This window comes from Mya arenaria, chromosome 7, assembly GCF_026914265.1.
Source record: "Mya arenaria isolate MELC-2E11 chromosome 7, ASM2691426v1".
NCBI classification, from domain to species: Eukaryota; Metazoa; Mollusca; class Bivalvia; order Myida; family Myidae; genus Mya; species Mya arenaria.
The window spans coordinates 61,444,507-61,996,352 of record NC_069128.1 but is presented as its reverse complement, the minus strand read 5'-3'; the positions used below and the strand labels follow the sequence as shown (position 1 = coordinate 61,996,352).

The 551,846-nt window shown below is 33.2% G+C and overlaps 10 protein-coding genes and 1 long non-coding RNA gene across 26 annotated transcripts; 6 read left to right on the top strand and 5 right to left on the bottom strand.

Moving 5' to 3' along the window:
* The first annotated feature begins 5,643 nt into the window (after positions 1-5,643).
* LOC128240011 (putative leucine-rich repeat-containing protein DDB_G0290503) lies at positions 5,644-34,099 on the top strand. Of its 3 annotated transcripts, XM_052956483.1 has the most exons (13): positions 5,644-6,856; positions 7,855-7,917; positions 8,836-8,898; positions 9,069-9,131; positions 11,913-11,975; positions 14,268-14,330; positions 15,260-15,322; positions 16,946-17,008; positions 17,223-17,285; positions 21,357-21,408; positions 21,760-21,854; positions 26,436-26,623; positions 27,332-34,099. In XM_052956483.1, exons 1-13 carry the CDS (start codon positions 5,963-5,965, stop codon positions 27,459-27,461), a joined length of 1,863 nt encoding a protein of 620 aa, XP_052812443.1. In that variant the 5' UTR covers positions 5,644-5,962; the 3' UTR covers positions 27,462-34,099. The 3 variants fall into 3 exon arrangements, with proteins under 3 accessions (XP_052812443.1, XP_052812444.1, XP_052812445.1); XM_052956484.1 differs by lacking the exon at positions 17,223-17,285; XM_052956485.1 differs by lacking the exons at positions 16,946-17,008; positions 17,223-17,285.
* Positions 34,100-43,708: 9,609 nt separating this feature from the next.
* On the bottom strand, positions 43,709-81,370 carry LOC128241317 (coiled-coil domain-containing protein 73-like). The gene is made up of 23 exons (XM_052958249.1): positions 81,356-81,370; positions 80,583-80,651; positions 80,250-80,312; positions 78,484-78,546; positions 77,873-77,935; positions 77,613-77,675; positions 77,450-77,512; positions 76,828-76,890; positions 74,589-74,651; positions 71,596-71,658; positions 68,831-68,893; positions 67,764-67,826; positions 67,336-67,398; positions 66,953-67,015; positions 64,247-64,324; positions 62,180-62,242; positions 61,748-61,810; positions 61,384-61,446; positions 53,873-54,065; positions 50,907-50,996; positions 47,949-48,031; positions 45,618-45,814; positions 43,709-43,844 (listed from the first exon to the last, which is right to left on the bottom strand). The coding sequence occupies exons 1-23, from the start codon at positions 81,368-81,370 to the stop codon at positions 43,709-43,711; spliced, it is 1,806 nt and encodes a 601-aa protein (XP_052814209.1).
* Positions 81,371-81,471: 101 nt separating this feature from the next.
* On the bottom strand, positions 81,472-87,866 carry LOC128240121 (uncharacterized). Of its 4 annotated transcripts, none has more exons than XR_008262049.1 (3): positions 87,453-87,866; positions 86,317-86,381; positions 81,472-82,794 (listed from the first exon to the last, which is right to left on the bottom strand). XR_008262049.1 is itself a non-coding variant. In XM_052956629.1 (2 exons), the coding sequence occupies exon 2, from the start codon at positions 86,273-86,275 to the stop codon at positions 83,486-83,488; it is 2,790 nt and encodes a 929-aa protein (XP_052812589.1). In that variant the 5' UTR covers position 86,276; positions 87,453-87,866; the 3' UTR covers positions 82,804-83,485. The 4 variants fall into 4 exon arrangements, 1 of the variants encoding a protein (XP_052812589.1); XR_008262048.1 differs by lacking the exon at positions 87,453-87,866 and adding an exon at positions 87,154-87,442 and having other exon boundaries at positions 81,473-82,794; XR_008262050.1 differs by lacking the exons at positions 86,317-86,381; positions 87,453-87,866 and adding an exon at positions 87,154-87,442.
* A 55,827-nt stretch (positions 87,867-143,693) lies between these two features.
* Positions 143,694-161,625, top strand: LOC128241724 (uncharacterized). Of its 2 annotated transcripts, none has more exons than XM_052958777.1 (8): positions 143,694-144,847; positions 148,955-149,017; positions 149,871-149,933; positions 150,887-150,949; positions 152,922-152,973; positions 153,901-153,995; positions 157,900-158,084; positions 160,834-161,625. In XM_052958777.1, exons 1-8 carry the CDS (start codon positions 143,939-143,941, stop codon positions 160,970-160,972), a joined length of 1,569 nt encoding a protein of 522 aa, XP_052814737.1. In that variant the 5' UTR covers positions 143,694-143,938; the 3' UTR covers positions 160,973-161,625. The 2 variants fall into 2 exon arrangements, with proteins under 2 accessions (XP_052814737.1, XP_052814738.1); XM_052958778.1 differs by lacking the exon at positions 143,694-144,847 and adding an exon at positions 146,166-146,250.
* Positions 161,626-189,397: 27,772 nt separating this feature from the next.
* On the top strand, positions 189,398-207,838 carry LOC128241721 (dynein regulatory complex subunit 4-like). 3 transcript variants are annotated; one of them, XM_052958774.1, is made up of 15 exons: positions 189,398-190,476; positions 191,394-191,456; positions 191,631-191,693; positions 192,500-192,562; positions 194,700-194,762; positions 195,869-195,931; positions 196,844-196,906; positions 197,267-197,329; positions 198,553-198,627; positions 199,416-199,478; positions 202,773-202,835; positions 203,010-203,058; positions 203,393-203,490; positions 206,020-206,204; positions 207,420-207,838. In XM_052958774.1, the coding sequence occupies exons 1-15, from the start codon at positions 189,583-189,585 to the stop codon at positions 207,568-207,570; spliced, it is 2,019 nt and encodes a 672-aa protein (XP_052814734.1). In that variant the 5' UTR covers positions 189,398-189,582; the 3' UTR covers positions 207,571-207,838. The 3 variants fall into 3 exon arrangements, with proteins under 3 accessions (XP_052814734.1, XP_052814735.1, XP_052814733.1); XM_052958775.1 differs by having other exon boundaries at positions 206,017-206,204; positions 207,432-207,838; XM_052958773.1 differs by having other exon boundaries at positions 206,017-206,204.
* Positions 207,839-217,107: 9,269 nt separating this feature from the next.
* LOC128241720 (myosin-13-like) lies at positions 217,108-474,863 on the top strand. 5 transcript variants are annotated; one of them, XM_052958769.1, is made up of 37 exons: positions 217,108-217,273; positions 217,458-218,478; positions 219,543-219,605; positions 221,487-221,549; positions 222,187-222,249; positions 224,151-224,213; positions 224,395-224,457; positions 226,090-226,152; positions 231,660-231,722; positions 231,943-232,005; positions 235,589-235,651; positions 236,529-236,591; positions 238,536-238,598; positions 238,818-238,880; positions 240,110-240,172; positions 240,944-241,006; positions 243,875-243,937; positions 244,813-244,875; positions 264,415-264,477; positions 266,432-266,494; positions 442,682-442,744; positions 445,138-445,200; positions 448,337-448,399; positions 450,793-450,855; positions 455,341-455,403; positions 455,643-455,705; positions 456,123-456,185; positions 458,421-458,483; positions 459,336-459,398; positions 460,950-461,012; positions 463,185-463,247; positions 465,292-465,354; positions 465,562-465,604; positions 467,098-467,195; positions 469,565-469,770; positions 472,156-472,280; positions 472,690-474,863. In XM_052958769.1, exons 2-37 carry the CDS (start codon positions 217,585-217,587, stop codon positions 472,758-472,760), a joined length of 3,327 nt encoding a protein of 1,108 aa, XP_052814729.1. In that variant the 5' UTR covers positions 217,108-217,273; positions 217,458-217,584; the 3' UTR covers positions 472,761-474,863. The 5 variants fall into 5 exon arrangements, with proteins under 5 accessions (XP_052814729.1, XP_052814728.1, XP_052814730.1 ...); XM_052958768.1 differs by having other exon boundaries at positions 217,108-218,478; XM_052958770.1 differs by lacking the exon at positions 231,660-231,722 and having other exon boundaries at positions 217,108-218,478.
* Positions 349,636-379,101, bottom strand: LOC128241722 (myosin-7-like). Its single transcript, XM_052958776.1, has 11 exons — positions 377,908-379,101; positions 370,922-370,984; positions 369,944-370,006; positions 369,713-369,775; positions 366,227-366,289; positions 363,824-363,886; positions 362,838-362,900; positions 360,012-360,063; positions 359,566-359,660; positions 353,234-353,421; positions 349,636-352,471 (listed from the first exon to the last, which is right to left on the bottom strand). The coding sequence occupies exons 1-11, from the start codon at positions 378,799-378,801 to the stop codon at positions 352,342-352,344; spliced, it is 1,737 nt and encodes a 578-aa protein (XP_052814736.1). The 5' UTR covers positions 378,802-379,101; the 3' UTR covers positions 349,636-352,341.
* An 8,833-nt stretch (positions 474,864-483,696) lies between the features above and the next one.
* Positions 483,697-485,502, bottom strand: LOC128241719 (uncharacterized). The gene is made up of 3 exons (XM_052958766.1): positions 485,452-485,502; positions 485,022-485,218; positions 483,697-484,804 (listed from the first exon to the last, which is right to left on the bottom strand). Exons 1-3 carry the CDS (start codon positions 485,494-485,496, stop codon positions 483,751-483,753), a joined length of 1,296 nt encoding a protein of 431 aa, XP_052814726.1. The 5' UTR covers positions 485,497-485,502; the 3' UTR covers positions 483,697-483,750.
* Positions 485,503-487,515: 2,013 nt separating this feature from the next.
* Positions 487,516-488,317, bottom strand: LOC128241718 (uncharacterized). The gene is made up of 3 exons (XR_008262456.1): positions 488,295-488,317; positions 488,004-488,061; positions 487,516-487,627 (listed from the first exon to the last, which is right to left on the bottom strand). It is a non-coding gene; the product is annotated as an uncharacterized LOC128241718 (long non-coding RNA).
* Positions 488,318-493,871: 5,554 nt separating this feature from the next.
* LOC128241316 (E3 ubiquitin-protein ligase DTX3L-like) lies at positions 493,872-499,649 on the top strand. The gene is made up of 3 exons (XM_052958248.1): positions 493,872-493,979; positions 498,609-498,799; positions 499,517-499,649. The coding sequence occupies exons 1-3, from the start codon at positions 493,872-493,874 to the stop codon at positions 499,647-499,649; spliced, it is 432 nt and encodes a 143-aa protein (XP_052814208.1).
* A 16,271-nt stretch (positions 499,650-515,920) lies between these two features.
* LOC128241717 (reticulocyte-binding protein homolog 2a-like) lies at positions 515,921-549,911 on the top strand. Of its 4 annotated transcripts, XM_052958762.1 has the most exons (22): positions 515,921-516,862; positions 519,958-520,020; positions 520,638-520,691; positions 522,922-522,984; positions 524,809-524,871; positions 525,102-525,164; positions 525,721-525,783; positions 526,192-526,254; positions 527,291-527,353; positions 529,511-529,573; positions 532,156-532,218; positions 532,443-532,505; positions 534,708-534,770; positions 534,919-534,981; positions 535,908-535,970; positions 537,410-537,472; positions 539,079-539,141; positions 539,356-539,418; positions 541,032-541,083; positions 541,435-541,529; positions 546,388-546,575; positions 547,285-549,911. In XM_052958762.1, exons 1-22 carry the CDS (start codon positions 515,969-515,971, stop codon positions 547,418-547,420), a joined length of 2,427 nt encoding a protein of 808 aa, XP_052814722.1. In that variant the 5' UTR covers positions 515,921-515,968; the 3' UTR covers positions 547,421-549,911. The 4 variants fall into 4 exon arrangements, with proteins under 4 accessions (XP_052814722.1, XP_052814723.1, XP_052814724.1 ...); XM_052958763.1 differs by lacking the exon at positions 534,708-534,770; XM_052958764.1 differs by lacking the exon at positions 537,410-537,472.
* Positions 549,912-551,846: the final 1,935 nt, after the last annotated feature.

The window sequence follows — 551,846 nt, the reverse complement described above, 5'->3', positions numbered from 1 at the left end:
AAAACAATGGCATATATGATGACAATAACATCTCTATTGTTAAAAAATAAAGTCGAAACTAAAACATGTTATGGGTCTCTCTTGTTTTGTAAGGTCAGCAATTAAGAAATACAATGCGAGCAAAATGTGTGTGACAAAGGTGGCTTGAATAGAAAATGAATTATTTTGCTATACAAAAAGGCAGAAATTGCTTCATATTTTACGAAAGTCGCTTCATATGCAATTGAATAATTTTACTTTTGAATTTACGAAATGATGTTTAGACGATTATGTGTCAAATGTTGGTGATCTCTTTATAAATAAACTGTTAAACTCAATTTGAATATTTGTATGTGTTGTTTGTTTAGTTTTTTAAAGTCCCTTACATAATTATTAATTATACATTAATATCATATAAATAATTAATTAAGATATACCGTGAATAAGAAGGAGGCTATTTTTAATTATGTTTCTATTTGCCTCCCATTCATTGATAAACAGGACATTTGTATAATTGAAATAAAGGTAAAAAGTGCATAAATGTATGTAGGTGGTAAAACTGTACAAAATTTACAAATGCTTATTAAAAACTCGTTCAATATGAATTTATTATTATGTAGAACTGAATTTTATTATATATTTATAAACTAAATTTTAAACTGAAATACCAAAAAAAACCCAAATGAATCCAGTTTTTAATTTAGTTACTTTTTTTGCAAATTAAAACAAAAAAGCGGATTTTCAGTTATAAGGGTAAATTCTTAAAGATGAATGCATAATTAAGATGAAATCGAGATACTCAAGCTTAACAGATTGAATAAAAGTAATTTTTAATCAAAAATACTTCGAACAGTGTCGTCAACAGGACAACAAGTCGGACATTTTAAATAAACCCCGTTAAAAGGCAAAAGGCATGGGCCCAAACTAAAATGAAGTAGGGACGAAAACGTTAACACACCACATACACACCACTGAACATATTCAAACATTGCTAACAGATAACACGTGCATCAAACTAGTTTAGAATTCTGGTGGCAAAAATAAAATTGTTTGAACTATTTATAATGCTCATTGTACAAACTCGTTTTCGATGAAAAACGTCACTGATTTTGTTTTATCAAATGCCATACAGAGAAATTCAAAATAAATTTAGTGATGTTCACTCAGAAGGCAATACATAAAAGTGGTGTCTAAAGGTTCATCGATTTACTTTTATAAGTCTTGTTTTAATAAATATAATCACTTATTATTAACGTTAAACCAGCATTGGTCGTAATGAAATAAAACAAATGTAAAAATGACCCATTTGCGTTCATACACAAATGCGTTCTAAAAAAGTAAGTTTAATACTTAAAAAGTCCATGTCAAAAGTTCACTTGATATTGAACCGTATTTAGAAAATAATATTTCAAGACACCTAAGAGTTGCCCTTACCAAACTACGCGTGTCTGCTCATAGTCTGAGAGTCCATACAGGAAGGTATGGCCAAAATAGAATTGAAAGACATTTACGTGTATGCCAGATTTGTAACGTAAATGTTATCGAAGATGAATTCCATTTTATCCCAATTTGTCCGTTTTACCAATTAACTAGAGAGAAATATATAAAGCGTTATTATAGACTACGACCTATATGTTTAAACTTATACAGTTACTGTAAAAATAAAATAAATCTGAACTATTTATGTTATATATATATATATATATATATATATATATATATATATATATATATATATATATATATATATATATATATATAAACAAGGTTTCAAAGGTACGTTCAGTACATTTAATGCAATGAGATATGTATCTAAGATTTATACCACTATTCTCATTATGTTACTATTTACTAGTATGTTCTGAACTTAACACTATTTGTCAATTATATTTGTATAGTGAACATGCTTTATATCCTGTATATGGTGAAACTTATATTCCTTATAAGATCCATTTTATTTGCTATTACCTTATGTCTTATAGTTTGATTTGTTTTAATGTACTTAAATGTCACAAGAAACTATGCAGTTTACGTGAATAAAAATCTGATCTGTTCTGTTCTGTTCTCTTCTTAAACACAAAGCCGCTGAACAACAATTTTAAGTAATGTCTTCTTTTAAATTTGCAAAAACAATTTTCCGCTGTGTGTTTTTGTGTATTTACGTCTGCCGTAATTTCGACGTAATTTCCTGTTACTTTAACTTCGTAACAGTTTCCTGTACAGAGCTATCGTCAACGCAACAACCCAGTTACAATATTTATAACGTCAAGTGGCGACGTGAAGCTGTGGGCAGTAATACACTTTTGGAAAGCGCTCATGAAAATGCCTTCGCAAACAATTAATATGATGAAAGAGTCCGGCTAGAATTACAGCAGATCACTGGTGTTTTAACATCATCGTGACAAGGGCCTATTTCCGTATACTACGTTGAGTGCCAAGGGCATATTTACGGTGGTTTACTTTCAGTTATTTCATCAAATTAACGGCAACAATTATCAAGAAACCCGTGACTTCATACAAATCTTCATCATCTGCTTGGTCATATCCGCCGACGCCGACCCACGCCAAGAAGCCAATGACGTTATCTTATTTCGCGCGTTATTCGTCATTTCTATTTCTTTCTTTCATCGTCTAAAACATGTTATAAATAATAAACGTTATAAATATAGAAGAAGAAGAAGAAGAAGAAGAAGAAGAAGAAGAAGAAGAAGAAGAAGAAGAAGAAGAAGAAGAAGAAGAAGAAGAAGAAGAAGAAGAACGAGAAGAAGAAGAAGAAGAAGAAAAAGACTGCTGCTGCTGCTGCTGCTTCTACTTCTACTTCGACTGCTACTACTACTACTACTACAACTATTACTACTACTACTACTACTACTACTAACAACAACAATAGTAATAATAATGAATAATCAATTATGTTTACAAGCTTTTTTTTATTTTCGGGCTTTCGTGGCATGTGCTTATATGTCAGCGCGCTTCCTACGTCAATGCAAAGAACAACGTTGAAAAATACCTTTTAATGAAAAACAGGACCTGGTCATTCAACTGGCAAAAAGGGGACCTCTCTTGATATTTTTCAGTATTGTTATTACGGTTTCTACTAACTACTTTTACTATTACTTATTTGCTTCGGGTAAATCAGATAAATTAGTAAGTGATCTCATATAAACATATCATTTGATCAGTTAAATCAGTAATATGCAAAATGTTGGAAACAGGACAGTTTCCTGTTTGAACCTGCTAGAATTGAGCTTCGCGAAAAAGGAGATTTACAATCTATTTGACTTGGAACTTGACCATGTGATCAATTTAAAACATAATCATTTCGCGCTTTCGCACAAGTGAACTCAAAATGGATCACCCCCCCCCCTCCACTTCTGTGACCGGCATATTCAATTATACTACGCCCATCCTAACCAACGTCAATCAACCCTAACACTCACCGGTCATTAATAAGTTTTACCACTAACCATCGAAGATTATTTGTTTTAATTGACTTAATTAATACTTGTATACAAGTTTGTCATTGTACGCCAAATTTCTGCAAACAAATCGGAATTGTGTGAGAAATTTGTCAAAGCCTTAGTATTTAAGATCTTAAATATCTATCGCGTGCTTAAGTGGAAACGGCCTATTCATTCAACCATTCAGATCATATTTCCCAAATCAATAAGCTATTCAAATTCAATCCGTACTTGTATTCAGTGCAAACGAATCTTCAGGTATTGATTGACAATAAGATATATCATATTATACACTGAAGTCTATTATATTGATTTAGCTGCTTTGCTTTAACGCTTTTAACATTTAATATTGATTCAAACATGTGGTTCAAAGTTTACAAAAAGGGTTGTTTAATGAATTATATTAAGGAAATTAGTATAATCGAAATTCCGAATGATGACACTAACCAAAGCATAATACTTTCGACAAATTTGTGAAATTATGCCAAAGTTTTACTTGATACTATTGGAAATAGTGGTTCTGGTAAAACAAATACATTTATTATGAATCAATTTATTGGTATGCAAATAATTTGAATATCAGCACTTAATCTATAAAATGGACGCTATTGCCAGAAGCAATGAACTATTACTAAATTCAGTTACAGATATTTCTTCCTGGTGTAACCTAGGTAAATGAATATTGCTATAGACACGTATTGGATGAGGGTTGTTTTGTTCTGTTATTACCAGTCATGTGCAAAAGGATTGAAAACCTTTGATTACTTCCAATTAATCTGCTGGTTGTCCATACTCTTCGTTATATTCACGGGGATCCAGGGACAGTGTCCTCTTTCTCATCATCCATCTCTCCCGTTGCATCCGAATTCGTTGGTACTCACTTGAAAATAGTCCATTACAATGTTCAGAGTTTTCTTAGATTTTTTTTATATTTTGTATGCAGACCTTCGTAATTTTGATATTCTAGCCTTTACCAAATCACAATGAGGTCGATTCAGCAGCCTTAACTTCTACTAATTCCATATCCCGTATAGAAGAAAAAGGTCTGTTGATCTGCATGGGGCGTATTTGTTTATGCTAATTCAAACCTGTTTGTCTCGGAACGAGGCGACCTTGAACCTCATGATGCTGAACGTCTTCAGTTAAAACTAAGTATAAAAAGAAGGCAAATCGCAATCAGAAATCATGACTTTCATGTCCTTGATTGCATAAACAATTCATTTTCACTTGCATTCAAAACAGGCAATGAGGACATCGCGATTATTGGTGACATCAATATGGACATTAACAAACCGCTAGCGTATCACATGATCGAATCAATATTACAATTTATTCGTTACTGATAACTGATTCAACTCGTTTTACTGAATCTTTTCAGTCTCTCATTAACATATGTTTTGTCTCATCTCCTGAGTCCGTTATTGAAGTGGTGTTGGTTGACCGTTCAAGACCAGCAAATTCGTTTCCATTGTTAGATCTACTGTGTTGTAAAATTCAACAATTCCACTAGTTGTTCTTTCAAACGTAAAATCTGAAAATTCTCCCAAGGTAACTTCTATAAACCAAAACGGCTCGTTGCAGATTTTAATTGAAACACATGCTGTAATAATGATATACATATTTTTACAGAGATCAGTTAACGAATCCATTCAGGTCATTTTTGTCAAATATCTATTCCTACCACATTTGTAAAGATTCGAATACAAGATTCCCCATGGTTTTATACCAAAATAAGAAAGGCACTACGATATAGAATACGGGTAAACATGCAGGCGAAAAAGGTTAAACGTGATGTTCACTGGTGCATGTACAATAAGCAACGAACGTACATGAACTTATCATGATATAAATGAATAAACGCATAAATCGATAAGTAACTACTAAAATATATAAAACATTTTATAGCATATACAAAAATACACCATGTTTTTGTCAATTTTGCGCTGTAAAAAATCAAATTAATATGAATCACACAAATCGAATATCACATTCGTCGTTCGAGGAACAGTTCACAGTTGCAATGTTTTATGTTATTCTGTTAACTGTAAACACGCGTTTAGAGGTAGTAAGAAACATGAATTATACGTGGCCATTGTTTAGACACAGTTAAATATCTGATATGAACCGCTTCGCATGCGAAGTGTACACTTTATTTCGTCTCTTATCAAAACTGTTGACTGCTCCCTTAGCAACGTCCGTCAGTTGTTTACATTGAAAACATTTCGTGTGCTTTAAAAAAGCAATTACTGTCGAGTTTTGATTCTGTGAATTGAAATAAGGATTCTTTTTGATTGTGCTTATTATATTGGTAAATGTGATTTTGATGATGTATAATTCTACTTATAAAAAGATCTTATTTAAACAAGGAAGTTAATTGCTTATCAATACATTCTCGTTGATTGTCCCCGGTGTTCAATGAGTACATTTTAGTACAGATTTCTTTTGAATTTCGTACTTTTTTATTTCATGATAGTGAATCGAAATATTCACTTTGGATTCGGATTATAAACATAACATTTAAAATGGCAAACATCCATGTTCAGTGTGAAATGTGTTGTGAGGAAAAGGCAGTTGGATGCTGCAATATATGTGGAAACATTTGTGAATCGTGTTGCGTAATTCACAAGAAAGGAAGGGCATTCCAAAACCACATTCTGAAGATGTACGGAAAAGATGGATACAATTCAAGGAGTATTATATATGATATCACAGAGGAGAAATGTAAACACCATCCGAATGAAAGGGCGTTATTATTTTGTCAAATTCATGAATTAATGATCTGTGGTCGATGTTTTCGTTCGGATCATATATCATGTGGTCATGAAGTTGTTGATTTGTGTGAAGAGGCAGGGCATGTTGATTACGACCAATTTAATGCTATGTCCGTAGCTTTAAATGCAATTAAGGATGACAGTAAGCGCATAAAAGAAGAAATTGATAGACAAAAAGAAAGAAGTAATACCCATGCGGTTAAATGCAAAAAAGAATTGGATGATTTGGAAAATAGACTAAAACGGAAAGTGGAACATTCGATCAGTAGTTTCAAAGAGGAAGCCCAAAAATATCACGACGAAAACATAGCCGCCTTTTCATGCATTTCATCCGTTTGTGAAGATAAAGTGTCTTGGGCTATCAAAGAGGAAAGTCAACTCAATGAGTTTGTGAACAACTCGTTGACGGGTCGCCTTTACCTTATGAGCCGGAATTTCGACAAGGGAATTTCAGAGGTCAAAAGGCAGATGAAAGAGGCTGAATATAAGAATACCTTTAAAAATGTTTGTTTAAAGGAAAATACGGCTGCCTTAAAGTGCTTGATTGAAGACTTGACTGATGTTTGCGAACTTCAGGAGGAAGTTGATGGAAGCGACGAAGTAACCACGTTATCAATCGGGAATGCGACTGTCGAAAATGAAAAAGTATGTTTTTATCTGTTTTATGTATCCAAATGCATCCGACAATGACGACAGGTTTTAGGTTAAACATTCAATGCTGGTAAGCAAATGCATCATTGTACTGGTCCGTTCTCAATAATATCGCATGTAGGAATATCTATTAAGTAGAATTATATAATTAATGTATCAATAAAAGAATAAAGGCTATAACCGTATATACAACTATATACAACAAACAGATGTACATGTACCATTAACCCGAATAAAACTACACTTTTATTTGTAAGAATCAAATTCCAGTATCCGATTAACAATTAAGCTTGTCATTTAATGCAGCCATTTGCTATTATGTTTATGTGTATACGTTTTACCCAATACAATTTCTGTATCGATTAAAGGTAAAACGTGTGCAAAAATGAACGGAAAACAATATAGCTGCAGTATTATCATGTTTGATTTTTGCTATTTTTTCCAATACAAACTGGTCGTTTAATGGCCTAATTTGTAATCTTCCAGACCAAAGAGAAGTATGTTTTTAATATTTTGCTTTGGAATTATTCTTAATTTTCTGACATTTTCAAAGGATATGGGAATAGGAAGCATAACGAAATCACATAATTGAACAAAAGTGTGCAAGATATGAAACTTTGAATGGAGTTGATGGCCTTTCGGCAATTGTTCCTTGAGGCAAAACACAATATATGTTTGTGTCTGATTTCATAGGATAGGAAACCCTGGATTTTGTTATATTGTGTTGTGTTTCATAATTTGCAGCGAAACATCATTGTCACACTACTAAACAGCGACATTTGGTCTTGATTAATCGCAAGCAATACCTTCTATAAAACAATACATTTAGGCGTCTACCGAATCAAAAAAGTAGTTTGAAAAAGAGGACAAACTACTGGCCAGAAAAAGGACCTGATGGCATGTTAATGCTTTTGATTTTTAGTAAATCTATCATGTACATTTCATCATATTTGAACTTTTGCATTGGTTATCACAAAATGATTTATTTTCAGACTCGAAAGGAGCTTTTTGAAGAATTAATCCAAGCGAAACTGGACACAGATAAAGCAGAAACGGTAATTATATTGGTAGATAAATAACAAACTAAGGAGTTATTTCAAGTCCACGCGTGTTATTGTTGAAAGGTAAAAACTAGTTCGATCATTAAAATAAAATGGACATTTACCTTCTTGCACATACCATAATGTTGAAACTTCCTTCATATACGTAATACGAGATAAGAAAATATTCGCAACGTACGAATTAAAAAATATTGCATGAATTGTATGTTTTACGCCGAAAAAAGGGTGCATCAACATTGCAATAACACTGAACAACGCGAATATGTGTTTAAAGAAAGCCATTATAGTGCCGTTTCAGACCGCATTGCTGCTTAACAATGCATTCCTTAAGTGAACTGTTCCTCGGTCAACAGTATGTTCCCTCTTGCGCAATGCCGTCATCGGAATCTCCAAATTTTCCTTTTGAACTGCATATTATTAACGTTTTTTTCATGTTTTTAACACTTTGTTTTAATAAACAATTGATCAGGTAATTAAACCGTTATTTGTTTTTCGATAAGATAATTTTCTAATCAAGTTATGAAACAGTTTTATCTTGGTAAGTATGGTAACAATCGCAACTGTTGGCCCTTGTTTCGGGAATGACATTCTGAACTGTTTCACGAGGTCGATAGTTGACTGGTACCCAAAAATGCATGCACTGTTTGATATCAGTTTTTTTCCCGTGCAGATAACATATGTTAAATAGTTGTATGACGAGACGAATAAAATCAAACAAGACCCAGATGTGGTGAAATATTTTACGTATTTGTTATCTTACCGTACATATCTTTTATAAAGTCCTGGTACAACCCAAAAGTATGTGGGTGTGTAAACATTGGTTTCATTATTTCAATTTGCAATAATGTTATTCAAGCGTCGTTGTTATTGACCTTTGTTTTCAAACTTCAAACAAATCCTCTTCTTTTTCAGGCAAGAAATGAGTTCAAAGAACAGTTTTTGCAAGCGAAACGGGACTTAGAAAACTCTGAAAAAGTAAGTAAAACACTTACAGTAGTTCTTACGATAAATGAAATGCGCAAGGGAATAGTATAAATTAATATGGCTTTGCGATATATACAATTGCATTTGCGTTTGGCATTTTACATGTGTTATGATGATATTATTGCAACTGCAAGCTTTATCTTCTGCATGTGTGCTTTTAGACACTGAAAGGGCTTGAACAAGAGTCACTGAATACGAAACAGAACATGGAGAAATCTGAAAAGGTAAGAGCAGAAATGCTTTTCAATCAAGAAATGAATTAAGGGAATGATGTCAGTATTGTTGTGTGGACGCTGTTTGGCTGGTTAAAGTATATGCGTTTATATTCCCGATAATGATATCATTCACGCAATTCATTATTTATATTTACACCAAAAGTTCAGTATTGCATTCTAGAATTGTTTAAAAATACATAATTCATTTCATTTAAGAAAACTTGTAAAAAAATATGTATACGTATGTTAGTTACATGCGAAGAAGGAAATTCTCAATGTAAAAATGCCATGTCCATCATTGATTATTTCTCAGTTTCAACCGCATATTGGTGGAGGCAGGATCTGTATTTCCAAACACAATCCCTGGTTTTACTTTCAACATGTGTGTTTTTTCTACTGGCACGTCCTATCATATGTATTATATATTTGTTTGTCTCCAAATTGTAGTAGTTTTCATTGAAATATTTTAATCATTTCGCAAATGATACAATTTTCCCGTGAGGTCTGGACAAATACAGTATACTGATATTTAAAAGGAATTATAGATAGTAAACAAAGTCAACTCCCGTTGTAATCATAATCCATTATGACATAAGTTAATAACACACACCTGTTTACCTATGCTTTAAGTACGTTTTCCTTATTTTCATATTAGTGTGGATAAATATGATAAGTTTAACATTTAAGAAAGAATAAAACAACACTTAATTGAAATCAAACAGGATTCATTTTAAGGAAGGTCGCTGGGTACAGAAATATATAACAGGCATGAAAGATATGTAAACTGCACGATGTTATAACACCATCCAATTGTGCCGTGCATGGAGTAATTCCTCCACTAGTGCCTGGTATCAATACGCGTACTATAATATCATTATAGTGAAACTGAAATAAGAAAATGAAAGTGTAAGCAGACACTAAACCGTTACTTTTAACATTGTCATTGTGGAGATGTGGTTTAATTATTAGTTCGTTATATTATGCTATCTAATGGAGTAGTATGGGTTGGGAATTAATACACAATCGAAGCTATTCGTATATCAAAATTAATAACAATAAAAACAACAACAACATGTGAGTTGATTAATATTATGATATTTAAGAAGCTATAGGAACTGAATGTTATAAACCTTGGAAGCTACATTTTTGTCAATTTTAAAAATATATAATATACGAGGATCATCAATCGTACTGATCACTTATTTTATGTCCTTGTGACAAATTTATGCAAGTACAAACAGGATTTGTTTATCTAGAAACAATGCGACCTTATTCAAACACGCTTATGTTTCTTATCGTTCATATCGACATTCAAAACCCTTGAAGTGAAACCTTTACAACCTTTACAACAGTCCTGGCAAAAATAAAGTGTATGCAGGTTTGTAAACTTAGATTTCAATGCATACATAGAAATAATGATATTTTTCGTTATCGGCATGTTTACCCAAGGATTTCACCATCAATCAGCTCATATCTAACGACCTTCGTTCTGCCTTCCTTTAGATAAAGGTTTAAATGTTAGAACAGTATTGCGACATCTCAAAAGCCTTTAATCACGTAGGCGTAAGCTATTCTGTCCAATCTTCAGGATAGTTGCATTTTCGTTTCCTTGTGATTATCATGACTTATTGATTCTTTCAGTGAAAGAAAACAGTGCAAAGTATTTACTTGTTCAATATCTGATACGAAATAAAAACACCCCTCAATCGCTTTGCTGAATACTCGATCCTATATATCATTATCAATGACCCTATGTTTGATGATCAACACGTATATCTTGACATGGATGATACCAATACCAAAAGGTGGTTTGTATCATTCTTCCCACCGAAAAATACTTAACTTATGTCAAAATATAAAAGGCAGGCACATCCGCCTAATTTTATGGATACTGTTCACATAGAGGAAGTTAAAACTAACAAACATTCGGGCGTCACAATATCAAGTACCTGCTCATGAACATATCCAATCCTTTGAAACAAATGCCTGCAACGTATTTACGTCATTCGATCATTCAATACGTCCTAGATCGTAAATAGCTTGAAGAATTATATGCATCATTCATTCGACCTTTTTGGAAACACGAGGCATATTGAATCATATCCGGAGTAACACGACTATTTTTTATTTCAAATCTGCATATTAAAACATGAAACAGATCTAAAAGGGGAAGAAGTCGGAAACAAACATACAGCATATTCTATAAGATGATTTAATCTCTTACAGTAGCCTTACACAAATTTTACAATATTCATATGAAAAACTACAGATACAAACTCAGTAGCAAAAAATTAAAACATAAAACCCGTGTAATGGCACAATGTAAGCGCCAAAGACGTAGAATCCAAAAACAAAAAATCGCAAACAAGAAACATGGAACAACAGCACAAAAAAACAGCACTAACAACTTAGTGCTTACTTCAGAATTCTGTTGATGCAATATTGCTTATCAAACCTAATTCCTTTCTGTCATCTTCAATATCCCCATGGAATGTCCTCCCGGAAATAGTTTGTTTTCCATCGTTGCCTTCAAGTATAGTCTTTACAAGAATACGAAAAAAACATTTTCTTATTTTGACTATGTGAAGGTAAGGTGAAGGTCAATAATGAAATGCTGTGAATGCACTAAATCTTAATGAACATTGTTGAGCATTACCTTTGTCAAACCTTCTTTATATAAATCAGAGCAAACTTGATTTTACCGTTACCTGACCTGCTGTCATCTAGATTTTATTGTCAGTCATTGTCATTCATACAGATAAGTATGCATCATAATGTTCACGTTTTCAGACAAGGGAGAAACTCTGTGATGAGCTGCAACAAGTAAAACAGAAACTTGATCATTCTGAAAAGGTAAGACATTTGAAAATTGTGTAAAAGAATGTTATATAACGTATCTTCAGGGATGACACGTGCAATGAAACGTTTAAAATTATCTTTGGTAGAAAAACAAATGCACAAGTTACAGATATAGTCATGATAAAGAATAATCTTGATTTAAAGTCGGGTAAATGATAACAAAAAGATTTGCTCAATGAGCTATTTTCCAAAATGTATTACTAAATTAAATGCTATCATATATCGCGTGACTATTCATATACTATATGTTCGTTCATGCATGTGTGTGTGGGGGGGGGGGGGGAGGGGTTGGGGTGTGTGTGCGTGTTCGTGTGTTACAGGATGAACTCTTAAAATTGAAACAGACTGAGTGGCAAGAAGTAAGCAAAAAAAATCCTTGCGAAAATAAGTTTTGTGCAGGTGTGTAACATTGATATCAATGTATGAATATCAATTAGCTGAATGGTCGATTGTATAATTTTTACCATACGCCTATATTTACACCTCAACTTCCATTTCTTAAATGAATGGCCATCCAATTGCAAGTATATTTTGCGATGAACGCAACATCTTCGGATATGTTGGGATCGCTAAACATTGCGTTTTAGTATCAATTGGAAATTGTCTATCTGTTTATGAATTTTGTCAGCAGGCCAAGGAAAACTTTAATGTTGATGCTGAAAAGTGTTCATTTATGATTTGTTACAAGTCTTTGTGATGTTTCCTGTGTTATTGTGACGTATAATGATAAACTGTTTCCGGTTACCGTCGGGTCGTTGTATTTACCTGACGTTTGATAAAGAATAAATGAACGATTTTAAAGATAAGGTATATCTAACATTTCTGGAAAAAGCATTGTGAGTTATAAACTATAGGTGTAAAGAAAAGTTATAAATTGCGTGATTGATGTCATTACCGGGCATCGATGTTGGGCTGGTTCAAGCACGCGTTAAGTTCTACGGACACCACACACTAAAACTAACTCAACAGCGTTAATATACCCTCATAATGACATCAAACACGCAACTCATTCCTTAAAATATTTTCTATTGTCATTAATAGAGTTCTATAACATCAAAACGTCGCTGTATGTTTTAGTGATAAACACTACGCATTATGACAGATGTATGGATGACGTTCGATGTAAGTGGTCAAAAGTAATATACGCTAATATTTAGTATATATGTGGATTATGCTATTACAAGGACAAACGAATTTGTATCGTGAACGACATAATTACCGGATCATAACGGAGGTATGGCTTGGGTGGAAGTTGACTTGATAAAGCTCTTAGGACAGGGTCACCAGCATTTGGAATAAGTATTTTGAGATCCATATGGGCTTCGGACAGCTGTCTTGTCTGTTCGGTATATAACTTTTCGAGGAATCTGTTATTACAAGAAGATTAAATTCAACATCATTATCGCAGAGAGATTTCCAATTATAATTGGCATTCATACGGCGATGTTTTATTAGGTCCCCCTTGTCAAAAAGGCAGATATGACGAAAACATGGGGAATTTTTTGGTTTTAGGAAACTGATAGCTCCATAGACGGGACAATGATAGCTTACATTTTGGTCACACAATGGATCTGCAACGCCACCAGAATGAATTAATGTTTCCTTAGAAATAAAGATAAGAGCAATAATGGACTCGGATGATTCAGCGGAATTAGAAGAAATATGATTTATTTGTGACAGGGAAAACTGCACACATATAGCTCATTGTTTTGCAGAACTGACTGCAAAACTCTTGCATTTGTACTAACACTTCGCGAAACATGATCTCATAATAAAAAAGATCATGATTGTCTTGACCTGTTTTCATAGATGCAAAAGTGGTACAAATGTAAGAACGATTGTAGTCCATTTTCACATAGTTACAGTACCTTTTTCAGCGGCAACTTCCATCACATTAGGGGTATCATTAACTCGTTTAATTACACAGGGAAAACTAGCAACATCATTGTATGCAGATTGTGTCTTATCTCTCTCAGCTTGGTTAGGCCATTTGGTGTATAGTTTGTATTTCATACGATATTACAGTTAATATATTAAACACAATATCCAGTCATTTTACGTTCTCAGACCAGGCAGGAACTATGTTATGAGCTGAAAGAAGTTAAACAAGACCGTGATAATTCAGAAAAAGTGACACCTTTCACATACATGTTTATGAATTGTATAGTACAGTTATACATCGATAACACTTAGTATTGTGTCAATTGATATGGCTTTTCAATTTACGCATTGCCATTTTATTATTTGTTCAAGTTCTGACTTGAGCTTTCACCTCTTTGCTTTCAGGCAAGGGAGCGATTCGAACAAGATTTACAGAAAGTGAAACAGGACATAGATAAATCTGAAAAGGTAAGGTATACAATGTTGTTCAATACCTGTATACAAGTTATTTGTAAAACGAATAACTGAAATAAAGAAAATAAAAGAAAAAAAGCTGTCAGCCATTTGAACTGATCAGAACAGATCATTAATAGTTTGTTAAGTTTTATAAATATGTTCAGATAGTGCATACTTCATTTTATGTATCGGGTGTAGAAATACTCATACAATTTTGGCATTGTTTGAACATGTGTTGCCTGCTGCTAACAAAGAAAATTACATAAAATACATTTACACAATAAATGGAGACAGACCCATTTTTAAAATCAACTCAAATCTATATGACATTGTTAGAGGAACAATGTAAGGGAGTAAACTAAACTGAATGTGATACATAAACATCACAAAGAGACCAGGTACAAATCAACATAGTTGTTTCAATGAGTGATGTGTTGACTGCATTGGAACGGTCCGAGTACACCGGTTTCACTGAAACACGATTGAACTGTATGTTTAAAGTAGTCTTTAAGCGAATAACCTAAATATATTCCAACATGTGTCAAAAATTATAATAAAACAACATCTTAAAAATGACACTCCAAAATCAATACATACTTGTGTATAAAAAAACATCAATTTTGAGTGATAAACCTTTAAATACTTTCTAAATAATGCAATGATGTAAACTATTAATTACTGATAACATGATTGTAACCGTGTATTTAATAGCAGAAAGCAAAAAAATATTCAATGCTTGGCGAATGCTTTAAAATTTACTGTGATATACTATAGTCTTATAATCTTGAAATATTGTCGTGTTTTATGATAATTTCTTTTAAATAAAACTCGGTCTCCTTCATAGGTACCGTTGTTTTCGACATTTATTCATCCTTTTTGGAATTTTAAAACAATATTATATATTGTGGTATATCTTATTTGGGATTTCTATACGCCTTCAGATTAGAAAGGGGATCGAACAAGAGCTTCTGCAAGTGAAACAGGGATTGGACAATTCTGAAAAGGTAAAATCAAGAGTTAAAAATACCAAGGGCTATGACAAAATATGGCATAAAATGAAATCTAGTATGTTCAGTATTCCACTTTTCGAGATTCCTGTTATTACCAAAAAGGTAAATGTCAACATCATTATCGCAGTAAGATGCCCACTTGTTCTTGGCAGCCTTATGGCGTTGTTGTTTGAGGTGACACTTGTCAAGAAGTCAGATATGACTACAAAGTGAATAATGTTTTGGTTTTTGGGAACATAGCTCGACAGTTTGGACAATGACATCTTTTTGTTGATCACGGAATGTAGCTTTACTAAAATAAACCGATGTTTCCTTAGAAATAAAGATAAGATAATGATAATAAGATAATAATGTACTCGAATGATGTAGTGAAATTAGTCAGAAATAAATTGATTGTGATCGGGAAAACTGTTCACATATAGCTCATTTGTTTGAAGAACTGGCTGCAAAACTCTTGCATTTGTACTAACAATTCGCGAAACATGATCTCATCATAAAAAAGGTCATGATTGATCTGACCTGTTGACTTTGAGGCAAAAGTGGTACAAAGGTAAAAAAACAATTGTGATCCATTTCCAAATAGTGACAGTACCTTTTTATTGGTAACTTCTATCACATTAAGGAAATTTCTCTTCGGTTGATATATCCCATGTTCTTGTCTGAAGCCGATTAATGACTTGAATTGAGTACCATTAACGCGTGCAATTACACGGAAAACTAGCAACATTCTTGAATGCAGTTTTTGTCTGATCCTGCTCAGCTCGGTTAAGCCATTTGATGAAATAAACGGTCTAACTCGTTTTCGTTGAGATCAGTCGAAAAAATTATGTATCGACACAAAGGTGTAATATATGCTCGCTATATTCTGTTTTCGTTATAACACTATAATTATAACGGTTTCCTTATCGCTTTATGTACATGTATTCCTCAGAATACAGCTAGGAATATAGCAATATTTCGAGATGATCGTAGACATAGCCATAACCTTCGTCGCTGTTTAGCAAAAATACCTAAACCTTTGAAGTGTCTTTTACCAAACACAATTAAAATAATGAAAAACAAAACAAACTACGTTATATATCCCTGTTGAATTTAAAATGAATATGGGGTACTCAGTCAGAAATAGTTTTCTGGTTATATGAAGTCTAAAAAAAGCATTAGAAATTCTTAAATCCTAAAAAACTGCAATTTCAGTATACACAGGCCAATATTTCGAGTTTTAATTTATAAATGTTGCTCCGTGTCCAAGCAGAAACAATTTATTCATAGATCATGTACTAATATCAACATATGTACTATTTTGCAGTATAAATCACTTTAATATTTATAGACGAGTATATTACCATGAGTTACAAATCAAAGTTTATCATGACAATACATATTGATTTGAAATATGTTAATATAAATGAATAGTAATGAATATGATAAAGACACCATATTAAAATAAGACACCATATTAAAATATTTCCGTATTATCTGTTATGCAGGACGCCAGTAGAATCGAAAAGAACTGGCTAAATAGCACATTATCTGATTTATTCTGGTGTATAGTTTTACTTGTATAGAACATTACAGTTAACATATGTTACACAAAAACCAATCCTTCTACGTTTTCAGTGCAGACAGGAACTGTGTGATGAGTTGAAAGAAGTTAAACAAGACCGTGATAATTCAGAAAAGGTGACACCTTTAACAAACATGTTTCTGAATTTAAGAGTACAGATAAACATGTAGTAAAATACTAAAAGCAGTCATTACTATACAACTAAAGTAAAGGGCAACATAGTATTGAGACAATAATTATGGCTTTTCAATATACGCATTTCCATTTGTTCATTTGAAATTGTAGTATAATTTCAAGTTCTGACTTGATCTTTCGCCTCTTTGCTTTTAGACAAAGAATGGACTCGAACAAGATTTACAGAAAGCGAAACAAGACATACAGAAATCTGAAAAAGTAAACAATGTGGTACAATACCTGTAAACATGTTCTTTTAATAAAGAATAACTTCAATAAAGAATACAGAAGTTGACAAACATTTGATTTGATAATTATAGTAATTAAGTTCTTTAAACATGTACTGTTAGTACATACTTCATTTTATGTATCGGATGTAAAAATACAATTGTCATTCCTTTCATATTTTGGCAATAATGTTACTTTTAAATGCCTTCTGATCCCATACAATCTTGGTATAGTTTGAAAGGGTGTTGCCTGCTAATTACTTACAAAATGACCTAAAATACATTTGCGCAACGGAACTCAAGAGACCGGCCCATTATAAAAACAAATCAAATATAAGACCTTGTTTACAAAACGAAGTAATGGTCCAAATGAATATTCTGAGTCCTGAACTGAACAAAGAATGATATCCGCCTACTTGTTACCGCGCTATAAGACACAGTGTAGGGATATACTAGGCTTGAACTAAACAGATTGTTAAAAATAAATATAGTTGGATCACACAGTGTCATCCTCGTTATGCCTGACGCCCTAGCATATGCATAAAAGAGACTTACTAGTTCTGTACTGATTGTATAGTGACTGCCGGCATGACCTTGGACCCTAGCTTATACTAAGCCTAATCTGAACATATGGTGACAGCCGCCTACTGTTTTCGCCCTAGTATACGCATATAAGGTAAATACTATATCTGAACTGCATTGTTGGCACATATAAGGGACAAATTAACCTTGGAATAGGCTGAAAATATAGTAACCTCCGCCAGCTGATAGTCCACCGAGTAGGCACATGTTATGAACGGCTTGGGCCTGAGCTGAACCTTTGAAAACCACCGCCTGCTAGTTGTCGACCTTGTTCTAAAAGCGCACAACAGGGACCATACTAGACGTGAGTTTAACACATATTAACCTCTACTATCTAAACGTTGATCTTTTAGGTACATACTAGGGACATGACCTCATTTGAACTAAGCTATGTGTTCTTTACATTTGGCTTCGAAATTATATACCAATTGAATGAATTACATGGAACTTCAAATTATTTTCTTAGCCGCGTGAGATACGTGCGAATAGCTTGGTTTGAACCGAGTCCTCTCAAGATTGCCCACCATTTGGCAGTTGTATTAATTCTTCCATTTGGAGAAACCTTCAGCGCAATAATTTTATCTGAAGACGCCTGATCAAAACACAATCAGATTTATACCTGTACTGACATTACCATTAAAACGCACATTAGATGAGTTTGGACATACATACATGTAACATAATGCAAATGTTACGAAAGTTGAATTGGAGTTGTTAATCCAACGTGTTTAAGATCAATGCGTACTTTGTTGGTTTCAAGATGTTAATAATAGTATAAAGCTAGAAACGTATGTACTTATGAAAATAAGTGTTGTAAACCCAATCTTAACTATATTCATATAATCAAACATAGAATAGCATTTTCACGATTCAGGTGTTCTTAACATCAACTTGATTAAGGTAGTAAGAGAGGCATCGATAGAGCAGAAAGACTGTGTACAACGTAAAATATATATGTACTGTCGAAACAGAATATCATGTTCTACTAGTGTGTCCATATAATAGATATCTGAGATCTTCATGTTTACCAAGATATTATTGTTCTTAGCCAACATTACAATTTTACATGAATTTAAATATTTAATGAATTATTATCAAGTATGTACGCTAAATTAACTTGCAAACTGTGTATATCTTGCATGTGACCAATGTAATGCTAGTTATTAAGATGTAAATATGTACACGTTATTGTTATCTACAAATGAACTAGAACAACAAGTTTTACACTTTAAAAAGATAATCCATCAATATATAAATAAAAACCAGAATTCAAACCAGCATTTAGACACTAAAAAGTCTCATTCTATTAAACTAATACAGTGGGCGATTTGTTAATCATCGTGCACGTTTTTATCAATGAGATATTTATGTCAAATTTGTTCTTATATATGTATTCAACACTATTTTTCGCTATAGAAGATATATAATTCTTAAGTTCTGATTCCGATTTTATCACGAAATTAAGAGGTTTTTTTTTAAAAAAAAAAGAAGCTTATCCAGAACGCATAGTAACATACTTTTTCGCGAGCGTTTTTAGAATCGTAAAAATATTTTATGCGCGAATTTTATTTGCTTATATCAAAATTCTAGCATTTTTGTATGAACACTATACCCATTCAATTCTAACATATCCAGTTCTTCGCATTTACACCTGATCTCCAATTTTCCAAAAGTTTTTCTTAGCGGTGGTCTGTGGTGGACATTTAAATAAAATAACATTGTTTTTAATGATACTGATGATGATCTTACAAGTATCATGATTATAAACTTAGTTTTCAAAAACTTAGAAATATCGAAGACTAAACCAATATATTTTTTGGTTAAACGAGAAATTTAAATCACATTAAAATGAAGTTGTTTTAAGACAACACTAACAATAAATTTAAAAGAAGATGGATTAAGTAAACAATAGTTGTAAATCTTATTACGTATTTTAATACTGAGATAAGGTTGTTGTGCACATATCTTGAATATCTGAAATACGATCAGTCTAAAATGAATTACATTTCAATCGACACATTAAACAAGAACAGCAGTACGAGTAAGTCAAGTATTGTGCTAATGAAATGTCTGTGAACCTTGGAACTGTTCATTCATAATCGATGGATATCAGAAAACTGCATTGTCAATTATCAAAACGTATTGATCCTGCAAACACTGATATTTTAAAAGAATTACAGTGACCTTTAATACTTTTCACTTTCAGAAATTCAACTTCTAGTTTTGTTTCCAAACACAATGGAATAAGATACATAAAAAACACAAACATACCAGACAAGCATCAACATGTTTCTTTAATGAATGATGTGAAACACGGGTTCACTGAAACACGAATGTACTGTGAGTTGAAACTAGTCTATATGCGAATAATCTCACACATATTCAAACATGTATCAGTAAAAACAATAGTACATCACTTTGAAGCCTCGCCATAGCCAGTATCGACCTATAAACAATAAACAAATAAAGTAGATCGAACTCATAAACTGATAAATAATTTCAAGTACCCAATGACTTTCACGGTATAACATTACTAACATTAAGTACTTATTCCGGTACAATATTTACGTATTTGTTTGCTTGTCTGTAAAACACTATACGTAAATATGAGTGTGTGTCGATGCATCCACAATGCACATAATGGTAAATTTCCGTTCCTTTATAGTTCCGTTATTTTCCGTCGTTTGTGATGCTTAACATACTTAGGTAAAATTGGTAATATTCACTGAATCCAAGTCATTCTGCAATCCTAGCTTCAATTGTATAGCATATTATAGTAACCTATCGTACATGTTTAAAAGATCCGAACAAGTCTCTGTCTTATACACTGAGCTTGGTTAAACATTAATGGAAAACATAAATTATTTTGTTTTTATTCATTTTTTATCATGCATTTAATTAATATTATTATAAGATATGATTTTTATAGAACAGGTCGTTATTATATTACACTACTATAGATATATTATCAAGATTTAAGTTTACAGATATGCATTGTTAAGTATGATTATTGGATGTAGGTACATCAAAGAGCAGTCGGCATTTTGGGCGGGAGGGCGTCTAAAATTCATGTAAAGTCTGTAGTGTTATTGTTGTGTTTTAATTATTTGGCAGAATGTTTTAGCGTATTGCTTGTTAAAGGTAAATATCACATTTAAAGGTCATTTTACAAAGGTCATTGCATATCGAAACTTCTCAGTATTTTAGTAGGCACGATACAACGTTAGGAGTTAAGAAGTACGAAAGTCGACTTTCGTCACTTTAAAATGGTAAAATGACTTGGTTGTCTTTTACTAAAACCCATTGTGTGAAAAATATCAGTTTTTGTTAAAGATTGGCTCATGCCTTAACAAAGACAAACCAGTGAAATGGAAAATGTATGTTCTGGTTGATATGTAGCGTGTGTTGTTTTTCGAAATAAGTTCTGTATACCAACCATCTCCTCTTTCTCATTTATATGTTATAACTATTATTTTTAAAGGAATGTACAACACTCCAGGCAAGGTGTACTCACTTGAAGGATTGCATTAAATGTAAGTTCCCCTTACACAATTACGTATCATACAAGTGAATAGATAAATACTTTGGCGACGAATTATATTATGTTTATTTTAATATATAGTTGTGCTTCAGTTGATAGTAAATACTTATTATTGTTTAAGTAAGTGTTGGTTAATAAAAGTTGTTTTTACTTGAGTTACAACCCCAAATCTTTAACAAAGGCGAAGTGATCCATAATATCGATCATTTTGGCTGTTTTAAATTGGTTGTGTAGCTAGCTTCTTTAACAAAATCTAGCAGAAAAACAAACAAAATGTGTGTTTCACCAAATCCATTATCAATAATCGAAATTACAATAATAATAATTAGTATGTTTGTTAAAGGGACGCAGCCCACTGGAGCAGTGGAGGTCAAGCTTAACCTGGAACGAGTCTATTCAATTAAGTGTGTATTTACATTCCCGGATGGCATTCAGACGGTAATCATTTCTGTTTGTCAATGACGAGATTCCAGCTGACGAATTCTCGCAAGTAATTTCTTGATATTCCTAACACCATACTGTTGATTGTAACAAAAAAAAAAGTCAAAGATAAATTGCACCACTTAATCGTTCTTCAAAACCACATTCACTTTTTGCAATATTTGTGATTTAGTTATCCAACTTATACAGACAGAATGCCCTAAACGTGATACTACATTTCTGCCAATATATTATGGTATTTTTTAAAAATTATTATGATTTGATCGAGTATCAGTACCGTTGACAATAAAAGGGAAAAACATGAACTTTTAAAACAGCATAATATATAACATAATATATACGCAACTCAACTTATCTAACTATGGATTCAGCATAAGTATGCTCATCATGGTTGGTCCCCTAACTAAATTCGTAGTATTTAAGGTGTGAGTTTTTTACGAGAAAGTCTGATAGTATGGCTATCACTATATTGAAATATGTATTTTAAGACTGCTTCCTGTACTTCGCAGAAAATGTGAATCCCTTAAATACAAAACATTTGAATGATTATATCACATCACTGATAAATTAAGTTATTAATACGATAGAGAGGTTGATTACGGTCAAACTAAATTTGATTTGCTATTTAGAAGGAGGGTCTCTGAGGTTAATGGTTTTGAGGCATCTTTATTTGATGTATTTTAAAACTGTTTCGCACAAGAGGGTCGACTCCTGCAAAATATTCAACAATCGACCTTACCCTTTAAAGTTAGACATTTTAGTTGATTTTATGCTTTAGTACCGCAAACCGAAATCAGGTATCGTGAAATCTATTTTTGAAATGACATTTAACATCATTAATGCGTCGGATTAAAAAATGAAATGTAATGTGTTTTGCGGATAAAATTGGTACGGATTGAAGACCACTTTATTTTAATGCTTTCATAGATTACAACGTTAATGTGAATATGAGAAAAAAAAACGAATCTTAAATAAATCTTTTGAAGAACCGAGGGGAATAGCTTATTATAGAAAATTACGCAGACAATGAGAATGTGATTTTACAAAAAGACCCTGAAAAATGGACATATGTTGACCCTGCCTTATATTACCTACTACAAACGTCCTCAGGCAATATCAGGTTCCATTTGATCAACTATACACTAGCAATTAACACGCGAGATGAAAACAATGTTCATACATCCTAGTACATTTAATATATCAGTTTTTGATATGAAAGTAGCTAATTAGATCACAAATTCATTACATGACATCATAGGAACTTATCGGTTACAGTTTGAGGCCACTGAAAAAAATGGATTGGATTGAAATTTTATTGCCTGTGAACAGAATTGTAAGAAAGGGAAAATCATGCTTGTAGAGACTACAGCCCTTCAACGATTTCAACGTTTTCATTTCTGTATCCATGAGTAACCGTATCAATCTCAAAATCCTACTGATGTTATTTCTTCTCTCGGGTGTAACATGAAGCCAAATGGACATTATCCACTCGGCATTAAATAATTATATATTATTAGATTCAAGTTTAACTGACGTTGTTGTTTATATTACCAAATATTGTTTGTATTGTACGTCAACTTTCTTCATTAAAGGACTCAAAACTTAAGTTGAAGCTGGAGTCCTCGCAAAAACGGCTTAACTATTAACCGAGCTTTGCCCATCTAAACAATTCTAGTTTCATTTATTATATGTGGAATGTTTATGTCCAATAATGTCATATGTTATGTGTATTTTGCTTTTGATTGCAAGTTACGTCCATCCAAATCCAGGCCCAAACTCAAGAACAGCGTGAACATCCTCTACCTCCTCAACATTTGTGATGCCTGACTTACATGTCATATCTCATTTGTTCACTGCAATGTGCCGGGCTAACTTTCGTAACTCTCTTCAGAACATAAAGATTTCGGTATTCTTGCATATTTCATTTTGAGTTTTCCTTAATTGTTACAAAAACAGTTAGAAAGGACAAAGACGATAGTAATGGCGGAGTTACTGTATATGTTAAGAACAAGAATTTTTTATCATAAACGGTTCGACATTGAGCTCATTGGTGTAGAGTATAACTAATACGTACTAATCAGTATATACTATGGACAACCAGATACAACAACGACTAAGCACACATATATTCTCGAATCCATTAATCTGGCAATTGATTTTGGTATCCCGGATTATATTATAGCCGATTTTAACTTCAATACATATAATCCATCATCTGATACAAAATTCCACCAATATGTGAGATGTTTTTTGTGTCATAAATAATTACTCCTAGCAGTTTCCCTGAATCATCTGAGGCCATTATTGCTTTTATCATTACACCTTAGGAAACACTGGTTCATTCTAGTGGAGTTGCAGATCCATTTTTTGATCAAAATGTAAGATGTTAATGACCCATCAATGGAGCTCTTAGTTTCCAAAACAAAAATATTTTTGCGATAACAATTTTGACATCATTTCTTATATCATATCAACTTTACCAGGTATCTCGAAACGCTGTATACCGAACAGACAAGTTCTGATTCGAGATCACGAACCTCTCTGGTATGACAACAACACACGCCGTCGTAAACGGGCTTACCGTAAAGCACGATGATCCATCTTACAACGACGGTTGCAAAAGTTCAGAACACTCCGAAATTAGATAACTAACCTAATTAAATCAGCAAAACACAAATAAAATCTAACCCTTACCGATAAATTAAAAACTCAAAATAATTCCTCACAAACTGGTGGTCCTGTCTTAAGAGCTTTATTGGGTGTACTTCCGTGCAGGTGATACACCGGCTAATATCCGGCACATATGTAATACATAATCGTCATGTTATTGTTTCTGATATCAACGTTTCTATTTAGCTCTTGGTCGATACTAGCCCTCTTATTAGTGTTGGTGGTCCGGGTGAGGCGGCAACCATCCTGGACGGAGATTTGAATAAGATGCGTTCTTGGTCATCCGATTTTGTTTGTTAAATTGAATCCTAAAAAATCATCTACAGAGACATCTCGAGAAGGATGCAACAAGTATAGCATTCACCTATATATTTGCAGGATGAACGGGTTCTCCAAGCTGATGACAATCATGATTATTGGGGAATATTTGTTACAAAAGATCTTCGATGGGGTGCTCAAATCAACAATATTAAAACAAAAAGATGGAAGAGAATAAATATAATGCTTAAATGGAAATTCGTTTGATCAAAAGTCACTTGAGACACCTTTTATTTCGTTCATACGGCCTTTTCTGGTAAACGGCATTTAACAATAAACAAAGTTATTGATAGGGTCCAACAAGAACCTTAAATGATCACGAAAATAAAACCGTTCAAGTGCTTCATATGCGACTTCGCGCAAACTGTAGCGTTCTAGCAGCTAACCCTTATGCATTGCTAGACATTGTTAAAAGTATGTACTGTATTATTTATGGCGAGGTAGAATACTGCCATCACTTCTGTTTTAAATGTACACGCTTCTCACCTTCCCTATTAGAGATACTTGAGAACATGAAATGTGCATCCCCACGCTGAAAACAATGATGTTTTGTGACCAGAAATTCAGTGCTTAATCATTTTCAAATACGTTTAAACCTACGGAGAACAAAGACGTTCTAGTTCGCCCACTCAATCCACTCTACTTTAAATTGTTTTCTTTTCCTTTAATCGCTCTTCATATTTTTGTTGATTACACTCATCATTTAATTATTTATTTTTATATTTATTTACATTCTCAATCATTTTTGATTTTTTTCATTCAAAAGTGAATATTAACCGAAATGCAATTCTACGCTTAACTACTGTGCACCCTAAACCTGTTGGAAAGGGCATTCATAAATTGTTTATCATTATCCAGCTCAATCCTATATTTTGATATCGTATATATGACCTTGTATACTGTGTATGATTCTTTGAATATTACAATATTCAAACGAAATACGGAGCATCACCAGTATTCCATGAATTTACATGTTTAATATCCAGATACAAATACAAACTTTTGATGATTATTTAAAAAAAAAACATCATCTGTATGCCATGAATTTACATGTTAAACATCCAATTCAAAATACGAACTTGTGATAATTACTTCATAGCAAACAGGATCATCTGTATTCAACGAATTAACATGTTTTCTAAATGTGCCCTCGATATCAATGGGATGTGGTGTCACAGTCTGTTTAATTAAATATGACTATATAAGTATTAGTGACCGTATGTGCTGTCCTCTTTTACATTTTCTTATTTTAATGTAACTTTGAGGCTTAAAATAGATGAGCCGCAAACACAAACTTTTGTTTTGGAGGTAATTAATCTGCTTTAATTTCATATAATCACAGTCAAATCAAGTTCATTATACATGTATGTTAGGAAAGCCTGCCTTGTGTTAAGAACAAATCAGGACCTTCGTCGGTAGTTGTTTTGGAAACGGTCGTAAAATCTACATTCACAAACTGTTGCAATAAGCCAAACGGTACTAAACATCAGAAAATATAAAATAAAAAAAAATATATAATGTATACTATTTTATTATATTCATAAATTGTCTTATAATACAAGCGTTTATATGCCCTTAATCTACTTGTAGGAATACAATCCGAGCCCGGGGAAACCGTATAAAGGCGGATTGTTTATAGCACATTTAAAGGACGACAATGAGGGTCAGCTGGTTTGTAGGATGTTGAAGGCGAGGTTTAGAAGAGGATTGATGTTCACTGTTAATGAGAACGGGTGTGTCGAGCTGGATGGCTTATCACTGTTTGGTGATTCTCTTAGGTAAGAATAGTTAAACATATTTAGATTGGAGTCAGCATAAGAATATGTTGCCTAATAAATGTGCTTCTAAGAAAAAGCCATAATGGGTAGCGTCATTTTCGTGTGCACGTCCAGTAGTGGTGGTGTTCAACATTTATAAGGTTATTTACAAGATGTATCAATATTTAAAGCAAGGAATGTATGTTTATGGTGTAGTTTGTACCATCTGTTGATAATGGACGCATTTTTACTGTTTGGGAGATGGGAGTGATGTTCTGGTTGGTGTCACATTATTTGATGACAGTACGTCCTGTTTAACTGTGATCAGTCGCGGTATGACAGATATGGCACATCGTAAAATAACCTTTCTGATTTTATGAAATATCTTCTATGTAAAACATAATGTTTTGAAGTCTTACTGTGCTGTTACTTATTACTTGAACATTTCCAGTTTAAATACCGTATTATCCTTTCGCTAACATAATATTATTTTTTTTTTATATTTATAATGACTCAGATAAAATCAAATTAAATGAATAGAAGATACACTCAATCGTGTTTATTGTAAATAACTATAATCACTCCATACTATGTACGAACTGTATATCTTATTTTAATTAAAATGTTTTTGAAATCAAACAGTTTTATTTTTAACTGTTTATATGACAATCAAGTTATATACCATAACATGTAAATTGCATTGTAACTATAGTTATACCATTGTTTTAGGGTTTTTTTTTTGACTGATGATCAGCACATACAGAAGGTGAAAGCGGAGCTTGCAGCCAAGGGCATCACAGAGACGAACATAGATTTTACGGAGAAGCTAAAACAGACGTTCACTGTCGATGGTCCGTGACTTTCATAGGACATCTGTTGTTGTTGTTGTTGTTGTTAGTCTTTCTACCAGGCGATATGAGTTTTAATAGCTTAAGACTTATTAAGACATGGGAAAGAATTGCAATATTACGCAAACGTTATTTGATGCTTAGATATGGCAAATGTTAATATATGGGGACAAGCTATGTTACAAATACCGTACTACGATGTAGTTATATAACATTTGGATCAATTGGCCAGAAGACTGATGAAATGATAACAAAAAAACATTTACATTTTTTATAAAATACTATATACTTTGTAATCTTGTCTTGTTAGTGTTTGTTTGGTAAGCGCTGCAAGTTCTCGGTCCATCACATACATAACATTATCGAGGTTTCGAAAGCCGATTTTACAGGTACCTGAAAGTATGTTTTTTTATGCAATACGTCGTCAAGGTTAATAAAATTGCACTTCAAACGACATGTATGATCATGCGAGGAATTAATTTATGCGAGTGTCAGTGTGTCTAAAATTACAAAATAAAAGTTAAATGTTCGTAGCTACTCGTACAAGTACAGATACACGTCATGTCATGCATCCACGTCATTATCATATTATAATATATTATTCAATGTTATTCAATTGTGTCACTTTAAAGATCATTAATGAAGCTATTTTCATGCATAGTTTGCAAAATTGATGTGAATTGTGCAAATTTTTGTGTACATGATATTTTGTTCGTATTGAAGTTTAGCATATTAATAGGTATATAATGACAAATGTGCTACCAATGTATGCGGATAATATCCGTGCAAAAAGTAACGTGCCTATAAATATAAACGCTTAGCCTATTCATTTTTATGCAGGCTTTTGTTATAAGTTGTCCTTGTCCTTGAAACATTTACCCCAGACACAACACTCGCGCTCGTGTAGACTTTCTTCAATAGCTCGGATAGCAGATGTTGTAATTATTGAAATTATTGAAAAACACTAAGTCAAGTAAAATAACTTAATATATGTCAGCTCAATGTGAACGCTTTATTGATTTGTTTCTTTGCCGTTGCAGTTTTAATCGAAACAAAACTTACGTTAAAACAGCAATTTAACATTTATTTTTGGGAAAAACGTCCATTAGAAATGTTAATTTGGTTTCTCTAATATTTTGTAGGGTTAGCCATTGAACATGGTAATAGGTTTCTCTCATGTTTTGTAGGGTCAGCCATTGTGTATGTTAATGAGTCTCTCTCATGAACAGTCAGCCGTTTAATATGTAAATGACTCTCAGTCATGTTTTGTAGGGTCAACCATTGGACATGTTAATAGATTTCTCTCATGTTTGTATAGTCAGCCATTGAACATATTTATGGTTTCTCTCATGTGTTGTAAGGTCATCCATTAAACATGTTAATAGGTTTCTCTCATTTTGTATAGTCAGCCATTGAACTTGTTTATAGGTTTCTCTCATGTTTTGTAGGGTCAGCCATTGAACATGTTAATAGGTTTCTCTCATTTTGTATAGTCAGCCATTGAACTTGTTAATAGGTTTCTCTCATGTTTTGTAGGGTCAGCCATTGAACATGTTTATGGGTTTCTCTCATGTTTTGTAGGGTCAGCCATTGAACATGTTAATAGGTTTCTCTCATTTTGTATAGTCAGCCATTGAACTTGTTAATAGGTTTCTCTCATGTTTTGTAGGGTCAGCCATTGAACATGTAAATAGGTTTCTCTCATGTTTTGTAGGGTCAGCCATTGAACATGTTAATAAGTTTCTCTCATGTTTTGTAGGGTCATCCATTGAACATGATAATAGGTTTCTCTCATGTTTTGTAGTGTCAGCCATTGAACATGTTAATAAGTTTCTCTCATGTGTTGTAAGGTCATCCATTAAACATGTTAATAGGTTTCTCTCATGTTTTGTAGGGTCATCCATTGAACATGATAATATATTTCTCTCATGTTTGTATTGTCAGCCATTGAACATGTTTATGGGTTTCTCTCACGTGTTGTAGGGTCAGCCATTGAACATGTTAATAAGTTTCTCTTATGTGTTGTAGGGTCGTCAAATGGACATGTAAATAGGTTTCTCTCATGATTTGTAGTGTCAGCCATTGAACATGTTAATGGGTTTCTCTCATGTTTTGTAGGGTCAGTCTTTGAACATGTTAATACATCTCTCTCATGTTTTGTTGTGTCAGCCATTGAACAAGTTAAAATGTTTCTCTTGTATTTCGTAGGGTCAGCCATTGAACATTTTTTAAAAGTTTATCTCATGATTAGTAGTGTCAGCCATTGAACATGTTTATTATTTTCTGTCATGTTTTGTAGGATCAAGCATTGAACATGTTAATATGTTTTTCGCATGTGTTGTAGGGTCAACCATTGAACATGTTGATAGATTTCCCTCATGTTTTGTAGGTTCAGCCATTGAACTTGTTAATAAGTTTTTCTTATGTTTTGTCTTGTCAGCCATTGAACGTGTAAATAAGTATCTCTCATGTTTTGTACGGTCAGCCATTGAAGTTGTTAATAAGTTTCTCTCATGTTTAGTAGGGTCAGCCATTGAACTTGTTAATAGGTTACTCTCATGTTTAGTAGGGTCAGCCATTGAACGTGTATATAAGTTTCTCTCATTTTTTGAAAGGTCAGCCATTGAACTTGTTAATAAGTTTCTCTCATGTTTGTATTGTCAGCCGTTGAACATGTTAATATGTTTTCCTCATATTTTTTTCATGCACGAATTTTGGGATCTATCCATCATGGATATAATTACATGGCGAATTACACACTATTTCAGTATAGTTTTACTAGCAGATTTAAGGATTCATCCTGTATAGATTTAATTCCAATATGGATAAGACATTTTTCAACTTATTTTTATTAAATTAGATTAAACCTGCAAAACTAAAAAAGGAAGCCGGTGAAACTGTCTCAATCATATCAATATTAAATGCAATAATAAATTATGGTGTTGTTGTTGTTGTTTACTGCAAATTAATACTTAAAAGCAACTTATCTGTTGAAGGGAATGCTCTTTAAAGTCATTGAATATTTATTTTTTAAACGAAACAATTACGCTTGACAATTTGTTATAAACACAAAGTTATATTTTAAACAAACCTTTTAGGAAAACTCTTCGTAACACATTAACACAATACCATCTTGATTATGCTTCCTCATCTGGGTACTTTGGTATCAACAAGAAATTAAAAAAAAACTCAAGATGGAACAAAACATGTGTTCTATGTATTCACGTTGTTCATTGATCAAGACAACTTAGAAATCTTGTCCATTAAACGTGACAATGACCAATGTGACAAATGTCCAAGTTATATGAAGGAAAAGACTACCAAATGTAGTGATGAACAGTCATATATTTATATGTGTTTATTTTTGTGTTTATGTTTTTGTATATGTATATGTATATAAAATATATAATCACCTATTTACCATTCATTGTATTGTTATAATTTTGATAATTGTAAGTAGTGGTATGTATATGTTGTCTGTAGTGCACGAAAGTGCATACATATGTACTCATATTTACAAATGCTTTGTGCTTGTCACCATTTTTGTATGATATTTGGTCATGGGTCTATGATCATCTGGTAAATAAATGTTCTGTTATGTTCTATTATTAGTGTACTTTTTAGAGAACATCTAAACATGGTTTGACTACTTGGATTGTCTCTGTAGTTTGCATTGGTTTATGTAAGTGACATTTGTATTTTTAAGTACATGCTTTGTAGTTCATAATTTTTTTTTTTATGTGTGCATGTTGTAAATATAAAATAATGTGTGATACTAAAATAAATTTCTTTGTGATTAATGTTATTTGATAATACCTAAATAGTGATAACAATGCCTTGACTGCATTGGAATTAGAATTGGAATGTGTTTAGAGGTTATCCTGTGCGAATTAACCTTTTTATCCTCTGTAACACATGTAATATTTACATTCAAACAGTATGCTTGATTACATTGGAAACTTATAGTAATATTATTATTGGTTAAAAGTATTATTCAACTGTAAACTCTGATATGTATTTTATTGAATATGTACCATGTACCATGTTTTCATAAGGTTTGACATTGAACGAATAATTTTTTACTACCGACAGAAATTTGGATCTTATGGTGTTGTTCAGTGGTTGAGCCTGGTATAGGCTAATAAAGCGAAAACAGAAACAAATAAATGTAAGAACATTTATACGCATATATTGAGCTGTGTGTTGTAATCATGTATCAATACCTATTTAGGTGATATAGCCGCCGTTCTTAATATAGCCACAGATGCATGTTGCTGTATTGTAGTCAAACACATGTAGTTTCTCGGCATATAACCAGATGAATAATTTGGCAGTTATGCCTATAAGGTTCCAGGTAACTTTTGCTGCGACGAAGTGCTGAGAGCACCTTCAAAATGATAAGAAGTTGCTATAAATAAGTAATTTAAATCATAAAAAATATTGTAAAATACATGTATTTGATTGTTAACTACGCAATAAAAACGGCCGTACTTGCTTGACATGATATTAAATTGCATACAATGATAACACAATTGATAACTTCACATAGTTATTAAAAATCCTCGCTTAGCTACAATTTTTCAGTACGTTGTTTTACTAGAGCTTTCGGAACTACTTACTTGACGTTGTGGCTAAGACTTCAAGCATCCGTGTAAAGTAATATACTCGTCAGGACCGACTAGGTTTCAAACAAGGGAGCAAAATACCATCTGCTAAACATCAGATACTGTACTATAGTCAGATACAGCAGATTAAGTTTTTCCATGACAGGACAAAACTTGTTCTGCTCTGTGCCAGGAACAATCAACAACAGTATAGGTAGTTTTATATTCGACTCTGGTGTGGCTATTGAAACTTCAATAAACCCAGGAATGCATCTTTTCGGGAGTAGTTTCTATTCGGAAGCAGTTTCGCTCCGGGGTTATTGCAAATTTACATGTGTTTTATACTACTAGTATTGTTAATAGCGCAGATTGTTCAAGCAAAAAATGTGTTAATAATATGTTGTTTTTTTACAAACACGATATGGAGTATAGCCGACCCATTGGTTTTCTAAATAACGGTTTTTATAAAGATGAAGTACAATTATACCATTTATACAAATATTAATAAGCACTGTATTGTATTGTAATGATCATGATTATATTGTTGCACGAAACCTGTATTTCGGAGCACTAAGAATTTTAAGTAATGATAAATCAAATGCTTACAGATAGATTTTATATGATCGAAAAAAGAATATTGCCCATTAAAAGAAGAATCTCGATTATAAAAAGAGAATGAGCGATATTGAAAACTTAAGAAATAGCAAACCTAGAGAGTTTTTTAAATACCTTAAACCTAAATAAAACGTGAATATTTTGAATCCCTCAGTAATAACACATTTGGTGATATCAGTCACTATGCAGAAGATTTTAATTATTAAAATAATTAGTTTAATGAACAAAACAATTATTTTCCAGAATTTGATGAACCTATAACTGTACAAGAAATCTTAAATGCTGTTAAGACATTGAAGCGATGCCTACGGCAGATTTAATATGTTGAGTGAATATTTTATCGACACTATGGACTGAAATATTATCTGAACAGTTGTGCGATTTGTTTAACAATATATTAAATTCGGGTTAGTTTTCCTAACAATAGACTGAAGGAATTATTACCCCCGTCATAAACAAAGTTCAGAATCTGATGTTAATAATTACAGGGGAATAACATGAGTAAGCTGTTTATCAAAATTATTTACCACTGATATAATTACGAGTGTCAAAACGTTTTGTGAAGAACATGATATTATTTTGGATGCCCAATGCGTATTTCTAATGGGGTGCTCTACAACTGACGCTATATATATACTGTTATCTCTGATACAAAATTATTTTTTTGAAAACAAAATACTATTTATATTTTTATCGATATGATGAAATGTTTTCATACTATTTATAGAAATGCATTTTGGTTGACGATGTATACATGTGAAATACAAGGGAAAATAGGAGTTGTTCGGGACATGTAAAATAGTTAAATAATATGTTAAATCATTGTCCTGTAATCTGATGATTTTAGTTATGCTGTATGCTTACATTAAGGGGAAATTATGTCCTCTTTATTGTATTATCTATTCGTACAAGATATTGAGTTATATTAAATGTACGCAAAGATGATTTTGTATTGATTTTATATTATTTGCTGATGACATGGTCATTGTAGGAAAGTCTTTGATGAAATTCAAACCCATTTGGAAAAATTAGCAAATTACTGCAACACTTGGGGATCAAAAGTTAATACTGATAAAATCAAAAGTATGGTGTTTCGTAAGAGAGGGGGAGTATTGCAAAGGAAAAATTGACTTGTTATGACCATGACATTCCCGTTTTTAACGACTTTAACTATTAAGATAGTGTGTTTTATTATACTGGCAATTTTAGCCTTAACCAAGAACATTTGATTGGTAAAGCCCGTAAGGCAATGCATTTTATATTTTGTAAATATCTTAAAACCGAAATAGTGTGTCAGTTATTTGACACATTTTTTGGTTCTATCTTATTTTTCTAATTATGAGGACCCGTTTTATATTCAAAGATAAGAGCATATATTGTCATATTGCTTTAAGGTTGCTACCACAAATAATATTAGAATCACAACTATATTTACGCAAGCTAATAATGGTTGTGATAAAGTAAACATAAGAAATATATTAAATGATTTGGGTTTTAGTTATGTTTATGATGATATTTACAATATTGATGTTAATAGATTCAACAGTGTTAAAATGTAAGATACATTGTTCGTTTAAACAAGATTGATATAGTACTTTAGAAAAAAGCAAAGTGTTAGATATGTATAGAAAATTTAAAACTAGTCTCGGATAGGAAAGGTATTTAGACATTTTACCTAAAAAGTTTACGTTTCTTTTTGTTTAGACAGCGACTCTCTGTGCACCAACTTCATATTCAGACCGGTAGATACGCTAGAAATAATATAGTTAGAAACCACGGAGATATTGTCTTTGTTGAAATTCCAATGATAAAAATATGAAATTTACTTTGCCTGTGTGTGTCAATATAAGAAATGCTATTATATCAGACCGTCTGTATTGAAATATTTACAACTGTTGCAAACAAATAATAGAACAGAGCTTACTTATTATTGTCGGTTGGTTAAAAATTCGCTTCAAGTAGGTATCACATTAATTAATGTTAGAACTAAATGATTTGATTAGAATTTTATTTGTGTTTATATACTTGTTTGTAGCACCTTGTTTGTTATTATGCATACACGTTGACAATGATCATTACACGCATGTATTGATGACGAAGTACACTGTACAAGTCGAAATAAATGGTTTGTCTGTATGTCTAATATATTTTTAAGAGTGAATGACGATGTACACTGTACAAGTCAAAATAAACTGTCTTTCAGTATGACTTATATCTTTTTTAAGAGTGAAGTGGGTCTCTCAAAACAGGAAGTGGATTTGACAGGGCTTCATAACACATCAATTCACATCAATTCATCAGTATAAACAGTGTCAAACAGTCCAAGCCACATATTCTATAACTATCATACAAAATGTCAACTACACGTTTTGTTTACATTCACTAAAACAATTCAGTATCCAAAACCCGATAGTCGATAAGATTAAAAGCTTAATCATATATCGGGTACCTTAATACGCTACCACCATGTTTAAACGTATTTGTCACATAAGTATATATAAGATAATAGTCAAACGGCCAGTGCTCAACGTAAAATTATGTTAAAAAAATAAATTATATCATCGTAAGGAACTTCTTGTAAATCATTCAATCAAACATATGTGCATCTAAGACTTAACAGGACGTTTTTAATTATACAAATATATTAACCTTCATTTAGGATATGATGAGTCCAGTGGCATGAAACACCCATGGGAAAAATTCATAGTTATTCAGAACAGTATTGGAAGGCGATCTCTAGCTTTATTTAAATACTCGTCTCTACATGTATATACTTTTGCCTTGTGATTGTGTGGAAGGACGAGGATAGTTTGCAAAAAATACCGAATTAAGAGTATTAAGTTTATATATTTACGATACATTTTCGAGTTTATCATTAGAGCATGCATGCTTGCAAATTCTTTCCCGGGTATTGCGTACATTTTGATTTGGATACATAACTGAAGTTTATCTAAGCAATGTAGATTTGATTTAATTACGATATAACATTTCAAAGACTAAATACATATTGTCATTGTCATAAAAACACAAATATAATGGTGTACTTTTTGATGATCTTGAGATGCATCCCCCATTGCGTAAGTGGTTCCTTCGTCGCTTCCATCAACTTCCTCCTGAAGTTCGCAAACATCAATCAAATATTCAATCAAGCACTTTAAGGCAACTTTACTTTCCTTTCAGCAAAAGAGTTTAACGGTATGCTTGTATTAAATTCTTTCATCTGTCAATTGACCTCCGAAGTTTCATGTTCTTGTTCATCAGGTAAAGGCGACATAAAATGATTTTTTTACATATTCTTTGAGCTGAATTTCCTATTGAATAACCCAAGATTGTTTTTCTTTTCACAAACGGAGGAAATGCATAAACAGGCGTGCATGTTCTCGTCGTGAAAATTACGCGCTTCTTGCCTGAAACTGTTTATAGAATATCCCAGATTCCGCTTCAGTTTATTTTCGAAATCATCAATTTCTTTATTGTATTTAACCTCATGGTTCTTACATGTTTCTGTTTTCTATCAACATATTCCTTCATGCGCTAAATTTCATCCTCTATCTTATTTAAAGCTGCATACATAGCCTTACATTGGTCGTTATTTATATGCCCTGCCTCATTGCACAAATCAACAACCTCCTCAGCACATGAAATATGATCCGAACGAAAACATCAACCACAGATCATTAACTTATGAAGTTTTCAAAATATTGAGGCTTTATCAGTCGGGTGGTGTTTACATATCTCCTCTGTAATATCATATATAAAACTCCTTGAATTGTATCCATCTTTTCCGTACATTTTCAGAATGTGGTTTGGAATGTCTTTCCTTGTGTTATATGTTATATATGTATATCAATAAAATAACATGAAATTATTGAATCGGGACTAATATGTAACCACTGAATACCAAGGGCAAATAAAATTGTAGTCATTAGCAAATTGTTTTATGTTCCTGCATGCAGAATGGTACAATAAAATTGCTTTTACCTTAGCACATTATTTATAATCATTTAAAAACACGGCTTTTCGCATCATGAGAACACTCAGAACTGTTCTTCATTAAAATCACAAAAACAAAACTTTATACAGTAATTATTATTAACACTAGACAGCTCTTTCAACATAATTGGTAATAGGCACTACTTTATGTCAGTTTCGCATTAAACAGACTAAGAAACGATATGAACAACTTTAAAGAACTCCTGCCATAAAAGGTCACAACTAAGGTGCGTATCTATGTTTCTGAAACATCAAGTATTTATTTTTCACATGACCAACCTCCAACCGAAAACAAACTTAAACATATGTCAGAAATATAAGTGTGCTTGCAAGATCATGTTGTCCTGAATAACGTATGTTTGACTTAAACAAATTCACGGTACTCCAAAATACTAACGACGGCATTTTCAAAGCACATCAATGAATAAAACTGTTTTATGATAAACAAATTTACATACGTAAGTTTTCCATATACTAAACAGAGGATAATGCATCAGTGTTCCTTCAATGCGGAAATTATGAAACGATCAAGAACTGACAGAAAATGTCAAGTGTATACACTGAATAAAGTTCGTGAATTTCACATTATTTACGTCACCTACATTTTGTTTTTGAGAGGTAAAACACACTACCTTTTGTAAACATTTATAATATATATTCTCGATTATCATTTATTAACCATTTCTAAATACTTAACAGCTTTATCCTCTTTTGTTGTACTGACAAATAGCATCATAACATTTCATGATCCTACGTGGCAGTGTAAAGTATTCCCATGATCAGTTTTCAGTAAAACTTTTACCAATGAGAAAAACAGACGAGTATAAAATAAAGCACCCCTTCTGCATGTAATTTGTTATTTTTTTAATTATTTGTTAGCAATGCATGGCACCCAAAGTGCATAAAACATTTGAAATGTCACTCGAAGATTGCCATGCACTTAACACATTTGAAGGATTGTTGTACAGAATGTATGTAATGGTCTGTTTTTGGTAACCTAACACTAATTGCATTCGTTAAATATGAAAGTTGTTAGATTTAAGGCCTATTAAATCTTATGCTATTTTATAAAATATTTGATCTTCTAAACCATGAAATCGACAGACCAAATTTAACGCGGCGATTTTACTGTTTAGAAAACCAATTACCCAAATGATCTTAGTGTTAGCGCAAACTGCCCCAAATCTAGCAAGCGCGCATAAGCGAATTAACATTATTTTGCAATATGACTTCATGAGGATTTAAGGCTTCTGGGAAGTTCGCCTGACTTGATTTAATTTCCAGTTATTTACGTAATCTACAATGAAGAAATTCCTGTTCGAAGAATCTCTTTTAGTTGTTTTTAAACTGAACAAACACATTTTGATGATCAACCTTTCAGACGTTAATTTAATTTCAAATTGTTAAAAAATGAAATGGCGTTCATATCACGACATTAACACTCATTTATTTTATGAATAAAAGTGCAATTTAGAATGCAAAGTCCAATTTTATTGTTGTGGTTGAATGTTCTTTAAAATTTCTCAAAATGCTCTCAGATATACATATATTTTCAATATTTGTATGGTCAAATATTGCCTTCCGAAGTGGTGTGGTACATTTCTCATATTGTACCAAACATTTGGCCAAACAGCGGCAGCTACATCCTTGGCTTGTTTTTGTAAAGAAACAGTCGGTGATGCACTCCAATTGGACAATCCACCGTTTCTTTTCACGGATCTATGTATAGTATCGAGTGTGCAATTTTAATTAGAAGCGCTAACTAGATATAAAAAAAAATGACGGTTGAAAGTTTTACTTCTGGGCAAGTTTCTATAGGCTGTTTTCTTTGTGTACTTAATAAGAGGGTTTCAATCAGACCCAAACTCATGAACTTTGCATGTACCATGAATTTGTAAAAAAGGTTGGATGACACGAAAAGTTCGTAAATAAAGTGAATGTTGTTTCAAAATACAAAACATCATTCTATAAAAACTTTCAGTTTCATAAACGCAGCAGACATGAACCATTAAAATAATTTCATTAACGCAGCAGACATGAACCATTAAAATATTATATTTATTCATACATTGATAATCAAAACTTTTATGACAACGTTTAAGATATGTATTAAGGTAGTTCGTAATTACTGGTTAAATGTCCAACTTTTGGTTTGAAACAACGATAAATGATTCCAATGGCATCTTAACGAGAATTGAAGATTGCGACTAAATATAGGCGTGTCCATTCGGATTACGTCACTGATTGACAGCGGAACGTTTCTTCTAAGGGCAAGATGTTAAATCATGCTGCGTGTGTGCGGTTAGTAATTCGAGATTTACAGCTTAAGTAGACAGACAAGACGTCGATTTCTATATGACATTTTCCAGGTTTAAAAAATTCAAGAAAACGACCTAGTCAGTATTTTTCGGTATTTTCGGCAATTTTAATTTGTTTTCAAAGCGCTCGTGTTTACATTGTGGGATTTATTTTTGATATTATCCGGACGTATATAACTCTTACTTCCACTTTTTGGAAACCCTCAAATCTGAAACTTGCTTTCTAAATATATTGGAATTTACGTCTTTCATGTCGTTTTTTGGTGGAATATAATGTACATTTCTTCATTTTACAAACTAACTAAGAATTACAACACTGTCTATTTTCAGATAAACGAAAAACCGTAATAATTGCGTATTCGCTAAGCGTATTTCATTTCTACATTTTTACGTAATGCCCATTTTTTATAACCGGGAGTCGGTAAAACAAAAGTTTCGCAGAGGTTTATCTAAGCGATATTTTATGGTTAGCACTTATCTTCTACAGCACATGTGTATGGATTAAGTTAGATTTGAATTGAAATAAGATATTATATAAGATAGGGTTCACTCAATTTTGAGCAAGAATGATATGAAACCTTAAATAGTTTCAAAGCCATAAATGTCAGGTTATACAACTGACTGTATGCTGAAAGTTGCACCCAGGAAGCTACCTGTATGAGGCTTCAACACAGCAACATGCAGTTGTAGCTAATTTGATAAATATAACTTACTCACAGAAATTGGTATTGATACGATATATGGTTGAAAAGCACAGTTTAATGTTCGAGTATAAATGTACACACCTTTTGTTATTTCGATGTATTCGCTTTATAAGTGCATACCAGTCAGAGCTACTGAAAAAAGACTAAAAGCATAAAATTCAAGCTTCTTTCAGTAATTAAAACATTTTATTTTGTTTCTTTCTAAGTCAAAGCTCATTTATTCATACAATACATGTTACATATTTAATAACACAAATATCACAATGACAATTGCATAATACTTAAATCTAATTAGTACATTACTGGAAGTTTGCTGTTTTAAAATGCATACTGTTTAAACATGTACGTATATTACTTCTGATGTATGTGATAGTTATTAAATAAAATAAAGCCCTTTCATCATTCGCAGAGGTTTGCTTGTAATGCTTTTGTAGACGAGAAGTGCAAAGGCCTATTTTCAACGGGGTGAATGCCTGGTCATTAGCTTGTAGGTGATATTGAATATGAATATTGACATTAAATACAAATAAAAAGAAAAATCAGAATCACATAATTATAAAACATTAAAACAAGCATTAATGATAGCATATATCTTTAAAATATATCATGGACTATTTAAGAATACATGAGTATAATTTGATTTACATGAAACAAAAAAAAATACAGTAATGTCCAGTAATCATACAATCAAACATAACATACTTAAGTAGATGGTTTCCATTAGTTCATATCAATTAAATGTCTTTAATTCTATTCGCAAGCATTGACCATTGTATTAGAATGAAGATGTTGTAAAGAAATCAATATGAGGAAAATAGAAGAAGTTAAACTATATCAAATTGTTCAACCCCCAATTACCGATCAGACTATTTGGATGTAAATGAGCTTAAGTAAGGGCTGCCTTATCGTTAAGGGTCAGTACATGTGCAGTATTTATAGCTAAAGAATAACAAACAAAACCAATATCCGAGAAAATAGCTAATTTGTTGAACTACTTTAAGGTGTTGTAATATAAATTATAACACATACGGACTCAATTATCAGCCAATAAAGTAAGGTGTTAACATATTAGTGTAGAAATGTGAAGTATTAAGTCCTGATCAACTGATCCATGCCAATAGGAACAGTTCATAAGTTCTATAAGTGGTATTTCTTTCTTAAGTTAGTGAAAAACAACAGATTTTAAATTAAATGATTTTAAATTTCTTTGAAACGTAACACACAAGCCTATAAACTATATTATTAAACATTTTGAGAGTATGGTCAATTTAAATAGACACATTTATTCATAATATTACTAACATGTGTGTAAGCGCCCTATCCTATTAAATCCCATTGAGAAAGTAGCTCGTTTCTACTGCTCTCATAACCATTCTTTGGGATAATATCATATTGAATTTCGATAAAAAAAGCAGTTTGTTCTGTCATTTTTTGTAAACGAGTTGCAAAATAAATCCATTCAACATTTGCTTCTGTTTACAAACCAATTTGTTAACATCTCCTTCAATATTCAAATTTGAAATTAAAGAAATGCATTTCTAAATATCAATAACAGTTGTTTTTAAGAAATGCTTCACTGATCTGAGATGCATAAAAACATGGGAAACGATCCACCCGCCATAATGTCCCATCTATCATTCGGAAGCAATCGATCATTTTCCATCAAAACCTGGGATGTATGCCGGTACATCAATAGAAGTAGTTCATTTTTGAATTTTAAATATTAGTATTAATTCATTTTAATGTTTTAACTTGTATTTTGTACTCCTAAGTTTAAATTGATATTTGCCAGTTTATTGTATTACTGCAAAAATAGTTAAGATCCCCAAGAATAAAGTTTGACTGCTAATTTGAAATTACTACGTGATCAACTTGCAATTCAATTGTAAACCGTCTATATACATCCGGTGGTTGTGTTCGATTGAAAATGATCGAGATGTTCCGAATGTATTTTTATATACTAGTTTAAAGCTGCACTCTCACAGATAGAACGTTTTGACAACTTGTTTTATTTTTTTGTCTTTGAACGAGCCAATCTTTGCAAAAATCCATGGAAAAAAGATATTTAAGACTGCTGACACAAAATAATTCCCAGATATTTATATTTAAGTTCAAAAATTGATGTTTCGTGCATTTTTCTTACACAATTTGTAACGGTTTAAGCCATAAAACATTATTTTTCGAACGGAAATATGAACATCTACGATCTGATAATTTGTCAGCAACATAAATCATTGGTTGGCAGATATTTACGCAGAAATTTGCTCTTTCCAAGACAAAAAAGTTGTTATAATGTTTAGTGGCATTTTTGATTAAAACATAATAACAGAGACATTCTAAGAACATACCCCGCAAACAGATAAGTACCAGTTTTATATCAATTGGCATAACAATATCAAAATTCAATAACGGATTCGTATGGTTTCGTTTAAAAGCTCAGTTAATAATCAAATATTAAAACAGTGTGTAATAATTAATGTAATTAAATACATGATGAATCTCTAAATAACCATTTGCAAACTTGATGACCGTTTAACTGCCTTCAATGCACTGTTCACCTTTATTTTAAAAATTACAATTGTCTTTTGTTTATAAATGAGTGCATTGGAAGGAAACACCAATGTAAACATAAATAAAAGACACATTCAAGTTCATTGCTAATTTGAAAAATGAATTTATATTATTTTTATTAAATAACTCTTAAACCAATCATTTAGCTAACACATGACACAAATTTGTTTTAATACATTCTTTTGTTGCTTTATGTGTTTATAATGTTGTATTTTTCAGCTTAAAGTAATTAAACGCATTACTAACGATTGTCGTAAAATATGATGCAATCTATGCAATATATTCAAATACATGTATCAATGAATATAGCGAATTCTTGTTTAACAACCTTTGTCACATGCATTTTTTACGCAAAAATCCAAAACGACAAAAATGTCTTCATATGTCAACCCAAAATGTAAGCTTCATCGATGTGTTTGCGTTGAAGTTAAACACTAGTAACTGCACCAGTTGAAATGATTAAACATGTGTGTTTGGCGCAAGAAATATAATATCCATTCACGCTGATTGTGGTTGAAGTTTCTGTTCCTTACCATGTTGTCAAGTTACCATGAACAACTTTCAACAGCTATGCGTATAAGTGTTAACATTGTAATTTACCCGCACATAACGATTGAACGGTTAAGCTCCCCCTCTATGGCTACACTGTTTGACTTTATATTCTGATTAATACGCGAAATTAAATTAAAAACTTGATATCAACTCAATGCAAATATTTTTCACAATTCACATTAAGTTGCAAACTATGGATGATGTTACATACATTCAAAGACTGTATATCTACACATCATATACACATCACAAACTACATTATGATATCAAAAACTAATAGATTAAGTAACGTGTGTACTAAGACGTGTAGTTGGACGTGAATGAATGTATGCATAGGCGAGCAAAGGTCGTTTGCCTTATCTAAATTTAAACTTAGTTTACTGATACTGGTAGAAATATTTTCCTTATAAGGTCAAACATAGCATTCCTAGTTTATATGATGTAAATATACCTGGATGAAAAGGTTCACACAAAAATGCCCACACAGGTACGAGGTACGAGAACAAAAGGGATTCAATCTCAAAGTACATGTATATAATATTCTTAAGCTCATGTAAATAGTATGCTTTTGTTATGTTTTAATCCCCCTATCTTTATTTAACTACACCGCCGTTCGGAGATTGTCTGTATGCATTAACATTTGCAATTATTTACAAGCACAATGCTTACAACATCATCGTTATAAGAGAACATAACAAATAAGATATATGATAATAAAAAGTATTATCGAATAAAAGAAATATTATCTACAGAAAAGGAACGATGAACGCTACGGATCAACTCCAGTGAAGTTCTTTTTGAGTTTTTTCTGTATGATCTATGTCCGCCTTCGTAACCGTTGAAAGTTGCGGAACCTCGACAGTATATTCTTTGTCTGATCTATGTCCGCCTCTGTTACCGTTTAAAGTTCCATACTATCGACAGTGAAGGTCTCTTCCGAGACCACACATGAGTGATACAAGTTCGCATCGATGTGTCTTGATTCAAGCTCTTGTTTCAAATTCTGAATAAATTTGTTGTAGCCCGCACGAAACACCCTAAAATAATATTATTACACGAGTTATACAGACAATATATTCTCAACTATTTATCCCTACATCAATTAACTTCTAGTAACTATACTTTCTCTACGGCAAACGACTCGTTATCATGTACAGGTAATTACTGTACTTTGACAGTTACAAATAACACTAAAGATGAACATGTACCTACCGTACCTCTTCAGCGAGTGACAAACAACTTGTATGTTTTACATATACAGGTATTAACTGGACCGCCTCAGTGAATCACACTCTTAAGTTTCACTTGTACAGGTACTTACTTCACTTCCTCAGTAACAAATAACTCTTGAGGTTTCAATGGGCATGTATTAACTGTACTTCCCCATTTAGTGAAAACCCACTCTACTGTATATGTACACTCTACTTTAAAGTTTCACATGTACAGTTATCTAATTTACCTCCTCGATAGCAAATATATCGAAAAGTTTAAATGGACATGCGATTTCTCATTTAGTAACAAACAACTATACTGTAATGTACTTGTACTTATAGTTCTTCCTCAAAACCAACTATTACGTGTACATGTAAAGGTATTAACTGTAATTCCTCAGTGATACGAATCTCTTAAGCATTAACATAATAAGTATTTACCGTACCTCCTCAGTGACAAACAACTCATATGTTAAAGTTTAAATGAAACAGTGTGCTAACGGTTAAATGGTTGGAATAATTATGTTAACTATGTTTTTCTAGTATAATTTCATTTAGCCTTATGCTATTTTATATAATTCCAATATTGTTTAAATTGATAATAATGTGCACTGTGCTGTTTGTACAGTTTTGTGCTGTTCTATGTCTCTTGTTTGTGATTTTGTGTTCTATGTCTTTGGCGTCTGCCAATTGCCACTAAACCGGGTTTATGTTTAAACATTTTGCTACTGAGCATGTTTCTGTAGCTTTTTGCATAAATATTTACATATTCATTATATGAACAATATTGCATTAGGACTTTAAAACGTTGTGTTTTACCAAGGAACTACGTAATACCACTGTACATACCATAGCCAAATACTTATTATAATGCAAGATCTTCGGATATACCTGTTTTGTTTAACACGCATACTTTCAAGAGCTTTTAACTATATATAACTATATATATATATTAATAAATGGAGTTCATCATAAGGTTGTTGTCTATGAAATATTAATGAAAATAAACATGTCTTTATTTACCGCCATCTCACCATTAACACATAACGTATATTCGAACCTGTGCTTTTTCTTCTAAGTATTGAGAACTACTAATACTTATAAACTATAATGTACAGTACATCGGATAATGATCCGAAAAATCGAATATGTCAATTACAAAGTCACAAAAAACTCTTATTTATATGAAGAAGCAGCAAGATCGTCTTCTATATCAATTTCAAAGTCACAAAAACCTGAAACATGTATGAAGAAACAGCAATACAATCAACACCACTTCTTATATTATTAGCATTTGTTGTACAACATACATATTTATTTTGCTTTTGAATATTGACATATCGAGTTAATAACCCTACCTTTGTGAAAAATCACCAATGACAAACTCACATTTTAAAAAAAAAAAATAAAGCTTCCCATTATGCTTTCTTCTGACTACCGTGTTTAAAAGGCTATATACAAGGATGCTGACTATCATTACTGTTCCCTACACAGCAATACTCACCACAGTACATAACATTAATAACCGAACCTATCCTGTCCTGTTAAACCGTAAATCCTACATATATGCTGACCCTTTAACTGCAAAACTGTTCTTACGGTTCATAACGATGTTCATATTTCGACAGAGGAATGCCATTTAGCCCTACTATCCCGTCCTGCCGAATGGTAAACATTAATCCTCTTCTGAACGCCTCGAGCATCATATTACATACCAGCCGACCTTCACTGTCGTTTTCAAAACACACTTCAAACGTGCGCCCTTCATACGATTTTCCTGTGGATGTCTCATTTTTCTGTAAGGTTGTTAATAGAGTTATAATGTATAAGTGAAGCAAAGGTTAAAGGAACAAAGAATAAATTCTATCAGACAAAATATGGGGTATTTTAATTTATTTCGAAATAATTTTACCTGACAGCAAATTTATACATATATTGAAATTGCACCGTATACATTCATTACGTTTTCTAGATGTTGGTATCTTAGTGCTTATTGAATCAGTTGATACATAAGGATTTAACCGTTCTTAAATATGTCTGAACAACTATTAAGCTATTGTTTTGTCTTTAAATCAGTATGTTTTGATATCTTACGTGCATAGTCAATCATGATTTATTGTTTAAACTTTGATTATAATATATTAAAACTGATCTTAAATCAACAAAAATACATGTATTAAAAAATATTACTGTTGTGATTTTCCTATTTCATTTCGAAACTATAACATTTTAAAAGCATACTCATCACAGAAAGCACTCTCGCAAATGAAAGAATAGCTAACACGCAATATATTGAACGCTAATTTTGCGTTAACTAGTGTATTCGTAAGCAGAGGAATCAGAGACGCATAAAGCACCACTCAGAGAGAAATCTAGCTTGTTTAATAATAATTGTAAAACAGCTAATGAAAATTTCAAAAAGTAATTTATACTTGATTTGAGACATTTCGCTTTTGACATAATAGATCTTGCAGAGACAACTCGTGAACACAGTGCTTAATTAAAAGAAAAACTGATGTTTCATCAAGACAACGATAGTGCACACCAGGCCGTGGACTCATTTCTTACAAAATACTAACTATTATGTATTTAGTATGAACTACTGCAACATCACCCTTATAGTACCATGCTTGCGCATATGGATTCATATGGCTTTGAATATATAAAGGAAATTAAATGTCCGTAATGTCGACTGTAAGCAGCTACGAGAAGGGTGGTATGATGACATTTAAGTAAGACGCCTGATCGATACAGAAAAGTATTGAATCGTGAGGGCAATATTTAAAAAAAACATCGACTAACAAACGCCTACGTTGGAATTTACAGAATTGTTTTATTATTGATTTAAACGTTATACGTGCACAGTCTTGTACAATCCAGATTCTGCTTTTATCGATTTAATTTTATTTTATAAAAATAAAAAGGTGTAAAAACAGAATATCCGTAAGTATGCAGCTTTTAATTGATGTGCCACAAAACAATTTGGAATATTTTTAATGTTATTGTACAGGCCTTCTGATTTCTTTTATTTCCGTCGTATATTATGCTTATTATTTCATGCACTGTAATGTAATCAAACAGAACTTGCAGTATAATACGAAAAACAAGTTACACAACTGGAATGTCATCCTGAAAGGGAAAACATGAGCAGTTTCAAAGACTAGAATATTCATTAATGAGCCCTCCTTGGCTAGGTGTCAGTCTCAAATCAAAGGTTTGTGTGTTCATGTCCAATCAGGATACTTTCTCATTGCCTCAGAAAAAGGACGTCCGTACTTGTTTCTACCAATAAACAGACTCGAGAGTGATTTAGTAAGCTTTATCCTAGTTGAAATGATACATATAATAAGACACTAGCTGACTTGCAAACAGTTTTTCTATTTTTGTTTATTGGTTTTTCAGTCTGTCGGAATGTTTATCAGTAGTCTGATGTTTTCCATCAATGCATTATCTAGTTAGAGGATAAAGATTCATCACTCAAATTATTTTTGTTTGATAGACACGTGTATTTATTGATTTTGTTCAAGTTATTAGTTATTCAACTGTTTGATCATACCAGTTTTTTAAAGGTTACATCAATATACATTTTAAATTATTACATCCCAATTAAAACGCAGACGCCAAACCTTGGTTTTTACGTTTCCGATCAATAAAAATGAAAAAGTTCTTTTGTAAGTTGAGTTTAATTTTAATATATGGATAATTTGGATAACCCCCTCTACCATAGAATCTAGAGTAATGTCAATCGAACATGAAATCAGATCTTTATACACTCGAGAGTAGAATATTTTACGATCGTTCGATTGCCTTAAAACGGAATCATTATGGTATAAGTAATATCAGTATGTAATTTGCAAAATCTCGTTTACCTTAAACTGAAATTGAATATCGTCATTTACAATGAAAAGCAATTGAAAATAAAAACAATACCATGTAAGTGCCATCCTCGAATGTAAATACCACATCGATAGCAGCTTTGACCTTGACCTCTACTTTTCCAGTAGGTTGTGGCCCTTCAAGCAAAAAAATGATATATTAGTATTTGTTAAAAAAACTAGTGCTTTCACTGAAAGCGTTTACTACCCGCTCTCATATAAAATGGCAGTGTACAGTTTAGAAATTCCTCATTTAATTGAAAAAGATAAGAGTATAGTATTGAATCTTGTACATTGCACTTCTTCTCTTTTCGCTTTATCATTATCTGCAAGATAAATATCATCCAAAATTTTCAAGTTGTGCTGTGGACAAACGTAAAGCAATAACTAGCTAATTAGCTAAAACAGTGTTCTTGTTCACATTACTTTCACTATTTCTTCTTTACCATTGTTTGAAAATGAATGAATAAATTGAGTCTTGATTCCAATAAACGTTCTATCATTATGTTCAGGAAGTTAAAATCAAACATAGTATGACTTCAATATATCCACTTCAAACATCATTTGCCGAGAAAAGTATGTTTTAAAGAGCATCACAAATAAATCAAAACAGTCTACAACAACGAGGGATTAAATCGCTTTTACTATATTTTCTATTTTAAGCATTTGTATCATAACTAAAGTGATTGCAAAAACGTATTTACTTACACAAGAGGACCATGAAGGCCCGGTATCGCTCACCTGTTCCAATTCAAGTGTGAAAGAAGTTTTTCAGGGCGAGGCCAATTGTGACAGGGGGGGGAATAAGTGTATTCCATGGCAATGGAAAGTGCAACGAGAGGGGACTTAATTAAAACAATGCTACATTTTAAAGATGAGGGAATAACAGTTTTAGAGAATTTGAAATGTCAGTCTGGTAGTCTGCTACCTTTGAAAGGATGCGTTCTAACCTTTCTTTGTACATTTGTTTTTCATTTTCTGTTCTTGTTATGGTTGGAGTATAAACATGAAAATTGTTTCATTTAATTCAGAATGTATTTTAGCAGTGAGTGTGATTAAAACCCTTGTTCTACATGTAAATGCACGAAACATTGTGAACTTATTACATATACTTTTGACTACATCATGGAAGGACTTTTTTGTTAAATTACAGAGTATATTTTTGAATAAATCTGGATAAAATCATGATGTATAGAATTATAACATTTAACCTGCTGGAATTAAAAAAAATATATTACTTAGATCCTTCCTAGTGACCAAGTTTTTTTAATATCATGAATAATTTTTTAATATCACGGATGACCCAGTTGCAAACCATACCTTGCTGTAAAAAGTACATTCTGACCAAGTTTCATATCGATAAAATAGAAAATATGGCCTTAACAGTGTTTTAACAATGTTTTTATGATTTGACTTCGTGACCTAGTTTTCAGGTTACCCGGTTTCAAACTTGACATAGACTTTATAAACACAAATATTCTGATATAGTTTCATGGTGATCAAAGAGAGAATGTACCCACTACAGTGTTTACACAGTTTTTGTATGATTTGAACTAGTGGCCTTGTTTTTGACTTCAGATTACCCAGTTTCAAACACTTCCTAATGATTATCAAGAATAACATTCTGTTCAAGTAGAATGAACATATGGTCATAAAAGTGCCCTCTAGAGTTATAACATGTTTTTCCTATTATTTGACCTTGTGACCTAGTTTTTGACCGCACATGTCCAAGATTCGAACTTGTCCTAGAGCTAATTAGTATTAACATTCGGACTAAGTTTCATGAACATACAGTCATAAATGTGACCTCTAAAGTACTATCAAACTATTTCTATGATTTGACCTAATGAACTATTTTTTGACCACACATGACCCGAATAAAAAATTGACTTAGAGATTATTAATATAAACAGTCTGACAAACTTTCATGGAGATACAGTTATAAATGTGACTTTTAGAGTGTTAGCAAGCTTTTCCTTATATTGACCTGGTGACCTAGTTTTTGACCGCACATGACCCAGATTCGAACTTGGGCTAGAGCTAATCAATATAAAAATTCTGACTAAGTTTTATGAACATACAGTCATAAAGTGACCTCTAGAGTGTTAACAAGCTTTTCCTATGATTTGACCTTATCTTCGACCGCACATGACCCAGATTTAAACTTGGGCTAGAGCTAATTAATATAAACATTCTGACCAACTTTCATTAAGAAACATTTATAAATCTGACCTTTAGATTGTTAACAAGCTTTTCCTTAAATTTGACTAGGTGACCTAGTTTTTGATCGCACATAACCAAGATTCAAACTTGGCCTAGAGTGAATAAATATTCTGACTAAGTTTCATGAACATACAGTCATAAAAGTGACCTCTAGAGTGCTAACAAGGTTTTCCTATTCTTTGACCTGGTGACCTAGTTTTCAACCGCACATGACCAAGAATTAAACTTGACTTAAAAATTATTAATATTAACATTCTGACTGACTTTCATGAAGATACAGTCATAAATGTAACTTCTAGTGTGTGTTAACAAGCTTTTCCTTCAATTAGACCTGGTGACCAAGTTTTTGACCGCACATGACCCAGATTCGAATTTGACTGGGGATCATTAATAATAACATTCTGACCAGGTTTTCTGAAGATACAGTCATAAATGTGACCTCTATAGTATTAACGAGCTTTTCCTTTAATTTGACTTGATGACCATGTTTTTAACCTCAGATAACCTCTAACCAAGTTTCATTAAGATTGTGCCAAAATTGTGACCTCTAGAGTGGAAACAGTCAAATTGTTCACGACGGACGACGGACGAAAACGATAAAGACGGACACAGGGCAGTCACAATAGCTCACCATGAGCATTTCATGCTCAGGTGAGCTAAAAACTAGTTTGTATCCATGACAACATAACCCGATGTAACCATGTCAAAGTATTGTCACGGCAACTTCAGAAAAGTATTGCCACCTAACAACGGCAACATATAATCATCTAAACACAACAAGGTAACGTACCGTGATGACTCTGTGTGTGACACAACTTTGTCTGGATGGAGCAGCACGGGCGGACCAGAGCGGAGGTATGACGGTGCGATGTCAGCAATCCTGAAACAGACAAATAATTCATTTAAGGGTATGCCTGAATAAAAAGATACAGAGATCTTGTTTGATGGCAAAAAGATAAAACATTGGTTTAAATAAAGAAAATAAAGAAAAAGCCTTAGAAATTACCTTTGACAATTGCGGTATTCTAAATGCAGCTACATCATGATAAAATTTAAAACAAGAGCTTCAGTCGTTGCGATGATTGCTAATGGCCAACGAAGATTCAAGTATAAGCACAGCGTGACAACACCTAAATGCTATGACATACATCAGAAATTTTCATTCCTAAGAAAAAAGAAAAGCTTAAATGTCATTCTACATGCAGACTAATTATTCCACCTGCTCAAACATATTGTTTTTCCGCTCCTTACAGCACAAAATAAAAATAGATTTAAGTAAAGTAAAAAATATCATTTCGCCGGAACATAAAGCCGCCATTTCAGAACATAATCTCGTGTTGCTGTTAATACCAAAGACAAAAGATTTTATTTTCAGTTTTACGGGAGCGCCGATCCTAATTATTGCAAAACCCATATATTACAAAATTCAATTTCGTAGTTATATTTTTATTATTTCCACGATATTCCTTAGACGTAAAGAAGAAATTGAAGTAACTGTTATATTACTCATGTCTCAGGACCAACTGGTGTACCATATGTCATTCATTATTGGTGTTTTACTACGATACAACGTATACCAATCAAAAATGCAGTTTGAATTGATTTGAAAGTCTACAATGATGACATTAACAACATTGTTTACGTCAACAACGATCTGAACAATCGGCCCATATGTTTTTGTTCATATTTATTTATCATGATCGAATACCTGCAAATTGATTCAAAACTTTTTAAGCTTAAGTATAATAATTAAAATTAAAATTTTAAGCAAGGCCAAAAAATGATTTGGTTAGGGTAACACTCTTTTTAAAAATATGTAGGCTTAAAATTAGGCTTTTTATTTATCTTTTTATTAGGCTTTATATAAGAACGTTTATTTCATCCATGGTGAACGTGTTTAAGTAATATTCTGTATCAAGCGTTCAAGGTTTTAAACTGCATATAAAACACACTTAAAAAATAACATAAAAAGGTAGGGTCGGCGCCTATTACCTCGGTAGGGTCGGGTAACCCGAACCAAATGTAATTTTTTGAGGCACAAGAAAGTGTAATAAGCAGTATGAACGACAGTGTGTATTTGTTCTTCCATTGTTGAATACAATTTCTAATGAGATGTGTTCTTTGTGCAACTGATATTATAATTAGTGTTTTTTGTTACAACTAATTTAATTAATCTAACCCTGGTTGACGCCTGTTGGTTATTTTCTTACAAGACTAAAACCATATATCAAATTACTAAATAAATTAATATTGTCCATTTACGCAATTTAAGGTCTGCAGAAGCATATCATTCTTTTAATTATCTTTGAGGCCTGGAGGTCCACATAATAAGGGCCATGGCATTCTAGACCTACAAACAAATTCAGACAATAACATTTTTGCAGGGACAAAAAAGTATCAACTACTGACGCATATATATTTCAGAAAAAAAGAATGTGCACAAAATCCAAAGGTTTAATGCACTTTTGATAACCAATATTGGGTATAAAAATGCAAATGAAAATGAATAAATTTGCAGAATAAAATCAAGATTTTTATGTAAATTCTGTTTTTATTATATTAAAAATGGAATGTTGCACGACAAGTGTGATGCTGGAATATTTATGCCGACACTTATATCCACTCAAGATGCAAGCCATTGACCGATTTTTCCACATTTTTTTTAACAACAATTCTATTTCCTGCATATTTTTCTTTCAACAAGATGTTACAAGTGGTCCAGCGGTTCTTATACTCTATTCGCAGATAATTGTCAATTAAAAAACGGTGCCTTGGTGGGGGGAGGGTGGTCTTGAGGTTGTTTGAGAATGAGGGGTTTATGCCCAAAGAAGGGTATACAGGGCTAAAGCTTAAAATGTAACAGTCACACTAAAGCCGGACCATCCCGGATCAAGATATATCGCAATGCGGATTGGTCGTAGGTTAAATTGAGTGGACAATCTCCTGATGATCTAAAAACAGCAGACACCACAAGAGATGACTAACAAGAATTAAATCCTGAAACATCCCTGATCAGCTACAGACTGTCCCGAACCACCACAGACCGCTGTCCAACATAATATGCCTGACTGCTCAGGATCAACGAGTTTAAATAATTTGTCTTTTTTATTTCTTCAAAAAACAAAGAACATTCAAAAAACGCCCTTGTTATGTTTTCAAAATATAATATAAACAGGTAAAAAATAGAAAAACAAAGAGAATGATGTTTCATGTTTTAAATTGTCAAAATCACTGTAAATTTGTCACTTTTATTACCACTTAGCCTAATGTGAAAACAGATACTGATATTATGTCTTAATTTGATACTGACAAATGTCAATGGCCAGAAAAAATACACATACTATTATGGTATAAGTACTCAGACCACTGCAATAATACCAAGAGGTCACTGACTTATTGTGGTCAAAACAGACTGACTATTTAACTAGAATATAATGTATCTTATTATGGTTCTTAGTGGGCACTGACCTAGTCATATAATACTAATTCTACATTATTTACACGTCTGACTCAAGCCAAAAATGGGCAATGCCCTTGTCGGGTAGTGGTCTCTCGCATAGGGCGAGAGGAAAAATGTGTTGACTTTTGGGCCTGTATTTAATATACATAATAAGTGAGACAAAATAAAATTAGGTGTAAAAGCAGGAAAAATGTTAACATACGATGCCACTTAAAAATGCATAAAAATTGCACCAAACCAGTTATTTTTTTGATACCGGGATGAGAATTTAGAACGAATTGTTCCCTTATACCTACCAGTATCAGATTTACGATGATTATACTCCACATTCCAAGCATATAGTTTTTGAGGGGTCGGTAACATTTTCCTGTCTTTTAACCAGGGTTTGTACGCAGACACCAAGGAATCTATCCTTTGCAATGCTGCATGCATGGAGGATCTATCTATCTTGCTTCGCCTCGCGCCATCTTGTAACAATACGTCTGAACCCTGAAACAATCAGCAAGGTTACAAGTTATTAAGATGATTCTAACAAGGTCAATCATTTACATGCGGTCATTTCTTTGCCTTGGTGTCTGGGGAATGATGGGTGTAAGCTGACCAAGCGGAGTTTCTTAGAAAATCTGATTTCACCCTCACAATGAGCAACGCAACAACGTTTGCATGCAAAATCTGTGAACTTATTAATATTAAAATTATATCGTGACTTTGGAGGTAAGAGGAACATTTTTACCACACTTTTAAACAGTGTTGATTATGATTAAATAAATTCTTACTTATGTTCAACAATAAGCTGCATTCTGATCATATGCCACAAGCAAAACCAGAGGGATGCCTAGAGTTCTGGAGTAAACTTCTTAAGGTAAATAAAGTACATATCAATTGTGTAGTGCTCCAGTCTTGCCAATAGTTATTTCCCCAAGGTCATTGGTCATTATGAACAGAGTTCAAATAAAGGCCAGACCCATCTTAAAGCTCCAAGAGACAAGAATGTTATGAACATCCATTGTCTGCAAGACAGATTACATTAATCCAGAATATTTTCTTTCAATACCACACCAAGAGCCAAAGTACTGTATATTCGAATCAGTTAAGCACCAGTTAGGTCAATACCCCGCCATGGAACACAGTGTCACTGTAATAATGGGGGACGATGTTTATTATTCCTGAGGGTCAAATACATGTCAGGTTCAAAAGTTCACAGTGAGCTCAGATATATGCTTCGAGCTCCAGGGTCATTTTTAAGGGGGTAACTCTTTAGTGTCTACATGCACTTAAAGCCTTGATCTTATAAGATTATATAAGAATTTATACTCATTCCGCCACAGTTTTGGCTATCATTTGTGATATGCTGGAAATTGTCTTTTAGCTAGAAACCTGCAAACATTAAGCAAGGCTTATGACTGCTCATTCATCAATACATATGTCAAGGTTAGCGTCACTTAACCCAGTGCTGGTATTCTTCAAAACATCCAAGGCTATTTCCGAACTAAGTCAAATAAGCTTCCAAATGGGCGCCGACCCGACAATTTTTATAGTCAGCTGGTATAAAAAAAAAATCAAAACAAAACAAAACAATATTTTATAAGTGTGTTTTGAAACTTTAAACACAATTTTCCAATGATCAAAATAACGCTCTTATGTAAAGCTTATTTAAAGTACCCTGAATGCCCTGTATCGCTAACCTGATCAAATTCAAGTGTGAAATAAGTGTTTTCAGGGCTAGCCAATGGTGACAGGAGGAGGGAATAAGGGCGATGGAAAGTGCAACGAGAGGGGACATAATTAAAACGAATAAGGGACTAGTTTTCAATGCTACATGTTAAATGTTAAAGTTGAGGGTATACCAGTTTCAGAGAATTTGAAATGTCAGTCTGGTAGTCTGCTACCTTAGAAAGGATGCGTTCTTGCCTTTGTTTTTACATTTTTACTCAAACTTGACTTAGAGATTATTAATATAAAATTATGACCAACTTTCATGAATATACAGTTATAAATGTGACATATAGAGTGTAAACAAGCTTTTCCTTTTCGAACTTGGCATAGAGCTCATCAATATAAACATTCTGACTAAGTTTCATTAACATACAAATATAAATGTGACCTCTAGGGTGCTAACAAGCTTTTCCAATGATTTGACCTATTGACCTAATTTTTGACACATGAATCAGATTAGAACCTGACTTAGAAACCATTAATATTAACATATTAACGTATCCTGAAGAGACAGTCATAAATGTGACCTCTATTATGTTAACAAGCTTTTATTTTGACCTGGTGACCTAGTTTTTAACCAAAGGTGACCCATCGAACCGGTCCAAGATTGTATTGAGGGTAACCTTCTGACCAAGTCTCATTAAGATTGTGCCAAAATTGTGACCTCTAGAGTGTTAACAGTCAAATTGTTGACGACGGATGACGGACGACGATGACGGACGACAGACACAGGGCGATCACAATAGCTGACCTTGAGCACTTCGTGCTCAGGTGAGCTAAACAATTTATATAAATATAAATATAAAAATATAACTCATATATACTACTAATTCAAGAATAAATATGTAGCATGTCACTGATAATTGTATTTATATGTTAATTCATTGACATGTATGTAAATGTATACTATATAATTGTGTAAACAGAACTATCATTTGAAGTCCTGTCCTTTAGCCTCAGGTATTGCCCGTTCCTTTTAAAATATAATATAGAAATTGACACACATACGTATCTCGTATGCATCGATATAAAAATCATTTAAAAAATAAAAAATAAATCAACGTAAATGTTTTGCTTTTTAACATTTTTGGGAAAAGTTACATGTCATTGATCAACTGTTTCTATTGCGGAAATACCTTTTCTGAACTACTGATGTAATGTTTTCTTGATAAATCTCGTCAAAAAGTGTTCTTTTTATATACTAACATTTTACTTCAGAAATATGTTCCCGCAGAAACGATTATAATTTCCGGTCGTAAACTTTTCACGGTACGTTATTGAAATTATTGCATAATTGGTCGAAGAAAAGGAGCACGTGCAGCATTGACGTCGTTTTCACGGCAAACATGGCCTGAATAGGACAAAATACATGTTAAGAGTAAAGACTATAGAGTATTGTATTTGGATAGCAAAAAGGAGAAAGACAGGCATTTGATGCTCAAGATGTCGGTTTTTCAGAGGACGAGGCTAGAAAGATTCTGGTGTTGCTGTTGAGTTTGTATAGAAGATTCATTGAAAGTAAAAGGAATGCGATCACACTGATAAGAACATTGAGATTTATAAAGAAAATAAGAAACTGGTTTGTTGAAGAAGGAGTATGTAAGGATGTGTGTGTGATATACAACCTAAAAAACTTGATGTGTCTATTTTTAGTACACATGTAAACGAAAAAAAAAACGGACCGTAAAGGGCAACCGAGTTCGAATCATAAACACTTTGTGGGATACTTTGAATTGCAAAGCTCTACATATGCGGTGATGAATACGACTTAGAAATGTTCAGTTTAGCAGAAATTAGGTTTCTGACAAGAGAGACACTGATTGCAAAATATGTTATTTTAAAAAAGGGCCATAGAAACCGCCGACACAGAGTCGTATTTTCACCATTGTCGAAATATCGACTCTCTAATTTACCATGTAGAGGAACATGAATTTGAATGTATCCGCCAAATAAATAAATCAGTGTAGGTAGATTGTCATTTATTTAAACATGAAGAAGTATGAGGATGTGAATGAATTTGGATATGAGTCAATGATGAGTTAGTCCGTGCCTTACAGGAAATTGAAGAAGTCGATAAAAAAATAACAAATACTTAATTGAAGTTCCATCTGTAATGACAGATAGTACGAATGTTATTAATATCCCTTCTTGCACGTAGCCCGGAAGAAGGCGGGTGCATGTGAAGGAATTCTCATATGAAAATCCACTGACACTCTTTAGTGGGTGTACGTTCCAAATCTCAAGTTGCAATTGTTGTGAAGAAATGACTGAGGCCTTCAATCTTGTTATTTTAAGAACAAATTTCGCCTTTAAAATGCATGTTTGGTTTATTTCATTAATATACTTCATATATATTTGTGATTGAGTATGTTATTTTCTTGTTCAGTTGAAGTGCAAAATTGTATGTTAATCTTATATTTGATTGTAATCCCTATTTAAAATGATATCTTTTACGTGTTGATGGTGATAAAATATTAACATAGTTAAATTATATTTTGACTTTACCCTTTGATCTTTCTGTTAAATAAATAAAAGCGGTAGCAGTTTATATTATTTGTCGCTCAAGGTCAAAATATTTTTCCTGAAACGGGACACGACTGATATATGTTGAATATACCTTTCGCGGGATTATTTAAGTATTTATACGCACTTGCTAGGACCATTCAAGTACAGATAAATACTTGTTAATAAGATCTAGTCTAGAGAGGCCCTAGCCGTACAAGGTGCTTATTGGAAGGTTGTGATATTTGGTGGGAAGTAAATGAAAACTATGAAAATAAGAGACAAAAATAAAGGTTTGTCGGTTTTAAATTATCGGCTATTGTTAACATATTGCAAGTCTATGTATGAGGCTGACTGATCTTAACTTTTAGCGATGGTTGACAGCTGGCATCATCAAGGTTATCATGGTTTCCCTAAACAAAAGCAACACTGGCCGCCATTTTCGTTTGCCACGACTAGTCATACTATCTGAATTATTACTATAAGCCACGATCATGCTCTTACTTAAATATTTGTAGGCATTAATGTACAGTTGTCAAGATTTATACATCTCCTCAGAATCTGAAGAAAAAAAGCAATACATAACATATAAACTAATGAGATGTTAAAACGAAATAAATAACCAATCGAACAGGCTTATTTATATGAAGCAAAACGAACACGTGTGTAACTCCATTTAAGATTTACTCATAATTAAAAAACAATGCATAAACATACCACATCTTGATAATGATAAAGCCCTTGGAGAGCGAAACATACCACACGTCCAACTCTAATTAACAATAATCTGTGCCTAACAGAACCCATGTAAAAAATTTAACTGCCAGACAGACCACATGTTCTCAGTGCCATATCAACCAATTTTAGCCATGTACTAGGTTATGCTAGTGCCAATGTGTTTCATTATAAATTGGGTTCTGGTCCCTGTGATTCTGTAGCTATTTTCTTATATTCGCATATATTTTAGATTTAAATAACATACTTCAAGCAACATTTTATGACTTCTAACTGTATCGCAATTGATTCCTCTTTATAAATCAGAACAATCTAATCAAAAATAGAATAATTGCGGGATACTTTGCAACAATGTTTTAACCAAACTGAACATGTGATATTGTTTAAGAGTTAATATTTTGATCAGCATTCTCGAAAATTGGGATATGTTTATCTCGATGACATTTGATCTTGACATCTGTTTCGAACGTTTTGTTTATTTATCTCTAACATTGAAAAACTGCTTTCATTTGGTGACCATTGCCCATATAAACATACAAGACCTGATACAAAAGCAAATTGTAGCCTCAACAATACTAAAAAATAAATTTGTACCAAGTTGTTTCAAATAAATCTGACACTTTCCTCTGAAAACTGAAGTAATATAATGAACACATGTTGATGTTTGCCTTTTTTTCTTTGTATATATGAAACGCGACGTTTATATCTTATAATAAGCAAGGAGTTATGACGTCATTGTTTGTTTAAAAATTGCACTCTGATATGATCAGTGCGACATCTTTTAACCAATGATATACGACTTTACACAAATAAGCTTTTATTTTATACAAACGTATATTGTTTAAATTTCTTTCAAAACAAATACTCAATTACAGAATAAACTGTTAAATTTCAATTGCATTATTGTATTTAAAATATTAATCTAAGTATTAATCGTATTTTTGCATCTATGAGCAATCGTGCGATCGCCTTAAGCACCTTTAATGTGACTATGGTGATGAAAAAAGAAATGAGAAAACACTTACATGTTAAATGACCTTTCTTTTAACATTGAAGTAGTAAACGCGTGATATGATAATTTAAAGTGCATAACGAGGAAATCAATATCGATGTCAGTATATAGCATATTTTTAATACAATGTGCCATATTCAAATATAGCATTAAAACCGAAGTTACAATTAATGATGGCAATCTTGGGCACCATCTATGATTATTTGGTCGGCTGAGGTGTTGGCAGTTGATACCGATTGTTGCACATACCACAGCAATTTCCGTTTAATTTGGTTAACGAAAATACTCTCCTTTATTGCCACTCTTCCAAATACCTACTTATTTTCATTCAAATTCTAGTCACAGTTAGAGGTTAAACATTCAGGTGGTATGTACGATACGGTATGTAAACGGTATTATTATTCTTCAGTTGAAATGAAGAGTTTATGCATGACCATAGCCAAATCTCTATAATATATTTAAATATCAGTGATATTGATTAAACGTGAACTCACTAGTCCCTCATTATAATCTATGAATTTAGCGTGTTTAATATTATTACAATTATATTATCAATACTCCGAATAAGATGTGGAACGTTATTGGCTGGTGTATCTCACCGGTACATATATCTTTTAAGCTTTTCTGTTGATTTAAAATGATGGAAAATGATATGTTATTTGACTATGCTTTTTAAATGACCTTGTGCATTTGTTTGTAAATCATTGAAACCAATTGTAGGTAAATTATCAATATATTAGATGCTTCACACACGTTGACCTTGAAATGATGTTGATCAAGACCTTCGTTGGCCTTTATGGCCAGTATATAAGAAAGCTTGATATATATATACGCAACTTACAACTAAAATCAACATTAAAGTTAATACATTTTTGTGATTAATAGGGATAAAACATATAGCCAGATAAAAAAACGACAGTCGTATGGGAATTTCATGGTTGCCGTGATAATTTGGATGACTCAAGCTGTCCACTTTTGCTTAAAATTAACTTCAGACATGCCCCGACAGGAACATTTCTAGGGACGCTCTTGTCACAAATGAATACAAATACGAGAACTAGTTTAATGAGTTATTGTTTGATATGATGACGTGTATCAGACTTGTTTTATCATTTTCTCCAGTTGATATTACAATTTATACATATTTGATTACATAGTATTCTATATTATTTTAAATAAAAAGAAACATTTTATGCATGTGACTTTGCCTGATTTGTTTTAATATCATCAGTCATTATCGAGGTAGGTCCATATTTGTCTATGGTCTTACAATATAACATATTTACATACGGTTCTCTTAATTAAATATGTAAGATTACAGGTGGAAATATGTACTTATACATAGCATATAAAAATGCTGAATATATTAAAAACGAGGCGGCGTTATTATATTGTTAATGATCTTCACGCTCCTATTGGCTTGTATTATGGCTTGAACCCTACGCATCCCACGTGTTTTTTAAAGACGAATCTTCTAGATTTAAGTGGTGGTGGATTTTACGTTCGTTGTTGAATGAGTGGATAAGCTACCTTTAATTCCCTTGCCCGAAAAAAGAGGTTTTGTAACGACAAGAAATTTAACTTAAACGATACATAACAAAGAGATCAAAAGCAATCAGGTAAGCCCAAGCAATATTGGGGCCTGGTCAATGACCATTTGCAATGAAATCACACAAAAGGGAAGCTCAGAGCCGCGACTACGAATAACATATTTTCCGATGGTAAACAGTGCCGATCGAATTGTAAAGTATCATGTTCAGCATATTTTAAATGGTTAAATACACATCATTTGCCTTTTAACCACTACGATATGATAAATAAACATATCTGTAAAGGTCTCACCTTTTCAGAATTATCAAGCTTCTGTTTCACTTGTTCCCGCTCATTATACCGTTTCTCTATTGTCTGGTAACATAAGAAATGATTAGCAATCTGTTTAAGTGATGATAACTATACGTGTCGATACAATTAGATATAGACTCAGAAAGGATAAGATGAATTTTTAATAAAATAGCAAAATTGCAAATCGATTCAGTGTCATATATTTAAACACTGAATCGATATGTATATAAACGTATATTAAACAAAACGATCAGCTACGATCACGATATTTAACAATTTGTATAGATGATTTAATTTAATTTCATTAATATTTCAATAAACAATCCATTTATATATGTTCCCGATTAAGTTTCAAAGGTCTCACATTTTCTGAATGTTCTGAGTCTGCTTTCAACTGTTGCATCTCGTCACATAGATCCCCCTTCGCCTAAAATGTAGTTTATGTTACATTTAATCTACATGTGTAACGTTTTTTATACTATTCTATTTATGTCAATCAAATTTAGACATCCAAATAGCCAGGTTTGGGTCAATTTCTTCTTAAGCGCAGTATGGTCACTCGATGAACAATTTTTAGATTTTACAACGAAGTGTAAAAACAATCATAATAATTTCATTATGAGTTTAATATATTTGATGGAGGAATGTGTTTGTAAACAAATACATTCAAACCATTTCAGATATTATTTAAGTTTATATGATTATTTGACCACTTATGAAATGAAGAACCTTTTGTTTAATTTGCGAGCATTGCTTTTATGCCGTATTGCATCTTACTGCACGGCAGTGCTCTTACCTTTTTAGAATATACAGAGGCCTCTTTCGACTGCAGTATGTCTTGTTTGAACACCTTGCTAGCCTAAAATTATAAAGTCAAACAGTAAATTTAGTACTTGCCATGGAATTATAAGTAATTATAGACTAATGACAATTGTGTTACTATCAACATTTACGTAGACATGTGATCAGTCACGAGTCGTCATAAAATACCCAATTGGAAACAACTAGTTTAGAAGCGAGAGTTTGGCGAGTAATTTGCATAATTCCAGGATGAGTTGGATTGTTTCAATTTCTTAACTATGTCATTGACCTTGACCCTGCGCTCTTGAATGGGGATTATGTTTAAACTTCCGACGTCTGGACTTGTTTCTATTATTTGTCATAAAAAATGTTCAATAAAATTGATGTCGAGTGTCAGATTTATTTTGTTATCACATATTTTTGGCCGGTCGACAGTAAATCTTCCCATATATTTTATCAGTCAATTTAGATAGTAATAATGTCACTATTCATTACATATACTTTTTATAAGATTTATATTCCAAAACGTTGAAAACAATCCGTTTTGTAAATTTAAGGTTATTATAGTTTAAATGAAAATTAATGAAATCGTTATACTTGCAATAAATGTTTACAAAAATGGTATTGACATTTTAGTAGATTTATTAATGTTTTACTATAAGTGTTCCCCAACAGGTTGGCAAAATACATGAATCCTCTTGTTTTAAAAGGTCTCGGCTTTTCTGAATAACCTAAGTGTTGATTCACCGGATTCATGTCGTGTAATAGATTCCCCGCCTCCTAAAATATAATTCTTATGATACACTCGATTTGCATTGGTATCATTTTACATTATTATCCTATATATGTCAAACAAATTTATACATTGGAATACTCAGGATTTAGTCAATTTCTTCTTTAGCATCATACTATTCGTGAAATAACGAAATTTGACACATATGTTATAAAATATAGTAACACGTTTGTGCATGGTTCTCGCACTTTTTGACTCGTCGATTATCAGTTTTGCGGCCCGGGCCAATTATCGATGATCATTTTGCGATCCGTAAAATGTTTGCTCATGTACATAACTTTAATCGTAAAATCATATTTGGCGATTGTGAAATTATGATCTCATTTAACAGATACACTGATTTATTATGAAAATCGTAAAGGGAGGCAAACGCGAACGCAGTTTCGGAAATTATTCAAGTTAATCATTTATCGATATTATTAAGTTATCAATAACCAGTGAATACTATTGAGGCGGCATTTTTATTCAGCGTTAACATTAGAGGAACAAAAGAAACGAATCGGCAAAATTGTTTTTAGTTGAAAAACAAGAAAAACTGTAAATTCATGTTGACATCAAGAGTGCGAGATATGTGTTTACTTTAGTACAGAAAGTTGTTCTTCTTGCTACGAGGTCATTTTAATCAAACCGAAGTACAATACAAAAAGGAAGATGTCAGTGATTTTACACAACAAATTCGGATAGACGTGTAGCTAAATATGAAAATGATGATAAAATAAATTTGGAAAAACTATTTTTACCTGTTTACAAACTTGGCTTACCCTAAAAGTAGATTGAATCTGAGGTTATTTGTGCAACTGGATTGCATGTAAACTTTAAGAAGCATATATATTAAGTAAATTTAAAAATTTCGATTCGTCTCGGGCCGTTATGAGACACTCTTTTTGTCAATCATCACGCAACGACCTGGCTCCGCCACGTATTAAACTCTTATTCTTGGTTTTAAACGAACACCAAAAAGCGTTTTGTAACCTGGCCATTCAAAGAAAAAGTATCTGCGAATATGACGGAATTTAATATTGGTTAACGATTTATTGCATATCGGTAAATTTGCCGTTAGCAATACACTCACATATAAAGTGAAAAAACATGGTACAAATTACATGACAAACAATGCACAACATTTTATAAACGATCAGTAACCGTTTGAATTAATCGGTTGACTCACATAATACATTTCTACCATATGTTACAAACATGCATTTTTAGTCATAAAATACAATTTTGTTCATATCTCAGCGTATAACACAATAAATAAAACTATATTACATGTACGGTTTGCCTGCGCCGTCCAGCTGCACTGTAGCTGGAACCCACCGCATCAACCGCGTTGTTTAAAGAATAATTCTGAAGTAATAAGAGAGACATTGACCATATCATTGAATGAGCTTTACAACCAAAGACAATACTTTAGACCAAAACATTTGTTGTGAAACTACTAAGTTAGAGATTTAAAATGTTTCACAATCGAGAGAAAAAGAAACAAACGTGTAAACCCAAGATAACTGGAGCTAACCCTGGTCTGTGTGCGTCAACCTGGTTAGGTTGCAATGAAATACCCAACGCCTCGACAAATAATCTTATACTTTAGAGATAATTAAATTTGGTAGAGTTGGAAAATATAAAGCATTTGATTTAAAGAAATGAATACTGTAAATGGTTTACTACACGTGGTAATGATGCTAATATTGCACAGGGCATACCCTAGTGTCTCGATAGTACAAACAATAACAAAAATACTCAAGTGTCCACTATTACAGCACGGCTAACACGTTTTGATTTACTCTAAAGTTACCGACTCTACTATGATTTGTCTGTACTAATTTCAACTCCGTATTGGGGAGAAACGCCTTCCGAACAGAGTACAATTGTTCATACATAAGTAATATACAGTGAATAATAATATGTAGTAAGGTTCACTAAAAACTACGTTCCGTAAATTCCGTTTCAAATTATGTAAACTTGTTTATGTTTTTCTATTAGCAATGAATCTTGCGATGCTATTTTATGCAGTATAACGCGATTTTAATATTGTTATTGTATTGCATTCTAATCGAAAAAACATACAAGTCACCCTTCTTGTCAAACATAGTTTTTTGCCCTTTCTAATTTCAATGCATGTTTTCTCTGTAAATGATAAACATTGATTATATCAAAACTGTACTTTTCTAAATGCGAATAAATGAATAATTCATAAAAGTTTGCGTAAGTTATATGCTTACTCAATATTATAATGACAAAACTTTCCTTAAAATTACTTGTAAACACTGAACAGACTAAAACAATGGTAAGGTAAGCTGATGGTCCTATCGACAACCAATTCAGTTTCAAGAAAAGAAAATCAACAATTGATGGTTTTTGTTGTATTTCACGCGTTAGTCACCTAAGCGTCTTGCAGATACGAATTAGCTACTCATTGTATTATTAGACTGGGAGGCAATGTTTGACCGGATAAAAAGGATTTTATTGTGGAGAAAGTTATGTCCTTGAATGTTCGCGAAGAAAAAAATAACTTTAAGCGATATATTTCGTTGTAATGTTATACATTAGATATAAAAAGAATTTGTCTGCGCCAATTAATTCACACATTGGGGAGAATGTGGACCCGCCCCGCCCAGTAACATTTTGTGTAGATACTTTGTAAACGACATACAACATAATATAAATAGTAACCTAAATGTTATTCTAAAAACGATGACTTAAAAAGTATTCTTTGAGGATGATCCTTCAACTCCACAATCGATGATAGCCGACATTGCGCACAGCAAAACGTCGTTGAACATGCATCGTTTTCACTTCATAACCCTTTACCTGTTTACAATATTCTAGTCATGCCGATCAGTACCATGAAAAACCGGATGTCTAAGTTATATACTCTAGATTTTGTCAGAAGAAAATAATGTGTGAGATGTTGTACCAATCTTGAAGCTTTTTACGGTGAATTAGGAAAAATACCTATGACAGTTCACGGCAAAGTATCAACTGGATCAAACCAATCACGTTAAATTAAAATTCTATAACATGACAAAACATATAACATGCTCGGAACTCACACTGAAAACGAACCTAACTGTAAGGGATATTACTGGGCATATAATGTCAAACAAATTCTTAAAGAATACTGGCAGGGCTATGTTTGGGTGAATCACTTTAATACGCTTATGAGTTTTAGTGTTATTAAACATCGTTAACTGCATAATTATCATCAATGTTGGTATGCATCGATTAGTTAATCCAAGGTCTTGAAACGTTTTGTCAATATAAACATATATTTCGCATAGAAAACTACCTGCGTGTTTAAAAAAGATAGCTCTGTCTAAATATATCCTTAATCGTGCCTTGCTCTTTTGTTAAAAACAAATTTATGTCTTTCCAAATGTTTTAATTGCTATGAAGATGTATATATGTTTAATGCAATAAACACGGTAAAGTTGAGTTGAGTAAAGTTTGTATGGTATTCTATTTTCTTTAATAAAAAGACACGTTTTACGTATATGACTTTGCAAGAGTATTGTTTTAAACCTTCAATTACCATCGAGGTACGTACATTTTCGCCAATGCCAAATGTACATACGGTACTCTAAATCAAATATGTAATTCGATTATAATAACAGATGGAAATAATTTCATATACGTATCAAATAATTATATTGAACATGCAACAAAATAAAAGGTGTTAGATTGTTCATGATCTACTCACGCCTAACGTCTCAATTATATCTTGAAACCACCTCATCCCCCGTGTATTTTAAAGACGAATCTAAATAAAATAAAATCGCACGAAAGGGATGCTCATAACCTAGACTTAGAATAGCATATTTCCCGATGATAATCAGAACCTATCAAATTGTCAAATATGGTGTATTCCTGTACATGTCTTATAACAAAGCCTAATGTAAATGGTTTACTACACGTAATTTGCTTATAAACATGTACGACATAAAAAATATACATATTTGGGTAAGTTGGCCTCACCTTTTCCGATTTATGAAGCTCCAGTTTCATTTGTCTCCGCTCATTACCCAGTTTCTCAATGGTCTGATAACATAAGGAACGAGGTTTGTTTGTTTAATTTCGAATCTGTTTACGTGATGATAACTATACTGGTCTATACAATTAAATCTAGACCCATCAAAGATGAGATGATTTGTAACTATAATAGCAAAAATATATATAATATACATATATTATATTATCTTATATTTATATATAAAAAGATAATCTAAGGAAATGACAGTTTATGAAATTACATAGATCATTTCATTTAAATCATAACATTTCAATATATAATCCATTTATTTACGTTCCCCATTAAGTTGGTGAAGAACATGAATAAACCTGTTTTTAAAATGTCTCACCTTTTCTGAATTATCTGAGTCTTGTTTCAGATGTTTCATCTCGTCACATTGATCCGTCTTCGCCTAAAAATGTTAATTATTTATTTAACATTCAATATGGATGGGTAAGGTGTTTTATACTATTATATACTTTGAAATTTAGACATCGGAACAGCCAGGATTGAGTCAATTTCTTCTTTAGCATACTGTAATCACTCGATAACTTAATTTCGATTTTACGCTAAAATGGTACAACAATTATTTTAATTCGTATTATATTTTCAATAAAAAAATTAGTAGGGTGAATTATTTGAGGGAAACAAATAGGTTTCAACCATTGCAGATGAGTTATTATAATCATTTAGCCACTAATGAATTAAAGAATCATTTTTGAACTCGCGAGCATTGTTTGTGCCATATTGCATCGTACTGCACGGCATTGCTCTTACCTTTTCAAAATGGGCACATGTCTGCTTCGACTGCTGTAGATTCTTTTCTAATACCTTGCTAGTCTGAAAGCATAGAGACAAACAAATAAATATCAAGTAGCCATAGAAAAACAAACAATTATAGACTAATGACATTTGTGTTTATATCAACATTTACGTAGATCAGTAACAAAACGTCATATAATACACAGCTAGAGTCAACTAGTTCAGAAGCAAGAGTATGGCGATTTACTATCATATTCAATCTAGGATTGTTTGTATTTCTGTTCTATGCTATTGACGTCGACCCTTTGCCTTTGAACGCGGATTATGTATAAACTTTCGACTACTGAGTTTGTTTCAGTATTATTTTATATCAATAGTCCATGAAATTGATGACGAGTGAACAGGTTTGCATATTTAAAAAAAGCATAACTAGGATCAATTCCAATAACTACCGCATCATACGCAATAAATGATAAGAATATTTTCAAGTCATTGAATAAAGAACTCCATTTTGATGACTATTGATATTATCTTGTATACCGCTAAGAAATAGTTTTCTCCTGAACATATTGCACAGATAAGGTGTTAGATTGTTTATGATCTATTCGCGACCATTGTTTTAAATATAGCTTGAAACTACCTCATCCCCCGTGAACTTTAAAGATGAATCTGGTAGAAATAAGGGAAGGTGAATTACGTTCATTGTTGAATGAGGTGTAACGCCAAATATATAAGTTTAGCCCAAAAACGACATATAACGATAGAAGAGAAGTAATAGAGTTCCGCCCAAGTTATAATAAGGCCTGGTCACTTTGATAAATTGCAATAAAATCGCACGAAAGTGACGCTCATATCCTCGACTAAGAATAGCATATATCTGATGATAATCAGAGCCGATCGCTTTGTAAAACCTATTGTATTCCATTACATTTCTTATACCTAGGACTTTTGTAAATGGTTTACTACGCGAAATTTACCTATACATTTCCTATACCAAGGCCGAATATAAATGGTTTACTACGCGATATATGCCTATAAATATGGACGAAATGATAAATAAACATATTTTTGAAAGAGCTCACCTTTTCCGATTGATCAAGCCCCTGTTTAATTTTTCCCCACTCACTATTCGCTTTCTCCCTCGTCTGAAAACAAAGGAAACAATGTTTGTTTATAACATTTGTTATCTGTTTACTTGATGATATTTATACATGTCTATTCAATTAAATCTAGACCCAGAAAAGATTAAATTAAATTTTACGAAAATAGCAAAAATACATATAATATACATATATCATATTATCTTATATTTATATACACATATAAACAATACAAGGAAATTAGATTTAGCAAATTATATAGATCACTTCATGTAATTTATTAACATAATAATATACAATCCATTTATATATGTTACGTTTGTAAAGAACATGAATACACATGTGTTTAAATGTCTCACCTTTTCTGAATTATTTGAGACTTGTTTCTCGTCACATAGATCTCCCTTCGCTTATAAATGTTAATAATATTAGTACGTTACATTCATTATGCATGGTTAACGTTTTCTATATTATATTATTCTTTCCATTCCAATGAAGACATCGGGGAAGCCAGGATTGAGTCATTTTTTCTTCAGAACACAGTGATCACCCAATCATCTAAATTTCGATCTTACACCAAAATGTAACAGCAATTCTTTTAATTGTTTCACATTATCACTAAATCATGATAAGGATGTATTATTTGAGGTTATCAAAATACCATTTCAGACAGGTTATTATGACAATTTATCCACTTATTAAACGAAGAACGAACTTTGTTGTTTTGCCTTATTGCATCAACCTGCACGGCATTACTTTTACCTTCTCAGAATAGACACATGCCATTTTCGACTGCAGTAGTTTATGTATGGTCTAAAAGCACAGAGACAAACAATTAGGCTAGAAGTTATGGACTAATTGCATTTATATCAACAGTTATCAATACATACGAACAGTCACTAGTCGTCATAGAATACACAACTTGAGTCAACTAGTTCAGAAGTAAGAGTTCGGCGAGTTTCTATCATAATCATTTTAAGGCCGGCTGGAGTGTTTGTATTTCTGTTTTATGCCATCGATGTTGACTCTGTGCCTTTGAACTCGGATTTTGTGTAGACTTTCGACTATTGATTTTGTGTCTGTATTATTTTATATTAATATTCAATGAAATTGATGACGGGTGTAAGATTAGTTTTGATCGCATTTCATTTTGCCAGTCGACGGTATATATTTTGACTCATTTTCTCCTTTTTGTTAACATAAGGCTGTAATGGTTAAGATTTAATAAATGTTATCGTTAAACTTGCAATAAATGTTTACCAAAAAAAGGCATTTGCTTAATTGTAGATTTATTAGTGTTTTGCTATATATGCTCCTGATCAGGTGTTTTTAAAAGTACATGAATGAACGTGTTTTTAAAGTGTTCACCTTTTCTGAATTTCTTGTTTTGTCTTTTTTTCACCTGTTTCATCGCGTCACATAGATCCCCCTTTGCCTGGATATCATATTATTTTGTTACATTCGATCTGCATTGGTAACGTTTTATATACTATGCCTTGCATGTCAATCAAATTTAGACATAAAGAGAACGAAGTACGGAAAGGAAGGAAGATGCCAGTGATTCGTACGCAAGATATTCCCATAAATTTATAGCGGAATATGAAACAGATGATAAGATAAATTGGGAAAAATACTTTTGCCTGGTTTCAATCTTGGCCTAAACTACAAATCTAGATTGAATCTGAGAGTATGTTTACTACCATCTTCAAGTCTTATGAAAGTAAGAAATGCAACTGTATTTCAGGTAAACTTTAAAAATAATATATAAGGTAATTTTACAATTTTCGACACGTCTCGTGTTGTTTTGAGACACTTGCCATAGAATTGATTAGGTCGACTCGCTTGTACTACTTACTTGAAATTATTGGTAACAAATATGGGGCTACCATGAAGAACCGGATGTCAGAATTAAACACTCTAAATGCTGTCTGAAAAATTATGTGTGAGACGATCGCCCAACTTTGAAGCTCTTTACGGTGGAGTTCAAAGAATAAATATGCGGTACACAAGAAGGTATCAGTGATTGAATACTGGATCCAACTAACCATGTTAGATGAGCATTTTATATAATAATATATAACATGCTCGAGACTGACACTGAAAACGAACTTAACTATAACTTGGCATACATGGTTGAACAAATTTAAATCAATATATGTTTGGTTGAAACTTGCCAATTTTCAATACTAATTGATTTTTGTGTTATAAAAAACGTAAACTGGATGTTTATCATCAATGTTGGTATGCATCGATTAAAAACTCAGAAACGTCTTGAAACGTGTTTTTTGTCAAAATAAACATCGCATAGAAAACTTCCACAACGTTTTAAAAGATATTTCTGTCTTAATTTATCAATATTGTTGTGTTTTTTGTTTAAACAAACTCATGTCTTTCCAAATGTTTTACTTATTATGAACATGTATTTATGTTTAACGCAATACACACTGTTAAGCTGAGTTTATGTCAGTTTGTATGGTATTCTCTAATTAACAGAAACGTTTTACGCATATGCTAAAGTAGTGACTTTTTACTAAAATAGCTGATGATACAGTATCGTATATTCAATCACTGAATCGTTTTGTATATATACATTTATTACCTTATTCTATATATATAGATAACAATATTTAGCAATGATATACATTATTTCATTTCATTTCAGTAACATTTCAACATACAATCCATTCATATGTGTTCCCCATTAAGTTGGTAAGGTGCATGAGTAAATTTGTTTTTAAATGTCTCACCTTTTCCAAATATTCTGAATCTTGTTTGACCTGTTTCATCTCGTCACTTATATCCACCTTCGCCTAAAAATGTAATTATTTGTTACACTTACTTTCACTGAAATTGTAGTCACAATTTGTCATATAACATGCAGGTGGTATTTTTCTTTAAACTGGTCATCATAGTTGATGAGTATATGCATGGCCATTGCCATTTATAAATTAGAATTTGAAAATAATCAGTGATATTGATTTAACGTGAATTTTAAAGTTCAACATAATAATCTATGTAAGATTTTACCTTGTTTAACAGTAAAACATTTAGATTATTTTACAGCAAAAATCAGAATAAGATGTACATAATTGGCTTGTGTTTCTTACCAGTACAACGATCGAGTCTTGATTCACATGTTTTATATTGTCACATAGATCCACCGTCGCCAAAAATTGTAATTATTTTGCTACATTCGATATGCATGTATAACGTTTTCTACACTATTGTATACTAGCCAATCGAATGAAGACATCGAAATATCCAGGATTGAGGCATTTTCGTCCCAAGCATACTATGATCAATTTATAAACTAAATTTCGATCTTAGGCATTGGAGGGTCTTCTGCAAAAACTTATATTACACTAACAAGACAGGCATCAAGCAAATTTTAAGTTAAACTTATATCTTATTAAATTGTGTCTATACCAAATAAATCAGATCTTTCTGATACATTAATTTTTAAGTTATGGGTCTGAAATTTGGGGTCTAAGTATTTTTTGGGTCTAGAAAGAGTTCATTTAGATTTCTGACAAAACCTGTAATGAGCATACATTCAATTTCATATATGGTAATCTTCATAGGACATCTTTGTTATTTAGAAGTGCAATTAATGCAGAAGATTTTGGTTCAAAACTATTAATCTACAGGATCATTAAATTGTCAAATACATTTGCAATCATATGTATAGTTATTTAGAAACAAGCCATATAAGTCAATCATTGGCAAAATCTGCAATTTCCATTTAAAAGTCACTTGGTGTTCATTATGTTTGGTTAAATTTGTGTACGTGATGAACAAAACTGGATGTCAGAGCTAAATGTTGTATTTATACAATGATTTGCAACTGGTAAAGCTGCAACCTTATTTGATCAATACTAAAATATATAAATTCAAGTGAGACCTATGTGAACTTAGAGTGTCATTTCATAGATAGGAAGATGAAGCAAGATGATGGCATAAACCTTAACCAATATTTTTTTCAGGGTAGAAAGTGTCTATCGTGCAATGTATTATAATATTTTATTATTTAATGTCCTCTTTATAATGACTTAAGAAACAAACAAATTGATAAATTTTATTTGAAAAGAGCAAATGCACAAACATTTGATAAATTATGCAGTCAAATAATTATAATTAAATAGATATCTAGCTATGTTTATCCATTATGCTTTTAAACTAAGAAATGTGTTCTATTATATTGATGAATAGACTGAGAAATGTACACAAAAAAACGAAATTTAAACACAATGTTCTCTCGCTATCGCATAGTTTATTATAATGGAAAAATATGTTTATGTATATTTAAAAACAGTTTGATTTTGTAATCTGTCCAATGATTTTCCTCCTATTTGTATATTGTGATTTCTGTTTGGATTTATTGTCCACTTGTAATTGCATATATATTTACGGATTTATGTATACCCCTTGGCGGTATGTCTTTATGTATTGTTAATGAACTGTCAACTATACATGTCAATCAAATTTAGACATTAGAACAGCCAGATTGAGTCAGTTACTTTTCTAGCATCATATTATAACGGTAACTAACAAAAGAAAGGTTTTTAATGTACAATGTCAAAAGCGTTTACCTAGCCATACAATATTATTTTGGTATCATCTGAAGAGCTTTATGTATGGAAATATCTGCAAATAAGACGGAATTTAATATTTGGCACCCTCTTATTTCATATCGGCGAAATTTCCATTAGCATTTACACACAACTCAAGTAAAATTGCATGTACATGAAAAGCAGTGCGTATTTTATTTTTAAAACGATCAGTTAATATTTATGCAAAAAGCTACAGGAACAAGCTCATTAGCAAAATGTTTAAACATAAACTTGATTTCTCGTTTACGTAAGTAAACATTTCTGTATACATTACAGATAACCGATTTTAGATATTAGTATTGCAAAAGTTTGGAAACAATCGGTTGTGTTCCTTTATATCTTTTAGCAATATTTTTGTTTGTTGTGTTTAACACTCATCTTACCTTTTCATAATGCATACAACACTCTTTTGCTTGATGTAACTCTTTTTCGATCTTTGTACGTATCTGAAAGCGTACTCGCATGTTATGATGTTTGAGAAAAAGAACAACAACTATGATGTTTTGAATAAAAAAACTATATTAGCCTTTTACTTTCAAAACATGTCATTTTCTTTAAGTAGGATGTAAATGTTTACCAGTTGGTCTGAAGGTTTCATCAATAAACCTTTGTCTCAAATTATCACCTTTTCTGAATAATCTAGGCCTTGTTTTATTTGTTTCATCTCGTCACAAAGTTTCATCTTTGTCTAAATAATGCAGTTATATTGCTACATAATATAAGCATTAGTAACGTTTTATATTCTAGTCTATAGACGTAAATAAGATTAATACATCGGAATAGCCTGGCACGCATATAAACGGTATGCTGTTACATGCATTTTTATTAACTTGTATCGTTATAAATGTCGTTTTATGCATACGGGTTTTTACATCAAATCGTATACGAGTACTACGATACTTAACAAATAGATCGAGACCCATAACAGATAAACTATACTTGAACCTACTCGTTCTACAAACAATATCGAAATAGCAAATCTGTCTATTTTGGTGTAATTTGTGGTTGGATTTGATTTATTTAAAATGAAAGGTCTATTCACTATCAATTGTCTATATTAGTGTTTTACTATAAGTCTTCCCCATTAGGTAAGTAAAGTACATAAATAAACCTGTTTTTAAATGTCTTACCTTTTCTGAATTATCTGAGTCTTGTTTCACTTGTTTCATCTGGTCACACAAGTTATCCTTCCTCTAAAAACGTAATCTTTTTTTTACAGTCGATTTACATTAGTAACGTTTTCTCAACTATTCTTTACATGCCAATCAAATTAAAGTGACACTCCAATCAATACATACACATGTATAACAAACATCAATTTTGAGTGATACTTTTTTAACTACTTACTTAATAGTACATTTATGGAAAATATTAAATACTGATAGCTAACCGTGTATTTAATAGCAGAAAGCGCAAAAAGTATTAAATGATTGGTGAATGCTAAAAGATTCACTGTGGTTTACAATAATATCATAAGTTAGAAATACCGTGTTTTATGCTTCTTTCTTTGAAAGTAAACGCGGTATCCTCTATAAGAACCATTGATTTCGACATCCATTTCGGAATATTAAAACAATATTATTAATTGTGTTAAGTCTTATTTGGGAGTAAGAGTGCATCTTTAAGATATCGGAATAGCCAGGATTGAGTCTATTACTTCTTTAGCATCATACCATAACGGGGAAAAGGGAACATAAAGTTTTAAAAAGTACAAACAAAATTATTTTGTAACGTGGCCATTCAATAGTAATTGGATATCACCTAAAAGGTGTAGAGAAATAATATCTGCAAAGTAGACGGAACTTTAAAGTTTGTAACCTTTTATTGCATATCCGCGAATTTTCCAAAATCAATTCACACACATTTTATTTGAAATAACATGGTCCAAAAGAGCAAGATTTTTTGACAAACAATAAACATATGATTTTATTAAAGATCAGTACCCGTTTAAATCAATCGTTTGACATAAAAATAAAATAAATTTCTTCCATATGTTTAAAATATATATTTTAGCCACCAAAGAGAACAATTTTCTTCATATATCATGGTGTATTTTAATTGATAAAACTTTTCTAATATAATGCTAATGAGAAAGTGTAAGAGCATTTTAGGTTTGGCCCTGCCTTCTAGCTCCTCTGTGGCTTGAAACCATCGCACCAACCGAATAATTTAAAGATTTATTAAGAAGTCAATAGAGAAGCGTCGACCAAATAAGTGTATGACGTATAAAGCCAAAAATGAAAATACTTAAGACCAACAAGTTGGTTGTGTAACAACGCTTAACGGAATCTGAAATGTTTCACAATCGAGAGAAATCGTGAACCCCGGATGAATTGGACCGACCCGGACTCTTTGTCTGTCAACTGGGTTCGTTTGCAATGAATAACTATCGTATACATGATAAATAATCTTAAACCGGTATGTTTATCCGATTTGATCGAGTTGGGAAATAAAAACAACTTGTTTTATTGCAATAATTACTGTAAATGGTTCACTACACGTGCTAGCCATGTACATATTTTAGGTGGCTTACCCTAATCTCGCGCCAGTAAAGTGTTTGTGATACATATATAAATGTGGACTGCTGATAGAACAAAAAGTATCAAGTTTTCACTTTGTGTGAGCTATGCTATCAAGTTCAGGTTGGCTCTCATGTGACTCACTCAACTATTACTTTAACTGACCAATTATTTAGACTGTACCAATCAAATTCCGTACTGAAAACAGCATGTAAGTTCTGGTAATAATAGTTTTATGTTTTGAAATATAAACATAAACAATTTCTGATCAATGACTCACCAAAAATATGACTAATCTTGTCATTAAAACAAAAGAATTCGAGCGGAATAACAAAATGGCTGACATTGCGCGAGTTCAGAAAACCTACGATTACTAAATGCAAAACAAAGGATATAACGTCGCGCCTGCGTTAAGGTAATACAACTGTATTTTACAGAAATTTATCGAAGTCGAAGAAAACTATAGTTCACCGTCTAAGAATGTAAAGCAAGTTAATAATTTATAATGGTACCTATATACTTGTAATTATCAATGTATATGTGGAACACGGTGGGGGTAGTTTACCCGAATTGCACTTTTGACAAATGCAAACCTAGAGTCATTTTACATTTTAGGATATGTCTAACCCTACGAATGTCAACATACTCTAAATGAAATGGGCGGGTTTAGAATGGCCTCACTTTCAACATAACGTGTCAATGTTTGTAATTTTCAGGTGAATACTATACTAACACATATTTATATTCAACCTTAAAGGCAATTCTGTTTGATTAAAATCTATAACACTGTCCGTCTATGTCGGGTCACATCAATATGTGCGTTAAGATTCATCAACAGTGTTGCTCTCACCTTTTCTGAAGTAGTTAGGCTTTGCTTTACTTGTTTAAGTTCATCAGCTAATTTCGTCCTTGTCTGAAAATATGTAAGGCTTGGTAAGTGTGTACCATATATAGTTTGAATGTATTACGAGTACTATGACACTATAAACATTAAATCTGAACCCTCAAAAGTTTAGATAATATTTGATCTTTCTCGTTTTTAATTTACCAAAAATAGCGAAATGCAAGGTTGTTTCAGTATCATATATGAATTGATTTTTTTTTGTATTATGATCTGTGCTGTACTGCTGAATCTTTGTGTGTTTCTATTTGTGTATATTATCACCATGACTATGTGTTTAATGGCCATAGGCCTTTGTATGCCGATCTTTGCCAATAAACTTTGAACTTTGAACTTTGATGACTTCGAAAACTTTTTTAAAAAAGTATTTTTTTGATACTCGATGTGAATTTATTATGGATGGTGAAATCAATATTATAACAATGAGCATGTTAATAAACATAAGTATTGTGGAGATTAGATATTTAGAAATGAATTGAGAATATTTCAAATGTTTGATAAAATCCACCTTTGTTTAAATGTATGTACGATTTATCTCATATTGCTTCTTAATGTATGCTATTTCTCCTACCTTTTCAGATTTTTCTTTGACATCTTTTGCTTGCAGGAACTCTTTTTCTAACCCCGTGTTTGTCTGAAACGAAGGGGAAATTTAAAAATTTAGAAACAATCCGTTTTGTTCCTTTATATCTTTGTGCCATATTTTTGTTTGTTGTGTTTAACACTCATCTTACCTTTTTAGAATGCATACAACACTCTTTTGCTTGATGTAATTCGTTTTCGATCCGCTTTCTTATCTGAAAGGGTAATGACAAGTTATTAAGTTGGAGAAAAAAAAAAAACCCAACAGCTATGATGTTTTGAATTAAAAATGCATATCAGCCTATTACATGGAATAAATGATTTTAAACATGAGATTTGCTTTAAGCAAGATATAAATATTTACCAGTTGGTTTGTAGATTTCAGGAATAAACATTTGTCTCAAATTCTCACCTTTTGTGAATTATGCAGGTCTTGTGTCATCGTTTTTATCTCGTCATATAGATTCATCTTTGTCTATATAATGTAATTATATTGGTACATAATATCTGCATGAGTAACGTTTTCTATACTAGTCTATAGATGTAAATAAGATTAATACATTGGAATAGCCTTGAATATGTTCACATTCACATGTGCAATTACAAGGCCAAACAAATAAAGATATAATTGCATAAAGATATATATTGTATACAGTAGCTCATTACGATCAGTCACAGTTCATATTAACGCCATGTTGTTAGAAGCATTTTTTGGCATATGTGACTACAATTTGGACATTTCACGTGAGATAACATTAAGAAAAATGAAATAACTTTTGTTCCGTAATAACTGTCGTTTTAAGCAAACTGGTTTTTACCCCTATATCAACTATACTTGAACTTACTCGTTCTATAAAAATATCGAAAGAACAAATCGGTTTATTTGGTGTGACTTGGTTGGATTTGATTTATTTAAAAATGAAAGATCTATTCACTATCAATTGTCTATGTTAGTGTTTTACTATAAGTCTTCCCCATTTGGTAAGTAAAGTACATAAATAAACTTGTTTTTAAATGTCTCACCTTTTCTGAATTATCTAAGTCTTGTTTCACTTGTTTCATCTGGTCACACAGGTCCTCCTTCGTCTAAAACATAATCATGTTTTACAGTCGATCTGCATTGGTAACGTTTTCTAAACTATTCTTTGTATGTCAATCAAATTAAGATATCGGAATAGCCAGTATTGAGTCTATTTCTTCTTTAGCATTATACAATAACAGGAAAAAGGGAAACATTTTTAAATGTACAATAAAAACATTTTGGAGCCTGACCATTCAATAGTATTTGCGAATTATTTAAAAGGTGTTATGTGTAGAGAAATACTATCTGCAAAGAAGACGGAATTTTAAAGTTTGATTGCATATCCGCGAATTTTCCATAATCAATTTCCACACGTTTATTTTAAATAGCATGGTCCAAAAGTACAAAGTTTATGAAAAAAAACAACAATAAAAATATAATGTTAAAATGATTTTACCAGCTTTTCTTATTTTCTACTGTTTTGTATGAATTTAGTTAAATCGCTCTCTATATTTAAGAGTATCAGAAAATGCTATTTTCCGAAATACGAAGATCAGTCAAAGATATTTGTTATCATTGTTTTGATTAGATTTGTCATTTGAAACATTTTTTCTCGTAATCTGATGTGTAATTTACACGGTAAAGTTGTCTTTGTTTCAATATCTGATTTTGAGATAATAATTGAAATAAAGTAAAAACAATGTGTTGTTATGGAGTTTAAGGGGTTGGCTGAATAAAACACAAATAACTTTTAATGCATGGTGAAAAAATAATAGTGAAAAAAAATGGATATAAGTTCCATAGTGTACACTGATTGTAACTATTTTGATGATTTTAGGTTTTAAAAATGTGTGTATTACATGACTTATACCTTAAAACAGAGGACACTGCGCGGAAAAGCAAAAATGGCTGGCATAGCGCAAGACCAGAAAATCTACGATGAATAATTGCAAAACAAAGGGTATAACGTCTCGCCTACGGTATGGAAATCGACTGGATTTTACACAAATATATCAAAGGGAGCTATAGTTAATCGTCTTAGATCTTAAAACAAGTTAATGATTCATTTGATAATGTAATGCAGAATGACTGACAAAGAAAGTGTGGCGCTTTCAAACTCGCACTTCAAATGTAGTTTGGCGGAAAGCTACTGCCAAAAAAGAAATGGAAATGCCACAATATAAATGGTAGTCTTGTGGCCGCCACAAAAAAGTGCGTTACTTATGCATAAATAGCTTCAATTTCTCAGGTTAGTAACATAAACAATTTCTAATGGCTGACGTTGTGCGAGTACAGAAAACCTACGATGAATAATGCAAAACAAAGGATATAACGTCGCGCTGTAAGGAAAACAACTGTATTCTACACAAATATATCAGAGGAAGCTATAGTTCATCGTCTAAGATCGCAAAGCAAGCTAAGTATTTATAATGGTACATTATATGCTTGTATTTATCGGTGTGCCGAACACGGTGGAGGAAGTGAATCTGAATTTCACTTTTGACAAACGCAAACCTGAAGTCATTTTAGGATATGTCTAACCCTACGAATGTCAACATACTCTAAATGGAATGGGGTGAGTATAGAACAGTCTCACTTCCAACTTAATGTGTCAATATTTATAATTTTAAGGTGAATATTGTTCTAACTAATGTTTATATTTTTTCACCTTAAAGATTAGTCAGTTTGATTAATATTTATAAAACTGTCAGTCTGGTCGGGTCACATAGATATGTGCGATAAAATTCATAAACAGTATTGCTCTTACCTTTTCTGACGTGACTAGGTTTTGCTTAACTTGTTTCAATTCATCACACAAATTCTTCCTTGTCTGGAAATTTGTAAGGCTTGGTAATTGTATACCGTGTATAGACTGCATGAATTGCGATTTGATACTACAAACATTAAATCTGAACTCTCAAAAAGTAAAGTTTTTTTGGTTGCTCTCGTTCTAATACATATAGCTTAATGGCAAATAGTTTCAGTATAATATATGAATATCTGATTTCGAAAACCTTTTAAAATTTATGCATGGATACGCGATGAAAATTTATCATGAAGTGACAAAACACTATAATTTTATGTGTACTATATCTCCTACCTTGTCAGCTTTTTCTATGACCGCTTTCGCTCGCAGTAAATAAAACTCTTTTTTTAAACCCGTGTTAGTCTGAAATGAAGGGAAAATAGTGTCATTACATAGGACCGACAAAGGATTTGAAACAGAACTGACATTACGCCATGTTAAATTGATTCTATAAATAATAAATAGCGTAAAAGGGTGGAAATGTTTTTAGTCAGCAACATGAGCAAACATCAACGAACTGTTAATCTTGCAAAGATATTTGATTTTGTCTAAACGTTTAACAATAATTATAATAACATTTAGTGTGATAGGTTGACGATACAAGAACCGTTAGCTATAAATTCTCCTTATTAGTGAATGCACTTATTTTTTACTAAAGAATCTAGGTATTGCTTTACATAATTAAATACATCATATAATGTCTTTCTCGTCTGAAATTTGTACGGACTGAATTTTTTATACGAAATGTAGTCTGTATGAATGATGAGTACTATGATACTAAAAGTAAATGAAACGAGATTCATAATAGTTAAAACTATACTTGATCTTACTCGTTTTACCAACAATATTGAAAGAACAACTCGGTTTATGTAGTGTTAATCGGTCGGACATGATATATTTGAATTGAAATGAAATATTTATTATGACTATATACTATATGACTTTCGTTACTTGTGCAGAATGCGTTATGTATTTCGTAAAAGCTTTCTAAACGCTTAAATCAATTTGTCGAGCAGCCAGCGCATCCTAGTGGCATTATAAATCGAGTGATTTATTGTTAGTGATACCAAATGTCGTTTCATTGTTTCATTAACCATATTATTTGAATTGACTATTTCTAACCGAGAAATATAATACTAATGTTAGCAATAACAACGTATTTTTTTTTTTCAAATATCCTTATCATGTTATATATCATTTTAAAGGTTATGTCAATACAAACTCAAATATAACAAACAAAACGAAAACCCACTAAAATTGACAGAGTTATGTCCCTTTGAAAATTTTGATTTTTTCATTTTTTCTGCCAAATTGCCTAATATCCAATTTTTATATATAATAATGCCAAACAACAAAAAAACACAACTTGAAACCATTTTTTTTCAATAATTTATATATACATGTATCAAATTATAACCAACAATTTGCTATTTTTCAAGACAACACTAATTTATGAACATTTTAAAAAATGTTATTTTTTTCATTTTTCGAAAATCTGCTTTATTTCAAAGCTATGAACAAATGTTACCACAGATATGACAGCAAGCAATATAATTGTCAAATCAAAACAGATAATAAGCAAATACCATTCAGTGTATTATTCATAGTATCTGAATATACTGATATGCAACAATAAAATAAAAATGGTTGCCATAACAACCATTTTGTATTAATGAAATTTCAATAACTTGACATGTTTTTCTGCCAAATATTTTTTGTCAGTATCACAAATTTGTATTTCATACATAAACAACACATTAAAATGTACACACATGTAGTAGTATATGATAATTATGCAATGTGTAGCTTAAACAATGAGGAATTAAAGGAATCTGCTTGTTCCATACTAATTTGACAGAGATAGTGTTTAAATTGAGAAAAACATTTATGTGACTATAACCTTAAGCAACACCCACAATCATCTTCAAATAATTTTACATATGAAATCTGAAAATGAGAGGATCTGTGGTAACCATGGCAACCATTGAACAATGTATGCAATGAAAAATTGTAAAGTTATTGAATGTTCCATGAAACAATGAGTTTATATTAGTATTATTTGTAATGGACTTTTTTCCTATCAACAACACAAACATTCATGTATCATATGCAAATGATATAATTGAGTAACAATTTATTGACAATATGATTGAGAAGTCAAAATATTACAAATTTAAAAAAATGTATGAACAACCGTTCTGCATGCTAATCAGTATGGAAATTAATAAAAAATAGTTTTCTAGTGGTCACAAATGAAGCACTGTATGAATTGATTTTATCTCTAGAATTCACTAGCAGCACTGGTTCCAATCTTCTGGTAATATTTTTTATTATGGTATGTAAGACACAAAAAAGTTTCAGAAAAAAGACTGGTAAATTGATGTCCATGGCAGAGCCGATGAATAAAAGTCATCATGGTTTTTGAAATAACATCTCCTGTCTAGAACTATGGCATGTATGGACCTCAGGCTGTCAGCAAGTAGTCACCAGAGCAGCTATGGCCATTCTGAAAATGGAAAAAGAAAATGAATGACTAATTATGATATATATACAGTTGAAAACTTCCAGTTTTGACTAGCAGTTTACTAGGAATCCTTACTTTGGACAAAGCTACATGTACCATAAAATGTGTATTTTAAAGCTGCACTTTCACATATTGACTGTCTTGACAACTTTTTTATTTTTTGCCTTCGATTGAGCCAATTTTGCGTAAATGTCTTGAAACAATAGATGTAAGTCTGTTGACAAAATACCATACAAAAGTTTTCCATATATTATGGCTAAAACCGTTACTAACACTTTAAGAAAAACAAGTTTATATGCAGTTTTCCAAACATTTGAGACCTTTTTTATTGTGAGTGATCTTATATAACTGAATTGAAGGCATTGATGCCAAAATCAGCTGATGTAATGACAAAAAATAAAGTTAGACTCTAAGCAGTCAATCTGTGAGAGTGCAGCTTTAAATGTATATGTAGCATTCAGTTTTACTCATCCAATGGCATTATGTCTGCCAATATCTTGACCGGGAAATTTTTAAGTTACAATCCTAGCATCTTATAAAATATACTTTTAAAAACAATTTACCTACATGTAAAAGTGATTTGGCAATTTCCTTTGAAGACATCATGATGTTGCAGTGTTTATGTGATATTACTACTTCATGGTACATATCATTGTTCTAGACAATTATAATTTTACAATTGTATTAACCTTATAAGATTTGCTTTCAAATCTTCAACGGTTAGTAGCACTCTCTTTGAATTCACAACTTTACTGACAGCAAACAGCTTATCTGAATTCTTTTGATTGAGAACTTCTTTTCTATATTTTAATTGTGTTTTCAGGCTATTTTCTTGTTCTTTCTTCAGTCTGATTTTTGATAATCCCTGATTTATTTCCTCTGTTGACATCCACAAGCCATATTTATGTAAACTGGTGGTCAAGATTTCTAACTTTTGTATTCTTTTTCTCTCCATCTCTTCCTTTTTTATCATATCATTCTGCAATTTCTTCAACCTACTTGCTTCTATAGCTAATTCCCTTCGTTTAAATTGTTTGCGCTCATCTTTAACACTTTTCCTGCTTTTTTCTATCAATGTGTTTATATCTGGTTGTTCTTTCAGCCAATCCAGTGTTTTGTTCAATGAAAAGGTTATGTGTGATTCCAGAGAAAGCGTGGTAATGTTCGGTTTGTATGATAATATATGATCAACATATGAAAATATTCGCTCTGGAAATTTATTATGTTTGTCAACACTAGCCGTTTCATTCGCATCAACATGTTCATGAACTCCAGATGGTAAATGGTCTTTGAATTGTTTCGATATAAGTTTTGAAAGAGCTGGAAGAAGAACTGACAACATAACAGTGACATGACCATCGACAGGATTTTCTTCAATGAGACATTGGTATACACTATCTTTCTTGACTGGGACATCATCAAATAGCGTATGCTTTCCTTTCATAAAGTCATTAATATTCAGAGCACTGTCTTCCAGGAAGGTTTTCAACTGAAAATACCTGATATTTATATCAGAAATCGATATGTCTTTGTTTTCAATAACATGCCACAGAGGGGTGGTTAAGAATTTTGACAACAGACCAAGTGCTTTACAACCGGCTATGAAGAATGGTTCCTGAATGTCTTTCAATATTGATGACAATAAAAAGTTCAAATTTGGATAACTTTTCAAAAACTCATGTATGTGTTTATGAAGGAAATATATATGTCCAGCATTTGCAAACAGTATATTGAAACGGTTTCCTTTAAGAGGTTGTAATGGAAAATTCATGGCATGTTCTTGTAGTAAACTTGATATAAATGTTTTAAAGTTTCCATAGCAACCATTTCTTTGATCTCCTCTTCTTGCAAAGGCTTTACAACTTGTTTGAATAAGACGGAGCGTACCAGACTGACCAACTTTGTTAAAACACGTATTTGAGTGAGGAATATTGCCGTCAAAATGATTGTCTTCAACATCATATAATACTTTCTGTGAAACTTCTGCCATATGCACAAGAGAGTGCAGTCCACAAAAAAAGTTATTTATTCTTCCAAGTGCCTGTTGTGACTCCCCATTCAGATCTTGGTAATTTTCAACAATTTCAGGTAAAACTTCATTTTTGTAATTTTGTAGTAAATCATTGAATTTAACCTCTGTTGCAGCCCTGTCACTCATAGTATTTTTGATATTACATAAAATAGTTTTTCCAGATGGGTGCTGGTCAGATGATAAGCAATCAATGTCACATAAAATTTCTTTAAAAGTTTCCAATGTGTCGTGTGAGGACTTTGTTGTCATGTCACGCATTCCCAATACCATGTAATTACCGTCAACATCTCTTGTCGCAAATGACCCGTATCGATGTCCATATTTTGATGCTTCATCTGTATGCAGAGTAATGTGCTTGCTATTTTTTTTGGAAGAAATATGTTCACGAGATATCAAATTTCTTTCAACAGACCAGTTATTTATAGTACTAACACTGGGTAATTTGTCAGCAGTTTTATTTATTAAATTCAAAACACTTTCAATAACTTTTACAACATGTTCAGTTCCAACATTACAGTTCAATAATGAATAGACACAAACATGGAGTTCTGGACTATATGAATTAGTGTGTTCATTATAAAAAATGCAATTTTCTCTGTCTTTCAATGTTTCAACTTCTATTTTCAATTCATCTATTTGTTTGTTTAAATCAGAATTTATGTTTTTCATAATTTTTATCTCAGCCTGCAATGAATCAAGCCTTTCATTTAAATCACACGAACATGGATCTTCTATAATGAGGCAACTAGTTTCATCTTCAAGCTTTTGACATTTATTTCGCCAATAATTTTCTCTACTATTGGTTCTTTTCAATTCCTTTTTATTAATATTTAATTGTTCATTCCGATTTTGAAGTGTTTCAAAAAGCGTTCTATTGAGTTCTTTTGTTTGTTCGATAACAGATTGTGTTTCTATTGTTTGTATTTTCAAATCTTCTAAATTGGAAGATAAATCTTCAAAAAAAGTTTTAGACGTTGATACATCTTTTTCTTCAAGAGAGATTGGAGGGATCACACCAACAACAGTAGGATGTTTAACAGAAGTTGTTGGACATTCATCAAAAATTGGACGGTGTTCATTGGGACAAACAGGACCTTCAATGAAATCTTCAACACTCTCTGCATTATTTACAGGACATTGTGAAATAAGGTGTTGTTTTTCCAAAAGAATACATGGTCGACAGTCATTTGATATTGTAGGAATATGATATGGCAAGTTTAAAAAGCGCTGCAGATTTTCTTTGCCTTTTACTCTATGTTCATTTTTCTGTAGCCTGTAGCACTTCTGTTGCAATCGTCTGAGAGTCAGGAATAAGTATTTTTGGCTGCTCTCATTATCATACATAGATTGAAGAAATTTAGTTGTATTCAATATCCCGGTTGAAACCAATTTTTCCATTACATCTTTTACTCGAAGACATGTTCCATCCATACTGCGAACCAAAAAAGGAAAGGATGTGTTAGTATACTTACATTGAAAGTATGTTGTATTTCCCCAATTGAGTCTTGTGCCCTGTTATCATCATGTGACAGTAAAGCTAGAAAAGAAAGGAAACAAGAAATTGAAAGTAAAGATGAGTAGAATAATAAAAACATTTGAAACTTAAATCTAGGATTGTTATGTAAAACTATATACGAGTTTGATGAACTATTCCTTGTTACACTGCAAACAGTTACACAACAGTCAATTGAACCCCCCCCCCAAATCCGGGGGTATACCAGGATAGTTGGGGTAATTGGCCGGTATTGTCTCTGCGCCAAAAATTGCGGGCCTTGCCTAGGGTCCCTGGGGTGCAGGGTCATTTGGTGGGGATTTTACCATCGGTTCATTTCTGCAATACGTGGATTTTACCCGGGCTTGGTTGTACCGAAAGTCAAAGTCCCTACTTTTCGCCAGACCTGGGGACAGGGGTGGGGGGGGGGCATGGTTACAATTGACCATTGATTGTGGATAACATGTAAGATATTTGTTTGTAATATAAAATTATTTCCTCTTTTTCTTAAGATTTTTTTTATGATTTTTCACATTATAAGCACAGACATATATATGTCCCTCCTATAAGTTATATACATATATGTATATCCTGTCATGTAGCAGATCTTATCATTTTATATTCATTGATTTCTCAATGCAAAAATAGAATAGGCAGAAGGCTCATTCAGATGAGGCTAATTTAGATCGTTGACAGTTTTTTATGAGAAAAAAGCATTCGAAAATACTGAAGCAATGAGAATTTGAGTCTGTCAGACAATAATACGAGCCAAGACTCACTTATACATTTTAAAATTGAATGAAATAACAATGTTTACCCCATAATTAACTCCAAAATCGAACAAAATACATGGTTCATGTTTGATAACATTACTTCCTGCAACGTTCGGATACCTTCGGATTTTATTGCATAACGTACTATGACACAACTAGCGTAACAGATTTTGACACATCGGAATACACCTCGTTTATTAATAGCCTTTGCGGAAAAATGCGACAGAACACCAATACATATCAATGAAATATTTGTGAAGATAAATAATTGAATTTTACGAAAATCGATGATGCATGATTGTTCCATTTCAATAAGCATATAAAAAATAGCATGTTTCATTACCTGTTCAAGTTTTTTGCAGAATAAACAATGAAAATCTGCAGTATTTTGCCAAAAAAATATACCCAGGAACGCAGAAGTCAACAATGCACTTGTGTTACGTCACAGCTGTCAAAACAAAGTCGGGAACCAAAGAAAATCGACGATTAAAACAGCCGGTCAAAACGGCAAAATGGCGGCAGAAAAACGGGTTTTTGCGAAATTTGCGCATGAAATATTTACCTCGTTTAACTTTATCCAGTAGAACTGTGCATAACCCGTACTATGGTGGATGGGAAAATTATTCAAGCTTAATTTGGTAGTATTTTGGATAAAATCTCTAGACGTACGCCGAATATATCTTGATCTGACTGCGGGGTGGTATTAGCATTGTGCAGAATAGGAGAGTCGAAAATACGACGTTACGTTGTTATTGCTACTAATGTAGTACAAAGACTACACAAACACTACAATGCACTAATGTTTCAATGAAAATGCAATTAAGCAGAGTTCAAATTGCAGAAAACCCTAATTATAGGAGTTTTACCTGTTTTTGATGCAGACATACACACCTTTTTTGATTGTTCCGATTGATCCACGTTTTGTTCGGTCCCATTCAACATTGCAATGAGCTCCTTCCGTGTCTGAAGTCAAATATGAAAGCTCAGAACATTGCATAATAGAAGATACTTGATTGTTCAACAATAGAACAAGCTTTTTGTCTGTGGAAAAATGCCTAATACGGATGTAAAAAGACAGTTATAATACAAACAAAGCGCTAAAGTGTAGGCTCATGATTCAATATTTCGGAAATTATTTCCTTGGAATTGTGTCACAACCCTGTATGCACTGACTTTCTATGATGAGAAGAGAGTGTGCTTAAAAGCTTAGAACAATTACAAATGAAGCATATTCACTGTTTGATACAGTGAAATCTTATTTTCATTTAAAAGATAAATGTTTATATTCTTCTGATACACATGCTATAAATACTAATTCTATTAAATAGGCAGGTTATAAATAAAAAAAACAACATTTTTCTATCTGTGCAATGTGCTCGAAAAGTATTGTGTTAAATAATAAAAAGGATATGTAGCTTTATGCTTGAAAAAACAACAACAACAAATGAGGACAGATCAGTTTTTGATTCTACAATAACAAAATAGTGTAGTAAATGTAGTGATGAAACGGAAACAAACCTTGCGATTTTCAGCATTGGGTGCAGCAGCATCGATGGCAATTCCGTCTTCGCTCTCAGTAATTTGTTCATGTAGCTCACATAATTCGTCAAAGTCCTCAAACACACATTGTATAATAACTTTATTTTGTTTAAAGTCAAAACCTTTAAACGTATATTTGTGTTTGCTTTCCCTTAGGAGGGATTTAACGCCCGATATCTCCTGCTCAAAATGTCTGCTCATTAGGTACAGGTACCCAACCAAATTATTGTCAACATACTCATCTATCTTCCTTTCTTCGTTGTCACACCACGTCGAAATCTCATTACATGTCTCGGTTAAATGTGAATACGTCCTTACGTTTACGTCATATGCCTTTTTTATTTCGTCTCTTATTTCACTTGTAAGTTCATCTACACGTTGTTTGATTTTCTTTCCTAATTCCATACATTCTTGCACACATTTATCAGCATTGATCTTGTTATCTTCCTTACTGTGTTCAGCTTCATTGTAAATAGTAATGATTTCATCTTTCACCTCTTTCAATATTTTAGCCATCGTGTTGACTTTGTCACAGTCAATAGTAACTGCTTCATTCAGTAAGTTAACGCATTCTGTTACACAAGGACGATGTTCCGAATGAAAACATCTGCAACAAACCATTGTATCATGATTTTTACAAAGATATATAGCTTTTTCCGTCGGATGCTGCTTACATCTATCTTCTGTAATGTCAAACCGTGTCGTCTTTGGAATGTTTCCGTCGTCTTTAAACACGGTTATAACGTGATTCTGAAAAATCTTTCCTGCTTTGTGAATACGTAAACAAGCTTCACCGACAGGTCCACATGTATCGCAATGTTTCACAGCAGTTTCTTCACAACAAAGTTCACACTTAACATGTCCTGACGCCATGTTAATATAACCAAACAAATATGTTAATTAAAATACAGCTACTAGCTAAAAGCCTACGTATCCCACCAAGTTAATCAAACATTCTTTTAGTGTCAAACATAAACGTGCACTGCATTGCGGGGAGTTCGATAAATAGTTACGTTGTTATAAAATTCAAGTGATTTGATTTATCCCTGATAAGATGAATGTTTATATAACAAAGATTGCAATGCAGATAAACCAATATCGTTGCATGCGTTTCTATATATGTAAGCAAAATGTGTTTTACTCAAAAATGTACTTATTTGAAGAAGTAGTACTGCTTCATACAAACAATATATAAAATAATTGTGAGACGAACGTAGAGGGGCATTTATTTCCTAAATTTCATCATGTAGTCTGCTGTCAAATATAAATTTAAATTAAATCTTTAATGAACGTTGATTATATCGACATTTTCAAACTCGAACGATTTCACTTAAAAGTAAATGATGAATAGGATCTTAAGAGTACCAAAATCCTTTACTCTTTATATATTTTGTTGTCTGTCGTTTTTATATTGCAAGGTATCTCCACAGCTGCAAGACCGGACCAGACCAAACAAACGGGCCTTAGGTAAGATAATTTCTTATTTATTTATTTTGATACGTTTACTTGTAAATAAAATATTTCCTTTTATAATCGATAAATGCTCATTTTATTCACAGAAATGTAACACATAATATATATGTATATATATATTCAAAATCTATAGTTTTACTTCTCAACAAATGCTCGACTGTAAACAAGCGACCAAAAGGCATCTAACCTTCATGAAAATGTCGGTTTTTCATATAAAAATTTGTGTTATTGTTCCGTGTTTCTTGTTGTTTCTGTTTATTTTGTTTGTTATGTGATTGGTCATCTTAATTTCTGGACGTGTTTTTGTAGTTTTGCATATATATAATGAAATAGAGATACTACAATTATTGTTATGTATTATTGACACTCACTATGCCTTTAATACATGTTTGTTATAATATTTCAATTGTTAAAAGTAACAAGTGTTTTATCTTTAAGAATTTTTAGATAAAGAGTAAATTTATGTTTAACCCTACTATAAGTGTGTGCTTCAACTTTTTGCTGTAGTGTGTTATATCTTACCTGATGGACCTCATCAATCATACACACGCGGTTGACTGAGAGGAAATCTCCATGCATTAAGGCGATAAACTATGTAAAACTTTGTTAACTGTATACCAAACCAGTACATTTTTGGCATCTTGGGCACAAAAACAAGGCGCTGAGAAAAAAAATCCTATTCCAGAAAGTTCAACTGTAAATGAAGTCGTCTGCAACAAATCGAAGCTTGGTTTTTTAGATTGATTCCAAAGATCATGATCGCGGTGTAGGCAAAACAAATCTCTATTATTCAAAACGATATGCAATGTTTGTATGAACTATTGCAAAATATTGCAACTGAAATGATTATCAATGTTCCTAAATGTATATTAGATCGCACATGCGCCGATGAAAATGACTTATCTTTTTTCCATTTTCGAACTTAAGTTTGTAATAAATTTGTAATAAAAACCGTTCACAGTCAAATGTTTGTAAATATGCTATACTGAGTGGGACAGAAGTAACGTATCTGTTTTCGAGGATCCATCAAATAATCAAAACTACAGTTAAAACCCTTTCCAGAATATGACTACTTTAGGTACGGCCACTTCGAATTAGTATAGTAGCTTAACTTTTGAAAAATGCGGATTGGACTTGTTTGCAAAGTTTGCATTTGTTTGTGTGCACTTATGTGAATCGAGATTTTTTGTAAATGTATTGTTTGTTTATATAACGTTGATCGATTTGGACGATTGCTACAAAATAGTTTGATAAAGTATATATCTCCCCCAATGCTTATCTATTTAACTAATGTCAGTAATACAACGTAGCATATGCTTCGTATTTGCATTTTTGTGAGGGCAATTGTTGATCAATGATTGTACGCAAATTTTGCATAATAATTTTAAGTTCACTGATTCTTGTCGATACGCCAATAAACACCGAGTATGTAAGAGTCCAATTTCGACGATCTATAGAAAATAGAGCGGGATTCCTCGGCCCAAGTACGCCTGCTCTTCTTTCTACAGATAGGAAAACATGACCTCTAACATATACTAAGCAACGCCATTCTAAGAACGTTGTTCTGTATGAACTGTTTTCAGGTAAACTTTTAAATTTGGTGTGCTTTTTTCTATCAATTGTTAAAACAAGTATTTGTTTTGCTTACGCAAATTTGATAAGAAATCGTTTTTTGCAAATCCTCTTTAATTTCATGAAATTGCAATTTAAAAAAAAATAATTATACATGAATAATAAATATTGTATACCTTTAGTTCTGGCATTAAAATCTCCAAAGATATAAATTGTATCAAACTTAAATGTAACTATTTAATGTCATTTTGTAATATCATAAAAGGGTCAGCGTTTGCATAATCCGAAAATTAAGTGGCAAGTATTCGACATCATACAAATTATCATAGCTGTTGCTCATTGATTTCAAATGGCGATAGATCGACAATTGAAGAGCTCGTATTCGATTTTATCCTCAAACACTAAAGCAATGACTTAAATAACTCACAGAACGAAAACGACGGATAACACATGAGCATTATTACGAATGTTTCTATATTAATGATGTTGACATAATCGTTTATAAGGAAATAAAGACTGGGTCTTAAGATACCGTAGAAATCCCCATTTATACTTTACTGACGACGATGAAAACGACTCCAGTCACTTTGGATGTTATTTTGGATTTTTTTTTACACGTTTTAGCAAATTCAACTTTTAAGGACAATATCTAGTTTTGAATACAATCTGGTTTGGATTTCATGGATCGTAGTCGGCTGTTCTTCTTTACAACCGATCCAATCAAAACTGAAGATTTTAGATAGATATAAGATCGTTATTCATATGTTGGTGGTAGCTCGGGCAATTGAACCCATTGGGCCCTGGAGTTGGAACGCTAAACGCAAAATGTATTGGGTTCCTTGGTTAAACGACGATCCTACACAAGTTCCTGATGGATAATTCATTAAATGCCTATTTGCATTTATGGCGATATTGGCGTTAGGCAGGTGTTCGGAGGGTCTATGTAATTGAGTACATGTGATGCGTCGAATAAACCACGACCGGTCGGTATATATGTTGGAGTCAATTTCCACCATGTGCTCAATGGTTTATCATAGGTTCGAAGGGTGTTTTTACATTGGGTGAAGTTTTGTGTGCCTGTTTGCCAACCCCTATCCAACCTCATGCCTATCCTGTTTTTTGTCTGCTTCTACGCGCCAGATTTAATTTGACTCGTTTTCCGACTTTGTTTTGTTTTCCATGTTTAGTAGCCTGGAAACTACCTGTGTTCAGCTACAACACAGCTACATGAACTTGTAGTCAGACTAAAACATACAAATAATAACATAATTAGTTTATTCATTTATATATACATCTGATTAGAATGCACATGTCAATGTATATGTATAACTGTACACTTTTCTGGATTGAAAAAGTGTATTTACTACAGTAGTTTACACCACTCTCAACTTCATATGGAAACATACACAAGTTTTCTGTTAGAATAAAGTGTTTATAGTAATCGTGCAATGTAATAGATCATCAATACATTCAGATTATGTTCCATATCAAATAATTAAATATCACAGTTAACATCTTCATACTACTTATGATCAATGATATTTCACGTACAGCTTGCCATATTAAAGATAAATAATACTGTTTGAAAATATATTACTTCTGATATTGATGATAATTATTAAACTATTAAAGGTCCTACCTACATTGGCCCTGATTAACCCATTAAGCTTTTACAAAATGCGTATGCTTATTTCAACAATGGCCCGAGATTTAAACGCAAATTGTTTCCGGTTTTACATCATTATATAATATCTACAACAGGTGATTTATTAAAGATAAAGTGATAAAACAAGTTTTAAAGCATTATGGACTTCTTTAAAATATACTTGTTACTTATATTGATGATTTTTATGTAACAATTATAAATAAGAATATACAAACACAGATCTCTCAGACTTCTCAGTGTCTCCTTTTGAGTGGTGAGTTTTCACTAGTGTACCATTTTTTATTAAGCGTATTTTATTCATTTTGGAAACATATACAATTGCAATAAAAGGAAAACGTTGGAAAATCATACATATGTGGAACATAAACATTTAAAATAGCTACTGCCATCAGAGCGAATTTCATTTGCATTGTACATTTTACATTGTGTTGATTGTTTTGTTGAATCTTGTATTAAACTTGGAAATTCGTATAAAAAATGTTATGGACATGATGCATGTCTACATCTCTGAATGATATTTTCAAAACCCAAGATCAGTAAATCATGTCACTGAGAAAGAGGTTCTGCAGCTGACATTGTTAATAAGTCGAACAATTTTATTTGTGCCAAATTTGAGAGTGTTTTTACTTAATGATGATGACAGAGTACCAAAACAAGGAAGCGTATTCAAGAGAGGTTGTGTTTATACGTTACTTACAAGTTTATAAATTTATTCCGGACTCCGTTATTTACAACGAAAAGCAACCGTACCATTGCCGGTTACGCTCGACTTTTTAAAGCGTTACTCATCTTCTGTTGAAACCAGACATAATTCCTAACAATATAATAAAAACATAAAAATATAACCCAAATTGTTTTAATCATTTTAAACAGTTATTAGGCTCGCTCCACAGAGCGAGCCTTTTTTAGTGATTGGTTTATGAAATCGTAGTGGAGACGGAATTAATGACTTTAGCCTTTCAATTGTAAGTGTATGCACAGAAAAGTGTTGTTGAAAATTTAGAATTAGAGAATGATACTATTTTGACTACTGTTACAGTGATTTGGATTTATCTTTTGTGAAAATGTTTTTCTTTTACCTAATGGGCAAAGAGTGTAACGGAATAATGTAATTTCTCGATTTCGAGGCGTATGAACAAAGGCCCGGAGGTCAATAACTCCTTTCAATTTTTGAGCATGCGCAAAGCAATTCTACGCATGCGGTGCGGGGTGATACAGGAATCCAGTGGATTTCACTCGAAATCCACTTAAAACGTTAAATCCACTCAAAACACATTCATTTTCATTAATAAATAAAACTTTTTATATACATATTGGGAAATTCCTCATAAAGGGTTCATATTTCAAATTTTATTGAAATTGGTTGAAAAAGTGTAGAAATTTTCAAAAACAATACGGAAATCGAAGTAAAAACCAGTTTTCGAGAAGTAAAATCCACTCATAACTCATACATTTTGTGTCCATTTACATTTCTGCTTGCCATACTTTTAAGATATTGAACAATTGTCTGTCATCACTTACATTGCCTTTGCATTCACAAGTTTTTTTTCAGTCGCTGCAAGTACACATTCTTAATATAAAAATATTGTGCACATATGTCTTTTCCTCATTCCTGTTATTGATTAAACAATGTAAAATATTTAAAAAAGCATATAACTTATTAACACAATTATTAACATTTCAGATCTTTTAGCTCATATTTGTTACTTTAAATAAAAAATCACTTGCTATTTATCATTCCTGACAGAACATTAATTATGTGAACTACATCAGTTAAAAAAAAATTCCATTATGAAACAACAGTAGTATTTGCACTTTTGATTTTTAAAAAAACAAAATCTTTAACAGTTGCAATTCTCTCCTTACGGCTATTGACATTGCACCTTTTGCAAACCTTAGTATTTGAACTTTCAATTTTTGCTCAAAAATACTTCCCACAGGTGCAAATCACTCCTTACAGCTATTGACATTGCAACTTTTGCACACCTAATTATTTGAACTTTTGCTTTTTGTGTACACATACTTTCCACAGGTGCAAATCACTTCTTACGGCTTTTTAAATTGTAACTTTTGCAAACATTAGTACTTGAACTTTTGCTGTTTGTTTACAAATACTTCCCGCAGGTTCAAATCACTTCTTACGGCTATTGACATTGCAACTTTTGCAAACCTATCGGCTATCGATGAATGTTGCTTTCAAGATTCCTTAAGGATCTTATTCGCCTCTCCGATGGACCTTTCTGCAATGTTCACAATACTTAGTGCAGCTTCGAGCAAAGTTAAACCTAAAATAATAATGTCATATGTACAATCATTAATCTACAATATTGAACTATATAATACCTGAACATTATCAATACACGATCCCTTAAATTAATTTCACATTGCAGAAACAAGTAATTTAAAAACTGTGCAGTACATTTTATTAAAATGTTACTTTTCAGCAGTTTATAAGCATTTTACATCGGTCGGATTTGAACGAAGATGTATTCGAACTTGATTGCTAGAACAGTTATTGAAACGAGTTTCAAATTACAAGTCTTTAAGTTTTACAAGTTTTTATCGTAGATTTATGAAACTAGTGGGGTTTTTTTGTTTTTTTTTTCCCTAGAAGATATGCCATACACAATTGAATAGAATAGATGCTCAGCGGTGAAAATAATTCCACGCCACGGGTTGTAATGATTTATTATATTATAAATTGTGTAAATCTTAAAAAGGTTATCAATAACAGTAGGTTGATTTCCAGCGAGAAATTCACGGACTTTCGACAATGAACGTGTCTTCCAGATTATCCGTCTGATCTATGTCAGCATCCGTTATACCTTTGGCTGCCAGCTCCTCTTTCAACCTCTTAGTGTATCCAACGTAGCCCGAATGAAAATCAACCCTATATTAAAAGTTTATTAGACATATTAATTCATGAATAATAAGATGCAATTCAATCATCTAAAGTGGCAATGTGTCCGCTTAATGACTCGTCGGATATGTTTGAACTTCCTTAAATGGTGATATCCCCTGAAATAACAGTGCATGCCATTATAAACAATAATATGCAATTCAATCAGCTCAAGCGTCAATGTGTCAGCTAAGTCGAGGATTTGGTGGCCAAGTGTGTTACTAAAACATACCACTATAAATAATAGGTTGCAGTTCAATCAGCTCCAGCGGCAAGGTGTCAGCTTAATCGAGAATCTATTACATAAGTGATATCGGCACGTTATCGACCCGCTGTCGAATAGATAGAGTAGTAACAACTCTTCATAAAAGTAAGTTGCCTTTAGGCATTTAGAGCTATTTCATAGCTGAGCATTTATTAAGAAGAAACCATATAGATTTTGCATGTGTATTCATTACATGTTACAATAAAATAAAGAAAATGAAATATTTTACCTGAAAGAAAAAGTAAAAAACGACTGAGAAAATTGGCTTACCTTAGGCCCGGTTGTTGGGTGTGGGCCGGTTGTGGAGATAACTAACAATATAGTGACGATCCCCAATGACAAACGACACAAAAAAAGTAACGGATTTTGGTAACAAGTTGTTGTTTTGTAGGTAATCATAGGGTCTTATTCGTCGTTAAATTTTAGGTAAAAATGATCGAATTTGAACAAGTCGATATAATAAACATACATTGAATATTTAAGCAAACCATACCCGTATACCTAACAGCAGTATACATGTTCACATTTAAGAAAATAAATATATGCCCTTCAACGTCCGTCAAATAATGCATTAGCAATGTTTCTTATTTTACAAATTGTTTGTTTACTGCAGTCCTCCTTTATCAAATAAGTACATGTTTGAGTATAGAATATTTGACGTACATATATATAACCATATGCAAAGATATTGGTCTGATTGTATTGTAATCGTTGTTTTACAATCATTCATGTTATCGATAATAAACCAAATCAGCTGATTTTGATAACAATGTAACTATTACGTATTTGTAAAAAAATCCCCGCAATGCAATGCATGTTTTTATGTTTAACACTTAAAGAGTGTTTAATTTATTTTGAATACTTGGATATTAAGCTATATGCTGTATTTTAATTTACATATTTGTTTGGTTATATTAACATGGCGTCAGGACATGTTAAGTGTGAACTTTGTTGTGAGGAAACTGCTGTGAAACATTGCGATACATGTGGACCTGTCGGTGAAACTTGTTTACGTATTCACAAAGCAGGAAAGATTTTTCAAACTCACGTTATAACCGTGTTTAAAGACGGCGGAAACATTCCAAAGACGACACGGTTTGACATAACAGAAGATAGATGTAAGCAGCATCCGACAGAAAAAGCTATATATCTTTGTAAAAGTCATGATACAATGGTTTGTTGCAGATGCTTTCATTCGGAACATCTTCCATGTGTAAAAGAAAGCGTTAACTTACTGACAGTTACTATTGACTGTGACAAAGTCAACACGATGACTTCAGCATTGATGGAAGTAAAAGATGAAATCCTTCTTATTAAAAATGAAGCTGAGCACAGTAAGGAACGTAACAAGACCAATACTGATATATATGTGCGAGAATGTATGGAATTAGGAAAGAACATCAAACAACATGTAGATGAACTTACGAGTGGAATAAGAGACGAAATCAAAAAGTCATACGACGAAAACGTAAAGACGTATTCACGTATTACTGAGACATATAATGAGATTACCACGTGGTGTGACAATGAAGAAAGAAAGATAGATGAGTATGTTAACAATAATTTGGCTGGGTACCTGTACCTAATGAGCAGACATTTTGAGAACGAGATTTCGGGTGTTAAATCCCTCCTAAGGGAAAACAAACACAAATATACGTTTAAATGGTTTGACTTGAAACAAAATAAAGTTATAATAAAATGTGTGTTTGATGACTTGGAAGAATTATGTGAGCTACACGAACAAGTTACTGAGAGCGAAGACGGAAGTGGCATCGATGCAGCTGCATCCTCTGCTGATATTCACAAGGTTTGTTACGGTTTCATTACTTCATTTACTTAACTTTTTGTTAGTGTTCAATGGAAAATTGATTCGTCCTCGTGCGTTTTTTTTCAAGCATAACATAAGATCTCCTCTTTATTATTTAGCACAATATCTTTGGAGCACATTGCACAGATAAAAAAGTTTTTATTTATTGATAACCTGCCTATCACATAAAATAATATTAATAGCATGTTTATCGAAAGATAAAAATATTTATCAGTTAAATGAAAATTAGATTTTACTGTATCAATCAGTGAATATGTTTCATTTTGTTAATGTTTCAAGCTTTTTCGCCCAACTTCATCCCCTCATAGAAAGTCAGTTCGTACATGGTTGGGACACTTTTCCAAGACACCATTTCCGAAATATTGGATCGCAGACATACACTTAAGCGCTCTGTTATTATTATAACTGTAGGTTAACATCACTTTTAGGCATTTGCATACAGACAAATTGATTATATTAGTGAGGAACAAGTCATATTCTCCTATGCAATGTTCTGAGATTTCATATTTGACTTCAGACTCGGAAGGAGCTCATTGCAATGTTGAATGGGACCGAACAAAACGTGGATCAATCGGGAAAATCAGAAAAGGTATGTACACCTTCATAAAATCCAGGTAAAGCACGCTAACTTAGCTTATGTTATTCTGCTACTTGAACTCTGCTTTATTTCAAATGTTATTGGAAGAAAAGTACATTGAAGTGTTTGAATGGTCTCTTGGCTCCATAAATATCATATTTCTCGCTTAGAAAATATCAAATCAAATAATATGGTTCAATAAACAATCAAAATATAAAAATACAAGAAGTACGAGAAATTTGATTACTTGGCTAGAAATAAAATTGCTTGCCTTTTGTTATATTGACCGGCATTACTAGCATCACATTCCAAAATCACAAACCTGGGTGTTTATTTTTCATATATCGATTTATACTGCCACTAGCATACGCTGGTTGAACGACAAATTGATGTATACCGCAAAACGTTCAGAAAGTTTATATCGAAATACAAAACGCATGCATAGCTTCTCTCGTCAATAAATTGGACTTAATTCAGTTGCACAGGTCCTATGTAAGTTCATAAATTGTCCCTTCGCTTTCAGACAAAAACAAGGTTAGAGAAAGAGTTAAAGCAAGCGAAAGAGGTCATAGAAAAAGCCGAAAAGGTAAGAGAAAAGGCATACACAACGAGGTAATATCAGAAAAGAAGTATAAGAATTTGAACAAAGGTAATGGATATCAAGTATTTAAATATTTTAAATTCAATGCTAAATATCTATTCTCAATGATACTTATGTGTAGTAAAATGTTGATTTATGTTAAGTTACAAATAATAACAAATCATTATAGCACATGTTATGATATCATTTATATAGATACATAATGAATAAGTAAAATCAAATCCGACAGAGGTACTACACTATATAAACCGAGTTGTTATTCGCTATTTTTGGAAGAATGAGTAAGATCAACTTTAGTCTTAATGTTATGGGTCTCGAATTAATTGTTTGAAGTACCATAGTACTCGTCATTTATATAGACTATATTTGATACAAAATTATCAATCCGTACATGTTTTCATCAAATAAGACCTAGATTCTTCAATAAAAGTCAGGGCAGGTCAACGAAAAAGTTGATGTGTAGTGAACAATTAATAGTCAATATTATGTATTATAACATAGTTTATGTATATCGTCCAATTCGATCAGATATGATTTTCACCAGTGTATAGGTGCCTCGATTATCATAATCGAGGCTTTTGGTGATCCATTGCAATTGAACCTTATTTATCCGGGCACATGTTTCTTCTTTAATCTATGTTGTGGAACATTTATGTCTTTATCATTGTAACACACAATTTGTTTGGGGTCTAAAGGAATCTCTTTGGCTCTATACCTCTTTCAACGATGAGGGAAATGTCTTAACTTCGTGCTCTAAATTCCTTATTAACTGTGCGGTCTAGCCACAACGCAGTTAGTAAGCGCCTGTAGACCTAAAAAAAGCACTTTCACCTTCTCCGTTGTATTATGTATAGTATACATGTAACTTTTGATGGACGCATTTCCATTTGCCATCATAATTGTAGAATATGATAGTTTTGTAATACCATGGAGCCAAATGGTAATGCATTGTGACCCCATACGATTTGATGTAAAACTAGTAGGCCAATAATTACAGAAATTACAGAACAGAAGTTAATAATTTTGTTTTGTTGTTCTTTTTTAAATGTTTTCGAAAGTAAATTGACCAAATTTTAAATTCTCAAGACCAAAAGTGAAGGTTGCGTGGAGATGTATTTTTGCAAGTTAAATATAAATTGTGACTGATCGTATTGTGCGTATATTGCTGGCCCCGATATGGCAATTTATCTAAACTGTATATCAGATTCTGAATATTTGATTTCACATCTTCTTTGTATACCCTATAAAGCATTTTAGATGATACAAAACTAATATTGTATCACCAGGTATCCAAAATGAAAGTATTAATATCCTCATACATTTAATACGTTAATAGTTCGTTATGTCTTGTTACTGCTAAACAAGCCCGGGTATTTAACTCAATCCAGGCTATTCCGATTTGTAAGTTTTATACACATGTATAGAATAGTACGAAAATGTTACTGATGCAGATATAATGTAACAATATAATTATATTATTTAGACAAAGATGGAACTACGTGACGAGATAAAACAGGTAAAACAAAACCTAGATAATTCAGAAAAGGTGAGACATTTAGATAAATTTGTATTGATAAAATCTACAAACCAACTGGGAAAATTAATCTTGCAAAAACAAATGTCATGCTTGTTAACATTTATAAGTATACGGACAATATGACATTTTTATAATCAAACCATCTTAGCTTTTGGTCTTTTTCCTCAAACTTCATTATTTACGATTACGCTTTCAGGTAAGAAAGCAGATCGAAAAAGAGTTACATCAGGCAAAAGAGTGCTGTATGTCTTATGAAAAGGTGAGTTCAATGAATTCCACGCATTCAAAATCCAAACGAAAATTTGACCTTTAATTCTAAAATTATACTGTCTATGTAAAAGCTATACATGTATTCACAGAGTTAACATGGTCGCGGTTCAACTTTAAAATACCTAAATCATTTTTTAATATATTGTTAACATATATTTTATTATATAATATTTAACCTTAATAATATTAAATTCGAGTCAATTATTAGTACTTGAATTCATTCTGTTTTGTTTGACATTGCCGGTTCATTGAATCAAGCTTTTTATTAAACGGCACAAAACGTGCTCGTTATTATCCTCGTTTCTGTGTTTGAGCCACTTGATTTTCTTTTTTTGATAAAATATGTAAACGTTTTTATTAATTTAACACCCTTACTATGTTTTCACAGTTTTAAAAACAATTGACAATGTCTTCACGATTTTATATCTTTAATGTGGGTGCATCTTTATTCATGACCTTTAAATGACCGATCGTGCGACAATGAACATTGGTTTCTGCTCTAATTGACATATTGTCCCATTGTAGTGTCTTGAACAGCGTGACGTAGATCATACGTAGAGCGTGATCGGCGAATGGTGATTTCGTGTACGATTTAGGATCGCAGTTTCGTTTATTTATTTTTTATCACACCAATGAATATCTACGATTTTAAGAACGCACGAAATTTTGGTTTTTCGAAAAACCACAAAATATCAATCCCACGAAAATAAATGATTTAACAGAATGTAAAATAACCAACACATTAATCGATCATTTTTTATGTGAAATTAATGATATATCATGATATGTATCTTAGAAATGTTTAAGGAATAATTCAGCAAAATCAAAACCATATTGATCAAAATATATGTATATTTTAACATCCACAGGTATGTGTATACATTTGTAGAATAATCAAATATAAATTCAGCTTTTAAAACACATACTGTCATTGCTGTCTGTTGTATCATAGTAGCAGACAAAAGGAAAATGACACTTTTACGGAGAACACAGTTCCAAATAACATTGACTGACAAATAGGATATTCTTAAAGTCAGAGAACATATCAGGAGCCAAAAGCTGGAGCCTTAATGTTTCGATATCAAAGTGCAAAAAGCCTATCTACATAATATAATGTGGTGGTTTGTACGATAGTTGTTGACATTCCGAACCAAACACAGTGACAATGAGAAAAACAAATATAAATGTATTTATCGCAAATTCCTTCGCAAGCAGAGTTTACCAGTGACGACCGTAAAAAAGGAGCATATATAGTTGACGGTACTTGTATTGTCAACGTATTACAGTATATGATTTGATAATTGCTAATTAAACGTTTAAGCTAAACCAAATCAAATGCATTTGCTAGATTAACAAGTCGTTGGTGTTCGCTCATGTTGCTGGCTGAAAACATTCGTACCCTTTTACGCTAAATTTTGATTCAATTTTGCATAGAGTAATGTCAGTCAAATGTTTCAGAGCCATTGTCTGTCCTATGCAATGGTCCTATTTTCCCTTTCGTTTCAGACCAACACGGGGTTAGAAAAAAAGTTACTGCAAGCAAAAGATGCCATAGAAAAAGCTGACAAGGTAGGAGAAATTGTATACGTTACGATGTAACATGAGAATAAACGTATATGTATTTGAATATAGGTGATTGTAATCTAACATTTGAAATATTTTCAATTCATTTTAAATATCTAATCTCAACGATACTTTTGTTTATGTACATGCTCATGTGTATTCAGTTACTAATTATAACTTATTTTGATAATAACATTAACAAGCGTAATCACTTCACAATTTATAATAATACTCCAATCGAGTAATAATAAATACATTCTTAAAGAGAGGAGGAAGAGGGATATGTAAAGAGTGTTCTGAGGCCAGGATATCAGATTCCCGGGAGGGGGGGAGGGGGTACAGTTTTCGAGAATTTTGGCATACATGTGTATTAATATATATGGTAGGAATTTTGTTTGCATTGATAACTGTAACTTAAATATGTGTGTCAGCCTGTGCATATCTCAAATATGTAATGACATTTGTTTGGTTTGTTTGATAAACATGATATATAACTATTAAATATAAATGACAACAATTTTAGATAAAAACATTGTCAATCAGATTAACTTTATAAAATATAAATAATTGTTAATATGCAATATATACTTAAGGATGCATATTTCTTTTATTCTTGAATCTATTTTTTTGTATTTTTTTCATATATCAAAACTATTTTTCATGCCTGTGGGTTTTTAATAGTTTGTCACTCTCAGAAGAATGAAACAACTTGTGTTCAAATTGATTTGCTAGACTGAGACTGGGCTGTTAATTTTGGTCCTAACAATTGAATCTGAGAACGATATGTACAGGTAATCGGATTACTGACCAAAAGAGTAAATTAAAGGGACTGTACTCCATATGCTGAAATAGAGAAAAAAATTGTCGAAAACTGAAATTATCTTGGTATCGATGTGTACAATGCATTGAAACTTACTAACTGAAGTTCCACATTCCACATTCCACAAATTCATTCCTTATGCGTGATTGGCTAGTCGATGTTATCACGTGATATTACCAAAAAGATGTTAAGCTTAATTATATCAACCGTTCAGAGTAAGCCTTCGTAGCTAAGTGGATACAACGCTGTACGGCAATTTTGGCGACATCGGTTCGAACCCGGTCTTCGATTTTTTTTTTTTTTAATTTTGGTATTATTTTTTACAATTATGATATCATCGAGTAAAACATTTTATTATATAATTGTCCTGAAATTCGTTACAGAAGAAAACCTTTTTTGGTGCCAATCTGGTAAACTGCGGTCCCTTTAAGTCAATGACGTATGACCCTAAGATTAAGATTGACTTAAAGCTGCACTCTCACAGATTGAACGTGTTTACAACTGTTTTATTTTTTGGCTTGAAACAAGCCATTTTATGCGAAAATGCATGAAAAATAGTGATATAAGACAGCTGAAAAAATATCAGACCACATACTTTCATATTTAAGTTCAAAAATTAATGCTGTATGCCAATAAACATTAATTTTCGAATGGAAATCTGATAATCTGCAATCTGATGTTTTGTCAGCAGACATCTATAACCAATTTGCAATAATGAAAGTAGAAATTTGCTCATTTAAGACAAAAATTAGAACAGTTGTGCCAACTGTTAATCTGTGAGTGTGCAGCTTATTTGCATATTTGAATACATGTACCACCACTTGACAATAATTTTTCTTCATTTGTTTCATCATTTTTAAAATAATCATCAATTTTGATCTTGGAATTCTGTTTATATATATATATATATATATATATATATATATATATATATATATATATATATATATATATATATATATATATATATATAACAGTGTTATACTTATATCAAAGTAAATTCGTACTGACAAATTTTAAATGGACAGTTAACAAAGGGTTAAATGTTTTGTTATGCATTCTGATTTTTATAAGTAGCGTATCGCCATGTATCGTGGAAATAAAATGTAAAAAAAATATATTGTTTATTTTCCAACCCTGTTTTGCATTTAAATTTGCTGACATAATGCTCTCCAAGAACTTCTGATATGTGGTTTTAAAATGTGTGCTCATTCTTAATTCCTTTATTCAGCTAGAGGATAGAATTCATTAAACTACTGTATTCAATACACTATGAAGCTCTTCAAATTGTTTGAAAGCAATTATTTCACAAAAACTTATATAAAAGGGACTAGACTCAAGATTCTACATTGCAAGAAAAAGTAAAAATTGACAAAATTTAACATCAAACTTTTATGGTTCAACAGTGTACAGTGCACTGAATCTTATTTACTCATGTTATCATATTATATACAAAGTCGAAATTAACTCTCTTTGTCTACCATGTAAATCCAAGTAAATTTAAAAATAGTGTTTATGTATTTATCTGTACAAACCATGTGACTTTTGCATGCCTAAAGGAGATATGGTAATACTATAAACTGGGAAACCATTAAGTGCTATTTTTTAAAGATAACTTGGCTGAGAAAGATAGTGATGAAATCTTTTAAACACGTTAAATGAAGTATTATCAGTTAATATTGATTCGGCGCGGCTTGTTTTGAGGTAATACTGAATATCTCATTTTTGGATAATCTGGTGTCTAAGTCCTTTTAATGTGTAGCTGGGTGGGAATCAGCCACCGGGGCTGAGTAGGGTACAATGCTAGTGCATTGTATATCATGGGTTGAATCCCCATATTAGGTGCACTTATCCATAATGTTTTACCAACCCTTTAACAGTCGGTATAAAACATTGTGTACAAAGGGTATAGATTACAAAAATATAACATTATTATTAAATTGGTTGTGTGTGTGGGGGGATAGTACTTCACCATTGAATTGGATTTCGGTAACATTTGGTTATGCCAAAAAATTGTACTCATTAATGGTAGTTTACCTAGACAATAGAATCATTCTAGATAATTATTAAAGCTGCACTCTCACAGATTGTACGTTTTGACAACTTTTTTTTGTCATGGAAAGTGAAAATGCATTCAAACCATTCATATAAAACTGCTGACAAAAATAGTCACAGATTTTTTGCTCTTTAAGTTCAAAAATGTATGTTTTATGCATTTTTGTTAAACCGTAAGTAACGCTTTAAAGAGATAAAAAAATAATGTCGAACTGAAATTTAAAAATCTGCGATCTTATATTTTGTCAGCAGTATTTGATCACTGGTTTTCAGATATTTACGCAAAAATTTGCTCATTCGAAGACAAAAAATCTGTTAAAACGCCAAAACTTTGAGAGTTGAGTATTGTGAGGCGATAGTTATCCATTATTTAAACGAAAATATGTATCACTTAGTAGTTCTAACATGAAATTTGAAAGCCTTTAATAATGGTGACAAGGTCATAATTGATTTTAAGACGTCTGTATATCGACGATGCCGACGGTTACATAAAACTCATCATTAAAATCTGAAGTTAAAACAAAATTAATATTAAAAACACATATTAACCTTATATCATTTACTCAATATAAATATGTTCAACAACTTTACATTTAAACAATATCCAACCGCTGGAAGTTGAATTTTAAAGTGCATTTATCGTGCTATTTTTCGTTAAATGGCATACTTTTTTCTCCCGTAAAATATGCATTAAATTTATGGAATTCTCGAATGAGAAAAATGACTCTTAATTACTTCATCAAAGAAGCTATCTACTTAAAAGTAATGTATATAATCTCAAAAATATAAGGCTTGAATTGATTTCGGTTTTGTTTTTGTTTTTGCTAAAATCTAGGAATTTTATCCCGCAGGAGAAAAACCCCGTACTGAAAAGCTGGGTTTTTTTTGTTTCGCGTTATATCACTTCCGGTGTCGAAGCATAATGCTTCATTTGGTATAAGATGTTTTTTGGGTTAAAATAACCTAAATCGTGTGTCATTGAAACCCCGCGGGATTTTTACACAGCTTTTGAAAAGCTGGAGAAAAATCCCGCGGTAGTGTAAAAAAACCTGCTTTTCTGCAAAACCCCCGCTAGGGCCTGAAGTTGGCGGTTCATTTAGACTAACTTATAAAGCATTTCGCATACAAAAAACACCAAAATCATACCTTAATGAACCCTTCTAACTTAATTTTGGGCCAGTATTCGATTACAGCGTTATTCAAGGGTACTCTAGGATTTGCAAACACAAATTGAAGGTCGTTTGTAGTATACATGTAACTTTCGATGGACGCATTTCCAATTGCCATCATAATTGTAGAACATGATAGTTTTGTAACATCATAGAGCCAAATGGTAGTTCCTTGTGACCCCAAACGATATGATGTAAAACCAGTATGTTAAAAATAACAGAAATTACGGAACAGAAGTTAATGCTTTTGTTTTGTTGTTTTTTTAACTATTTTGGAAGTAAATTGACCAAATTTTAAATTAGGAAGACCAAAAGTGAAGGTTTGCGTAGAGATGTACTTTTGTAATTTGAATATTCATTGTGACTGATCGTATTGTGCGTATATTGTTTGCCCCGATATGGCAATTTATCTAAACTGTATATATTCTGAATAATTGATTTCACATCTTCTTTGTATACTCATTAATTCATTTTAGATGATACAAAACTAATATTGTATCACCAGGTATCCAAAATGAAAATATTAAAACCCTTGTACATTTAATGCCCTAGTAGTTCGTTATGTCTTGTTACATGCTAAACAAGCCCAAGAATTTAACTCAATCCAGGCTATTCAGATTTGTCAGTTTTATACACATGTATAGAAAAGTACGAAAACGTTACTCATGCAGATATAATGTAACAATATCATTATATTATTTAGACAAAGATGGAACTACATGACGAGATGAAACAGGTGAAACAACACCTCGATAATTCAGAAAAGGTGAGACATTTAGATAAATTTGTATTGATAAAATCTACAAACCAACTGGAATAAACCAATCTTGCTAAACGCAAATGACATACTTGTTAACACTTATTAGTATACGGACAATATGACTTTTTATTCAAACCATCATAGTTGTTGGTCTTTTTCCTCAAACTTCATTATTTACGATTACGCTTTCAGGTAAGAAAGCAGATCGAAAAAGAGTTACATCAGGCAAAAGAGTGCTGTATGTCTTATGAAAAGGTAAGATCAATAAATTCCACGAATTCTATATACAAACGAACATTTGACTTTAAATTCTAAAATCATACTGTCTATGTAAAAGGCTATATATGTATTCACAGAGTGTACATGGTCGCGGTACAATATTTAAGTACCTAAATCATTGTTTAATTTTTTGTTAACATGGATTATATTAAATAATATTTTAACCTAATTATAATAAATTCAAGTCAATTATAAGTACTTGATTTTTTTTAATGTTTGACAATGCATGTTCATTAAAACAAGCTTATTACCAAACTGCTGTAAGGCACATGTAAAACGTGCTGGTAATTATCCTCGTTTGTGTGTTTGATCCACTTGACTTTCTTACTTTGATAAAATATTTAATGGAATTTTAATTAAGCGCCCTTTCTTTGTTTTCACAGTTTCAAAAGAAATTGACGTTCAATGGCTTCACTAATTTTTATCCTTTATTAGGGTGCATCTTTATTTATGGCCTTTAAATTACCGAGCGAGCGACATATTGTCTAATTGTAGTGTCATGAACTGCGTGACGTAGATGATACAAAGAGCGCGATGGTGATTTCGCATACGATTTAGGATCGAGTATCGTTTATTTATTTTTTCAATAAACCAATAAAAATCCACGATTTTAAGAACGCACGAAAATGTTGTTTTTCGAAAAACCTAAACATTTCTAGCCCACAAAAATAAATGATTTCACAGAATCTAAAATCGGTTTATTTACCTAAATGAGAAATTAAGTATATCTTTAGTTTGATTTAGACTGTATTAAAAGTCGCACAAGTTACGTCATGTTTGTTGCCAGACTGGGCAATTCGTTAAAAGACTCATTCGTTTTAGACAGATAAAAGACATATTTGCAGCATTTGATTAAAACGCACCAACACATTTATCAATCATTTTGTATGTGAAATGAAATAAATGAAATATCATATGTGTCTCAGAAATGTTTGTGGATTATTTCAGCAAAAATTAAAACATATCGATCGAATATCTGTATATTTTTATATCCACAGGTATTTTGTAAACATGTGTAAAATAAACAAATACAAATAAAGCTTCAAAACAAAGACTGTCATTGCAGTAATAAGTGTCATTATAGCAAACAAAAAGGAAAATTGCACTTTTACGGATATCAGAGTTTCAAATATCATTGACTGACAATTCTTATTAGATATGATATTCTTAAAGTCAAGGAACATAGCGGGAGCCAATAAACTATCTACATAATAGGACGTGGTGGTTTGAACAATAGGTGTTGCCATTTCGAACCAAACACAGTGTCAATGGGAAAAACAAATCTTAAATATATATTCCACAAATCCCTTCGCAAGCAGAGTTCACCAATGACGACCGTTAAAAAGGAGCTTATATATTTGACGGTACTTTTATTGCCAATGTATTACAGTATATGATATGATAATTGCTTATTTAACGTTTAAGCTAAACCAAATCAAATGCCTTTACCAGATTAACAAGTCGTTGATGTTCGCTCATGTTGCTGGCTGAAAACATTCGTACTCTTTTAGATTCATTTTTCATTTCGTGATGTCAGTCAAATGTTTCAGAGCCTTTGTCGGTCCTATGCAATGGCTCTTTTTGCCCCTTTGTTTTAGACCAACACGGGATTAGAGAAAAAGTTACAGCAAGCAAAAGATGTCATAGAAAAAGCTGACAAGGTAGGGGAAATTGTGTACATTACTATGAAACATGAGAATAAATGTTTATGAGATTGAATATAGGTGATTGTTATCTAACATTTGAAATATTTTCAATTCATATTTAAGTATCTTATCTCAATGATTATAATGTTTATTTACATGCTCATTTGTATGAAGTTACTAATTATAACTCATGCTGATAATAAAATTAACAAACGTTATCATTTCAATAAAATAAGTAATGATTTCACAATTGATGATAAAATTCCATCGAATAATAATTAAAACATTCTAAAAGGTTTTCGAAGTTAGAATTTCATATATGACACTAAAACAATTTGTAATTTCGCTATTTATGATAAAGCAAGAAAGACAAAAATATTATCGTACCTTTGAAGGTTCAGATTTAGTGTTTGTAGTATCACAGTACCCGTCATTCAAATATAATATAAATGGTACACAATTACCAAGTCTTACCCATTTTCAGACAAGGAAGAATTTATGTGATGAACTGAAACATGTAAAGCAAGAACTAAAAACGTCAGAAAAGGTGAGAGAAGTCGTAAACATGTTTAAAAATCTTATTTCACATATCGATATGCCCTGGCACTTACGGACAGTGTTATTAGTGTTAATCAAACAGACTTAACTTTAAAGTAAAAAACATTCTAGATATTAGTGAAGTATTTACTTGAAAAATATAAATGTTGACGCCTTATGTTGAAAGTAAGTCGGTTCTATATTTTTCCCATTTCATTTAGAGTATGTTCAGATCATGAGCGGTAAACAAATGACAGACTGACTCCAGGTTTGCTTTTGTCAAACATGCAATACAGATATATTTTCGTTTTCCATGGTTCTTGAATAGATAATGTATCAGGCTCGCAAACTTCAAGATGGTCCAAAGTGCTATGTGTCTCAGGCCTAACGCCAAACCGCAATACGCTGTAATTGGCAACTTATCACAGAAATATTACGTCTTTTGATTTGAAATTGTCTTCATAGGATGCAAATCGAAAGGTGATTATGTGTCGACGTAACATTTCAGTCATAAGTTGACATTTACATGTTTAGTTTTGTAATTGAAAACCAGTTAAGCGTATTGCGCTTCGGAGTTAGGCGTTAGACACAAATCGGTTTGTAACGTCTTGAAATTCACTAGCCACATGCAGACAATGTATATTAAAAAACACGAAACACGAAATGCTAATTACGATTTAAGACTTTATCTCAACGAATTAAACGATGCATGAATACAATTTCTTTCATGCTTTACGATGAAATATGGGGTTTTAAAAGTGAAATAACAACAGTGAAAATATAAATTTTCACTGCAAAATAAGGAGTGAAAATATCAACTTTCAGAACTACTTTTAAATTCCTTTGTTGTTACATGTACTTGCCTTGATCAAAACAGAACACTGGACTTCAGTAAATTATTTCAAAAAAGGTTAAAAATAAAATAAAGAAATGTTTTATAAATTTAAATAAATATATAATTGGAAATTAACAACTTACCGCATATTACCGGTTATCCCGTTTATCAAACATGTTACTGATCTTTGAAGCTGAATGTTCGAACATTTCCTTTCATACCAAACAAATTACAGACAAAAACAACTGTTCGAATATTAATAAAATTTCATATCATCGTTCAAATTGTATTTTGAACTGTTATCCGTTGTATTACGTAAAATGAGCTTCCTGGAGAATGCACACAACAATTTACAGATAGATCCGATATTTTTTACCCCACGCACACCTCAAAATGTGTCATCAAACTAGCGTGGCATTTACTCTATATCTGGAAAACAAACCTTTTAAAGCGAAACAGACTGGTCTCTGACAGTAAGATGACTGAATATTAACTTACTATAAAAACACGCGTACATGCAGTCTTAAACTAAGAAGAATGGTTAAAATCCAATGAGTATCCACATTTGTTTTGCTAACACATTTGACCTTCCAAATTTTCATTCTTTAAATAGCGGCGTAGTAATTTGGTTATGTATTCATGCCCATCTTAAAATAAAAAAAGTGTTTTCATTATTTTTTGGAACATATGTGCACTATTAATACTTCATTGTTTACTGTTCATAAAGCTTTGCAATAAAAAACGAGCGAATATTAAGCTATAAGAATGAATAGCAAAGAACTATTTCTCAGCAAACCGAAAGTAGAAATGTTGACAATTATGCATGAGCGGCGCCCCACAGGTAGCGGCGTAAAGCCCACCCTTTTCAAAAAGGGGGTTATTCAGAAATAAATAAAAAACAACAAATAAAACTCCGAAAATAAGCAAAAAAGAAACAGAAAATTTGTTTATATCAGTGTAAGATCATATTTAATTTCACTCTTGATCATAAAAAAACTACATTTTCACTCGTGGCTGCACCACTCGTGAAAATATGTTTTTCTATGACACTCGTGAAATAAAATACGATCTTACACTGAAATAAACAAATATCCTCTATATATTGTGCAAGAGCATAAATCAAGCAAACAACTGTAAACAAGTTGCCAATTTCATTTTTGAAGCGAATATCGCTCAACATTTCATTGGCAATCATTCTGAGTAAAGCTTTTGTGAAGAGAGGTACCACAGTACTTTTAAAAAAGTAATAACACTGGGTTTTAACTGAAATAATAACTGTAGTTGCATTATAGTACGCTTGATACGAAATTACTCAGTATGCAAGTAACTTTATTGAACTTGTATAAATTATACATGTATTCGTACTTTAACAAACGTTCAATTTTGATCAAATTCATATATAACATTTACAGAACTTGCATTGGAGATAACAATATTGAGCCAGTAGGTTGACTTGTGTCTCTTTTAGATTGCCATACCAATACACTATTAAAATCGCTTGATACTGCATGACAAAACATAGCAAAATTATAATACGATATTTACGGCACGTTCGCACCAGCGAAAAACTTACTTTTTTGTGACCCTCATTACATATTATTATTTAAATGCTTAGTATCACGGAATGGACAATTGTACTCAGTTTGAGTGTTTTTGCCAATTACAACTGTAGGACATACATGATGTTTTCAGTACGGAGATGGAATGTGTACTAAATACATAATTGGCAAGTTAACATCATAGTTGAGTCAGTCACCTAAGAACCAATCTAAACTTGTTAGCAAAGCTCGCACGAAGTGGAAACTTGAGTACATTTGTTATAGTAGGTGTCCACATTTATATTTGTGTCAAGAACATTGTACAAGTACGAAACTAGGGTAAGCCCATTACATACATGTATCTACATGGCTAGCACAGGTAGTAACTATAGCAATAACACAAGTGGTGTATATTTTCTTACTCGGTCAAATCTGATAATCATCGCAGTTTAAGATAATTTGTCGAATCTCGGGGTGATGCATTGTAACCGAACGAAGTTGACAGACATAGAGCCCAGTCAGGTCGTATTTGTCCGAGGTTTACACTTTCTTTCTCGGTTCTGAAACATTCAGTTCTCATTCAGCGTTGTAACACAATCAGTGTCATGGTATAAAGTATTATTTTTGGCTGAATACCTCATTCAATGATGAGGTCAAAATCTTTCTTTTTATTTCAAAATTACCCTATAAACTGCACGTTTGGTGCATAGGATTCCAGTTACAGTGCAGCTTGAAGGCGCGGGCAAACTCTAAAAGTCGCTTGCACCACCGCATTTGCATTATATGTTGTATAGTTGTATTAATTGAGATGTACACTGACAAATAAAAGAAATGGTTTTTTGATGGCAAAAAAATGTATATTTGTTTCAAATGGAAAAATGTATCTTATGAGTCAAATGATTAATTGAAAAAGGCTTCTGGTCGTTTATAGAATACTACTACGTGAATCGTTGGTCATGTAGTTTTTATTATTTGACAATGCTATTTTACTACAGATGGGTATACATTGCTAATGGCAAATTCGTCGATATGCAATAAATTTGCAGAAATTCTTTCTACACATAACACTATAATAATACCCATATAATAGTGTATGGCCAATTAACCAAATGCTCTTTACTGTATATTTCAAACCGTAATGAATCGTTATTTCTCGTTATAATATGAAGAAGAAATAAACCCAAGCCTGGCTATTCTCATGTCTGCATTTTACTAACAGTTAAGAATAGTAGAGAAAACGTTACTCATGCAGATCAAATGTAACAAACGATTGCATTTTTATGCAGATCAAATGTAACAAACGATTATATTTTTAGCCAAAGAATGATCTATGTGACCAGATGAAACAGATGAAACAAGATTTAGATAAATCAGAAAAGGTAAGACATTTAGAAAAAAAAATGTATTCATGTACTTAACCAACCTAATGGGGAATACTTATAGTAAACACTTATACATCTACAAAATAGCAAATGTCATGTTTGTAAACATGTATTGGAAGTGTTACAATTACATTAATTTTCATTATAATCATCATAGCATATGGTTAACAAAAATAATAGACAATTAATAGTGAATATTTCATTTTATTTCAAATAAATCATAACCGAAGTAACACTAAATAAACCGAATTGTTGTTTCGATATGTTTGGTAGAACGAGTAATATCAAGTTCAGTCTTAACTAGTATGGGTCTCTATGTGTTTGTTTGTAGTATCAGAGTACTCGTCATTCATACAGACTATATCTGGTTCAGAATAATCATTCCGTACACATTTTTAGACGAGAAAGACATTGTATAATGAACTTAAAAATGTAAAGCAAGACCTAGATTCTTCAGAAAAATGAGAGCAGTCACCCGAAAAATTGGGGTGTAGTGAACCATTAACAGTAATCATTGCTTTGACAAAATGTAAGATTATCTTCCAACTCGATCAGGAGTATAGATGTCTCGGTTGTTAAAATAGAGGTCTCGGGTGATTTATTGTTGCCGAACCAAGTTAACGCACCCAGAGCTTGGCCAACCTCTAATGATGCGGTCACACGTTTCTTCTTTAATCTCTGTTTACGGACATTTTTGACAGTGTTATAGGGTCTTAAGTAATCCATTTGGCTCTACACCTGTTTCAATGATGAGATAAATGTCTTACTTCCGATTTTTTTTAATTTTCTTTTAACTGCACGATCTTGCCACAACGGAATTGAGGCTGGCAAACCTTTAAAGCTTTAACACCTCCTGCGTTGAATTATACCTGTTTAACATTCGATGTACACAATCCCTTTCCGGCATCGTAATTGGAGTACAGTCTTTATTTAACGTGACCATTGTAAATTTGTAATATCATGATCGTTAATGTTAATGAGTTGTAACCCCATACGATTTGATATAAAAATCAGTTTGCTTAAAAAGACTGCAATTATAGCACAGAATCTATTTCATTTTTTTTTAATGTTATCGCACGTGAAGTGATTTAATTGTAATCTCTGATGGGAAAAATGAATGTAACAACATCGCGTTAATATTAACTATGACTGACTGTAAAGATTTACTGTATTCAACATGTATCTTTATGCAATTATATGTTCATTTTTTGGTCATGTAATTGAACATTTGAAGGTGAATGGGTGTAAACTTAATCCAGGCTATGTCGATGTGTATACATTTGTATAGAAAACTTTACTCATGCAGATATAATGTAGCAATTTAATTACATTGTATTGAGAAAGATGGAACTAAGTGACGAGATGAAACGAGATGAATTTGATACATTTGTTTATTAATGAAATCTAATAACCAACTGGTAAACACCTACAGCATACCAAAAGCAAATGTCGTGTTAGTAATAGTTTATTCCAAGTTAGTGGTTAATATGGGTTTTCTTTTTCAAAACATCATAGGTTTTTTTCTCAAAATTTATAAGTTGCGATTACGCTTTCAGATAAGAAAGCAGATCGAAAAAGAGTTACGTCAAGAGAAACAGTGTTGTATGTGTTATAAAAAGGTAAGATAACGTCAAAGTTAACTTTTGGAAAATTAATATCTAATATCGGTTATTTGTAATGTAAACAGTAATGTTTATTTACCTAAATGAGGAATCAAGTTTATCTTTAATATTTCGAAGACAATTTGGACTGTATTTAATAGATGCACAAGCTACAAAAGTCATGTAGGTTGCCAGGCTTGGCAATGTGTTGATAGATTCATTCGCATAAGACAGATAATCGAAAATACATATTTGCAGCCTTTAGTTAATTAGCAGCATCATATTTATCAATCATTTTTTACATAAAAATGTAATAAATAAAATATCATGGTATGTGTCTTAGAAATGTTTTGTGGATACATATTGATCGAGATATCTGTATATTTTAACATCCACAGGTATGTGTAGATATGTGTAAAATATAAGATAAGCTTTTAAAAGTATCATAATAGCAAACAAAAGGAAAATGACACTTTAACAGAGAGCATAGTTTCAAATACAAATATCATTGACTGACAATGCTCATTAAATAAGATATTCTTAATGTTGGGAACATATCAGGAGCCAAAAGCATTAAGGTTTCGATATCAAAGTGTAAATAGCATATCAACATATTAGGACGTGGTGGTTTAAACGAAAGTTGTTGCCATCTCAAAGGTTGCAAAGAGAGTGTCACTGCAAAAAACTAACCATAAAATCGTTCCCCTTGCAAGCAGAATTCACCGATGACACCATGAAAAGAGCGTAATATTATATAGTTGACGGAGCTTGTATCGTTATCACTCATCATTGTATATGATATGATATTTGCTATTTAACCGTTTAAACTAAACCAAAATTAAATCCCTTTGCCAGATTAAAAGATCGTTTATGATCGCACATGTTTCTGTCTGAAAACATTCCCACCCTTTTACGCTGTTTATCATATAATATAATCAAGTTTATATGGCGTAATGTCAGTTCTGTTTCGGAGCCGTTGTTGGTCCTATGCAATTATTTTGTGCACTATTTTCTCCTTCGATTCAGGTCAACACTGGATTAGAAAAAGAGTTACAGCAAGCGAAAGATGTCATAGAAAAAGCTGAGAAGGTAGAAGAAATCGTAAAATTTACTATGTAATATGAAAACAAATGACTATGAATTTGAATATATAGATGATGGTTATCTAACATTTGTAATATTTTCAACCCATTTCTATAAATTTATTCTCATCGAGTCTATGTTTAATTATATGTTCAGTTATGTTAAGTAACAAATTAATACTCATGATTATAATACATTTTACAAACGTAATCATTTTCATAAATTAAATAGTGATTTGTTAATTCATAATACACTTTCATCGTGTAACAATTAGTACCCGGTATATTTTAAAAGGTTTTCGAAATCAGAAACTCATATATAACACTGAAACAATTTGTCATTTAGCCATATTTCGTAAAACGAGAAAGATATAAAAATTATCTCAACCTTTTTAGTAATGTGTGTAAGATCATAGTACTCGCAATTCATGCAGACTATATATGGTACAAAAATAACAAAGCCTTACACATTTTTAGACAAGGAAGAAGCTAGGTGATGAACTGAAACAAGTAAAGCAAGACATAAATTCGTCAGAAAAGTTGAGAGCAAATTGTTGATGAATTTTATTGCATTTCTTGATGTGCTTCGTCACAAACGGACAGTGTTGTTAGTGTTAATCAATCATACTAACCTTTAAGGTTGAAAACATTATACAATTATTTGGTACAGTATTTACCTAAAAAATATAAATATGGACACCTTATGTTGAAAGTGAGTCGGTTCTATATTTACACTATTCAGTTTAGAGTATATAGAGATTCGGAGGGGGAAACATATAACAAATTGACTTAAGGTTTGCATTCGTCAAAAGTGCAATACAGAGACTTTCCGCCACCGTCTTCCAAACCCGATAATGACAAGCATACATCATTAATCGTTTACTTGCTTTAAGGTCTTAGACGATGACCTCAAAATTCCTTCGATATATTTACCGCTAGTGCGAAGCTTTATCCTTTGTTTTGCATTTATTCATCGTAAGTTTTCTGTACTGGCAAAATGTCAGCCATTTTGTTATTCCGAACTCTTTCCAATGTCTTAAGGTCAAGCACAATCACGTATCAGGTGACATATCCATTTGAAAAAGTGTATGAATATATTCTAAAACTCAAAACTATTTTTGCATCAGTAACGTACTCTTTCAAGATGGCTGTCATTAATTTCTTTAAACGTTCTTTTTGTGGCGGCCACATGACTCACATCAAATTGTTGAATTGCCATCCTTTTTTATGGCATTAGCTTTCCGCCAAACTATGGTTACTGGGCGAGAATGAAAGCGCCATGACTTTTGTTGGTCTTTGAGTAAAGCTTTTGTTTAGAGTGGAACCACGGTACGTTTGATAAAGTAATTAAATTATAGTATAATTACAGTACGGGTTGATATATACCGTTTGAATTTATCGTTTGACTCATAAAACAAATTTCTTTACATACATGTTATCAATTCTGATGCACACTGAGAAATGAAAAAAGTGTAATCTTTGATTGCTATAAATATATAATTGTAACATATGGAAGAAATTTGTTTTCTGAGTCAAACGAACAATTCAAATGCTTATTGATCTTTCATAAAACTATGAAATAAGTTTTTTTGGACCATGCAATTGCGAATAAAATGTGTATAAATTGATAATTGAAAATTCGCCGATATTCAATAAAAGGATACCAATTATTATATTCCGTCTAATCTGCAGATATTTATGCTCTACACATAACACCTTTTAGATGACATCCAAATAATATTGAATGGCCAGGTTACAAAACGCTTTTTATTCCACACTAAAACCTTTATGTTTCGTTATTTCCCGTATGATGCTGAAGATAAAATAGACTCCAGCCTGGCTATTCCGATGTCTGAATTCGATTGACATGAATTGTGGAAAAAACAACTTACTCACGCAGATGAAATGTGGCAAACAATTTCATTTTTAGGAAAAGAAGGCATTATGCGACCAGATGAAACAAGTGAAACAAGACTTAGATCATTCAGAAAAGGTGACACATTTAAAAATAAGTTTATTGATGCACTCAAGGGGAATAATAATTATAGTTAAAAGATTAATAAATCTACAAAAAAACAAATGTCATGTTAACATTTATTGGAAGTGTAACAATTACATTAATTTTAATTTTAACCATCATCTCATTTGGTTAACAAAAGTAATAGACACTTACTGGTGTAGTTAATTTAAGTTAAAATCATATCCGACCGAGTCACACTAAATACACCGATTTGTTCTTTCGATGTTTTGGGTAGAACGAGTAAAATCAAATATAGCCTTGATGTATGTGTTTGTAGTATCAAAGTACTCGTCATTCATAGAGACTATTTTTGGTACAACATTATCATTCCGTACACATTTGTAGACCAGAAAGACACTATATGAGGGACTAAAACATGTAAAGCAAGACTTTGATTTTTCAGATTAAATGAGAGCAGTCACACAAAAAATGACGTGTACTATTGTACGTGGCTTCTCCTATGTATAAGTCTTTTTTTACATCTATACATTAGTATAGAAAACGTTATGCAGATTTAATGTAGCAATAGAATTAAATTTTATAGACGGAGATTGAACTACGTGACGAGATGAAACAGGTGAAACAAGACCTAGAAAAAACAGACAAGGTGATACAATTTAGAAAAAAAATATATTTATAAAACCTTTAAACCAATTTGGAAAGTCGATACTACAGAAAGCAAATACCATTTTTGTTAACATTTATAAGTTAAAATATAATATGACTTTATTATTCAATCTATCATAAGTCAAAAAGGGAGGAATTAACTTAATCTAACCTATTTCGATTTGTAAGTTTTATTGACATGTATATTAGTAAGAAAACGTTTTTCTTGCCGATATAATTTAGAAACATATTGACATTACTTATGCAAAGTTGAAAGACAGTTACGAGATGAAACAAGTGACCTAGATAATTAAAAAAGGTGAGACATTTGAGACAAATGTTTATTCATGTAACCTACAAGACAACTGGTAAACAAATACATTCTATCAAAACAAATATCATGTTTGTAATCATTTATTCAAAACATCAAAGCTGTTGGTCTTTTTACTCAAATTTCATTACTTGCGATTACGCTTGCACATAAAAAGCGGATCGAAAAAGAGTTATAATAAGCGAATGAGTGCTGTATGTGTTATAAAAAGGTAAGATCAATGTTAAACACAAAGACAAAATATGGCACAAAGTTATAAAGGAATAAAACGGATTGTTTCCAAACTTTTGGAATACTAATATCTAAAATCGGTTATCTGTAATGTATACAGACATGTTTATTTACCTAAATTTGAAATCAAGTTTATCTTTATCTTTGACAATTTGGACTGTATTCAACAGTCGCACAAGTTACGATAGTCATGTTTGTTGACAAGCTGGACAATGCCTTAATAGACTCATTCGTATTAGACAGATAATCGTAAAGACATATGTGCAGCATTTGATAAATACACAGCATCACATTTATCGATCATATTTGTGTATCGAATGAAATAAATGCAAGATTATGATATATGTCTTTATAGTATTTGTGGGTTATTCCACCAAAATCAAAAATATATTGATCGAGATATCTGTAAATTGTTTTATTCTCTGTAAGTTGTAAATATGTGTAGAATAAACAAAAATAAGCAAAGCTTTTATAACACAAACTGTCATTGCAGTCATTCCTAACATACTAGCAAACATCATAATGTCAATGTCTCTTGATCTTATGCAATGACACTGTTTCCCCCCCCCCCTTGTTTCAGACCAACAAGGGGTTAGAAAAAGAGTTACTGCAAGCGAAAAAGGTCATAGAAAAAACTGAAAAGGTATGAGAAATGGTATACATTACGATTATTTTTAGAACAAAGGGATATAACTTTGAGTATAGTTGGTTGTTATCTTACATTTGAAGTATTTTCAATTCATTTTTAAACTCTCATCTCAACGAAACTCAAGTTTATTAACATGCTTATTTTTAATAAGTTACAAATTTTAACTCATGAAGATAATAGATTTCACAAAATGTATCAGGTATATAAAATATGAAGTGATTTGTCAATTCATAATACATTTTAATTGTTTTCAAAGTGAGAAATTCATATATGACACTGAAACAATTTGTCATTTCGCTATTTTTGGTAAAGCGAGAACGATTAGATATTGTCTTTTCTTTTGGAGGGTTTAGATTTTTATGTTTGTAGTATCATAGAACTTGTCATTCATACATTTTTTAAATGGTACACAATTACTAAGCATTGCACATTTTCAGACAAGGAACAAATTAGATGATGAACTGAAAAAAGAAAAGAGTCTAGATACGTCAGAAAAGGTGAGAGCAGAAGCAAATATATTCATAAACCTTTTTATTTTTGGAATTGCCAAGTTTGACAATCCGTTTATTCATTCAAAATAATCACATAGACAAAACAATATCCGCATACATTTCGAATGATAAAATCAAGCCGAAAAAATATAACTACTAACATGAAAATCCGGTTGACCAAAACCAGCATAGTATGCAGTCTTTTTCGCCTTCTTAAATTTAGCCGTGGCCAGGTCCTCCGCACAACCAATGTTCTTGTCATCGTCGCTGCCGCTGGCGACGTCAGACTGTTCGTACTCGCGTATTGTAGCCCAACCAGCAGATGAAGAATCCGCGAACCTAATAATCTTATTCATTTGTTTAATCTTTAGTTTAAACATATTTTATTTATCAATACATGTCAAACACAATGTAAATCAAATACAAGTACAAATGTTATGAAACTGATGAGAACGAAAGATAAATAAATCTTATAATGTTCGAGCGTAGGGTGTTTTGTGGAAACGAGGTTAACCGAGTTTCCACAAAACACCCTGCGCGAGGGTTACACGAGCAGCTATGGTAGATGCCTTTTCTCCCACCTCGGTTAAACAAAATTATGTTAAAATGTTTTTTTGCTGGAACTCTTTTGTGCGTAGTGAAAATAAATGCGTATAAATATGCGATAATTCGTGGTTGTCATGGATATGCTCGCAGTGGTTCAGAATATGATAAAAGTCAGATCCGTCTTTAAATAGTTTCTTCTTCAACAAATATTATGGCGTTTGAAACATTATGGAGGTCAATAGCTCTTTTGCTCGCATATTAACTATCACAAATATCAGAATTGAACTGAACTTAATATTGTCACACGACAAGGTTTCTATGTTTTTGCAGACTTCCGTCTTTAACAAAGGAGGTTATTACAATGCGATGACCATTAAAAAGGGGTTTTATACGGGTACTTGTTTTATCTTTGCCCGTAGGCAAGATAATAATTTATAGCATGGTTAAGTTATTGGATCTACTTATCTGTGGTTGGAGAAATCATTGTCCTGTTGTTTGTGTTTTAAAATTCGACTAACCTAAAACCGGTTAAAAAGGTGTGTTTGGTTATATGATAACGGTAATTATGATGATTACAGAGACAAAGTGGCGATGAAGGACTGGAGTTTTATACACAATGACTTTTTTATTTTACTATGTTGCCTATGAAATTGCTAAAACCATTTAATCGTGTGCTTCACAGACTGTCCCAAATAAAATAGCAACAATTAGGTCACACGATATTCCATGGATGAACAATGATATCAGAAAGCTTATTAGAACAGAAACCAGACTACACAAATATTCGAAACGCCTCAATACCAATGAAGCCTGGAGTAATTAAAAAATATATAAAATGATGTAACCAAAATTATTCGAAAATCAAGAGCAGACCACAATACAAAATTAGTAGAAAAATAAATTCAAGAAACTTTTCAACAAAGGTTTAATTACTACCATCTTGCTTAAGTGCTATTAGGTTCATTTGAAAAAGATACGGTAGCAAAGTTTATGATAATTCTGGAATAAATCTCTTTTGGTCCATAAATATTTTTTTTCATATTTAGAAAATGAATTTGAAAAAAAGACGATATGAGGTCTACGGCATAATACCTAATATAACATGGGCTACTGTCAATGTCTCAGACACTTTCTCGATCCTATGCAATGACACTATTTTCCACTTTGTTTCAGACCAACAAGGGGCTAGAAAAAGAGTTACTGCAAGCGAAAGAAGTCGAAGAAAAAGCTGAAAAGGTATGAGAATGGTATACATTAAAATATATTTGAGAACAAAGAGATATGACTTTGAGTATAGGTGGTTGTTATCTTACATTTGAACTATTCTCAATGCATATTTAAACTCTCATCTCTACGATACTCAAGTTTATTAACATGCTTATTTTTAACAAGTTACAAATTATAACTCATGATGATAATAGATTTAACAAAAGTTATCATGTATATAAAATAAATAGTGATTTGTCAATTCATAACACATTTTCTTCGAGTTACACAAAATATATTTTAAAAGGTTTTCGAAGTGAGAAATTCATACACTGAAACAATTTGCTATTTAGCTATTTTTGGTAAAGCGAAAACGATTACATATTGTCTTTTCTTTTGGAGCGTTCAGATTTAATGTTTGTATACTCATAGAACTCGTAATTCACACATACTTTAAATGGTATACAATTACGAAACCATACACATTTTCAGACAAGGAAGAAATTAGATGATGAACTGAAACAAGTAAAAAGTCTAGATACGTCAGAAAAGGTGAGAGCAGAAGCAAAAATATTCATAAACCTTTTTATTTTTGAAATTGCCAAGTTTGACAAACCGTTTATTCATGTAAAAAATCACATAGACAAAACAATATCCGCATACATTACGAACGTATAAAATCAAGCCGAAGAGCTATAGCTATTTACATGAAAATCCGCTTGATCAGAACCAGCATGGTATGCAGTCTTTTTAGCCGTCTCAAGTTAAGGTGTGTTTGGTTATATGATAATGGTACTTATGATGATTACAGAGACAAAGTGGCGATAAAGGACTTGAGGTTTAAACACAATGATTTGTTTTACTATGTTGCAGATGTAATTGCTAAAACAATTTTACCGTGTGCTTCAGAGGTTACCAACGAATCCTGGAGTAATTAATAAAACAAAACAAGAAATAATGTAACCAAAATGATTCAAAAATCAAGAGCAGAACACAATACAAAATTAGGAGATAAATTAAATTCAACAAACGTTTCAACAAAGGCATTATTACTACAATCCTGATTGTCTGCTACTTAGTTTCATTTGAAAAAAAAAGTAGCGAAGTTTATGAAAATAAGGGATTTATCTCTTTTGGTCTATCAATATTTTTTTCTATATTTAGTTAATGATTTTTAAACAAAACAATATGAGGTCTATGTGCTTAATACCTCAATTTTACATGGGCTAATGTCAATGTCTCAGACACTTTCTCGATCCTATGCAACGACACTATTTTCCGTTTTGTTTCAGACCAACAAGGGGGTAGATAAAGAGTTACTGCAAGCGAAAGAAGTCATAGAAAAAGCTGAAAAGGTATGAGAAATGATATACATAACAATGTATTTGAAAACAAAGCGATATGACTTTGAGTATAGGTGGTTGTTATCTTACATTTGAACTATTCTCAATTCATTTTTAAACTCTCATCTCTACGATACTCGAGTTTATTAACATGCTTGTTTTTAACAAGTTACAAATTGTAACTCATGATGATAATAGATTTCACAAAAGTTATCATGTATTAAAAATAAATAGTGATTTGTCAATTCATAACACATTTTCTTCGAGTTACACAAAATATATTTTAAAAGGTTTTCGAAGTGAGAAATTAATATATGACACTGAAACAATTTATCATTTCGCTATTTTGGTAAAGCGAAAACGATTCAATATTGTCTATTATTTTGGAGGGTTTAGATATAATGTTTGTAGTATCATAGAACTCGTCATTCACACATACTTTAAATGGTACACAATTACGAAGCCTTACACATTTTCAGACAAGGAACAAATTAGATAATGAACTGAAACAAGTTAAAAGTCTAGATACGTCAGAAAAGGTGAGAGCAGAAGCAAAAATATTCATAATCCTTTTTTTTATTTTTGGAATTGCCAAGTTTGACAATCCGTTTATTCATTCAAAATAATCACATAGACAAAACAATATCCTCATACATCACGAACGTATAGAATCAAGTCGAAACATTATAGCTATTAACATGAAAATTGGGTTGGCCAGAACCAGCATGGTTTGAGGTATTTTTCTCCTTCTCAAGTTTAGCCCTGGCCTAGTCCTCCGCACAGCCGATTTTCTTGTCATCATCGCTGTCGGTTGCGACTTAGACTTTCGTACTCGCGTATTGTAGCCCAATCAGCAGATGAAAAATCCGCGAACCTAATAATCTTATTCATGAGTTTAATCTTTGACTGATCTTCTTCGTTAATGTTATGGCGTTTGAAGCATTCCTAAGCTCAATAGCTCTTTTGCTCGCATCTTAATTATCATAAGTATCAGAATTGAACTGATATTGCTTTTTGTTAGCTGTACCCTTTAGAGATGAAAAATCTATCAGAGCGTACTTTTTTCCTTACACTTTCTGCTTTTCACTCCAAATTCTCTTTGAAAACCCCTTTAAGTGAATCAAATTTTGAATTAAAGAAATCGTTAATTCATTGGAATTTTTTTTTTAATTCCATAGTTGATTTAACATTTCTTGATGTAGCCATATACATTCGACAAGGAATATATGCTTTGATTCGACAAGACTTGAGCATAGATGGCCTGGAATCTCTATGGCTTCAACTCAAAGTAAAAACAAGAAAATTATTTGTTAGTGGATTTTACAGACCACCAGATGCTAACAATATATATTGGCTTTTGCTCGAGCAGAGCATAGACCAGAATTTTAACGAAAACTGTGCAAACATGGTATTAGCTAGTGATGTTAATATAAATGTACATTTGTCTGTCTCAAACAAAATATCTCGGCTTATAACATCATATAACGCTCACCAACTGATTGACTTACCAACCCACTTTATCGAAAGGTCATGCTCAATAATTGATCTTATATTTGTAAAATCACAAATAAATTTATAACAAGTTTTGTTGCTGACCCATTTATACCTTTTCTTACAAGATATCATTGTCCTGTTGTTTGTGTTTTAAAATTTGACAAACCTACAACCTGTTAAAAATGTGTGTTTAGTTATATGATAATGGTTATTATGATGTTTACAGAGACAAACTGGCTATGAAGGACTGTAGTTTTATACACAATGACTAAGTTGCCGATGAAATTGCTCAAACCATTTTTTCATGTGCTTCAGAGACTGTTCCAAATAAAATAGCATCCATTAGGCCACACGATATTTCATGGATGAAAAATGATATCAGAAAGCTTATTAGAACACGTACCAAACTACACAAACATGCGAAAAGCTCCAATACCAATGAAGCCTGGAGTAATATCCGTACATCAAGAGCAGACAACAATTCAAAATTAATAGATAAATTAAATTCAAAACAAACGTTTCAACAAAGGTATTACTACTACCATCCTGATTAACTGCTATTGAGTTTCATTTGAAAAAGATACTGCAGCGAAGTTTATGAGGATTTGTGAATTCATCTCATTTGGTCCAATAATATTTATTTTTATTTCTTAATCAATGATTTTGAAAGAAGACGACATGAAGTCTCTGTGCTTAATACCTCAATTTTACATGGCCTAATGTCAATGTCTCAGACACTTTCTCGATCCTATGCAACGACACTATTTTCCGCTTTGTTTCAGACCAACCAATTCAAAATTAATAGATAAATTAAATTCCAAACAAACGTTTCAACAAAGGTATAACTACTACCATCCTGATTAACTGCTATTGAGTTTCTTTTGAAAAAGATACTGCAGCGAAGTTTATAAGAATTTGTGAATTCATCTCATTTGGTCCAATAATATTTATTTTTCTTAATTAATGATTTTGAAAGAAGACGACATGAGGTTTCTGTGCTTAATACCTCAATTTTACATGGCCTAATGTCAATGTCTCAGACACTTTCTCGATCCTATGCAACGACACTATTTTTCGCTTTGTTTCAGACCAACCAGGGGGTAGATAAAGAGTTTCTGCACGCGAAAGAAGTCAAAGAAAAAACTGAAAAGGTATGAGAAATGGTACACATAACAATGTATTTGAAAACAAAGGGATATGACTTTGAGTATAGGTGGTTGTTATCTTACATTTGAACTATTCTCAATTCATTTTTAAACTCTCATCTCTACGATACTCGAGTTTATTAACATGCTTATTTTTAACAAGTTACAAATTATAACTCAGGATGATAATAGATTTCACAAAAGTTATCATGTATATAAAATAAATAGTGATTTGTCAATTCATAACACATTTTCTTCGAGTTACACAAAATATATTTTAAAAGATTTGTAGTATCATAGAACTCGTCATTCATACATACTTCAGATGGTACACAATTACGAAGCCTTACACATTTTCAGACAGGAAAGAAATCTGGTGATGAACTGAAAAAAGTAAAGAAAGTCCTAAATATGTCGGAAAAGGTGAGAGCAGTAACAAAATTGTTTATAAACCTTTTTCTTTTTAGAATTGCCATGTTTGACAATCCGTTTATTCATTCAAAATAATCGCATAGACAAAATCATATCCACATACATTACGAACGTATAAAATCAAGCCGAAACACTTTTAACTATTTACATGAAAATCCGGTTGACCTTAACCAGCATGGTATGCAGTCTTTTTAACCTTCTCAAATTTAGCCCTGGCCGGGTCAACCGCACAACCGATTTTCTTGTTATCGTCGCTGCCGCTGGCGACGTCAGACTGTTCATACTCGCGTATAGTAGCCAAACCAGCAGATGAAGAATCCGTGAACCTAATAATTTTATTCGTGTGTTTAATCTTCGACAGATCTTCTTCTACAAATCTTATGGCGTTTGAAGCATTCCTGAGCTCAATAGCTCTTTTGCCCGCATCTTAACTATCAGAAATATCAGAATTGAACTGATATTGCCTTTTGTTAGCTTTATCCTTTAGAGGAACAAAACTATCAGAGCGTACATTCCTCACAATTTCTGCTTTCCACTCCGAATTCTCTTTGAAATCCCCTTTAAGTTCATCAAACTTTGAATGAAAGAAATCGTTCAGTTCATTGTCAACTTTTGTTTTTTATTCCACAGTTGATTTAACATTCTTCGGTGAAGCCATATACATTCGACAAGGAATCCTTGTTTTGGTTCGACATGACTTGAACATTCAACAATAACTATTGGCTTCTGCTCGAGCAGAGTATAGACCAGGCTTTTAACGAAAATTGTGCAAACATCGCAGTAGCCGGTGACTTTAATATAGATGTACAATTGTCTTTCATAAACAACATATCTTGGCTGATAACGTCACATAACGCTCACCAACTGATTGACTCACCAACCAACTTTACCGAAAGGTCATGATCAATTACTGATTTTATATTTGTAAAAACACCAAATAATATTATTACAAGTTTTGTTGCTGACCCATTTAAACCTGGTCCTACAAGACAAAATTGTCCTGTTGTTTGTATTTTAAAATTCGACAAACTTAAAATGACCTGTTATTAAAGTCGTGTTTGGTTACAGTCCAGACTCGCTATGTCAAAGTCGGATATCTCGACTTTCCGGTTGTGTCGGCTTTTTTCTCCGGTCCCAATTTTATTCCTTCTTATTCTATATAAAATAAATCTGCATGTGTCGATTTTTCTATCTTGATTTTTTCGCTATGTCGACCTCCTATTTCAGTCCTTGTGGTCGAATTTCACACGTTTCTCTTGTTCCTAAGTCGAACTATAGATCGAGCTAGGTGCGAAAATATTCATGACTTGCGGCATGTCGCTAAACTACCGTGCGTGTAAAAATAAAAACTGTCATAATTGGATGTTATTTAATAAGTGTGAATAATTTAAGTTGTTTTTTTTATGTTTTTTATTAAATAGACATTTATTGTACAAGAGACATTTATTGAAACGCACGAGGACGCCTGTGATATCATGGAAAAAATCGACAACAATAAAAGTGACATGACAAAGAAATTTATCTACATTACATGTAGAAAGCAAACTTTTAAACAAATAAACTGAATTGAATTAAATACATTTGACATAAATAAAAATGTTTTTACTTTATTTTTCAATAATACGTTTGCTGTTATCACGACGGTAATATGCAATAAGATCGTTTAATTGCAGAAGTCGGACATCGGACTTAAATTGAACTCAGATGTTTTGGGTTTGGTGATATTTGTTTTTTGTAATTCGGATGTGTCGAATGTTCGTTATGTCGACTTTTTTCCCTAGGTCCCGACAAAGTCGACATAACGAGTTTCGACTGTATATGATTATGGTAATTATGATGATTACAGAGACAAAGTAGCGATGAAGGACTGGAGTTTTATACACAATGCTATTTTGTTGTGTTGCCGATGAAATTGCTAAAACCATTGTATCGCGTGCTTCAGAGACTGTCCCAAATAAAATAGCAACAATAAGGTCACACTATATTCCATGGATGAACTATGATATCAGAAAACTTATTAGAACACATACCAAACTTCACGAACATTCGAAACGCCCCAATACCAATGAACCCTTGGGTAATTTAAAAAAAAAAAAAAAAATGGTGTAGCCAAAATAATTCGAAAATCAAACGCAGAACACAATACAAAATAAGCTGATAATCTAAATTTAGCAAACGTTTTAACAAAGGTATACTAAATACCATTCTGATTAACTGCTATTAAGTTTCATTTGAAAAAGATACTGTAGCAAAGTTTATGAAAATTCTTGAATTAATCTCTTTTGGTTTATTAATATATATTTTTTTTTATTTAGTTAAGGAATTTGAAAGAAGACGATATGAGGTCTCTGTGCTCAATATCTATGACTTTTCAACGCTTTATACATCTATTCCACAACATTTAGTTACAAACAATTTGTCCCTCTAATCGAAAGAACTTTTACGAGGGAGAAAACTACTTATATGCCAGTTAATGTTAAAAAAAAACGTTTATTACCAAGGATCGCTCAGATAAATATATCTATTGGACATGAACAGATGTTATTGAAGTTTTAAATTTTTGCACTTAATCATTATTTTCTAAAATTCGGTAAATGTTTATATTAGCATTCCAACGGATGCCAATTTTGCTGGCCTCTTTTTATACTGCTATGAAAGTGAATATATGTTGAAACGATCTAAGTCTGGAGATCTCGCCCTTGATGATAAATACATTATCACTTTTAGATATATTGATGATATTCTAATTTGGATAATCCGGTATTTACATATAATATTAAATCGATAATATTAAATCAATATACCCTTTACAATTGCAACTTATTAAATCTAATACATCCAATCAAAAAGCATCCTGTTTAGATCTGCAACTCGAAGTAAGGGAAGATAAATTGATAAACAATCTTTATGATGAACGTGATGATTATAATTTTAAAATAATTAATTACCCTTCTTTAGATGGAGATGTTCCTAGTTCACCATCATATGGTGTTTTTATTGCACAGTTGATACGATTCGCTAGAATATGTACATATGTAAAAAAATTCAGCTCTCGTAGTAAACATATGACGGACTCACATCTAAAACAGGGTTTCATAAATTAAGGAACTTTCTCAAAATTTGTAAATGCGCATTATAATATTATATCAAAGCACAATATTAGTCTTGAATCGCTGATTGCTAATAGTACTGCTCATCCCGATTTTTCTGGTGATGTTTTAAAGAAAAATCGTAAAATTAAAATGTTTTCAGCAGGTAGATCGACTCAATGAATTGCTTGGATTTTAATAAAACAGTGGATATAAATGCAATACTTGAAGAGTACTTGCCTTCTAGATTTAGAAGATGTTTTCCTGAAACAGAATATAAGGTTGAATATAGTATCTTTGCATAACTAAACTTTCAGTCCTTTGATTTTACGAAAGTTTTGCAGATTCATTTGGAAGAAAGGTTCAGATTTTATATTTCGTTTTTATTTTCAATAATGTTTTCTTTATTTGTTCCGAGTTTTAGTGCAGTGATACTTTTTATTATGAAACTCTATGATCACACAGTCTTAAACCTTTTATTTTCTAAGGCAGACTGTGTGTGTGATGCTCATAGTTTCAAATAATAACTGCATCGTATCTTTGAAAAGTTTTGCATTAGGTACTCTGAATTGTTTTCCTCCAGTCAATGCATACTTTAATAAGATTTACCTTATACGTTTTTCTTTATTCAGGATTGTTGGGCTAAGAATGAGGTTTGTGCACGTAAACTGGTATAAACCCCCAATAAGTTTAAACTGTACTGACCGTTCCAAGGTGGTACCTAAAAATCCTTAATAAACGTACCTATTTTTTGTATGGTGCATATGCAATGTTTTATTTGTGTTGTTTTATGCTGTTGTTCCGTGTTTTTTGTGTTCTGTGTCTTCGGCGTTTGCCTTTTGCCATTAGGCGGGGTTTATGTTAAAACTTTTGGCTACTGTGCTTGTTTCTGTAGATTTTCACATAAGCATATGGATTGCCAAACACATTAAAAAAATGAAACACATCAAACCACATTCCCACCTTGTCTGATAACAACATTGAAGCTTTAACAAATGTCGAAAAAGCATCTTTGTTAAATTACTTCTTATTCATAATGCTATCTTGACGATTCACAGAATCAATTTCCTGATAGTATTACTGTGCCTGGAAGCTTTATTGCGGACCTTATTGTTTCTGAACAGGATGTGAAAGATGCTATAAGTAGTATGGATCCTTTAAAGGCTATTGGCCCAGATCGCATTAATCCTAGACTCATTTGTGATTGTTAAGCTTATGGAACGCTGTATTCACAAAAAGCTCTTCAATTACGTGGCCAGCAACAATATCATAACACCGCATCAGTCTGGCTTTATCAAAGGGGAATCTACAGTAAATCAACTTTCCTTTATAAAAGATTTGTCAATTTTTTGATGAGGAAAAGTAGGTGAAGGTGTTTTTTTGTGATATATCTAGGCTTTCGATCGAGTCTGGCATCACAAACTGTCTTCTTTTCGCATCAGAGGGAATCTACTCAACTGTTTTTTTTCTGTAGGAAACAAAGAGTCGTTGTCTCGAATTCTTCCTAATCTTGGTCTGATGTGCTTGTGGGAGTGCTTCAAGGCTCTATTCTCCGATTTTCCGGTGCCTGTAAACTGTGTAACATGCAGGGATGAAGTTGGCTTAAATATGATATTCACAGAACATCTCTCCGCTATGTATATGCACCGCAATTGAAGATGTTTCCAATTTCCTCGTGATATGCCCTTTATACTCCACCCAGAGAAAGCGATGTTTCATTGTCTTTCCTTGGGCATCAACAATTCATAATTTACTTTTCGGTGACGATCCTTTTGTTTTGAACAAAACAAGGACATATTTCTCTCAGGTTCAAGGAGATTCGATGTCGGGTCTGTTCGGATAGTGTTCGGTGTCGGGGACAGTATTTAATGCATGAAATAATAAACCCATTATATATATATATACATGTGTTAGAAATGAAAACAGTATACTCACAAATATATCACGCATCTTAGTTAAAGCATCTTGATTGGATTTGAATAATTTAAATTTATTGCACTATATAACTATATAAGGAAGGGAATTTACATATGTTTTGAGTCACTTGTTTTCCAATCTTTATTATTTTTATTGTTGTTAAAATGCCTTGTATATGTAATAAATACTGTTTAAAGCAACATTCTTATTAATTTCTCGCTCACTCTCTGACATGATTAAAATAACGTTTTTTATTATTTTTTCAACTCCTAACTTCACAAAAGATGTCACCAAAAAAGTATGTTTAACTCCAAGAAAAGATCGTTCCTCAAAACTAAAAAAAAATCATGAACTTTTGAAACGTTTTAATTTTTGACCTTCCCCGCCCAATTTTACAAATTGGAAACCCCTTAACAATTGACTTTATTCCGTAAAAACCGCCGATGTGTGGTACATATCAGCGCTTTTGTAAGACTGATCCATTCCTATGTAGAAAAAACAACATATATTAAATAAAAAATACATATATAAATAAATAAGCTGTGTATAAATAAATATATATATTACGTTTATCTTTTTTTTCTTTTTATGAAATGGCTTTTATATACCAATAATGCATATTTTTGTTAATTCGTGTATGTATCTTTAAAGGAACAGATAATACCCGAGGCGAAAGGTCAGGACTTTAAATGTAAGTTCTCTTTACACATGTATATAGTATACATTTACATACATGTCAATGAATTGACACATAATAATAATAATCAATAACATGTTACATATTTATTCTTGAATAAGTAGTCAATAATTATTATGTTTTAAGTCAATTGTACGTTTTTGCATTTACTTGAATAATGATACAAATTCTTACATGTAGTAAAAGTGATATATTTTATCGTTATGCTGGGCTGTTTTGACTTATTTGTGATGCTCATTTAAACAAAAATGGTCAACACCAAAAAATCGTTGTATTTTATCAGTAATAATATTATCGGCAATTGTTGTTTAAAGGGGATAAATTGGAATTATCCTGTGTTCGGTCGGTTGCTCGGTCGTTCCATTGTATTTTTCTTGTCCGGAGCAAAATTTAAAAATAAAACTACTAGGTAAAACTTATTTCAAATTCTTCCAATGATGGAACACAATTAAATGAAGTTTATTTCACAAGAACCAAAACTCAATTCATATTTATTAACCTCCGTTACCTTTTCTTGTCGGAGGCAATGCTTTAAAACTACCATATGTAATATGATAAAACTTCATACAGTGATAAAGAAAAATGGGAGAAAGTGCAAGTATTCATATATCAGTTATTTTGCTTGAAGGGCCACAACCGACTGGAAAAGTAGAGATCAAGATCAATGGTGATATCGATTTGCTTTTTACATTCAAGAATGGCACTTACATGGTAATTATTTTGTTTAAAATTGCTTTGCTTTGTCAATGGTGATAATGAAATGTCTAGCTTTAATCTCGGAAATACACATATTTAAGTCCGTATGCGCAAAGTCGGAACTATAAGTCTGACGTAGCAGTATTTCATACACTAAGAAGTCCTATGACTAGTACAATATTGCGTGTCAACTATTTTACCATTTGTGAAAGTGCTTTGTTTGATGAATATGAAATGAAAATGCTGTAGTGTCGAAATGTAAGAATACAACCACAACTGTAATCGTTTTTAAAATACGTGTTTTAATATTTAACATATAACAATCCCAATGATTTTAATTAGCACTCAGATACCAACAATTAGAAAATATAATTGATATGTACGGTGCAAGTTAAATATATGCTTAATTTACTGTCAGGTCAAGTTGGTTCAAAATACCCGACTTACTGTTAAATATAATTCATTATATTTTGTTAAAACCTTTGCTTCATTTATACTTTTACATTTTAACTCTCTTAACAACCTTGCAGAAAAATTATACGTCCTCGGGAAAATCGTATAGAGGGCGTACGTTTGAAGGATGTTTTGAGAACGACAGTGAAGGTCAGCTGGTTTGTGGTATGCTGCTGGAGGCGTTCAGAAAAAGACTGTTGTTTACAATTCGGCAGGACGGGATAGTTGGGCTCAATGGCATTCCTCTGTCGAAATATAAAAATCGTGATGAAACGTAAGTATAATGGTGCCGTTATAAGGGTCAGCATGTATGTAGGGTAATTAAGGGGGCGGTCGAAAGAGGGTTGTGTACGATGTTAACGATACGGCTGCCTACGACAGGTCGGTACAGATTATAAACATGATGTAGAGTTGTTCTTGGTAGAGAACAGGTATGATAGTCAGCCTCCTTGTAAATAGCTTTTTAAACGTGGTAGGTAGTCAGAAGAAGCCATTATGGAAAGCATCATTTTGGTTTGATGGCCCAGTGGTGGTGTTTTACATAGGTCAATTATTTACTCGATGTGTCAATATCCAAAGTAAAATATATATGTACATCGTACAAAGCTAATAATGGAAGAAGTAGTGTTGATTTTATTACTGCTTCTTCAGATTTATTCAAGAATTGTTGAGACTTTGTAATTGACCTAGTAAACCTTTCTGATCAGAATTCGTACATCTTAGTTTATAAGTTTGAGTATGCGTGTTAAAAATGGTATATCCGAAGACCTTGCATTATATTATATAGTATTCAGCTATGGTCTGTGAAGTATGTTTCATTTGCTAAAATGGACGCATATTGGGCTTTTTATGTAGTTCTTTAGTAAGACATAACGTCCAAAACTCTTAATGCAATGTTATTTAGATAATGAATATAAAAAAAAATCAGTCGATTTTTTTGTAATTTCAAATCATTGTTATCATTTAATACAGTATTGGAAATCTATGTAATAGCATACGGTTAAATGCAATAGAACAAGAAAAACAAAATTAACTGAAAATTCAAAACATATCACCGTAAAGACATATCGTTTTATTTAATCTTAAAACATAAGAGTTGTTTGTCACTGAGGAAGTACGGTAATTGCCTGTTATTTTAATACTTTAGAGTTGCGTATCACTTAGGAAGTAGTCTAAACATGTACACCATTATAATTGATTGTCAACAACTGAGGAAGTACAGTAAATACATGTCCATTGAAACCTTTCGAAGTTTTTGTCACTGAGAAGGTAAAGCGAGGTGAAACTTTGAAGTTGTAATTCACTAACGAAGACCAGTAAATACCTGTTTATGTTAAACATCTGAGTTGTTTTTCACTTGATTAAGAAGTACGGTAGGTACATGTACATCTCTAGAGTTATTTATCATTGTGAATGTACAGGTAAAACATGTACATGATAATCTTTAGAGTTGTTTGCCGTTGAGAAAGCACAGTCACAGTCTTCTCTCAAAAATTATGATATGAAACCAAGTTTAAATTATAAATAAATGCATTGTGATTATCATTGACTTGTTCTACTTTTATAACATGAACGAGAGTTGTGGCCGACATGTCCTCAACAAGATGGACCTTTTAGAATATTGTAGGGTATCAAACTGCTTGGGAAAATATTGTTTGTAAAACTCGTGTAATATCATTATTTTAGGGTGTTTCGTGTGGGCTACAACAATTATATTCAGAATTTGAAACTGGAGCTGGAATCAAGACACATCTATGCGAACTCGTACCAGTCATGTGTGTTTCTGGAAGAGACCTTCACTGTCGATAGTTTGGAACTTTAAACGGTTACAAAGGCGGATATAGATCGGACGGAGATTTTACTGTCGAGGGTCCGTAACTTTTAACGGTTACAGAGACGGACATAGATCGGACAGAGAAATCACTGCCGAGGGTCCTTAACTTTCAACGGTTACAGAAGCGGACATAGATCAGCCAGTAAATTCACTGTCGATGGTCCGTAACTTTCCACGGTTACAGAGGCGGACATAGATCGGACAGAGAATTCACTGTCGATGGTCTGTAACTTTCAGCGGTTACAGAGGCTGACATAGATCGGACAGAGACTGACAAGGGTCCGTAACTTTCAACTGTTATAGAGGCGGACATAGATCAGACAGAGAATTCACTGTCAATGATCTGCGACTTTAAACGGTTACAGAGGCGGACATAGATCGGACAGAGAATTCACTGTCGAGGGTCCGTAACTTTCAACGATTACAGAGGCGGACATAGATCGGACAGAGAATTCACTGTCGAGTATCCGTAACTTTCAACGGTTACAGAAGCGGATATAGATCAGACAGAGAATTCACTGTCCACGATCCGCGACTTTAAACGGTTACAGAGGCGGACATAGATTAGAAAGAGACACTCAAATCGAACTTCGCTGTTGATGATCCGTATTTTTCAACTGTTACAGAGGCGTACATAGATCAAAAAGAGAAACTGAAATATACCTTTACTGTCGACGGTCCGTATCTGTTCACATTCACATATTTAATTTCTGATGTGATTGTACTTAAATATACGATTATCCTGCAAATGCTATGTAGGTAAATGATGATAGAAGGCAAACGACTTTTGCACGCAAATGCATATTTTCGTCCAACTACACGTCCAAATACACACTTTCTGTTATTCTATTTTTTATATCATACGATAGTTTTTATTGTGTACATTGTGCGTAAATATACGGTCCTTTAATGTATTTAATGTCATCCATAGTTTGCAATGCAATTGGATGTGAATTGTGAAGAAATATTTACATTGAGTTGATATCAAGTTTCTAATGTAATTTCACGTATAAATCGGAATATAAAGTCAAACAGTGTGGCCATGGAGATGGAGATTAACCGTGAAATCGTTATATGCGGGTAAAACACAATGCCAACATGTATTCGCATAGTTGTTGAAAGTTGTTCTTGGTAACTTGACAACATGGTACATACGAGAAACTTCAACTATACTCCTCGTGAATGGATTTTATATTTCTTGCGCCAAACACTTATGTTTAATCATTTCAACTGGTGCAGTTACTAGTGTTTAACTTTAACGCAAAAATAAAGATTACGCTTACCTTTTTGGTTGAAATATGGATACAGAAAGTGTTTTTGTCGTTTTGGTTTTTGCGTGCAAAATGCATGTATCAAAGGCCGTTTAACAAGAATCCGCTTTATTCATTGATACATGTATTTGAAAATATGGCATAGATTCGTCATATTTAACGAAAGTTGTTGGTATTTTTTTTATTATTTTAAGCTTGGAAATAAGATATTATAAACACATTAACAATGTGTAAGATCAATTTTGTGTCACGTGTTGCCTACATGATTTGTTTTAGAGTCCTATACAAAATGATTTAATAAAAATAATATAAATTCATTATTTAAATTAGCAACGAACTTGAATTTAAAATCATTCAATGTAAAATATGTTGTTTTTTTACTAAGACAGAATTACCACTAATAGAATTTATGAACTGTTCATTTTGCCATGGATAAGTTAGTCAGGGCTTAATACTTCATATTTCTAGACCAATATGTTAACAGCTTACTTTATAAACTGTTAATTTAGCCCCTATGTATTATAAATTATATTACAACACCTAAAAGTATTTTAACAGATTAGCTACTTTCTCGGATATGGGTTTTGTTTGTTAAAAACTATCCATGTACTGGCCCGTAGCTCATTTACAGCCCAATAATCTGATCGTTAGTTTGGGGTTAAACAATTTGATATAGTTGAATTAGTTCAGCTTCTTTTTTCCACATATTGATACCTTTACAACATCTTCATTTCAATACAATGGTCTTTGCTTGCGAATAGTATTATGACGCTAAATTAAAATGAACTAATGGAAATACATCTTCATAAGGATGTTTTGTTTGATTGTATGATTACTGGGCATTACTTCAATTTCCTTGCCTCAGTAAATTAAAGATGTATTCTTAGGTAGTCCATGATATCTTTTATTTGCTATCATTAATGCCCGTTGCAATATTTTATAATTATGTGATTCTGATAGTTATTTATTTGCATTTAGTTTCATTCAATATCGCCTATATAGCAATATGCAAATGTCATTCGTGATAAAAAAAAAATTATTAAATGTGTTACATGTATTGTATATAGAATTGTGCTTTGACATAGAAGGAATAAAAATAAATGTTTTAATTACTGAAAGAAATTTGGATCTTATGCTTTTAGTCTTTATGCAGTAGTTGTGACTGGTATGCACTTATAAAGCGAATACATCAAATAAATCAAATATGTGTGCATTTATACACAACAATTAAACCGTGCTTTTCAACCACATATCGTATCAATACCTATTTCTGTAAGTAATTTGTAGTTATCAATTTAGCTACAATTGCATGTTGCTGTGTTGAAGCCTAACACAGGTAGCTTCCCGGTTGCAACTTTCAGCATACAGTCAGTTGGATAACCTGACAGTTATGGCTTTGTAACATAATTGGGAGAACCTTTTCTCCCACCTCAGATAAGTAGATCCAATAATTTAACCATGCTAGAATTTCTTATCTTGCCCACAGGCGAAGATAAAATGCCCGTATGGAACTCCTTTTGAATGGTTACCACATTGTAATAACCTCCCTTGTCGAAGACTGTCGTCTGTACATCATCATGGAAACCTTGTCTTGTGGCAATATTTAGAACGCTAATTAATTATTTCTCGCTTCAAATGTCACTATAAAACAGTTTTAACGCACCTTTCAACAAATAATGCTTCAATCTTCTTATAACCTATTAAAGACCAATTTGCTTATTAACATCATCTGAACCACTGCGCGACAACCACGAATAATCGCATATCATTACACAATTATTTTCACTAAGCAAAAATGAGTTCTAGCACAAAATACATTTTTACTTTATTTTTTTTTAACTGGGGTGGGAGAAAAAAGCATCTACCATAGTCGCTCGTGTAAGATAGGTTCATACCGACCCTCATGCAGTGTGTTTTGCGGAAACGAGGTAAATCTTGTTTCCGCAAAGCACCCTACGCTAGGGTCGGAATGAACCTATCTTACAGTCTCGACCATGGAAGATACTTATAATCTTATCAATATCTTATTTCTATTTAAATATAACTTAATCCATATAAATTTGCTGTAGAATATAAGCGTTTACAATTAAACATCGCTTATCTAAATCTCTGCGACATGTTTTTTACCGACTCCCGTTGATAAAAAATGGACATAACGTAGAAATGGAGAAATGAAATACGTTAAGCGAAAACGCAATTTTTAAGTTTTTTTCGTTTTTCTTAAAATAAACAGTGTAAAATTATGTCATGTGTCTCCGTTCCGGATATAAAATCCGACCGAGGGCACCTGTGTTGCCATGTAACGAGGCTTGTCAAAGTTACCGGCACCGAAGCGTGCCAGAGGGTCGGATTTTTCTATACGGGAACGGACTTGCGAGATAGGTATTTTTTCTAGCACATCTTAATCACATATTTAGAAAGTATAACGTCACAGCGAGTGACTCATCTGTCATGAGGGGTACCAGATGGAATTTTCAAGCACGGTTGACGTCACCGGATATTCCTATCCGGTGTGCTTGAATTGCAATTCTTAGTCAGTTTGTGAAAATAAAGATATGTACATTTCAGCTTGCTTTAAATCTTTAAAAGAGAAAAAAATGATAATTTCACCGACTGATATAAGAGTTTGTAAAAAACGACATAAAAGACGTAAATTCCGACATTTGTAGAAATCGAGTGTCAGATATGAGGAAGGTAACGTAATATAAGACCGGAGAATTTCCAAAATAACCCAGGATGTAATAACGGGAGCTTTGGGAAAAAAATCCGAATATGTCGATAAACACTGACTTGGTCGTTTACTTGAATTCTTTAAAACTGGAAAATCTCATTTCAAAACGACGTCAGGGTTGCCTCAAACGACTACGTGACATGATATTATACATACCGTATAACCGGTTAGAATTCCCCCTCCATTTTGACATTCTTCTTCAATTTCGGAGACTAAGGGCAATTTGCAATGACCTTTAGGCTTATAGTGCAACGCGGGCCCCGAATTGGGCGACAAATGTAACAGAATGCATTGATTGCTTTGTGCACCGGTCGGGATTTAAAACCACGACATTTCGCTCTGCAGGCGGACACTACCGCGTTGTTATGAGAGCTAGCTCTATAGCGAGACAGTATGAGAGTCGCACTATTTACATGTCGTATACCCGGTAACAAGTTACTTACAGGATGTATTTATCAGCAAAGTATGTATGGACATATTCGGGTTTGTACAATTTTAAAATTGACGCGTATTTATCTGACGACAAAGTACTGATAAACTACGATACGTTGCAGAAGTATAAATATTACAAAAAAAAAATAATAAGCTTTCACGAAATGCAATGTAAAATCAGTAAATAACAATATTGAGAATCTATAGTGTCATGATATGAACTTTTCAGATATTCACATTTAGTTGCACATTGATTAAAACTCTTCCATAGTTCATTTGTTGTATCAGTTATTTGTTCCGCTTGCATATAATGACTGGCCGATTGAATATAAATTGACAAATTCCAAATGAGGAGGACTCTTGATATTTTGATAGGAAGCTAACTGTTTGTGTATATAAATGTGATTTGTTCTTCTTTTAGGCAGTCGTCCTTTCTACCTTCATCGTCATATAAAAAATACATACAGTCATTGAAAGCGGAGCTGGCATCAAAAGGCATCAGAGAGGCGAACATAGATCAGGAACAAGTGCTGGAAGAGACAATAACTATCACTAGTTCGTAACTAACTTTCATCGGTCTTATGTTGGCGTTATGCGTTTTATTATTACTTAATCATATGATTTTACTGCAAGATATGATAACGTGGGACAATTCGAATTGACTTTAATATAGTTGCAACAATTTCTGACAAAATAACACACTGCGATGCAAGTTAATAAGCATATTTTTAGTTGGAAAGACTTAAACAAAAACATAACAATATACAAATATGTACAAGGGATTACACTTTAAATCTTATCCTAGTATATTGTTTTGTAAATGATTGCTTGGTTGCCAGTAAATGGACTTTTTGGGCACTTTTGCATCGAGTCAATTTATGTAACTTCTTTTCTATGTTTATATATTATTCAATGTACTTTAGCCGTGTCACACTACATTGTCTTAAATGAAGTAGTCATACATAGTTGGGATTGATATGAATTGTGAAAATATGTTTTAATTGCAATTGCATCGTGTTTGTATTTTAAATAAGCGTATTTATTGGAAACTATATACAAATAGGCTTACCATGTATGCGGAACTTAACATTATCATTTGTCAGATTAATGTATCTTTCTTTTGTTTTGGAGGACCATGCATTAAGATAAAAGCATGCCATATAGCAAAATAACAATAAATTTCACTGATATGCATGCAACGTGTCGAATGGTATCCTTGGCAACATGGTACAAAACAGTTTCTTCACCCACAACCCTAGAAAATGAAACAATACAACTTGCGAGTAGTATTAGTGAAAAAATGCTTCAGCAACTCCGAAATCGATAACTTAACTGAAGTGAAAACATGGAATTCATTTACTGAAGCTTTCTTTTATTCTTGAAATATGGCTACAAAAATGCGTTTTTTATCTTTGTTTGTAATTGTTTGCTTTTTAAAGTAATGCTTCGTCGAGGGAGAAACCAGAGGAAAAGGAGTTTCCATTTTGCATTCAAAATTCATATATTATATATATTGTAGCAGTAACTTAAGTATTGTTAAACTGTGCCAAGAAAACATGGATCTTTCTCATATTTCGGAGGACCAGGCAATAAAATCAAACTGTTGCTTCTGCTGAGATTTATCCAGAAATTGAAGAACTGATCAACACTTCTTTTGATGAATCGTCTGAAGTTACAAATAAAAATGAAAGTGAAAATCAAAGTTAAGATCTAGGTCAACAGCTTGATGAAGTTATGTCATGCCAACAATTCACATATATAAGCAACAGGGCAGTAGGTTTAATGGTAAAATATTGTCTTAGGCACGGAATAATGGAAGATACATTTCAACGTTTAATTAGGTCGCCTTTACGTAAATATCTTATCTAAAAAGTGCTGTTAATCCGCTTCGAAATGGGAAAAAAAGAGTCGGCAGCAATTACTGGTCTCATTGTAACTAAATTCAGCTCCACGTGTCTCCCAGGCGATGATGTATTCATATGTTTGGGAAGGCTACAAACTACTTTTAATTATCGAGTGATGAATTGCGGTACTTGGATAATAACTTCTAACTATATAATGCATTTGTTGAAAATATTAATTACTGATAACATGTTTGTAACCGTGTATTTAATAGATGAAACGCATTTTGTTAAAAATTGTTGAGTGATAAAGGTTTACTCTGATTTCATAACGCCACATAAGAAAGAAATACCGTGTTTTCTGCAGCATTCTTTTAAACTAAACTCGGTATCCTTCATAAAACTATTGCTTTCGACATAAGTTTATTCGTTTTGGTATATTAAAATAACTGTACTAATTAATTGTGTTAAATCTTTTTTGGAGAAAGAGTGCATCTTTAATAAATTGCTTTAAAGGTACTCATGTTTTAGGGTAAAACATATGTTTTCCTGGTAATAGGTTTAAAAACACGTATTTAATCATTTTTTTTCCATTATATCGAAATTGCAGAAAAATACAGTCATAGTATAAACAAGCATTTTGGTTTTATAGTGGAGTTTGAATCCACGCTGGTAAAGTTAAAAATAGAATACCGACACCTATACAACAAAGTCACCAGGACGTTGGTAAAAGTAGAAAATATTTAACCTCTTAACGAAACATTGATAACATCAGTGATGTCTATCAACCAATCATGCAATAACAAAGCTGTAATTAAGTGATTTATTCCGTTGTTAACGCTAATATGAAAATTTTGGTCTTTATAGACAGTATTTGAGCAAATGTTATAAGTTGTTCTTACTTGTCGTATTGCTCTATATCAGTAGAACCAGAGAAAAGAAAACATTTAAGTTTTAAACATAATTGATTATTGATAACCGATTTAATTTTATAACTATTTACAAAAGAAAGTGTGCATTTTCCTCGCATTGATAAAAATGTGGGCGATGTTAAATCATGTGAAACTCACGTACTTCATTCAGTATACATACTTGAGATTTTCTGTCATTTCCGTATCGTTTCATAATTTCCGTATTTAATGAATCATTAAATATCATCTGTTTCGTATATTCGATAATTTCGTATGTACATGCATTTTTTCATCAAAAGACAGTAATATTTATTTCTGTGTTTGGAACGCCGTCGTTAGTAATTTGAAGGTCCGTAAAATTTAAAACTTACGTTATTCAGGAGAGTACGTATGTAGTGCAAGCACACATAAAATAGCCGCCTAGAAACATAACGCGTTGCAATTTTCTTACATACATGAGGTATCTTCGGTTAGAGCATGGTCCGGCGAAAAATGTTTACTTGAGGCTTCAGATACATAAACACAATTTTGTTGTGACTTTTTATTATGACCTGAGTTTATGGAAAGCGGTTCATATCGTTTCTTAGCCATGTTTAATGTGAAACTGACACTTAACATCGCCTCTTACCAAACATCTTGACTGCTCCCTCATTACTTATATCAATTAGATGACAAGTGTTATCCAATAATTATTACTGTAGAAAGTTTTGCTTTTGTGGTTTAAGAACTTTCTTATGTGTGCTCATTATTTGGATAGTCGTGTCTTTAAATGGTTATAAATAATGAGCTTTGGTTAAAGCAATGTTAGTGTATTCTTCTATCTGCAGGACCATGAAATAATTTGCTAATGGCCACAATTTTAGGTTGTATTAGGTGTTCAGTGGTTACATTTTAGAACCGATGTAAAATTTTAGACATTGGATATAAATTAATATTAACATTTCGAATTCGGGAATAAAAATAAATTGTATGCTAACATTTGAAATGTCATCAAATAATGTTCAGTGTGAAATGTGCTGTAAGGAACAGGCAGTTGGATGCTGCAATATATGTGGAAACATTTGTGAATCGTGTTGCGTGATTCATAAGAAAGGAAGGGCATTCCAAACCCACATTCTGAAGATGTACGGAAAGGATGGATACAATTCAAGGAGTATTGTATATGATATCACAGAGGAGATATGTAAACACCATCTGACTGAAAAAGCGTCATTATTTTGTAAAATTCATAACTTAATGATCTGTGGTCGATGTTTTCGTTCGGATCATATTTCATGTGCTCAAGAGGTTGTTGATTTGTGCAATGAGGCAGGGCATTTTAATAACGACCAATGCAAGGCTATGTCTGCAGCTTTAAATGATATACAGGATGCAATTAAGCGCACGAAGGAAGAACTTGATCGAAAAACAGAAACATGTAAGAACCATGCGGTTAAATGCAATAAAGAATTGGATGATTTTGAAAATAAACTAAAACGGAAACTAGAATATTCTATAAACAGTCTCAGGCAAGAAGCACGTAAATTTCAGGACGAAAACATGCACGCTTTTTCATTTATTTCTGCCATTTGTGAAAAGAAAAAGTTTTGGGCTATTCAACAGGAAAGTCAACTCAAAGAGTTTGTGCAAAACTCATTTACTGGTCGCCTTTACCTGATGAACCAGAAATTTGAACAGGAAATATCGGAGGTCAAAAAAGAGATAAGAGAAGCAAAATGCAAGCATAACGTTAAACTGTTTTGCTTAAAGGATAGTAAGGTTGCCTTAAAGTGTTTGATTGAAGACTTGAGGGATGTTTGCGAACTTCAGGAGGAAGTTGATGGAAGCGACGAAGGAACCACATACGCAATTGGGGATGCATCAACAGATCAGCAAAAAGTACGCCATTAAATTTGTCTTGTTTTGCGTAAACACAATTCATCGTAAACTGACGATATGTACATGCAATGATAACGCACACATACATAGTTTCATCGGCCCGCTCACTATGTTATCCTAACTAGTGAAAATATACATTCCTTAGATTAACTTCGGTTATGTATAAAAAAATAGAATATACCCACTACTCGGAGAGGACTTTGGAAAGTGTGTATGCTTGCTACAGAGATAAACTAAAAATATATATCGAAGTAAAAAAATATATCGAACATATTTGAAAAATTCGATACTCATTCAATGGTGTTTCAAAAAACTATGCATTTGTTTGATTGGTGTTTCCTACCATTGGACTCGTATAATTCTCATACAATGTTTAAACAATTAATGTCCTGTTAAGTCTTAGATGCAAATACAGGTTTGATTGAATGATTTACAAGTAGTGCCTTACACACATATAATACATTCTTTACCGTTGCGTTTTTTTTTTATATTGGACCAATGATAAGACATGACCGAATGATGTATCGAATACAGAGTAATGTGACGGACATACATGTTAGTATCTTGTTAAGGTATCCGCTTCATAATAAAGTAATTTTATCGAACCATTGGACTGCAATCGGGCAGTTTAAATAAATGGCTGAGTTGGTTTAAAGAAACTTTTTAAGTGGGTGATTCATAACGACCATTATATAATGTGATTCAAACGCGTCACGCACTGACAAAATCATGTACGAATACCTCTAAAGAACGACAGCTATTTAAAAAAAACATCAAATGACGTCCAACATTCCACACGCAATTGAGAACGACTGTTATGTATCTCAACAACCGATGAATGAGATTCATCACATACCTTGTTAAATGTTTCTGTGTTTAGAAAGTAATAGGTAAATTTCTTTTAATGTTTTTCATCAGGCTAATTATTCTGTTAACAAGTCAGAGTTTATAGTATACGTTATTTATTACAATAACATTTCCCTCATTCTCATGAGTGATTGAAGTAGTCTCACATTTTGAATAAATATGCATTATAATAAAATCGTGTTGAATAATAATTCCTTTTACGCAGCAGTTATAAATTTCAATTATTTTTTAGATTGCTGGTGTAAATTATTGTGCGTAGCCTAGAATAGCTAATGTACATCACTTTATTCTTCCTTCAAACGGGGAACATCCAATTGTTACATAACCAGAACGGATATATTTCTAAGTATATTCTGAAGAGACTATTGTATTGACATGACGTATATTAGTGTTGTTAACATAAAGTCTTAAAAGTAGCTGATCTTTTAATAGTAAAAATGATTAATGTTTAACTTGATCGAAATGGACCTGCTTACAATAAATACTAATATGTGTTTTTTCTTGTTTCATTTAAACGATGATATATGTCTATCGGAGTGAGTGAAGCTAATGGGACTTTAGAAAAGGGAAAAGTGAAAACGAATTTTCTATTGTATAACAAAGTTCAGAACCATTTCGTTTACAAATATATTGACTTCAACCCGAAAAAAACTATTTTTATAAGGTTTATATTGTACTTAGTTTGGCACAGTTTTGATGCATACAGTACTTATTTTTCCCTCTTTCCGCGTATACATACATAGGAAATGTCTATTTCTCTCTTGATCATATTTTCATGGATCTTTCTTGCTCAAGAAAAAGTGTCTATAACTTATTTCATGCAAGAATTTATATCATACTTAAAGGTCTGGTTTAAGGAATGTCTGGCATGATATCCCCTGCTGTGCATCTTCTGTTAATTGCACTGGTGTCACAGAAGGGGCCACTTTCCTGTGTATTCGTTTATTGGCTCAGGGGTCCATTTTTATAATAAAGTATCGAAAATTGCACAACAGGATACTCAGATTGGAGATCTGATATGACAATAAAGCAATAAGATTAAGATCAATTAACAGAGGTAGTGTACAAATACACGTGTGTGTTTTTTGTGTGTGTTTTTTTTTTTTTTTTTTTTTTTTGGGGGGGGGGGGCTTATAGAAGGCTTAAACTAGGCCTTTTAGATGTTGATAAAATATCTGTTCATCCCGAAGTATGTTTTAATAAGAGTATGCAGTTATTAGAAGAATCCAAGAACACTCTATTGGACGCTTTGATGATTTCTGATTTCAAGTAACGATCTTAATATCCGGTCAATGTATCCATACAAACGAACAACAGGGGGCTTTTGTGGCGATCAGTTGCACCCCTGGAAAACGAAAGCTTTGTATAAAGGATTCACCCTACCCTCAACAGATGTCAAACTTGGACGAATCAAAATAACATAATCCAAGGACCAAGCAGGGCGGTCTATATTCCGCAACCTTTAAAAGTGTCTGGGTAGCTAGAGTGGTGCAAGGCTCAGGAGGGCAGTGGCAAAGTACATCCCGGACAATTTTGAAATATGGTTAGCTGTTTCTATATTTAAAGTTTAATCTATCCCAAGCATCTATTTCTTCTCGTCTAACTCAAAATCGCCCAAGCGGACGGACCCAGTATCGAAGCCGGGAATATTGTCAATCCAAGTGGTTGTGAGCCTGCAACAATATCCTACCTCGGTCGGTGTAAAATTAATCGATGTGTTTCAAGGACAGGTGCTCATGCAGCTCGTTGTGGAAATAGCAGAATCGGCGTCCACCATGCACGAGTCCTTCCTTAAAACACCTTTATTTTCAACATTTTAATTGTAATGATATCTGACCGTCCCCACCTTCTGAGCCATTGCAGATCAATTATAAAAGGGATTAGTTTGTAGATGCGTACCAGAGAGAGAGTGAAAGGGGTTCACGTTACATGATCATTTTCCAAAGGCGAGAAGTGACCATTCGCCTTCAGAACAAGCGACGTAGCAAAAGACAGACCGGAAATGGAAGCCATCCGACGCTTTATGTTAAAGTCATCAGAGTCTTTGTGGACGACTTTCGTGAACGCCATGTTTCCTGCCGTCATCAGGATCGATCTTTTCAGAAATCAGATCTGCGAATATCATTAGAAAGGATTCGATCGTTCAAAATCGGTTAGATTGCATGCTTACCTCCAACGGGTTACAAGAAGTGATGATATAGTAACCCGCAATCGAGGAAGTGAACACGGACTTGAACGGACAGCACGGAATTCAATGGGTAGCTTTAATTTAACCACACATAAATACGGATGCGGACATTGTTCAACGAAGCGTAACGTGAGTAATATATAAGGTCATCATATCTTATTCTTCTTGACGGTTAACTAGATTGTTCCGTCCATGTGACGACTGTTTGAAATTTTCTTCAAAACCTTGATTTCTATACAGTCCACCGGATACTTCCATCGCATCGGTTTCAAAAAGATACCCTTCATTGTTGACCTAACGTCCAACATGTTTTTCGTCTTTCAATTATCCGACTTTCGCGTTGATATCCAGGATGACGCCAGTTTTAAACATATGTATCATCAACGCTGTTCTAGTAGCCTAAATTATATTGGATCGGTTATAAAAGAGTCGCATTTTTTATATTATGTGTTTTGAAGCCAAAAGTTTACGATAAGTCAAAATGAATATAACGGTATGACGTAAATGACTGACCTATGAACGCGACTTGAATGACTCACAAAGTACGGAATTGCTAAGAATACCACTTATACTCAAGAAGTGACGTCATTAACCTTGTCTTTACCTGACCATGAAGTAAACCTCGATGACGGTTTCTTTGAAAAGTATATGACGTGGCCGATCTGATAGTATGTTTCAATTGACGTAGTCGTACATAATCGTACAGCGGTACCTCAATCAGTTGAACGTTGAAGGTTGGTTATAAATGTAAAGCATGCAACTTTGACTAGGATTTCCCGGCCTCAGACTAATTGTGTAGGAAGGCCTTGACTATTTTATAAGGTAAGTTTGTGTCTAAAATAATCACTTGCCATAATGCGAAAACAGGAGCACCCGGAAAACACCCACTATTCCAGCTTGGTGACTAAAAAACCAAACTAAAAAATATTTTTTCTATTTTTTTGAAATCCAGGGAGATCTTTTTGCTACTGTATGTGTAGTACAGGTTTTATATCTATATGTTAGCACGCCTTAAACTATGAATCGGTAATGCCATTATTTTACATTTGTAGACGCGAAAGGAATTCGTGGAAGCATTGATTCAGGCAAAGCAGGACGTAGATAAAGTAGAAATGGTAAGATTATTCGTTGAAAATGAGAGATACTAGACACCAGATGGTTCTAAAATCGGTTAATACAGCTTTCCTTAAAATATAACTATCAATACTGCCTAGTATGAGTCGATATTTAACGTTATTAGAAAAATATTTTATTATTGTCTCAACTGTTGTTTTTTTCCGTTTAAAATATCATATACAGGTTGTCCAGTTTATAGAATGTTGTTTTTTTCGCACGTGGGATTTACGTGGTAGACAAACCCAGTAAATTACAGTATAAAGTTAAAGTTAAACAGTACGTGAAATTAAATGCGTTTTACACAACGATATAACATGTTTTTTATTACACATCTTTTTTTTCTTGCAATGGTATCAACTGGTGTCTAGCCCCTAGGGGTAAGTTTCAAGTACACGTGTGTGATATCATGCTATTAGTATTTTCAATTATATATACACACATACCATAAATGATATGAGCTACGGAATTGTGACACTGAGTATAATTATATTATGTACTGCGACACATGAGAACGGGTGAAATTAACTCAATCCAAGCTATCCATTGTTAAGAATATTTATATAATAATCTTTACGAATACATATAACATAGATGACTTCAACAGAGCAAACTAGTCCTGCTGAGGTAAAAGGTACATGTTCATTTTAACCATTATACATTCCTCGTAAGCAGGCAATTAGTACAACTTTGCATACTTTTTTTCAATGATCTTTAATTAATTTTTACGATGCTAAAATATTTTTATGATCCTGTCACTTTTAAAATTTGTTTTAATGGTTATTCAAACACCTCTACTCGACTCATTTTTGCAGACTATGACATATATGAAAAGTCAATGTTTACTCATTTTAGGCAAGGAATGGACTTTGTGATGAGCTGGAACAAATGAAACAGAAACTTAATACTTCAGAAAAGGTGAGACATTCTATAATCTCTATAAGAATATTATCATACAGATATATACAGAGATAACACTTACGGTAAAACTTTTACATCAATGGAAAGAGGGAACAACAGGGACAATCCTAGTTGTCGAAAATTAAAAAAAAAAAACAGTTAAAAGGCACCATAAAGACAATGAATTTAAAGGCCTAGTTTAATCCTTCTATAAGTGACCCCAACCCCGCAAAACCGTGTATTGTACACAATGTCTGTGAATTTATCATAATATAACTGCCTAATTGTCTTATCTCTGATCTAAATATCCTGCTTCGCAGTTTTGGAGGTTTTATTATAGAAATTGACCCTAAATGGCCCTGAGCCAATAAACAAATAAACAGGAAATTGGCCCCTACTATGACATCAGTGCAATTAGCAGGCACATTCTTCAAACTAGGTCCTTAACACCAACAAACAGACTACACACGTATCAAAATAGCTCAAAATAGTTGTGTCTGGCCATAACCGCACACGTGAAATAATTACAGAATTAAAAATGCATCATAAAGATAAGTCAACATAAACTTGAAAATAATAAAGCGAAAAATAGCGTAACATAATGAAGAAATGTCATCGACGGAAACAAACATCACATGCAAACAAATGAATGAAGCCGGAGCAACAGTGATAGCCCTTAAGTGTACGATAAAGGCATATAAAGACTTCAGCAGGGTTTCAAATTATGTATTTTAGTCTTAAAATATGTATCATAGTACAAACATAGTGCAAACCAGTAGGAAAAACAAAATGAAAATAATTAAACAATAAACAATATAAATGCTGTCGAATATCCTTTAAGCTTACGGACCGTCTCGTATCGGCAGTTAGAAGTGTTTGAAAGGTAACTCTTGTCTAAATTTGAGGGAATTTAACAGAATATTCGTCACACAAACAAACAAAAACTTAACAATACTGATATATGTTTTCAGATGAGAATGGAACTGCACGACGAGCTGGAACGAGTCAAACAGGACCTTGATAATTCAAGAAAGGTGATTAGTTTTACGAAACATCTTATGTAACTGGTTTTCGTGGGTTTTCGTAAAAGAGGATCGTTTCAAGACAAATAATAAAAAAAGTCAAAACTTTCAATTCTGTGAGAGTGCAGCTTGAAAATCTTGAAGCGAGCAAATATTATGAGTGTATTCATTTATGTATAAATAACCATGATATAATAGTTCTGTACACTTCATTTGTGTATCCATACACGTGAAGTTAAGGATGGGGTTCGAAGAAGAGATATTGGACATGTATATTCATCTAAAAAATATATTCACATTAAATTATTACAAACAATGTTGAAAAGTAATATTTTCATCAAACGTTCATAATATATGTTGTTAATTTTTGTATCAAGAGATCAAAATAGAACCGGCAATTATGAGTCGAAATGAAAAGTAACAAGTCACAAAACGTTTAATCACATCATACAGGCTTTCCAGTCTTTTTAGAACATTATACATACGTTTCTTGGTACAATTATATAGTGTTTGAAATAGGTAATAAGTTCTACCAAAACCATGTGAATACATCGTTCAGTATTTAATATATATCTCGGTATAACTTATGAACAGTATGGCATGTGACAATTGCGAGATGATTTTTAGGCTGATAGTATTCAAGTTTACGAGTGAGCTGTCAGGTCACATATGACGTCATCACTCGATTGAAGTTATATAAAAATGGGATGACTATAAAATAAAAATAACGATGAAGAAAATATGCGTTAATAGCCCCAATGCTGTAAGATTCGGTTTGCAACGAGACTGGTAAGTGATTAAAGTAAATAAGCATAAATCTTAATCGATTTGTCGCGTGTATCACTCATTCCCGCATGCCAAAAATCAAGGTAAAGGGTCATTACTCAAGAAGAATTAAATTTAGGGTCACGGGGAATAATTTGACCATGCATCGGGGGGGGGGGGTTAAAATAATTTGGCATATATTTCCACCATGATCTGCAGGCGTGTCGTGTCGCTCGCAATATACATGTTTGACGATCAAAGGGGAAGGTTACATCTCGGGAGTTTGGGATAAAATGTCTGGTATGTTTGCTTGTCCGAGCTGTTAGTTGTCCATATATTCGGGGAAAATACTCGGCTGAAATGTGAACGAAGAGAAACCGGCGTGTCATGTCCGTAGATCAAAGGGTAACAGGTCAAGGTCAGAATCAATATTAATTGGTCAATATTCCTTGAATGTCAACTTGTCAGGGCTGTAGCTTATCTATGCATTGGAGGATTTTAAAAAAACTTAGCATAAGGTGGCGAATTGTGTGCTAGTTCCAGGTCATACATAAGGCTAATTGGTCAAAAGTTCTAGACGGTGTATCTACCAATATCTCTGGGTCACAGGCCTAGGTCTTATTTCGTGGACATACGTCAGGTGTCCTTGTATTTTCGCTTGTTTGACGTTACTACAATAGATAATTGAAAAACTGATTTTCTTGGCATAGCCAATTAAGTTATTTTTTCCAAGAATTTCAAAATCATATTAAGTTATTAAAAGCAAGCATAATTATTTTAAAAAGGATCAGCTCAATTTTTAGAAGAAATTAACTACAAACATCACTCACTGTTACTTTTATAAACAGAACGGTTTAGACGGACTAAATAAATTGAAACGAAATGGTGAATGATCATCTGTATATATATTTAGAAATATAATATATTAACTCACCGGTCTTCGTTTCGAAATCAGATGAGGAAATAGAACGTACGAAAGAAGACTTGGCTTACTTTAAACAGGTAGGATGAATTGATTGTGTCAAGCACAATCACACAAGCAATCGTTTGACCAATGTGCACCGATTGTTAAAGATTGACTTATATAAAATGATGTAAAAAGGAAAACAACGTCTAGTGCTAAAACAAACATGAACACATATATATGCTCTGTTTGTTTGAGAGTTTGTCTTTTGTTTCAGAATGTGTATTTCTCCTCATTGACATTTTTTTTTTAAAGGAATGTGCATTACTCCAGGCAAAGGGTCTACCCATCAAACAATGCATTGAATGTATGTACCCATTTCCATATTATTTAATATACATTAACATAAATATCACTCTATTGACAACGATTTTTTATCATTATTGAATTATATACTTATGCTTCATGAGCGGGTGATAAAGAATACTGTTTTGATCTTTACTTGAGTAATAATAACAATGTTTTAAGGACCAGTGCAAAAGTCGTTTGAAGGACCAACACTAAAAATGCAAAAAAAATGTCTATTTATTTTGAGGTGTAATAACTGGCAGGCAAAATAAGCGAATTTAACGAAATATGTTTTTATCAGATGTTTAATCAAAAAGCATTTACGTTCTTCCAGAAAAGTTTTTATAAAAAATGAATATGTTTTTGTGTCAAAATTGTCAGTACTACCTAAAACAATGTCCGGAGTCTGCTATTTGCAGCTATTTTGATAAAATGATTTGCATTTTTGTTACTAGGAAATGAATTTAATCCACTATTTCTCATTATTTTATTGAATATATTTCTTATTTGAAAAGATATAATCATGAACCCTCAATATATTACTAACTAGGTGGTCTGGGGAATTTTGACACAATAACAAAGCTTTAATGTATACATACTTTCCAAAAAAATGTGAATGCTTTTTGATCCCAAATCTGATAAAATATCCTTTCGTATATTTTGGTCAACTCCTGACTATCCCAAAACATGTCCCAAAGAATGTTTGTTTAACTCGCGAAACGGATCGTTCATCAAAACTAAATAAAACATGAACTTTTGAAACGTTTCGATTGTTTGCCTTCCCCACCCGCTTTTACACTGTGGAAGGCCGTTAAAAACAAAAGTGGTACTTGTCAACGTGTTGGCTGTTTTGATTTTATTGTGTTGCTCTTTTACCAAACAAAGACACAAAAAATATGATATCATTAATTGTTATTACAAGTATTAACACATTAAGTTGTTTTAGGGAAACAGCCAACTGGATCAGTAGAGGTCACAGTCAGCCAGTACCAACGTTTTTCTATCGGTTTATTATTTACATTCCAGGATGGCATTCAGACGGTAATCATTTTGTTTTTTAATTTATATGCTTTGTCAATTACGAGTTTCAAGCGGACTTTGATTCGCAAATGACATTTTGATATTCCTAACCAGGGGCGGTTCCATGATTTGACGTGAGGTGGTGGCGTAAGTAAGGCGCGTAAGCTTATCCTCCCCCAGTACCGAAATTTATTTGGTTTAAAGTGTTGGCAGGTGGTTTTGGTGGTTTTTGGTACTCCCCGGAGAAGTTTTTAACAATTTCTAGTTCGAAATGGTGTATTTTTAGCGTATTTAATTGTTGTTTTCCATATACTGGAATAAAACGTAAACTTAGACGATTTAAGGGGGGGGGGGGGGTAACAGCTAGTGTTTACACCATGCCTGTTACAATTAAAAGGCTCTGAAATATTGCATACCACGAAATCATTCACCAAAAGCTACCTTAAGTTGTTGTTATCTTGTGATTAAATAATCAGCCTATTATATACAGAGTACTCTAACCAATAAGATATGTTTCTGTTGATATTACTGTATAATCCCACGTTAAAAATATAGAGGAGAAAGTGTGATTCTTAAAATATTATGATTCACACGACCAACTTTTACACAGTAGAATGTGTATAAAAATCGATTCAGTGTAGGAATCGGGAAATCAGACGTAGAAAAACATTGAAATAAGTCACTTATGTTAAATCGCATAGTATTATAGGCCTTATGATATTAGCCATCGATAATATGACTATGACAATGACAACAATTTATTCAATATGAGTATTGTTGACATACTTTCAATATTATTTGTTCTTTTGCAATATCACTTTATCGGTCTTTTTATTTCTAGATCATGGGAACTGGTTAAAGATACACTATTACACCCAAATAAGATTTACCACAATTAATACAATTGTTTTAATATACCAAAAAGGATAAATAAATGTCAAAAACAATGGTTCTTATGAAGAATACCGAGTTCAATTTGAAAGATAGGTGCAGAAAACACGGTACTTATACCTTAAGAGACGATGGTATATCCCAGTATATCTTTTAGCACTCACCAATTATTTAATATTTTTGGTTTGCAGCTATTAAATACACGGTTACAATCTTGTTATCAGTCATTGCTATTTCCATAAATGCATTATTTAGTCAATAGTTAAAGGTTAACCGTTTATCACTCAAAATTTATGTTTGTTATACATGTGTATGAATTGATTGGAATAAGAGTGTCACTTTAAAAAAAGATATGAATATAAATCTAAATATTCTGATATCTAAAATATCTAGGTATTTTTATCATATTTAACACATGACTTCACGGAGAAATATGTACATAGTTTGTAACTGTTACTAACTTGACTAACTAGGCCAAATTGTTAATTATATTTACACATATCAAATATATTTGTAAATCATAAAATAACATCACATTACATAACATAACATCGATTTATTGCAATACAAAGTCTAAAGACAAACATACAAATGCATTGTAAACGCGGTTTATAATACAAGTTATGCTAACAAATGGATATATTACGCCTTGAACAAAATATTTGAATTGTTTCTATATACACAATATGCGTTAAAACCTAAAACTCGAGAAATTCACATAGAAACGCATATTTCGACAATCTTACAATGTGATCATTTGACTAAATAATACAATGAAAAATACAGGGACACACCAAGTAGTAAAAAATAAAAATAAACCATGCTTAGGGGCACAAGGCGAGGGCATAGACGACAGTGTGCTATTGAGACAAACATATTAACATCACATACACAAATGCAAACACCAAACACAAATCATACCCTCATCAAAATTGCTTTACCATTAAATGATCGGATTGCCGCCTAGAAACGGTCAGTGAAACTACAGTTCACTGGAACTCGAGTCTACTGGGGGCTTTAACTACAGTTCACTGGAACTCGACTCTACTGGGGGCTTAAACTACAGTTCACTGGCACTCGACTCTACTGGGGGCTTAAACTACAGTACTCTTGAACTCGACTCTACTGGGGGCTTAAACTACAGTACTCTTGAACTCGACTCTACTGGGGGCTTAAACTACAGTACTCTTGAACTCGACTCTACTGGGGGCTTAAACTACAGTACTCTTGAACTCGAGTCTACTTGGGGCTTAATCTACAGTTCACTTGAACTCGACTCTACTGGAGGCTTAAACTACAGTCCTCTTGAACTCGACTCTACTGGGGGCTTAAACTACAGTACTCTGGAACTCGAGTCTTCTGGGGGCTTAAACTACAGTTCACTGGAACTCGACTCTACTGGGGGCTTAAACTTCAGTTCACTGGAACTCGACTCTACTGGCGGCTTAAACTACGGTTCACTGGAACTATACTCTACTGGGGGCTTAAACTACAGAACTCTTGAACTCGAGTCTACTGGGGGCTTAGACTTCAGTACTCTTGAACTCGAGTCTATTGGGGGCTTAAACTACAGTTCACTTGAACTAGACTCTACTGGGGGCTTAAACTACAGTACTCTTGAACTCGACTATACTGGGGGCTTAAACTACAGTTCTCTTGAACTCGAGTCTACTGGGGGCTTAAACTACAGTACTCTTGAACTCGACTCTACTGGGGGCTTAAACTACAGTTCACTTGAACTCGACTCTACTGGGGGCTTAAACTACAGTACTCTTGAACTCGACTCTACTGGGGGCTTAAACTACAGTACTGTTAAACTCGACTCTACTGGGGGCTTAAACTACAGTACTCTTGAACTCGAGTCTACTGGGGGCTTAAACTACAGTACTCTTGAACTCGAGTCTACTTGGGGCTTAATCTACAGTACTCTTGAATTCGACTCTACTGTGGCTTAAACTGGATAGCATGCTCATAATCTCATACATTTCCTATCATTTATCAATTATTACTACATTAAAAGATTAGCCTCATCAGACCAAGCATTAACTTGAAAACAATGAGTAATAACGCAAAATATAACATATTAACTGATAAATAATTTCAACGACAGGATACCAACATCACCTGTAAATGAAGAAATCAATCCAAAATCAAGTCGAAGCAACAGTGCTAGCTCCTATTAAGACTTGCATTTGAACATTGCGTTTTTACAATATATCATACAAGTTTAACATAAGAGTATTCATATGTTGATTCCCCCACGAGCTCGATATGAATTAAAGTACAAAATAAAAATTGCCTCAGGAAAAACAAAGACAAATGTGAAATATAAATTTAATTTGGCCGAAATAATAGGCTGCTAGATCGGAAACGAAATTAACAAAAATATAAAATTTATGTCAAAAGCAGCAATAAATCCTCCATGTAAGGATACACCATATCAGAAAGCATAATAATGTGAAAATATAATACAATATTCAATATTTTAAACAAATAGTGGAAAACTACAACAGGTTTAACCATATTAGTAAAGATATAATTCAGAACCTGTCCGAGAAAAAGTAATATAAGAAAACACACGTCCGAACCGGATTAAAACAAAAGAACAAGTGTGAAAGGCGTCAAAATAAGAAGGGCGGGAAGAGAAAGAGTTCCCTACCTTAATAATTATTAAATTTCCTCAAACCTATTAAATGATCATCAATAGTATGTCATACATGTACAATTTCTGTTATCAATTGTATTTGAACAGTAAAATGCCTTTTTTTTCGCTGGGAAATCTCTGTAAATCACCGGAATGAGTTTAATAAATTGAAATACCAAACATATTGTATGATATATTATATACGTTGTTCATATTACTTTTACGGCCCTTAGTTTAAACAATATTTTATTACAAAATTTTACAGACAACAAGTACAAAACATGAATATGATGATAAATGGATTGGAAAAAAAAGTTAAATAATAAGTTCATTAACTCCCTTACATAGTACGGCCCTTATAACATTTGTATTCCCTTAACCTATTTGCAGAGATACCATCCGTTCCCGGGGCAACCGTATAAAGGCAGCACGATCGCAGGACGTTTGAAGAACGACAGTGAGGGTCAGACGGTATGTAGGCTGCTGAAGACGGCGTTCAGAAGAGGGCGGATGTTTACTGTTGGGCACGACGGGAATGTTTGGCTGAGTGGCATCTCAATGTTTGATAGTGACTTGTAAGTATTGTAAGGGCAACTTGTATGTAGTATGTTGAAGTCAAGTTTCAGGAACAGACTGATATTTGGGAAAGAATTGAGAGCTGTTCTAGATGGCGTCTCACTGTTTGATAGAGGTGTATTACTGTTGGATGGTGGCGTCACACTGATGGATGAAACAACACATACTTCCTGGTTATAATAAATGCACAAAAGCGATGAGGGTCAGCAGGTTTGTAACATGTTAAAGGCGGCTTATTTTAACTGTTCGGCTTCACTAGAGGGTTACCTGGATGGCGGCTTCTTGTATGACGATCCAGTTTCTAAACGTGACGTTTGAGGGTAAGTATGACTGGTATTACACATCCACAATAGTGAGCATAATTATTTGGAACCTGTGCAAGCCGGTAGGAAGGGGGCGCCATTCTTAGTAGGGTATTACTTTATTATGACCTAGTGGTGGAGCTTAATATGGGTAAGGATATTTATATAAAAAATGTTTGTTTAGGGTAACCTTCCCAAAATTTCTAGGTAGGGTAGGTAGGGATTTTTTTTTCTCAAAATCTGTCGTTAGTTCAGGGTGTTTTCTTGCACATGGCAGTTTTTCCTACATAACTGACATTGCCTGACTTTGTTTTATCATATAAACAAAAATTCTGATTGAAATCTGCATTTATCCACCCTTCGTAACTCTCTATTCGCTAACAAATATTTTTTTTGCTCAGAAACGGAAAACAAAAATAGTTAGGGTCGGCGCATTTTTATAGGTAGGGTCGGGTTACCCGAAACGGACATATTTCTTTTAGGCCTTATGTGTACTGTGTTGTATGTACACGGCTTTGAAATGGACGCATATTTGATTGAAGGCAAATTATGTGTATTATGTGTACTGTGTAGTATGTACCAGACGTTTAAATGGACGCATATTTGTTTGAAGGCATTACTTACTGTTTAATTGTGATTTGTGGGAAGAGGATTCATATGGCGAAAGTTATGAGAAGCTGTTTAGAAATGTAATTAAGATTTGTAGTAAAACACAACGTCAAGAAGTTTTATTTCCATGTTTCTCATATTAATAAGTATTATATTGAATAATTCCGTCCGTGTCATATTTGCATATACAATTACTTAGATACTTAAATCAAATATGGGTATATTAGAATACTATTAAGTACTGAAGGTGAATAACGTACTAATTAATTGAATATATGAGGCATTCATTCATAATTTGTTTTTAAATGACTGGTATCTCTCCATGCAAGAGTTTGTATACTACGTCATTAGAATAAACGTATTGGAAATATTCATGAAATGAACTACATCATGCATTCTAGTTGCCTTAACGACATTACGTTTTAAAAGTTTAACTCATTTTATCCTATTTAGAAATCCGTACCTGTTCATTTAATACAGTACATCGTTTGCCACTGGGTGAGTTCAGTGCCTAGAATGTAGAATTGCGTATAAAAAGATTAAACAAATAATTAAGTACAGTAACTACAATTTTGAACAATGTATGGAGGGTTAAACAAATAATGAAGAACAGTAACTCGATTGTAGAATAATGTATGGACGATTTAACAAATATAGAAGTACAGTAACAGGAATGTAGAATAATGTATGGAGGATTAAACAAATAATGAATTACAGTAACTAGAATGTAGAATAGTATATGGAGGGTTTAACAAATAATGAATTACAGTAACTAGAATGCAGAATAATGTATGGAGAGTTAAACAAATAATGAATTACAGTAACTAGAATGTAGAATAGTATATGGAGGGTTTAACAAATAATGAATTACAGTAACTAGAATGCAGAATAATGTATAGAGGATAAAACAAATAATGAATTACAGTAGCTAGAATGTAGAATAATGTATGGACGATTTAACAAATAATGAATTACAGTAACTAGAATGCAGAATAATGTATGGAGGATTAAACAAATAATGAATTACAGTAACTAGAATGTAGAATAGTATATATGGAGGATTAAACAAATAATGAAGTACAGTAACTAGAATGCAGAATAATGTATGGAGGATTAAACAAATAATGAATTACAGTAACTAGTATGTAGAATAGTATATATGGAGGATTAAACAAATAATGAATTACAGTAACTAGAATGTAGAATAATGTATGGAGGATTAAACAAATAATAAATTACAGTAACTAGAATGCAGAATAATGTATGGAGGATTAAACAAATAATGAATTACAGTAACTAGAATGTAGAATAGTATATGGAGGGTTTAACAAATAATGAATTACAGTAACTAGAATGCAGAATAATGTATGGAGGATTAAACAAATAATGAATTACAGTAACTAGAATGTAGAATAGTATATGGAGGGTTTAACAAATAATGAATTACAGTAACTAGAATGCAGAATAATGTATGGAGGATTAAACAAATAATGAATTACAGTAACTAGAATGTAGAATAGTATATATGGAGGATTAAACAAATAATAAAGTACAGTAACTAGAATGCAGAATAATGTATGGAGAGTTAAACAAATAATGTGAAGATGGGAACCCCTTTTTATTTCTCTCAGACTTTATTATACTGCATTTTAAACCTGATTTAAATGCGCATTAAACGAATGAGAGTATTTGTAACTTATTATGCATGTATACAATGAACGCGAGTTAAACTTCAAGTTCAAGTCCTCAAGTGGGCACTTGAGATGATTGATTGGCATCTTACTGTTCGTGAAAATACTCTGTACATATGCTTGCAGTTATACAATTATATTTTTAGTCTGGCGATAGTACCTATTTCGCACTACGCTGAATACATACAGGGGGTGAAAGCGGAGCTTAAAGCCAAAGGCATCACGGAGGATACCATAGATCAGACGGAAACTGTTGAGGGGATTTTCATTGTTGATGGTCCGTAACTCATGCCGCTGACAGAGGTGGACATAGATCAAACAATGAAACTGGAAGGATCTTTTACTGTCCCTTGTCCGTAAATTACAGGTTTAAGTTTGCTTGGAGAAACAATACAAAAACATTATTTGATATCAATTATATGCTCTGTATTTTTTTATCTTGCAAATGTTTGTTCTATAATCGTTGCGGATTTATGGTCCATTGCATACATTGTGTTTTAGAGAGGTTGCTTAACCCCCAATGGTACAGGAACCTTTACATGTTGGCTAAGTTTTGTAGATTATTTTGCTGTCTTGAATGTCGTACAAATAAGAGTAGATTGTATTATATGACGAGGAAATTGTGCAAGTTTTGAGTTACATGTATGATAGCACTAGGAAATATATGTTTGCGAGGGTCAGTGAGCTAATCTTTCTTGATTTTGTATACAATAATGTTATTAGAACTGAATTTGGTCCGGGAGGTTGAATTTGGTATTTAATAAAGTAGAGGTCAACTTTGACTAAAGTTTGTGTTAATTTTTTGTGTGCAATGTTATATGATGGATTCCTTCATCTTCACTCATACGGCAGTATATCTAGTTTATTTTTCTATGCCAATTATTTATGCCATTGAACGAATAAATATATCCATTATTTCCACCGAAATAGTATAAATCTTTTGATGTTGTTCTTTTATCAGTGGCCGAGAGACATATCATGTATTTTAGTGAATATATTTAATATTAACCAAACAAGAAACTATTTATACACAGTTATTGAGCTGTATATTGTAGCCACGTGTCTAAACTAGACATATGTATGTAGTTTATTTGTAAATATAAATACAGCTACATGCAGCTGTAGTTAAACACAGGTTGAGTCCATGGTCAGTATTCATAAAATATTAAAGGGAAATGTTCATGGTTTGTAAAATGCATTATTTACTGATTAATTTTATTGTTTTTAAATACGAAGTAAAGTCTTAAAACCATAAGGAGTGTTAAAACTAGGATAGTGAAAGCTGGAACCCTGCGACAAATATGGATATATACTGAAATATTGTATTTTGAAAGTTCACGATTTCCAAAACCGTTGCTAACACAATTCAGCAAAAGACTGTAGCGTGATTGGTTGACTTACATTAACACGTTATGATTTCTATGTATTTAAAAAGAAGTTCAAATACCCAGCATGATATGTATGAATCCATGTGGCCGAGTTGTTGAAACATCGGTTTTATGACTGTTTCTTGAATGTGCTAGCGTGTGTTCGAAACAGTCTAAAACCAGACTTTTTTTAAATTGTATTTTTCTGCAATATCTGTATCAAAGAGTGAAAAAAATCATAAAATAAATGTTTTCAGATGCATTACCAGGAAAAAATGTTTTTATATCCAAAATATGAGCAAGCCCTTTTAAGTCATTTCAATTTCTTAAAGTAGCCATTGTTAAATGAAAAGAAAAGTGTAAGTATTTAAAGCTTTAAAGGATGTATTTCCTAATATAGTATTACTGAAATTATGAAGTTATTATGTCATATATGAACAATGAGATACTTTACATAGGAAAATGACTCAAGTTGGAAAATGACTGAAGCTGGCTTATGAATAAAGGCCCTATCTACTTCTGTTTAAGTACAACCAATGGTATAGGTTTACAATTATGACTATATATGGTAACATTTCATTCTTACTCAGTGTATCAGAAAAGACCCGAACAGAACTGACAGTTTATTCGACTTAAACAAGTGTATATCGCCGTAATATTATGTACATTACATTTTTTAATTTACATTATCTATTTTTTCCTTTATTAAATTCTATTAAATAATACAATGTATCTAGTTAAACTGTTGTTTTATATACAAAAAAGTTAGTAGAAAATGGTAGGTCACGAGCAGTATGAAACGGACCCAAATATTAGTTTCAGAAGAGCTTGTTAGCTTGCTTATGATTATCTGTATTACCACTAGAGCGAAAATGTATTACTTGCTGTTGCTACGGTTAAACTTTTGCACGGGCTGTTCTAACCTTTAGAGAATTGCGCTCTATGTAAGGTGACCACCAAGCGACAGAGTAGCAGTGCATGGCCTACGACGCATTGCGTACGTTTTGGGCATCGCACAGATAACTAGTATACCCGTAATCGGGGCTCAGAGTCGCTTTGAATATTGAAGGGAGGAGACCGGTAAAAGAGCTTTGCCGATAAGCTTTGAGACGTTCAGAACACAATCAGCAATCGGGAGTTGCAAAGAGTTAGCTCTAGTTACAAGAAGGTGAAGGATTGTGAAATCATAAGCTGTACAGATTGCTTCGAACCCAATGAATTGGGTTGACTGGAAAATCAAGGAAATTAAGTCACTGACATTTTAGGCCGCCCCGATCTTACACCACGGCAGCCACGAAAATCTTGACAATGCTTAAACCTTTGATTCAGTCGTTTATGGTATTTCAATGATAAAATGTGCCAATGTATGCCTGAAAATCCGGAAGGATAGAAAGAGCAAATCGACGGATTATCACAAAGTGTCAGGGTCACAAGAGGTCAAGGTCGTGTTTCCTGATATTATATGCCATTGCTGATAGTATCACTGAGGACGATTTATTCAGATCACATGTTTATTACGTTGACACACAATTATTTATTCATTTTGTTTCACATACAGAAACCTGATACAGCTTACATATATATAGTATCAACTGAACACAGGTATGCCGGTGCTGTTAGAGACTCTATTATAAGTAAGCTTTATAAAGACAGTAAACAAAATGGTACGATGCTTTGGTGTTGTGGTTTTTGGAAGGATGAGAAGCGGTTGATTGCCATGTATCATGGAACTCAGAACCTCTTTTTTCAAACCCGTTTTTCGCATTCACATAACCTGACGGATCTAGTTGATTTAAAGGCATGTTCAGTAAGGGAGTGGAATGCTTTACCATACAACAAGGACATAAGCATACTTTTTAATTCGTTAAGGAACAACTCTATTTTTAAAACAGATTTGCATATATTATAACGTGGGTATTATAACTGTTATATGTTATTTAGCTAAGTATCTGGTACCAAACACTAAAACAGGAGTTCAACCTCAATAGTCAATAATTCGGTACACATGTACTAGATGTTTACACCTTCAAACCGTGCATTTGTATGTTGTGTAATTAATCTTCCATTATTAATGAAAATGTTTTTCATATACATTGCCTTAGCAGTATATACAATATTGTCAGAATGAAATGATGAAGTAAGTTAGGTTACTTTTTTATCTAAACAATGCAAAAAAAACGGAGCCTGCATGGGTTCCAATGGCACATATTGTATTAAGATGTTCTTCACAAAAATATATCAATGCTACATTTCACGACGAATGTTCGTGATTCGAACAATGGCTACATATACTTTGTTAATGAAAACTACAATTAAATATTATACCATTCAAAAAAGTCATTTTCACGCTTTAAATGAAATGCATTTGTCGTGTTATATCATTCATTGGCAATATTATACGAACTTTTGCAATATTATAACATATATATTGGATATCTGAAACCCTAGTGGATTTTTTCTTTTTATTAATTTATCTTTAAATAAATTAAAACAAATCAGGGTTCCCACTTCATCAATATGACTATTTTAACTGTCCATTTACAATTGGATCGGCACCCTTACAGTTCAGTTTAATTTCATTTTGCTACTAAATCGTCAGGCATAATGAAACAATTGGTAGTGATGGAACACGAAGCACTACAAATATTTGAATCCATTTTTCGCGCTAGTCGGATGTTTCATATTCAGCACACTTGCTTTATAATTCCAGGGTCCATGATTATAAAAAAACTCAGTCTCAATCTTAACACATGTTTTGAGAAAAGTACGATTCACAATATCGAATGTTTTTAATCTTTATAAAAGCATTCTTGCTCATAGAATGTGTGAATAAATGTATTATGTCAATATTTTGAAGAAAAATAATTCTTTATCAAATAATGTACTTGAGTTATGAGTAAACATACGAGTTTCATTCTTTTTTCTTTTTTTGGCTGTAGCAATTATTAAATCAGCCTACCTTATGAAAGTTTGCGCTTTTATAAGAGTTCAAACAGATAAGATTTTGGTTCAATTAACATTTTAATATATGAGGTTGATATTTTTTTTACTCTTTTTACATATAACTTTGTGAAAATAAGGGGCCAGAACCTTTTTCCTCATACCATGGAAAGTTTATTTTATCATCTTAAAAAAACTCACAACTTACACAAAGCAGAAATAAGATATCATCTTTTAATGCATATGTCACTATATATAGTAACACATTTGTACAGGGATTTCGAGATTATTTGCATGACTCAGCGATTATCAGTTTTGCGGCCTGGGCCGATTTTCGATTATTATTTTGCGGCCCGTAGAACGTTCGCACGTGAATTCAATTTTCGCCTTAAAATCATTTTTGGCGACTGCAAAGTAATGTCTTGACTAAATAAATAAAAAATTTATTGATCTGCTTGAACATATCTATTATTTAAATCCTAAAGGGAGGCAAACGTCAACGCAGTTTAGGAAGATATGCTAGTGTTTGATAACCAGTGTGGACCGTTAGGGCACCGTTTTTTACTCTGCGTTGACATTCAAAAAATAAAAACAAAGGAAGCGTCAAAATTGAATATACTTGAAAAATAGCAACTGTTCATACATGTTGACATCATTTATACGAGGTATTGGTTTTTTAAGTACAAACAGTTGCTAAGTGTTCATGTTTATTGAATTGAATTCAGTTATTCAGATCATGAACAGACAGATGTCAGTGATTCGTACAGAAAAAATCGGATAAACGTGTTGTGGAATTTTCAAAGTGATCAATTGAAATTGAAATGGGAACATAAAAGTGATAACAAAATGCTGTTTGCCTGTTTGGCTCACTTTCCAAAACTAAATAAAAAGTAAATTTAATTTGAGAGTGAGTTAACTCATCGTTGTCAAGCGAGGGCAAAATGGGAATGGACAATTGGATAGCAGGTAAACTTTAAAAAGCAAACTTTAGACTTGCAAATAAAAAAACAAACATATGTATTAAAGAGGTTAATACACGGCGTAGCTGGGCCGTTAAGTGAAAATTGGCCCTCGTGCTCATAATGTCCCTCGACTACGTCTGGGGCCATTATGAGTCACTCGGGCCAATTTCACTCAACGGCCCGGCTACGCCGTGCATTAACCTCTAAATAATCAGCACTAATAAATATAAACTTTATTCACAAATGCTCTCTTATTTTATATAAAAAAACGAAGCTAAAGCGGTTCCGTCTTACAATATGAACAGAACAGAAGAGAAGAAAATGCATTCCCTTTTAAACATTTTAAACAAATACACACACTAAAATATTTAAATAAGATACTCTCGATCATTTGTAAACTTCATTTAATGGATTAATAATATCTGTCATGTGTTCCCGTTCCGGATAGAAAAATCCGACCCGAGGGCACCTTCGTTGCCAGGTAACGAGGCTTGCTGCGCAGCGTGCCCGAGAGTCGGATTTTTCTATCCGGAACGGACACACATGATAGATATTTTTTCTAGCATACCTTAAATTACATTTTATGTGAAGAAAATATATAAGAAAGCGCGTTTTGTACATTTCACCAAAAAGTGCGTGCGATGATGTTTACTGGCGTCATGACGCGCAATAATTTGTATTCATTGCATACGTCAATAAGTTCCTTCGCTATCACGTCTTTTTAGGGTTATTTTGTTTTGTTTTTAAGGAATATTTTTGTAAAAGTAAGGTTAATGGAACTCACCTATTGAAATCTCATAACTATGGTTACATTAAGTGTTTAATAAAAGAAATTGAAAGTATTACGTAACGGCGCGTGACTCATCTGGCATGGGGGCATGCCAGAAGGAGTTTTCCAGCACGGCTGAATTTACCGGAAATGCCTATCCGGTGTGCTAGAAAAATGCATAGCGATCGGTCACAAATGATTGTTTATAAAGTTGCAGGCATTATATTAGAGAAAAATCGTTTTACTATTCATTTTCTTACTCTAATAAATATTTAAGAATAATTATAATCAATCATAATCATTTTATTGCGAGTCAGTTCAAAGTTTTATTGTACATAAGAACACAATAGCATACATATATCAAACAATCATGATAGACTAGTGATAATGACATGTAATGATATCAAACTCAAACATCCATGAAATATTTTCTTTCTTTAAATGCATAATAAATTAACATTGCTATATTACGTATGCTCAAAGCCTTTGTACTAGACATTAAAGCATTGAATATATCAATAGTAGGGTTTTCTCGATAGTATTTTGCATTATAAACATTCCTTAAAACATTATATAAAGGACATATCAACAAATAATGGAATTCGTCTTCAATATAACACTCGCAGTATGGACATGTGCGATTTTCTCTTTCTATTCCAAAATGTCTACCGGTTTCAGTACCACGATTATGTACAAAACATCTAAACGATGCAAAACATATACGAAATTTAGCTAAGTCTAAAACAGTATCAAGCGAGTATTAAAATAAGTTATTTGATTATTTTGTATCACAGATACACTATGTGTAATGTTGAAACAATACCCAATAACGTAAAATTAAAAAGGTAAATACTGAGATTTGCGCGTTGTTCAAGTAGACGAAATTATCCTTAAAGTACATAAGTTTCGACATGATAAGTTTTCTGTATATGTTGTCCTTTTCAAAGACTTAATAAATTTTTCAGTAGAACTCCGAAAACTGTTGTTCGAATGTATTTCTAGATAAAAGTAAATATTTTCCCGACTGTAACTGCGGAATTTCTGCTACCCGGCAGTTTGACTTAAGATGGTCTACTGTTAGTTCTCTGTCGCTAATGTGGTACAAATAACATCTGTCTTCATCTATCCCAATCAGATTTTGAGATGAAGAGTCGCATGTGGTCATACCACACTGTTTGTTCTCGATGCTGTACAAAATTACTTCATCGGTTATGAAACGAAATTTGAAGTCTTCTGTAGACACATGTTTTAAGTCAGTAACTAACGTTTCGTGATCATTTGATGTTGTTATTTCACATACCAGTTTTAGGTTCTCATCACTCATGACCATAATTGTGGCATTATCGTTGCATAGAGCCAACCTCGGCTGTTTTATCTCATTTGATAATACTGTCTTTTTTAGAACGGTTTCAACAGAGTTTATCAACTGAATTTCCAATATGTCATTCTGTTTGTTGAGCAAAAATAGGTTGTCGTCTAATATACAACATCTATTAGTATCCATCATTGGAATCAGAGATTTTGCTTGTTCAGACGTATAAAGAGGACACCATTTTTCTCCATTGAAATACTTTGTGAATTTGTCACTTTTGTTGAAGTTAAGAACAACGTGCGGAAATTCATAGTCTTGTGTTAGTGGTTTTGAGCATTCCTTATAATCGCTTAATGTCATGAGAAATTCACTCAAATTGTTATGGGTATCTGAATTTGAATTAATCCGTATGGACTTCAATTCATGAGGTTTTGCCTGGTAAAGTCGTTTTTTTATGTGTCGATATAAATCGGAGTCATGCCAGAGTGAGATGTGATTAACGAAATCCACAACATCTTCGATACTACGCTGTTCGATAACCTCTGAGATATCGTCAGTTATGAGTTGTATATTCCATTTCTTTGCAAATTCATAAAGCTCAAAGTCGAGTCCCAACTTTATATTTGCACCAAAACTAAGCAGAAACCTTTTAAATCTTTTTAAAGCTTCTATTGACAATGCTGTCTCAATGCATTCGCCAATAAATTCAGAAAGACTTGGCGAAAAACGTTTCAAGATGAGGAAAGGAATGCTTATACTGTTACATTTATCTGTGGAAAGAAGCGTTATGTGGTACTTAAGATCTGCTTCGCAATCGTCGTCAAATATATCCAAATTCTGTAAACTGTGAAACATGCCGGTTTCTAACTGTCTTATATACGTAACAACAGGAGAAAACAAAAATGTATGACCATCGCCCGTTGGCTCAATGGATAACATGATGCCTCGATTTTCCCATTGATTCAGTGATAAGGGTCTAAATGAATGAGGCGTTGACCAATTATCTGTCTCAAAAAGAAAAATGGTTGTATTTAGTAAGTCTGCGGCGACATAAACATCTATGTATGACGCTTGAGATCTGTTTGCCGATGATCGTTGCAAATAATCACAAACACCTTTAAAACTTTCCCCATATGGAGCTTCCTCTCGAAACATAGAATGAAACCGAGTTTCGTTCACCTTAGCATATTCTTTTACAGCTTTTTTAATTACCCTAGCATGTATTTCATCAGCAAAAATTACAATGGATAGAGATTTGTAAAACGTATCTTCACTCGTTTCTAACGGATATGTAGTGAACTCAGACCCGGGCAAAACTTCGATAAAATCCTGTAGACCTGTAAATATCTCATTAGATTTTGCCTGCTTCAGTATTTTCTTTGCCAAATTATGTCTCTGTAAAAATGGAATGGGGAGTAAGTCAGTAGTTTGGTACACCATGGTTGCAGTAATACCAACCTTAGTTTACATAACACATATATAGATTTTTTGTATGTTACGATCAACAACAAGTTATACAGCTTGCACCAAGTATTTATTTGACAATTTACCAAAACAAACATCAATATTTTTGCATTCAAAATTCCAATGGAACGGTAAACATTCTATAAAATCACTAAATGTTAACATATATTACAACATAGTCTTTTTCAGTACGAAACGAAAATTACAGCCTTGGTCTTTTTGTGAGAAACTGATCTTCTTGATCGTCATCGTCGCTTGCAACTCCCATCGATTCTGTAATTGGTTCCTCTTCGCGAGCCCTTTTCCTGCATTTCACCTTTGTGTACATTTCCTTCAATCGTTTAGCCATAATGTTCACACGACTTTGATCGGTATTAAAATACTCTAAGAGTACAAGCTTTAGAAACTCGTAAATGCTTTCACTTGCAAAAAGTGAAGATGGAAATCTTTCGTCAAATTCTGAAAGCATTTCTTATAAAACCTCAGGTGTGTAACGGTTTTCCATATATTGACCATCGCTAGAAAATGTCGATTCAAAAATATCATCGTAGATTTGTTTCTTGTGTTTCTTAATAAAGTTGGTATACGCTGCATCGTCCTCAAGCTTAAACTGTTCCTCATTGATAAACTTTGTAAGAATGCTTGTGGATGTTGAATCTTTGATTTTGCTCGATTTAAGCCCAAAAGGAACATAGAAAATTGGTGGTCCTGGAGTCATCAATCCGTTAGTAAATGTCTGTTTTGCCGATCCATGAATTTGCCAGCACATTTTTTAAACTTTAGCGATTTTCCTTGTATGTCTGCTGTAAATTCCTGTATGGAAGTATTTATCGCATATAGCGTTTCCGCTTGATTAAAGTCCTCGCATAAAAAGTTCTGTTTAAACTCGTATTTGTTGTTCGTTGGATTTTTCTCTAGAGCATTAAACGCGAGAAAGTTTACTCTGTCGTATGCAGGAACCCAATTGAGATGTTCAAGAAGTTTCATGATACTGATAAGCAACAAAATGTCTTGCCAAGTATCTACCTTAAACTGATTCACATATGTGAATAACTCATAATGTCTCGTGTCCAAGCATTTGTCTCGCACTTCATTCAAAACAAATCTGCAAAAGTCGTCAGTTTCAATTCCCAAGACGCTACTGGCTTGCCTTGAACAAAACGATTTAAAGAGATTAAAACTGTTATTGGTAGATGTGGAGGCAGCTGAAAGCTTTTTGTTCGAAAAGTTTTGAAACGCGTTCTGTTTTTTTCGTCCACCATTATTCTTTAATTCCTCGTACTTCCCAAACAGATTGATCTTTGTTTTATACGATGCCTGGCTCAAAATTTCATCCAGGTTATAATTTTCGACAATATTGCTCTGCGCATTCACAATCATATCGTCTGAAGTGTAACTTTTGACAGCTATTTTTTTAATAGTGATGTTTTTGAGGTTTTTGTGCTGAGATACAGCAATTCCTGATTTGTTGTCAATGAAAAGCGGCTTCATGCTAAGAAATACGTCGTTGACAGTTGTGTCTTTCAGGTTTGAGTGTTCATAAAGTAGCATGCTTCTCAGAATGTACATTAAACTTTCTGAAAGAAGCATGTTTGTAAATCCTTTGTCATACATGGAAGCCATTCTAAACACATTTCTTATCTCGGCCTCCACATTTGATTTAGTTAAATTATCAGCATCCTCATCCAATTCACGAAAATACTGTTCGCATGCACTAAGTGCATTGTCAATGTGTGTACATATTACTTCCATAATTTTCTCTGCTCTTTCATCTATATTCTTTTCGCTCGTTTTTCCTTCGTCAGCATAAAGAGATAAATCAAGCTGATAATTTTCAAGCAAATTTTTCAAAAGATCTCTTTGATGCTTTTCCCAGTAAACTGTAGTGCTATCGACGATTCCTTACTGGCAAGATTTCCAACTGGACCCGTTTTATTGAAGTTGTTAGCAGTAAAGAAGCATGTAACAGCCTCTGATCTTTCCTTTTTCATATCTCTACCTCCGGCCGATATATGTACAAACAAAGCTGGTGCATTTACCGCACATGTTTTTTGTTCACATGACTGGCACGCATGTCTACTTTTCACTTTGGAAAAATAAGTAACGGTTGTCAAAATGTGCGTCAACAAGCTGATATTCTCGTATACTGCATTGAATAATTGATCAAAAGGACTAGTATAATGTTCACACGTAACGACCGCTGCTTTGCCACGGTCCATTTCTCGTTTCGACAAATTGCGGGAATTGAAACATGATCCTGGTTCAAGAAGCATTAGGTTTTGAAAAAGGATCTTTTTCCTGATACTTTCATCACAATCGTGATCTGAGAGGATTGACGGTTAGGTAGCGTCTTGGAAGACAAATACGTTCAGACATTTTAGTATCACATTGGAAGACAAATACGTTCAGATATGTTAGTATCGCCTTGGAAGACAAATACGTTCAGATATGTTAGTATCGCCTTGGAAGACAAATACGTTCAGACATGTTAGTATCGCCTTGGAAGACAAATACATTCAGACATGTTAGTATCGCGTTGGACAACAAATACGTTCAGACATGTTAGTATCGCCTCGGCAGACAAATACGTTCAGACATGTCAGTATCGCCTTGGAAGACAAATACGTTCAGACATTTTAGTATCGCCTTGGAAGACAAATACGTTCAGACATGTTAGTATCGCCTTGGAAGACAAATACGTTCAGACATGTTAGTATCGCCTTGAGGTACCAAATGACCTTATCATAGTATTGAGCCACTCGACTACAGTGGGGTCGTTTCATGAAAACGATTTAGTGTTCTTAAGTAATTTTTAAGTGGATGACGTCATTACAGTCCTTAAAAAGTGAGTCACGCGATGTGAGAAATGTATTGGCGAAATTAAGTATGGATACTTCTTAAGAATGACGTTTTCTGAAACATCCAATGACGTCCAACGTATCACACCTTATTAAGAAGGCATTTTATTTTAATAATTACTGAACGTCAGGTACTAACGGGCACTATATCAACAATCAACTTAAATGCGGTATTAAGAAAGTTTCAATACTTGTTAAATGTTGGTGGTGTTTTAGACAGTATAATTTCAGTTAATTTTAATTCTAATCTTGTTGGGTTAAGACTCCTGCTAAGTGATTATTTAGTATACGCTATTTATTACTATACTCTGTACAGCACTCAAATATTCTTAAACTATACTCTTGAATCGTGATGTATTTATGTTCCTCACTCAAATATAGACATGGTGTATTTGTACACTACACTCATGATTCCCATGAATAATTGAAGTATTTACACATTTTGAATCGTGTTTAAGGTCAATTAAATGATGCAGTAGCTATTAATTGGAAATCATTTTCAATAAGTGTATATCACTTTATTCTTCCTTCTTACGGAGAACATTCAATTGAAACACAACCAGAACGGATATATACCTAAGTATGTCCTTGATTTTAAAAATAAGCGATGATGCTGTAAATTGGCGAAACACTTACTGGAACAACAACGGATGAGTTAATCTTAAAAGAAACCGTAACATGAAAATAGAACAAGCGAATAGTTTTCCAGGGACTCTGAAGCATAACAACAAAAAGGAAAGTTATTGTTGTTATCATGTTTCAAACTGGTAGTGTTTATAGTAGCTGATATTTTGTAAAAAAAAATAAGATTAATTTTTAACTTGATCCAACTAGAACTGCGTGCCACTTATATAAATTTCTTTTTAAAATGATGATATATTTATATTCGAGACAATCAAATCTGCATCGCTATACGTACAAAAAGTTTAATAACAAAGCGAAAAGAAAAAAACAACAAAGCAAAAACATCGACTTTTTATTGTAGGACAATTTTTAAAACTTCAATTTCGTTATCAAATATCTTGACTTCAATCTGGAATTACTGTATTTGATGTAGGGATTAATACAAAGCCATTTTATGTTTAAAACAGAAAAACGGGAATGTTCGGGAAGTTCGACACACACACGCGCATGCGCAGTCTTTAAGACATCGATATGCAGTGACAGATAACTTACCCAATTTGACCAATTCAGTTGTTTTTTGACTAAAAAGGAAATTCAATTATAATGAAACCTGTAATTAGCTTTAAGAACATACACATAATAAAGGTAAAGCTATTCTTCTACTATTTTGCCTAAATAATTATTACATTATTTTTGTCAAAGCGGAGTTTAATTATAGTGAATATTATGTTTGTTACAGTTTCAAATAATTAGCTCAATTGTATGGAGGGACTCAAAATGCATCGGATTCAAGGTCAAACAAGCTTTGCTCATTTTCACAAAATCTTCAATTTCCATAGTCTCTAGTTTTTAAGCATATCTAATTTGACTTTAATTATTTTTGAAAGTTTTGGTGTCTTAAAATGTAATACAATAATTATTATAGTTTTGAAGAACATCAAAGTTTACATTGTACTTATTTTGGTATTATTTTTGTTTCAATACATACAGTACTTATTTTTCACTCTTACCATATACTCGGGGTATATCCAGGGTGAGGCTAATGTTGTTATCCATGCCGATCTAGCTGGTGATACTGCGTATGTTGAGTCGCTCCTGTAATAAAATGTGTTTTAACGTCAATAGTTCAAAATTGGTCAACATTGGAAATAACATATGACGACGATGCCTTATGATAGCGTTGACACACAAACTATCCTTGACTTTTTTATGCAGCGTAATTTCAAATATGAGTTTACTTCGATTTGAGTACATTCGAAATTTCGATAACGTTGCCGTTCTGACAGTATATATCCATCCATGTAATCAAACGATCGATGTCGTCGATACTTAATATTGAAGAAGGCTTATCAGATGAATGTGGGTCGGATAACACAAGCGAGGATTAAGCAGTGTGTCCTCCGGTCTGTTTTCATAAGCCCCGCATTAAATGCGAAATGGTTCTGAAGTGACCATATTCATAACAATAGTGCAGTTTGTAGCTAAATTGTACCGGTCTTTTACTGGTCTATTTTATAAACATTCAAGAAACATCTGATATCACATAATCGTACAACGGGTACCTTAAGTTAAAATTGAATTAATAAATAATAAAAAAAAGTCAAACCATGAAACTGACTAGGGTATTTCGGCCTTAGATTTATTTGGTTGGGAGATCTCGACTGTTTATTAACATAATATCTCACTTCGAAACAGCGCCATTAAGTCTGGATTGTACGCAACAAGAGTCCCCTACAAGACAAAACAGTAAGACGTATTAAGAAAACAACCTAAAAGATGTGCCCAAAATGAGGAAGAACGAAAACGACAAGGAAAAATGTCAAGTGGCAATAGAGAAAATCGTGTTGAAAAAATAGTGTAGGTCGACAAACCGAAAACAAATATTGAGTTTTGTAACGCTTCACTGGTATCGTAAATAGATTCGATTAATTTAAAGGCCGAAGGGATTTTGATTATAGTGTATATTAAGTGTGCACGTTCATTTAACTGTTATCATGTCTTACACTTTGAATTGGTTATAACACAATTTTACATTTCTAGACTCGTAAGGATCTGATGGAAGCATTGATCATATCAAAAGCTGTAAGTATATTCAACTGAGCTTGTTTCTGTAGATTTTCGCTAGACGTAGATAAAGCAGAAACTTTAAGTATATTCAACTGAGCTTGTTTTCGTAGTTTTTCGCATAAATATCAAAGATAGTGCGCCAACTAAGGAGTGAGTTTCAATTCCACGCATTATATTGTTACACTTACGGTTTAATATAACTTGATCATTAAACTACAATCAAATTGTCTTAAATGCTCCACCAAAGTGTCCTTTATATTGAACAGGCGTTGAACAAATAACTGCATTACGTACATTATCACATTGTTTGCTATATATTTTCGATAGGTTATCTTTGTTTTAAAAGCATGGACAAATTAACCTTTCTAACCATGACAGATCATGTCATAACTTTAATATGTCATTGCTTAAAATGAAGTTATTTTTATTTATAAGTGTAAGTGAATTATCGATACATTTTATATATTCGTAATGAAAGAGTATAAAAAATACAAGTATTTAATATAACTTTTCAACGAGATATTTTCTTTAAAAAAAACACTAAAACATATGTCAATAGTGAGGGCAGGCAAACTGATGAGTTTTTTATTTGTTAATATTAATTGCAGAAGGACTAGAACAAAAAGACGTTTGAAACAAAATGGTATATGATCATGTCTATCCTCTAAATATAGAATATATTCAAAATAAACGGTCTTTGTTTAGGCACGGCTGAAAGCAGAGGAGGAGTTAAAACGCACGGAAGAAGACTTGGCTTACTTTAAACGGGTAGGATGAATTGGCTGTCTTTAAGTAATGACCACTATTTGAAAAAAGCAGCGTTTGTTAAAGATATACGAATTTCTGAATAAAGAAAACTAAGTCTATTGATAAAATTTATGAAAACATTTATATGCTCTTTTTGTTTTATATCGTGCCAATTAGAGTGTAATTTTTCATAATGAATTCCCAATACTAGCAATCGGTATCATTTTGTTTTCTTAGAATTATTTCTAAATTTAAGCATGAGGTCTAAAAAAACAGAAGTACATTTCTCCCACCTCAGATTAGTAGATCCAAAATATTGGCCATGCTGGAAACTCTTATCTTGCCCACGGGTAAGATAAAACAAATTCCCGTATGGAACTCCCTTTGTATTGTCATCACACAATTACCTCCCTTGTTGAAGACCGTCGTCTGTAGCATAATGAAAACCCTGTTTTGTGGCAATTTTTGTAAATCCAAAATTAATTATATTTCGCTTCAAATTTTACGCTGCTTCCAAGAAATATTTCTGCACTCCCTCAGAACTATTTAAAGAACGATTTGACTATTTATATAATTGGAATCTCTGCGCGCATATCCATGACAACAACAAATTATCAACTATCTATACGCAAACTATTTTCACTACGCACAAAAGTGTTCCAGCAAAAAATACATTTTAACTTTTTTTGTATTCCTGAGGTGGGATAAAAGGCAGTAACAATCGTCGCTGGTTTAAGAAAGGTTCATCCAAACCTTCGCGCAGGGTATTCTGCGGAAACTCGTTTCCGCAAAACACCGTACGCTCGGGTTGGAATGAACCTATCTCGCACTTTCGGCCAACAAAGATACTTATAATCTTTGCACAAATGCGAGTTATATCAAACATCCGGCTCCGTGAATTTTATAAACCAAACTTATGAAGTCTTTCTTACAAAAAGGTATATGCTCATGGTTATTTCTGATGTTATAAAGTATATCTTAATGTGCTAGTCTTGTGTATGCAGGACGAAACGTTGCGGGGGAGTTAAAACTATGGAAAGGATATTTAGATACTTCGAAGAAAAAGGAGGAATCTTTGTCGTAATCATTGTGTAAAAAGCAGGGTTTGTTTAATGCTGACAATTGACAAAACCACGTATATCGATATACTAAATGAAAACTTTGATATGCCCTGCTTGAATGATAGTGTGTATTGTTATCGAAACAACGTATACTTAACAACAAAAATCTTCCCTTTGATATTGTTTTCTTTGTTTTAAAGGAATGCGGCATGGTCCAAAAGCAGTATCGACACGCCCAGAAATGCATTTACTGTATGTTTACACAATGACCAACTATACATGTATATCTATACCAATAAATTGACAAATAATCATATTATCATTATTATATTATTAACTTTGAACTAATAATAAATGATTGTTTTAGTCTAAAAAATGTTACTTAATACGATGTTTTTAGTAAAGAAATCAATGTTTAAAACAGTAGTGGTACAGGTTATCGATCGATATGGCTGCTTTGATTTGATGGTGTTGCTCTATTAGCAAAAGAATGCAAACGCACCTAATTATGTTATCAGTTAAATATCATATATTTTAGGGAAACAGCCCACTGGATCATTGAAGGTCGAGGTCAGCCAGGAACAACGGTTTCCCTATCGGTATTTCATTCACATTCATGGATGGCCTTCAGACGGTAATCACTTTGTTTAAATATATTTGCTATGTCAAAAAGTATTTTGACATTCTGTATACATTGACCATGACTGTTACAATACAAAAGCTCTGATATATAATATACAACACAACATCATTTAACTCAAGTTAGATTCAGTGATTGTTATCTTGTGATTAAAATATCAACTTATTACAGACGAAAAACTCTTGCAAATATGTTTCTGGCAATACATTTTTAGTCTTTTTTCCCAACGTCGTTTGTTTAAAACTCAGAAAACTGCGAACGAGGCGTGATTCTTAAACACACGACGAACACTTACACAGTATCATGTGTATATAAATGCACTCAGTATAGGTATCGGGAAGTCAGACAATTGAACGTTTGAAATAAGTCACCGATGTTAAATCATATAATATTGTAAACCTTAGAATATTGGTCATCAATAACAAAACATAACGAAACAAGATTTATTGTTATACAAGGTCTCCAGCCATACTACAAAAACATCGCATACATAATGCGATGTTTAGTAAAGGTTTAGTTATATATATACAATATGTCTTGTACAATTAATTTAAATTATTATTTGGTACAAACCCAGTTAATCCTACTGATGTAATAAGACATTTAAATGTTGTTATTTAACTTAAGTGCTATATAAGCCAGCAAAACAGTCCAAAATTTGAAATTGATAAGGCGACATGTTTCTTGGTCATCGTATTGTAGTGTTGACCAGTGAGAGGAACATCACAATGCTCGCAAACATAATTATTCCAACATGTTGTTCAAACTGTGTCCTAATATGTAGACGCTATAAAAAGTTTCTAAACTATGTTTCAAACAAAAGCTTGGTTTTCTACTTAATCCGAATGAAAGTCACATGGATACCAACTATCATACACCTTAAGCTATATTTATCCGATGTGTAACTTCCCTTATGAGTAAACATAGCCAACAGAAAAGTACGACTTGCTAGTTTTAAATCCTAGCGGCAACATGTTTAAGAGTTACATCCTGACCACGACAGCAGTTAGCAGAAATGTTTGTAACACTTATGCCTCATTACAATATGCAATAAAAAATAATCCTGAAAATCACATAGAAACGCATTTTTTAACAATCTTACAATGTCATCATTTGAATTTATTTTTGTTACGTTTTAGCAGTGAATTATAAAACTTTGACGCCAAATGTGTAGATCAGCATATGACGTTTAAAAATCATGACCATAACAAATTTGTCTTGAATGTATAATTTCTGTTCTAAGAAAGTACTGTTGGTACCAATTGGTTTTAAAGATTGCAATGTGATTTTGATTTCACTGATAATTTTCTATAAATCACTTTATATATTAAAATACCACAAATATAGTATGATATGTTATATCTTTTGCTTTTAAAACCTTCACCGACGGCACTTATATTTTAGACTCTTATATCCCCTTTAATTACTTTCAGCGATACCAGCCGTTCCCTGGGCAACCGTATAAAGGCAGCACGTTCGAAGGACGTTTGAAAAACGACAGTGAGGGTGTGACAGTATGTGGGATGTTGAAGACGGCGTTCAAAAGAGGGCAGATGTTTACTATTGGGAAGGACGGGAGTGTTGGACTGGATGGCATCTCAATGTTTGATAGTCCATTGTAAGTATAATAAGGGCTTGCTTGTATGTAGGATGTACATTTCAAAGTTCAAGAGAGGTATTAATTTAACTGTTGGTAAAGGCTAGAGAGATGTCCTAGGTGGCGTCATACCGATTGATAGTGACGTCTTACTGGTAGATAGTGATGTCTCACTGATGGATGGTACTACCCGTACTACGTAGGAAGAATAGTTGATCATTTTTAGAAATGGGCAAAAGGTCTGAAGCATGTTAAAGGCGGAATAACGCGGGCACTTAGGAAGATTGATTGGCATCTCAATGTACGTATATACACTCTGTCTATAAATCTGTAAGTATACAATTATTTTTAGGTTGGCGAAAGTAAGTCGTTCGCGCTACGTTAAATACATAGAGAAGGTGAAAGCAGAGATAAAAGTCAAAGGCATCACAGAGGCGAACATAGATGAGACAGAGAAGTTGGAAGAAACTTTCAGTGTCGCTGGTCCGTAGCTTTCATCGGGTTTCTGTTGGCGATATTCTCTCTGTCAGTCAAAATCAGTTTTAAAATCTGCTTGCTAGTTAGGTTATGTGATTATTAACCAGTTAACGAAATAAATTATAATGTAAGATTGAAAAAGAATGTAAACGCGACGGAACAAGCCCTGTAAATAATAACGTTTACCGATGTAGATAAATAAGATAGGGATCATCGGTTAGAAAACAGACGCAAGCATATCAACAAATATTAATATGAACTAGGGAATACTATATACTCTGTACTTTATTTTATTTTACTAAAGTTTGTTCGGTAACCATCACGTGTTTATCGTCAATTACGGACATAACATGATATTTTGTACTTGTAAATGTGGTACTTTTTACGTGGTGCTACCGTGAACATTGTACATGAATGTTGCTACGTAGAAAGCGAGTCTTAGTTAGTGTACATAATTAAAGTGAAATTTCGCAAAGGACTTTTCCTCTCAAACGCCACTTATCTTAAACATGTAATACACGCAATGTTATGCAACCACTTTGTCATTATAATAAAAGTTAACTTTTCAATGTGTTTTAGTTGAATGTGTTCATTCCTTGAATGTTGAAATTGGCATACATAGTTGTTTGGAATGAAATGTATTTTGAAACTGTTTCGTATCATGTTTGTGTTCTAAATTAGCATTCTAATCGAAACATAAAGACAACTGTGCTTGTCATGTAGGCGGAGCTGTACAGTGCAAAGTGTAACGTAGATAAAAAAAAACACAGCATTTAACCCATAAGCATTTAGCCAATCAAAAATGTAGTTGCATTTAGTTTTGAAGTATTTTGAAAGTATTGCACTCATCGAAATATAGATGGAACTAAAATAATATCAGTTCATCCTTTCAAGCACAAAAAAAGAGTAAATGTATTCTTGTTTATAATTGAATGGCTTATTTAATCAGTGCTTCTAAGTGCAACAAATACCAGTTCTAAAAGAGAGCATATTATCATAATTATACATTCAGCGTGTTGCCTTCATGGTAACCATAGTAATAGACTTCGGTTAGGAATATGGTACATGTAATCATATGATGATATATTGGTATTGGTATTAACTATCAAAGATGCACTCTTACTTCCAACCAAGATTTACCACAATTTATACAAGTGTTCAAATATGACCAAAGGGATGAATGAATGTTTAAAGTAATGTTTCTTATGAAGGATACCGAGTTTAATTTAAATGAAAGGTGCTGACAAAACGGTATTTCTACCTTATTAGACTATAATTAATCACAGTCACCAAACGCTGTTGGTGACCTTATAAACATATGACTTTGCTGTGCTATTACCAATACGTTAGTGAATATTGTTAAGATCATACAATAAATAGTAAAGGAACAAACTGTTATAATCCAAATATATGCCTTGTTTTGAGGCACAGGGTTACGGCCCATCACACTGAACAAGATGTCTGATTCTAATACAATGAATGGTATTTTAGATGATTATATATTTAATATGCATATACAAAAGCATAAACACATACATATACACATATAAACACACATATACTTATGCTGGATATTATGCAATAATTCTAAGTTCAAAAGGCATTGTATAAAAACATACTCATTTGATCAACGCAAGTCATTAATACATACTATTATGTTGTCTATAATACCTAGGTATAAATCTCATTCTTAGTTCATTGAAAAATGTGCACATGTTCAAATGTTTTGCGGAAGCCAGTAATGAGGCTTGCCGATTTCCGGCCACGCATGCGCCCAAGTGTCGAATTTATGTTTTATTGACATGTTTGTTAATTCAACAGAAGGTACAACTACGTATACAGAACATGCAAAGTAACATTCATTCGTACATAAAAGCATTCTACTGTATCGTTTAAAACACGGTACAAATATCCCTTATTTTAAATTAAGAAAAAAGAAAGTAAAAATACAGGCAATTATATCACATATTGGCAATGTACGATAAATATTGAAAAACTATTCTAATGTAGTTTTATTGAATACAATAGAAAACGTTCTTCAATTGAGAAAATATTTTCTTCTCAAGTATGTGTCTAAGGACTTGATAGTAAAGTATAGTGGGCATTGAGCTTTAACCGGAAAAAAAAATCTAGGTTTAACTGACGTTCACAAAACTACAGAAATGACAAACGAAACTCTTTATAAAGTCTCAGTGTCCGAAGCCGGTTCACAATGATTTTGAGATCGCCATATCTGATAATCAAGTCTAGCTCATTTTATTTGCGGAGAGTAGTATTACTTAAACTACTATTTAATGATACGGAGTTGATCTTACCTTTCAAATGAGAACGGTCAAAGTTTGTGGTTTGGGACTTTCTTTGTAGGAACATATCATAATTGCACATTATATTTGACTTTACATGTATTTAAAGGTAAAAATCAGCTTGTACAATTCAAAGTGGTGTATATAAACATGTGAAATATACCAAAATATAATAACCAGGCATGTTATGGATATACATGAAAATATACAACACGCTATGAATCGATTGTATGCCTATGCACGAAACGAAAAGGGAGTAACAAATACAGTGAGTTGATTTAAACTATAATACTGCTATTTGTAAGTAGTATCAAAGACGAAACAATATTGATAAAGGAGGGCAAAGACTTAGCAAATCATGTTTACAGTTTTACTAATATTTATCTCTATACTCAGACAACTACCTATTTTAATTTAAGACTTTTTCGTAACTTCCATTTTGAATACCTACTTAATATGTGTATATCCTCTATTCCGTATAAATACTACTCACGAATGCAACTGCAATTGGAGCCGTGTGTTACTATACAGCAGTGACATGAAATTGTTGAAAGCAAACATATTATGGCCACCTGGAAACACAACGCCTTTTGGTTTTATTTCATTAATCGAAGTTCCACTTTGATTAAGTTGTCGCAATCCATATATTGAAATCATGGTAATGTGACAAATTATTGGCGTTTCAGATACATAACACAAGTCAAGTCAAGTTCGAAGAATGTTGTACAAAAGGCCTCTAGCTCATACACAACCACAAGAGCATACAAAAATTATACAAACGTGATGGAATGATATGTAATGATTTCAAAACTAAACTACCATAACGAAAGTGGCTCTACGAATGCGAAACATATAAACATACAAGTTATGTATAATCAAAGTAATTTAACTGAATATAAAACTATTGATCTATAGTAAGGCATTCTCGAAAGTGTTTGCAATGTAAGCATTCCTTATACCATTCTATAAAGGACCTATCAACCAAAAAATCGTATTCATCTTAAAAATAACATACACATAATAGGCAAGTGCATTATATCTTTGTTTTCCATTTCGTCTACCAGTTTCAATATAAGGATAGGTACAAATCATCTAAATGGCGCATAAAATAACGAAAGTTAGCTACAGCTAAAACATTTAGATATGGTTTAATAATAATTGTCTATTATATATACATCTGGCTCCCAACGTTTTAAAAACTCACCCTTTAACCTTTTAGAATACTAATAACATTAGTAAGGGCATGAATAATTTGGAGTATTAAAAAGACAAGTAAGTGTATTAAATAAACGTTTTTATCAATATATATACATAGGAAAACGTCCTTTATTACCTAGACCAACATCATAACAAGCATTTTGTTGATAATTTAATAACCCTATTGCATCCAAACATTATGATGTACATTTTCAATTAAAACCATATTTTTCAGAGCCAAAAACTGTTACCATTATAACATAAGTGTCCATCAGCAATTATGAAAAAATGTTTTATATGGAACATAACAATTAATTCTGAAATGAACTAAAAAAATGCAAAGAAACTGATTTTGTTTTAATTGACATTTGTTTGGCCATTTTATACAAATATAATCTATTTAAGGAATGTACGCCAACATGCCAACATGAGGTTATTAGTTAGAACTTTAAGATCATATAATGGAAAATTGTATTCAAACTGAAGCATAATGTAAGTAAAATTGGTCATATAAGCTCATTGATACTGTTTGTTCCATTCCTAAATGAATTTCTTTCATGTTGTTAGTCAATCATTTCTGGTGCGCCTTTGAGATAATATCATTTTCTTATGACACTGCTGACTTGTATCGCAACACCAAACTAAGCCCATTACAACATCAAAACACTGTAGTTATGCCTTTTTAGAGTAGGTTTTCATGGAGAGCGTCGCGAAACATTATTTTAATCGTCTGTGTAACGTGAATATGACATCTAATATCGTCTCTAACCCAAACTGTTGAATGCTCCCTTAGTACTTTACGGTATTTGTTTATATTAGATGAGTGTTTTCTTATGACAATATTTTTCCTTTGCGAATTTAATCAAAGGTATGTGTGGGTGTGCCCACTTTTTGGATTAAACCATTATAAATAAAGCATTGTCAATGTTTAGGCTTATTGTTTCGTATTATCTGGTATTTAAATACATAACCAGGTCATGTTCAATCACAAATGGAAGTTTGTGATATTTTTGTTTATAACATAACTTACGGCGCAGGAGTGATATAACCCCATGCAATATTTTTCATATATAGCTAGTGTAATAACTATGCAAATTAGGTAAACGAATCACAAAATAATGTATTCATACGCGCTGTCAAAACGTAAACAAACATAAAAAACAATGTTTCAAAATGAATCCTGTCGGTCTCAACAAACTCAGCTCATCGATGTAACGAATAGTGAAGAAGGCTGGGCTCCATCCAAACAAATGACCTTCTGATCACAGCGCCAGAAAATATCTTGTCCAGGAATTGAATCGTGAATGACAGCAATGTTCCTGCGAACCAGATTTATGCAAAAATCGGGACACAAGAACATTGCATCTTTAAACAACCATAGCCACATAAATCCAAATCAACACAAGGAAATATCAAACATCCTGTACTCCAGTGAAAATACATGCACAATGCTCAGTCTATGCACAAAGTTCGCAAGCAATGCTCAAGTTCACACAGTCACTGATTCCACATAAAATCTCTCTTTATCTGTTGGATTTTACAACATTTTTGTAACTCCGATTCACGGAGGTAAAGCTCATTGTGCATATCCATCAAAATGACAAAAATTCATGATGTAATTCATTAGCTACAAAGGGAATTCGCACTACAGAAAGCGACTGTGACGCTGACTAACCGTCTTTTCAAACTTCAACCGCCAAATGACATGTACACACTCGCGTGATTACTTATGACGTCATGCAGTTATGACATTGCTCTAATTATTGATTTAAATGGATTGAAATTTGTATTCTTCTTTTTTAAAGTGAAACCTTTGAAAATCGATTGATAATGCAGACATGAATTATGTTACTTTATTGTAAATATAATGTTTTTATGTTGGACTATTTTCTTTCCTGCGAAGGCATTCTAATAACACTAAATGTAAATTCTACGCTGTATGACACGAGAATGTGTATTGAAGAAACTTTCTTCTAGATTTCGCCCGTAATTATGTAATGTTATCAATAGAATCTCAAATTCGTGATTATTTTGTATCAAATTTATTAAACTCGTCATTTAAAAACGATAAAATCTCGGCAAAGCCTCGTTTTTATCGTTTTAAAATGAACTCGTTTAATACATTTGATACAACATAAACACTCATTTGAGATCCTCTATGTAATACATGTTTTGTTTTGTATGTTATTATGTTTGAAACTATGAATGTTTAATGAAAAAACAATACGCTTTCATACGCGTAAGAAACTTATCGGAGCATAGGTTCAAGCAAAGCGGGACGTAGATAAAGCAGAAACGGTACGTTTATTTGTAGAAAGTGAGCTAAGACAATGTGTTTAAGTATTTTCAAATGCCGAGAGTGTAAGATTATAAGACGCTTCCATGGCCGATAGTGTAAGATAGGTTCATTCCGACCCGAGTGTAGGAAACGAGGTATTTTTTCGCTGTAACTCTTTTGTGCGTAAAATGCGTATAGATATATGATCGTTCCTGGTAGTCATGGATATGTGATTCAGTTTATGTTATAGTCAAATCGTTTTAGATAGTTCTGAGGAGAGTGCAGCATTATTTCTTGGAGCGTAAAAATGTTTTAATGTTGCCATTTGAAGCGAGAAATAGTTAAACCAAAAGCGGATTCTCAGGTTTCAGGGTAAATTCTTAACAATGTATGCATAATTAAGTTATAATCGAGAAAATTAAGCTTAACTGATTGAATAAAAACGAAGTAATTTTAAACAAAGATACATCGAACAGCTCATCAACAGGACTACAAGTCCAGAGGTCGGCAAAAATAAAATTGTATAAACTATTAATAACGCTCATTGTACAACCTCGCTTTCGATAGGAAGCGTCACTGATTATGTTTTATCAAATGTCCTACAGAGAAATTCTTAATAAATAAGTGAAATTCACACAGAAGGCATTACATAAGAGTCTTGTCTGAAAGGCTCATCGATTTTTTAATAAGTTTTGTTTAAATAAATATAATTAATTATTATCACCGTAAAACAATCATTGATCGTCATGAAATAAAACAAATTTACAAATAGTCCATTTGAATTCATACAATTCCTAAAATGTTTTTCTAAGGAAACTACTACTTAAACGTCCAACATCTGTACAACAATTTAACATTACACACGTGACTTTATCCGACCTCTACAGTGCGCTTTTATCTAATTCAGAAACTGTTAACGCAAATATGTGCGAAAGCTGCAGTGTTTTAAATAATGTTATACATATAGAAGAAAAAAATGAAGAAGACTGCTGCTGCAACCACTAGTACTACTACTTCTACTACTACTACTACTACTACTACTACTACTACTAATACTACTACTACTACTACTACTACTACTACTTCTACTACTACTACTACTACTACTTCTACTACTACTACAATTACTTCTTCAACTACTACTACTTCTACTACTACGACTTCTACTACTACTACTACTACTACTACTACTACTACTACTACTACTACTACTACTACTACTACTACTACTACTACTACTACTACTACTACTACTACTACTACTACTACTACTACTACTACTACTACTACTACTACTAACAATAATAATAATGATTAATCAATGTGTTAACCAGCTATTTACGCGCTTTTGTGGCAATATGCAAAATGTTGGCAACAGGCAGTTTCTTTTTGGGGGGGACCTGCTAGAATTGAGCACCGCGAAAAAGGAGATTCACAATCTATTTGACTTGGATCTTGACCATGTGATCAATTTTAAACATAATAATTTCGCGCTTTCGCACAAGTGAACTCAAAATGGATCACCCCACACCCCTACCTTCTGTGACCGGCATATTCAATAATACTACGCCCATGCTAACCAACGTCAATCAACCCTAACCCTCACCGGTCATTTATAAGTTTTACCACTAACCATCAAAGATGTTTTTGTTTCAATTTGCTTAATAAATACTTGTATACAAGTTTCTCATTGTAAGCCAAATTTCTGCAAACTTATCGGAATTGTGTGAGAAATTTGTTAAGCCTTGGCGTTTGTGAATCTTCAATATATATGGGGTGCTTAAGAGGAAAAAGCCTATTTATTTAACCATTCAGATCATATTTCCCAAATCAATAAGCTATTCAAATTCAACTCGCACATGTTTTCAGTTCATACAAATCCTCAGGTATAGATTGACAATTAGATATATCATGTTATACACTGAATTTTATTTTATTGATTTAGCTGCTTTGCTTTAACGCTTAATCATTTAATATTGATTCAAGCAGGTGGTTCAAATTTTACAAATAGGGTTGTTTAATGAATTATATTAAGAAAATTAGTATAATCGAAATTCCGAATGATGACACTAACCAAAGCATTATACATTTGACAAATTTATGAATTTATGCTAAAGTTTTGCTTGATACTATTGGAAATAGTGGTTCTGGTAAAACAAATATATTTTTTATGAATCAACTTATTGGTATGCAAAGAATTTGAATATCAGCACTTAATCTATTAAATGGACGATATTGCCAGAAACAATGAACTATTACTAAAATCGGTTACATATTTCATCCTGGTGTAACCTAGGTAAATAAATATTGCTATAGACACGTATTGGATGAGGGTTGTTTTGTTCTGTTATTACCAGTCATGTGCAAAAGGATTGAAAATTGATTACTTCCAATTAATCTGCTGGTTGTCCATACTCTTCGTGATATTCACGGGGATCCAGGGACAGTATCCTCTTTCTCATCATCCATTTCTTCCGTTGCATCCGAAGTCCTTGGTACTCACTTGAAAATAGTACATTACAATGTTCAGAGTTTTCTTAGATTTTTTTTTAATATTTTGTATGCAGACCTTCGTAATTTTGATATTCTAGCCTATACCAAATCACAATGAGGTCGATTCAGCAGCCTAAACTTCTACTCATTCCATATCCCGTATAGAAGAAACATGCCTGTTGATCTGCATGGGGCGTAATTGTTTATGTTTAATCAAACCTGTTTGTCTCGGAACGAGGCGACATTGAACCTCATGATGTTGAACGTCTTCAGTTGAAACTGAGTATAAAAAGAAGGCAAAACTCAATCAGCAATCATGACTTTCATGTCCTTGATTGCATAAACAATTCAATTTCATTTGCATTCAAAACAGGCAATAAGGACATCGCGTTTATTGGTGACTTTAATTTGGATATTAACAAACCGCTAGCGTATCACATGATCGAATACATATTACAAAATCTCTCGAAACTTTTAGCTTTTTTACTGAATCTTCTCAGTCTTAACATATGTTTTGTCTCATCTCCTGAGTCCGTTCTTGAAGTGGTGTTGGTTGACCGTTCCTACACCAGCAAATTCGTTTCCATTGTCTGATCTACTGTGTTGAAATTCAATAATTTTACTAGTTGTTCTTTCAAACGTAAACGCTGGAAATTCTTGCAAGGTGATTTTGACAAACTAAAACGGCTAGATGCAGATTTTAATTGAAAAACATGCTGTAAAAAATATATACATATTTTTACACAGATCAGTTAACGAATCCATTCACGTCATTTTTGTCAAATATCTACCACAATTTTAAAGGTTCGAACACAAGTGTCCCCGTGGTTTCATATCGAAATAAGAAAGGCATTACGACATAGAATACGGGTAAACAGGGAGGCGAAAAAGGTGATGTTCACTGGAGCATGTACAATAAGCAACGAAAATACATGAAATTATCATGATATAAATGAATAAACGCATAAATTGATAAGTAACTACTAAAAGAATATAACCCATTTTATAGCATAACTGACGTCGCCAGAATAACAATACGGCATATAGCATTGTTTTCGACGTGACGTCATTAAGGAAGAGCATTTCAAATAAACACGCTGTGTAGTAACTATTTGGTCAATTTTGCGATGTAAATAATCAAATTAATATGAATCACACAAATCGAATATCCCATTCGTCGTTCGAAGAACAGTTCACAGTTGCAAAGTTTTATGTTATTCTGTTAATTGTGAACACGCGTTTAGAGGTAGCAAGAAACATGAATCATACGAGGCCATTTTTAGACACATATAAAGATCTGATATGAACCGCTTCGCATGCGAAGTGTGCACTTAATATCGTCTCTTATCAAAACTGTTGACTGCTCCCCTAGCAACGTACGTCAGTTGTTTACATTGAACACATTTCGTGTGCTTTACAAAAGCAATTACTGTCGAGTTTTGATTCTGTAAATTGAAATAAGAATTCTTTTTGATTGTGCTTAATATATGGGTAAATGTGTTTTTGAACGATGATGAATAAAGTTTTTGGGTAAAGACAATGGTATTGTATGATTCTACCTAAAACGATCTTATTTAAACAAGGAAGGTATTTGCTTTTCAATTCATTTCAGGTTGATTGTCCCCGGTTTTCAATGATTACATTTAAGTACAGATTTCTTTTGAAGTTTATACTATTTATTTCATAGTAGTGAATCGAGATATACACTTTGGATTCGGATTATAAACATAACATTTAAAATGGCAAACAACCATGTTCAGTGTGAAATGTGTTGCAAGGAAGAGGCAGTTGGATATTGCAATATATGTGGAAACATTTGTGAATCGTGTGGCGAAATTCATGAGAAAGGAAGGGCATTCCAAAACCACATTCTGAAGATGTACGGAAAAGATGGATACAATTCAAGGAGTATTATATATGATATCACAGAGGAGATATGTAAACACCATCCGACTGAAAGGGCGTTATTATTTTGTAAAATTCATGAATTAATGATATGTGGTCGATGTTTTCGTTCGGATCATATATCATGTGGACAAGAAGTTGTTGATTTATGTCAAGAGGCAGGGCATGTTGATAACAACCAAACTAATGCTATGTCCGCAGCTTTAAATGAAATTAAGGATGACAGTAAGCGCATGAAAGAAGAAATTGATAGACAAAAAGAAAGAAGTAATATACATGCGGTTAAATGCAATAAAGAATTAGATGATTTGAAAAATAGACTGGAACGGAAAGTAGAACATTCGATCAGTACTTTCAAAGAGGAAGAGCAAAAACTTCACGACGAAAACATAGCCGCCTTTTCATTCATTTCATCCGTTTGTGAAGAGAAAGTGTCTTGGGCTATTAAAGAGGAAAGTCAACTCAATGAGTTTGTGAACAACTCGTTGACGGGTCGCCTTTACCTATTGAGCCGGAACTTTGACAAAGAAATTTCAGAAGTCAAAAGGCAGATGAAAGAAGCTAAATACAAACATACTTTTAAACATTTTTGCTTAAAGGAAAGTATGGTGGCATTTAAATGCCTGACTGAAGACTTAAGGGATGTTTGTGAACTTCAAGAGGAAGTGGATGGAAGCGACGAAGGAACCACATTCTCAATTAGGAATGCAACTCAAGAAACGCAAAAAGTATTCCTTTATGTTTGTCGTATATTTTACATAGGCACAATGCATCTTACAATAACGACCGGTATTAATTTAAACATTCAGTGTTAACAAAAAACGCATTGTTTCATTGGTCCGTTTATAATATTCTATATTGATAATATAAACATCACATAAAACAACTACAAATGAATCAATCACACCATAAACGCAATAGCCGAAGTATAATTAGCAAACTTTCGGCTACTGAGCTGGTTTCTGTAGTTTTTCATAAACATAGTTTGTACATGCTCTAGAGATGAACAAAAACATATATCGTAAATATTGACAAATATGCTCAATGTAAATAAATAGTTATCGTATTGTACTCATAATTTGTTGCGCACTGTCTATCCTTATCGACATAGCCTTAATACTAGATGGAAAATATATATTATTAACGACCTGTTAGCTGTGAACGAGTCATTGGCGATAGAATAAAGTATTTATGCCTAGTAACCTTACATAGCATTTGTATCACGTGAAATTGTATTGCTTAATTATTAATAAATACAAAATAAATGGCCGAAAAACAGTATTGATAAAAACAAAGTTGTCCTCTATTTTTTAAGATATTTTGGTATAATGTTGGCATATTCTTTCGCTAACCATAAAATACTTTCAAAGGACACTAAACTAATTTAATGTCAAAACATCACATAATTGGACAACTGATACCTTAATGAGTAAAGTTGATAAATTCTTTAAAGCGTGACATATTGATAAGGGTTTGTCAGCCTTTAGTCTTCTTGATTCGTATTATCTGGTATACTTAATACATAACCAGGTCTTGTTTCAATCACAAACGGATGTTAATGGTATTATGTGTGTAGTGCATGTTTCATTTATATGTTATTATGTTTGGAACTATGAATTTTTAATGACATACAGTACGTTTTCAGACACGAACGGAACTCATCGAAGCATTGGTTCAAGCAAAACGGGACTTAGAAAAAGCAGAAACGGTAAGTGAATTTGTAGAAAGTTGGCAAAGACAATGTGAATTATTCGACTTTCCGTCCATCCGGCTACCTGCCTGTCGGTTTCTTCCGTAATTATTGATTGTAATAAATGAAGATGTAATACATTTGTTAAAGTGTATTTGCCGTTGGTACATGTGTACAGTCTTCTGCTTTCAGACTCGTAAGAACCTCGAATATGAGGGACTGCAAGTGAGACAACGCTTACACAAATCGGAAAGAGTAAGAGCAATTGTGTCTAATATTAAATCAATAATTATTGATCGTTTGGATCAAAATTGCAGAAATGTCACAAACTAATTAAAGCCAAAATCATTCTATAACTATTGCCTTGACTATAATTGTAGTTTATAATTTATATTAAAATTTATTCAATAAAATATTAGTTTACACAATTTAAATAAGTAGTAAAACTAAATCACAATATCTTTCATTCATTTCATTATTCCTCATCGTATAAACCTTGAATTCCCTGAGTAAGGCGATATCAATAATACGCCCTATTTGCTGTTGTAGCGTTTAGTTTTAACAGAAAAGAATATTAAAGTCATTGCTTTTGATACAATGACGTATATTTCATTATAATTTGACGTTTTTAGTCAAGGCAAACAAGTGAAACGAGACCATTTACAAATATGTTAATGGTTCTGACCGTACTAGTGTCAAAACGATTCCTGGCAAAACGCAAAAGAATGTAGGCTTGTATTCATAACTTACAACTTTGTAAATTTAGTTTTGGCCATTGACCTATACTGTTAAACTGCAAGAAGAAGGGCATGGGAAAATATGACATTACCATAAAATAAGACCACTATGTAGATGAATTGGAATGTATATGCTATTTTTAACTTATGAATCATTTCGAATAAACTAAACCATTTGCTAAATGTTTAATCTAAATCATATTCATGTATAAAATACGTTCATTTACCTTAGTGAGCGAAAATGTATTTCAAATAATGTTATAGTAATCGTCATTCAAACAAGTTATGTTTTTAATTCATTAACCAATCATTCCTCGTTTTCAGAAAAGGCAGGAACTGTGTGATGAGCTGAAACAAGTAAAACAAGAACTTTATGATTCAAAACAGGTGAGACCTTTTATAAAAATTATTAATGATTCTTATCGTACCGATCTATAGAGATCTTGTAGTGAACAACAGAAGTCTTTGCTAAATACAATACAATATATATGTATGTATGTTTATATCATAAATGGCATCGCCATCATGAAAGCAGGTCGATTTATAAGTTTGATATATTACTGGTATTATATCTCAAGATGTGATGTGTCCACGTTTTAGAAATTTTGCGCTAAAAACATCCGGTGATATGTGTACTATAAATATAATATCACATTCGAAGGTGATTATAATCAAATATAATAAACTTGTATTAGGACCTAAAACTTCTTAAATGCTTGTTTTTATTAATTTTTGAAAACACATTTAATTCCATATATGATAACATAATTATGTGTTATCCTTTTAAGTAAAATGTATTTTGATCGCAAGTAAATGCGTTTAAGCCTTACCCGAAATAGATACTATTAATACGGGAAGTAAACTTCTAGTGTGATGCGGATTTTACAAAGCAAGACATTTTCGGCAACGTAAAAATAAAACCAGCGTACACTTAAAGAACGAATATTTTAAAAAATCTCAACCTTCTCAACTCTTTAAATGATGTTGTAAGCTGTATGATTTTATCAGTGCAAGCTTTGATGAATATTCTTATGCATAGGAAGCTTTGCAGACTAAGTTTGGCATGTCATAGTGTTGTCTTCCTTGGGTTGCATTGCATATTAATGATCATTGTGTCACCTCCGCATACAGATCATACGACCATATTTTGTCAAAAATATTGGGGCGCCATTTTACCCCAAATAAGCGTTGTAATTTGTAATTCTTGTATGTTTTCACGTTATCTTATCAAGTTTTGCATTTCATTCCATGGTTTATTATGCTATTTTCCTTTTAAAAACTCATAAACTACACACTTTATAAAAGAGTATTTATGCATATATATTGACAAATACGAAGGTACTTAAAAAAGTTATGTTTCAAGTGATATGACGTAGTACTTAAACGGACCAAAACAAATCTAATTCAAACTTTGTTAACTATCCTGTAGTAAGGAACAGTTACCAAACATCGAGGTAATGTATCGCATATACACTGGCCAATATCTTGACTGTACTGCAATCATAAATTTAGAATTGGAATTGTATTGTTAATAAAAAAAACGTCTATGATTAATTGACTGATGTAAATATAGCTTCATGTATGATGTTTATCAGCATGGATAGATACATTTATCACGTTCTTAAGATAGCCACCGTAATGAACGGCACAAAGAGGGGAGAGGTAAGACATTTCTGGAGTCGTGCTTGAACATATTGCTTATCTTCAAAACGTAGGTCCTTGTTACTTTTTATATTTCATAGTCTTAAACATCACAACAAATGCTTTCGAGACTGATACTAGAACTTATCTTGGACGCTTTTTCTGTAAAAGGAGAGTGCATTTTGGGGTACAACAAAGCATTGGTGTGTGCCTTTATTTGGTTTTGTAAGCTATTAACCATATACCATACTTTTTGAGTACCACGTAGATGGATTGAGGTAAATGAAAAGGGTTTCAAACAGTTCAAATGATAAACATAATTTTTATCAGTTTCGTTAAATCTTAACAAATTTACTTATCTCAAATATTATAAAATACTCATTACAATTATACGTTATATGTCTACATCAAATTGGTAGTGGATTATGGATTCCATTTGTGTAACGTTTATAACTAGATATTGGTAATTTGAACAATATTGTGGCAAAGTCACATGACTAAAACATAAAGAACAAGTAGCAAAACCGTTCTCAAGATTATCATCAAGACTACCATACAAAAGTATGAAAATAAATTAGACGATTATACAGAGTAAATGAATAAACATGTCGTAAGAAAACTTTAAAGATGACAACATGCAAACAGATAAACATCTTAAATTAAAAAGGGATTACTTATAAAACATAACATTGTTACATATATAATCATCGTATTCCGTATTTGATTGCATGCTTCGTTATTTCCTGTTAGAAATGATGCTTGAGAAACCTGAGTAGAACTAGTGAAGGATGCAAGCTATCTGGTCCAGATCTAATTATTAAGAATATGATAATATTCTTTACTCTGAGAGCAAACATGTAATGCAAGCTTTATACATTTTCAGACAAGGTATGGACTTTATAATGAACTGAAAGACGTGAAGCAAGAGAAATATAATTTAGAAATGGTGAGCTTTTTAATCATGTTTAAGATTCGTTGGTATCCTATTCTAAACAAACAAGGACAACACTTGTACTAAAACACGTACATACATCCAAATTTGCCAATGCAAGAAGCAAATGTATATATGTGTGTAGACAATAATTTATTGCGCGAAGCATGCTGATTGGTCGTTCTGTCCATCCTCCAACACTGCTGGGTTTGCCCGGCTGACATTGCTCTAGATTTTCTTTGCAATGTAGCCGTACGATAGTTGGCAGTAAAAGTCAGAGATTGTGAAAATGATGTGTTACATATATTATAAGTAGGTTTCAAATATTGTAATCACCTTTTGCCCAAACAAACATAAATGTTCAGGTAATCAATCAATTTGGATGAATTTGCCTTGAATATCTTGGATGCACAAACACCTTTGTGGTAACCGGGTCTTAAAAAGTTGCAACGTTTTTTTCATTGTTTGCGAGAAATCCACGTTTTATTGTTTACCGTTTTATCAAGCATTTTGGATTTTGAACGATAAAATATATATGAGTTCGATCATGCAAACAGTATTTTGATCTTCACTAGCTTTAACTGAGACTTAAACCTATGGTTTTACGGGGAATATTTAAAGTAGTAGTTATCGGTTTTTATTGGGTTTTAGAGCAACCTTAAATACGTTTGTTATGTAACTATTTAATTCTTTGTTATCCTTAGTGCAGTCGTATTGCTAAACTTGCCGGTGTAAATTTATATTCGGTATTCTATTTGTAATGGATCGGCGATTTATATATTAAAGGGAACACACGTTGGGTTTGTGTAAAATATAGTGCGCCTTTTCTATAAGTTTTATTTAATGTTGGCACAAGTACGTGAGTAGTAATATGCCAACATATTTCTATTCGTATCATTTCGTGCTGTTAAGGCTTCTTCGAACGTAATTTCTCGATAACAGGTCTGGGCAGAATACGATTCGAAAGTTGATTTTAAATAATCAGTATGCAGATATTGGTTATAACATTTAATTTTAACTAGTAATATATACAGACTCTTATCATACTTAACTTCTATATTCAGTAAATCTTGATTTTCAACATACAGAAAACGTTTTAACCAATCCTTGAACGTTTTCAGATAAGGACGGAACTAAGCGGTCAGCTGAAACAAGTACAACAGGACCATAACAGTTCGGAAATGGTGACCCTATTTACAATAACGAAACAAAGATTTTTTTAAAAATAATAATAGGGATTGTGTTTTACATAAGTCTTGTTAGTTGTCTTATTTGTTAATTGTCGTATAGAAAAATAATTTTATGGTTAAAAGATAGGTACACAACATAATATTATATAGAATACAACCTACATTTTAAGCCAATGAAATTTTAGAAAGGCAACCATTAATTACTTAAATACTTAATCATTAAGAAAAAGTTCACCTTTCGCGGCTGTTTAAAGGTCCGCTTACTGCCACTCGTCTAATACACATTCCCTGCGTCCGATTTTGCGTTATCAATGTATCAGCCAATATGGTTGTATTGTAAATCAGTTAGTTGCGCTCACTCCGTCCATTATTATTCATTAAGAATTTACTTCATGTCATCTAATTATAACAAATATTAAAATTGTTTATTTTTCTTATATTTGGTCTCCATTTCGCATCACACTGAATTTGATACAGTTGCATTGAATACCCTACACACGAATGTGTCGATTTGACGTAATACAATCTGTCACTGAAACATTATGTTTTGAAATGAAATTGATAATTAGGTACGTAAACAGAAAAATAACAGCGGAAAAGTAAGTAATCGGATACACTGCTAAGAACAGGAACAAACACAAGAAGATCAAAATTTAAATAAACAGTATTCAGAAATTGGTAAATATCTAATAAATGTGGCGATGATTCTGTGCCATATAACGGGTTTTATGTTTACGCTTTCGACTACTCTGTTGGTTTTTGTAGTTTTACATATAAATATTAATATATTCGTCGCTTTTTAACTTTGATAGTTGCTCAATATTTTCATATTGATTCTCTTTATTCAGTAAATCTTAAATTTCAACATACAGAAAACGTTTTTAATCAATCCTTCAACGTTTTCAGATAAAGACGGAACTGAACGATAAGCTTGAACAAGTACAACAGCACCTAGAAAATTCGGAAAAGGTGACCACCCTATTAATAATGATGAAGCAAAATAAACTTTCCATAGTTAAAAAAAAGCTAATTAATTGTTGTATTTTTGTATTAAAAAAAAAGTTTGGATTATATGAAAGTTACACAAAACAATAATATAGAGATTAAATTTATCTAATGGCTCTTTTGTTTTGTTCTCCATGTTAGCATTTCACTGAACGTGATACAGTTGAACTGGGAAAAACAATACAGGCCTGGTGACGTTGTTATCAAGTCAGCTGTATTGTTCTTTTATACTATTAAACTTGCCCATCAAATCAAACTTTTATATAGCGCATTCTTATCATATGATTGAAACTACTTACGCCATGGTTCGCCTCTATGTTGCAGGATTTGAAATGGTTCCAAACTGAATTCCTGCGAGCAAAACAGGTCATAGAAAAAAAGGAAAAGGTACGAGCAACATTTTTAACCGATCGATATGTTGTTATTTTTATTTAATGGCAAGAACCCTACACACGAATGTGTCTTATTGACTTAAAACAATCTGTCACTGAAACACTGTGTTTTGAAATGAAATTGATAATTAGGTACGTAAACAGAACAATATATAAATTAAAAGAACTCAATGCAAACAGATGCCTTTGTCGCAGATTAATGAGATAACGGCGGAATAGTAAGAAAAAGGTTACACTGGTAAGAACAGAAACAAAAACAAGAAGATCAAGAACAAAAACAACAAGAAGAGGATAATCAAGAACTAGTCGATATGAAAAGTTCATTTATTTAACAAATAATTTGACATCACCGACCTTTTATATTTATCATCGCATTACGTTGTTCATTAAACGCTGCGTTTTTGCCAGTTATAAATGAAGCATAAGAAACCTAAGTAGAACATAAACTCCATCCAAACGAATTCGATTACTAGTTTCAGCTGTATAGAACATGAATATAATAATCATTCCTCATTCAGACCACGTATGTAAATCAATGTATACGAGTTTCCATCAAGATATACACATTTTGATCGACAGAAAATAAGAGACATTTAAGAAATACATTTTATTTTTTAATCTCTAAATATGTGCATATGGTCCAAAACAAAGTTGCAGATATGCCTTTTAATCTAAACATAATAGTCCGTTCGTTTTTACATAGTATTTATCTACTTATTTAAACCGACCAAATGATGACAACATTTTATTGTATTGCCAGACATCCGAAACTCAAATACTTGAACATTAAATAACTTTATATTTCGTGATTACCTGTTATTTATGACGTTAAAGAAACTTCAATCCAGACCATTTCGATGCCAAGATTTACTTGTCATAATGTATTAAATATAATAAAAAAACCTTTGCTCAAAATGTAACAATTCTTAAATATTCTAAACAAAGAAGAAACTATATGACGAGCTGAAACAGGTTAAACCTGACCTATTTTTTTCAAAAAAGGTCAGACCTTTTCAACATATTTGCTGAAATCTCTTACATACATACAGTGGAACACTTGTAGCAAAACTCTTCCTTAAATTCTGGCATAAAGCGAAGTTATGTGTGTACACATGTAATGCATCTTTTACAATTGTATAATGTGTTTGTTTGAACCGTCAGTCTCGCCAGTGTTAGGTCTTAGTATCCTGACTTCATGCTTTGCATTGACGTTTTCAGGAACTTAAGAGGTCCAAACAAGAGTCAATGCAAGCGAAACAGGGCTGGGGCCACTATGAAGACAAAAGATCAACGGTTAACATTTTACATTATAATGCAAGGACATATATTCCAGCAATATTGATTTTATTATAAATTTTTGAATATTCAAGACAAAATATCAATTAGTGTTAATGTACAATGTATGTTTATTTAGCACAGAACTCAATTCAATGTAACAAAATATGCTTTCATGTAATAATTTCCAAATAAATATAAACTGTTCTTTTGAATTAAGCATGTTTTCACTTCTAATGGTTGATTTGAAAAGAGATTGTTGCTTAGTAACACGTTTAAAATGTTTGTTCATTTGAGGCATAAGAAAACCGTTCAAATAACTATATAAAAAAGGTAAATCATCCAAGAAAGTATGTAAGTAACTCGTCATCAAACGCTCGCATCTTAAAGGCCTAGTTTAAGCCGCCTTCTATAAGTGCACCCCTCCCCCCCAAACTGTGTACAGTACACAACCTCTGTTTATTGATCTTAATCTACTTGCCTTGATCCCTTTTATCAAATATCTGATCCGAGTACCCTGCTGTGCAGTTTTGAAAGTCTTATTATAGAAATGGACCCTAAATGGCCCTGAGGCAATAAACAAATACACAGGAAATTGGCCCCTACTGTGACATAATTGGAATTAGCAGGAGATGGACAGCAGGTGATTATCATGCCAAACATTCCTTAAAATAGGCCTTTAACTCGTTGACTCCTATGTCTAAGTAGTTTAATTATAAAAATGTAAGATATAACAACTAAACGTCATTGGTCTATATTCACTTACAGTACCATTGAAACTGAATTGTTCGCCTCTGTGCTTTCAGGCTTCAAAATCGTTCGACTATGAGCAACTGCAGCCAAAGAGGGACTATTACGAATATTTGAATGTAAGATAAATTGTAAAAAATACTATACAGTATGGCACAAATTATGTTTGCCAGCCAAAATGTTTGTATACATTTGAAATATTCCTTATCGTTATTATTCGCTAGACGTCTATAGTAAATTATCATAAATTGTATTAACATTTTTTTCTATCTAAAATTATTATCAGAATATATTGAGAGTTATTTGTTGCCTTGTGGTGTAAAATATCAATTTATTTCACCGAGTATTAATAGTAAGCAATATCTTCACGAGTGATAATAACTTTTAAAATAATGAAAAAAAATTTGAAACAATAATAAGAAATTCGTGTGATGAACATAATGTCGTGATATCATTTTGGCTACGCAATTTCAAACATTTCAACCCGGCATAGTAAACAAAATTTGTTAGGACTCTTAGGGTATGATATCGTCGAGATTAGTTTAAATTATTTAGTTTACAACAATTGTGAAACAAGCTTCTACAACTTATATTATTCACTCTCGTTGGCACGATGTTGCGCGAGAGTGTGGTCTTGTGTTTTGGGGGAAACTTGAGTCCCCGGAGGAAACCCACTTGACCGACTTGGTGACCACAAACCAAACTCACATGCACCCAGGCCGGGAATCGAACCTAGGTGAGAAGCGAATACACTAACCACTGCGCTAACCGGACAATTAAATGACCACCATGACCATTGTCGAGATTATGTAAATATATTTGCAATTTTGATTATAACTTCATTTAGGTGTATCTTTGAGTTGGCTAATAATACTGTCCTTTCAATCAATATTGACGTCATCAATTCATTATTATCCATATTAAAATGCGATAAGTATAATTCAAAATTAGGTTAACAAAATAAACATGTTCATCCCCTTTGATATTAAAGCGGTTGGGCTGGTGTTTATTCGAGTTGGCGCCAATAATTCGTGTCCGATTTCTAGGCTTAAGGTCACAGGCCATTATGATTTATGATCGCATATCGAAATCAGGTATCGTCGTTTCTACTTTGGACATGACATAATAAAAGTATTAATGCATCGAGGTATTAATATGGGACGTATGTTTTTATGCAGTTTAGAAAAAGTGCGAATTAAAGGACGTTTATTAGTATTTAAATGGCAGCAGAAAATAACTTGAATAAATATTGGCGAAGAACCAAGGGGAACAGTAAATAACGCAGAAAATAAAATGTTTTGACTATAAGTCTCTGCCAAACTTTACCCTCAACAAATAGTTAAAACGCCCTAACCCATTATCGGGTTTTATCAATTTAACTTTACACTAGCAATACGCTTGCGAGATGAAGGTAATGCTAATATATCCCAGTAAGACATATAGATTCAACAGTTACTGTTATGGAACTAGCTTATTTTATTAACAAGTCATAAATTTGCATTAACTATTCTTAGGTAATGACTGGCGCTTCTAGGTTGCAGTTTGGGGCCATCAGAATATGTTTTAGATTCGATTTTGAATTGCTTGAGAACAGAATAAACAGTAAAAAGAGGAAATCACGCTTGTCGAGTCTACAGCCTTTAAAAGCTTTCAGCGCTTACATTGACATCGCTGTTTACTGTTTAAAATATATTGGCAGATGAATTTATCATATTATGTCATACTAGGGCCCGCAAGACAAAAGTTGAGGTCAAAGTTAAGGTCATTGCTCAAAAGTATTTATATTTTTGCTGTCATGTTGTAAATAGCCATATATCGGGAGATTTAAAACTAACTTTGCATATGTTTTCACCATGATCAGCTTGCGTGTCGTTGGCAAGCCACATCTGAAGACCATAGTGAAAGGTCAAATACGCATCAAAGGGCCATTTGTCAATTTTCTTGGTATGGTCAACCATAAAGGTGTCTAGACATTATTTGACTCAAATATTAACCATGAAAACCGGCGTTTCTGGTGAAAGACCCATGTTAAAAGGTCAAAGGTCAATGTCCCAATCAAATGTTAATTGGTAGAAATTTCTTGTGCAATGACTTGTCATGGCTGTAGGTTGTCAACATATCCGCTTCGAAACAGAAATAATTATGTCCCCATACCTAGACGTATTTACTCGAAATCAACAATCCCATCTTCCATAGATTTGTGGAACCGGCTTGATGTTCACTTTCGTAACAGTAACACGCTTAATGTATTTAAGGTACGTTTAAAAGATAGATACAAAGGCTCAATTTTTCCGAAATATTATCTTGTCGAGGACAGACTTTCAAATATCCACCATACAAGAATTAGAAATGCTTGTAGCAACCTTAATGCACATTTCATCATAACCTTTCTTCGTGATAATCCTATTTGTGACTTTGGGCAAGGCACAAAAGATGCAGAACGTTATTTCTTTAAATGTAGTAAATACGGCGAAGAACGCGTGTTACTTTTTCGAAATACTCGAATATTTCATCCTTTAAGAACATCATTTTTTTTTATTTAAGTTCTTAAGTACATCAAATTAACAAAACGTGTCTTTTGATATCACCCTCAATCACGATATAAATGGTCTGGGATGTTATTACATTGTATTTTTTTCTTTTGGTTGCAACCGAAATATTTTTTATCTCTAAATTAATTAACATTTTATATTCTTCTAGTTACGTTTAATCATATATTTTAACGACATTGACGCTATATTGGCGCATGGGAAGGGCTGAAACTAGTGTTGTAATAACTTGTAGCCGAACCCATTTGTTCTTTTTGTTTTATTTGATTGTAAGTGTACGTGAAAATTATATGCAAAATAATTATGTTTACAAAAGAGCAATACAATATGATCAAACAAATGCCCAAAATACCAAGCTGCTGTATTGAGTGCGAGGTCAACGTTTTACTTATTTGGTCTGGTCATTTGTCAAACATTATAGATGTTGTATCAACCCGTATTCGTGGGTAACAGGCCAAGGTTTTATTTAGGGGGAAATAGGACAGTTATTTTCGTATTTTCGTTGGTTTGACATGCCTACGATAAATAACAATATCACTATGGCAATATGACTTTCCAATTCATTTAATTCAGCAACCTTGCCCAGAACTGTTTTATCACTGTTTCATTTAGCAGCATGCTTGACATTGTTGTCGTTTCGTTTACACATATAGAAGTATTTATAGCATATAAAAATAACCTTATCCACAATTTACCAAAGCTTAAAAATTGCTCAAATTGAAAACCTGGTTTTCGCCGCCTTAAATTTTAAATCATAAGGTCATGATTTAGAAAAGATATAAACATTTAAACTTAAATGTAATGTAAACAGGAATATCTCTAAAAATATATATAGTATGTTCAAACATGTCGGTATTTGTTTAGGAACAAACAAGGGTCGACGAGGAATTAAATTGTATGGATGAGCGCTCGGGTCTTCCTAGAGAGGTATGAATGATCTTATTAGTAACCATACTGCTAAATATACATGTTGTATAGACAAACTACGCATATCAAATGAATATAAATATTTACACATGTATATGCTTTGTTTGTTTCGTAGTGTGTCTTTTTTACACCAACCAAACATATTTCTCCTCATTAATATGGTTTGCTTTAAAGGTGTGGGCAAAAATTCGGGAAGGTTGTGCAATCTACAATAAACTTATCTGTAAGTTCCCCTTACACAATTTCGTAGCATTAATGTAGATATTCCTTCAATAAATTGACAACAAACAATAAGTATCATTCATATTATATATTAATGCTTGAAATGTGAATAGCTACGTTTTGCTTTTCACGTGAGGATTGATACGAAACCGTAAATAAATAAAAGTTGTACATGCTATCGTTAGAGATGGCTGTTAAATAACTTGGTTTTGTTGCACTTTTAACAACATCTACTATACTATACTTTTAACAGGATCTAAAACACCTACACGTTTGTATGCTTAAATCAATATCTAAAAGTTCCGGTAATAATATATAAGTCATTTTGTTTTAAGGGACACAGCCTGTTGGGGCAATAGAGGTCAGGGTTAGCGAGATACCATGTGCAATGCCAATCAAGTTGAAGTTTACATTCCCGGAAGGTATTCAGATGGTAATAACTATATATGATTTCCTACTTTGAAAATGACAAGTTTTGATCTGACAATATAGCGCAAACAACATTTTGATATCCTATGAATCATGTAATTAACGTGCCGTAGCAATTTAAAGGCAGTGGGACATGTAAACACAAAATCGTATTGATTTGTGATTATAAACAACCTTTCACATACAGACTGCCTTAACGGAAGAAGTTATATTTCTGCCAACATAATTAGTATTGTATTTTTCCAAGTAATATCATCAAATTAACGTTAACATTTAAGAACAAACAAACAGAGATTTATTCTATTTTTTGGGGTTCAGGATCACGATCAACTCTGACACAGTATACTGTTTTATATGTCTTTATATGTCTTAATGAATTGATTCATCATAGGTCTCGTACATAAGTCAGGCTTTGGAAACACTTTGAAAGAAGTCACTGATGTTAAACGTCACCATAACCCTTAGAATTACTATCAAAGTTAGCCTTATCAACAGCAAATTTTTAACACTACATGAAATTATGACTTCACAAATGGACATGCAATACAAAAGTAACTTACTTATACGCCTTGAAATATGCTGTTCATATTGATCGCAAAATCATTTGTAACCTCAGCTTACGGCTCCATATGGCGTAAGTAAATTCGGATGATATGGAATAATGAAACCAAACTTTGTGGTTTTGAATAACTTTGTAAAGAAAGTGAATGTCCTGAAAGTTAAATTGCATATTTGCCATAGAACTTTAACAAGACGCGAACCTCGGCGCTTTTGCGAGTAGTATAGCCTTCTTGATTCTTCGAATAGTGCTGCTTATGAAACAAATCGTTTTGTACAGTAACTCTTACCTTATAGATATTGTTCACTTTAATCGATGGCCAATTTAAAAGATTTCAGCCTGTCAATTTACATGATAAACGATACAAGAGTCATTATTAAGATGTTCTCTGGCATAGTTTATCAATACAAAACATGATTTGTTGAAATGGAAATAAAATAATGATATACTGGACTTTCCGAGAGTCGCGTCACTGTTGGTCTCGCGGTATTTTTGTAATGATGTTAACATTGCCAGTTCAATTCCTTACTTTGCATTATTTTGTTGGAAAAACTATTATGCTAAAGGTTATGATTAATATTTTGAAAAGTTATTGACCAAATATATTCAAACCCTTGTACCTGTATATGTCTTTTATGTAAAATCTCTCAAAAATGCATGACCTTCAAATTTGTTTCCAATATTTACATAATCGTATAACCGTTTAGATTTGACCCCATTAATACCCCACAAAAAATTGTTAGGAAAAGTCCTGCTCATTTTTCTTTGGTTACACTCTATTAATATATATATTTTTCATAACACGCCAAGCTCTACGATAGTTACTCTGATAGGGAGAATCACAAAAGGCCCTATCGAGTTGCAGGAAACTTTACCGCTGAAACAAACAACAGTTCTGATCAAATAAATTAAAATGGGCTGTTTTTAAAGTGTATGCAGTATTAATGAATATGGCACGTGTATGTGCCAGATTTGACCTCCGAGTATCGCAACAGGCGGAATTAAAAGCGACGGGTGGCGGTGTCGGTCGAGTTTCTCACACATTTGGATGCCGACGACTTACCCTCAGACTATACTTTAACTACGCATGGAACTTGGTTTCCTTAACCGATGGACTAACAGCGTCTAATATAGTCTTCAGAACATATTTTATGAATTAATCTTAATTAACTATGCACGTATGATATACAATTAATCATTGTTTTATGATATAACCAAGAGCTTTGTAGGAAATTGTTTGAGGCACATTTAAGAAAATAATCGTATGAGTATGCATCAACTGTTGCAGTAATACCTAAGGTACCAACAATTAGAAAACATAATATGCATGTACTGTGCAAATTAAACATGTTAATATGGCGTTGACCCTGCGCTATTAAACGGGGTTTATGTTCAAACATTTAACTTATGTACTTGTTTCTGTAGTTTTCCATATAAATTTGTACATATTAACTTGAAAGTCTTGTTGAAAGGCAATAAATTAAGATACTTAATTTAGTGTACTGTATGTTCTTGATATACTAATTCGATGTATTATAGTATGTGCACTATTCGGCCACATGGGTCAATGACGTTCTGGTTATTACATGGTCTGTTCTCGTATATTCTATGATCTAACAATAAATTTATTTCGATTGGCCTGAGATGCCTTCTGTTATTGTCATATTCAAAGTGGTTTTCCCCTATTGCATATCACAGAGACAATACGAACAAAAGAATATTATGATATTTGATTCCAACCATGGTAAGACATTCATGCAACAACAGTGCGAGTTTAAGGACAAGATTTTATGACTAATATTATTAAATTTTAGACTTGTAATTAATTGAATATAATGGAATTCACCAGATCACAGCATTATTGTTTCGGTGGTATATGCCACAATATATTTAATAACTCACAAGTCCAGAGTTGTCAAAAATGCTTCATTTGACATAAAATACGAGGATAATATTCCCTTATTCATTTAGCAGCAGGGCCATCCATCCCCGGGAAAGCAATATAAAAGCGCCAAGTTCACAGTACATTTGAACACAGACAGTGAGAGTATGCTAGTGTGTAGGATGTTGAAAGCAGCGTTCAGAAGAGGGCAGATGTTTGTCTTTGGGCGAGATGGAGAGGTTGGGCTGGATGGCATCTCATTGCGTCATGATACCTGGTAAGTATAATTAGGGCCAGCTGGTATATAGGACGCCGAAGGCGGCGTTTATAAGAGGACTGGTGTTTTATGTAGGGAAAGACTGGTTAGTTGTCCTGTATGGCGTCTCACTGTGAAAAGGAGTGTATCCTAGATGGATGGAACAACCCGTACTTCATGGTAAAAGTAGTTGAACAGTAGTAGTAAGAGTGCGCAGGTAGGTAGGAGGTCAGTGGCGGAGCTCAGAAGTGGTCTGATGTTCACCGTACGGTTTAAACGCAAAGTTTGAAGGTGGTTAGTTATATTGGTAGTGAATACTCGGTATAGTCAGCATAATTATATAAAGTCTGTTTAAGGTGATAATAAGGAGACGCCATTCTGACTAGCGTATTTGGTAGTCCAGTGTAGGAGTTCAATGCGGGTAAGGTTATTTACTGGATGGAAAGCAAAGTATGTTGGTATATTGCTTGGTTTGTACCAGCTGTTGAAGTGGACGCATATCTTCTGTTTGAGAGGATGATAACTACGGTCAAAAGTATGCTAAGCCTTATCATTTCTAAAGTGTAACGTATTTCGTTAGTAAAGCATAAAGTTCAGTTGTTATGTTACTCCTTACATAAATAATCACAATTACATGTAGGTTTACATCGACTAATACTGTTTTATATTTGCTATAACATAATATTTATAATCAAATTAGTTTATCTGAAAAAAACAATCGGATGAAATCCAATAAGCTAAATAAAGGAAACATCCGATTGTGTTTTATACCGAATGATCAATTTAAAATTAGAATAAATGTTTTGAGAATAAATATACAAAAACAATGTAACGAGAACCAAGGAATGTAGAGCATATAACATTAAAGACAGTTTGGTTTAAAATTTAAACGTAATCTTAGACCATTCATATGACAATAGATTTGTAAGCCAGTAAATATAAAACAGTACAGTCGATTGTCACAGAGAAAATACAGTAAATGGAATATAGAATAATTTGGGGAGAATTGAATAAATAATGTTAACATAGAAATCAGTTTTCTTTTTCTCAAACTTTATAAGCCAAGTTCAACTTCTCATAGAATGCATTATGATTATTAGTAAATAGTTTAACTTGTAAAACCTGAAGAATAATTGAACTACAAACATGGCAGTTCAGACCTAAATGAGGCGGACACATAAACCAATTGATGAATATCTTACTGTTCATGAACATATTGAGTCTGTTTTGCTTTAGTTTTACCGTTAGTCAGATGCTGCTACCTTATATGTCGTACGAGGAGAACATACAGCAGGTGAAAGCGGAGCTGGAAGCCAAAGGCATCACAGAAGCAAACATAGATATGACAGAGCAACTGGAATTGGGATTTACCTACATTGGGTTATAACTTTTACCGGTCTTAAATACTTAATAAGTCATACAATAGGACTACAATAAACAGTAACGGTATGACTGAGGAGCTGGAACAGAGATGTACCTACTATGGTGTATAACTTTTACCGGTTTTAAATACGTAATACGTCAAACGATAGTACTGCAATAAATGAAAACGTTACTAGGGTATAAGCCATGTTTTTAAAAACGGAGAGGGTGCTACAGAAAAGAGAAATTGGGCATAGGGTTAAAAAGGACACATTGAATCGGGCTCTGAGGAATGTGTGTATTTTTATCAAAATAAAGTGTTTTTTAACAAAACAAAGGATATGTTTGATTATCTAAATCATTCAATTCTAGAAAGGGTGCAGCCCAAAATGACATGGTACAATACCCTCCTTAAACTCATTAGAATATGCTTGTAAATTATTGCAAATAAAATTGTAACGAGGCAAGCTCAGTAACATATAATGAATTGAGATTAATTAAATCAAGGTATAGGTAAAGCTAGAAAATCCGAAAACATTATACAACACACCATTAACATGAAGTAGGGAATAAAACATTACTATAAAACACACCGTTTACATAAAGTAAGGAATAAAACATTACTATAAAACACACCGTTTACATGAAGTAAGGAGTAAAAACATTACTATAAAACACACCATTTACATAAGGTAAGGAATAAAACATTACTATAAAACACACCATTTACATAAGGTAAGGAATAAAACATTACTATAAAATACAGCATTTACATGAAGTAGGGAATAAAACATTACTATAAAACAAACCATTTACACAAAGTTAGGACTACTTTTTACTTTAAGTTGCTAACTCCCATCTGTACGGGTAACAGTACGTGTGGGCTATTTTTTCGCACTTTGTTATCAAAGTATTTGAACATTGTATACGTTTAGACGATTTATGCGAGTGTCAGTTAGCCAAAATTAAAGCAATGCATCTGTTTATGCACGTTTAGCTTCCCGCACATGTACACGAACAAGATATGTTATGCAACTATTTTATAAGTCGCCAATGTATTTACACTGTGGCACTCTACATGCCTTGGATGTAGGTATTGTCACACATAGTTGGCAAATTCATGTGCATTGTGAACATGTTTTGCAGAAACGCTCTAGTTTCTAATGCAAGTTAAGGTCTAAGACATAATATGGAGTTGAACATGCTAACCATGGAGGCGAGACTGGACCTTGAAATAAGCAGTGTGGATAAATAACAGCATTTTAACCTTTACGCACGCTAGTTGTTTTAAGTTGCCCTCGTCAACCTCGTCAACCTTGATGCAGCTTACTTTAAAGATTTAAATGTTGCGAAAAAACAGGAAATATCCATTATTTCTTTCATGCTTTACGATGAAATATGGGGTTTTAACAGTGAAATAACAACAATGAAAATATCAATTTATATTTTCACTGCAAAATAAGGAGTGAAAATATCAACTTTTAGAACTGCTTTTAAATTCCTTTGTTGTTACATGTACTTGCCTTGATCAAAACAGAACACTGGATTTCAGTAAATTATGTCAAAAAATGTTTTAAAAAAATAAAGAAATATTTTATAAATTTAAATAAATATATAATTGGAAATAATAACTTACCACCAAACAAATTACAGACAAAACAACTGTTCGAACATAAATAAAATATTATATCATCGTGTAAATGTATTTTGAACTGTTTACCGTTGTAGTACGTAAAATGAGCTTCCTGGAGAATTCACACAACAATTTACAGATAGATCCGATATTTTTTACCCCACCCACACCTCAAAATGTGTCAACAAACTAGCCACTCGTGAAAATATGTTTTTCTATGACACTCGTGAAATAAAATACGATCTTACACTGAAATAAACAAATATCCTCTATATATTCAAAATGTATATAACAATGGCATATATGATGACAATAACATCTGTATTGTTAAAAATAAAGTCGAAAAGAAAACATGCTAATGGGTCTCTCTTGGTTTGTAAGGTCCACAATTAAGAAATACAATGCGAGCAAAAGGTGGCCTGAATAGAAAATGAATGAGTTTTCTATAAAAAAAAATGCAGAAATTGCTTCATATTTTACGAAAGTCGCTTCTGATGCAATTAAATTATTTTACTTTTGAATTTACGAAATGATGTTTAACGATTATGTGTCAAATGTTGGTGATCTCTATTGATTCTATTGCCTCCCATTCGTTGATGGGAAACAAGACATTCGTAAACTTGAAATAAAGGTGAAAAGTGCATAAATGTATGTAGGCGGCGAAATTGTACAAAATTTGCAAATGCTAATTAAGAACCCGTTCAAGGTGAATTTAATTATGTAGAACTGAATTTTATTATATGTTTATCAACTAAATTTAAAACTGAAATACCAAAAAAATGAATCCAGTTTTTAATTAATTTACTTTTTTGCAAATTAAAACAAAATGCGGATTCTCTGTTTTTAGGGTAAATTCTTAAAAATGTATGCATTATTATTAAGTTGAAATCGAGGTAATCAAGCTTAACAGATTGAATTAAAACGAAGTAATTTTAAACAAAAATACATCGAACAGTCTCGTCAAAAGGATTACAAGCCCAAAAATCGGACATTTGAAAATAAACCCTGTTAATAGGCAAAAGGCATGTGCCCAAACGAAAATGCACTGGGGACAAAAACGTTAAAATACCACATACACATCACTGAACATATTCAAAAATTACAAACAAATAAAACGTGCATCAAACTAGTTTAGATTTCTGGTGGCAAAAACAATGAAATTGTTAAAACTATTGATAATGCTCAACCTCGATTTCGATGGAAAACGTCACTGATTTTGTTTAATCAAATGTCATACAGAGAAATTCAAATAAATTTAGTGATGTTCACTCAGAAGGCAGTACATAAGAGTGGTGTCTGAAAGGTTCATCGATTTATTTTTATACGTTTTGTTTTTATAAATATAATAATTTATTATTAATGTTAAAACAGCATAGGTCGTCATGAAATAAAACAAATGTAAAAATGGCCCACTTGCGTTCATACACTTCATAAAATGCGTTTCTAAGAAAACATAGTATACTTATTAAGTCCATGTCAAAAGTCCACTTGATATTGAGACATCAAACAACGCGTATCTGCTCATAGTCTAAGAGGATACAGGAAGGTATGGCCAAAATAGAATTGAAAGACATTTACGCGTATGCCAAATTTGTAACGTAAATGTTATCGAAGATGAATTCCATTTTATCCTTATTTGTCCGTTTTACCAACAAACTAGAGAGAAATATTTAAAGCGTTATTATAGACTAAGACCTATCATGTTTAAACATATACAGTTACTGTCATCAGAAAATAAATCTGAACTATTTAAGTTAAGTAAATATATATACAAAGCTGCAAAGGCGCGTTCAGTACATTTAATGCAATGAGATTTGAATCTAAGATTTATATCACTATTCACATTATGTTACTATTTACTATGTTCTGAACTAAACACTATTTGTCAATTATATTTGAATAGTAAACATGCTTTATATCCTGTATATGGTGAAACTTATATATTCCTTATATGATCCATCATATTTGCTATTACCTTATGTCTTATAGTTTGATTTGTTTAAATGTACTTATATGTCACAAGAAACTATGCAGTTTACGTGAATAAAAATCTGATCTGTTCTGATCTGTTCTGTTCTGTTCTGTTCTGTTCTGTTCTGTTCTTAAACACAAAGCCGCTGCACAACAATTTTAAGCAATGTCTTCTTTTAAATTTGCAAAAACAATTTTGAGCTTAATCCTGGTCTTTCGACAAACTCTGATAGCTTGAACTCCTCATTAAATTCATATGCAGCACTAACCAATAGTGGTCTGAGCATCATGAATCTGAACATACAAAGTCTGAAACCAAAACTTGACATTCTAACAGTAGAAGCACAACCGTACGATATTCTTGTCCTTACTGAAACATGGCTGTCAAATAAAATTTCAGACGAAGATGTCGAACTCCCAATCTTTAAAAAACCATTTCGTTATGACAGAAACGATCGTCTTGGTGGAGGTGTCGCAATATATGTCCGAGATACTCTGCATGCAATTCAACGAAATGATCTTGATGTTAATGGTGTCGAAGCGGTTTGGGTTGAAATACATGTATGCCAGCGCAAATTACTTGTGGGCGGAATCTATCGACCTCCTAACTCAAACAACACACAGTGGCTTAACATGGAACATTCACTCGACCAAGCATTCAACCAACATGTTGACAACATACTTGTAGCAGGTGATTTTAACATCAACATTAGCTTGAATTCGTCAAATAAAATGTGTAGATTGATAGACTCCCTAAAATCTGAACAGCTCATTAACTCACCAACTCACTTCACCGAGCACTCTAGTTCACTTATTGACCTCATGTTCATTAAACACACTAATCAAGTTATTTCAAGTTTCGTCGCAGATCCTTTTGTTCCAAATCTTGTCCGGTTTCACTGTCCGACTGTTGCTGTCTTAAAATTCACAAAACCTAAGCAGACTTACTTTCAGCGCCAAATATGGTTATATGACAAAGGCGATTATGTAAAATATAACGATAAACTCAGATCCACCGACTGGTCGTTCATCGAAAACAATCAAAATCTAGATGCTACGGCAGACACAATCGCTAGCTCAATCTTAAAATCAGCCTCTGAGAGTATTCCAAATAAAAATGTAACTATTCGTCCAGGCGACGTTACTTGGATAAACAAAGAGGTAAAACAACGAATCAGAAATCGTAACAAATTACACCGAAAAGCTAAACTTTCAAATAATGCACTGGCTTGGGAACAATTCAGAAACTATCGCAACGAAACAACAAATATAATTCGAAAAATTAAAAAGGAATACGAACATAAAATAATAAACAAAATTAACTCTGATAACAAACTAGCTAAACAAATAACTCAAAAACAAACATCTTCACCAATTCCAACTCTTTTTGATGGAACAATTAAGGCAGAGTCCGATGAAGAAAAGGCAGACCTTCTAAACTCATACTTTAGCAAACAATCAACCATAGAACCCCAGCACCATCCCCCTTTCACAGTTGAGAACGTTCCATCCACTTTCCTCTCACAAATATCGTTGACAAGCCAGGACGTTAGAGATGCAATTTCCTGTATTGATCCTAGTAAAGCCAGTGGTCCTGACTCGATTAGTCCTAAACTTATTAAACAGGGCAAAGACGAACTTGCTGTGCCTCTCTCGAACTATTTTAACAGATTGTTGGCAAACTCTACCTTCCCTTCGCCATGGAAGTTGGCGAACGTCTGCCCCATTTTCAAAAAATCTGATCCATCTAGTCCCTGCAATTATAGACCAATATCACTTCTAAGTTGTATTGGCAAACTCATGGAGCGCTGTTTCCACAAACACCTCTACAACTACGTCATCTCGAATAAAATACTTACATCCTTCCAATCTGGTTTCATCAAAGGTGATTCTAGCGTCAACCAGTTAGCTTTCTTTTACAATGACGTCAGCAAAGCCTTAGATGAAGGGAAAGAAGTATGGGCTGTCTTTTGTGACGTTTCAAAGGCGTTCGACGGAGTCTGGCATCATGGCCTTATTCATAAGCTGTCATCCATTGGTATAAGTGGTTCACTTCTCCATTGGTTTTCCTCTTATCTTTCTGACCGCAAACAACGGGTAGTCCTATCCAACTCTGCTTCAGGAATCCTCACTATCAACGCTGGTGTTCCTCAAGGATCTATCCTCGGACCATTGCTCTTCCTTATTTTCATTAATGACATTGTCAATGTCATTAAGGCAAACATACGCTTATTCGCAGATGACACCAGTCTTTACATTATTGTCGAAGATCCCGTATCTTCTGCAGCCGACCTTAACCATGATCTATCTCAAATATCATCTTGGTCGAAGAAATGGCTAGTAACTTTTAATCCATCCAAGACAGAATCTGTTCTCTTTTCTCGTAAACGTCAACAACAAAATCAACCCCCACTTTATCTCGACAATGTACCCATATCTCAAATCAGCACTCATAAACATCTTGGGGTAACCTTCTCTTCAGATGGCAAATGGCAATCCCACATATCTTCAAACGTCAACAAGGCATTGCAGAGAATTGGTATTCTTAGGACGTTAAAGTTTGTAATTTCCCGTGCAGCCTTGGACAAAATGTATGTCACTTTTATTAGACCTTTACTCGAGTATGCCGATGTTGTCTGGGACAATTGTAGTAAGGATTTAAAAAATGATATCGAAGCTGTCCAACACGAGGCGGCTAGAATTGTAACCGGTGCTACCAAACTTTGTAGTATTGAGCGGCTTATAGCTGACGTTAACTGGGATACACTTGCGGAAAGGTGGCGCAAACATCGCCTCATTCTGTTCTTTAAAATGAAAAATGGTCTTTCTCCAGAGTATCTTACAAATCTAATTCCTCAGCAGAGAGCTCAGCCATATGCCCTACGAAATCGCTCAGAAGTTCCAGTCATCCCCTGTAAAACTCAAGCCTATGCTACTTCATTTCTACCACTGACTATTCGCCAGTGGAACTCACTTCCTGAAGATATCAGACATGCACCTACTCTCAGCGAGTTTAAATCACAATTTAACACGAAACCAAAGAAATCATAACTCCTGTATAATGTAGGAAACAGACAACACCAAGTTAATCATGCTCGTCTGCGATTAGGATGTAGCTCATTAAATTATGACCTTCACAGAAGAAATATTATTCCTTCTCCCCTTTGTGCTTGTGGCGCCGTTGAAACTGTGTCACATTATCTCACTCAGTGTCCTAGATATCAATTAATGCGTAACCGTTTTATCCATGATTTACCTTGTGCTGCTACTGTAGAAAATCTTCTTTTCGGTAATGATCGCCTTACACTTGATGCCAATTCAAGCTTGTTTTTAAAAGTCCAGAGATTCATTACAGCATCAAAGCGTTTTGATGCCTAACAGTCGACCCCATTGGTGTATCGATCGCTTTTCATCGGGACAGTGTGTGTGACAGAATATTTTTTCTTTTTTTTTTCTTTTTGTTTGTTTGTCTTTTTAATAGTTATCTTATTATTCCAAAACATTCAAATTAAATGTAAATAATAGTTTAAACAGTTATTAAACTAATATATTTCGTCAAACTGTTCACTTCACATCATACACTGACTTTTCTATGCAATTCGTTACTGTACACTGCTACATGGAAAGGAATTAATATAAGCAATTACATTGCTTGTTTTCCGATCCATTTCATCATACTATTGCTGTACTGTTATTTTTGTATATACGAACTGAATAAAATATGTTTAAACTAAAAACAATTTTCCGCTGTGTGTTTTTGTGTATTTACGTCTGCCGTAATTTCGACGTAATTTCCTGTTACTTTAACTTCGTAACAGTTTCCTGTACAGCGCCATCGTCAACGCAACAACCAAGTTACAATATTTATGACGACAAGTGGCGACGTGATTCTGCGGGCAGTAATACATTTTTGGAAAACGCTCATGAAAACGCCTTCGCAAACAAATAATATGATGAAAGAGTCCGGCTAGAATTGCAGCAGATCACTGGTGTTTTACCATCATCGTGGCAAGGGCCTATTTTCGTATACTACGTTGAGTGTCAAGGGCATATTAAGGGTGTGTCATTTTAAGTTATTTCATCAAATTAACGGCAACAATCATCAAGAAACCGTTACTTTATACAAATCTTCATCATTTGCTTGGTCATATCAGCCGGTGCCGACCCGCGCCAAGAAGCCAATGGCGTTATTTAATGTCGTTATTCGTTATTTCTATTTCTTGCTTTCACCGTCTAAAACATATTATACTAAATAAATATGATGGTACAAATCAAGTATTAGACACACCATAGTTCTGTTTATACTGAAAGACGTATTAATGACACTTATAAAGCTAGTAATACACACTTGACTTTATCCGAGCTCTACAGCGCGCTTTTATCTAATTGAGAAACTGTTAACGCAAATATGTGCGATAGCTGCAGTGTTTTAAAAAATAGTTATACAAATAATAAACGTTATGAAAATAGAAAAAAAATTAGAAAAATCTAAAAAACTAATAATAATAATAAAAAGAAGAAGAAGAAGAAGAAGAAGAAGAAGAAGAAGAAGAAGAAGAAGAAGAAGAAGAAGAAGAAGAAGAAGAAGAAGAAGAAGAAGAAGAAGAAGAAGAAGAAGAAGAAGAAGAAGAAAAAGAAGAAGAAAAAGAAGAAGAAAATGACAAAGAAGAAAAATAAGAAGACTGCTGCTGCTACTACTACTACTACTAATATTTCTATCACTACTACTACTACTATTACTACTACTACTACTACTACTACTACTACTACTACTACTACTACTACTACTACTACTACTACTACCACTACCACTACCACTACCACTACCACTACCACTACCACTACCACTACTACTACTACTACTACTAACAAAAGTTATAATAATGATTAATCAATGTGTAAACAAGCTATTTTATTTTCGCGCTTTCGTGGCATGTGCTTATACGTCAGCGCGCTTCATAAGTCATTGCACTTGAAAAGGAATACTTTCAATCATGGTTTCGTTATTTTACGCATGGTAAAATTTGGACAAATACCTTTTAATGGTTAATAGGACCTGGTCTTTAAACTGGCAAAACTATAGACCTCTTTTGATATTTTTCAGTTTTGTTATTACGGTTTCTACTACTTCTAACTACTGTTACTATTACTTATTTGCTTCGGGTAAATCAGATAAATCAGTAAGTGATCTCATATAAACATATCATTTGATCAGTTAAATCAGTAATATGCAAAATGTTGGACACAGAACAGTTTCCTTTTTGGACCTGCTAGAATTGAGCACCGCGAAAAAGAAGACTCACAATCTAATTGACTTGATACTAGACCATATGATCAATTTTAAACATACTTATTTCGCCCTTTCGCACTAGTGAACTCGAAATGGACCCCCCCCCCCTGTGACCGGCATATTCCATACTACGCCCATGCTTATCAACGTACATCAACCTTTACCCTCACCAGTAATTAATACGTTTTACCTTCAAAGATTAATTTTTAATTGGCTTAATAAATACTTGTATACAACTCTCTCATTATTAGCCAAATACATCGGAACGGTGTCAAAAAATTGTCAAAGCCTTGGCGTTTAAGATCTTCAATATCTATCGCGTGCTTAAGTGGAAAAGGCCTATTCATTCAACCTTTCAGATCATATTTCCCAAATCAACAAGCTTTTCAAATTCAACCCGTACTTGCATTCAGTGCAAACAAATCTTCAGGTATTGATTGACAATAAGATATATCATATTATACACTGAAGTCTATTATATTGATTTAGCTGCTTTGCTTTAACGCTTTTAACATTTAATATTGATTCAAACATGTGGTTCAAGTTTTCAAAATAGAGTTGTTTAATGAATTATATCAAGGAAATTAGTATAATCGAAATTTCGAGTGATGACACTAAACAAAACATAATACTGTTGACGAATTTATGAATTAATGCCAAAGTTTTGCTTTATGCTATTGGATATAGTGGTTATGATAAAACAAATACATTTATTATGAATCAATATATTGAAAAGAATTTGAAGACGTCAAAATATCAGCACCTAATCAATCAAATCGACGATATTGCCAAAAACAATGAACTATTACTAAAATTCATCCTGGTGAAACCTAGGTAAATGAGTATTGCTTTAGACACGTATTGGATGAGAGTTGATCTTGTCTGTTAGTAATGGGTAAATGTGTTTTTGAACGATGATGAATACAGTTTTTGGGTAAAAACAATGGTAATGTATGATTCTACCTATAAAAATATCTTATTTAAACAAGGAAGTTATTTGCTTCTTAATTCATTTCAGGTTGATTGTTTCCGGTTTTCAATGATTACATTTAAGTACAGATTTCTTTTGAATTTCATACTATTTATTGCATAGTAGTGAATCGAAATATACATCTTGAATTCGGATTATAAACATAACATTTAAAATGGCAAACAACCAAGTTAAATGTGAAATGTGTTGTGAGGAAGAGACAGTTGGATGCTGCAATATATGTGGATACATTTGTGAATCGTGTTGCGAAATTCACAAGAAAGGAAGGGTATTCAAAAACCACATTCTGAAGATGTACGGAAAGGATGGATACAACTCAAGGAGTATTGTATATGATATCACAGAGGAGATGTGTAAACACCATCCGACTGAAAGGGCGTTATTATTTTGTAAAATTCATGAATTAATGATCTGTGGTCGATGTTTTCATTCGGATCATATATCATGTGGTCATGAGGTTGTTGATCTGTGTCTTGAGGCAAACCATATTGATTACGACCAATTTAATGCTATGTCTGCAGCTTTAAATGATATACAAGATGAAAGTGAACGCATGAAGAAAGAAGTAGATAGAAATAAAGAAAGGAGTAATAGCCATGCTGTTAAATGCTGTAAAGAATTGGATGATTTGGAAACAAAACTGAACCGGAAAGTGAACGATTTGATTAGTAGTTTCAAAGAGGAAGTGCAAACATTACACGATGGAAACATAGCCGCCATTTCATGCATTTCTTCCACATATGAAGAGAACGTGTCTTGGGCTATTCAAGAAGAAAGTCAACTCAATGAGTTTGTTAACAACTCGTTAACGGGTCGCCTTTACCTATTGAGCCGGAATTTTGACAACAGAATTTCGAAGGCCAAAAGGCAGATGAAAGAAGCTGAATATAAAAATACCTTCAAAAACGTTTGTTTAAAGGAAAATACGGCTGCATTAAAGTGCTTGATTGAAGACTTGACTGATGTTTGCGAACTTCAGGAGGAAGTTGATGGAAGCGACGAAGGAACCACCTTCTCAATCGGGAATGCAACTGTCGAAAATCGAAAAGTATGTTTTATGTGTTTTATTTGTTTTATGTAATCCCAATGCATCCGGCAATGACAACAGGTATTAGGTTGAATATTCAATGCTAGCAAACAAATACATCCTCTCAATAATATCGCATGTAGGAGTATCTATTTAGTAGAATTACTTTAGTAGTGTATCAATAAACGAATAAAAGCTAAAACCGTATATACAACTCCATACACCAAAAAGGCCAACAAATGTACATGTACCATTAACTCGATTAATTGTACCCGTATAAAGATTTATTTGCAAACTACAATTTTATTTGTAAAAATCAAACTCAGGTTTCCTATGAACAATTAAGCTTGTCATTTCATGCGGCCATTTGCAATTTTGTGTATGTGTTTGCTTTTACCCAATACAATGTCTGTATTGATTAAATGTTAAAAGTGTGCAAAAAGGAAATCATTATTGCTGCAGTTATTACATGTTGTATTTTTTTCTGTTCCAATACAAACTGGTGGTTTGCTGGCCTAATTTGCAATATTTCAACTCCAAAGGAGTATGTTCCTAATATTTTGTTTCGGAATTAGTTTTATTGTTCTGACATTTTCAAAGGATATCTAAATGCTAGGAGGCATAACGAAATCACATATTTGAACAAAGGATACCCAGGTTAAGGTGCTAAAGTGTGCTAGACATGACACTTGAACACAGAATAGAGTTGACGGCCTTTTGGCAATTGTTCCTTAAGGCCAAAACAAATATATTGGGTCTGATTTCATAGGATAAAAAGCCCTGGATTTTGTTATATTTGTTGTGTTTTATAAGATAAATTTGTAGCGAAATAAATTATAAAAAATGAACTAAATGTCAAGTCACAAAACAGCGATATTTGGTTTTGATTAACCAAAGAAATACGTTCTATAAAACAATACAATAAGGCGTCTACCAAAAAAGTGTATCCATTAAGTTGACAAACTACTGGCCAGTAAAAAGGATCAACTGGTATGTTAATGCTATTGTTTTTTAGTACATATATCATTTACATTTGATCAAATTTGCACTTTTGCATTGGTTGTCACAAAATGATTTATTTCCAGACGCGTAAGGAGCTTATCGAAGAATTGATTCAAGCGAAACTGGACACAGCTAAAGCAGAAACGGTAAATATATTTGTAGATAAATAGCAAACTTAGGAGTAAATTTAATTCCAAGCTTGTTATTGCTGAACGGTAAAATCTAGTTCGATCATTATAACAAAAGAGGACATTTAGCTTCTTGCACATACCACAATGTAGACACTTCCTTCATATACATAGTACGCGATAAGTAAATAATCGCAAAATTGAAAACTAAATATTGTTTAAAATTTATGTTTACGCCGCTTAAAAGGGCTCATCAACATTGCAAGAACAGGTCTAAACAACAGGAATACATGTTTAAAGAAAGCCATTGTTGTGCCGTTTCAGACCGTATTGTTGCTCAACAATTCCTCGGTAAACAGTTTGATCCCTCTCAAACAATTCCGTCATCGAAATTTTTCTTTTGGACGCCATATCATTAACTTGTTTATGCTTTTAACACATTGTTTTGATAAACTATTGATCAGGTAAATAAACTATTTTTTTCGAGTCGATTGAACTGTAATCAAGTTATGCAACAGTTTTGTCATAGTAACTATTGTAACAATCACAACTTTTGTCCCTTGTGTCCGAAATGACATTCTTAAATTATTTCCTTACATATCTATAATATAGTCCTGTTACATCACAAAAGGGTAACAGGACAATTCGGCACCAAGATAATTTGGCCTAGTCAATTCGGCACCAACTGATTCGGCACCAAGTCGACTAGGCACCATAAAGCATAGCCAATTCGGCAAATAATTGAAATTATCTTCAACTCAACTTTTTGTTAAATGGCTCAAGATTACTGTCATATAAACATCTGGTTCATTTTGTTATTCAAACTATTTTGTTGTGTTTTCTATACCTAATCTTTACGTCTCAATTTTTTTAACAACATATATATCTATATCAACGTATACATTTGTTCATTTGATGAAAGCTTGAATGCATATATACGCACACGAATATCATTCAGAAAGTCGCCACGCGACCCCCGTGTACCATTTGGTTATCAATAAACAATGGTATGTTAAAGCTAATTATTAATTCCTCACCAGGATTTGAACGGAGAGGGTTGATTAACGAGACACATGCCGACACACTATGACATGTGTTTCAACAGTTAATAATCTCATCAAACAACAAATAGCTTTGTCATAGCTTAAAGTCGTCTGTTTATTTAATTATGTTTTTAGTAGTTCATGAAGATATTCGATTTAAGTATTATATGCATAAAGAAAAGAAAGCTATTTGTCAATAAAAGATTTAAGCTTAAATAATTATTAAATTTATTTTCGTGTAAATGTTTTAACGTTAACAATCAACTCCATTCTTTAAAAAAAACAACATAAAATGGATATTATACTAAAGCATCTTTATTTCATTTTCCAAAATACTTTTATAATTGTTTTATTATTTAAACAACGAAATTCTCAGCATAAAGTTTTAACGTTAACATTTTTTCGTTTACTTTATGTCACGTATATTATTTGTTATCTCGTACATTCCTGTTGATTTAAGTATTATAAAAATCAAATAAATAAACGGATTCAAATGTGTTTAAAACCTTTGTAAAGAAAAAAGATTATTTTTTAAAAAACTCTTAAAGTAGCTCTATAAATATTTCGGGGATTTACGATTTTTCTTAATGCTTGAATACATGAAAAAAGAAAACAAAACGGTGCCGAATTATCTTGGTATCCAATCTGAAGGTGCCGAATTGACCGTGGCGAATTAACTTGGTGCCGAAAAGGTACGTTTGTCGAATACGTTTGGTGCCGAATGGTCCGGAAACCATGCAAAGTATGTAGGTGTGTAAACATTGGTTTCAATACTTCCATTTGCAATAATGTTATTAAAGCGTCGTTGCTACTAACCATTGTTTTCAATCTTCAATAAATGCCTCTTCTTTTTCAGGCTAGAAATGAGTTACAAAAAGAGTTATTGCAAGCGAAACGGGACAAAGAAAACTCGGAAAAAGTCAGTAAAACACTAACATTAGTCCTTGCTATTAATTGTAAGCGCAAGGGAACACTATAAATTAATATAACTTTGCGATGTATACAATGGTATTTGCTTTTGTGTGGTTAATAGAATGATACATAGTTGCCGACGGATTTTGGTTGCCCCAGTGGTAAAAATTAATGCCCGAGGGCTTTAGCCCGAAGCTTATAATTATACTGGGGTAATTTTGAACCAAAAGCCATGTTACACCATGTTTATTCTTGCATAATACATATATTTTTTCATTTGTCAATGATTTTAATTGGTTTTGAACATAAATTTGTGGAATAATTAAGGATTTGATTAGCATAAAGTGAATAAAGTGATGAAAGACATCGGCTGATTCTGACGTTCATTTCAATAGTTAGCACAGGTAGGGTCGATCAAGCCTAGGAGGCCATTTTTCTTTTTTTCATGGTGCACGTGCTCGTCTTCCATGGGTAATATTCTATAATGGCCCCGACGTTCCGTGATAATCTCACAGGTGGAAACGATTATCATTGTTATTGCGGGGACGAATTTATATAGTAAAACGATACAATATATAGTAGCATGTGTATTGTGATGATATTATTGCAACTGCAAACTTTATGTTTGGCTTTTGTGCTTTCAGACACTGAAGGGGTTTGAACAAGAGTTAAAGAATACTAAACAAAACATGGATAAATCTGAAAAGGTAAGAGCAGAAATGCATTTCAATGAAGGAATATGGTATAAGTTTAATAGTAACATTCTTAGAAGGGTTAAACCGATTGTTTGAGTTAATCCGTATTGCCAAGATGCTTGTTCATAAATTGCTGAACAAATCGCAGTGATTTCATTGCGTTTGTTAAGTTCAGAAAGAAATGTCAATTAATCATATACGTATTCAAATGGTGTTTTTTTAATTGTTTTTTAGTTATCAAAAGAAATAAGATTCGTCAGAGTACTACTGAAATAAGGGTTCTTAATGATGGTGTATAAATGTTTTAAATTCATGATATCAAATAAGGTAAATGTTTCCATGTGTTAACAAGATGCACTGTCCCCATCAAGGACTTCAATACAATGATATATTGTCATTTTATAAAACCATTGTCGATAGTATTTCATTCTGAACTAAATACTATTTGTAAAATAGTTATTATATAGTTTTTGTTTATATTTGAAAACATGAAATAATGTCATCTATCCCGTATTGTACATACACTCCTTAAACATTCCTAAACGCTTGTTAAAAGCGACACTAAAACCCTAACTAGAAAGTAGAAAGGGAAGTATTTATTTAATCCAGATATTCAAATAATGCATTTGGTCAGTTATTGCTCATCTCTAGTCTAAATGTACAAATGCCATGTGCATCATTGATTAATTGTCAGCTAAAATCTCACATTGGGGGAGACAAGAGCTTTTTGTTTTCAAAAAACGATCTCCAGTTTAACATTACTTAAAACATATATCCTTATTTCTACTGGCACGTCCTATCATAGCTAGTATATTATACGAAAAACTTCAGAAACAAGCTCAGTAGTCAAAAGTTTAAACATAAACCCGGTTCAATGGCACTGGGTTAACGCCAAAGGCATAGAACATAAAAACAAAATATCACAGACAAGAAACATGGAATAACAGCACAACACTCGACACATAGCACATTGCATACATGTGACAATTGTATTGATGACGTTTGAGTGGTAAAAATAATATACTCTAATATTCAGTGTATATGTGGAATATGCTATTACAAGGACAAACGAAATTGTATCGTCAACTACATAATTACCGGATCATAACTGGGGTATCGCTTGGGTAGAGGTCGACAGTATTATTTAATGGATTCGGACAGCTTGTTTTTGTGTTATGCTAATTCAATTAGATTAGTTTTCTCATGCCGAAGCGTTCTTAGCTTGCACCACCGTTGTTATGATTTGGATCCTAATGTTTGCGGTCAGATCATTTACGTCAGCGAATGTTGTTTTGAATCCAGGGATCTCTTAATCTCAAATGAAAACTTGTCTGTTCGAGGAATCAGTTATTACAAAAAGATTCAATTCAAACATCATTAACATAGAAAGATTTCCAATTATAATTGGCAGCCATACGGCGATGCTTTTTTAGATCACCCTGGTCGAAAAGCCTGATATGACAATAAAATGTGGAATGTTTTGGGTTTAGGAAATTGACAGCTCCATAGAATGGCCAATGTTATCTTACATTTTGATCTCAGAATGGATCTGCAAATAAACCAGAATGAATAAATGTTTCCTAAGAAAAAAAGATAAGAGCAATAATGTACTCGTGTGATTTAGTTAAAAAAGGCAGATATAAAGTGATTGTGACAGAATAAAATTGCTTACATAAAGTTCATTTGTGTAGAACTGACTGCGAAATTCCTGCATTTGTTCTTAAAAAACGCGAATCATGATCTAATCATTAAAACGATCGTGACTGATTTGGCCTGTTGCCTTAGAGGCAAAAGTGGTACAAAAGTAAGAACAATTGTTATCCATTTTCACATCATTTGGTGTAAAGTATTAATATTATACAATATTACAGTTAACATATGTAGCACAATAATCAATCATTTAACGTTTTCAGACAAGGCAGGAACTGTGTGATGAATTGAAAGAAGTAAAACAAGACCGTGATATTTCAGAAAAGGTGACACCTTTCATAAACATGTTTTCGAAAGTTATAGTACAGATAAACATGGATAACACTTTTCGCAACATATTATTGAATCACTTAATATGGCTTTTTAATACACGCATTGCCATTTGTGCATTTGAAATTATAATATCATTTCAAGTTCTGACTTGATCTTTCGCCTGTTTGCTTTCAGAGAAGAAAAGGATTCCAACAAGATCTACAGAAAACGAAACAGGACATAGAGAAATCTGAAATGGTAAGGTATAAAATGCTGTACAACACCTCTATAAATATACTTTGAAAAAGAACAACGTTAGTAAAGAAAACAGTTCTCAAACATTTGTACGCATCATTTATCGTAATATAGGGTTTTTGCACATGTTAAGGTAGTCCATACTGCATTGTATGTATTGGGTGTACAAAAACATTTGTCATACTTTTCATATATTGGCGCTAATGTAACGTTTTGCGGCCTTTTAATCCCATACAGTTTTGGAACAGTTTAAAAATGGCTGATTAATAGCATTTCCCAAAATACATTGACAAAATGAAAACTTCAGGGAGAGGCAAATCATTCAAAAAACACAAAGCTCACGTAATATCAGATATAGGAAACACGAGTTCACTGAAACAAGAATTTACTGGGGGTTGAAACTGGTCTATATGCGAATAACCTCACACATATTCAAACATGTATCAATAAGTACAATAATTCAACAACTTTAAGCCTCGTCACAGCGAGTTTCAACCTGCAAACAAGTAAGAACATAGAAACATTAACATCTTTACTGATAAAATAGGCTCAATTACTCAATGACTGGATTGAGACATCATATGCAATCTTTCACGTTACAACATTCTTACCGTAAATATTATTCCTGAACAAAATTCACAGACTATTTATCTGTTTAAATTATACTTATATACTCTTGTGTATCGACGCATCCAGTATTTACATTATTGTAATTTTCATTCCTCCATAGTTCCGTTAATTGCGTTGATTATGACGCTAAAAATACCTCAGTAGAATTGGCAGCAATAAGGCGATGTTGTTTGAAGTGACACTTGTCGAAAAGCCTGATTAGACGATTAAATGAAGAATGCTTTGGGATTTGGAATTTGATAGCTCCATTGACAGGACAATGATATCTTACATTTAATCACGATGGATATGCCTCTCCACTAGAATAAATCAATGTTTTCTTAAGTAAATTTTATTGCGACAGAAAAAAAAAATGCTCACATAAAGCTTATTTGTTTTGAGAACTTGCTGCCTAAATCCTGCATTTGTACTTATAAATCGCGAATAAAGATCTGATAATCAAAAAGATCATGATTGAGTTGACCTGTTGACATAGAGTCAAAAGTGGTATTAATGTTAGAACAATTGTGATCCATTTTCACATAGTTACAGTACCTTTTTCATCGATAAATTCCATCACTTTTAGAGAACCATTGACGTATTTAGTAACACAGTCCAAACTAGCAAAATAATTTTATGCAGCTTTTATCTGATCTCGTTCAGATTGGTTAGGCCATTTGGTGTCTGGTTTTATTTTATACAATATTACAGTGAATATATAAAGCACACTAGCCAATCCTTTTAACATTTTAATCCAGGCAGGAACTGTGTGATGAGTTGAAAGAAGTTAAACAAGACCGTGATGATTTAGATATTTCAAAAACATGTTTATGAATTGTGAAGTACAGACATGGATAATACCTGTAGTAAAACACTAACAGTAGTCATTACTATGACAACATATGTATAGGGCAACATAGTTTTGAGTAATTTAATATTGATTTGCAATACACGCATTGTCATTTGTTAGTTTGAAATTATTTTATAATTTCAAGGTTACTTGATCTTTCGCCTGTTTGCTTTCAGACAAGGAAAGAATTGGAACAAAACTTACAGAAAGCGAAACAGGACATAGAGAAATCTGAAAAGGTAATGTAAACGATGTTGTACAATACCTGTTTATTTTAATAAATTAAATAAAGAAATAAAGTTGTCAACCATTTGAACCATTATAGTAATTTAAGTTCTATATTCATGAACATGGAGTACATACCTTATTTTATGTACCGGATGTTGAAATACATTTGTCATTCCTTTCATATATTGGCGATAATGTTAAATGTTTTGATGCCTTCTGATCCCATACATTTTGGTATAGTTTGAAAGAGTGTTGCCTACTGATTACAATCAAAATGACATAAATAACATTGACACAATGTCACTTAAGATACAGGCCCAACTGGCCAAACTCAGTTATAAGACCCAGTTAGAGGAACAATGTAAGTGTCTAAACGAAACTAAATGAGATACATTAACATCACAAACAGTCCACACACGCATCAACATAGTTTTGTCAATGAGTGATGTGTCAACTGCCTTGGAACGGTCAGTGAAACTCGGGGTTCACAGAGACACGAATGTACTTGGGGTTGAAACCAGTCCATAAGCGAAAAAACCACAAACATATTCCAACACGTATCAATAAGTACAATAAAACAACAACTTAAAGCCTTGTCGTAGCCAGTATCAACCAGAAAACAAACAAATATAAAGTAAAACTAACATATGTGCTGAGCCTCAATTTACACATGATACTTTTCAGCCCCAAAATTCAACCCATTATTTATCACTTTAGTAAATAATTTACCAAAAGTGCTTAATAATGTAATTCCTCTTAAGTTGTTAGCATTATTTTTATCACCTTTCTTATTAAAAAAAATATTTCTGAACATGCCTCTGGAAAATATACCCTATAAAACAACTCATTAAACAAAGTACAAACAGCCTTCAAACAATCACTATTAAAAACATATTTTATAAAAACTCATTTAACAAATAATCATGCTTGCATGCCTAAACAATTTCAACATAAGTGAATTATTCATTCAGTTCCTCAAACATAATATTCAAATCTCCAAGTACATATATTTCATGAAAATATATAATATCTTCACCAGGTTAATAGCAAGTTGAGTCTGGGTTATTGGAAGCTTTCAAATTCTTAAGGAAATATTTATTTGACACATTAAATTTGACTCTTTTAACAATTTCCAATTAAGTTTACCATTTGATAATCAAGCATTATCATGGTTATGTGTGTGTTGTCTATCATGTATTTTTTTTCTAACAGTACTTATATATATACTTCTAGCTTCTACCATATTTTTTTTTTATTTAAATAACACATTAATTTGTGAATACATTCATTTTCTTTGTAATAACAAACAATAATGTTTTAAGTACCTTCATCTATCATCAAAATATATAGGATCATCAGTTTTATAATAACTGGGGATATTATTAGTAGAACAACTTTTTTTAAACAATGGTGAAGAAACATCCTCAATGATATTGCAAAAGAATTCAATTCTTTATCAATATCATTAAAATTCAGGGAACTACTATAATTTGGAACATATTCATCATGTAATGCATTAACATAATCTGTTGTTTTTTTCTCATCACTCCGTTTGTATCTAAATGTAAGCCAAAAATATTATGCTAAATATCACTGCCTCATTACAAAGTACATTGTATTCACTCGTATAAAACATTGTTGTACAACTTAAGGTAAAACTCATAATGCAATGATCTGATAATATATTGGGATATTAAACCTTGAAGTTATTCACATATGAAAACATATTATTTTGACATAAAATTTAATCAATAGTTCTATATCCAAGATAATAAACAAATGTATATTTGCCTATACCCGCATCTAATCTACCCTGCCGTTCAAAATTATCAATCCGTTCAAAGAGATCCATTGCGTCTACTGCTTCTGCTGACTTATGCAATGCCGATCGTGCGTTTGCTAACTCCTCCATAATATTTTCTATTTAAACCAAACCTGCTGTTCTTCTGATAATTATTTCGGTGTACTTATAGTCTCTAACCCGTGCTATCAGGGGTCTTTTCATATCACCACCTTCCCGATTTCTGTTCACTGACGTCCTGCCCAGTCTGTGAGCCCTTTCTATACTTACATTTCACAATCTCAGTCCAATTCTTTCTCCAAGAAACCGAGTAAAAGGTTTTTATCGTCAGACTGATATAATAGTTTTTCCTGTAATGCCGTAGAAAATCACATTGTTCCTTATGTTTCTGGCTTCAGTGTAAATAAAACTATTACTTGGGGTTTTCTTAATAAGATTTGCTTATCGCACATCTGCTAGGTATTCAATACGCGATTCGAGCTCACTGCAAAGTTTCTATTTAATTGTCCAAATATGCTCTTTAATTTCTCATCAGTAGACAAACGTGTAACCTATCAATGCTGCTGTTTTAATTGCTTTTTAACTTATCGTTTCACCTGCCTGAACTTCCTGCAATTCCCGCCGATGTTCAAAAGCGTGAAGTTTTTTCTCACTGGTATTTTCTCACTTTATTTCGATTCTTCATCATCATCACTACTCGCACAATAACAATCCTCACCACCACTAGCCATGTTTTGGAAAAGAGATCATAGAAATCACCTTTATTAGTATATGTTTTTAAATACTTTAGCCTCAACTTTGTTTACACGTTTTCATCCCTTCACCACACAACCGTAATATAAACTGAGCTTGGTTAAACTCTAATGGAATAAACTAATTATTTTGTTTCTATTTATTTACTGCATAACTAAAAAAATACAATTATATTGTCACTGCCTTTGGGCCGTCTTCAAGTTTCATGTTTTTTCTATACGCCGTCAGATTAGGAAGGGATTGAAACAAAGGCTACTGCAAGTGCAACAGGGATTGGACTATTCTGAAAAGGTTAAAGCAAAAGTAATCATTACCACGTACTATGGCAAACATTTTGAGATATCTGTTATTACCAAAAAAGTAAATGTTAACATCATTATTGCAGTAAAGTACAATATCAATTTCACGTCAAAATATATAAAAACCTTAGGTATTTATTTTGGAAACAACAAAACTGAATGCATTAATTTTAACTGGGCGCAAAAAATTGAACAATGTCAGAAGCTAATAAGCAATTGGAAGAAACGAAACTTAACCTTTTTTGGCAAAATAACTGTTATAAAATCATTGATGCTGCCCAAACTTACATATCTAGCGCAAAATATTTTAACTCCCATATAATTAAAACGGTTAACTCTTTGTTATTTAATTTCATTTGGACAAAAGGGATATAATTAAGCGTACAACCTTAATAGGAAATACAATCGAAGGTGGTCTGGAAGTTCCTGACTTTAAATACTATTCTAAAAGTATGAAACTTAAATCGGTAAATTTCTTAAAATCAAAATCAAATGCAAATTGGAAAAAAAATCGCATCATATTTTCTTGATCAATTCGGACCAAATTATCTTGTCTTCAATATGAATTTAGACTCACTTAAATCCCTGTCTGGACAAAACTTGAAACTCTCTGTTTTCTACCGAGACTTGATCAACATGTGGATAGAATTTAAATCAATTTCAAGGTCGAACAATATTAAGAATGACTTTTATTCAATTCGAACTCAAGTTTTATGGGGAAATACATATATTAAATTCAATAAAAAATGTCTACTATTCAAACACTGGATTGACTCTGGATTTATGTTTCTAAACGATATAATTTCATTATCTGGTGAGATAGACGTGAAATGTAACTGGATTTCGGAGGTAAACACAATAATAAAAGCTATCCCAAACGAGTGGAAAATTGTCAATCTGTAAACACACAGGTTAAAACGTGTTTAAATCTTAAATACGGTCAAAAGCAGTTAGACGATCTCACCAATAAATATATTTATTATATTTTTTTGTAACGCTGTATTTGAAAAACCCTTTATACATAAATACTGGCAAGAAACTTTCAACAAATCAATCAACTGGTGATAATGGTATTTTATTTTACATTGGATAATTCCAGATAATAAAGTTAAACAGTTCAAGTTCAAACTCCTACATAACATCATGGCTACCAATCTAAACCTATTCCGCTGGAATATCTCAGCAAGTCCTCTTTGTAACACTGCAACCAAGTCGAAGACTATGACCACTTTCTTATTAATTGCCCGTATCTTTCTCATTTTTGGTCAAAAATAAATGCCACCTTTAAACATTGTAATATACATAAACAGTTGAAAAGCCTCGAAATACTTATAATTGGATATAAAATCGAATACAAAGAACATAATATTATCAATAAAATTCTATCTCAAATAGGTTACTGTATTTACAAATCATACTTTGTATCTGAAAGAAGGCAGAAATTTGTTTTTCTCAATAGGTTTATAATGAAATTTAAAAGCAACTAAGAATATTTTGTTAAAAAAACACAAGTTATATTAGTTAAGTAAAATGCAATGCTTTAAGATGAAATAGTTGTATTTCATGACTGTCTTGTTTATAATTGTCATGTTTATGATTTGTATATGTTTTTATGAATAAAAGAATCACCTCTTAGTGATTCCAAAAAGAAAAAAAAGTTCCCAATAATAATTGGCAGGCATATGGCAATATTGTTTGAGGTGAAACTTGTCAAAAAGCAAGATATGACGAAGCAATAAGGAATGTTTTGGGGTTTTGTTTTTTTTTGGGGGGGGGGGGAACTGATAGCCCCATAGACGTAATTATAAGTACCTTCCATGGCCGAGGTTCTTTCTGACCCTCGCGTAGGGTGTTTCCGCTAAACACCCTACGCGAGGGTTTGGATGAACCTATCTTACACGAGCGGCTATGATGGATGCTATTTCTCCCACCTCAGTTAAACAAAATAAAGTAAACATTTATATTTTGCTGGAACTCTTTTATGCGTAGTGAAAATAAATGCGTATGGATATGTGATAAATCGTGATTGTCATATATATGCGCGCAGTGGTTCAGATTATGTTAATAGTTAAATTGATTTTTAAATAGTTCTGAGGAGAGTGTAGCATTATTTCTTGAATGGTGCGTGAAAACCTGTTTATGGTGGCATTTGAAGCGATAAATAATTAATTAGGATTCGGAATATTGCCACAAGACAAGGTTTCTATGATGCTACAATAGACAGCCTTCAACAAAGGAGGTAACTGTGTGATGACAATAAAAAAGGAGTCCCATAATGGTACTTGTTTTTATTTATATTTGTATCTACTTATCTGAAGTAGGAGAAAATGATATCTCACATTTTGGTCACACAATGGATCTGCAACTCCACTAGAATGAATCAGTATTTCCTTCGAAGTAGAATAAGTCGGAAAATCAATTGTTTGTGACGGGAAAAAACAGCTCAAATATAGCTCATTTTTTGGGTGAAATAGCTGCAAAAATCCTGTATATGTACTTAAAATACGCGAATTATGATCTGATCAATAAGAAGATAATGATTGATTTGACCTGATGATTTTTTTTCTAATCTAGCTAAGCTTGGCCATTTGGTGTACAGTTCGAATTTTATAGAATTTTACAGTTAACATATGAAATACAATAACAAATCCTTTTACGTGTTTAGACCAGGCAGCAACTGTGTGATGAGCTGAAAGAAGTTGAAAAAGACCTTGATAATTCTGAAAAGGTGATATCGTTCACAAACCTGCATCTGATTATTTTAGTACGGTTAAACAGAGGATAACAATTGTATTAGTCATAACTAGACAATAAATGTAAAAGGGCAACATCGAATGGAGATCTTAATTATGGGTTTTTTAATGTACGCATTGTCATTTGTTTATTTCAAGTTATCATAATTATATAATTTCAAGTTGTGTCTTGATCTTTCGCCTGTTTTCGTTCAGACTAGGAAAGGATTCGAACAGGATTTACGGAAAGCGAAACAGGACATAGATAAATCTGAAAAGGTAAGGTATACAATGTTTTACAATACCTGTATACATGCTAAATGAAAAAAAAAATAACATTAATAAATAAAAAAGTAGCCAAACATTTGAACTGATCATTATAGTAATTTAAGTTTTAAAAAAATGAACACGTAATAGACACTTCATTTTATGTATCGGGTGTAGTAATACATCTGTCATTCATTTCATATATTGGCGATAATGTTTTATTTTGATGCCGTCTAATGCCATACTATTTTGGTATAGTTTGAAAGGGTGTTGCGTGCTGATTACAAATAAAATGACCTAAAATACATTTACACAATCTATTTAAAGACACCCATTATAAAACACAATCAAATATAAGACCTAGTTAGAGGCACACATTAATAGTCAAAACGAATCTGAATGAGATACAATAACATCACAAACAGACCATACACGCATCAACATAATTTATTATGACCCCCTTGGAAGAAAAGGCGTATATTGCTTTGCACATGTCGGTCGGTCGGTCGGTCCGTCGGTAGACCAAAGCGAGTCCGGGAAATAACTTAAAAATCCCTGGATGTATGGTCACCAAACTTGACATGAAGCTTGAAGTAGATGACTCCTATAGATTTCAGTGGTCATCTAGTTAAAGGTCAAGGTCACAGTGCCCTGAATGATAAAATGTTGTCCTAGTGATAACTCAACAACGCCTGCAACCATAGCCCTCAAACTTGATTTGGAGGGTGGACTTTTCCAGTAGATGACCCCTATTGATTTTGGGGGTCATCGGGCCAAAGGTCAAAGTCACAGTGACCTTGAATGATAAAAGGTTGTCCTAGTTATAACTCGTCAACACCTGAACCCATTGCCCTTAATCTTGACTTGTTGTCTGGGCATGACTAGTCGATGACACCGATTGATTTTAGGTGTCATCGGGTAAAGGGTCAAGGTCACAGTGACATTAAATGATAAAAGGTTGTCTAAGAGAGATAACTCGACAATGCTTCCACCCATGGCCCTAAAACTTGACTTGAAGGTTGGGCCTGACCAGTAGATGACCCCCATTGCTTTTGGAGTTGTTTTTTTTGCCAAAAGTGAAGGTCACAGTGACCTTGAATGATAAAAGGTTGTCTTAGTGATAACTCAACAACGCCTGCACACACAGCACTCAAACTTTACTTGGAGGTTGGGCCTGACCAGAATATGACCCCTTTTGATTTTGTAGTTCATCGGGCCAAAGGTCAAGGTCGAGTGATAACTCGTTAAAGCCTGCACCCATGGCCCATAAACTTTCCTTTGTGGTTAGGCCTGACCAGTAGATGACCCACATTGATTGTTAGTGTAATCGGATCAACGGTCAAGGTCACAGTGCCCTGAATGATAAAATGTTGTCCTATTGAAAACTCGACAACGCCTGCAACCATAGCCCTCAAACTTGACTTAGAAGCTGGGCCTGACCAATAGATGACCCGGATTGATTTTAGGTTATAAGGGTCAAGTTTCAAGGTCACAGTGACCTTGAATGATAAAAGGTTGTCTTAGTGATTACTCGACAACGCCTGCACCCATAGCCCTAGAATTTGACTTAGAGGCTGGGCCTGACCAATAGATGATTGATTTTAGGTGTCAAGGGTCAAGGTTCAAGGTCACAATGACCTTGAATGGTAGAAGGTTGTCTTAGTGATAAATCGACAACGCCTGCATCCGTGGCCCTTAAACTTGACTTGGAGGTTAGGCCTGATCAGTAGAACCACATTGATATTTAAGTACATCGGGTCAAAGGTCAAGGTTAACTTTAATGCAAAAATGTTAAGAAAGCTTTTCCCAGTGATATCTCAATAATGCCTAAACCTATGATCATCAAACTAGACATGGAGGCTGGACCTGACCAGTATATGTCCCCTATCGATTTTATGCATCATAAGGTCAAAGGTCAAGGTCACAGTGACCTTGATTGTGAAAATGTTTTTCAAGTGATAACTCGACACTGCCTGCACCCATGGCCTTCAAACTTGACTTGGGGGGTGGGCCTGACCTTTGAATAACTCCTTTTAACTTGCGGGGTCATTGGGTCAAAGATCACAGTGACCTTTAACACAATAGCTTATCTTTGTGATAACGTGACAATGCCTGCACCCATGACCCTCAAACTTGACAATTAGGTTTTGGGTCACCAGTTGATGACTCCAATGAATTTTGAGGTCAAATGTCATGGTCATAACTCATATTCATCATTAAAATTTCGTCATATTTACCTATTCCATGCTGCTGCGAAGAGGATACATGTTTATCTGCAATTTTCAGTCATCATCTGAATATGAATAAACACTTTCCCTCACTTTGAATTGTCATAATCTTAAAACTGCCTCAAAGGCATCCAATGTCAATGACAAATTAGCTGTCATTTCGGTCCATGCATATTTCATTCAATTGTCCAAATAATCCTGACAACATGGCTACCAAGGGGTGCATAATGTTTGACAAACAACTCTTGTTCAAACTAGTTGAAACTAGTCTATATACGAATAATCTCATATAAATTCCAGCATGTATCAATTTGTGCAATGAAACCACAACAATAAGCCTCGCCGTAGCCAGTATCAACCAGAAAACAATGAAGAATAAAGTAAAACTAACATATATACTGATAAACTAATTTTAAGCGCTTAACGACTGGATACAGAGAACACGTGCAATATTTCGCGCTACAACATTCTAACTATAAATGAATAATGCGGTAAAAAATATATATTATTTCTCTAATAACATTATACTAATATATTACTGTGTCTCGATGCATCCAGAATGCACATAATTGTGAAATGTATTGTTTAATAGTCTCGTTATTTTCCGCCGTTTATGACTCTTAAGATACTTAAGTATAACGGTTAGCATTATCCCAATCCAAGCCATTCTGAAAGTCTAGTGTTAATTGAATAGACTATTATATAATAATCTTTTACAAATCACATATCTTAAGACGAACAAGTCTTAGACAAGAAACGGTCTGTTTTATAATGTTTCGTTAGTGTTAGAATAGAATCAATACATGACAGTATGTGAAAGCAAGAGATCTGTATGAAACAACGTTTATAAAAGCTATCGCTAGACATAATAATAATGATACTTGTTTCTTAAACTTAATGCAAAATTAACTTACAGGGCTAAATTATTATTTACTTTAATATCTTCAGATTGCAAATTTTGGTACGTTGGTCTATTTCGATAATACATAGTATTATATGACTTTCTTAACTTGTTATACTGAGGACATCAAAGAATAAAATAAAATTCATTTTCCAATACAAAACAATGAATTTCGATAAAAGAAAATGCATGTTCTGTTTGATATATACCTATCACCTAGAACCTAGTTCAGTTTGCACCACTCTTCAGATAATAATAATGAAAGGTTGTGGTACACGTAATCTTATTAACATTGTTGAGCATTACCTTTGTCAAGTATAATACTTCTGGACTTCTTTATATAAATGAGAGCGTACCTGATTTTACCGATGCCTGACATGCTGTTGCTTAGTTTTAATTGTGTAAAATGTTACAGTCATCGTTATTCATGCAGATATTTATGCATCATAATGTTTTACGTTTTCAGACAAGGGAAAAACTTTGTGATGAGCTGCAACAAGTGAAACAGAAATTTGATTATTCAGAAAAGGTGAGATATTTAAATGTTGGGTTAATGAATCTTATCTTACATCTGTTCAAAGATGGCACGTGCAGTAAAATCTTACATTAATCCTTGTAAAACAAATGTATGAGTTACACATGTATAGGAGTGCATAATGTTAAATCAAAAGTTAATTATATATATTTGTATTATTTTCTCAAGAATAATCTTAATTTTAAGTCGGGTAAATAAAAACAAAACAGATTTGCTCAATGATCTTTTTTCCGAAATGGTTAACTAAATTAAATGCTAAAACATGCCGCGTGACTCTCTATTCATATAGTAAATGTACGTTCATGCGCGCGCGTGTATGTGCGTGTGTGCGTGGGTGCGTGTGAGTGTGTGTGCGCGCATGTGCGTGGTCTTGTGTTACAGGATTAACTCTTAAGATTGGAACAAACTGAGTGGCTAGAAAAAAGCAATATTTATGTGAAAAACTACATAAACAAGCTCAGTAGACAAAAGTTTCAACATTAACCTCGTTTAATGGCACAGGGTAAACGCCAAATACATGGAACACAAAAAAAAAAAACATTGAACAACAGCATAATGCTCCACAAACAACTCAGTGCATACTTCGAATGCTGTTAATATTCGCAATATTGCATGTCAAACCAAAATCCTTTTTTGTCATCTTCAATTCCTCATGGAATGCACTCCCGGAAACAGTTTGTTTTCCATCGTTGCCTTCAAGTATATACAAGAATATAAAAAAGAATACCTGTCAAACACCTCTGGCTTTCTTTACATAAATGATAGCAAACTTGATTTTACTGCTACCTGATATTATGTTGTCTAGTTTTAATTGCTACAGTCATAGTCATTCATACAGATAATAATGCATCATCATGTTCTACGTTTTCAGACGATGGTGAAACTCTGTGATGAGCTGCAAGTAGTGAAACAGAAACTTGATCATTCAGAAAATGTGAGACATTTAAAAATTGTGTTAATGAATCTTATCTTACATATCTACAGGGATGGCACGTACAAAGAAACGCTTACATAAATCCTTTGCATAAGACAAATGCACGAGTTACACTCGTTAAGGAAGTTAATTCAAGACGTATTTTGTACAAATATATTAATTATAAAGAGTAATCTTAACAAAAAGTAGGGTAATGATAACAAAAATATTTGCTCAATGAGCTTTTCCCAAATTGAATAAATAAATTAAATGTTATTACATGCCGCGTGACTCTCTATTCATATAATGTGAGTGTGTGTGTGTGTGTGCGTGCATGTGCGTGTGCGTGTGCGTGTGTGTGTGTGCGCGTGCGTGTGCGTGTGCTCGCGCGTGTGTGTATGTTCGTGTGTTTCAGGTTGAACTCTTAAGATTGTGACAGACTGAGTGGCAAAAAGTAAGCAACGAAAACAAAAGTGCTTGCGAAAATATATTTTTTGTAGTTGTGTAACATTGATATCAATGCATGATTATCAATTTGACGAATGGTCGATTGAAGCATTTTAACCACACGCCTATATTTACACCTCAACTTCTATTCCTTCCAAAAGCGAATACTTTTCCGATGAACGCAACATCATCGGATATGTTCAGATCGCTAAACATCGCGTTTTAATATAAATTGATAATTGTCTATCTGTTTATTGTTTTTGTCAGAAGGCCAAAGAAAACTTTAATCAACATGCTGAAAAGTGTTCATTTATGATTTGTTAAATGTAACAAGTCTTTGCGATGTTTTCTATGTTATTGTGACGTATAATGAGAAACCGTTTCCAGTAACTGTCGGGTAGTTCTATTTACGTGACGAGTGATAAATAAATGGATGATTTTAAAGATGAAGTATTTTTCTAAAATTTCTGGAAAAAAGTATTGTGATTTACTATTGGTGTAAAGAAAAGTTATGAATTGCGTTATTGATGTCATTATTGGACATATGATCGCAGTTGGGCTTGTTCAAGTACGCGTGGAGTCCTTCGGAAACCACACACTTAAACCAACTCAACAGCATTAATATACCCTCATAATGCCATTAATCACGCAATTCATTCCTTAAAATAGTTTATATCGTCATGAATAGAGACAAAACGTCGTGGTATGTTTATTCAGAGATCAACACTTCGTAATATGACAAATGTATGGATGACGTTGTATGTAAGTGGTAAAACCAATATACGCTAATATTCAGTATATATGTGGAATATGCTATTACAAGGACAAACGATTTTCTATCGTCAACGACATAATAACCGGATCATAACGGGGGTATCGCTTGATTGGAAGTAGACTTTATAAAGCTTTTAAGACAGGGTCAACATCATTTGGAATATGTATTTAAAGTCTTTTATCGGCTTCGAACAGCTTGTTTTTGCGTTTTGCTAATTTAATTAGATTAGTTTCCTTATTCCGGAGCGTTCTTAAATTGCACCACCGTTATTCTGGGTTTGATCCTCGTGCTTTGCGATAAGCTCGTTAACGTCAGCGAATGTAGTTTTCAATCCAGGGATCTACTAATCTCCAATGAAAACTTGTCCCTTCGGTATATACCTTTTCGAGGAATCTGTTTTTACAAGAAGGTTAAATTCAACCTCATTATCGCAGAGAGATTCCCAATTGTAATTGGGAGCCATATGGCGATGTTTGTTTTTAGATCACCCTATATATGACGATAAAATGTGAAATGTTTTGGGTTTGAAAATTGACAGCTTTCTAGACGGGACAATGATATCTTACATTTTGGTCTTGGAATGGATCTGCAACTCCACCAGAAAGAATTATTGTTTCCTTAGAAATAAAGATAAAAGCAATAGTCTACTCGAATGATTTAGTAAAAATGATGCAGAAATGAACTGATTCTAAAAGAAAACCTGCTCACATGTAGCACAATCATCAATCATTTTACGTTTTCAGACCAGGCAGGAACTGTGTGTTAAGTTGAAAGAAGTTAAACAAGACAGTGACAATTCAAAAAAGGTGACACCTTTCAAAACCTCTGAAATTTAAAGTACAGATAAACATGCATAACACTTTTGGTAAAATTCTAATTGTAGTCATTATTATACAACAAATGTAAGGGCAACATAGTTTTGAGTCACTTAATCGGGCTTTTCAACATACACATTGCCATTTGTTAATTTGAAATTACCATATAAATTCAAGTTCTGACTTGATCTTTCGCCTGTTTGCTTTCAGACAAGAAATAGATTTCAACAAGCTCTACAGAGAGCGAAACAGGACATAGAGAAATCTGAAATGGTATGGTATAAAATGTTGTAGAACACCTGTATAATTATACTTTGAAAAAGAATAACCTAAAAAAAGAATACAGTTCTCAACCATTTGAACGCATCATTTATAGTTATATAAGTTTTTACAAATGAAAAGGGAGTGCATTCTACATTCTATTGGGTGTACAAATACATTTGTCATACTTTTCATATATTGGCGATAATGTAACATTTTGCTGCCCTTTAATCACAATTTAAGATACAATTTTGGTATAGTTTAAAAGGGCTAATTACAAACAACATGACCTAAACTTCATTACAAAAAGAAAGCTTCATGGACAGGACAATAATTTAAAAAAATCAAAGCTCAAACAATTTCAGATATAAGAAACGCGAGTTAACTTAAACACGAATGCAATGGGGGTTGAACCTGGTCTTTATGCGAATAACCTCACACATATTCCAACATGTATCAATAAGAACAACAGAAGAACAACTTTAAGCCTCTTCGCAGCGAGTATCAACCTGCAAACAAGTAAAAATATAGAAAAACTAACATATATACTAATAAAGTAAGTGCAATTAATCACGACTGGATACAGTCATCATGTGCAATCTTTCACGGTACAACGTGCTTACTGTTAGTAATTGTTCCGGTACAATAGTTACATTTTATTTTTCTGTTTAAATTATACCTATATACTATGTATCGACGCATCCAGAATGCTAGGTATTCAATACGCGATTCGAGGTCATGGCAAAGTTCCTTTTCAATTGTCCAAATATGCTCTTTAATTTCTCATCAGTAGACAAACGTGTAACCTATCAATGCTGCTGTTTTAATTGCTTTTTTACTTATCTTTTCACCTGCCTGAATTTCCTGCAATTCCCGCCAATGTCCAAAAGCGTGAAATGTTTTCTCACTGGTATTTTCTCACTTTATTCCGATTCTTCATCATCATCACTACTAGCACAATACCAATCTTTACCACCACTAGCCATGTTTTGGAAAAAAAGTCCTAGAAATCACCTTTAGTAGTATATATTTTTAAACTCTTTATCCTCAACTTTGTTTACACGTCTTTATCTGTTCACCACACAGCCGTGTTAAAGACTGAGCTTGGTTAAACACTAATGGAATAAACTAGTTATTGTGTTTGTATTTATTTACTGCATAACTAAATAAATTACAATTATATTGTCATTGCCTATGGGCCTTCTTCAAGTTTCATGTTTTTGTTGTTGTTTTTGTGTCAGATTAAGAAGGGCTTTGAGCACAGGCTACTGCAAGTGCAACAGGGATTGGACTATTCTGAAAAGGTAAAAGCAAAAGTAAACATTAGCACGGACTATGGAAAAAATATGATCTGAAATTAAAACTAGTCTCTTCGGTATACAACATTTTGAGTTATCTGTTATTATCAAGAAATAAATGTCAACATCATTACTGCAGTAAGGATTCCAATGATAAGTGGCAGCCATATAGCGATGTTCTTTAAGGTGATACTTGTCGAAAAAACATATATGACAATAAAATAAGGAGTGTGTTGGGTTTTTTTTTTTTGAAAACTGATAGCCCCATAGACGGGATTATAAGTATCTTGCATGGCCGACAGTGTAAGATAGGTTCATCCTGACCCCAGCGTAGGGTGTTTCCGCTAAACACCCTGCGCAAGGATTAGAATGAACCTATCTAACACGACGAGCGGTTATAGTAGATGCTTTTTCTCCCACCTCAGTTAAACAAAATAAAGTAAACATGTATTTTTTTGCTGGAACTTTTTTGTGCGTAGTGAAAATAAATGCGTATGGATATGTGATAATTCGTGATTATCATGGGTTAAAAAATACCGTGATAATTCTGAGAAGGTGACATCTATCACAAACCTGCATCTGATTTTTCAGTACGGCTGAAGAGAGGATAACAATTGTAGTAGTCATAACTAGACAATAAATGTAAAAGGGCAACATAGTATGGAGTAATTAAATATGGATTTTCAATGTACGCATTGCCATTTGTTTTTTTTCAAGTTATTATAAAACATAACATAATTTCAAGGTCTGACTTGATATTTCGCCTGTTTTTTTCAGACAAGGAAAGGATTCGAACAGGATTTACGGAAAGCGAAACAGGACATAGATAAATCTGAAAAGGTAAGGTATACAATGTTGTACAATACCTGTATACATGCTAATTGAAAAAAAATCTAAAAAGAAAAAAGGTAACAAAACATTTGAATTGATCATTTTATTAATTTAAGTTCTAGAAAAATGAACATGTAATACTTTATTTTATGTATCGGGTGTAGAAATACATATGTCCTTCCTTTCATATATTGGCAATAATGGTATACTTTGATGCCGTCTGATCCCATACAAATTTGGTATAGTTTGAAAGGGTGTTGCGTGCTATGTACAAACAAAATGATCTAAATGCATTTACACAATCTATCTAAAGACACCCATTATTAAAAGAAATATAATATAAGACCTAGCTAGAGGCACACATTAATAGTCAAAACGAGTCTCTATGAGAAACAATAACATCACAAACAGACCACACGCATCAACATAATTTATTATGCCCCCCCTCACTTCGAAGAAGAGGGGTATATTGCTTTGTATATCGGTCGGTGGGTCGGTCGGTCCGTTGGTAGACCAAAGCGTGTCCCGGTGATAACTTAACAATTCCTGGATGTATGGTAACCAAACTTGACATGAGCCTGACCAGTAGATGATCCCTATTTCTTTTAGGGGTCATCTAGTCAAGGTCACAGTGACCTTGAATGATAAAAGGTTTGTCTTAGTGTTACCTCGACAACGCCTTCACCCACGGCCCTCAAACTTTATTTGGAGGGAGGGCCTGTCCAGTAGATGACCTCTATTGATTTTGTGGTTCATCGGGCTAAAGGTAAAAGGTCACAGTGACCTTGAATGATAAAAGGTTGTCCTAGTTATAACTCAACAACGCCTGCACCCATAGCCCTTAAACTTGACTTGGAGTCTGGGCCTGACCAGTCGATGACCCGATTGATTTTATGGGTCATCGGGGCAAGGGTCAAGATCAGAGTTACCTTGAAAGATTAGAGGTTGTCTTAGAGAGATAACTCGACAATGCCTGCACCCATGGCCCTAAACCTGACTAGGAGGTTGGGCCTGACCAGTAGATGACTCAAGAATAATTTAAGTTATATAAACATGGACATGGATGTAGAAATACAATTGTTATTCCTTTCATATATTGGCAAAAATGTTCCATTTTGAGGCTTCTGATCCCATACAATTTTGGTATAGTGTGAAAGGGTGTTGCCTGCTGATTAGTCACAAAATGACCAAAAGAAAATATTTACACAACAGAACTAGGAAGAACGGCCCATTAATCAAAAAATTAAACATAAGGCTTAGTTAGAAACACAAAGTAATGGTCCGAACGAAACTGAATGAGATATATACAATTACAAACAGACTAGACACAGGCATCAACATAGTATTTTCAATGAGTGTTGTGTTGACTGCCTTGGAACGGTCAGTGAAAAACGGGTTCACTAAAACACGATTGTACTGGGGGGTTGAAACTAGACTATATGCGAATAGCCTCAGGTAAATTCAGCATGTATCAATTAGTCGATAAAACCACAACATTAAGCCTCGCCGAAGCCGGTATCAACCAATTTCAAGCGCTTAACGAATGGATACAGACAACACGTGCACTATTTCGCGCTACAACATTCTAACTGTGAATAAATAATGCGGTACAGTTTTTTTTATATTATTTCTCTAATAACATTATACTTATTTTATTATTGTGTCTCGATGCATCCAGAATGCACATAATTGTGAAATGTGTTGTTTAATATTTTCGTTATTTTTCGCCGTTTATGACTCTTAAGATACCTAAGTAGAACGGGTAGCATTAAGTCTAGTGTTAATTGTATAGATATTTATAGAAACTTTTACAAATCACATATCTTAACCAGATCGGAACAAGACAAAAAACGATCTGTTTTATAGTGATCGTTTATTCATGAATACATGTAGACATATTGTCCATATGTATACATTTGATATAAGTTTTTACATATGTAAGTTGTCAAGAGATCAATGCAATATTGAGTATAATTATTATACAGAACATATATGACATCGCATAGAAAAAACATAGAATACAATCAATACATGACAGTATATGAAAGCAAGAGATCTGTATGAAACAACGTTTATAAAAGCTATCACTAGACATAATAATAATGATACTTGTTTCTTGCAAAATTAACATACAGGGCTCAATTACTATTTACTGTAACATTTTCGGATTGCATTGATTCAACAAATTTTGTTACGTTGGTCTATTTCGATAATACATAGTAATATATGACTTTCTTAATTCGTTATACTGAGGACATTCAAGAATAAAATGAAATTCATTTTCCAATATGTTATATAAGTTTTTGCACGTTTTTAAGTTCTGACCTCCAGTTTTGGATAAACGATCATTAAGTCTAGACGTCAACAAAGACATTCATATATTTTCATCACTGATTCAACCAAGCATAATGGAATCCGAGAGATTGTAACACAGTTATTAGCATTATTTTTATCATCTTTCTTATGCAATGGAACTTTAATGCCTTCTTACTCCTAATAGGAGGCTGTCTTTTGTTAAAAGCCATTGTGTGAAAAATATCAGCGTTAGTTAAAGATTGACTAATGCCTTAACAAAGACAAAACAATGAATTTCGATAAAAGATATGAAAATTGTATTTTCTGTTTGATATGTAACCATCACTAGTTTAGTTTGCCCAAATCTTCAGATACTAATAATGAAAGGCTGTGATAATCTTATTAACATTGCTGAGCATTACCTTTGTCAAACATAATACTTCTGGACTTCTTTATATAAATGAGAGCATACCTGATTTTACCGATGCCTGACATTCTGTTGCTTAGTTTTAATTGTGTTAAATGTTACAGTCATCGTTATTCATGCAGATATTTAACCATCATAATGTTCTACGTTTTCAGACAAGGGAAAGACTTTGTGATGAGCTGCAACAAGTGAAACAGAAACTTGATCATTCAGAAAAGGTGATATATTTAAAAGTTGTGTTAATGAATCTTATCTTACATCTTTTCAAGGTTGGCACTTGCAATAAACTATTACATTAATCCTTGTAAAACAAATGCATGAGTTACACTCGTATAGGAGTGCATAATGTTAAATCAATACGTAATTGTATATATATTTGTATTATTTTCTCAAGATAATGAATAATCTTAATTTTATGTCGTGTAAAAAATAACAAAACATATTTGCTCAATGATCGTTTTTTTCCGAAATGGTTAACTAAATAAAATGCTAAAAAATGCCGCGTGACTTTCTACTCATATAGTAAATGTTCGTTCATGCGCACGCGCGTGTGTGCGTGTGTGTGTGTTCGCGCGCGCATGTGCGTGGTCGAATGTTACAGGATGAACTCTTAAGATTGGAACAAACTGAGTGGCAAGAAGAAAGCAATATTTATGTGAAAAACTACAGAAACAAGTTCAGTAATCTAAAGTTTAAACATTAACCCCGTTTAATGGCACAGGGTAAACGCCAATTACATGGAACACAAAAAACAAACAAACAAGAAAATAGAACAACATCACAATACTCCACAAACAACACAGTGCATGTATCGAATTCTGTTAATATTCGCAATATTGCATGTAAAACCAAAATCCTTTCTGTCATCTTCAATATCCTCATGGAATGCACTCCCGGAAACAGTTAGTTTTCCATCGTTGCCTTCAAGTATATACAAGAATATAAAAAAGAATACCTTTCTGGCTTTCTTACATAAATAATGGCAAACTTTATTTTACTGCTACCTGATATTCTGTTGTCTTAATAGTTTTAATTGCTACAGTCATAGTCATTCATACAGATAATAATGCATCATAATGTTCTACGTTTTCAGACGAGGGTGAAACTCTGTGATGAGCTGCAAGAAGTGAAACAGAAACTTGACAATTCAGAAAAGGTGAGACATTTAAAAATTGTGTTAATGAGTATTATCTTACATATCTACAGGGATGGCACGTACAATGAAACGCTTACATGATTCCTTTGATAAATGAATAACTTAAATTGATCTTGTTCATATTGTTAATAATTAACAGCATATTTTTCTCAGTATTAATACGGGCTTGTACAAGCCCTCTTACGGTTTGTATGTGTATGCAAGGGACTACTTCTTTTTGCCGAAGTGATAGGCATTAAAAAATTTGGGCACCACTCAACCATGAAAATGAGAACCAGAAAAGCTCGTCATACATTGTTCATATAAAGCGCGTGCACGCCGGCAAGCAAATTGTACATGTTTAGGGCGGGGTTTGATCTCCGTTAACCAATGAAAATCAATACGGAAATACCCGAGGTACATGTACAATTCACCTTCGGCACTTCCATAAAAGGAGTGGAGAACAAATATTTATGAATATACGTCTAAAGAGTTATTCTTTTGACCGGAAATTGTATATGATAACTCTGCAATAATAATACAAAACGAACAGGGTTTGTGATAACAATTGTGTTTTTTTTTTACCCCGCATCTTAAAAAAATACCGTCTAAATCGGATTCTAAATAATTATGATAAATATATTTATGCGCATTTTACGACAACATAAATTAACAATGATTTGCAATATACATATTATTCTAATCATCATGATGCAATAACACGGATTTAACGTTGCTTTCAAGGTGGGTTGAACTTAGAATTATACTTGTAGTGTAAATTCAATCACTCATTGACACCATTATGACATAACGTTGGTTATTACGTAAGGAATGAAGAAGCTAAAGTGATGCAAACGGTATCCACATCAATTCCAAAGTGGGTGGGGAAGGTCAAAAACTAAAACGTTTAAAAATGCTTGTTTTATTTAGATTTGAGAAATGATCTTTTTTGGGGTTGAGACATTTATTCCTGGCGACAAAAAACGATTTTAACATATTATGGATCAAAAAGCATTCACATTATTACGAAAAAGCCTATCGACATAAGTACTTCGTCATTATGTCAAAATGCCACAGAATACTTATCCAACAATGTCTTGAGAGATTCAATAACATTTTGTCAAATAAGAATGTCATTCAGAAAAATAATGAATTTTCGCGGTAAAAATTCATTTCCGGGTTACACAAATGCATAAATCCTTTTAAAAATAGCTGCAATCAACACAAATCTACAAGACATTGTTGATTGGGAAGTCCCGAGAATTACATGATAACACTATAGCTACAGCGTCTTACCGGTGATTTTTTACCAAGTTTTTCAGAAGGATACATTTATGCGAGATGAAATGTATTGACATGTCTCGCTTAAACTGGCACATATTACCGCACATAATTTCTTTAAGTTAACCTCTTTTCAAATTTATTCAGCTGAAGGCATGCATAAGCATGCAAGACAGTTTTAGACAAACTCTTTCCTATGAAGTAAAAACTGATATTTAAGTAATTAATTATTTAAATGGGGTGGGTTCGGGAGGGGTTTCCCCTCCCGACAAAACCCCTCCCGACAAGCAATGTGAATAATACCTTTTTTCTCCTGCATATAATCAGAAAATGCGGGGTCATCAGTTCAGTTTTTGCAATATTTTTCAGAAGTTTTTAACATTCTTCAAACACAATCTATATGAATTACTTAAAAAGCGATATTGTTCATGTAAAATTAACAAGACATTTACAATGCCAGCTCTAATATAGTAAAGCATAGGCATAGCAAAATTCAAAACAAAACAAAACATATATGCTTTGTGTTGATTTATAGACATTTTTAAACAATAAATACAATCTTTCACTGTTTCAAGCATATTGATATTTTTTTACTGTTTGAAATTTCAGCCAGCTCTCAAATAAATATTGAATGCCAGTGCTAAGAGGGCTGGGACACAATTTGAACAACTTTATTCCCAAAATAATGTAACCTTTGTATACAAATTATAATTTGTTGCCCTACTTCAATAATTATAATTGAATGCCATTTTATACACTTTTAGGGTCTAAAATTAAATTATTATGTTTTGATGGATCGCAAAATATTTCAGTTCGTTACTCTTAAAACATAGCTTTTGATTCTCACTCAGTTAAATTCATGTACATCAGGATTTTTCACTAAAACAAAACAAATTCACTATTTATTCTTTCTATAAGTTATCCCACATAGGTTATGGCATGGTACCATCCTCCTTATTTAGATTGTCAGAAAAGGTGAATGCATCTCAGTAGCTCAGTTGGTGAAGAACTCGCCCTGTTAGCAAAGGGGTCCCGGGTTCCAGTCCTGCAATTGTCGTACATTTTTCTGACCCAATTGTATTTCAATGGATAAATTCAAATTCTGACAATAAATAATGACAATTTAGCAGGAGGAGCTATGATCCTATTCATGTCATGTATTTTCCTTTCTCAGTGATTGTATTTAAAGCTGTACTCTCACAGATTTACCGTTTTTACATTTAACTATTTTGCCTTAGAAAAAGCAAATATTTGCCTAAATATCTGCAAACCAATGATAAAAGATTGCTGATAAAAGATTTTTATATTTCCTTTAAATTATGCACCAGTCAATTGTAACCACATCCCCCGCCAGGTCCGGGGGTATACCGGGGATAGCCGGGAAAATGGACCGTGTTTTTACTTACCAGGTGGCCCTGCAGGGCTGGGTGACCGTGGTGGTTTTGTCTTAGCGCTAAATTGAGCGGAGATTGGGCCTTATATTGCGTCTCTGGGGTGCGGGGGTATTTGGCCGGGGTTTTACCACCAGTTCGTTCCCCCAAGGCGGGGATTTTACCCGGGGTTAGCTGGACCGAAAGTCAAAGTCCCCGCTATTCCCCGGACCTGGGGGGACAGTGGTTACAATGGACGGGTTCATTAATGTTTTATGTTTTTAAACCGTTACTAACGGTTCAAGAAAAATGAATATTTTTTTTTTAAATAAGATATAAAATTCTGCGATCATTTTTTTTTCAGCAGTCCTATATAACTTGTTTCCATGCATTCACACAAAAATTGGCTCGTTAAAAGACAAAAATAAGAAAGTTGTCAAAACTTTAAATCTGTGGGAGTGCAACTTTAAGGGACACCAAATTGTACAGTGGCAAGAAAAAAAGAAATAGTGAAAACCTTTGCTAATGGCGCAATGCTTCTTCCGCTGTTTTTTTGTGTTTTTAAAATTAACTGTGTTAACTGTTGATTTAAAAATATTGTCAGTATATGAGTCTGTTCTTATCAAGTCACTTTTACATGCTAAATATTCACAATATGAACTGGGATATAATATATTTGCTGTTGCTGATTTTTGGACCATCTGGTGTCTAGCCTTTTTATAAACCATCTAGCTGCCAATATGAGTTTTAGATATTGGACAGCTTCATTGGAATTTATTTAGTAAAAAAAATTATGTTTCATGGCTAAAAGCGAAGTACTTACTAAAGGCTTTATCTTTAGTGCCCACGGGTTCAACTTTCGGACCCATTCCAAAAGCGAAATATAAGATGTTTTTCCCAATCTTCAGAAAAAAATCCCAATCAAAAGTATAAAAAAAAAAAAAAAAAAAAAAGTTTTTTAAGATGTACTGGTTCATTTTCAACATCCTTATAAATTATGTGATGTAAAGTTTGTTTGATAATTGTACTCGGAAATCATTGATTTCCATCACATTCAGATATATCTGCATGAAATATTATCTGTCATGATTGATTTATTACAATAGGTATTTACACCCAAGGATTGATATTTAAGGCATTTTGGTTCTATTAAAAGGAATTAAACTTATATAAAATCATTTCCTAATTTGCAGGAGACTTGAGAGCTTTTTCTTTTAACAGTTAAATTTCCCAATTTCAGCATTTTCACGACACAAAATTATTCAATATGTCTAGGATCTTTTTCCTAAATTGGGCCGAGTACTTAATAATGTTTTAGAAAAAATGAAATTCAAGGGACATTTTCATACAATTGAGATCTGTTTTTGTAATGATACAAAAATAAGCTGATTCTTTCATCTAATACAAAAACTAAATAATGTCTAAACTGTCAAATGTGAGGTTGCATCTGTAAACTTCGTCTTTGTTTAGAAAATCTGTGAATATAACTTTCACCACCCAGAACAATAGTATCAATATAATGCTCCAGTCAATTGTAACCACGGCCCCCCGCAGGCCGTGTTTTTAATTTCCAGGTGGCCCCGCAGGGCCGGGTGACCGCGGTGGTTTTGTCATAGCGCCAAATTAAGCCGAGATTGGGTTATATAGAGTCTCTGGGGTGCGGGGGCATTTGGCCGGGGTTAAACCATCAGTACGTCCCCGCAGGGCGGGGATTTTACCCGGGGTTGGCTGGACCGAAAGTCAAAGTCCCGGCTATTCCTCTGGGAATAGAGGGGGGGGGGGCGTGGTTACAATTGACTGGTGCATAAGAAGTAAAAAATATTCTAGTTACTATTTCCTCATGTCAGGGACAATTCAATTAAAAAGTCAATGGAAAAAACTGTTAAATACTATCATGTTGTTGTTTTTTCTAACTTTTAATTATATTTATTCCCTGTGGTCGGTCGGTTTGTCGGTCGGTCCGTTGCAACTTTGTCCAGCGCATAACTTAAAAACTACTGGATATAATTGGAATAAACTTCATACAATGGTAGAGCATAATGGGAGGAAGTGCCGTGTACAATAACCATAACTCTATTCTTCCTTATAACTGATTTATTGCCCTTTGTTCCTTTTTTTGTCTGGAGTGTAACTTGAAAATTACTGGATGGAATACATTGTAACTTCAAACAATGGTGAAGCACAATGAGAGGAAGTGCAGTGTTCAAGATCCATAACTCTACTTTTGCTAATTACTGAGTTATTGCCCTTTATTTATTTTTTTGCTGTCAAGTTTTTCCAGACATTAACTTGCAAATTTCTATATGGAATTTATTGAAACTTCATACAATGGTAAAACACAATGAGAGTGCACAAGAACCATAACTCTAATTTAGCTTATTACAGAGTTATGGCCTTTAATACTTTTTTCTTGTCCCGAGCATAACTTGAAAACTATTGGATGGAATTTAATAAAATTTCATACAGTGATAGATCATAATGATAGGAAGTGCAGTGTATAGGAACCGCAATTCTATTTCACCCAATTACACAGTTTTTTTGTTACTTTATTCTTGTCCGGAGTAACTTGAAATCTACCGGATGGAATGTAATAAGACTTTATATAGTACAGCACAATGAGAAGGAGTTCAGTGTACATTATCATTACATCCCTGGGGTGCGGGGGCATTTGGCAGGGATTTTACCATTTGTTTGTCCCCGCATGGCAGAAATTTTAGCCGGGGTTGGCTTGACTGGAAGTCAAAGTCCCTGCTATTCCCCGGACCGGGTGGGGGCGTGGTTACAATTGACTGGTGCATAAATGCCAACTTCACCAACCCAACTCGAAGCCTTTAGTGAATTTCCTTATGAAAATACGATTTTTAGTAATTACGTCAAACAGGTATAGTGGACATTTTTTAGTAATCCAATTCCTTAATAACTAATTATTAATTTGTTATTGTTTGCAACAGGTTAGAGATGGAGATGATGACAGACCAGCAGCCGAACTTAAATTGGAGAAGACATCATGCGGTAATTTATTAGTATTTCACAATCACTTTATGAAAATGTAGCCAAACAGTAGCGGGTTTGAATCTTTTAAGTTTATCTTTTCTGTTTGTTTCATTCCTAAATAACATTGTTTCATGCTGGTTGCAGATTATTTCCGGTCACGGCCTTGAGATTACATCATTTTCTAATGAAACAACAACCTCTGCGTGTTTGTCAATTTTGTGAAACTATTTTGTTTGCTTTTTTATAATTTTCAGGTTTTTGACTTATCCCTCAATACTTCTTAATACATTTCAGCATTCTGTAAAAGCACAAATGTATTGGTTCTTTTTTATAGCCACCTGGTTGCTGAAGCTCGAGAGGACCTTTATGGACAAACAATCATGTTCAAGATAGTTCTCTCTGGAATTCCATACCACGTCCAGAGAATGGAAAATGTCTTCAAGTAAGAAGAGATTCTAAGCAAGTGCATTTCTGACTCCTCCAAAATGCTTCTTTGTAGTCAATTACCTTGGAGTTGTTTAATACTCTTTGCAAAATATTCAAACATAATATATTTCATCTATTTTGTCTTGATCTTTGAATCCGTCAAATTACACTATGACTATCATTATGTGACTATATTAACGTTATCAACGTTGACGTCATTTGATGTTGACGTAATTTCCTGTTCATTATATACATACAACCTGATGAAGTCCGAATGGCCGAAACGTTGTTTCATAAATAAATAATTAGTGTTGAAGTTGGACTTCTTTAACTATCACCATATGTGACTTTATTAAATTTATGACGACATAAAGAATTGTGTATGTCTCAAATGATTGTTAACTGGTTTACATTCACAGTAGTAGTAAATACTTTTATTCTGTTAAAAACATTGCATTTATGTTATTTGCAGATTCTGATGTGCCAGCAGTCTGAAGTGGTCAAACAATCTGAAACTGGATGCAGCACAGAATCCCATATTTCAAGAGAATGCAGATGTTAGGCACCCCTGTCAAACTTGTTTGTGTGTAAATAATACAAATTGTGACATTTACAGCAAATATGTAATAATTGAGCAACGAATAGACAATTGCAAAACTCTGTTCTGTTATTTTGTGCCATATTTAGCATTTAAAACCAAATACTTTCAGTTTTTGTTGGTTTGTTCGGTTTCTTTTATTCATGATTTTTTCAAGAAGAAATCAGTTCGGTGTATAGTAGTTAGTTTAAACATATTTATTTTACAACGATTGTGAAACAAGTTATTACAACATTATATGAATCACTCTCGTTGGCACGATTTTACGCGAGAGTGTGGTCTTGTGTTGTGGGGGAAACCGGAGAACCCGGAGGAAACCCACTTGTCCGGCTTGGTGACCACAAACCAAACTCACATGCGCCCAGGCCGGGAATCGAACCCGGGTCGCCTAGGTGAGAAGCGAGTGCGCTAACCACTGCGCTAACCGGACAACCGGTGTATAGTAGTTATGGTGTTTTAACTGTCAATGAATCCAAGATCACTGTATGTTGTTGAACTGATATATATATGTTAAACATTTAAGATCCAGCTGTCAGTACAGAAAACATTGATTGTGCTTTTGAGAACACTGAATTTTATCAACATAATTTGACACTGTACATATTGCAATCATTTTTTCAGATAAATCTATATAAATTAATAGTAGATAACTGTAGCCTTAATTTGTGCATATTAACATATGTGAATAGTTTAATAGCCTCATGATGTCATTCTGTATAAATTATATAATATAATCATTTTAATTGTTTCAATTGTGTTCATATATAAATGGTTTTGGAACTGAAAATTTTCTTGCTCTATTGGCTGGTACACTCAACAAATATAAAAAAAAATATTATTCTCACCTGTTTGTATATGACTGTACAGTATTTATGTATACAATATAAAAGGTTAATGTTTAGATGTTGCGCGTACTAAAACGACCATATAATTGAATGCCAACATAACAATTTGTAGCGATTTTGACTGATAGGCTAAATTATGTTATTGTTTCTGAAAAGTCACCTTTATATATTAATGCAATTAGGTAGTCAATATTTGTTTTCTTATTATTTTTCTTCTGTTCCAATCAAGTTTTGTCTTTAGTTACAAAGTCTATTTAATGTTGTTTTTTACTTTGTGCTATTGACCTAGTTATCAATATTGGATATACATCTCTTAAAAATATGAAAGTGGTCAAAACCAATTAACCTATCGTTATAAGTATAAACATGTGTTAATGTATCGAACAGTGATTATCTTCAAAATTGCACTACCAGCATTGATCACATGAATTGCCTTATTATGTCCCTAACTTTTAAATTTTGTTTTGATAATAAAAAGGTATTGGCATTTCGGGTAAAATCTAATAACTATTTGGCAATTATTTCTTATGACTATATAGATGGAATTCAATTGTTTGATTTATTTTAATTATATATGTTATACTTTGAATGTTTAACCAACTTACGGCTGTTAAACCTTCATAATTACTTGGACGTTTTATTTTCCTTTTATAAACTCTAATAGCATTATTGTAGCAGTTTTAATCATGGAGTATAGTGTTGCTTGTTATTCCAATACTGTGGTCAATCAATATACCATTAATATTTAGGTTAGTAAAGGTATTTCTAACATTGACTAATAATTAGTAATAGCTATTTGACTAAGTATTACCGTAATACAATGTGTTATGTATATACTCACATCGATATTTTATTTCTACCACTATTTAGATTTATTTGCTTGAATACATATTATTCATCTTACTGAATCTACCAGTGCTACCTAATACGTGTTTTCCAATTGAAACACCTTCCCTTTCGTTTTGTTAAGGTGTTTCAGCATACGGACACAATAGCTATTTAAGATAGATAATCTATTATCCTTACCTTAGTTCTAACTAAGCTCAAACTAGATATTCATTCGTAAGATAAGCATTATGACTGGAGTGCTAATACTCAAATCTTAAGATTTTGATTGTTAACTACTGCAAAATATGCATATGGTTTGAAATTAAATCACTTATACAACTAATACATTTTACATTTTGACCAAACTATGTATTACCTGTTCTTATACAATGTATGCAATATATGTTCATTTCTTAACCATGGTCCAATGAAGAAACTACTCACCTACGTTCAATAGCTTCGATAAACTTAGTTGTGCTATAATTTTTCTTAGATGTACAAATAATTACATGTTTAAAATATCTTTCTTGGTATAGCTACTGCACTAACAATTATACAGTCTACATTTTCAAAGAGACTCTTATGTGTCCAATAGTACTGTCATCATCAGTTAAATAATATTATTTTTGTTTTGACTTAAACCAATAAGTATTTCCTTAATGGTACTACGCATGATATAACTTATATCCTCCTTAAACTATCAACATATGGTTACATTTACCTATCTTTTTTGCCCTCTTTTCAAGTTCTTTCTTTCTGTCTATGGTGGTTGGTATCTGGATAATTCACATCCTCGTGTCACTGTTTGGCCTAAACATAGAAGTAGCTGTATGACACTGATTATGTTATTGTATATTTTATTGGTTGGTTAATCTCATGAAAGCTCACATGAACGTGTACGCGCTTCAAAAATATAAGTACATCGGCCATTTCAAATGTTTTGTTTATTTGGTGTTTTTACTTGGCTTAGTAAACGATACAGGTGGCATTTATGCTTTGTGCCTTAATTTTAAGGTCACATCAAATTTAGGCTTGCTAGCACGTCAGCACCACGATATAAAACTGAATCATTGTTCGGCATTACGTCACGCAGCACGTGTAGCTTTCCAATCTAATTCTGAATTTACAAGTCACTGCTTAAGTGTATTGTTTTTCACTGTACTATTCACTTGGTTATCTATATTTCTTTTATTGTCTGGTGATTTTCACCCAAACTCAGGTCCTACTTCAAGTCAAGACTCATCTGTCAGTAGTTCTCATTTTGACTTTTCAAATAACTTGTCAAACTTCTTGTCTTGTCCTAATTACCTTTTGCTTGTTCATTATAATGTCCAGAGTTTACTACCAAAATTAGAGATATTGACATCTGAACTTCGCTCTTTCGATATTCTTACTTTTTCCGAAACTTGGTTAGGGGATGCAACTTTAGATGGTCAAATTCTTATTCCTGGATTTTCTAATCCAATTCGTCGTGATCGCAGCGATAATTGTTATGTTGGAGTTGCTGCTTACGTTAAAGAAGGTATAAGCTTTAAACGTCGAAGTGATTTGGAATTAAATTATCTTGAATGTCTGTGGCTTGAACTAAAATTTCACACCAATAAACGAGTATTAGTTGGTGTTTTCTATCGTCCACCTAATTCTGATAATAATTACTATAACCTCATTGAAGATTCTATTGGTCTAGCAAGAGAAAGTGGTGTTGATGATGTTATAATTACAGGTGATTTTAACCTCAACACCCTAGTTGAAAAATCAGGGAGGAAAATACTGTCTTTATCGCAACAGTTTGCCATCGAACAATGTATCAAAGATCCAACTCACTTCACAGAAAATACTTCGTCGATTATCGATCTTTTATTTGTTTCGAATTTCAACGACTTAGTCCATAGCGGCGTTGGTGAGCCATTTCTTGAGCAAAACACTCGCTTCCACTGTCCTATTTTTTGGTATATTTAAATTCCAAAAACCAATCAAAAAGACTATTCGTCGTCGTATACGGAAATATGATAATGGGAATTATATTCAACTTTGTCAAAGGCTTTCAGATACTGATTGGTCATTAGTTCGTATTCCAAGCATTGATTGTTTCAAATCTTCTCTTACTAAGACTGTTGTTGATCATGCTCAGGAGTGTATTCCTAATAAAGAAATATATATCCATCCCTTTGAACCTCCCTGGATAAATGCAGATATTAAACTAAAAATACGACAGCGGAAACGCGCTTATAAATGGGTCAAGCTCACTAATAATCCAATGCACTGGGCCAGATTTCGTGGCTTGAGAAATGAAGTCGTCTCTCTAATCCGGAGCTCAAAATTGAAATATTTTGATTCACTTGCTTCGAAACTTAAATCTGATCAACTCACTTCGAAAGATTGGTGGAAGACCCTTAAATCATTTATCTCTCCGCAGACATCACGGGGAATCCCCCCGCTAATTAACCCGCTTAATGATGAGTGTGTTGCAGACAATAAAGGCAAGGCTGACATTCTAAATGATTATTTCGTTCTTCAGACTTATGTTGACGACTCATCACATGTATTACCTCGGGTTGATTTAGCTTTCAATGATAGAAACCTTGATTTAATTGTTATCATGCCTTCAGAGGTAAAAGATGTTCTAGTCTATCAATTGGAAAAGCATCTGGACCCGATGGCTTTGATAATCGTGTTTTGCGAGAAGCTTGTACAGCACTTAGTCAACCTTTATGTGATTTATTTAACGCTTCGCTCTGTTCTTGTGTTGTTCCTACAAATTGGAAATGTTCAAATGTTTGTGCTGTGTTCAAAAAGGGAGATCCTTCGGACCCTTCTAATTATCGACCAATATCTCTTTTAAATACAATGGAGAAGGTTTTCGAAAGAGTTGTATTTAAACATGTATTTAACTTCCTTCGAGACACACATTTCTTTACCCGATATCAATCTGGTTTCCTGCCAGGGGATTCTACCGTAAACCAACTTACCTACTTATATAATAGCTTTTGTCAAGCTCTCGACTCTGGTCTCGAAATAATAGTTGTTTGTTTTGATATAAGTAAAGCATTTGATAAAGTTTGGCATCGTGGTCTTCTCTTTAAACTCGAAAGAGCTGGCGTGTGTGGTAGTTTATTATCTTGGTTCGCCAACTACTTAGGAAACAGACGACAACGCGTTGTTATTCCTGGAGCATCATCTGACTTAAAATCAATTAAAGCAGGTGTTCCACAAGGATCAATTCTGGGCCCTCTTTTATTCCTTGTTTATATTAATGATATAGTTAGCGAAATTGATTCGTCTATTAACCTTTTTGCTGACGATACCAGTCTATTTGTTATAGTGGATTCCCCACAGACGGGGGCTGTTCAATTACAGAGAGATATTGATAAAATAAGTCTTTGGGCTGAAAAGTGGCTGGTCAAGTTTTATCCAAACAAATCAGAATCAATGGTTATTTATCGAAAGAGGAACAAACCAATACATCCCTCTCTGTACATGTTTGATATCGCTATCCCTGTAGTGGAATCACACAAGCACCTTGGTATTTTCTTTTCTGATGGAGGAAATTGGCATTCTCATATTAACTATATTATTGGAAAGGCTTGGTCTAGGGTCAATATCATGAAACGACTCCGTTATCAACTTGATAGGAGGTCTCTTGAGGTCACCTATCTATCATTCATACGGCCATACGCTGATGTTGTTTGGAGTAATTTTACTCAATATGACAAGGATGAACTTGATAAAATTCAAACTGAGTGTGCACGTATTGTTACTGGTTGTACTCGACTTGTTTCCCTGCGACTTCTTAAGATCGAATCTGGTTGGGAGGATTTAAGTTCTCGGCGAGAAAAACACAAGCTTCTTCTTTTTTTCAAAATGAAAAATGGTCTTGCACCAGATTACCTTTCTGACCTCGTTCCACAAACAGTAGGCCAAGCCTCGTCAAGATTGTTAAGAAACTCATCACACATATCTAGCATTCGTACAAATACTTCACTTTATATGAATTATTTCCTACCTTCTACCATATCTGCATGGAATAATCTCCTAGGCGAAGTAAAATTGATTGACAGTGTTTCTGGATTTAAAACTTATCTAAAGTCGGATGTCCCAAAAACGAATGATCTTTTTTATTATGGTAAGCGCCGATTACAAGTCTTGTACACACGTCTTCGCAATGATTGCAGCTCACTGAATCATCACCTGTTTGTTAGAAATATCGTGCCGTCTCCCCTCTGCTCGTGTGGAATTCAGGAAACATCTTATCATTTTCTCCTAATTTGTCCTCTTTATACAGATCAAAGGCGAATAATGCTGTCTTCTGTAGAAGAGCTGACTGAAGTAACTCTTCATAACCTACTTTATGGTGATGAAACTCTTTCAGAAGATCAAAATAAGATAGTGTTTGATGCTGTTCATCTGTTTATTCAATTGTCCAAACGATTTGACTAGTTATCCAACATTTGTATCGAATTCAGACTAAATTTTGTAATGTCATTCATAGTACTAAGCTAAGTAGATTGCTTGACACTTGAAGTGTATTACCTAAACCAACCACCTAACCTTTCCTTCTTCAACTCTATATTTCTCCGTTTGAATTCAATTAACGATATGGTGTGATACTAGTAATTAAGTAACCGTGTTATCATATGTCCCAGATATAGTTCAACATTCTATTACTTTATATTCATCGTTATGATTTTCATTTTGTCATCTATATAGAGGTTATATAATGTCCGTCACTTAAAAAAGCACTCTACAAATTGTTTGGAAAAGAACATTATAAGATTTATTTATCTTTCGTTCTCATCCGTTTCATAACATTTGTACTTGTATTTGATTTACATTGTATTTGACATGTATTGATGAATAAAATATGTTTAAACTAAATATAAAAAAAATATATGAAATAGTGCTTAGTGAGCTCAGCTGACAGTTTTTTTTCTGAGTTCTTATTTGGGTGTGTTCCAACAATATCACTGACTTGATTACTTTTATTGTATATTTTATATAGGTGCTAATTTTAGAATATATTTACAGCTGTTCTGAATGTTGATTGTAATTGCAATTTATCATTTCTTTCTAGATCACACTGTGGGTTAAACATTATGTGAGGGTTAGAAGTCATTTGTTTGTAATTACACCTTGATAAGTTTAAGCTTTAATATACTGGGTCTTGAAAGTCCCATGATATAAACAATTGGTTTTGACTATATTCATGCTTCATTTAGAATAAACCTCATAAGAGGTCATAACATATTGGGCCTTTAAAAGTTTGAAAAGTTTAACATTAATTTATTCATACAATTTTATTTCCCACCGGATGTAAAAACAACAACCTTTTTTTCAAATAGCAAGACAAAAAGGTCGCTGTTGGTGATCTGTAAAAAATGCATGTGTTGCTGCATATTTAACTGTCACAGGTCTTTTAGTTTATACCTGATTTTAGCAAAGCTGTTTACAATATTCATTAATTGAAATTTGGATAATTTTGATCATTAGACATGATGTTTTTCAGATTTGTCATTGCAAAACACAAATTATTTTAAAGTTTATTTAAAGCATCGTTTAGATAATTCTGTAATTACAGCAAAATTGTATTTGCCCTTAAAATCTTAACAACACATTTGTTCATAATTAACAATTTGCATTTTTTTTGGCGGGGATGGGGTGTGTGTTTTTGTAACAAACAAATAAGAATATATTTTGTATTCTCACTGAGATATTTTGCAGACAATTTGCCAGAGCTGCTTGGCTACATATTGTTCATATACAATCATAATAATTAGTCATTGATTAAATTTTTGCCATGTTTTACCATCATGTTTAAATAAATTTTGCCCATTCAATTCTAGTTAAAATTATTATTACCCCTGCTTGTAATATACTTCAGTGCAACATTATTGATATGTGATCATTTTTAGCTTGACTATTCGAAGAATAAAGAGAACTATCCGAGTCACCCTAGTGTCAGCGTCAGCATTACCACTTATGTTAAAGTTTGCGTACCACCTCAAATATTTTCAAAGTCCATTGACATACTGTTTTGAAACTTTGCACGCTTGTTCACCAGCATGCCCCCAGCCTGTACACAGGAGGAGGTCACTGTATCGAGCATTTTGACAGAATTATGCCCCTTTTTTACTTAGAATTTACGTGTAAGCTTGCGTATCACCTCAAATATTTTCCAATTCAATTTATGTAAATATCTGAGCACATCATGTATTGCATTGAAATCAAATGTAACAGTATTCAATGCATGTTTCGCCAAAACATTTCAGTCCATACACCGAAAAGCGGCGGAATAGTCGAGCGCGCTGTCTCTGTGACAGCTCTTGTTTTTATTTATTTTCTGTTCGTAAAATATTCCGCAAATGCGTTTGTGTACTTGATCTCAAATGCATAGTAGCTTTATTTCAGTTAATTAAGAAGAGTAACTCTAAACTTCATATAAAATATAAAGAAATGCATTATATATAATGTATACACTATTATTGAAGATTGTTGCGTATACACTAAATAAATTGCTAACAGCAACAGAACTGCTTTTTATTTAAAATGTTTTATTGACATATACAAAAAAAACGTTCCCTTTTACTCCTAGTATGTTTCACATAGTCATAAAGTAAACTTAAAGTGTCAGGCAATAACACTTCAAGCCCGTAGAGGCAGCGCCTTAGTTCATATTACCCTGATAATGATATCAATCATTCCTTAAAATATTTTCTATCGTCATGAATCATCTCATCGCTTTTAGAAATACAAGGGTTATAAACGATTTTTACAACTTCAGCAATCAGCACTACGCAATATGACAAATGTGTGGTTGATGTGGATATAAATGACATAAATAATATACACTTATATACAGTATATATGTGAAATATACGATTACATTGACCAACGAACAATGATTTTGCGGTCCATATCAACAGCATATTGCATAGCTTTTACGTTTATCATTTTTAACACATGATAATGCATGATATCATTTGTTTTGTAAAGAGTATGAGAACCCTTACAAAAGTCCTGTTTTGGACAGTGACATGAAACCTTTTAGACATATTGTTTCTTTAGGTAAAAAGAATTCCTTGGAGGTTTTAGCTGCCATCTCATTGTCCACCGATTTGTAACGTTGTTCAAAGATAATATTAATGTAGGCAGAAACGTGCATTTTAGGGATATAAAATGCACCATCGAGAATAGAGGATGCATGATGAATAATATCCATGAGTTTGTTGTGTTATTGTTCATGATGTTGAGGTGATGGATTAAACATTGCTCTTGCATGATATGAACAACTCTGAAAACTCAGAGGCAGCAAAACAAGCCAAGATCCAAAAACAGATTTTGGAGGGCATGCAGCCGAAACTGCAAGTATACACAATATATGGGACAATTAAGCATAAGATTTGGAAAAAAATTAGGGGGGTCTGAGATCCATCATAAGGGAACAGGTGGTTGTGAATGGATTACATCAGGTTGTTGTTAATCTTTGCCAGAACGGGAGGAATTTAAACAAAGATTTGTTCAGGAAAGAATGACTGTGATAAGGTACCTGTTATGAGGTACTTGATAATATAAGAGTCCTTTAATGTAAATCTGATGAAATAGTTAGGATCGTTTCATATCTATAAATATGTTTAAAAACAAAAATATGTTAAAATAGACTTAATATAAAAATAGTTAAGTTTTGACATCTTCATGTGTACCACATGGTTCGTCACTCATTGACAAATTATGCTATTTAATTAAAACATAATTAAAGAAGATAAGCAACCTGTATCCAAACATTTTGTAATGGCACTTTAAATTGTTGACATTTAGTTTATAGACAGATGAACTGAGATAATATTTAGGCATGAGGTATGCTTGAACGGAGAATAATTAACAATAATAATTTTTCTGGAACATGGTATTGATAAACACTGTCGACCATCAGGCGACACTTCATCTTATCAACCGAAGGGAACGCTGTCAACAGAGACTTTACTCAAATATTTTTTTATATAACTATTGTCTATTGATGAACCTTCAGTGTTGACAAAGACCTAAGAGTCATGTTCAAATTCCTCAGTGATGCTTAAGGTATTTATTTCAGCCCGTTTTTCAGCATAAGTAAATATTATCAAATTATCAACACCGTCAACATATCAAAGAAAATTTCAGAAGATCCATTTTACCATTAAACAATTGAGGCGCAATGTATTCTCTTGTGTAGAAACCAGTCGCTGTACAGTTGTCTAACATCATCACCTCAAGCACGAACATCATCATCATCATCATCATCATCATTCATCATTCATCATCATCATCATTATCATCATTAACATCATCGTCGTCGTTGTCAAAACCACCACCACCACCAGCACCACGACGATAATGATGATTATGATGATGATGGTGATGGTGATGATGATGATCATGATCATCATCATCGAATTCGTTGATTTAATTGCTTACAAATTTAAGTTGTTAAACATTTAGAAAGTACAACACATTTAACATAAAAAGAGCATTACTTTTGCACAAGGAACGTATGTCTTTAATGAATGGTTTCTTAATGTGGTTTGCCATCTTATTTGTTCTTTTCTTAATATTAGTCGTTTAAAATATCTGCACGGCCATGATATGTTACCTATGTATTTTAAGCGTAAGTGTCTGTTTAATCTGTTTTTCTATCGAAATACCAGTTTATCTTCATACTTCTATTTCTAACTTGGTAGGAAAATGTTTGCGTAAATAATCATTTTCAATTTTCAATTTTTATCTTTAGTCTATTATCTTTGTAAGATTTTATTCGTATTCAAAATTGTTTTCATTAAACAATATGTATCCAATTCAGTCATACCGCCTGGTCCTAGAGCCCAGCTTTTAACATCGGAAAGTATTACAGTCAGTTACATCAAAGTTATCAATAAAAAATAATCTTGAATGATTTATAATAGATCTCATCTTAGTAGCCTAGCAATGGCCATTAATAATATTACACTGATCGAGATACAGATTATTCATTGGAGAGTCACAGTCTTTCATAAAGTTTAAAATAATTCGATTACTATTTCCTTGCAAATGATAGACAATGGAATATTTCCAAATTCACCATAAAACACTCCTACGCACAGGGTACAGAAGGTAAAAGATTCAGCTCTCTATAAGCTTATCAAATAATGCTCACACTGAGCCAATTTCTGACCACTGTGCGCAAGAGTGTAAATGCTTTGAAATAATATTGAGTCGAAATCGAATCTAAGCACTTTAAAGGATCATCAGCTTCCTTTTTGAAATATACAAACATTATTATTCCGACACCTTTTGATAGAATAATCATGAATTCAATTAGTCTGGGCTTGGTTTAAACATTTTCTTTTATTGAAAGAAACATACAACATTTGCAAGGTCATATAAACACTATCGAAAAATATAATTGTACGAGCGTGTCATGGCGTCTGAGCTAATTTGTAAATGAACCAATTTTTAAATTAAAAAAAATAGAAAATATACAAATAATGATTGTTTGACACGGTTATTGTATTAAAGTTGAAAACAAGTTGTGGAAATATGACGAGAATAAGAACCAAAATACATGTGCAAACAATAGGAAAGAAAGGAAAAGTATAGTAAAGTGGGCGAACTAGAACTTGTTTGTTTAGATGTTGTTTTTTTTTTCACTTTGAAGAGTTCAATAAATTTATATTCATAACGATTTTTTGTTATCCATCCGTCGTTTTACATTAGTTTAGAGATTGATACAAGTTTAGTGGCGTCTGTTCTAATTCTTGTAGCTTCTTGTTGGATTTTGTTTTTCTTGCTGAATGCAGTTGTCGAAAAGTATGTCACCGTGGTCCAAAATTGGCGTTATGAACGATATTAAAATTGTTTTATTGATTTTCGATCCCAAACGAATATTAGTTTACGCATTATATTTATCTCTTCCAACATATTGTTTTATTATAGTTGATCTGAGCACCGTTTCGAAGATCTTTTGTTTATGACTGTCAACTTGGAATATCTGTTTATCCTGCATATAGATAGGTTGATGTTGTACTTGATGTGTCTTTGTCGAGATGGCTAATGTCTCTGTTTTTCTAGGGTTTAAATTTACAAGTCAATTGAATGCCCAAGAAAATATCTTATTTACATTACGAATGAGGATAGTTGCTGCATCACTTGGATCATAAACGAAAATAAACAGGCTGGTATCGTCAGCGAAGAGTCAAGTATCAGCGTTGATTTCAGAAAGAATTTCATTATACAAATAAGAAATAGCGAAGGACCTAGAAAAGAACCTTGAGATACACCTGCACTTGTATTATTCCATGTCTGATTGCACATCCGAAACAAAAAATATTTGCTTACGATCCAAGAGATATGAATCGAACCAGGATAAAAGTTTACCAGATAAACCGATTTTTGTTTATGAATCAATCCTGTATGTCATTCTCTATCGAAGGCCTTACTAATATCAAAGAAGACTGCTTTGATTAACTTGCGACGAACAACCACTTAATAAATCATCGTGAGTAGTTTAGGTAGTTGATTAGTGGTCGCGTCTCCTTTGGTAAATCCTGACTGGAGATCGGATAAATATTATTATCATGAAGATAGTTGTTAGTATGTTTGAATATTGCTCTTTCAAACACTTTACCTTCAGCACTCATGAGAAAAATTGAACGATAGTGTTAGATAGGTATGGGGCGCCGTATTTGAGGATATATAACACTAAAGCTTCTTTCCAAGCCGACTGGAAAACACCATTTGATAAGGACTGGTTAAATAATGTGGACAATGGGTAGGAAATTTCATGTTTTAACTTAGAGTTTGAGAAGAATCCTATTATATATACAATCCGGACCATATGTTTTGCCCATTGGTAAGCCCTTTAAAACAGACGATACTTCCAAGGATGAAAAAACAAAGGAGCTGATACACTGGAATAAGAGTACTGCCGGTTAGTCAAAACGGGTACGAACGAATCGACAATAAATGTTTGATCTGGAAACAAATGTTCAGGACATACGCTTAAGCTTTTGTATCGTGTAAGACATAATAACCGGATCATAGCGGGGGTATCGCTTGAATGGAAGCATACTTGATAAAGCTCTTACTACAGGGTCATCAGCATTTGGAGTAAGTATTTTGAGTTCTTGTATCGGCTTCGGACAGCTTGTGTTTGTGTTTTGCTGATTGAATTAGATTAGTTTTCTCATTCTGGAGCGTTGTTTGCTTTCAGACAAGAAAAGGATTCCAACAAGATCTACAGAAAGCGAAAAAGGACATACAGAAATCTGAAATGGTATGGTATAAAATGTTGTACAACACCTGTATTATAACACTTTGAAAAAGAATAACCTAAAAAATAATACAGTTCTCTACCATTTGAACGCATCATTTATAGTTATATAAGTTTTTTTACAAATGGAAAGGGTGTGCATACTACATTATATTGGGTGTACAAATACATGTGTGATACTTTTCATATATTGGCGATAATGTAACACATTGCTGCCTTTTAATCCGATAAAATTTTGGTATAGTTTAAAAGGGCTAATTACTGACAACATGACCTAAAATACATTTACAAATCGAAACTTCAGGGACCGGACAATAATTAAAAAAAAATCAAAGCTCAAGAAATTTCAGATATAAGAAACGCGAGTTCACTTAAACACAAATGCAATGGGGGTTGAACCTAGTCTATATGCGAATAACCTCACACATATTCCAACATGTATCAATAAGTACAACTGATAAAGTAAGTTCAATTAATCACGACTGGATACAGCTATCACGTGCAATCTTTCACAGTACAACGTTCTTACTGTTAGTAATTTTTCCGGTACATTATTTATATTTTATTTTTCTGTTTAAATTATACTTATATACTATGTATCGACGCATCTAGAATTCTAGGTATTCAGTACGCGATTCGAGGTCACTGCAGAGGTCAAGTTCAATTGTCCAAATATGCTATTTAATTTCATATCAGTAGACAAACGTGTAACCTATCAATGCTGCTGTTTTTATTGCTTTTTTTCTTATCTTTTCACCTGGATGAATTTCCTGCAATTCCCGCCAATGTCCAAAAGCGTGAAATGTTTTCTCACTGGTATTTTCTCACTTTATTCCGATTCTTCATCATCATCACTTCTAGCACAATAACAATCCTCACCACCACTAGCCATGTTTTGGAAAAAAATGTCCTAGAAATCACCTTTATTAGTATATATTTTTAAACTCTTTAGCCTCAACTTTGTTTTCACGTCTTTATCCCTTCATCATACACCCGTGTTATAAACTGAGCTTGGTTAAACACTAATGGAATAAACTAGTTATTTTGTTTGTATTTATTTACTGCATAACTAAATAAATTACAATTATATTGTCATTGCCTATGGGCCTTCTTCAAGTTTCATGTTTTTTTCTATACGCCGTAAGATTAAGAAGGGGTTGGAGCACAGGCTACTGCAAGTGCAACAGGGATTGGTCTATTTTGAAAGGGTAAAAGCAAAAGCAAACATTAGCACGGACTATGGCAAAATATTATCTGAAATTAAAACTAGTCTGTTCGGTATACAACATTTTGAGGTGTCTGTTATTACCAAAAAATAAATGTCAACATCATTACTGCAGTAAGGTTCCCAATGATAAGTGGCAGCCATATAGCGATGTTGTTTGAGGTGATACTTGTCGAATAACCAGATATGACGATACAATAAGGAATGTTTTTGTTTTTTAAACTGATAGCCCCATAGACGGGATTATAAGTATCTTGCATGGCCGACAGTGTAAGATAGGTGCATCCTGACCCCAGCGTAGGGTGTGTCCGCTTAACACCCTGCGCAAGGGTTAGGATGAACCTATCTAACATGAGCGGCTATAGTAGATGCTTTTTCTCCCACCTCAGTTAAGCAATATAAAGTAAACATGTATTTTTTTGTTGGAACTTTTTGGTGCGTTGTGAAAATAAATGCGTATGGAAATGTGATAATTCGTGATTGTCATAGGTTAAAAATACCGTGATAATTCTGAAAAGGTGACATCTATCACAAACCTGCATCTGATTTTTAGTACGGCTGAAGAGAGGAGAACAATTGTAGTAGTCATAACCAGACAACAAATGTAAAATGGCAACATAGTATGGAGTAATTAAATATGGATTGTCAATGTACGCATTTGTTTTTTCAAGTTATTATAAAAAATAATATAATTTCAAGGTCTGACTTGATATTTCGCCTGTTTTCTTTCAGGCAAGGAAAGGATTCGAACAGGATTTACGGAAAGCGAAACAGGACATAGATAAATCTGAAAAGGTAAGGTATACAATGTTGTACAATACCTGTATACATGTTAATTGAAAAAAATCAATAATGAAAAAAAGTAGCAAACTGAATTGATCATTTCAGTAATTTAAGTTCTAGAAAAATGAACATATAATACATACTTCATTTTATGTATCAGGTGTAGAAATACATATGTCATTCCTTTCATATTTTGGCAATAATGGTATACTTTGATGCCGTCTGATCCCATTCAAATTTGGTATAGTTTGAAAGGGTGTTGCGTGCTATTTACAAACAAAATGACCTAAATGCATTTACACAATCTATCTAAAAACACCCATTATTAAAAAAAATCTAATATAAGACCTAGCTAGAGGCAAACATTAATAGTCAAAACGAGTCTATATGAGAAACATTAACATCACAAACAGACCACACGCATCAACATAATTTATTATGCCCCATCCATCACCTCGAAGAAGAGGGGTATATTGCTTTGTATATCGGTCGGTGGGTCGGTCGGTCCGTTGGTAGACCAAAGCGTGTCCCGGTGATAACTTAACAATCCCTGGATGTATGGTAACCAAACTTGACATGAGCCTGACCAGTAGATGATCCCTATTTATTTTAGGGGTCATCTGATCAAGGTCACAGTGACCTTGAATGATAAAATGTTTGTCTTAGTGTTACCGTGACAACGCTTTCACTCACTGCCCTCAAACTTGATTTGGAGGGAGGGCCTGTCCAGTAAATAACCTCTATTGATGTTGTGGGTCATCGGGCTAAAGGTCAAGGTCACAGTGACCTTGAATGATAAAAGGTTGTCCTAGTTATAACTCAACAACGCCTGCACCCATAGCCCTTAAACTTGACTTGGAGTCTGGGCATGACCAGTCGATGACCCCGATTGATTTTAGGGGTCATCGGGTCAAGGGTCAAGGTCATAGTGACCTTGAATGATTAAAGGTTGTCTTAGAGAGATAACTCGACAATGCCTGCACCCATGGCCCTAAAACCTGACTTGTAGGTTGGAACTGACTAGTAGATGACCCTTATTGATTATTTAGGTTCTTGGGCCAAAGGTCAATGTCACAGTAACATTGAATGATAAAAGGTTGTCTTAGAGATAACTCAACAACGCCTGCAACCATGGCAATAACACTTGACCTTGATTGGGTCAAAGATCACAGTTTCGGTGAACACAATGGCTTGTCTTTGTGATAACGTGACAACGCCTGCACCCATGACCCTAAAACTTGACATTTAGACTTTGGGTGACCTGTTGATGACTCCAATGGATTTTGAGATCAAAGGTCATGGCCATAACTCATATTTATCATTAAAATTTCGTCATATTTACTTATTCCCTGCTGGAAGAGGAAAGTACATGATTATTTGCAAATATCAGTCATCATCTGAATATGAATAAACACTGTACCTAATATCCTCACACTTTGAATGGTCATAATCTTAAAACTGCATCAAATGCAACCAATGTAAATGACAAATCAGCTGCAATTTTGGTCCATGCATATTTCATTCATTTCATTCATTTGTCCAAATAGCCCTGACAACATATGGCTACCATAGGGGGCATAATGTTTGACAAACAACTCTTGTTCAATGAATGTTGTGTTGACTGCCTTGGAACGGTCAGTGAAACACGGGTTCACTAAAACACGAATGCACTGGGGGTTAAAACTAGTCTATATTGGAATAACAAATATATTCCAACATATATCAGTACAATGAAGCCACAACTTTAAGCCTCGTCGTAGCCATTTTCAACTTGAAAAACCATGAAGAATAAAGTTAAACTAACATATATACAGATAAACTAATTTCAAGTGGATACAGACATAACGAAACTAGTTTATATACGAATAACCTCAGAAAAATTCCTGCATGTATCAATTAGTCCAATAAAACCACAACATTAAGCCTCGCCGAAGCCGGTATCAACCAATTTCAAGCGCTTAACGACTGGATACAGACAACACGTGCACTATTTCGCGCTACAACATTCTAACTGTGAATTAATAACACGGTATAATTATTTTATATTATTTCTCTAATATTATTAGACTTATATTATTATTTTGTCTCGATGCATCCAGAATGCACATAATTGTGAAATGTGTTGTTAAATAGTTTCGTTATTTTCCGCCGTTTATGACACTTAAGATACCTAAGTAGAACGGGTAGCATTATCTAATTCCAAGCCATTCTGAAAGTCTAGTGTTAATTGTATAGACTATTATAGAAACTTTTACAAATCACATATCTTAACAAGATCGGAACAAGACAAGAAACGCTTTGTTTTATTGTGTTTCGTTTATTCATAAATACATGTAGACATATTGTCCATGTCCATACATTTGATATATTTTTTTACATATGTAAGTTGTCAAGAGATCAATGCAATATTTATTATAATTATTATACAGAACATGTATGACATCGCATAGAAAAAACATAGAATACAATCAATACATGACAGTATATGAAAGCAAGAGATCTGTATGAAACAACGTTTATAAAAGTTATCACTAGACATTATAACAATGATACTTGTTTCTTAAACTTAATGCAAAATTAACATACAGGGCTAAATTACTATTTACTTTTACATTTTCGGATTGCATTGATTCAACAAATTTTGCTACGTTGGTCTTTTTTGATAATACATAGTAATATGTGACTTTCTTAATTCGTTATACTGTGGACATTCATAAATAAAATGAAATTCATTTTCCAATACATTATATTAGTTCATGCAAGTTCTGACCTCAAGTTTTGGATAAGCGATCATTAAGTCTAGACGTCAACAAGGACATACATATATTTTCATCACAATACTGATTCAACCAAGCATAATGGAATCCGAGAGATTGTAACACAGTTATTAGCATTATTCTTATCATCTTTCTTATGCAATGGAACTTGAATGCCTTCTTACTCCTGGTAGGAGGCTGTCTTTTGTTGAAACACATTGTGTGAAAAATATCAGCGTTAGTTAAATATTAACTAATGCCTAAACAAAGACAAAACAATGAATTTCGATAAAATAAAATGTATGTTCTGTTTGATATGTAGCCATCACTAGTTCAGTTTGCCCCAATCTTCAGATAACAATAATAAGAGGCTGTGGTACACGTAAACTTATTAACATTGTTGAGCACTACCTTTTTCAAACATAATACTTCTGGGGCCGGTTGCTCAAAACCTCAATTAAATTTAACAGTACGTTACCTTAACCATCCGTTAAATCCATAACTGACTGTTACTTAACGGTCAGTTTAATTAATGTTGCTCATAGCTATTTAACGCTGCCGTTTAGTAACGCTAGCGTTAAATGCTTAACAGTCAATTAACTTCCTGTCCCATAATTCATCTGTCACCATCATTCAGCATCCAAGATGGCCGACATCCCAAAGTCTTCTGCTTATGATACTGAAAAACAAAAAAGGAGAAAAAAAAACCTTTTTTCACAGCTAGTGAAGCTTTGATTATAGAGGAATGTATGGGAGACTTCGAGACGAGGGAAATGCTGACTAACAAATTTACAGATACAATTTATTCTGCCCTGGGGTGTGCTGTTCGGACTGGCGATGAAATCAGTGTTAAATGGCAGAACATGCGAAAAATGCCAAGGCTGAGATAACAAGGTAGTCTGATATTATATTTAAAAGTGTTTTTGTTAATATTTTGAAATATATTCAGCATGACAGATGTACTGAATTAAATGCATTTTTTATTCATAAAACAACTTAATATACATGTTTAAATGAAAAGGTTATTTTTGATTCAGAGTAAAGCTTAAAATTTGGCCAGGAACATTAAATTTGTTTATTCAAACTCTTTATTGATACTTTAATTTGTGTCATAACAGTGAAAATTAAATTGAAAAAAATGAGACATAACACATTGGTTTTGGATGGCATTAGCTATTAAAAATAACGAGTACTTGGAAATTAAAAAAAAAAAAAAAAAATTCTCACGTATTTTCGGAGTTGGACGGTAAACATTTCCATTCTTCAAACAGTTTTTACATCGACTGATCTTGACGTTCATTTCAATATGTGAGCACAGCTGGGGTTGATCAAGCCTAGTTTATATTTCATAGTAATATAGTACATGTGCAGTGTGCCGAAATTCTTTCACTTTTTTATGATTTACAAATAGAGCCGCCATCTTGGAAACCTTCCGTTAATGTTTTAACGTAGGTCTATTCCTCCGTTACATTTAACGGCTGGTTCAACCGTTAAACCCGCCGTTAAATTCTAACTTTATTTTGAGCAACCTCATGCCAATAATAGTTAAAATTAAACGGACCGTTAAAGGTTTAACGAGCAGTTAAATTTAACTGAGGTTTTGAGCAACCGGCCCCTGGACTTCTTTATATAAATTAGAGCATACCTGATTTAACCGCTGCCTGACATTCTGTTGCTTAGTTTTGTGTAAAATATTACAGTCATCGTTATTCATGCAGATATTTATGCATCATAAAGTTCTACGTTTTCAGAAAAGGTAAAAACTTTGTGATAAGGTGCAACAAGTGAAACAGAAAGTTGATAATTCAGAAAAGGATATATATTTAAAAGTTGTGTTAATGAATCTTATCTTACATCTGTTCAAGGATGGCACGTGCAGTAAAATGTTTCATTAATCCTTGTTAAACAAATACATGAGTTACACTCGTATAGGAGTGCATAATGTTAAATCAAAACGTTATATATATATATATATATATATATATATATATATATATATATATATATATATATATATATATATATATATATATATATATATGCATTATTTTCTCAAGATAAAGAATAATCTTAATTTTAAGTCGGGTAAATAAAAACAAAACAGATTTGATCAATGATCTTTTTTCCGAAATGGATAACTAAATAAAATGTTAAAACATGCCGCGTGACTTTCTACTCATATAGTAAATGTTCGTTCATGCGCGCGCACGTGTGTGCGTGTGTGCGTGGGTGCGTGTGTGTGTGTGTGCGCGCGCGCATGTACGTGGTCGAGTGTTACAGGATAAGATTTGAACAAACTGAGGGGCAAGAAGAAAGCAATATTTATGAAAGAACTACAGAAACAAGTTCAGTAGTCTAAAGTTTAAACATTAACCCCCGTTTAATGGCACAGGGTAAACGCCAATTACATGCAACACAAAAAACAAGAAAATAGAACAACAGCACAATACTCCACAAACAACACGGTGCATATATCGAATTCTGTTAATATTCGCAATATTGCATGTCAAACCAAAATCCTTTCTGTCATCTTCAATATCCCCATGGAATGCACTCCCGGAAACGGTTAGTTTTCCATCGTTGCCTTCAAGTATATACAAGAATACAAAAAAGAATACCTTTGTCAAACACTTCTGGCCTTCTTTACATAAATGATGGCAAACTTGGTTTTACTACTACCTGATATTCTGTTGTCTAGTTTTAATTGCTACAGTCATAGTCATTCATATAGATAATAATGCATCATAATGTTCTACGTTTTCAGACGAGGGTGAATCTCTGTGATGAGCTGCAAGAAGTGAAAATCATTCCTAAAAATAGTTTATATCGCCATGAATAGAGTTCTATAACATTAAAACGTCGTAGTATGTTTTTTTCAGTGATCAACACTACGCAATGTAACAAATGTATGGATGACATTGGATGTAAGTGGTAAAAATAATATACGCTAATATTCAGTATAAATGTGGAATATGCTATTACAAGAACCAACGATTTTGTACCGTCAACGACATAATTACAGGATCATAACTGGGGTATCGCTTGAGTGTAGGTCGACTTAAAGCTCTTAAGACTGGGTCAGAAGCACTTGGAAGAAGTATTTTGAGTTCTTTTATCGGCTTCGAACAGCTTGTTTTTATGTTTTGGTAATTTAATTAAATTAGTTTTCTCATTTCGGATCGTTCTTAACTTGCACAACCGTTGTTGTGAGTTGGATACTCATGCTTTGCGACGAGCTCGTTTACGTCAACGTATGTTGTTTTCAATCCAGGGATCTCCTAATCTCAAATAAAAACTTGTCTGTTCGGTATACCTCTTTTCGAGGAAACTCTTATAACAAGAAGATTAATATCATCATCAATTTCGCAGATTGATTCCCAATTACAATTATAAACCTATACGGCGATGTTGTTCGAGGTAACCCTTGTCGAAAAGCCAGATATGACAATAAAATGAGGAATGTTTTGGTTTTTGGAAATTGATAGCTCCATAGACGGGGCAATGATATCTTACATTTTGGTCACGAAATGGATCTGCATCGCCACTAGAATGAATCAATGTTTCCTTAGAAATAATGATAAGAGCAATAATGGACTCGGATGATTCAGAGGAATTAGTAGGAAGATCATTTATGTGTGACAGGAAAAACTGCACACATATAGCTCATTCTTTTGCAGAACTGACTACAAAAATCCTGCATTTGTTTTTACAATACGCGAATAATGATCTGATCATCAAACAGGTCATGATTGTCTTGACCTGTTTTAATAGATGCAAAAGTGGTACAAAAGTAAGAACGATTGTGATCCATTTTAACATAGTTACGGTACCTTTTTCAGCAGCAACTTCCATCACTAACTCGTTTAATTACACAGGAAAAACTAGCTTCATTGTATGCAGATTTTGCCTGATCTCTCTCAGCTTGGTTAGGCCATTGGTGTAGAGTTTTTATTTCATACGATATTACAGTTAATATATGTAACACAATAACAACTCATTATATGTTTTCAGACCAGGCAGGAACTGTGTGATGAGCTGAAAGAAATTAAACAAGACCGTGATAATTCAGAAAAGTTGACACCTTTCACAAACATGTTTATGAATTGTATAGTACACTTATACATGTATAACACTTAGTTTTGTGTCAATGAATATGGCTGTTTAATATACGCATTGCCATTTGTTCAAGTTCTAACTTGATCTTTCGCCTCTTTGCTTTCAGGCACGGAAAGGATTCGAACAAGATTTACAGAAAGCGAAACAGAACATAGATAAATCTGAAATGGTAAGGTATACAATGTTGTACAATACCTGTAAACATGTTATTTGAAACACGAATAACTGAAATAAAGAAAATAAAAGAAAAAAAAAACTTGTCAACCATTTGAACTGATTACAGCCGATAATTCATAGTTTGTCAAGTTATATAAATATATTCAGATAGTACATACTTCATTTTATGTATCGGGTGTAGAAATACCCATACAATTTTGGTATTGTTTGAAAGTGTGTTGCCTGCTGATTAAAAAGAAAAAGACATAAAATGCATTTACACAATGGAACTTGAATGGAGACAGGCCCATTATAAAAAAAAACCTCATATATATATGACATATTTAGAGGCACAATGTAAGGGTCCAAACAAAACTGAATGAGATACATAAACATCACAAAGAGACCAGGGTCCGTATTACAGAAGCATCTTATCTTTAACTTTATCCTTAATTCATGCAAAAAGCGAAATATTTTAAGTGATGTTACAGAAACTTTTTATCTTAAAATATTCCTTAAATGGAGCGATTTCTTCCTTAAATTATAAGGAAGGTCCGAACCTTCCTTAGAAGTTGAGAAAAAATTCTTAGAAGTTGAGGAAATTACAAGACCGAGGAACGCTGATCCTGTTTTTGTCGAAAACTATCGTTTGCAGACAATAATACAATCGGCGGTTTACCAAGGTATGTATTCATATTTAGATACCGATTATACCGTATTAATGGTTTCCATTATGACTTGAAAAGCGAATTGCGTCAGCGGAAGTAAAGAAAGAAAACATCCTCTCACGATTATTCTTTAAAAGAGTGGTGCACTTTCTTGTTTAAAACAAAAGGATACTACTCTTTTTGCTGTCATTACATCGTTTTTTATCGCCAGAGATGTGAAGCTTCAAGTGGCAAAATATTTAATAGTCGTATAAATACTAGTTGATTAGTATAAATACGTATTCGGATGAGGCTCGGTTTCGGATTTAATTGTTTATGTAACGATAAGTGATTTAATTGTAAGCCACATGTTTGCATCTTTATGTATTGTCTGCCTTGTGATTGTAAATAGGCAGCTTTGATAAAAGCGAGTAGTATTGGCATTTAACATCGCAAAGTTTGGTTTGTATTATTTTTAATTATGTTTCTGCTTTTTCACAGGCTTGTAGGGCTGACAAGTCCAGCATCTCTTTCTGCAAGACACTTTCAGTGACCGATGGAGGCTAACAAGTCTAGCGGCTAGTTCTAGCCAGCTGGACACTTTCAGTGATCGGTGGGGGCTGACAAGTCTTGCAGTAGTTGTGGTTGGACACTTTCAGCGACTGGTGGGGGCTGACAAGTCTAGCGGCTAGTGCAGCTACACAATTTCAACGACTGATAGAGGCTGACAAGTCTAGCGGCTGGTTCTAGCCTGCTGGACACCTTCATCGACCGGTTTGGGCTGACAAGTCTATCGGCTAGTGCGGCTAGACACTTTCAGTAGTTGATTTGGGCTGACAAGTCCAGCGGCTGGTTCTAGCCTGCTGGACACTTTCAGCGACCCGTTTGGGCTGACGAGTCTAGTGGCTAGTGCGGCTAGACACTTTCAGCGACTGGTGGGGGCTGACAAGTCTAGCGGCTAGTTCTAGTCTGCTGGACACTTTCAGCGACCGGTTTTGGCTGACAAGTCTAGCGACTAGTTAGGCGAGACACTTTCAGCGGCTAGTTCCATCCTTCCAGTATGGCAGATAGGGGCAATATCCTAGATGAACTTACCAACCAGCAACTTGTTGATAGGTATCGCTTCAACAGGGCAGGCCTCAATTACATTGAAACTGTGTTTGGACCAGCACTGGAGCCAGCTACAATGAGACATAAGAGTTTGTCGGCTATGGACAAACTCCTTATTACTCTAAGATACATAGCAACAGGGGGAATTCAGCAAACGATGCTGACATGCACAATGTCTCACAGCCAGCAGTATCAAACATATTGACTGAAGTGACAAATCATCTGTCATCTGCTGATATTTTGGGAAGGTTTGTGCGTTTCCCACTAACAGTGAGGAGCTTGATGCACAGATTTATGGACTGGCTCAGTATCCAAAGGTGGTGGGTGTCATAGATGGTACCCACATAGAAGTATTCAGGCCCCTTCGGAGGATGAGCCGTCTTTTGCCAATATGAAGGGTTTCCATTCTTTTGACGTACAAGTTGTGTTTGATGGTTTTGACAGATGTGGTTGCCCGATGGCCAGGGTCTGCACATAACAGCAGAATTCTTCAGCAGAGTGGCCTTAGGAACCTATTTGATGAAGGTCACGTACCTAATGGTCAATACCATCTTCTTGGGGACAGCGGATATGCTGGGCGAAGGTGGCTACTTACCCAATACCTCAATCCCCAACTTGGTAGCCAATCAGCATACAACAGGTAAATGTAATTATTCTGCATGACATTGATATAGTAAACAACGTGTACAATTATTGAAACATTTGTCAACACTGAAATAAAATTGTAAAATCTAATCATGTAATAAGGTGATCTGTAACACTAGAAGCTTTCACGAGACATAACTAAACCTTCTATTTCTTCGTCAATGTAACGAAAAACAACTATGCTCTCTTTATTATGTTCTTTCTGAACTCCTTTGAATACACTGATGCATACATGTTATCACGGTGCATTTGCTTTGATATGGCAGTGGTAAGAGAATAATCTTATTTACACTCGTCAATGTATATGTAATAATATATTTTTTTTTGTTTTTATTTTAGATCCCATAAAATTACCAGAGCCAAGGTGGAGAGAGGCATAGGCCAACTTAAAAGACGATTTGGTGTTCTCCATGGTGAAATTAGGGTGCAGCCAGAAAAAGCTTGCAGGTATTAGTAATATGCAATACAAAAATTGCATAAAAAATATACTTTTTAAGTTTCATGCACTTTTTCAAACAAAAACAAAATTGATTTATGGGCATGTGGCCATTGTCAGAAGAGTAGTTCCTTATGAAACAATGAACATGTTTGGCCCAGGAACTTGATAGACATGTTGATCATGGGTAGATGACCCTATTGATTTGGAGGTTTATATGTCAAACGTTTTATGGTGACATTGAGCTGAACATTTAAGCTATTGTGTCCTAGACAAAATACATAGGCCAAAACTATAAAACCTTTCAGGAAAGTTTTTAGTTAAAAAACGAGCAAGTATTGGTGTAAGCTTAATTAAAGGAGCATTATTGGTACAAACATAAGCATGACACAGCAAATTTTCTGAAGACATACTGTTTTATTCAACTCATTCCTGCATTTGTTATGTCCAGCAAAGTTACAGCATAACATGTCAAACATACAACTCATGAGCTCACTGTTCCAGTTTTATATAGGTAAACATATGTTAAATTAGAAAATGAAAACAACCTTTCATCGGGTGCATTAACCCTCTTAATATGATTAAAGATTCAGTTAAAAATAATACTGACATGTATTTACTATTTAACATATTTAACACTCTGCAGCCAATTGTATAAAAGTTGGTTAGATTTAACCGCTGGTTAAAGTTGTCCAGCGGTTAACTTTAATCAAGTTGGCCATTTTATCCAAACCGTTTATCCGTTTGTATAAAGACAGAAAATGCGGCGGCTAAGTTAACCAACTTGGACAACTTTAACCTAACCAAAACTTCATGAATATACCCACAATGCACTGATAAACATGGTTCCGGTCAGTGCGTGTTTAGCGCATTTTTCTGTTAACATAGTTGACTTTTTCGGCATATAGCCCTACCACGACATTACGAAAAGGTCGTTGAACTTTAATGAAAAAACCCCCCGATCAAATCCATTACAGTACCGCGTTTAACACCACAGTAGCGTATACAAGTACCTACTATTTTAATATACATCAATATATAGGGCTAATGGTGTACCTTTGAAAATGAAAATATAATATATCATGGTACAGTAGTACCAATTTAATAAAATCGCACTTACCTGTTTCAAGTGCATATTTCCTCTTTATAGAATTCTGTGCATCGGCAGATTTAATGACAAACTTCATTCAATCTGCCCAGCATATTAAAATGGTAAAGATTCAACCAAATACCTGAAAAAAACGTGTCAACAATGTAGACGCTCCTTCTGTCAAAAATAGTTTGACAAATATTACACATGCAACATCTGCAGGGATTAGCTCATTCCAGAATGGAAGGGGTGATGCAGTTTTACTTTGCACAATATGGTTGATATTGCAGCAACTAAAAATGCATGAGCATGCAAACATCATTCATATAATCTTCTTCAATATACCGTTACAAGTTTTAAGCGAATACCAGCTGCTAATAAATTGTATTTCTTAACCCGAAATAAAAAGTATCACTTTCATTAAAATGCAATGGCTTCGTCTATTCAAGTGTGTGTGTTTTGTGGAAGATGCCATCTAAGGAATGTATAGTCAGTTTCAACTTTGTCCTTGAAAAAATCAAATGAGTTTTGTATGGGGCCATTCCTTTTGCTACTAATTTAATATAATTATCATGTTTTTTAAATGTTGACATTAAAACGTTTAGTTTTATATGTTATTCAAAATAGTAGCTGTGACTGTAATAGTATATGGGTATTTTTATTCAAATTTAAACACAGTTATATCATAGGTGACTTTTGGTATCAGTATCAATACAGAGACATCATTAGTTTACAATATAACTCTCTCAGCATAATATTATATTGCACTTAACTTATTGACTATATAGCCTTAGATAAACCATAACGTAATTCCATTTCCACTTACCAGGACCACAAAATCAACAGACATGGAATATATTTTTTGTCTTTATTTCCATAAAATTATGTAAATAAATTCAAAGTCAATGTGTAACAACATACACATATATATTTAAGATTAATCAAATCTTTAATGTTAGTGTTGAAGAGACATGCACATTTATTAAAATAACAACACACTGTGGTAATAATGTATTTATTTTATCATATTTGTTATAATATTTTTTTTAAACCAACCTTTATCATTTAGACAAAATGTTCTTAAAACCATTTTTACAGTAAATGCAGTCCTGTGTAATATCAGAAAATGTCAAACATTATATTGTTTATTTTCAAATCCAACTGGAATCCAAAACCAATCCAATTAACTGTCAAATGAATAGTTTACAAAGAAAACTATTACTTAGTGAAATTCAAATATAAAATGACTTTTTTGGTACATTCCAATTAAAAACAATAATCAAACTAAACATTGTTTCAACATGACAAGTGCTATTTGTTATTTCTTTTATATCACACTGTTGGTACTACCCATAAGTATGATCATTTGAATAGCCAGAAAAAGATCTAAGAAAACACATCTAATGAAAAATATAATAATTTAATTACAATAAACATTTATTATTTAACCCTGTCAATACAAGATAGGACGTTGACAAGTAAGCACTCTGGGAGCAGCAATTTGAAACGTTTCCTATTCCTCTCATGAACTTTTAATTTCCACTTTGTGGTGTTTCTTAAAACAGCAGTCTGTCAAATGAACTTGATCATCCAGTGGCTACAATCTGAAGAATAGTAAAATGAATATTTTAAATCATAACAATCATGTATGTGCGTTTATGGATTTAAACATATTTTAAAGGTAGATGAATGATAGTATTGCCAATGAAGGGAAAGCCTCTTTAAAACACCATGAAAACTAAATAAATGCACTAGTCAGTTGCAACTACGTCCCCCCCCCCCAGGTCCGGGGAATAGTGGGGACTATGACTTTCGGTCAAGCAAACCCCGGGTAAAATCCCCACCTTGCGGGGACGAACAGCTGGTAAAAATCCCCGCAAAATGCCCCCGCACCCCAGAGACCCTAGGTAAGGCCCATTCCCCGCTATATTTTTGCGAAGACAAAACCACCGCATTCACTCGGCACTGCGGGGCCACCTGGAAGGTAAAAATACGGCCCATTTACCCGGCTATCCCCCGGACCTGGGGGCCGTGGTTACAATTGACTGGTGCATATCCTATATAAGTTACAAGAACTGGAATGTCAAAACATGATTTTAATGCAACAGAATGCAATTTGGTCTCTAAAGTACTCCAATGTTCAATTTTAAACTATTTAATAAGCAATAAAGCAGAATAATCGAAATCAATGCTTTACATTTGAATGTTCCTGTAAAACTCCATTTAAATATATATGTATATCCTCCCTGCTCTTGATGTATAAGATCTGGTGTTGGTTCCATTCCCTACTGTAGCGGACAAGTGTAGAACTAATCAACACTAGTTCTTCCGACTTTGGCTGGTAAAACCACTCAACTGAAACATAAATTTAATATATACAATATGAGCTAAATAATATATCTATCTTTTTATCTATGACATGTTATTTGAAGGATACAATTGAGGTCTCAAATCACAATTATGCTTACATTTACTCATTTATATCACGCACGCACGCACGCACGCACGCAAGCATGCACACACCTCTTTTTGTGTTTTCAATAATATAATTAAATACTACTGAACAGTAGCAATTATCCTCCTGGGTGCCTCTACCAGGGTGTAATAAGAGAAAGTTGTAGAAATAGACTTTAGAATGGGTAAGATTCCTTGAAAATGACGTCATTGCTGTCAACTTTTCTCAATGTTTACACGCGGTTTATTTTGATTGTAAATATGTGCAAATGAAATAAAACATGTTTAAAGCGAGGGTATATCTATACACAGTAAGGGCAAGACCTGCAAGCAATTGTTGGTCTCGACCCAGAGTCGTGACTTGTGTAAAATTATGGAATAATATGCACACAATAACAAGGTAAATATCGTTCTCAAATTGCAGCTTGTTGTCACTGTTTTTGTTTCAAGGTTCCATGGATAAGTTTCATGCATAAATTGGGTCACAAATTAGAAATTGATTTTTTCTTACCTCAAAATTCATGACTATCATGGATATCGATGTTATGACATTTGTTTTCTATTTAGGCAGAGTCCATGTGTATGTAAAATCGTCAAAATAAGTTGGGAATCGAGCTTTGTTTATGTCTGGTCCGCCATCTTTGTTTGGATAAGTCAGTTAACCATACTCCCAGAGGTCGGTTAAATTTTGTCCAAAAGTTAGCCGAATCACGCGCTGGTTAGGATAACTTAATTTTTATACAATCGGTTTACGGATAACTTGACCAAACCAGGGAGATAACCAAAAGATAACCGCTGGTTAGGACTTATCCACGTTTATACAATTGGCTGCTGTTAATCAAATCCTAATACATTGAAATAACCAAAAAGCACTTAATACTGTGTTAAGACAATGTATGGAGGCTTTTTGTTTAATGTTTTTGAAAGAACCCTTTCAAATTTACAAAATTTAATTGAAATAAATATTTGTAAATTCAATCCATTTAAAAAACACATTTATGGTAGTAGTATTATTTTTGGTCAGTGTGGTTTGTTGATTTCAATGTTTACTTACATACTGGATTAACAGACATTTTCTGAAACAATATCTGAATATACAGCTGATTTTTTTCATGTTATGTTTTTAATACATTTAATGTTATTAGATTCAATAGATTCCAATTTGATTAATAAAGGCTACATTGATAAATAAAAAAACAATGAATTTCTTGAAAATGAACAAAATCTCTACAATACTTACTCTTTCACAGGATAATGTATTCATAAAAAGGTAAAAACATGTATGTTTGCCATTACTTAAGCCAATGTGACCTGTTTATTTTTCCTAAAGTGAACCTTTTTTCCAAATTGCAAGGCACAGGCTGAAAAAAAAATCTCCCCAAAAATCACTGAAAATACTATACTATTAAAATGTATCAATTCATTAATTCAAAAACATTAAAGAAACAAGTTATTTGCAGTGTTAACATAATTATTCTGAAATTGAACAGTAGTATTCTTAAATTTCTAAATAAGAACATTCCATTGTTTCTCTAAATTACAGAATTGTTCTGACCTGCGCTGATTTGCACAATATCTGTAAAGCGCGGAACATACCAATGCCAGACGTGATTGATGACGGCGACAATGCTAACAACATGGACAACAACATTGCTCTTCAACATGGTATGCAGTACAGAGATTACTTTGCCAACACCTACTTTTAAGCAGTACATGTAAGTTGTTTTTTTTATTATATCCTCTATAATGATATATAGAGATTAACCGATGAATTGAAAAGGATATTTCAATAGGTGAAATAACATTTTGATACCATTCTTTTTTTTTTTAATTTTAGCAAGCTCCTACTGAAAGGAAATGCATATACAAAATGAACGTGCTGGTACACAATTTTTATGATGTCAATTCTGAAATGCCATTACATTGGCCTAAATTGTGGCCGGTTGCCTGAAAAACTTCCAATAAATTTTAATTATTTTATCACATATATTTATGCATATAATAAAAGAAGTGTTTATTTCAGTGTAAGATAGCAAAATATTTCACATTGTGAACCCAGAAGCCAATATTTCACAGATGAGCTACACCACTTGTGAAATAGAGATTTTGGTGGTCACTCCGTGAAATATATTATGATCTTATACCTAAACAAAAAAATACAAATGAATCCGAGGCTATAATCATTCTTCGCCAAGCTGTTTTTTGAGCCTCCTGATCTGGAGCCGTAGCTTCTCTTCCCGCAAAGCTTTCATCACAGTATGGCAGGAACAGGTACAGATCACTGAGTCACTGCTGCAAACAATAAGTCAGTTTTAATTACAAGCATAAAAAGAAACTTGAGCTATCACTTAAGGTGATTTTAGCACCCCAAACAAAGTTACCACAGAAACAGGTTTGCCATATAAGTAAAAGCATTTTGTATAAAGTTTCATTCAATAGCATATTATAAGTTAACTTGGTACTGATAAATACAGTACAATAATTGATTGTGAGACTTTCATCTACTTTGTACTGACATATACAGTTCATTTATTAACAGTGACAACTTTTATCCTTTGTTTTAGATTGTGCCATGGCCTGAAATCATTGGATGATGTGCTGATGAAAAGTTTGCAACTTCATTTTATGAATAGACATTACTTACACAGTTTGCAGTAACAAAATTGGCATGAATGTGTGACTTACATTTTGTATGTCTCACTGGTCACATTAAGGTCTGTCACAATATCTGAACTGGGCTGAAAGAATAAAAAAAAAGATTTCATTACATTAAAAATGAATAGCTTTAGAAAAATGACTGATAATATATTGATGTATGAAGAACATAACAGCTGCAAGTTTTAACCACATCTGAAATAGAATTGTACTTCATTGTATGATATAATATGCAGAGATTAGAAGGTGACCCATTATGGGATATACAGGTGAAAGGAAACCATATCTGGTGAGAGCAAACCCGGAAATGGTACTACATGTATATATATTTGCTGACCCAATATTGAAAAATATGACCAGCCCTGGACCAATATATATACACACACAAGTGAATTTCAGCATTAACATGCACTCTCAAAAATTGACCGTTTTGGCAACTCCTTATAATAATGATAAATGATACAGTCCTGAAAAGTTACCTGTAAGTTGTAACCAAGTCTTCCCTGGCACTAAGACTTGCATTGAAACTGGCACTTATTCCCCATGTTGATGCGCTGTAATGGTTTTAGGAGATATAAATACTTGGTACAAATAATAAAATAAAGATATCATTTACAATTAAAGTATTTGTAAAAAGTAACACACAATAAAAATATTGCATTTTGAATTTTGAATTTGCATTCTCAGCTTTTCACATAACCCTGTTGTTGTTGTTCTTGTGGCCTCTTCCTTTGTTCACTTGAACTAGATACAAATTTTCTATGTATTATATATAGTGATAGCTTTCATTACAATCTAAACAGAAATGTATCAGTATGAGATAACTGATAATATGTATAACCAGTTTACTGTCAGTATATCTGCAAATTGATATTGTTTCTTAATCCTAACATTTATTTTAAAAGTTGCTTTTATTATAGCCATACTTTTACCTGTTAAGATCACTCCCATTAGTTGTGGAAATACCTGTGGACACACTGAACAGATATAAACAGTTTTATGGTTTATGATTGCAATGTAATTAAAATGTTCAGTTTGTGATACATAACACATTTATGAAAACAGTTTAATCAATCAAGATACATTCACTACCAGAACAATTTGTTAAAGATATGTAACTTCATTTTTTTTATAAAAGTTCTTTGTATGTACAGTGTTAATACTTATTAATGCACCCACTCCTGGAAGAATGGAGTGCTTATATATGTTTCAGGTGAACAAATAAAACATGATAACCCCATTAGTTATTACATGTCATTAGCTTTATTTATTTAATCTTTACAATTTTGTAAGCAATAACAAGCACATGAATGAATGCATTTTTTTTATTTATCGAAGTGTTGTCTTTCTATATATGAATGATACTATGAAAATCTTAGTCTGATGCACTAAGGAAACATGGATAAGAAGAGTGGTTCTAAAGTTAAGGTGTCTGCAACTCGCTTACAATGTAAGAGGCTAGGAATCAACATGGTGAAAAATCTCATATCTGATCGCAACGGAAACCAACCCTGCATTTACATTAGAAATGGGTAGCAAGACATTCCAGTATTTAGCTGTTTAATGGCAACAAAAGCAGCATCTATTACACTCAATACGGGTGGGAGGTAACTATTACAGCTATACATGCAACGATTAATGAGTTTACTTGTTGGAGGGCAGCTGTAGAAATCCCGAGTTCATTGGCATTCCAGCCTGGCCGGAGATTCCAATTAGGCCGCATGCTTTTTTTCCAATCACAGATATTACAGCATCTTTCAATAGACCAATGGTCCCAGCATTAGGTCCACCACCTGGAATAAGTGCAGTGTAAATGATTATCATTGTGGAACATAATCGAAAAAATGGATAAACAATAGTAATTCCTTGTATTAAGATTTTTTGATACATGATCAACTGTTGCAATATTAAAATGAATAATTTGCAAACACACGACATATGCTTTTCCTTACTAGTGTCATACATGTATAAAAAAAATCGAAAACAAAGGTTCTTATAAAGGGTACTGAGTTAAATTTGAAAGAAATAAGCATAAAACACGGTATTTCTTCTTTATGAGACTTAAGTAGACCATAGTAAATCTTGAAGCGTTCACCACTCATTAATATTTTTTTGCGCTTTCAGCTATTAAATATACGGTTAAAATATTGTTATCAGTATTTAATTTTTTCCATAAATTCATTATTTAGTAAGAAGTTAAAGGTTTTTCAGTCAAAAGTGATGTATGTTTTACATGTGAATGTATTGATTTTGAGTAAGATTGTCACTTTTATTATATGACACACAATATGAAGAATAAAAGTTGATATAAAGAAAAGTCATTTTGACAGCAATTTTATCCATAAAGTGCATTACTGTTGTGTACTGACCATAGAATATGAATAGCAACAAAAATATATTTAATGAATTTAATGAATTATACCAGTTTTTGTTGATTTTGGATGTAATCTTGGTATTTATGCCGCTGCACCAAGTTGTCCCACTTCTTCAGAAGATCAATGGATGAGCGTGGGAACTCTGACCTAGCTTTATACATCTTTGGTATGTCCTCCTCCAACATGTGCCGCTTGGTTTTTGTTGTAATAGCTTAAACAAAAAACAAAACAAAAAACAAGAAAAGGTGAGTCTGTAGCTCTTCAAAATGCACTTAATGTGTCTAAATTCAAAACTTTCTAATACAACGCTAAACAAATTGTATGTGAAAAAGTTTTGATACACACATAAGATCACACTAGTCTCAATATTTCGACTGTTCTGTCACACTATTGTACAAACCACAGGGGCAGGGTGTGTAGTTGGAATTTTTATTATCTTAACTTTGTATATTACAAAGATAACATAATTTAAATTCCAAAAAAAACATTGTTTTTGTAAGTTATCAATTGTAACAAGTACACCATCATTATAAATGAGACTTGTATTTAAAAAAAATGGGGGGAGGGACGTGGTCAATGGGGTGTGTCAAAACAACAACGCACTCTGCTGCCTCTGTGATACAAACATGTATACATGCAATTTGGAAGTTAGTTATAATTTTGCGATGATTTATCACTAGTCCTTTAGTATTCATTCGTTCTTTTTCGTACCTTCAGGATGCAATATTGTAACAGTTGCCGTCAGTTGGCACTGACTACTGCTTTGATATATTTTAGTTGTACAAATATACTCACAGGGTGTGTGCTTGTTATGCACGTATTGGTAACGGGTTAGATTTTGTGTCCCGCTTGGTCCTCCCATAACCTCTGCCAACAGCATACAATCATGCAGAGAAAAATTGGGAGAACGTTTCTTGACGTCTTGTTTCTCCGTATTTACAAAGGTAAACAAAGACAAATGCCGTCTGCACGATATATTTAGTGCGCACTTCCTTATTCCTTCCTTTGTGCTGGAAAATACCGGAATTCCAGCTTCTGGTTCTATATTTAGTTGGCGAACTATTGGAATTTCAAAATCCGTTCTATATTTAGACACGGAATTACCGAAGTTCCTTAGAAACGCGGATATATATTTTTTAAGGTTAAAAGTAAAGATAAGGAATATTTTACGAAAGATTTCCTGAATATTTTTTACGAATACTACTTAAGAAAATCTTTATTTTTTTCCTAACCTAAGGAAATTATTCAAGGATAAAATATTACTTAAAAGAAATATTAAGATGCTTCTGTAATACGGACCCAGGTACGCATCAACATAGTTGTGTCAATGAATGATGTGTTGACTGCCTTGGAACGGTCCGTGTAACACGGGTTCACTGAAACACGATTGTAGATTGTACTGGGGGCTTAAACTAGTCTCTAATCGAAAAACCTTGTATAAACTCCAAAATGTATCAATACGTACAATAAAACAACAACTTTAAAATGACACTCTTATCCAAAATCAATACATACAAACCTTTAATTACTTTCTTAATAATGCATTAATACTGTTCGGTATTCCATTTTTCGAGATTTCTGTTATTACCAAAAAGGTTAATGTCAACATCATTATCGCAGTAAGATGCCCACTTGTACTTTGCAGCCTTATGGCGATGTTGTTTGAGGTGACACTTGTCGAAAAGTCAGATATGACGATACAGTGAGGAATGTTTTTATTTTTGGAAACTGATAGCTCCATAGACGGGACAATGACATATTTTTGTTGGTCACGAAAAAGATCTGCAACTAAATTAGAATGAATCGATGTTTCCTTTAAAATAAAGATAAGTGCAATAATTTAGTCGGACGATTCAGTGGAATTAGACAGGAATCAATTGATTGTGATCGGGAAACATATAGCTCATTTGTTGGCTGCAAAAGTCCTGCATTTGTATTAACAATTCGCGAATAATGATCTGATCATTAAACAGGATTGATTTGACCTGTTGACTTAAAGGCAAAAATGGTACAAAAGTAAGACCAATTGTGATCTATTTCCACATAGTGACAGTACCTTTTTTATCGGTAACTTCCATCACATTAATGGAATTTTTCTTTGGTTAATAAATCCCCTCTTCTGGTCTAAAGCCGATTTGATGACACACACATGAGTACCATTAACGCGTGCAATAACACAGGGAAAACCAGCAAGATTCTTGTATGCAGTTTTTGTCTGATCCCGCTCTGCTTGGTTAAGCCTTTTGATGAAATTATCGGTCTAACTCGTTTGCGAAATCAGTCTATGAATTTAAGACTCGGCATAAAGGTGAACATATGATCGCTTCATATAGTTTTCGTTACAAAACTTCAGATATATCGATTGTTTATCGATTTATGTACCAGTAGTTCTCAAAATAGAGCTAGAGATTAAGTGAAACTTCTAGATGATCGTAAAAATAGCGATGACCTTCGAAGGCTATATGTTTTGCGAAAATACCTAAAACGTGTGAAGTGTCTTTTACCAAACACAATTTATATAATTAAAAACAAAACAAACTACATTGTATGTTTCTGGGGATTGAGAAATTTGATAGGGTACCGCGTCAGAAATATTGTTCTGGTTATATAAAGAACTAAATAAATTTATTGGAAATCCTTAAGTCTTAGAAAATTCAAATTTCTATGTACACACAGGCCAATATTGCGAGTTTTAATTTATAAATGTTATTCCGTGTCCAAGCAGAAACAATTTATTTTTAACTCATGTAGTTATATCTAACAGATGTATTGATTTGAAGTATCAACTACTTTAATATTTATAGACGTGTATATTACCATGAGTGATAAATCAAAGTTTATCATGACAGTACGTTGAATTGAAATAGCTTCATATAAGAACATAATAATGAATTATAAGTGTAGTTTATGTCATTGATGATAAAAAAATAAGAAATCATTTTCAAACATTACCGTTGTACCTGTTATGCAGGAAGCCTGTAGAATCGAGAAGAACAGGCTAAATAAAACATATTCTACACTTTTCTGGTGTATAGTTTTTATTGGATAGAATACTACAGTTAACTTGATTCATACTGAAAACGTATGTAACACATTAACCAATCCTTTTACGATTTCAGAGCAGGCTGGAACTGTGTAATGAGTTGAAAGAAGTTAAACAAGACCGTGATAATTCAGAAAAGGTGACATCTTTAACAAACATGTTTCTAAAGTTTATAGTTAAGATAAACATGGGTAACACTTTTGGTAAAACACTAACAGTAGTCATTACTATGACAACAAATGTATAGGGCAACAAAGTATTAAGTCAATTAATCTGGCTTTTCAATATACGTATTGCCGCTTTGTCGTTTGAAATTGTACAGAAAGCAAAACAGGATAGAGAAATCTGAAAAGGTAAGGTAAACCATGCTGTACAATACCTGTATACATGTTGTTTTTTTAAAGTGTAACTTAAATAAAGGAAAAAAAAATGTCAACCATTTGAACTGATTTATAATAATTTAAGTTCTATAAATGTTAACATGGAGTACATACTACATTTATGTATCCGATGTAGAAATACATTTGTCATTCTTTTCATATATTGGCGATAATTTTATATGTGGATGCCTTTTGATCACATACAATTTTTGTATAGTTTGACAGGGTGTTGCTTGCTGATTACTTACAAAATAATCTAAAAAACATTAGAAAAATGGAACTTAAGAGACAGACCCATTATTCAAAAGGTCAAATATAAGACCTTATTAGAGGAACAATGTAAGTGTCCAAATTAGATTTATAAACATCACAAACAGACCACACATCTATCAACATAGTTTTGTCAATGAATGATGTGTTGACTGCCTTGGAACGGTCAGTGAAACATGGGTTCACCAAAACACGATTGTACTAGGGGTTGAAATAAGTGCACAAGGAAAAACCTCAATAACTTTAAGCCTCGTCTTAGCCAGTTTCGACCTAAAAGCAATAAAGAATAAAGTAAAACGAACAACTATACGTATATATAAGTTTAGGTACCCAACAATTGGATACATACATCACGTCTTACTTATACGGTTAAACATTACTTACTTTGAATAATTATTCCGGTACAAAATTTATTTATCATTTCTCTACTCTGTTACACACTATAAGTAAATATTAGAGTGTGTCGATGCATGCAGAATGCACTTAATTGTGAATTTCGTTTCAGAATAGTTTCGTTATTTTCCGTCGTATATGATGCTTAAGATACTTAGGTAAAATGGGTTAAATTAACTCAATCCCAGCCATTCTGTAATCGTAGTTTTAATTGCATAGTATAAAATAGTAGCGTTTTACTTATCACATATGTTTAAAAGATCCGAACAAGGCTTAGTCTTAATAACTGAGCGTGGTGAAACGCTAATGGCAAATATTAATTATTTTGTTTTTATTTATTTATTGTCATGCATTTAATAAATAGTATCATAAGATTTTTTTATAGAACTAGTCGTTAATTTATTACAATACTATAGCTATATTATCAAGATTTAAGTTTACAGATCAAAGAGCAATCGGCTTTTTGGACGGGAAGGAGTGTCACGTAACGCTACTGTTCACTTAACTTTCGTGATAGTTCGTTCAGTAACCGACCAACAACTGTTCAAGTGTTCTAAGTCTTTATTGTTCCACGTTCTTTCTAAGTATAATAATCAGTATATAATAAAGAATCATACGGGCCATATGTCTAGTCCACGCCCAAAAACCTAATCCAACTAACATGAGTAACATGCGTTCATATATACTGCTGATCTCGTCCAGTTTGTGACAGGTATGCATATCTAATATCTTATTACAGACGAAGGGATGTATTCTATAGTCATGAACTGTCACGCTAATTGGTCTAATAGCCAGCGGCTATCACGAACTGTCAGCATCTAAGTGTATCTACATTTGATCCCATGATGGAGTATTTGCTTTTTGATACAAATATGGAGTATTTACTTTTTGATACAAATAAATTTTGAATTCTATTATTGATTTTTGGTAATTACTTTAAAGTGTTTCATACGTAACTTTTATGTTACGTAACACTTTAAAGTTGATACGTAACGACGGTTACGTGACATTCGTCCGATTTTTCTTAAAAGAAATATTTCATCATGGGAATTATTTCATCTTACTTAATATATTTTAATTTAATTTCGTTTCGATATCTGAAACCAGAGAAAAAAAAATTTAATGTTTCGTTTTGCCACCAATAATCCTTGCGTTATACCTTTTATCCCAATAATTTTTTCCAATAATTTTTATCAATTTACCAAGCGCCAATTTAAATCTAACAAGCGGCGCAAGCAACGCGTTTCCGCCCTAATCTTATTTTTAGGAAGTGTCATAAAGAGGTGATAATTATTTCGGTAAAGATCGGAGAAACTATCATTACTTAAACCCGCAGGGTTAATTGGTGTCAAAGTGAATTGCTCGCGAGAATGATGACACTTGCTAATGATGAGGTGTCAACAGGAATGGTGTTAATGTAGACTTTTAATCGGAGAGAAATACTCTGCGGTATTTAAACTTGAGAAAAACTCTGTCAATTATAATTGATTAATGATAAAGTAGATGATTGGTAACAAAAATTTAAAAGGAGTTGGTGAATATGAAGGTACGGTGTTGTTTTGGTTTTTATATGAAATAGGAAGAAAACAAGAATACATGCACATAAATTATACCCGAAACCAAATAAGAAAAAAAAATAATCAACAGAAACAAACACAATACACTAAACTGAAATAATAATATTTAAACACTTCTGAAAAGTCACTGAAGATGTCTCTAGTCAACACTATTGACGTCTAGGTTATTGTTCGTGGTTGGTGACCGTGGGCGGTCACTCGAGCAGCTGGAGCACGTCCATGTAAGTGGCAACATCGGGAGGAGGGGTGACGCGGCTGGTCCTTGAGGCGGCAGCTCTAGATGCGCTGTGGCACGTGTCCAAACGCTTTGGAACACGGCCGACCTCCTGGTGAGGGCTCTCACCGACCTGCGAGAAACCGTGGCCTCGCAGCAACAGATGCAGACATGGAGTTGGCGTTGGGCTGCTACACGGTGAATTTTCTCATGTACTTCAGTGAATAAGTCCATAAATAGATAAACGATTCTTATGTACAAGTCTATTAATGATGTCCATCACTATTGTGGTATCGTCGGCTGACGATCTTTTTAGTGACATATCAGAAGTCCCGGTGGCTGTCAACAATTTTAATTGTGGCCCTCAGGGTTTAAATCCATCCGATCCAAGCAAGGATAAAGTCGTTGGATGGCTTCGGACATCGGGTTCGCAGACGACGTTGATTGGTTGCAGATACCCGGTTTTTCAGGCCCCGCCTCTGATTGGGCGAGAGTAGATTCCTCACTGGCCTTGTAGACCACCTGACTGTATTGTGGGTGTGGTTTGGGACGCGATCGGTTAGGAATACATTTGAGGAAGGCAGAATGATATTTACAAAGAATGAGAACGGTCACCCTGACAAGCAGAACACCAGCTGCTATGATTGTAATTATTTTCCATAGTGGCCACCCAGAGGATACGTCAAGGACAGAATTGGGTAAGTAAATTAATTTATTCATTAAAGCTCTTAAGGGAAGTTCGTGTATCTGTTTCAATTCATCAGGCATTTCAATTTTTGAGACGTTAGTAAGAATCTTATGGAGAGGTTCCCAGATTTGAAGTGATGTGAAATTGGGAAGTACTTGATAATGTTCATAATTATTTAATAGCAGTCTTGAACTATTTGTAAACCATGACCCCAGTGTAAAATGTTCATTATACGCTTTGCAGTTCATTTGCAACGATAGCAAACTTAAAGGAGCTTCTACTGTCTTTTTGCTATGAGTTTGAATGGAGTTTTGGCATATGATTACAAATGTTAAGTCCGATTTGGAAGCGATCATCCAAATACCATCATATAGATATTCCGCGGCTGGTAGGCGTTTATTTGGTCTTGTTATGGTAGAGCATTGACTTTTGACTTTATTGTCTTGTTTCATAAATAAGGCTGTAATACAGAACTGGGATAAACTCATTTGATAAAGCGCCGAGCGAACTTCGCAGAATGGACTAATGCTTTGTACACAAGATTGTAATTCAAATTCAGTTAGAATGGAGAACTGAGTGCGTTCTTTATTAGTAATCATACGCGTAGAATCTAAATCATAACGAGCTGTCATACTGATATTGTCTGATTGCGTAAGACTGTGGTTTCTACTAATGAAAGGTACATCCAAATTGTAGGCTTGATATAATTCATATTGATTATTAAGTTCAGAAAGTGGAATCTTGACCGTTACAATTATATGGTCGTTATACATTATTGTGTTACATGAGAGGATTTGATAGAATTTCCAAAGTTGTGTTTGAGGGTCGGCAGGAAGGGTATATTGTTGCGGTAAATTCGAGACTATGTCTAAAAGTATTTCTCTCAAATGTAATGGTGATATCAGGCTCGGGAATATTTTGCGTGTACTAAGCATATCTAACTTAGATCTAAATTCATCCAAATACATCGTCGCGTGCATTACTAATTGTTTTATTTCTTCAACAATGAGTTTTAAATTATTGTAGTTAATCGCGTATCCTTGCACCATTTCCAGTTGTTTTTCGATCCTACCCTGCCAACGAGCCATTTTTATATTAACCATTTTTAATGCCTCGATTAATTTATTGATTGATTGCCTGTTTTCTGATATATGGGATTGTGATACGTTTAAGACTGTTAAACTACTTTCAAGAATATGTATCACCGTTTGTTGTGTACGCGCGATCTTAGCAACGTTATGTCTCAAAGCTTGAACGTCGGAATCGTCTCCTACCCCAAATAGAAATTTGAATATGCCTCCCAAAGGTAATAAAGACCGTTCAGATCGTTGTCCTAAAGTTTGTAAATCTGTATAACTATTTAATATTTTCGCGTAAGTGTTCTGTACATTTCCCAAATCTAATTGAATGTTCCTAATTGTTTCAATAAATGCGTCTTTATCAGTGTACTTATCATTTTCCGTAAAATGCATAATAACCTGATTAGCCATTTTGGTAGAATTCATTAATCTTTGATCAACTTGATCAAGAAAGTTTGCAAATACCTGAGTGTCAATTACCAGTGCTAATTGCCAGTGTGACTTAGTAATTGAGATATCTTTAAGTTTTTGAAATATGACATTATCGTATATCTCGAAAGTTTCACTCATGCCAATCGCGTACCACAGTACAAGGTAATTAAGGTAATTCATCCTTGTTTCTGAAAATAGATGATTAATATAATTGATAACCATCAATCATTAATAATCGAAGTGTAGGTATTTACAGTATTTACAAACAATTACAGTATTTTCAACAATTACAGTATTTTCGCACCATTACAGTATTTTCACACGATTACTGTATTTTCACACAATGCACTTATATAGTGTGAAGTCTTCTACATATGTCAACATTCTTAAAGCAACTCGTAGTCGCAAGGTGTAGGTGTCTGATGTTTAGCACATCGTATTCATAAGAAAGGTATTGTGATTACAGCATAACGGACAAACATTTTAACATTGTTTTTATCGCGTTCTTTTTATGCCTCGAATCCTTCTTATGTTTTTTGACGTTAAGTGGGGGAGCTGAAACAGCCTCAATATTCATTGCTTCATCGTCGCTAGACTCAGGGGTTATCAGATTATCAGAATCAATATGATTTGTATCTGAAGGGTGGGTTATTTAGATTGATGCCGCTCATAAGAGATTCAGAATCAGAACTGCTTAGAGTATCATTTGTCACCTCTGTTGGCATCTCTGTGACTTTAGATTTATTTCGTAGAATCTTTTGGAGTTCTGCGAGGGGTATTTCATTTTCACTATCAGAATCGGTGCCAAGTTCTTGCTTAACTCTTTTTGTTATAGGAGGTAAATTAACTTGATGGGGTTCTGAATCAATGGGCTCAGAATCATTTGAATCAGAACTTGATAAATCACTTGGTGGGACAACATAGTTTGCTCTTCGTATAGGTCGTTTATTAGTTGTTTTGGGAATTGGCCATTCGTCAATTTTTGCATGTCGTATTTGTTCAGCGTGCACTTTAACAATAGAGTTATCAAGTTGGTTTTTTATTAGGTAGGTTAGTGGTGATTTCTGTTCGATTATCCGATAATACGGTTTCCATTTAGCATCCAATTTATTATGTCTTTGAAAGTTCTTATAATAGACAGGGTCATTTAAATTAAAGCGTATGTCTTTGGCATTCCTATTTGCATACTCTGCTCGTTTTCGTTTAGATTTTTTAAGCTGTCTGCGGACTTCTACAAATGCTTTATGTTGCGCATTAAGCATAATTTGATAGTACTGTTCTCCATGGTATTTCATTCTGGGCTTAAGTAGATTATCGATTGGAAGAACCGGGTCTCGATTAAAAAGAAGGAAATAGGGTGAATGTTTAGAGCTCTCTGATGTTGAAAATCTCATTGCGGCCAAGGTCATGTTAAGATGTACATCCCATTGTCGGACATTACCCTCTACTAGTTTTGATAAAATGTTATTGATAGTTGCATGAGATCTTTCATTTTGACCGTTCGCCTGAGGGTGGTAGGTGGAAGTTTTTACATGATCTATGTTTAATTCTTTCAGAACGGCCTGGAAAGCACCGCTAGTTACTTCGCTACCATTGTCGGAGATTAAACGAAGGGGAGTTGAGTATCTACAACAGATTTCTTCTACCAGTAAGTGTATTAAGGTATCTGAACTTTTGTCAGGTGCTGGAAAAGCCTCTACAAAGCCGGAATACATATCTAAGAAGCAAATAATAAAGCAATTCCTCGAACTGGTCATGGGTAATGGTCCCTGGACATCCACAGACACTACTGAGAATGGGTATGGTGCCATGTTGAGACGGTCTTGCATGGGAGCTTTTATTTTGGTTAAATTCCGACTTTGACAGGTAACGCATTTTTCAACATATGCGTGTAATTCTTTAAACAGTCCAGTCCAAAAGTATTTTTGTTTAATGGTTGCAAATAACCTTTGGCTACCCGGGTGCCCGTTATTATCATGATATTGCGTAATGACTAAAGGTGTTAAATGGCTGGGAATTACTAATCTTAAATTTGGCTCCTCATCGGCGTTTGATAAGTAATACAGAATGCGGTCTATTTCAATATATTTATTCTGCTCCGTTTTGCTAGGCTGACCATGTCGCAGTTTCATCTTTAATTGTAAAATATTGGCATCAAGATCTTGTTCATTAGCCATTGACATACTTTCAAATTGTTTCACTGGTTCTACGAAAGAATCTTGTTCCTCATATTCTTTATCAACAACCTGTTTTTTATTTAGATAATGGGAATTAATGGCGTTGACTTGCTTAATATTCTCTGGAACTATAATTTTCGGAAATTTGAAAGGTGTTATCACTTATATCCGGTTCGTAATCCGTGGGTGGGTCAATTTGGATAGTATCGGACGATGGGGGGCGACTCAAGAAATCTGCTATGATATTAGTTTTTCCGGGTATATATTCGATTTTACAATTATAACCAGCTATGCCTAACGCCCAAAGTTGTAATTTTCTTGTTTTGCATGGGAGACTCTAAAAGATATTTTAAGGGTTTATGATCGGTCCTAATAACAAATTCAGCATTGTGTAAATAATGGTCTAATTTTTGTAATGCGTAATGTATGGCAAATGCTTCCTTTTCCACGGTACTCCACCGAGTTTGTGTATCGGACAATTTATGTGAAAGCAGATAAATTGGTTTTTCATTAGCATAATCCCCAATCTCATTTTCTTCACATTTTTGTGTGAGGCATGCTCCGATATTTTTATCTGAAGCGTCTGTATATAAAATGTAAGGCTTGTTTATGTCCGGATAAGATAAGTAGGGAATTTTCGTCAGATTGTCTTTAAGTAGTTGAAAACTTCGTTCACAGTCGGGTGACCAAAAGAATTTGACTGTTTTCCTAGTTAAGTTAATCAATGGCTCAACCATTTCGGAATACTTTGGACAAAATCGGCGGTAAAAGCCGGCAGCTCCCAAGACTGACCTAACATCTCTTACACATTTAGGAGTTGGAATTTGTCTAATTGCTTCTACTTTCTTAGGGTCTGGTCTGATTCCTAATTTATCAATAACAAAACCTAAGTACTGCGTTTCCTTCTTGCATGAATTGACATTTCTTTAGTTTTAATTTGAGTTTATGTTTTTCAAGTTGTTGGAATACTTTTTGGAGATGTACCAAATGTTCTTCCTTTGTTTTTGAAAATATTAAGATATCGTCTAAATACGCAATGGCAAAACTTTCACAGCCTTCTAATACTTGGTTAAGTAATTCTTGGAATCGTCCAGGAGTTCCAGAGAGTCCGAAAGGACAGGAATTAAACTCATAAAGACCTCGGAATCCGGTCGTAAAAGCAGTCTTTTCTTTATCTTGTTCTGCAAGTTTCATTTGGAAATACCCTGATTTAAGATCAAGCGAACTAAACCATGAACTTTTACCTAAAATAGCCAATATGTCATCTATGAGAGGTAAAGGATAAGATGTGGGTTTTGTAATTTTGTTTAATTGTCTGAAATCTACGCAAAATCGTTTAGTGCCATCTTTTTTATCTACTATTACAATGGGAAAACTCCAAGGACTATGTGACTTCCTAATTACATTTGCCTCAAGCATTTCGTCAATTGCATTGTCAATAATTTTCCTATTATTCAAAGGTGTGCGGTATGGTCGTAATTTAATTGGGGGGTGATCTCCTGTCTCGATTGTCATGGTAACGGTGTCAGTTTGAGTAAGATCGGAGTCGTTTTTAGCGAAACGTTTTCGATTTTGCATTATAATTGGTAAGATCGTTTCAGCATGATCTTTGGGTACTCGTAAGTCTGTCAAAATTTCATCATCAGTCATTGGATTACCTTTAACCGAAGTATTTTGAACAGAAGCAATCTCTTGAGCCTCTAATTTTTCAATTTTGCCTATAGCACTGCCTTTCCTTAACTTAATTGTTTTATGAGTGTTATTTATAATTGCAATTGGAAATGTACGTTTGCTTTGAAATTTAACCACGGAATTAACAATTACAAGGCCTGGTTCAGAATCTAAAAATGAATTGTTTATGTTTTTAATCTCATAACATTTTTTTGTATCTATATTGGGATTTGATTTTACTTTACCATTTAATAAATACCGTGTTTGTGGTTTCAAGACAGTACATTTTTGAAGTCTCACAATTGATGCAATATGTAAATCTTCTTCCAAAGGTACATAACTGTCATCTATGCGCATACATTCTAAATCAAAATAGAGTCTTACCCCATTTTTTGATAAAAAATCCCTGCCTAAAATGATATTTCTATTTATGTTTGGGACAACATAAAATTCGTGCACTTTGTGAACTCGGCCGATTTTAAATTTTAATTGTACTGAGCCAGTCAACTTGTAGCGAATTGCCGTTAACTGATTGTAAATGAGCGCGTTTATTTGAGAGTTTAGGTTTGTTTTGCAATAACCTAAGGGCCTTTCGACTAATTAAACTAACTTCAGCACCTGTGTCTACTAAACTTCTAAAAGAAATGTTTCCTATTTTTATCAGACATGAATTTGGATTCCCACAAATTGCTATAGTGAATGTTGACATATGTTTTCTCCTATCACCGACTTCTTTATGATAAGAGACTCCTAGTTTTTTTGATTACGTGAGGCGTAATATGGTCTCCTGCCATTTCGACATTCCCTTTGAAAATGACCCATTTTCCCACAATTCCAACATTCAATCTTTGATTTCCAATCGTTATTTGGCCTATCACTAATTTGGTTATTTTGAACTTGAAATTCTTTACCTAGGGCATTTATTTCGCGTTTTCTTGATTTACAATCTTTTATGTTATGACCGGGCCGTCTACAGTATATGCAGTATTTATTTGGTCTTAAATGATCAATTTCCATAGGTTCATGCCTATCATTGATGCTAATATCATGCCTGCTATTTTGACTCGGCGCATTACCTATTCGAAGATTAAATCTAGTTCTAAGATTTTGTTCATTTGTTGCACTACGCACCGCGGCTTGAAGAGTATCTGGATTTTCTCGCATTACTTTCATTTTTAGGAAATCATGTGCCAAACCATCAATAAAGAACCCTATTAGTTGCCTTTCAATAACTATTAGGTCGCCGTTATGACCTACAAAAGCTTCTTCCGCCATCGTTAAAAGTCGTTCTGCATATATTTGAACATTTTCCCCTGGTGTCTGTTTTATTGCCCTTAATAGACAGAAAGCATGTTGTGGATCTTGTACTTCCGAAAATCTTGATTTTAATTCCCCTTTTAGTGTATCCCAGTTATCATCAGGGTTACTTTTTAGATATCTTTGTATAAAATCACTAACTGCATTTTTGCTAGACTGATAAGCTACCATTTTTAACCTTTCGCTATCTAGACCCGTAAGAACGCCGTATTTTTCAATATTTTTTATCCAATATTTGAATTGTTTCGTATCCCCGTCAAAATATGGTACTACTTGTGCTATACTCTGAGTGCCTACTACAGCCGATACATTTTGTAATTGTTCCCCTAAATTTTGAAAAATTCTACTAATATCTGGTTCTGCCATTTCTCTATGTTATCCAATAAAACCGAAATTGTCACTCACCCCTTTTTCGTTTCAGGTGGTTTAGTACTTCGCCGTTATGTTCCACGTCAACCCTGTTCGAATCCTTGGTCAGCAGGCGCCAAACTTTTACGTGTCACGTAACGCTACTGTTCACTTAACTTTCGTGATAGTTCGTTCAGTAACCGACCAACAACTGTTCAAGTGTTCTAAGTCTTTATTGTTCCACGTTCTTTCTAAGTATAATAATCAGTATATAATAAAGAATCATACGGGCCATATGTCTAGTCCACGCCCAAAAACCTAATCCAACTAACATGAGTAACATGCGTTCATATATACTGCTGATCTCGTCCAGTTTGTGACAGGTATGCATATCTAATATCTTATTACAGACGAAGGGATGTATTCTATAGTCATGAACTGTCACGCTAATTGGTCTAATAGCCAGCGGCTATCACGAACTGTCAGCATCTAAGTGTATCTACATTTGATCCCATGATGGAGTATTTGCTTTTTGATACAAATATGGAGTATTTACTTTTTGATACAAATAAATTTTGAATTCTATTATTGATTTTTGGTAATTACTTTAAAGTGTTTCATACGTAACTTTTATGTTACGTAACACTTTAAAGTTGATACGTAACGACGGTTACGTGACAGGAGTCTAAAGTTCATGTTTAGTCTGTAGCTTTATTGTTTGTTTTTTTAATTATTTGGCAGAATGTTTTAAGCGTATTGCTTTTTAATGTCAAAATCACGTTTAAATGTCATTTAACAAATGTCATTGTATTTTAGTTTGTCCGGGTTGTATAACAATACTTTGTATATAACATGCAAGGTAACACGTTATGGTCAATGGTCAAAATTCATTGTAGTTTGGCTTGTTTAGGCTTTAACTTGTCCATGTTTTGGCGGATTTTAAGAGAAAGTGGCGAGAAGCATCCAGTATCCATGCTTATAAGTCAGAGTCACAATACATGGTTATTGGTAACAATGGCTTGTAGTTCGGCTTGTCCGGACAGGAACTTGATCCTAATAGACACTTTTAAAATTTTAAAATTACTTGGCACAATATCAGTAGGCCAAGAGCACACATCAAGAACTTTGGTCAACATTTAAAGACGATGTTTCAAAGCATATTCATAAAACATGTTTAACAACCTTTCACGGAACTGTTGAATTTTTCATATTCAGGAGCAGGCATTTCTCTTGCCCATTTGTTTGACTTCCTATCACTAGTTTAGTCTGTCCCAATCTTCAGATTGCGTATATGTGATTCCTGGTTTCGTCGCTTTACGGCATGACTTGTATTTTCATTGTTTTTACTTGTTACTGAATGGTTTGATGCATATTGTGACCATGCCAAAACTTATGCCAAAAATAATAATTTCTTAGTTCCAGGGCGATTAATCATGCAATACACCGTTTACTTTACAAACGTACATATAGTTTTTCCAACACAAATGGTGTATGATTTGATTTTTTCTGAAAATAAACAATATATCGAAACTTCCCAGTATTTTTGTAGGCACGAGACAACGTCGAGAAGGTGTTAAGAAGTACGAAAGTCGTCTTGCGTCAGATTATAATGGTATGAATACTTGGTTGTCTTTAATTGAAACCCATTGTGTCAAAAATAACAGTGTTAGTTAAAGATTTACTAGAGCCTAAGCAAAGACAAAACAGCGAATTTCGATAAAATATATGAAAAATGTATATTCTGTTTTATATGTAGCGTGTCGTTCTTCGACATAAGTTCTGTATACCAACCATACCCTCTCTCATTATTATGTTATATTGTTTTAAAGGAATATCTACCAGTCAAGGCAAAGTTTACACAATTCAAGGAATGCATTAAATGTATGTTACCTTGACACATTTGCAAATTATACACTTAAATAGAGCATTACTTTGGCGACGAATTATATTAGGTTAATTATATTATATATTAATGCTTCAGTTGGTGGTAAAAGAATACTGTTGTTTAAGTAAGTGTAAGTAAACACAAGTTGTATTTACATGTATTACAATACCAATGTAGGAGAAGTGATACATGTTATTGATCGTTACGGCTGTTTTGAATTTAGCAAGCAAAACAAAATAACAACTAAAATGTGTGTTTATGCATGATCAATAAATGATCTTACAATATTAATAATTAGTATGTTTGTTTAAGGGACTCAGCCCACTGGAACAGTTGAGGTCACGATAACCGAGGAATCACCATATCCTATTAAGTGTGTATTTACATTCCCGGATGGCATTCAGACGGTAATCATTTTGTGTCAATATAATTTCTTTGTCAATGACGAGTTTCTAGCTGACGAATCTTCGCAAGTAACATTATTTTGATATTCCTTATACCATATTGTTGATTGAAATAATAAAAAATGCACTGATGTATTGTACCACGTAATCGTTTTCCAAAGCCACTTTCACTTGCTGAAATATTTGTGATTTAATAACTTACTTATAAAGACAGACTACTCTGAAACGTAAAAAAATACATTTCTTCCAACATATAATTGTATTTAGAAAATATTTAGAAATATATGTACACCTCAAGTAATCTAACTCCGGATTCAGCATAAGTATGCTAACTGTGGTTTGTCCCCTTGTAATGGCGACACGCCGTTTACTGTGTTAACGAAGTATTTGGCAATATTGAAAATGGGAGTGAATATTAGTACATAATTGCCTAGGATAGGAAGTGTTTTCTTTCTTATGCCATTTAAGACAAGTTTAGTTCGGGAACTGCAATGCTCCTCGTTGCGTTGTGTTTCCTCGTTGGGCTCAGTGGGGTCAACCTGGGACATGGACAGAGTTTGGCATCATCCCTGCTTAGGCTTAAGACTGCACGCCAAAGATAATTTTGATTCGTTAAGGTTACAGTTTCACCTCCGTAAGACCCCTAACCGAAAGCTGGGGCTGAAAATCTTACAAACGGTACAGTAATGCGGATGTGCTTGCATATTCACAGGAATGAGATCCGTAAAGTTAGGAATGATATTTCAGGTACCAATAGAAAATGAGTATGTAAATAACTCTTTGAATAAAGTAAAGGATCATGACGAAAATATAGAGTATTACTGAGCAGAAAGTGCGTACATTTTTCAAAATGCCTGGAAATTAGGTGTATTATATCCAAAGTAGATAGATAAGAATCACATGCTCGAAGAATTTACTTGAAAATAATGAGGTTGATGGTGCTCATGACGAACGATAGGAAATTACTGAGCAGAAAGTACGTTTATTTATTCGAGAGGAATTAATTGTGCAGGACGTTGATGGTGAACACCCGCATATGCTTAAAACAAAAAATCACCAAAAAATGTGCCATTATTGTATATCTTTCGTTTCCTAAGTGACTTTATAACACTCACTATTCAGTACATTTCACTGAGCGGTTCATGAACATAGCGGAGTGACAAACGAGGTGAGTAATGACTACAACTGTGGTCAAGGCTCAGTATATTCACGACAACCGCTTGCTAATGTTGATGAAACAACTCTTAAATATTATGCTGCAATGTTAACGGATTATCTAAACATAAATATGACATGCATATCAATGAATATTAAAAGAACCTTGATATTAATGGGTGATTAAAAACATGGAGTAATTTTAAATCTGATTACGATTTGTTTCTTTTATCCTACGATCGTTTTGAAACAAACATTTTAACTTAAAACGTATTAGTGAAGGCGTTAGTGTGTTTGAACTACACAGTCGAATAGAGTAAAACGTTGCTCTTCCAGGTCTGCAATCAGCGTAAAATGATATAAGTGCAGATGTACCTAGAAATTTATATTCTAAGTCATTTGTTCATATAACTGTTATTGTTTCCGATATCAACGTTTCTATTTAGCTCTTGGCCGATACCTGCCCCTTTATTGTGTTGGTAGTCCAGGTGAGGCGGCAACCTTCCTCAACGTTGATTTGAATAAGATGTTTTCTTGGTCGTCCGATTTTCTTGTTAAATGAATTCCTAAAAATACATATACAGAGACATCTACAATCTCGAGAAAGATGCAACAAGTATAGCATTCACCTATATATATTTGCAGGATGAACAGGTTCTCCATGCTGATGACAATCATGCGTATTGGGAAATATTTGTTATAAAAGATCTTCGATGAGGTGCTCAAATTAACAATATTAAAACAAAAAGATGGAAGAGAATAAATATAATGCTTAAATGAAAATTTGTTTTGATCAAAAGTCACTTGAGACACCTTTTGTTTCGATCATACGGCCTATTCTGGTATACGCACATAACAATCATAAAAACAACTTCTTTAAGGATCCAACAAGAACCTTAAATAATCAGGAGAGGCGCAACTAAACTTGTATCAATCATTATTCTAATGAAAAGTGTTTGATGAGACACATTGTACAATCGTCGTAATAAACATATTTCTTTTTTTGATTTTTCAAAATAAAAACACTCTTCCCAGAACATGTTTGTGATTAAGCACCACAAACAGTCGGATTCTCTAATATTGGTTATGCAACGAAGATCCCGTTCGCATGTCTTATCTCTTTAACAAATTTCGTCGGACTGTAGTTCGGAGTTTTAATGCTCTCAAACAGCCGACTCGATTTCATAATTCAAGAAGCTTAATGATAATACTCGCATGTTGCTTCTTATTTCTATCACGGCAAAAAACAACTTCAAGTGCTTCATACGCGACCTCGCAAAAACTGTAGCGTTCTAGCTGCTAACCCTTATGCATTGCTAGACAGTGTTAAAAGTCCGTACTGTATTATTTTTGGCAAGGTAGAATACTGTCATCACTTCTGTTTTAAATGTACATGCTTCTCATCTTCCCGATTAGAGATACTTGAGAACATGAAATGTGCATCCCCACGCTGAAACCCATTATGTTTTTGTGACCAGACATTCAGTGCTTAATCTAACAGGTCCATGTTCAAATACGTTTAAACCTACTGAGAAGAAAGACTTTCTAGTTTGCCCTCTCAATCCACTCTACTATAAACTGTTTTTCCCCTTTATCGCTCTTTATATGTTTATTGCCTATACTAGTCATTTCATTTTTTTTATATTTACCTACATTCTTAATCATTTTTTCTAAAGCAAAAGTATGTGTATATTATTTATTTGTTCATTCAACTGTAAATATTAACCGAAATGCCATGATGCGCTTAACTACTGTGCTTACTTAACCTGGTGGAAACGGCTTTCATAAGTTGTTTACCATCATCCAGCCCAATCTTATATTTTGATGTTGTATATATGACCTTGCATACTATGTATGTTTCTTTCAATATTACAATACTCAAACCAAATACGGAGCATCACTAGTATGCCGTAAATTTACAGGTTTAATATCCAGATCCAAATACATACTTGTGATAATTACTTCATAGAAAACAGCATCATCTGTATGCCATGTACTTTAATGTTTTCAAGATGTGCCCTCGCTGTCTAATGGCTATGGTTTTTCAATATGATTAATACAATATGACTATATAAGTGTAAGTGATTGTTTGTGCAGTCTTCTCATACATGTTATTGTTTTAATACAACTTTGAGTCTTTAAATAGATGAGTAGCAAAAACAAACGTTTATTTTGGAGGTAATTAATCTGTTTTAATTTCCTATTATCACAGTCAAATCAAGTTTCATCATACATATGTAACGAAAGCCTGCCATGTGTTAAGAAAAAATCAGGCATTAGTCCGTAATTGTTTAAGACGTATTTCAAATTGGTCTTAAATAATCTACATTTATAAACTGTTGCAAAAGGCCAAACGGTATTAAACATAATAAATATAATAGACATTTAGGATGAAAATTAAAATATATAGTGTAATGCTATACTATTTGATTATATTAATAACCTCTCGTATAATACTAGCGTTTATATGCCCTTAATATCCTTGTAGCAAAACCATCCGAGCCCGGGGAAACCGTATAAAGGCAGGATGTTTACAGGATTTTTGAAGAACGACAATGAGGGTCAGCTGGTTTGTAGGATGTTGAAGGCGACGTTTAGGAAAGGACTGATGTTTACTGTTAATGAGAACGAGTGTTGTGTCGTCTTGTGGAGGTGTTCAACATTCATAAGGTTATTTCCAAGATGTATCAATATTGAAGCAAAGAATACAAAAATGTCATGTTTATGGTGTAGTTTGTACCAGCTGTTATAACGGACGCATTTTTTACTGTTTGGGAGACGGAGTGTCGTTCTGGTTGGTGTCTCATTATTGAATGACAGTACTTTCTATGATTAGTTGGATTATTACAGATATGGCAAAACGTACAATAACTTTTCTGAAATATGAAATAACTTCTATGTATCACTTGTTTTGAACTCTTAATGCGCTGTTACTCATTACTTCCGCATTTCAAGTGTTAATATCGTATTATCCTTTCGATAACGTAATCCTATTTCATTTTTGTATTGATAATGGTTCAGATGAAATCAAATTTAATGATTAAAAGATACACTCAATCGTGTATATAGTAAATCACTGTAATAACTCCATATTATACAGGACATATGTATATTATTTTAATTATAAATGTTAACTATATATGTTTTCAAAACAGGAGTACAATTACCAAACAATTAATTCAATTTTAAAGACAAACTGTTTTAATTTGTGTTTTGTTAAACTGTTTACATGACAATAAGGTTCCATACAATTACATGCAAATTTACACTGTAACTGAAGTTATACCGTTGTTTTAGGTGGAAGTTGTATATACCAATGGGCTATGGTAGATACATACAGACGGTGAAAGCGGAGCTTGCAGCCAAGGGCATGACAGAGAATAACATAGATCTAACGGAGAAGCTGGAAGAGACGTTCACTGTCGATGGTCCATGACTTCAATGGACTTCTGTTGTCGTTAGTAATTTAGTCAGATGAGTTTTAATAGCTAAAGACTTATTTAGTCATGTGAAAGAACTGTAATATACGATAACGTTATATGATGCTTAGATATGGCAAATGTAAATATATGGGGACAAGCTATCTTACAAATAACATACTGCTATATAGTTATATAGCATTGGGATCAATTGACAAGAAGACATATGAAATGAAAACAACAAACAAATATTAAATAATAAGTATTTTATCTTGTTTGGATTTGTTTTGTTTAGTAAGCGCTGCAAGTATTCGGTTCATTACATTCAAAACATAAGCGAGGTTTTAAAAGCCGATGTGTGCATTTATATTGCAAACGTAAAAGTATGGGGACAAGATATGTAAGAAATAACGTACTGCGATGTACTTATATAGCACTGAGATCAATTGTCCTGAAGACAGAAGAAATGATAACAACACACATTTATGTCTACGACATACTTTATATTTCGTCAGATAAATGTGTTGTCGTTTTTTTTGTTTTGGTAAGCGCTGCAAGCTTAGGGTCCATTGCATTCATAACATTGGCGAGGTTTTGAAAGCCGATTTGTACGGAAACCTGTAATTGTGGGCTTGTTTGTGTAATATGTCGCCAAGGTAAATGCAATTGTAGAACGACATGCATGATAACGCGAGGAAACTACTGATGCGAGTATCGGAGTGTCTCAAAAACATTAAAGTTAAAATATCATAGCTACCCGTACACGTCTAATCATGCATCCACGCCATAATTGCAATATATAATTCAATGTATTCAGAGTTTGTCATTTTATATTCCTTAATTGAAGTTATTATCATACATAGTTTGAAAAATTGATGTGAATTGTGTTTTGTTTCCTTGATATTATGATTGTATTGAAATTTAGCATATATATGAATCGGACAATAAAGACAAATGCGATACCCATGGATGCGTAGAATATCCGTGCAAAAGGTATCGTGCCTATAAATATAAACGATATTCATTTTACGCACCCTTTTATCATAAGATTTCTTTGTCCTTGAAGCAGTTATCTCAGCCACATACTAATTTCTTCAATAGCTCAGACAGATGTTGTAGTTATTGCTTCTCAAGATTCAAATCACGAAGTCAGGTAAAATACCTTAATATGCCAGCTCAATGTGAACGCTTTGTTGAGTTATTGCTTTGCTGTAGCTGTTTTAATTTAAACAAAACTTAAGTTGAATCAGCAATTAAGCATTAAAAAACAGCTAGAAACATTAATATAGGTATATGGGTTTAAATATGGCAACGACAACCTTTTTTTATTTTATCAAAAAAGCAACTTATTAGTTGAAGGTAATGCTCTTTAAATGTATTACGTAATAATGTTTTATTCGAAACATTAACGCTTTACAATTTGTTTTAAAGACAACGTTATGTTTTAAACAAACCTCTTAAAAAAAATTTATAACGCATTAACACAATGCCATCTTGAGTACGCTTCCTGATCTGGGTACTTTGGTATCACGAATAAGTTTAAACAAAAACTCCAGATGAACAACACATTTGTTTCGATCTTTTCACGATCTTCATTGATCTAGACAACTCAGACAATCATGACCATCAAACGTGTCATTACACATTTCTAAGTAATATGAAGGAAAATATTACCAAATGTAGTGATATCCAGTCATATATTTATATGTGTACATATTTGTGTGTATGTCTATGAATATGTATATGCATATGAAAAATATAATCACCTATATTCCATTCATTGTATTGTTATAATTTTGATTATTGTATGTTCTGGTATTTTGTATGGTGTCTTAAGTGCACGGAAGTGCATATATATATATGCATGAATATTTACTCTTGATTTGTACTTGTCGCCATTTTTGTTTGATATTCGGCCGCTTGGGTCTATAATCTTCTGAATATTATGCCCTATATTAGCGTGTTTTTAGAGAACATGTCAACAGTGCTTGTATTTGATTGTTTGACTACTGGATTATCTCTGTACTTTTCATTGGTTTCTGTAAGTGACATAGATTTTTAGTTGTCCATAAAACATTAATACAGGTTTTAATACTATGTGCATGTTGTAAATATAATTCCATGATGTGATTCTGGTAGAAATTTGTTCATGATTTATTCCGTCTGTTAATACCTAAATAGTGATAAATAGGCATTATCTCGTTTAAATTAGTATTGAAACTTGTTTAGAGGCTATCCTGTGTAATTAACAACATAACCTTGTTAATGAAATAAGTATCCTCTGTTTAAGAAGTAATATATGAATTCAAACAATATTATTGATTTATGGGAAACTTTCAGTAATATCATTATTGGTTATAAGTATTATTCAACTGTAATATGTGATATTCATTTTATTAAATATGTACCATGTACTGTTTTTTATAAGGTTTGACATCGAATGAATAAATCTTTACAGCCGACATATGTTTGGATCTTATGGTGTTGTTCAGTTGTTAAGACTGGTATAGACTAATAAGCGAAAGCAGAAAACAAACACAATATAAGAAAATACGCATATATTGAGCTGTGCGTTGAATTCATTTATCAATACCTACTTCGGTGATATATTTGCAGCTCTTAATATAGCTACAGATGTTGCTGTATTGTAGTCAAATACATTTAGCTTCACGGCTGGAGTACTTGAAGAAAAATTATCTTTGTACCTCTCAACTTCAGTGTGGCGAGTGTGGGGCCAAATGAATAACTAAAAAGAAACTTCGCCACACTGGAGTTGAGCGATATAAAGACATATTTTTCTTCAAGTTTTTAAGTAATTCTTTCATTAATACAAAGTCACCACAAAGGTATGATTTAAATTTATTCACAAATCAAAATAGGAAGCAATAATCCAATTTAGTTTTATATTAAATAAAGATTATTCGCAAATGTTATCTCTAAAATAAACTGATATAATGTAAGTCCAGAAAGACTTCAATTTATCTCTGGCGTAAATAAATCGCACGGCTTTATAAACATAGTATAAGACTTGAAATGCACGAGAATTCCGAGATACCTGATATCTCGTTTCAACGGAGCAGACTCCGGCGGAGCAAAAGCACCATTAAAACACACCGGCCTAGCTAATCCATTAATTAACTTTAGCGGTGCAATGACGTAAAGTACATAAATAACATGTAAAAAATATAGTACATGAAGCAAGTAAACCTTTGTAAGAGTTGCATGCACACTCTTTTACTTTTTTTTCTTTTTACTACTCACATTATGAAAATTAGCAAGTATATGGCAAATAAAAAATATGACTAAACAAGTAGAACAGTTATGCATATAGTCACTCTTGCGACAATTCGCAACAGTTGTATACTTAACAGTTATGGCTATAAGGTTACATGTAACTCTTGCTGCGAAGAAGTACTGAGAGTACCTTCTATATGCTAAGCAATTGCTATAAATAAGAAGTAATTTAAATCATAAACATTTATTGTAAAATAAGTGCAATCGATTGTTAATTCCTCGTACTTGCGTGACATGACACTAAATTGCAAACAATGATAAAACAATTTTCTAGTAGATTACTTCAAATATTTATTAAAAACCCTCGCTTAGCTGCAACTTTTCAGTACGTTGTTTTCACTAGAGCCTTCGGAACTTCTTACTTGACGCTGTGGCTATGACCTCGAGCTAGCCCGTGCAAAGTAATAGACTGATAAGGACCGATCTCAACATCATGGTCATTGGTCGACTTGACCGATACTGGGTCTCAAACAAGGGAGCTAAAAATCATCTGATTTGTAACATCAGATCAAGTTTGTTCAATAATGACAAGACAAGACTTGTTCTGCTCTATGTCAAAACAATTAACACCGGTATAGGTAGTTCCATGTTCAACTCAAGTATGGCTATGATAACTTTGATATACCCAAATATGTTGGAGACAATCAAGATCACGAAAGAGACCGCTGAGTCTATTCGTTTTTTAGCGCGTCCATCGCTCCCCGGGGCAACAAAGGCAGGGTTAAGTACGATATATCGTTTCAAAGTTTATTGTTTTCAAGGATAGGGAGTAAGTTTGGCGGAAGCAGAAGCATCTGGCTTGGGCGGGGTATCAAATGTACAAACTGTTCCCACCGGATGTGCTTGATAAACCCCGCAGGCTGGATCCAATGATGAAGGATGCCAGAAAAGAGGGCAGGCGGGCATAGTGTGCGTATGGCACCCTGTACTTAGACGACAAGCAGGTGCGGATGTAGGTGCACGTTGGGGGTTAACTATCCGTCCTCTCGTTGAAGATACATGGACTCACGAGGGAGAAAACGGAACCTTGAGTTTATAAATAGTTTACAAAAACACGCTATTTGTTTTCTATACAAGTCATACCTTGATTATACCTGTAATATTTATCTAAACCGTAATTGATCACATAATTGCTATCGTAAATTTCAGCATAGGAACGTTTATCGAAATAAAGTTGTTTATATTACAAAAACATTTGGATACAACTTTTTAGATATATGTAAAGTGTAAAGATTTCGCATTATAAACGGTTTTATTGGTAACACCAATCAACATACATTGATCTCACATAACGGCTGTTCTATTTCATTGCTATGTAATAATATTGAACCTGTTACTACCAACTACTTAGAAGTTTAATATAAAAGGAATGCATCCTTTCGGGAGCAGTTTCTTTTCGGAATCAGTTTCACTCGAGGAGTTGTTTATGTTTACAGACACAATACGAAGTGTAGCTGACCCATTGTTTTCTAAAAAATGTTTCCTATAAAGATGATGTATATTTTACAGTTTTACAAATAGTAATAAAAATTGTATTGTATTGTATTGACCAAGATCGTATTGTTGAACGAAACAAGTATTTAGAAGCACTAAGAATTTTCAATAATGAATAATCAAATTCTAATGCATTGATTTTATGTGATCGGAAAACTTATTGTAAGAATATTGCCTGTACAACGAAGAATATCGATTATACAAAGAGAATGAGTGATGTTAAAAACTTAAGAAAGAGCAAACCTAGAGAGGTTTGGAAACAGTTTAAATCCTACTTATGTAAAAAATCAAACAAAGAACAACTAAATAAATTTCGTGAATACTTTGAAACCCTCCGTAATAACATTTTTGGCGGTATTAATCAAAATGCAGAATATTTTAATAATGATAACAATGAGTTTGATGAACCAAATAATAATTGTCTAATACAAGATGAACCTAAAATAGCAATAACAACGTAAAAAAAATAATTTCATGCGGTATATGAAAGTTATATATCATTTTAAAGGTTACGTCATTACAAACTCAAATATGAAAAAAAAAAAAATCCACCGATTTTTGACAGATTTATGGCCCTTTTAATTTTACATTTTTATCAAATTTTCTGCCAAAATAGGTCAAATTCAAAACTTCGAAATTTAAATGAAATAAATAATGTAAAACAACACATTTTGTTAATTTTCTATAAATTTAATACACATTCCTAAATATCAGAACTTAAACAATGTTTTAAGCAAATTATTTCACGTTAAAAAAATGATGCAAAAACGTCCATTTTTAAGAAATTTTAAAAATGCCGTATATTTTGAAGAATGAGCTAGCAAAAAGGTAAAAGTCTAAGAACATTTACATTCTTCCATTCACTGCTTGCCTGTTGCATTTTTACTATAAATAGTATTATAAATAGGAAGATAAAAGGCAAACAAAAAATTAGTTGCCATGGTAACCATTCAATAAAAATACAAAAAAATGCTTTAAACATCGCTTTTTGTTAATAAGGAGAATTATGCATATCTTGCATTGATTTGCCTGACAATTGTAAAAAAGTGAACTTCAACCCATCTAACAATTCTAAATATTTCAATATAAGTATGAGATTGTCAACAATTTTCAAGGTAAATTATAGATATAATTGTATTCAAAGTATGACCAAATGAATGAAAAAATAACAGAAATATTTCATTGACTGAAGCGGACATGCTAAAAAGGTATCACATTGAAAATACTAAGGTTTTCAGACAACAATTACAGTTTCCTAAGAAAACTAGACTCTAGTTACCATGGCAACTGTTTAAAGTGACACTCTTATTCAATATCAATGCATACACATGTATAACAAACATATACTTTGACTGTAAACCCTTTAACAACTTACTTAATAATTTATCTATGGAAAAAAATTAGTACTGATAACAAGATTGTAACCGTGAATTTAATAGCTGAAAACGCAAAAATATTAAATGATTGGTGAATCCTTATAGATTTACTGTGATCTACTATGATCTCAAATGGTAGAAATACTGTCTTCTATGCACATTTCCTTCAAGTAACAATAGGTATCCTTCATTAGAACCATTGTTTTCAACATTTATTCATCCTTTTTGGAATAATAAAACAAAAGTATTAGTTGTGGTAAAACGTATGTGTGAGTAAGAGTGCATCTTTAAAAAACTGACTTTTTTAAATTGAGATGGAAACAATAAACACGAATAATACCAGTTACTGTTTAGAAACAAACAAAAGGACAATATTTCAAACCAAATTTAAAATACTTTTGTGATTAATTATTGGAATCAAAATGTGCATAGATTTGGAATCATAATGTCCATGCATGTATTTGTAACCATTCATAACAAGTTTTACACATAAAAAGACAACATTTTATATGGAAACATTTTCACTCTATAATCACTCAAAAAAAGAAAGAACTGCTCATGCTGTACAGGGGTATTTGAAAGTGCAGATACCTCTTATTGCAAGAAAATTAATCCTCTTTGCACTACACTGTAATCTTGAATATTGCACGAATTGAGAGAGAATCTGTGAGACACTTCATGGTATTACTGGCGTGATAGAACCACTGTCAAATACTGAAAAATACTGTCAAACCACACCAAGCTGTTTTTTTCTCAGAAACCATCATGAGCCTGAAAATATAACAAAGAAATGTGTTGATTTCAATACACATGTTCACAAAAGAAACTGCATGCATTCAGTTTATATGGCAACATATATAAACAGATGTATACATACAGTGTAAACAGGTTTTATCACAATTAATTAAGGGAATACATGATATTACCAGATATTATCTTAATGAAGTTGACATATATACAGAGAGAAATAAGGATTTCATATCAAAACTTCATATTTTTCAACATTTTTGTCCACTTTTTGTACATAGCAAATTACTTTTTCTTTATAATAATTTATTTTTCCTTTCAAAATTATTCCTCAAAAAGGTCGACATTACATTTTTAATAGAGCAAAAAAATACAATTAGGCTACTGAATCTGCATCAGTCAGGTGAGAGTGAAACTGAAAGTAAAAAGAAACATATTAAAGATAATTATGTTTAATTCAGAGAGGGACAACTATGTATATATATGTAATGAGGTTTGATGTCTATACACAGTTGGGTAATAATCAGAAGCAATTTAAGACTCAATTCAACTTTACAGCTCAGAAAAATGTCAAAAGCATTTATTTTACAAATAATAAAATATGTCATCATACAAAATGTCACAATTTATAAAGAGTTTTCAATAACTTAAGGTATAATTCCCAAAACAATAATAAAATGGCATGTTCATGAGATATTCTCTGGTAAATATGCATCATAGTTCTAAGTTACCTCAGTTCTGCAATCCTTCCCATCATTCTGAGTGGCTGAATTTGAGTGGCATGAATGTATTCTAAGGCTTTATATCTCACTGAAAGGAAGAAAAGATTAAATAAAAGAGGGAAAAAAGACCAATAAATGAAAAAACTGACCATCCATGAATTGGCAGCCTTACTACTGTGTAAAAATACTCACAATATTTAGTCAAAAAGTAAGAACAGCCATTTATGGAATGTGAAGTTTAAAATAATTTCAAATGAATAATCACAACATTGAGTTGAAAATAATTGACAGCAATCGAAATCCTATCATAACAGGAATTCCAATGAATTTGAAGACTAATAATGTTTGAAAAGTTGAATAATTTTAACAGAGAGTGATTTTATAATCCAAGTAACTATACAGAACATAAAAATGTTTCCTGAAATTTACACCTTAAAACATTGATATGTTGAAATTTGAAATTTTCCCATTATTTTTTAAGTATTAGTTACTAGCTTATCTATATACAATTAAAATTTGTAGGCATCCAATTTAAAACAGTTTAAAAGATTAAAAAATGCTTACTTTCTTAGTTTCAATTGTGAAATGTCTATATATAAGCCAGCCTGCATTTTTCGTATTAACCAATAAAACACTAAATGGAAACTTGGTGTTGTAATTTGAATAATTGAGTTTTGGTTGTCGAGCTCCTTTAAGTTATTTTATATGAATTTGTCGGGCAATGCCATTGGCAGAAACATGCCCATAAACGATAACAAACTTCAGCTTGACAGATTCTTAATTAATAATTTAGAATGGCTTTAATAAAAAATAACTGCCAATTCTCCATTAGTTTATTTACATATTTAAAACCGAAAGTGACCAGATCCCTAAAGAACCCGGTCTGTTGATTTCATTAAAACCAATCACAATATCCAAAATAAAAACAATTGCAAATGTCTTATTTATTTGAATTATAAAACATTTGACCAATTTTCATGCAAAAGAAATGGCAATCCCTAATAAATAGCATTCTAAATATAATAAAACAATAGTATGCATAAACCTACCTCAATGTTTACTCAAAATAAATTACTATTTACAGAGGTTGGCATTTTAAAAGTAAACAAAAATTACTTCATGGTTAATTCGGATACTCTCGACTTTTAAGGTTGCATTCCTTATGAGTCATCAAATTGTTCTTGTTTTTGGCCACTCTCAGAAACGATGTGTTTATAAAAAGCCCTTGCGGAAAAATGCGACAGATTACTGAATCAAATGGATAGTATCACTGGCTAGATAAATGAATGAATTTTCAGAAATTCGATGATGCATTGTTGTTCTCTTTCGATTTGCAACTGTAATTCAGCATGTTTTATCCCATGTTTCAGTTTTTGTCAAAATAAAAGCATAAAAATACATAATAATTCATAAAAGTTATACTCACCGATGCAGGAGACGTCAATGTATCCTTCCAAAGTCATTGACAATCAAAACCATTCTTCAAACATCCGAAATCGGAAGTATAAAATGTCAGTCAAAACGTCCCAAGACCGGCAGAAAAACGACATATTACAAAAAATGCTTGTGAAACCTTTTGCTCGTTTTATTTTGTTTCACATAATTAGATAAAACCCGTACTACAGTTGATAGATAATTTATTCATGATTATTTTGGTACCATTTTCGGCAGTAAGTATCAATGTTTGCAGGAGTAATATCCATTGGAGTGAGGAGTGGTATTAGCATTGTGCAGAATAGGGAAGTGTAAAAAACGACGTCACGTTGTTATTGCTACCTATAACTGAAAACGAAATGATAAATGTTGTTAAGTCATTGAAACGATGTTGAGCATACGACAGTGATAATATGTTGAATGAATATTTTTTCGAAACTATAGACTGAAATAGTATCTTTGCATTTATGCGATTTGCTTAACAATATGTTAATTTCGTGTTTATTTTTCCTAACAATGGACTGAAGGTATTATTACCCCCCACCTGTCATAAACAGGGTTCAAAATCTGATGATAATAATTACAGGGATATTACTTTAGTAAGCTGTTTATCAAAATTATTTTCACCTGTTATTAATAAGTGTGTCATACAAATCACCTAAAACACGAGTTAATGAGCACACTCAGAACTGATCTTCTTTAAAATCACAAAAGAAACACTTTCTACTGTAATTATTTAGAGGTTATTGATTGCTTGTTAAGATTTCCATAATGGCCTGAGGGCGACTATCGCATAATGGCGAGCAGCAAGCAATCATTAACGTCTTTAATACGTATGTGTCAACTTCATTTTAAGCGTACTTAGATTACCATTTTAGAAGTTACCTTTTTTGACTAAATCTGTTTGCTAATTTTACAAGGCTTAAAACATTAATTTTGACAGCTTGAAGAGAAATCCAAGTGTCTTCTTTAATTCTATGTTGAATTTTAACGATTCGTACAACAAATAACAAGACGGAATATAATTATTTTGTAGAAACTTTTCCTTTTTAATGTTTGGAATGTTTTTGTCAATGTACCAAAGTGTATTCCACATCAACCTCATCATAATGCCTGTACCACTATTTCACTTTTTGGTGTGTTTTTTAAGTGAAAACTAAAACTGCGGCTAATTAGTAGCTTGTTCAGTTGTAATTTAAAACTGCGTTGGACAGGGAAGAAATATTCTAGCACACCGGATATGCTTTTCCGGTGAATTTAGCCGTGCTGGAAAACTCCATCCTGGCACCCCCTATGCCAGATGAGTCACGTGCTGTGACGTTATACTTTCTATTTATTCTATTAAACACTTTATGTAATCATAATTATGAGATTTCAACAGATCTTTCTATCCCGAACGAAAACACATATTATTACTCTTTTGCATAAAACACATATACCAGTACGGTACACAAACAAAAACATAGTTTAAAACTTAAAATTGTAATGCTTTGGGATATGCCATTTAATTAGTTCTGTTTATTGTTCCTTTATAATTCATCACCTTGTATTACTAAATTAAATATATACACATCAGGTTTTCAAACAGTGTCAACATTCAGCAGAAGTTCCTTCTCTTCTCAATGTCTGATAACAATGTTCATAGGGTGATTGAATGTACATCCACTGAAAAGTGTCTGAGATTTTGACAGTACATTAGAGACACTAAAAGTTCCTCCTGGACTTTGTGCAACTGGAATATCAACAACATTTTCTCTCAATGGAACTTCTTCATAACTTTCTATGTTCTGCAGTGTGTTTTCAATCTGTTGTGATCCATGTATAATTTCCTCATCTGCATTTCCAGTACTTTCAAATGCTTCAGTAGCGCTACTTGTGGTAATTCATTCCTTTGTTTTGATTGGGGCATGTATCAACTTAATGTGTGGTAATGATTTAATGAACGTAAATTTTTGTCCTGACATTTGGGCTACTTCACTTGGTGGGACCCCTTTATCCAGCAAGTTAGAGATGAATGTTTTTCTTCCTGAATGGTTTGTATGTTTCCTCTCAAAGCCGGCCTTTTCACTCAGGTTTCTTGCGATAGATCCCAAAGAATCTTTACCCATTGGAGTGTTATTAGACCAAATGCCGGATGAAGTCCAGTACTGATTTGGTTGTAGAAAAAACCTAATCTGTGGATCAACAGTTCTTAAAAAGTTCTTCTCCAAACATTAGCAGAAGTACATATTTAATGACAGACATTTGTACAGCTTACAATGTAGATGACACAATGATATTGATATTGTTGAATTAAATCAAGTGGTAGTGTTCAATGTGATTTGGCTTTATTTAATATTATTAAACATTTAACGATTTTTTACAGACTACGTACACAGACAAGATAGTAGCTAAGAGTTAAACATTTTGTCTAATTATTTTACATTGCACGAGTACTAATATCACTATTTTAAAAAGAATGTGTTTGTTGTCATATCATGTTAACAGTCGTTTAAACTACTGAAGCAAAAACACTATTTCAATAAAAATAGTGTACAGTAAAATGTATTATTTGTAAAATATACTTCATCGTTATACAAAACATTCTTTAGAAAACAATGGGTCGGCTACACTCCATATTGTGTTTATAAACATAAACAACATATACAAGAGTCTTTGCAAGAAAATTTGCAAAAAAACCTGGAACAAAACTGATTTCAAAAAGAAACTGCTCCCATAAAAATGCATTTCATTTATATTAAATTACTGAGTAGTTTTAAGTATAAGGTATAATACTAATACATAGCAATGATATATTAAGCGGAGCGTGATCACTCCTATCAATAAATGATTTTATAGTAAAATATTTAATCTGAATTACGCTAGCTCGGGAACAAATAGTAAATCATAGAACAGACGTTAAGTGACATAAATGTATGTTAATTGGTATTACCAATAAGACCGTTTATAATTCGAAAACTTGACCCTTTACATATTATTAAAACGATTTTCCAGTGATTATTTAGAGGTTAATACACGGCGTAGACGGGCCGTTGAGTTATAAATGGCTAGAGTGACTCATAATGGCCCGAGACGTAGTCGAGGGACAGTATGAGCACGAGGGCCAATTTTCACTTCATCAAACACTAGTATATCTTCCTAAACTGCGTTCGCGTTTGCCTCCCTGTAAGATTTTAACAATAAATATGTTCAGGAAGATCAATAAATGTTGATTATTTAGTCAAGACATTATTTCACAGTCGCCAAAATTCATTTTAAGGCGAAAAATGAATTCACGTGCGAACGTTCTATAGGCTGCAAAATGATAATCATTAATCGGCCCGGGCCATAAAATTATCTTCTTATTACCTGAACATAAGTATACATACATCACCCCCCACACTGAGCATGTCACAATCATATAGAAAAGCATGTGTTTCTGAATCAGTAACACATGTAAAACGACCAGTTCGATTATTATTCACTTGGATACTGGCCGTCCAGGAAAAAAATCGCTTATCTTTGTATAAATGTCCAAGGAAACCAGTATTCGAAGCAATGACCGAAATACTTTTTAGTGTTCCTCAGACTAACTCTCCAAATATGAGACAACGAATATATCTCAATGTGTTCCAGTCTACAAATTCAAATATGATTGTATATACAATCTCATTGTGCTTATATTGTAAAGTATATATTTCCACAAATTACATAGTTATCACGAAAATATAATTAAAGTTCGATGTTGCCCGGACAGCAGTCTCTGTAAGAATAACCGAAACATAATTTACCTGCCAAACTACGTCATTACAAAACTGACAAAACCAGTTTTTTGACCGGCTATTTTGTTCTCCGCTTTTACGGTGTAACGCTACGAACTCTATTTTCCAACCCAACATTTTAAATCATCGCATACAAATACACAGCCAGTACTAGTATAATACAGATTACTTTCTAATAACTATGTCAAATAAATGAACATTAAAAGTATTGTATATAGGCGAGTCCTAACCCCAAATGTAGGTACCAAATAAATAAATACTTTCGGGGATGTTAAAAAGGATGCGACCAAGTGTAAGCCAAATAATTTGATCAAAATAGATTTTAATTAATATTTCAATTCTATTAATTTTCATTTTTTTTTAATTATAAAACTACTCAAACATTATTTCGCTAAGCGTCCCAATGTTGAAATATACGAAAAAATATGTGATTTATTACCGTTTATATCAATATTACTAGTAGAATAAAACCATGACTTGTATAGAAAACAAATGTCGTGATTTTGTAAAATATTTACAATCTCAAGGCTCTCCTTCTTCATCGTGAGTCCAGTTCCACTGGAGGACGAATAGTTCACCCCAAACATGCAACTACATCCGCACCTGCTTGCCGTACAAAGTACAGGGTGCCATACGCAATCCATGCCCGCTTGCCCTCTTTTCTGGCTTCCTTCATCATGAGAACTGCGGTCCGGTGGGAACAGTTCGTACATTTAATACTCCGCCCAAATGCTTCTGCTCCCGCCAAACTTACCCACTGTCCTTGAAAACCGTAAACTTTGCAACGATATTTCATAATTTACCCAGCTCGATCTTGATGGTCTTCTACATCTGCATACGAATATTGCTCTCGGTGACGTCGGCTACCTCGCTTTCTAAAGAGTTATCATCGGGAACATTTGCGAGCACCAAACTAGGTCTTTAAGCGACGTCGCCCCGAAGTTCCTCTCGTTATCTTTCCAACCCATCGCGTTGTCCGCCACATTCCCCGCCTCCACGTCAACAGCTTGTTAACCCGTTCGTCCGTACGCTTTACATGGTCCTCGATGGCAGTCTATATTTCCCTTTAGGCCTTATCAAATTCCGTAACATTACGTTCAAGGGTTTCAATTGAAATAAATTTAGTATTAATTATTCGCCCTTTTCCTTCATACAGCCAAGCAACTCTTTATTTGCGGGTTCGCTGTCGCCATCCATCATCTTCTCACTGCTTTTGTCCCCTAATGCACGGAATCGTTTGCATCGTGAAACAACACAGCACAAGCATTACCGATAATATCACTGACAAGAAACCTTGTGTCAGATTCCTCGGACGGGCCTCTGTTTTGTCAGTTTGCTTTTGTTTATATTGTCCGAAAACTTCCACTACCTTTTCTGTCTTTTCCGTTTTAGTCATGATTACTGAGTCACGTAAACTGTACGGAAATGCCAATTATTCCACATGTTAAAGAATGAAACTAGACTTTAATAAATGCTAAAAAAACATATATTTATCCCCGATCTGAAACGCGTCCACTTCACGCCTTATCACGTTACCAATATCCATAGACACAATTTTGAATCATGTTTCTGTTGTTCAGTATTTTTAGGAAGTATTTGATCAATTTATTTGTAAGATCTAGTAATTTTGTGTTAACTTTGAATATTTACAGACCTTGTAATATTTTAACATATCAATCCTTGATATAAGATTACCTTTTTTGAAACCATGGAAACAGATATCGTGTTTTTGTAAAATATTAACAAAATCAAGGCTCTCCTTCTTCTCCCTCGTGAGTCCATGTATCTTCTACGAGAGGACGGGTAGTTCACCCCCAACGTGCACCTACATCCGCACCTGCTTGCCGTCAACGTACAAGGTGCCATACGCAATCAATGCCCGCTTGCCTTCTTTCCTGGCATCCTTTTTCATGAGAACCAGCCTGCGGCATTTATCCAGCACTTCGGCTGGGATAAGTTTGTACATTTGACAAAACTGTTTCCTATCCTGCCAAACCAACTCCATGTCCTTGAAAAACGTTAATTTGCAAAGATATTTCGTACTCTGTCCTGTCTTGGTTGCCCCGGGGAGTGATAGACCCGCTCAAAGCGAATAGATTCAGCCGTCTCTTTCGCGAGCTTGAGGGTCCCTGCATGTGCATACGAAGTTTGGTTTGGTGACGTCGGCTGGCTCGGTTTCTCGGGAATTTTTGTGAACACTAAATTATTTCTCATTGAATGCGACTTTAAGTACGAAACGTCGTCCCGAGGCTCCCGTTTTTTCCGTACTCGATCACCCCATTCCGCCTTAATCCTTGCCTCTACGTCAACCGACTCAACCTTGTCCTCAAACTTGTTAACGTGTTCGTACAATTAACATCGTTCTTGCGTCCAAGGGTTCCAATTAAATTACAATTATTTTCCATGACTGTTAATTTTTCATCCGGTGCCTTCATACGGTTGAGCAACTCTTTGTTAGTGGTTCGCTACCACCATCTTTTGATTTTGCCTGTATCCGACACATTAGCTATGTTGATTAATTCTTAAGCAGCCCCCTTATACACAGAATCGTTTGCATCCTTCATGTCACTGACAAGAAAGCTTGAGTCAGATTCCTTGAACGGGCCTCTCTGTTTTGTCAGTTTGATTTTGTTTATATTGTCCAAGTACTTTCCTATCATTTTCCAAAAGCCAAAACGTTCCTCATTTTATCGTCATATCTTGCTTTTCGACAAGTATCACCTTAAACAGCATCGCTATATGGCTGTTTATTATATAACACGATAATGATGTTGACATTTACTTTTTGATAATAACAGAAACCTCGAAAATGTTGTATACCCAACAGACTAGTTTTCATAGGAGACCATCTTTTGCCAAAGTCCGTGGTAATGTTTACTATTGCTTTTACCCTTTCAAAATTGTCCAATCCCTGATTCACGCGCAGTAGCTCTTCCTCGATCCCTTTCTTAATCTGAAGGTGAATAGAAAAAAAGGTTAAAATTTAAAGATATAGTCCAAAGGCAATGACCATAAAATTATAATGTTTGCTATAAATAAATAAAAACAAAATAACTACTTTTTTCCTTACTGTAATAGTCTTTACAATCAAAACTAGACTTTCCCAACGGCCTGAATTAAGTTCTACCCGTTCTACCTAAGAACCTTTAGCGTCATAATCAACGGAAATACCAAAAATATTAAGAAATGAATTTCACAATTATGTGCATTCTGGGTGCATCGTGACACAATTTTATAAAAGTGTCATGTAAAAAGAGAAATCATATGTAAATATTGTACCAGAATAATTTACATTAAGAATGTTGTACCGTGAAAGATTGCATGTGATGTCAGTATCCAGTCGTTGAGTACTTATAATTAGTGTATCTGTATATATGTCAGTTTTACTGTATTATTCATTGTTTTCTGGTTCATACTTGTTACGGCGAGGCTTAAAGTTGTTGGCTAATTGTGCTTATTGATAATTGTTAGGAGGTGTGTGTGGTTATTCGCTAGACTAGTTTCAAACCCCTGTACGTTCGATTTTCTTATATCTAAAATCTCTTATACTTGAATTTCGTAAACTTGGCATTTTCCTGAAGTTTTCTTGTTGTAAATGTGTTTTATGTCACTTTGTTAGTAATAAACCATTTTAAAATTGTATGGGATCAGAAGGCAGCAAACTGTCACATTATCGCCAATATTTGAAAAGTATGGAAATTTGCACATCCGATACATTAAATGAAGTATGTACTACATGTACATGTTTATATAACTTAAATTACTAGAAATGATCAGTTCAAATGGTTGACAATTTTTTTTAATTAAAGTTATTCTTTTTCAAAGTACACTTACACAGGTATTGTACAACAATTTATACCATACCTTTTCAGACTTCTTTATGCCCTGTTTCGCTTTCTGTAAATATTGTTCGAATCCTTTCCGTGTCCGAAAGCAATGAGGCAAAATATCAAGTCAGAAACTAAAAATTATATTATAATTTTAAATAAACAAACGGCAATGTGAATATTGAAAATCCATAAGTACAATTATATGTTGCCCTGTACATTTGTTGTATAATTGGTGTTTTACTACAAGTGTTATCCATGTATACCTGTGCTATAAATTTTAGAAGCATGTTTGTTAAATGTGTCACCTTTTCTGAATTATCACGGTCTTGTTTAACTTCTTTTAACTCATCACACAGTTTCTGCCTGGTCTGAAAACGTAAAATGATGAGTTGTTGTGTTATATATGTTAATTGTAATATTGTAAAAACTACAAAGTATACACCAAATGGCCTCAACAAGCTGAGCGAGATCAGACATAATCTGCATACAATGATGTTGCTGGTTTTCCCTGTGTAATTAAACGCGTTAATGGTACCCCTAATGTGATGGAAGTTACCGATGAAAAACATACTAAAGTATGTGAAAATGGATCGCAATCGTTCTTATTTTTGTACTACTTTATTCAACAAGTCACACGATCAAGACAAACATGATCGTTTTGATGATCAGGTCATTATTTGCGTATTGTAAATACAAATGCAGAATTTTCTACTTATTTCACTGAATCATCTGAGTCCATTATTGCTCTTATCTTTACTTTAAAGGAAACATTGATTCATTCTAGTGGAGTTGCAGATCAACATCTTGACCGAAATGTTAGATATCATTTCCCGTCTATGGGGCAAACAGTGTCCCAAAACCAAAACAGTCCTCATTATATCGTCATATCTGGCTTTTTGACAAGGGTGACCTTAAAAAACATCGCCGTATGGCTGCCAATTATGATCCGGGCTCTCTCTGCGATAATTATGTTCAAATCATTCTTCTTGTAATAACAGATTCCTCGAAAAGTTCTGTACCGAACAGACAAGTTCTCATTTGAGATTAGGATATCCCTGGATTGAAAGCAACATTCGCTTATGTAAATGAGCTTATTGCAAAGCATGGTGATCCAACTCAGAACAGCAGTGGTGACAAATTAAAACGCTCCGAAAAAAAAAAACTAATCTAATATAATCAGCAAAACACAAACACAAGCTGTCTGAAGCCGATACAAGAACTCAAAATACTTATTCCAAATGCTGGTGACCCTGTTTTAAGAGCTTTATCAAGTATTTTTCCACTCAAGCGATAACTCTGTTGTGATCCGGCAATTATGACCAAGACAATACAATATCTATAAGCGGGTATTTCGAGATCAAACGTTTATTGTCGATTCGTTCGTACTTGCTCTGACTAACTCGCAGACCTCTAATTTCTTAGGTATCAGCTCCTTTGTTATTTTACATTTGAAAGTATCACCTGTCTATTGGGCTTACCAATAGGCAAAGCATATAGTCCGGATGGTATAAACAAGGATTCTTCGCGAACTCTCGCATGGAATCTCGAGAAAGACACACCAAGTACAACATCCACCTATCTTTATGCAGGATAAACAGATTATACAAGTTGCTATTCATAAACAAAAGATCTTCGATACGGTGCTCAGATCAATTATATTGAAACAAAATGTTGGAAGAGAATAAATATAATGCGTAAATTAAAATTCGTTTCGGATCGAAAATCTCTTGAAACAGTTTTGATATCGTTCATATCGCCAATTTTGGAATACGGTGACATAATTTTCGATAACTGCATTCAGCAAGAAAACGAGATCCAACAAGAAGCTGCAAGATTTAGAACAGGCGCCACTAAACTTGTGTCAATATCTAAACTAATGAAAAACGACGGATGTGAAACATTTGAAAACCGTAATAAACAATAATTAATTTAACTCTTCAAAATGGAAAAAAAATCATCCAGCTCAAGAATATCTTTATGATTTAGAACCACAAACTGTCGGAAACTCGAATACCTACTGGTTATGCAATAATTTTAAAATGATTTAGGAAAATAGCTTATTGAGCGAATCTTTTTTGTTATCATATACCCGACTTTAATCAAGATTAATCTTTATCATGAATCTATAGGCTTAATGATAGCGTTTCATAGATATGTAAAGTAAGATTTATTAACACAATTTTTAAATGTCTCACCTTTTCTGAAAGATCAAGTTTTTGTTTCACTTGTTGCAGCTCATCACAGAGTTTCTCCCTTGTCTGAAAACGTGAACATTATAATGCATAATTATCTGTATTAATGACGATGACTGACAATTAAAACTAGACAACATAATGTTTGTTCTCATCTATTTAAGTAAGGCCAGTAGTGTTTGACACAGGTAGTTCTCAACAATGTTCATTAATATTAAGTGCATTCATTATTGACCTTAACCTTACCTTCACATAGTCAAAACGAGAAAATGTTTTTTTTTTTTTGTTGCGTTATTGTAAAGACAATACTTGAAGGCAACGATGGAGAACAAACTGTTTCCATGAGTGCATTCCATGAGGATATTGCAGATGACAGAAAGGAATTTGGTTTGACATGCAATATTCTGAATATTAAAAGAATTTCGAAATATGTATTGTGTTGTTTGTTTATTCTGTGTCATTAAACGGAGTTTATGTTTAACCTTTTTGCTCCTGAGTTTGTATTGATAGTTTTTTTATATAAATATTGTAAGATTTGTGTAAGGCTGTTGTAAGGGATTAAAACATCTTGTAGAATATGGTGTGTTTTTGTAGTCGTGTTGAATGATATTTACGATCTAGGACGTATTGATCGAATGACGTAAATACGTTGCAGGCATTTGTTTCGACTGATTGGATATGTTCAAGTTTTGACTTTCACTATTTAAACATTATCCACTGAAATAGGCGGATATGCCAGCCTTTTTGTATTTTGCGAGATGTAATGTATTTTTTTGTGGGAAAAATGATACAAACCACCTTTTAGCATATTGGTATTATCCATGTCAAGATTAAGATGCTGATCAGCAAATAAAGGCTAATCGATAATGATGTATAAGTTCAAGTCATCTGCAAAATGATGAATGGGTGCTTTATTAATTATCAGATATAGAACCAGTAAATACATTGCATTGCTTTCTTTCACTGAAAGTATCAATAAGCCCTGATAATCATAGGGAACCAAAAATTCCACTATCCTAAAGCTTTAACATAACAAATTACGGAAACGTGATCAAAGGTTTTTAAGATATCGCAATACTGTTCTAACATTTAAACCTTCATCTAACCGATGGGAAAACGAAGGTAGTTATATATGAGCTGATTGATAGTGGAGTCCTTGGATAAACATGCCAATAACGAAAAATAACATTATTTCTATGTATGCATTGAATTCTAAGTTTACAAACCTGCATACAGTTAATTTTTGCCAGGATTGTTGTAAATGTTGTATAGGTTTCACTTCAAGGGTTTTGAATGTCGATATGAAATATAAGCATGTTTGTATAAGGTCGCATCTTTTCAAGATAAACAAATCCTTGGTGTACTTGTATAAACTTGTCACACAATAAGTGATCAGTACGAGTGATGATCCTCGTATATTATATATCATTTGAATTGAAACAAATGAAGCTTCGAATGTGTATTATTTTCTCATTCAATTCCCTTTAGCTTCTTAAATATCGAAATAATAATCAAATCACAGTAGTTTTTTTAAATTTGATAAACGAATAGGTTCGATTGTGTATTATTTCTCATTCCACACAATCAGATAGCAGAAGATAACGAAATAATAATCAAATTCCATCTCCATGATGACAATTATAAAATTGACGGTTTAGTGTCTGCTTACACTTTCATTTTTTTAATTTCACTTTCACTTACATTTTTATATTGATTAGTACGCGTATTGATACTAGTCACTAGTGAAGGAATAACTCCATGCACGGCACACTTGAATGGTGCCAAAACATCGTGCAGTTAACATACCTAGTATGCCTTCTTAATAAGTGTGTACGCAGAGGCCTTACTGTATATGCATCTTAGTTTTTTTTTCTTTCTTATTTTTTTAAATTATAATCTTTATCCACACTTATATGAAAATAGGTAATACAAAACTTCCAAGTACTAAAACCATAGGTAATCACAAGGGACAGCACTTTTAACTGTTACCAAACTTACCATGATAAAACTGTTTCATAACTTGATTAAACAATTATCCAATGTTGATGAACACTTTTAAGAGGCGTAAAACATAAATTTTATACAATATTTAGTTTTCGATTTTGCAATTATTCACTCATTGCCCAGTATGTACATGAAGGAAGTGTCTACATTGTGCTATGTGCAAGAAGGTAAATGTCCTTTTTTATTTCAATGATCGAACTAGATTTTACCATACAGAAATAACAGGCGTGTAATTAAAATATCGCCTTAGTATGTTTTTATTTACAAACTAATAAGATTACCGTTTCTGCTTTATCTTTGTCCAGTTTCGCTTGAATCAATTCTTCAATAAGCTCCTTACGCGTCTGGAAATAAATAATTTTGTAATAACATATGCAAAAGTTTAAATATGATAAAATGTATATAGTAAAATAAAAGCATTAACGTGCAATCTGATCCTTATTTCTGGCCAGTAGTTTGTCCTCTTTTTGGATACACTTTTTGATTTGGTAGGCGCCTAAATGTATTGTTTTAAAGAAGAAATTGCTTGGGTTAATCAAGACTCAGTGTCTTTGTTTTGTGATGTGAGAATGATATTTCGCCACAAAGTTATTTTATGAAACACAACAAATATAACAAATTCAGGGCTTCCTATCCTATCAAATCAGACACTAACATATATTTGTTTTAGCCTCAAGAAACAATTGCCGAAAGGCCGTCAACTCTATTCAAAATATAATGTTTTGCACACTTTAGCACCTTAACGTAGGTATCCTTTGCTCATTTATGTGATTGCGTTATGCCCCTACCCCCCATAGCACATAGGTATCCTTTGAAAACGTCCGAAAATTAGACTAATTCCAAAGCAAATAATTAGAAAACATACTTCTGTGGGCTTAAAAGATTGTGAAATAAGCCAGCAAACAATCAGTTTGTATTGGAATGAATAAAACTTGTATTAACTTAAGCTTTAATATTTTCATTGTTTTTTCCGCACTTTTTAACCTTTAATCGATACAGAAATTATATTTGGTAAAAAGCAAACACATAAACATAATAGCAAATGGCGGAATGAAATTATACGCTTATTTTTTCATCGGACACCTGAATTTGATTCTTACAAATACATGTCTAGTTTTCAAATAAATCTTTATACAAGTACATTCAATCGAGTTAATGGTACATGTACATTTCTTGGCCTTATTGCTGTATGAAGGAGCTATATTTGTGTGTTTTTGTCATTCAAAACAAAGCTATGTGAACGAGGATAGCCAGTGCGCAACGGATGACGGGTTGTGAATGTAAGAGGACATCCGTAATTGTAAGCACATTTGTCAATAACCATTTATTTCCTAGAGTATCTCTTATATGGTTATAACCTTTATTATTTTATTGAAACACTTCTTAAGTAATTATTCTCTATATTATTGAGAACGGCCTAGTAAAATGATGCGTTTGCTTGTTAGCATTGAATGTTAAGCCTAATACTTATCGTCATTGTCGGATGCATTGGGTTGACGTTAAACAGATAAAAACATACTTTTTGATTTTCGACAGTTGCATTCCCGATTGAGAACGTGGTTCATTCGTCGCTTCCACCAACTTCCTCCTGAAGTTCGCAAACATCACTCAAATCTTCAATCAAGCACTTTAAGGCAACCTTATTTTCCTTTAAACAAACATTTTTAAAGGTATTCTTATATACAGCTTCTTTCATCTGCCTTTTGACCTCCGAAATTTCCTACTCAAAATTCCGGCTCATAAAGTAAATGCGACCCGTAAACGAGTTGTTCACAAACTCGATGAGTTTACTTTCCTCATTGATAGCCCAAGACACTTTCTCTTCACAAACGGAAGAAATGCATGGAAATAATTTTATGTTTTCCTCGTTAAATTTATGCGCTTCCTGTCTGACACCATTGAACGCATCTTCCACTTTCCGTTTCAGTTTTATTTCCAAATGCTCCAATTCTGAATTGCATTTAGCCGCATGCGTATCACTTCTTTCTTTCTGCTTGTCAACCCCTTCCTTCTTTCATCCTTTATCTCATTTAATACTGCGGTCATAATATTAGTTTGTTCGTTATCAAACTGCTTACATTCTTGACTCAAATCAACAACCTCATTACCACATGAAAGATGATCAGAATGAAGACATCGACCACAGATCATAGAATCATCCTTTTTGCAAAACAATGACGCTCTTTCATTCGGATGGCGTATACACATATCTTCTGTGATATCAAACATAATACGCTTTGGATGGTATCCATCAGTTTCATACATCTTTCGAATGTGAGTTTGGAATAATTTTCCTGTGTTGTGAATTCCAAAACACGATTCACCAATGTTTCCACACGTATTGCAGCATCCAACTGCCTGTTCCTTACAGCACAATTCACATTCTGGTAGCTTTGATGCCATTTTAATTGTTGATATGATATTTATTATTCATATTTGCAAATTTGAAATATTAAGAAAGTTTTATAGCGTGGATTGTAAAATCATTAATTCAAAATGATTACTTAACACCGGGTTCAACCAACCTATATTGTATATAAAAGAAAAGAATCATTCTTTTCTAAACAAGCAAGACATTAATAGATATATATCTTGGGTATAATATTTGCATGCTTTTGTATTATAGTTTGCAATACTTGACTCTGCTCTGTGGATTGTACTTCAAAATCACAAAGCGGATAATTACAGGATTTCATTCAAACAAAAGAATGATCATATTAAAAAATTACCTATTGTGCCTATTGTACACATCTTGTACTCAGGGATTTAAAGGTAGGATAAACCATATCGACTTTTTAACGAGTGACCTCTCTAATAGGAGAAACCATCTGGCTGGTTGTTTTTCAATATACATGTATGTTTACATTAAAGCTTTATAAATCCGTTTTTTAACTGTTTAAGAGGTAAGCGAAAGCCTGGCGATGTCGATAGAAAGTGTGTATTACAGACTTAATGCACGTAATGTTAATGAAGTGTTAAGTTTTACAGACGCACAGTCCTACCAGATATATACGGATGGTACGATTTCAACTATTGATTTGACTTTTAACAACCGGTTGAAGACGTGAAAAAGACTTATTTCGATGCAAAGCATCAAAGACGCCGCGAATGTTTCTGAAACATGACTGAAGGACGCAGATGCAGTTCACCAGCATACCAAGTTTGAGGTACCCGGATATAAGCATTCTTTAGTTATTGAACAAATTAGGACCTTTAGATTCAAGGTCACCACGACCTTGACTCTTGACCAACCGACGTCAAAATAGTTAGGGTTATAGGAAATCGTGAGGACGGACGGATTGACAGACTGACGATCAGATAATTCATTCGGAACTCCTCGGTCATTTTTTATCGAAAACAACCTCGGATGTATATGGACGATTTTCAATGTCAGAAATCTGAACACTCTAATTACGCTGCAAGTAGATCACGTAGTAATTTCGATTTAGCAGTTCAACGTAATGACTTAACCTAGTTCCGAATGTAAGATAATCATATGCCACACTTTGGGACATAAAAATCCGAAGGTGCTGTTATACCAACAATAATTAACTTAAATCTATGAGTTAAGTGTGACATAAGCTTTTGGTGAATAAGGGAAATTCTAAACTCTTCCAGTTTATAAGGGGTAGGATAATAACTACTGCGCTCGAATTTATAAAACATCTTAAATCATTTCTCAACTAAGTCGAGTTCATAAAATACTCATGGCCAAATTAAGAAAAAACTATAGTTTTAAACATAAAAGTATGTGTATTACATACAATTAATGATAATACAGTATTTTTGGTATTGTCAAGTTTTTATATCATACGCCCAGTGAAATACTTTACCTCAAAGAATGACTTAAGTTAGGAAATGACTTAAGATGTTTTAGGAATACCAGTCCAGGAGCATTTATGCGAAAATAAATTGAAAGCAATTTGAACAAGTTAAATGGTATTTCTATTAAAAAATAAACAATTATGATAGTAAAACTAAAGTTTAAAGTGATTGAGTAAAAATATGAATTCAAATATTTCAACAAGAGCGCCGTGCAGTGGGCGCCAACGGTCTTCTACCGGTTTAAAGCTGCACTCTCACAGATATACCGTTTTTAAAACTTTTTGTCTTTGAATGAGCAAATTTTTGCGTCAATATCTGCAAACCAATGATTAAACATGGCTGACAAAAGATCAGATCGCAGATTTTCAAATTTACGTTCGATAATTAATGTTTTATGGCTTAAACCGTTACTAACGGTTTAAGAAAAATGCATAAAACATTATTCGTTTAGATTAAATATAAAAAATATGCGATCTACTTTTTGGTCAGCAGTCTTATATAAATGGTTTACATCAATATTCGCATGAATTGGCTCGTTCTATAACAAAAATAAAAAAAAAAGTTGTCAAAACATTCAATCTGTGAGAGTGCAGCTTTAAAGCCTTGCTAAAAGGATGAGCGTGTCTCAAGAAAATCTCCATACCCGTTTAACTATTTTTTATGTCAAGGGCAATATCTCTGCAGTACCTTGTCTGACGAAAAAATGAACTATTGTGCACATTCACCATATTGCTTTCTTTCGACGTACTTAGTTTCACTAACCTAGCATGGATTTATTGTATCCCAGGACCGATATTTTTTCCGATTTAGGTGGACGGAATAACGGACGGACGGATGGACGGACGGTGGGTTAACCGGTTAAACCGATAGGAGACTAATTACATTGTGTATACAGTTTGAGCATAAACAATATTTATTTGCAAGGGTGACAATACCTGAAAAGAATACTCGTGTTATATGCACAAAACAAAGCATATACAGAATAGAGAAGAAAATCTGAAAGGTTATACTATGTCTCACTTTTATTATTTTGAAAAGCTGCTTTTAATTGTGTAAAGGTTGTTTTGTAATATAAAAAAGAGATATGAAGAATATAGATGGGGATAAGAGGCCAACAGTAGTACAGTAGAAGTAATCATATTGAAAACATAAGGAGGACGAGAAAGGGAAAAAGGAAAATGACAGTGGGGGATTTGGACAGGTCAGGTTACTGGTGGATTCAGGTTTCTTCTAATTCATTAGGAATAGAAACGTTTTTTCTGTCGAATAAAGTGCTGTCCTTGTTGGATTATCATTATGTTTGCCTGAAATATGGCGTCCTTTTATTCACAAAATATTATTTGGATGTGATATACTGGATAGATGAAGAAGAAATGATATGTATCCTCGGTTTTTACACATTGGCTATGGGTTATCGACAATGTTTTTGGAGAGCAGATGCTCGTATTAATTTTCAGAAATAACCATGAACATATACCATTTTTGTTACAAAGCCTTAATACGTTTGGTTTTTAAATCAACAGTGCCTGATGTTTGTATTTAATAGCTTTGAAACAATGAAATGTACTTGCATTATCCCATAGTGCTTGCCTTCAAACAAATCAGAAGCAGTTATAAGAAACTAAAACAATTTTTAACGAGCCGCAAGTCGAGGAAAACCAATCATTTTAAATTGCGCAATCTAACTGAACTTATTGGACTTGTGGTGGATATGCAAATAGATTGACAAACGTGGTGCTGAATTTAAATGATTGAACAGTTTTGTAAAATTTTGTTACACCGTCCTTAGTTTTGAACAAATATCTTTACGTATGCCCTTTACCTACTGTCATGGGTATTGCATGTGAACCACCGGATTCTTATGGTTAACATTGTGCCGTTTTATTTAAAAAAAGATATTTTTGGACAATAAATAGCTCGAACAAGTATAACTGCAAGTAAATTTGACCATTGACCCTGTAAGGTAACCTTGACTTTTGATTAACTTACTATGGGTTCTCATACTGGACGTTTGTAGAAAATAAAAATGATTTTAACGAATGACTATTCTATGACTATTTAACGTCTGACATTGAATGCGATTTTTTTATAGTGAACTTTGTGTCAAGTTTTCATAATAAAAGAATACGAACGATGCAAGACCAATGTACAGTCCGGAAAATCCAACCAACTGCCGGTGACATGCCCAAATAAATTAACATATAGTCAACAATGCATATCTTTTTATTTTTCACTTGATTGTTAAGATCAATAATTGAATTAATACTGTAAAAAATAGAATCAAGCTTAGTAGTAACTAGTTTAAACATAAACCCGGTTTAATGGCACTGGGTAAACGCGAAAGACATAGAACACATAGAACATTAATCAAAAATAAGAAACAGGGAAAACAGCAGAAAACTCCACAAACAGCATACATACTATATAAAAAACTAGGTATGTTTATAAAGGATTGGAACGGTCAGTAAAATGTAAATTGTTGTACTACGTGTTGTACAATAAAAAAAAAACGAATATCATGATAATATTGATTAACGTCATGAGAGGTTGTGTCATTTGAGATTGAAAAACAATGTTTAAATGCAATTTAAAATGATTTATAATAAACATAAAGAACGTTTGCTTGAGCCATAGTATATCGTAGTGTATACCTTTGCATTTACCTTTTCAGATTTGCCTAAGGCCTTTTCTGCTCTTAGTAACTCATGTTCGAACCTATTACTAGTCTGAAAGTATATAACAATACATTTTGAAGTTATGATGGTAAATAAAGAGGCGAACAATTTGAGCCAACAAGTTAAGAACTAACGAATGTCTAGTTTGAGTTGACTAAAATTAGTGTTATGTGATGACGGGTGAACAAATCTTTGTTTAACAATCGTTTTCCGGTCAACATTAATTGTTTTCGAAACATTTGTTTGTATTGTATTCTTTTCTCTTAAATTTTAAGAACATTTAAAATATGCAGCTTTGCCAGACAGAATGTTATTTAAATAATTTTAGTGAAGAAAATGCTATTGAAATAAAATGTGATTTCAATTCATAGTTTATATTGAAATTATCATATGAAAGCATATTTGATAATGAAATGATGTGATCTATCATTTTAGATGATTGACATGTTAGATTTTGAGTATTTCAAAAGTTTGAATTAGTCTTAAAGACTAAAGTTTTTATCGCTTACAGAGTTGTGCCATATTGCGTAGTCATGTTTACTAAAGGTTCTTACCTTTTAAGAGTTTTCCAAGTCTAAGTTCACTTGCAATAACTCTTTTTGGATCTCATTCTTACTCTGAAAGCGTAGAGGCAAATTATGAAGACCAAAGGCAATGGCGATTTATTTGTTAAGATAGGTAATATACAACAAATAATATATATTATAATATTGTATTGTATAACACTCCTGCTCTTACTTTTTCAGAATTATCTATGTCCTTTTTCGCATTTTGTAACTTTTGTTCGAACCCCATGCTTGTATGAAAGCATAAAGACGAATAATTAAGTTTTAAGTTTTAATAATATCATCGGTATACATAAAACAGTGATATGGTGTATCGAAGTCATATAACATATAATGCGACTATACTCATTTGTGTAATAGCAAAGACTGCATTAAATTTTCTACTTACCTTTACAAATTGTTCTAAAACCTGTTTTGCTTCAAATAATTCCTTTTCCAATGCATTTTTTTACTGAAAAAGAGGTAGAAATTGAATGTTAAAACTTTATGTCGATGTCAAAGACAATTAGTTAACATTGTTGCAAATGTATTAATAAAAATATTAATGATTCTACACCTTCAAGCATTTTCTCTTTACTAGGAGTTTAATTATTCATCACGGTGTACGGTCAGAGATATAAATTTGTTTGTGAAATGTATCTACTAAATAAGCAATGTTTTCTTCACTTGTTTCAGCTAGTCATTATGTTCATGCCTTGTTTTAAAACTCAAAAAGAAGTATTGTGTAAATATTCTCTTCTAATAAAACTGGACACCGGAATAGCATACATTGTATAAAAATCATACGGCTCTACTCATGTTCTATATGTTTACAAGCGTCTCAAAATAAAGGGAACAACTGCATTGATGATAAATGTAGAGATTAAGTGTCATATAATATTATATCTGCATAAGTATTTTACTGGATAAAAGGTAATATTAAATCGTTATCTACAATTGCAGTCAGTGTAACAGTTGATGGAACGTGCTTGGCATTCCTTGGTTTCGGTTGTCTAGCATGTATTGATCCAAATAATCTATTATTAGTGACTTCATAATGTACACGACTGTTCTTACTCTGTCCGACTTGGCTAAGCTCTGCCTCGCTTGCATTAACTCTTTTTCGAACACCTTCTGTGTCTAAAAACAGATATTTAAAAACATGGAGCATTGTCGGAAATGCTTAAAACAAAATATATATCATATATGTATCATTGCCATTTTATTTATAGACTTATTAATGACGTAAAAATAAGCAGACACTGTCTGTGTCTAGGATCGGTTGTTTAAAATAATGAATCGGTTAAAATGCTGTGAAGGTATTTCAAGTAAATAAAGTGTATATTTTGGGCCCGAATGTGCATATGTAAAACGACAACTGACACATTATTTGCCTTATTTATACACATTTTCGCTTCGTTGCAGACCTGCTCTTGTAATGTTGATGCAACATTGAGCGGGCGTTATTTATAAAATATATACATTAATTTTAATTTTGTGTTTGAGTGTTACGTGTTCATCGCCTAATACGTATATCAAAAAATGTTTCCGCACTGTGGTATGTACTCTAAGATAAATATCTTATTTTAGTTTAATGACCTAATAAGATTTAAACAGTGGTGTTAGTTAGTAGGCCTAGTTTAAGAAATGTTTGGCATGACATTCCCCTTTTGTGCATTGCCTGCTAATTGCACTGATGTCACAGTATGAGCCAAATTCCTTTTGATTTGTTTACTGGCTCTGGGCCATTTAGGGTCCATTTCTATAATCAAACCTGCACAGCAGGATATTCAGATCAGAGATATGATAAGACCATTAGGCAATTAGACTATGATCAATACACAGAGGTTGTGTATAATACACAGTTTTGTTTTTCGGGGGGGGGGGTCACTTATAGTAGGATTAAACTAGGCCGCTAAGCAATAACAAGAGTAGAATTAAAACTCAGTCTTTGCGTAGCTCATTCTTTACAAATACACTGACCGTTGCTGCTTTACCTATGTCCTGCATTGCTTGAATTAATGCTTCCGTGAGTTCTTCTTGCGTCTGAAATTGTATGATGATATCATTACACATTCATAGTTTTAAACTTGATTGCATTTAGATAATCAATGAACTACACAAAATATATCATTAACATCTCTTTTGATTTCCAACAATACAGTTTAGGAAGACGACCTTTGGCTGTAAATTATTTCATGGGTGTTTACTTTCCTTTAAGTTATGTGAATGAGGATAGATATTGCAAAGCGGAGGGCAGAGTATGGGGATTAGATATAAATATAATTTATAAACAGCACACTTGTCAATGTTAACACTATATAGGTTCAAGTTTATCTTTAGGACAAACCAATATAGTTTGAAAATTCGTACTCCGGTATTGCATGTATTTTATTATTGATACAGAAATAAAGATATCATATGGAGTGTATATCTTTTCTTGTCTATATATATTATAGTAAATGGACCTGTAAACTAAACTACTATCTTCATTGTGCGATGCATTGTGTCTACTTAAAAACGTTAAAAAAGACATACTTTTTCATGAGTCGCACTCTAACAGTCGTATGTGTTTCCTTCGTTGCCTCCATTTACTTCCTTCCAGGGTTGATAAACATCATTCAAGTCTTCAATGCGTCTAGATTTCTTTTCACATGCTCCATAACTTTCCAGACTGTGGCTTTGGAATGCCTTTTCAGTTTTGTGAATTCTGAAACACGATTCACCAATGTTGCCACATGTATTGCAGCATCCGGCTGCCTGTTTCTTGCAGCTTATTTCACACTGAACATACTTCGATGCCATTCTTGATATTTAAATGAAGTTTATATGAATAAATATTTAAAACAATATCAATTTATCTTACGTCAGTAAGTCATATGTCTTATAAATGTTATTTCAATTTCAAATGTACGCAGTGTAATTACTTGCTCTCTGATAAAATATAGCCTTTTGTGATAAAAATGAGATCTTGTTTGAATAAACCTAAAATACTCCAAAGTTGAGTGAATGACATATAAAGGATATTGCAGTATTCGTTATCTTCCGAAACTTAATGAAATCGTCCAAATATTGATCGACTTCAATGGCACAATTGTCTGCTGTGAGTCATCCATGAAACAAAATTTCCCTTTAACCATTTCAGATAACTTCTCTCTAACGTCGCAAACTGAGAAACAACACGCTAAACACAAGAACCAAATATCCGCAAAAATTGAACGATACCAAGTTTATATTAAATATTTTGTACAACAAAGATACAAGATTACGTGTTTTCTTGTCTCTATATAACCAGGCAGTGTTATCTCTATACATGTAAATAATGTTTAAAACGGAAACGATTTAGCTTCTGTCGATTCAGCTTTCGCTAATGGAAGCCTGGTCACGATTAGCACTTGCTTCCTTAGACAGGTTATACATGAACTGTTCACATTTCTATGAAACCTTACCAAATTAATGTTAGTGTTCATTACAGAAAAGTGAGCGAGCGCAGCGAGGCCGAATTCCGAGAAATATCGCACCATTTTCTGTACATCGCTAAAATGAACTCTAACGTATCTGGTGTTCGCACGTATTTGATCCACTAGCTCCATCTTTTGAGTAGTCACTTGGTATTTTTGCACAAAAGTTAAACCGCCCAGGCGTTTATTTTTTATTGATGAGTTTCGGGCGATGGTAAATTGTCGCCGCTTTATGTATTTGTTACATTTAATTGATGTTAAACACATAATGGCAAAGTACCAAAACATGAACGTTAAAGGTTTTAAAGAAAAATATTGTTGATGCTTATGTTGATAAAATTACCGGCATGGTGCAAGACATTTCCTGGGATGACCTTGTTATTTGTTATAGTCTACAAAAGATTGCACAGTTTGGTACTGAATTTCCTTGATTGGTTATATATTATAAAGATCATATTAAATGAAAAAACATAAATGCTTAATTTGAATCTGAATATTGTCACATCAATAATTTAATTGTGTACGATTTGATAGCTGTTAACTCATCTATACTCATTTCTTTTTGTTTTTTGTTCACAGTCATTTATGTCAATCACGTTCCTGGCTAATAATTACTTCGCGCATGCGCATAGAGCAGGATGATCTATTAAAAATGGACGCATTAACGAATAACGTAGACCGACAAAATATGCTCTGTAAAAAGGTTTAGCATTCACCGTCAACTTCGCTCTATATAAAATGGAGTTAAAGTAATAGGGATTAAACCTCGATTGCCATTGGCCCACAATTGGGTGCGAACACCAAGAGTACATTTAAGATAAAATATTCGAATTTACTCATGATGTCTGAATGAGGTCAAAAGTGTTCTGGTTATATCACATACATCTTTCTGAACTTTGCTTCATGAAATCTTAACACATATTGACGTTTTGTAGGTGTCGCTGTCCGTGGGATTATCGGCACATTGTTTAGAATAAATACATGTACACAACAGAAATTTCAATATTCCGCAAATAACTGCATTTGTCACGTAAGCCATATTTAAGTTAAAGTGTCACGGGTTTGATTTCCAGCGAGTACTCACAAACTATCTACGCACTCGCTCCACACCAAGGTGTCACGGGGTTGATCCCAGCGAGTAATCACAAACTATCTACGCACTCGCTCCACACCAAGGTGTCACGGGGTTGATTCCCAAAGAGTAATCGCAAACTATCTACGCACTCGCTCCACACCAAGGTGTCACGGGGTTGATTCTCAGCAAGTAAACACAAACAATTTACGCACTCGCTCAATACTTAGGTGTCTTGGGGTTGATTCCCAGCGAGAAATCGCCAACTATCTACGCACTCGCTCAACACCAATGTGTCACGGGTTTGATTTCCAGCGAGTGATCACAAACTATCTACGCACTCGCTCCACACCAAGGTGTCACGGGTTAAATTTCCAGCGAGTAATCACAAACGATCTAGGCACTCGCTCCACACCAAGGTGTCACGGGTTTGATTTCAAGCTAGTAATCGCAAACTATCTACGCACTAGCACCACACCAAGGTATCACGGGGTTAATTCCCAGAGAGTAAACACAAACTATCTACGCACTCGCTCAACACTAAGGTGTCACGGGGTTGATTCCCAGCGAGTAATCACAAACTATCTACGCACTCGCTCCACACCAAGGTGTCACGGGGCTGATTCTCAGCGAGTAATCACAAACTATCTACGCACTCGCACCACACAAAGTGGTCACGGGGCTGATTCTCAGCGAGTAATCACAAACTATCTACGCACTCCTCGCTCCACACCAAGGAATCACGGGGTTGATTCCCAGCAAGTGATCACAAACTATCTACGCACTCGCTCCACACCAAGGTGTCACGGGTTAAATTTCCAGCGAGTAATCACAAACGATCTAGGCACTCGCTCCACACCAAGGTGTCACGGGTTTGATTTCAAGCTAGTAATCGCAAACTATCTACGCACTAGCACCACACCAAGGTATCACGGGGTTAATTCCCAGAGAGTAAACACAAACTATCTACGCACTCGCTCAACACTAAGGTGTCACGGGGTTGATTCCCAGCGAGTAAACACAAACGTTCTACGGACTCCTTGCTCCATACCAAGATGTCACGGGTTTGATTTCCAGCGAGTAATCACAAACTATCTTCGCATTCGCTCCCTTCAAACGTGTCACAGGTTTGATTTCCAGCGAGTAATCAAGAATTATCTACGCAATCGCTCCACACTAAGGTGTCACGGGTTTGATTTTCAGTGAGTAATAAAAAACTATCTACGCACTCGCTCCACACCAAGGTGTCACAGGTTTGATTCCCAGTGAGTAATCACAAACTATCTACGCACTCGCTAAACACTAAGGTGTCACAAGGTTGATCCCCAGAAAGTAATCACAAACTATCTACGCACTCCTCGCTCCATTCCAAGGTTTCACTGGTTTAATTCCCAGCGAGTAATCACAAACTATCTACGCACTCGCTCCACACAAAGGTGTCACAGGTTTGATTTCCAGCGAGTAATCGCAAACTATCTACGCACTCGCTCCACAACAATGTGTCACTGGTTTGATTTCCAGCGAGTAATCGCAAACTATCTACGCACTCGCTCCACACCAAGGTGGCACTGGTTTGATTTCCAGCGAGTAATCGCAAACTATCTACGCACTGGCTCAACAACAAGGTGTCACTGGTTTGATTTCCAGCGAGTAATCACAAACTATCTAGGCACTCGCTCCACACCAAGGTGTCACTGGTTTGATTTCAAGCCAGTAATCGCAAACTATCTACGCACTTCTCGCTCCATACCAAGGTGTCACGGGTTTGATTTCCAGCGAGTACTCACAAACTATCTACGCACTCGCTCCACACCAAGGTGTCACGGGGTTGATCCCAGCGAGTAATCACAAACTATCTACGCACTCGCTCCACACCAAGGTGTCACGGGGTTGATTCCCAAAGAGTAATCGCAAACTATCTACGCACTCGCTCCACACCAAGGTGTCACGGGGTTGATTCTCAGCAAGTAAACACAAACAATTTACGCACTCGCTCAATACTTAGGTGTCATGGGGTTGATTCCCAGCGAGAAATCGCAAACTATCTACGCACTCGCTCAACACCAATGTGTCACGGGTTTGATTTCCAGCGAGTGATCACAAACTATCTACGCACTCGCTCCACACCAAGGTGTCACGGGTTAAATTTCCAGCGAGTAATCACAAACGATCTAGGCACTCGCTCCACACCAAGGTGTCACGGGTTTGATTTCAAGCTAGTAATCGCAAACTATCTACGCACTAGCACCACACCAAGGTATCACGGGGTTAATTCCCAGAGAGTAAACACAAACTATCTACGCACTCGCTCAACACTAAGGTGTCACGGGGTTGATTCCCAGCGAGTAAACACAAACGTTCTACGGACTCCTTGCTCCATACCAAGATGTCACGGGTTTGATTTCCAGCGAGTAATCACAAACTATCTTCGCACTCGCTCCCTTCAAACGTGTCACAGGTTTGATTTCCAGCGAGTAATCAAGAATTATCTACGCAATCGCTCCACACTAAGGTGTCACGGGTTTGATTTTCAGTGAGTAATAAAAAACTATCTACGCACTCGCTCCACACCAAGGTGTCACAGGTTTGATTCCCAGTGAGTAATCACAAACTATCTACGCACTCGCTAAACACTAAGGTGTCACAATGTTGATCCCCAGAAAGTAATCACAAACTATCTACGCACTCCTCGCTCCATTCCAAGGTTTCACTGGTTTAATTCCCAGCGAGTAATCACAAACTAACTACGCACTCTCTCCACACCAAGGTGTGACGGGTTTGATCTTAGCGAGTAATCACAAACTATCTACGCACTCCTCGTACCACAACAAGTTGTCACGGGGCTGATTCCCAGCGAGTAATCACAAACTTTATATGCAATCGCTCCACACCAAGGTGTCACGGGGTTGATTCCTAACGAGTTATATATCTAGGCATTCGCTCCACACCAAGGTGAAACCATGTTGATTCCTCGCGAGTAATCACCAACTATCTACGCAATCACTCCACACCAAGGTGTCACGGGTTTGATTCCCAGCGAGTGATCACAAACTATCTACGCACTCGCTCCACACCAAGGTGTGACGGGGCTGATTCACAGCGAGCAATCACAAACTATCTACGCACTCGCCCCACACCAAGGTTTCACGGATTTAATTCCCAGCGAGTAAACACAATATATCTACACACTCGCTCAACACTAAGGTGTCAAGGGGTTAATCACCAGAAAGTAATCACAAACTATCTACGCACTTCTCGCTTCAAACCAAGGTGTCACGGGTTTGATTCCCTGCGAGTAATCACAAACTATCTACGCTCTCGCTCCACACCAAGGTGTCACGGGTTTGATTCCCAACGAGTAATCACAAACTATCTACGCACTCGCTCCACACCAAGGTGTCACGGGGCTGATTCTCAGCGAGTAATCACAAACTATCTACGCACTCGCACCACACAAAGTGGTCACGGTGCTGATTCTCAGCGAGTAATCACAAACTATCTACGCACTCCTCGCTCCACACCAAGGATTCACGGGGTTGATTCCCAGCAAGTTATCATAAACTATCTACGCAATCGCTCCACACCAAGATGTCACGGGGTTGATTCCTAGCGAGTAATCACAAAATATCTACGCAATCGATCCACACCAAGGTGACACCGTGTTGATTCCCAGCGAGTAATCACAAACTATCTACGCACTCCTCGACTTGAATACGACCTTAAGATAACCGACAAAACAACAACTTGTTAACAAAGTCCGTTACTATTTTTTAATATTTTTCGTGTCGTTTGTCATTGGGGATCGTCTATATTGTTAGTTATCTCCGTAGCGGGCCCACACCCAACAACCGGGCCTAAGGTGAGCCAATTTTCTCACACGTTTTTTTTTATATTTTCTTTCAGGTAGAATATATTTTATAAATCATTAATGCTTATTTCAGTTACGAAAATGTAACATGTAATATATACACATGCAAAATCTATATGTGTCCTTCTCAATAAATGCTCAGCTAGGAAATAGCACTAAATGCCCAAAAGCAACTTACTTTTATGAGAGTGTCGGTTTTATCATAATATCAATTGGATTTATTGTTCCGTGTGTCTTGTTGCACACTGATATCGACCCAATGAAGGCTGAATGTCGGCAAATCGGCTCATGCCGATGTTGTTTTGAGCAAAACATATTTAGTATTCAAACATAGCAGTTTTGTGTGTTTTAATAACCAGCAAAGAAAACTCAATTATATTGATAACATGTCCTTAGAAGCACGCAATATAAGTGTTGTTACTACTATATCTATTCGACAGCGAGCCGATAACGTGCCGATATCACTTATGTAATATATTCCCGATTAAGCTGATACCTTGCCGCTGGATCTGATTGAACTGCATCCTATTGTTAATAGTGGTATGCTTTTAGTATCACTGTTATTTCAGGTAATATATATTTTATAGGGGGTTCAAACTTGGCCACAAAATCCTCGATTCAGCTGACACATTGCCACTGGTACTTGTAACACTGTTATTGTTTATAATGGTATCCCTTTAGTAACACTGTTATTTTATGTGATATCATCATTTAAGGGAGCTCAAACTTGGCCACCAAGTCATTAAGCGGACACACTGCTACTTTAGATGATTATATATCTTATAATTATTATGAATGAATACTTTTAATATAAGGGTGATCTTCATTATGACTACGTTGGATACCGTAAGACGTTGAAAGGGGAGCTGGCAGCCAAAGGTATAACTGATGCTGACATAGATCAGAAGGATAATCTGGAAGACGCGTTCACTGTCGAAAGTCCGTGAATTTCATCGGTCTACTGTTATTGATATTCTTTTCAAGATTTATATAATTAATAATATAATAGATCATGCCAACCCGTGGCGTACGATCATTTTCACTACTGAGCATCAATTTTATTCAATTTTGTACAGCATGTCTTCTAGGGTACAATACAAAACACTTGTTTCATAAATATACGATAAACTCTTTTATAAATTGAAAGTCGTTTCCATAACTGTTCTAGCTATCGAGTTGGAATACATCTTTGTTCGATTCCGACCAATGTAAAATGCTTATAAACTGCTTAAAGGTAACATTTTAATAAAATGTACTGCACAGTTTTTAAATCATTTTTTTGCATTATGAAAATAATTTAAGGGATAGTGTAATGCTAATTTTCACGTATCATATATTTCAATATTGTAGATTTATAGTTGAACGTATGACATTATTAATTATTTTATGCTTATCGTTGGTCGAAGCTGCACCAAGTACAATTAACACTGCAGACAGGTGCATCGGAGGGGCGAATTAAATCCTTACTGAATCTTGAAAACAACATTCACCATCGATGGCCGATGACCACTGTAAGCTGCTTGCATTGTAACGCGTTAAATAGGGTTTTGAATGATCCACTGTATGGCATGTTGTACGGTAGAGCGGATTAAATATAACACCAGTTTTTGTATTAAAATTGTGCTACACCCTTCAGTAACATATCGATTAAATGTACCTGGTAATACAAACCAACATTTCTCCTAGTTTTCCCCCTCTTATTGGATTGAATGGCCTGCTTTACTAGTATTTCATATATGCGTTAAATTTTGTTTATCTTGTATGCGGTTTGTGTCGACCTTGTAAAAGGTCCTTGAAAGATCGATATGGAAGTGCTGTACGTTTTATTCCCGAAAGCACTAACATTTGTTTTACTAAACAAATGTTGTTTTTAATGTTTGGATCAAGACGAATGATAATGATACAAACAATAAGGCAAAAAGTATATTGTAATACGATATTTCTCCAACAAAAATATTTTAATCGTGTGACAAGGCAAGACGACAATGGTAACTTAATATTGTCTCCCCTGGAAGTTTTAAAAATACTATTGTTGTGCTCCTATTCTGTCCATTTGACTTATTGGACTCTTGAGGGAGAGTAATCAAAATTTGGGGTAATCCCTTTTTGTATTAGTTTGAAATTTAATGTATATGTTTATAAAAAAATTTAATCATACGTAAAACACTAAGTGTACTACTCAATACTATAGATACAATTAGGTTTGTCGATACGTGTGTAGATCTGTGAATGTTTTCGTGAAGTTGTACATTATGTATCTCGGTTACTGTATAAGGTTCTTAACCTGTATCACTTATACAGGAATTGATTACATAATGTGTTTGTTTATTTTTCTATTATGGCAATGCATTATGTAAGATAACACTATTCTTTTTACGGAGCATGTCATATGCAAGCGATTGACACAGGAACGGACGAATATGCTCAGTAGAAAAGATGATAATTATTAAAACCATTAAAAATATAATTATTAGTTCACCCTTAGCGTTTTCAGAAACAGAACTTGCTTTGATATTAAAATGTTCAGCAAAATATTTTTTTATAAAAGAATGTCTCATTACAACCAAAAATTTATTTTTCGAAAAATCGATTAAATAATATGCTCCTTGATAAGATTCTTTAATTAAAATTGATATAATAATAGGTACGCTTCTTAATTTTGTATGTAGACAGAGTAATTTTTAAACAAACTTCAACTTTCGCAACTTTTCAACTTTTATTTCACAAAAGCATAAGATCCCCACATAGGGACAGCATTAGCATTTATAATATATAAAGCGCAATGGATACGGCTATATGAGATAAAATATTTTAACAAGCAGTTTTTTCATATGTCTTATTTTCTACTGTTACTTATACCTTTTTAAAATGAATTAAACAATTTTGGTTATATTTTTATGTTTTTATCATATTGTTAGGAACTATGGAACGGTTGCTTTTCGTTGTCACTAACGGAGTTCATTACCGCAATAAATTAATAATATTGTAAGTAACGCATAAACACACTCTCTCTTGAGTACACTTCCTCGTGTAATATGTCATCACCATTAAGTAAATACACTCTCAAAGTTGGCACAATTAAAATTGTTCGACTTATTAACAATGTCAGCTGCCGAAGCTTGTTCTCAGTGACACGATTTACTGATCTGGTTCTTGTAAATATCATTCAGAGATGTAGACATGCATCATGTCCATAACTTTTTTATGAGAAATTCAAAGTTTAATAAAACAAAAAAATAATAAAATGTTGTAGAATTCGGTCAGATGCCAGTAGTTATTTCTAATGTTTATGTTCCACATATGAATGATTTTCCAACGTCTCCCTTTTATTGCAATTGTATATGTTTCCAAAATTTATAAAAGAAGCTAAATTAAAATAGGTAAACTAGTGAAAACTCACCATTTAAAAGAAGAGAGAGAAGTCTGAGAAATCTGTGTTTGTATATTTTTTTTTATAATTGTTACAGAAAAATCATCAATATAAGTGTGTTTTTGGAGAAAATGTTCAGTTATAACATATATAAGTAACAAGTATATTTTTAAGAAGCCCATAAACTTGTATTATTACGGTATCATTAATTAATCGCATGTTGTAGATATTAATTAATGGTGTGAAACCGGAAACAATCTGTATTTAAATGCACGGGCCATTGTGGAAATAAGCATACGCATTCTGTGAAAGCTTAATGGGTTAATCAGGGCCAATGTTGTGAAGACCTTTAATAGTTTAATTATTATCATCAATAACAGAAGTAATAAATTTTCAATTAGTATCATTTAACTTTAATATAGTAAGCTGTACGTGATATAGCATTGATTATATATATGTGTGTTATTTAATTATTGGAAATGGTACATACATAATCTGAATGCATTGATGATATATTACATTGCACGCGTACTAATATCACTCTATTAAAAATGTGTTTGTTCCCATATCATGTTAGGAGTCGTTTGATAATTAAAAAAGTGTACAGTAAAATTTAAAATTTGTAAAATATACTTCATCTGTATAAAAAAAAATCTTTATAAAACAATGGGTCGGCTACACTCCATATTGTGTTTGTAAACATAAACAACATATTATTAACAGAGTCTTTGCAAGTAAATTTGCAATTATCCCGGAGCAAAATATATAGTCATCACAAAAATATAATTTAATTCGATGTTGCCCGAATAGCAGTCTCTGTAAAAATAACCAAAACCCACTTTACCCGCCAAATTTGTCCTGCAATTTATAGCGCAATCTACAAAGCTGGCTAAACCAGTTTTTTGACAGGCTATTTTGAAACAATTGTTTTCCGCTTTACGGTGTAACGCTACGAACTATATTTTCCTACCCAACTTTTTAAATCATCGCATGAAAATACACAACCAAGACTATCGTATAAAACAGATTAGTTTCTAATGTTTCAAATATATGAACATTAACAGTATTGTATATAGGCGAGTCCTAGCCCCAAATGTAGCTTCCACATAAGTAAATACATTTAAGGATGTTAAAAAGGGGGCGATCAAATTTTAGCCAAAAATGTTAATCAGAATGATTTTTAAATAAAAATTCCATCACTTAAATGTTTTTGTAATATAAAGCTACTTTAACACTTTTTCGCTTAGCGTTCCCATGTTGAAATGTACGATAAAAATATGTGATTAATTACCGTTTAGATAAGTATTACAAGTAGATTCAACCTATGACTTGTACAGAAAACAAGTATCATGCTTTTGTAAAATATTAACAAACTCAATGCTTTCCTTCTTCTCCCTCGTGAGTCCATGCATCTTCCTCGAGATGACGGATAGATCACCCAAAATGTGCACCTACATCTGCACCTGCTTGCCGTCCACGTACAGGGTGTCACACGCAATTTATGCCCGCTTGCCTTTTATCCTGGCATCCTTCATCATGAGAACCAGCCTGCGCCGTTTATCCAGCACGTCCGCTGGGATAAGTATGTATATTTGACCAAACTGTTTCCTATCCTGCCAATCTTACTCCATGTCCTTGAAAAAACTTCGCAAAGATACTTCGTACTCTGACCTGTCTTGGTTGACCCGGAGAACGATAGACCCGCACAAAGCGAATATATTCAGCCGTCTCGTTAGCGAACTCGAGGGTCTCCTGCATGTGTATACGAAGTTTGTTTTCGGTGACCTTGGCTTGCTCGTTTTCTCGGGATCACCAAAATTATTTCTCACCACTGCGACTTTAAGTCGTCCCGAGGCTCGCGTTGTTTTCTCAACTCGATCAACCCATTCCTCTTTAATTCCCGCCTCCACATCAGCCGACCCAACCATGCCCTCAAACTTGAAAACGTGTCCGTCAGTACGCTTTACATCGTCCTTACGTCCAAGGGTTCCAATTTAATTAATTTTCTTTACCATGACTGTTCATTTTTCACCCATTGCCTTCATACGGTTAAGCAACTATTTGTTTGTGGTTCGCTGCCGCCATCCACCATATTTTAACTACTTTTGCCGGAATACGATCTATGTTCAATAATTCGTTAGCATCCCCTTATTCACAGAATCGTTTGCATCCTGTATGTCACTGACAAGAAAGCTTGTGTCAGATTCCTCGAACGAGCCACTCTGTTTTGTCAGTTTCATTTATATTGTCCGAGTACTTTCGCTACCATTTTTTTTCTTTTGTTAGTCATAATTACAGAGTCATGTTATCCGTACGCAAATGCCAATAAATCCACATGTTTAAGAATGAATCCAGACTTTAATTTACTTTAAACTAAATAAACATAAATGTAGCCCCGATCTGAAAAGCGTCCACTTCACGCAATATCACGTTGCCAATATCCATAGACACACTTTTTTAAATCATGTTAATAAATAGTTAAGTTATTTTAGGTAATATTAGATAAATCAATTTGTTAGATCTAGTGAGTAAGTGTATATTCGGAATATTTACATACTTTGCAATATGGTCAATGTCAATCCTAGACCACAAACCTTCATTAGATGATCTTGAACATTTTGATATCGACTTAATTGTCACCGTAGTTAATGACCATACATTGGACATTTTTGGGTACATTAAAGTTATCATAGCCATATTAGAGTTGATATAAAACTACCTCTACCGGTGTTAATCAATCATGACACAGAGCAGAACAAGTTTTGTCCTGTCATTATTGGAACAAACTTAATATGATGTTGTATTTCCGCTGTATCCTTCTTTAATACAGTATCTGATGTTTAGCAGATGATTTTTAGCTCCCTTGTTTGAGACCCAGTTTCGGTCAAGTCGACCAATGACCATGATGTTGAGATCGGTTCTTATGAGTATGTTACTTTGCACGGGATAGCTTGAGGTCATAGCCACAGCGTCAAGTAAGTAGTTCCGAAAGCTCTAGTAAAACAACATACTGAAAAGCTGTAGCTAAGCGAGGATTTTTTTATAAATATTTAAAGTAAACTACTAGACAATTGTTTTATCATTGTTTGCAATTTAATGTCATGTCGGCCGTTTTTATCACGGAATTAATTACTAATTTATAGCAATTGCTTATCATATTAAAGGTGCTCTCGGCACTTCGTCGCAGCAAAAGTTACCTGGAACCTTTTAGGCATAACTGCCATGTTATACATCTGGTTATATGCCGAGAAACTATATGTTTTTGACTACAATACAGCAACATGCATATGTGGCTATATTAACAACTGCAGATTTATCACCTAAAGAGGTTTTGATAAATGATTACAACGAACGGCTCAATATAAGCGTATAAAAGTTCTTACATTTTGTTTGTTTTCTGGTTACGTTTTTTATTTGTCTATACCAGTCTCAACCACTGAACAACACCATAAGATCCAAATTTCTGTCGGTAGTAAAAAAGAATTCGTTCAATGTCAAACCTTATAAAAACATACAGTACATGGTACATATTCAATAAGATACATGTCAGAGATTACAGTTGAATAATACTTATAACCAATAATAATATTACTATAAGTTTCCAATTTAATCAAGCATACTGTTTGAATGTATATATTACTTCTGTTACAGAGGATAACAAGGTTCATTTGCACAGGATAACCTCTAAACAAATTCTAATTCCAATGCAGTCCAGGCATTGTTAGCACTATTTAGGTATTATCAGATGACATAAATCACAAAGAAAATTCTTTCCTAATCACAAAACTATTTAATATTTACAACATGCACAAATAATAAAAAATGGGTTAAAAGTTGTTTTTGATAAACTACAAAACATGTACTTAAAAATACATATGTCACTTACTTAAACCAATGAAAACTACACTAGACAATCCAAGTAGTCAAACAATCAAATATAAACACTGGTTACATGTTCTCTAAAACGCACACTAATATAGAACAGAACATTTATTTATCAGAAGATCATAGACCCATAGCCGAATATCATAAAAAAATGGTGAAAAGTACAAAGCATGTGTAAATATTATTACATATGTATGCACTTTCGTGCACTACAAACAACATATAACATACCAAAACTTACAATAATCAAAATTATAAAAATACAATGAATGGTATATAGGAGATTATATATTTTATATGCATATACATATACATAACATCAACACAAACATCTACACATATCAATATATAACTGTCAATCTCTACATGTGGTAATCTTTTCCTTTATATAACTTGGAAATTTGTCATAAAACGTTTGATGGACACGATTATCTGGGTTGTCTAGTTTAATAAACATCGTGAATACATCGAAAAAATGTTTTGTTCCATCTGCAGTTTTTTTATTATTTCTTGGTGATACCAAAGTACCCAGACGAGGAAGCGTAACCAAGATGGTATTGTGTTAATGCATTATAAAGATTTTTTAAGAGGTTTGTTTAAAACACAACTTTGTCTTTATTACAAATTGTAAAACATTATAATACTTTAACTTTCAAGAGCAATACATTCAACAGATTTTTTTTTTTTATATAATTTGCAGAAAAAACTATAACCCAATTTAATATTGAATTATATATTGATATGATATGATTGAGACTGTTTCACCGGCTTCCTATTTTAGTATTTCAGGTTTAATCTTAGGGAATAAAACTAAGTTTAAAAGTGTGTAATCAATAATGGAATTAAATCCATAACGGATGAATCCCTAAATCAGTTAGTAAAACTATATTGAAATAGTGTGTAATCCATAATGGAATTCAATCCATCACGGATGAATCCCTCAATCTGATAGTAAAACTATATTGAAATAGTGTATAATGTGTGGGTGTTATTAAGTCCATGATGGATAAAACCCTAAGTTGGTATTTGCAAACTTTGTAAACATTTACCTGCCAAGGTACCTTTGTGTGATGTCCTCCTTTATTATATATTTAGTACGAATTACTTTAGTTTATCAATATATTGCTTTGAAAGGAAAGATCAACGTAAACATTCTTTAAAATTATGGAGACCCACATTAATATGTTCATTTGTTTGCCCTATAAAACATAAGAAAAACAAATTTGCATGTTCATTGGATGACCCTGCAAAACATTAGCGAAACCCATTAAAATGTTCAATGGCGAATCATACTAAATGTGAGAGAAATCTATTATCATGTTCAATATGGCAGACCCTAAATCATGAGAGAAACCTATTAACATGTTCATTGGCTGACCCTACAAAATATGTAAGAAATATGTTAACATGTTCAATGGCTGACACTACAAAACATGAGGGAAACCTATTAACATTTTCAATGGCTGACTCAAATATAAGAGACACCTATAAATATGTTCAAAGGCTGCCCTTACAAAATATGAGAGGAACCTATAAACATGTACAATGGCTGACCCTACAAAATATAAGTGACATCTATAAACATGTTCAAAGGCTTACCTTACAAAATATTAGAGAAACCTTTTTACATGTTTATGGCTGACCCTACAAAACATGAGGGAAAGATTTTTACATGTTCAATAGCTGACCCTACAAAACATGAGAGAAAAGCTTTAAACATGCTCAATGATTGACCCTACAACACATGAGAGAAACTTATTAACATGTTCAACGGCTGAAAGTATACAACATGAGAGAGACTCATTAACATATGCAATGGCTGACTCTACGACACCTGAGAGTGACTTATGAACATGTGCATTGACTGATCCTTTAAAACATGACAGAGACCAATTAATATGTTTAATGCTGACCATAGAGCACATGAGAGAATCAATTTGGATGTCTTTTCATTTTAACAATAACCTTGTTATTGCTGTAATTTATGTCCCCGTGTATTGAATCTATAAACGGATTGTTCCTTATTTGTGGTGCTTCCCTCGAACACTCATTAATATCCTCAACAGAAGATGAAAATATTTAAACCTATGTACCTACATAAATGTGTCTACACGGTTGTTACCCCAAACTACATGCCTTATTGCTGCTACGGTTTAGCAATAACTCAATACATCGTTCATATTGAGCTGACATATTAAGTATTTAACTTGTTTTTAATCTAGAAAAGCATTAGTTAAAACATCTCCTATCCGAACTATTAAAGAGAGTATACACGAACGCGAGTTGTGTGGCTGAAGTAACTGTTTCAAGGACAAGGACAACATATAACAAAACTTGCGTAAAAATGAACAGCGTTTATATTTATAGGCACGTTACTTTTAGTTCAGTTTAAACTTATTTATTTTACAACGATTGTGAAACAAGTTATTACAACATTATATTAGTCACGCTCGTTAACACGATATTACGCGAGAGTGTGGTCATGTTCTGTGGGGGAAACCGGAGTACCCGAAAAAAAAACACAATTGTCCGGCTTGGTGACCACAAACAAAATTGACATGCGCCCAGGCCGGAAATCGAACTAGGGTCGCCTTGGTAAGAAACGAGTGAGCTAACCACTGCGCTAACCGGACAACCACCTTACTTTTTGCACGGATATTCTCCGCATACACGGGTAGCACATTTGTCTTTATATGCCGATTAATATGCTTACTTCAACACAAACAATTTATCATGGAAAACAAAACATTTGTACAATTTACAACAAATTTGCAAACTATGTATGTTAATATTATCTTCATTCATGGAATATAAGGTTACACACTATAAATAAATTGAATAATACATTGTACTCATTACCTGTATGAGTACTTGTACGTTTAGCTACGATCATTTAACTTTCATTTTGTACTTTTAGATACACTGACACTCGCATCAACACATTCCTCGAGCTAACATACATGTCGGTCGGAAGTTGTGCAATTTCATTAACCATGACGACATTGTGCCCCAAAACGCCCACACATATGCGTATCCGTACAATCGGCTTTCGAAACCTCGCTAATGTAAAGTTATAAATGAACTAAAGCGAAAACTTGCCGCGCTTACCAAACAAACATTTACCAGACAAGATAAGATACAACGTATTTAGTATTTTCTGGAAAAAGTAAATGGTTTGTTTGTTGTTATCATTTCATATGTATTCTTGCCAATTGATCCAGATGTTATATAACTACATCGCAGTACGGGATTTGTAACATAGCTTGTCCCCATATATTAACATTTGCCATAAATAAGCATCATATGACGTTATCGTGTTATGCAATTCTTTCACATGACTTAATAAATCTTTAGCTATTAAAACTCATATCGCCTGATGGAAAGACTAACGACAACAAATGTTCGATGAAAGTCACGGATCATCGACAATGAAGGTCTCTTCCAGCTTCTCCGTTAGATCTATGTTCGCCTCTGTGATGCCCTTGGCTGCAAGCTCCGCTTTCACCGTCCGTATGTATCTACGATAACGCGTGACCTGAAGCCTAAAACAACGGTATAACTTCAGTAACGGTGTGATTTGCATGTTATTGTATGGAACCTTATTGTCATGTAAACAGTTTAACAAAACACAAATTAAAAAAGTTTGTTCTTAAATTTGAATGAATTGTTTCGTAATTGTACTCCTATTTTGAAAACATATATCATTAACATTTATAATCAAAATAATATGCATATTTCCTATATAATATGGAGTTATTACAGTGATTTACTATATACACGATTGAGTCTATCTTTTATTCATTACATTTGATTTTATCTGAATCAGTATCAATACAAAAATGAAATAGGATTATGTTATCGAAAGGATAATACGGTATTAACACTTGAAATGCTGAAGTAATGAGTAACAGCCCATTAGGAGTTCAAAAAAGTGTTAAATAAAAGTTATTTCATATTTCAGAAAAGTTATTGTACGTTTTGCCATATCTGTTATACTCCCACTGATCATAGAAAGTACTGTCATTCAATAATGAGACACCAACCAGAACAACACTCCTGTCTCCCACACATCTAAATGCGTCCATTATAACGGCTGGTACAAACTACACCATAAACATGACATGTTTGCATTCTTTGCTTCAATATTGATACATCTTGTAAATAACCTTATGAATGTTGAACACCTCCACAAGACGATTTAAACGAGGGTGACACTACCCATAATGGCTTTTTCTGAGTAGCACCTTTATCAGGCAACATATTCTTATGCTGACTCCAATCTAAATATGCTTAACAATTCTTACACAGCAGAATCACAAAACAGTGATAAGCCATCCAGCCCAACCCCCTCTTCCTTATTAACAGTAAACATCAGTCCTCTCCTAAACGTCGCCTTCAACATCCTACAAACCAGCTGACCCTCATTGTCGTTCTTTAAACGTCCTGTAAACATCCCGCCTTTATACGGTTTTCCCGGGTTCGGATTGTGTATCTACAAGTAAATTAAGGGCATATAAACGCTTGTATTACAAGTGTAGTTATGAATATAATAATAATGTATACACTATATTAAAAATCCAGCCTAAATGTTTATTATATTTTCTGATGTTAAGAACCATTTGGCTTATTGCAGCAGTTTCTGAATGTAGATTATTTACGACCGTTTTTAAATATGTCTAAAACAACTACCGACGAAGGTATGATTTTTACTTAACACGAGGCAGGCTTTTGTAACATACGTGTATGATGAAACTTGATTTGACTCTGATTATATGGAATCAAAGCATATCAGTTACCTTCAAAACAAACGTTTATATTGTAATAAGAAAATGTATGTGAAGATATACCGAAGACAATGTATGACACTGACGAACCCGGCACATATGGTCACTAGCACTTATATAGTCATATTTTATTAAACAGACTGTGACACCATATCCAATTGATTGCAAGGGCACATTTTAAAAACATTTAAATACAAATCATGCAGATGATGCTTTTTTTCTATGAACTATTTATCACAAGTTCTTATTTGGAATTGTATATTAAACATGTAAATTCATGGCACACTGATGATTCTTTTTTAATTAAGTAATTATCACAAGTTTGTATTTGGATCTGGATCTCAAACCTGTAAATTCATGGCATACAAATGATGATTTATGTATGAAATAATTATCACAAGTTTGTTTTTAGATCTGGATATTACACCTGTAAATTCATGGCATACTGCTGATGCTTTTCTCTATGATGTAATTACCACAATTACGTATTTAAATCTGGATATTAAACATGTAAATTAATGGAATACTGGCGATGCTCCGTATTTAGTTTGAATATTGTAATATTAAAAGAATCATACACAGTATGCAAGGTCATATATACAATATCAAAATATAGGATTGAGCTGGATAATGATAGACAATATCTGACTGCCGTTTCGAACTGGTTTAAGGTGCACAGTAGTTAAGCGTAGCATTGCATTTCGGTTAATATTAACTTTGGAATGAACAAATTCAAAAATGATTGAGAATGTAAATAAATATAAAAATAAATAATTAAATGACGAGTCTAATCAACAAAAATATGAAAAGCGATAGAAGGAATAGAAAAGAATGTAAAATAGAGTGGATTGAGTGGGCGAACTAGAACGTCTTTATTCTCCGTTGGCTTAAACGTATTTTGAAGATGGACCTGTTAGATTAAGCACTGAATGTCTGGTCACAGAAACATCATGGTTTTTAACTAGGGGAAGCACATTTCATGTTCTCAGGTATCTCTGTCGAGAAGCGTGTACATTTAAAACAGAAGTGATGGCAGTATTCTACCTCGCCATAAATAATACAGTACGGACTTTTAACAATGTCTAGCAATGCATAGATATTAACAGCTAGGACGCTACAGCTTGTGCGAAATCGCGTATGAAGCACTTGAAGGGTTTTATTTTCGTGATCATTTAAGGTTCTTGTTGGACCCTATCAAGAACTTTTTTATTGTTAAATGCCGTTTACCAAAAAAGGCCGTATTAACGAAATAAAAGATGTCTCAAGTGACTTTTGATCAAATGAATTTCCAATTAAGCATTGTATTTATTCTCTTCCATCTTTTTGATTTAATATTTTTGATTTGAGCACCCCGGTCAAGAACTTTTATAACAAATATTCCCCAATAATCATGATTGTCATCAGCTTAGAGAACCCGTTCATCCTGCAAATATATATAGGTGAATGCTATACTTGTTGCATCCTTCTCGAAATGTCTCTGTAGAGGATTTTTTAGGATTCAATTTAACAAGCAAATCGGATGACCAAGAAAACATCTTATTCAAATCCCCGTTCAGGATAGTTGCCACCTCACCCGGACCACCAACACTAACAAGGGGGCTAGTAACGACCAATAGAAACGTTGATATCAGAAACAATAACATGACGAGTATGTATCGTCTATGACATGTGTGCCGGATATTACCCGGTGTATCACCTGCACGGAAGTAGACTCGATAAAGCTCTTAAGACATGACCACCAGTTTTTGAGGAATTATTTTGAGTTTTTAATTTATCGGTAAGGGTTAGATTGTAATTGTGTTTTGCTGATTTTATTAGGTTAGTTATCTAATTTCGGAGTGTTCTGCACTCTTGCGACCGTCGTTGTAAGATGGATCATCGCGCTTTACGGTAAGCTTGTTTACGACGGCGTGTGTTGTTGTCATACCAGGGAGGTTTGTGATCTCGAATCAGAACTTGTCTGTTCGGTAAACAGCTTTTCGAGATACCTGGTACAGCTGACATGATATAAGAAGATGATGTCAAAATTATTATCGCAAACATATTTTTGTTTTGGAAACTGAGAGCTCCATTGATGGGTCATTAACATCTTACATTTTGATCAACATTGCATTTGCAACTCCACTAGAATGAATCAGTGTTTCCTAAGGTGTAATGATAAAAGCAATAATGTCCTCAGATGATTCAGTGAAACTGCTAGGAGAATCAATTATTTATGACACAAAAAACATCTCACATATTAGTGGAATTTTGTAGCAGATGTTGGATTATGTGTATTGATGTTAAAATCGCCTATAATATAATCCGGGATACCAAAATCAATTGCCAGATTAATGGATTCGAGAATATATGTGTGCTTAATCGTTGTTGCATCTGGTTGTCCATAGTATATACTGATTAGTACGTATTTGTCATACTCCACACCAATGAGCTCAAGGTCGAACCGTTTATGATAAAATTTCTTGTTCATAACATATACAGCAACTCCGCCATGATTATCGTCTTTGTCCTTTCTAACTGTTGATGTAACAATTAAGGAAAACTCAAAATGAAATATGCAAGAATACTGAAATCTTTATGTTCTGAATAGAGTTACGAAAGTTAGCTCTGCACATTGCAGTGAACAAATGAGATATGACAATGTAAGTCAGGCATCACAAATGTTGAGAATGTAAAGGATGTTCATGCTGTTCTTGAGTTTGGGCCTGGATTTGGATGTACGTCACTTGCTATCAAAAGCAAAACACACATAACATATGACATAATTGGACATAATCATTCCACATATAACAAATGAAACTATAATTGTTTAGATGGGCAAAGCTCGGTTTATAGTTAAGCCGTTTTTGCGAGGACTCCAGCTTCAACTTAAGTTTTGAGTCCTTTAATGAAGAAAGTAGACGTACAAAACAAACACTGTTTGGTAATATAAACAACAACGTCAGTAAAACCTGAATCTAATAATATAAAATTATTTCATGCCGAGTGGATAATGTCCATTTGGCTTCATGTTACACCCGAGAGAAGAAATAACATCAGTAGGATTTTGAGATTGATACGGTTACTCATGGATACAGAAATGAAAACGTTGAAATATTTGAAGGGCTGTAGTCTCTACAAGCATGATCTTACCTTTCTTACAATTCTGTTCACAGGCAATACAATTTCAATCCGACGCATTTATGATTTTAAATGTCATTTCAAAAACAGATTTCACGATACCTGATTTCGATTTGCGGTGCTAAAGCATAAAATCAACTAAAATGTCTAACTTTAAAGGGAAAGGTCGATTTTTAAATATTTTGCAGGAGTCGACCCTCATGTGCAAAACAGTTTTAAAATACATCGAATAAAGATGCCTTAAAACGATTTACCTCAGAGACCCTACTTCTTCTGGTAGTGTGACCCTGTTTTAACAGAATTCCAGCCATTAAGCGAGAATGATATAACTACATTTGTGAAAGATTCAGAATCAACAACATGTGAACTGGATATTTTGCCTACACCAAAGCTTAAAGAACACTTGTCAAAATTATCACCAGTAATAACTGAAATTGTCAATCGGTCATTATCATCTGGCGTGTTTCCAGAGGAATGGAAGAGTGCCGTTATCAAGCCTCTTTTGAAAAAGAAAGGCCTACCTATAGAACTGAAAAACTATCGGTCGGTGTCCAATCTTACTTTTCTGTCAAAAATTCTTGAAAAAGCGGCAATGAAACAGATTTCTTGTCATATTGAATCCAACAACTTGCTACCATCTTACCAAAGTGCATATCGTAAATTTCACAGTGTTGAAACTGCTATGATGAAAATGTACAGTGACCTTTTAGATACAGCTGATAAACGCCGCGTATCCATTGTAGTTATGATTGACCTCTGTGCCGCGTTTGACGCCATCGATGTACCAACACTGCTTAAAATTTTACATGATGACTTTTTCATCCAAGGCATCCCATTGAAATGGATTGAGTCATATTTAACCAATAGAACAATGAAAGTTGTCATTGAGCAGTCGGCATCTGATACCGAACCATTGAGATTCGGTGTCCCTCAGGGTTCTTGTGCTGGCCCAGTCCTATTTACTCTATATATAGCTGCCCTTAACAAAGTAGTGCAGAAGTATCCAGCAGATATATATGGATACGCGGATGACCATAAAGTTGCCTTCAAATTTAGAGCTGATGATACTAAAAGTGAGACAATCGTTCTTCAACAACTCAACGATTGCCTTAATGATATTGTGTTATCGATGACTGAGTTCAAACTAAAGATGAATAACAGTAAAATAATTGTCTATGGGACACAGCAACAACTGTCCAAGCTGAACATAACCAGTGTTAACGTTGGTGGGATCGAAGTCAACTTTGTCGATACTGTTCGAGATTTGGGGGTACAGATGACCAGTAATCTGAGTTTTGATAAGCACATTTCCAGAAAGTGTCAAATAGCAAATATGCAATTAAGAAATCTGAAGACAATCAGAAAACATCTTACTCAGAAATCCGCAGAAATACTCGTTCATGGTCTGATACATTCACATCTGGACTTTTGCAATGGACTATTCACTGGTATTCCAAGTTACCAACGGGACAAATTACAACGTGTACAGAATCATGCTGCACGCATTGTTACTGGTGCCACAAACGAACAACCTAGTGTTGAGATTCTTAGATCTTTACACTGGCTTCCGATTCGTGCCAGAATTATGTTTAAAGTATTTGTGGCTGTGTTTCGTGTTGTGAATGGCACAACACCTTCGTACCTTTATGACATGTTTATTTCATCTAAAAACCAAAACCGACAAAGACTGAGATCCTCCTCCTCAAGTCATCTCTTTGACATTCCAACTACAAAAACTAAACTTGCTGATAGATCTCTAGCAGTTGTTGGACCTCAGTGGCGGAACTCATTACCAAATTATTTGAAGGACATTGCTAATGGAAAGCAGTTTAAGTCAAAATTAAAGACATACTTGTTTGGGCGGTTTAACAATTAGAATGTTGTGTAAATGACTATATCAAAGATACTAAACTCAAGAGTGACTATACGAAGTGCTTTTAAAATCATATCGCATATAATATTTCTTTAATATCATTGCTAATTTTGTTTATGTATGTATGCGATGTTTTGTTCTGATATTGTACAGCGCAACCGAATATTTTATACATTTTTGCGCTATATAAATGCTTTGTATTTGTATTTGTATAGCAAATCAAATTTAACTTGACCGTAATCAACCTATCTATCGTATTAATAACTTTAATTATCAGTGATGTAATATAATCATTTAAATGTTTTGTATTTAAAGCATTCAAATTTTCTATGAAGTATAGGAAGCAATCTTAGAATTCATATTTCAATATAGTGTTAGCCATCAGACTTTCTACTAAAAAACCTCACACCTTAAATACTACGAATTTAGTTACGGGACCAACCATGATTAGCATACTTATGCTAAATCCATAGTTATATAAGTTGAGTTACGTATATATTTTAATGTGCGTATATATTATTTTATAAATTATGCTGTTTTAAAAGTTCATGTTTTGTTTTTTTTTCTTTTTATTGTGTTACGGTACTGATACTCGATCAAATCATAAAGATTTTTAAAGATACCATAATATATTGGCAGAAATGTAGTATCACGTTGAGGGCATTCTGTCTGTATAAGTTGGATAACTAAATCACAGATATTGCAACAAGTGAATGTAGCTTTGGAGAACGATTAAGTGGTGCAATATATCTTTGCCTTTTTATTGTTACAATCAACAGTATGGTGTTAGGAATATCAAGAAATTACTTGCGAGAATTCGTCAGCTGGACACTCGTCATTGACAAACAGAAATGATTACCGTCTGAATACCATCCAGGAATGTAAACACACACTCAATTGGAAAGCGTTGTTCCAGGTTAATCTTGACCTCCACCGCTCCAGTGGGCTGCGTCCCTTTAACAAACATACTAATTATTATTATTGTAATTTCGATTATTGATAATGGATTTGGTAAAACACACATTTTGTTTGTTCTTCTGCTAGATTTTGTTAAAGAAGCTAGCTACACAACCAATTTAAAACAGCCAAAACGATCGATACTATGGATCACTTCTCCCTTGTTAAAGATTTGGGGTTGTAACTCAAGTAAAAACAACTTTTATTAACCAACACTTACTTAAACAATAATAATCATTTACTATCAACTAAAGCATAACTATATATTGAAATAAAGATAATATTATTCGTCACCAAATTATACATCTATTTACGTGTATACTACGTAATTGTGTAAGGGGAACTTACATTTAATGTATTCCTTCAAGTGAGTACACTTTGCCTGGAGTTTTGTACATTCCTTTATAACATATAAATGAGAAAGAGGATATGGTTTGTATACAGAACTTATTTCGAAAAACGACACACGCTACATATCAACCAGAACATACGTTTTTCATATATTTTATCGCTGTATTCACTGTTTTGTCTTTGTTAAGGCATGAGTCAATCTTTAACAAAAACTGATATTTTTCACACAATAGGTTTTAGTAAAAGACAACCAAGTCATTCTACCATTTTAAAGTGACAAAAGTCGACTTTCGTACTTCTTAACTCCGTCTTAACGTTGTATCGTGCTTACTAAAATACTGAGAAGTTTCGATATGCAATGACGTTTGTAAAATGACCTTTAAATGTGATATTTACCTTTAACAAGCAATACGCTAAAACATTCGGCCAAGTAATTAAAACACAAAAATAAAGCTACAGACTTTACATGAATTTTAGACGCCTAATTGCGTATGGATATGCGAGTACGTAAATAATGTACCGGAATAATTATTTAAAGTAAGTAATTTTGTACCGTGAAAGTCATTGGGTACTTGAAATTATTTATCAGTTTATGAGTTCGATTTACTTTATTTGTTTATTGTTTTAGGTCGATACTGGCTATGGCGAGGCTTCAATGTGATGTACTATTATTTTTACTGATACATGTTTGAATATGTGTGAGGTTATTTGCATACAGACTAGTTTCAACCCATAGTACATTTGTGTTTCAGTGAACCCGTGTTTCACATCATTCATTAAAGAAACATGTTGATGCTTGTCTGGTATGTTTGTGTTATTTATGTATCTCATTCAGATTCATTTGGACCATTACTTCGTTTTGTAAACAAGGTCTTATATTTGATTTTTTTATAATGGGCCGGTCTCTTTAGTTCCGTTGCGCAAATGTATTTAGGTCATTTTGTAAGTTATCAGCAGGCAACACCCTTTCAAACTATACCAAGATTGTATGGGATCAAAAGGCATTAAAATGTAACATTATCGCCAAAATATGAAAGGAATGGCAATTGTATTTCTACATCCGATACTTAGATTGAAGTGTGAACTCCATGTAAATATTTATGGACCTATGCACTTTCTTAATCCCCAGGAATATGTTATGTAGTTTGTTTTGTTTTTCATTATTTAAATTGTGTTTGTTAAAAGACAATTTACAAGTTTAATGTATTTTCGCAAAACATATAGCCTTCGAAGGTGAAAGTCATTGGGTACTTGAAATTATTTATCAGTTTATGAGTTCGATTTACTTTATTTGTTTATTGTTTTAGGTCGATACTGGCTATGGCGAGGCTTCAAGGTGATGTACTATTATTTTTACTGATACATGTTTGAATATGTGTGAGGTTATTTGCATACAGACTAGTTTCAACCCATAGTACATTTGTGTTTCAGTGAACCCGTGTTTCACATCATTCATTAAAGAAACATGTTGATGCTTGTCTGGTATGTTTGTGTTATTTATGTATCTCATTCAGATTCATTTGGACCATTACTTCGTTTTGTAAACAAGGTCTTATATTTGATTTTTTTATAATGGGCCGGTCTCTTTAGTTCCGTTGCGCAAATGTATTTAGGTCATTTTGTAAGTTATCAGCAGGCAACACCCTTTCAAATTATACCAAGATTGTATGGCATCAGAAGGCATTAAAATGTAACATTATCGCCAAAATATGAAAGGAATGGCAATTGTATTTCTACATCCGATACTTAGATTGAAGTGTGAACTCCATGTAAATATTTATGGACCTATGCACTTTCTTAATCCCCAGGAATATGTTATGTAGTTTGTTTTGTTTTTCATTATTTAAATTGTGTTTGTTAAAAGACGATTTACAAGTTTAAGGTATTTTCGCAAAACATATAGCCTTCGAAGGTTATAGCTATTTTTACGATCATTACGAAGTCTCATTTAACCCTAGCTATATTTTTAGGACTACTGGTACATAAATCCATACAGAAATCGCTATATCTGAAGTTATTTAACGAAAACAATTTAAAGCGATCATTTGTTACACCTTTATGCCGAGTCATACATTTTTAGATTGATCTCGTCGCAAGCGAGTTAGACCGATAATTTCATCAAATGGCTTAACAAAGCTGAGCGGGATCAGACAAAAACTGCAAACAAAAAAAAAAATTGCTAGAAGAGAGGATCAACAGAGAAATTCCCTTAATGTGATAGAAGTTACCAATAAAAAAGGTTGTGTAACTTTGTGGAAATGGATCACAATTGTTCTTACTTTTGTACCACTTTTGCCTCTTAGTAAACAGGTCAAATCAGATTTTTTGATGATCAGATCATAATTCGCAAATTGTAGGTACAAACGCAGGAGTTTTGCAGCCAGTTCATCAACAAATGAGCTATATGTGAGCAGTTTTCCCGATCACAATCAATTGATTTCTGACTTATTCCACTAAATCATCAGCGTACATAATTGCTCTTATATTTATTTTTAAAGAAACATCGATTCATTCTAATTCAGTTGCAGATCCATTTCGTCACCAACAAAAATATGCCCTTGCCCCGTCTATGGAGCAATCAGTTTCCAAAACGCAAAACATTCCTCACTTCATCGTCATATCTGACATTTTGACAAGTGTCACCTCAAACAACATCGCCATAAAGCTGCCAAGTACAAGCGGGCATCTTACTGCGATAATGATGTTGATATTAACCTTTTTGGTAATAACAGAAATCTCGAAAATTGGAATATTGAACAGACTAGATTTCATTTTATGTCATATTTTGCCACAGTCCGTGGTAATGTTGACTCTTGAGTTTACCTTTTCAGAATTGTCCAATTCCTGTTTCTCTCGCAGAAGCTCTTGTTCGATCCCCTTCCTAATCTGAAGGCGTATAGAAATCCCAAATAAGATATACCACAATAAATAATATTGTTTTAAAATTCCAAAAAGGATGAATAAATGTCGAAAACAACGGTACTTATGAAGGAGACCGAGTTTTATTTGAAAGAAATGATCATAAAACACGACAATATTTCAACTTTATAAGACTATAGTATATCACAGTAAATTTTAAAGCATTCACCAAGCATTGAATGTGTTTGTGCTTTCTGCTATTAAATACACGGTTACAATCATGTTATCAGTAATAAATAGTTTACATCATTGCATTATTTAGAAAGTTATTCAAGGTTTATCACTCAAAATTGATGTTTGTTGTACACAAGTATGTATTGATTTTGGAGTGTCATTTTAAAGATGTTGTTTTATTATAATTTTTGACACATGTTGGAATATATTTAGGTTATTCGCTTATAGACTAGTTTAAACATCCAGTTTAATCGTGTTTCATTGAAGCCGTGTAACACGGATCGTTCCAAAGCAGTCAACACATCACTCATTGAAACAACTATGTTGATGCGTGACTGGTCTCTTGTGATGTTTATGTATCACATTCAGTTTTTAGTCCCTTACATTGTGCCTCTAACTTTGTCATATATACTTGAGTTGATTTTAAAAATGGGTCTGTCTCCATTTATTGTGTAAGTGTATTTTATGTAATTTTCTTTGTAATCAGCAGGCAACACACTTTCAATCAATGCCAAAAGTGTATGGATATTTCTACACCCGATACATAAAATGAAGTATGCACTATCTGAACATATTTATATAACTTAACTAACTATTAATGATATATTGTGATCAGTTCAAATGCTTGACAGCTTTTTTCTTTTATTTTCTTTATTTCAGTTATTCGTTTTACAAATAACATGTATACAGGTATTGTACAACATTGTATACCTTACCTTTTCAGATTTATCTATGTCCTGTTTCGCTTTCTGTAAATCTTGTTCAAATCGCTCCCTTGTCTGAAAGCAAAGAGGTCAAAGATCAAGTAAGAACTTGAACAAATGGCAATGCGTATATTGAAAAGCCATATCAATTGACACAATACTAAGTGTTATCCATGTATAACTGTACTATACAATTCATAAACATGTATGTGAAAGGTGTCACTTTTTCTGAATTATCACGGTTTTGTTTTAACTTCTTTCAGCTCATAACACAGTTCCTGCCTGGTCTGAAAACGTAAAATGATTGGTTATAGTGTTTAATATATTAACTATAATATCGTATGAAATACAAACTATACACCAAATGGCCTAACCAAGCTGAGGGAGATCAGACACAATCTGCATACAATGATGTTGCTAGTTTTCTCTGTGTAATAAAACGCGTTAATGGTACCCCTAATGTGATGGAAGTTGCCGCTAAAAAACGTACTGTAAGTATGTGAAAATGGACCACAATCGTTCTTACTTTTGTACCACTTTTTTCTCTAAGTCAACAGGTCAAGAAAAACATGATCTTTTTGATGACCAGATCATTATTCGCGTATTGTAAATACAAATGCAGGATTTTTGCAGTCAGTTCTGCAAAACAATGAGCTTTATGTGTGCAGTTTTCCCTGTCACTCATAAATGATCTTCCTACTAATTCCACTGAATCATCGAAGTCCATTATTGCTCTTATCTTTTTTTCTAACATTGATTCATTCTAGTGGCGTTGCAGATCCATTTTGTGACCAAAATGTAATATATCATTTTCCCGTCTGTGGAGCTTTCAGTTGCCTAAAACCAAAACATTCCCCAAAACATGTTATCGTCATATCTGGCTTTTTGACAAGGGCGACCTAAAATAACACATCAAGGTATGAATGCAAATTATAATTGGAAATCTCTCTGTGATAATAATGTTGAAATTAATCTTCTTGAAATAACAGATTCCTCGAAAAGTGGTATACCGAACAGACAAGTTTTCATTTGAGATGAGGAGATCCCTGGATTGAAAACAACATTCGCTGAGGTAAACGAGCTGATAGCATAATGGTGCAAGTTAAGAACGCTCAGGAATGAGAAAACTAATCTAGTTAAATTAGCAAAACACAAAAACAAGCTGTACGAAGCCCATAAAGAACTCAAAATACTTATTCCAAATGCTGGTGACCCTGTCCTAAGAGCTTTATCAAGTCTACTTCAACTCAAGCGATACCCCCGTTATGATCCTGTAACTATGTTGTTGTCGATACAAAATCGTTGGTCCTTGTTATAGCATATTCCACATATATACTGAATATTAGCGTATATTATTTTACCACTTACATCCAACGTCATCCATTCATTTCGCATATGTAATGCTGATCACTAAAACAACTACGACGTTTTGATGTTATAGAGCTCTATTCGTGACAATAGAAAATAATTTAAGAAATTAACGCAGTTGAGTTGGTTTAAGTGTGTAGTTAAGAACTTCACGCGTGCTTGAACCAGCCCAACTGCGATGCCCGGTAATGACATCAATCACGCAATTTATAACTTTTCTTTACACCAATAGTTTATAACTCATAATACATTTTTCCAGAAATGTTAGATATGCCTCATCTTTAAAATCGTTCATTTATTCTTTATCACACGTCGGATAAATAGAACGACCCGACGGTAAACGGAAACAGTTTATCATTATACGTCACAATAACACAGGAAACATCGTAAATACTTGTTACATTTAACAAATCATAAATGAACACTTTTCAGCATGTTGATTAAAGATTTCCGTGGCCTTCTGACAAAAACAATAAACAGATTGACAATTATCAATTTATATTAAAACGCGATGTTTAGCTATCCGAACATATCCGAAGTTGTTGCGTTCATCGGAAAATATATTTGCAATTGGATGGCCATTCATTTAGGAAATGGAAGTTGAGGTGTAAATATAGGCGTGTGGTAAAAATTCTACAATCGACCATTCAGCTAATTGACATTCATACATTGATTACAATGTTACACACCTACACAACATTTATTTTCGCAAGGATTGTTTTTTTTGCTTACTTCTTGCCACTCAGTCACACACACACACACACACACACACGCATGAACGAACATATAGTATATGAATAGAGAGTCAAGCGGCGTGTGATAGCATTTAATTTAGTAATACATTTTGGAAAATAGCTCATTGAGCAAATCTTTTTGTTTTGTTATCATTTACTCTTAACTTTAAATCAAGATTATTCTTTATCATGACTATATCTGTAACTCGTGCATTTGTTGTCTACCAAATATAATTTTAAACGTTTCAGTGCACGTGTCATCCCTGAAGATACGTTATATAACATTCTTTAACACAATTTTCAAATGTCTTACCTTTTCAGAATGATCAAGTTTCTGTTTTACTTGTTGCAGCTCATCGCAGAGTTTCTCCCTTGTCTGAAAACGTGAACATTATGATGCATACTTATCTGTATGTATGACAATGACTGACAATAAAAACTAGACGACAGCATGTCAGGTAACGGTAAAATCAAAGTTTGCTCTTTATATAAGGAAGGCCAGAAGTGTTTGACAAAGGTAATGCTCAACAATGTTCATTAAGATTAAGTGCAATCACAGCTTTTCATTATTGACCTTCACCTTACCGTCACATAGTCAAAAGGAGAAAATGATCTTTCGAAGTCTTGTAAAGACTATACTTAAAGGCAACGATGGAAAGGGATGACATTCCATGGGGATATTGAAGATGACAGAAAGGAATTTGGTTTGACATGCAATATTGCGAATATCAACATAATTCTGAAGTAAGCACTGTGTTGTTAGTGCTGTTTTTTGTTGTTTCATGTTTCTTGTTTGTGATTTTTTGTTTTTGGATTCTACGTCTTTGGCGCTTACATTGTGCCATTACACGGGGAATATGTTTTAATTTTTTGCTACTGAGTTTGTATCTGTAGTTTTTCATATCAATATTGTAAGATGTGTAAGGCTATTGTAAGAGATTAAATCATCTTATAGAATATGCTGTATGTTTGCTTCCACCCTCTTCCCTTTTAGATCTATTTCATGTTTTAATATGCAGATTTGAAAAAGAAAATAGTCGTGTTGCTCCGGATATGATTCAAAATGCCTCGTATTTTCAAAGAGGTCGAATGAATGATGCATATAATTATTCAAGCTATTTACGAACTAGGACGTTTTGAATGATCGCATGACGTAAATACGTTGCAGGCATTTGTTTCAAAGGATCGGATATGTCCATACCATGAGCAGGTACTTGATATTGTGACGCCCGAATGTTTGTTAGTTTTAACTTCCGCTATGTGAACAGTATCCATTAAATTAGGCGGATGTGCCTGCCTTTTATATTTTGAGATATGTAAAGTGATTCTCGGTGGGAACAATGATACAATCAATCTATAAGCATATTGGTATCATCCAGGTCAAGATGTACGTGCTGATTAGCAAACATAGGATCGCTGATAATGATATATAGGATCGAGTCATCAGCAAAGCGATTTAAGGGTGTTTTTATTTCGTATCAGATATTGAACCAGTAAAGTCATTGCACTGTTTTCTTTCACTGAAAGTATCAATAAGCCATGATAATCACAGGGAACCGAATATGCCACTATCCTGAAGATTGGACAGAACAATACTGTTCTAACATTTAAACCTTCATCTAAAGGAAGGCAGAACGAAGGTCGTTAGATATGAGCTTATTGATATTGGAGTCCTTGGGTAAAAATGCCGATAACGATAAATAGCATAATTAATATGTATACATTGAAGTTTACAAACCTGTATACATTTTATTTTTGCCAGGACTGTCGTAAATGTTGTAAAGGTTTCACTTCAAGGGTTATCAGGATGAATGTCGATATGAACGATAAAAAAATCTAAGCATGTTTAAATAAGGTCACAACTTTTCTAGATAAACAAACCCTTGTTGTAATTTTTAAAATTGTCACACGTTAAATACAATAAGTGTTCAGTACGAATGATGATCCTCGTATATTACATATTTTTAAAATTGACAAAAATGTAGCTTCGTAGGTTTATTACCTTTTTCATTCAGTTCTTATAGCTTCTTAAATATCATAATATTAATCAACTCACATGTTGTTGTTGTTTTGTTTTGTTTTTAATTTTGATATACGAATAGCTTCGCTTGTGTATTAATTCCCTTTCCATACTACTCCATTAGATAGCATAATATAACGAACTAATGATTAAACCACATCTCCACAATGACAATGCTAAAAGTAACGGTTTAGTGTCTGCTTACACTTTCATTTTCTTATTTCAGTTTCACTATAATGATATTATAGTACGCGTATTGATACTAGTCACTAGTGGAGGAATTACTCCATGCACGGCGCAATTAGATGGTGTTATAACATCGTGCAGTTTACATATCTTTCATGCCTGTTAGATATTTGTGTACCCAGTGACCTTCCTTAAAATGAATCCTGTTTAATTTCAAAGTGTTTTTTTTTTTTTTTTTTCTTAAATGTTAAACTTATCATATTTATCCACACTTATATGAAAATAAGGAAAAGGTACTAAAAGCATAGGTAAACAGGTGTGTGTTATTAACTCATGTCATGATCGATTATGTCACTTATGTATTGTGTCGATTGATTAAGATGCTATCGAAGAGATTGGACCTTGGGTGAAAGAGATGAAATGAAAAATACAGGAGTTGACTTTATTTACTGTCTATAAATCCTTTTAAATATCAGTATACTGTATTTGTCCAGACCTCACAGGGAAATTGTATCATATGCGCAATGATTAAAATATTTCAATAAAGAATGCTACAATTTGGAGACAAACAGATATATAATACCTATGATAGGACGTGCCAGTAGAAATAAACACACATGTTGAAAGTAAAGTACAACCAGGGATTGTGTTTGGAAATAAAGATCCTGCCTCCACCAATATGCTGTTGAAACTGAGAAATAATCAATGATGGACATGGCATTTTTACATTTAGAATGGAGATGAACAATCAGTAATCAAAAACATTATTTGAATATCTGGATTAAATAAATACTTCTTTTTCTACTTTCTATTACGGATTTTAGTGTCGCTTTAAACAAGCGTTTAGGAATGTTGAGGTATTCCATATACCATTTGGGATGGATGAAATCATTTCACGTTTTCAAATATAAACAAAAACAATATAAAAACATATTTACAAATAATATTTAGTTCAGAATGAAATACTATAGACAATGGCTTTATAAAATGACAATATACCATTGTATTGAAGTCCTTGATGGGTACAGTGCATCTTGTCAACACAAGGAAACACTTGCTTTACTCGATATCATGAATTACAAAAACATTTGAAAACCATCATTAATAACAGGTTTTTTTTATAAGTACTCTAATGAATCTTATTTTCTTTTGATAACTAAAATAAATACAATTCAAAATATACACCATTTGAATATGAGTATCATTATTTACATTTCTTTTTAACCCATCACACATTATGGAACCGCTTCCATTTGTGCAGAAATTTATAAACAAGCGTCTAGGCTATACGGATTAACTTATTAAACGATATCGGTAAAACCCTTCTTCGCATGTAACTACCATACATATACCATATGTATATAAACAAATGAGTTTTACAAGTTTTCTTAAATGAAATGAATTATATACTTTTTAACAATTCTAGAATACAATACTGAACTTTTGGTGTAAATAAACATAATGAGTTGCGTGAATAATGTCATTATCGGGAATATGAACGCATATACTTTAACAAGCCATACTACGTCCACACAACAATACTGACATCATTCCTTAATTCATTTCTTCATTGAATAGCATTTCTGCTCTTACCTTTTCAGATGTCTCCATGTTCTGTTTCGTATTCAGTGACTCTTGTTCAAGCCCTTTCAGTGTCTAAAAGCACGCATGCAAAAGATAAAGCTTGCAGTTGCAATAATATCATCATAACACATTTAAAATGCTAAACGCAAATGTCATTGTATATATCGCAGTCATATCAATTTATACTATTCCCTTGCGCATTTCATTTATCGTAAGAACTACTGTAAGTGTTTTACTTACTTTTTCAGAGTTTTCTAAGTCCCGTTTCGCTTGCAATAACTGTTCTTTGAACTCATTTCTTGCCTGAAATAGAAGATGATTTGTTTGAAGTTTGAAAACAGGTCAATAACAATGACGCTAGAATAACATTATTGCAAATTGAAATAATGAAACCGATGTTTACATACCCACAAACTTTTGGGTTGTACCAGGACTTTATTAAAGATATGTACGGTAAGATAACAAATATGTAAAAAGTTTCACCACATCTGGGTCTTGTTTGATTTTATTCGTCTCGTCATACAACTATTTAACATATGTTATCTGCACGGGAAAAAAACTGATATTAAACAGTGCATGCATTTTTGGGTACCAGTCAACTATCGACCTCGTGAAACAGTTCAGAATGTCATTCCCGAAACAAGGGCCAACAGTTGCGATTGTTACCATACTTACCAAGAAAAAACTGTTTCATAACTTGATTAAAAAATTATCTTATTGAAAAACAAATAACGGTTTAATTACCTGATCTATTGTTTATTAAAACAAAGTGTTAAAAACATGAAAAAACGTTAATGATATGCAGTTCAAAAGTAAAATTTGGAGATTCCGATGACGGCATTGCGCAAGAGGAAACATACTGTTGACCGGGGAACAGTTCACTTAAGGAATGCATTTGTTAAGCAGCAATGCGGTCTGAAACGGCACTATAATGGCTTTCTTTAAACACATATTCGCGTTGTTCACTGTTCTTGCAATGTTGATGCACCCTTTTTTCGGCGTAAAACATACAATTCATGCAATATTTTTTATTCGTATGTTGCGAATATTTTCTTATCGCGTATTATGTATATGAAGAAACTTTCAACATTATGGTATGTGCAAGAAGGTAAATGTCCATTTTATCTTAATGATCGAACTAGTTTTTACCTTTCAGCAATAACACGCGTGGACTTGAAATAACTCCTTAGTTTGTTATTTATCTACCAATATAATTACCGTTTCTGCTTTATCTGTGTCCAGTTTCGCTTGGATTAATTCTTCGAAAAGCTCCTTTCGAGTCTGAAAATAAATCATTTTGTGATAACCAATGCAAAAGTTCAAATATGATAAAATGTATATGATAGATTTACTAAAAATCAAAAGCATTAACATGCCATCAGGTCCTTTTTCTGGCCAGTAGTTTGTCCTCTTTTTGAAACTACTTTTTTGATTCGGTAGACGCCTAAATGTATTGTTTGATCGAAGGTATTGCTTACGATTAATCAAGACCAAATGTCGCTGTTTTGTAGTGTGACAATGATGTTTCGCTGCAAATTATGAAACACAACACAATATAACAAAATCCAGGGTTTCCTATCCTATGAAATCAGACACAAACATATATTGTTTTTTGCCTCAAGGAACAATTGCCGAAAGGACATCAACTCCATTCAAAGTTTCATATCTTGCACACTTTTGTTCAATTATGTGATTTTGTTATGCTTCCTATTCCCATATCCTTTAAAATGTCAGAAAATTAAGAATAATTCCGAAGCAATATATTAAAAACATACTTCTTTTGGTCTGGAAGATTACAAATTAGGTCATTAAACGACCAGTTTGTATTGAAAAAAATAGCAAAAATCAAACATGATAATACTGCAGCTATATATAGTTCTCAGCGTTACACCGTATAGCGGAGAACAATTGTCTCAAAATAGCCTGTCAAAAACTGGTTTGTTCAGTTTTCTAGGTGGCGGTATAAAGCGCGGGAAATGACGTAGTTAGGCGGGTAAAGTGGGCTTTGGTCATTTCTACCGAGACTGCTGTTCGGGCAACATCAAACTTGAAGTCGTTGTTTTGTTTTCGTAGAAAGTATTTTACTTACAATGGACGGCTCTGATGTAAATGACTTGATAGAAGCCAGGCTGACACAGCATAAGAACGATATGCTGGAGCAGATAGGGACATGTTTAAGCTAAGTACCACTTCTCATTTACAAGAATTGTCGAAAATCAGTAGGATCATTTCTACGGAAACTCCAAAGTTCAAACGCAAATCGAACGAGGAGCAATATAAGATTAATGGAAAGGTTTTAAGGACGCTAGAAAGTGCAGTTAACACAGAGGATCAGACAGAGTCAAAAACTTTCATCAAATAAGGTATTATATCTCTTTACCGATATTTTGAATTTTAGGTTTACAGTTAAACGATCTAATAACATGCTCAAAATACTCGTGGAAATTATGAGCTAAACAGCTTGACACGTTATAGTAATAAGTACCTGGCAGTGAGAGGTTTAGGATTGTGTAAAATACAAATACAAAGTAAGACATTAAACGTACATTTAGTAATATTCTTGAAGTGTTTATTTATAATTGAAACAGAAATTACAGGGCACGTGTTAAATAAGGATTATAGTTTTATTATCGTATAATCTAATAGGCGCATTATCTTTGGAACAGATAAAGAAAGTACACACATATTTATTTTCTTCAGCCATGGAGATGCTATCGCACCGTCAAAAATTGGTGATGCTAGCTGATTTGAGCGAGCTTGGTTGGCGCGTGGTTCATGAGTACGAGTCTAATCCGTTGGCAGAGGATTCGGAGGACGAAAAGAGGATCATGAAGGCCGAATCTCGCGCGTCCCGGAAGTAAGACAGAGAGGGGCCGTAAGACACGTGGGCGTTTTCATCCCTTTTTACGAGGTGCCGGAAGAGCAGTTCAACGGACTCAATCTGCGAGCATACCTTCAGCAACACCAACGAAGCTTGGGTTGTGCTTCAACTGTGGGAAGGCCGGTCATTGGAGGCTACAGTGTCATAGCAGTTCTAACAGTAAGATGAGTATTGGTTATTGTTGTTTTAGTAGTGTAGAAATGCAGCAGTTCGAGGAAGCTGCAGATACACAACAGCTCGATGAAGCTGTCGATATAACACCGCTCGAGGTAACGGTGGACTCCTCACAGCTTGAGAAGGCACAAGAAGTCAGAGAAGTAAGTTCTCAAAAGATTGACACTCACTCCGCGGAATCACCTGCTGATAGGCTTAAAGCACATGTTTCGAAATGGCGAGAGGTTTCTGATAATTCTTACATAATAAATGTCATAGAGCAAGGCTACAAATTGCCGTTCAAAACCCTACCTAAAGAGGCGGAATTAAAAAACCATAAGTCTGTCCTTGAAAACAAAGATTTTGTAAGCAAAGAAATACAATGTTTGTTAGACAAGGGGGTGGTGTTTAAGACGAACGAAAAAACTATGGTCGTAAACCCACTGACTGTAGCGTATGGGAAGTAAGGAAAACCCAGGTTAGTGCTAGACTGTAGACATATAAATCCTCATTTACATTTGTTTAAAGTCAAGTTCGAGGACATAAATGTAGCATATGAGCTTTTCAAACCTGGAACATATGTGTACACGTACGACCTCAAGATTGCCTACCATCACATTGATATATTCGAACCACATAGGTCGTTTTGGGGGTTCGCCTGGGAAATAATGGTAAAACGGAATATTTTGCATATGGTTCCCTGCCATTTGGTGTATCTGTTGCTGGTCACATATTCACTAAGGTCTTACGGGTCCTAGTACATTTTCTGAGGTCAAAAGGACACAAGATCATTATGTTTCTAGATGACGGCATCGGCGGAAAGGAAACATTCTCAGAAGCTCTAGAATCGAGCCATTATGTTGAGCAATCTCTGATTGATTTTGGTTTCTTGTTGGCAAACGAAAAATGTAATTGGCTGCCTAGTCTTAAGGCAGAGTGGCTCGGATATTTGATCAACTTTGATATAAACAGATTTTTTATACAGACGCATAGGATTGAAAAACTAGAACATATTTTACAAAAGGAATTAGACATTGTCTTAAAAGATAAATGTAGTGTGATACAGGCCAGGTTATTGGCTTCAGTTATTGGTCAAATAATTTCTTTGCAATCTGTTGTTGGCAAGAAAGTTCGTATGATTACCAGGTTCATGTACAATTGTTTAGTCACCAGGGCAAGCTGGAATTCGCCAGTATTGGTGTCACAAAAAGCCATTGAAGAGCTTATATTTTGGAAGGATAACGTGCGTACCCTAAATGATTCTGGACGAAGCTTGACGTCTGTAACTGTATCTCAGTTTGCAGTATTTTGTGATGCTAGCGCTGATGGATACGGCAGTTATATAGAGAGAACGGGTTTTGATAATAAAGGACTCCCGGAAGTGGGCCCATTGCGTCCGAAGTAGGCGGACATTCCCATGTAAATGGTATTTTAGAAACAGAAGTTAGTCTTAGAACGCAGACTGCATCTAGTAGGTTTTCATTGGGCGTGAGCAATATTATGTCATTGGGTGGTGAGGGAATATCTGCTCCCCCGGAAGTTGGCAGTAAGTTGGTCGGGGTTACTAAACAGAAGTATCATAAGACATATACTTGTAACCAAACTACAGAAGTTGGAGGTAAGTCACCTCTGAAAGTGGGTAGAAAGTTGTCCCCGGAAGTGGGCCGTAAGTCGCCCCCGGAAGTGGGCAAAATGTCGCCACCGGAAGTAGTCAATATGTCGTTTCCGGAAGTAGGCACTAAGTCGCCCCCGGAAGTAAGCAGTAAGTCGCCCCAGGAAGTGGGCAGTAAGTCGCCCCCGGAAGTGGGCAGTCAGTCGCCCCCGGAAGTGGGCAGTAAGATGCTTCTGGAAGCGAGCAGTGTGTCATGTCTAGAAGTAGGGCATTTCGCAGTTGGTAACGCTGAGTTGTCCCTTGTAGAGAAAAAATGTTCACTCCAGGAAAAGGGTAATATATTTTTTTCAAAAAGAGATTAAGCTACACGGTCATAAAACTAGAACGAAGGGTAGATCACCCCCGGAAGAGAGCGGACTAAGTAAACAAGAATCTGAAAGGTTTGATTTTTCAAAAGCTTTGGCTTTGAATGATTCAGTTGTAGTCGGTACGTGGTCAGAGTCAGAGCGGCAAAAAAGTTCTACATGGAGAGAAATTGAGGCTGTCAGACGGGTAATGGTAAGTCAAGTGGACATAATAAGGGATAAAACTGTAAAAGTTTATTCAGATAATAAGAACGTACAGTCTATTTTGCAAAATGGTAGCAAAAAGAGGATTTACATCTAATCGCATCAGATATTTTTCATTTTTGTGGGAAAAATTATGTTTCGATAGAACCAGAATGGATTCCAAGGAATGATAATTGTCAAGCAGATTTTTTAAGCAGATGTGGAGACTGTAACGACTGGTTTTTATCAAAAACGTGGTTCTGTTATTTTGACAATCTTTGGGGGAAATACAAAGTAGTTAGATTTGCTTCTTCCTACAATAAACAACGTAAGCGATTCAATTCAAGATGGTGGGTTCCTGGAACAGAAGGTATTGATGCCTTCAGTCAATCTTGGAAAGGATCTAACAATTGGCTTGTGCCTCCACCAAGATTGGCCGTAAAGTGTATTTCAAAGATTGAAAAGAGAATGCGGAATGTACGCTGGTGGTGCCGCTTTGGGTGTCGGCACCATTTTGGCCTTGTCTTTTACAAAAAGAAGGTATATTTAAAAGTTATATACGAGAATACAAGGTTTTACCAAAACATGGAGTGATTGGCAACGGAAAGGGTAATAACGGGGTTTCCAGTAAGAATCCGTTACCTTTTCATATGATTGCTCTTAAGACAAAGTTTGTATAAGATAGATGTTCATACATTGATTATTTTGACAGGTCCTAGTCTGAAAGCAACAATTCAGCAACAGATAAAAGAGGTCGGCATAGACATTAGCAAATCGGATGATATCGCTGGAAAGATGGCAAGCTATGTTTTACAATCAAGGGCGCCGTCTACAACGGAGAAGTATAGTGGTTGTTTCAAAAGTTTTGAAAAGTTTTGTGATTCAACGCATTTATCATGCCGACCAGCGAATGCTATGTCTGTGGCAATATACATATCTCATATGCTTATTAATGGAAAATCTTACAGTGTCATTTCTTCGGCAATTTATGCCATTAAATGGATTCATTAACACGGATTGGCAGATCCTACGGATAGCAGTTTTGTGAAACATTTATGTGATGCCGCAAAAACACTACGTTCTAAACCTAAGAATAAGAAAGATGTTGTAGATTCCACAATGCTCATAGATTTGTGTACTTGAATGAAGAAAGACATGTCACTAGCAAATGTAAGAGATTAAGCTATGATATTACTGTGCTATGCTGGATTTTTGCATTATAACAAAATGAGCAACCTCCGTTGTTCGGACGTGAATTTTCAAACTGATCATATAGTGCTCAAGATAAGATTAAGTAAAACTGACATTTATAGGGAGGGAAGGGAGGTTTTGATAGCTAAAGGTAGCACAATTGCTTGTCCATATATCATGTTACAACGTTATATGAATTTGGCAGGACTTGATGAAACTTCAGATGAATTTTTATTCAAACCCGTCTTAAAATAAAAGGCCTCTTTTCGATTAATAACTAAGAACAAAAAGATCAGTTACACTAGGGCCAGGAAATGTATTGTTTCAAAATTATCATTGGTAGCACCAAATCTCAAGCTGGGCACGCATACTCTACGAGCTAGCGGTGCTACATTCGCAGCAAACGTGGATGGTATATCTGATAGATGTATAAAGAGGCACGGTAGATGGAAAACTGACCAGGCAAAGGACGGTTATATAAAGGATTCATTAGACAAGATATTATTGATAACAAAATCATTAAAGTTATGAAATGGTAATGATATGTAATGAAGAATCACATAAATATAAAAAAAAACTCTTCTAAATTTGCTAATATATCTATAAACTAGTCCCGTCAGCATAAACGGTGTTTGTTTTGGTAAGGGTGAGTTGAGACATATAGTTCTCAGCGTTACACCGTATAGCGGAGAACAATTGTCTCAAAATAGCCTGTCAAAAACTGGTTTGGTCAGTTTTGTAGGTGGCGCTATAAAGCGCGGGAAATGACGTAGTTAGGCGGGTAAAGTGGGCTTTGGTCATTTCTACCGAGACTGCTGTTCGGGCAACATCAAACTTGAATTATATTTTCGTGATGAACATGTTATTTGGTGAAAATTATATTATTATACAATATAACCGCAATGAGATTGTATGTACAATTAAATACTATTTTTGAATTTTTATAATGGAGCATGTTGAGATATATTCGTTGTCTCATATTTGGAGGGTTAGTCTGAGAAACACTAAACGTGTTTCGAGCATTGTTACGAATACAGGTTTCCTCGCACATTTAAAAAAGATAAGCGATGTTTTTCCTGGACGGCCAGTATCCCAGAGAATAATATTCGATCTTATCTTTTTACATACGTTACTGATTCAGAAACATATGTTTTTCGATAGGATTGTGACATGCTCAGTTTGGGGGTGATATATGTATACTTATGTCCATGTTATAACGTTATAACGTTATGTATGAAAACACGTAAAATGATAGTATAGTTTTATAAACACGCAAAGAAGTTAATAATAGTTGTAGTACAATCTTGTGTTTGGATTTTTGTTGTTGCCACCCCCTTGTATCTGTTGTTGCCACAAATAAACTAGTCTCGTCAGCATAAACGGTGTTTGTTTTGGTAAGGGTGAGTTGAGACATTTTTTTCCGTTGATTTTTGCACATGTTTTACCTTTAATCGATACAGAAATTGTATTGGGTAAAAAGTATACACATAAACAAAATAGCAAATGGCTGCATTAAATGACAAGCTTTATTGTTAATCGGATACTGGAATTTGATTCTTACAAATAAAAGTGTAGTTTTATTCGGGTTAATGGTACATGTACATCTGTTTGTTGTATATAGTTGTATATACGCTTATAGCCTTTATTCTTTTATTGATACACTACTTATATAAGTCTACTTAATAGATATTCCTACATGCGATATTATTGAGAACGGACCAGTACAATGATGCATTTGCTTACCAGCATTGAATGTTTAACCTAAAACCTGTCGTCATTGTCGGATGCATTTGGATACATAAAACAGATAAAAACATACTTTTTCATTTTCGACAGTCGCATTCCCGATTGATAACTTCGTAACTTCGTCGCTTCCATCAACTTCCTCCTGAAGTTCGCAAACATCAGTCAAGTCTTCAATCAAGCACTTTAAGGCAGCCGTATTTTCCTTTAAACAAACATTTTTAAAGGTATTCTTATATTCAGCCTCTTTCATCTGCCTTTTGACCTCTGAAATTCCCTTGTCGAAATTCCGGCTCATAAGGTAAAGGTGACCCGTCAACGAGTTGTTCACACACTCATTGAGTTGACTTTCCTCTTTGATAGCCCAAGACACTTTCTCTTCACAAACGGATGAAATAAATGAAAAGGCGGCTATGTTTTCGTCGTGAAATTTTTGGGCTTCCTCTTTGAAACTACTGATTGAATGTTCCACTTTCCGTTTTAGTCTATTTTCCAAATCATCCAATTCTTTTTTGCATTTAATCGCATGGGTATTACTTCTTTCTTTTTGTCTATCAATTTCTTCTTTTATGCGCTTACTGTCATTCTTAATTTCATTTAAAGCTGCGGACATAGCATTAAATTGGTCGTAATCAACATGCCCTGCCTCTTCACACAAATCAATAACTTTATGACCACATGATATATGATCCGAACGAAAACATCGACCACAGATCATTAATTCATGAATTTGACAAAATAATAACGCCCTTTCAGTCGGATGGTGTTTACATATCTCCTCTGTGATATCATATGTAATACTCCTTGAACTGTATCCATCTTTTCCGTACATCTTCAGAATGTGGTTTTGGAATGCCCTTCCTTTCTTGTGAATTACGCAACACGATTCACAAATGTTTCCACATATATTGCAGCATCCAACTGCCTCTTCCTCACAACACATTTCACACTGAACATGGATGTTTGCCATTTTAAATGTTATGTTTATAATCCGAATCCAAAGTGAATATTTCGATTCACTATCATGAAATAAATAGTACGAAATTCAAAAGAAATCTGTACTAACATGTAATCATTGAACACCGGGGAAAATCAACGAAAATTGTATTGAGAAGCTATTAACTTCCTTGTTTAAATAAGATCTTGTTATAGGTAGAATTATACATTACCATAGTCTTTACATTTCACATTTACCCATATATTAAGCATAATCAAAAAGAATCCTTATTTCAATTCACAGAATAAAAACTCGCCAGTAATTGCTTTTGTAAAGCACACGAAATGTTTTCAATGTAAACAACTGAAGTAAGTTGCTAAGGGAGCAGTCAACAGTTATGGTAAGAGACGATATAAAGTGCACACTTCGCATGCGAAGCGGTTTATATCAGATCTTTAACTGTGTCTAGAAAAAACCTCGTATGATTCATTTTTCATGCTACCTCTAAACGCGTGTTCACAGTTAACAGAATAACATAAAACTTTGCAACTGTGAACTGTTCTTCGAACGACGAATGTGATATTCGATTTTTATGATTCATATTAAATTATTTACAGCGCAAAATTGACAAAATAGTTACTACACAGCGTTTATACTTTAATTGCTATATGCCGTATTGTTATTTTGGCGACGTCAGGTATGCTATAAAATGGGTTATATTATGTTAGTAGTTTTATGCGTTTATTCATTTATATCATGATAATTTCATGTACTTTCATTGCTCATTGTACATGCTCCAGTGAACATCACCTTTTTCGCCTCCCTGTTTACCCGTATTCTATGTCGTAATAGCCTTTCTTATTTCGATATGAAACCACGGGGAAACTTGTGTTCGAACCTTTAAAATTGTGGTAGATATTTGACAAAAATGACGTGAATGGATTCGTTAACTGATCTGTGTAAAAATATGTATATCATTTTTACAGCATGTTTTTCAATTAAAATCTGCAACTAGCCGTTTTAGTTTGTCGAAATCACATTGCGAGAATTTCCAGAGTTTACGTTTGAAAGAACAACTAGTAAAATTATTGAATTTCAACACAGTAGATCAGACAATGGAAACGAATTTGCTGGTGTAGGAACGGTCAACCAACACCACTTCAAGAACGGACTCAGGAGATGAGACAAAACATATGTTAAGACTGAGAAGATTCAGTAAAAAGCTGAAAGAGATTTTGTAATATGTATTCGATCATGTGATACGCTAGCGGTTTGTTAATATCCAAATTAAAGTCACCAATAATCGCGATGTCCTTATTGCCTGTTTTGAATGCAAATGAAATTGAATTGTTTATGCAATCAAGGACATGAAAGTCGGATTGCTGATTGAGATTTGCCTTCTTTTTATACTCAATTTAACTGAAGACGTTCAACATCATGAGGTTCAAGGTCGCCTCGTTCCGAGACAAACAGGTTTGATTTAGCATAAACAATTACGCCCCATGCAGATCAACAGGCCTGTTTCTTCTATACGGGATATGGAATGAGTAGAAGTTAAGGCTGCTGAATCGACCTCATTGTGATTTGGTAAAGGCTAGAATATCAAAATTACGAAGGTCTGCATACAAAATATAAAAAAAATCTAAGAAAACTCTGAACATTGTAATGGACTATTTTCAAGTGAGTACCAAGGACTTCAGATGCAACGGAAGAAATGGATGATGAGAAAGAGGATACTGTCCCTGGATCCCCGTGAATATCACGAAGAGTATGGACAACCAGCAGAATAATTGGAAGTAATCAAAGGTTTTCAATCCTTTTGCACATGACTGGTAATAACAGAACAAAACAACCCTCATCCAATACGTGTCTAAAGCAATATTCATTTACCTAGGTTTCACCAGGATGAAAGATCTGTAACTGATTTTAGTAATAGTTCATTGTTTCTGGCAATATCGCCCATTTAATAGATAAAGTGCTGATATTCAAATTCTTTGCATACCAATAAGTTGATTCATAATAAATGTATTTGTTTTACCAGAACCACTATTTCCAATAGTATCAAGCAAAACTTTGGCATAAATTCATAAATTTGTCGAAAGTATTATGCTTTGGTTAGTGTCATCATTCGGAATTTAGATTATACTTATTTCCTTTATATAATTTATTAAACAGCCCTATTTGTAAACTTTGAACCACATGGTTGAATCAATATTAAATGAAAAAAAGCGATAGAGCAAAGCAGCTAAATAAAAATAATAAAAATCAGTGTATAACATGATATCTAATCTAATTGTCAATCTATAGCTGAAGATTCGCATGCACTGAAAACAAGTACGGGTTTGATTTGAATAGCTTATTGATTTGGGAAATAGGATCAGAAAGGTTGAATGAATAGGCCTTTTCCACTTAAGCAAGCTACAGATATTGAAGATTTAAAACGCCAAGGCTTTGATAAATTTCTCACACAATTCGGATTTGTTTGCAGAAATTTGGCTTACAATGAGAAACTTTTAAACAAGTATTTATTAAGCCAATTATAACAAATAATCTTTGATGGTTAGTGGTAAAACTTTTTAATGACCGGTGAGGGTTAGGGTTGATTGACGTTGGTTATCATTGGCGTAGTATAATTGAATATGCCGGTCACAGAATTGAGGGGGGGATCCAGAGTTCACTTGTGCGAAAGCGCGAAACTATTATGTTTAAAATTGATCACATGGTCAAGTTCCAAGTCAAATAGATTGTGAATCTCCTTTTTCGCTGTGCTCAATTCTAGCAGGTCCAAAAAAAGAAACTGTCCTGTTGCCGACATTTTGCATATTGCCACAAAAGCGCGTTAATAGCTGGTTATCACATTGATTGATCATTATTATTATTGTTAGTAGTAGTAGTAGTAGAAGTAGTAGTAGTAGTAGTAGTAGTAGTAGTAGTAGTAGTAGTAGTAGTAGTAGTAGTAGTAGTAGTAGTAGTAGTAGTAGTAGTAGTAGTAGTAGTAGTAGTAGTAGTAGTAGTAGTAGTAGTAGTAGTAGTAGAAGTAGTAGTAGTAGTAGTAGTAGTAGTAGTAGTAGTAGTAATGGTAGTAGTAGTAGAAGTAGTAGTAATAGTAGTAGTAGCATTAGCAGCAGCAGCAGTAGTAGTAGTTGTTGTAGTAGTAGTAGTAGTGGTAGTAGTAGTAGTAGTAGTAGTAGTAGTGGTAGTGGTAGTGGTAGTGGTAGTTGTAGTGGTAGTGGTAGTGGTAGTAGTAGTAGTAGTAGTAGTAGTAGTAGTAGTAGTAGTAGTAGTAGTAGTAGTAGTAGTAGTAGTAGTAGTAGTAGTAGTAGTAGTAGTAGTAGTAGTAGTAGTAGTAGCAGTAGTAGTAGTAGTAGTAGTAGTAGTAGTAGTAGTAGTAGTAGTAGTAGTAGCAGCAGCAGCAGCAGTAGCAGTAGCAGTAGCAGTAGTAGTAGCAGTAGTAGCAGTAGTAGTAGTAGTAGTAGTAGTAGTAGTAGTAGTAGTAGTAGTAGTAGTAGTAGTAGTAGTAAAAGTAGTAGTTGAAGTAGTACTTGTAGTAGTAGTAGTTGTTGTAGTAGTAGAAGTAGTAGTAGTAGTGGTAGCAGCAGCAGTCTTCTTCATTTTTTTCTTCTATATGTATAACTATTATTTAAAACACTGCAGCTTTCGCACATATTTGCGTTAACAGCTTCTAAATTAGATACAAGCGCGCTGGAGAGCTCGGGTAACGTCACGTGTGTATTACTAGCTTTATAAGTGTCATTAATGCGTCTTTCAGTATAAATAGAACTATTGTGTGTCTAATCCTTCATATTTACTCGGTAAATTATGTTTAAGACGGTGAAAGCAAGAAATAGAAATGACAAATAACGAAATTCAATAATGCCATTGGCTTCTGGGCGCGGGTCGGCACCGGCGGATATGACCAAGCAGATGACGAAGATTTGTATGCAGTAACGGGTTTCTTGATAATTGTTGACGTAAATTTGATGAAATAACTTAAAGTGACCCACCCATAATATGCCCTTGGCACTCAACATAGTATACGAAAATAGGCCCATGTCACGGTGATGGTAAAACACCAGTGATCTGCTGAAATTCTACCCGGACACTTTTATCATAGTTATCGTTTGTGAAGGCGTTATACAAAAGTGTATAACTGCCCGCAGCTTCACGTCGCCGCTTGACGTGATAAATATTGTAACTTGGTTGTTGTGTATACGATGGCCCTATACAGAAATCCGTTACGAAATTAAAGTAAAGTACCTCTTAATTACGACAGATATAAATAAACAGAAAACACACAGCGGGAAATTGAATTTGCATATTTAAACGAAAACATTGCTTGTATTTGGTAACGTTAAATTGTTGTACAGAGGTTGGACGTTAAAGTAGACTAGGTTTCCTTAAAAACACATTTTAGGAATTGTATGAATTCAAATGGACCATTTTTACATTTGTTTTATTTCATGACGACCAATGATTGTTTAACGTTGATAATACTTAATTATATTTATTAAAACAAAATTTTATTAAAAAATCGATGAGCCTTTCAGACAAAACTCTTATGTACTGCCTCCTGCGTGAATTTCACTAATTTATTATGAATTTCTCTGTAGGACATTTGATAAAACATAATCTGTGACGCTTTCTATCGAAAGCGAGGTTGTACTATGAGCGTTATTAATAGTTTATACAATTTTATTTTTTGTCGACATCTGGACTTGTTATCCTGTTGACGAGCTGTTCGATGTATCTTTGTTTAAAATTACTTCGTTTTTATTCAATCTGTTAACCTTAATTATCTCGATTATAACTTAATTTTGCATACATTGTTAAGAATTTACCCTAAAAACTGAGAATCCGCTTTTGGTTTAACTATTTCTCGCTTCAAATGGCAACATTAAAACATTTTTACGCTCCAAGAAATAATGCTGCACTCTCCTCAGAACTATTTAAAAACGATTTGACTATTAACTTAAACTGAATCACATATCCATGGCTACCAGGAACGATCATATATCTATACGCATTTATGTTCATTACGCACAAAATAATTCCAGCGAAAAAATACCTCGTTTCCGCAAAACTTCCTACGCTCGGGTCGGAAAGAACCTATCTTACACTCTCGGCCAAGGAAGCTTCTTATAATCTTACACTCTCGGCCTTTGAAAATACTTAAACACATTGTCTTTGCTCACTTTCTACAAATACACGTACCTTTCTGCTTTATCTACGTCCAGCTTTGCTTGAACCTATGCTTCGATAAGTTTCTTACGCGTTTGAAAGCGTATTGTTATTTCATTAAACATTCATAGTTTCAAACATAATAATATACAAGCAAACATGTATTGCATAGGATCTCAAATGAGTGTTTATTTTGTATCAAAGTTATTAAACGAGTTCATTTTAAAACGATAAAAACGAGGCTTTGACGAGTTTCATAACTTTGATACAAAATATTCACTCTTTTGAGGTCCTATTTATAACATAACTTAATTACGGGCGAAATTTAGATGAAGGCTTCTTCAATACACATTTTCGTGTCATACAGCGTAGAATTTACATTTAGTGTTATAAGGATGCCTACGCAGGAAAGAAAATAGTCCGACATAAAAGCTTTGTATTTACAATAAAATAAACATAATTCATGATTGCATTATCAATCGATTTTCAAAGGTTTCACTTTAAATAAAAAGATTTCACATTTTAATCCATTTAAATCAATAATTAGAGCAATGTCATAACTGTATGACGTCATTAGTAATCACGCGAGTGTGTACATGTCATTTGGCGGTTGAAGTTTGAAAAGACGGTTAGTCAGCGTCACAGTCGCTGTCTGTTATTGCGAATCCGCTTTGTAGCTTTTGGATTACATCATGGATTTTTGTCGTTTTGATGGATATGCACAATGAGTTTTACCTCCGTGAATCTACAAAAATGTTGTAAAATCCAACAGATGAATTGAGATTTCATGTGGAATCAGTGACTGTGTGAACTTGAGCATTGCCTGCGAACTGTGTGCAAAGAATGAGCATGGTGCATGTATTTTCACTGGAGTACAGGATGTTTGATATTTCCTTGTGTTGATTTGGATTTATGTGGCTATGGTTGTTTAAAGATGCAATGTTCTTGTGTCCCGATTTTTGCATAAATCTGGTTCGCAGGAACATTGCTGTCATTCACGTTTCAATTAGTGGACAAGGTATTTTCTGGCGCTGTGATCAGAAGGTCGTTTGTTTGGATGAAGCCCAGCCTTCTTCACCATTCGTTCCATCTTGGCGTTGAGTTTGTTGAGACCGACAGGATTCATTTTGAAACATTGCTTCTTATGTTTGTTTACGTTTTGACAGCGCGTATGAATACATTTTTTTGTGATGCGGTTACCTAATTTGCATAATTATTACACTAGTTAAATATGAAAAATATTGCATGGGGTTATATCACTCCTGCGCCGTAAGTTATTTTATAAACAAAAATATCACAAACTTCCATTTGTGATTGAACAAGACCTGGTTATGTATTTAAATACCAGATAATACGAAACAATAAGCCTAAAATTGACAATATTTTATTTATAATAGTTCAATCCAAAAAGTGGGCACACTCACACATATCCTTTGATTAAATTCGCAAAGGAAAAATATTGTCATAAGGAAACACTAATCTAATATAAACAAATACCGTAAAATACTAAGGGAGCAGTCAACAGTTGAGTTAGAGACGATATTAGTTGTCAGATTCACGTTACACAGACGACTTATTAATGTTTCGAGACGCTCTCAATGAAAACCTACTATAAAAAGGCATAACTACAGTGTGTTGATGTTGTAAAGGGATTAGTTTGGTGTTGCAATACGAGTCAGCAGTTTCATAAGAAAATTATATTATCTCAAAACTGCAGCTGAAATGATTGACAAAAAAGATGAAAGAAATTCATTTAGGAATAGAACAAACAGTACCAATGAGCTTATATGTCCGATTTTTTTAGTAACATTATACTTCAGTTTGAATACAATTTTCCATTATATGATCTTGAAGTATTTACAAATTAGCTCATGTTGGCATGTTGGCGTACACCTTAAATAGATTATCTTTTTATAAAATGGCTAAACAAATGCCCATTAAAACAAAATCAGTATATTTGCAAGTCCTTAGTTCATTTCAGAATTTATTGTTATTTTCCATATAAAAAACAAGTTTTCATACTTGCTGATGCACACTTATGTTATATTGGTAACACCTTTTTGCTCTGAAAAATATGGTTCGTATTGATAACATACATCATAATGTTTGCTTGCAATAGAGTTCCTTGAATTATCAACAAAATGCTTGTTATTATGTCTGTCTAGGTAACTAGGGACGTTTCCCCAAGTATATATTTAACAAAACGTTGTTTTAAATACACTTACTCGCCTTTTTAATACTCCAAATTGTTCATACCCATAATAATGTTATTAGAATACTTATAGGTTACAGGGTGAGTTTTTAAAACTATTGGAGCCAGATGTATATAGAATAGAAATCCATTAATATACACTCAATATTAAGCAAATTTTGCAATTAAACAATATCACGTTTGAGATGTAGCTTAAATGCGTAAATTATTTGCGCCATTTAAAAGATTAGTACCTATCCTTCTATTGAAACTGCTAGTCATTATGGAAAACAAAGAGATACACGCACTTACCTATTATGCTATGTATGTTTAGAAATGAATTCTGTTTTTGTTGTTGATAAGTCTTTTATAGAATTGTATAAAGATTGTTTTTTTGTGTGTCCTTAATAAAATGGAATACGGAATGTTTATATTGCTAAATACTATCAAGAATACCTAACTATTGATCAATAGTTTTTATATTTAGTACAATTACTTTAATTATACATAACTTAGCAATGTTAATATATTTATCATTTGAAGAAACATTATCGTAATGATAGTTTAGTTTTGAAATCATTATATATCATTTTATCACGTTTGTATTATATATGTATGCCCTTTTGTTTGTGTATGGACTAGAGGCATTTTGTACAACAAACGTCGAACTTCACTTGACTTGTTTTTATGTATCTGAAACGCCAATAATTTGTCACATGACCCTGATTTTAATAGAATATATGTATAATAATTGCGACTACTTAATCAAAGTGGAACTTCGATTAATACAATAAAACCAAAAGGCGCTGTGTTTCTATTCGGCCATGATATGTGAGCTTACAACCATTTCATTTCTCTGCTTTATAGTAACATATTGCTCTAATTGCATATGCATTCGTGAGTAGTATTTATACGGAATAGTGGATATATACATATGAAGTAGTAATTCAATACGGAAGTTACGAAAGAGTGTGGAATTAAAAAAAGAAGTTGGCCGAGTATAAAGATAAATGATAGGATTGTTTTCTTAACTTGTCAGTGCTGGTGGTATATGTGGTATATGTGTACTGAACATATTACCGCCATTGATCTAAGCATTCTTTAAATATCATTCTTATAAATCTTTTGTTACTGGAATATGTTAACACCACTCATTATTTCCATTGGTCTAGTATGTTAACTCAATTTATCATTGCCATTACCCTATGTTTCCCTTATTAGTTGTATCAGTCAGTTGTATTGGTGTATGCGTACTAACTTATTTTCAGCATTTGTATATAAACACTAAACTTATCAGGCCATTTGTCTATGTTTACTTAAATCATCATTGCCATTGATAGATGTTTACTTTAAACATTATTGCCATTGTTTTTATTAATTCAACTAATCATTACCATTAACCTGTGTGTATTTAACTCTTCAGTGCTAGCAGTTTATGTTTACTTAACGTATTATCGCCATAGTTCTATGTTTATTAAACTCATCATTGTCATAAGTCTATATATGGTCATCATTATCATAAACTTATCATTGCTAATAGTATATATTCACTAAACTCATTATTGACATTGGTCTACGTTTCCTTCAATTGTCAACGTCATTTGTCTATATTTATTAAACTCATAATTGCAATTAGTCTTTATTCACTCATCATTGCTATTGGACTATCTTTTAAACTCGTCATCACCAATGGTCCATGTGTACTAAGGTCGGCATTGCCATTGGTCTGTTTTCTAAATTTATCATTGTCAGTGGTCAATGTTTACCAAACTCAGCTTTTCCATTGATGTATGTTTTCATAACTCACCATTGCCATTGGTCTTTTTTAACTAAACTCATCATTGGCACTGTTTTGTACAATTATCATTAACGTTGGTGTATATTTGCTAAAATAATTATTTCCACTAGTTTATGTTTACTAAACCTACTATTTCCCTTGATTTCCCTAAGTGCATCATTTCCATTATTTACGAAACTCATCATTGCCATTTGTTTGTGTTTACATAGCTATTTTTGCCATTTGTCGAGATTTACACACCAATATCGTTGGTCTTTATACAAAAAACATCTCATTGATATCAAACATATAATGGATATCAATTTATGTGAACACTTCACACCATTGTTATATAGGTATTTATTCTGCTATTATGATACTTCATCCCTTTGTTTTTAGACTAAAGATGGGTTGCAGCAAGAGATACTGCATGCCAAAACGGGCCTAGACAAATCTGAAAAGGTAAGATAATTTATATGTCATATGATGCACATTGGCACAACAATTGTTAAAATGATAGTTCTTAAACCTAAGAAATATTATTTCCTTTTACAATCTGCTTTATGTTTATCATAAATGATATTAAAGCTGCACTCTCACAGATATACCATTTTTACAACTTTTTGTTTTTTGTCTTGGAAAGAGCAATTTTTTGCCTTTATATCTGCAAACCAATAATATAAGATTGCTGATAAAAATCGTAGATTTTCATATTTCTGTTCTAAATTAATGTTTTAATGGCTTAAACCGTTACTAAAACTTAAAAAAAATCGCATAAAACATCAAATTGTTTTAAATATACAACCAGAAGACACAAAAACACTTAAATTGTCGACTGGCGAATACGCTGAAAGTGCAACTGTTTTTGAACCAAACTCTGATAAAATGTTCTTTCAAAAAATTTCATATTTCTATTCAATTGCTAAAATACAGTCAATTCAAACTTTTCAGGTGTCAAGTTTCAAATTTACGGAATATTACAGATAATGTTTCCATACAGATCACATATGGAAAACATACTATCACGTTGTCAAACGATAACGGAACTGAAATTGGTGCTGAAGCAAGATAAACAAAACCTTATTATTCAGAAAGTATGAAATAAACATGATGAAACATTTTTCTTACAGGCTTACACTGATAGTAATACTTCAATATACATCAGTGATATAATTAAAAAAGAGAGATAAAACCCATTGCAAAAGTTAAAGCAATTACATGTGTTCATTTTTTTTTTTATAATTTTATCCACAATTGCGATTGGTATATTACCACAATTGACTTTTCATCTGCTATTCCAGTTAAGGAATGAGATCGAAAAAGAGTTACTGCAAGCAAAACAAGGATGGGAAAATTCTGAAAAGGTAAGGGAAAATTATTTACAATTCCAAATAACACCGCAAATATATTGAAGACAACAAAACAGTGTGAAAAATGTGAAATACCTAAATTTCGAACCCGCATATTTTCAAAATATCTGATACGTGTATATTTTAATATAATATTGAAGCATATATCGTCGTTACGAAACTGCTATAATGGAATATATTTTTTGAAAGCAAAGCTTATCCATCATAATAGATAATTTTAATTTTTATTCATCGGTCCTGTCCTTAAAAACACGTAAAAATTCAGCAATTAAATGTACACACAAATGTGTCGAAATAATAATATTATTTCAGAGATGATAAATAATATGTGACATTTGAATTATACAGTTTTTATTGTCGTTATATAGATTTTATAATTGGTTATACTTTGTGTTTACAAAACCTGTGTATACTGATACTAAGTCAAACCTATTATGATGTAAAGTTATTTACGTGTTGCACAATCTGTATTTGTTATTGGACAAGGTAGTAGCAACGTAAAGAGCTTATCAATGAGCAAAATGAATGTAAGACTCATCGTGTATATATACAAGGATAGAACTTGATAAAAACATTCTCAAGTTTATGCTGTATCACCGTTTAATATGTTTGTAATCATTGGTAGTAGTCGATTTGTTATACGCATCATCGCGTTTGATTAATCAATAATTTCTTATTGTTGAAATGTGTCTATGAACAAGAAACTCCTCATTGTCAATGACCATTATTTTATACACTCCTCATTGTCAATGGTATATGTTTGCATTATAAATGCCACCGGTTTATATTCACTCAATTTATCTTTGCTACTAACCTGTTTACAATCCTTTGTAGCATTGTCTTTTGGCTACGTTTAATTTATTCACCATTGTTATTGGTATATTTATACTAAATACTAATCATTGCCATTGATATATGATTACTAAACTCATTTCCATTGTTTGTTAAATTTATCATCACCATTGGCCTATGCTTACCAAATGTATCATTGCCATAAGTCTATGTTAACATAACTCAGCATTTTCATTGTACGACACTCACCATTGCTATTGATCTGTTTTCTTATTTACCATTGTCAGTGGTCAATGCTAACTAAACCCAGCATTGCCATTGATTTATGTTCATTTAACGTCATCATATGTTTTTTTGCCATTGGTAACCAAGTCAACTCTTTGCTATTTGTGTAACACAATGCGGTCTTGCATATTTACGTGATTACATATTAGGGACAAACCTGTGCTGCGAAGGTGAGATCACGTGTATATGACATAAGCTAAAATACTGTGCTTCGGGCCGCCTGCCCGTAGTTTTTAGAGAGTCTGGGTTTGACTCCCAAGCTGGAGAGTCAGCATCATTCATCCTCTGTATATTGGTAAAATAAAATGTAAAAACGTTTTAGTGTGTGTGTGCTTTAACAACGACATGCGGCTGTGGGGACGAATGTGCTACTTTCGTTTATGTTAACTCCATACATAATTGGTACATGTTTACGTATACTGCTATTTTTATGCTTCTTCTCTATGCTTTTAGATGAAAGATGGATTGCAGCATGAGTTACTGAAAGCCAAAATAGACCTAGACAAATCTGAACAGGTAAGATAATCTCGTTATGTCTTATGATGAAAATTCGCACAACCAGAGTAAACCTAAGGCATACGTTTTATATTCTGATGTATGCTTTTCATAAAATTATAAATAATTATCAACATGTTGGGTTTACTTTATCTGAAATTACACATCCAATAATAAAAATAATAAAAATCAATAGCATAATAGGATTTGCTTCGCTTTATCTTAAAACTGTAGAATGTTCCATATCAAATGTGTTAGTACAATGTACAAAGATATTACATATTATATACATGTTAAATGTGGGATCTATAGTAGAGTAGAAAATTACAACGTTTCAATATTTCATAGATAAGCACTTACATATATTATATTTATTTATATATTTCTGAGATGGGAAGCCCAATGATGTAACAAGGAAAAAGGACAATACAATTTTGAGCAGTATGTTTTCCATTCAAATGATTTATACTTTTTCCAAGCAAGAACAAGCTTTTTTCAAACACCGTTCCCTTTGTGATATATTTACAAAGTGAAGGTCAGAGTGAATAGAGTCGTCAATTTAATCGAAAAGGACTTTAAAGATTTAAATACTTCATGTTTGTATCCATTGAAATGAATAACATTACAATTGTTACAATTGCTGATTCTAAACATATATCCGTTAAATACAATGTAGTTTAGGACATATATCATAACATCCTATTAATAAAAAAATGGCACCTACCACATCGACTTTGATAATCCACAGGATTATGTAACGCAGTTTGCTTTGTCTTTCATTATTAATATTGTTCTTTGTAAAGGGCATGATAAATGATAACATAACTCAAGCATGATCTTTATTCATTACGTATTCTGGAAACTCTACGATGATGCCACATGCGTTAAGATAACTGCATAAGTGTAATCTACTAACTGTATATCTCTTTAAATACTTTCGTAAAGTAATTTGACTTTGATGCATGCAAAATCAGCAATTTCAATTGAGTTCAAATAATTCAAGATTCAATGAAATACCACTGTTTGTCTACAGTATTATCTCTGAACAATATTGTAAATCGACAGCTGCGGCTTATTTAAGAACACGCTTTGAACCTAAAAATACATTATAAGATTACATATCACTATAAAACAACTTTCGTTTGACTGGACTTTTCAGATTTTCACTTCGAAACAAATGCCTAAATTATAATAATAGTTATCATGTGATGAACAAGTATTTTACTTAAAGGCAGTGGAAAATTCATATAGACAGCAAAAGCATGATTTGTTTTCAATTGTTACAATAAACATTGGTATAGAACTCTTCTCATACAAAACATAAGTTGTTGACTAAGCTAATTTCTCGGTCAATACTGATATGTTGTTCCACATGGCAGCATGTTTTACAACTAATGCGTAGATAATTTGATCAATATTCACTAGAAGCAGGTCCTAACAACCAAGGCCCTGCCTTCTCAACAAAGGTTTTATGTTAATGGAAAGGAATTACATAAATCATAACGAATACGTCTTAGATCCGCTCTATATAAATATTCCTTTATATCACTAATTAACGTATCACAAGACGTTATGTTAGCAGTCAAGGTCATCACCTGATCTTTTACCAGCTACGGCCAACCGATGCGATAGCGTGATGCATGTTTTGAGGTGAAATATTTAATTTTTTAATTGAAATGGAAAAAGTTCAAATATATTTTCACAATCAGAAGTGAACGCAATAACAATTAAAACCTCATTCAAAATCAATGGTAATTACATCCCGTTGAATAAAACTGAATGTCTCATGGACTATGAATATGGTTCGGGAAACATCAAAACTCATGAAATATGAAATGTATTTTGCATGGGCGTTTCCAAAACGTTTCCAATGCAGATCATATTGTTAAGAACATACTAACAAGTTGTCAAACAATAACAGAACTGAGCATTGTGCTGAAGAAAGTGCAACAAGACTTTGATAATTCAGAAAGAGTGAAACATTTAACATGCATACTTATACATTTATCTTACAGGCTTCGCAGGTTAACATTGGTAATATTATTTAAGTAACACATCAGTAATGCAAATAAACTACAGGAACAAGAAACCTCGCAAAAAAGAAAAACAATTGTATCTGTGTGATTAATTATTTTTAAGCTTTAAATTTAAATTTCAGTATTTTTGCGTTTGGTTTAAAACTTCAAATTTCATTATGTTTAATCTGTTCCTCTTTCAGGTAAAGCATGCGATCGCAACAGATTTACTGGAATGGAAACAAGGATGTGGACTTGCTGAAATGGTAAAGACAAAAAGAACTGGCCACTGGATTTATACATTTTCAAAGTCCATATATATATTTTATTTAACATTTGGTTTTATTTCGTTGTTTTTTTTAAAGACAGGTTGAACTCAAATTTGAAAATGTTTTGATAATTAATTTTAATGGTAAGTACACTTGAGTATTACTGGCTTTATCAACATTTAAAGCTACGTTTATGTAAAATGAATTAAGATTGTTTGCCACTTGTGTTCGGTCTGTGGTGAGTTCCGTGTTATCATAAGTATGATTGGATTATGTGACTTGTTATTAATAGATAAAAAAAAGTTGAATCGTAGGCCAAAGATTCATGAGCCAAGTCACTTCACTGACATCATCAAAGACTTGGAAATCTCGTAATGGTTCATCAGACAATTCACGGCTGAAGCTGCAGAATCAATTATTTTATAGGATCGTAAATGTTTTTCTTTCTGAATAAGTAAAATACAATGTTCAATATTATGACAATCACCAAGATCACAGTTAAAATTTATGATTTTCATTAAATGTACTTTACTTTTTGTGTATCAAATCAATTAGTGTTGGACTCTGCTTTTTGGTAAAACAAGATACCCCTTATACAATATTAGTCAAATTGAAATTAGCACTAAATAAATCTCACACGGAGCACTTTCTGTTCAAGAAGGCCACCATACATATCATATGATTAAAGTTTGAGTACATTTTGTATAAACATTTTGTTAAATCTATTACGAATATGGTATAAGACAGTGATGGTGGTTGACATGAAATATCCCATTTTCGTTTGTTCATGTCAAGTACGAGACACATTTACTCCATGCTTTTACTTTTAAGGGTTGCATTTCTCTTGTAAGAGTGATCACCCCGGAAGAAATCATGAAACATCCTCCTTGATCGTCTCTGTCTTTTCGTTTTATACGGTATCCATCTTAGTGAAAAATGTGTAGCTTAGTTTCTGCTACCTTTTACATGTCCGTCATGAAGGATTTGTTGAAGATTATCAGCAAATACTGTTAATGTATAAATATGATACTTCTTGTTATTTGGGGTGGTTCTGTTTAAAACTTTTTGTTCTTCGAAAATGTTGTCTTGATTGTTATTTATGAAACAAGTGGCTGTATTATCGGAGAAAATGCTATCGCTTCTTCAAACAATCTTCCTCTGGATCTGGTGGTGTTGTTAAGCTATTAATCAGAGTTCTGTAGTCGGAATGAATCCATTGAGCGCCTCTGTTGTTTGATTGTTTGGATGTTTGGCTAATTATCTTCAAAGAGGTCGAATAATAAGTTTGCATATGGTAAAAGTTGGTATATATTCTGGTTATTTTGTGAGTTGGAGATTGTTCTATTTTCTCTGGAATACACTTTATACAAAAGACAACAGGAAATATATCAAAATGCCATGGCCAGACTTTAAAATTCAAGTTATCTTTCAGTGAAATGTAAGAACACTTTTAATGGGTTCATATTAGACACAATTCATATTTCAGTAGAATGCGGTTTTCGTTAACATGTTATAACGAACACTGCAATGATAATATTTAGGGGGATTGGTCCACAATTTGGCTGAATGTCACAACTTTTACGGCTTTTACAAGTGTTTTTAGTGTTAAACCTTTCCTCCTGGGCACAGCAATTGTTGTTTTATCCCACCCGACCCTCTCACGAGGCTTATCTTCCAGTGAAGTGTGCAGATGTCGCTCGGGGGGATTTTGGTCATGGTGTATTATTCTGAAAGTGTTTATTAAACTGGATTTAAAAGTACAACAATTGAGTCTTGTTTGATTAAAAGTGTTCGTATAACTAAATAAAAAGCCTTAGAAAAGCAAACCGATGTAAAACACCGCCATCTTGTTACGGAGCACTCAGCATAAACTGTTGAAAGCACGCGTACTGTGATCCTTGGAGTATAATTACACGCGTTTGTTACAAAACAATTAAATACAAACACTCAGTCACGGTTGTGTTTTAAAAAAATGCTTAAGACCGACTCAATACTTATACTATACAAGAATAGTAAAAGACAATAACAGTTTGGTAAAAATATGGTATATTAAGAAATGTCGTTCTGTTTTTAGGCACGACAAAATGTCAAGGACGAATTAGAACAAACGAAAAAAGAACTAGATCTGTATCAAAAGGTAGGCTTTATTGACAATGGCTAATACTCAAACCATTGCACGAGCAAAACATAGCGCTATTTTACTAATTTGACTAAAAATATTTATAAACAGCGATAAATGCACCGTCTATGTATATAGTGTGTATATTATCTGTGTCTATTCATTTAAAGCATTTCATATACTTTCATGCATTTGATTATTTGCATGTTTAAAGGAAAGGGCGATCCTCCAAGCACACTTCAAAGATCACTTGAACTGTAAGTTCATCTTTAAGTTATTTTAAAACATGTACCTATACAACAAATCATTAAAAACGCATTATGATTTTTCCGTTGATTCTTTCAAAATGTATAATGAACATTTATTGTATGCCTATCAAATTCCTTTTCCATATCCAACAGTTAAAATACAGCACGCCGTATTGAAGAAACCGTATTTCGTATCATGCGTGTACCGTGTGTAATCTCAGAACTACTTTCGCGTTGCTAAAAATAGCGTCACCAAAACATAAACTGGTAAAACCTGTCAACTTTTAAATACATAAAATTATCTAACTTTACTCACCCTCCAGACGCATGTAAATATTCAGGAACATGGTTCTCATGTTCTTTAAAGAACCTTGAGGATAAGCACGAAGCAGAGAAAAACTTCCAAACTATCTAGACAGCTACTCCAGTGAACTAGTTGTTTTCCATTTCGAAGTTCATAAAAGGTTGCAATATCAATGTTTATTATCATAAATATGAGCAGCTCGCCAATACAAAGAAGAATGCGAATTCGCGTCATCGATAGAAAAAGCGATTGATTCACGAACTTCCCTCAATTCTGCATATAATGGTCGTCAAGAAATCCCACGAATATTTACTTTGTTAAAAATGGCCGCGTTACGTCTACAGGAAATGACAATTGGTGTATACTCGTAAAATAAGTACCATATTTGTGTTGTTGTTTTTTGTGCTGTGACATTTAATAATTGTTTTCGTATAAGCAATTTGTTAATTTTGCTAAAAAAATAAATATGTTTTTTCTCATTTTGCTCAATAAAGTGAATTCTGTAACTTCTGATATCGTTTGGCTGTAGTAGCCTCCCTTGACCTCATTACACGAAAACTACGTAACACATTCGAATTCATACGCGCACTTGACAGATGGCGGTAGATTTAAATCAAATCGAAACCGAAAAATAAAAACGAATAATTAAATAGGCAGGTACATAATAACTGGAATACTGCGATAAAACGATTTTCTGGTGACATGCATCACGTCCCGTTCGGTAAGTAACATGTATCCGTCTCGACCTTCGTTCTCGACGGATACGTGTTGACACACCGAACTCGACGTGATGCAGGTCACCAGAAAAGCTTCCTATCATAATATCCCCTATATGTAATATTCTAGCTCGAGTAAGTCGTAATTGGTTTTAATGAGTTTTAAGAAAATATTAGTCTGTAAATTAGAATTTGTTATTGAATAACGCTATCAATACTTAAAATGTAAGAAAAAGCGTCCAGTTTATCGTCCGTGTCGGCTGCTTTGATTTGATTGTGATATTTGTAATACAACGTGTTTGCATTACATGAGGTGTGTGTGTGTGTGTGTGTGTGTGTGTGCGTGCGTGCGTGCGTGCGTGCGTGCGTGCGTGCGTGCGTGCGTGCGTGCGTGCGTGCGTGCGTGCGTGCGTGTATACATATGTGTGCATGCGTGTTTGTTTGTGTGTACTTGTGTGTACGTTTGCGTTAGTGTACGTGTGTGGGTCTATACGTGCGTACGCGTGTGCGTTAATGGGATGTATGCGTGCGTACTTGCGTGTGTATATTGTTATTAATACCAGTTAGTTTGTTTTAAGGGACACAACCAACTGGAGGATTAGAGGTGAAGATCAACTATGATACCTCCGTTCCTATCATCAAATTGGATTATTCATTCCGGGATGGCTTTCAGACGGTAATGGGGTTTGTGTAAATGTATACTTGTCAATGATGGATTTTAAGCTAACACACCTTGCAAATTACTTTTAATATTCCTTAGGCGTACAAAATATGTTTCGAGTCAAGACCTAACCCAAATTCTGCCCAATTTTGCACGTCTCACGTAATTTCTTTCCGGTCAATTTGTTAAAGCTTTTTATTTTATGTCTATTTAAGATTAAATTTACGATTTAAATCATACAACTATTAAACTTGTGATATATATATATATATTCAGTGCTCAACAAAATTAAAAAAATATGTCAAACGCTAATTTGAAGCAAGAAACTGTGGCTGCGATCGTGTATATCAGGCCCGTTCTTGGTCAGCACAGTGTCGGCTTTTATGAACGTATAAGGTCCTATTGGAAGACTAATCCAGCACATTGCATTATAAAAATACAATGAAAATACAGGGACAAACATAATATCCAAACAATGCAATCCAGTTTAAAAGCAAAAGGCCAAAGCACAAAAAAACTTTAAACCAGATCCACACTACGGATAAAACAACACAATCATAGACGACTGTTTTATCTTCAAATAAAATGGAGGTTTAAAAAAAAACTTTGTTTATATTTTGAGACTTAAAAGTGAACTTTAATATGTACAGAGTAAGCTAGTCATCGTATTAATTTATGTAATTATTACGAAAAAGCAAACACCAAAATCAATTAAGGCGGCATTAAAACTCGTTTGGTAATAAAAATAATGTTTGCTCGTACGAAAAAAAACTTGTTGGTGGGGGCAATGGTTACGGGAGTAGCAACAACGGCGACGTTGTAGATAAGTGTGACAAAATGGGTACCAACATTCACGGAATGGATCGAAACGGCAACGTGACGTATTGTAATCTTCACATAAATGCAGCATGTGTGTGGCAGATCTGTGGTCTAGTGGTTACACACTTGACTGTCAATCCAAGGGGTGCAGGTTCGATCCCAAGCCTCACCACTAACAAACACGAATCGTCTTACGAGAGTGACGTCTAATGTGGGTCCCGAGTGACATTGCTATACACTGTTGCACGTTAGAGAACCAGGGAAGCTCTAACCAGGGTTACCTTCTGTCCGTGCACTATGCTCCAATAACCTGAGATTATAGATCTTAAGATCACTTATGATCTTATCGGAGCACTCGCCGTCTGTCGTGATAAAACAATGGTCTAAACAGATGTACGAGAGTTTTTAATATTCCGTCTTGAATGGTTATAAATTTCCGTTAAGGAGACTCTAAACAACTTATAGCCATACAATGCAATCGATTTAAGATTTACCAAGCGTGAATGTGGATTTATCTACGAGATGAAGGGTTGTATTTATTATGGTTAACGTTTTTACATGTTCACATAAAGTATATAGCAGGCACATAAGGAGGCTAGCTTAAAAGTTCTAACATTTATTGCCACATTTAAGAATGCTATATCGTGCTCAGCAATTCTGGCAGACAATTTCTTAAATATAATAGAAATATGTTAATTCAATTTTACACTTTCCGTATTTTTGTATTCATTATGTACACATGATACTTATAATATTTACTTTAACACGTGTATAACCATCCTAAATGTAAACACACAATGTAACCCCAAAAATACAATACGAAATAAATCATACACTGTACAACTATTAAATTTATAGAAAAAAAATATTTAGAAAACGTATTTTTAGATTAGTAAGTGCCGATAAAATAAGCTATTTAATCGAGTCCTAAAGAACTTTCGCTTTCGATTTTAAATAGAGACTAAAGTGAATGGGATGTGGATTGAAAATTTATCAAATTAAATAGATACTGTTGTTAATAATATGATACAGATACTCAATTATAATTTTAGAGTTTAATTCGTTTATTTATTATTTGTGATCTGTGTACCAAACTCAATAGATGCAGTTGCTATTTATTATCTATTTGATACAAACATACTTGTTTATAGTTTACATGTTCACTACTTGTATTTGTATACGTAAGCCATTGTATTCTATGAATTTGATCACGGGTCAGGTGGGCCTATTTCAAATATTTATTGTGTGTTATCTTTCCTTAAATATACTTCCTTGTACAACTGTCCTCAGCTTGGATCAGATTATATCTGAAACTGACCCTGCTGCGCAACCGACGTGTTTGTATTCATATTTGTTTTAAGCGTGCTGTGCTTATACGTTTGTGTCTCTAACTAATTGTGTTATGGCCTTTGCATTGTGCCTTTTTTAATTTTCGACTACTAGTCCCTGTAGTCTTAAATGTACTTTTGACTTTATAACCGTTATTATGATAAAATAGTTAACATGTACGCAGGAGGATATAATTTTCCGACCAAACAGCACCAGCGGGTATTTAAGGTAAAATGAAAAGAAGTATATATACCTACACATCGTATTTACTTTCAGATGAAATACCAAACCTTTTTATGATATATGATAAACGGAGTTGCTGTACTCGTTATGCCGCATATTATACCAAGTTTATCTTCTCTTAACTTACTCACAGAGGAACCATCCGTTCCCTGGAAACCCCTATAAGGGTGACTCGTTTACTGTCCGTTTGAGAGACGACAGTGAGGGTAGGCTTGCGTGTAGGATGCTAAAGGCGGCGTTTCGGAAAGGACGGATGTTCATCATTGGGACTGACGGAATGGTCGTCATGGATGGACTATTCCTGTATAATGGTCCAGTGGAGAACATTAATCATTTTGGGTAAAATTATTTCAGTTACTGGTTTATAAAAAATACTGTAGTATTTTAGTCAATAAAATGTATACAGGTGGAGTTTATGGTTACATTTGGAAAGATGATGGACGCGGGAAAGGAACATTGATATCATATGGTAGTGAAAGGTTTAACTCCCCATCATTATGCAATAATTACGAAGAGATGTGCAAGGTGCACGCCATTAAAACTACAAAAATATTTTAAAATGTATTTATTTGACTCATTTGATAGTGATAGATAATACATATTTTATTCTAATAATATAAGTCGTGCATGCAAGGAGATAATCGTTGACATCCATAGTGCTGATCGAAACGCCTTTACAATAGACTACATATATGTATGCAGTAAACAGTGTCAAAATTTGTAAAAGAAGAACAAGTTATGTCTGAACATTCAATTGAAAGGAGAATAACCGCTAAAAAGGGTCTTTTATAGCTAATGTTGCCAAGTAACAGGTCTCATGTTGTGTTAACTGCATTGATGGAGTGTGTTATTGCAGATATGTTAGTCGTCCGTATCGTAGCCAAACATTATCAGTTGGTAGATGCGCTTTAGAACCTGCTGTTGTTTTACCCTCGGCGCCGGATACAGACAAAAATGCCATATTTTTAAGTAAAATACAAACTCATTTAAAAACAACGATTGGTGGTAGTTTCGAAACTATGGATTGCCTGAGCAATGCTGGGTTAAAAGACAATTTTGAAGTATGGGTTTAGATACGATTCTCGCTCCCATTGCATGATATTACTATATCCGAGTAGACCCTGACTTTCTTAAGCACTTATAGAATTTCAGATTGGCTTTTTCCTAGTAAAGTTTCAACCTTAATGTACGCAATTGTTCTTTGTGTGTCAGCGTGAACGTTACCTCCGCCATGGCATTACCAAAAATTACGTTACATATTAATGATCACCTTACATTTGTTTTGTTCGCCCAGAAGATGTATATATATTGTCAACCATCGTTACAAATATTTTTAACGTGTATGAAATAATGGAAAAAATCATGAAGAAGGGCTCAGCTATTTTTTAAAACCCTCGTAGGACCGGGCTGAGTTATCTTCTTTATGTATGACTTTATAGATAATCCTTGACTTTAAAGTAGTATGGTGTCCGATGTACGATTCAGAAGTCATGGATAGCATGAGTAGACAACATAATAATGTTCGGAAATTATCTGTATTCAGTTAACACGCATTGAAGGTAAAAAAACTCGTAAAATTTGATTTGACAAGAACAATCAGTTATAAGCATATGAATAATAATCTATTTCATAAAAGAGATCGGAGTAATCGTGTCCCGTTTGCGATTATATAAAATGGCTTAAAGGTATAAAACGTACACGATCGCAACAAAATGTAAACAAAACAAAACATCAAATCAACATTGATCTTACCGATTTGATTAATGGAATGCTCTTAAAACCCCAATCTTCAACTAACTATGTGTTTATTATCAACTTTTTACAACCCCCACATGTGCTATTTCCGGAAATACACTTTCAAAAGACCACCGCATAATGCCATACCCGTTTCAATACAAAGTGTGCACTTGTCACGGAAATACATAACAACAAAACCTAAATAAATATAACTAATTAATTTATGATCATTCCGACACGTTGCAAAACGATAACAAATGAATCAGACAATATATCCAATTATTGACTGACCCTCTGAATGAATTATAAAAGTTAAGTCATGACAGACTGATTGCACACAATGTAACCGATGATCAAATGACTATTTTCCACCAATTCATTGCTGGATAATGGTAGTAATCAAAGAAAATTTAAGCCTAATCATCCAACTGGTTCTTCCAATCAAAGTTGTCTTTCTTACGTAAACAGTACCTGACTACAAATAAATTTAAAAGTTCATCCGATTTGAATTGTATGTCGTTGGATAATAGTGGTCGTCCGGATAGACCGAGCTCATCTTCAGCGCCTTAGAAAGGTACACTCGAAAGGTAGAATCGCTCAAAATGATGTTAGCGAAAACACATGCGCTTATTTACACATATTGACTGCAGTTGATCTCGTTGAGCAAACGAGTATCTCAGTGTATTGCTCACTTATTCGGTTTTCACAGTTTAACGTTTAAAAATACTGTTTATCAAAAATAATATATCTGAATAATGAGCAAGATGAAAGCTTGGCCACCAAATCCTCGATTAAGCTATCACATTGTTACTGAAGCTGACTGAATTGCATCTTATTGTTGATTATGGTATGCCTTTAGTAAAACTGTTATTTTAGGGGAGTTCGTCATTTTAGGGCGTTCAAACTTGGCCACCAAGCGAGTTAGCGGACACATTGCCACTTCGGATGATTTAATAGCATATTAATATTCATGAATTAATACTTCTTTAAATTCTTTTATTATAGGGGAGATCTTAATTCGGGCTACGTTGGATACATTAAGAGGTTAAAAGGGGAGCTGGCAGACAAAGGCATTACGGATGCTGACATTGATGAGGCGGATAACCTGGAAGAGACGTTCACTGTCGAAAGTCCGTGACTTTCATCGGTCTACTGTTAACCATACTGCTTTTAAAATTTATTCAACTATCTCTCTATCTCTCTCTCTATCTCAATCTCTCTCTCTCTCTCTCAGGTTGAATTAAATAGATGCACAGTAGTGAAAATCACCGTACGCCAGTGGGTATAATTGTTGTATAGACTATATTATACTCTCTCTATATATAGAGCCTAAAAATACATCCCGCCAACCCATTGAGTACGATCATTTTCGCTACTGTGCATCTATTTATTTCAAATTTGAACGGCATGTCTTCTAGGTTATAATACAAAAACACTTGTTTCATACATACAGGATAAACCATTTTATAAATTGAAACTTGTTTCCATAACTGTTCTAGCAAGTTGGAAATCATCTTTGTTCAAATCCTACAGTTGTAAAATGCTTATAAACCGCTTATAAGTAATATTTTTATATATAATTTACTGCATAGTTTTTAAATTATAGGTTCTTTTGCATTGTGAAATTCATTTAAGGGATCGTGTATTGCTATGTCCACGTATTTTATATATATCAATATTGTAGATTGATGGTTGCACATATGACATAATTATTGTTTCTAGGTTTGTCGTTGCTCGAAGCTGCACTGAGTACAGTGCAGATTGCAGACGAATGTATCGGAGAGGCGAATTAGATTCTTAAAGAATCTTGAAAGCAAACCTTCACCATCGATGGCCGATTAAAAACTGTGTGATTGCCTTGTAACGCGTTGAACAGGGATTTGAATGATCCACCGTATAGCATGTTGTACGGTAGAGCGGATAAAAAATCCCCGGCTTGTGTATTAAAAATGTGCTACACCCTTCAGTTACATAAAGCTTAAATGTACGTAATAAAACAAGCCATATTTCTCCTAGTTTCCCCCCTATAATTGGAATGCATGGACTGTGTTGACCACTTGTGTTGAGGACTTGAGGTAGATTTTGTTAATGTGGTATGCGGTTTGTGTCGACCGAACACGGTCTTTGAAAGATCGATATGGATAACTGAACGTTTCATTCACGAAAACACTAACATTTGTTTTACTAAAGAAATGGTGTTTTTAATGTTTCAATCAAAACGTTTCATAATGATACAAATAATAAGGCAAACCGTGTATTGTAATTATGAACGATATATTTCCGACGATCTTTGAAAATATTTTAACATTATGACAAGGCAAGACGACAATGGTAACTTCCTGTTGGTACCATTTTTTGGTATTCCGATTACCATGTGTTGGATCATATTTTATTTCTACGAAGAACAGAGAATGGTTACCATTGTTGATTACTATATTTGTTGAAGGGTCATGTCTCGACAAACAAACTCCTTAGATGAGTGTTATCCGAAAACAACGTTAAATAGAATCGAGATGTCGGAGTGATATGTTAATGAAAAACAAGAAACAGTCACTTTGCATAAAATGTTAATATTGTCTCCCCGGGAAGTTTCCCAATACTATGTTTGTGCTCCCATCTTGTCTATTTGACTTTAGGGACTCTTAAGGGAGTGTAATAAAAGAATTGGGAAAATCCCTTTTTGTATTAAAATGAAAGTTATTTGTTTATAAATAATTTAATCATAAGTAAAGCACTTAGGCAATACACAATACTGTAGATACAATTTAAAGTTAAGTTAAGTCCATTTCCGGAATAAATCGATACTATTGTAAGTAACGCATAAACATAATGAATACGCTTCCTCGTTTTGGTACTATGTCATCACCATTATGTAAAACACTCAATTGCTCGAATATATTGTTCGACTTATTAACAATGTCCACTGTAGAACCCCGCTCTCAGTGACATGATTTACTGATCATGGTGTTTGTAAATATCTATCAGAGATGTAAAAATTCATCATGTCCATAACATTTTTTATGATAAATTCCAAGTTTAATACAATATAATTTCAACAAAAGGTAGTGAAATTCGGTCAAATTGCAATATATATTTTTAATGTTTATGTATGACTTACGTCTTCCTTTTATTGCAATTGTTTATGTTTCCAAAATGCATAAAAAAGCTAAATCAACATAGGTTTACTGGGGAAAATGTCACCGTTTAAAAGGAGAAGTCTGAAAAATTTGTGTTAGTATATTCTTATTTATAATTGTTACAGAAAAGTCATCAATATAAGTGTGTTTTTAGAGAAAATGTTCGGTTATAACATAAAAGTAACAAGTATATTTTTAAGAAGTTCATAATACTTAAAAACTTGTATTATCACTGTATCATTAATTGATCACCTGATGTTGATATTATATATTGTGGAAATACGCATACGCATTTTGTAAAAGCTAAATGGGTTAATCAGGGACAATGTTGTGAAGACCTTTTATGGTTTAATAATTATCATAAATATCAGATGTAATCTATTTTCAAACAGTATTTTTTAACTTTAATTTAGCAAGCTGCACGTGATAAATCATTGATTATTTGTAGCGTGAAAATGGTAATTGTGATATTTAATCATTAAATATGGAACATAATCTGAATGTATTGAAGATAATTTATTATATTACATTGCACGAATATATAGTATGAAGATGGTAACGGTGTTATTTAATTTTTGGAAATGGTACATAATCTGAATGTATTGATGATATTTTACATTGCACGAGTACTAATACGACTCTATTCTAACAACAAACTTCTGCTTGTTCCCATATCAAGTGAGGCTGGTATAAACGACTGTAGCAAATACACTAGTTCAATACAGAAAAGTGTACAGTTATACAAATACATTGACATGTGCATTGTAATCAGATGTATAATAAATAAACTAATTATGTAATTATTTGGATGTTTTATTCTGACTTCAAGTCTATGCAGCTGGGTTGTAGCTGAACACAGGCTACAGGCTTCTCGGCTAAAGATTTGATAATAACATCACTTGACAGTAACTATATCATGTTACATCTTACTCTTGTTCAGAACATTGTTAAAGCACCTAATCGGCAGAGAATATTTTGGTCAGATAAACGATTTAAACTCTTTTTCAAATCGGCTTTATTATAATTAGTGCAAAATGTGTTTGTAAATAACATATAAATCATGTAATATGACGGCAACACTAAACATGGAAAACAAAACAATGGTGGAGAAAAGTAAAGTTATGTCTGGCTCGAAGAAAGGGACAAATAACAAGATAAGCATTATTAGTTGGAAGGGGTAAGCGAACAGGTACACAACCCCTCATCAAACGTTGAAAAACCCTACGAACATATGATGAAGCAATTAGCAGGAAACGAACTACAATATGTTTACCCACCGGGTGTGTTTTTATCGACAAAGGCATCACAGGTATTCAATACCATAGCCCCTCCGAATACCTGCCTAACGCCAGTAATATAAATGGGCATTAAATAATTTATATATCAGGAACTAGTGAAAGATCGTCGTTTTACCAAGGAACCCAAAACTTGCCGTATAGCGCTCCAACTCCAGGGCCCAATGGGTTCAATCGCTCGGGCTACCACCAACACCTGAACAACGATCTCATACCGATTTAAAATATTCAGGTTTGATTAGATTGGTTGTAAAGTAAAACAGCCGATATTGCATGTATCAAACATATATCGTATTCAAAATGACATATTGCTCCAAAAGTCGAATTTGCTAAGGTTTGTGAAAAACTATCCAACACAACATCCAAAGAGACTGAGATATGGTCGTTTCGACAGTTGATATGTGACTTTATAGACGATTGAAATCATCCACACATATGTGTTCAAACTCAGTTAACGATCTTCACATTCAATGTACAGGTATGTCCGAACAGAAATCCAAACCGAAAATGAGGCCTACAAGTTGACGCTGCTCATTGATTTCAAATGACGATGGATCTATAATGAAAAGCCTCGAAAATGTTGGTATCCTTGAGCACTGTAACACTGATACTGACAGACAACACATGAGCATACATACGAATTTCTATATATTAATGATTTTGACATAATCGGTATAAAGTAAATAAAGACCGACTCTTTAGATACCGTAGGAATCCCGAATGATACTTCTTGTTATAACAATAGGCAAAATATTGTTAAAAAACAACAGGTCGACTATTTGTGGAAATAAAAACTTCTCTTCAACCTTATATTAAAGTAATTGATTCTGGTAGTGATTTTTTTATCTGACAAAAACTGGAAGCGATAATATTTTGAACGGTTTCGTATACTTAACACTTAAATTTCGGATTATGAAAACGCTGACATAATTTTATCAGACTTAACTGTAAACTGTTAAATGTCCTTTTGTAATAGAGCGATATTATTGTGTATGGTGTCGTATACTTGCCACTTAAATTTCGGATTATGCAAACGCTGACCCTTTTATGATATTACCAAAGAACATTGAACAGTTTACAGTTAATCTGATAGAATTTGTATCTTTTGAGATTTTAATGCCAGAACTGCAGATATGCAAGAGTATGGTTGCAATGTTTATGAGATTTTTTATTAAATGCATTCTTATAAAAGGATTTACTGATAAATGTTGTATTTCTTATCAAAAACAAAACATTGATATACTGTGTGCAAAAAGAAAAGATGTATATTTTAAACGGTCGTTTGACATGTGATTTTGAAAGAAATAAAACAATGTAAAGGTGGCCATTATTTTTTGTGCACCAAATGTTAAAGTTTATCTGAAAATAGTTCATACAGAAAAACGTTCTTATGGTGGCGTATATGTGGTGTATATGTTAGAGTTCAGATTTTCCGATCTGCAGAAAGAAGAGCAGGCGTACTTAGGCCAAGGAAGCCCGCTCTTTTTTCTGTAGATCGTCGATATTACATACTTGACGTTTGTCGGTGTATTTACCAGAATCAATAAACTTAAAAAAGATGAACAAAAATTGTGAACAATCCTTGGTAAAAATTTTGTCCTCACAGAAATGCATATACATGCTACCTTTTAACTGATAAGCCTTGGTTGAGATAAACTTTATTGATCTATTGTGTAGAAATCGTCTGAATCTATCAACGCTATATTAATAAAGAATCTCGATTCTCATAACCCCACACAAAACAATGCATGCTCCAAGTCCTATTCGAATTGTTCACAAGTTAAGCTATAATACAAATTCGAAGTTACCGTACCTAAAGTCATCATCATCTGGAAAGGGGTCAAACTGTAGCTTTCATTGTTTGATGGATCCTCAAAACAGATACGTTTCTTCTGTCCTACTCGATTCCGCGAATTTACAAGCATTTGACAGTAAATGGTGTTAATTACAAACTAAAGAAAACGGGGAAAACTCAATGTCATCGGCATGGGCGATCTAAGAGCACATATATTTTTAGAAACATGTATGCCCATTTCAGACACACCAACCATTTCTTGCCTTTCCCTTTGCACACAACACAGCGGTTGTGGCATTTCTGCATAGTTCATACGAACATTGATTACCGTGCTGTATAATGCAGATTTGTTTTTGCTTACACTGCGATTATGCACTTGGAAATCATTGTAAAAAAACTCAACAAAATCTGATATCTGAATGATCCAAATGTCATTTAGGTACATTGAATATGCGTAAAGAAGTTTTATTTTAAAGTAGTTGAGACAGAGCACGACGTTGCAATTCAATCCGAGTGACGAAGATTTCAGTTGTCCAAAAAGCCCACTTTTCAGCCTCGAAATTAATATGGTAATTTCATAGTTATATGAAAGGTTTGTGCTATTAACATATGCCTAAGCAATATAACATTGCAAAATAACGTCCATTATATAACACTTTTATTGAAAATGTACTAAGTTTGCATATTAGGTACTCTGAAATAACGTCGTTATTCATTGTGTTGTTGTTGTTTTTCGATTTACAGTTTGGGATGGTCATTTTTGTTAATGCCTTAAAAAGCAGTTTTTTATTACATCAACCATTAAAAATAAGCGAACTCAAAAGAGTTATGACTGCACCAGTAGAGATAATTAAAGAGATCATCTTAAGAGAAACTTTGCGTAATGAGAAAAAGGTAAACTTAGTAAAAATATTTAATTCGCATTTTAATCTGTTTAATTAAAAAACAATTTTTACCTTGTGTTTCGTCTTAAGTGTTGAAACAATGATCAAAATACAAAACGAAACCCACTTGTTTTGGTCTTATTTACTCCAGTATACTGACAAGAATACATTAGTTAAAATTTTCACTAAAATTGTAAGACGACCTATAGCACGTTTTGACTTTTTAAGAAAGTCTACGTATTTATGAATGGCTAACGTACAAAGTTGTGTACAAAACAGGTAAAATACCGCATATGGTAATACGCCGATGTGTTGGTTAGAAATACTTTGGAGATACATTATAATATATCATATACAGTATGTTTACTAATAAATAGAGAAAGGGGGCTACACATACAGTTGGTTGTTCTTCATTACAATAACGCTGTTTTTAAGAAGTATTAAAGATGAAAAGAATAGTAAGTTTCTTAAACATGGGTAATAAAAGGTTGCCATACGTTTTTAAGCTTATTATGTTGACAAACTGAAACAACTGTCAACTGCACGTAAACATACGATAAATAACTGATAAGGACCGCTTCACATGCGAAGTTGACACTTTATATCTTCTCTTATCAAAACTAAATGTACATAGAGTGTTTATATTGAAAACATTTCGTGTGCTTTCCAATAGTTTTTACTGTCGGGTTTTGATTGTGTGAAGTTAAATAAAGATCATTTCTTTGTGTGCTTTTTTATATGGATTAATGTGTTTTAGAACGATGATGAATAAAGTGTTTGGGTAAAGACTATGGTTATGTATGATTCTACTTATAAAAATATCTAATTTAAACAAGGAAGTTAATTGCTTCTCAAAACAATTTAGGTCGATTGTCCCCGGTGTTTAATGATAACATTTTACTACAGATTTCTTTTGAATTTCACACTAATTATTTTATGATAGTGAATTTAAATGTACATTTTGAATTTGGATTATAAAGAGATCTTTAAAATCAACAATTAAAATGGCAGACAACCAAGTTCAGTGTGAAATGTGTTGTAAGGAAAAGGCAGTTGGATACTGCAATACATGTGGAAACATTGGTGAAACGTGTGTCGAAATTCACAAGACAGGAAGGGCATTTAAAACCCACATTCTAAAGATGTACGGAAAGGATGGATACAATCCAAGAAGAATTTTGTACGATATCACAGAGGAGATATGTAAAAATCATCCGACTGAAAGAGCGTTATTATTTTGTAAAATTCATGAATTAATGATCTGTGGTCGATGCTTTCGTGCCGATCATATAACATGTGGTCATGAGGTTGTTGATCTGTGTCTTGAGGCAAACCATATTGATTACGACCAATTAAATGCTATGTCTGCAGCTTTAAATGATATAAAAAATGAAAGTAAACGCATGAAGGAAGAAGTTGATAGAAATAAAGAAGGGAGTAATAGCAAAACGGTTAAATGCTGTAAAGAATTGGATGATTTGGAAACACAACTGAACCGAAAACTGAATGATTCGATTAGTAGTTTCAAAGAGGAAGTGAAAACATTCCACGACGGAAACATAGCCGCCTTTTCATGCATTTCTTCCGTTTGTGAAGAGAAAGCGTCTTGGGCTATCATTGAGGAAGGTAAACTCAATGAGTTTGTGAAAAACTCGTTTACGGGTCGCCTTTACCTTATGAGCCGGAATTTTCAGAAGGAAGTTTCGAAGGCCAAAAATGAGATGAAAGAAGCTGAATATAAGAATACTTTTAAAAGTGTTTGGTTAAAGGAAAATACGGCTGCCTTTAAGTGCTTGCTTGAAGACTTGACTGTTGTTTGTGAACTTCATGAGGAAGTGGATGGAAGCGAGGAAGGAACCACGTTCTCAATCGGGAATGCAACTGTCGAAAACCAAAAAGTATGTTTTAATGTGTTTTTCATCTGTTTTACGTAAACCCAATGCATCCGACAATGACGATAGGTATTAGGCTTAACCTTCAATGCTAACATGATAACGCATCATTTTACTGGTCCGTTCTCAGTAATATCGGATATAGGAATATCCATTACAATTTGTATTTATTCCAATACAAACTGGTCGTTTGCTGGCTTAATTTTAAAATCTAATCCATTACAGGTATGTTTTGGAATTAGTCTTCTTTTTCTGACGTTTTCAAAGGATACCTGAATGCTATAGGGGAAGGAGGCACAACGAAACCACATAAATGAACAAAAAATACCTACGTTTATGTGCTAACGTGTGCAAGACATGCCACTTTAAATAGAATTGACGGCCTTTTGGCAATTATTTCTTGAGGCCAAAATCAATTTATGTTAGTGTCTGATTTCATAGGATAGGAAGCCCTGTATTTTGTTATATCTGTTGCGTTTCATAAGGTAACTTTGTGGCGAAATATCACTGTCACACCACAAAACAGCGACATTTAGTCTTGATGAACCCAAGCAATATATATGCAAAAAGCTAATACCTTCTATAAAACAATCCATTTAGGCGCCTATCAAATCAAAATGTGTATCCAAAAAGAGGACAAATTACTGGCCATAAATAAGAATCAGATTGCATATTAATGCTATTAAGTACATATAGCATATACATTTTTATCATATTTGAACATTTGCATTGGTTATTACAAAATGATTTTTTTTTCAGACGCGTAAGGAGCTTATTGAAGAATTGATTCAAGCGAAACTGGACAAAGATAAAGCAGAAACGGTAATCATATTAGTTTGTAAATAATAGCATACTAAGGCATTATTTTAATTGCACGCGTGTTATTGCTGAAACGTAAAATCTAGTTCGATCATTAAAATAAAAAAGGACATTTACCATCTTGCACATACCACAATGTAGACACTTCTTTTATATACATATTAAGCGATAAGAAAATAATCGCAAAATCGAATACTTAATATTGTATAGATTTTATTTTTTACGCCGCTTAAAAGGGTTCATCAACATTGCAAGAACAGGTCTAAACGACAAGAATATGTGTTTAAAAAAACCCGTTATTGTGCCGTTTCAGGCCGCATTGCTTAACATATTCATACTTTAATTGAACAATTCCTCGTTAAACAGTTTGTTCCCTCTCGCGAAATGCCGTCATCGGAATTTTCAAATTTTACTTTTGAACGATATATCATTAAAGTTTTTTTATGGTTTTATTACTTGTTTTAATAAACTTTTGGTGAGGTAATTAAGCCGTTAGTTTCTTTTTTTCGATTAGATGAATTTTTAATCAATTTATTAAACAAGTTTATCATGGTAAGTTTGGTAGCAATTAAAACTGTTGTCCTTTGTGTCGGGAAAGACATTTGGAGCTGTTGCACGAGGCCGATAGGTGACTGGTACCCAAATAATCATGCAGTAACTGATTAATATTTGTTTTCTTCCGTGCAGATAACTTCTGTTAAATATATTTTTTCACGTTTTTAGACGAAACAGGAGTTATATGACGAGATAAATAATGTTAAACGAGACCTAGATGAGGTGAGACTCTTTACATATTTGTTTATTTTTTTATCGTGCATATCTATGATAAATTCCTGGTACAGCTCACTCGTATGAGATTGTATAAACATTCGTTTCAATATTTCCATTTGCAATAATGTTATTAAAGCGTCGTTGCCATTGACCTTTGTTTTCATACTTCAAATAATTCCTCTTCTTTTTCAGGCAAGAAATGAGTTCAAAGAACAGTTATTGCAAGCGAAACGGGACTTAGAAAACTCTGAAAAAGTAAGTAAAACACTTACAGTAGTTCTTACTATAAATGAAATGCGCAAGGGAACAATATAAATTAATTTGACTTTGCGATATATACAATGGAATTTGCGGTTGGCATTTTACATGTGTTGTGGTGATATTATTGCAACTGCAAGCTTAATCTTTTACATGTGTGTTTTTAGACACTGAAAGGGCTTGAACAAGAGTTACTGAATACGAAACAGAACATGGAGACATCTGAAAAGGTAAGAGCAGAAATGCTTTTCAATGAAGAAATGAATTTAGGGAATGAGATCAGTATCGGTGTGTGGATGCAGTTTGTCTGGTTAAACTATATGCGTTCATATTCCCGATAATGACATCATTCACGCAATTCATTATTTATATATACACCAAACGTTTCTGTATTCAATTCAAGAATTGTTAAAAAATACATCATTCATTTAATTTAAGAAAACTTGTAAAACTTATTTGTTTATATACATATGTTATACGTATGGTAGTTACATGCGAAGAAGGATTTTACTGATATCGTTTTAGTTAATCCGTATAGCCTTGACGCTTGTTTATAAATTTCTGAACAAATGGAAGCGGTTCCGCAGTGTGTGATGAGTTTAAAATGAAATGTAAAGAATGATAAGCGTATGCAAATGGTGTACATTTTGAATTGCTTTTTTTAGTTATCAAAATAAATAAGATTCGTCAGAGTACTAATGAAATAAATGTTCTTTATGATGGTGTATAAATGATTTAAATTCATGATATCAAATAAGGTAAATGTTTCCTTGTGTTGACAAGATGCACTGTGCCCATCGAGGACTTCAATAAATTGTTATATTGTCATTTTATAAAGCCATTGTCGACAGTATTTCATTCTGAACAAAATATTATTTGTAAAATAGTTATAATATTGTTTTTGTTTTTATTTGAAAACAAGAAATGATATCATCCATCCCAAAGTGTACATACAATACCTTTACATTACTAAACGCTTGTAAAAAGCGACACTTAAACCCTATCTAAAGAGTAGAAAGAGAAGTATTTATTAAATCCAGATATTCAAATAATGCATTTGGTCACTGATTGCTCATCTCTGGTCTAAATGTACAAATGCCATGTGCATTATTGATTATTTTTCAGCTAAAATCTCAGTATATTATACGAAAAACTTCAGAAACAAGCTTAGTAGCCCAAAGTTTAAATATAAACCCGGTTTAAATGCACTGGGTAAACGCCAAAGACATATAACACAACACATGGAACAACAGCACAAAACTCCATAAAGAAAACAGAGCATATATACTATATAAAAAACAGGTGTGTTTATCAAGGGTCACGCCTTGGAACGGTCAGTAAAATGTAAATTTACTGGGAGTTTAAACCAGTTTGTGTGCACAACCTCACTCTTACCCCAACCATCCCCAATAAAATAATAACGAAATTCATTGAACGTCATCAAATTTACAGGTGTATCCTAAACAATTGCTTTTTTATTTTTTGCCATAATCTTGTTTTGAATAACACTTCTTTATTTGTCTATTTATGTATAAAAGTAGTTGGGTTTATCAAAGTTTGAAACGGTCAGTAAAATTTAAATTTACTGGGCGAATAAACCAATTTCCGTATACAAACCTCACTATTATACCAACAATCCTGAATAAATTAAAAACGTAAAAGGTAAAATTTATATCAAAGTATGCATTAACTTGAGGAAACTAAATAATATAACAAATTGTAATAAACTAATAGGTAAACCCTAAGTACTTCAATGATTACTGATCCCAATTTTATCTGCAGACGAAGGAATACAATTCAGAGTACCTAACGCAAAGATACGATGCAGTTGTTGCCTGAAATTATGAGCATCACACACAGTCTCCCTTAGAAAACAAAAGGTTGAAGACTATGTGCTCAAAGAGTTTCATAATTAAAAGCATCATTGTACTAAAACTGGGAACAAATAAAGAAAATATTCTTGAAAATATAAATACGACATGTATTTGCCAAACCCTTTTCGCCGTAGCCATTATCAACCTGAAAACAATGAAGAAAAGGAAAATTAACATATGAACTGCTTAACTAATTTCAAGTACTCATCGACTGGATACAAAAAAAAGTGCAATCTTTCACGGTACAAAACTCTAACTGTAAATAATGATTATGGTACAATAATTACATATTATTTCTCTCTTTACGTTTTATATATATGATAGTGTGTTTCGATATATCCAGACTGAACATAACTGTGAATTTCCTTAAAAGTTTCGTTATTTTCCGTTGTTTATGGCGCTTAACATACTTGAGTAGAACAGTTAGAATTAACTCAATCCATGCCATTCTGAAAGTCTAGTTTTAATTATATAGACTACTCTAGTAACTTTTACAAATCACATATGTTAACTGAGTCTGGTTAAACACTAAATAACACTGCATGGAATAAAGTAGTTATTTTGGTTTTATTGATTTATTGCATAATGTACACTTATATGATCATTGTCTTTGGACTATGTATTTTAATTAATAAATTATGAGCATCACACACAGTCTCCCTTAGAAAACAAAAGGTTGAAGACTATGTGCTCAAAGAGTTTCATAATTAAAAGCATCATTGTACTAAAACTGGGAACAAATAAAGAAAATATTCTTGAAAATATGAATACGACATGTATTTGCCAAACCTTTTTCGCCGTAGCCATTATCAACCTGAAAACAATGAAGAAAAGGAAAATTAACATATGAACTGCTTAACTAATTTCAAGTACTCATCGACTGGATACAGAAAAAAGTGCAATCTTTCACGGTACAAAACTCTAACTGTAAATAATGATTATGGTACAATAATTACATATTATTTCTCTCTTTACGTTTTATATATATGATAGTGTGTTTCGATATATCCAGACTGAACATAACTGTGAATTTCCTTAAAAGTTTCGTTATTTTCCGTTGTTTATGGCGCTTAACATACTTGAGTAGAACAGTTAGAATTAACTCAATCCATGCCATTCTGAAAGTCTAGTTTTAATTATATAGACTACTCTAGTAACTTTTCCAAATCACATATGTTAACTGAGTCTGGTTAAACACTAAATAACACTGCATGGAATAAAGTAGTTATTTTGGTTTTATTGATTTATTGCATAATGTACACTTATATGATCATTGTCTTTGGACTATGTATTTTAATTTCATCTTTTTTATATACGCCTTCAGATTAGGAAGGGGATCGAACAAGAGCTACTGCAAGTGAAACAGGGATCGGACAATTCTGAAAAGGTAAAAGCAATAGTCAACATTACCACGGACTATGGCAAAATATGGCATAAAATGAAATCTAGTCTGTTCAGTATTCCAATTTTCGAGATTTCCATTATTACCAAAAAGGTTAATGTCAATATCATTATCACAGTAAGATGCCAACTTGTACTTGGCAGCCTTATGGCGTTGTTGATACTCGTCAAAAAGTCAGATATGACGATAAAGTGTGGAATGTTTTTGTTTTTAGGAACTGCTAGCTCGACAGTCGGGACAATGACATATTTTTTTTGTCACGGAATGTAACTTAACTCGAATGAATCGATGTTTCCTTAGAAATAAAGATAAGAGCAACAATGTACTGGAATGATGTAGTGGTATTGGTCAGAATTCAATTGATTGTAATCAGGAAAACTGTTCACATATAGCTCAATTTTTGGAAGAACTGGCTGCAAAACTCCTGCTTTTGTATTAACAATTCGCGAAACATGACATCATCATCAAAAAGATCGGGATTGATTTGACCTGTTGACTTAGAGGCAAAAGTGGTACAAAAGAAAGAACAATTGTGATCCATTTCCAAATAGTGACAGTACCTTTTTTACCGGTATCTTCCATCACATTAAGGAAATTTCTCTTCGGTTGATAAATCCCCTCTTCTTGTCTGAAGCCGATTAATGACTAAGACATGATTACCATTAACGCGGGCAATATCACGGAAAATTAGCAACATTCTTGTATGCAGTTTTTGTCTGATCCTGCTCAACTTGGATAAGCCATTTGATGGAATTATCGGTCTAACTCACTTGCGTTGAGATCAGTAGAAAAAATTATGAATCGACACAAAGGTGTATCATATGCTCGCTATATTCTGTTTTCGTTATAACTCTTTAATTATAGCGAGTTCCTTATCGCTGTATGTACCTGTAGTCATCAAAATACAGCTAGGAATATAGCAATATTTCGCGATGATCGTCAACATAGCCATAACCTTCGTCGCTGTTTAGCGAAAATACCTAAAACTTGTGAAGTGTCTTTTACCAAACTCAAGTGAAATAATGAAAAACAAAACAAACTAAGTTACATATTCCTGTGGAATTAAAAATGTTGATGGGGTAACGAGTCAAAAATAGTTTTCTGGTAATATGAAGTCTAAAAAAATCATTCGAAGTTCGTAAGTCCTAAAAAATTGCAATTTCAGTATACACATGCCATTATTGCAAGTTTTAGTTTATAAATGTTGCTCCGTGTCCAAGCAGAAAGAATTTATTCATAGATCATGTAATGATGTATGTACTTTTTTGCAGTATCAACTTTAATATTTATAGACGTGTATATTACCATGAGTTACAAATCATAGTTTATCATGACAATACATATTGATTTGAAATATGTTAATATAAATGAATAGTAAGGAATATGATAAAAATATGAAAATAAGACACCATATTCAAATATTTCCGTATTATCTGTTATGCAGGACGCCTGTGGAGTCGAAAATAACTGGCTAAATAGCATATTATTTGATTTTTTCGGGTGTATAGTTTTAATTGTATAGAACATTACAGTTAACATATGTAACACAAAAACCAATCCTTCTACGTGTTCAGTGCAGACTGGAATTTTGTGATGAGTTGAAAGAAGTTAATCAAGACCGTGATAATTCAGAAAAGGTGGCACTTTTAACCAACATGTTTCTGAATTTTAGAGTACAGTTATTCATGTAGTAAAACACTAAAAGCAGTCATTACTACACAACAAAAGTACAGGGCAACATAGTATTGAGACAATTGATATGACTTTTCAATATACGCATTTCCATTTGTTCATTTGAAATTGTAATATGAGTTCAAGTTCTGACTTGATCTTTCGCCTCTTTGCTCTTAGACAAGGAAAGGATTTACAAGACAAGATTTACAGAAAGCGAAACAGGACATAGAGAAATCTGAAAAGGTAAGGTATACAATGTTGTACAATACCTGTATACATGTTCGATGAAAAAAGAATAACTTCCATATAGCAACAAAAAAAAATATTCAAACTTGTATTAATAAGTACAATAGAACATCACCTGTAAGCCTCGGCGTACTCAGTATCGACCTAAAAACAATAAACAAATAGGTACATCGAACACATCAACTGAAAAATAATTTCAAGTACCCAACGACTTTATACGTTTATCACGTCTAAATTTCACGGTACAACATTACTTTCTTTAAGTAATTATTCCGGTACAATATTTACGTATTCTTCTTCTTGTCTGTAACACACTATACGTAAATATGAGTGTGTGTTAATGCATCCAGAATGCACATAATGGTAAATTTCTTTCGTTAATAGTTCCGATATTTTCCGTCGTTTATGATGCTTAACATACTTAGGTAAAAGTGGTAGAATTCACTTAATCCAAGCCATTCTGAAATCCTAGTTTTAATTGTATAGTAAAATGTAGTAACTTTTACCTATCGTTTTTGTTTAAAAGATCCGAACAAGTTTCTGTCTTATAAACTGAGCGTAGTTAACCGTTAATGGCAAATATGAATGATTTTGTTTTTTATTCATTTATTAGCATGCATTTAATTAATGTTATCATACAATAAGATTTATATAGAACAAGTCATTAATTTATTACACTCCTATTGATATAATATCAAGATTAAAGCTTACAGATATGCATTGTTAACTATGACTATTCGATGTAGGTTTATCAAAGAGCAGTCGGCATTTTGGGCGGGAAGGCGTCTAAAATTCATGTTTAGTCTGTAGCTGTATTGTTGTTTTTTTTAATTATTTAGCAGTATGTTTTAAGCGTATTGCCTAAGGTCAAAATCACGTTTAAATGTCATTTAACAAAAGTTATTGTATTTAAGTTTGTCCGGGTTGTTTAGCAATGCATCGTATATAACATGCAAAGTAACACGTTATTGTCATTGGTCAGAATTCATTGTAGTTTAGTTTGTTTAGGCTTAAACTTGCCCATGTTTTGGATGTTTTAAAAGAAAGTGGCGAAAAACATCCAGTATCCATGCTTATAGGTCAAGGTCACAATACATGGTTATTTATAACAATGGCTGGTAGTTCGGCTTGTCCGGGCTGTAACTTGACCCAAATAGACACTTAAAATTACTTGGCACAATATCAGTAAGCCAAGGTCACACTTTGGTCAACATTTAAAGACGATGTTTCAAAGCATATTCATAAAACATGTTTAACAACCTTACACGGAACTGTTTAATTTTTCATATTCAGGAGCAGGCATTTATTTTGCCCATATGTTTGACCTCCTATCACTAGTCTAGTCTGCCCCAATCGTCAGATTGCGCATATTTGATTCCTGCTTTTCTCGCTTTACGGCATGTTTTGTATTATTTATTGTTTTTACTTGTTACTGAATGGTTTGATGCAAGCACATTGTGACCATGCGAAAAATCATACCAAAATTGTTTTATTTCTGAGTTCCAGGGCCATTAATCAGGCAAGACACCGTTTATTTTAGAAACGTACATACAGTGTTTCCAACACAAATGGTGCATGTCTTGATTTTTTTTCTGAAAATGAACAATATATCGAAACTTCTCAGTATTTTTGTAGGCACGAGGCAACGTCGAGAAGGAGTTAAGAAGTACGAAAGTCGACTTGCGTCAGATTATAATTGTAGGACTTGCCTGTCTTAAATTGAAACCCATTGTCTGAAAAATATCAGTGAAAGTTAAAGATTGCATAAAGCCTAAACAAAGACAAAACAGCTAATTTCGATAAAAGATATATGTAGCGTGTCGTTCTTCGACATAAGTTCTGTATTCCAACCATACCCTCTTTCTCATTATTATGTTATATTGTTTTAAAGGAATGTCCACCAGTCAAGGCAAAGTTTACACAATTCAGGGAATGCATTAAATGTATGTTACCTTTACACATTTGCAAAGTATACACTTAAATAGAGCATAGCTTTGGCGACGAATTATTTTATGTTAATTATAATATATATTATAATATATATTAATGCTTCAGTTGGAAGTAAAAGAATAGTGTTGTTTAAGTAAGTGTTAGTAAACACAAGTTGTATTTACTTGAGTTACAATACCAATGTAGGAGAAGTGATAAAAGCTATTTATCGTTCTGGCTGTTTTGAATTTAGCTAGCAAAACAAAACAAAACAACCACCAAAATGTGTCTTAATGCGTGATCAATAAATGATCATACAATTTTAATAATTTTAATAATTAGTATGTTTGTTAAAGGGACACAGCCCACTGGAACAGTTGAGATCACGGTTAGCTGGGAATCACTATATCCTATTAAGTGTGTGTTTACATTCCCGGATGGCATTCAAACGGTAATCATTTTGTGTAAATGCATTTTCTTTTTGTGTGACGAGTTTCTAGCTGACGAATCTTCGCAAGTAACATTTTGTTTGATATTCCTAATACCATACTGATGTTTGTAATAATAAAAATGCACTGATACATTGCACCACGTAATCGTTTTCTCAAGCCACATTCACATGCTAAAAGATTTGTGATTTAATAACTAACTAATACATGGGTGCGAAACAGTGGCTCCAGCTCTTTTAGGAGCTATGTATAAAAAAGAGCCAATGACACTTCCGAGCTAGAGCTAAAGAACGGATATCATTGTAAAACGTAAGTATGACTCGTTATTTTATCTAATATGACAATTATGAGTGCTTATTTGGGAAATCGGGGAATGCAGTGCCATATAAATATGTTTAATCTTCACACGTATTTCGGTTATTTTGTACACATATTGTTTATGGATTTATAAAACCGATTTTCCTATCAAACACATGTATGTTTACAAACGAAAGTAGAACATCACACCAATTTTCAGCTGAATTTCACTCAAGAAGCTTACATTAAAGATAAAACCAGTACTATCGAGTACTTTTATTTTGTCGGGAATAAAAATGACCCTATGTTTACCGGAATAAGCATGGTTATACTCTTTTTCTGGGTTGAAACATAAACTGGTTTAAACCCCCGGTAAATTTACATTTTACTGACCGTTCCAAGGCGGTACCTAACAATTCTTGATAAACATACCAATCATTTATATATATATATATATATATATATATATATATATATATACATATATATATATATATATATATATATATATATATATATATATATATATATATATATATATATATATATATATATGTAGTATTTATGCACTGTGCTGTGAGTTTTGTGGTGTTCTATATTCTTGTTTGTGATTTCGTGTGTTTGCCCATTGCCACTAAACCGGGTTTATGTTTAAACTTTTTGCTACTAAGCATGTTTCTGTAGCTTTTTGCATATATATTGAGTTTAACCAAAAGTCCAAGCGTGGAGGCTGAGCCAATACGCTATATAATAATGCACGTTTTGATGAGAAATATCGGCAAATTCCGAAAGCTTAATTCTTTATTAATAAAGATAACTTAATAAATAAAATTTATATGTACAGTATTACTCCTCGATATGTAATATATTATATGCTTATCAAATTCATTTTCCATGTCCAATAGTGAAAATATATTTTCCCCTTTAACGCTCTTCATAATTTTGTCATTTATTTTTTATTTTTATATATACTTACATTCTTCATCATTTGTCTAAATCAATTATATGTGTATAATATTTATTTGCTCATTCAAAAGTTAATATTAACAGAAATGCCATGATTCGCTTAACTACTGTGCATACTTAACCTGCTGGAAAGGGCTTTCATAAGTTGTTTACCATCTTCAAGCTCAGTCCTATATTTTGATATCGTATATATGACCGTGCATACTTTGTATGTTTCTTTCAATATTACAATAGTCAAACCAAATATGGAGCATCACCAGTATGCCATAAATTTACAGGTTTAATATCAAGATCCAAATACAAACTTGTGATAATTACATCATAGAAAACAGCATCATCTGTATGCCATGTATATTATTGTTTTCAAGATGTGCCCTCGCTATCTATTGGATATGGTGTCACAGTCTGTTTAATACAATATAAGTGATCATTTGTGCAGTCTTCTCATACATATTCTTGTTTTTATATAACTTTGAGTCTTTAAATAGATGAGTAGCAAAACAAACGTTTGTTTTGGAGGTAATTGATTTGTTTTATCCTATTATCACAGTCAAATCAAGTTTCATCATACATATGTTACGAAAGCCTGCCATGTGTTAAGAAAAAATATAACCTCCGTCCGTAGTTGTTTAAGACATATTTCAAAATGGTCTTAAATAATCTAAATTTATAAAATGTTGCAAAAAGCCAAATGGTACTAAACATCAAACAATTTAATAGACATTTAGGATGAAAATAAAAAATATATATAGTGTATACTATTTTATTATATTCATAACTTCTCTTATAATACTAGCGTTTATATGACCTTAATATACTTGTAGAAATACAATCCGAGCCCGGGGAAACCGTATAAAGGCAGGATGTTTACAGGAGTTTTGAAGAACGACAATGAGGGTCAGCTGGTTTGTAGGATGTTGAAGGCGACGTTTAGGAGAGGACTGATGTTTACTGTTAATGAAGACGGGTGTGTTGTGCTGGATGGCGTATCACTGTTTTATTGTGATTCAGTGTAAGTTAATTAAACAGTATAAATAAAAGTCAGCAGGTGAGTAAAATGTTAAAGACTGGCATTCAGAAAAAAATCTGGTGTTCATTGTACCGTTTCCCTCTTTCTGGAATTGCCAAGCATGACAATCCGTTTTATTCATTCCAAATAATCACATAGACAAAAAAGGTATGAATACTTGTTTACATGTCGTTTCTAGAAATAACATATGAATAGTATCTTTGGTACATTCACAAAATCATTCAAAAAACAAGATGACACAATTTTGTTTGAATAATGACTTTGGAGAACAATTAGATTATAGTTCAAATAACTTAGGATATTAACATAAACTGATCTTCGTTTGCCTACAAAATATGTCTTATAGAAACAGTACGCTCTTTGGCTAAAGGCAACATTTGTAGCATTATAGTCTCTTTTGTGTATTTTATATCCCTAGACAATATATTTAATGTGTTTTAAAGTTCTGTTAAAACCACATCTTTTGATCACGTCATTAACAGAGTTAAAAAACAGACAGGTAGGGCCAATGTATGAAAAAAGTTCGTAATCTTCTACTCAATAACAACTGATAAACAGATGGGAATACTTTGTCTTCCAAGTAAACAAATTCAAGTTGATCGGAACGAGATAATGAAGTAATTATATTTTTAATTGTTTTACTTTGTTGCCAATGACTGATATATGTGCTATATAATACAAAAATTACCAATTATTATTCTCATGTATGCGCTGATTCCAATAAGTGTGCATACAAGGGCTTTTCAAAAGTGTGTTTTATGTCGATCTGGTAAATGTTGTTATTCGTCATATCATAAAGAAGTACAATTTTGTAATACTTTTTGTATTCATCGATTTGTCAGTTGTAAGCGTGTTTTCCCAACGATTTGGGAATGATTTTCTTAGATTATTTATTTCTGCAATCAAGTTATGTTTGTTTTTTAACTTACTTCAGATTACATTTGAGTCTATTTTTTCCTGAGCAAAAAGGAATTTCGTTAATGTAGACTATATAAGAATCGATCCAGTTCTTAAAGATATTCATAGTATTTGCTTTCTTATACCACTGTGTCTAATTACGTCAGTCTGAATAAAAGGGGAATGTTTCATTTGAATCCAAATCGAAAGTAAGTCTTTGTTAAATTTAATAATTTATGTGTGTATCTCAGTGATTTCATAGAGTCGACGTTCATGTGAAAAATTCCAAATTGATTAAAAAGTGCCAATGGTGTTATCTCTCAATTGGCATTGATGTTACTATTAAATAGTAAAGATTTGATGACTGTTATTTTGCCAAAATATGTAAGTTTTTAAGTACACACATTCATATTTATTATAACCAAAATACACCAAAAGTGATTTAACTCGATGTGAAATTAATATTATACATCAATGTGTTTTCTCTTCTTTTACTTCCCAAGCCAAAGTGTGTTTTTGCTTTATTAAGTTTTAATCCCGACTGTTTTCCAAAATTATCAATGATATCAAAAACAATTGGAATTCCAATTTGATTTTTTAAACTAATATAGTGTCATATGCTATCTGATTTACTTTAAGGTGTTAATTTTGTATCTTAATACATGTAACTTCATTTACAATAAACGTTCTTAATTTAGTTGATAGTACTTCAACTACGATGATAAACACGAGAGCAGACATGGGACAACCCCTGCGTATACCCCGATAAAAAAGATTCTAATGTCCATCCATTATTTGCTATTTTTGAAGTTATTTTCGTGCATAATGTTTATATCCACTTCAAAAAGGAATCTTTAAACCCAAATTTTGCTAAAATGTCCATCATAAAGGGCCACTCAACCGTGTCAAATGCTTTCTTAAAATCTAAAAACATAACACCCCCATTTATTCCACACAAATATGTATAATCAATAATTCGTCTATTTGTCTAATATTAAAGCATATATTTCTATTTTATATAACCTTGTTGATCTAAACTTATTTTGCTTGGTAAAATTATTTGAAACTGTTTGGCCAAAATGTTTGCTGCTTATTTGTATTCAATATTAAGGAGCAAGATAGGTCGCCCATTCTCAAGATTCTGGGTCTCCTTTCTTGTAAAGCAGTGAAATAACACTCTGTTGTTGTGTAAGAGATAATTCACCATTACGGAACCCTTCATTAAAGGTTGAAAATACTAAGGCCTGGAATTTGTTAGATTGTTGAGAGCTGTTACTTCTGAATATAATATTTCTCCTTCACATTTTATTTCAACATTATAATCTAAAGTGTATCAAAGGTTGATACTATTAACCTAATTTGTGTAGTCTACATTACTCTCAAATATCGACGTGTATACATTTTGATAGAATTCTATTTCAGCTATTAAAATATCTTGAGTTTCAGATATTCTTTTTTCGCCTATTGTCACTGATTTAAGTACTTTCCTGCTTTGTCGTTATTTTTCAAGGTTTAAAAAAATATTTCGACTTAATTTCACCTTTTCAACAAATTCAACATTGGAACGTATTTATGCACTACTCGCCTAAAATTTGTATATTTCGTTTATTTCTGATTCTGTCATTGATGCGTATAGATACGTGTTCGTAAGGGTTAAGGTCTTGAGAAGTCTGAAGGTCTTTGTGTTTATTGTACCGTGTTATGAGAGGCTTGTCAAAGATAACGTCTTAGTAAATGATAGTCTAAGTTCTGAACGTGGTAAAAGGTACTGGATAATAAACATCCATACGAGTCTGCATAAGAATATGTTGCCTGTTAAAGGTGCTTGTCATTATGGGTAGCGTCACTCTCGTTAACATGTCCAATAGTGGTTTTCAACATTTATAAGGTTATTCACGAGGTTTTCCATTATTAAAGCAACTACTGTATGTTAGCGGTGTTGATTGTACAAGCTGTTATAATGGACGTATTTTTACTGTTTGGTAGACGCGAATGTTGTTCTGGTCGGTGTCTTAATATTGGATTACATTACGTTATGTTTGACTGTGATAAGTTGTAGTAATATTACATATATGGCAAAACGTACAATAGCCTTTCTGATCTATGAAATAACTTCACTGATGGACATCAGGTTTTGAAGTCATATTGTGCTGTTACTCATTACTTGAACATTTCCAATTTTAATACCGTACTATACTCTTGCCTACTTAATCCTATTTCATTCTTGTATTGATAATGCTTCAGATGAAATCTGTGTTTATTGTAAATCACTATAAGAAAAATATTTTTTTAAATTGTTTATATGACAATAAAGTTCCATACCATATACCAGAATGTAAATCGCATTTTAGCTATACGTATACCATTGTTTTAGGTGGTCGTTTTTTAGACCATCTGTTTATGATGAATACATAAAGACGGTGAAAGCGAATCTTGCAGCCAAAGGCATCACAGAGACGAACATCGTTTCAACGGTTAAGCTGGAAGAGACATTCACTGTCGATGGGCTGTGTCTTTCATCGGACATCTGTGTCGTTAGGCTTTTTAGTAGGCGTAATGTTCCCGGACTGTCCTAATAAATATCGCATTTTTTATCCTATCGTTTAAATATTCAGTGATATTAAAATACGATACGTTATAGTCAGGTAAACAAACACCTTACATATTTTTGATTTTGATATGTATGTTTATATAATTTATTAATGCTGTTAAGGTGTTACGGAGCAATTTGAAAACTTATATGCTTCGAAACAAAACAAATGTATTTTCTCTTAAATTTTTAAAAGTTGGCGCGTTTACGTCTTAATCCTAGATATGACACCTGAAACGTTTGTCGTGAATACTTTTTAGTTTTGACGTCATATCCGTTATATAGCAATCGAGAACTCGCAAATTTAGTAATGCTACCCCGCAACAGTAGCAATGAAAAACACCGACGTCATTTTTACGGAGTAACGTGCACCGTTAGGTTGTGCGCAAGTGCAAGAATGACTACTAAAGAAACGTTTAAATTTATGGAAAGGGACCTTTATAAGAAGTTAACATGTCGAAAACATGTCGTTCAATTGTATTGTTGCTTCACGAATGGCAGAGATGAACTAAAACACAACCAACGAGCTAGTCGGCTAGGATTCAGCGACAAAGATGTTCGTATTGTTACACGTGAAATTAGCTCAAGATTTATTAAGTTATGTGAAATAATTGCATTACACGAAAACGTCATATGATGCTTAGATATGGAAACTATTAATATATGGGGACAAGCAATGATACAAATCCCGTACTGCGATGTAGTTATATAACATCTCGATCAATTGGCAAGAAGAAATATAAAATGATAACAAAACACAAACCATTTACTTTTTCTAGAATTTACTATATACTTTGTATCTTATCTTGTCTGGTAATTGTTTGTTTGGTAAGCGCTGCAAGTTCTCGGTCCACTATATTCATAACATTAGCCCGAAGTATGTCAAAAAGTACAAAATGAATGTTAATCAATTATTATTACAAACTATTCAATGTATTTAACGTGTAGCACTTTAAAGCCCATGCATGAAGTTATTATCATACATAGTTTGCAAATTTATATGAATTGTGCAATTGTGTTTAAAATTTGTGATCATGAGATGATGTTGGTATTGAAATTTAACATATTACTCAGACAATAAAGACAAATGTGCTACCCACGTTTGCGCAGAATATCCGTGCAAAAAGTAACATGCCTATAAATATTAATGCTGTTCATGTTTACGCACCCTTTTGTTATAAGTTGTCCTTGTCCTTGAAATAGTAACCTCAGCGACAACACTCGTGCTCGCTTATAATTTTTTCTATAGCTCGGACAGATTTTGTAATTATTACTTCTCAAGATTAAAATCACGATGTCGGGTAAAAGACCTTAATATGTCAGCTTATTGTAAACGCTTTATTGAGTTATTACTTTGGCGTAGAAACTTTAATTTAAACGAACATTAAGTTAAATTAGCAATAAAGCATTTATTTTGGGGTAACAACAGGCTAGAAACATTAATGTAGGTAAACAGATTTAAATATATCAAAAAAGCAACTTTTCAGTGGTAGCTAATGGTCTTTAAATTTATTGCATAATAATGTTTTAATCAAAACTTTAAGGCTATACAATTTGTTATAAAGACAACGCTATGTTTTAAGCAAACCTCTTAAAATTTCTTTATAACGCATTAACACAATATCTTCTTGAGTACGCTTCCTCATCTGGGTACTTTCGTATCACGAAGAAGTTTAAACAAAAACTCCAAATGGAACAACACATTATTTTTATGTATTCACGATGTTTATTGATCTAGACAACTCAGACAATTGTGTCTATCAAACGTTTTATGACAAATGTCCAAATTATATGAAGGAAAAGATTACCACATGAAAAGATTGACAGTTATATACTGATATGTGTATATGTTTATGTATATGTATATGCATATGAAATATATTATCACCTATATACCATTGATTGTATTTTGGTATGTTATATGTTGTTTGTAGTGCACGAAAGTGCATACATATGTACTCATATTTACAAATGCTTTGTGCTTGTCAACATTTTTGTATGATATTTGGTCATGGGTCTAAGATCATCTGGGAAATAAATGTTCTGTTATGTTCTATTATTAGCGTGCTTTTTAGAGAACATTTAAACAGGGTTTGACTATATTATTATTATATATTAGCGTGCTTTTTAGAGAACATTTAAACAGTGTTTGACTACTTGGATTGTCTCTGTAGTTTGCATTGGTTTATGTTAGTGACATTTGTATTTTTAAGTACATGCTTTGTAGTTCATAAAAAAACAAACTTTTAATACATTTTTTATTATGTGTGCATGTTGTAAATTTAAAATAATTGTGTGATACTAAAAAAAAATTCTTTGTGATTAATGTTATTTGATAATACCTTAATAGTGATAACAATGCCTTGACTGTATTGGAATTAGAATTGGAATGTGTTTAGAGGTTATCCTGTGCGAATTAACCTTTTTATCCTCTGTAACACATGTAATATATACATTCAAACAGTATACTTGATTAAGTTGGAAACTTATAGTAATATTATTATTGGTTAAAAGTATTATTCAACTGTAAACTCTGATATGTATTTTATTGAATATGTACCATGTACTGTATGTTTTCATAAGGTTTGACATTGAACGAATAATTTTTTACTACCGACAGAAATTTGGATCTTATGGTGTTGTTCAGTGGTTGAGACTGGTATAGGCTAATAAAACGAAAACAGAAAACAAACACAATGTAAGCACATTTATACGCATATATTGAGCTGTGCGTTGTAATCATGTATCATTACCTATGTAGGTGATATAGCCGCAGTTCTTAATATAGCTACATATGCATGTTGCTGTATTGTTATCAAGCACACTTAGTTTCTCGGCATATAACCAGATGAATAACTTGGCAGTTATGCCTATAAGATTCCAGGTAACTTTTGCTGCGACGAAGTGCTGAGAGCACCTTCAAAATGATAAGCAATTGCTACAAATAAGTAAATTAAATTATAAACAATTATTGTAAAATACATGTAACTGATTGTTAACTACGCAATAAAAACGGCCGTACTTGCTTGACTTGACATTAAATAGCAAACAATGATAAAACAATTGTCTAGTAGATTACTTTAAGTATTTATTAAAAGTCCTCGCTTAGCTACAGCTTTTCAGTACGTTGTTTTGCTAGAGCTTTCGGAACTACTTACTTGACGCTGTGGCTATGTCCTCAAGCTATCCCGTGCAAAGAAATAGACTCATAAGGACCGACCTCAACATCATGGACATTGGTCGACTGGACCGAAACTCGGTCTCAAACAAGGGAGCTAAAATCATCTGCCAAATATCAGATACTGTACTAAAGTCAGATACAGCAGATATGCAACATCAGATCAAGTTTGTTCAATAATCACAGGACAAGACTTGTTCTGCTTTGTGGCAGGAATAATAAACTCCGGTATAGGTAGTTCTATATTCAACTCAAGTATTGCTATGATAACTTTAATATACCCAGAAATGTTCCATGTATGGCCGTTAACTACATAATCATTAAGGTCGATATCAACATTTTCAAGATCATCTAATGTAGGTTTGTGGTCAAGGATTGACATATTGATCATATTGCAAGGTATAAAAATATTCCAAATAAACACTTAATCACTATATCTATCAAATTGATTTATTCAATATTTCCTGAAATAACTTATCTAGCAACATGAATCAAAGTTTTGTCTATGGATACTGGTAACGTGATATGGCGTGAAATGGACGCGTTTCAAATCGGGGATACATTTATGTGTCTTTAATTTAAATTAAATTAAAGTCTGGATTCATTCATAAACATGTGGATTAATTGGCATTTGCGTAAGGATTGCGTCACTCTGTAATCATGACTAACAAAAGAAAAGGCATAAACGGTTTTATTGGTAATACCAATTAACATACATCTATGTCACATAACGGATGTTCTATGATTGAATTTTTTCTCGAGCTAGCGTAATTCAGATTAACTTTTTACTATAAATTCATTCAATGAATTGAGTGATCACGCTCCGCTTTATAATTCATTGCTATGTAATAGTATTGTACCTGATACTACCAACTACTCAGAGATTTAATATAAATGGAATGCATCTTTTCGGAAGCAGTTGCGCTTCAGGATTATTGCAAATTTACTTGCAAATAACGTTAATAATATGTTGTTTATGTTTACAAACACAATATGGAGTGTAGCCGACCCATTGTTTTCTATAAAAAATGTTTTTATAAAGCTGAAGCATATTTTACAAATTATACAAATGATAATAAAAACTGTATTGTTTTGTATTGACCAAGATTGTATTGATGCACGAAACCTGTATTTAGAAGCACTAAAAGTTTGCAAAAATAATTAATTAAATGCTAACAGATTGATTTTATGTGATCGGAAAATTTATTGTAAAAATATTGCCCGTACAACGAAGAATATTGATTATAAAAAGAGAATGAGTGATATTAAAAACTAAAGAAAGAGCAAACCTAGAGAGTTTTGGAAACATTATAAATCCAAATCCACAAATAAATAAAAAAAAAGTACCACTAAAGAATTTCGTGAATATTTTGAAACCCTCCGTAAAAATACTTTCGTCGGTATTAGTAACAATGTAGAATATTTTAATAATAATAATAATAATAATATTAATGAACCAAACAATATTTTTCTAGAACTAGATGAACCTATAACTGAAAACGAAATAATAAATGATGTTAAGTCATTGAAACGATGTAGAGCATTCGGCAGTGATAATATGTTGAATGAATATTTCGGATTATGCAAACGCTGGCAATTTTAAGATATTACATAAAGACATTGAACAGTTTACAGTTGAGTATGATAACATTTATATTTTTGAAGAGTTTAATGCCAGAACTAAAGATATGCAAGGTTATTGTTGCAGTGTTTATGATAAATTTTATGAAATGCATTTTTATAAAAATTTAAAAGAATTTACAGATAAACGAAAAGTATATCTTATCAAATGTGCGTAAGAAAAAGACAAATACTTATTTCAAAAATTCATAGACCTTTGTGATTAATCATATATATATTTCAAACGATCGTCAGACCGGTGACCTTGAAGGAAATAACACATGGTTTATTTACACCTAGCTTTAAAGTTTACGTGAACACATTTCATACCGAACCACGTTCACAGAATGGCGTTGCTAAATTTGTGTTACAGGTCATGTTTTCTGATATGCAGAGAATTGAGCAGGCGTGCTAAGGCCGAGGTAACCCGCTGTATTTTCAGTAGAACGTCGAAATTGGACTCTTACTTACTTTGTGTTTGTTGATGTATTTACAAGAATCAATGAACTTAAAATGAATGAGCAAAATTTGTAAACAATCCTTGATTTACAATTGCCCTCACAAGAACGCAAATATCAAGTATATCCTATTTTGTATTGACATAAGTTTAACAAATGAACCTTGGTTAGAACTTATTTTATAACACACGTGATCATAAAAAACTATATGTTTCTATAACACAAGTGAACAAAAGTACAATCTTACACTGAAATCAACGAATATCCTCTATATCAATATCCATATCTATTACAATAGTTACATGCAGAACTACAAAAACAAGTTCAATAGTTAAAATAATCAATAACCCAACAGAATAACAAACATCCACAACGAGACACACGGAACAATAATATATAACAATATGAAAAAACGACACTCATGAAGGTTAGGTATTTCGGCGCCTGTTCACAGCCGAACATTTATTGAAAAGAAAACATATAGATTCAGCATGTGTATATATTACATGTTACATTTCCGTGTTACTAAATTTAGTATTAATGAATTCTAAAAGGGAAATATTTTACCTACGAGTAACACTAAACAAAAACAAAAGATTGAGAAATTGTATACCTAAGGCCCGGTTGTTGGTTTTGGACCGGTCTTGTCGATGTGGAGATAACTTACAATATAATAACGATCCCCAACGACAAACGACAAACGATACAAAAAAGATTTAAAAAAATAGTTACGGATTTTGGTAACGAGTTGTTGATTTGTCATTACTCTTAAGGTCTATTTCATCGTTTAATTTTAGGTAAAAAAGTCCGAATTTGAACATGTCGATATAATCAACGCACATTGAAGTTTAATTAAAACATATATCCAACAGCAGTATGCAATATTATAATTAAGGAAATAAATATATGCCCTTAAACGTTCGTCAAATAATGAATCAGCAGTGTTTCTTTTTTTACATATTGTTTGTTTACTGCAGTCCTCCTTTTTTTCAAATAAGTACATATTTGAGTATAGAACATTTAACGTGCACACACATATATACATAAAGACGACGGAAACATTCCAAAGACGACACGGTTTGACATAACAGAACATACATGTAAGCAGCATACGACAGAAAAAGCTATACATCTTTGTAAAAATCATCATACAATGGTTTGTTGCGGATGTTTTCATTCGGAACATATTTCTTGTGTAACAGAAAGCAATAACTTACTGAATGAAGTAACTATTGACTGTGTAAATGTAAATGTAAAAATATTGAGATGTGCATTGTAGCCAGATGTATAATAAATAAGCTAACTATACTATTATTTGTATGTTTTAGTCTGACTACCAGTTCATGTAGCTGCGTTGTAGCTTCACGGTTTCAGATTTAATAATAATATAACTTGACACGTACTTAATCATTTTTCATTTTTACTCTTGCTCAGAACATAGTTAAAGAACCTTATCCTAAATGTCAGCAAAAGAAATTTGGTCAGATTCACCACATGGAAAACAAAACAAAGCTGGAGAAAGAGTCAAGTGTAATCTGACGCGGAGAAGCGGACACATAACAGTATAATCATGAAGTGGGAAGGGTAAGCGAAAAGGTACACAACACCTCAAACAACGTCGAAAAACCCGACAAACATATGATGAAGCATTTAGCAAATGCTGAAAAGTGACTCCAATATGTATACCCACAATCTGTGGTTAATTTGACTTTGGCACACAGGTATCCAATACCATAGTCCCTCCGAACACCTGCCCAACACCAATTCCGCCAATAATGCAAATATGCATTTAATGAATTAACCATCAGGAACTAGTGTAGGGTCGTCGTTTTACCAAGGAACCCAAAACTTGGCGTTTAGCGCTCCAACTCCAGGACCCCATGGGTTCAATCGCCCGAGTTACCACCAACATCTAAATAACAACAATAACAATATCTTTTATCAATTCAAAATCTTCAGTTTTTTTGGATTGGTTGTAAAGTAGAACAGCCGACTACAATCCATGAAATCCAAAATAGATCGTATTCAAAACGAGATATTGTCCTTAAAAGTCGAATGGATAAGGTTTGTGAAGAAAATTCCAACATAACATCCAAAGAGACTGAGATGAAGTCGTTTTGTCAGTCGATGTGTGGCTTTATCGACGATTGAAATAAAACACACAGATGTGTTCAATATCAGATAACGATTCTTATATTCATTGTGCAGGTATGTCCGAACAGAAATCCAAACCAAAAATGAGGCATACAAGTTGACGCTTCACATTGGGTTAAAATGGCGATAGATATATAATGGAAAGCCTCGAATACGTTGGTATCCCCGAGCACTTTAACATTGACACAAATAAGAACGAAAGCGATAGACAACAAATGAGCATACATACGAATATCTAAAATTATATTAATGATTTTGACACAATCGGTATTAGGTAAACAAAGGCCGACTCTTTAGATATCGTTGGAATCATGAATGATGCATTTTGTTATAAAAATAGGCAAAATATTGTTAAAAGAAAATCAGGTCGACAATGTGTAGGAATTAAAACTTGTCTTAAAACTTATATTCAAGTAATTGGTTCAGGAAGTGATTCTTTTTATCTAACAAAAACTGTTAGCGATGATATTTTGTATGGTGTCGTATACTTGCCACTTTAATTTCGGATTATGCAAACGCTGACCCTTTTATGATATTACCAAAGAACATTTAACAATTTACAGTTAAGTCTGATAAAATTTGTATCTTTAGAGATTTTTATGACATAATTAAAGATATGCATTTTTTATCGATGCAGTAATTATAATATAATTTATAAAATGCAGTTTGATAAAATTTAGGAGGATTTACAGACACAGTTTCTTATCCAATGTGCGTAGGGAAAAACAAAACAGTGTGCAAATAGAACATAATTATGTATATTTTAAACGGTCGTTTGACCTGTGATTTGAAGTAAAAAACATGTAAAGGTAGCGATTATTCTTTTGGACACCACATTTTAAAGTTAACCTGAAAACAGTTAAACAGAACAACGTTCTATTAGTGGCTTTGCTAAGTATATGTTAGAGTTCAAGTTTTCCGATCTGCAGAAAGAAGAGCAGACGTACTTAGGCCGAGGAAGCCCGCTCTATTTTCTGTAAATCGTCGAAATTAGAAACATGACGTTTGTCGGTGTATTTACCAGAATCAATAAATGAGCAAAAAATATGAACAATCCTTGAATGGCATTTGCCCCCACAGAATACCCAAGCATATGCTACCTGTTTTTTTACTGACATTAGTTTAACAGATAAGCCTTGGTGGAGATATATACTTTATCGAACTAATTGTAGAAATCGTCCGAATCTATCAACGCTTTATTAATAAAGAAAACGTTAGAAAGATTCTCGATTCGCATTACCCCACACACAAAAAAAATGCAAGCTCCAAGTCCAATTCGATATTTTTTACAAATTAAGCTGCTATACAAATTTGAAGCGGCCGAACCTAACAAAGTCTATATCTGGAAAGGGATCAAATTGTAGCTTTGATATTTTGATGGATTCTCAAAAACAGATACATTTCTGCTGTCCTACTCCATTCCACGGATTATTTGACAGTAAATGGTGTTTATTACAAACTGAAGAAAACGGGGAAAATGTCTCAATGTCATCGGCGCATAGGCGATCTAAGAGCACATAATTGTTTAGAAACATGTATGCCCATTTCAGACACAACAACCATTTCTTGCCTTTTCCTTTGCATACAACACAGCGGTTTTGGCATTTTCCTGCATAGTTCATACGAACATTGCTTACCGTGCTGTATAATGAAGATTTGTTTTTGCTAACACTGCGATTATGCACTTGGGAATCTGAATGATCCAAATGTCATTCAGGTACATTGAATGAAGAAGTTATATTTTAAAGTAGGTGAGACAGAGCAATACGTTGGAATTCAATCCGAGTTACGAAGATTTCAGTTGTTCAAAATGCCCACGATTCGGCCTCGAATTTGGTTATTTCATAGTTATATGAAAGGTTTGTGCTATTAAGTAACAGATGCCTAAACAATTTAAAATCACATCCATTGTATAACACCTTTATTGTACTAAGTCTGCATTTTAGGCACAGTACTCTGAAATAACTTCGATATTTCATGTTGTTGTTGTTTTGAAACAATGATCAAAATACAAAATGAAACACAATGATGTTGGTCTTATTTCCTGCAGTATACTGACAAGAATACATTAATAAAAATAATCACTTAAATTGTGAGACGACCTATAAAACGTTTTAACTTTTTAAGAAAGTCTACGTATTTATGAATGGCTAACGTACAAAGTGGTGTACAAAACACGTAAAATACCGCATATGGTTATATGTCGATGTTTTGGTTAGGAATATTAACGCTGTTTTAAGAAGTATCAAAGAAGAATAAAATAGTACATTTATTAAACATGGGCAATAAAAGGTTGCCAGACGTTTTTTAGATTATTATGCTGACTAACTGAAACAAGTCTCAACTTCACATAAAAACATACGATAAAAACTAATATGAACCGCTTCCCATGTTGACATTTTATGTCTTTTCTTATCAAAACTGTTGACTGCTCCCTTACATAAGTTGTTTACATTGAACGCATTTCGTTCAAACAGTAACTACTTTCGAGTTTTGATGATGTGAATTCAAATAAGGATTCTTTTTGAGTGTGTTTTTAAATGGGTAAATGTGTTTTCAATCGATGAGGAATAAAGTGTTTTGGTAAAGACTATGATAATGTATAATTCTACCTATAAAAAGAGCTTATTTAAACAAGGAAGTTAATTGTTCTCAAAACAAATTAGGTCGATTGTCCCCGGTAGTGAATAATAACATTTTACTACAGATTTCTTTTGAATTTCACACTATTTATTTCATGATAGTGAATTTAAAATGTGCATTTAGAATTCGGATTATAAAGAGATCTTTTAAATCAACAATTAAAATGGCAGACAACCACGTTCCGTGTGAAATGTGTTGTAAGGAACAGGCAGTTGGATACTGCAATACATGTGGAAACATTGGTGAATCGTGTTTCGGAATTCACAAGATAGGAAGGGCATTCCAAACCCACATTCTGAAGATGTACGGAAATGATGGATACAATTCAAGGAGTTTTATATATGATATCACAGAGGAGATATGTAAACACCATCCGACTGAAAGGGCGTTATTATTTTGTCAAATTCATGAATTAATGATCTGTGGTCGATGTTTTCGTTCGGACCATATTTCTTGTGGTCATAAGGTTGTTGATATGTGTCTTGAGGCAAACCATATTGATTACGACAAATTTAATGCTATGTCTGCAGCTTTAAATGCTTTAAAGGATGACAGTAAGCGTATAAAGGAAGAAGTTGATAGAAAAAAAGAAAGAAGTAGTACCCATGTGGTTAAATGCAAAAAAGAATTGGATGATTTGGAATATAGACTAAAACAGAAAGTGGAACATTCGATCAGTATGTTCAAAGAGGACGTGCAAATATTTCACGAAGAAAACATAGCCGCCTTTTCATGCATTTCTTCAATTTGTGAAGAGAACGTGTCTTGGGCTATTCAAGAGGAAAGTAAACTTAATGAGTTTGTGAACAACTCATTTACCGGTCGCCTTTACCTCATGAGCCGAAATTTTGAGATGAGAATTTCGAAGGCCAAAAAGCAGATTAAAGAGGCTGAATATAAGAATACCTTTAAAAATGTTTGTTTAAAGGAAAATATGGCTGCCTTAAAGTGCTTGATTGAAGATTTGACTGATGTTTGCGAACTTCAGGAAGAAGTTGATGGAAGTGACGAAGTAACCACGTTATCAATCGGGAATGCGACTGTCGAAAATGAAAAAGTATGTTTTTATCTGTGTTTTTTTTGTATCCAAATGCATATCCGACAATGACGACAGGTTTTAGGTTAAACATTCAATGCTAGCAAGCAAATGCATCATTTTACTGGTCCGTTCTCAATAATATCACATGTAGGAATATCAATTGAGTAGAATTTTATAAGTAGTGTATCAATAAAAGAATAAAGGCTATAAGCGTATATACAACTATATACAACAAACAGATGTACATGTACCATTAACCCGAATAAAACTATACTTTTATTTGTAAGAATCCCATTCCAGTATCCGATGAACAATTAAGCTTGCCATTTAATGCAGCCTTTTGCTATTTTGTTTATGTGTATACTCTTTACCCAATACAATTTCTGTATCGATTAAAGGTTAAACGTGTGCAAAAAAATAAAGAAAAACAATATAGCTGCAGTATTATCATGCTTGATTTTTGCTTTTTTCCAATACAAACTGATCGTTTGATGGCATAATTTGTAATCTTCCAGACCAAATGAAGTATTTTTTTAATATTTTGCTTTGGAATTATTCTTAATTTTCTGACATTTTTAAAGGATATGGGGAAAGGAAGAGTTGACGGCCTTTCGGCAATTGTTTCCTGAGGCCAAAACAAATGTATGTTTGTGTCTGATTTCATAGGATAGGAAGGCCTGGATTTTGTAATATGTTGTTGTGTTTCATAATTTGTAGCGAAACATCATTGTCACACTACAAAACAGCGACATTTGGTCTTGATTAATCGCAAGCAATGCCTTCTATAAAACAATACATTTAGGCGTCTACCGAATCAAAAAAGTGGTTTCAAAAAGAGGAAAAACTACTGGCCAGAAAAAGGACCTGAGGGCATGTTAATGCTTTTGATTTTTAGTAAATATATCATAAACATTTGATCATATTTGAACTTTTGCATTGGTTATCACAAAATGATTTATTTCCAGACGCGTAAGGAGCTTTTCGAAGAATTGATTCAAGCGAAACTGGACACAGCTATAGCAGAAACGGTAATCATATTTGTAGATAAAAAAACAAACTAAGGAGTAATTTCAACTCCACGCGTGTTATTGCTGAACGGTAAAAACTAGTTCGATCATTAAAATAAAATGGACATTTACCTTCTTGCACATACCATAATGTTGAAACTTTCTTCATATACATACTACGCGATAAGAAAATAATCGCAACATACGAATAAAAAATATTGCATAAAGTGTATGTTTTACGCCGAAAAAAGGGTGCATCAACATTGCAAGAACACTGAACAACGCGAATATGTGTTTAAAGAAAGCCATTATAGTGCAGTTTCAGACCGCATTGCTGCTTAACAAATGCGAGTGGCATGTAGTATCAATGTTTAAAGGTCTAATATCAGGGTCACAATACATGGTTATTGGTAACAATGACTTCTAGTTCGGCTTGTCCGGGCTGTAACTTGTCCCAGTCAAGCTATTTTAAATCTACTTGGTACAATATGTACCATTATAATCCGGCGTTTCGCATGCAAGACCAATGTCAGTAGGCCAAGGCCACACTCAAGAGTTTTGATCAACATTAAAAGACGATATTTCAAAGCATATTCATAAAACATGTGTAACAACCTTACACGGAACTGTTTAATTTTTCATATTCAGGAGCAGGCATTTCTCTTGCCCATATGTTTGACAACCCATCACTAGTTCAGTCTGCCCCAATCTTTAGATTGCGCATATTTGATACCTTGTTTCGTCGCTTTACGGCATGTCTAGTATTATTATTATCTTTTACTTGTTACTGAATTGTTTGAAGGCAAGCATATTGTGACCATACCAAAACTAACTCTTCCTGCCGTTTTTGCCGTTTCAGACCGCATTGCTGCTTAAAAAATGCATACCTTAAGTGAACTGTTCCTCGGTCAACAGTATGTTCCTTGTTTTTCGATAAGATAAATTTTCAATCAAGTTATAAAACAGTTTTATCTTGGTAAGTATGGTAACAATCGCAACTGTTGGTCCTTGTTTCGGGAATGACATTCTGAACTGTTTCCCGAGGTCGATAGTTGACTGGTACCCAAAAATGCATGCACTGTTTAATATCAGTTTTTTTCGCGTGCAGATAACATATGTTAAATAGTTGTATGACGAGACGAATAAAATCAAACAAGACCCAGATGTGGTGAAACTTTTTACATATTTGTTAAACAATCTTACCGTACACATCTTTAATAAAGTCCTGGTACAACCCAAAAGTATGTGGGTGTGTAAACATTGGTTTCATTATTTCAATTTGCAATAATGTTATTCAAGCGTCGTTGTTATTGACCTTTGTTTTCAAACTTCAAACAAATCCTCTTCTTTTTCAGGCAAGAAATGAATTCAAGGAACAGTTTTTGCAAGCGAAACGGGACTTAGAAAACTCTGAAAAAGTAAGTAAAACACTTACAGTAGTTCTTACGATAAATGAAATGCGCAAGGGAATAGTATAAATTAATACTACTTTGCGATATATACAGTGGCATTTGCGTTTGGCATTTTACATGTGTTATGATGATATTATTGCAACTGCAAGCTTTATCTTCTGCATGTGTGCTTTTAGACACTGAAAGGGCTTGAACAAGAGTCGCTGAATACGAAACAGAACATGGAGAAATCTGAAAAGGTAAGAGCAGAAATGCTTTTCAATGAAGAAATGAATTAAGGGAATGATGTCAGTATCGTTGTGTGGACGCAGTTTGGCTGGTTAAAGTATATGCGTTCATATTCCCGATAATGATATCATTCACGCAATTCATTATTTATATTTACACCAAAAGTTCAGTATTGCATTCTAGAATTGTTAAAAAATACATTTAATTCATTTAATTTAAGAAAACTTGTAAAACTCATTTGTTTATATACATATGGTATAAGTATGGTAGTTACATGCGAAGAAGGGTTTTACCGATATCGTTTTAGTTAATCCGTATAGCCTAGACGCGTGTTTGTAAATTTCTAAACAAATGAAAGCGGTTCCATAATGTGTCATGGGTTAGAAAGAAATGTAAATAATGATACTCGTATTCAAATGGTGTATATTTTGAATTGGATTTATTTTAGTTATCAAAAGAAAATAAGATTCATTAGAGTACTTATGAAAAAACCTGTTCTTAATGATGGTTTTCAAATGTTTTTGTAATTCATGATATCGAGTAAAGCAAGTGTTTTCTTGTGTTGACAAGATGCACTGTACCCATCAAGGACTTCAATACAATGATATATTGTCATTTTATAAAGCCATTGTCTATTGTATTTCATTCTGAACTAAATATTTTATTATTATATAATTTTTGTTTATATTTGAAAACGTGAAATGATTTCATCCATCCCAAATGGTATATGGAATACCTCAACATTCCTAAACGCTTGTTTAAAGCGACACTAAAATCCTAAATAGAAAGTAGAAAAAGAAGTATTTATTTAATCCAGATATTCAAATAATGTTTTTGAATACTGATTGTTCATCTCCATTCTAAATGTAAAAATGCCATGTCCATCATTGATTATTTCTCAGTTTCAACCGCATATTGGTGGAGACAGGATCTGTATTTCCAAACACAATCCCTGGTTTTACTTCCAACATGTGTGTTTATTTCTACTGGCACGTCCTATCATATGTATTATCTGTTTGTCTCCAAATGTAGTATTTTTTATTGAAATATTTTAATCATTTCGCAAATGATACAATTTCCCTGTGAGGTCTGGACAAATACAGTATACTGATATTTAAAAGGATTTATAGATAGTAAATAAAGTCAACTCCTGTATTTTTCATTTCATCTCTTTCACCCAAGGTCCAATCTCTTCGATAGCATCTTAATCAATCGACACAATACATAAAAGACATAATCCATCATGACATAAGTTAATAACACACACCTGTTTACCTATGCTTTAAGTACCTTTTCCTTTCTTATTTTCATATAAGTGTGGATAAATATGATAAGTTTAACATTTAAGAAAAAACAAAAAAAACACTTTGAAATCAAACAGGATTCATTTTAAGGAAGGTCACTGGGTACACAAATATCTAACAGGCATGAAAGATATGTAAACTGCACGATGTTATAACAACATCCAATTGCGCCGTGCATGGAGTAATTCCTCCACTAGTGACTAGTATCAATACGCGTACTATAATATCATTATAGTGAAACTGAAATAAGAAAATGAAAGTGTAAGCAGACACTAAACCGTTACTTTTAGCATTGTCATTGTGGAGATGTGGTTTAATTATTAGTTCGTTATATTATGCTATCTAATGGAGTAGTATGGAAAGTGAATTAATACACAATCGAAGCTATTCGTATATCAAAATTAAAAAAAACAAACAACAACAACAACATGTGAGTTGATTAATATTATGATATTTAAGAAGCTATAAGAACTGAATGAAAAAAGTAATTAACCTACGAAGCTACATTTTTGTCAATTTTAAATATATATTATATACGAGGATCAGCATTCGTACTGAACACTTATTGTATTTAACTTGTGACAATTTTAAAAATTACAACAAGGGTTTGTTTATCTAGAAAAGTTGTGACCTTATTAAAACATTCTTAGATTTCTTATCATTCATATCGACATTCATCCTGATAACCATTGAAGTCAAACCTTTACAACATTTACGACAGTCCTGGCAAAAATAAAATGTATACAGGTTTGTAAACTTCAATGTATACATATTAATTATGCTATTTTTCGTTATCGGCATGTTTACCCAAGGACTCCAATATCAATAAGCTCATATCTAACGACCTTCGTTCTGCCTTCCTTTAGATGAAGATTTAAATGTTAGAACAGTATTGTTCTGTCCAATCTTCAGGACAGTGGCATATTCGGTTCCCTGTGATTATCATGGCTTATTGATACTTTCAGTGAAAGAAAACAGTGCAATGACTTTACTGGTTCAATATCTGATACGAAATAAAAACACCCTTAAATCGCTTTGCTGATCACTCGATCCTATATATCATTATCAGCGATCCTATGTTTGCTAATCAGCACGTACATCTTGACCTGGATGATACCAATATGCTTATAGATTGATTGTATCATTGTTCCCACCGAAAATCACTTTACATATCTCAAAATATAAAAAGGCAGGCACATCCGCCTAATTTAATGGATACTGTTCACATAGCGGAAGTCAAAACTAACAAACATTCGGGCGTCACAATATCAAGTACCCGCTCATGGTATGGACATATCCGATCCTTTGAAACAAATGCCTGCAACGTATTTACGTCATGCGATCATTCAAAACGTCCTAGTTCGTAAATAGCTTGAATAATTATATGCAGCATTCATTCGACCTCTTTGAAAACACGAGGCATTTTGAATCATATCCGGAGCAACACGACTATTTTCTATTTCAAATCTGTATATTAAAACATGAAATAGATCTAAAAGGGTAAGAGGGCGGAAACAAACATACAGCATATTCTATAAGATGATTTAATCTCTTACAATAGCCTTACACATCTTACAATATTCATATGAAAAACTACAGATACAAACTCAATAGCAAAAAATTAAAACATATTCCCCGTGTAATGGCACAATGTAAGCGCCAAAGACGTAGATTCCAAAAACAAAAAAATCACAAACAAGAAACATGAAACAACAGCACAAAAAACAGCACTAACAACACAGTGCTTACTTCAGAATTCTATTGATATTCGCAATATTGCATGTCAAACCAAATTCCTTTCTGTCATCTTCAATATCCCCATGGAATGTCCTCCCTTTCCATCATTGCCTTTAAGTATAGTCTTTACAAGACTTCGAAAGATCATTTTCTCATTTTGACTATGTGACGGTAAGGTGAAGGTCAATAATGAAAAGCTGTGATTGCACTTAATCTTAATGAACATTGTTGAGCATTACCTTTGTCAAACACTTCTGGCCTTCTTTATATGAAGAGCAAACTTTGATTTTACCGTTACCTGACATGCTGTCGTCTAGTTTTTATTGTCAGTCATTGTCATACATACAGATAAGTATGCATCATAATGTTCACGTTTTCAGACAAGGGAGAAGCTCTGTGATGAGCTGCAACAAGTAAAACAGAAACTTGATCATTCTGAAAAGGTAAGACATTTGAAAATTGTGTTAAGGAATGTTATATAACGTATCTTCAGGGATGGCACGTGCACTGAACCGTTTACAATTATATTTGGTAGACAACAAATGCATGAGTTACAGATATAGTCATGATAAAGAATAATCTTGATTTAAAGTTAAGGGTAAATGATAACAAAACAAAAAGATTTGCTCAATGAGCTATTTTCCAAAATGTATTACTAAATTAAATGCTATCACACGCCGCTTGACTCTCTATTCATATACTATATGTTCGTTCATGCGTGTGTGTGTGTGTGTGAGTGTGTGTGTGTGGGGTGGGTGGGTGTGTGCGTGTTCGTGTGTTACATGATGACCTCTTAAAACTGGAACAGACTGAGTGGCAAGAAGTCAGCAAAAAATAAACAATCCTTGCGAAAATAAATGTTGTGTAGGTGTGTAACATTGATATCAATGTATGAATGTCAATTAGCTGAATGGTCGATTGTAGAATTTTTACCACACGCCTATATTTACACCTCAACTTTCATTTCCTAAATGAATGGCCATCCAATTCCAAATATATTTTCCGATGAACGCAACAACTTCGGATATGTTCGGATAGCTAAACATCGCGTTTTAATATAAATTGATAATTGTCTATCTTGTTATTGTTTTGTCAGAAGGCCAAGGAAATCTTAACTCAACATGCTGAAAAGTGTTCATTTATGATTTTTAAATGTAACAAGTATTTGCGATGTTTCCTGTGTTATTGTGACGTATAATGATAAACTGTTTCCGTTTACCGTCGGGTCGTTCTATTTATCTGACGTGTGATAAAGAATAAATGAACGATTTGAAAGATGAGGCATATCTAACATTTCTGGAAAAATGTATTATGAGTTATAAACTATTGGTGCAAAGAAAAGTTATAAATTGCGTGATTGATGGCATTACCGGGCATCGCAGTTGGGCTGGTTCAAGCACGCGTGAAGTTCTTAACTACACACTTAAACCAACTCAACTGCGTTAATTTCTTAAATTATTTTCTATTGTCAAGAATAGAGCTCTATAACATCAAAACGTCGTAGATTTTTTAGTGATCAACATTACATATGCCAAATGAATGGATGGCGTTGGATGTAAGTGGTAAAATAATATACGCTAATATTCAGTATATATGTGGAATATGCTATAACAAGGACCAACGATTTTGTATCGACAACAACATAGTTACAGGATCATAACGGGGGTATCGCTTGAGTTGAAGTAGACTTGATAAAGCTCTTAGGACAGGGTCACCAGCATTTGGAATAAGTATTTTGAGTTCTTTATGGGCTTCGTACAGCTTGTTTTTGTGTTTTGCTAATTTAACTAGATTAGTTTTCTCATTCCTGAGCGTTCTTAACTTGCACCATTATGCTATCAGCTCGTTTACCTCAGCGAATGTTGTTTTCAATCCAGGGATCTCCTCATCTCAAATGAAAACTTGTCTGTTCGGTATACCACTTTTCGAGGAATCTGTTATTTCAAGAAATTTAATTTCAACATTATTATCACAGAGAGATTTCCAATTATAATTTGCATTCATACCTTGATGTGTTATTTTAGGTCGCCCTTGTCAAAAAGCCAGATATGACGATAACATGTTTTGGGGAATGTTTTGGTTTTAGGCAACTGAAAGCTCCACAGACGGGAAAATGATATATTACATTTTGGTCACAAAATGGATCTGCAACGCCACTAGAATGAATCAATGTTAGAAAAAAAGATAAGAGCAATAATGGACTTCGATGATTCAGTGGAATTAGTAGGAAGATCATTTATGAGTGACAGGGAAAACTGCACACATAAAGCTCATTGTTTTGCAGAACTGACTGCAAAAATCCTGCATTTGTATTTACAATACGCGAATAATGATCTGGTCATCAAAAAGATCATGTTTTTTCTTGACCTGTTGACTTAGAGAAAAAAGTGGTACAAAAGTAAGAACGATTGTGGTCCATTTTCACATACAGTACGTTTTACAGCGGCAACTTCCATCACATTAGGGGTACCATTAACGCGTTTTATTACATAGAGAAAACTAGCAACATCATTGTATGCAGATTGTGTCTGATCTCTCTCATCTTGGTTAGGCCATTTGGTGTATAGTTTGTATTTCATACGATATTACAGTTAATATATTAAACACAATATCCAATCATTTTACGTTTTCAGACCAGGCAGGAACTGTGTTATGAGCTGAAAGAAGTTAAAACAAAACCGTGATAATTCAGAAAAAGTGACACCTTTCACATACATGTTTATGAATTGTATAGTACAGTTATACATTGATAACACTTAGTATTGTGTCAATTGATATGGCTTTTCAATATACGCATTGCCATTTGTTCAAGTTTCTTTGACCTCTTTGCTTTCAGACAAGGGAGCGATTCGAACAAGATTTACAAAAAGCGAAACAGGACATAGATAAATCTGAAAAGGTAAGGTATACAATGTTGTACAATACCTGTATACATGTTATTTGTAAAACGAATAACTGAAATAAAGAAAATAAAAGAAAAAAGCTGTCAAGCATTTGAACTGATCACAATATATCAGTAATAGTTAGTTAAGTTATATAAATATGTTCAGATAGTGCATACTGATGATTTAGTGGAATTAGTCAGAAATCAATTGATTGTGATCGGGAAAACTGCTCACATATAGCTCATTTGTTGGTGAACTGGCTGCAAAACTCCTGCGTTTGTACCTACAATTTGCGAATTATGATCTGAGCATCAAAAAACTGATTTGACCTGTTTACTAAGAGGCAAAAGTGGTACAAAAGTAAGAACAATTGTGATCCAATTCCACAAAGTGACACAACCTTTTTTATCGGTAACTTCTATCACATTAAAGGAATTTCTCTGTTGATCCTCTCTTCTAGCAATTTTTTGTTTGTTTGCAGTTTTTGTCTGATCCCGCTCAGCTTTGTTAAGCCATTTGATGAAATTATCGGTCTAACTCGCTTGCGACGAGATCAGTCTAAAAATGTATGACTCGGCATAAAGGTGTAACAAATGATCGCTTTAAATTGTTTTCGTTAAATAACTTCAGATATAGCGATTTCTGTATCGATTTATGTACCAGTAGTCCTCTGTGGTTTAACTATGGTTTATAGGTCCGTGATTTATGTATATTGAATTAAAAATAAATAAAAATGTACATTAATTTTACTATATTCTTCTTCATATCTTAAATTCTGAACAATACAATTGTATTGTTTTATGTCACTGAATGCATGACTTGTGTTCTTTTTTAGTTGCTAAACTTTTAATACTAACATGCCACACATATATTAATGTTTTATGCAGTTTTCCTAAATCGTTAGTAAGGCTTAAGCCATTAATCATTAATTTCCGAACGAAATATGCCAATCTTTGATGTTAGCTTTTGTCAGCAATCTTCAATCATTGGTTTGCAGATATTTACCAAAAATTTGCATTTTCCAAGGCAAAAATAAAAAAAAGTTGTAATATTGGTAAATCTGTGAGAGTGCAGCTTTAATTTCTTATAATTTGGCGATTAATTCATGTTTACATATCATATATGTATTTCAAGAAATGGAACTTGATTGGATATTTTAAATATCAAAATATATATTTGATAATCCTATGTGAGTGTCAACAATTAAGTTTGTCAACGTTAATATACCATCCTCCACAGCTCCAACCCTGAAGAACACTCGCACACTATTGTCCCCCACCGCCCCTAAGGAAAGTCCCAATAAAATTTAAAACATTTGACCCTTAAACTACTTGTGAATCAGTGGTCGAAATTAGCACAAGCACGCAAGCCCTGTACTGGTAAAATGTCTTCCGGGCTTGCTCAAATTCTGCATTTTATAGAGTAGGGCTTGTTCAAAAATTTGATGCCAAGCAATATAAGAATTCGGGCTTGTTCATCCAAAAGTCTAATTTCGATGACTGGTGAATAATAATTTATAATTAATATACTGTCATTTAAACCTTAAAGTTGGTGAAATATAGCTGCATTTTTGACATACTAAAAAGTCATTAATAGCATAATTCTAGGCACCACCATACTTGTAAGTTTTCTTTTTCTAAGTCTAAATATAAGTTACTATGAAATGGCCTGATTTATTGCTTTTCCTATGTATTGAATGACTTCGTTCTTTGAAAAAGGCCTTTCATTGTTTTTATGATCGTTGTGGGAAACAGTGACACCATTCTGTGTATATCATACACTTGTCAGACACTTTTAAATGTCCCCACAGTAGAACTGCAGGAAAAACCTTGACACTACCTAGTACAGAAAAGATGCTACACTAAATATTAAAAGTTGTAAGTTTCTGGTTCTCAAGCTCTTCAAATTTGTTTAAATTATTACATATAGCTCGATATTTTTAGAATCATTCATTTTTTAAATTATTATCAAAGTGAAGAGTTTGATAAAGATTTAATTTAATACTTTCAATCAATAGCCTTTTTGATACTATAAAATATATTATTTTAATTAATTTTCCTCCAGAAACCATTCCCTTATATTATAACAAATTGTTCAATAAGGGTATGATTAAGTAAAATCTCCTATTATAAAGAGTACCATACATATTCATAAAAGAAACACAACTTTCACTGCACTACAATTAAAAGACAAAGCATTTGCAAAGCAAAGCATAACATTAGGTCTCTGACTAACTTAATTTAATGGATACTGTTCACATAGCGGAAGTCAAAACTAACAAACATTCGGGCGTCACAATATCAAGTACCCGCTCATGGTATGGACATATCCGATCCTTTGAAACAAATGCCTGCAACGTATTTACGTCATGCGATCATTCAAAACGTCCTAGTTCGTAAATAGCTTGAATAATTATATGCAGCATTCATTCGACCTCTTTGAAAACACGAGGCATTTTGAATCATATCCGGAGCAACACGACTATTTTCTATTTCAAATCTGTATATTAAAACATGAAATAGATCTAAAAGGGTAAGAGGGCGGAAACAAACATACAGCATATTCTATAAGATAATTTAATCTCTTACAATAGCCTTACACATCTTACAATATTCATATGAAAAACTACAGATACAAACTCAATAGCAAAAAATTAAAACATATTCCCCGTGTAATGGCACAATGTAAGCGCCAAAGACGTAGATTCCAAAAACAAAAAAATCACAAACAAGAAACATGAAACAACAGCACAAAAAAACAGCACTAACAACACAGTGCTTACTTCAGAATTCTATTGATATTCGCAATATTGCATGTCAAACCAAATTCCTTTCTGTCATCTTCAATATCCCCATGGAATGTCCTCCCTTTCCATCATTGCCTTTAAGTATAGTCTTTACAAGACTTCGAAAGATCATTTTCTCATTTTGACTATGTGACGGTAAGGTGAAGGTCAATAATGAAAAGCTGTGATTGCACTTAATCTTAATGAACATTGTTGAGCATTACCTTTGTCAAACACTTCTGGCCTTCTTTATATGAAGAGCAAACTTTGATTTTACCGTTACCTGACATGCTGTCGTCTAGTTTTTATTGTCAGTCATTGTCATACATACAGATAAGTATGCATCATAATGTTCACGTTTTCAGACAAGGGAGAAGCTCTGTGATGAGCTGCAACAAGTAAAACAGAAACTTGATCATTCTGAAAAGGTAAGACATTTGAAAATTGTGTTAAGGAATGTTATATAACGTATCTTCAGGGATGGCACGTGCACTGAACCGTTTACAATTATATTTGGTAGACAACAAATGCATGAGTTACAGATATAGTCATGATAAAGAATAATCTTGATTTAAAGTTAAGGGTAAATGATAACAAAACAAAAAGATTTGCTCAATGAGCTATTTTCCAAAATGTATTACTAAATTAAATGCTATCACACGCCGCTTGACTCTCTATTCATATACTATATGTTCGTTCATGCGTGTGTGTGTGTGTGTGAGTGTGTGTGTGTGGGGTGGGTGGGTGTGTGCGTGTTCGTGTGTTACATGATGACCTCTTAAAACTGGAACAGACTGAGTGGCAAGAAGTCAGCAAAAAATAAACAATCCTTGCGAAAATAAATGTTGTGTAGGTGTGTAACATTGATATCAATGTATGAATGTCAATTAGCTGAATGGTCGATTGTAGAATTTTTACCACACGCCTATATTTACACCTCAACTTTCATTTCCTAAATGAATGGCCATCCAATTCCAAATATATTTTCCGATGAACGCAACAACTTCGGATATGTTCGGATAGCTAAACATCGCGTTTTAATATAAATTGATAATTGTCTATCTTGTTATTGTTTTGTCAGAAGGCCAAGGAAATCTTAACTCAACATGCTGAAAAGTGTTCATTTATGATTTTTAAATGTAACAAGTATTTGCGATGTTTCCTGTGTTATTGTGACGTATAATGATAAACTGTTTCCGTTTACCGTCGGGTCGTTCTATTTATCTGACGTGTGATAAAGAATAAATGAACGATTTGAAAGATGAGGCATATCTAACATTTCTGGAAAAATGTATTATGAGTTATAAACTATTGGTGCAAAGAAAAGTTATAAATTGCGTGATTGATGGCATTACCGGGCATCGCAGTTGGGCTGGTTCAAGCACGCGTGAAGTTCTTAACTACACACTTAAACCAACTCAACTGCGTTAATTTCTTAAATTATTTTCTATTGTCAAGAATAGAGCTCTATAACATCAAAACGTCGTAGATTTTTTAGTGATCAACATTACATATGCCAAATGAATGGATGGCGTTGGATGTAAGTGGTAAAATAATATACGCTAATATTCAGTATATATGTGGAATATGCTATAACAAGGACCAACGATTTTGTATCGACAACAACATAGTTACAGGATCATAACGGGGGTATCGCTTGAGTTGAAGTAGACTTGATAAAGCTCTTAGGACAGGGTCACCAGCATTTGGAATAAGTATTTTGAGTTCTTTATGGGCTTCGTACAGCTTGTTTTTGTGTTTTGCTAATTTAACTAGATTAGTTTTCTCATTCCTGAGCGTTCTTAACTTGCACCATTATGCTATCAGCTCGTTTACCTCAGCGAATGTTGTTTTCAATCCAGGGATCTCCTCATCTCAAATGAAAACTTGTCTGTTCGGTATACCACTTTTCGAGGAATCTGTTATTTCAAGAAGATTAATTTCAACATTATTATCACAGAGAGATTTCCAATTATAATTTGCATTCATACCTTGATGTGTTATTTTAGGTCGCCCTTGTCAAAAAGCCAGATATGACGATAACATGTTTTGGGGAATGTTTTGGTTTTAGGCAACTGAAAGCTCCACAGACGGGAAAATGATATATTACATTTTGGTCACAAAATGGATCTGCAACGCCACTAGAATGAATCAATGTTAGAAAAAAAGATAAGAGCAATAATGGACTTCGATGATTCAGTGGAATTAGTAGGAAGATCATTTATGAGTGACAGGGAAAACTGCACACATAAAGCTCATTGTTTTGCAGAACTGACTGCAAAAATCCTGCATTTGTATTTACAATACGCGAATAATGATCTGGTCATCAAAAAGATCATGTTTTTTCTTGACCTGTTGACTTAGAGAAAAAAGTGGTACAAAAGTAAGAACGATTGTGGTCCATTTTCACATACAGTACGTTTTTCAGCGGCAACTTCCATCACATTAGGGGTACCATTAACGCGTTTTATTACATAGAGAAAACTAGCAACATCATTGTATGCAGATTGTGTCTGATCTCTCTCATCTTGGTTAGGCCATTTGGTGTATAGTTTGTATTTCATACGATATTACAGTTAATATATTAAACACAATATCCAATCATTTTACGTTTTCAGACCAGGCAGGAACTGTGTTATGAGCTGAAAGAAGTTAAAACAAAACCGTGATAATTCAGAAAAAGTGACACCTTTCACATACATGTTTATGAATTGTATAGTACAGTTATACATTGATAACACTTAGTATTGTGTCAATTGATATGGCTTTTCAATATACGCATTGCCATTTGTTCAAGTTTCTTTGACCTCTTTGCTTTCAGACAAGGGAGCGATTCGAACAAGATTTACAAAAAGCGAAACAGGACATAGATAAATCTGAAAAGGTAAGGTATACAATGTTGTACAATACCTGTATACATGTTATTTGTAAAACGAATAACTGAAATAAAGAAAATAAAAGAAAAAAGCTGTCAAGCATTTGAACTGATCACAATATATCAGTAATAGTTAGTTAAGTTATATAAATATGTTCAGATAGTGCATACTGATGATTTAGTGGAATTAGTCAGAAATCAATTGATTGTGATCGGGAAAACTGCTCACATATAGCTCATTTGTTGGTGAACTGGCTGCAAAACTCCTGCGTTTGTACCTACAATTTGCGAATTATGATCTGAGCATCAAAAAACTGATTTGACCTGTTTACTAAGAGGCAAAAGTGGTACAAAAGTAAGAACAATTGTGATCCAATTCCACAAAGTGACACAACCTTTTTTATCGGTAACTTCTATCACATTAAAGGAATTTCTCTGTTGATCCTCTCTTCTAGCAATTTTTTGTTTGTTTGCAGTTTTTGTCTGATCCCGCTCAGCTTTGTTAAGCCATTTGATGAAATTATCGGTCTAACTCGCTTGCGACGAGATCAGTCTAAAAATGTATGACTCGGCATAAAGGTGTAACAAATGATCGCTTTAAATTGTTTTCGTTAAATAACTTCAGATATAGCGATTTCTGTATCGATTTATGTACCAGTAGTCCTCTGTGGTTTAACTATGGTTTATAGGTCCGTGATTTATGTATATTGAATTAAAAATAAATAAAAATGTACATTAATTTTACTATATTCTTCTTCATATCTTAAATTCTGAACAATACAATTGTATTGTTTTATGTCACTGAATGCATGACTTGTGTTCTTTTTTAGTTGCTAAACTTTTAATACTAACATGCCACACATATATTAATGTTTTATGCAGTTTTCCTAAATCGTTAGTAAGGCTTAAGCCATTAATCATTAATTTCCGAACGAAATATGCCAATCTTTGATGTTAGCTTTTGTCAGCAATCTTCAATCATTGGTTTGCAGATATTTACCAAAAATTTGCATTTTCCAAGGCAAAAATAAAAAAAAGTTGTAATATTGGTAAATCTGTGAGAGTGCAGCTTTAATTTCTTATAATTTGGCGATTAATTCATGTTTACATATCATATATGTATTTCAAGAAATGGAACTTGATTGGATATTTTAAATATCAAAATATATATTTGATAATCCTATGTGAGTGTCAACAATTAAGTTTGTCAACGTTAATATACCATCCTCCACAGCTCCAACCCTGAAGAACACTCGCACACTATTGTCCCCCACCGCCCCTAAGGAAAGTCCCAATAAAATTTAAAACATTTGACCCTTAAACTACTTGTGAATCAGTGGTCGAAATTAGCACAAGCACGCAAGCCCTGTACTGGTAAAATGTCTTCCGGGCTTGCTCAAATTCTGCATTTTATAGAGTAGGGCTTGTTCAAAAATTTGATGCCAAGCAATATAAGAATTCGGGCTTGTTCATCCAAAAGTCTAATTTCGATGACTGGTGAATAATAATTTATAATTAATATACTGTCATTTAAACCTTAAAGTTGGTGAAATATAGCTGCATTTTTGACATACTAAAAAGTCATTAATAGCATAATTCTAGGCACCACCATACTTGTAAGTTTTCTTTTTCTAAGTCTAAATATTAGTTACTATGAAATGGCCTGATTTATTGCTTTTCCTATGTATTGAATGACTTCGTTCTTTGAAAAAGGCCTTTCATTGTTTTTATGATCGTTGTGGGAAACAGTGACACCATTCTGTGTATATCATACACTTGTCAGACACTTTTAAATGTCCCCACAGTAGAACTGCAGGAAAAACCTTGACACTACCTAGTACAGAAAAGATGCTACACTAAATATTAAAAGTTGTAAGTTTCTGGTTCTCAAGCTCTTCAAATTTGTTTAAATTATTACATATAGCTCGATATTTTTAGAATCATTCAATTTTTAAATTATTATCAAAGTGAAGAGTTTGATAAAGATTTAATTTAATACTTTCAATCAATAGCCTTTTTGATACTATAAAATATATTACTTTAATTATTTTTCCTCCAGAAACCATTCCCTTATATTATAACAAATTGTTCAATAAGGGTATGATTAAGTAAAATCTCCTATTATAAAGAGTACCATACATATTCATAAAAGAAACACAACTTTCACTGCACTACAATTAAAAGACAAAGCATTTGCAAAGCAAAGCATAACATTAGGTCTCTGACTAACTGATACATTCACTTAATCATATGACTGAAAATTTTCTTTCTAAAATTTCTTACTCAAGTTCTTCAACTTTCTTTAAAAATTACAAATTTGCTGTTAATTTAAAGAATTATCTTTTAGTGTTATCATTCTTTCACTGGCAGTTATCCGTGTACTGTTTATAACATCATTGTTATGTTAATAAGTCAATAAAATGTGGGCAAAAGTGAGTTTAATTACTATATATAATTGGTTCTCTCTTCGCTCGCTCCTCTTTTTGCTAAATGCAAAACAAATATTTTTATTATTATTTCGCTCGCTCGCCCCATTTTTTTTTTGGAAAACTCCGATGGACAAGTTATCAATTTTATGAGGCCTCATAAGGTAATAATTGCATGGTTTTAAATGTATTTATTATGGTTATAATATTTCAATTTCATTTAAACGTAATTACATTTTGCATAAGGGCACAGACTAATTGGAAACTGTAGAGCAAGTGTTTAAATGTCAATAGAACTTTACAAGTTGCCAAGCCAGACACAATTAGTTGTTGCTACGGTCTGAATATTGCACGGTCTGTTTGAATTGGGGCGACTGGTTTCAAGTGTCTGTCAACAAAGCATAGTGTTGTTCGACCAATAAGCTCAGAAAGCTAGTGCACCCATGAGATTCAGAGCCGCTGAGACCTTTAACAAAAAGCATCGCCAGCTGGAAGTCGGACTTGCTCCGGGCAATGGAATCGACAGTCCGATTAGGGGCTGTTGTTAATCTAAATAGAATGGCTTAAAATCTTTATTGTTTGCTTTGCCGTTTTTAATTTAAAGACACACGCGCGTTCGGACCTGTATATTTATTTATAATCACGAAGACAACCCTATATAATGTGTTGCATTAATCTTATTAGCATTTTTATCAACCTATAAACTTCTGAATCATGTCATCGAAATGGAGAACTTTGTTCCAATGTATGTTCAAGCGACTGGAAGGAAAACACTAAAACATTTGAATGTTTACAAATTTTTCTTAATTAGAAATTATATTTCATAAGACATTGTGGAAGTATATGTCACTGTGTTGTAGTGGCAACAAAATCGACTGCAAACTGAGATGGTCCCGATACAATTCCTTATATCAGCTCAGCATTTAGTCCCCTACCGGTTTCACCGGGGTGGGGACTAAAGGTTTACCCTCCGTCCTTTCGTCCGTCCTTCTGTCCTTCCCTCCGTCCACAAAAATCTCGGTCCTGAAAAAGGATCAAGGCTAGGTTAATGAAACTTAGTTTGTGGATAGAGGCAAAATATGGAAATTATGCCCGCTTGTTTATTTTTATCTTCAGACATAGAAATGGAGAGTTATGGCCCTTGGCTTAGTTAAAATGTAACCAATTTTCTCTTGTGATATCTCAAAAAGTATCAAAGCTAGGTTATTGAAACTTAGTATGTGGAATGAGGGCAACAATGAAATTATGCACATTAATTTATTTTTTCGTCAAGTTATGCAGGGTGATGGCCCTTGAAGTATTCAAAATTTAGCAGTTGACTGAATAAAATATCTGTCCTGGGATAACTCAAAAGTATGAAAGCTAGGTTGATGAAACTCAGTATGTGGAAAAAGAGCAATGTGTAGACTATGCACGTTAGTTTTTTTTTTCGTCAGGCAAAATTATGCAGAGTTAAGGCCATTGACTTATTTAAAACATAGTTGTTGACAGAAAAAAATCTCGGTCCTGGGATATTAACTCAAAAAGTACCAAAGCTACGGTAATTAAACTTAGTACGTGGAAAGAGGGCTATTCGGGGATAATGAACGTTAGAGTTTAATTTTGTCAGTCAAAGGTATGCAGGGTTATGGCCCTTGATTTATTAAAAATATAGCTGTTGACGGAAACAATTCTTTGGACAACTCAAAAAGTATCCAAGCTAGGTTTCTGAAACTTAGAATGTGGAAAAAGGGCAATATGGAAATCATGCACGTTATTTTATTTTTTTCGTTAGAAAGGTAATGCAGAGTTATTGCCCTTCACATTAAAAATACAGTCAATTTGGTCCTATGATAACTCAAAAAATACCATAGCTAGGTTAATGAAACTCAGTATTTGGATAGAGGGCAATACCTAAAAGTAGACATGGTGATCTGGTAGGTTTTTGGCCAAAACTGGTGCATTTGGTTTGATAAAGTTTACTGTAAATGCCTTAAGTTCACTATCACATGGGCATGGGTGATTTAAACAGCTTTGATTTATTGTCAGGATTTGTTAAAATGTTCATGGAATTCTCTAACGTTTTCAGATAAGAAATCAATTGAGTTACGATCTAAGCCTAGTGAAACAGGAGCTCAATTGGTCAGAAAAGGTGAGACCTTTTAAAGATATTAGTATAATATATATATATATATATATATATATATATATATATATAGGGATAGAACATGAGCTTTGTCCTAACCTTACAGCAAAGTATATGTAAATTTGAAAGTCAGAAGTACATTAATATAAGTGTTCGATATAATCAGCATAGCCAATCTTCTATAATGTATGTACTATACAAATTATTTAAACTACTCACTTTATGATTAGCATATATGCTTTCAGACTAGAATGGAGTTCGATGAAGATTTACAGCAAGCGAAACAAAACTTATACGAATCTGAACAGGTACAAGCAATGTCATACATTAAAACATGGAACAGTTGTCGAGAATTTAAATGAACATATACTAGTATACTTTACATTTCCATGAACTGTCACAGAATCTTTATCATAAGTACTTGAACTAGTCTTTTCTTGCACACTAGATATGCATTTGAGGTGATTCTGACCGTGCACAACAACGCGCAGCCTATAATTTCGTTTATTGTATAATTGATGGAATATAGAGTGTGGGATTTTGAAAGAGAGCAGTTAAATAAATATTTTCTTCTGAAAATTAAATCACAAAATAAAAAATAAAAATCCATTAAACTCATGATATCAGATAAAGAGTTTTGTGTTATCAATGTAATTACTCATTTGAACTACAATTGCGATTGATGTATTACTACAAACAAGATGACTTTTCATCTGCACTTCCAGGTTAAGAATGAGATCGAAAAAGAGTTAATCCAAGCGAAACAGGGATGCGAAAAGTCTGAAAAGGTAAGGGCAAAATGATTTACAATAACAATAAAGTATGATAAATATAAATTGATGGAAACGAAATATACAGTTGTGAAACTGTAAATGCTACATATTAACGATCGTTTATTTTGAAGTTCAAACACGTATATGCTTATCTGTATGTTTGATCATATAGCGTCGTTGCGATATATTTGTAATGAATACTATATTTTTGAAAAAAGGGCAATGCATCATAACCTTGTTTTTCAGTCCATGCCTTAAATTTAAAGAAAATGGAAAAAAACAATATTAATAACATTTTAGAGATGATGATTTATATCGGACATAGGATTTATACATTGTTCACAATCGTTATACAGATTTTATTTAACATTTGGTTATATTTCGTGTTTTGAGACGTTACAGAAATGTGTGTAGAAAGTGTAAAATGATACTTAGTCAAACCTTTTCTGATTTAAAGTAACTCATGCGTTACAAAATCTTTATTTGTTGTTTGATAAGGAAGCTACAGCTACAGCGTAGGAGGGAGTTTTCAATGATCAAAAAAGTAACTTATCGTACATATACACAAGGAAAGAATTTAACAAACGCAAGCATTAGTCTATCCTGCATCGCAAAGTTCAGATTTATGATAAGCTTTTTAAGTAATCGTTTTTGCTATACGCATCATTGTTTTTTTATCTCATTGCTGCCATTTGTCTTTTTACCCTTTACCATTCATTGTCAGGGAACATTGATTTTTAAACTCCTCATTGACAATTGTATATGTTTACTAAACTCATTATTGCCACCGAAATATTTTATCTTCATACATCGATCTTTTTTGACTTAATACATCATTGCCATTAATTGTGTCTACTTTCTCAGCATTGTCATTCAGCTACGTTTACTTTAATCATCATTGCTATTGGTGTATGCTTGCTAAATTGATCATTGTCAATGGTATATGTTTACTAAACGAATTTTTGCTATTTGTTTGTGTAAACTAAACTTATCATCGCCATTGGTCTATGTGTAGAAACTAATAATTGCCATTGTTATATGTTAATAAAACTCATAATTGTCATTAGTCTACGTTAATTCAACTTATCATTGCCATTGACCTATGTTTACTTAACTTGTCAGTGCTTGTGGTATATGTGTACTGAACATATTACCGTCATTGGTCTAAGCATTCTTAAAATATCATTCTTATAAATCTTTTGTTACTGGAATATGTTAACACCACTCATTATTTCCATTGGTCTATTATGTTAACTCAATTTATCATTGCCATTACTCTATGTTTCCCTTATTAGTTGTATCAGTCAGTTGTATTGGTGTATGCGTACTAACTTATTTTCAGCATTTGTATATAAACACTAAACTTATCAGGCCATTTGTCTATGTTTACTTAAATCATCATTGCCATTGATAGATGTTTACTTTAAACAGTATTGCCATTGTTTTTATTAATTCAACTAATCATTACCATTAACCTGTGTGTACTTAACTCTTCAGTGCTAGCGGTTTATGTTTACTTAACGTATTATCGCCATAGTTCTATGTTTATTAAACTCATCATTGTCATAAGTCTATATATGGTGATCATTATCATAAACTTATCATTGCCAATATTATATATTCACTAAACCCATTATTGACATTGGTCTATGTTTCCTTCAATTGTCAACGCCATTTGTCTATATTTATTAAACTCATAATTGCAATTAGTCTTTATTCACTCATCATTGCTATTGGACTACCTTTTAAACTCGTCATCACCAATGGTCCATGTTTACTAAGGTCGGCATTGCCATTGGTCTGTTTTCTAAATTTATCATTGTCAGTGGTCAATGTTTACCAAACTCAGCTTTTCAATTGATGTATGTTTTCATAACTCACCATTGCCATTGGTCTTCTTTAACTAAACTCATCATTGGCACTGTTTTGTACAATTATCATTAACGTTGGTCTATATTTACTAAAATAATTATTTCCATTAGTTTATGTTTACTCAACCTACTATTGCCCTTAATTTCCCTAAGTGCATCATTTCCATTATTTACGAAACTCATCATTGCCATTTGTTTGTGTTTACATAGCTATTTTTGCCATTTGTCTAGATTTACACACCAATATCGTTGGTCTTTATACAATAAACATCTCATTGATATCAAACATATAATTGATATCAATTTATGTGAACACTTCACATCATTGTTATATGGGTACTTATTCTGCTATTATGATACTTCATCTCTTTGTTTTTAGACAAAAGATGGGTTGCAGCAAGAGAAACTGCATGCCAAAACGGGCCTAGACAAATCTGAAAAGGTAAGATAATTTATATGTCATATGATGCACATTGGCACAACAATTGTTAAAATGATAGTTCTTAAACCTAAGAAATATTATTTCCTTTTACAATCTGCTTTATGTTTATCATAAATGATATTAAAGCTGCACTCTCACAGATATACCATTTTTACAACTTTTTGTTTTTGTTATTGTCTTGGAAAGAGCAATGTTTTGCCTTTATATCTGCAAACCAATAATATAAGATTGCGGATAAAAATCAGATCGTAGATTTTCATATTTCTGTTCGTAAATTAATGCTTTAATGGCTTAAACCGTTACTAAAACTAAAAAAAAAAACGCATAAAACATCAAATTGTTTTAAATATACAACCAAAAGACACAAAAACACTTAAATTGTCGACTGGCGATTACGCTGAAAGTGCAAATGTTTTTTAACCAAACTCTGATAAAATGTTCGTTCAAAAAAAATCATATTTCTATTTAATTGCTAAAATACAGTCAATTCAAACTTTTCAGGTGTCAAGTTTCAATTTTACGGAATATTACAGATAATGTTTACCATACAGATCACATATTGAAAACATACTATCACGTTGTCAAACAATAACGGAACTGAAATTGATGCTGAAGCAAGATAAACAAAACCTTATTATTCAGAAAGTGTGAAATAAACATGATGAAACATTTTTCTTACAGACTTACACTGATAGTAATACTTACAATATACATCAGTGATATAATTAAAAAAGAGAGATAAAACCCATTGCAAAAGTTAAAGCAATTACATGTGTTCAATTTGTTTTTTAAATTTTATCCACAATTGCGATTGGTATATTACCACAATTGACTTTTCATCTGCTATTCCAGATAAGGAATGAGATCGAAAAAGAGTTACTGCAAGCAAAACAAGGATGGGAAAATTCTGAAAAGGTAAGGGAAAATTATTTACAATTCCAAATAACACCGCAAATATATTGAAGACAACAAAACAGTGTGAAAAATGTGAAATACCTAAATTTCGAACCCGCATATTTTCAAAATATCTGATACGTGTATATTTTAATATAATATTGAAGCATATATCGTCGTTACGAAACTGTTATAATGGAATATATTTTTTGAAAAAAAAACTTATCCATCATAATAGATATTTTTTTTTATTTTTATTCATCGGTCCTGTCCTTAAAAAAACGTAAAAATTCAGCAATTAAATGTACACACAAATGTGTAGAAATAATAATATTATTTCAGAGATGATAAATAATATGTGACATTTGAATTATATAGTTTTTATTGTCGTTATACAGATTTTATAATTGGTTATATTTGTGTTTACAAAACCTGTGTATACTGATACTAAGTCAAACCTATTATGATGTAAAGTTAGTTACGTGTTGCACAATCTGTATTTGTTATTGGACAAGGTAGTAGCAACGTAAAGAGCTTATCAATGAGCAAAATGAATGTAAGACTCATCGTGCATATATACAAGGATAGAACTTGATAAAAACATTTTCAAATTTATGCTGTATCACACCGTTTAATATGTTTGTAATCATTGGTAGTAGTCGATTTGTTATACGCATCATCGCGTTTGATTAATCAATATTTTCTTATTGTTGAAATGTGTCTATGAACAAGAAACTCCTCATTGTCAATGACCATTATTTTATAAACTCCTCATTGTCAATGGTATATGTTTGCATTATATATGCCACCGGTTTATATTCACTCAATTTATCTTTGCTACTAACCTGTCTACAAACCCTTTGTAGCATTGTCTTTTGGCTACGTTTAATTTATTCACCATTGTTATTGGTCTATTTATACTAAATACTAATCATTGCCATTGATATATGATTACTAAACTCATTTCCATTGTTTGTTAAACTTATCATCTCCATTGACCTATGCTTACCAAATGTATCATTGCCATAAGTCTATGTTAACATAACTCAGCATTTTCATTGTACGACACTCACCATTGCTATTGATCTGTTTTCTTATTTACCATTGCCAGTGGTCAATGCTAACTAAACCCAGCATTGCCATTGATTTATGTTCATTCAACGTCATCATATGTTTACTAAACTCATTTTGCCATTGGTAACCAAGTCAACGCTTTGCTATTTGTGTAACACAATGCGGTCTTGCATATTTACGTGATCACATATTAGGGAAAAACCTGTGCTGCGATGGTGAGATCACGTGTATATGACATAAGCTAAAATACTGTGCTTCGGGCCGCCTGTCCGTAGTTTTTAGAGAGTCTGGGTTTGACTTCCAAGCTGGAGAGTCAGCATCATTCATCCTCTCTATATTGGTAAAATAAAATGGAGAAACGTTTGAGTGTGTGTGTGCTTTAACAACGACATGCGGCTGTGGGTACGAATGTGCTACATTTGTTTATGTTAACTCCATACATAATTGGTACATGTTTACTTATACTGCTATTTTTATGCTTCTTCTCTATGCTTTTAGATGAAAGATGGATTGCAGCATGAGTTACTGAAAGCCAAAATAGACCTAGACAAATCTGAACAGGTAAGATAATCTCGTTATGTCTTATGATGAAAATTCGCATAACCAAAGTAAACCTAAGGCATACGTTTTATATTCTGATGTATGCTTTTCATAAAATTATCAATAGTTATCAACATGTTGGGTTTACTTTATCTGAAATTACACATCCAATAATAAAAATGATAAAAATCAATAGCATAATAGGATTTGCTTCGCTTTATCTTAAATCTGTAGAATGTTCCATATCAAATGTGTTAGTACAATGTACAAAGATATAGCATATTATATACATGTTAAATGTGGGACTTATACATTTGACAGAGTAGTAAATATCAACGTTTCATAGTTAAGCACATACATATAATATATTTCTGAGATGGGAAGCCCAATGATGTAACAAGGAAAAATGACAATACAATTTTGAGCAGTATGTTTTACATTCAAATGATTTATACCTTTTCCAAGCAAGAACAAGCTTTTTTCAACACCGTTCCCATTGTGATTTATTTACATAGTGAAGGTCAGAGTGAATAGAGTCGTCAATTTAATCGAAAAGCACTTTAAAGATTTATATACTTCATGTGTGTATCCATTGAAATAAATAACATTACAATTGTTACAATTGCTGATTCTAAACATATATCCAATGTAGTTTAGGACATATATCATAACATCCTATTAATAAAAAAATGGCACCTACAACATCGACTTTGATAATCCACAGGATTGTGTAACGTAGTTTGCTTTGTCTTTCATTATTAATATTGCTCTTTGTAAAGGGCATGATAAATGATAACATAACTCAATCATGATCTTTATTCATTACGTATTCTGGAAACTCTACGATGATGCCACATGCGTTAAGATAACTGCATAAGTGTAATCTACTAACTGTATATCTCTTTAAATACTTTCGTAAAGTAATTTGACTTTGATGCCTGCAAAGTCAGCAATTTTAATTGAGTTCAAATAATTCAAGATTCAATGAAATACCACTGTTTGTCTACAGTATTATCTCTGAACAGTATTGAAAATCGACAGCTGCGACTTATTTAAGAACACACTTTGAACCTAAAAATACATTTTGTTATACGATTACATATCACTATAAAACAACTTTCGTTTGACTGGACTTTTCAGATTTTCACTTAGAAACAAATGCCTAAATTCTAATAATAGTTATCATGTGATGAACAAGTATTTTACTTAAAGGCAGTGGAAAATTCATATAGACAGCAAAAGCATGATTTTTTTTCAATTGTTACAATAAACATTGGTATAGAACTCTTCTCATACAAAACATAAGTTGTTGACTAAGCTAATTTCTCGGTCAATACTGATATTTTGTTCCACATGGCAGCATGTTTTACAACTAATGCGTAGATAATTTGATCAATATTCACTAGAAGAAGGTCCTAACAACCAAGGCCCTGCCTTCTCAACAAAGGATTTATGTTAATGGAAAGGAAGTACATAAATCATAACGAATACGTCTTAGATCCGCGCTATATAAATATTCCTTTATATGACTAATTAACGTATCACAAGACGTTATGTTAGCCGTCAATGTCATCACCTAATTTTTTACCAGCTACGGCCAACCGATGCGATAGCGTGATGCATGTTTAGCGGTGAAATATTTAATTTTATCATTGAAATGGAAAAAGTTCAAATATATTTTCACAATCAGAAGTGAACGCAATAACAATTAAAACCTCATTCAAAATCAATGGTAGTTACATTCCCGTTGAATAAAACTGAATGTCTCATGGACTATGAATATGGTTCGGGAAACATCAAAACTCATGAAGTATGAAATGTATTTTGCATGGGCGTTTCTAAAACGTTTCCAATGCATTGTTAATAACGTACTAACAAGTTGTCAAACAATAACGGAACTGAGTATTGTGATGAAGAAAGTGCAACAAGACCTTGATAATTAAGAAAGAGTGAAACATTTAACATGCATGCTTATACATTTATCTTACAGACTTCGCAGGTTAACATTGGTAATATTATTTAAGTAACACATCAGTAATGAAAATAAACTACAGGAACAAGAAACCTCGCAAAAAGCAAAAGCAATTGTATATGTGTGATTAATTATTTTTCAGCTTTAAATTTATATTTCAGTATTTTTGCGTTTGGTTTAAAACTTCAAATTTCATTATGTTTAATCTGTTCCTCTTTCAGGTAAAGCATGCGATCGCCACAGATTTACTAGAATGGAAACAAGGATGTGGACTTGCTAAAATGGTAAAGACCAAAAGAACTGGCCACTGGATTTATACATTTTCAAAGTCCATATATATATTTTATTTAACATTTGGTTTTATTTCGTTGTTTTTTTTAAAGACAGGTTGAACTCAAATTTGAAAATGTTTTGATAATTAATTTTAATGGTTAGTACACTTGTGTATTACTGGCTTTATCAACATTTAAAGCTGCGTTTATGTAAAATGAATTAAGATTGTTTGCCACTTGTGTTCGGTCTGTGGTGAGTTCCGTGTTATCATAAGTATGATTGGATTATTTGACTTGTTTTTTCGAGATAAAAAAGGTTGAATCGTAGGCCAAAGTTTCATGAGCCAAGTCACTTCACTGACATCATCAAAGACTTGGAAATCCCGTAATGGTTCATCAGACAATTCACGGCTGAAGCTGCAGAATCAATTATTTTATAGGATCTTAAATGTTTTTCTTTCTGAATAAGTAAAAGACAATGTTCAATATTATAACAATCACCAAGATCACAGTTAAAATTTATGATTTTCATTAAATGTACTTTACTTTTTGTGTATCAAATCAATTAGTGTTGGACTCTGCTTTTTGGTAAAACAAGATACCCCTTATACAATATTAGTCAAATTGAAATTAGCACTAAATTAATCTCACACGGAGCACTTTCTGTTCAAGAAGGCCACCATATATGTTGCCTTTACATATCATATGATTACACTTTGAGTACATTTTGTCTAAAACAGTTTGTTAAAGCTATTTCGAATATGGTATAAGACAGTGATGGTGGTTGACATGAAATATCCCATTTTCGTTTGTTCATGTAAAGTGCGAGACACATTAACTCCATGCTTTTACTTTTAAGGGTTGCATTTCTCTTGTAAGAGTGATCACCCCGGAAAAAAATCATGAAACATCCTCCTTGATCGTCTCTGTCTTTTTGTTTTAAACGGTATCCATCTTTGTGAAAAATGTCTAGCTTAGTTTCTGCTACCTTTTACATGTCCGTCATGAAGGATTTGTTGAAGATTATCAGCGAATACTGTTAATGTATAAATATGATACTGCTTGTTATTTGGGGTGGTTCTGTTTAAAACTTTTTGCTCTTCGAAAATGTTGTTTTTATTGTTTTTTCTCAAACAAGTGGTTGTATTATCGGAGAAAATGCTATCCCTTCTTCAAACAATCTTCCTCTGGATCTGGTGGTGTTGTTTAGCTATTATTCACAGTTCTGTAGTCGGAATGAGTCCAATGAGCGCCTCTGTTGTTTGATTGTTTGGATGTTTGGCTAAGTATCGTCAAAAAGGTCGAACAATAAGTTTTCATATGGTAAAAGTATTTATTCTGGTTATTTTGTGAGTTGGAGATTATTCTATTTTCTCTGGAATACACTTTATACAAAAGACAACAGGAAATATATCAAAATGCCAGACTTTAAATTTCAAGTTATCTTTCAGTGAAATGTAAGAACACTTTTAATGGGTCCATATTAGACACACTTCATATTTCAGTAGCCTGCGGTTTTCGTTAACATGTTATAACGAACACTGCTGTGATACTATTTAGGGGGATTGGTCCACAATTTGGCTGAATGTCACAACTTTTACAGCTTTTACAAGTGTTTATATGTTGCTTTTTTCGTGTTAAACCTTTCCTCCTGGGCACAGCAATCGTTGTTTTATCCCACCCACCCCTCTCACGAGGCTTGTCTTCCAGTGAAGTGTGCGGATGTCGCTCGTTTCGGGGATTTTGGCCATGGTGTATTATTCTGGAAGTGTTTATTAAACTGTTGAGTCTTGTTTGATTAAAAGTGTTCGTATAATCAAATAAAAAGCCTTAGAAAAGCAAACCGATGTAAAACACCGCCATCTTGTTACTGAGCACTCAGCATAATCTGTTGAAAGCACGCGTACTGTGATCCTTGGAGTATAATTACAATCGTTTGTTACAAAACAATTAAAAACAAACACTCAGGCACAGTTGTGTTTTAAATTTTTTTGTTTAAGACCGACTCAATACTTATACTATACAAGATTATTAAAAACTGTCGTTCTGTTTTTAGGCACGACAAAATGTCGAGGACGAATTAGAGCGAACGAAAAAGGAACTAGATCTGTATCAAAAGGTAGGCTTTGTTGACAATGGCTAATACTCAAACCATTGCACGGGCAGAACATAGCACTATTTTACTAATTTGACTAAAGAATATTTATAAACAGCGATAAATGCACCGTCTAAACATTATGTATATAGTGTGTATATTATCTTTTGTGTCTATTCATTTAAAGCATTTCATATACTTTCATGCATTTGATTATTTGCATCTTTAAAGGAAAGGGCGATCCTCCAAGCACACTTCAAAGATCACTTGAACTGTAAGTTCATCTTTAAGTTATTTAAAAGCATGTACCTATACAACAAATCATTTAAAACGCATTATGAATTTTCCGTTGATTCTTTCAAAATGTATAATGTATAATGAACATTTATTGTATGCCTATCAAATTCCCTTTCCATATCCAACAGTTAAAATACAGCACGCCGTATTGAAGAATCCGTATTATCATACTGTCGTTTTCTGATTTCGTATCATGCGTGTACCGTGTGTAATCTCAGAACTACTTTGAACGTTGCTAAAAATAGCGTCACCAAAAAATAAACTGGTAAAACCTGTCAACTTTTAAATACATAAAATTGTCTATCTTTACTCACGCTCCAGACGCATGTAAATATTCAGGAACATGGTTCGTTAAAGAACCATGAGGATAAGCACGAAGCAGAGAATATTTTTCAAACTATCTAGACAGATACTCCAGTGAACTAGTTGTTTTCCATTTCGAAGTTCATAAAAGGTTGCATTATCAATGTTTATTATCATAAATATGAGCAGCTTGCCAATACAAAGAAGAATGCGAGTTCGCTTCATCGATAGAATAAGCGATTGACTCACGAACTTACCTCAATTCTGCATATAATGATCGTCAAGAAATCCCACGAATATTTATTTTGTTAAAAATGGCCGCGTTACGTCTACAGGAAATGACGATTGGTGTATACTCGTAAAATAAGTACCATGTTTGTGTTGTTGTTTTTTGTGCTGTGACATTTAATAATTGTTTTCGTATTAGCAATTTGTTAATTTTGCTAAAAAAAAAAAAAAAATTCTCATTTTGCTCAATAAAGTGAATTCTGTAACTTCTGACATCGTTTGGCTGTAGTAGCCTCCCTTGACCTCATTACACAAAAACTACGTAACACATTCGAATTCATACGCGCACTTGACAGATGGCGGTATATTTAAATCAAATTGAAACCGAAAAATAAAAAGGAATAATTAAATAGGCAGGTATGTAATAACTGGAATACTACGATAAAACGATGTTCTGGTGACATGCATCACGTCCCGTTCGGTAAGTAAACATGTATCCGTCTCGACCTTTGTCTCGACGGATACGTGTTGACACACCGAACTCGACGTGATGCAGGTCACCTGAAAAGCTTCCTATCATAATATCCCCTATATGTTATATTCCTGCTCGAGTAAGTCGTAATTGGTTTTAATGAGTTTTAAGAAAATTTTAGTCTGTTAATTAGAATTTGTTATTGTCTGTGTCGGCTGCTTTGATTTGATTGTGATGTTTGTAATAAAACGTGTTCGCATTACATGAGGTATGTGTGTGTGTGTGCTTGCGTGTGTGCGTGCGTCCGTGCGTGTGTGCATGCGTGTTTGTTTGTGTGTACTTGTGTGTACGTTTACGTTAGTGTACGTTTGTGGGTCTATACGTGCGTACGCGTGTGCGTTAATGGGGTGTATGCGTGCGTTCTTGCGTGCGTATGTTGTTATTAATACCAGTTAGTTTGTTTTAAGGGACACAACCAACTGGAGGGTTAGAGGTGAAGATCAGCTTTGATACCTCCGTTCCTATCATCAAATTGGATTATACATTCCTGGATGGCTTTCAGACGGTAATGGGGTTTGTGTCAATGTATATTTGTCAATGATGGATTTTAAGCTAACACACCTTGCAAAACTTTTAATATTCCTTAGGCGTACGAAATATGTGTGTTTCGGGTCAAGACCTAACCCAAATTCTGCCCAATTTTTCATGCCCCACGAAATTTCTTTCCGGTCAAGTTGTTAGCGCTTATATATATTATTTCTATTTAAGTTTAAATTTACAATTTAAATGATACAACTATTAAACTTTTAATATATATATATATATATATATATATATATTCAGTGCTCAACAAAATTACAAAATATGACAAACGCTAATTTGATTAAACAGCAAGAAACTGTGGCTGCGTTCGTGTATATCAAGCCCGTTCTTGGTCAGCACAGTGTCGGCATTTATGAACGTATAAGGTCGTATTGGAAGACTAATTCAGCACATTGCTTTATAATAATACAATGAAAAATACAGGGACAAACCCAATATCCAAACAATGCAATCAAGTTTAAAAGCAAAATGCAAAAGCACAAAAAACTTTAAACCAGATCCACACTACGGATAAAAGAACACAATCATAGACGACTGTTTTATCTTCAAATAAAATGGACGTTTAAAGAAGCTTTGTTTACATTTTGAGACTTAAAGGTAAACTTTAATATGTACAGAATAAGCTAGTCATCGTATTAATTTATGTAATTGATACGAAAAAGCAATCACCAAAATCAATTTAGGCGGCATTAAAACTCGTTTGGTAATAACAATAATGTTTGCTCGTACGAAAAAAAAACTTGTTGGTGGGGGGACAATGGTTAAGGCAGTTGCAACAACGGTGATAAGTGTGACAAAATGGCTACCAACATTCCGAGTGACATTGTTATCAAATGTTGTAAGTAAGAGAACCAGGGAAGCTCTAACCAGGGTTACATTCTGTCCGTGCACTATGGTCCATTAACCTGAGATTATAGATCTTAAGATCACGTATGGTCTTATCGGAGCACTCGCCGTCTGTCGTGCTAAAACAATGGTCTAAACAGATGTACGAGAGTTTTTAATATTCCGTCTTGAATGGTTATAAATTTCCGTAACGGAGACTCTAAACAACTTATAGCCATACAATGTAATCGAAATAAGATTTACCAAGCGTGTATGTGGGTTTATCTTCGAGATGAAGGGTTGTATTTATTATGGTTAACGTTTTTAAATGTACACCTAAAGTAAATAGCAGGCACATAACGAGGTTAGCTTAACAGTTCTAACATTTATTGCCACATTAAAGAATGCTATATCGTGCTCAGCAATTCTGGCAGACAATTTCTTAATTATAATAGAAATATGCAAATTCAATTTTACACTTTCCGTATTTTTGTATTCATTATGTACACATGATACTTATTATATATTGTGTTTTTTAATAATATTTACTTTAACACGTAAATAAACATCCTCAATGTAAACACACAATGTAACCCCAAAAATACTATACGAAATAAATCATACACTGTACAACTATTAATTTTGTAGAAAAAATATTTAGAAAACGTATTTTTAGATCAGTTATGCACAACTTCAGTGCCAATAAAATAAGATATTTAATCGATTCCTAAAGAACTTTCGCTAATGATTTTAAACATAGACTATAGTGAATGGGATGTGGATTGAAAATTTATCAAATTAAATAGATACTGTTGTTAACAATATGATACAGATACACAATTATAATTTTAGAGTTTAATTCGTTTATGTATTATTTGTGATCTGTGTACCAAACTCAATAGATGCAGTTGCTATTTATTATCTATTTAATATAAACATACTTGTTTATAGTTTACATGTTCACTACTTGTATTTGTATACGAAAGCCATTGTATTCTATGAATTTGATCACGGATCAGGTGGGCCTATTTCAAATATTTATTGTGTGTTCTATTTCCTTAAATATATTTCCTTGTACAACTGTCCTCAGCTTAAATCATATTATATCTGAAACTGACCCTGCTGCGCAACCGACGTGTTTGTATTCATATTAGTTTTAAGCGTGCTGTGCTTATACGTTTGTGTCTCTAACTAATTGTGTTATGGACTTTGCATTGTTCCTTTTTTAATTTTCGACTACTAGTCCCTGTAGTCTTAAATGTACTTTTGACTTTATAACCGTTATTATGATAAAATAGTTAACATGTACGCAAGGCGGATATAATTTTCCGACCCAAGAGCACCAGCGGGTATTTAAGGTAAAATGAAAAAAAGTATATATACCTACAAATTGTATTTACTGGCAAATGAAATACCAAACCTTTTTATGATATATGATAAACGGAGTTGCTGTACTCGTTATGCCGCATATTATACCACGTTTATCTTCTCTTAACTTACTCACAGAGGAACCATCCGTTCCCTGGAAACCCCTATAAAGGTGACTCGTTTACTGTCCGTTTGAGAGACGACAGTGAGGGTAGGCTTGCGTGTAGGATGCTAAAGGCGGCGTTTCGGAAAGGACGGATGTTCATCATTGGGACTGACGGGATTGTCGTCATGGATGGACTCTTCCTGTATAATGGTCCAGTGGAGAGCATTAATCATTTTGGGTAAAATTATTTCAGTTACTGGTTTATAAAAATACTGTAGTATTTTAGTCAATAAAATGTATACAGATGGAGTTTATGGTTACATTTGGAAAGATAATGGATGCGGGAAAGGAACATTGATATCATATGGTAGTGAAAGGTTTAACTCTATATCATTATGCAATAATTTCGAACAGATGTGCAAGGTGCACGTCATTAAAACTACAAAAATATTTTAAAATGTATTTATTTGGCTCATTTGATAGTGATAGAGAATACATATTTTATTCTGATAATATGAGCCGTGCATGCAATGCGATACTCGTTGACATCCATAGTGCTGATAGAAACCTCTTTACAATAGACTACATATGTGTATGCAGTAAACAGTGTCAAAATTTGTAAAAGAAAAACAAGGTATGTCTGAACATTCAATTTAAAGGAGAATAACCGCTAAAAAGGGTCTTTTATAGCTAATGTTGCCAAGTAACAGGTCTCATGTTATGTTAGCTGCATTGATGGAGTGTGTTATTGCATATATGTTAGTCTTTCGTATCGTAGCCAAACATTTTCAGCGGTAGATGCGCTTTAGAACCTGCTGTTGGTTTACCCTCGGCGCCGGATACAGACAAAAATGCCATATTTTTAAGTAAAATACAAACTCATTTAATAACAACGATTGATGGTAGTTTCTAAACTATGGATTGCCTGAGCAATGCTGGGTTAAAAGACAATTTTGAAGTATGGGTTAAGATACGATTCTCGCTCCCATTGCATAATATTACTATACCCGAGTAGACCCTGACTTCCTCAAGCGCTTATAGAATTTCAGATAGGCTTTTTCCTGGTAAAGTTTTAACCTTAATGAAAGCAATTGTTCTTACGTTACCTCCGCCATGGCATTACCAAAAATTACGTTTCATATTAATGATCACCTTACATTCGTTTTGTTCGCCTAAAAGATGTATATATATATATATATTGTCAACCATCGTGACAAATATTTTTAACGTGTATAAAATAATGGAAAAATCATGAAGAAGGGCTCAGCTATTTTTACAAACCCTCGTAGGACTGGGCTGAGTTATCTTCTTTATGTATGACTTTATAGACAATCCTGACTTAAAAGTAGTATCGTGTCGGATGTACGATTCCAAAGACATGGATAGCATGAGTAGACAACATAATAATGTTCGGAAATTATCTGTATTCAGTTAACACGCATTGAACGTAAAAAAACGTAAAAATTTTATGATAATGTTTTGACAAGATCAATCAATTATAAGCATATAAATAATAATCCATTTCATAAAAAAATCGGAGTTATCGTGCCCAGTACGCGATTATATAAAATGGCTAAAAGGTATAAAACGTACACGATCCCAACAAAATGTAAATAAAACAAAACATCATATCAACATTGATCTTACAGATTTGATTAACGGAATGCTCTTAAAACCCCAATCGTCAACTAATATGTGTTGATTATCAACTTTTTACATCCCCCACATGTGCTAGTCCCGGAAATACACTTCCAAAAGACCACATAATGCCATACCCGTTTCAATACAAAGTGTGCACTTGTCACGGAAATACATAACAACAAAACCTAAATAAATATAATTAATTAATTTATGATAATTCCGACACGTTACAAAATGATAACAAATAAAACAAACAATATATCCAATTATTGACTGACCCTCTGAATGAATTATAAAAGTTGAATCATGACAGACTGATTGCACACAATGGAACCGATGATCAAATGTCTATTTCCCACCAATTCATTGCTGGATAATGGTAGTAATCAAAGAAAATTTCATCCAACTTGTTCTTGCAATCGAAGTTGTCTTTCTTACGTAAACTGTACCTGGCTACAAATAAATTTAAAAGTTCATCCGATTTGAATTGTATGTCGTTGAATAATAGAGGTCGTCCGGATAGACCGAGCTCATCTTCAGCGTCTTAGAAAGGTACACTCGAAAGGTAGAATCGCTCAAAATTTTGTTAGCGACAAAACATGCACTTATTTACACACATTGACTGCAGTTGATCTCGTTGAGCAAAGGATCATCTCAGTATATTGCTCACTTCTTCGGTTTTCACAGTTTAACGTTTAAAAGTACTGTTTATCAAAAATAATGTATCTGAATAATGAGCAAGATGAAAGCTTGGCCAACAAATCCTCGATTAAGCTGACACATTGTTACTGAAGCTGATTGAATTGCATCTTATAGTTTATTATGGTGTGCCTTTAGTAAAACTGTTATTTTAGGGGATTTCATCGTTTTAGGGCGTTCAAACTTGGCCACCAAGCGAGTTAGCGGACACATTCCACTTTAGATGATTTAATAGCATCTTATTATTCATGAATTAATACTTCTTGAAATTCTTTTAATGTAGGGGAGATCTTAATTCGGGCTACGTTGGATACATAAAGAGGTTAAAAGGGAAGCTGGCAGACAAAGGCATTGCGGATGCTGACATTGATGACTCGGATAACCTGGAAGAGACGTTCACTGTCGAAAGTCCGTGACTTCCATCGGTCCACTGTTATCCATACTGCTTTTAAGATTTAATCAACTCTCTCTCTCTCTCTCTCTCTCTCAAATTTGAACTGCATGTCTTCTAGGGTATAATACAAAAACACTTGTTTTATACATACAGGATAAACCATTTTGTAAATTGAAACTTGTTTCCATAACTGTTCTAGCAAGTTGGAAAACATCTTTGTTCAAATCCTACAGATGTAAAATGCTTATAAACCGCTTATAAGTAATATTTTTATATCAAATGTACTGCAAAGTTTTTTAAATGATAGTTTCTTCTGCATTATGAAACTCATTTAAGGGATCGTGTATTGCTATGTCCACGTGATTTATATATATCAATATTGTAGATTGATGGTTGCACATATGACATAATTATTGTTTCTAGGTTTGTCGTTGCTCGAAGCTGCATTGAGTACAGTGGAGATTGCAGACGAATGCATCGGAGAGGCGAATTAGATTCTTAAGGAATCTTGAAAGCAAACCATCACCATCGATGGCCGATGAACACTTTGTGCTTGCCTTGTAACGCGTTGAACAGGGACTTGAATGATCCACCGTATAGCATGTTGTACGGTAGAGCGGATAAAAAATCCCCGGCTTTTGTATTAAAAATACTACACCCTTCAATTACATCAAGATTAAATGTACCTAATAAAACAAGCCAATTTTCTCCCAGTTTCCCCCCTATAAATGGAATGCATGGACTATGTTGACTACTTGTGTTGAGGACTTGAGCTAGATTTTGTTAATGTGGTATGCGGTTTGTGTCGACCGAACACGGTCTTTGAAAGATCGATATGGATAACTGAACGTTTCATTCACGAGAACACTAACATTTGTTTTACTTAACAAATGCTGTTTTTAATGTTTCAATCAAAACGTTTGATAATGATACAAATAATAAGGCAAACCGTGTATTGTAATTATGAACGATATATTTCCGACGATCTTTGAAAATGTTTTAACATTATGACAAGGCAAGACGACAATGGTAACTTTCTGTTGGTATTTTTTTGGTATTCCGATTACCATGTGTTGGATCATATTTTATTTCTACGAAGAACAGAGAATGGTTACCATTGTTGATTATTATATTTGTTGAAGGGTTATATCTCGACAAACAAACTCCTTTGATGAGTGTTATCCGAAAACAACGTTAAATAGAATCGAGATGTCGGAGTGATATGTTAATGAAAAACAAGAAACAGTCACTTTGCCTAAAATGTTAATATTGTCTCCCCGGGAAGTTTACAAAATACTATTTTTGTGCTCCCATCTTGTCTATTTGATTTTAGGGACTCTTAAGGGAGTGTTATAAAAAAATGGAAAATCCCTTTTTGTAATAAAATGAAAATTAACTTTATTTGTTTATAAATAATTTAATCATAAGTAAAGCACTTAGGCAATACACAATACTGTAGATAAAATTTAAAATTAAGTTAAGTCCATTTCCGGAATAAATCGAAACTATTGTAAGTAACGCATAAACATAATCTCTCTTGAATACGCTTCCTCGTTTTGGTACTATGTCATGAACATTATGTAAAACACTCAATTGCTCAAATAAAATTGTTCGACTTATTAACAATGTCCACTGTAGAACCCCGCTCACAGTGACATGATTTACTGATCTTGGTGTTTGTAAATATCTATCAGAGACGTAAAAATTCATCATGTCCATAACATTTTTTATGAGAAATTCCAAGTTTAATACAATATAATTTCAACAAAAGGTAGTAAAATTCGGTCAAATTGCAATATATATTTTTAATGTTTATGTTTCGCTTATGTATGACTTTCTTACGTTTACGTAATTGTTTATGTTTCCAAAATGTATAAAAAAGCTAAATCAACATAGGTTTACTGGGGAAAATCTCACCGTTTAAAAGGAGAAGTCTGAAAAATTTGTGTTAGTATATTCTTATTTATAATTGTTACAGAAAAATCATCAATATAAGTGTTTTTAGAGGAAATGTTCAGTTATAACATATAAGTAACAAGTATGTTTTTAAGAAGCCCATATTACTCATAAACTCGTATTATCACTGTATCATTAATTAATCACTTGTTGTAGATATTATATATTGATGTGAAACCGGAAACAATATGTGTTTAAATTCACAGGCCATTGTGGAAATAAGCATACGCATTTTATTAGAGCTTAATCGGTTAATCAGGGCCAATGTTATTAAGACCTTTTATAGTTTAATGATTATCATAAATATCAGATGTAATATATTTTCAAACAGTTTTATTTAACTTTAATTTGACAAGCTGTACGTGATATATCATATATAGTATGAAGATGGTAACTGTTATATTTAATTATTGAATATGGAACATGATCTGAATGTATTGATGATATATTACATTTTACGAATACTAAAAACATCCTATTCTAACAAAAATCTTTTGTTTGTTCCCATATCAAGTTGAGAGTGGTATCCACTACTGTAGCAAATACACGATTTTAATAAAATAAAATGTGTACAGTTAAACAAATACATTGAAATGTGCATTGTAGCCAGATGTATAATAAATAAACTAATTATGTAATTATTTGTAAGTTTTATTCTGACTACAAGTTTATGTAGCTGTGTTGTAACTGGACACAGATAGTTTCCCGGCTATTGATTTCATAATAATATAGCTTGACACTTACTGTATTATGTTTCATCTTACTCTTGCTCAGAACATAGTTAATGTACCTTATCCTAAATGTCGGCAGCGAAAATTTGGTCGGATATACGATGTTAACTATTTTTTCAAATCGACTTTATAAGGATTTTATATAGAGCAAATGGTGATTGTAAATAACACTGAAACCAAGTAATATGTCAGGAACACTAACTAACAGGGAAAACAAAACAAAGATGGAACACGAATCAAGTTAAATTTGGTGCGTAGAAGCGGACAAATAACAGGATTAGCATGATGTGGGAGGGGTAAGCGAACAGTCACACAACACCTCACCCAACGTTGAAAAACCCTACGAACCTATGATGAACTATTTAGCAAATGTTGGAAAGGGACTCCAACATGTATACACACCGGGTATGGCCGGTGTGTATTATTCGACTCAGGGATCACAGGTACCCAATACCATAGCCTCTCCGTACACCTGCCCAACGCCAATATCGCCAATAATGTAAATAGGCATTTAATGAATTATCCATCAGGAACGATGTTTTACAAAGTAACCCAACAAAGCACGCCAACTTCATGGCCCAATGGGCTCAATCGCCCGAGCTACCACCAACATATAAATAACGATCTTATACCGATTTAAAATCTTCAGTTTTGGCTGTAAAGTTGAACAGCCGTCTACAATACATGTATCCAAAATAGATCGTCTTCAAAACGAGATATTGCCCTCAAAGTCGAATTTGCTAAGGTTTGTGAATAAATATCCAACATAACATCCAAAGATACTGAGATGGAGTCGTTTCGTCAGTTGATATGTGACTTTATCGACGATTGAAATCAAAAACACATATAAGTGTTCAAAATCAGTTAACGATCTTCATGTTCATTGTGCAGGTATGTCTGAAGCGAAATCCAAACTGAAAATGAGGCACACAAGGAAACGCAGCTTATTGATCTCAAATGTCTTTATATTTATTAAAGAAAGCCTAATATTTGTTGGTATCCTCGAGCACTAAAACACTGACACAAATAACTCACAGAACAAAAACGACAGACATGAACTTAAATTCGAATGTTTATATGTTATTGATTTTGACATATCGAGTTATACTTTATGTTATAGATATAGGCAAAATATGTGTAAAAGAAAATCATGACGACTATGTGCAAGAATTAAACATTATCTAGCTCCTTATATAATTATATCTTAATCGATTCAGGTTTTGCGCTGTGGTTTATTTTATCTAACAAAATAAATGGTAGCGATGATATTATATATGGTGTCGTATACTTGCCACTTAAATTTCGGATTATGCAAACGCTGACCCTTTTGGGATATTATAAAAGGCATTTAAAGGTTTACAGTTAAGTCTGATAAAATTTGTATCTTTAGAGATTTTAATGCCAGAACTAAGAATATGCACTTTTACTGATGAAGCAATTTTTTTTAATTTAAAAAAAATGTAGTTTGATAAATTTTAAGAGGATTTACAGATACAGTTTCTTATCAAATGTGCTTAGGGAAAAGTAAAACAGTGTGCAAATTGAAAATATGTATATTTTAAACGGTCGTTTGATCGGTGATTTTAAAGGAAGTAAAACATGTAAAAGTTGCAATTACTTTTTGTACACCACATTTTAAAGTTTACCTGAAAACAATTAAACAGAACAACGTTCTTATATTGGCTTTGCTAAGTATATGTTAGAGTTCAAGTTTTCCGATCTGCAGAAAGAAGAGCAGGCGTACTTAGGCCGAGGAAGCCCGCTCTATTTTCTATAGATCGTCGATATTACATACTTCACGTTTGTCGGTGTATTTACCAGAATCAGTAAACTTAAAATAGATGAACAAAAAATGTGAACAATCTTTGATTAAAATTTTGCCCTCACAGAATTGCAAATACCCAAGCATATGCTACCTTTTTTATTGACATTAGTTTAACAGATAAGCCTTTTGTAGAAATCGTCCGAATCTATCAACGCTATATTAATAAAGAAAACGTTTAAGAAATTCTCGATTCTCATAACCCCACACAAAAAATGCAAGCTCCATGTCCTATTCGAATTTTTAACAAGTTAAGCTATTAAACAAATTCGAAGTGACCGTACCTAAAGTAATCATAATCTGGAAAGGGGTCAAACTGTAGCTTTGATTGATGGATCCTCAAAAACAGATACGTTTCTTCTGTCCTACTCAATTCCGCGGATTTACAAGCATTTGACAGTAAATGGTGTTAATTACAAACTGAAGAAAACGGGGAAAAACTCAATGTCATCGGCGCATGGGCGATCTAAGAGCACAAAGATTTTTAGAAACAGTTATGCCCATTTCAGAAACAACGACCATTTCTAGCGTTTTCCTTTGCACACAACACAGCGGTTGTTGCATTATTCTGCATAGTTCATACGAACATTGCTTACCGTGCTGTAAAATGAAGATTTTTGCCAACACTGCGATAATGCCAATGGGAATTATTGTTAAAAAAAATCGGCAGAATCTGATATCTGAATCATCCAAATGTCATTCAGGTACATTGAATGTGCGTGAAGAAGTTATATTTTAAAGTAGGTGATACAGAGCACGACGTTGCAATTCAGTCCGAGTGACGAAGATTTCAGTTGTGCAAAAAGCCCACTATTCAGCCTCGAGATTAATATGGTTATTTCATAGTAATATGAATGGTCTGTGTTATTGACATATGCCTAAACAATATAACACTGCAAAATAACATCCATTATATAACACCTTTATTGAAAATGTACTAAGTTTGCATATTAGGTACAGTACAGTGGAATATGCTATTACAAGGACAAACGAATTTGTATCGTGAACGACATAATTACCGGATCATAATGGAGGTATCGCTTGGGTTGAAGTTGACTTGATAAAGCTCTTAGGACAGGGTCACCAGCATTTGGAATAAGTATTTTGAGATCCATATCGGTTTCGGACAGCTTGTTCTTGTCTGTTCGGTATATAATTTTTCGAGGAATATGTTATTACAAGAAGATTAAATTCAACATCATTATCGCAGAGAGATTTCCAATTATAATTGGCATTCATACGGCGATGTTTTATTAGGTCCCCCTTGTCAAAAATGCAGATATGACGAAAACATGGGGAATTTTTGGGTTTTCGGAAACTGATAGCTCCATAGACGGGACAATGATAGCTTACATTTTGGTCACACAATGGATCTGCAACGCCACCAGAATGAATTAATGTTTCCTTAAAAATAGAGATAAGAGCAATAATGGACTCGGATGATTCAGCGGAATTAGGAGAAATATGATTTATTTGTGACGGGGAAAATTGCACACATATAGCTCATTGTTTTGCAGAACTGACTGCAAAACTCTTGCATTTTGTACTAACAATTCGCGAAACATGACCTCATCATAAAAAAAGATCATGATTGTCTTGACCTGTTTTTCATAGATGCAAAAGTGGTACAAATGTAAGAACGATTGTTGTCCATTTTCACATAGTTACAGTACCTTTTTTAGCGGCAACTTCCATCACATTATGGGTTTCATTAACTCGTTTAATTACACAGGGAAAACTAGCAACATCATTGTATGCAGATTGTGTCTTATCTCTCTCAGCTTGGTTAGGCCATTTGGTGTATATTTTGTATTTCATACGATATTACAGTTAATATATTAAACACAATATCCAGTCATTTTACGTTCTCAGACCAGGCAGGAACTGTGTTATGAGCTGAAAGAAGTTAAACAAGACGGTGATAATTTAGAAAAAGTGACACCTTTCACATACATGTTAATGAATTGTATAGTACAGTTATACATGGATAACACTTAGTATTGTGTCAATTGATATGGCTTTTCAATTTACGCATTGCCATTTTATTATTTGTTCAAGTTCTGACTTGAGCTTTCACCTCTTTGCTTTCAGACAAGGGTGCGATTTGAACAAGGTTTACAGAAAGTGAAACAGGACATAGATAAATCTGAAAAGGTAAGGTATACAATGTTGTTCAATAGCTGTATACAAGTTATTTGTAAAACGAATAACTGAAATAAAGAAAATAAAAAAAAATAAAAACTGTCAGCCATTTGAACTGATCACAACAGATCATTAATAGTTTGTTAAGTTATATAAATATGTTCAGATAGTGCATACTTCATTTTATGTATCGGGTGTAGAAATACCCATACAATTTTGGCATTGTTTGAAAAGGTGTTGCCTGCTGATAACAAAGAAAATTACATAAAATACATTTACACAATAAATGGAGACAGACCCATTTTTAAAAACAACTCAGATATATATGACATTGTTAGAGGAACAATGTAAGGGACTAAACAAAACTGAATGTGATACATAAACATCACAAAGAGACCAGGGGTGCGTTTCAGATAGATTTTACGATCTGCCATTATCGTAAATTTACGATCATAATAACGACCAATTTAACGATAATCATAAAGGCGTTTCAGAAACGTCTCGTAAACTCTCCGGTCGTTCGTAAAAAATAACGATAAAGCACAGCGTTAAAGCTGAAGTGAAATGACGTTACGTCATATTAATCTGATGAGCGCACCGGTCTTTTTTACTAATGATAATTATAGTAATTGTCCTTTCCGATAACTCTGTTACTTTCCCTGATTTCTAAGGGAGGCTACTCCATTTCCTACTTCCGGGGAATACATTTTGCAAGATGGCCGACGTAGACAATGAGATCACTGGGGCGTGTATGAATAACAATGAGTTGACACCATTTAAGGTCGTCGATTTGAAAAGATACCTTGCGAACCGGAAATTGAATGTATCAGGTCTTAAATGCGAATTGATTGAGAGGATAAAAGGCGCATATAGTGTTTCTAAAACTGACAAACGCGTGCTGGAGGAGAGAGATCGGGAAGAAAGAGAGAGAAGAGCAACCGAACGCTTTATCCTCCCATGTGGCGAGGCTATTCCACCGCCATCAACACTGAAGGCCTGGAAGTCCACTATTGATCTGTTTCCTGCTGTAGAGGAAAAGGATATATACAACTACATTGTACTGAAAAGAGACTCGAAACGTCAATTGAAGGCGAGGACTTATTATGTGGACGGACATGTACAGAAAGTTGAGGTATGTCAAATAGTGAGTTTATAATAAGTCTGAGGCTGTTTTTTCTGCCATGTTTACTTCATCTAGTTATATAATTAGCTCAAGGGGACTATTTTGACTTGGACATAAAAATAATTTGGTGTGAAAAATGTACTCAACATTTTTATGTAGGCGGGGCTAGCCACAATTAAGGGGGGTGGGGTGGATGCAAGCACATGTATGTGTCGAACCACACTGACTACATGCTTATCTCAATTTAAAAAAAAAAAATGTACAATTTTTATATGTTCTATGAGGTATGTTGTTTATTTATTGTCATTTAAATTAAAATATTATTTATAATTTATTCTTCAGGTCCATCTCATAAGCGAAGAGTGCAGCCACTGTTATGTTCAAGCTTCCGTGCTGTCATCATTTCCAACTGCAGACAAAAGAAAGTCACCAGAGTACCAACCCTGGATCCTTCTGTCGAAAGTCACTGGTTGCATACACTCTGCGTTCTGCAACTGTCCAGCTGGGTAAGTTGAATTAATTTGTGATAAATCAAAGTCTCTGATCTGCATTGATGAAAAGTGTCAAACCCACATACGCTAGGCTATTTTGTCAGTATTATCAAATACTTAAACTTGGGGCATTCTTCAAACTATTTCATATCTTCTTATCAAACTTGGTACACTTGTTACAAGAGACAAAAAAGCACATGTTATAACTGTCATAATTTTGGCTTTCATGGTTAGCTGAGTTTTGCTATTTTTTTCTGAATGAAAGAACAGGCGAGCTTTTGTATTGATTCAATGAACTCCCTTCACCATGTTGGTGTTTACTTCTGGCACTGTTTGTGTTTTGTATGTTCATGGTCTACCAGGAAATACTAAGTGTAAAATACTGTATATTCACCTCCATTTTCAAACTTTAATGTTTTGGGAAATACATGTAAGTATAACAAGTAAAAAGGCACACATGTGAATGATTTTGTTTAATTTTTATCTAGTGAAGGTGAATGCTGCAACCATATTGGTGCCCTGCTGTATGGACTTGAAGACCTGACGCGTAAAAAAACCCTTGCTCCAACATCCAAACCCTGTGCCTGGAACAACTTCAGCATGCTGTCTGCACCACGGAAACGTAAGCTGTCGTCTAGGAAATCTGAAGATATTATGTTCTCAAAGAAGAAACTGTACAACGTGTCAGTGCGTAAAGTTTCTGTAAACAAAAACCATGAACTGAACTCTATCAATGGATGCACTGTTAACATTGACAGATGTAGGCAGAAACTGGTTGGTTCGAAGTTGAATGTAGTCTGGTTAAAAAACTTTGAAATTTAAACAACTGAAAATGAACCAGATCTCCCTGTGTTACATTCTGTGCCATTCAACTACCATGATAGTGTAAACTTGAGGGACAGTTCTAGTAAGACAGTGTTTTTGGATCATTTTGACTCTTTGAAGCCAAGCGCTGAAGAAATTCAATTAACTGAAATCTTAACAAGGGGCCAAAAAAGTGGGAAATGGTAAGAGGCCAGAAAAGAACGCCTAACAGCTTCAAACTTCATCTGTCGTAGGAAAGAATCAACTGAACCTGACGGACTCCTGCGGCAGATGTTGTATTCCAATTTCACAAGCAAGTACACAGAATATGGAATTGAACATGAGAAGGCTGCAAAGGACTAGCAGTTAAAGACAGTGGTCTAGTTGTATGTGCCGACAGACCCTACCTTGGTGCCAGTCCAGATGGGCTTGTGTTCTGTTCACATTGTACAGAAAGTGTTGGTCTGGTTGAGATTAAGTGTCCTGACTCTAAGAAATGGAGGATGCAAACGCCAGAGGAATGCTGTGAAGACAATGATTTATTTGTCAGTTAGAGAATGGCCAGGTGTTACTCAAGGAAACACACAAATATTACTACCAGGTCCAAGGGCAGATGGGAATCACCGGGAGGAAATGGTGTGATTTTGTAGTTTGGACATGTGTAGGTCTTTCTATATAGAGAATTGCATTTTGTGAATCATTTTAGCTGAAAATGTTGTGTCAACTTGACAGATTTTGCCTTGAATCATACATTCCTGAACTGTACGCACAACGTGTTAAAAGGGGAATGAGTCTGTTCAATTGATTTATACATCGTCTAGTTATGTGTTGTTCATACATGCACATTTGAATGATCAATAATGGCAATTTATGTGAATATCTTATTTGCTTTCAGTTATTTTCATAACTATATTCAAAATGAAACTCCAATATGACTGTATTGTTACTATGAATTTGAAACCATGAATAGAAAAGTTGTAAATCTAAATAAATGACAGTATTTTGAAAGTATGTGTACTTTTGTCAACATATTGTGATCATGTGATGCTGTAAATCTACTTTAATTATTTCCTTGATTTATGTTTGACCTCTTCTACTTTTCCTTTCCATTTATCTAGTTTTCAGGGATGTATTTCTGAGCTTAATAAATTGACATATGTTTAACCTTTCAAGTGTGTTATTATTGCATTTTGTGTGCAGGATAGTGATAGCGTTTATATTGCCATTGTTTAAAGAAGTAGCTGATATTTACTCGAAAACAATTGAAGATGTTCAATTGAATATTGGTTTGCATGTAGCTACTGCACGGCCCATAACTCTGACTGTCGAGTTGTTCTCCTTTTCTGACTTGCTAATTAAAAACAACAAATGAGTGTTACTTTCTTATGTTTGCTGGGTGCAAAACTTAAAGGGGCTATACACCGTGTGATGAAATAGCCAAAAAAAAGAAACTTGTCAAAAACTGACATAAACTTGGTATCAATGTGTACTTTATACCTAGTAGAATTCATTCTTATGCGTGATTTGCTAGTTGATGATATCATGGGATATAACCAAGTTAGGTATATTAGCTTAAACATTCATATGGTTTCGGGTGAGCCTTCGTAGCAAAGTGGATACAACACTGGACAGCTATTTTGGTGACACTGGTTCGAACCATAGCTCAATTTTCTTTTACATTTTGGTATTTCTTTACAATTATCATATCAGAAGAGTAAAACATTTTATTAAATATTTTGTCCTGAGATTTGTTACAGAAAAAAACTTTATTGGTGCCAATCGGGTGTACAGTCCCTTTAAACATTGGGACATATTTAGCATGGGGCTAGTTTTTTTAATCTAATGTATCTTAAAGTTAACATTTGTCGGGCATTTCAGTTTGATCTATGGCACTCTTGCCTATTCTTATTTCCACTTAGTTCAATTATGAAACTGATATGAAAATGGTTCGTACTGAAAAATCCTTTAAGCAATTCAATACTAATGATTTGAAGTACGTGGTAGATCAATTACACATGGCAAATAAAAAAAAAACTCATTTCAGAGCCAAACTTAAAAAGTGATCTTTGACTTTTATTCTTAGAAATGTTACAAATAATAAAACCACAAAATACAAAGCAGATGTTTCACAAACAAAAAAATTATATAAATAAATTGATCAGTTAATGCATACATGTTTCAAATCCAATCTTGAAATCCATTCTCATGAGCATATTTCCTTATCCATTTTTGTCAAACCTGAATCAAATGTGTAATCTCATATGTTATCATATGCTCGAAAAAATTGATTTTAAAACAAAATTACAATTTCATTTGAAAAAAGATCAACAAGTTGTTCTAGTTAGAAGTATACAAGTTTTTAAACCTAAATATAATGCTTGATATATACAAACGCTTTCATTGACACATGAGTTATTATTGAACAAGTGGTGGCCATAGATTTTTCAAATATGTGCATATTTTGAACACTTTAGAAATTCTCCTTGACTGTGTTATAGGAATATTGACATGTAATATTCGAAAGTTCTTGATTCTCTCCATTTGCCTTTCAACATGTATTCGTAAACTTGCAATATCTTTTGTAAGGAGAACATCACGTTTAGAGAATTGTTTTCCTTTCTGTTTAAATGGTGGAATAATGGGATGAATGCCTCTTGGAGTAGTAAGGTCTGTAATAGTGAAACCCTTACCAACCATTATGGCGTCTCCTTCTTCAAGCAAGTCCAAGAGTCCACATTTTTCTGTGAGTTTCTTGTCACTGGTACAGCCCACCCAACAGTCAGAAACAAAAGTTACAACACCATTTGGGCTTATACCCACCAACATCTTATGAGTCATGTGAGACTTGTAATCACTGTACATTAAACTTTTCAAAGAAAGGGAACTGGATGTTTCACTGTAAATTTCTGTGCAGTCGATAATAATTCTAGTGTTAGAATATTTCTCTTTAAATTGTTTAGGCATGTTATTTTTCACTAGCTCACGAGATGGCCATTGAACAAGAAAGGATAATTGTACATGTAAATAGTTGATCCATCTTTCAACAATGTCACTACATTGTGAAGTGGATATGCAAAACCTAGTACCTAGATCTTCAAATAACAGACCTAGACGTAGGCGCATCAGCACCATGAAAAATTCATCCAGAACACTTAGAGTTCTTGGCCGTCCTCCATCTGAATCTTTATAGTTAAGTTTCCGCCTTGATGTCCGCACTTCAGCTTCATCCTTGATTTCATCAAACAAAGCTTCAAACACAACTCGATAAGGGATTCCGGTGTAAAAACTGACCAAATCGCCATTGTATTTTACGTCATCATATGTGAGTATAGGTAGATGACATTGTACACCAAAGTCTCTAGTAGAATGTTCTGTTTGTGAACTGAAGTCTGCTGTTTTTCCCTGGAAACTTTCTTCAGTTTGTACTTCCATCACTGCACAGTTGTTCTCAGTCTGTGTGTCACAACATCTGAAACATATACAAATTGATCATGTACCCATTTACCACATCTTACATGTACAGTCTGGGAACCCGAACCAAATGTTGTTGTTTTTTGGCCTTAAACATTTACAAACACTTAAATTTTCCTATTTTTGTTAAAAAATGAAGAAAAAAGATCAAAAGTAATTAAGTAATCAGATCGATTTCATAGCACAAGAAGCAATATATATATATTGAACAATACCTAAAGGACTGATTCTGTGGCTGTAGTACTGGTCCCATGCAATAATCATGCAGGTGGACAGAGGTATCAATGGCATGTCCGGAAGGGGATACAAATGACAGTTGTGGCTGTATACTATCATCATTTGACAGTTCTAGGTCTAAATCGTCATTGACCGTATCACCATCATCATCATCACCTACGTCTTCATCAAGGAGCTGAAATTGCAAATGAAACTGTATAAGATAAATGTTTTGGTTCAAAATCTGCCAGGCTATATGGTACACATTTTTCCAGGCTGTATTTGAAAACAATTCTTTAATCATTTCTTAAATTACAAAATTTACAAATAAGTGCTGTGACATTGTTTTAAGCACCGTTGATATATCATAATTCATTTTTAGGTGCATGTAAGGAAGAACTTAAACTAATATAAGAAATAAAAAAATACCGTTGGCTGGAAGGTTTTGTTAGCACCAGTCTCAGTTGGAAACATAGATGGAAGTGTGTGCTGGAAAGAAGGTCCTCTGAAGCCAACAAAATGCTCACTACACAATCGTCTGTGTTCATTCCACTGGAACGATCTCATGACAGTTTTACATCGCTGCACCCACACACGTTTTAAACGTTTGTTCTGAGGAAAACGGTGCAATGACACTTTTCTCCCATCAATAACCTTTCCTCTGTAAATTCCTTTACACATACAACAGAACTTAGGGGTTTTCCTGCCCGTTTTCTTTATTAGTTTTGAATCTTTACTTTCCATTTTCACTTGTTGCTGTTTACTTCCTGGTTTGTGTAGTCCCCGGAAGTAAATGTCCGCTTTCTGCGCATGCCCACTTGAAGAGTATTCAGGGAAAGATAATCGAGTTATCGGAAAGGACAATAATACAAATGTAATAATAATATTATTAATAATAATAATAATTCTGATAATCTCTTGAAGGTAATCAATTAATGTAACTCTCATTTTTATAATAATTGACACAAATGATACAAACTCGTGGTCTCTATTCTGATTAACCATCTGCTATTTATGTTACAATTGTATCTTAAGTACATCATCATCCGGGATTTTTTGTGATGGAGGCAGTGGCGGGTTCTAACGCTCCCTTTAAAATGTGTGTAATTATAATGAAAATTGGACAACAACAAAATACGTTGTTTTTTTTCAGGCTGGTGATTTTACTTTAAATTCGTCTTTGATAAGTGAAATATTATAGTATGCGTATTATGAATGTTCTGTAAAGTAAAAGCAAACGTGCAGCGTTGTGCTGATGATGATGGTCACGATGATGCGACGACAACGACAATGATGATTTAATAATAATAATGCGACAACGACAATATAATGATGATGCGATGACGACGATAGTGATAATGCAGCGACGACGAAGACGAATATTATGATAATTATAATGATATATAGATGATGATACTAATTATGATGTGACGATGACGACAATGATCATGACGAGATGATGATGCGTTTATGTTGCTGATGATTGATGATGTGGATGATGATGAAGGTGTTGAAGTTGGTGGTGGTGGTGGTGGGTGTGGTGGATGATGATGATGATGATGAGGGTGATGATGATGACTGATTCCAATCATCAACAACCGGCCTTAGTTCAGATAACGAGTAAATTTCATACGTTTATGCACCAAAACTGTGACTGAGAGTTATTGTATTGGGAAACAGTTCGAAAATACAATTTTGACTGGTTGGATTTTTTGTATGAAGACAATTCATCAATCCATCTTTATTGTGTCAATCGTTGTAATAACAGTTAAATAAACAGTATTTCAGATCCATTCAAAATACATGATAAAATCTTTATTTGCAGACATGCTTCAAATACACAAATTGACTAAAGAAATACAGCTATTTTACAAGCTCGTCTCATCAAAATACATTATTCAACAAAAAGTATCTTAACTGGTGCAGATTGCCATAGTGGTTAAGTGTTCAGAGTTTCATGCAAATATTATCTATTATCTATTTCAATCATGTTACGGTATACACTGGAGTACACTGGAGTAATCAAAGTAAAAATAAATGTATTCAGAAATATCAAAAGATTCACTTAATTTCTATAAAAAAGATAGTATGAAGGTTTACAGTCATGATCAACCATGGTAGTGTGTGTTTTTTATATTATCATAAGTTTGAATAAATGTATCATTTAAATTTTCCTATATAATTCAAAAATGTTTTAATCTTTAGAGGAAACATGTACAACTGGATATACATCACAGTTGAAACTGTATAAAAAATATATATATATTTGGAAAATCTAATGCTACTGTAATGGCTTTTAAATGCAAAGTCAAATTTAAATAAATAGACGAAATTTCATTTCAAATAATGAAGGTTACACACAAATGCCTCACTGCCTATTTAACAGTTTAAAGTCTTATGTTGTGTTTGGATATGCAATGAATTTCATGTTCTGTGTCAATATATCTGTAGTTATCTGCTGGGTCTGGTATCTCCAGTGTATGTAGGTATTAAGTTCTGTTCTGACAAAGTCTCATAAAACACACTGGAACCATTAAGGTGAGTATCTTGAAGACTGACTGTGAGCATATTCTAGATGTTTGAAACCTTGTGATTTCTCAGTGTCCTGGAAAGACAAAAAGTTATAAAATATTGTTTAATACAGCACAATATACATTTATGAAAACGCCTTTTAATGGTTAAACTACAACTAACACATAATTTACATTCCCATTTTTCAACTGAAATAGTTTGCATATTTTATGAAAATTATTGTCTTTTTTTTAAAAAAAAGTAGGGTATTTAAGAAAACATGAAAAACACCATTCTGGTCACATTTTATTTCTTGTTTAATGTTAATATAAGTTAAATAACAATTATGTTATACAAGTTAACTGCTCAAAGTAAGATGCCCAACATTGTATCAATATAAAAAAAATATCTTATTGTATTATTCATGAAACTGGTTTATATCCTATTGCATTTTATCATTTCCTACCTACTTTTACATTTCCCTCCATTGCCAGCTTGAAGCATTCCTGATAGTTTTCTATCACCAGCCTGAAATAATTAACTTAAACAAATATTTAACAAGCAAAACAACTAAAAAAATGAAAACATAGAATATCAATAAGCATCTGTACATAGCCTGTGCATTAACTGCAGTTACATAATATGGTTTTGCAGTTTAGTTTCTACATTAGTCCTTATGATAATGTGTTCATGTTAATGTTGAATATACCTCTATTATTATTCATAAAACCAACATTAGAATTTAATTCCCTTTTCCATACCATTATTAAACCAGAGGTCAATGAAGCATTTTCCACCAAGACCATGACACTTCTGTTGTCAATTTTCATTTCAGTTTTTATTGTACCATTGGCATCAAATTGTACTGTATGACTGAACAAGACAAGATTTAACCTTTGTCTGTTGAAAACTCACATATGTACATATACTACAAAGTTCTACATAAACCATATGCTGCTTAACTAAAACAAGTTTCAATTACAAGTAAAGGTGAAACAAAATAATTACATTGTCACCTGATAGTGCCCATGGTATTAAAGTGCCAATAATAAACTTATTTGTTGTGACAGTGTTGTTTACATTACTGTACAGTATATTTACATATTTAGCATCAGTTTTAGATGTGTAAAAATAAGAAAAATAATTATGTTATATTATGACATGATAAAATGGTAACACGGTTTAATAATTCACTGACTACATGCCATAAAGACCGGTAATATTACAACAAAATATGTACAGTACAGGAATTTATTTATCCGAATTAAAAACCATCCAAAATAGAAGAATTTCAAGAAAATGTTATACATGACATATTAAACAGCAATGAAACCAAATTAAATTCTACATCATATTCCATGTTTTAGATGTACACAATGTCATCACATTAACTAAATATAACAAGAAGCTTACATCTTCTACAGTTAAAATCCTTTTTTGACAGAACGGCGGAAATAGAACATTTTCGTACTGTTTTCAGCTTTTTTTAGACATAGTTGGAAAATTCCACACCAGCGAACATGCTACACGCATTATTAAACTCTCAAATGTTGATAAAAAGTAAAAATATACTTTGATATGGAGAAAATCTTCATCCGCCATTTTGATCTTTAAGTTAACGAGTGTCTCTTACCGGTCGTAGGTTTACGAGCAAAATTAACGATAAAGCAGGTGCACGTTGCGTCTCTGAAACGGTGCCGATCGGTAATTTTGGTCGTACTACCAAAATCAGCTAACGATCGCCTTAACGATCGTCTCTGAAACGCACCCCAGGTACAAATCAACATAGTTGTTTCAATGAGTGATATGTTGACTGCCTTGGAACGGTCCGAGTAGCACGGTTTCACTGACACACGATTGAACTGTATGTTTAAAGTAGTCTTTAAGCGAATAACCTAAATATATTCCAACATGTGTCAAACATTATAATAAAACAACATCTTAAAAATGACACTCCAAAATCAATACATACTTGTGTACAAAAAAAGATCAATTTTGAGTGATAAACCTTTAAATACTTTCTAAATAATGCAATGATGTAAACTATTAATTACTGATAACATGATTGTAACCGTGTATTTAATAGCAGAAAGCACAAAAATATTCAATGCTTGGTGAATGCTTTAAAATTTACAGTGATATACTATAGTCTTTTTATGTTGAAATATTGTCGTGTTTTATGATCATTTCTTTTAAATAAAACTCGGTCTCCTTCATAGGTACCGTTGTTTTCGACATTTATTCATCCTTTTTGGAATTTTAAAACAAAATTATTTATTGTGGTATATCTTATTTGGGATTTCTATACGCCTTCAGATTAGAAAGGGGATCGAACAAGAGCTACTGCAAGTGAAACAGGGATTGTACAATTCTGAAAAGGTAAAATCAAGAGTTAACATTACCACGGGCTATGGCAAACTATGGCATAAAATGAAATCTAGTTTGTTCAGTATTCCAATTTTCGAGATTTCTGTTATTACCAAAAAGGTAAATGTCAACATCATTATCGCAGTAAGATGCCCACTTGTTTTTGGCAGCCTTATGGCGTTGTTGTTTGAGGTGACACTTGTCAAGAAGTCAGATATGACGACAAAGTGAATAATGTTTTGGTTATTGGGAACATAGCTCGACAGTCGGGACAATGACATCTTTTTGTTGGTCACGGAATGTAGCTTTACTAGAATAAACCGATGTTTCCTTAGAAATAAAGATAAGATAAATAATGTACTCGAATGATGCAGTGGAATTAGTCAGAAATAAATTGATTGTGATCAGGAAAACTGTTCACATATAGCTCATTTGTTTGAAGAACTGGCTGCAAAACTCTTTCATTTGTACTAACAATTCGCGAAACATGATCTCATCAAAAAAAAGGTCATGATTGATCTGACCTGTTGATTTTGAGGCAAAAGTGGTACAAAGGTAAAAACAATTGTGATCCATTTCCAAATAGTGACAGTACCTTTTTATTGGTAACTTCTATCACATTAAGGAAATTTCTCTTCGGTTGATATATACACTGTTCTTGTCTGAAGCCGATTAATGACACAGACTTGAGTACCATTAACGCGTGCAATTACACGGAAAACTAGCAACATTCATGTATGCAGTTGTTGTCTGATCCCGCTCAGATTGGTTAAGCCATTTGATGGAATAAACGGTCTAACTCGTTTTCGTTGAGATCAGTCGAAAAAAATATGTATCGACACAAAGGTGTAACATATGCTCGCTATATTCTGTTTTCGTGATAACACTATAATTATAGCGGTTTCCTTATCGCTTTATGTACATGTATTCCTCAGAATACAGCTAGGAATATAGCAATATTTCGAGATGATCGTAGACATAGCCATAACCTTCGTCGCTATTTAGCGAAAATACCTAAACCTTGTGAAGTGTCTTTTACCAAACACAATTAAAATAATATAAAACAAAACAAACTACGTTATATATTCCTGTGGAATTGAAAATGTTGATGGGGTACCCAGTCAGAAATAGTTTTCTGGTTATATGAAGTCTAAAAAAATCATTCGAAATTCTTAAGTCCTAAAAAATTGCAATTTCAGTATACACAGGCCAATATTGCAAGTTTTAATTTATAAATGTTGCTCCGTGTCCAAGCAGAAACAATTTATTCATAGATCATGTAACAATATCAACATATGTACTATTTTGCAGAATAAATTACTTTAATATTTATAGACGTGTATATTAATATGAGTTACAAATCATAGCTTATCATGACAATACATATTTATTTGAAATATGTTAATATATATGAATAGTAATGAATATGATAAAAATATGAAAATAAAACACCATATTCAAATATTTCCGTATTATCTGTTATGCAGGACGCCAGTAGAATCGAAAAGAACTGGCTAAAAAGCACACTATCTGATTTCTTCTGGTGTATAGTTTTACTTGTATAGAACTTACAGTTAACATATGTAACACAAAAACCAATCCTTCTAAGTTTTCAGTGCAGACAGAAACTGTGTGATGAGTTGAAAGAAGTTAAACAAGACCGTGATAATTCAGAAAAAGTGACACCTTTAACAAACATTTCTGAATTTTAGAATACAGATATACATGTAGTAAAACAAAAAAACAGTCATCACTTTACAAAAAATGTAAAGGGCAACATAGTATTGAGACAATTAAAATGGCTTTTCAATATACGCATTGCCATTTGTTCATTTGAAATTGTAATATTATTTCAAGTTCTGACTTGATATTTCGCCTCTTTGCTTTCAGACAAAAAAAGGACTCGAACAAGATTTACAGAAAGCGAGACAGGACATAGAGAAATCTGAAAAAGTAAACAATGTTGTACAATACCTGTAAACATGTTCTTTTAATAAAGAATAACTTCAATATAGAATACAAAGGTTGACAAACATTTGATTTGATAATAGTAATTAAGTTCTATAAACATGTACTGTTAGTACATACTTCATTTTATGTATCGGATGTAGAAATACAATTGTCATTCCTTTCATATTTTGGCAATAATGTTACTTTTAAATGCATTCTGATCCCATACAATCTTGGTATAGTTTGAAAGGCTGTTGCCTGCCGATTACTTACAAAATGACCTAAAATACATTTGCGCAACGGAACTAAATAGACCAGCCCATTATTAAAAAATATTCAAATAAAAGACCTTGTTTACAAAACGAAGTAATGGTCTAAATGAACCTGAATGAGATACATAAACAACACAAACATACCACACAAACATCAACATGTTTCTTTAATGAATGATGTGAAACACGGGTTCACTGAAACACCCATGCACTGTGAGTTGAAACTAGTCTATATGCAAATTACCTCACACATATTCAAACATGTATCAGTAAAAACAATAGTACATCACCTTGAAGCCTCGCCATAGCCTGTATCGACCTAAAAACAAGAAACAAATAAAGTAAATCGAACTCATAAGCTGATAAATAATTTCAAGTACCCAATGACTTTCACGGTACAACATTACTTGCTTTAAATAATTATTCCGGTACAATATTTACGTACTCGTCTTCTTGTCTGTAACACTCTATACGTAAATGTGAGTGTGTGTCGATGCATCCAGAACGCACATAATGGCAAATTCCGTTCCTTAATAGTTCCGTTTATGATGCTTAATATACTTAGGTAAAATTGGTAGTATTCACTGAATCCAAGCCATTCTGCAATCCTAGCTTCAGTTGTTTAGCATATTATAGTAACCTATCGTACATGTTTAAAAGATCCGAATAAGTATCTGTCTTATACACTGAGCGTGGTTAAACGTTAATGGAAAACATAAAATATTTTGTTTTTATTCATTTTTTATCATGCATTTAATTAATATTATGATAAGATATGATTTTTATAGAACAGGTCGTTATTATATTACACTACTATAGATATATTATCAAGATTTAAGTTTACAGATATGCATTGTTAAGTATGATTATTGGATGTAGGTACATCAAAGAGCAGTCGGCATTTTTGGCGGGAGGGCGTCTAATATTCATGTAAAGTCTGTAGCTTTATTTTTGTGTTTTAATTATTTGGCAGAATGTTTTAGCGTATTGCTTCTTAAAGGTAAATATCACATTTTAAGGTCATTTTACAAAATTCATTGCATATCGAAACTTCTCAGTATTTTAGTAGGCACGATACAACGTTAAGACGGAGTTAAAAAGTACGAAAGTCGACTTTCGTCACTTTAAAATGGTAGAACGACTTGGTTGTCTTTTACTAAAACCCATTGTGGGAAAAATATCAACTTTTGTTGAAGATTGTCTCATGCCTTAACAAAGACAAAACAGTGAATACAGCGATAAAAGATATGAAAAACGTATGTTCTGGTTGATATGTAGCGTGGGTCGTTTTTCGAAATAAGTTCTGTATACCAACCATCTCCTCTTTCTCCTTTATATGTTATAACTAATATTTTTAAAGGAATGTACAACACTCCAGGCAAAGTGTACTCACTTGAAGGATTACATAAGATGTAAGTTCCCCTTACACACTTACGTAGAATACACGTAAATAGATGTATAATTTGGGAACGAATTATATTATGTTTATTTAAATATATAGTTATGCTTCAGTTGATAGTAAATACTTATTATTGTTTAAGTAAGTGTTGGTTAATAAAAGTTGTTTTACTTGAGTTACAACCCCAAATTTTTAACAAGGGCGAAGTGATCCATAGTATCGATCGTTTTGGTTGTTTTAAATTGGTTGTGTAGCTAGCTTCTTTAACAAAATCTAGCAGAAAAACAAACACAATGGGTGTTTTACCAAATCCATTATCAATAATCGAAATTACACTAATAATAATTAGTATGTTTGTTAAAGGGACGCAGCCCACTGGAGCAGTGGAGGTCAAGCTTAACCTGGAACAAAACTTTCCAATTAAGTGTGTATTTACATTCCCGGATGGCATTCAGACGGTAATCATTTCTGTTTGTCAATGACGAGATTCCAGCTGACGAATTCTCGCAAGTAATTTCTTGATATTCCTAACACCATACTGTTGATTTTAACACTAAAAAGGCAAAGATAAATTGCACCACTTAATCGTTCTCCAAAACCACATTCACTTTTTGAACTTTTTCTGATTTAGTTATCCAACTTATACAGACAGAATGCCTTCAACGTGATACTACATTTCTGCCAATATATTATGGTATTTTTAAAAATGATTATGATTTGATAAGACTGCTTCCTGTACTTCGCAGAAAATGTGAATGCCTTAAATACAAAAAAAAATGAATGATTATATCACATCACTGATAAATTAAGTTATTTATACGATAAAGAGGTCGATTACGGTCAAACTAAATTTGATTTGCTATTAAGAAGGAGGGTCTCTGAGGTTAATCGTTTTGGGGCATCTTTATTCGAAGTATTTTAAAACTGTTTTGTACATGAGGGTCGACTCCTGCAAAATATTCAACAATCGACCTTACCCTTTAAAGTTAGACATTTTAGTTGATTTTATGCTTTAGTACCGCAAATCGAAATCAGGTATCATGAAATCTATTTTTGAAATGACATTTAAATTCATAAATGCATTGGATAAAAAAATGAAATGTAATGTGTTTTGCGGTTAAAATTGGTGCGGAATAAAGACCACTTTATTTTAATGCTTTCATAGATTGCAACGTTAATGTGAATTTGAAAGAAAGCCGACGAATCTTGAATACATTTTTTGAGAAACCGAGTGGAAGGGCTTATTATAGATAATCCCGCAGACAATGGACACATGTTGACACTGCCTTACATTACCTACTACAAATAGTCAAAACGTTCTCAGTCAATATCAGGTTTCATTTGATCAACTTTACACTAGCAATTAATACGTTAGATGAAAGCAAGTACATTTAGATATATCAGTTTTTGATATGAAACTAGCTTATTGGAATAGAAATTCATCATATGTCATCATAGATAATGACAGGAACTTATCGGTTACAGTTTGAGGCCACTAAAAATATTTTTTTGGATTTGATTTTTATTGCTTGTGAACTGAATTGTAAAAGAAAGTGAAATCATGCTTGGCGAGACTACAGCCCTTCAACATTATGAACGCTTTCATTTTTGTATTCATGCGTAACCTTATCATGCTGACAATCCTACTGATTGCAATTTTTCTCCACTCAGCATGGACAATTTTATGAAGTTAGATTCAGGTTCTTACTGACGCTGTTTTTTATATTACCCTACATTTCATGTTTTGTACGTTTACTTTCATTACTAAAGGATTCCAATATTGAGTTAAAGCTTAAATCATCGCAACTATCAATTTAGCATTGCCCATCTTAAAAATTATAGTTTCACATGTTACTTGGGTAAGTAATGTATATGTATAATTATGTAATATGTTATGTATATATTGATTTTAATAGCAGGTGACGTGCATTCCAATCCTGCCTCAAAATCAAGAACCATGTCAATATCATCCACTTCCTCAAATTGTACAATGCCTCATGTACCTAGTAAAATCTTATTTGTCACAACAATGTTTTGATCGTTTTTCCAAAACTCTATTCAGAGCATATAAAATATTTCGATATGCTTGATATTTCTGAGATAATCCTTGATTCTTTACGATAATCACGGCGGAGAACTTTTATGTGTTAAGAACAAGATTTTTCATCAAAGAAGGCTCGACCTGGAAATGATTGATTTGGAGTGTATATGGGTCCCTACTTATATCCAACAAACATATACTATCTAGTTTATTTTGTTGACCACCAAATACGACAGAAACCCATTCTCGGCACCCCAGCATATCATAACCTATTTGATAAACTGGGAATATTGGCTAGGGAAACTTCGTAAATCAGGAATATTCATAAACATTTTTCGACCAATGAAATAGCCGATTACAAAAAAGGAAAGAATCTCCTTTGTGAATTGCTATCGGGAAATTTAACAATATCCTGCCTAAAACGATTTGTAAGCCGTGATCTCATTTGATTATTTTAAACGGAGATTACAGCCGTAACTTCTAGGCCATTTTTGCACCGCATGAGGTGTGTCTCATGCGAACAAACAAGCGGCTAGATTTTACTTTATTATTATTTTCGAGTACGAGATTTTTGTGATAATGATTTTGACATTATCTACTAATATCGTATCAGCTTCACCAGATATCTCGAAAAGCTGTATACAGACAAGTTCTGGATCACGAACCTCTCTGGCTAGACATCACCATTAGCCGACGTCATCGGGCTTACCGCAAGGCACGAGAACAACGATTGAACAAGTTCAGAACGCTACGGAATGAGACAATTAATCTAATAAAATCTGCAAAACACATGTAACATCTATCTTAAGCAGATAACCTAAAAACTCAAAATAGTTATTCAAGAAGCTGGTGGTCCTGTCTTTAGAGTGTGGTCAAGTCTACTTTTGTTCCGGCGATACACCCGTTTCGATCCGGAACATATGTCATAGACGATACAAAGACGAATGCGGATTTCGGGCATCCAATTTGCTTGGAAGTAAATGATATTATGCTTTAATGAAAATCCGTTTTGGATTGAAAGTCACCTGACACGCCTTTTATTTCTTTTATATAGCAAATTCTGGAATACATTAAGATCCATTTACGATAACTGACTAAGCAAGAAAAACAAGTGCTTGAAATGATCCAACAAGAACATTTAAGAAACATGACAGGCGCCACTTGTATCAATCATTTAACTCAAGAAATGAGTCGAATGAGACGCACTGAAAAATCATCGTTATAAACATCGATTTATTAAGTTTGCAAAATTAAAAATCATTCCAGAACATCTTTTTGATTTAGTACCACAAACAGTCGAAACTCGAAAACCTACTGGTTATAAAACGCAGATCATCACAGGCGTGTTCCTGCACCCCCCTCTTATCACTTGAACTCACTTTTTCGGTCTGTAATCCGTTGTTTTAATATCCGCGATGTTTCTAAATAGCAGACTCAATTTCATAATTCAGGAAGCAGCTAAATACGTATACTCATGTATGCATGTGCTTGCTTATTACCATTATGGAAAGATAACCCTCCAAGTTCTTCAAACGCGACTTCGCACTAATTGTTGCGTCCTAGCTGTTGATTTCTATGCTAGAACATTGTTAAAAGTCCGTACTGTTTTATATATGGCGAGGTAGAACACTGTTATCACTTCTCAGTTAAATGTACTCGTTTCTCACCTTCCCGATTACAGCTACTTGATAAAATGAAATGTGCATCCCCACGTTGAATACCGTTTTGCGACTAGACATTCAGTCCATACTCAAACAGGTCCATTTACAAGTACGTTTTAACCTACGGAGAACAAAAAGGTGCTTGTTCGCCCTCTTAATCCACTCTACCATACATGTGTTTTCATTCCCTCTTATCGCTCATCGTATTTTCGGTGCATATATTCGTCATATGGTCATTATTTGTTACTAAATTTTATAAGAAAATGCATTCGCAATCATTCTTCTAAATCGATAGTATGCATATATTTCTGTTTCGTTCATTTAAAAGTTTATATTAACAAAACAGTACACACAGAATCTGTTGGAACCGTCTTTTATATAATGTCAACCATTTTCAGCCCAATCCTATATTTTGATATCGTATATATGACCTTGCATGCTTTGTATGTTTTTTCCAATATTACAATATTTAAACCAAACACGGTGCATTACCAGTATGCCATGAATTTACATGTTTAATATCCAGAACAAAACACGAACTTGTTAAAATTTCTTCATAGAAAAAAGCATCATCAGTATGCCCTGAATTTACAGGTTTAATATCCAAATCCAAATACGAACTTGTGAAAATTTCTTCATAGAAAAAAGCATCATCAGTATGCCCTGAATTTACAGGTTTAATATCCAGATCCAAATACGAACTTGTGAAAATTACTTCATAGAAAAAAGCATCATCAGTATGCCCTGAATTTACAGGTTTAATATCCAGATCCAAATTCAATTTTGTGATAATTACTTCGTAGAAAAATCATCATCTGTATGCCATGAATTTACATGTATAATATGCAGATCCAAATACGAACTTGTGATAATTACTTCACAGAAAAAAGCATCATCTGTATGCCATGTATTCTAATGTTTTCAAAATGTGCCCTTGCTATCAATGGGAAATGGTGTCACAGTCTGTTTAATAAAATATGACTGTATAAGTGTTAGTGACCGTATGTGCCGTCTGCTTATTCATTTTCTTATTTTAATATAACTTTGAGTTTTAAAACAGATGAGCCGCAAAAACAAACCTTTGTTTTGGAGGTAATTGATCTGCTTTAATTTCATATAATCACAGTCAAATCAAGTCCATTATACATGTCTGTTACGAAAGCCTGCATTGTGTTAAGAAAACAGCACAAGACAAAACACAAGACAACACCTTCGTCGGCAGTTGTTTTGAAAACGGTCGTACATTATATTATGCATTCATAAACTGTTGCAATAAGCCAAACAACATTTAGGCTAAAACATAAAATATATAGTGTATACATTATTATTATATTCATAATATCTCTTATTATACAATCGTTTATATGCCCTTAATCTACTTGTAGAAATACAATCGACGCCCGGGACAACCGTACAAAGGCAGCACATTTACAGGATTGTTGAAGGACGACAATAAGGGTCAGCTGGTTTGTAGGATGTTGAAGGCCGCGTTTAGGAAAGGACTGATGTTTACTGTTAATGAATACGAGTGTGTCGGGCTGGATGGCTTATCACTATTTCACCCGTCTGTGTTTATGTAAGAATACTAAAGCATATTTAGATTGAAGTTAGAATAGGAATATGTTGCCTGATAAAGGTGCTACTCAGAAAAAGCCTTTATGGCTAGCGGCACTTTCGTGTGCACGTCCAGTGGTAGTGTTCAAAATTTATAACATTATTTACAAGATGTATCAATATATAAAGCAAGGAATGTATGTTTTTGGTGTAATTTATATCAGCTGTTAATAATGGACGCATTTTACTTTTTGGGAGACGGGAGTGTTGTGCTGTTTATCTGTAATCAGTCGGAGTATGACAGTATGACAGATATGGCAACACCTTCAATAACCTTTCTGATTTTATGAAATAACTTCTATGTAAAACATAATGTTTTAAAGTCTTAATTTGCTGTTACTCATAACTTAAACATTTCTAGTTTTAATACCGCATTATCCTATCGCTTACATAATATTATTTAATTTTTATATTTATAATGACTCAGATAAAATCAAATTAAATGAAAAGAAGATACACTCAATCGTGTTTATTGTAAATAACTGTAATTACTCCATACTTTGTACGAACTGTATATATTATTTTAATTATAAATGTTTTTGAAATAGGAGTACAATGATCACAAAAATAATTCCATTTTTAAAGTCAAGCTGGTTTTTTTTAACTGTTTATATGGCAATCAAGTTATATACCATAACATGTAAATTGCATTGTAACTATAGCTATATTATTGTTTTAGGATGTTGTTGAGATCGACATATGATGAATACATAGAGAAGATTAAAGCGGAGCTTGCAGCCAAGGGCATCACAAAATGGAACATAGATTTAACCGAGAAGCTGGAAGAGACATTCACTGTAGAAGGTCCGTGACTGTCATCGGACTTCTGTTATTATTAGTCTTTCTGTCCAGGCAATACTTGTTTTAATAGCTAAAGATTTCTAGAATCATGTAAAATAATTGCGTTAAACGATAACGTTATTTGATGCTTAGATATGGTAAACGTTAATATATGGGGTAAGAAAGCAACGTTACGAATAACGAAAGGCAATATAGTTATATAACATTGGGATCAATTTTCCTGAAGACAGATAAATTGACAACTTGTCAACACACAAAATATTTTTTTTCTTGAAAATACTTTATACTTTGTATCTTATCTTGTCTGGAAAATCTTTGTTCTTTTATAACATTAGTGAGGTTTCGTGTGTTTTTTTTTGTACACAATGCCGTCAATGTAAATGAATTTGCCTAACTTCAGAGAGACATGTATGAAAGCGCGAGGAATTTATTAATCATTGTTCTTAAAGTGGGTCACATTCTATTTCATGAATGAAGTTAATATTACATATATAGTTTACAAAATTGATGTGAATTGTGCAAATGTTTATGTAGGAATAAAAGTTTAAATATGGCAATAAAAACATATTTACCCCCTCATTTTCATATTCTGTTGAGAATATTAATGATTTTTTAGGGAAACACCACAAATGAGGAACAATCCATTGATAGATTCAATACATGGGGATATATATATATATAACAGCAATAACAAGGTTATTGTTAAAATGGAAAGACATGCATATAGTTTCTCTCATGTGCTCTAGGGTCGGCAATTAAACAAATTAATTGGCCTCTGTCATTTGTTTTAGGATCACTCATTGAATATGTTCATAAGTGTCTCCCATGTGTTGTAAAGCCAGCCATTGCATATGTCAATGAGTCTCTCTCATGTTTTGTGGTGTCAGCCATTGAACATGTTTAAAGGTTTTTCTATCATGTTTTGTAGGGTCAGCTATTGAACATGTTAAAAGCTTTTCCTCATGTTTTGTAGGGTCAGCCATTAAACTTGTAAATAAGTTTCTCTAATATATTGTAAGTTTAGGCTTTGAACATGTCTATAGATGTACCTTGCTTTTTGTAGAGTCAGTCATTGTACATATTAACCGGTTCCTCTCAAATTTTGTAAGGACAGCCATTGAACATGTTTATAGGTTTCCCTTATGTTTTGTAGGGTCAGCCATTGAACATGTTAATATATCTCTCACATAATTTGTAGGGTCAGTCAATGAACATGTTAATAGGTTTCTTACATGTTTTAGGGTCAGCCACATTGAAAATGATACTAGATTTCTGTAATGTATTGTAGTGTCAGCCATTGAACATGTTAAAAGGTTTATCACATGTTTTGTAGGGGCATCCAATAAACATGTAAATTTGTTTTATAGGGCAAACAAGTGAACATGTTACTGTGGGTATCCATTATGTTAAAGCATGTTTACATTGATCTTTCCTTTCAAAGCAATAGATTGATAATATAAAGTAATTCGTAGTATTGAAATAAAGGCGGACATCACACAAATGTACCTTGGCAGGTAGACGGTAATAAAGTTTGCAAATGCCAATTTAGGGTTTTATCCGTCATGGATTTATTAACATTTACAAATTATACTCGATTTCAATATAGTTTTACTACCAGATACAGGGATTCATCCGTAATGGATTGAATTCCATTATGGATTACACACTATTTCAATATAGTTTTACTACCAGATATAGGGATTCATCCGTAATGGATTGAATTCCATTATGGATTACACACTATTTCAATATAGTTTTACTACCAGATATAGGGATTCATCCGTAATGGATTGAATTCCATCATGGATTACACACTATTTCAATATAATTTTACTAACAGATTTAGGGATTAATCCGTTATGGATTGAATTCCATCATGGATTACACACAATTGCAATATAATTTTACTAACAGATTTAGGGATTCATCCGTTATGGATTGAATTGCATTATGGATTACACACTTTTCAACTTATTTTTTTTTACTAAGAATAAACCTGAAATATTAAAACAGTAAACCGGTGAAACAGTCTCAGTTATATCATATCAACATATAATTCAATATCAAATTGTGTAGTTGTTTTGTCTGTAAATTAAAATTAAAAAAGCAACTTATCTGTTGAAAATAATCTTCTTAAAAGTTATTGCATTATACTGTTTTAATCGAAACAATTACGCTTACAATTTGTTATAAAGTTATGTTTTAAACAAACCTCTTAAAAATTCTTTATAACACATTAACGCAATACCATCTTGATTACGTTTCCTCATACTTTGGTAATTTGGTATCACGAATAAGTTTAAGCAAAAACATTTTTTCGATCTATTCACGAATATCATTGATCTAGACAAGTCAGACAATCGTGTCAATCAAATGTCCTAGTTATATGAAGGCAAAGATTACCACATGTAGAGATTGACAGTTATATATTGATACGTGTATATGTTTGTGTTTATGTTTATGTATATCCGTATAAAATATATAATCACCTATATACCATTCATTGTAATGTTATAATTTTGATTATTGTAAGTTTTGGTATGTTATATGTCGTTTGAAGTGCACGAAAGTGCAAATATATATATATATATGTATTTATATTTACACATGCTTTATACTTCTCACCATTTTTGTTTGATATTCGGCCACATGGATCTATGATCTTCCGATAAATAAATGTTCTGTTCTGTTCTATATTAGTGTGCTTTTTAGAGAACATGTAAACAGTGTTTATATTTAATTGCTTGACTACTTGGATTGTCTGTGTAGTTTTCATTTGTTTATGTAAGTGAAATTTGTATTTTTAAATACATGTTCTGTAGTTTATATAAAAAAAAAAACGTTTTTAAACAGTTATTTACTTTTTTAATATTCGTGCATGTTGTTACTATTAAATAATTGTGTGATTCTAAAAGATTTTTTTTTAAGATTAATGCCATCTGATAATACCTAAATAGTGATAACTATATCTGGACTGCATTGGAATTAGCATCGGAACTTGTTAAGAGGTTATCCTGTGCAAGTGACGAATGAACCTTATTAATGAAACAATGACCCTCTGTAACAGAGATAATATATAAATTCAAACAGTGTGATTGATTAAATTGGAAACTTATAATAATATTATTATTGGTTATACGTAATATTCAACTGTTGTATTGATTATGTACCATAAACTGTATGTTTTTAAAAGGTTTGACATTGAACGAATAAAATTTTACTACCGACAGAAATTTGGATCTTATGGTGTTGTTCAGTGGTTGAGACTGGTATAGGCTAATAAAGCGAAAACAGAAAACAAACAAAATGTAAGAACATTTATACGCATATATTGAACTGTGCGTTGTAATCATGTATCAATACCTATTTAGGTGATATAGACGCAGTTCTTTATATAGCTACAAATGCATGTTGCTGTATTGTAGTCAAACACATGTAGTTTCTCAGCATACAGCCAGATATATAACTTGGCAGTTATGCCTATAAGGTTCCAGGTAACTTTGGCTGCGACGAAGTGCTGAGAGCATATTTTCAGTACGTTGTTTTACTAGAGCTTTCGGAACTACTTTCTTGACGCTGTGGCTATGTCCCCAAGCTATCCCGTGCAAGGTAATAGACTCATAAGGACCGATCTCAACATCATGGTCATTGGACGACTTGACTGAAACTCGGTTACAAACAAAGGAGCTAAAAATCATCTACACATGATAATTCATATACCCAGAAATGTTTAATGTATGGCCATTAACTACAGAAACATTAAGGTCGATATCAAAATTTTAGGTCAACTAATGTAAGTTTGTAGTCAAGGATTTACATATTGACCATATTGCAGGTAAAAACATATTCAGAATAAACACAAACTCACTAGATCTAACAAATTGATTTATCCAATATTTCCTAAAATAACTATCTAGCAACATGAATCAAAATTGTGTCTTTGGATATTAGTAACGTGATATGGCGTGAAGTGGACGCGTTTCAAATCGGGGATTCATTTATGTTTCTTTAGTTTAAATAAGAGTCTGGATTCATTCTTAAACATGCGGATTAGTTTGCATTTGCGTACGGAATGCGTCACTCTGTAATTATGACTAACAAATGAAAAGACATAAATGTTGATGGAATGACTTGTACAAAATAAACAAAAGCAAACTGACAAAACAGAGGGGCCCGTTCAAGGAATCTGACACAAGCTTTCCTGTCAGTGCCATGCAGAATGCAAACGATTCCCTGTATAAGGGGACTGCTTACAAATAATTCAACATAGCTCATGTGTCTGATTCAGGCAAAGACAGCTCAAAGATCGTGGATGGCGGCAGCGAACCACAAACAAATTGTTGCTTAACCGTATGAAGGCAGTGGGCCAAAAATTAAGTCATGGGAAAGAAATTTAATTCAATCGGAACCCTTAAACTTAAGGACCATGTAAAGCGTACGGACAAACACGTTAAGACGTTTGAAGACAAGGTTGAGTCGGTTGACGTAGAGGCGAAGATTAAGGCGGAATCGGGTGATCGAGTAAGAAAAACAACGAGAGCCTCGGGACGACGTTGCGTACTTAAAGTCGCAGTCAATGAGAAATAATTTGGTGTTCTCAAAAGTTCCCGAGAAACCGAGCCAGCCGACGTCACCGAAAAAAATTCGCATGCACATGTAGGATACCCTCAAGATCGCGAAAGAGACGGCTGAATCTATTCGCTTTGAGCGGGTCACTCCCCGGGGCTACCAAGACAAGTCAGTGTATAAAATATCTTTGCAAAGTTACGTTGTTTAAGGACAGGGAGGTAGTTTGGTAGAATAGGAAACAGTTTTGTCAAATATACAAACTTATCCCAGCGGAAGTGCTGGATAAATGTCGCAGGCTGATTCTCATGATGAAGGATGGCAGGAAAGAAGGCAAGCGGGCATGGATTGCGTATGACACCCTGTACGTGGACGGCAAGCATGTGCAGATGTAGGTGCACGTTTTGGGTGAACTATCCGTCCTCTCGTTGAAGATGCATGGACTCACGAGGGAGAAAAAGGAGAGCCTTGAGTTTGTAAATATTTTACAAAAACACGATATTTGTTTTCAATACAAGTCATGGTTTGATTTTACTAGTAATATTTATATAAACGGTAATTAATCACACCTCTTTTCGTTAATTTCATCATTGGGATGCTAAGCGAAATAATGTTGGAGTAGTTTTATATAATAAAAAAGTGATAGTATTGAAGTATTAATATTTATAAATATTTATAAATATCTTGATTAAATTATTTGGCTTAAACTGGATCGCACCCTTTTTAACATCCTCTTAAGTATTTATTTATGTGATACCTACATATGGCGTGAGGACTCGCCTATATACAATACTTTTAATGTGCAATTATTTGACATATTAGAAAGTAATCTGTATTATACGAGTCTTGGTTGTGTTTGTGTATGCGATGATTTATAATGTTGGGTTGGAAAATATAGTTTGTAGCGTTACACCGTAAAGAGGAGCACAATTGTTTCAAATTAGCCTGAGAAAAAAAAACTGGTTTGGTCAGCTTTGTAGGTGGCGCTATAAATTGCGGGTAAAGTGGGTTTTTGTTATTTTTTCAGAGACTGCTATTCCGGCAACATCGAACTTTAATTATATTTTCGTGATGACTATGTAATTTATGGAAATATATGTCTTACAATTTTACCACAATAATATTGTATATACATTTAAATCATATTTGAATTTTTATATTGGAGCACGTTGATATATATTCGTTGTCTCATATTTGGAGAGTTAGTCTGAGGAACACTAAAAAGTGTTTCGGATAGTGTTACGAATACAGGTTTCCTTAGACATTTATAAAAAGATAAGCGAAGTTTTTCCTGGACTTTATCCCAGAGAGTAATAATCGAACTTACCGCCTAACATGTGTTACTGTTTCAGAAACATATGTTTTTCGATATGATTGTGACATTCTCAGTGTGGGGGTGATATATTTATACTTATGTAAAGGTAATGAGAAGGTAATGTTATGCATAACAATACGTAAACAATGAAGTATGGTTATATAAACGCAAATAATTTAATATTTATCATACGCTCTTTTGTTTGGATGCTTGTTATTGTTGTTGCCACCCCCTTGTATCTGTTGTTGCCACAAATAATCTAATCTCGTCAGCACAAAAGGTGTATGTTTTGGTAAGGGTGAGGTGAGACTAAAATAACTATGTTATTCATGATAAATATAATTGTTACACTGAAGTCACGATTACGAATTTAATTCCTAGTATCAAATCATTCAATGAATGGAGAGATTCCGCTCCGCTTGATAATTCATTGCTATGTTTTAGTATTGTACCTGATACTACCAACTAATCAAAGTATTTCATATAAATGGAATGCATCTTTTTCGGGAACAGTTTCTTTTCGAAATCAGTTTCGCTCCGGGATTATTGCAAATTTTCTTGCAAAGACTCTGTTAATAATATGTTGTTTATATTTACAAAAAGTGTAGCTGACCCATTGTTTTATAAAGAATGTTTTTTTTTATACAGATTAAGTATAGTTTACAAATTATACATTTTACTGTACACTTTTTTGATTGAAATAGTGAATTTGCTTCAATAGTTTAAACGACTCTTAACATGATATGGGAACAAACACATTTTTTTAATAGAGTGATATTAGTACTCGTGCAATGTAATATATCATCAATACAGTTAGATTATGTACCATTTCCAATAATTAAATAACACCGTTACCATCTTTATACTATATATAATCAATGCTTTATCACGCACAGCTTGTTATATTAAAGTTAAATGATACTAATTGAAAATATATTACTTCTAATATTGTTGATAATAATTAAACTATTAAAGGTCTTCACAACATTGGCCCTAGTTAACCCATTAAGCTTTCACAGAATGCGTATGCTTATTTCCACAATGACCCGTGAATTTAAACACGGATTGTTTCCGGTTTCACACCATTAAATATATCTACAACAAGTGATTAATTAATGCTACAGTGATAATATAAGTTTTTAAGTAGTATGGGCTTCTTAAAAATATGCTTTTTACTTATATGTTATATCTGAACATTTTCTCTAAAAACACACATATATTGATGATTTTTCTGTAACAATTATAAATAAGAGTATACAAACACAGATTTCTCAAAGTTCTCTCTCTCCTTTTAAATGGTGAGTTTCCACTAGTTTACCTATTTAAATTTAGCTTCTTTTATACATTTTGGAAACATATACAATTGCAATAAAAGGAAGACGTTGGAAAATCATACATATGTGGAACATAAACATTAAAAATAGCTACTGCCATCTGACCGAATTTCACTACTTTTTTAAAAATATTTTGTTGAATCTTGTATTAAACTTAAAAAAAATGTGTATGTCTACATCTCTGAATGATATTTACAAAGACCAAGATCAGTTAATCATGTCACTGAAAACGATGTTCTACAGTTGACATTGTTAAAAAGTCGAACAATTTCATTTGTGCCAACTTTGTGTTTTTACTTGATGGTGATGACAGAGTACCACAACAAAGAAGCGTATTCAAGAGAGATTGTGTTTATGCGTTACTTACAATATTATTGAGTTATTCCGGTATTAGTTACAACGAAAAGTAACCGTACCACAGCCGGTAACACTCGACTATTTAAAGCGTCTGCCGAAACCAGGCATTATACCTAACAATATGATCAAAAACATAAAAATATAACCCAAAGTGAGTTATTCATTTTAAAACGTTATTAGTAACAGCAGAAAATAAAACATATGAAAAACCTCCTCGTTAAAATATTTTATACTTAATATCTGATATAGCCGTACCCATTGTGCTTTATATATTATGTATGCTAATGCTGTCCCTATGTGGGGACCTTATGCTTTTGATATAGCCGTACCCATTGTGCTTGATATAGTATGTATGCTAATGCTGTCCCTATGTTGGGACCTTATGCTTCTGATATAGCCGTACCCATTGTGCTTTATATATTATGTATGCTAATGCTGTCCCTATGTGGGGACTTTATGCTTTTGATATAGCCGTACCCATTGTGCTTGATATAGTATGTATGCTAATGCTGTCCCTATGTGGGGACCTTATGCTTCTGAAATAGCCGTATCTATTGTGCTTGATATAGTATGTATGCTAATGCTGTCCCTATGTTGGGACCTTATGCTTTTGATATAGCCGTACTCATTGTGCTTGATATAGTATGTATGCTAATGCTGTCCCTATGTGGGGACCTTATGCTTTTGTGAAATAAAAGTTGAAATGTTGCAAAAGTTGAAGTTTGTTTAAAAGTGTCTTTGTCTACATACAAAGTTAAGAAGTGTACCTATTATTATATTAATTGTAATTAAAGAATCTTATCAAGGAGCATATCATTTAATCGATTTTTCGATAAATGAATTTTTGTTTGTAATGAGAAATTATTTATCAAAATTATTTTGCTGAATATTTTGATATCAAAGCAAGTTCTGTTTCGGAAAACGGTAAGGTGAAATTATAATTGTATTTTTAATGCTTTTAATAATTATCCCCTTTTCTACTGAGCATATTCGTCCGTTCCTGTGTCAATCGCTGGTATATAACATGCTCCGTAAAAAGAATAGTGTTATCTTACAAAATGCATTGCCATAATAGAAAAATAAACAAACACATTATGTAATCAATTCCTGTTTAAGTGATACAGGTTAAGAACCTTATACAATAACCGAGAAACATACAACTTCACGAAAACATTCACAGATCTACACACGTATCGACAAACCTAATTATATCTATAGTATTTAGTAGTACACTTAGTGATTAACATTTTATAAACATATACATTAAATTTCAATCTAATACAAAAAGGGATTTCCCCAAATTTTGATTACTCTCCCTCAAGAGTCCAATAAGTCAAATAGACAGAATAGGAGCACAACAATAGTATTTTTAAACTTCCTGGGGAGACAATATTAAGTTACCATTGTCGTCTTGCCTTGTCATACGATTAAAATATTTTCGTTCATCGTATTACAATACCCTTTTTGCCTTATCTTTTGTATCATTTTCATACGTATTGATCGAAACATTAAAAACAACATTTGTTTAGTAAAACAAATGTTAGTGCTTTCGGGAATAAAACGTACAGCACTTCCATATCAATCTTTCAAAGACCTTTTACAAGGTCGACACAAACCGCATACCAGATTAACAAAATTTAACGCATACCCGTAACACTAGTAAAGCAGACCATTCAATCCAATTAGAGGGGAAAAAACTAGGAGAAATGTTGGTTTGTATTACTAGGTACATTTATTCGATATGTTACTGAAGGGTGTAGCACAATTTTAATACAAAACCGATGTGATTTTTAATCCGCTCTGCCGTACAACATGCCATACAGTGGATCATTCAAAACCCTATTTAACGCGTTACAAGGCAAGCAGCTGACAGTGGTCATCGGCCATCGATGGTGAATGTTGCTTTCAAGATTCCGTAAGGATCTAATTCGCCCCTCCGATGCACCTGTATGCAGTGTTAACTGTACTTAGTCGACCAACGATAAGCCTAAAATAATTAATAACGTCATACGTCCAACCATAAATCTACAATATTGAAATATATGATACGTGAAAATTAGCATTACACTATCCCTTAAATTATTTTCATAATGCAAAAAAAAAAAATCATTTAAAAACTGTGCAGTACATTTTATTAAAATGTTACCTTTAAGCAGTTTATAAGCATTTTACATTGGTCGGAATCGAACGAAGATGTATTCCAACTCGATAGCTAGAACAGTTATGGAAACAACTTTCAATTTATAAAAGAGTTTATAGTATATTTATGAAACAAGTGTTTTGTATTGTACCTTAGAAGACATGTTGTACAAAATCGAATAAAATAGATGCTCAGTTGTGAAAATGATCGTACGCCACGGGTTGGCATGATCTATTATATTATTAATTATATAAATCTTGAAAAGAATATCAATAACAGTAGACCGATGAAATTCACGGACTTTCGACATTGAACGCGTCTTCCAGATTATCCTTCTGATCTATGTCAGCATCCGTTATATCTTTGGCTGCCAGCTCCCCTTTCAACCTCTTATGGTATCCAACGTAGTCATAATGAAGATCACCCCTATATTAAAAGTATTCATTCATTATAATTATAAGATGCATTTTAATCATCTTAAGTAGCAGTGTGTCCGCTTAATGACTTGGTGGCCAAGTTTGAGCTCCCTTAAATGATGATATCACATAGAATAACAGTGTTACTAAAGGGATACCATTATAAACAATACTATGCAATTCAATGGCAATGTACCAGTGGCAATGTGTCAGCTGAATCGAGGATTTTGTGGCCAAGTTTGAACCCCCTATAACATATATAGTACCTGAAATAACAGTGTTACTAAAAGCATACCACTATTAACAATAGGATGCAGTTCAATCAGATCCAGAGGCAAGGTGTCAGCTTAATCGGGAATACATTACATAAGTGATATCGGCACGTTATCGACCCGCTGTCGAATATATATAGTAGTAACAACACTTATATTGCGTGCTTCTAAGGACATGTTATCAATATAATTGAGTTTTCTTTACTGGTTATTAAAACACACAAAACTGCTATGTTTAAATACTAAATATGTTTTGCTCCAAACAACATCGGCATGAGCCGATTTGCCGACATTCATCCTTCATTGGGTCGATATCAGTGTGCAACAAGACACACGGAACAATGAATCCAATTAATATATGATAAAACCGACACTCTCATAAAGGTAAGTTGCCTTTGGGCATTTAATGCTATTTCATAGCTGAGCATTTATTGAGAATGACACATAGAAATTTTGCATGTGTATATATTACATGTTACATATTCGTAACTAAAACAAGCATTAATAATTAATAAAATATATTCTACCTGAAAGAAAATATAAAAAACGTTTGAGAGAATTGGCTTACCTTAGGCCCGGTTGTTGGGTGTGGGCCCGCTAAGGAGATAACTGACAATATAGTGACGATCCCCAATGACAAACGACACAAAAAATATTAAAAAATAGTAACGGATTTTGGTAACAAGTTGTTGTTTTGTCGGTTATCTTAAGGTCGTATTCAAGTCGAGGAGTGCGTAGATAGTTTGTGATTACTCGCTAGGAATCAACCCCGTGACACCTTGGTGTGGAGCGATTGCGTAGATAGTTTGTGATAACTTGTTGGGAATCAACCCAGTGATTCCTTAGTTTGGAGCGAGGAGTGCGTAGATAGATTGTGATTACTCGCTGAGAATCAGCCCCGTGACAACTTTGTGTGGTGCGAGTGCGTAGATAGTTTGTGATTACTCGCTGAGAATCAGCCCCGTGACACCTCGGTGTGGAGCGAGAGCATAGATTATTTGTGATTACTCGCAGGGAATCAAACCCGTGACACCTTGGTATGGAGCAAAAAGTGCGTAGATAGTTTGTGATTACTTTCTGGTGATCAACCCCGTGACACCTTAGTGTTGAGCGAGTGCGTAGATAGTTTGTGTTTACTCGCTGGGAATTAAACCCGTGACACCTTGGTGTGGGCGAGTGCGTTGATAGTTTGTGATTATTCGCTGTGAATCAGCCCCGTCACACCTTGGTGTGGAGCGAGTGCGTAATTAGTTTGTGATTACTCGCTGGAAATCAAACCAGTGACACCTTGGTGTGGAGCGAGTGCGTAGATAGTTAGCGATTACTCGCTGGAAATCAAACCCGTGACACCGTGGTGTGGAGCGAGTGCGTAGATTGTTGTTATAACTTTCTGGGAAACAAACCCGGGATGCCTTAGTTGGAATTGTTGACATAGTTTGCTGGGAATCGAGCCGTGGACCCCATTGTCAAAAGTGAGTGCAAAGGTAGGTTGAAAATAACAAATCAATGACGCTGTCTTCGAAAACAGAAGAGCATAAAAATCTGACGAGCTAAAAAATAATTTAATTTAAGGTGGGAGAATACGAGCCCATATAGTGATACTAACACTTACTTCAGTCGAAAAAAGTAGTGCATGTCATACATATTTGTGAAATAAGTTAATATTTAAACCAGAGCATTTTATTTTTAGAAATATTGTTCATGCACCATCGAAGCAATATAATTATGAACTTTGTTCAAAAATTATTTATAAGGTTATTTAGCTGATTATTTTAAAATTTCGTATATTTTAAGAATAGCGCCATGTAAATCGGGAATGGTAATTTCAACTACTATCATGAATACGAGACAGACCGGAAAACACTCCCCTGCAGGCCAAAATGAACCATTTTCAAACTGGATTCACTCATTAAAAAATAAACATCACTTTCCATATTATTACTCGATCGATGTTGAAATTGAAATGACTACCAGTTCCGTAAAACTTAAATATGGCTTACGTGACAAAAGCAGTTATTTGCGGAATATTGAAATTTCTGTTGTGTACATGTATTTATTCTAAACAATGTGCCGATAATCCCACGGACAGCGACACCTACAAAACGTCAATGTGTGTTAAGATTTCATGAAGCAAAGTTCAGAAAGATGTATGTGATATAACCAGAACACTTTTGACCTCATTCAGACATCATGAGTAAATTCGAATATTTTATCTTGAATGTACTCTTGGTGTTCGCACCCAATTGTGGGCCAATGGCAATCGAGGTTTTATCCCTATAACTTTAACTCCATTTTATATAGAGCGAAGTTGACGGTGAATGCTAAACCTTTTTACAGAGCATGTTTTGTCGGTCTACGTTATTCGTAAATGCGTCCATTTTTTATAGATCATCCTGCTCTATGCGCATGCGCAAGTAATTATTAGCCAGGAACGTGATTGACATAAATTACTGTGTTTTATGAAGGATATTTAAGCGTACGTTATTCACAAAAAGCAAAAAGAAATGAGTATAGATGAGTTAACAGCTATCAAATCGTACACAATTAAATTATTGATGTGACAATATTCAGATTCAAATTAAGCATTTATGTTTTTCAATTGATATGATCTTTATAATATATAACCAATCAAGGAAATTCAGTACCAAAATGTGCAATCTTTTGTAGACTATAACAATTAACAAGGTCATCCCAGGAAATGTCTTGCACCATGCCGGTAATTTTATCAACATGAACATCAACAATATTTTGCTTTAAAACCTTTAACGTTCATGTTTTGGTGCTTTGCAATTATTTGCTAAACATCAATTAAATGTAACAAATACAAAAAGCGGCGACAATTTACCATCGCCCGAAACTTATCAATAAAATATAAACGCCTTTGCGGTTTAAATTTTGTGCAAAAATACCAAGTGACTTCTCAAAAGATGGAGCTAGTGGATCAAATACGTGCGAACACCAGATAAGTTAGAGTTCATTTTAGCGATGTACAGAAAATGGTGCGATATTTCTCGGCATTCGGCCTCGCTGCGCTCGCTCCATTTTCTGTAATAAACACTAACATTTATTTGGTAAGGTTTCATAGAAATGTGAACAGTTCATGTATAACCTGTCTAAGGAAGCAAGTGCTAATCGTGACCAGGCTTCCATTAGCGAAAGCTGAATCGACAGAAGCTAAATCGTTTTCGTTTTAAACATTATTTACATGTATGGAGATTACCCTGCCCGGTTATATAGAAACAAGAAAACACGTAATCTTGTATCTTTGTTGTACAAAATATTTAATATAAACTTGGTATCGTTCAATTTTTGCGGATATTTGGTTCTTGTGTTTAGCGTGTTGTTACTCAGTTTACGACGTTAGAGAGAAGTTATCTGAAATGGTTAAAGGGAAATTTTGTTTCATGGATGACTCACAGCAGACAATTGTGCCATTGAAGTCGATCAATATTTGAACAATTTCATTAAGTTTCGGAAGATAACGAATACTGCAATATCCTTTATATGTCATTCACTCAACTTTGGAGTATTTTAGGTTTATTCAAACAAGATCGTTTTTTTTATCACAAGGTTATATGTTATCAGTGAGCAAGTGGTTACACTGCATGCGTTTGAAAATTGAAATAGCATTTATTAGACATATGGCTTACTGACGTAAGATATGCTGATATTGTTTTGAATATTAATTAATGTAAACTTCATTTAAATATCTAGAATGGCATCAAAGTATGTTCAGTGTGAAATAAACTGCAAGGAACAGGCAGGCGGATGCTGCAATACATGTGGCAGCATAAGTGAATCGTGTTTCAGAATTCACAAAACTGAAAAGGCATCCCAAAGCCACATTCTGGAAAGTTATGGAGCATGTGAAAAGAAATCTAGACGCATTGAAGGCTTGAGTGATGTTTGTCAACCCCGGAAGGAAGTTAATGAAGGAAACATATACGACTGTTGGAGTGCGAGTAAGTTTTTATTATCATACCCCTTATAAACTGTAAGAGTTTGGAATTTCCCTTATTCACCAAAAGATTGTGTCACACTTAACTCATAGCCTTAAGTTCATTATTGTTAGTATTACAACACCTTGGATTTTTATGTCCCAAAGGGTGGTATATGATTTTCTCACATTCGAAACTCGGTTAGTCATTGAACTGCCGAATCGAAATCACTTCGCGATCTACTTGCAGCGTTGTAAGAGTGTTCAGATTTCTTACATCGTAAATCGTCCATATACTACCGAGATTGATTTCGATAAAAAAAATGGCCGAAGAGTTTCGAATAAGTTATCTGATCGTCAGTCTGTCAATCCGTCCGTCCTCACGATTTCTGTTAAGTATCTGACGAACGCTTAGACCCAGTGTTCTAAAGATTTGTCGGCAGGCTGATGACCAGCAGATAAGACCTTTTGATTTTGATGTCAGTTGGTCAAAGGTAAATTTCGTTGTGACCGTCAGCTGAAAATCGGGTTCCGATCACTATATGAAGAACCCTATAACCCAAAGATCCTCAAACTTCGTAGGCCGGTAGGTCATTACCAGCAAATAAACACTATTGCCTTGAAGGGCAGTGAGTCAGTTTCCTATCAATACTTGAAAACGCTTAGTCCTAGAGACATCGAACTTGGTATAGTTACCCTAAACATGACCAGTACCCTTACTTTGTCGACGTCAGTTGGTCAAGAGTCAAGGTCCTGGTGACCAGCAAATAAACACTTTTGCCTTAAAGGGCAGTGGGTCAGTTTCCAATCAATACTTGAAAACGCTTAGTCCTAGAGACATCGAACTTGGTATAGGTACCCTGAACATGACCAGTACCCTTACTATGTCGACGTCAGTTGGTCAAGAGTCAAGGTCCTGGTGACCTTGAGATGAAAGTCCGAAATCGTTCAAAAACCGAAGAATGGTTGCATCCAGGTAATTCAACCATGGTATGCTTGTGAACTGCATCTGCTTCTTTAAAGCCGTGATTAAAAAAAATTCGCGGCGTCTTCAATGTGAGATGCTTTGTATCTAAATAAGTCTTGTTCACGTCTTGAACCGGTTGTTAAAAGGGAACCAATCCTTGAAATCACCCCATCCATATATTGATTGCACGAATGTGCGTCGGTCAAACTTTAATAATACTTCATTACGTGCATTAAAAGTAAAACACTTTCTACCGAAATTGCCCGGCTTTCGCCTACCTTTTAAAGAGTTAAAAACGGATTTCTTACGCTTAAATGTACACATACAGTCAAACCCCGTTGGCTCGAAGTACAAGGGACCAGCAAATATACCTCGAGCCTCGGGAAATTCGAGCCAAGCGGGAATGGTTACTTTCGATACTTCGAAATCGGTCCTTTACATCCAGTTCGAGCCAACGAGGAAATCCAGCGAAGCAAGTTCGAGCCAACGAGGTTTGACTGTACATGTATATTGAAATACAAACAGCAAGATAATTTCTTTTATTTATTTTTTTTAATTTCTATTTATTTGAGAGGTAAATCACTGGTTAAAAAATCGATACGGTTTGTCATATATTCAAATCCCTGGAGTACTAGATGTGTACAATATGCATATCAAATAACACTGTTTGAAAGAAGCAAAGACAATAGTATCACAAACAGGTATTTGTTTGATATGATCATTCTTTTGTTTTGAATACTGTCCTATCGATACCTGCTTTGTGATTTTGAAGTACAATCCACAGAGCTGAGTCAAGACTTTAAAACTATTATACAAAAGCATGCAAATATTATACCCGAGATATATATCTGTTAATGTCTGCGCCTTAACCGTTGAATGATTTCTTTCTTCTATTTACAATATAGATTGTCTGAACCCGGTGAAAAGTGATCATATTGAATTAATGATTTTGCAATCCGCGCAATACAATTTTCTAATATTTCAAGTTTTGAAATGTAAATAATTAATATCATATCAACAATTAACATGGCATCAAAGCTACCAGAATGTGAAATGTGCTGTATGGAACAGGCAGTTGGATGCTGCAATACGTGTGGGAACATTGGTGAATCGTGTTTAGGAATTCACAAGAGAGGAAAGAGATTCCAAACTCACATTCTAAAGATGTATGGAAAGGATGGATACGATCCAAAGTGTATTATGTATGATATCACAGAAGAGATGTGTATACACCATCCGACTGAAAGAGCGTTATTGTTTTGCAAAAAGGATGATTCTATGATCTGTGGTCGATGTCTTCATTCTGATCATCTTTCATGTGGTAATGAGGTTGTTGATTTGTGTCAAGAATTAAGGCAGTTTCATTACGAACAAACCAATGCTATGAACGCAGCTTTAAATGAGATAAAGGATGAAAGTAAGCGCATGAAAGAAGAGGTTGAAAAGCAAAATGAAAGAAGTGATACGCATGCGGCTAAATGCAATACAGAATTGGAGCATTTGGGAATAAAACTGAAACGGAAAGTTGAAGATGCGATCAATAGTGTCAAACAGGAAGCGTGTAAATTAAACGAGGAAAACAAAAAAGCCCTTTCATGCATTTCTTCCGTTTGTGAAGAGAAAGTGTCTTGGGCTATCAGCGAGGAAAGTAAACTCAATGACTTTGTGAACAACTCGTTTACAGGTCGCCTTTACCTTATGAATCGGAATTTTGAAAAGGGAATTTCGAAGGCCAAAAGGCAGATAAAAGAAGCTGAACATAATAATACCTTTAAAAGTGTTTATTTAAAAGAGAATACGGCTGCCTTAAAGTGTTTGATTGAAGACTTGAATCATGTTTGCGAACTTCCTGAGGAAGTTGATGGAAGTGACGATGGAACCACCTTCTCAATCGGGAATTCGACTGTCGAAAATGAAAAAGTATGTTTTTATGTGTTTTTATCTGTTTTACGTTAACCCAATGCATCCGACTATGATGATATGTATTAGGCTTAACATTGAATGCCAACAAGCAAACGCATAATTCTACTTGTCCGTTCTCAATAATATAGAGTAGAATTACTTTAGAAGTGTTTCAATAAAATAATAAAGGTTATAACCGTATAAGAGATACTCTATGAAATAAATGGTTAGTAAATGTGCTAAAGGTCAATTACAGATATCCTCTTACATTCACAACCAGTCATCCGTTGCGCACTGTCTATCACAGTTTACATAGCTTTATTTTGAATGGAATAAACACACAAATATAGCTCACAACATGGCTAAGAAATGTACATGTACTATTTACTCGATTAAATGTACTCGTATAAAGATTTATTTGAAAACTAGACTTTTACTTGTTAGAATCAAATTCAGGTGTCCGATGAAAAATTAAGCGTGTTATTTCATGCCGCCATTTCTATTTTGTGTATGTGTTTGTTTTACCAAATACAATTTCTGTATCGATAAAAGGTTAAAAAGTGCAGAAAAAACAACGGAAAACATAAAAGCTAAAGTTTATACAAATTTTATTTATCCCAATAAAAACTGAACGTTTGCTGGCTTATTTTGCAATATGTTAAGCCCACAGAAGTATGTTTCTAATATTTTGCTTCGAAATTTTTCTATTTTTTCTGACATTTTCAAAGGATACCTAAATTCTATGGGGGTAGGAGGCATAACGAAATCACATCAATGAGCAAAGGATACCTACGTTAATGGGCTAACGTGTGCAAGACATGCCGCTTCAAATAGAGTTAGATAGATAGATAGATTTATTTCAGCATAAAATGTACATAGCATGGAATTAAACACATGATAAATAATATCAGGAATAAAATATATCCATGTTAACTACATTATATATCTAAGGATAACACAAAAAAGGGATTGATAATCCCTTATTTCCATTGTGGTCCTTATATAACAAACTAGTTGACATAGGAAGACATGCTATTAAGAAATTATAATTAAAAAAAAAAAAAAAAAAAAAAAAAAAAAATATCACAGTAGAAGACTGATTATGTATTAATTGTATTGCATATTTAAATATAAATAATAATATGTTAGGTAAAATAAGAAATATCACAGTGTATCACAATTGAAGTGCTGTTCAAATACTAGATTAACAGAATGTATTCAACAATGGACAATAAAACAAGACATAAATATCCATGAATAATAGGTATGCTAAATTAAAAATGCAAGATTACCTTGGACATGAACCTATCTATTACAATATAAAATAAAATACATGATATATGAACAGCCCTAGTCCAACAAATATGTTTTAAGGGAAGATTTAAAAGACTTCAAAGACTTGCTGAACCTTATTTCCTTAGGGAGATCATTCCATAGTGAGCATCCTCGGTAAGCAAAGGATTTCTTACCAAAACTATTGACCTTTGGATATGAAAAACGCCTACTATCCATAAAATCAGTGCCCTGAGATGTTGCGGACATTCTGAATCTAGTTTTATAATTGTGTGCCACACTAACGGGGTTAAAATGTTCACTTAGATATGAAGGGGCCAATTTGGAATGAATCTTAAAAACATGACAAAGAGTTATAAAATCAACCCTTTTGTCCACAGGTAACCAGTTAAGACAATTAAACTGAGATTTTCCAATGTGGGACCTAGATTCTAAATTTAAAACAAATCTCATTAGTTTGTTTTGTGTGACCTGAAGCTTGTTACGCAAGTCTTGGTTAACAGAATAAAACCAGATGGTAGAGGCAAAGTCTAGATGGCACTGAATAAGGGACATGACCAGTAACCTTTTTGTGTGCTGGGTAAGGTACTCACGCTTCCTAAATAAGAATTTTAACCTTGTATTTGCCTTTTTCATGACCGACCTAGCCATGTCCTCAAAAGACAAGCAATTATCAATGGTTGCGCCTAAATATTTTACTGAAGTTTTACATTCAATTGGCAAACCTTTGCAAGTCACGTTTAGATTGCCTTTAGATTTAAGCCTCTGTTTTGACCCGAATAAAATAGTTTCTGTTTTACCCAAATGCAGAGATAGCTTATTACAGATAAGCCACTCACTAACAAGTTCTAATTCTTCAGAAAGGCTAGACTCTAAATATTCTGTACTTTTGCCTGACACTAAAATTGCGGAATCATCGGCGTATAGGAGCAGCTTATTTCTGACAACAGCTGGCATATCATTCACGTAAATTAAAAATAAAAGTGGACCTAATATTGATCCTTGTGGGACACCACATGTGACCTTTGATTGAGAGGATAAAGTACCAGAGACTGAAACAAGTTGGTGACGGTCGGACAGGTATGAGGAAAACCATCGTGTTGTTGACTCGTTCAGACCAATGGCTTTAAGTTTCATTAGAAGAATATCATGGTTGACCGTATCAAACGCTTTCTGTAAGTCTATGAGCACCATGCCAACAAGATTTCCTTTATCCATATTAAAACGTAGGTAATCGATCAAATGAATGAGGCATGTCTCAGTAGAATACTTGCGTCTAAAACCGGACTGTAAACTATACAGAAGTTCATTGTTTGTCAAATATTCCTCAACTTGGTCATAGATAACCTTTTCTAAGACCTTAGATATGATGTTTAAAATGGAGACTGGACGATAATTTCCAACTTCAGTTTTGTCGTTTTTCTTAAACAAAGGAACAACACGTGCAGACTTAAGGTCATCTGGTACGACTCCTTGAATGATGGAGTTGACGGCCTTTCGGCAATTGTTTCTTTAGGCCAAAACAAATATATGTTAGTGTCTGATTTCATAGGATAAGATGCCCTGGATTTTGTTATACTTGTTGTGTTTCAAAGGAAATTTTGAAGCGAAATATCATTGTCACACCACAAAACAAAGACACATAGTCTTGATTAACACAAGCAATACCTTCTATAAAACAATAGGCTCCTATCAAATCAAAAAGTGTATCCAAAAAGAGGACAAACTACTGGCCAGAAATAAGGACCAGATTGCATGTTAATGCTTTTCAGTACTATTGGAACTTTTGCATTTGTTATCACAAAATGATTTATTTCCAGACGCGTATGGAGCTTATTGAAGACTTTATTCAAGTGAAACTGGACAAAGATAAAGCAGAAACGGTAATCATATTAGTTTGTAAATAATAGCATACTAAGGCCTTACTTTAATTGCACGCCTGTTATTACTAAATTGTTAAATCTAGTTCGATCATTGAGAATAAACAATACATTTACCTTCTTGCACATACCAAAATGTAGACACTTCCTTCATAAACATACTAAACAATAAATATTAATCGCATAATCGAAAACTTAATGTTGTACACATTTTATGTTTTGCGCCCGTTAAAAGGGTTAATCGACATTGGATAATATTTTAATATAATCAAGTTATGAAACAGTTCTATCATGGTTAGTTTTTTAACAGTTAAAAGTGCGTCCACTGTGTATGGAATGACGTTTTGAACTGATGACAAAGGCCGATTTTTGACTGGTACCCAATTAATCATGATTATTATATATTTTTTTCACGTTTTTGACGAAACAAATTAAACAAGACCTAGTTGAGGTGAGACTCTTTACATATGTGTATATCTATGATAAATTCATAGTACAACCCAAACGTATGTAGGTGTATAAACATTGGTTTCAATATTTCCATTTGCAATATTGTTATTAAAGCGTCTTTGCCATTGACGTTTGTTTTCAAACTTCAAATAATTCCTCTTCTTTTTCAGGCAAGAAATGAGTTCAAAGAACAGTTATTGCAAGCGAAACGGGACTTAGAAAAAGTAAGTAAAACACTTACAGTATATCTTACTATAAATGAAATGCGCAAGGGAACATTATAAATTAATTGACTTTGCGATATATACAATGGCATTTGATCGTGGCATTTTATATGTGTTATGATGATATTTTTGCAACTGCGAGCTTTATCCTTCGCATGTGTGCTTTCAGACACTGAAAGGGCTTGAACAATAGTTAAAGAATACGAAACAGAACATAAAGTCATTATTTATATTAGCACCAAAAGTTCAGTACTGCATTCAAGAATTGTTAAAAAATACATAATTCATTTCATTTAAGAAAACTTGTAAAAATCATTTCTTTATATACATATGATATGACATAAATTAATAACACCCACCTGGTTACCTATGTTGTTAGTACTTGGAAGTTTTTTCTTACTTATTTTCATATTAGTGTGGATAAATATTATAAGTTAAAAAAATAAGAAAGAAAAACACTAAGATTCATCTATAGTAAGGCCACTGCGTACACACTTCGTAAGGAGGCATAATATGTGAACTGCACGATATTTTGGCACCATTCAAGTGCGCCGTACCGTGTCTAGTATCAATACGCGTACTAATCAATATAAAAATGTAAATGAAATTGGAAAATGAAAGTGTAAGCAGACACTAAACCGTTACTTTTAACATTGTCATTATGGAGATGTGATTTAATTATTATTTAATTATCTTCTGCTATCTTATTGTGTGGAATGAGAAAATACACAGGACCTATCCGTTTATCAAATTTAAAAAAGCAACAGGTGATTTGATTTTTATTTCCATATTTAAGAAGCTAGAAGAACTGAATGACAAAAAGAAATAATTCACATGCAAAGTTACATTTGTATCAATTTTAATGATATATTATATGCAAGGATTATCATTCGAACTGATCACTTCTTTTGCTTAACGTGTGACAATTTTATACAAGTACAACAAGGATTTATTTATCTACAAAAGTTGCGACCTTATACAAACATACGTATATTTCTTATCGTTCATATCGACATTAAAAACCCTTGAAGTGAAACCTTTACAACATTTACAACAGTCCTGGCAAAAATTAATTGTATGCAGGTTTGTAAACTTTCATTCATAGAAATAATGTTATTTTTCGTTATCGGCATGTTTACCCAAGGACTCCGCTATCAATCAGCTCATATATAACTACCTTCGTTTTCCCTTCCGTTAGATGAAGGTTTAAATGTTAAAACAGTATTGCGATATCTCAAAAACCTTTGATCACGTTTCCGTAATTTGTTATGTTAAAGCTTTAGGATAGTGAAATTGTTGGTTCCCTATGATTATCAGGGCTTATTGATACTTTCAGTGAAAGAAAGCAATGCAATGTCTTTACTGGTTCTATATCTGATAATTAACAAAGCACCCATTCATCATTTTGCAGATGACTTGAACTTATATATCATTATCGATGAGCCTATATGCTGATCAGCATCTTAATCTTGACATAGATAATACCAATATGCTTAAAGGTGGTTTGTATCATTTTTCCCACCAAAAAATACGTTACATCTCGCAAAATACAAAAAGGCTGGCATATCCGCCTATTTCAGTGGATAATGTTTAAATAGTGAAAGTCAAAACTTGAACATATCCAATCAGTCGAAACAAATGCCTGCAACGTATTTACGTCATTCGATCAATACGTCCTAGATCGTAAATATCCTGCATCATTCAACACGACTACAAACCCACACCATATTCTACAAGTTGTTTTAATCCCTAACAACAGCCTTACACAAATCTTACAATATTTATATGAAAAACTATCAATAAAAACTCAGGAGCAAAAAGGTTTAACATAAACCCCGTTAAATGACACATAATAAACAAACAACACAATACATATTTCGAAATTCTTTTAATATTCAGAATATTGCATGTCAAACCAAATTCCTTTTTGTCATCTTCAATATCCTCATGGAATGCACTCATGGAAACAGTTTGTTCTCCATCGTTGTCTTCAAGAATTGTCTTTACAATAACGCAAAAAACAACATTTTCTCATTTTGACTATGTGAAGGTAAGGTTAAGGTCAATAATGAATGCACTTAATATTAATGAACATTGTTGAGAACTACCTGTGTCAAACACTACTGGCCTTACTTAAATAAATGAGAACAAACATTCTGTTGTCTAGTTTTAATTGTCAGTCATCGTCTTTCATACAGATAATTATGCATAATAATGTTCACGTTTTCAGACAAGGGAGAAACTCTGTGATGAGCTGCAACAAGTGAAACAGAAACTTGATCATTCAGAAAAGGTGAGACATTTAAAAATTGTGTTAATAAATCTTACTTTACATATCTATGAAACGCTATCATTAAGCCTATAGATTCATGATAAAGATTAATCTTGATTAAAGTCGGGTATATGATTACAAAAAAGATTCGCTCAATAAGCTATTTCCCTAAATCATTTTCAAATTATTGCATAACCGGTAGGTATTGGAGTTTCCGACAATTTGTGGATCTAAATCACAAAGATATTCTTGAGCTGGATATTTTTTTTTTCCATTTTGAAGAGTTAAATTAATTATTGTTTTTTACGGTTTTCAATGCGTCCCATCTGCCGTTTTTCATTAGTTTAGAGATTGATACAAGTTTACTGCCGCCTGTTCTGATTCTTTCAGCTTCTTGTTGGGTCTTGTTTTCTTGCTGAGTGCAGTTATCGAAAGTATGTCAACGTATATCAAAAGTGGCGGTATAATTAATATTAAAATTGTTTCAGGATCTTTTCGATCCGAAACGAGTTTTCATTTACGCATTATATTTATTCTCTTCCAACATTTTGTTTCAATATAATTGATCTGAGCACCGTATCAAAGACCTTTTGTTTATGACTGTCAACTTGTGGAATATGTTCATCCTGCATAAAGCTATGTAGATGTTGTACTTGGTTTGTCTTTCTCGAGATTCCATGCGAGAGTTCGCGAAGAATCCTATTGTTTATACCATCCGGACCATTTTAATTGCCTATTGGTAAGCCCTTTAGAACAGGCGATACTTTCGAGGGTAAAATAACAAACGAGCTGATACCTAAGAAATTAGAGGACTGCGAGTTAGTCAGAGCAAGTACGAACGAATCGACAATAAATATTTGATCTCGAAACATCCGCTTTAGATATTGTATCGTCTTCGTCATAATTGCCGGATCATAACAGAGGTATCGCTTGAGTAGAAGTAGACTTGATAAAGCTCTTAAAGCAGGGCCACCGGCATTTGGAATAAGTATTTTGAGTTCTTGTATCGCCTTCGGACAGTTTGTTTTTGTGTTTTGCTAATTATATTAGATTAGTTTTCGTCTTTCGGAGCGTTCTAAATTTTCACCACTGCTGAGTTGGATCATCGTGCTTTGCAAAAAGCTCGTATATATCAGCGAATGTTCTTTTCAATCCAGAGATATCCTAACCTCAAATGAGAACTTGTCTGTTCGGTATTGAACTTTTCAAGGAATATGTTATTACAAGAAGATTGATTTGAACATTATTATCGCAGAGAGAGTCCCGATCATAACTGGCAGCCATACGGCGATGTTGTTTAAGGTCACCCTTTTCAAAAAGCCAGATATGACTTTATTATGAGGACTGTTTTGGTTTTGGGACACTGAAACCTCCACAGACGGGAAAATGATATCTTACATTTTGGTCACGATGTGGATCTGCAACTCCACTAGAATGAATCAATGTTTCCTTAAAAGTAAAGATAAGAGCAATAATGGACTCAGATGAGTCAGTGAAATAAGTAGAAAATTCTGCATTTGTCTTTACAATACGCGAATAATGACCTGATCATCAAAACGATCATGTTTGTCTTAACCGGTTGACTTGTTGAATAAGTGGTACGAAAGTAAGAACGACTGTGATCCAATTTCACATACTTATAGTACGTTTTTCACCGGTAACTTCCATCACATTAGGGGTACCATTAACGCGTTTAATTACACAGTTAAAACTAGCGACATCATTGTATGCAGATTATGTTTGATCTCGCTCAGCTTGTTTAGGCCATTTGGTGTATAGTTTGTAGTTTTTACAATATTACACTTAACATATATAACACAACAACCAATCATTTTATGTTTTCAGACCAGGCAGAAACTGTGTAATGAGTTAAAAGAAGTAAAACAAGACCGTGATAATTCAGACAAGGTGACACATTTAACAAACATGCTTCTAAAATTTATAGTACAGATATACATGGATAGCACTTAAGTATTAAAACACTAACAATAGTCATAATTATACAACAAATGTACAGGGCAACATAAAATTGATTCCATACTTATAGATTTTCAATATTCACATTGCCGTTTGTTTATTTAAAATCATAATATTTTTTTTTTAGATTCTGACTTGATCTTTTGCCTCTTTGCTTTCAGACACGGAAAGGATTCGAACAAGATTTACAGAAAGCGAAACAGGGCATAGAGAAGTCTGAAAAGGTAAGGTATAAAACGTTGTACAGTACCTGTGTAAGTGTACTTTGAAAAAGAATAACTTTAAGTAAGAAAAAAGTTGTCAACCATTGAACTGATCATTTCTAGTAATTCAAGTTATATCAATATGTACATGTAGTACAAACTTCATTTAATGTATCGGATGTGCAAATACATATGTCATACTTTTCAAATATTGGCGATAATATAGCATTTTGTTGCCTTCTAATCTCATACAATTTTGAAAGGGCTTTTTACTAACCTAAAACACATTTACAAAATGAAAATTTCAGGAAATGGCCATTTCCACGAAATTCAAATATAAAAAATATCAGATATAAGAAAAACGATTTCACTGAAACACGAATGTACTGGGGTTTGAGACTAGTCTATATGCGAATTACCTCAGTCATATCCCAACAATTATCAATAAGCATAATCAAACAACAACTTTAAGCCTCGCCTATTTTGTTTTTATTGATTTATAGCATACATTAGAACTTAATTGTCATTGCCTTTGCACTATATCTTAACATTTCACCTGTTTTCTATTCACCTTCAGATTAAGAAAGGGATCGAGGAAGAGTTACTGCGCGTGAAACAAGGATTGGACAATACTGAAAAGGTAAAAGCAATAGTAAACATTACCACGGACTATGGCAAAAGATGGTCTCCTATGAAAACTAGTCTGTTTGGTAAACAACTTTTTCGAGGTTTCTGTTATTACCAAAAAGTAAATGTCAACATCATTATCGTGTTATATACGTGGCTGCCATATAGCGATGTTGCTTAAGGTGACACTTGTCGAAAAGGCAGATATAACGATAAAATGAGGAATGTTTTCGGTTTTGGAAAATGATAGCTCCATAGACGGGAGAATGATATCTTACATTTTGGTCACGATGTGTATCTGCAACTCCACCAAATTTGTCTGATCTTGCTCAGATTGGTTAGGTTTGGTGTATAGTTTTAATTTTATAGAATATTACAGTTAACATATGTAGCAAAATAACCAACGCTTTTACCATTTCAGTCCATGCAAGAACTGGGTGATGAGCTGAAAAAAGTTAAAGAAGACCGTGATGCTTCAGAAAAGGTGACACCTTTCACAAACATGTTTCTTAACAAAGATAAACTTAAATAAAGAATAACCGTTGTCAACCATTTAAACTGATCATTATAGTAATTTAAGTTTTGGAGTACATACAAGGAGTACATACTTCATTTTATGTATCGGATGTGGAAATACAATTGTCATTCCTTTCAAATATTGGCGATTATGCTTCATTTTGATGTCTTCTAATCCCAAAGAAAAATATTCTTCCCACCAAAAATACATTACATCACTAAAATTACCAGGCACATCCGCCTATTTTTGTGGATGCTGTTTACATAGCGGGAGTCAAAACCCGCAAACATGCGTACTTCACAATATCCAGTACCTGCTCATTGCATGAACATATCCAATCAGTTTAAGCAAATGCCTGCAACGTATCTACGTCATTCGATCATTTAATACGTCCTAGATCGTAAATAGCTTGCATCATTCATTCGACCTCTTTAGAAACAAATAACAAAAGGACCAAGAGAAAGCTCAACACGAGGCATATTGAATAATGTCCGGAGCAACACGACTACCAAAACACACCATATTCTACAGGATGTTTTAATCCCTTAAAACAGCCTTACACAAATCTTACAATATTTATATGAAAAACTATCGATACAAACTCAGTAGCAAAAGCTTTAAATATAAACCCCGTTTACTGACACAGAGTAAACAAACAACATAGTGCATATTTCGAAATTCTGTTAATATTCGCAATATTGCATGTCAGACCAAATTCCTTTCTGTCATCTTCAATGTTTGAAACAGTTTGTTCTCCATCGTTGCCTTCAAGTTTAGTCTTTACAAGAACACAAACAATCATTTCTTCATTTTGACTATGTGAAGGTAAGGTTAAGGTCAATAATGAATGCACTTAATCTTAATAAACATTGTTGAGGCTACCTGTGTCAAACACTACTGGCCTTATTTAAAATATGAGAACAGACATTATGTTGTCTAGTTTTAATTGTCAGTCATCGTCTTTCATACAGATAATTATGCATAATAATGTTCACTTTTTTAGACAAGGGAGAAACTCTGTGATGAGCTGCAACAAGTGAAACAGAAACTTGATCATTCAGAAAAGGTGAGACATTTAAAAATTGTGTTAATAAATCTTATTTTACATATCAGGGATGAAACGCTATCATTAAGCCTTTGAATAAAACAAATGTACGAATTTCATAGGTTTAAGGGTTCATAATGTAAAGTCAATACGTATTAGTATATATATATTCATATTAAAGATTAATCTTGATTTAAAGTCGGGTAAATGATAACAAAAATGATTCGCTCAATAAGCTATTTACCAAAATCATTTTAAAATTATTGCATAACCAGTAGGTATTCAAGTTTCCGACAGTTTGTGGTACTAAATCACAAAGATATTCTTGAGCTAGATGATTTTTCTTCATTTTGAAGACTTAAATTAACTAATGTTTGTTACGATTTTCCCTTCCATTGTTTTTCATTAGTTTAAAGATTGATTCAAGTTTACTGGCGCCTGTTCTGATTATTTCAGCTTCTTGTTGGGTCTTGTTTTCTTGCTGAGTGCAGTTATCAAAACGTATGTCATCGTATTCCGAAATTGGCGGTATGAACGACATTAAAATAGTTTCAAGTGATTTTCGATCCGAAAACAATTTTATTTACGCATTATATTTATTACCTTCCAACATTTTGTTTCAATATAATTGATCTGAGCCTCGTACCGAAGATCTTTTGTTTATAGCTGTCAACTGGTAGAATTTTTTCATCCCGCATAAAGATAGGTGGATAATGTAGCTGGTGTGTTTTTCTCGATATTTTTTTTGTGAGAGTTAGCGAGGATTCCTATTATTTATACCATCCGAACCATATGCTTTGCCTATTGGTAAGCCCTTTAGAACAGGCGATTCTTTCAAATGTGAAATAACATAGGAACTGATACCTGAGACTGAGGACTGCGAGTTAGTCAGAGCGGGTACGAACGAATCGACAATTGATGTTAGATCTCGAAACGAATGGTCAGAACATCCGCTTAGATATTGTATCCTATTCGACATAATTGCCGGATCATAACGGGGGCATCGTTTGAGCGGAAGTAGACTTGATAAAACTCCTAAGACAGAACCACCGGCATTTGGAATAAGTATTTTGAGTTCTTGTATCGGCTTTGGACAGCTTGCTGATTATATTAGATTAGTTTTCTTCTTTCGGAGCGTTTTAAACTTTCACCTACGTTGTTCTGAGTTGGATCCTCATGCTTTGCAATAAGTTCGTTTACGTCAGCGAATGTTGTTTTCAATCCAGGGATCTCCTAATCTTAAATGAAAACTTGTCCGTTCGGTATAGAACTTTTCGGGGAATCTGTTATAACAAGAGGATTAATTTCAACATTGCTATCACAGAAAGAGTCCAAATTATATACGGCGATGTTGTTTGAGGTCACTCCTGTCTTTTCGACATCCAGATATGACGATATAAAGAGGAATGTTTTGGTTTTGGGACACTGATAGCTCCATAGACGGGAAAATGATGTCTTACATTTTGGTCACGTTGTGGATCTGCAACTCCACTATAATGAATCAATGTTTCCTTAAAAGTACAGATAAGAACAGTAATGGACTCAGATGATTCAGTGAAATAAGTAAAAAAATCTGCATTTGTGTTTACAATACGCGAATAATGATCTGATCAACAAAACGATCATGTTTATATTGACCTGTTGACTTAGAGAAAAACGTGGTACAAAAGTAAGAACGATTGTGATCCATTTTCACATACTTACAGTACGTTTTTCATCGGTAACTTCCATCACATATGGGTTACCATTAACGCGTTTAATTATACAGGGAAAACTAGCAACATCATTGTATGCAGGTTTGGTCCGATCTCACTCAGCTAGTTTAGGCCATTTGGTGTATAGTCTTTATTTTTTACAATATTACAATTAACATATATAACACAAAACCAATCATTTTACGTTTTCAGACCAGACAGGGACTGTGTGATGAGTTGAAAGAAGTTAAACAAGATGACACCATTCACAAACATGCTTCTGATTTTTATAGTACAGATTTACATGGATAACACTTGTAGTTAAACACTAACAGTAGTCATAATTATACAACAAATGTGTAGGGCAACATAGAATGGAGTCCATTCTTAATATGGATTTTCAAGATTCACTTGCCGTTTGTTTATTAAAAAAATATATAAAAATTTTAGTTTTTGACTTGATCTTTTGCCTCTTTGCTTTCAGACACGGAAAGGATTCGAACAAGATTTACAGAAAAAAAAACAGGACATAGAGAAGTCTGAAAAGGTAAGGTATAAAATGTTGTACAATACTTGTGTAAGTGTACTTTGAAAAAAGAATAACTTTAATTAAAAAGAATGTGACAACCATTTGAACTGATCATCTCTAGTAACTTAACTTATGAAAGCATGTACATGTATTACATACTTTATTTATTGTTCGGATGTGCTCAACTCAACTCAACTCAACATCTTTATTTCCCCCATGGCTGGAGATATTCATGGTATATACAAACATTTATAGACATAGAACGTATAAAATATATGTATAATAATAGTACAGTTGAAAATTATTGCGTATTGGTGTCAAAATATTTATACAAACATTGCAGGATATAGCTTCATATCTAAGTATAAATAACAAGCTTATATTCTACATGCAAATAAGATTAGTCTATTTGACTTCCATGATAGTATAGTTTTATGTGATCAATACTTTTCAAATATTTGCGATAAAATAACATTTTGCTGCCTTCTGATCCCATACACTTTTGAAAGGGCTTATTACTAACAAAGTGACCCAAAATACATTTACAATATGAAAACTTCAGGAAAAGGTCAATTATACGAAATTTAAGTATAAGAAATATCAGATATAAGAAACACGTATGTACTGGGGTTTGATGCTACTCTATATGCGAATCACCCTACACATAACCCAACAATTACAATGAGCACAATCAAACAACAAATGTAAGCCTCGCCGTAGCCAGTATCAACCAGAAAACAATTAATAATAAAGTAAAACTAACATATATACAGATAAACTAATTTCAAGTACTTACCGATTCGATATTGACATCACATGCAATCTTTCACGGTACAATATTCTTACTGTAAATTATTCTGGTACAATATTTACATATGATTGCCCTATTTACATTACACTTCTATAAAATTGTGTCACAATGCACCCAGAATGCACATAATTGTGAAATTCTTAATATGTTTGGTATTTCCTTTGATTATGACGCTAAAGATACTAAAGTAGAACGGGTAGAACTTAATTCAAGCCGTTTGGAAAGTCTAGTTTCGATTGTAAAGACTGTTATAGAAAGAAAACAACTAGTTATTTTGATTTTGTTTATCATCAACATAGAATTTTCAATAAGTGTTAATTTGACTGCCTTGAAACGGTCAGTGAAACACGGGGTCTCTTAAACACGTATGTACTCGGGGTTGAAACTAGTTTATATTCGAAAGAACACAAACATATTCCAACAAGTATCAATAAGTACAATGAAACCACAATTCTAAGTCTCGTCGTATTCAGTTTTAAACAGAAAAAGATCAAAGTGATACTAAACTATATACAGATAAACTAATTTCAAAAGTTCAACGACTGAATACTGACATAACGTGCAATCTTTCACGGTACAACATTCTTATTCAATATTTCGGTTCAATATTTACATATGACTTTGCAAAGTTCATTATATTCATTCAATATTTGTTTCGATGCATTCAGAATTCACATAATTATGAATTTCATTCCTTGATATTCAAGTTTTTTTTCCATTGTTCAGTGTGTGTAAACGGCGGAATAAATTGCGTCATAAATGCTACGCCGGAAGGTAATATTTTGCATTAAATGAAGACTTTAAACAAAGATAACCTCCTTATTTATCCACACTTTTAAATGAATAACATAGCGCAGTCTTCGCCGCTTCCAGAACTCGACTTCGGTTTTGACCAGAGTTTGATTGAGAGTTTAGTTTCTTAAAACACTTCGACAAACCTTTTTCACAAAACGGTCGTCCGACGGAGCACTGTCAAAACACTATTTTGAAAACAGGTTTGTCGAAGTGTTTGGTGAAACTAATTACCTTAACAAACTTCAGTATTAAAATAAAGGCGGGGCTCTTGAAGCGGCATAAACTGCCGTTTGTTTGCTTTTATTAAAGTGGTGTAGTAAAAGAAAAGTTTTCTTTGATTGAAGTCATTATTTCAAGCAAAGTTTTGCGATCCGACGTAGCATACATGACGTAGTTTATAACGTGGTATACACACAATGTTGATTATGACGCTTAAGGTACTTAAGTAGAACAAGTAGAATAAACTAACTCCAAGCCACGTTAAGAGTCTTAAGAGTCTAGTTTTAATTTTTTCAGGCTATTGCGCTAACTTTTTTTAAATCACAAATATTTATAAGATTCGAACAAGACAAGAAACTATCTGTTTTATAAACTGAGCCTGGTTAAACAATAATAAAATAAACAAGATATTCTACTTATATTATATATAGCGATGTGGTTTGAGGTGACACTTGTCGAAAAGCCAGATATGACGATCAAATAAGAAATGTTTTTGTTTGTGAAAGTGATAGCTCAAAAGACGGGAGAATGATACCTCACATTTAGGTCACGACATGGATCTGCAATTCCAACAGAAAGAATAAGTGATTCCTTAGAAATAAAAATAACAGCAATAATGTACTCGGATGATTTAGTTGAATTAGTGAAGTCATTCTATGTAGATTTTGTCTGATCTTGCTTAGCTTGGTTAGGATATTAGGTGTAGAGTTTTAATTTTATAGAATATTACAGTTAACATATGTAGAAAAATAACAAATCTGTTTTACCATTTCAGTCCAGGCAGGAAGTGGGTGATGAGTTGAAAGAGGTTAAACAAGTCCGTGATAGTTTAGAAAAGGTGAGAGCTTTTACAAACATGTTTCTAAATTTTATAGTACCGTTATACATGGATAACACTTGAAATAAAACACTAGCAATAACCATTACTGTACAACACAATTATAGGACAAAATAGCTTTGAGCCAATCAATATGGATGTTCAATATACGCATTACCATTTGTTCATTTGAAATAATGATATGGTTTAAAGTTCTGACTTGATCTTTCGCCTGTTGCCGCCAGACAAGGAGGGGACTCGAACAAGATTTAAAGAAAGCGAAACAGGACATAGAGGAATCTGAAAAGGTAAGGCAAACAATGTTGTACAAAAGAAATATACATGTTATTTGAAAAAAGAAGAACAGTTATCAACAATTTAAACTTATCATTATAGTAATTAAGTTATATAAATGTGGAGTGCATACTTAATTTTATTATCGGATGTAGAAATACAATTGCGTGTGTATGTGTATTAGTGTGTGTGTTGTGTGTGTGTGTGTGTGTGTGTGTGGGTGTGTGGGTGTGTGGGTGTGGGTGTTGTGTGGGTGTGTGTGTTGTGGGTGTGCACACACACACACAAACACACACACACACACACAACACACACACACGCACACGCACACGCACACACACACATACACACACACACACACACAAACAAACACACACACACACACAACACACACACCCACACACACACATATACGCACAAACACACGCGCACACACACCAACACAACACACACAGCCATGCGTGTGTGTGTGTTCGTGTGTTACTTGATGAACTCTTAAGATTGGAACAGACTGAGTGGCAAGAAGTAAGAAAAGAAAACAAAAGTCCTTGTGAAAAGATATTTTGGTAGGTGTATAACATTGATATTAATGCATGATTATCAATAAGCTGAATGGTCGATTGAAGCATTTTACCACACGCCTTTATTTACACCTCAACTTCCATTCTTTCCATTTGCGAATATTTTTCCGATTAACGCAACATCATCGGATATGTTCAGATCGCTAAACATAGCGTTTTAATATAAATTGAAAATTTTCTATCTGTTTATTGTTTTTGTCAGAAGGCCAAGGAAATCTTTAATCGACATGCTGAAAAGTGTTCATTTATGAATTGTTAAAGGTAACAAGTCTTTGTGATGTTTTCTGTGTTATTGTGACGTATAATGATAAACTGTTTCCAGTTACTGTCGGGTAGTTCTATTTACGTGACGTGTTTTTTAAATGAATGATTTTAAAGATGAAGTATTTTAAACATTTCTGTAAAAAGTATTGTGAGGAACTATTGGTGTAAAGAAAAGTTATAAATTGCGTGATTGATGTCATTATCGGGCATATGATCGCAGTTGGGCTTGTTGAAGTACGCGTGAAAGTCTTCGGACACCACACACTTAAACCATCTCAACAGCGTTAATAAACACTCACAATGACATCAATCACGCAATTCATTCCTTAAAATATTTTCTATTGTCATGAATAGAGTTCTATAACATCAAAACGTCGTACCATATTTTTAGTGATCATCACTACGCAATATGACAAATGAATGGATGACGTTGGATAAAAGTGGTAAAAACAATATACGCTAATATTTAGTATACATGTGGAATATGCTATTACAAGGACAAACGAATTTGTATTGTCAATGACATAATTACCGGATCATAACGCGGGTATCACTTGAGTGGAAGTAGACTTGATAAAGCTCTTAGGACAGGGTCACCAGCATTTGGAATAAGTATTTTAAGTTCCATATGGGCTTCGGACAGCTTGTTGCTTGTATGTTCGGTATATAACTTTTCGAGGTATCTGCTATTACAAGAAGATTTAATTCAACATCATTATCGCAGAGAGATTTCCAATTATAATTGGCATTCAAACGGCGATATTTTTTTTAGGTCGCCCTTGTCAAAAAGGCAGATATGACGAAAACATGGGTAATGTTTTGTTTTTAGGAAACTGATAGCTCCATAGACGGGACAATGATAGCTTACATTTTGGTCACACAATGGATCTGCAACGCCACTAGAATGAATTAATGTTTCCTTAAAAAAATAAAGTAAGAGCAATAATGGACTCGGACGTTCAGCGGAATTAGAAATATGATTTATTTGTGACAGGCAAAACTGCACACATATAGCTCATTGTTTTACAGAACTGACTGTATTTGTATTTACGATACGCGAATAATAATCTGATCATCAAACAGATCATGATTGTCTTGACCTGTTTTTCATAGAAGCAAAAGTGGTACAAATGTAAGAACGATTGTGGTCCATTTTCACTTAGTTACAGTACCTTTTTCAGCGGCAACTTCCATCACATTAGGAGTTTCATTAACTCGTTTAATTACACAGGGAAAACTAGCAACATCATTGTATACAGATTGTGTCTGATCTCTCCCAGCTTGGTTAGGCCATTTGGTGTATAGTTTGTATTTCATACGATCTTACAGTTAATATATTAAACACAATAACCAATCATTTTACGTTTTCAGACCAGGCAGGAACTGTGTTTTGAGCTGACAGAAGTTAAACAAAACCGTGATAATTCAGAAGAAGTGACACCTTTTACATACATGTTTATGAATTGTATAGTACAGTTATAAATGGAAAACATTTAGTATTGTGTCAATTGATATGGCTTTTAAATTTACGCATTGCCATTTGTTCAAGTTCTGACTTAAGCTTTCACCTCTTTGCTTTCAGACAAGGGAGCGATTCGAACAAGATTTACAGAAAGTGAAACAGGACATAGATAAATCTGAAAAGGTAAGGTATACAATGTTGTTCAATACCTGTATACAAGTTATTTGTAAAACGAAACACTGAAATAAAGAAAATAAAAGAAAAAACTGTCAGCTATTTGAACTGATCACAACAGATCATTAATAGTTTGTTAAGTTATATAAATATGTTCAGATAGTGCATACTTCATTTTATGTATCGGGTGTAGAAATACCCATACAATTTTGGCATTGTTTGAAAATGTGTTGCCTGCTGATAACAAAGAAAATTACATAAAATACATTTACACAATAAATGGAGACAGACCCATTTTTAAAAACAACTCAAATATATATGACATTGTTAGAGGAACAATGTAAGGGACTAAACTAAACTGAATGTGATACATAAACATCACAAAGAGACCAGGTACAAATCAACATAGTCGTTTCAATGAGTGATGTTTTGATTGCCTTGGAACGGTCCGAGTACCACGGTTTCACTGAAACACGATTGAACTGCATGTTTAAAGTAGTCTATAAGCGAATAACCTAAATATATTCCAACATGTGTCAAATATTATAATAAAACAACATCTTAAAAATGACACTCCAAAATCAATACATACTTGTGTACAAAACACATCAATTTTGAGTGATAAACCTTTAAATACTTTCTAAATAATGCAATGATGTAAACTATTAATTACTGATAACATGATTGTAACCGTGTATTTAATAGCAGAAAGCACAAAAATATTCAATGCTTGGTGAATGCTTTAAAATTTACTGTGATATACTATAGTCTTATAATGTTGAACTATTGTCGTGTTTTATGATCATTTCTTTTAAATAAAACTCGGTCTCCTTCATAGGTACCGTTGTTTTCGACATTTATTCATTCTTTTTGGAATTTTAAAACAATATTATTTATTGTGGTATATCTTATTTGGGATTTCTATACGCCTTCAGATTAGAAAGGGGATCGAACAAGAGCTTCTGCAAGTGAAACAGGGATTGGACAATTCTGAAAAGGTAAAATCAAGAGTTAAAAATACCAAGGGCTATGGCAAAATATGGCATAAAATGAAATCTAGTTTGTTCAGTATTCCAATTTTCGAGGTTTCTGTTATTACCAAAAAGGTAAATGTCAACATCATTATCGCAGTAAGATGCCCACTTGTTCTTGGCAGCCTTATGGCGTTGTTGTTTGAGGTGACACTTGTCAAGAAGTCAGATATGACGACAAAGTGAATAATGTTTTGGTTTTTGGGAACATAGCTCGACAGTCGGGACAATGACATATTTTTGTTGGTCACGGAATGTAGCTTTACTAGAATAAACCGATGTTTCCTTAGAAATAAAGATAAGATCAATAATGTACTCGAATGATGCAGTGGAATTAGTCAGAAATAAATTGATTGTGATCGGGAAACCTGTTCACATATAGCTCATTTGTTTGAAGAACTGGATGCAAAACTCTTGCATTTGTACTAACAATTCGCGAAACATGATCTCATCAAAATAAAGTTCATGATTGATCTGACCTGATGACTTTGAGGCAAAAGTGGTACAAAGGTAAAAACAATTGTGATCCATTTCCAAATAGTGACAGTACCTTTTTATTGGTAACTTCTATCATTTGAACTGATCACAACAGATCATTAATAGTTTGTTAAGTTATATAAATATGTTCAGATAGTGTATACTTCATTTTATGTATCGGGTGTAGAAATACCCATACAATTTTGGCATTGTTTGAAAATGTGTTGCCTGCTGATAACAAAGAAAATTACATAAAATACATTTACACAATAAATGGAGACAGACCCATTTTTAAAAACAACTCAAATATATATGCCATTGTTAGAGGAACAATGTAAGGGACTAAACTAAACTGAATGTGATACATAAACATCACAAAGAGACCAGGTACAAATCAACATAGTCGTTTCAATGAGTGATGTTTTGACTGCCTTGGAACGGTCCGAGTACCACGGTTTCACTGAAACACGATTGAACTGCATGTTTAAAGTAGTCTATAAGCGAATAACCTAAATATATTCCAACATGTGTCAAATATTATAATAAAACAACATCTTAAAAATGACACTCCAAAATCAATACATACTTGTGTACAAAACACATCAATTTTGAGTGGTAAACCTTTAAATACTTTCTAAATAATGCAATGTTGTAAACTATTAATTACTGATAACATGATTGTAACCGTGTATTTAATAGCAGAAAGCACAAAAATATTTAATGCTTGGTGAATGCTTTAAAATTTACTGTGATATACTATAGTCTTATAAAGTTGAAATATTGTCGTGTTTTATGATCATTTCTTTTAAATAAAACTCGGTCTCCTTCATAGGTACCGTTGTTTTCGACATTTATTCATTCTTTTTGGAATTTTAAAACAATATTATTTATTGTGGTATATCTTATTTGGGATTTCAATACGCCTTCAGATTAGAAATGGGATCGAACAAGAGCTTCTGCAAGTGAAACAGGGATTGGACAATTCTGAAAAGGTAAAATCAAGAGTTAAAAATACCAAGGGCTATGGCAAAATATGGCATAAAATGAAATCTAGTTTGTTCAGTAGTCCAATTTTCGAGATTTCTGTTATTACCAAAAAGGTAAATGTCAACATCATTATCGCAGTAAGATGGCCACTTGTTCTTGGCAGCCTTATGGCGTTGTTGTTTGAGGCGACGCTTGTCAAGAAGTCAGATATGACGACAAAGTGAATAATGTTTTGGTTTTTGGGAACATAGCTCGACAGTCGGGACAATGACATCTTTTTGTTGGTCACGGAATGTAGCTTTACTAGAATAAACCGATGTTTCCTTAGAAATAAAGATAAGATCAATAATGTACTCGAATGATGCAGTGGAATTAGTCAGAAATAAATTGATTGTGATCGGGAAAACTGTTCACATATAGCTCATTTGTTTGAAGAACTGGCTGCAAAACTCTTGCATTTGTACTAACAATTCGCGAAACATGATCTCATCATAAAAAAGGTCATGACTAATCTGACCTGATGACTTTGAGGCAAAAGTGGTACAAAGGTAAAAACAATTGTGATCCATTTCCAAATAGTGACAGTACCTTTTTATTGGTAACTTCTATCATATTAAGGAAATTTCTCTTCGGTTGATATATACACTGTTCTTGTCTGAAGCCGATTAATGACACAGACTTGAGTACCATTAACGCGTGCAATTACACGGAAAACTAGCAATATTCTTATATGCAGTTGTTGTCTGATCCCGCTCAGCTTGGTTAAGCTATTTGATGGAATAAACGGTCTAACTCGTTTTCGTTGAGATGAGTCGAAATAAATTATGCATCGACACAAAGGTGTAACATATGCTCACTATATTCTGTATTGGTGATAACACTATAATTATAGCGGTTTCCTTATCGCTTTATGTAGATGTATTCCTCAGAATACAGCTAGAAATATAGCAATATTTCGAGATGATCGTAGTCATAGCCATAACCTTCGTCGCTGTTTAGCGAAAATACCTAAACCTTTGAAGTGTCTTTAACCAAACACAATTAAAATAATGAAAAACAAAACAAACTACGTTATATATTCCTGTGGAATTAAAAACGTTGATGGGGTACTCAGTCAGAAATAGTTTTCTGGTCATACAAAGTCTAAAAAAAGCATTCGAAATTCTTAAGTCCTAAAAAAACTGCAATTTCAGTATACACATGCTAATATTGCGAGTTTTAATTTATAAATGTTGCTCCGTGTCCAAGCAGAAACAATTTATTCATAGATCATGTAATAATATCAACATATGTACTATTTTGCAGTATAAATCACTTTAATATTCATAGACGTGTATATTACCATGAGTTACAAATCATAGTTTATCATGACAATACATATTGATTTGAAATATGTTAATATAAATGAATAGTAATGAATATGATAAAACTATGAAAATATGACACCATATTCAAATATTTCCGTATTATCTGTCATGCAGGACGCCAGTAGAATCGAAAAGAAATGGCTAAATAGCACATTATCTGATTTCTTCTGGTGTATAGTTTTACTTGTATAGAACATTACAGTTAACATATGTTACACAAAAACCAATCCTTCTACGTTTTCAGTGCAGACAGGAACTGTGTGATGAGTTGAAAGAAGTTAAACAAGACCGTGATAATTCAGAAAAGGTGACACCTTTAACAAACATGTTTCTGAATTTTAGAGTACATATATACATGTAGTAAAATACTAAAAGCAGTCATTACTATACAACAAAAGTAAAGGGCAATATAGTATTGAGACAATTAATATGGCTTTTCAATATACGCATTTCCATTTGTTGATTTGAAATTGTAATATAATTTCAAGTTCTGACTTGATATTTCGCCTCTTTGCTTTCAGACAAAGAAAGGACTCGAACAAGATTTACAGAAAGCGAAACAGGACATACAGAAATCTGAAAAAGTAAACAATGTTGTACAATACCTGTAAACATATTCTTTTAAGAAAGAATAACTTCAATAAAGAATACAGAAGTTGACAAACATTTGATTTGATAAGAATAGTAATTCAGTTCTTTAAACATGTACTGTTAGTACATGCTTCATTTTATGTATCGGATGTAGAAATACAATTGTCACTCCTTTCATATTTTGGCGATAATGTTACATTTTAATGCCTTCTGATCCCATACAATCTTGGTATAGTTTGAAAGGGTGTTGCCTGCTGATGACCTAAAATACATTTGCGCAACGGAACTAAAGAGACCGGCCCATTATAAAAACAAATCAAATATAAGACCTTGTTTACAAAACGAAGTATTGGTCCAAATGAATCTGAATAAGATACATAAACAACACAAACATACCAGACAAGCATCAACATGTTTCTTTAATGAATAATGTGAAACACGGGTTCACTGAAACACGAATGTACTGTGAGATAAAATAGTCTATATGCGAATAATCTCACACATATTCAAACATGTATCAGTAAAAACAATAGTACATCACCTTGAAGCCTCGCCATAGCCAGTATCGACCTAAAAACAATAAACAAATACAGTAGATCGAACTCATAAACTGATAAATCATTTCAAGTACCCAATGACTTTCACGGTATAACATTACCAACATTAAGTACTTATTCCGGTACAATATTTACGTACTTGTCTGCTTGTCTGTAAAACACTATACGTAAATATGAGTGTGTGTCGATGCATCCAGAATGCACATAATGGTAAATTTCGTTCCTTAATAGTTCCGTTATTTTCCGTCGTTTATGATGCTTAACATACTTAGGTAAAATTGGTAGTATTCACTGAATCCAAGCCATTCTGCAATCCTAGCTTCAATTGTATAGCATATTATAATAATCTATCGTACATGTTTAAAAGATCCGAACACGTCCCTGTCTTATACACTGAGCGTGTTTAAACATTAATGGAAAACATAAAAAAAAAATTGTTTTTATTCATTTTTTATCATGCATTTAATTAATATTATTATAAGATATGATTTTTATAGAACAGGTCGTTATTATATTACACTACTATAGATATGTTATCAAGATTTAAGTTTACAGATATGCATTGTTCAGTATGATTATTGGATGTACGTACATCAAAGAGCAGTCGGCATTTTGGGCGGGAGGGCGTCTAAAATTCATGTAAAGTCTGTAGTGTTATTGTTGTGTTTTAATTATTTGGCAGAATGTTTTAGCGTATTGCTTGTTAAAGGTAAATATCACATTTCATGGTCATTTTACAAAAGTCATTGCATATCGAAACTTCTTAGTATTTTAGTAGGCACGATACAGCGTTAGGAGTTAAGAAGTACGAAAGTCGACTTTCGTCACTTTAAAATGGTAGAATGACTTGGTTGTCTTTTACTAAAACCCATTGTGTGAAAAATATCAGTTTTTGTTAAAGATTGGCTCATGCCTTAACAAAGACAAACCAGTGAAATGGAAAATTTATGTTCTGTTTGATATGTAGCGTGAGTCGTTTTTCGAAATAAGTTCTGTATACCAACCATTTCCTCTTTCTCATTTATATGTTATAACTATTATTTTTAAAGGAATGTACAACACTCCAGGCAAAGTGTACTCACTTGAAGGATTGCATAAAATGTAAGTTCCCCTTAAACAATTACGTAGTATAAACGTAAATAGATGTATAATTTGGGGACGAATTGTATTATGTTTATTTTAATATATAGTTGTGCTTCAGTTGATAGTAAATTATTGTTATTGTTTAAGTAAGTGTCGGTTAATAGAAGTTGTTTTTACTTGAGTTACAACCCCAAATCTTTAACAACGGCGAAGTGATCCATAGTATCGATCGTTTTGGCTGTTTTAAATTGGTTGTGTAGCTAGCTTCGTTAGCAAAATCTAGCTGAAAAACAAACAAAATGTGTGATTTAACAAATCCATTATCAATAATCGAAATAACAATAATCATAATAAGTATGTTTGTTAAAGGGACGCAGCCCACTGGAGCATTGGAGGTCAAGATTAACATGGAACAACGCTTGCCAATTAAGTGTGTATTTACATTCCCGGATGGTATTCAGACGGTAATCATTTCTGTTTGTCAATGTCGAGTGTGCAGCTGACGAATTCTCGCAAGTAATTTCTTGATATTCCTAACACAATACTGTTGATTGTAACAATAAAAAGGCAAAGATAAATTGCACCACTTAATCGTTCTCCAAAACTACATTCACTTGTTGCAATATTTGTGATTTAGTTATCCAACTTATACAGACAGAATGCCCTCAACGTGATACTACATTTCTGCCAATATATTATGGTATCTTTAAAAATCATTATGATTTGATCGAGTATCAGTACCGTTGACAATAAAAAGAAAAAAACATGAACTTTTAAAACAGCATAATATATAACATAATATATAAGCAACTTATAATATATACGCAACTCAACTTATCTAACTATGGATTCAGCATAAGTATGCTAATCATGGTTGGTCCCCTAACTAAATTCGTAGTATTTAAGGGTTGAGTTTTTTACGAGAAAGTCTGATAGTATGGCTATCACTATATTGAAATATGTATTCTAAGACTGCTTCCTGTACTTCGCAAAAAAAATGTGAATCCCTTAAATACAAAACATTTGAATGATTATATAACATCACTGATAAATTAAGTTATTAATACGAAAGAGTGGTTGATTACGGTCAAACTAAATTTGATTTGCTATTAAGAAGGAGGTTCTCTGAGGTTAATCGTTTTGGGGCTTCGTTATTCGATGTATGTTACAACTGTATTGCACATGTGGGTCGACTCCTGCAAAATATTTAACAATCGACTTACCCTTTAAAGTTAGACGTTTTAGTTGTTTTTAGGCTTTAGTAACGCAAATCGAAATCAGGTATCGTGAAATCTATTTTTTGACATGAAATGTAAAATCATAACTGAAAAAAATTAAATTAAATGTGTTTTGCTGTTAAAAATAGTGCAGATTGAAGACCACTTTATTGTAATGCTTTCCTAGATTGCAACGTTGATGTAAATTTCAAAAAAGCCAACGAATCATGAATTATTTTTTTAAGGAACCTAGGGGAAGAGCTTATTATAGATAATTCCGCAGACAATGGAACACATGTTGACACTGCCTTACATTACCTACTACAAATAGTCAAAACGTCCATCAGGTTCAATTTAATCAACTATACACTAGCCTAGCAATTAACACGCGAGATGAGAGCATGTTGATACATTCTAGTACATTTAGATATATCAGTTTTTGATATGAAACTAGCTTATTGGATTACAAATTCATCATAGGAACTTATCGGTTACAGTTTGAGGACACTAAAAAAGTGGATTGAATTGTTATTGCTTGTGAACAGAATTGTAAAAGAAAGTGAAATCATGCTTGGCGAGACTACAGCCCTTCAACGTTATGAACGCTTTCATTCTTGTATCCATGCGTAACCTTATCATGCTGACAATCCTACTGATGGTATTTCTTCTCAATTCAGCATGGCAGAAATTTATTAAATTACATTAAGGTTCTTACTGACGTTGTTTGTTTTATATTACCCTACATTTTATGTTTTGTACCTTTTAGTTTTCTTACTAATGGATTCAAATATTGAGTTAAAGCTGAAATCCTCGCAACTATCAATCGAGCATTGTCCATCTTAAAAATTATAGATTCACATGTTACTTGTGTAAATAATGTTTATGTATAATTATGTCATAGGTTATGGATATATTGAATTTAATAGCATGCATCCAAATCCTGCCTCAAAATCAAGAACAATGTCAATATCATCCACTTTCTCAAATTGTACAATGCCTCTTGTACCTAGTAAAATCTTATTTGTCACAAAAATGTTTTGATCGTATTTCCACTCTATTCAGAGCATATAAAATATTTCGATATGCTTGATATTTCTGAGATAATCCTTGATTCTTGATTCTTGATAATCACAGCGGAGAACTTTTATGTGTTAAGAACAAGATTTTTCAGCAAAGAAATCTCGACCTGGAAATGATTGATTTGGAGTGTATATGGGTCCCTACTTATATCCAACAAACATATACTATCTAGTTTATTTTGTTGACAACCAAATACGACAGAAACCCATTCTCGGCACCCCAGCATATCATAACCTATTTGATAAACTGGGAGAATTGGCTAGGGAAACTTCGTAAATCAGGAATATTCATAAACATTTTTCGACCAATGAAATAGCCGATAACAAAAAAGGAAAGAATCTCCTTTTTGAATTGCTATCGGAAATTTAACAAAATCCTGCCTAAAACGATTTGTAAGCCGTAATCTCATTTAATTTTTTCAAACGGAGATTATAGCCGTAACTTCTAGGCCATTTCTGCACCGCATGAGGTGTGTCTCATGCGAACAAGCGGCTAGATTTTACTTTATTTTTCTTCACGAGTACGAGATTGTTGTGATAATGATTTTGACATTATCTACTAATATCGGATCAGCTTCACCAGATATCTCGAAAAGCTGTATACCGAACAGACAAGTTCTGGATTACGAACCTCCCTGGCTAGACATCACCATTAGCCGACGTCATCGGGCTTACCGCAAGGCACGAGGATTCAACTCAGAACAACGATTGAACAAGTTCAGAACGCTACGGAATGAGACAATTAATCTAATAAAATCTGCAAAACACATGTAACATCTATCCTAAGCAGATAACCTAAAAACTCAAAATAGTTATTCAAAAAGCTGGTGGTCCTGTTTTTAGAGTGTGGTCAAGTCTACTTTTGTTCCGGCGATACACCCGTTTCGATCCGGAACATATGTCATAGACGATACAAAGACGAATGCGGATTTCGGGCATCCAATTTGCTTGGAAGTAAATGATATTATGCTTTAATGAAAATACGTTTTGGATTGAAAGTCACCTGCCACACCTTTTATTTCGTTTATATAGCCAATTCTGGAATACCTTAAGATCCATTTACGATAACTGACTAAGCAAGAAAAACCAGTGCTTGAAATGGTCCAACAAGAACATTTAAGAAACATGACAGGCGCCACTAAACTTGTATCAATCACTTAACTCAAGAAAGGAGTCGGATGAGAGGCACTGAAAATTCGTCGTTATAAACATCGATTTATTAAGTTTGCAAAATTAAAAATCATTCCAGAACATCTTTTTGATTTAGTACCACAAACAGTCGAAACTCGAAAACCTACTGGTTATAAAACGCAGGTCATCACAAGCGTGTTCCTGCTCGAACGTCTTATCACTTGAACTCATTTTTTCGGTCTGTAATCCGTTGTTTTAATATCCGCTCTATGTTTCTAAATAGCAGACTCGATTTCATAATTCAGGAAGCAGCTAAATACGTATACTCATGTATGCATGTGCTTGCTTATAACCATCATGGAAAGATAACCCTCCAAGTGCTTCAAACGCGATTTCGCACTAATTGTTGCGTCCTAGCTGTTGATTTCTATGCTAGAACATTGTTAAAAGTCCGTACTGTTTTATATATAGCGAGGTAGAACACTGTTATCACTTCTCAGTTAAATGTTCTCGTTTCTCACCTTCCCGATTACAGCTATTTGAAAAAATGAAATGTGCATCCCCACGTTGAATACCGTGTTCTTTTGTGACTAGACATTCAGTCCATACTCAAACAGGTCCATTTACAAGTACGTTTAAACCTACGGAGAACAAAAAGGTGCTTGTTCGCCCTCTTAATCCACTCTACCATACATTTGTTTTCCTTCCCTCTTATCGCTTATCGTATTTTCGGTACATATATTCGTTATTTGGTCATTATTTGTTACTAAATTTAATAAGAAAATGCATTCGCAATCATTCTTCTAAATCGATAGTAGGCATATATTTCTGTTTCGTTCATTTAAAAGTTTATATTAACAAAACAGTACACAACGAATCTGTTGGAAGCGTCTTTTATATAATGTCAACCATTTTCAGCCCAATCCTATATTTTGATATTGTATATATGACCTTGCATGCTTTGTATGTTTTTTCCAATATTACAATATTCAAACCAAACACGGTGCATTACCAGTATGCCATGAATTTACAGGTTTAATATCCAGAACCAAACACGAACTTGTTAAAATTTCTTCATAGAAAAAAGCATCATCAGTATGCCCTGAATTTACAGGTTTAATATCCAGATCCAAATACGAACTTGTGAAAATTTCTTCATAGAAAAAAGCATCATCAGTATGCCCTGAATTTACAGGTTTAATATCCAGATCCAAATACGAACTTGTGAAAATAACTTCATAGAAAAAAGCATCATCAGTATGACCTGAATTTACAGGTTTCATATCCAGATCCAAATTCAATTTTGTGATAAATACTTCGTAGAAAAAGCATCATCTGTATGCCATGAATTTACATGTATAATATGCAGATCCAAATACGAACTTGTGATAATTACTTCATAGAAAAAAGCATCATCTGTATGCCATGTATTTTAAATGTTTTCAAAATTTGCCCTTGCTATCAATGGGAAATGCAGTCTGTTTAATAAAATATGACTATATAAGTGTTAGTGACCGTATGTGCCGTCTGCTTATTCATTTTCTTATTTTAATATAACTTTGAGTTTTAAAATAGATGAGCCGCAAAAACAAACCTTTGTTTTTGAGGTAATTGATCTGCTTTAATTTCATATAATCACAGTCAAATCAAGTTCATTATACATGTATGTTACGAAAGCCTGAATTGTGTTAAGAAAACAACACAAGACAAAACACAAGATAACACCTTCGTCGGTAGTTGTTTTGAAAACGGTCGTACATTATGCATTCATAAACTGTTGCAATAAGCCAAACGACATTTAGGCTAAACAATAAAATATATAGTGTTTACATTATTATTTTATTCATAATATCTCTTATTATACAAGCGTTTATATGCCCTTAATCTACTTGTAGAAATACAATCGACGCCCGGGGAAACCGTACAAAGGCGGCACAATTACAGGATCGTTGAAGGACGACAATGAGGGTCAGCTGGTTTGTAGGATGTTGAAGGCCGCGTTTAGGAAAGGACTGATGTTTACTGTTAATGAATACGAGTGGGCCGGGCTGGATGGCTTTTCACTATTTCGGTCTATGTTTACGTAAGAATACTTAAGCATATTTAGATTGAAGTTAGAATAGGAATATGTTGCCTGATAAAGGTGCTACTCAGAAAAAGCCTTTATGGCTAGCGGCACTTTCGTGTGCACGCCCAGTGGTCAACATTTATAAGATTATTTACAAGATGTATCAATATCTAAAGCAAGGAATGTTTTTGGTGTAATTTATATCAGCTGTTAATAATGGACGCATTTTTACTATTTGGGAGACGGGTGTGTTGTGCTGTTTATCTGAAATCAGTTGGAGTATGACAGTATGACAGATATGGCAACACCTTTAATAACCTTTCTGATTTTATGAAATAACTTCTATGTAAAACATAATGTTTTAAAGTCTTAATTTGCTGTTACTCATAACTTAAACCTTTCCAGTTTTAATACCGCATTATCCTATCGCTTACATAATATTATTTATTTTTTATATTTATAATGACTCAGATAAAATCAAATTAAATGAATAGAAGATACACTCAATCGTGTTTATTGTAAATAACTGTAATCACTCCATACTTTGTACGAACTGTATATATTATTTTAATTATAAATGTTTTTGAAATAGGAGTACAATGATCACAAAAATAATTCCATTTTTAAAGTCAAACTGTTTTATTTTTAACTGTTTATATGGCAATCAAGTTATATACCATAACATGTAAATTGCATTGTAACTATAGTTATACCATTGTTTTAGGTCTTTTGTGAATCATGATAGTTATGATGAATACATACATAAGGTGAAAGCGAAGCTTGCAGCCAAGGGCATCACAGAGACGAACATAGATTTAACCGAGAAGCTGGAAGAGACATTCACTGTCGAAGGTCCGTGACTGTCATCGGACTTCTGTTATTATAAGTCTTTCTGTCCAGGCAATACTTGTTTTAATAGCTTAAGATTTCTAGAATCATGTAAAATAATTGCGTTAAACGATAACGTTATTTGATGCTTAGATATGGTAAACGTTAATATATGGGGTAAGAAAGCAACGTTACAAATAATGAACGGCGATATAGTTATATAACATTGGGATCAATTTTCCTGAAGACTGATAAATTGACAACTTGTCAACACACAAAATATTATTTTTTTCTAGAAAATACTTTATACTTTGTATCTTATCTTGTCTGGAAAATCTTTGTTCTTTTATAACATTAGTGAGGTTTCGTGTGTTTTTTTTTGTACACAATGCCGCCAATGTTAATGAATTTGCCTAACTTCAGAACGACATGTATGAAAGCGCGAGGAATTTATTAATTATTGTACTTAAAGTGGGTCACATTCTATTTCATGAATGAAGTTAATATTACATATATAGTTTGCAAAATTGATGTGAATTGTGCAAATGTTTATGTAGGAATAAAAGTTTAAATATGGCAATAAAAACATATTTACCCCCTCATTTTCATATTCTGTTGAGAATATTAATGATTTTTAGGGAAACACCACAAATGAGGAACAATCCATTGATAGATTCAATACATGGGGATATATATAACAGCAATAACAAGGTTATTGTGAAAATGGAAAGACATGCATATAGTTTCTCTCATGTGCTCTAGGGTCGGCAATTAAACAAATTAATTGGTCTCTGTCATTTTTTTAGGATCACTCATTGAATATGTTTATAAGTGTCTCCCATGTGTTGTAAAGCCAGCCATTGCATATGTCAATGAGTCTCTCTCATGTTTTGTAGGGTCAGCCATTGAACATGTTAATAAGTTTCTCTCATGTTTTGTAAGGGCAGCTATTGAACATGTTTAAAGGTTTTCTTTCATGTTTTGTGGTGTCAGCCATTGAACATGTTTAAAGGTTTTCTATCATGTTTTGAAGGGTCAGCTATTGAACATGTTAAAAGCTTTTCCTCATGTTTGGTAGGGTCAGCCATTAAACTTGTAAATAAGTTTCTCTAATATATTGTAAGTTTAGACTTTGAACATGTCTATAGATGTATCTTGCATTTTGTAGAGTCAGCCGTTGTACATATTAACCGGTTCCTCTCATATATCTCTCATATATCTCTCACATAATTTGTAGGGTCAGTCAATGAACATGTTTATAGGTTTCCCTCATGTTTTGTAGGGTCAGTCATTGAACATGTCAATATATCTCTCACATAATTTGTAGGGTCAGTCAATGAACATGTTAATAGGTTTCTTACATGTTTTAGGGTCAGCCACATTGAACATGATACTAGATTTCTGTAATGTATTGTAGTGTCAGCCATTCAACATGTTAAAAGGTTTATCACATCTTTTGTAGGGTCATCCAATAAACATGTAAATTTGTTTTTATAGGGCAAACAAATGAACATGTTACTGTGGGTCTCCATTATGTTAAAGCATGTTTACATTGATCTTTCCTTTCAAAGCAATAGATTAATAATATAAAGTATTTCGTAGTATTGAAATAAAGGCGGACATCACACAAATGTACCTTGGCAGGTAAACGGTAATAAAGTTTGCAAATGCCAATTTAGGGTTTTATCCGTCATGGATTAATTAACATTTACAAATTACACTCGATTTCAATATAGTTTTACTACCAGATATAGGGATTCATCCGTAATGGATTGAATTACATTATGGACTACACACAATTTCAATATAGTTTTATTAACAGATTTAGGGATTCATCCGTTATGGATTGAATTCCATTATGGATTACACACAATTTCAATATAGTTTTATGAACAGATTTAGGGATTCATCCGTTATGGATTGAATTTCATTATGGAGTACATACTTTTCAACTTTTTTTTACTAAGAATAAACCTGAAATACTAAAACAGAAAACCGGTGAAACAGTCTCAGTTATATCATATCAACATATCAACATATAATTCAATATCAAATTGTGTAGTTGTCTTTTTTGTAAATTAAAATTAAAAAAGCAACTTATCTGTTAAAAAGAATCCTCTTAAAAGTTATTGAATTATACTGTTTTAATCGAAACAATTACGCTTTACAATTTGTTATAAAGTTATGTTTTAAACAAACTTCTTAAAAATTCTTTATAACGCATTAACGAAATATCATCTTGGTTACGTTTCCTCATACTTTTGTAATTTGGTATCACGAATAAGGTTAAGCAAAAACATGTTTTCGATCTATTCACGAATGTCATTGATCTAGACAGATCAGACAATCGTGTCAATCAAATGTCCAAGTTATATGAAGGCAAAGATTACCACATGTAGAGATTGACAGTTATATATTGATACGTGTATATGTTTGTGTTTATGTTTATGTATATGTATATCCGTATAAAATATATAATCACCTATATACCATTCATTGTAATGTTATAATTTTGATTATTGTAAGTTTTGGTATGTTATATGTTGTTTGTAGTGCACGAAAGTGCATATATATATATATATATATATATATATATATATATATATATATATTATGAATAGGCTTTGTTTGGTCAATAAAGACTTTCGTGTTAAGATTTTCAAATTGTGCAAATGAAAATGTAATGTTAAGAGGTACAATCGACACATAATGAAATACACTAACACAGAATTACCGGAAACAGAGCACACTTCCATCAACTTTGCTTTCGTAATAAATGATGAGAATTTCGCCCTGGTATGGTAAATGAAATGCGAGAACACTGGAACATGAATTTGCAGAGCATTCAAGCTAGTTCATATTATCATGCACATGACACTACACCTAAATCAACATTAATCCGTTATTACAGATCTAAAATTTACTTTGAGCTTTATTAGATTGAATCATAATAACACCAACATAACAGTCATTTCATTTAAGTTACTTACGTACATTTTGACTCATCATCAACGTTTTACTACATGAAGATAAACATGGTTAAATGTTCCTCACTAATTCACCGAATTAATTTCATTTTACATGCGCACATAAATAGGCATCTGTTTAATGGAGGTATAATACGACGACGTTATAGCCCAATTTAGGCAAATAATAAAAAAGAAGAAAATGTTTGTTTCAGTTTTCGGGTAGCAAATATATTTCACCTCGTGAACAATACCAGTGAATATTTCACAATGAAGGTTCTCTCTGTTCAATATATTACGTTCTTACTATGAAACAAACCGATATCCACTGCATTATACAAAACGTGATGGTTGTATTTCACCTGAACATGGTGTAACACTTGTTCAATGTCTTGTGATACATTATATTGCATATCAAAACACATGTTGCGATATTAATCTCTCTAAATTTAAATTATTATTTTAAACATGTGACTTTTTATCGAACTTGGTTAAAATTATCAAGTTTTAGTAGTGCAATGCTATGTACATACAGTGATTTTTGAAAGCACGTATTATTTGTTATTTGTTATATATTGAAATCAAAAGTGTTTACTGAAATAATGTATGAACATGTAAAATTACTCACTGTGAATTCTCCATTCAGTTGTTGCAGCTCAACAAACAGTTCCTTTCTCGTCTGAAAACATGTAAGAGTTTTCTTACATAAGCTATGTGCATTAGTGGCGATTGTACTTTTTTATTATATGCTTGCCCCTCTATAATAAGAGAGATTTGTTATATTGAAATAAAAAAGGCATACAATAAAATACAAAACTTTCGGTTTGAGTGTAAGATTGCAGTATATATTACCTCTAGAACACCAAACATTAACATTTCGATATATATAGCTGTTCGTGGTGTTCACTTGGTGATGTATAATGCGATCTTTCACCGTTAAACACTTATCCTCTATATCCTCTTTTATGGAAAGCTTACACCAAGGACCACTTACATAATGAATCTGAGTTTGTGCTCAAAAATAAAGATAAAAACACAAATTACTATACCAGGAGTTCGCTCAGTAATATGCAAACCGTTTCTGATTTATCTAATACTTGATTTGCCTGAATCAAAATGGCATCTGAAGTCACACATAGAACTGCAAAACATAATAATGTTTCAGAGTGAGTACGCAATTTATCCGAAATAGCCCCAAAACAATAGTTCACGGGTGCTTCAATAAGGTTTGAATGCGAAATTGAGTTAGGTAGATTAATAACTATATTTATCATGTTAAAGAACGATACAGACCTTGTGTTTACGTACAAGGGGTACAGAAACACAGTGGGCACTTCCGCCGCTGCTCCCAATACATATATCTTTTATATGATAAACTTCCGCCAAGTCATCAAGCACACAATTCGTAATACCTTTATTTTCTTGAACGTCAAACGCTTTAAATGTAAGTTTTTCTTTGCTTTCTATGAGTTTTGAGTTCACGTCCGAAATC

Excerpts from the sequence above, each read along its gene's own strand:
- LOC128240011 (XM_052956483.1), top strand. The coding sequence starts at position 5,963 with ATGGCAAACATCCATGTTCAGTGTGAAATGTGTTGTGAGGAAAAGGCA. Across the intron at positions 17,286-21,356 it reads ACATACAGAAATCTGAAAAA|GAATGTACAACACTCCAGGC; the intron begins GTAAACAATGTG and ends TTATTTTTAAAG. Across the intron at positions 26,624-27,331 it reads CTGTTTGGTGATTCTCTTAG|GGTTTTTTTTTTGACTGATG; the intron begins GTAAGAATAGTT and ends CCATTGTTTTAG.
- LOC128241317 (XM_052958249.1), bottom strand. Across the intron at positions 64,325-66,952 it reads AGCTTCATAAATCGGAAAAG|AATTATTCTTTAAACAACGC; the intron begins GTGAGGCCAACT and ends TTATTACTTCAG. Across the intron at positions 61,447-61,747 it reads ACTCAGAACATTCAGAAAAT|ACAATAGAGAAACGGTATAA; the intron begins GTGAGACCTTTG and ends TTATGTTACCAG.
- LOC128240121 (XM_052956629.1), bottom strand. The coding sequence starts at position 86,275 with ATGGATGGAACATGTCTTCGAGTAAAAGATGTAATGGAAAAATTGGTT.
- LOC128241724 (XM_052958777.1), top strand. The coding sequence starts at position 143,939 with ATGCTAACATTTGAAATGTCATCAAATAATGTTCAGTGTGAAATGTGC. Across the intron at positions 144,848-148,954 it reads CATCAACAGATCAGCAAAAA|ACGCGAAAGGAATTCGTGGA; the intron begins GTACGCCATTAA and ends TTACATTTGTAG. Across the intron at positions 153,996-157,899 it reads TCCAGGATGGCATTCAGACG|AGATACCATCCGTTCCCGGG; the intron begins GTAATCATTTTG and ends ACCTATTTGCAG.
- LOC128241721 (XM_052958773.1), top strand. The coding sequence starts at position 189,583 with ATGGCAAACAACCATGTTCAGTGTGAAATGTGTTGCAAGGAAGAGGCA. Across the intron at positions 199,479-202,772 it reads ACTATTACGAATATTTGAAT|GAACAAACAAGGGTCGACGA; the intron begins GTAAGATAAATT and ends GTATTTGTTTAG. Across the intron at positions 203,059-203,392 it reads AATCTACAATAAACTTATCT|GGACACAGCCTGTTGGGGCA; the intron begins GTAAGTTCCCCT and ends TTTTGTTTTAAG.
- LOC128241720 (XM_052958769.1), top strand. The coding sequence starts at position 217,585 with ATGGCAAACAACCAAGTTAAATGTGAAATGTGTTGTGAGGAAGAGACA. Across the intron at positions 219,606-221,486 it reads ACACAGCTAAAGCAGAAACG|GCTAGAAATGAGTTACAAAA; the intron begins GTAAATATATTT and ends CTTCTTTTTCAG. Across the intron at positions 222,250-224,150 it reads ACATGGATAAATCTGAAAAG|ACAAGGCAGGAACTGTGTGA; the intron begins GTAAGAGCAGAA and ends TAACGTTTTCAG.
- LOC128241722 (XM_052958776.1), bottom strand. The coding sequence starts at position 378,801 with ATGGCAAACATCCATGTTCAGTGTGAAATGTGTTGTGAGGAAGAGGCA. Across the intron at positions 366,290-369,712 it reads ACATGGAGACATCTGAAAAG|ACAAGGGAGAAACTCTGCGA; the intron begins GTAAGAGCAGAA and ends TCACGTTTTCAG. Across the intron at positions 353,422-359,565 it reads TCCTGGATGGTATTCAGACG|ATACACAATCCGAACCCGGG; the intron begins GTAATCATTTCT and ends ATTTACTTGTAG.
- LOC128241719 (XM_052958766.1), bottom strand. The coding sequence starts at position 485,496 with ATGTTTCCAACTGAGACTGGTGCTAACAAAACCTTCCAGCCAACG. Across the intron at positions 485,219-485,451 it reads ACAAAACCTTCCAGCCAACG|CTCCTTGATGAAGACGTAGG; the intron begins GTATTTTTTTAT and ends TTGCAATTTCAG. Across the intron at positions 484,805-485,021 it reads CCACAGAATCAGTCCTTTAG|ATGTTGTGACACACAGACTG; the intron begins GTATTGTTCAAT and ends TATATGTTTCAG.
- LOC128241316 (XM_052958248.1), top strand. The coding sequence starts at position 493,872 with ATGTTTGTTAAAGGGACGCAGCCCACTGGAGCAGTGGAGGTCAAGCTT. Across the intron at positions 493,980-498,608 it reads TCCCGGATGGCATTCAGACG|AAATACAATCGACGCCCGGG; the intron begins GTAATCATTTCT and ends ATCTACTTGTAG. Across the intron at positions 498,800-499,516 it reads TTTCACCCGTCTGTGTTTAT|GATGTTGTTGAGATCGACAT; the intron begins GTAAGAATACTA and ends TTATTGTTTTAG.
- LOC128241717 (XM_052958762.1), top strand. The coding sequence starts at position 515,969 with ATGGCATCAAAGCTACCAGAATGTGAAATGTGCTGTATGGAACAGGCA. Across the intron at positions 522,985-524,808 it reads AACTTGATCATTCAGAAAAG|ACCAGGCAGAAACTGTGTAA; the intron begins GTGAGACATTTA and ends TTATGTTTTCAG. Across the intron at positions 527,354-529,510 it reads AACTTGATCATTCAGAAAAG|ACACGGAAAGGATTCGAACA; the intron begins GTGAGACATTTA and ends CTTTGCTTTCAG.